The sequence below is a fragment of the Stegodyphus dumicola genome, chromosome X1 (assembly GCF_044657685.1).
Source record: "Stegodyphus dumicola isolate Sdum_Otavi_A_Nest chromosome X1, ASM4465768v1".
Taxonomy (NCBI): domain Eukaryota; kingdom Metazoa; phylum Arthropoda; class Arachnida; order Araneae; family Eresidae; genus Stegodyphus; species Stegodyphus dumicola.
The window spans coordinates 182,886,659-183,424,486 of record NC_140780.1 but is presented as its reverse complement, the minus strand read 5'-3'; the positions used below and the strand labels follow the sequence as shown (position 1 = coordinate 183,424,486).

The 537,828-nt window shown below is 33.3% G+C and overlaps 1 protein-coding gene, 1 long non-coding RNA gene and 1 pseudogene across 3 annotated transcripts; 1 reads left to right on the top strand and 2 right to left on the bottom strand.

Moving 5' to 3' along the window:
• Positions 1 to 67,540: 67,540 nt before the first annotated feature.
• On the bottom strand, positions 67,541 to 74,341 carry LOC118200091 (uncharacterized). Its single transcript, XR_004760025.2, has 3 exons — positions 74,185 to 74,341; positions 71,092 to 71,392; positions 67,541 to 67,714 (listed from the first exon to the last, which is right to left on the bottom strand). It is a non-coding gene; the product is annotated as an uncharacterized LOC118200091 (long non-coding RNA).
• Positions 74,342 to 146,160: 71,819 nt separating this feature from the next.
• On the bottom strand, positions 146,161 to 493,308 carry jbug (filamin-type immunoglobulin domains fbug). 2 transcript variants are annotated; one of them, XM_085807591.1, is made up of 51 exons: positions 492,625 to 493,308; positions 382,286 to 382,475; positions 375,804 to 375,869; positions 375,470 to 375,683; positions 370,890 to 371,007; positions 367,728 to 367,918; positions 367,466 to 367,618; positions 364,143 to 364,271; positions 343,348 to 343,477; positions 341,577 to 341,665; positions 341,168 to 341,390; positions 337,036 to 337,917; positions 335,774 to 335,995; positions 331,221 to 331,388; positions 329,344 to 329,493; positions 322,292 to 322,375; positions 312,230 to 312,370; positions 294,852 to 295,004; positions 294,563 to 294,706; positions 291,805 to 291,888; positions 286,452 to 286,589; positions 283,368 to 283,541; positions 275,264 to 275,413; positions 274,923 to 275,006; positions 274,674 to 274,811; positions 258,228 to 258,395; positions 248,180 to 248,326; positions 247,612 to 247,695; positions 235,591 to 235,728; positions 225,809 to 225,982; positions 225,560 to 225,706; positions 214,906 to 214,989; positions 212,548 to 212,685; positions 210,870 to 211,043; positions 199,705 to 199,863; positions 197,641 to 197,862; positions 196,372 to 196,545; positions 196,045 to 196,197; positions 189,358 to 189,441; positions 189,075 to 189,218; positions 185,053 to 185,232; positions 174,154 to 174,297; positions 169,419 to 169,544; positions 165,860 to 166,006; positions 165,636 to 165,740; positions 165,361 to 165,546; positions 163,230 to 163,334; positions 159,682 to 159,858; positions 157,077 to 157,230; positions 151,972 to 152,135; positions 146,161 to 147,451 (listed from the first exon to the last, which is right to left on the bottom strand). In XM_085807591.1, exons 1-51 carry the CDS (start codon positions 492,980 to 492,982, stop codon positions 147,144 to 147,146), a joined length of 8,559 nt encoding a protein of 2,852 aa, XP_085663717.1. In that variant the 5' UTR covers positions 492,983 to 493,308; the 3' UTR covers positions 146,161 to 147,143. The 2 variants fall into 2 exon arrangements, with proteins under 2 accessions (XP_085663717.1, XP_085663716.1); XM_085807590.1 differs by having other exon boundaries at positions 146,162 to 147,451; positions 294,852 to 295,019.
• A 28,123-nt stretch (positions 493,309 to 521,431) lies between these two features.
• On the top strand, positions 521,432 to 522,230 carry LOC146993362 (uncharacterized; annotated as a pseudogene).
• Positions 522,231 to 537,828: the final 15,598 nt, after the last annotated feature.

The following is a 537,828-nucleotide window of genomic DNA, read 5'->3' as shown; positions in this document are numbered from 1 at the left end:
ATATGATTGACAGTATAGAACATGCAATTATTCACTGCAGAAAGTACGATAGTGCCAGAAACATTATGCTCAAGAAGATATTGCAATATTGCAATATTGACCTCTTAGCTGATCTTTTAAATCATTGTAATAAGAAACCTTGGAGATATTATTTCCTAGGCAAATTTTTCATCAAATACATCCTAAAGAATTCTTAAGTACTATTAGTGTAAGGGTTTGGTTTTCGGACGGACGTTCCCCCCTGAATTGGAGGGAATGCGTCCTTGTGGTTTAACTTGTAAATAACATTATATTTGAGTTGGAGCGTAAGGCGTCAAAGGGAAGCCAAGCTTCAAGAAGAAGAACATTAATATCAGTCTAATATAAAGTGAGAATTGAAATAGGTTATTTCTGTAGCTAATCATTGCTTCTATGGTATGGTAATTTTTCTATTCCTATATTCATCTTAATCGCAGAAGAAGCAGAAGAATCTGAAATCCCAGAAGAGCATAATGCAAAATTTCATAGTCTCTATGGAACTTTATGTTATTTCTGCATTTCAAATTCAACTGAAATCGGCCAACAAGCATGATGGTAGGAAAGGCGATTGCTATAGTCATCTGCCCGGATTCGAATTCCGGGAAAGGTATGAATGATTGTAAAGGGCATATCTTTGCAACATGCGAGCACTTAAAGCGATGTCAAGCCGAAAATTCTCTCGAATGACTGGTGGAAAGAGAAAAGGAGTGGAAGATCCTCGTGAGTTTCTCGTTAAAAACTGGGACACAACTGCAAAAATTCTTACTGTCACCTATACGTTACCAAAGACCTAAACCAACAACAAGGAGTAAAGTTTGCTTGTTGTTTATGATAAAATTCGTGGGCTTGTTATGATGCTACTGTCAGCCAAGTGAAACAAGTCACAACGACAGGCAAAACTCACATATTCTACTGATAGATACATTAAATCAGAAGTAAAAAATGTAGCCTAAATATGAAATTTGTAAAAGGAAATGAACAACTAAATATTAAACATATTCTTTGGAAAAGAAGAGAATAAAATGTTACGTACATAACAACAAAATTAGAAAAATCAGCTTTTAACATTAAATGCAAAGAATCATGATATAAACTTATAAAATGACAAAGTGTAGGTCGTCAGAAAATAATCTAAAACTCCAATCAATTTCTAATTCTACTGAATGTTACACTACAGCAGAAATAAAAAATACGTCAAGATAAAATAAAATTAATAAAACGAAATGAAACCCAAATGCAAAATCTAGTTTGAGGGGTTCGAAAGGAATTTAGTACAATAATAAAATTAAGAAATAAAATGAAACTGTGACAAAAATCGCTTGTGAAAGGGCCTTTTCCATTAGATACCAACACGTGATATCTAAAGCAAAAAGGAACTTTCCCTCTGTTTACAATCCTAACGCTGCGTATTTGAAAAACAAAATGTAGAAAAAATTATTTTTTACCATTTCTTTTTTTTTAAAGAGGGCGAAGAGTTTATTTTATAACATGTGAAAGTTTCAAAAATTTACTATGTATACATTTTGTGAGATTGAAATTTGGAGACATCTACTTTATAACTTAGGTAACCATGGATGATCTGAGGTCTATGTTCATTAATCTAACTATCTACCAATATTTACACAGTAATATAGCACGCAGTATGTAGTGCTAACGCAAAATACATTCATATATGTCAGTTCTTATCATATATGTCAGAAATGTACACATGAATCTGAAAGTATAATTTTATACGTGAAGCAACATGTACGAATGAAAAGTATGTAACATTCAGTTGAATAAAGGAATAGCGTTGAACAAATATTAATTCTAAATGAATTCTTAGAACAAATATTAATTCTAAATGAATTAACTTCTGAGGAGCTAAAAATTCCATATGAACGGATATCAATTTATTGGAATACATCACTGCAGCTTAGGATGATTTACAAATCTGTATTCATAATAAATTTAACTTTTGTAACATTTTCCAACCTTATAGGCAGAGTTAGTCTTGAGCCCATGCATAACTATACGCTATAGTGTTTAGTGTTCTTTAGTAGTATAAACTAAATCCGAACTCCATGCAGGCGTAGAGCGAATTATCGCTGTTCCTGAAAAGAACTGTAAAGTACTCAAGCTCGGCAAACCTTTTTATTAAATCAGAGCTGAAACATTAATGCACGTCTTGTGCTTGACAAAGTCAGCCAGCCACTTAAGGGGATATAATTTAAAGTAACAAGTGACAGGCGAGGGCAATTTCTGACACCCGGGTACCTTCCTAAGGTACCACCTGGGTACTTTCCTTTAGGCTAATCGAGTACTGTCCGTTTCCCGCAATTATCTAAAGTACACACCAAAATCGAGACATTACAAGGCCGTACAAGAGCAAAGCATTAGTTATTAAGCTGCGTGTGTTGCGTAAAGTACATAAAATTTTCTAAGCACTAAAAACTTCCTAAGACATACGGCACTGCTTACGACTGCATAGTATTATCCCATAAACCCATTAATACATATATTACTGTTACCCTAAACGCTAAAAACGTGCAGAAAAATAACTTTAAAACTAAAAACTTTTCCGCATTGCACATTCGTTCTGTGGTTTTCTCCATGTGCAACGTGTATACGAGCCAGTTTCCTTTAGAAAGTGCTCCACGAAGGCATCCGTCTCCTTAGGCAGATAGCCCTAATGTGTTAATCTCAATAAATCAAACCAAACCTTACAGTCGGAAACTGGAAAATCCCCAAAATTTGTTCTGGTAGTGATATCAAATTTAAGTTTCTTTGAAAGCTTCGAAGAAAAAGATGCTATTACTTCAGAGAACTATTTGGTCTGGAGGTTAATGCAATCTGCAAACACGAAAATCTGGGGTTTATTACTCTCTAACACCTCCTTCTTTTAAGACTTTGGAAATTATTGGATTGGATTACTTAATAATGCATAGATTAGATCTTTATGCTTAAGGTAAACGATGCATTTGTGGAGAACTTTCTGAGGGAAACTGCCTCATATATGAATGCGGGAGAGTACAGAACCATCCATTCAACCAGATAGTTCACAAAATTTGAAACGAGATCGAACTATCCGTGCTGAGCTCTTTTATCTATCGCACCATCAATCGGCCTTTTGCAATTACATATTTCATTACGTTATTATGTGAGAAACTGACTAGAAACAAATTTCTATTACCCTATATAAGCAGATTTGCGTATAATATAAAAACGTCTGCTGTCCACGTTGGTGGTTGGTCCACGTGGTTGGTCCCACGTTCTTTGGCGCTGATTTTGTATGCTATTTTTGTACGGATAAATTAATTATTTTCTTTGAACTAATGATTAACGTGTGTATCAATTCTTGACTGTGGTGCTTTTTCTGTGGTTACCATTTTTGTGGAGATTCTACTTTTGTAATAACAATTACTTTCTATGTTTTCCCTCATTCGAAGTGCTATGTACGTCACTGAAGTTTATTTGGATTACAACATGGTTATAATAAAGAGTTTTTGAGCTAAAATTTCATCAGATTATCATTGAGGTGTGGAAATACTTCCGCAGTAAGATAGGACTTTTATTTTCTGAATATTATAGCATTTCTTGTTTTAAAATTTGTGAGCTATTTCGTACTTCTATCCTATCAAAATGTTTTTCTAATTTTCATAAATTGCATCTAAAATTTATCTGTTGCCATTTTATTAATCATCTTATTGTACATTTTTCATTATATAGCTTTAATATTAGCGTACGTGTTCTTCTTCAATGCACATACCCTACATATGTGATGCCATATGTAGTATTGTGTAGTATATGTGTATCCGTATTGTGTAAAATGGGTATTTAGTAATGTTTAACTACATAATGTGTTTCATCTTGCTCTAATGCATTGATGTTGTAACGTCTTCTGTTTCAATCACGTGAGTCTATTGGGAAAACTTTTAATTAATTAGTTAATCTTTTGATTTTTTTCAATCACATTTTTAAATATTGCTTAGACTGCTTTTTTTAGTTTCGATTTCCTTTTCATATTCCATTTCGCTTAAGACACTACTTATTGGAAACTCTACATTTACCCCCCGTATACTAATTTTTTTTTCTCTTCTCTCGAAATTTACCCTCTTTCCTAACATTTTGGCCTTTTTCAAATATTGAAGGTTCCTGTTTCATTTGCTGTATAATATTTTTTCTAGAAAAGCTTATTTTTTACGGAGAAGATAAAAAATAGGTTTGGTTTGTTTTATCTGATCATGGCGAAGCACTCGAAGGATATCTGCCTGAGAGGAGGGATGCCTTCGTGGAGGACGTTTTAAGAAAAACTCTTATACAGATTACACATGAAGAAAAGTACGAAAATGCGCATTTATCCTGCCCGTTCATAGAGATTCGAACTTCTGATTGAACTACTAGTGTTCAGCGACTTTACCACTCGGCCGCTGGTAAGCGTAGCTGAAATACAGTGATTTTAATTTTAGGGGAAGAGATTTTTATAAATTTGAAAATGATACTTCAAGTCATTATTTAATTTTGAGTTTTCAAAATACTTTTCCTTCATTAAAAGTGTAGGTGTGTTCTTTAACAATTATCTACGTAAATATTTTTAAAATGGCTTCTAGAAGGAATTATCTCTCTTTCTCATTTTCCAGAATCTCTCGATCTGTTCCAAATCATATGACAAACTACTCAGTCTCTTTAAAATATGATAACATTTTGTGTTTAAGTAATAAAATAAGATGAATAAATATTAGATAAATACAGACACATGGAAAATTAAATGGCATGGATCTTCAAAACGTTCTTACTATCATAAAAGACCTCAGACAGTTGACGATAGGTTAACGTTATATATTGATGAACAGAATGCAATCATTGCGTGGTTACGAGAACAAGATGTCCTCCCGGAGCAAAATTTCATAGTGATTTCCGATCTTAAAGATCTACTCTAACAGTAACAACAGAGTATTGAGAAGTTACTTAAATATTTTTCTAAACAATTTTCTGGTATTGCACCCGACTCCATTGCAAAACACAACAGCACACATCGGCCTTTTAGTAAACTTGTAGAGTCATTAGGTTTCTCGATGCTGAAACGCAGTGCCCTCACCGAGACTCGAAACCTGGACCTATCATAAACGCGTCGAGTATGCTTCCAGTTACACAAAGAAGGCATGCGCATAAAAGGGAGAAAATACTTCATAAAAACTCTTGTGAATATATACTACTATCCAAAGCCAGGTATTCAGAAAAGTCGCCAGAACAAATTAGAAATCGAAATCTATTAAGCTGGAGAATTAACCTTCAGAAAATGGCAATAAAAATAAATGAGATTCGCACCACAAAAATCGAAAGAACTTTTTAGTAGGCTAAATAAAAAAAGTGATCTAGAAGAAATTCAAAATCCGTAGTTAACCAAACTTTCAACAACACGCAACTATTTTTCATTGTACTTCTCACCCAAAGCGTCAGACGTATATTGTCTTTAATATTCCTTCTTCTACCGCAGCAGAAGAAATGCTGTTGAAATGTTTCGCTTAAGTAAATTCAAATAGAGGCCTTTTTCATTGAATAACTATCACTTTTCACTCCACTTCATTTTCACTATTTATAACTGAAGCATTATTGTGACCCTATGTGCAATTCATAATTACTCATAATTAGACTGCGTTTATTAATTTAATGTAATTTGCACTACTAGAAAGTATGATTATAAATGCATTATATTCTGCATTAGAATTTTAAAAAAGTGATGTAGCGCCTAGATCGTATATCCTATTTTAATAATTTTATTTGGCAGCAAAGTTTTCAGTTAGTAAAGGAAAAGCAAATGCGTATTTCAGTTTAATAAAGGAAAAGTAAAAGCCTTATATCTTAAACTCCTGAATTAATTATTTACTGCTAAAAATAGTCCCACAGGTCAAGAATCTTTAGTCACACCAGTGGCCGAGCGGTTAAAGAGCGTACGTCGGCACGACTTAGAACCCAGCCAGACGGGTTGACTGTATCTTTGGTTTTCGTAGATTTCCCCGTGTGTAACATGAGTACCAGCCAATCTCTCTATGAAAACCTCCACGAAGTCAGAGCTCCCCTTAAGCAGATAAGCCTCGCGTACTTTGACATACTATTATAAATATTAAGAAATTTTAAATAAAATTTCTTAAAACTGTTTTCCCTTCTATAACGCTACTTTAGTTTCAAAGATGCAGCGCCAGGATTGAAAACTGGAAAGCCCGGAGCAAAACCCATTTTATAGTCTCTCCCACCTTTCAGTGTAATAGCGGTCACTGATGTAAATTATATTTAATGTAAAGTACATCTTGAAATAACCTTACAATTCAACACTTTTTATATAAAGTTATTTAAACAAAAAAGTACATTTTTTCTATCTTTACGTTTTGTATTTATAGTTTCAGTTTAGTATGAATTGTGTTAAATACATTCTTACGCATTTTAAACAAAGATCTTTTTAATGAAAGAAACTGAAAAAAAAAGAGAATTCCGATTTATTTTAAGAATTCTGATTTATTTTAATACAAAGATTTTTTAAGTTATAGAGGTATAACTAAAGTAACGCAATTAAATTTTTTATCAATTTAATAACCTACTTTATTAATAAAGTATATGATTAAAAATCCATTTTCTTTCAAACGGGGGAGAATAACTTTTTTAATGATGGATCATTACGTCTTGTTTCTATTAAGATCATCTTAGAAGTAAATTTTACAATTGTTTACAAAACGCTCGTCATCTATCTCATTATAAATCATAATTTTAAAAGTAAAATATTACAGTGTTTTTAATGCTTTATTTCCCTGAAATTAAATAATTATTATATCAAATAATATAGCTTTAGAAACTCTAACATTCTAATATAAAAGTTTTAACTAAAAAGATAATTTAATATTTGGTTAAGATTTCTAAATGATATCACTGGGCAGCAAGAATAGGGAAGAACGGACCAGTGTTAATATTTAAGGAAAGCCATATAAAAAAATTAAATAAAAAATTTTATTTTGCTTGTAATTTTACATATTTTTAAAGCCCAGCATTGAAAAAGCATTAATAAATTTTACTTAGTTTATATATTATAGGAGAATTTGAAGGTTCCATTAAAAGCAGAAGTGCTCCATTTGTCCCTGCGGAAATTAGGCTCGGTACGGAAGACTGTACAAATTTCGTCTAATATTTTAACAAACAAATTAGTCGTACGTAAAGTTTTCCTGCCGACAACCATAATCTCTAAGTAAACTCTTTTAATACTCTTTTCTACTCTTTAAAAAGTTATTTTTAACACAATTTTTGTAAATAATTTTTATTTTTCAGTTTTATACGGAGAGACATATAAACATTTTCAAAAACCAGGATTAAACATCCTACAAAAAACGGGTAAAATTCAGTAGTTTCGTTAAAATTTAGAGATAATTATGAGATAAAATTTGAGAAAGTAATCGGGTAAACAGAAATGTATATTTTAAAATTGTAGCATTTTTCAGCCCTCCTTCGTGATTTCATTCGAAAATCGTATGTAAAAAAATCCTTTAAAGTACTGCTTTTACAAATGCTTTCTGATACTTAACAATAAATATAACACAGTTTTTATTTTTAACTCATACATCAAAATTCGTACAAATGCTAAAATTTCACAGGCACTTTAAAAAAAGGTATAAAATTGCTTGAATAAAATCATAAGGGTAAAATCTTTTAGAGGGCTATTTATTTTAAAGCTGCTATGTTATATCGAAGAATTGAAAAACTCTTTTTGGTAACTCTCATCCATCAGAATACTAAAGTTTAAAATGTAGTCTACTACGCAAGATGTATAATTAAATATTGCTATTTTATTAAGGCGTTCTTGAAGATCAAAACACTGATTAAATGCAAAGGCAAAGTCTGAAGGTTTAATCTTGATTAAATAAATATATTCTTTTCACGGGTAATCTCTTTATAATCTTTTGCAGATTTTCTGTAATGAGTGGTGCGTAATCACGAGACTTGTTTTATCGCTGTCGCCGTGTGACAGTTTGGAAGACGCCTGGATAAAACTAGTTCTATGAGAAAAACAAAGTCACGTTTATAAGCAAAGAAACACATCAGTAATATCTAGAGAGAGCACATTTACTTGTTATCTGTTTAGGGAAAATTATTACTTTCACAACGTCATAAGGTTTGGATTTTCATTCCCTCGTTATGATGAACAAAATAATATATGTTATGAATTAGAGATAGGTTATGTTTTAGAGATTTTAGCAGTGTATCTACTATATTTGAAAAGCTTGCTGCATTAAAGTCAAAATGTTTTATGTGTTTTCATAAATTTATTGACTTTAAAAGTAGCTTTTAAGCAAGAATAATTTATCCTAGAAAATTTTCTTATCTTCACCTTTTTCCCATAAAATTTATGTTTTTAACTCATTTTTAACTTTTTTAAAATTTAAGAAATAAAAAATATGTCTCAATGTCGAAAGTTTTATATTTTCAGTTTAAATATTTTTATTTAATATTGTAGTACTGCATTTTTTAAAATTAAACAACAGTCAAACTAGAGGACTTTTATTGAAATCGTTATTGACTGTATCTCATATTTTACAAACAATCACATCATTATTTTCTGAGTCAAATTTCATCATTGGAGAGAGTATAGAATTTGTTTGTAATTTTGATTTTAATAAATGTTTCTTTGGAGATTTGAAAAGAAGGAACGTATGATTTTAGAATAAAAGTTTCGATTTTCTGATCCTATCTTGAAATGTTTATTTTCAGAAAATGTCTGTTTGAACTTAGCTTTCCAATTAGTTATTATTAATAGCACACCATAATGATATAATCTCCGAAACTTAGGAAAGATGGTGTCCGCAGAGATCCTATGAGGGTCCTCGCCTATGGAATTTAACATTTAACTCCATCCTCAAAGCAAACTGTAAAGATAACAACAATATATTTGCGTACGCGAACGACGTTGCCACCCTTATCAAAGAAGAGGCAAGAAAAAAGGTCGAATCTTAGGGAACAACTGCATGCACAAAATTCGCATTTCTATGCTAAAATTTAAAACTTGAAATATCAATAGAAAAGTTGGCAGCTATAAAAATATCAAGACAGGTTACCAGTCCATTAAGATGCTCCTGTAATAAACTCCTCCTTAAAAATATTAGAATTGTGAAAAGACTAAAATATCTCTATCTTATTGGGTATCCAGGACTTACTTGGATACCCAAAATTCAAGCTATTTGACTTAAAACAGATATAATAGCTCGTAAAATACGTCAGTTTCAAGGAGCCAACTGGGGTCAAAATCCACATATTCAAAAAATCATAGATACTACAGCAACTAAAAAGATAGCGCTTTATGCGGCAGCAGTATGGGTACAACCAAGTGGGAAGAAGGAAAATCAAATGCCTTTTAATGCTCCAAACGTACGCTCGCTCTGAACCTGTGTAAAGTTATATGAACAACTGCCACCAACGCGACAATAGCTCTAGCAGGATTAATTCCGCTTCACATACGGAGCTGAACAGGAAGCTGTGAATTCAAGAATAATTCAACCAAGACGGAAAACTACTTTCAACAATATCTCGTTCAGTTCAATACAATATGAACGACCTATAAATATCTTACAGGCGCATCCTGGACTAAAAGGATCAGGCACGTACATCCTAATCAATCATACGCAAACTCATATTATTTTGCAAGAGTTCACCTATCCGCAGATGGCTCAAAAACTTCTCCAGGAATCTACAGCGCTTTTGTAGACGCAAACGAGAACCTTATACCTGGAAAGAAAATCTCAAAGAACAGGGTAATGTCTTTTAAGCTGAAGCACGAACTATGACAACAGCCGTCCAGTACGTAATTAAAATAACACCAGGAAATGCAATAATCTACACCGGTAGTATGCCTATCTGACACGCAATACTGAATTCAGAATCACACCTTCTTCTTAATAGTAAATATCCAGAATCTTTTACAACATAATAATCTAGTATATATATGGATTAAAGACTTATATGGATTAAAGACCATGTCCTATAAGTCTTATAGGTAACGAAGCAGCGGACAGACTGACTAAAAAATTCCCGCACCTTCCTCTCACCTATAATGAATTCTACATGAAAAGGCAGTAAGTACAACAATGGCAAATAGAATGGGATCTAGGAGAAATTGGCAGGCGCATATATATACAGTTTCATTCCTGAAGTCAGCGCATACGAACACATAGCCATGTCACAATTAACTAATTTTATTACGGGGAATGACCACTTTCCAACCTATTTTCATCACTTTTGCATCTCAAATACAAGTGCATATGTCTGCGGATTAGAAGGCTAATGTGACCATTATGCCTTTTACTATACACTTAAAGTTACAGCCCATTTACCTCAATCGACCTGGAATATGAACACTTTTAAGAAATTTATTATTAAAAACCGCGCATCAATTAAGAACATCTGCAATACAATCAACACTACTTCAGCTATGGGGGCAAGATTATTTGTCAAGCAGAATGAAGACGCCAATAAAGTTCAGAAGGGATAATTGCAGTAGAACAAAACAGAAGTGATTTTAATAAGCGGCGTGTAATGTATATCCATTGGGGGAGAAACACAAGTTTGCCATAGTAACGTCCGTTTTGAAAAGGCAGGCCCTGTTGCAAAGGCATAGCTTAGGTTATGCAAAATATAGCAAATTACGCAAAGGCTATCTGCCTAGGGTAAAGGATGTCTTCGTGAAGGACTTTCTAAGGAGAACTAGCTCGTACTCATGTTACACATGGGGAAAGTCACGAAAACTAACCATGCAGCTAACCCGTTCGCTTGAGATCGATCCCTATGTTGAACTCCCAGTATTCAGCGGTCATAAGCACTTGCCCACTGGTAGGGTAAAAAGGCACAAGTAAAGTTTTGCTAAGAGAAACTAATAGCTAGATGTATAAATCTGAGGCTTTTAAAACCGCATAAATTAAAACATTTTCTTTAGTAAGGGACAGAATTCGGCTGGATTCGGAGCTATTCGGAAAACATCAAGTGCTAGGGAAAGAACTGGCGGCATTTGGATAGAGAAACGTGAAGACAGTGATATTGCTATACGGGAACCAACCGGATACTGAAGTCTTACAGTTGATAAGTCGAAGTTGTTGCCGCATATGCAAAATTTCGTCTAATTAAACTAATTCAAGAATGCCGGTACGTTGGAAAAATTATTCTAAAAATATGAATCTGGAATTATGGCGATAAGTACATCGGTAGCTACAATAATAGATTTGACGGAAGAACTAAAGATGGATAGCGGCATATTATCGAAATGAAAAGTTATTAGGAAGTTAGAGGTACGTTTTATAAGAAACATTTGCTTTGATATTAATCTCAATTAATATTTTGACATTAGCTTCTTAAGTTTTTGAAATCTAGTGTATCCAGCGTGCTAAGCATGTAAAATCTATGATAGGAGGTAGAAGTTGCTTTGACGCAACATAAAATACACGCCTATTCACTCATCATAAACTTAAACAGCGAAAAGATTAAAGGTAAGTTAAAGTTAATTGTTAAGGTAAGTTCTTCTGCACTGTCGAATGTATATGTACATTATTTAGTTTTTCTACTAAACTGTTTTTCCTTCCAGGAACTGTAAGGAAGAGAGTTAAACTTTAGGCCTGTTAATTCAAGTTTTCATTCTAAATAAACTTTAGTTTATAACATTAGCCACAAGTATATGCGTTGTAAAGCATTACGTTTCTTACTACTGACTTATTATTTTGGTTGTACTATCAATTTTACTTTTGTCGGCCTCCACCGGGATGCGAATTACTTAATGTGTATGGGAACAGAACTCTTGAAGATAGGACAGAGCTTTTAGCAATGACCGCTGACCGTCTTAGTGTTATTTTAGCCAATTCCTAGAACTACTGGAAATAGCTTTATAAATCTTGTTTTCTCGCTTGAGTCGAGGGCCTAAGCCAAAGGTTACAGGCAAACATTTCTTGTAAATTTTAACATTTTAAATTACTTAAACTTTCATTTAACATGTTTTATGGAGCTATAATTAACCAGTTCAGGTAGTTAGGTTCAGTATCTCTTTATATTAATTTTCATCATTATAATTTTAAATTCATATTTGGTTAATATTACCGTATTTCCTCGCGTATTTCAACCCCTCGGGTATTTTCTTCCTAGCGTTTTAGCGCTAGGTTCTGAAAATTTTTTAAATTATCGTCATAAATTTCCTATTTCTTTGTTGTATATAGTTTTCGCTTCTGAGGACTAGTTTATTAGTAAATTGTATTCCTTTGATTATTTTTATTTTTATTCAATATATTCAGTTGAATTTACAGTTTAGTAGTAGCATTTCATCCATTTTATTTTCAACTGCATTTATTATTTGAAACGTATTTTATGCAGATTCTTCGTTGACCTACTCGGACATGGCAGGTGTCCCACACTTAAGAAACTTTCGAAACATGTTATTTCCTTATTGCTTCTCTTATTTACGTTCCAGTTCCCTGTAGCCTTATATACTGTTAATGAGTTCGATCTTTCGAAATCTGAGTCTTTTTTTCGCCCTCCTCCTCCTTCATTCCCCTGATAAACGTCTTGAGAACTCCGGTCAAGTCTCATTCATGTGATTTGCCCCTGAGGCGTGCTGTGTGCGATATTCGTGGTTTTAACATTATTCATTTGATTTGATTCTCTATTTAGAGTAGAGAATTCATAGTTACAAGACATTTTGTTTAACGTGTAGGTACTACGAGCACAGAGTACTAAGAATTTTTAGAAATTTGGGGAAAGAAAATAATCCTTGTTACGCAACAGATTTCAAATTAAAGTTTAAAATTCGTTGAAGTTAATGATGTGAAACCTACCAGTGGACAATTTGGTGTTGAACCTAATTTGATTCGATACCGGAGAAAAAACAATGATACACAGAGGAAGACAAATTCAGAGCAGAGAATGTTTCCAAGACCGAAAACTGGAAAATTTTCAGAAATTGCTAGTAAAGTACTGAAATACAAAGAAAAATAACAACGGCATAATTGTGCTTTGTGAAATTATAGAAGAGAAATGAAAATAAGGAAGCAATATTACAGCTCAATAATTTAAAATGAGCAAAGGATGCATCGCTCTCTTCACGAGAAGAAGTGGATTTGGTTTAAGGAGAAGTATAATGCTTGTACAATAGCTGCCACAGGATTATGAAAATAAGTGTTAAAGTTTCACAGTTCCTGATCCAGCAAAGAAAAGATTATGATTATTACCTTGGATATATAAAAATAATAAACAAATCTTCTGTATTTTTGACATGCCTAATATTACTGCAGTTAATTAAAAAGGGGCGTCTTTTGTGTCAATAAAACTACAGAAGTTGAAAAAGTGCCATCGCACAATAATGTTAGGAGTAACTGCTGAAGGCAAAAAAAATGCCGCAGTTCCTAAACAGAAGACGATACAAAACAAAACCTTTCTCGTGGTAGTTCATTACTTTATAGTTACTGGCATGATTAGGGTGCTGGAAAGTTGGATGTATTCCGACTTATTGAAACAGTAGTTCAAAATTATATGGAACCGTCGGCTAGGTGCTCTTTTTCATAAGAAATAAATATAGTCTTGGACAGTTTCTGCAGAATGGAAGATGTACAAAATTGCAAATGGAAAAAACAAATGAACTGAACAAACACTGTTTCTGTTATAATTATCAGAGGACTCACATCACTTTTGCAACTACTGAACGCATTAGTGAATACACCATTCAAAGATTATATCCAAAAGCTTTATAACAAGTGGATATGTGCAAGGTCACACAACTTTACTAAAACCAGAAAATTCCAGAGACCATCCAGTGAATTGATTTGTTTATGGATTTGGGGTGCATGGGCTCTAATTGATAAAGTAATAATAATGAAGAGCTTCAAGAAAATGGGACTATCTAATGCACCCGATAGCTCTGAAGATTGCTACACGTGGGAATATAGACTTAACGGGAATGAAAACGATGACGATGGTGACAACTTGTAAGGTATTTCTCCCACCTTCTTGGCATACCTTCGTGGTGTGGTGGTCCGCACGCTGGCCGCGTATTCCGAAGCTCCGTGATTCGATTCAAAGCGAAGAATCGAACCACGGACATTTTGCATATTTTTCACATTTCCTGCTCCCAAAATACCTAATGTCTCTACAAGTGGCGCCCGAATTAAAAGGGTGGTGGATGATAACTCTCCACACCCAGGATTTGGCGGTTGGGTCCTCTAGAAACCCCAGTCGCCCTTTAAAAGGGGGGAGTATATAAGGTATTTCTCCCACCTTCTTGGCATGCCTTCGTGGTGTGATGGTCTGCAAGCTGTGCGCGTATTCCAGAGTTCCGTTGTTCGATTTCCGGCGAAGGCGTTGCATATTTTTCATGTTTCCTGCTTCCAAAATACCTAATGTCTCTACAAACTTGCAAGCTGCAGCAGATGACGCAGAAAGCAGTTCCAGCAGCATTGAAGGATTCGAGGCCTAGGGAGGAGTAGTGAACAACAACAGGAGCATGTGAGATTCAAGTTACAGGGAAGTAAAAATAGAGATACCTTGTTAGATATTACAATATGTTAATATTAGTGTGTATCTTTACTGGCATGTAGGTTTCTTTTAATTATTGTGATTAGCGAGAAATAATATAGCAATTGTAACAAGTAGTTTATCAAATAACTACTTTTCATTTGTTATGTTCTTATCGTAACCGACTCCTTTGGAAATAAATAAGTCACATAATTTTCCCCTTTCGGTTTTAAAACGATAAAATTAGTAAACAAAAGGGGGAGGGAGACATGCGAGGAAACACGGTAATTTAAGATTAGGCGTACACAACAAATAAGAGGTGTTACTAACAAGATATTATGTTCAGAATTTTTGCTGATTTATGAGCCTTGTTTTTCTTTACATAAAACCATCACATGATACGTAATCTTACACTTTTCATGATAAATAAATTCATTCGAATTTCGACGTCTTCGTTCTCCCATATCATACAAATTATGCTTAGCTAGAGATTAATAGATGTTATCGCTTTCGAAATTTTTTTCTGTCCTCTTTTCTGAATGGTTAGTTTAAGATATGATGAATAAAGCTTGTAACCTTAATTATCTTTCCGTCGTAAATTTGAAATTTAATTTTTATCATATCTGTCGGATATTAGTCTAAAGTGCCATTCTGTTAAAGAATGAAAGTGAATGATAAAGTGCTAGATATGATTTCTGATTGACGTTTTGGTTCCAGAAAACTAAAGATTGACTAATCGTGTTAAATCGAATTGCGAATACGCGTACTGTGATACCAACTCGTGATTTTGAGACACTAAACATTATTCATTTGAAGGGAACATTGTGTCCATCACCAAAGGAATAAAATAGGCTCTTTTTACGCGTTTTCAGTCAAAGCGTATTGAAGCCGTTTTTTTAGTTCAGGTTTGCGTTAGATGTTTGTTTTCATTATTAAAAAGCCGAAAATTTAAATAGACATCTTAATATTAAACAAAAGTACATAAGTCATCAATTTTAATATTGTTTTAATTTTGAACGCTTCCAATAGTAGCAACAACAAACTCAAATACAAATTTAATGGGTATGGATATCGATTGCCCCCATATCACTTTTCGTCCAATTTTCCGTCCCCCTTTGACGCCTGTGGAAGAGTGTCTGCTCTCTCAAGTCTCGTAATATCCTCCCATCTAGGTTTCACATGCGATTGTGGGGAGGGGGGGGAGGAGACGAGTATATTTACCCGTTTCTCTTCCGTTTCATCCCTTGTCTCGGCGATCAAATTTTCGCTTGATCTATTGTTTGCTTGCTCTACCTGTTTTCTACCACCTTTGTTACAGTTTTCTTTTGGAAACCTAAAATTAATATTGTGTACAATTTCCCTAATAGAAATTGAAATCATTATAAATTACGCAGGTTATGATATACTGTAATAATTCCAATAATAAAAAATCAGTCGATTACATCTCCTTTATAGATAAATATAATTTATATCATTTAAATCAAAAATTTCGAAATAGTAATGTGATGCTACATAAAAAGTCCAGTTTATACAGAATAATGGGTATAACGAAATTTATATTCTCTTGTCGTGCATTTTAAATCGCTGTTCCAACGTACAAGACATTTAATTACTCTCGGAAAAGAAAAGGTACATTATTTTACATTAATGGCTGTTGTGTCGTGTTACTTCCAGTTTCAAAGAGAGAATAGTAAATTTTCATAAACTCAGAACTATACTGTATCAAATCGAATTATTATCACGAATTAAATAATTACCTTTTGCTTTAAAAAATTCAAAATGGCAACAAAAAATATGTCGGTAAACGCACCGTAACTAAAAAAAGTATATCTTCACAGTGTACATGGAATCAAACTTTTACTCTAATGTGATATCAGAAACTATACTGCATCTAATCTGTTATTCTCTGTAAGGATTTTAAGTTTTACTAACGTTTATTTTATTTTAAAACTTTGCTATCCTCTCTCATTTTCCATTTCCGGCCAGAGTAAACCCGAACAGATTTAGTTATGCAAATTGTGCTTGCAAACTGTTAAGTATTCAAAACATGGCTTTTAGTCAAAAGAGAGAGATTTAAAGAGAGGCTTCTCGCTGCCTTACCACGCTCGCACTTTTCAGTCAGATCCCTGTCTGCCTTTAAGGCCAGAACTTAGTTCTCTTTCAAACTTGAAGGCGTAATGTAGTTTTCCGCATTCTGCTCACTACATACGTAGAGTTTAAAAGGTCAAACTTCGCGTTACTAGTCTTTTTAAAGTATCTGAGTTTAGTTATTATTTAATTTAGTTAGTTTTACTTCTTATTTTTTAAGTTTCAGACCATAAGTGCTGGTCTTTGTATCCCGAAGCGCGGGATCGGCTTTACCCTGTGAGAAATAAAGGGTAATTTTAAACCCTTCGCATTTGTACTGTATCTTCTACACCCGCACGAATATAAAGTTTTGAGTAAACTCCCTTTTCCTACTCAGGACTCCAGTTAAGTTTCCAAAGGCTATTAGGAGCAGTAGTCCTGACATGTCTAGTACAGTAAATTGGGAATGGCAAATAAATAGTCAAGATACAAAATGCTCAAGCTACATTAGTCGCCTCTATTTATCTTTGATTTTCATTTACTTGAGTTATAATTAATAATAGCTTAAAACGCTTAGTTTCCAAAAACGTGCATATTTGTATGCAAAGTAGCTTCAAAAATGGAAATAATCGATCAGTCACAGACTAGCATACTCTGAGATGTCGGTTAAACGGGCTGATTCGATAAGGGTTTTTTTGATTTTTATATGCATAACGTAAGTATGCGCCAGTTTCTCTTATAAAATCCTGCACGCAGACATTCTTACCCTCCTCATCAATAGCTATATGGGTGAGACCATTAAACATTTACAGTTCGCTACGGATTTCAGTTTTCCGCGAACAGGCTTTTTAAGTGGGGTTTTTGTGTTTTTTCTAATGCGTAAATTCCTTCAGTCACTAAAATCAGTTCCTTCAGTTACTGATTTCCCTGAGAAATCAGTAACTGAAGTCCCCTCTTTGATCAAACTGATAGCGTCCGTGTGTCCTGCAATTATTAACCAGTCAACTAATACTTGCTGTAAGATAATTATCTTACAGCAAAACAAAACTTTGGCCTTTTAATTCACTTTGAGTAACGTCTAGAACAGTGGTCTTCAAAACTCTGATCGTTAGCTACGAGGAGGTCTCTGCAGATAATTCGTTCCTTGGAAGCTAATTTTAAAAATCATTGTAATGAATACTTGATTATATAATAAATTTAAGCCATGCCTCGTAAGTCATATCGTACATTAAATATTCGTAAAATTTTGTTCTAGAAACTGTAAGTCTTCAGTTGGATCTTGAATTATCCAAAAATAAATTGGTAAAAACTCTTCAGCTGTAACATGACAGTCTGCAGAATCATTCTGCACTTCTGTATGAATAGAAACTAAAATTTTTCCACCCAGCCAAATAATTCATCGTTATAATGCCAAGTAATTCATCGTTATACGTTCATGTTATTAATAGATCACTAATACAAATATTTAGTTTTACTCGAAATCTAGTTTTAAACATTCATACATTACGCATACGTAGACAATGTAATACTAAATGTTAATAATAAATAAAAATGTAAAAATGCTTTAAATAGGGATATAGATATCAAATCGCTTAAAATTTTAATGTGTCGCATATACTCATTGAACTTAACACTAATAATATAAATATAAAGATAATACAATATAAAATACTAGTATTAGAAACTGCATTATTATATAGAAATATGATATGCATAGAGTTTGCAAAAAATTTCAAACGTAGGTATCATACAACCATAAACAGATTTTTTTAATATCATTTTAAATCTTCTAATCCTTAAGTTTCGTTTGATCATGCTTTTTTCTGATGAATAATACAGCCCTACGCATAGTTGAGGAGGTAGAAAATAACATAAAGTCTCGTTAACAATTATGAGTCGATTTGATTAAAATATTTCAGTCACAATTACGGGTATGTTTTTAAGGTTTATCCAAAGTTTGTAACAGTTATTTTTAAGCTCCTTTCCTAGCTCTCCTAATTTCAGCTTACAATTTCCTTTCCAGAATACGCTTTAGAATCGCGTTGAATTCAAATGAGTAGCAGTAGTATTTAAGTCGAAAGTTCCACTGCCTTCGAGAGAGAGAATCAGAGTTTCTGACTAGCGGGCGTTTGCCTTTTGGCCACGTCTCTGTAAGCTGTTACTACGCTCGGCCATATTACGGCCTCTTGATAGCTTCGCTAGCTAATTCGATATTTAGGGGCCAACTAGTTAGATTTGTGTTAGCTTCGGCTACATCTCTTTAGTTAGTCATTAGTTAAGTTCTTATTTCTTACACTTTCGAGTTTAAGCCCAAGTGAAGGCTTTGCTGTACGCCTTGAGAATGGTGCCGACCATATATCTACATTTTGAGTAATGATAGGTAATTATCTTGAGTTTTACGTTTCTGTTTCTGGACTTAAGCGATTATTTGCTTGGCAGTTCACCAGATTCCTCCACATTTAGTTAATTGATAAAAGAGAGGAACACTACAATTTATTAAGACGGGTATCAGAGTCCGAAAGAAAAAAAAAAGAAAAGAATTGCCGACGGATAGATCTGAGTTGAGAAAGATGCTTTTTTACTCCGTTGCATTTTTAACCGATGGAAAGTTGTCTGCCGAAATGGAGTGGGCTGGAGCTGTCGGATGATTTTTTGATGGGGAAAACTTATGATGATTTGAATGAGGGAGTATCAGTGAGAGTTCAAATGGTTACCCGTTGATGGGGGCAGAAATTATTGGGCGAAAATGATTCGCGCATACCAACACTACTGGAACTTCCTGAACTAAACAAAACTATCACACACCTCTAAACATTTCACTAGAATTTCAGTCTTTAAGACTGAAAATACAGCCGCAAAAATAAAATGTACAACCTCATTACAGCAAATGTGAACTTTTAAAGTAATCCAAAATAAAATCACATTTTACCATTTATCAAACTTGGGTACATCTGTTGAAGCAACTAAAGTAAAGAGATACTTAATTTCAACAGGAAAGCACATGAACTCGGATTTGGTACTTTTTACCTGAAGGTAACGAAATATTTTTTCCGAGGCGTACAGAAGTTCTCTTTCAGATAAGTCCTGGTACCTATTTCAATTATTTAAAATTTGATTAAAATGCGTATTACATAAATCTTTGAATAACGACAATCAGGGAAAATTGAAGATTTTTTAAAAAGTCGAACACCCTTCCAAAAGACGTGTGAAAAGCATCTTCGAATTATAAAAATCTATAAAATTTCACTAAAAAAATACAAACATAGTCAAATTTTTAGGTCAAATATACACTATCTAATATATAAAGTAAAAGGAAATCAAATTATAAATCAACAAGCATGCGTATGTTACTCAACTTTATTGCTTAGTATTATGTTATACACCAAAACTGATGTACGTTTAATCTTGAATAAACATAAAAAAAAGTTGTTTAAGATATAATTTTCAGATACGAAAGCAAATTGTAATTATATTTAAAAATTAAATAATATTAAAAATATTTGCTTTTTTCAATCCTAAGTGTCCTGTTTTTGTTATTAAAAAATTCTTTTCATTTTATTTCATTTATTTAAAATTTTCTGTTTTAAATTTGTTATGTTTATTTTATTATTATTTTATGCATTTCATTTTATTAGTTGTAATCCATGCTCCTGGCTGTCATTCATAAGGACTCCATAGCTTTTTAGTTAAAAATTTAGTCTCTATGGCAAAACAAGCCAGTTTCGAAACAGCGCTAATCGAGGGTCAGAAGTGTTGGGAATAGCGGTTCACAGTTACAAGACCGTTGTAGTTAGCCAATTAATGTGGTTAACAATGTGCTTAAGACATTTTTGCATCTGAGGCTGATGTGTGTCCCAGAATTACAAATCTTTCTGAGCATTTTTATAGTTTTGTTCATTAAAAATAGCAAATGCACTAATGTAATGTTTTAATCATACAAAACGTCTGTAGTTTAAAGGCAAACCTTCTGTAGAAATTTGGCCAGCTGTAAGAACTCTAGAAAATATTCTTTTAAAGTTTTCCTTCAGAGCATTACAGTCTGTCCTTAAAACCAAAGAATTGAAACCAACTTCTGGGCCCTTTATTTGTGTTACATTATGAATATACCTTTTATTACATGCACACTGTTGTCAATGTAGTGTATTTATTTTTTATTTATTTATTTATTTATTTATTTTGGACAATGTACAAATGACTTTTTTTTTACTTGCTGTTTAACTGATTGCTGAAGTCTAAAAATTAAGTCTACATTTAACTAGAATTTTAATCCTAAACTATTTCTTTATTTGAAGGTATGAGAACTGTGGTTTGGATAATGTTTCAAATTATACAAACAAGTATTTGAAATTTACAGTTATTGAATTATTTAGGATAAGAATATATTTAATTGAATAAGCTAATTTCTGAAATATAAAATCCAAAAAAGACAACGAAGTAATAGAAAAATATCCTTGTCTCAACAATTCTGAGAATGGACGTTTCGTTAAATAATTTCTTTATTAACTTCCCTCTCCTTTAAAAATAATGTTTTTTGTCCAAGTAGTATTTTGTTACATCAAAAATTTTAATTTATCAGTTCACCACTACTACTACTATCTGCATGTCTTCTTTGATAGCTGGAAACAGTGTTTTATGAAAAATTCAATATTCATATGATTAGCACGTTCTTAAAATGCAAAAATGCTGTTTACTTACTAAATCATTCTTAGCACTTCACCAAATGTGATAAACGTGAACTGTAGCATAATTTGTGTGTAGCACTAGATTAAAAAGATATTTCTTCTGTTACAAGTTTTACTATTAAAGTTTTCCTGATATACTGTAAGGATCTTAAGTTTTACTAACGTTTATTTTATTTTAAATCTTTACTATCACTTCTTATTTTCTACTTCCGGCCAGAATTATAAGCGTGAAGGAGTTTATGCAAAGTTGTCTGGCGAACGCCAAGTATTTAAGTGTGGCCTTTTTGCCAAGCAGAAGAGAGGAAGCCGTGAGTTCGAAGCAGGCCGCTTTCCTTAGAAGTTACGCAGTTGCTACTTTGCCTTCCAGGCCAGAGGTTTTAATCCTCTTGATAAATTAAACGTATTGTAGTGTTCACAGTCTCTGTGCTACATACGCTTTCTGTTATTATAAGGCCAATCTTATTCTAAAGTTAAATTAGAGGTTAGTTTTATTTTGATATCTTTTAAGTTAGACCCTGAGTGGAGGGTCATTGTATTCCGAAGTACGGAAGTCATTGTATATAAAAAAAAAAATAAAGGGTTTTGTATACCCTTCGTCTGTATCCTGTCTACTTACTACAATTAGTGAACATAGCTTTAGTAAGCTCTCTGTTCTAGTCAGGTCATTGTATGTTTCCGAAGAAGGTTAGAAGAAACATTGAACCTGATAGTGGCGCCCGACGAAGAATAACCATGGCCGAGTTTCAAGAAGAACCTGTGCTGCCTGCAGAAACAGCTCAGAATCCAGAAATGCCAGCTGCCGCCCTGGAAGGATTTGGGTATATTGTCCAGACCATGCGCGCTTCGATGAAACCAGAAGCAACGTTTAATGGAAACTCACAGGTAACCAGTTTTTTGGAAAAATTGGATGACCACTTCATGCTCTACCCCGTGCACGAGTTTCAAAAAGTTACCTTAGCTACCAGCGCTTTGAGGGGCCAAGCGCTTAACTGGTTCAAATGTATCGGCAGAAGTCTCTTGGGTCAAGCAGGAAGTCCCACCTATACCTACGAAAATTTCAAGACTGCCCTACTAAAAGCCTTCCCTGTTGTAAGGGATCGTGCGAAATTAGAAACAGAACTTTTCAGTATATATCAACAAAGAATCGAAAACATCTCGAGCTTTATTTTAAGAAAAATTCACGTTTTCAAGCTCTTGTATGGAAACCGTCCGGATCCTGAAATAATTCAAGTGATTTTGCCGAGGTTACTACCCCAAGTGCAAGACTTTATTGAATTGAGAAATCCGACTACACTGGAAAAATTATTTGAGCTAGCAATCCAGTTTGAAAGTAGAAGAACGGCGGACGTCGAAAGAAGACGCCAATATCAACAGCGAAACCAATTTGGTACGCCAAGACTACAGCAAACTCAAGCACATGGCTACGGAGAAAAAGCGAATCAGTGGGCAAGGAAACCCGAGCATTCAAAAACAGCCGGCGAACGTCGACAGTTCAATAGCAACCCAGGAAAAAAGTCTCAAGGCCAGTGGAGAAAGAAGGAAAGCACCGAAAGGAAAAATAATTTAAACTAAAACGGATTTCTGCTGACGAGAGGGTGCGAAAATCCGAAGGCCACGAAAACCCCTCTTCCTACAAGTTAAATACAGTAATGGTGAAAAATTTAAATCTTCCGAAGATTGAAGTCTTGGTAAATAATATCCCGGCCACCGCACTCCTGGATACCGGCGCGCAGTGTTCCTGTGTGGCAGAAGTCTTTTTTAGAAAGTATTTTCGCAAATACCGCATATATAATGCGGATAATACAACAGTATTAGCGGCGCAAGGAGAACAATGTAAGTGCGTAGGTAAAGTACCTTTGTACATCCGTATCAAGGACGAACAAGTAAAGGTGATGTTTTTTATAGTAAAGAATTTGCAAGCACACTTAATACTAGGAATAGACTTTCTTTCAGACGCACAAGCTACACTGGATTTTAATGAAGCGTCTCTTAAGCTGACGATGAAACCAGTGTGTGTAGAAAAGGTTGAACCGCCAAGGGTAAATCTCGACCACCTGCCTAATGACGAGCAAGATAGAATCCGACAAGTGGTAAGTGAATTTGCTTCCTTATTTAGTGATATTCCAGGATTTACCCAGGTTACTAACCATAGTATTGACACCGGAGATGCATTGCCGGTTCGTCAAAAACCATACCGGTATGATAAGAATAAGGAAAAAATTATAGAATGGCATATTACCGATATGCTACGTAAAAAGATCGTAACGCCTATCTCAAGTAGTTATGCTAGTCCGGTGGTTTTATGTAAGAAAAATAATGATTATCCTTTGGAGCATCCAAAAAGGTGGAGATTCGCTATTGATTACCGTAAATTAAATTCCATAACGAAATATCCGGTATATCCGTTACCGATTATAGAAGAAATTTTAAGGAACATAAAATCAACCAAATTTATGACAACTTTAGATTTAACGAATGGTTATTTTCAAATAGGGATCAGGCCTGAGGACGTGCCTAAGACTGCTTTTATAACCAAGTCTGGCACTTATGCATTTTTGCGAATGCCGTTTGGCCTTTCAGGCGCCCCAGCAGCATTTCAGCGATGCATGGACATTGTGTTAAGACCTGTTCTCGGAAAGTCCACATTTATCTATTTAGACGATATCATTATTACTAGTGATAATCTAGACCAACATGTACAGGATTTAAGACAGGTGTTTTCTTTATTAAATGAGGCCGGTCTAAAAGTTAATGTCGAAAAATGCAAATTTGCAGCCCCTGAATTAAAATATTTAGGTTACAAAATATCGCAAAAAGGGATCGAGACAGATGAATCAAAAATAATCGCTGTACAAAAGTATCCGACTCCAAACACGGCAAAGAAGCTCTCTTCTTTTCTAGGACTTTGTTCATATTATAGGTCCTTTATAAAAGATTTTGCGGCTATCGCTGAGCCATTGTTAAAATTAAAAAGGAAAAAGGCAAGATTCTCGTGGACGGCCGAAGCCAATAGTGCTTTCGAAAAATTAAAACAAGCATTAACGCAAGCCCCTGTGTTGAAATTTCCTGAAAAGGATGAAAATTTAGAAATTTCAGCGGATGCTTCGGATTATGCGGTAGGAGCGGTACTTTCGCAAAATCAGCAGCCAGTAGCATTTTTTAGCCGAACTTTAAATCAAACACAAAGAAACTATTCCGCGACCGAGAGAGAGGCACTTGCAGTTCTGTTAGCAGTGCAAAAGTTCCGAGTCTATTTTGGAAAGGCGCCGATAACAGTATATTCTGATCATGCGGCGGTAACTAGATTGTACTCTGGAAAAAATTTATCCCCAAGGTTAATAAGATGGGCACTCAAGCTGCAAGAATATAATCTGGTAATCAAGCATACCCCCGGAAAGGAAAATATCGTAGCAGATGCCCTGTCACGAATTAAATTAGACGAACAGGGTAATACCGTAAAAGTTGCAATGCTGACAGCGTGTACAATAAATTCCCGAGAAACTGTAATAACCGAACTGGGTAAGGATCCTGAGTTTGGAAGTATTTATGAGTATTTGAAGGATCCTGAAAATTTTAGCCACCAAGATATTGTGGCGATAAGAAATAGGGCGGCCCATTACGAACTAATAGATGGTCTATTATTTTATACAAAAACTACGAATTCCAACAACGAATTTCGACCTGTTATCCCAGCTAGTCTTAGATTAAATATCCTGCAAGAGCTCCATGACAGCCCTTTAGCTTCTCATGCTGGTATTCGAAAAACTACTCAACGCGTACGCGAGGCAGTCTACTTTCCTGAACTGCAAAAGTTAACAAGGGCGTATGTCCAGTCCTGCCCAACATGTCAAGCCGTTAATTATATTAATTTCCGCCCGGCCGGGTTTCTAAATAGTATTAAATCCGAATTTCCAAATGAAATAATCGGCATCGATTTATTGGGCCCTTTCCCAAAAAGTCAGTTAAACAAAAGTCGCTATCTCCTTGTTATAGTTGATCATTTTAGTAAATGGACCGAAATTGTTCCCTTAAAACGAGCCTCCGCGAAATTAGTTACCGATTCTATTTTAAATAAATATATTTTAAAATACGGGGCGCCCCTAAAAGTTATATCGGATAATGGTCCTCAATTTGTAAGTAATATATTTGAAGACATGTGCCAAAAACTGGGCATACGTCATTTAAAAATGGTCCCGTATCGGCCGCAATCAAATATAGCGGAACGGGTCAACAGAAATATAGTGAAAATTATCCGTAGTTATGTTAAAAATTTTCATAAAAGCTGGGATAACTATGTCAATGAATTTGCTTTCGCCCTTAGGACCGCAAAACATGATACAACGGGAAAAACTCCTGCTGAGTTATTTCTAGGCAGAAAGATTATAACACCGTTAGATAAACTATTTTATGTGCAACAAAGAGCCCCAGAATTTAAAATGGGTGATATAGAAAAACTAATAAAAGAAGCAAAAAAGAATACAGAAGTAGCACAAAGAAAACAAAAATTGTATTATGACTTGAAACGACGGGGAGTAACTTATAAAGTAGGGGATGAAGTACTAAAAATTAAGCATTCACTTTCTTCAGCACCAGAAGATAAAACTGCCAAATTTTTCCCACGCTTTGAAGGACCATATGTTATAGAAAAAATAACTCACGCTGTTGTAGTATTAAAGGCAAGAAATGGTGAAACCTGTTCCGCAAACATTGACCAGATAAAACCATTCTATGACCGTAATAAAATGCAAATCTTTTCAGATCTTTTGCAGGATCCGGTACGGCAGACACCGCAGGTACAAGTTCCAGAGGTGGGAAAACGACAAGTACAAGGGCAAGCCAATGAGAGACAGAAGCAAGTGAAAAGAAAATTGCCCCGCAGAAAAATTGAAGGTACAAAGAAAAAGAAGTCGTTCCACCGTCCAAAAAACAGAGTTCACGAACACCCCCAGAATGAAGAAGGGAGAAGGACGACGTATGTGGAAAAGACCGGGAGAAAGGACGGCAACTACAACCCGGCTGTGAAACGGAAGATTGACTCATCCGACAGAACTCTCCGCAGCAAAAGTCGCCGAACTGCGGAAGGGCCATCAGCGGCGGAGGAAAAAGTACAAGAAAAATTTGAACGGCCAACAACGAGGTCCAAGCAGGATCACGACAGAAGTTTCCCGGTTCCACCAAGACCAGCTGCCTTCAAACGGCCAAGACCACAAGCAGAGGACAGAAGGAAGATGTTCAAGGGTGGCCGTAGTGGTGAAAAACGGAAGCTTCCAGAGGAAAGCACTGAAGGGCGAGCCCGTACAAGAAGGAGGATCAACCAAGCTACGGTTTGCAGCACCTTTAAAGACTGGGCCCAGAAAAGGATGTCTGAATATTACAAAGATAAGTAAAATTTTGTGTTACTTTACAAACTTAAGTTAATCTTTCATTCTTACTGCAAGTGGCAGATTTGAAGAAGTTTTACCTCATGCGAGGTCTACCTTTATCGCCAAAAGGGCGAGAAATGAGTTGTGACCGATTTTCTTATTATGTTTTTCAATTACTCGCGCGTAAAACTAAAGTTGATGTATAATAGCGTTGTATAAAGACTTAAATATTGTAAAAAGTTATTGTATAAATTTTATTTAAAACATTCTAACAAGAAAGAAGTTTTAGTCTGAAAGACTTTTTGAAATGTAGTATTATTTCAATGTAGAAAGAATTGGCACTTGCTTTGAAAAGAATAGAAGTTAACAATGTACTACTAATGTATGTTTTCAAATGTGTAAAATTAACGGCATCTTGATATGTTCTTGTATACATGTGAACTGTTATTTTGAATGTTTAGAAATAACGTGATATGGTAAAAGTGAAAGTAATGTTAAAAAATTTGTTATTCGTGTGACTGTAAAGATTAAATCATGGTGAATATGTGTTAAAGGTTGAATGATGTAGTTAGGCTCTCTGACGCTACACTTTAGAGTTAGCCACTTTCAGAATAGTACCTCAGGGTCTAGAGTTGAAATTAGTGTGTGTTAAGAGGTCTCGTATGTTGAATTTTAACACGTTAGTGTTTTGATTATAGGAGGAAGTGTTGAACACATAGACAGAAACACATTCGTGTTTGGTGTTTTTACAACACATGTCAGAGAGCACGGGGAGAGATAATTAAAATAGTCATGAATGAAATAAGAATGTTAAGAAAAGTATATTCTATATGTTATTTGCAATGTCATTCTGTAACATTTCATTAAACTAGTTTTCCTTCCAGATCTCTGGAAGAAACCAGAATTGAATAAAGCTCCTGTTTTGATGCAGTACAGATGAAAAAGAAAAAAGATTGTTGTATATTCCGGGAGCTGCTATTGTAACAAATTTCTTTCTTTTAAAATTTTCTAGTTTCTAGCTAAGTTATGTTTGTAAAAGTTTGGCCTCGCGTTAGTTTCTAGAGCTAAAAGTTTTCAACAAGGTCGTTTTAGACCTCAGTTTCAAACTAATTAACTCTGGCGGGAAGTATGTAAGGATCTTAAGTTTTACTAACGTTTATTTTATTTTAAATCTTTACTATCACTTCTTATTTTCTACTTCCGGCCAGAATTATAAGCGTGAAGGAGTTTATGCAAAGTTGTCTGGCGAACGCCAAGTATTTAAGTGTGGCCTTTTTGCCAAGCAGAAGAGAGGAAGCCGTGAGTTCGAAGCAGGCCGCTTACCTTAGAAGTTACGCAGTTGCTACTTTGCCTTCCAGGCCAGAGGTTTTAATCCTCTTGATAAATTAAACGTATTGTAGTGTTCACAGTCTCTGTGCTACATACGCTTTCTGTTATTATAAGGCCAATCTTATTCTAAAGTTAAATTAGAGGTTAGTTTTATTTTGATATCTTTTAAGTTAGACCCTGAGTGGAGGGTCATTGTATTCCGAAGTACGGAAGTCATTGTATATAAAAAAAAAAATAAAGGGTTTTGTATACCCTTCGTCTGTATCCTGTCTACTTACTACAATTAGTGAACATAGCTTTAGTAAGCTCTCTGTTCTAGTCAGGTCATTGTATGTTTCCGAAGAAGGTTAGAAGAAACATTGAACCTGATAATACAAATACATCTACGAGTTACAGATATAACAAATATTAGTTCTTTTTTTTAAACCTACAGCTTAAATTCAACTGAAACACACCAAAAACAATGCTGATATTTATTACTATTATTTGATAGTAAGAGGGATTATAATTAAAACTGGAGCCTCAGATGTGAAGACTTGCAAGCTTTATTGTGAAATTACATCAGAGTTCTTTCAGAAAAATCTGTTATTCGTGCAACATTTCTTTAACAGTTAGTAAGACTTATATTAATACTAACTGCAGCATTCATGTCTCACTTTCCCTTGATAGAGTTCAATCAGAAAAAACACACGAGAAAAATTAAGCATTTTGGAGGAAGAAATACCCAACGACAAAATGCGATTTCTTTAGAAAGTGAAATATTTATGGTCCCTGCCTTTTTGATTAAGAAGGTTTTATATTTATTAGAAGTCAGAATAAAAGAGCAATTCTATCACGAAGAATAGTGTAGAAAATTTTATTTTTCTTTTGTCTCCAGCACTACGTCTTGTGGCTAATATTTTCTCATTTTACATTTGTCTTATAAATTCATTCAATTTTTATGGTCATATTTAATGTAGTTGATTAATCATCAACTTTCCATTTATTTAACTTAACTTATTAACATATTGTTACGAATTTGGTATTTAAAAAGCTAATGTTAGTTCAATTAGAAATTAAATGGTTTTATTTCTCGCGCAGTGCAGCGCGTGACGAATATTAAAAGAAAGCTAAGCCGGAAAATTGAAAATACAAGAGCGCGTGCATTAAATAAATAAATATCTCTTTTTGATTTCGAGAAAGTACTGGAAAATTCTAGCGCGTGATTTTAAAATCTTATAAAAGGAGGAAAACATCTCAGTTTGTAGTAGTTGCTTAGTTTGTTGTTGTTTAGAAAACTACTGTTGTTGATTGTAGCGAATTCGCGGATTAGCGTTCTTTAGCTGTTTTGAATTACGTTCTATTGACATTTGAGTAGTTAAAAGAAAACTACTGTGAGATATTGTAATACTGCATGATAATTTGAGAAAATTTAAGCATTTTTGTTGTGATAATAATAAATTTTTGTTCATTTTTCATCGGACTTGTGCATTCATTTCATAACGAACCCGTACGCACGCAACAATTTTTGGTGTCAGAAGTGGGGTTTGAATGCCAATAACAAGAGCGATGGAAGAACAATTGAGACAGCTCATTAGTGCTTTTGCTGCATTCCAAGAAAAGATGGAAGCTGGCCAAGCATCATTTAAGGAAGAAATGAAATTGGGCCAGGAATCCGTTAAGGAAGAAATGAAATTGGGCCAGGAATCCGTTAAGGACGAAATGAAAGCCGTTCAAGCTGGTCAAGAAGAAATGAAAAGAGAAATTACTTGCATAATAGAAAATAAATTTGAAGCTATGGAAGGCAGAATTGACGCAGTTGAAAATAAAGTTGGACATATTGAAGAAAGAGTTTCTTCGGTGAAAGAAGAAATAGAAGAAAGAGTTTCTTCTGTAAAAGAACAAATTGATGAGAGAGTTTCTGCAGTTGCCAAAGAAATGGATACTTTAAAGAAATTCGTAGCGTCGGCAGGGAGCAGGAGTGATGATTTTAAATTCTTACCAATGCCTGCTCGTCCACCTCTGAAGCTATCCACATATGATGGGAAGACCTCCTGGCAGGTGTATAAGACACAATTTTCTATCGTGGCGGATGCGAATGGATGGGATTCCCAAGCTAAGGCCTGTCATCTCGCCGCTTCTCTAAGAGCCGACGCAGCGGATATCCTTCAGACTCTTCCCGAAAACAAAAGGTTAGATTTCGAAGCTCTGTCCGGCGCCTTGGAGTTGCGCTTTGGGGAGAAGTGTTTAAAAGACTACAGCAGGCTCCAATTAAAATCTCGTCAACAGAAGCCTACCGAAACACTTCAGGAGCTCGCCGCGGATGTTGAAAGGCTGTCCCATCTCGCCTTTTCGGAATGCCCGACAGAAACAAGGGAAATCCTGTCCTTGCAATACTTTATCGACGGCATCCGAGATACTGAAATACAGAAAGCTCTACGAATGGCGGATGTAAAAGATTTAAAAAGTGCTCTAGTGTACGCCATGAAATTTGAGGCAGCCCAGCAAGCCACTCGTCGAGACCGCCACCCAGTCAGAGCTGTTCAAGTCCAGGAGCCAGGGGATCAAGTCACCGCTCGACTTGACGATTTAACTAGACAACTGAACGCCTTGAGACGGAATATTGGTGAGAAGAAACCGACCGTTAAGTGCTGGAACTGCGGTGCTGAAGGACACATACGACGAAACTGCAAAACACCCCAGGGTACTGATGTTAAGACCGCTTCTAACAAGCAGCAGGGAAACTAATTAGTGGCCATCTCGCGGGGCGGAGGTTGCCAGATAATGAAAAGCCCCCGTTTAAAGCGCTTCAGATTTCTGCAGTGAGAGGCGGCAGTAATGGACTTTTCATAATAGGACATATTAATGGAGTTCCGTGCAATATGACTATAGATACAGGAGCCAACGTCACCATCATCCGAAAAGATTTGGCTCAACAACTAGGAAACAAACTTATCTGGACGCCGCCCTGCGTTACTCTCCAGACTGTGTCCGGTGAGAAGATCGACATCGACGGAAAAGTAAATGTTAACATCACGTTTGGAAGTGCCGCTTACCATCACACGGCATATGTAGCAGAAATCACTGATTCTTGCATACTCGGATTGGACTTTCTAAGGAAATACAATTTTTCCTTGGATTTTAAAAATAACGAATTGCATTCTACATCTGAGGACATAGCGTTATTTCTCGTTAATGATGAAGAAGTTAAATCTGTCCATAAAATCATAGCACAAGACTATATTACAATACCGGCAAGAACAGAAATTTTACTTCCTGGATCCATAGCCGAAATTTCCGCTACGGCATCATAGAATATCCCAATAACTGTAATATCCCAAAAGGAGTATTAGTAGCCTCAACACTCGTCGACCTATCCAGAACGGTTATCCCGGTGAGAGTCGCCAATGTAACTGAAAAGTCGAGAGTTATTAAGAAAGGTGAAGTGGTTGCAACATGTACTCCAGTAACCAGCGTTGAAAAAAAGAGTAACATCCCAGAATCCGTGTCCTCAGAGAGCATTACATCGGAGTTATTGCAGAATGCACAATTAAACGATAAAGAGAAAAATGCTGCCGATCGCGTCATTAAAGATCTTCAAGTTGTTTTCTCCCGCTCGTCTTCTGACGTGGGTCGAACTAGTTTGACACAACATAGAATAGATACTGGCGATCATCCCCCGATCAAGCAACATCCAAGACGTCTACCGTTTGCTAAACAGGAAGAGGTGCGAACACTGTTAAAAGATATGGAAGAAGGCGATGTCATCGAGCCTTCAGCGAGTCCATGGGCATCTCCCATCGTTCTCGTCAGAAAGAAAGACGGCTCAACAAGATTTTGCGTTGACTATCGCCGGTTGAATGAGGTTACGAAGAAAGACAGTTACCCTCTTCCTAGAATTGATGACATTCTAGACACTCTTTCTGGAAGCAAGTGGTTCTCAACACTTGATTTAAAGAGTGGGTATTGGCAGGTAGAAATCCATCCTGATGACCGAGAAAAGACGGCATTTACTACGGGACAAGGACTTTGGCAGTTCAAAGTGATGCCGTTTGGACTGTGTAATGCGCCGGCAACATTCGAACGTCTTATGGAGACTGTTTTGAAAGGCCTTTCTTACGAAGCCTGTCTGATATACCTGGACGATATCATCATCGTCGGAAAGAGTTTTGAAGAGCATCTAGAAAATCTTAGAAAGGTGCTTCAGAAACTGAAAGAGGCCAATCTGAAGCTGACTCCCGCTAAATGCAAATTGTTTCGAAAGGAAGTGACTTACCTGGGACATGTCATCTCTGCAGAAGGTGTGCGCACGGATCCTGAAAAGGTATCAGCGGTTAAATCCTGGACGCGTCCCGAAAATGTCCATCAGCTGAGAAGCTTCCTAGGGCTTTGCACCTACTATAGGAGATTCGTGAAGAACTTTTCTTCCATCGCAAGACCACTTCACAAGCTGACAGAGAGCAAGCAAAGATTCTTGTGGACAAAGGAATGCGAGGATGCATTTAACAACTTAAAGGAAGCTTTAACATCTGCTCCAATCCGGACGTATCCTCAGCTCGACAGACCATTTATTCTCGACACCGACGCGAGCAATGAAAGTGTCGGTGCTGTTTTGTCCCAAGAAATAGACGGCCAAGAACGTGTAGTAGCTTACTGGAGCAAGTGCCTGTCTAAACCGGAGAGGAATTACTGTGTCACAAGGAAAGAGTTGCTCGCCATAGTCAAAGCTGTAGAACATTTCCATCATTATCTATACGGGAGAAAATTCCTCCTCCGCACGGACCATGCCTCATTGGCGTGGCTTTTAAATTTCAAAAATCCTGAGGGTCAAATAGCCAGGTGGATACAGAGACTCCAAGAATATGACATCACTATCCGTCATCGTAAGGGATCATCACACGGAAACGCCGACGCCCTGTCTAGAAGACCTTGCCAAGAAAACTGCCGATATTGTTCCAGGGTGGAAGCGAAATACGAACTGCTGACTCCGGTCGCAAGACAAATTACAACATCAACATCGGCTGCTCGAGACCCGTGGAGTGATGATGAAGTCAGGAAAGACCAGCTGGAAGACCGCGACATTAAACCCATACTTGATTTAATAGAGTCATCAAACAGAAAACTTACATGGCAGGACATTTCTATCTGTAGTCCTACAACAAAACAATACTGGGCACTCTGGGATTCACTTCACATTCGAAACGGCGTCTTATACCGGAAATTCGAGTCGGATGATGGGAAGACGTTCCGATGGCAACTGATACTTCCGAGATCCCGGATTCCTGATGTCCTCAAAGAACTACATAACAGCCCTACAGGAGGTCACTTTGGAATTATGAAGACCTTACAGAGAGTTCGTGAGCGCTTTTACTGGAATAATGCAAAGAATGACGTGCAAAACTGGTGCCGATCTTGCGATGCCTGTGCAGGTCAGAAAGGACCGAGGAAACGCAGCCGAGGCAGACTGCAACGTTACAACGTAGGTGCGCCTTTTGAACGTATCGCCTTTGACATCCTGGGACCTATGCCACGAACTGCTGATGGCAACAAATACATACTCGTTGTCATTGATTACTTCACCAAGTGGCCTGAAGCTTATCCTATTCCTGATCAAGAGGCAGTCACAGTAGCTGAGGTAATGATACAGCACTGGATTTCCAGGTTCGGAGTGCCTCTTCAGTTACATTCCGATCAGGGAAGGAATTTTGCCTCGGCAGTAATCAAAGAACTATGCAAACTACTTGGCATTGACAAAACTCAAACGACGCCATTGCATCCCCAGTCGGACGGCATGGTAGAGAGGTTCAATCGAACCATCCTTAATAACCTCTCATTAGTGGTTTCCAGAAACCAACAGGACTGGGACAAGAAATTACCACTCTTTTTACTGGCTTACCGCAGTGCTGTCCACGAGACTACCGGCTATTCTCCATCACAGATGCTCTTCGGTCTTGACCTTCGTCTGCCTTGTGATCTATTGTTTGGCCGCCCTCCGGATGCTCCTTCATCGTCTGAGGAATATATTCAAGATCTCCAGGCCCGGTTTGAAGTGATGCACAATTTTGCACGAGAGCGAGTCAACTTGGCGACGGAGAAGATGAAGACCCGATACGACACAAGAGCTACTGAACATCAATTCCACGAAGGAGACAAGGTGTGGTTGTGGAATCCGACTCGACGGAAAGGACTTTGTCCGAAATTACAGTCACCTTGGGATGGGCCGTACACAGTCCTAAACAGGCTGAATGACGTCGTGGTTCGGATTCGTAAGTCTTCGAACTCTAAACCTAAAGTCGTTCATTACGACAGGTTAGCTCATTACTATGGCCATAGTACATAATGTAAATAATTGTAAATAGTATAAGACCATGGTCCATTTTTGTTTTTAAATGTGTATTTGATTTGTATTTGATAGCATTTGATTTGTTTTATGTATTGCATTTATTGTTCATGTTGTTTATTATTGTAATGTAATGCTTATTAATGCATTTATGCCACAGTTGTAAGTTTTGCTTCCTGTCCAGGGATTGTACTGCCCGGGACGTGCAGTCCTTGGGAAGGGGGCAGTGTTACGAATTTGGTATTTAAAAAGCTAATGTTAGTTCAATTAGAAATTAAATGGTTTTATTTCTCGCGCAGTGCAGCGCGTGACGAATATTAAAAGAAAGCTAAGCCGGAAAATTGAAAATACAAGAGCGCGTGCATTAAATAAATAAATATCTCTTTTTGATTTCGAGAAAGTACTGGAAAATTCTAGCGCGTGATTTTAAAATCTTATAAAAGGAGGAAAACATCTCAGTTTGTAGTAGTTGCTTAGTTTGTTGTTGTTTAGAAAACTACTGTTGTTGATTGTAGCGAATTCGCGGATTAGCGTTCTTTAGCTGTTTTGAATTACGTTCTATTGACATTTGAGTAGTTAAAAGAAAACTACTGTGAGATATTGTAATACTGCATGATAATTTGAGAAAATTTAAGCATTTTTGTTGTGATAATAATAAATTTTTGTTCATTTTTCATCGGACTTGTGCATTCATTTCATAACGAACCCGTACGCACGCAACAATATTATTTCTTTTATTGTGTTTAATTTAATTGTAATTTCTAATTAATTATAATATTACAATTACATTATTTATTTATCTTTTTTACTTTGTTTTCTGTCCTGCCTGTCTTTAATATGACTCCAACATTTATAACTTCAGAAATTTAGTTCTGTTAAAAACCGAAAATTGTGTAATGCATGCACTTATAACAGCCATAAATTAAAAATCCAAATCAAAATAACACAAAAAAGTATATTTTCTTAGTTTTACATTAGAAGTAAATTAAACATATAGTGGAAAATTTAGCATTTTAAATTACTTACTATGCTCTTAGCAGTACATTGCTATTTACATACAATCTCTCACTGATTCACATCTGCAGTCAAACATTTTTATTACAAATAAATCTTATATTACAACTAAAAACTACAAATCAGTTTTTATTTATTAACTTATTTATTATTAAAATATAATCGAGTTGACTAAAATCATCCCATTATAATGGAAAGAATACAGAATAAAACTCTTAATCGAGATTATCATCCGGTTCACAGAAATTTCAGCAAAAATCTCGCGTTGAAAAACTTTACATGAACATGACATTGATGCTCACCCACACATAAAATGTTAATTCAAAGTAAGTCATCCGTTAAATTAGGAAGTTCATAAAAGAAATTTAGGTCCGCTAAGTAGAGGCACAAATTATTGCTCGCTTACTTTTCTTCTTTTGTGTTTTTGATACGATATTCAAACATTTTTACAGAACTCCGCTTTCTAATATCCTTTCAGAAAATTACTTGGATTTAAACAATGCTCGGAATTCACTATAATATAAATGCGTGCAAACAAAGTTACGCTGCAACTTTTTTTTTCAGTATTAAATATATTATCAGCTCAAATTCCAAAACCTGTTAATCTGCAGTAATTAATGAATCACTTTATAAGTAAAGAGCAAGGAATCCCAAAATCAAACTTGAGAGTGAGGGTATTTGTAATTAAATATGGCATTTGTATTCACATTTGCAGCTTAAACATATCAACTAATCTGGAATTTTACTATTTTGGTCTTCAAAATACAGTAAAATTATGGTAGATAGCAAATATCCTATTGTATAATTTTAGATAACAAAACCAAATGAAGACAAAAAGGTAGAATCAATGCAATGAAAGTGTTTCAAAACTATTCGAGACATCATTAATTAAAACTTGGGAAAAAGAGTTATAAGGTATCTCACCCACTTTCCTAGCGTGCCTTCGTGGTGTAGTGGTTCTGCACGCTGGGTCGGTATTCCAGAGGTCCGTGGTTCGATTCCCGGCGAAAGCGTTTGCTCATTTTTCATCTTACCTGCTTCCAAGAAATACCTAATGTCTCTATAGTGGCGCCCGAACTAAAAGGGTGTTGGATGAGGATTCTCCACACCAAGAATTTGGCGATTGGGTCCCCAAAAATTCCCAGTCGCCTTTTTAAAAAGGGGAGTATATACGGTATTTCTTCCACTTTCCTAGCGTGCCTTCGTGGCGTAGTGGTTCTGCGCGCTGGGCCAGTATTCCAAAGGTCCGTGGTTTGTTCATCTTGCCTGATTCCAGAAAATGCCTAATGTCTCTACAGTGGCGCCCGAACTAAAAGGGTGTTGGATGATGATTCTTCTCACACAGGATTTGGCGATTGGGGCCCCTAAAAACCCTAGTCGCCCTTTAAAAGGGGAGTATATAATGTATTTCTCCCGCCTTCCTAGTGTGCCTTCGTGGTGTAGTGGTTCTGCACGCTGGGACGGTATTCCAGAGGTCCGTGGTTCAATGTCCGGCGAAAGCGGTTGCTATTTTTCATCTTCCCTGCTTACAAAAATATACCTAATGTTTCTCAAAATTTGCAAAGTCTCACAGCTACACTTTGTTAAGTTTCCGAATAGAGGTTTTAGGAGACAACTATTTTGTCAGAAAAAGAATTATCTAGAATCACTGCTGTCAAATTTAATATTTATGAAAATGTTAGAACTCTAAATTTTATGTTAAAAAAATTCGATGTTTACACTGCCCCGTAATGAATGTTTATATTACCCCAATGTTACATGCTTGCATGGACCCTGAATGAATTTTTCACTATGTATGTCGTTAAAAGGTTTCATTAGGTTAAAGGGTTATGTATGTTAAAAGGTTTCATTAGCTGCGTGTAACTTAAGTTATGCAATTTTAACAATCCTTTTACTCCAGTTTTGCATTTTATGGACATTTTTATAATGTATCACAGCATATTTTTAAGTGCGTTAACTATCCAATTAGGATTATTTAGGAATGGAAAAAAAAAATATGGAACTTCTTAAAACTGCAGTAAGAAAAACTAAAAGTTTACGATAACAATATAAATTAACTATAAAATACTTAGTAAAGCCAGTAATGCCTCAAATAAACTCATATTTATACCCTGGATAAAGACAGTAATAATTTTACGCGATAATTTTAAATACATTTTATAAAGAATTATTATAAAAATAAACCAATACTTCAAACTACTAAATTTTTTTTCTTCTCAAGAGTTCATCAAAAAACGTAATCATTTCATAAAAAACTCAAAATCATTATAAATTGTAAAATCTATGCCGTAGAATAAATCTTCAGTTACCTGCACATTTTTTTAATTTTTAAAAATAGCAACTAATTCAGCAATGCTACCAATATTTATAATCGTAAAAGAAAGCATTTCTTCTTTCTTCTGAAATTCTGAAAACAATTTATGAAAGAAAACAAATTCTGATAAAATTATGAAAACAATTTCCCAGTACATCTCTCCAAACAGCAATAAAGACAGACATAACTAATGAAACATAAAAAATAACAAAACTATCACTAATTTAATTAAAAATCATAAAAATGGATAACACTTATTGCTAGGAATTCGAAAATCTTTGCCCCACTCTTCTTCTCAATGAAATTTATACAAGCCTTATACCACTATTGAGAATTTTTTCTGATGCTAAAGAAATTTTAGATTTACAAAAATGCACAAATTTCCTAACACTTTTCTAAAGTTACATTAAATTTCACTAAACATTGTACTTGAAAATCAATGGTATACCCACAGACATAAAGCAGCAGTTTGCGAAATTTTAGTTCTGAAATTCAACAATCCTGAAATATTTTAATTCACTCAGAGATACATAAGAGGCAATATTGCATTTAAACAACTTGAGCTAATTTGAAGTAAAAGAAATTTATCCCAAGGGCTGAAAATCAGGCAAAACTAACACATGCAATAATAATGGCATGCAATAATAACTTGGCATTATCACTGAAAACTGCAATACTATCCCACCGCATAAGCATAAAGAGCTTTTTCCCTTCAAAACCACTATATTTACCTACTGAAATTCAGTTATCTCAATTAAACTTACTGCCACGAATGCTATTGATCAAGCCATTAGAATTAATAAAATGTGTAGGAATGTACAAAATTAAACTTGTTATAAAGGAATTTGGAAACTAGTTAATGTTCTAATTAATAATAATACAGCAATGAATTTTATCGCTATGCAGTTTCAAAAATTACACTTAAAATGTATTGACTTTTTTTTAGTCCAAAGGGATTTGAGTCCCGTAGGACTATTACTTTCGTTTTGGCATTTTGCGTCGGACTCCTATAAATGTCGGTTCACTTTTCAAACTGTTGCCACAAAATGTTAGAGTAATGCATTATATTTGAAGAAATTAAATAATGAAAAATCTGCATAAATGTATGTATATTTCTCACATTGTGATAAAACAACGGTAGAGCCATCCAATTTTGAAAATATAATTCAACTGCGAATATGGGCATCTGAAATCCCAAATTTGAAATTTGGAATTTGTTTTATATCGATTTCATATTTTGTAAAACTTTAACGAATTTTTTAGTAACAACCTCAACAATTTAAAAGCGAGCAATGGCAACACTCTATGGGGGGGAACCTTTTCATCTCCAGCGTGTGGAACTGTGTATCGGAAATTCGAAAGATATGCTCATTTTAAAATTATTTTGCGACATTGCTATTGAACTGAATTTTATGGTTTAGGTGCAAAAAAAGATGATATTTAATAAATAATGGTAACACAAAAAACGTTAAGAAAACGCCCCTTTGGACGTAATTTAAAATCTGAAACATTATTTTCAGATTTTTTACATTTATTCTCCAAAAAATATTTTACGAATGTTGAAAATAGCGAAAATGCTTTTACATCTCTGAAGGTGAACTAGACACGCCAGACTAATTTCTTGGCCTTCACTCTCACCGGACCACATTTTCTTGGAATTTTTGTTGAGATACCCATAGCTTAAATTGCGTCGGAGCCTACCGGAACCCGGCTCCGGTACTTCTTAGTTTTGGGGATAAATTCTAATTCTAGTCGGAGCGTACCGGAGCCCTAAATAAGACGGCTCCGACACTTTTGTTATATAACTGAACAACTTTTTCAGAAGAAATTCTATCTAGAAACTTTTATTCTATCAATAAAATTATATAAAAAATCGCTTTTTAAATTTTAATTTATCTCTTTACATTTTATGCAATTATTTTAGTCTTTAATTAGTTTAATAAATACTAATAAATTAATGCTGAATTAATTAAATAAAAAAAAGAAAATCTGAAAGGTGGTGGTGCAATTAATTATGGCAAAGCACACGAGGGCTATCTGCCTAAAGGGAGGGATGCCTTCCGTGGAGGACTTTCTAAGAGAAACTGGTTCGTATACACGTTACACATGGGGAAAACCACGAAAACACCCATGCAGCCATCCCGTTCGCGGAATTCGAACCTCGGACCGAACTACCAGTGTTCAGCGACTTTACCGCTCGGCCGCTGGTGGGCCCTGAAAGGTTTCAGATTTTGAATTACGTCCAAAGCGGCGTTTTTTTAACATTTGTGTGTTACCTTTATTTATTAAATATAATGTTCTTTGAAATTAAACCCTTAAATTCAGTTCAAAAGCAATATTGCAAAATAACTTTAAAATGCGCATATCTTTAGAATTTCGGATACACAGTCTTGCGCCCTGGAGATAAAAAAAAAATTTTTTGACACAACGTTGCCATTGCTCGCTTTTAAATCCTTGAGTTTGTAATCAAAAATTCGTTAAGGTTTTACAAAATATGAAATCGATAAATAAAACAAATTCCAAATTTCAAATTTGGGCTTTTAGATGCCCATATTCGCAGTAGGATTACGTCATTCAAAATATGATGGCTCCAAGTACCGGTTTTTCTATCACAATGCGAGAAACATACATACATTTATGCAGATTCTTCATTATTTAATTCCTTCAAATATAATACAGGGCGATAATATTTGGTGGCAGCAGTTTGAAAAGTGAAACGGACATTCAGAGTGATTTGAGACTAAATCGCAAAACGAAAACTTTAGTCCCTCAGTGACAAAGCTCTTTTGAACTAATAATTATAAATTAAATACTAATTAATAAATATTAATTACTGATATAAATTAAATAATTATTAATTAATTTGATACTAATTAAAAATTTAATTTTTAAATTTATAATAATTTTAATAGTCATTTTATTTATTTATTTACTCTTGTTGCTCTTTCCTGACGGTCTTCCACGGGGCTCCCGCACTTCTACTTTCAGAAATTAAGCCTTGGGTTACGTAGGTCATCTCGAGAGGAAACGCGGCGAGTGTTAGACTTCGGTGAAGATTGCTCCTGTTGAAGATTGTCCAGTTAAGCATGGCTCGCTAAGCGTGACCACGTGCTTTGCTTATCTGATTGCATCAGCATTTTTTAATGCTATTTTCGAGTCAGTATTAATTTGTGACGTGCTTTTAGCATTCTCGATTTTTAATTTACGATTATTTTAGATAAATATTGATTTTATATTATTTTACACACCAATATAAGCATCGATGTGTAATATTATTTTACACACCGATAAGCAGCCACGCCGTGCGACTGATTGCTTATTGGTAATCGCGATTATATTGCTTTAGTAATTATGTGGTAAATTTTTTTGAATTAATCAGTTAAATTAGCTAGTATAATTTAATTATTTTATTTTTTAATCTGATTTTGGTTTATTGGATCGTATAGTTACCTCCAAGCTCACACTTCAGTTGTATGTCAGGGGCCTTGTGTATTTTTTGCCTGCACATCCGTCTGTAGAGAAGGCCATCGAGTCAGGGCTCTATTCCGGGGTGCAGGACTCCATCAATGTGACTGGATTTGCATAGGCTCCATTCTGACCATGGATATTATATGGAGAGGCTTGTGGATATTTACACTGCTCAAATTAAGGAATTTGAGCAAATTATGGATGACAAAGTTACACTATCAGATATAGAAAGCACATTTTATTTATTTCTATTAAGTTCATTAGACATAGTAAATGCTTTAAAAGAACAAAGCAAAGATAATTCTTCTGATATCAAATCTGTTAAGAGAAACACGTGTGCCTTGCACTAGCAGCAGTTACGATGAGAATAAGAGAGCACGTAGCCCAATTAAAATTCATGACGATTCCGCAACAAGCGCAGACGAAAAGACTTTGGACAAAGATGCGAGTTCGGAGGACGAATTACTTAGACGCTGCAGAGGCGATCAAACCGTCAGGACTAAAACACATAAACCATGTGCCAAGAAAGTAAAACTAAACACCCACACCCAGATTATTTCTCTCAAAATTATTACAAATCAGACTAACATCAGCACAGAGAGTCAGGATACAAATAATGCTGCAGACGATTTCTGATAACTCAGATAATATAAACATATAGATAAATTCCGTCGATAATGATTAAAGTAATAACATAGAAAATACCACACAAGCTGATAATGAAAATACTCAAAGTACTAAGAATGTAAATAATACCCAATCAAATATTGAAACAAAGTGTTAACAATATTAATAACACGCAGCCAAATAATGATAACACCCAAAGAAAACTTTCCCCAATTATTCTCAAAGAAAACACAATGACGTGGAATAACATCAAGAAAATATTCCACCAGAACAAATTTGATTTTATTGAATATATGCTTCGTGATGGACTGTAACAGCCGCAAATGCGGATAGTTATAGAGGTATCGTCCGCATACTTAAAGAGCTCAATATTGAGTATCATTCGTACATATTGCCCCAAGATAAACATCTTAAAGTTGTTATCAATAGACTCTCTCTTATTACCGAAATTGAGGAAATTCGCTCAGATTTGGAAAATTAAAATTATACTATTTTAGAAATTAAAAAAATGTCAATAGGAAGAGGTGGTGAAGTTATTTTACTCACACTGTATTTAGTCACTTTTCCCAAACAAATATATATGAAAAATATTTATCTGATCTAGTAGTGAAAGTAGTAGAATGCAAAGGCAGACAAGGCCCTGTACGGTGTTTTCGCCGTCAGGGTTTCAATCACACACAAGCCGGCTGCAACTATGCACCCAAATGTGTCAGATGCGGCGGAGGCCACTCGATTGAAGAATGTCCTGACATAAAAAACGCTGATAAGCCATTATGTTGAGCGAACCGTGGGGGACCTCATACGTTATAAAGGTTGCGATAAATTCCCAAAACATAATACTGGCAAAACTTTCTTCAACTAACGTAGCAGGTCAAAAAACAATTCAATCAACTTAAGAACCACAAAATACCGATAATGGGCCAACACAAAATTAATAGAGCCCCTATTCACTTTATGACATGGAATGCACGCAGTGTGTTTAATGAAATACAGGAACTACACAACTTCTTACTCATTTATGATATAAATGTTGCACTTGTCACAGAGACGTTTGTGAGTCCCTGCTTTAGTTTAGAAATCGCAAACTACAACAGATATAGATGTGATAGGTTGAGTCACGGAGGTGGGGGGTCGCGATTTATGGCAAAAACTCCCTCCAATCTTGTTTAGCACAACCCGCTCGACGAAGAATAACTTGCTGAGCTCCTGCCGAATGACATAGTATTCTCGTCGGAGATCTCAATGCTAAGAATATCGAATGGGGATGAAGACGCACAAACAGGAACGGAAAAATTCCATTAGATTTTATCAATAAATACCCGATTTATATCTACGCCCCTGTGAAGTACATTTATGTTCCGGACAACCCCAGGAAGGGAGACATATTGAACTTGGTACTCACGACTACATGAATCCCCATGTATTTGGAAGTAAAGATGGAAATGACCTCCGATCATGTACCGGTTATTGCAATCTTTGGTACTAATAAATGCTGTGAAGACAAATTTAAGAAAATTACCGACTGGAGCTATTATTATAGTCATCTGTCAGAAAATCCTCCTGACTTCAAATATTTGAAGACCACTAATGATATTGATCACGTCGTCGATGTGCTGAACAACTGCATTCTAAGTGCCTATAACAAAGCCACACGTAAAATCCCTGCAGATAATAATATTGCCAGGTTACCGTGTCAGATCAGAGAGATGATCAAACAACGTAATAGGTTACGTAAAAGATGGCACATTTATTGGGATCCAAGAATTAAAAAGGAATTTAACAGACTCAATAATGATATCAAAGTTAGCATTAGAAACCATCGAGACCAAATCTGGAACGAAAAAATCGCTAGCTTCAACGAGCCTAGTAAGTCTTTCTGGTCATTTGCGGGTAATCTTCGCAGAAAACCGCAATGCAATAAGCCCATTTATAGTGACAGCAAAACTGCACTTACGAACAAAGAAAAAGCTGCTGTCATGGCAGCATTTGGAAAAACAATTAATGCCTAATCAGGTTCCTTGTGATCATTTATTCTCTTACGACATACGTTACTTTATACAGGATTGGATAAGCAGCCCTGGGGCCAATAATGGCACGGATTTCACATCCCCGAGAGAAGTTAAAAAAAAAATCATTAAAAGTATGAAAAGCAGAATGGCTCATAACTCAATTATATTATTCATTAGTGTCTAGTGTTTTTATCACTAGTGTGAACTTTATTTTATTTTTAACAGCATCGAAAAATTCACAGCAATTTAGTTGACTACTATTTTCCCAGCTTATTAAAGCTTTTACTGTCGATTCAGCCAGTTTACCTGTTTCTTCAAACCATTTTTTATAATACTTATAATTCACAATATTCTTTTGATTGCTGCCAGTGTATCTCGCATGCTTAAAAATGTATTCCATCATTTAAATGGCAAAGTACAATTAAATATGTTTTTCTTTGAAGTTATAACGTTGCGCGCCTCCAACTTGCACGCAACCAAGAGGTGACTGTGAAAACTTGTATAAAAGATAGAAGCTTGTGAAGGGTTTAAGTCCCTTTTTATTCAACGTAATGAATTACAATTGCGTTCTCTTGACGCTTACAAACGGTGCCAACTCGGCAGTCAAATAAAAATAATAACCTGAAAAGAAAGTAAAGACAAGATTCTAACTACGAGGCTCTCTAAAATAACTAACTCACCGCGTTTTACAATACCGCTGCTAATTCAGCAGACTTGAAGCTCACTGGAACAATTGCCACTATTTCCCGCCAAGCACATAGGCCGCAACGCGGGGTTCTTCAATTCTCGCTAACTACCTCCGCGCTCGCTAAGTAAGAATCTCTCTCCGAACTCGTTTCCTTCTATTTAAATCAGACTACTTCCGCTGATAATTTGAATCCTTGCGCGTTCTACTCAAATTTACATATTCTGGCATTGGCAGTTCCAGGGGAAAGTAAGGCTTGACAGGAAAGATAGTTTAAACTTAAAATAAATGTTAGTTAAAATAAATATAAACCCTACAAAGTGAATGAAATTTTGTATCTATTTTTTTTCACAATTTTTATTTTTGTAAATTTCATAATTAGCTGACCAAATCTTTTGAAATAATTAATTCATCAAAATCTCTATACATATTGTATAGTTTGTGATAGTTTCATTAATTTTTTCATTTGAAGCTTCAGTATCAGACCATTTTAATTTACTGTTGTCTATTCAAATAAAAGATTCCACCTCACCAAATCTGTTTTCCCATAGCTCAATATAAGAAAAACATCAATTAAAAAGGTTGTAAATTTTTGTAGGGTTGTATTGATATTAATAGTTCTATTATTTTCTAATATAAAACATTTTTTTCATGTGCGTCATTTTTACCATGCTCTGTAAGTTCATGTGCACCAAGCAGTATAAACATCACATGTAAATTTTAAAGCAGTTCTTAATGTAGAAGCTAATTCCTGTAATTTCGAAGGATGGCACTTGATAATATGTGCCCGTAGATTTCATTGGAATGAATAAGACTTCGAACATTCCAAATACAAAAAAAAAATTTCTTCCCTAATAATCATACTAAATATAAGACACAAGTAAACTGGTAAGTGAGGATTAACTTCGTAGCGTGATAATATTTAGCGGAACAACAAATCTTTAATCGCCAATCTTATGATATAGCTGCAATAGTGTATAGCATATGCCTATGCTATTGATGATCTGCAATAGTGTATAGTATATGCCAGCCTATTATGCTATCGCAGCATATCACTGCGCATGCGTGAAGCGTAAGGCCTGCAGAACGGAGAAGCTACTTGAAAAACATCGCGAATCTTAATAAGAGCGAGACTCTACGCTGATTGGTCGAAAGATCTTATTACGTATGCATGTTGCAAGGGGACTTCCCGAAAGCTTGTGAAGGAAATTTGAAATGAAGAACATTGCTCAGTTCTCTGTCGCGAATGCACGAATTACTTTGCAGTGTTTTTTTATCAAAGCAGTTTATCAAGTACCTTCAATTTGAAGCGGCCAACCAGCAGCCGAGCGCTAAACACTGGTAGTTCGGTCCGAGGTTCGAATCCCGCGAACGGGCTGGCTATATGGGCGTTTTCGGGATTTTTTCCCATGTGTAACGTGTATGCGAGCCAGTTTCCCTTAGAAAGTCTTCCACGAAGGCATCCCTCCCCTTAGGCAGATAGCCCTAGTGTGCTTTGCCATAATTAAATAAACCAAACCATCAATTTAAAGCATTTCATTAGGTATCCTGCGCTTCCAAGCTTAAGAAAGAAGTTATGCCGAAAAGAAAGTTTCGTATGGTATGTTTAACATATTACATTTCATAAGCAAAATATAATGTAGGTGTAGAAATCGGCTGTTTACAAATGTGTATTTTGCTAATATTTTTTATATTAGTGGTTAGTAACATTTCTTAAGTTTTTTTTTTTTTTTCCCTTGTTAAGCAAATTTTATAAGGGTAAATGTATGGATTTATAATTTATTGCAAAACGTACTAATTTTATTCATTAGTTAATTAATTGAAAATTTATTCTCTTGATTAATGTTATTTAGTGGTTTTAAAGTGAAAAGTTGTAATAGTTAAGATAAGTATAGACATTGTTACTTTGTTACATACTTAAAAATTTTAACTACAGTTTAATACTTTGAAGCATTTAATGTTACGTATACAAAGAAAAGAGTTAAAATTTTAAAATATAAAAATAATAAATTAAGAAATTCAATTATGCAATTTTTAATAGTTTATGTTTTTTTTATTTTGTAAATAACTTCAAACTTTCGAAAGAAAATTAAAATTAATTGCCAAAAATTACTTCTAACTAAGTAGTGGCTATTAGCCTAATAGCTTAAGATGTAATGGTAAAACAAAAACATACATTTAATTATTTATTTAAATTGAAATATTCTCATAAATTTCCCAAATGAATAATTATATTTATTTGTTAATTTTGCGAGGAGACGAAATCTCATTGATGAAATATTAGTAGAATATTTGAGATATTTAGAAAAGTTGGAGCGAGACAGTGCACTTAAATATATGCATGAAATAACCACGTGTTCTAAAATATGTCACACTGACTACGTGGTTTGGAATAAATTATTGGCAATTTAATACATTTAATTAATTTTCATAAACAGTTTATATGTTACTGTCAATACCGCTGAAATATAAATGGTGAAAACCTGTCATGTACTATATAAAAGTAAATGATATTTTTTCCTTACACAATTTCAATATCCTGCTTGTTTCGGAAATTTTATATTTGACTAGACGGGATGTTTCGTAAAATGAGGCCGTTTCGAAATTTTTTTGTTGTCTTGATTCGTAATTTTCTTTTAATAATTTCAGCGTGTAATAAGGAACGTCCAAAATCTTCGTAAATTGCTTTTGTGGTGCAAAGAGATATGTCGTTTTAAGATACTTTACTGCCATTAATCTAAACAAACGTCATATGCTATCTCGTTGGTAGTACAATTGCCACTGCCAAAAATTAATTCTACAGAAACAGAACTGTACTTTTTTTAAAATCTGTAATATGAACTTGGTCTAAAATGTATGGAGAGTTTCCAAATCTCCTTGTAAATTCGCATATTATTTCAACGATATTTATAGCCACGTTGAAGCATGTAGCATCATTTATTAAAGAAAAACTTATTCATGATACTGTTCTAATTATATTTTACTGGTTCGCTTGCAACAACCTTCTCCATAGAGTAGCAATTCTTTTTATTTTGTGAGCCTTATCTGCTTGCTAGACACGTGCTTAAAATAGGTCTAAGTGCAAAATGATTTTGCTTTGAAATATATGCAAGAAGAATCTACGTGGTCTGAAGTATGTCGATTAAGTGCACGTGGCCTAAAGTTAATCATTGTTGCCAGGGTTAGGTTTCGTTGCACAGCATAATTCTAGCTTCCCACAACTAGCTGTTCCTGCGAGGTAACAGCTAGTTGTTGAATAATAATAAAAATATCCTTTCTTATAAAAATTACATCTGCAGATGTAGTTCCTTTTAACGTAAGAAATGTTTCGTGTGAATTCTTGAAAAGCTACATAATATTAAAGAACGAGTTCTTTTCAAGATAGTAGTAACCTTTCATAGTAATTTTATATTATACTTGTTAATATTCCTTATCTCAAACAAGAGGACAAAATAAGACCAAATTCTAGTTCTGTCTTTCTCAGATTCAAACTGAGGATCAAAATGAAAAAAAAAAAAAAAAATAAAATTTTTAGTAAAAATAAATTTAGTCAGATATCTTTGTCCGCAGAGGTAGTTAGTTTATTAAAAATTTATTTGCACAATTACTTTTGCATTCGTTTGTCTTCGAGCGAGAAGTTTAACCCTTTGAAGGCCACCGGTATATAAAATATATTGTCAAAATAATTGTCAATTTTTTAACCTCCTAAAAAATGCTAATTTTTCGACACTAAAAGCTATAATCGTAAGTTTCTAGTGTTTCCTTTCGATTCTGAATGCGCCACCACGTTATGGATGTTTAATATTTTGCAGTTATGAAACTAATATACCTCGTTCTAAGATATAATGTTTGAAGATTAATAAATTCTATTGCAGGGGAAGAAAAAATTCAAAATCTGCAAATATATAACGTACACATGCTGAATCTTATATATTTACTTCATTTCAGTCAGAAGCGATAATTAACAGAAAATTATGTATAGGATTTTAAAACCGGTACATAATATATACCGGCGCCCACACTGAGGGTACCACGCCAAAAGATGGCAGCACCAGTCTTCTCCTTTTAAACTCTGTAACATGAAACAATTGCTATATATTATAACAGTTTAATATGTAATAATTTTTTATGATTAATTTATAAGTTGTTTAGGATTCAATATTATGTTCATGAAAGAATGGGAAGTTTACTGACCCTGCGCTAGGACTGAATACAAGTATATTAGTTTCTTTTTATTCTTGAGTTTCATTCGCCTCTGTTTAGTTAGAATTTTTGTTTCAGCACTTCACCCTTTCCAAGAGAAAGACTCATCGATTTCAAAATTGCCATCTGGGGTCAAAACTTTACTCAATTATAGGGATTAAATTTGGCATGTTAACCCCCAAAAGACACCCGTTGCTTCCAATGAGATATTAAAATTTCAAATTTCTAATGAAATCTTAAAAGTTTTTGTCTTCAGACTTACATAACTATATTCAAGCACTCATCTCTACAGACGCACATCAAAAGTACACAAAATTAATTAAAAAATAAAAATTAAAAATTGGCAGCTACCTGGAAAAAATGTCTAAAAGGGCACCGGTATAAAATATATACCGACTCTCAAAATTCAGGATTTCGCTTTAGATTTGTTTTAAGTCTCAATTTTATGTCACTTAGGATCCATAAGTTATAGTTCATGCATAATTTTACTACAATTTAAATTATTTCATATACCGCCCCTCAAAGGGTTAATCAGCGAAAATAAAGTATATTTTACTCTCAGGTATATGCTTTGCATGGTTCCTAATAATGTCTATGTTATAACTCTTTCAGGGGCGGCATATAGAACAATATAAATTACAGCAAAATTTTGCATGAATTGTAACGTATGGACCTTAGAAACATAAAATTGAGATTTTGAAAAAATATTGAATAGCTTGTAAATTAATCATAAACAATAGTACCATATTACATCATAAATAATTACAATATAAAAAAAATTCTGTCACCCCATAACGTGTACAAGGATAAGCCTGGTGCTGCCATCTATTGGCAAGGTACCCTCCGTATGGATGCTGGATATTTTATATACCGGTATTAAATCGTATAAATTAACTTAATTATCAGTTTTGATCGAAATGCAGTGAATATATAAGGTTCAGCTTATGTAAATCATATATTTGAAGATTTTGAATTTTTTCCTCTTCTCCAAAAGAATTTATGAATCTTCAAACATGATACCTTTCAACGAAGTATATTAATTTCATAACTGAAAAACATCGACTATTCATAGGGAAGTGCTCCGTTTAGAAACAAAAGGAAGTACTAGAAACTCAAGATTACAGCTTTTGGTGCTGAAAAATTAGCAATTTTTAGGGCGTTAAAAAATTGACAAACTTACCGATATATATTACACCGGTGCCCTTTAAAGACCTGATACCTGAGGTAATGAATAAGATCAATGCAGAAATTAACTGTGCTGCAGGGAACGAAAAGCTATAGCTTGAATGAACATCATCATATGTGTATAGTTAATGTACCATATCTCAGGTGATTGTTTAATTATGTCAGATACTTCTGATTGAAAAATCTTCGTATGAGAGGAAATTTGGGTCTAAGAACTAGTTGCTTCGTTTACATAGACATTTAATATTTTTTATATTTTATATTTTATATTTTTTGCTGCTTTAAAGTAATATCTTTTTTCTTCTTTAAGAAACTGAATATAAAATTCACTCTTATAAATGAAAGATATTTATGCAGTATATAAGATTTATATAGTATATAAGATATTTAACTGTGCGCAGTTTTTAATTAGTAAATTCACAACTAGCCTATAAAAATGTTAGTGGTTTTTTTTTTTTTTTTTTTTTTTTTTTTTTTTTTTTTTTTCTCTCTCTCTCTCTCTCTCTCTGAGAAACCTTTTAGCATGGGGAGGATTTTGTGCAGAGCATCAGGTTATACATCTCTTTAAAATAAAGTATTTTAACTTGGCGTGGGACAATTTATGTCAATAAACCAAGGTCTATTAATCTCGAAACCGCATTTTGCATCGAACGACTAAAAGCGTTGAATCTCTATTCAAATCGTCGCAACCAAATATTACCGCCCTGTATTACGCTATTTAGAGAATTTAAATAACGAAGATTCTGCAAGAATGTATGTATGTTTCTCGCATTGTGAAAAAACAAAAGTATCTAGAGCCATCCAATTTTGCATAACGAGTCCTCTTTTCAAATATCGGCATCTGGAAGCGCTAATTTTGAATTTGTTTTATTGTCTATTTCATATTTTGTAAACTTGGAAGAATTTTAATTATAAACCTCAACGCTTTCAAAAATAAAAAATAAATAAAAAGAAAGAAAAATAAAATATAGGTGGAAAAAAATAAATAAACTGAAATGGGTGGAGACCGTAAGTGCTACATTTTAAAGAAGTTTTATTTTTTACTGAGTTTTTAATAATCTTTCTGCAGGATTTAAAATTGATATTTAAAAAATATTTAAATAGTTTTAGTATATTTGATTACTTTTGTTTCTTTTATTATGTGTTGTGTTCAATGTTTTTTCGCATAATATATTTTTAAATGCAACAAGCGTTTGAGATACACATTTGTTCTAAAAAAAAGATTTTCTTTGTGTTAATTAAAAATTTAATAACATATAATTAGAAAAATTTATATATAATAAGCTTTTATTTATTATGGTTGTGATAAATAATGAACTAGAAGAAGAAAAGTGATTTAATGAGAGTTTAAATGAGTTTAGTGAGAATAATAGATTAAATAATTTGAATTCATCTACAATTTCATATTGCGAATAATAAAAATCTGGGGCTCACAAATTACAACACTTGACATTTGGCTTTAACATTTATCAATGCAATTCAATTAATAGATTTCGTTATTTAGGTATATTTTAATATTCGCGGTATAAAATTATAGAGAAATTCTCTAAAGAGAGTTATTTAATCTGTTATTCCCATTTTCTCTTCTTAGTATATTAATTGTCATATTCATTTTAAATAAAAGCTTATTTTATAAAAATCTTCTTTTGTTTGTATTTTAGTTTCTATTTTTTAGTCTCAATTGTACGTTACAAGCAATAAAATTTTCAGTCATTATGAAAATACAATATAGAAAAATTATGAAATAAATAAAATTAACTGCACGAAATTCAGACAAAGAAGAAATTCCATTTAATATTTAGTTTCGGAAATTGGACGCAATAACAATGTTAATGGAGCATTTTACTTAAAGCTAAAATGAAAAATTCAGTACCGCCAATTCCTTATTATTAAATGCACCAAGATGGTAAATTCGTTATTAAATACGTCATGATTAAAATCGCTCAATTAATATTTTGTTATCATTCTTGCCATGAAACGTTTGTTTTATAATCAGTGAAAATTTCAAATATTTATATCCGATACATTCTTTGATATTGAATTGTAATATCATAAACGTCAAATAATCTAGAAAATTTGATTGAAGGAATTTTCCAAAATTCCCTAAAACTCAGAAGTTACAATTTTATACAAGTTTCATACAGTTTTCATAAAATCAGTTAATGATGGTCTAACTCGCTTACTCAATATAACGGCAGTGTCAAATATGTGTTTCTTTTTATTCAGCTTTCAGCTAGCAGGTATAACAATGTAATGAAAAATAAGAAAAGAAAGGCTCAACGTTTGATTTTTCTGGATTTCTATGAAACGAAATTTTACGATGCTAGTAAACGTAAGATAAAATATCAGACAAAAATACATTGGGAAATAAAGTGTAATAGGGTAAAATTAATTGATTATTGTACTTCATGGTAACTTAAAGCACGAATTTAAAGCAATTCCAAAAGATAATCGATCAAAAGAGAATGACACCTATTTCCACATATGCTTAAGACTTTTCTAAATGGTAAATCAGTAATTCTTTGTTAAAACTGTATTAGATATTAAACTTTGGGACCACAAATATCATTTAAAGGTTACAAGGTATTTTTTCCGCCTTCTTAGTGTGACGGTCTGCACGCTGGGCGCATATTCCAGAGGTCAGTAGTTCGATTCCCGGCGAAGGCGCTGCTCATTTTTCATCCCTCCTGCTATAAAAATATCCTAATGACTCTACAGTGGTGCCCGAACTAAGAGGTGGTGGATGATGCCTATCCACACCTAGGATTTGGCGATTGGGTCCCCTAAAACCCCAGTCACCCTTTAAAAGGGGGTATATAAGTTATTTCTCCTGCCTTCTTAGCATGCCATGGTAGTGTGGTTTTCTGCACGCTGGGCGCGTATTCCAGAGGTCCGTGGTTCGATTCCCGGCGAAGGCGTTGCTTATTTTTCATGTCTCCTGCTTTCAAAAATGTCCTAATGTACAAGGTTTTACAAGGTTTATATTTCGCACACTGAAACTAAATTTCAGTTAAATTTCTGGTCGTAAAAATACGTAACCCATCACCAAGCAGTAACCTACGGGTGGCCGAAATCGGTATTCGTCACCAAGCGACTCAGATTACAGTGCTTCGATATGAACAAGTCTACTGCTTTTGAGGGAAGCAATAACCGTTTAGCCAACGCGAGACGCTACTAGTATCAAAAGCCTCGAAGACAAGCAGACATCGTGGACAGAGCAAAATTAAAAATACCAGTTGAACAGAAATTTCCCCTCAAAGCCTCTTGTACAAACGATCTAATGAAATAAAGAATTCGTTCCGTTTGCCGTCTAGCTTGCAAAGCTGCAAGCTGTATACCGGCTATCTTCATTTCGTTGCTTCATGTAGCGATGCGGGGACAGAAATGCCTAAGTGAGTCTTGGAGACAAGATATAATTCATGAAAATACAAATTTTTCTCATAAACTGGAATACTATATACACAATATTTATAACCATTTGCTTTGCACAAATGAGTGATGAGGATGAAGTCAAAATCATGCTATATACACATATTCAGCTGAGAATTTGGTCAGAGCAGATGCGAAAGTACATTTAAGCTTTAAGTAGAAAAATGTTGGTTATCGCTGGACATGGAAGCCGCAAAAAGGCGAAGATGGCGGTCCTCTTGACGAATCTTGTAGCTGAAAAGTTCAAAGTGGTTCATTATATTGCATTCTTATGCTTCCTGATAGAAGCGTTCATTGAGTTTTCTGAAAAACTTCGCCAACGGTTCGATCGTCGTGAAGACATTTGTTACGGACATAGAAATTTACATTTGCAGTAATGCGAAGATATCTGCTTTGCGCCACTTGAAGCTTCTAAGTTCCTTATCGCAGATCCATGCCGGAAAAGTGTAAGCCATGACTGGTGTAATAACTGAGAGGTAAATAAGTCTCTTCTTGTTCAGGTCCAGTGAAGAGTATTTCCCAATAACTGGATAGTTCAAATTTATGCCCGAAGGCCATTCGCGGTAATTAAGTCAAGTAGGATGCAATCACACCACACACCCGAAGGCGAAAATATAGAAAAGGCAAAGTCAAGGGTTAAATTCATCAATTCTAATGTGAATACACTAGCGAAGTAAAGCACTGCGGTTTTACATAATTTCTAAGTAAGTTATTCGTACGAATTGAAATAATTCTTTCATTTAAACTTGTATTCCAAATTAAGATTTAACTTGAAATTATTGTAGATAATTGCTAAGATAATTAGATTTTTGTAGCATAGTTTACGTGAGATGAGATCACTTGGGAGTCACGTGATATGAACCGGCAAATCAGGATGTTGAACCTAAAAAGCATAGTAAATTCTTAAATTAATGTCTTTTGACAAATTTATTGTCTTTATTTATTGGCTTTTTACAAAATTTTAAACTAGATTAAAATGTTTAATGTCTTCAAAATAAAAAATTTTCAAGAACTAACATTTGTTAACATTTTTTATGTGTATACTGTATGTTGCCGCCAGTAAAGTCTGCTTGGCGAGATTTGCGCCTGCGAAACGGATAAGTACCTAAAATGCATACTAATAATAAAAAATCCATCCCTGCACTGTAACAGGATTAAAATTTTAATTTTTTATAATCATTTGTTTAGGTGAACAGTTCGTGCGACTTCATAATGTTCGTAACTTACTTAATATGCTGCCTCTATTTCATACACAATCCATCATCTGCTATCCGTATATTTTCACTGAAGCATGCAAGCATGTCAATCATAAACAGCATTTCTTCTTTTCTATTTATGATAAAAGCTTACTTCAAGCGAAGGTAGGGAGGTAGGGAAATAAGTTTGGATTGTTTTCTGTAATTGAAATTTAAGTGCAAATATTGTGTCGTTTTTCTACAATTTCTGAAATTTTAATTTAATTTCAATCTCAGGATTGCCTACTTTCATGTACGAAATGCAACGGTGAATAACCTCTTTTATTTACAAGCAATCCAAATGTTCTGATAAGTTGCATAAATTCGTCTAATTGTGGCCAGGCATAATTTAACGTTGCTTACCTATGGAGTTATAAGTAGGCTTGGATTTTTTATTCCAAAGCTTTTGTTTTTGCTCCTCAAACTTCTATAGCCGCTGTTCACCTAGGGACGAAAGAGTTTGCATTGTTTTATGTGATTGAAATAAAAGTGCAAATATTATGTCATTTTTCTACAAGTTCTGAAATTTTAATTTAATTTCAATCTCAGGATTGTCTGCTTTCATGTGCTTAATAACCATGTTTTCATGTATTAAACAGTTAATAACCTCTTTTATTTACAAGCAATCAAGATGTTTTGATAATTTGCATAAATTCGTCTAATTGTGACCAGACATGATTTAACGCTGCTTACCTTTGGAGTTATAAATAGGCTTGCTTTTCTTATTCTAAAGCTTTTGTTTTTGCGCCTCAAACTTCTATACCCACTGTTTATCTAGGGACGAAACAGGTTCCATCAGATGCTTTACCCATAAAGAAAATGGTTATTAAATCAGTATTTTCGCTATTACTTAAAATACTACGGTAAAGTGAAAGGGAGATATTTAAAGACGAATTCTAGCCAGATCTGTGAGGGACAACTGAAAACAAAGTCTGAAAATACACACAGAATTAATGTTCAAGCATGGAAATGAAAGCCTCCCAGGGTAAAGAGCCGGTTAGATTTTGGCTAAAATTAGACAACAGGAAGTGATACTTTATTTGAAGCCAATAACGGTTTTAATGAAAAATTATATTAAAATTTAGTACAAAATTGCGCAGTTTTAGTATTTAAGACTTTTATGTCAATGGAAATAACATATTAGGATTTAGAGAACTTGATAAACCGGAAATGATACTTTACTTAAAGCTCTGAACAGATTTTCGTGAAAACATATATTACGATATAATACAGAACTTCTCAGATTTGGCATTTAAAACTCGTATATGTATATATGATGCATATTAGAACAGCATATTAGATGTTGTCTATATATGATAAACCAGAAGAGATACTTTACTTGGAAATCTTAGTACAATTTCATGAAAAAATATAGAATCACTATAATAAAAGTTTAATCTAAAATAAGCTAGTACATATTAAGGCTATTTCTATGATATCTAGACATCATATTTTATCAAGCCGTCGAAGAGAATGATTTTTATAATAGAGTTTCATTTGCAGAACTTCAAAACTTTGTTATACATACATTACCAAAAAACGCACTTACATTCTCCAGTACTGCTGAAGAACACGAGGCAAAAGACTAAATAACAAATTCGAAAAAACCTATAGCTATACATCTTACTGCTCTGAGAATGCACGGTAGTCACTATTCAGCTGTAATTCCAAAACTGGAGAACTAGAGAAACTAGAGAACTACTGATGCCTAAATATCACCGGGATATATACGTATATCGCCGCTATATTTAGTTTTGAAGATCAAAATCAATTTACATTTGTTGATACTATAGAAAAAACACAGAAGAAAATTAAATTATGGTATTCGTTTCAAAGTTTATTTTAAATATTTTCTAAACACTTAATTTTCTTCAATTAAAAAGCGATTAAATTACACGATATTTAACTGCCCAATAAAATAAATTTTTATTAAAAAGGAGTAACATTTGATTACGTTTATGTAAATTCAGATAGAATAGATTTTGCTCATAGCGAATTACACCTAATGACTCTGCAAGTCATTAGGACTTTTTGAAGCAAAAAATGAAAAATAAGCAACGCTTTCGCCGAGACTCTAACCTATGACATCTCGAATATGCGCCGAGTGTGCTGACCCTTACAAAACGAAGGCTAAGAAGGCGGGAGAAATACCTTATATACTTCCCCTTATAAAGAACGACTGGGGATTATGGGACCCAACAGCCGAATCCTGGTTGTAGAGAATCATCATCCACCACCTTTCTTAGTTCGGGGCGCCACTCTAAAAATATTAGGTTATTTCGAAGCGGGAGACAGGAAAAATGAGCAATGCCCTCCCCGAGACGCGAACCGCGGACCTCTAGAAAACGCGCCGACTGTGCTGACCATTGCACCACGAAGGTATGCTAAGAAGGCGTGAGAAATACTTTATAACCTAATAAAATATAACCCAAATTTTCATATTACAGACTTATCTATTTATTGAAACAATAGATTAGGTTTTGTTTACAGGTGATGAAGCAGAAGTGATACTTTACTTAGCTCAATGCTATTTGGCCACATTAGAATTTTTTATATATAAACTGAAATCGAAACTCCAAGCTGTCGTTGTTCTACTGTTTTTAAATACAGCTTCGTTTATTTGTCTTATTTGGCATTTTTTAAGTAAACCCGAATGAAATTTTATCAGTTCCTTGTTTGATTGTTTAGGTTTGATTGAATGAAAATCTTTATCGTGAAAGCAGAACTTCTCAATAAACGCTTTTATGCTCTAAAATAATAAGAATAGTAACAATAGTTTCCAGCACTTTATATTTTGGTATCCAGTTCTTTATTTCTCTAAAAATTAATTAAACTAGCGTAATTTCCAAACAATTAGAATATAATAATAACTAGGAGAACTATAATAGCCTTGAACCCTAAGGGCAAAGAACAGACGCATATTTTCAAGTCTATGATCCTTATTAGCTTCAAGGAACACATATGTGTTTCCAAACAAACAATGATGCCATATCAAGGAAATACTCACATCTTCTCACATTTTAACATACGACATAATTAAATAGCTAAGCTACCAGTCAATAAATAACTTATGAAATTTACAGTGTTATCTGATGTTATCGTGAAATTAAGATAGGAATGTTCAGTGCGTTGTGAAAAATGACTCTCACTTAAGACTTTGACATTTGTTATTAAAACTTCTCATTGCTTAAAAAGCATTATAGACAGAAAGCAAAATAATTAGTTTATTAGTTAGAAAAGTTTGCGTGCGTGTGTGTATGCATCTTTATGTTTGGAAAAATAACGAAAAAAGGTCAATTGATTTTTATTTAAAAAAAATACATCACTTAAACTAAGTTAGCAACTGAAGATAACGTATTAGCTAGGGTATCATGACAAACAATGTTGCTTCTCCATTATACACCCATTCGCATTTCGATAAAAACAGAAGCATTTCGAGATGCCTACGTCAAGCTGATATCCTTTCTACCTTATATTGTAGAGCTATTAGGATTTTTTTGGAAGCAGGAGACGAAAAACGAACAACACCTTCGCCGGGAATCGAACCGCGGACCTCTGGAATATGCGCCCAGCGTGCAGGCCACCACACCACGAAGGCATGATAGGAAGGCGGGAGAAATAACGTATATAAAAATTTCGAGCGTAAACCTTTTCTCGCTAACTGTAGAGTTTTTAACTACATACATATGTTGTCTGTCTAAAGTCTTAAATAAGAAGCATTCGTATGGCAGAGCGGCTAGTTAGTTGTTTTACATTAGTTTACGTGATGTATAATTGTTAGAGTGCACAGAATATTTATGATAGACTACAACCGAGAATGCAGAGTGAACATTATAGACATAACAAAGTAGCCAGTTTAAGACTTATTTTCTACTGATTCCCAACTAGGCAATCTGAAGCGATTGTATATTGCATATTTTGCAATAAATAAATGAAAAAATAAAATAAAACGCACAAGGGTTACTTGATTTGTTTCTTTATACTTTTATTTGTCTGCACACTAGAGAATGGAATCCATGCATATATAGTATCGCTTTCCCACCATCAACCTCTGTCCAAGGCATTTGAATCGACAGATTTCAAGTATCTCCAGTACCAAGGCACTACAGCCACAAGCACGCTTACGGTATACTAATTGAAATAACGAGGACTAGGGGAGGGTAATGTTTACAAATTATTAGTTTTCATTCTCTTTTTGTAGCAGATTTTGATTTTTCAAAATTTTATCTAGAAAATGGAATTTAAAAGTAAAGCTTCCCAAATTCTTTGTCCCTGAAAGTGTTCTTTAATAATGCATACTTTGTTTTGACCAAACGTAAATGTTTTATAAATTTATATATATATATAATGCAGTTAGAAACAGGTTTTTATAATTATTTCATTAAAATTCAGGTAATTTTTACTTCAATGAACCTTTATTTATTTTAAACAGAAATAATATTGCTAAACTATTACTTTCCCGTTAAGTATCTTTCCATTTATTTCCTGGAAGGCAATAGTTGTTGAATGATCGCAGATTGTTTGCAAAATGTGAAATAGGAAACGGAATGGCCATACTCGTCATGAACGAGATTTATTTATTCAGAAAACTTATTTCTTCAAGGTCAGAGCGGGCCAAAAAGATTCGAAGTTTCAGTAAAAGTAATCAATCACATTACTTCTTCTTAATAACTATGTGATTACCTTTTATTAATAATTATATGTGCATGAAAGAATAAATTCATAACATTTAAAATATCCATTCTATTTAAAGTATGTAGTAATATAAAGCATGTTTAATTTAAATATAAAATTCAAAATATAGTGAATCTAGTTATAACAACAGCTCATTGCAGCGACAATTCCTTTGTAACTGTCGATGCAAAACGTCCGCAGTTGATTGAGAGAAAGTTAAATCTGTGACAGAACTATTCTGATGTAACCGAATTATTTTATCGAACGCCATCTAGTGACAATGAGAACAAGTTACAGGCAATCGATATTCAGCAGCGATGAAGATAGTTCTACGGTATCATGTCTCCGTGTAACTCGAATGCTAATTCTAAATGTTAAATGGTCCATTTTGGTATATTTTCTATTTTGATGTATATTTTCTTCGTAACTTTTCCTGTTACTCTGTTAATAAATACTTTTAGAGCCTGCCGGGGTTTTTGTTTAAAGAAGAAAGATTACAAAATGGCGTCCAAGGAAATGTTTAGAATTTCTGTTTTCAAAATGGCACCCAACAAAATGTTTAAAATTTCTGTCCATTTTGTATACAGAAATTTTAAACATTTTGTTGCAAAATGGTTTCCATTTTGCCTACCTAATTACACAATGGCTTCCATTTAGTTATTTTGAAGCAGGAAGACGTGAAAAATAAGCAATGCCCTTGCCGGAACTCGAACCTAAAGCCTCTCGAATACGTGCCGAGTGGGCTAACCGTTACACCACGAAGGCATGCTGGAAGGAGGGAGAAAATACCTCCCCCTTTTAAAGGCGATTGGGGATTAGGGTACCCATTCGCCAAATCCTGGTGGTGAGGAACCCTCATCCACCATCTTTTAGTTCGGGTGCCATTGTAGAGTTATTAGGGTTTTTTGAAGCAGGAGACTTGAAAAATGTGTAATGCCTTTGCTGGGACTCGAATCTGGACCTCTTAAATACGCCTCGAGTGTGCTACCATTACACCACAAAGGCATGCAGGAAGGAGGGAGAAAATACCTTATACATGTTTCAAAACATACCTCTTAAAATGAAAGAAAACAATCAAGAATAAAATAGAATCAACATTTAGCTGAAGTGAAAGAATATCTAACAGCTGTGAGTATTGCTTAATGTTTTGTTAAGATTAAAATTAGAAGAATTCAGTTTCAATAAATGTTTATGATGAGACATTTGTTTATGCTTTGGTAAATAGTAAACTAATATTTGAACTAATGCGGCTAATAATTTTTCCGGACATAATTTGAATTTATGAGGTTATTTCATGATACTTATAAAGTTAAGATATGATAATTTTTAAAGTTTAATTTTCTGTTAACATTTTAAACCATAATTCTGAAAGTAACAGTGCTTACATTTATAAATGTCGTTTAGCAGTGGTATAAATATTTTATTTAAAGGTATAGTTATTATTATTAATTTGAAAATAGTCTAAGTGTAAACATATTTTAATATCAATAAAATCCAAAAAGAACAATAGGAAATTCGGCTTCACCTTTTCCCTTTTCCCTATCCCCTTGTTAAATTATTGCTTACTTTGCAAAAGAGCGAAAAAAAGATTTAAAAACTCTAGCTACAGAACTGAGTTTGGAAGTGTACGATACCTTCTGAGTGATAGATCTTACAGATCTTATCGTCAAATCTGACGCTCATGATGAAGCGTTTCATGTTTTCTTAGGTAAGACGCAATAATTTGATTCTCCTCTTTTTTTAAGTCACGTATTTCTTCGAAGCTTTCACAGGAAGACACTTAATTACTTTCCTTTAATATATCTTTTATTCGTTTCGAGAAAAGCGACATTTCGCCTGCAAAAAAAAAATTAGATATAATTGACATTTAGAGCGGTAAACTCTTCGTATATATTTCTCTTTTGTCGACAGGACAACTGCATTTTCTTTAAAAATGGAAAATGCAGTCTGTTTTTATAAGCATATAAAATGCTAAGGTTATTTGCCCGTTTTTTGACGATCCAGGTAATGCACCATACAGTTAAATCTTCTGAAAATTACTTATCTAATTTAGGCTTCATCAGCATGAGATACAAGCAGTTTTTCTCTGATTTTCAGAAACCCACTAAATTTGTTAACATACAAGACCATGAAAAGCCTCTTAATCTAAGAAAGACATATGCTGCCATCTCCCGGTGATAACAGAATTTTCTATTAAGTACTCAAGGGGTCTATTCTTAACGTTTTGTTTCTTCTAAAAAAGCCTAAAGCATGGCGATATAATTTATTAACTAATTGTAAAAAGTCAAAATGAAAAAAAAAGGAAGTGAAATGTTCAAAGTTGCTTTAACAAAGTAATTTTAAAGACTGAAAATGTGTTTTAAATTTTTTTCGAAATTTATCATAAAATTCACCTAACTTATATGTTTTTATTTAAACAACATGACAGTCTACGTCGATGAAATGAGATTTATGGTTTCTAATTTCTACTTTAATACCAAGTGGCAATATGGTTTTTTTGGATTATGGCAATGAATGAAAAGACTATGTGCTTAATTGTAGGAATGCCTTTATTAAACACTTTTTAATGGAACTGACTCATATTCACATTACCAATAAGATAAAGCCAAGATGATTCTCATGCAGCCAGCCTGTTTGCCAGGAATTGAACCCGAATCGAACTATCAGAACTTATCGGTAATCAGTGATTTTACCGTTTGGGTGCTGGTGAGTGCTAATGGGGAAAATATAACATGACAGGAATTGAATAAGCAAAATAAATCGGTATCAGTTCATTCTTTCTTGTTTCATCCTGTGTTAAAAATCTTGCTAATACATCCTCTGCTCGAAAAATCCCTTTTTGAGATAGCGAAAACTGCATATTGTCAGTTAAAGCAGCTTAGATGAAGGTGGCTTCACCGCGTTCCTCTGAGTTAGTTCTTGATTTCTAATATTTACTAACTAAATTCTTTTGTCAGGTTCTTTAGCTCAGAACAGTGAATGTCAGACGCGTGGGAAATGAATATATCGAAATCTTAATTTTCCTTTATTATTCAATACCCATTCTTCGTTTCACTTACATTCTAAGCAATGGATCTATGATTCAAAGAAAGAAGCAAAAAGTCTAACAAAACTATAATTAAGATTAATATATATGCTTCAGTAAAAGTGCAATGAATCCTCGTTACAACGATTATTGCGGTTTTAGAAAATTTTAGTCTTCTGTCGAGGTAGTCACCACAAGAGGGTTCACTATAATTATTTTCTCATGAATAATGGAGTTAACTTCATTTTACATTACTTATACAAATGGTTGGTGTTGACTTTGGGTTTATGGCAAAGCACTTGAGGATTATCTAAAGGAAAAGACGCCTTCGTGGAGGACGTTCTAAGGGAAACTGCCTCATACACACATTACACATGAGGAAAACCACGAAAACGTCCGTTCGCAGGATATGAACCTCGGACCGAATTATCAGTGTTCAGCGACTTTGCCGCTCGGCCACTAGTGTGGGCCCTCAAACACATTAATGATTATTCTAAGAGCATTCTGTTAGAAAACCAAAAAGGTCTAAGAGATATTTAAAATGCACTACGACAGGAATATTTCTTTCACTTTTAGCTGTTAAATAATTTTAGGTTTTCTTTACAGTTTTCACTTAAGATTACCAACAGGTGGCCAATACAAAAAGTTTTAAATACGAACTATAATTTTTGTGTTATCGTTTATAATGCTTTTTTTTTATTTCTGAAACTTGGATTTAAATAACCGAAAGAAAAAGTGTGTTTAGCTTTGATGACAATTATATGTTCTCTGCACTCTTTAAATACTTCAAGTATGCCAGTAATATTTGTTAAAAAGGTGACAGCAGCATGCATTTTTAATTTCATGTTAATCCTTAATGCATCTGATGTTAACACAACGTTTTTTGTGAATGTTAAAGTTTAATGGCATTATAAATTTCTGTGTGTCAAATAGGTCTTTGAAATATAGCCATTTTCTTTTCCTTCAGGATCATATTACTTTAAGTTAGAGCACTTACCTATCTAAAATGCAATCGTCAGTGAAAGAATTTTGCACTTCAGAAGTATTTCATCTGAAATAAACAAAATAATTCAGTATCTCTTGAACACATTGCACTCGTGCCTGAACATCGAAATTTTCACCAAGTCATATGTAGAGATTTCCGTAATGTAGTCTAATTTACATCTCTTGCTAGTGATGAGGAATCTTATATACCTGTTGAACTGAAATAAGTTGATAACTAAAAACTTTTGTTGTGGTAATAATCTTCCTAAAACCATCACCTCTGAAAGCGACCAGTATGTCTGTGAACATAAATGAATCATTCTGAGCATTGCCTCTCAAAACTGACTATTTTTACAGAAGGCCAAAATCTCCGGAATAGTTTGTGGTTGTATCAAACAGGGAACACTGCATTTGAGCTTCTTAGCTCTGTTAGTAAAGACAGGTATGATTTCTTTTTAGCAGTATAACACTTCACAATTTGTTGACTAATTTTGTGATATTTCCTTTTTTAAGATTTACTAACAATTAAAACTATGTTAAATCTTTTCTTCATGTCTCGTTTTGTGACTGTTGCCATTACTGTTATTTGCTTGTAGACAGGAAAGCTGCTGATCAGAATAAACGTTTACGCATAAAATTTGGCATTGTTTAATAAGTACTGAGCTTTACCTGAGTCTTGTTGTCAGACTCAGTTGATGTTGTAACTTTGAGTAGAATTACTCGAGTTGTAGTCAATAAACTTGTTGTAAAAGTTTCAGCTAGCTGCTGTAGTCAAGGAAACTTAAATTTTGTGTTGTACTAACTTAAATTAAGCTCACTAGCCGTGAAGAAATACATTTTAAGGAGTACATGAAGACATACGTTTTAAGAAATACGTGAAGAAATACATTAACTAGTAATAGTCTTTCAGAATTTTTTCAGAGCCAGGAGACGTAAGAAAATCCTCAAGTTTCTCTCCAGGATTCGAACTCCGGACTACTAGCTGGACGTCCTTCCAGTTACACCATGAAAGCAGGCGGTAAGGAGAAAGGAAATACTTTCAGACTTTTACATTTTGAGTAGCATCTTGCGTCGACAGTCAGATTAAGACAGTCGATAACTCTCCCATACGCAGAGGTAACGTCTAATGGTGAGCAGTTAGCAAGAGTGGTTAGTTAATTAAAGAACAACCTTGCAGAGTCATTAAGATTTTTCGAAGCAGAAGACTTGAAAAATGCGCAGAACTTCGCTGGGATTTGAACACCATACCTCCCGTTTCTAGCCGGATGTGCTATCCATTTACACCACGAAGTTATGCGGTACGGAAGAAGAAGTACTTTATATGCCCCCTATAAAATGGCGAGTGGGGATGAGGGGATCCAATCCCCCTCGTAATGATGAATCATCGCCCACCACCTTCTTAGTTCGGGGGGGGGGCACTTGTTGAACATTTTTAGAATTTTGTAGAGGCCAGAAAACCGAAGAAATGTGAGATATCTTCGCCGAGATTCGAACACCAAACCTCCCGATTGCTAGCTGGACATGCTATCCATTTACACCACGAAGTTATGCGGTAAAATGACTAATACTCTTAAAACGTTATAAGTTTGTAAAGTTTCATTGCACTGAATTACTCAACAAATTCAGCGCTTATTGTCATTTTCAAATTTTTCCTTTAATGTATATGATGTACTTTTGAATATTACTGTTCGATGACCGTGTTTGGTATCATTAAACTCATAGCTATGTTTTAAACAAAAATGCATGCAGACAACAAAATCAAATTTAGAATAAGGACATTAGACGACAATTTAGAATAATGATGCTGTCAGAATAATAACGTTTCGAGGACAGGATAAAACAGGAATAATTTCGTCTATAAGAGTTACTGAAGAAGGACACCGAGAGATGGCGTAGGATAAATTGGCAAAATCATATTTCCTTAGCCGCAGGTCAAAGTATGGTACCTATATTTAGACATAATTTAATAGCCTTTCCTGTAGAGCACCTTCAACATATATTGTAGTATATGTGAAAAAAGTGTTTTTTTTTGGGGGGGGTTAAAACGCCTTGAGAAATACATAATCGTCTTATATATGAAGCCTTTATGCATCTTGTATTTATCAATGCATTATTTTCATTATCTTTTCCGAAAGCATTTTTTTGAAGAACAAATGGAAAAACCTCTCTAAGACATCCAGATTCCAGATGCTTCTGATCCTTTGTTTGGGGTAATTGCCTTAGAAAAATTACCCTCACGAAGTAACTTCCCTTCACGATCTTCATTCTACTGACCCTTCATGAAAACACTCGCAATCAGGTAAATCGAAATTTTGCTTCACCACTTTTTTTACTTGAATAAATTTTCATTTCTAATTAAGTTGCATGAAACGAGGAGGACTTTAGTGTTTAATATTTCTAATAGACTAGTAGAAATCGGAAAAAAAATAGACTAAAAGAAAAAAAACTCTAAAAGAGCCCCATACCAGTATTTTTTTGCCTTAATGAGCATGTATACATCTCACATCTTTCAAAGATTTTAACACTTTTTTTTAGATCGCGATTGAGCAATTGGATTATGGTGCAGCAATATAATAAGAAACGAATATAGAAATTTTTTTATAAAAGTAACACGGTTTTTTTTAAATGGATACTTTTATAATTTTTATAATTCTGCCATGCAGTATCTTTTTTTACAGAGGCCTTTCGACCGTCGGACGACGATGGCCCTCCTGGAGAAGCCTGGCAGTTCTGGGTATGTAGTGATTATTATTGAATCTGACTCCATGTATCTAACGCTAAGAAATGTCTTTATTTTCATTGGTGAATAGCCGTTTCTCCAACACCGACATCCGTTTTATACTATCAGTTAATACAAATGAAAGCACTCAAAGCGGCACTGTACAGCGTAGAATATAAGGGGGGATAACAATTCGGATAATTTTCAGTAAAGGTGTATACAGAACATGCTCCCTTTAAGTTGATTCGGCGATGCCATTTGCATAAATATTCTGTAGCAGGTGGTAAGTTGAATTCTAATGATCACTATTCTAAATATTAATTTTAACTCATTCAAATTCATCCTGGACTGAAGAAACAAAGTTTTATTTTGCATGTTTCTGGCATAAAGAAACAAGGATTTTCTAAATTAAATTAATTCTTATCCACGTCATTCATAAGAAAAGAAGTCAACAGCCAATCCTTTCACCAGCGGGAGAAGTTACCTTTGATTGCTGATCTCATCCATCCGGCTACTAGTAAGCCAGAGGAGGACTGCTTTCGTAGAAGATTTTCTAAGAAAAATGCGAGTTAAAATTTTTATTTTACGTATGATACTTCCGAAAGCTCATGCAACCAACCGATTTAACTTTTAGTATTCTTAAGCTATTACAAATTTAAACACAAGCAAATAAACGTGATTGAATGCCTTATGTATTTAAAACAAATTTTCAGTAAGTTATCTTATTTTTCGTCATACTGAATCAAAATCGAGGCCGGCGTTTTTACCTTTCCTGCTGACTTTCGAGAACCAGTAAAGGATAGCAGACCAGATTTTGGAAACGCTATTCTTTTTTTTAATGTACTGTCAGTTTCTTTCCCAGATAACCGAGATGATTTATTGAGATCCATGGAATTAAGTTTTAATCTTCTTATATAATTAGATTATCGAAAGTTTCATTAAAATTTAATTTTCAGGAAACAGCATGAATATCGAGTTAGTTGATAAACTCCTTATAAAAACATTCGTGATACGTCATAGCTAAAAAATTAATTAGCTCTGTTCCTTTGATTGTTTATAAGACGTTAAAATGCCTTTACGTATGTACTATATTATCCATGTTTGGTTCTGATTTTAAATTTCAGAAACTTGTAAGAGATTATTGTTGCTCTAATGTTTGTATCTCTCATGTATACTTCACAACTAATTTTTAAGCAAAAAAAAAAAAAAAAAAAAAAAAAACAGCATCTTCTCTCACTTCCGTGGATAGGGCTCTGAGAGTATGATAGGTTTGACTGAAGAATTTTAAACGAAGATAAAAGACAGGAGAAACAACTAGGCAATGAAATAAAAAATCGTTAAGAAGATATGGTATTTTCTTGCCCTTGTTCAGTTCCTTTTGGATTTGTACTCACCAAAACGGTACTAAAAAAAGTGAATTTTGTGTTCGCACCACACTGAAATGCTAGATATAAAGCCCGAAACAAATATAAAGATTTTTCTCAATGTATAATATTGTTGATGACTGAAAATTCATCTGAATTTTAAATGTAGATAAGCTATACAATATACCGCATATTTTTGGGAAGATTCATATTAAGAGTAATTGAATAACGTAATACAGATTTTAGTATTCGCTTAGATACACAGATTAATTTTCATGATCCCAAATTAATGAAACGATTGCGGCATAGGTAATGAATATAAAAAATAAAAAACATGGTAACAAAAATATTTAATTGACATAACATAATTACAACAACTATTTACAGAGTACAAAAAATTGCATTTTTTTTTATCTGGATGAATTGTAATCACAAAGGATGGTTGACGTGCACTACGAATCCATTTCCTTTGCTTATCTTGCACATTGCCCACATCAGGGACCATCTGAAATATGCAATAAAACATCAGGTTTAGTGTGTGTTTATTGAATTCAAATTTAACGTGGAAAATATATTTACTTTAAATCGTGAAAAATAACAGTCACCCGAAGTTTCCTCGAATGCTTTTCATATTTAGTACATCATTTAATAAAAGTAGTTAATAGAAAAATTGTCAACTTCATTAAATTATATCTTAATGAAATTTATAATTGTGTAGCCACATGCGTAATATAATACTTATATACCTATTTATAGATGGTAATATTTAAGCAGCAACTTGTGCAGTGTAATGATAGAAAATGAGATGCATCACTATTCATAAGTAAAATTTAAAACACAACTTATTTTTGTAGCTTCTTTCGAATTCCTTTGACATCTTTTAAGCTGATATAAGTACCGTTACCCTACCTTTCGATGCATACTTCCTATCGCTATCGATGCATATATCGTAAAATGTTTTATAATTTTTCCATATGTATACATATGAAGCTATGTAATAATAACTTTAAATTCTCATTTATAAGTAACATGACAGTCACCTGTTTTTCACGAACAGTGTACCATGGTTTTTGATTTTCCTTCCTGTGTAAAATAAATGCCAAGTGGTTTTCCTTAAAAATTCCAACATGAAGTCATTTCTTCTTTTCCAAGACAAGTAGTCCTTGTTTGATTTGCCATAACTGATTTATTCACTTATCTTGGTAAATATAAAGAAAGTAGAAGAATCTGTATAAATCTAGATGGTTTGACGAATTGTAAATGCGAGATCCCAAGTCAGATCCTAAGCAGAAGAATATTGTTTATGAAGGGGGAAATTAAAACAACAAATAAAATTTGGAATCTTCTAATCGCTTGAATACACCAATCCCATTAAGAAGGAAGGATTGTTTGAATAATTTTTATTTCATGAATATAAATGCATTAGAGGGCAAAAGAACATTATTAAGACCCTCACATGTTGAAATAAATTCCGAAGTTTAATTACAATGTTAAAGTTCTTTCATTTATCATTTGTGATGCAAAATATGAACTCAACTGCGATTTATGATCGTAAGTATACGTTCCCAGATGCTCATCTTATTAAAGTAATGAAAAATGGAATGCAGACTTTTTTTTACGAATAAACTAGTAAATCATATAGCTTTGAATCTCGGTTTTACTTTTAAACATATATGAATATTAAGTTTTTAGGATCTGATTAATATTTAAGAATTTCTCTCAAATGTAAACTTGAAAGCGTCCTGACATTGCTGGAAAAACATTTATGCGAATAGCCTGTCTCGACAATTTTTAAATATTATAACTGAGCATCTTTAAGACCCTAACCATTAGGGATTATTTGTGTAGGCATGCCTTAGGCAAAAAAAGTCTCATATCTTACATCTGTCATTTTTAAAGTGGCATATGTTATTGTTAATTTCTTGTTATACTATCTTATATTTGCTGCCCGTTATAAATTTTTATCCAAATTAAAAGTACTGCCAAAATTCCAATTTTTGGAAACCTAGCTCATAATTTTTCAGCAACAGAATCACTGCTCACTTGTATTCTTTTTGATATTTATGTAATTATTTTTTAATTCTAACATATTAAGCTTCAAGAATAAAAACTTGTTCGCACCCAAACCTTTCATATTCGATTAGTTCATTATTTCATAGTTGTTCACACTCAAACCTTTCATATTCGATTAATTTTATCTAACTTACAGTATTCTTCTACTGACGCAAGTCGAGTGTACTTTTTGTTATGTAAGTACTATATTATTTTATTTGGTAACTCAGTAACGCTGATTAGCAGAGATTTGATCAAAGATTACAAAGGCTTACTTTCCTTTTTTTTTTTTTTTTTTTTTTTCTTACTGATAGAACACTCATATTTTTGCTAACATCACTGTTTTATTGCGGTTTCGAAGCTCTTTCCATACATTGCCAAATTTTACACTCTTCTTCCATTTTCCAGTTAAATGTAACCACAAACCTTGCTGCAATTCTTAATGACGAATACCAATTCTCATTAAACCCATTATCTACAAGTGTGAACTGGGAGGAAGACCTATGGAATTTTGAAAAACATTTTATAAGGTATAAAATACGAAAAATATAAATTAATATTAGCGGAGGTTTAAAAAGCATGTCTGCTATACACATAACTGAAATAGAGCTGCCGTTTCTTTTGTGAATAAAAGCCTGAGACCAAAAGAAACTTAAACGTTTAAAAAAATTGGCTAAGATGTGAAATACTAATATCAATAAAGTTTAGTATATCAACACAACTCCTAAACAAATATATATCCTTCGACTAAAAATTAATTTACGACTTATTAAAAAATCTGTCAAGGCAATGAATAAAAATATATGAGGTTTCCAAACCCCAGAACTTAAATACCCTACCTATATATAGAGATTATTAGGCATTTTATTTCAGAGAAGAAGAACTGAAAAGATATGCAACATCCTTACCAGGATTCAAATTCCGGACCTTCCGATTACTAGCTCGGCATCCTTTGTAGTTATACTACAAAGGCACGCGGTAGGGAAGGATTGAAACTTTACAAAATAATGATGAAACCGAAGAAGATATTTTTGTAAGACCATACTAAAAAAATATTTATGAATCAGAATGTCGATCATCAGTTAAACCGAGTTGAAACGCTACATGGAATACTCTTTACAAAAGTTTCCTAGGAACTTGTAAGGCAAAAAGAATGCTTAAAAAATATTGAATGGGTTAAGGAACCCTAAAATGATTCAAAAAGGTCTTTGAAGCGCTTCTTATGGCATTCCTACATAAATTTCTTCCTTAGAACAGTGAAAAATGAGATTAGCGAATATTTTTGGTGTAATTGGATGGGAGTTAAGGAATTGTAAACGCTGAATTATGGCATCAAGGGCATTCAGTTTCCATAAGCTTTCTGACTTTAATTAGGTCTTTAATATAAATATTTCAAATAAGGTGAAGCCAGAAAAAGTTGGATTGTTTAACTTTAAAATATTTTCTTCCATGATGCACATACAGATTTATGTATAGATTAGGATAAATTAGTTCATAAAAGAAAAGCACTTAATTGCTATTTAACAAAAGGAGTTATAGTTTCCTTGGAGCACTTTCAAAACCTGGACGTTATTTACGTTACGCATAGGAAAACTGCTAAACTTCCTTTTTGAATTTGTTTATAATCATGAAAACTTCAACTATTATGTTACGCACACACACACACACACAAAAAAAAAAAAAAAAAAACTTACATGTTAGAAAAATTCAGGTTTCGCATTAGATATCAACAACAGAAATACAGTCAACTTTATGTTTTGACTCTCTGACATAAAAGCCAAAAAGTTTGATAATCAGTATAATCATACTTTTCAAACAAACAGTACATACCTAAGTCCGTTAGCTCTGAATTTATTTATTTCCCTTGAAAGTTGATAAAAGCATCAGAATCTCCACCTTCGAACTGTCCAGCACCGAACTGACCCAAGTTGAAATCAGCGCCACTAAATTCACTTCCTCCAATGGAGCTTCCACCATCAACAAAACCATCGAAACTTCCACTGTCAAAACCGCTTAAATCTTGCCCGCCGAAATTCGCACCCGCATAGGAAGATGCATCAAAACCGTCAAATCCATCAAAATCTTGAGCAAGAGCTGATGCCAAAACGATCAACAAAATACTAGAAGAAATCTGGAAAAAAAGTGAGAGCTATTATGTTACATTTTAAGCAGTTAATTTCAGAAATATGATTTGATGCAGAAGAGTAAACAGTAAAAACAAAATATAATGATGCAAGAATAAATGACAGGACTATTTATTAGGGAGAAGTCCATAACACTGTACACAGATTTATCCTTATTTTACTTTGTAAGGTTTTTATTATCTTTCTAATTGATTAGACATTAACTCGTTCTTTTCTGCTGATTTTTTCCTCTTCATATTATTTACTAAAGTTAGAGCTATACAGATTATTAGCTAAACAACAGTAAAGAAGACTCAATTTTTATGAAAATGCAAATCTAGTAAATGTTGATCTAGTGCTTAGATTTAGCGTTGTGGTCGTCAACACATTCTAGATTGTATTCGTAACTGTAGTTCATTTAAATGGATAAAAAGTACTTTAGTGAGTAAAGGAATTTTTGAACTTCCTTTACCTCAGATAGGCAAGTTTTAATGACAGCCACACAGAGGATTTTTCCTTTCACACAGATTTAAACATTGTTTTATTAACTACTGTGTTACTTTCAGTTAATCTTCGTGAAATCAACCAGTTGGTGCAAGAGATTTAAATAGTCTCTAAAAAAGCAGTTTTTTAGTTTTTTTAGTGCAATAACTGAAATATCGAAGTATGTTAATAATTTTTAGCATATCAAGCTCTGTGCGTTTGCTTATACGAAATAAGTTTGGCCAATCAATGTCCAAAACTAGCATATCTCTTTAAGGAGCCGGCTAAGCAGCTAAGCTTGTGAGTGGTAGAATAACTCAGCCTATAAGGTATTCCTACCACCTTCTTAGCATACCTTGGTGGTGTAGCGGTCAGCACACTCGACGCATATCCTAGAGATCCGTGGTTCGAGTCCCGGCGAGGGCACTGCTCATTTTTCATGTATCCTGTTTCAAAATGACCTAATGTCTCTACAAGCTATATGCGTATATAATTTTTTTAAGTTTCTGGCCAGTCCCATTTTTATCATACGGCCGGATTGTGCCGGTAGGAGGATCGGGGCTGCGCCCTTATAATGATAATGACAAATGTTTAAGTGCACATGGTGTCCAAAATGTCGCCTAAAAATTTAAAAATCTCAAAAGGGGTCATATTATTCCTACTTTTCGTATATTTCCTTTCAGAGCTTATATTAACATAGAAAAATTACCCATGGTAAAATTCATGGCTAAACAAAATATAAAAATCTGCATTAAATTTAATCAAGCCATTATGAATAGCCAAAACGAATAAAGCGGATATAGAGAACAAGAACTGAATATCATGATTCATTGGACTATTCGGTGCACTGAACATTATGGCTCAGTAAATGGTCTCACTTCTAAAAATGCGTTATAGTCCATTCATAGATGAGTCATAACATGAGACAGACGCTGTTGAGTAAGAATTTAGAACATTGTTCAGTTTCGGTGTCATTTTAGGATATCCTTGCATCGCATGTAGATACAATTCAATAGTTTGAGATAATATCTGGGCAGAAATTAGAGGGCTGCAACCAATGTGTCTTTAAAAAGGAGGAATAAAAACGGAGGACCCCAGAATGACTTGTAGGTACCCTGTGTTAGCCTAGCTGCTTAATGTATAATATAAAGGTAAATTAATGATTTGATTTTAATTTAAGCAAGCAAGAGAGTGAATTTGATTATTCTATTACGTCAAAGCATACTAGAAATATTTTCCTAACAGGATAGATATCTTCATGGAGGAATTTATAAGAGAAACTAACTCGTATTCAAGAAATATATGGGGAAATCTTTCCGATACAGATGCAACAGATTCCTACACATAAAATAAAAATTTTAGGTTTTCCTTAATAAATTAAACATAACAAGAAACGCTATTTGAAGGAATTGAGAAACTAATACTTAATGTTAAGATGTAATAAGAAGATCTTACAATACTTACTTTATTCTTGTATATAATAGAATCTTACTAATTACGAAAATCTCTTAGGAATACATGTAAAATATTACTTACCTTTAATTATTATGGTAGCCTTTTAAAGAATATTATTTTTCCTGAAGCAATTCTGAAGGAATGTCTTTTAATAAGCATAAATATTTTCTAAAAATTTTACATTTTTTCTTTCAAATTCTGAAAAATGTTAATACATTATAAGTTCCTAGTAACCTTTTAAGAGCAAATCTCTTTAAATTTAATCATGCTCAAAATTTAATTCAATGAACTTTAATAAAGGCAAAAAAAGAGGAAAGATTGTATAGCTAAAACCTGGTAGAGAAATCTTTTCCAACCAGCCCCCAAAGATTCTCCCACTTAAAAAATTAAATGGATATCAAAACCTTTTCTGAAAACCCAAAAGACAAAACCTGCATGTATATATATGTTAATATGTATTGACTAATATAATATTGAGTATATTATCTCCTTGTATAAAGTTAGGTCTATGTTATATAATTTTGCAGTAATGCTAGATTAACTTTATCCGATTAAAAAAATGATTACAGACTCTTAATTACTTGTTGTGTAAAGTAATCACTTGCACCGTGAGAAAATAAGATGCGATATTCCCTCAAGTATTTCGAATAAAATTCTCCACGGAAAACTTAAACAGTGTGAACTTTAAAAAAAATAGTAAATTTGCTATATTTCCAGACAGAGCACTAAATTTTGAGTCCTCAAGCTGGACTCAGGTCTGATTTAAGATTTGCTGTGGACACATATTGGGATTGTTTGAAATTTTCGTTAAATTTAAAGAAAAAAATTAAATCATGTTTGTTCTAATGAAAGTAATACATACCATGAATTTCATGTTGCTGGTCAACACTGAGTAAACAAATCCAAGGAAATAATCTAAAACGTTGTCACTGTTCGAGATCACAAACTGTTATGTGGTTGAATGGAACCGAAGCCCTATTTATATAGATCAAGGGACGGCCATTTCTTTGTCGATAGCAATTCCGCGAAGATGCAAGAGCCGGCAGACGATCGTAAAGCATGCTTGTAACACGAGTTATGTAGATCATCGGTAATTTAGAGCCTCTGGGTTTAAAGGCAGCGTAATTTCTGTCAGGTCAACTTTCTTTGTTCATTTCCTCAATAAGATTAGTCTAAAGTTAGAAACCAACTATAAAAGAAGAAAAATTATTAAGAAGGCGAAAGGGAAAATACCCCGTAGCGACGACGTTGGCTAACTATACCTCTTAGGGAACGTGTCCTAAATTCTCTTGTTTTTGTCGGAAATGTCTCTCAAACGCAAAGAATGGGGTAAGAGCCATATTACTTTTTAGGAAAAATTTCACTATCTGTAGAGAGCATCGCAATTAATAATTTACTCTGTCAATGTTTGGGTAAGCCATCGTATTAGTCACAATAAAATTTGCATTAGATTTATAAATCTTTCTCACTCTAATGATGGTTTATTTCATACTCCTGAGGCAATAAATATTAGAGCACAGTGACATGTTTATTTTTCCGCTCTTATTTTACATTAAACAATTTAAATCCTCACCGTGACGTATCATTGATTCTCTGCAACTTGTTTTTAAAGGAAAAATACTCATTTCCATGAATGTGCTCTCACTGTCGTAAAGGCACTGATTAACTATAAAAGTCTCAAGATATTTCTTATAATCATTTAACTGCATTTAGAGTCAAGGACTGATTAACATTTTTTGGAATATTCCTTATTCTTACATTTAGTAACATAACTAAAATCCCTTCCTGCAATTTTTGTTGCTGTTCTATGATTATGCTGATAGCCTCCGAGTAATATAATGTTAAACAGTTAAAATAAACTTCAATCAAGTGCTACAACACTTTCATATTGCATCATTTTCTTGAGACTGCAGATGCTGGCAACTTAAATAGTTGTTCTGCTACTATGTACTGATTGAATTAATTCATTATGGGAAAGTATTCGACTCTGTGTGCGATAAGAAGATAGCTTTGTGAAGTGTTGCCTAAGGAAAGCTAACTCGTATTCATATGAAGCATAGAGAAATCTACAAAAGCCTCATGCATCAGTTCATTCAAAAGATGAAATGAACCCAATATTAGCATTCATAGGTCTTACACACTATGTCTTACACACTTAGGATGTTCTGTTACCAGAGGAGCGTAGAAAGTTTTGAAAGCAATACTGTATTTATTGTGAAGGAAGAAAGTACATTTCAGATTGATAATTTGTCATAAGATTGAATTTAATATGATTAACTTCAATAGCTACTCGTATATTACCAATATGTTTTCTGAAACCATTATAAAGAAGGGCTCAGAGTTATGGAAGCTAAAAAGCAATGACCTATACTTCGTTTTAAGAACTGAGGAAGAAAATCATCAAACCTCGAAGAAGGAAAAAATTTTGAATATGTAGTTAAAAAAAATTATAATTTGCAAAATATATTTACATTTTGTGAACTTTTGAATAATATGTATTTCATGCTCCCCGCGTGCTCCAAATAATTACGAATTAATTCAGCTTGGTTCGGAAAACAAAATGCATAAGGTGAAAAGCACATTCGGATAGATTACACTCCAAATAAGAGCAAAAGTGATAAAATCCAATATCATCACTTAGAAAGTATGAGAAACTGCTTGCGGATTTCATTAATCCGGAGGCAGGCACTTTCACAGAAAAATGCATGGATCTGAATCATAGTCGAAATATGGGAATAACAAAGATATACAGGTAACACATGCACACATATGTATATAATAAAGTAAGAAATAGATTATAAAAGTTTCATAACTTTAATATTTAAATATAACCTCCGAGACGGGAAGGTGGTTAGTGACTCCCACTGCCGTACCAAAAGGCTCGGGGTCGAATCCCGGAGAGGGCATAGATGGAAATTGTATGTCTCTTCACACGAGACAATGATGGGCCATCTGTTAAGTCCCACGAGAATAAATTGACTATCGCTTCTGACTTTTTTAGTGACCAACGCCTATAATAGATACTGCCCGCCATTGGGAAAAAATGTATTTAATATATATTATAAAAATATAAGGTAGATTTTTAAAAGACATAAGGAAAGTGAAATAAGATTCGCTATGTTAAAGTAAAAATGTTTCTCCGTTTTTTAGCAAGTGTTTGGAGAAAAAAAAATTAACGCCTTTTTTTATACATATATAAAGGAATCCAAGAAACGAAGAAAGAATCTAAACATTATAGTGGTCATTTATTGAGTTAAAAAGCAGCAACAATAAATTTGTAGTAATAAAGTAAAATATGAATTTATAAAAAGTTTTCATAAACCTCTACCATGTATAGTATGTTGAATGTAGTGCTAGCTATACATGAGGTTTATGAAAGCTTTTTATGAATTCACCATTTTGTATAATCATTTTATAAAATTTTCATGAAAATTTACTTTATTATTCCGAGTTTATTGTTGCTTCTTTTGCGCATAATAATAAAGCGGTAAAGTCGCTGAACACTGAAAGTTCGATCAGAGGTTGGAATCCCACGAACGGTCTGGCTGCATGGGCGTTTTCGTGGTTTTTTTCCATAGTATAACGTGGACACGAGCCAATTTCTCTTAAAAGGTCTTCTACTAAGGCATCCCTTCCTTTAGGTAGATAGCCCTCGAGCGCTTTGCCATAATCAAACAAGCCAAACCATTACAAATGTTAATTCCTTTCTTTATTTGTTCAGGTAAATAAGGGAGTCAATTTATTTCTGTATTTATAACGCGGAAAAAAAAAAAAAAAAAAAAAAAAAGAATCCTTTTAACTTCAGCGTAGCGGATCCTTCCCTTTCTTCCTGCTTTTTACGCACGTCACGTTTGTATTTTTTTGTACATCCACTTAAAAAGCAATGAATTCAGTTTTATTTAACATTAAAATCAATTGCTTAACTGTAATGCTCTCTGTTCAGAGCAACAGGTGGTAAACTGAAAACACAAATTACTTTTATTAGTTTTTTATTTTTTGGCTTAACAGCATGTCAGGTTTGAATTTTTTTCTCTCCACTATTTAGGTTTAATGAAGAGTAGGAATATCACTAATTAAATTTTTAAAACAATATTCTTTAACTATTATTTTAAGACTAATGACCACTTACATCACCTGAGAGATTTTTTTAAACACCTTACCAGTTAGTTTATTTTGTATTACATACAATCCTATGTCACTGAACTTTCAATTCTAAAATTTGATATCAGCAAGTTTCAGTTTTTCATACTGCGTAATCTTCCTTTTTCTTGCATATGTTTTTAAAGTCTAATTATACTTTTTTCACAATTTTACTTTTCTTCATTTGCAGGATGGCGCCAGAAAAGTTAAACTTATTGCGATTATTTTTACTAATTTTTCAGATCATTTAGCAATTTTTCCCTTTTAAGATTAAATGGTATTACTTTTGATCTAATTTATATGGTTGGGTACTGTTTTCTTAAGATTCACTCCTAATTAGGCATATGTACGGCTTATTGCCGTGCATTTTCTTTCAGCAGCTAGTTTTTGCATTCAAATGTGCGAAATTTATCTTATTTTTTCATCAGTAATTCTGAGGAAGAATTTTTTTTTTAAATTTTAATACATTTTCAGATTATTTACATCATTCGGTACTATATTATTTGTTATGGTAAAACAGAACTGTTTCAGTGGTATGCTTTTACTGAAACAGAACTGTTTTAGTGCTTTGCTTATACTGAAACAGAATTGTTTCAGTGCTTTGCTTTCACTGAAACAGAATAGTTTGAGTGCTTTTTATTTATCATGTATGTCTCTTTTAGTGTCAGTTTGCAAATATGTAGCTCTTTACGTGTATTCGTAACTTAACATTCATTTCAAATTTTTTGTGTACAATTTTCATCCATATTTGTATATCTTGCTTTACTTTTTACGTTTTTGACAAGTCACGTTCGAGTGCAATGCACAGTTTCCAAACTTAAACTGACATTTTTAATTAATGAGGTTCTTTTTTTATAAATTTACCAGATTTGCATTAGGTTCAAGCTATACACTTAAACACAAAACTTATAATGACTGACCGTATGTTGCCCTTCTCCCGATGAGATGATTCATGATATATTTCTTTTATTATCAACAGATTTTTTTAAGTTGCCAACAGGTAAGAGAGAGGGGAAGAAGACATGGGATGTCTCAGATAGGTACAGGTACTGAGTTCCGGTTGGTAGAGAGAAACGGGTTGTCTTGAACGGATGGAGCAGACACTGTAGTCTGGTGACAAAGTAGGTTTACTGATAAGAAAAATTTCATTCCTATGTCGTTTGGTAAAGCCGCGTTAACTCGACTGATATCTGCCTCTTCATTTATTCTTTAAACTCAACCTAATGTTAAAACATATAGAAAACGATAAGCGCTGTCATAAGAGACAAAACTGAAATTTGAAAGGAATATGTTAAGAATGTAACATTGACGTAAAAAATATAGAAAAGGGTATTTCTATATTACTTCTGAAAGCAAATGTATCTGAAGAAAGAAAAATAAAAGAAAGAGCCAAAGCTTGTGGGAAATTCGATTCGAAGAAATTACGTGCCCATGGAGCAAAGCTTTCTGAGACTGGCGTTTCCGCTCAAAGCTGTGCGTCAAATGTTTCAGTAAATTGGTCTATGGCAAGAAAATAACACTCCAATTGAATGTGAATGACACTTGTTTTTATTTTTTGACAGGATGGGTGCAGAATCTCAAGAAACTTCGCCATAGAATCTCAAGCCATGACATAAAAGGAGAATTCAATAATGTCCCTATCCAAAATAATGTAACTATTAGTTAAAAAAACGTTTTAAACGTTGGGAAAGCTGATCTGCACTTTCATCTCAAGACTTAAGGACCCTAGCATTCAAATTGACCTGTGTAACGAAGTTACCAAATATAGTTTTTAAAACAATCATTTTACTAGAACCAACAAAATTAAAGATCACCTCATTATATGATCACAAAAATCTAGATACTTCAAAATTGTTAAAACCTTGTCATTACGGCATGAAGCGATTAAAAAGTGTCAGTGAATGCGAATATTATTAAAGAATGGCTCAAAATATAGACAAAGTGATGAGAAAATAAGACCTTAATATTTTACTTTGCATAGATCAGTGTACCACCCATCCATAAACAACTGACTTTTTAAAATATAAAAATCTTTTTTCTCACTGAATTGTACGAGTGTGCTGCAATCATGAAACCTGAGCATAATCAAGAATTTAAAAGTGTTCTACAAGGAACTGATTAATTTAAGTCACCCTTGAAACATTACCATAAGAAATACCCGTAGGTATATCTGCTTGAGATTCTGAGTGTGATTTCTCCGACCTCGATTCAAATAAAGAAAGATACAATCAAAAATTATTTCGTCCTTGGAGGGCTTCCAAATCCACAATAAGACATAACTTTCAACAAAAAAAGTGAGGATGAAACTGTGATTACAGATGAAGGGGATTTGAATCCACAGGGAGAAGATTTAATTTTTGCGGGATATATGAACTCTGATACAAATATAATAACGTAAAAACCATATACATTTAAGGAATTAGTTTGTAGATACATTAGGTTAATTAGAAAAGCCAAAGAGATGAAAAATATGCAATGCCTTGGCCGGGAATCGAACCACGGACCACTGAAATACCGGTTCAGTGGGCTAAAGACTACACCAAGAAGGCACGAGAAATACCTTATAAGTTGAAAGCAGATATCCTGTTCAGCATTTAACAAGAGAAGAGGAAAAAGAAAGTGAAGAACTAAATAATGCTTTTTTTTTTCAAAAAATAATGTATTGCATCAACACTCTTACTAATTTCTTTGTCTTTTGTCATACTAGTCAGGAAACTTAACAAGAACGTTATTCGCTCATAGCGCTTTGTTTAAAGCTTAAAATTAATTTCAAATGACAGTTTAGGATTGTTTTCCTTTCAAACAAACTAAAATACTTCATTTATGTTATATTTTTAGGAATTTTTATGCTGAGTGTTATGCAGCTTGAAATCTTACTATTTCAAAAATAATAATATTGAACTTCTCTTTAAGTATGAATGGCATTTTAAACAGCTAAAAGAAATAATATAACATTAAATTTGTATAACAGTAGTAGTACAGTAGTAGCATCAAATTTCTGCAGCTAAAACATATATAAACCTCATCTTAAATTAAATTCCAGTTATGCGTCTTTCTCATTTATATGTCTTTTTTGAACGATTATTTGAAAGACGTATAATACGGTAGTATATAAGGGTAGACGATTAATGCGTTTGTTAGCGTATAACGTCACTAGGAACTAATGCGAAAGGCATTTTAAAAAATCCTTTCTTCTTCGAGTTTTTAAAATTAAACCCCTTTTCCTCAATCTTCATTTGGATTTTCTCATCAGTCATTGATTGCAATAGCTAGTTTACTTTCGACAAGGAGATTATCTGTGAACTTTACTTTTTATCTCGGGTGATGATTTCATGATTTAATGATTTAATTTGTTATTTTCCTGACTCCTCACGATAAATTCTCCACGTTTTCTATAAGAAATGTTAGAATTTAGATTGACCTTCTTGGTTTTCATTCCTGCCATCCTGTTACCTGTAAGTCTTCTATCATGAGAAATCTGCACAAACAGTAAGTTCCTCCAGGCAAAACAAAACAGTCTTTGTGTTATAACTTCAGCTTAACAACACAGCTTCTAAAACACATGGATATCTGAAAAGTTTCACCTTTCGCATATTCTTTAGAATTACTAACTCATCTCTGAACCATTATATAATATTGTCTTAACTTAATATAAAATCTATTAGTCCTTTTTTTAAAGCGGGAAAAATGAAAAAAGCAACTATGTTCTCGCCGGGATTCGAACTCTGGAGGTTCCAGTTCCTACCTGGACCTGCTACCACTACCTTCACGAAAGCACGCAGTAGATTGGATTGGATTGGATTATTCAATTACGGCAAAGCACACGAGGTCTATCTGCCTAAAGGGAGGGAGGCCTTCGTGGAGGACTTTCTAAGGGAAACTGGCTCGTATACACGTTACACATGGGGAAAACCACGAAAACGCCCATGCAGCCAGCCCGTTCGCGAGATTCGAACCTCGGACTGAACTACCAGTGTTCAGCGTCTTTACCGCTTGGCCGCTGGTGGGCCGAAAGCACGCAGTGAAGAGCATGAATTTCTTATAAATGTATATGTGTGTTTTGTATTCTTAGAAAAAACAACGGTGCTGTATTTATTATAGAATAACTTTCTTTCTCTAAAATATCTTCTGTCACTTCATATCATATTTTTGCTGATAATGAGGATGCTTTTTTCCATTATTTCATGATATAACGAATTCAGATCTATAGTACACTGCAAGACAAACAAAATGTCTGAACCCGCGTAGGAATATGTATAAAATAACTTGAAAAAATAACGAAATTGTATGATAAATCGTTGGATTTTGTTTGCTTTTGATCACAGGAACTGATGTGTTCGATACTACCAACTCCTGTTGTCGTGACAAATGTCTGTCTTCCTAAACCATTCCTAAGTTCTGTATTTTCTTGAAAAATTATTCTCTCGGTATGTATTTAATATTCCTTACTAAGCCTTACACACAACTTTAAAACTAAGTAATAGAATATGAATTACAATTTCTGCAATCTATTAATTAAAATATGACATATGTATAAGTTTTGTATCTTTAATGAGTCTATGAAGTCAGTGTATGTATTTCTTTGCTATTGTTTTAGCTCGTGTGCACTTTTTCTTTCGGGAATTAACCATACAGGGTGTTTCAGAACTATAGCTCAGAAATGTGCATGGAGGTCTGGAACACGAAAGCATACAATAATCATAAGAACATATGGTCGCATGTCAACGAGCTACACGCCCACAAAGACAGAGATAAGAAGGCACGAGACAGTTTACAAACAATGATGATTTATTAGATAAAGAAAAGTACACACAGCATTATTTTTTTAATGAAACTTTTAAAGGAGGCGTTCGAAGATGAACCCCGCAGATGTATACATGCTTCCCAATGGCAATGCACGTTTACAAGAATGTCGGGTTTATCAGCAATGACACTACTTGTAGCAACGATGCGTGCCAAAAGGTTCATTTCCACTTAGTTCCACAAGGGTTTCATATACTAACCTTTTCTCGTAACCTCATGAAAAGAAATCAGCAGAGAACAGTTTCTGGGGATCAAACAGCGCTTTCTATTGCTTCATCTTGGCCAGATTTCCTCCCGACGTTCAGCGTCCTCTAGCGATGCGTGGTTGCGCATGCGACCTATGTTCCTATATGATTATTACCTGTTATTATGTTCTGAACCTCAATACACATTTCTCAATAATAGCTCTGAAACACACCATATATTTAAATTTGTTTTGATAAGCTGGGCATTTGTCTTTCAGTCTTTGGATGTAATAAAAATGTTTCATTACAGTAAAATTTACAGTGATGGCATCATGAATAAAGGTAAATTTCGATGATATAGGCAGCTTGCTATAGAAACTATAAAGTACACTATCTTTGGTACGCTGTGCACAGGCTTTGATGATGGCTATCCTGAATAAAATTCTTTTTATTTCCATTTTCTTAAAATGTATTTCAGTCACATGTTTATTTTAAAGAGTTGTAATACAAATTTATTATTACGCTGAAAGATAAGAATTGTAATTTGGAACATTCAGATTTCAGCTGAAATATGTCATCATAGTTCTAGCAACACTAAACATATGAGAAGTAATTAAAAAGTGAAAACATATTTTATTGCAGTTAAAGGTATGTATTCACGTATGCATATGATAAGTTAGCTGAAGATGGACTGCAAAAATTCCGAATTTCGCAATGCGTATTTTGCTGAAATGCAAGCTAGCATCAAATCATCCAAATACTTCGTTTCACTATTTAAATTACACTCATGTCCATAAATTAAGGATGATTCGGAGTCGCGCGGAAATCAAACTCTAAAATAAATATATCACCTGCAAAATTACTATACACATCTTCAAGAATTATATGCAAATTTCAGGAAGTATCCAGATGACACCGATGGTACGTCACCATGACGAGAGTGTAAGAGAGTGATATATAAGGAATACAGGCAAAGAAGTAAAATTATTCGCAGGCGCTTTATAAGCATTTCAGTGCAATAACCGAATAGTTATGACACAAAGGACGTATTTGGATGATTTTTTACGATTTTCGTAGAATTATCGGCCGTCTGGAATGTGGGCGTGCCCAACTGGAAGTACCAGACGAACTTGGAATTGCCCAGAGTGTCATCTCCAGGCTTTGGCAACGATTCCAAGATGATGGTAAAGTGAGTAGACGTTACAGCACTGGTCGCCCCAGAGTTACAACGCCGAATGAGGACCGGTATTTGGCAGTTACTGCCAAAAGAAACAGGCGGAGCACAGCTTATCTTCCTTAAACTTATCTTCCTTAAATTTAGTTTTCTATTTGAAAATAAAGATGAAATATTCGAATATTTCGTCAGAGCAGAGGAACAACAATTATCCTATTGATCCTCATGTTGCTATAAAAAATATCAAAACATTATTTAAGGAGTTGTAGAGACATTAGGTATTTTTGGAAGCAGGCAAGATGAAAAAATTGCAACGCCTTCTCCAGGAATCGAACCGCGGACCTTTCCAATGATGCGCTGAGCGTGCGGACCACTACACCACGAAGGCTCGCTAAAAAGGGAGAGAAATTCTTTACAGAGTATAACTTGTTTTTGAATTTCTCATGTTACTCCGCCCAACAGCGACCGAAAGAACACTAAATAATGGCATTTCGAACCAAGTTCCAATTCCCGGCGAGCGGGCTGACTGCATGAGCATCTTCGGGGTTTTATCACGATGTAATGTGAATAGGAGCAAGTGTCTTCATCCTGCTCACTAGAAAGCTCACTAGCTAAAAAAGCTCCCTAGAAAGGCCTTCATCGTGTTCGCATAGTTCTAATATGCTTTGCTATAATGTAATAAACCGGAATCCACTAGACTACAGTGATAAGAAACATGCTGATGGTTCTTAAGCTTAAAATTCTTAAGCTACTTGAATTGTTAACTTCTTTGTCTTTTGCTAGAACAAGAAGATTTCCCAAAGCGAAAAACAGTGCAAATATCTCTCTCAAATGCTAATAAATTGAGAAGAGCCATCAAAAACTCACACATATACATTGGAAAATATACACAAGCTGAAGGATTTATATACGCATTCTATCTTTGAAATGATAACTTGAACTTCAGCTTCAAGAAGTGAATGACCTTCATGGAAAAGCTAATGATATAGTTGAACATTTCAATGACAAAAACGTTACATCTTTTACTTAATAAATAAAGATAATGAGAAGTTCATATTTACAAGAAGTGAATAATTACTAAAAACTAAATTACGAGGCAAATAAATCATTACAATACGCACATTTATGTAAATATTTTGCAGATAAATCGATAAGCTTCCCTCATTCTACCATATGTATATCGTATTATGTGTATCTATAGCTAATTTTTCTAATAACTAAAGAAAATTATTGTTTTAAGAAAATAAAATTTACAAGAATGTCCTGTGAAAACAATGAAAAAATATATTCATGTTATGTTTTTTTAAACCCGTCTTTAATTTATAATGCTCAAAATCATGGAAAAGGCTTGCAGAACAGCTTTATTTCAAATTTAAAATATTACTGCTACTCATCTTTGAAGGCACATTCGTCAGAACACACTTATTCTAGAGCTCTTATGTACACTGAAGCACTGGTAGAGTGAGTAAAAATTGGTATCTATCGTGTATTTTAGTCTGTTTTTTTAAAGATTGTTTTCCATCTCCCAATTTGAGTCGTAACCATGGAAACAACAGCAGCGGGAAAAAGGTCGACTTGCTGAATATTTTCCCTCCACTTCATTTCCGCTTCGTGTGTTTCGCTTCATAAGTGAAGGCTGACTTGACATGCAGTCTCAGATGATGGGGGGGGAATGCTGTGCGACGATGACGACACCAGTTACTATCACAGATGGCGGGGCTGGCAACAATCTGCCAGCCTTGAAGTACTTATTTTAAAGTAACAGCCTATAGCCTTTGCTAGACAGCTTCGGTTGCCTGAAAACGTTTATTTCCCTGAAAAATTTTGATACAAGAAAGTAGAGTTTGTTCAAAGGTGGTTGCAACATAAGCGGGATCTCTTTCTGATCATAGAAACCTATACATCTGTGCCTGAACGCCCTTTGCTCAAAATGTTGTATCGCGTCAAAACTGAAAAATATTTTACTTCCGTTTGGGCTGAAAGACAACTATGCAGTCCCGGATAATATAACCTCCTACATTTCTTCTGCAGAGTGTATGCTAATGACATCTAACAGCTAAACTTAATTATAGTAAGTTTCACCCATGTGATATAAATTTTTCCGAACAAATTGAGGAAAGATGTATTTATTGTCCTTGTGTACCGCATACACTTCTTTTTTAAATTATTTCTTTTTAAAAAAAGGTCATGACTAAATAATTTTCTGCTTAATTCTTTCGCACGTCATGATCTTATGTAACTACGTATTATTAACTGTTCATAATCACATATGAAGTGTTGACGACACGAACAAATACTAGTGTCCTTGTTATAAAATATAATTACGTACTACAGAATGCTAAGTGTTAGGAAGTATGTTCAAAACCACCGTAATATGAATAGAATTGCAAATGTGCATTGCCACCAAACTTCTATGCCAGGTCTTTTAGAATCACACATGATGCCTTATAATCAGACTGCATTTTTCGCTAAATGACTTTTTTGAGAAAAAAAGTGATTTTTTTTAAAATTCCTACGCGTATTAATAAAAGAACTAATAGTTCTACTTCACACAAGAGAATAAAATAAATTACAAGGAATAAAAATCTAAAGTCATTAAAAAAAGTGAATAATGAAAACAGGCATTTTATTACACATTACCACCATAAAGAAGTACTCGTTATTCGTATTCGTATTATTCGTAAAAGTTCAAGCCTACCAGTAGTTCGTAAATAATTTTAAATGCCTTCTCCATACTAGCTATTTTAGACTGAATCCTTAGAGCCCTCGCGAGGGAAATTTTATGTAAGATCAACGTCAAAGTATTTTAGTTTTTGCCTGGGCTTTTCCTCTTTCCGAGATTTGCTTCCATTACAGTAGTTGCTATGAAGTTCATTTTTCAGACACGAGAATAAAATAGATTAGCCCACAGTTTCTATTGTTTTCTGTAGTGAACTTAAATGGTTCAAATATGCCAAACAGTATCAAATTTCATACTTTCCAACTGATGATAAATTTCTTCATGGTATAACCGCATTCTGCTTAAGATTAATATCTGCTTTTCCACTATCTTAAAATGTGTGTTTATTGTTTGATTCTTCTCTTGCTTGCATTTACAATTATGATGAGGTAGTAGAACATTCTCAGTCGAGAGGTTAATATGAAGCTAGTTTAAACTTGCTTTAGACTTACTCGTTTGAACTGCAAATTCGCATCATTTGTCAAATACATTCATCAGTCATTTGATTTACAGGACAGAGTTCACAAAATTGATCTTCAGCAAACAAAAACTCGCGACTTTTTCTTTCAGAAGATTTAGTTCCTGTAAACAACGGTCCTGCAATGATGTTTCACCCCTGAAAATGATCATTCAACCGAGATACGGAAACTTTTTTCCCCTACTTAGTTTGAACCAGATTGGGACGGATTAACAAGGTCTGAACATCGGTTTCTTACGTCACGGCTTGCTGAACCGCCCGGGTGTGTAACATATCAGTGAAAACACGAAATTTATAACAAAAGAAATCGACAACAGCTTCCTTATTGACGCGCGTGTTTGTTCGTAATTACGGGCAAAGGAAAGTGATTAGAAAATAGAAAAAAAAATTGCACCCTCTGCAAACTTATAGTTAAAAGTATCGACATGGTGAAGGATGCTCTCGTTTTCAAGAATAAGAGCAATGATTGAAAAGAAATTGATCAAACGATGTCATTTATGGAACTAAATAATGTTGTTTTTAAATATCGAAAGAAACTGACGTATTCGATGAAAACAAAGGCTATTAAAAGTGTTCATATATTTCAGTATTTTCTGAAAAAATGAGAAAACGGGGTTCAGAAAAGATTCAGTTCGGAAAATTAATCAGTTTCATATGCACTTTTCCCCTAACTCTTTGCTGTTTCTTGAACAATATCTTAAAATATTATGTATTGCATTTTGAAATCTGAATGATACTCATATTAAACCTTTAGGCTCTATGAGACATTCTCAAAATGAGAATTTTCAGGATTAACAAGCTTACAGAATGCGATCGATAGCCATATACTTCTTTATTTGGTCTCTCAATCATTTGTAAGCAGCTCAAGTTTCGTTCTATTATTGAAGCTGAGTATTGCATTTTTGAGGTATCAACATGAGACTCATTTTAAGTCAACAATGCTTAGTAGTTTGGCAGTAATTATAACATTTTGTTTCGGTGATATTCTCCATAAGCAGTTCGAGTTAACTTAATTTTTTTTTATTCTTTGACATCTTTCAAATTTTTAATCAAGTTTGTCTGAAGGAAAAATAGTGCTGATGATGAGTGATTTGAATATGTACTGAGGTAAAATTTTTCAGTACATATTCAAACGAAGTACGAATGAAATTACCTCTGAACATTCGAAAAATTCGTGAAATATAAACTACAAATTTAAACGAAAGCAAAGAAAAAGTAAATAAATAAAAGACGATGGTAAACGAGAATCACGTTTGCATTGTGATACACATAAATGAAAAAACAAACATTCACACACTGTATTTTAAAAATGAGATTCGGATTACTGTTTTATTAAATGCTTGAAATTACAGAGATGACATGAAATTTATGTTTTAAATACAGCAAAATAAATCTCTGAAGTTCCTTTTACCTCTCATTCATGCTGTAATGAAGTCAAGGCCCATCTCACCTGCACTTTTGCAAGTTCTTCATCTTGTATATTGGGTATTATACACTTTCACACTGAATTTCAATCCCTAAAATGATTTGGAAGACTTTTGGTTTGCGGGCCCTGTTGCTGCTGTGACTTGCATGACTCCATTAATTCGTCTCCACATTCCTACTGACATTCTTATCTTGCCTAGAAAAATATATCAATGATTTTAAATCATGTGACCCTTTCCTGAATTCCATATGAAATAAAGAATGTCTTTCCTACTGATGAGATTTTGAACATTTCTATATTTTTATTGGGTACTGAGCATCTACACCAATTATCGCCAATCCGTCGATCGTGAGCTACTAGTAGCTCACGGGGACATTTCTCGGTAGATCGCGTTAACGCTCCGCTTGGCTAGCCTTGATTCCTCCTCTGAGCTGGCCCACCAGCGGCCGAGCGGTAAAGTCGCTGAACACTGGTAGTTCGGTCCGAGGTTCGAATCCCGCGAACGGGCTGGCTGCATGGGCGTTTTCGTGGTTTTCCCCATGTGTAACGTGTATACGGGCCAGTTTCCCTTAGAAAGTCCTCCACGAAGGCATCCCTCCTCTTAGGTAGATAGCCCTCGAGGCTTTGCCATAATCACACACACCTCCTCTGAGCTGACGCTGGCGACAGAGGCCGCTGACGACAACTGCTTGTATCTATCGCGCAATAGCCATTGTCAGCCTCATCTCATAGTTGATTGTATACGCGTGAGGCTGTGCGCATTATGTTTTTGGTGTGTGTATTAGACATTTGCTAACTTGGATAGTTTGATTTACGCATTGGTACTAAACTACGTCTATTCTAATGATGGCGTGTTCAAGCAAAAGGGAAAAACCCTATACCTTTCATTCGGAATGGAAACTGATTACTTCTTTACCCAGGTAAATGGCAAATTTGTGTGTTTACAGTGCAATGTAAGTGTATCATTTGGGAAGAAAGGGAACGTCGAACATGACTTCAAAACTGTTCACGCAGGAATTGAAAAGGTTTTTCCCACTGAATTCTGTTCTAAGGAAAGAAACTATAAGGCAGTAAAATCTAAACTTTATGCTCAACAATCAAGTAATTTAAAACCATGAAACAAGAATAAAGCAACAACTGAAGTGTCATTCCGAGTTTCAAATATTATTGCACAGAATAAGAAACTACATGAAGATGGTAAAATAATCAAAACTGCATTTTTAGAAGATTCAGGTACATTATTTGATAGTTTAACATTTAAAAATGCGATAATGTCTGCTATTAAATCTGTACAGCTTTCTGCAAGTACCGTAATGAGAAGGGTTGAGGTTATGAGTTCTGACGTTACCTCACAACTTAAAAAGGATCGCTGCAGCTATTTCTCCCTGCAATTTGACGAATCAACTAATATAGTTGATACAGCTCTGCTGGCTTTTTTTACAAAAATGGGTTTTGATCATTTCAAAATAAGGGACTAGCAGGTAGAGATTACAGGAAGCCCTACAGAACAGGACATATTTTTAGGTTATATATCTTATCAACTCTGAAATATTCCTATAAATAAGTTTCTTGGCATAGCAACTGATGGAGATCCTGTGGTGGTAGGCAGAGAGAATTGTGCAATACACCAGGAGTCACTGCTTAAAAAGTTTTTAAGTATGCACAATGTAATGAAAACAGTCATAACAATAGTGAACAAAGTTAGAGCACACGCAATTCAGAGACTTTTTTTCAAATCAAGAACTGATGAACTAGATTTCTAGTATGTTGATCTAGTGCTTCCTACGGAAGTTCGTTGGTTGAGTAGAGGCAGAGTTTTACAACGTTTTCAAGACTTGCTCCCTGCCGTAGTAGAACTTTTTAAAGAACAAGGCGTAGCCTTCCGTGAACTAGAAGATCCAGTTTGGCTGCAGGATTTTGCTTTTCTCGCAGACATCACCGAAAAGTTAAATATCCTTAACTTGAATGTGCAAGGTAAGGATAAAGACATCGGCAGAGCAATTTCAGATGTTACTTCATTCTCAAGAAAGCTGGAACTGTGCGAAAAAAGTATCATCCAAGGTGAGTACAAATCCTTTGCCTCCTTGAAACAAACTCTTGACAAGCAAGGGTCTTCAAAGCCTCCTTACAACAGCAAACAATACGCTGAAATTATTTCAGATTTGAGAAGTGAATTCAACAAACGCTTCCAAGATTTAAAAAGGATTTCAGTTGTTGCACATTTTATCAAATCGCCTTTTATACAGACTGATGATGAAGAGTTCTCTATTTGTGTAATGCAGCAGTTTGATTTTCAAGAAGACAAGGCTGCAGTGAGTTGGAACTGGTTGATATTCAAAATGTAAATGTAATCTGTAAAATCGCGTTCTACATGCTTTGAAAATATTTGACCTCTTGTTCCTTAAGAAAAATAAATAACTTTGGTCCAAATTTGCCTCAAAATGAATAAAACCTCTAAAATCTTTTATGTAAGGTTGTAAAACCTCATCTCTATTTATCTGAGCAAACATAAATCTTCTGATAAACATGTGCTAAGGAGCACATTGACTGTCTATTATTGTTTCCATGCCATCACATATCAACCACCGTTAAAGTTATCTTTTCTAATATTGGTAGGAAATCTTTGGGTTTTCGGCTTCCTTCAGATGGAAAAGCATTTAGAGTCAGATATTTAATAGATTCTTCAGTGGTCACTGAAAAGAATATAGGCCCAATAAATAAGACTGTAGCTCTCAGCTAATCAGGTGGACTGTTGTTGTAAAGACAATGTAACACAAACCGTTGATACTCTTGCAATGCAATTTTACTCATAATTTTTCAGTACACATTTTGCCGCGAAACAAGATATCTTGTAGTGGCTACTCATTTCAAATTCAGCTAGTTAGAAGTCGAATTCCTGTTGTAGTTAGCAATTATCGACCAAACTGGTCTTGAGAAACAGTCCCCTTCCCATCTACGACCTCTTCAGAAGGATTGGCCCTTGCGCAGAAATCGAAAAGTAGGAATGCATGCACACGAGAAACATTCATTGCTGGATCAGTAACAGTAATTTGTACAGTTTAGTAGCCCAGTGGCGCAGAAAACCACATCTTCTTCCTTATCTTTTGATAATATGCTATAGCTACTTGCATTATTAATTTAATTTACGAAATTTTAACTTGATTGCACAAATATAAATTTTAACAAAATGTTTGTATGTGCTCGCGTGTAAAGAATGATAAATACCTTAAAGAGTCAAGTGATTTTAAAATATCCCCCGAAATACAACACATTTTAAATGAAATGTGTTAGAGAAACTTTAGAAATAGTTTATGAACGTGAAATTTTATATACTTATTTCGATATCCTAAATAATGAAATTGTTACTTTTATTTTATATTCCAAATATCAAGATAGATATTTAGATTTTTACTTGGTTGTTTTTCATGTATTATATTATTTGGTAGAATGCATGTCTTCGTGCTGATGAGTTGGACCACACATTACCTTTGAACTTGTAGAGACATTAGGATTTTTGGAAGCAGGCAAGATGAAAAATTAGCAACCGCCTTCGCCGGGAATCGAACCACAGACCTCTGGAATACCGGCCCAGCGTGCAGAACCACTACACCAAGAAGGCACGCTAGGAAAGCGGGAGAAATACTTTATAAACTTTAATGTATAGTTTAATATTTACCCTTTTTGTCATCTACACTATATTGTAAGATGTTCTGAGCTCTGCATTATGTAAACAAAATTAATATTTTAGCTATTTTTTTCAAAACAGAAAAAACAATTAATCAAAATTTCTTTAATTACACAAGTGATCAAACTTTCTTTAAATTCTAATGAGCCAGCTCAGAAACATAATGCACGAGCAGAAAAATCCCATTTTTGTGAAATCTTAATTGGAAAATGAAATTATCTTGAAATCCTGTAAGCATATTATTTTCCTAAAATTGAAAACCATATACACAGATTTGCTAATGAGTTAACTCTTCTGCCGCGTGTAACTGTACGTTTGTATAAAACCATACGCAGAATCCTTTTACATACATAGTTCGGAGGATTTATTATGAGATATTTGCTGAGACGTAGCAGAGAGAGATTTTAACACGTAGTTGGCTCACTGCCGTACCACCGACGTAGATTAACCGGCAGTCAATATGCACTGCCGTAAAATAGCAAGCTGAAGTAACAGAGAAACAACATGGCCGAAAGGCAGAACACGTTCTATCTGAAGTAACTCAGACACCAGCTTAAATAGTAGCTTTCTACTCTACTTTGCATAATGCGCGAAACTATAATATCATTCTGGCAAGAAAGTGTAGGTTGGAAGCGAGATCAAATAGGAAAGTTTGCTTCAAAAATAAAATTAATTGTTGATTAAATTAAATAAAACTCCACAACACATAAAATTTGTCAAACAAATAAATAAAACAAAAAGCAAATTTAGATTTCATGGTCTATTTAAATGTACCTGATCCCATGAATATGTCCTGCAAGCATTCGTAATTTCCTTTCAAAATTTTTATAAGTTTAGGACTAGAAAAATACTGCCATGTTTAAAAATTATCAAGGGATTTTGCGCTTCTTCGCTGAAACATAGAAAACGTTTTTGAAATTATGAGTAAAGCCTAATTTTCAAAGGGGCAGAAAAGACACGTGCTTTCCTGGCTTCCACTTTCAAGGAAGCCTCCTAATCCCCCTATCGTATTTTAAAATATGTAATGATATTATGCATTTTTTTAGTTTCATATTTTAAAAATATAAAATTAGAAGCAAGAAGGAAATGTCAAACCTCGAATTTCGGTTTTTTACGCTTTTCTTTAGAAATCAAAGATTAGGCTTATGAAATTACTGAGAAATACAGAATAAAAAATACCATTATTTTCATTTAAAATTACACATTATTAAATAAGAATTACAATGACTGAGATTACATGATTTTTCAAACAATTCCAAAATTACTTAAGATTGTCAGGAAAAGTAAGTATCACAGAAAGATTCATCAAAACAAATGACTTTACTTAGTTGGAAGAAACTAAATGTTTAATTCTATATTTCTTTCATATCCTCGGTTACTGAATTGATAAACAATTTAATTGCATTGATTTAGTTACATCTGTATAGTTAAATTAAAGTTTGTTATAAAATTAATAAGAACTTTGAAGTCCTTACCATTTTTTAGTTTCTATAAAGGAAAACAAACAAAGTATTCTTATATTTTTACCTCAACAACAGTTTTGAGATGAATGCTACAGATTTTAGGCAGTTCATTGCCAAGGTAATTATGACAATTTCGGTCATCTTGTCGTTTTTCTTTTCAGGAAAACTGAAATCTGTATAATCGATGTGATAGTCTATGTATTTTGAATAATCTCTGAGTGTTTTGATGAGTTGCTTAAATGATACATGTGGTCACTTAATAAACTTGTTCAGCCTGTGATTCCACTCTTCCACAATTTTATTTATTCTGTGTTTGCCTTTGTAAGAATTCCATTATTTCCACAGAAATATTTCCGTAATCCTGCCACTGACTGACAAAGTAGTCAAAGAGTTCTCTTAACTTAGGTTCCTGTGAGCAATTTTCTTCTATTATTGCCCAGCCTTAATCGGCGAGATGTTGAGGAACATGCGCTGATGTCGCACCCATTCTTGCACTCAGTCAAATTTCATTATTCTCCCGGTGTAAACGGCAAAGTCTTGGACGCATCGCAGTTTGCAACATTTTAAACAAGTGCTTGCGTAAAATGGTAATTGCATCCTTTGATGGTTGTATTGTAAAATAAGCATCTTAAGTCAATTGCAAAAGCTTAAGACCACACATGGAAAAATCACATTTATTGAAATTTCGCAACAAAAACACATGTTATAAGTGAAAAAAATAGATTTACAAGGTTATTGAAGTATATTCAGTATTTTGTCGGACCTCCTTTATATTTTATCACTGCTGCAACCCTTTTAGGCATACTATGAACAAGAGACTGCCAGTAAGCTTGAGAAATCTCTGTACACCATACATGCTTTATTGCTTCAACAAGTTCTGTAGCTCTGGATGGTAGCTTCTCCGCGACTTTATTTTTCACAATACAGAACGTATTCTCTATGGGATTCAAATCTGGGCTGTTACCTAGCCAATCATCTCTTGGATTTGAGTAGCCCTCAGATAGTCCTTTACATTCCTTGCCCTGTGACACGGAGCCTCATCATGCATGAAAATTGAACATCTGTGAACATCCAAGGGCAACTTGTCACGTAACAAATTAAGGTACCGACTGCCGTTTATCGTGGTTTTAGTGGCAGGAAATATACAGCAGCAGTACCAGACGCAGACATTGCACCCTATATCATCTGGCTTGGAGGGTTTTTCTCTGTCGAAATCGTATATCTGTCATCATATCTTTTTCCAAATGGGCGGGGAATATATTTAGCACGTGCAGAAAATTGCTGCACACTTGAGTCATAACACTCTACTCTACTGTTTTTCGATCCAATTCTGATATTGTCTGGCGAAAGTCAGTCGTTCCTTTTTAATACTTTGAGTAAGTCGAGGTTTTCTCGCAGGTTTATAGGAAAATAAACCATAATTTTAGTCAAACGTCTTGAAATAGTACTCGAACTGACGTTGGTACCCTTTGAAGCCAGAGCAGCTCTAATTTTATCGCAGGAGGTTGTTGAACATCGAGTGATCATCCTTCTTATCACACGATCATCACGTGCACAAGTTTTTCTTGGGCGACCGCTTCTCTTAAGGGGACATATGACATAAAAATTTTGAAAACTTCAAATTTTCAATTTTGAGCTAAAAAATAAAGTACCTGAGCCTGAGACGCTTTAAATAAAGCCTGAGACGATCCCAAAAATATATAATTTATCTATGTTTAGAAATTTTAAGAATGAAATCTTTCATTAAAAAATGTAAACAAGCACTAGCAAGTCCACCAGTTCAGAAGGGACAGATGTTTGGTGTGGCAGCAATAAAGCCATATAAGCTGGTAAAAAGTATGCTCATACACACTCTTTGTTAGAACCTGTTTTATTAGCTGAGAAAAAGTCTTTAGAAGTTTCTGTGACAAAAAACTACTGTCAAATTGCATTCATGGAAGAAGTGAAAACCCACCGCTCAACCGGTATAGTTGTTAGCGACGCTGACTGACTGCTGTAGGCCCGTGTTCGAAGGGCCAGTGTTCGAATCTCGGAGAAAGCATTGATGTTTGTAAATGTCCGTGTAAGCACCCGAAATATGCGGCAAGCCGAAAGTCCTCTCGAGAGGTGGATGGTAGGAAAGAAGGACGGGACACCTTCGGACCCGTTCTCCCTGGGGTGCTCTCCATCAAAATTGGGGGCCAAACTGAAGTAAATCGCACTGTCACCTGATCAACGACAGGTGTTCCTTGCTCTGCTATACGTGAGACAAGTGAACAACAACAACTCAAAACCCGAATGAAAGTTTTAATAATTGCATCTGGACACGCATACCAAAAACTGTTTTCGTGGGTGTCGTCGCATTAAAATTAGGTTTATAAGATGCGGTAATATGTTTTAATGATGGTGTACAATAGCCGCAATAAATAATGAAATTATTGAGAATACAACCAAGGTTTTATACGGTAAAGTTTTTGAGAAAATAGATTGTGATAGAATTCGGGAGGCCCATTTCGCTTACCAAAAGCTTTCTAAAATGGGAAGAAAGAAACCCAAGTTAATAAAACAAAAACAACTAGATGCACAAATGCCAGTTAAAGATGATTATAGTGCAGGAAAATGTTAAAATGATTTTTTTTTTATAAATTATTAGCGTTCAAATTGTTTTCTCTGTTTCTCTCAAAACGTGTTTTTTTTTTAACTTTCCGTACACTTTTCTTGAAACCTATTCAGCCTAGAAGGTTTAAATTTTCCACTGTTGTTTATCTTAAGTATTTCTTTAAAAATAAGCAGGATATAAAATTTATGATCATTAGTTTTAGATATATTAAAAATTTCATGCCATTTTTTTCTATGATTTTCAAATCATTTTACTAATTTATTTTTAATATTTTTTCTTTTTTAATAAAAATGTAAAATACTGCTTAATATTCTTAAATGATACGTTTTTAACCATCATGCAAAATTTGAAGGAGTTTGATGCAGTATTTTTTAAGAAAAGTGTACCAAACTAGCACACTGTCACAAGAGATTCGTCAAAGGTAAGAGAAATTAAACAACTAGTTTTTAAAATCATTAAGTTTTAAATTTATATTTTATGTGTTTTATATAATCTACAAGCTGTCTATTTTAAATGAAAAAAAAAAAAAAGAATTTAAAGTATGCGTTTATTTTGAGAAAAGTTGTACCGTAATAACCTTTGTCCCGGAATAGCTGCATTTTGCCAGTCGAAATGTCCCCCTTAAGATAAGTATAATTTCCCGAATTTTGAATTTACTGATAGATTGATGCACGCCTGTCTTGCTGACATTTAACTTCAAACTTATTTCTTGTTCAGAAAAGACAACGTCATGCAGGGCCACCATTTTTGACAGTTTTTCAACAGCAAGTGAAGGTTTTTTACCCATTACAAGAATTATACAGCAGCACTGTGTACGCAAAATCCAATAACGAACTACTGATAAACGAGACCACGTTATATTTATAGCAGTAGAAAGCGTTTGATGCAAACAACACATGAGATAACGCAATCACGAGCGAAAATGGTGCAATCTGTTAAAATACAGGAAAATGGCTACTGGTCTGAAACTTTTGCACGTGACTGTATAGTGAAACAAGCTGAAGACACTTGGAACTCAGACCTCTTAGCAGTTCTATGATCTCTGCAGTGCCTTGAAATTGACCACCTCAGAAAGAAAATCCCCGTATAATTCCAAAAAAGGGATTCAAGAGCAATATTAGTCCAGGAATCACCAACAAGAACAGAAGGATTAAAACCGTGAAAGAATTAAAATACCTGGGCCTTATAAAACATGGAAAATCAACTGTTATTCTCCACATTAAGGAACTCAAGTAACGTACTAGCCACATTGCTCACTCCGACAGTTCCAAGGAGAGAGTTAGGAACTAAATTCGTACATTCAAAAGACTCCCTACTCAACTGTTATAGAAAGAATGGTTACATATGCTGCTCCAGTCTGGGCACAGCTCATGCACGGGAGTAAAATAAGACATTTCCTCAGCGTCCAGCTCCCATTTGCACTGAACATGACAAGGGCATTTCACGCAACAGCAACTGCATCGATTATTGTCACGGCAGGTCCAACACCATTGCACATTTGTGTTGAGCAAGAAGCAGTAATCCATTCAGTATTTCATCTTCGCACTTCCGAAGCTCCTTCGATGAGTGGCATTATCCAAGCAATTGTGAAATGCCAGCGACAACGCTACATGTTCACCCAGCGCTTAAAGAGCAAGGTGTAGACACGCATCTGCATCATCATAACAATCCCAGCAATAACACTCCGACTAGATACACGGATGGCTCACTTGTGGTAGACAAAGTTGATAGCGCACTAGTTGTTGCACTTGAAGAAGAAACTTTGCATCTATGGAAGCAGCGACTAAGCGATAATATGGAGAAGGATTGATGATAAGCATAACTACAACTCATGAAGTTAAACTAGGATTTATTTATTTACATTAGAATGAAAAGAAAAGTAAAAAGAATAATCGTCAAAACATTTTGGATACGTCTGCCCTCACTATCGTTCACGTCTCATCTCGTCTGACCACACCCTAATCTAGATGGCGCTGTTACAGTTACAGTTCCCACATAATTCGGCGATCCGACATAGTCATCTGCCCTCAGATGACAAGAGCAAACAGTGAAATTTAACATATAAAATAAAGTAAAAAGAAAAATACTAATACTGTTAAACTATAAATGAAAATACTAAATTAAAGAGATAAATGAAAATAATATTCTATCTGGATCTTCTAATAACAGCACCTAGAAAAATAGAAAAAAAATAATAGTTTGTAATCATAATCAAAGAAAATGTGGTTAGGATTTAAAGTCCAAAGGTGTAGATCAGTTCATATGAGTAACTGTCCATAAAACACTAAAGTTTAAGTAATATGTTCTTATGAAGTCCAAGGTTTCATAAATTCGGCGCAAGTACTTGTTCTCATAGGTCATCGAAGAAACCACATTTTCAACATCATAAGTGTTATTTGGTTGATTTTCGCGATTTTATAGGGTCCGAAAATCTTGGATTTCAGTTTAAGACCAGGTCCATATTGTGTACGCTTGATTGCCACTAGATCATGAAGCTGGAACTTACGGGATGGTTTACGTCGCAGACTGTAAGCTTTACGATTTTCAGCCTGGACCTTTCAAATCTGTTGTTTAGCTTCCTTGCGAAGATCACCTCGAGCGTTGACGAAATCCGACTGGATCTCTGCATTTAACAGCTCTGTAATTTTATCATGATTAGCAGATTTAATTTTAGTTCCAAACATGAGTTCGAATGGAGTTGTGTTGATACTCCGTTGGTATGTTGAATTGATCACTTTCTGAACTTCACCGACGTGCGTATACCATTTTGACGGATTTTGAATCGATAATTTGGAAAGAACAGAAATTATGACAGAATTCAATCTCTCAATTTGTCCATTGGCACGAGGAAGTCCTGTAGTAATTTATCGGGATTTCCGATTTGTTTATAAATGTCGTTAGACAGAACCGTTGCTTCGCTTCCGGTATCAATGATAGCGGTGAGTGATACATCATTAATTTTAATTACTTTAGGGAGTAGGTTCGGTGCATGAAATTTGATTGATGTGACAGCATTCGTTTTTTCAGATGTTGGACTGTTGTTTTTGCCAATTTGCTTCGGGGTTTTCTTAACACAGGTAAAGGACTTATGACCGAAATTTCCACAAGATAAACATTTGGGTCCGCGATGTTGGTCTGGACAAAATTTAGATAAATGGCCAAATCCATTACAATTATAACATTTAGATGACTGGTAATTACTGGAATTTGCTGAGAAAACTTTTCTGTCACGTAAAGCTAAAAATGTAGATTCCCGAGACTGAATTTCGCATTTAAAAGAAAAGAAGATCAGAAATTGTTACATCGCATTTTGAATATGTCTTTCGATTAAAATTTAAAACAAGATTTTCTGTCAATAAATTTAGAACAATTGAAATGAAAAGTGGACCATAGGATTTTTGCAGTGAATCTAAATTTCGTATAGCGATATCGAGCTCATCATATAACTTTCTCAAAGCTGGAACATTTGAAGAGTTTTTAACACTTTGCAAGTTTAAAAGTTTACTCATAAAAGAATCAATGGTGATAGCTTTTCGACGAAAACGATCTTTAAGTAACTTTACACAGTTGTCGTAATTTTTATCAATTAATTGAAAACCAGGTACTCCACTTAAAGCTTCTCCAGTCAAGTATGTTTTTAAATAGGCAAACTTTTCACTTTTCGAAAGTGAATCATTTCGATCGATAGTGGTTTCGAACGAATTCCAGAATTCCTTCCACAATTTCGGATCTCCTGAATACGGTTTGATTGCTAACTTAGAAAGTTTAACTGAGGAGGATAAATTTAAACTATCATTCGGAGTACTTAACAGTTTTTCAGATGTCGACGAGTTAGTAAAACTCTCTTTCTGTTTCAATAAACGTTTAAGTTTGTTAGTATACCTGAGACATTTTTCTTGGTAATCAGTACTAGTGTTTACTTCTTCCTCAATTAAGTTTACATCAATGAAATTTTCAATTTGACTATCTAAGGAATTAAGTTTATTCATTTTTTCTATTAAAACTTCTAGATATTCGTCTAAGATATCACATGTAACATTTTCATCTGCTAAAGCAACATCGATTCTTGAAACTAGTTTAGTAGTACTGCTTCTTTCAATACTACGCTTTCGTTTTAACTTTTCAAAATTTTCTTCTGAAGACATGTTTATTACTTTAACAAATTATACAGTCAAAATAAAATTGATAAATGTTAATTGCTCACCTGTAATCCTTTTGTAAATAGGTGAACTTTAGTAATACAAATGGCACAATGCAACTATGGGCACGGAATCGGAAATAAACCACTTCTGGCACCAAAATATGGGGAAGGATTGATGATAAGCATAACTATAACTCATGAAGTTAAACTAGGATTTATTTATTTACATTAGAATGAAAAGAAAAGTAAAAAGAATAATCGTCAAAACATTTTGGACACGTCTGTCTTCACTATCGTTCCCGTCTCATCTCGTCTGACCACGCCCTAATCTAGATGGCGCTCTTACATAATCTTAGTTACAGTTACAGTTCCCACAATAATAGCACTATGTTTCAGGCAGAAGCAGTACCAACGAAACCTACAGGACATAACCAGCCATACAGACGGTATGTCTCCACTTTTGTCGATACTCAACCATCACCACACATCCCCTACTCTTACACAAATCCAGAAACACTTACGAAGGCATAAACATCATAGCATCACGCTCTCCTGGGTGAAAGCGCATTATGGGGTGAATGGAAATGAATTTGCTGACCGATTAACCAAGAAAGCAGCATCAGAAAATATTCATTATCCCCAACAAGCACTTTGTCTATTCTCATACTTGAAGAAGCGACTGAAATACAAGGCACAAGTCAAATGGCAAACAGAGTTGGATGAATGTGAACAACGCCGCCGGACATACTGCCACATCAAATGAGTAGACGACAAACGCAGCATCACTTCCCCGTAGTCAACAAGATTTATTACAGGACATGGTCCTTTTCTCGTGTCTTTTAATAGACACGGCGTTACCTCCACCGATCTCTGTGTCTGTGGAGATACTGGTACCCCAGACCATTAACTTACCTCCTGCTCACTTACCAGAGAACCACTTGCCTCCCACACCTTAAAATCCCCAGTAATAATACACAGGCCTTCTGCAAATTCATGATAAAATAAAGTCAGCTGGTGACAAGGATCGCTCAGATTATCGACAAGCTTGCAAACCTCGGAGATGACCTATGCATCGCTATATAGTTTTTTAAAAATTTTATTTATCTTTTTCTGGTTAATAGGAACAGTGCCTAGAGGAAGAATTTATTATTCATTCAGTTTATTTCTACGTGTTTAACTCTCTGTTCTGCTAGTGTATTTGGATGTCGCGCAATATAAGTTTGTAAATTTCTGAGAAGTGTTGTTTTTGTAAAGTATGTTTTTATTGTGTTTTATTGTACGTGTATGTTCCCGTGTAAAGTAATCTGAGTAGCTGAAAAAATATAATAATTATTTAAATTATGTCCTGAGCCACAACCGCTACAATATCTTACAATCTTATTTCATGCATCTCTTAATGTTAGATATGCAGAGACGCCAGACAATACCAACTAACCTCTTGGTAGATTGTTGATGTCCCGTCAACTGTCAGCTTCTTACTCAAAATCATTTTATAAAGTGTTTCGGATTCCACACAGTGTCTTCCTTCAATACTGGAAAAATTTTGTAATTGAAGTTCTTACCAGAACACTAGAGTATCCACTTTATGTTCCTCCAGTGAATTACCCAAATTTGCGTGCAAGGAATACAACCTGGAAAACCTTTCGCAACTGCTTTTGAATGTACTATCCATGACACAATTTGTACCAAGTTTCAAAACATTCCTTCCTTTCCCAGTGCTAAAGATGAGAACTCTATCTATGTCCCATATCTATGTATCTATATCGTACAAAAGAAAGTTGATAAAATCGTTAGGAACAATTCAGTCATCAGCGGTACCCGGTTCCAGGGTGGAACCATGAGCTTTCCTCCACATCTATAAAGAGATGACTTGAAACTTTGAAGTAATGGTATATTGACTAAAAAGTCATAACCTTTGTCAAACAGTTCGTTGATTTCATCATTAAAATTTTTTGTAGCAAGCCATCTTCTTCTTTTTCTCATTAACATGTATTCGACAACTGAACTTTAACTTTTGTTTCTGCTTCTTCAGACTTACAGATATATTCTGTAACCTTAGAAACTACTTCACTTCGCGTGGTCATCCACTCTTTGCATCTTTTCTTTTAATACATCTTTACGTTGCCTCTTTAGAATTTGCATTAATACAAAACTTTTGATACCGATAAATATTCTACATTGCGCATGGTTTGTCTTTAGCTGTTTCAATAAGGGAGAAATTAATTTTACATAAAGATTCTAAAAGAAATTTGAAAAAAACTTATAATACACAAGAAACACTCAAAGAAATTGTCAGAACAGAAATGGGCTCTGCTTAAAACAATCTTATCAATAATCTTAGGCTGATTGATTGTTTCTGACAGGCTGTGCAGAGGCATCACTTGTTGTCCATGACTGCTTGTAAAACATTTCGTGTTCCCACAGAGGTGATGAGCGAATGTACTATCTGTTCGGAATTGTCATGTGCGCAAGTGTTACTTCGTATCCATCAGGGTTACCTAGCAGCAGTTTCAAAGCATAGTCTTTACCTTGTTTCCACGGAGTAGAGATTCTCTATCTTGAAACTTTCTGCCTTTTCTTCACTTGCAGAGAAACATCCCAATTGCGCTTTGCCGTATCCAAATAACCTAAGTTAATCTATTTTTGATACTTTGATCTATCTTGCCACTTCCAGCCATATAGTGCTGGTGTGTTTATCCATATCCAGATAACTTAAGCTAATCTTGCCATTTTCATAAGCATCTACTTCTAAACGATGACAGTTCTGAGCCTCAAAGATTCTTCCAAATAACACTTCGACACAATTTAAAACTCTTTCGGTTTGACAAACGCCAAAATGAAACCCCGAACTGCAGAAATTGAGAAGGGAAAACATTTCACTCAAGACGCTTACAACGCTTCTGGGCTGCACCATGATAGTTACTTTCGAAAACAAAATTGATCGAATTAGATAGGTAATGATTACTAAACTTGCCTTCTGCTTCTTTCAAGAACAAATAAATCAGATTAATTTGTTACTACATGAAATACCATTAGTTTAAAGAATATAAAAATAATTTTTAGCATCAGTGCATGTAGGTGCCTATTTACTTTCTCTACATAGAAATAATTGCACTAGAAAGTGCTAGGAAAATTAGTTTCTCAGATAATATATCGGTTTATTAAATTGTTGATCTTAATGTCTTTCGTAAAATAAGAATTAAGTAGTTAGAATAAAAACAATAAAAAGGATCTGCTTGTATTATGGAGACCCGACTTACAACCCCACTTTTGTAAACGGTTTCAGAATTCTCCAAACGAATTAACTATTAATATATTCTTTCCCTCATGTGAATAAACCTGCATGACATAATCCAGAACCGGCCAGCTTCTGTACATTCGAGAAATACTTTAAGTTCTTTTCTCGAGGTCGCAAGCCGCACAGTATGTCTGTTATGTTAAGCAAAGACTTTGGCATTTGTTTTAAGATTGTTGTTGTGTTCATGTCAAATAATTTTTGCTTGAAGTTAGTTCTAAGAATAAAATACGAAAATATTCAGAAATTAATAAATTCGGTCAATGATAATAAATTTTATTTTTATCAAGGAGGAAGAAGAGAACCTCTTGCCTTCGTATTGACTACGCCTCCAAACCAGAACAAATACTGATTACCCAGCATCCACTCCATCATCGACTTAGAGTAATATCTGCCCTTCTTGATGCCTATAAATGCTCCTTCAGTAAGTTAGACGCTAACACACAATATTTTAGGTTAAAGCTCATTTATTTTAGTTTCTCCCATTTAATACTTTATGCTATTTGTTGTTTTGCCTTTTAATTAAAATGACGAGTACCATATTTCCCACATATACATATTTTTTTAACCCACATACATATTTCCCACATGTATATATTTTTTATCACAGTACTAGTTATAGTACTGCTGATCATCATTCTCGTATATGCATTTTACTTTACTAACTTACTTTACGACACATACGTTTCATTAAGGTTTCAGATATTTTTTATTAAGAAACAGCTGCATGTCCAAGATCCATACAAATCCTGTTTACAACCATCTTCAGAAATACCTCTTGAAAAACCTCCTGTATAAAAATATATTACTAACTGGCACCTTCGAGCAAAGATAATTAAATTCTTTTACACGATGTTCAGCAACGATATATTTAATGGCCTGCAAGTCCGATTTTTAAAAATGTTAGCTAGTAAAAGCACCGATTTACAACTAATATCTTAATAATCGCTTATATTCCAGTTTACATTTTATAATCAAAATTGTGAATTTGCAATCGGCCATCTCCCAGGATAGCTGCTCGACACTTTGCGATTATTGGTTAAATTATAAAGTCATTCTGTAAATATATTTACCCTATTATTTATCATTTGTGAGTTATATATGCGAAGATTCTATGGTCCCTTAGAAACTCATTACTTCTGAATAAGGGATTTTACAAATTTTTCTCGATCACTATAAATGTGAGGGAAATCTTGTATGCATCGCTTACATACAGACGGAAAAACAATAATACGGAAATAACAGTAGCGGTCAATTTTAGTTAATATTATGTTCTGCCAAGATTTTGCATTGTAATAACTTTTAGCTTGTTTAGATGTTCATATCACAAGTAGTTATGAAGGTCATCAAAATAATAAATTATATATAAACTGTGTGTTTTGAGAAAAAAGTCAACAATTTTTCTTAAATCTGTGATTTTTAAATGAAAAAAATTAGTTGAGATACTTTGTAAATGGAGATGGTCATAGAGAAAGTATAAGTCACTAAATCTTCATCTTAAACGAGCTGAAGTAGCCCAATGTCAAAACTCGAATTTACTGAACAGTTTCCCGTTGAGAGTTTGTAACTTAAAAGATTCAGTCAAAAGAATTTCGTTAATCGAGAGCTTTTTTCCAGACTATTGAGCATGAGATGATTTCCGACATGAAATTATCTTGTCTTTCCTCATTCAATATTTTGTTTCTGAAACAAGAGAAAAAAATCTCTACTTCCTTTAGTTTTGTAATTTATTATTGTCTTTCGAAAGCGTTATTTTTTCTTCTTTCAAGCTTCAAAGATCTCTAACCATCAACCGGAAGTAAGAAAAATTACGTCAGAAATGAACACTTATATGCGATATATAGAATTCTCTATTGTCGCATAATATCGTGAAATTGCAAACCTGCACTTGTCAGAAACCTCATTCAAGAAAGAAAAAAAATAGAGAGAATTACAAAAAGAAAGTCAAAGCTCAAGAGTTGTCAAGTACACATTTGAGATCCATTAAGTAACTCCATTCATATTAAATAGCTTTCCTCAGGAAACATCTCCACTTGCAAGTATGCATTAGCAGTATTTCAAAATTGGTAGTCTTATACAGTACATTATTTTTTTACATATTTTTCCAAAATTTTTCTTTATTTCAGGAAGTTAAAGTAGCCAAGGTACATGTATTGTTTTTATGAAATTCAACAAAATGTTCAAACGCATGACTGTTTAGACTTTATTAATATATTACTGATCCTACACCAATAACAAAGCATGAATGGGACTCACCATAACCGCTTTCGTAATTTCTTAGAAGAATAATCCGAGCTCCACAATATTTCAAAATTTGGTATATTTAATCTGAACACCTTATGTATGAAAATTTTGATATTTATACAAATAATTAAAAGTTTATGCTTTTAAATAAATTAGTTCTGAGTTTCCTTCATCTTTAAATTCAAATTTAAGTTTTAAAACTGTTTACAATTAATTTTATCCTCACTCATTATTATATCAATCCTCATATCCCCCAAAACAGATTGCCAAAGTAAAGTGATGAACAATTTAAAAAGACAATTACTTTTCTAACTTACTTTTATTAAACTCCATTTAGCAGAAACCCAGCAATAAATAAAGCAATCAAATAAGGAAAAAAGTGGAAAAAAGTTTTTGCTGGAAAGTTAGTTCATTTATACAGAATCTGTTAAGACTTAAGCAAGCAATCAAAACCCTTTTACCTTAGCTAGACTTAGAAAAATTTATTTTGCAAACATCGAAAGCAAAGAAAAAGAACAAAGAAGCGAAAGCCGAAGCTGTAGATTTACATGAACTTCAATTGAGTGTCATTAATTTAAAGGTTTATTTCGGCATTTTTCTGTTTGCCAAAGTTAGGTCATTGTTTCTCACATCTGTAATGATATTACATGCGAGTAGGAAGAGTTAAGTCAGCTGTATATACTTTTTTGACAATAAAGACAACTGCGCCGAACCCTTGAGCCTTAATTTCTTGTTTTGATGGAAGGCGAGATTGAACTGATATCTTTGTTTGAATAAAAGGACTTTATACACTCTTTTTCTGACTTTTGTTTGTATCATAAGACCGTAGAAGATAATTCTTCTACGGTCTTTTTATGGCTCATTAGTTTGTGCTTCCTAAGCATACTAGACGCTATAACCGAAACTCAGATAGCTAGATAGTCCAACTTGCAGAACCACTACACCACGAAGGCACGCTAGGAAGACGGGAGAAATACCTTTTAAAAGGGCGACTGAGGTTTTTAGGGGACCCAATCGACAAATCCTGGGTGAGGAGAATCATCATCCACACCATTTTAGTTCGGGCGCCACTGTAGAGACATTAGAATTTTTTTGGAAGCAGGTAAGATGAAAAATGAGCAAACGCCTTCGCCGGGAATCGAACCACGGATCTCTGGAATATCGGACCATCGTGCAGAACCACTAAACCACGAAGGCACGCCAGTAAGGCGAGAGAAATACCTTATAAATTTAAGAATATTTTTTTTAATCTGTTTGTATATGCGCGACTTTACTTTTCTGCTAATTACATTTCAATTTTAAATCGAAATTGCATAATCACCGATTATGAATATTGATTATTATGTAATAATGAGGATAAACATTAAAATTGTATACTATTATCTTCATGGTTTTAAAGAAATGCTTTTTAGATTATAAACACATTAAGAACTATATTTTTATTATAAATGCTACATATTGAAACATTGGAAATTTATGGATTTATTATTATGAATGATGAACAATATTTGTATATACATTCATTAATATAAATCTTATTCATTACATTAATACTAATAAACATACATCAACAACTTCTGAACCTTCGCGTCTCTCTCTCTCTCTCTGTATGTGTATCTAAATACTATATGACTTATTAGATGTGTGTATATATATGTGTGTGTGTGTTTATGAATTGTAAGGTTTAGCCTAAGTTTTTAACAAGTTATTTTAAGTTAAAGCTACTTCCCTGTCAATCCTAATTTCAGCTTACAGTTTCGTATCAGAATGTGTTTTTAGAATCGCGTTTAATGCAAATGAGTAAGAGTAGATTTTAAGTCGAAATTTCATTGACTTCGAGAGAGATCCTCAGAGTTTCTGACTAGCGCGCATGCCTTTTGGCTACGTATCTCTAAGCTGTTACTACGCTCGGCCGTATTACAGGCCCTTGATAGCTTTGCTAGCTCATTCGATATTTAGGGGCCAGCTACTTAGAAGTTTGATAGCTTCGGCTATATCTCTTTAGTTAATTATTAGTTAAGTCTAATTTCTTAGTATTTTGAGTTCAAGCCCAAGTGCAGGCTTTGTTGTACGCCCTGAAAAAGGGGCCATCTGTTAACTCTTATTTTGAGCGATAAAGGGTAATTAACCCTTCTCGAGTTTACGTCAGTGTTCCTGAACTTAAGCGATTATTCGCTTAGCTGTTCACTAGGTTCCTCCACATTTAGTTGTTAGATAAAAGGGTGGAACCCCACAGAATACAAAAATGAACATTGCCAAAAAGTTTATTTGAAGATACGTCTAATTCATATAACGATCATGTAATTGGCAGCAAGTGTAGCCATCAGTTCTTTGCAAGGCTATTCATTAAAATTCACACATTTACACACAAACCTTTGTATTTGTAATTTACTTGATAATTTAAACAAAAAAAACTGAGCAAGTAGCCTTTACGAAATATTTAACATTTTGGGGATAAAATAAATATTTTTCACTCATCACAAAACATATATCAGTAAATGGCATTACACTGTGTACAGTTATTAAATAAATATATGGATACGAAAATATGGGTTACAATAATAAAATCAGAAATAATGACAAATCACTGAATGTACGATGTAAAAGTATTTACAAAAATATATACAATAGATCATTACCAGAATCGGAATAAAAAATATACAATTTACAATTAATGTAATAAACACATGTCATTTTGCCAAGGTATTGAGCCAACAGTATTAAAATAACTACAAAATGTATTTTGTATATATACCGGATTTGAAAGCAAACGTCTGTTTTGCCATTCTGAGCGATAACTGATTCCTGTTTGGCTTTCAAGTCTGTTTAACAAGAGAACATGGCAACCTGGTTTCTTGGAAATGCAGTTCCGAGAAATGTTTCTTTCGACGTCGTGTTCCGGCAACGAATAGCGTATGTGATAGCGGTTTTAGCTTCATTTATACAGCTTCTACTTCCAACAACACAATGAAATTGATTTCAGTCCGCCTTTTATTATCCACTCACACACTACACTGGTGTGCAAAAATTAAGGACGAAGTCGAAAAATTAGCATATCAGCTGAACGAAGAGGCAGAGCGGACAGAAAGACCAATCAGGAGATTAAGTAAGGTGATGTACGGTAGCACATGCGCAGATATGCAGGTAGACGTAATGGGGGAGTGTCTGAGTAGTATAAAGCATGTTGTTGGTGTAAGATCAGTATTTCTGGCAAAGAGATTGCACGCCGTATAGCAGTTAAAATCACACCGAGTTGCTGCCTCAGCGAGAAATGGCGAATAATCAATCTGTTAGACGACATCTGGATGCTTTTACCCGAGGTCGAATCATTGGAGGAAGGCCGCAGTGTGACAAGTGTGGCTGCAGAGTTCGGAATTGCTCACAACATGGTTTCAGACAATTTCAAACTACAGGAACAGCTATCCGGGGGTTTAGTAGTGGTCGTCCACGAGGAACCACACACGCAGATGACCGGTATATTGCCTTACAGGCCAGAAGAAATAGGCGGCAGACAGCGGGAGAAATCGCTAGACACACGACACAGGCGACTGGACGACCGATATCGCGTTTTACCGTGGCCAGAAGACTGCACCGTGGTGGTTGGTCTGTTTGCACGACGCCCTGTACGGTGTGTACCTCTAACGCCTGCCCATCGGAGAAGGCGTTCTCTGTGGCGCCGGGAACACCGGAATTGGAGAGACAATGAATGGGGACGAGTACTCTTTACAGATGAGAGCAGATTCAGTCTGAGTAGCGATTCTCATCGCATACTCATCTGGAGAGAGCGGGGAAGCCGCAATCATCCCTCGAACATCATTGAAAGGGACAGGTATGGAGGTGGCGGTGTTCTCGTTTGGGGAGGCATCATGCTTGGTAGTCGTACAGACCTTCACATCTTCGACGCAGGTTCAGCCAACGGGACCCGTTATTGTAACGAGATTCTTCTTCCATATGTGCGTCTTTTTAGAGGCGCTATGGGTCCGCAGTTCCTTTTCATGGACGACAATGCACCATGTCATCGCACAGTAGCTGCCGAACAGCTCTTAGAGAGTGAGGATATTGAACGTATGGATTGGCCGGCACGATTTCCGGATCTCAATCCCATCGAGCATGTATGGGATTTTCTAGGCAGACGCTCGGCAGCTCGTACCTTACCAGCCTTACCACCAGTAACGATTCCGGAGCTTCGATTGGCGCTGCAAGACGAATGGGCAGCAATGCCTCAACAACTCATTGACACCCTCATTCTCAGCATGGGCAGACGCTGTGAAACCTGCTTAGCAGTCAGGGTAGATCATATCCCCTATTAAAGACCGGATGCTTCTTGCTGGACACCCATCACAGGGATGTTTCGGCCTTCAGTCGCATTGCGCTCCATGCTACTTTTTCAATAAAGCTTCTTTTTGTCCCTCAGATTTCTCTTTTAGTAAGTGTTGCTTACATTACTCATGTCCTTACGTATTGGGGATCTTACGGTATTAAATGTGTTGATTTGGAAAGCTTTTGTGCAAAGTTATATTGAAGAAACCGTCTCGTCCTTAATTTTTGCACACCAGTGTATTTCTGTACTCGCATGATGCCTCTGACCTTCTTTTGTAAATACTGTTTTACATTCTAAAACCACGTATTCCATTGTCATTTTGAATTTTCATTGAATGGTTTATTGATACAATTATCTAAAGGCTGAACTAATGGAGTTAATCCGCCTGGAATAACTGCCATATATGTATTATGCTTTTCCAACATTTTTTTCGTATTATCCGTTAGATGAAATCTTAACATGTTCTGAACTAAAAGATTTTCTGGATTCTTTTAGGCAACAGCGCGCTTTTGCCGAATATTTCTTACCCTCAGTTTCACACTGCTTTCGTCCATCCATCCTGTCTCGTGAACATGAATGAAAACACCATTTGGGAAATAATATTTCAGAATCGTTTTTCTGTTAAAAATAACTATTGGTGTTAATTTTATACCGTCCGCTAAAAAGGAAAGAACTACGGTGAGGTGAAATGACCTGTTGTTATTACGAGAACCGTTTTTATTCCTTTCACATCAATTGTTTTATTTCATATCATATCAAACACTATTGGAGTTTCATCCATATATCCAATATGTGACAGTAAATAATTTTTATGCCTTCGTAGCGTTCTATAACATACTTCTGGAAACTTATCAATTGTTTTCCGAAATCTTTCGGAAGCCTTTGCAAAACTTTTATTTTTTCTCGTAGAACTCTCGTCTGGATAATTCTGTGCCATAAATCGACTACATCAACTCAAAGTTGCTTTAAAATTTTCATTTCCATTTGCATTCTTTTCTGCCCATTTTAAGGCAAATAAAAGTACGCTGTTTCTAGCTACATTTAATCCATTCTGGGACTTTCTAGGACCCAGTTCGCAGCATTTTCTTCTAGCATAGACCACTTCGTTACTCTTTCAATCAAAGCATATTTATTCTTTGGCATATTAATTATTAAGATTTCATTTTTCTTTCACTCACGTATGGAGCCTTCATCAACGTCAACCATCCTTGCTGCAGCACGATTTCCATTTTCTTTCGCAAATTGTATGACTTTGCATCTGAAATCAGCACTGTGCTTGTTTCGTTTGACGGGAGACAAATTTACTACTAAAAGGAACACTAGAACAACAATATTTCAATAAAAGCAAATACGATTTACTAAATCCTTCCATGTTCACTTCAGAATCACGGCTTAAAATGACTACAGAAAGAGAAAACATCCGATTCCTAATTCCATTAATTCATTCGAATCGGAAATGCATTCATATACCAATTATGTCCCCCTTTTCTGGAAAACCCAAGAATAATATTCTTGTACGCACCACACAGAATACAACCGCCATTACCCGAACAACAAGGCCTCCCTTCTACTGCGAGTGACGTCAGTAGAACGGGAACTAGTAGGTATAACAAACCGTCACGGCTGTTTCGGTGGTAACGTGCAAGTATGCTTGTAGTTTTAGCGGGAAATTTGTATATTGCATAAAATATTTAATGATATTTCATTTGCTAATAGTGATTTATACTTGTTGTGTTCCTAACTGCAGAGGAAATTATTCAAATACTGAAAAAGTCCAGTTGTTTTCTTTTCGCAAAGCGGATTCGTTGTGCAGAAAATGGCTACATGCTATTCACCAGCAGAATTTCACCCCATCAAAACATTTTAAGATATGTACAATCAATTTTTTAATTGAAAAAGTTAATTCGTGCATTTAGAAAATAGTATTTATTTCTCCATCAAAGATTAGGTCTTATTGTTGCTTGTTTGATACTGATTAAACTTCTATATTTGATATTGTTATTAAAAACTTATTTTGAATTCTATAAAATCTTAAATTAATTACGCTGATACATAAATCAACAAATAATACAACAATTAGTCATTAATTCTAAAGCATTTAAATCTGTAATTAAATCTAGTGAGATATTAATTAAAGTGTAACATTTAAGTTAATAATAGGAAAGCAAGAACTTCATAAACCTCTCTAGAATATCAGCTGAATTTCAGTATATGTACTTGAACGATGTGTATATACTGGAATATGTGTTGAAGTACTAGGTAGCTGAATTCTAGCTAACATTTTCCAGGTTCCTAATTTTATTTCTAAATGGAAATCTAAGATATTGCATGGAAATCTGCATTTTCTTTTACATTTAAATTATTTGTAAGATTTTTCTTATGAATCTACAGTGGTAGTCAATACTGAATTTTTCATCCTTTTTAGGTTTGTGAAAATCATTTTGTTGAATCAGATATTGATTATTACCGAATCCCTAAATTTCATCCCATATGAAAGTTACTGTCCTGTTTTTTCCGGTGGTGACGATACACTCCACCCTGTTCACAGAATTATTTATTCCCTCAAGTATTTCCCCAAATGCAAATTGTTCCCCTTATCGCTTGTCAGTTTAGTATACCATTATACCAAAGCCTGTGGAAAATTTTCGAATAAATGACTTTAAAAGATAACAGCATCGCACATGTAACTTTCAGATATTTTCGTAAAGGAAAGGTTGCGCGTTATACGGCGAATATACCTAAAAATTAAAAAATATAATTTGAAATTATAGGTGCGCGTTATGCACTGTTGTGCGTTACACGTCGGACTATAGCGTAGTTAAATTTTATCATGGGTGCATATGTCTGTCTTCCCCCCAAAATGGCCGGACAATTGTAGTACACAAAGGTGCACATTTATCTCTTTGCCTCTTGTGAAAAAGTATCTAGGTAGGGCTTTGCTGAAAATCCTAGGTTTCACTAATAGATTTAAAGTATCATATAATAAAAGAAACAGTAAAAGATTATTGGATATATCTTCATTCCGTCTGACTTCCTAACTGTAAATATCACAACCGAAATTGCAAGGTTTTATGTTAATTAACACATTGTCTTATCGTTTTATTTTTTATTGTCACTTCCACCAGGAGACATATTAGCTAATGTGTATATAAGAGCCTTCCTGAAGTTAGATAGTGAGCATTCACTACTTATCCAAGATAAATGGAAACTTTTTCAAGAAAGCGAAGACCAGCAGTACAGCTAACTTTGAGTGCATTCTGAGCTATGAAATCATCCCAGACGATTTGCTCATCCGACTTTATGCTGCACACTCAATTAGGCAAGCCAATAATTAAGTGTTACTCGTCAGTACTCAGTGCTGACGCTCCGTGTGCATCTTTCCACATCATCTTTTCTGACAAGGATTCCAATCTAGATTTCGACCAATCACAGTGAAGTGCCAGCAGGCTACGAGCATCTTACGGACTTTGGAGTAATTACTTTGGACTTGTTCTTGGTTGGACCAGTGTTGCAAATAGCTCGCGTCAGCTCCTGAGCCCAGGCGAAAATTGCGCCGTAACCCCCTTTTCTCCTTGTTATTTCTCCCCTCAGAGGAAACTCAATTAGGTATTTTCTAATACCAGGCTCCGCATGGAGCTCCTTGCATGACTGGGAAGTATTGCTCCGGCAATAGAAACTCAGTACAATACAGTATATCGCAGTATCGCAGTATAGAGAGCATTTGACAGCGATGCTGAGCTACATAGTAGCTCTCACCCAGCTCTTAGAATTGTTTAAATCGTCTTTAGCATTTTACTGGCCGTGTTGTTCGCACATTTAAAAAATCTTTAACCAAAGCTTAATAGGACATCCTTTTGTAAACTCAAGCGTTCATTACTTTTCAATTTCATTTACACTTTTTGTTAGCTTATATCTCACAAGCAACGGAGACTGATTTTGTAAACACAAGCTGTGCATTTGTTATGCTTTAAAGGTCCAATAAAAAGAAATTTCTTTAAATCTTCTTACGAGTTATAGATGGTTTACTAAGACGATGCAATAAGTTGTTTTACAGTCTATAAGGAACTAGAGTATTTTGTTGTAAATCTTAGGGCTTCCGTGCAAAGTAAAACATCTATTAACATGTCAACCTGACAACTATACTGAACTGACAGTTGAATTACATGCTTCTCAACACGAATTTAAAGTAAATTCAACGTATTTACAATCTAAGCAAAGCATATCTTCAACGTCGATTCCTACTGACATATTGCATACGAAGGATCAATTCAAACAATTCTTTACCGGCAAGCTTGCACAAACGAAAGAAATGTGGCAATACCTCTCACAGTCCGGATAATCGGTTCTTTCGATATCTGGGTAGTTTGAAACCGGATTAATTGTAGAACTAAACCCATATAACAAAATGATAATTGTTTCAAAAAAAAAAAAAAAAAAAAAAAGAAAGAAAGAAATTTCATTCTGTCCTTCAATGTCCAAAACACGACTAGTAAATTAAAAAATTTCAGAAATTAAGGCTCTTTGCAATTCATCTTTTATTCTCTAAAATTTGAAGTATTGAAATATGAACATTTTACTTCTTTGACCTCTTCTCTTCATACAAATCTTCACATAATTACTTATCTTAGTAGTCATCGTTTTCTATGACTTCACTTAATTCCTCAAAATAATATATGTTGAAATAGCTTCTTCATGTGTATTGTCAGACTCCCCATCAATACGAACATTGTGAATACCAAAAAACGGAAAACCCATCCATGACTTGGAAAATTTTCACTAGTTCTTTCACCTTCGTTTTCGTTATCATCAATAAACTTCATATTACCGACTTAAACTCTGGCTTGAGTTTCTATTTGATTAAGTGGAAAATTAAAGTGATCCATTTAGATTTTTTGATGGCAGAATCACTTTCACATTTTCTTTTTGCACTCATTATTATTATTATTGTTATTATTATTATTATCAGACATAGGAATTAAATATAACTATCACAAGCGGACTTTACTGCAAACTTGTCTGATGAAAGCTGATAAACAAAAGTTAATTCAGCATTAGAATTCACAAATATCCACTGTTTGCTTAAGCTACTTAGCTTTTATATTAAAGATAGCAGTTCTTATCACACCTGAACTGCTATCGGAGTGATGCATTTCACATGCACTTGGACAGTTGCAGGCGCTTTTGCTTCCAAACTTAGAAAAAAATCAACGCGGAGCTTTCAATGGCAGTGCTTTCCCACCAGTAAAGCAGAAGGGCTCCAATTCTTGAGCTCTGACAGATTTCAGAGCTCAAGAATGAGCACTCCGAGCTCAGATACGCACCAGTGGGGAAACCCCAGAAAAAATAGAAATATATATCCTATCGCAAAAATTTTAAGTCGCGAAAGCAGATACTTGATTGCATAAAAAGATAAAAAAAAAAGATCATTTGTGTACTAAAAAATAATCGTGTTACATTTTTTTTTAAATTATATTTATTTTATTAAGAGTCTCAGAAACGTGGTGAGATAAGTAAACTATACTGGAATGCCAGAGCTTTCATGAACTCCTTGTAAAGACTACATCTCTTATGTTCCTTTCCTTGTTGTTTAAAAATGTTTAACTCTTTACTTGTTTCGATGTTCATATTTATTCTGATTTTTACTTTAAATGTTTGTTCTTTTTTTATTATATATCATTGTTCTTGTGTGATACGTGAGCTGTTTTATATATTTGGATTGATCTTTCCAATAAAGCCATATGTTATAACATATTTATTTTAGTCAAATAAAATTTAGCCTATTTAAAAATTATCGAAGCGGACTAAAGTGAATCCCGCTTATGCGGAAGACTGCTGCATAAAACAAAGTAATTAATAACCAACCACACTAACCTGTCAAATATTCTTCAATAAACTTTAAAATTTTACTCTTATTCTTACTTTAAGCTCTTTAGCATTCCGTTGTAAATTGAAGAAACCAGAAATATAGTATAGTCAAATTAATAAGATAACTGGTTAATTAAAATAAAGTCTAATTGTTGACTATGATGACTAACAATGACTATATTGAATGCTGACTTGCAAAAGGTTAGGTTAGGTTAGGTTATTTAATTACGGCAAAACCTCGAGGGGTATCTGCCTAGGGGGAGGACTTTCTAAGGGAAACTAGACTTCCAAAAGGAAATTTTAATTTGTTAAAAAACAGCATCCTTCTCTTATATGTGAAATTTGCACTCTGCTGTGGAGATATTTTGAACAGCGAATTTATTCTAGATTTACTTATATTTGCTATTATGAATATTATGATGCTAACCCTGTAGAGTCATTAATTTATTTTGAAGCAGGAGTGCGCGAAAAATGTGCAATGCCCTTGCTGGAACTCGAACATGGACCTCTCGAATACGCGCCGAGTGTGCTACCGTTACACCACGAAGGCATGCGGAAAGAAGAGAGAAAATACTCTATAACATCGTAATAACATATTTAGAAGCCTTTACGAATGGCATGATAGTAACGCAGGCTGAACGGTTCTCACATCGTTGAAGTCAGCATCTAATAATGGGTAAAGCATGTAAACGCTTATGACTTATACTATCTTTGCTGCATGAAGGCACTTAAAATGTATCAAGGAGAAAAATCCTCTCCAGTATCTGGGCGAGGGGGGAAAAAAGGAGTCCGTGATTTTCGTATTCCGTTATCCGAAAGCATGTAGGCCAAAAGTGGGCTGGAGCTTAAGCTTATAGCCCTTATATGTTTTTTCTAAAGTAAATAATCAAAATACATAAAAATAGAAATGTGTGTGTTTTTTTTTAATGTTTCTCATTTCAGTCTAGTTTAGGAAAAGTAGTATGTGTGTGTGTGTGTGTTTTAATGTTTCTCATTTTATTCTAGTTTAGGAAATTTATTTTAGTTAGATTATTGACTGCAATGGCTGCAAATTGCTAACAAAAAGGTTTGGATTAAGATGTATATCCTTTTCTCCGTTTCGGAAATGAACCTTACTTAAATGCCTGCATGTTGAATTCGATAATCCGAACTTAGCTGACTATTGTTAAACTTGCATTTCTTTATAAGTAAACTATAAATAGAAACTATGAGCTGAGGAGCATAATTTATCATCATTGACCATTTAAGATTGATTAATTGTTACTCTTAGATTATCTGCTTTTTTGAGCAAATTTAGACTAGCAATTAAACGTCAGATTCACCACTTAAAATTTCCATTTATATTAGGTAGTTATTTAAAACTTTTAGATATACATCTTGGGAAGACATGATAAATTTTAATCATAGTTATAATATTCTCTTGTCATCTTAAGGATTAAAAAGTGTTGTACTTCATTTGGAAACTAATGAAGCCTTAGACTCCCATGCAAATTTTCTAGCTCAACTGTTCCTCTTTTCTCTAACAGAAGTAATAAATATTATTCCTTTTAATTTAATGTTTAAAAGATTGCACATTGATTAAAAAAAGTAATGGAGCTAAAATAATTGTTCAGACAGTGACAAAATCTTTCTAACACTTTCCTGGATAGTAGAAGGAAAAACCGAAAAACACTTTAAATATCGAATGACCCAGGCCTAGTGACATGTCGTTCACCTAGTGTGTAAAAAAAGAAAAAGGTGCTGATTGCATTAAAAAGAGGTTAGGAGCTACAAAGAAGATTTCTCCTTTATTGTATGAAGTCACGCCCAAACGATGGCTGTTTGCAAGAAAGTTGATCTGAGTCTAGTGATTTTTAATACTTAACACGAAATATTTTAAAAAAAAAAAAAAAAAAAAAAAAAAAAAAGGAAATAACTAACCGTCTTCCTCAAATATCTACTTTCTACATGACAAATCTTAAGAATAATCTTATAAGTGAAAATCTTTCGCAACACGATTTTGCTCTAAAATATAAATTTAAATATTTTTAAAGCTTATTGTCAAGAAGGAAAAAAAGGCAGCTTCACTTGTTTTTCTGAAGACTTTCTAATTAAATACGAAAGATTCCATTTATTTTATATACTTACTTAGATAGAGTTTTTTAATGAGAGATCAGAAAATAAAATTACCTGAAATTCCATCATACGTTAACTTTAAGTAATTAAGTGTAATAACTCTCCTTTTACATATTATAAAGACTGTCGTCTAAAAAAATTTTGGGGGGCTTACACTACGGTTATAATTATTATTATTATAATTTTTCATTTTTTATATTGTTTATGCATAATAACGTGTAAGCAGAAATAAACAATAAGTGATCAGTTTTTGACAGAATACTCAGTTACAGACCCAGATACCTAAGATTCGATTCCTAGTGTAAATCCTTACATAGGCACCGAACTAAAATAGGCTTTTCATCGTCTTTGTATATGATCACAATTTAGGAGCATCCTTCTCAATTTGAAAGAAAATGATGAAAAGAGCATTCGATGGCTCGATTCTCCAGCAAATAGAGAGGTCCTTGGTTCTATTCCAGGTCGGAACAAATAATTACAAACTGCGTTGTTAATTGTGCTTAGAAACGCTTATTAAAATGTGACCTTTTCTAAAAGTCATAAAAAATATACGTAAATAATTTATATATTTTCCCAAATATAGTAATATTTTTAGACAGATCAATACACAGAATCTAGGATCTGTCTACAAGTGCTTGATTTTCCTGCATTTATCCCGGAAAGCTTGCCTTATTCCCAAACTTCTGTATCCTATTGTATTTTAAAGACAATTAATTATATTGAGTCATCCGGAAAGTTCTTCGGATTTTTGATGATAAATACAAATGAAACATGAAAACATTTCATAGAATCACGTAGACATTTTGTTCTATGACTTTTTTCAATCTCTCTAACAGCTGGAAAATTCCTTTTTTCAAGAAGTTTTTACATTTATTCATAAAAAAAGTTATTGAGCTTCTATTTTGTAGTCTCCAAAGAAATTAACTCCTGGCCATTCAAAAAATTTTGAAGTGATTTGAAGAGATTAAAACTCAAAGGGACAAGATCCAGTGAATATGGGGGTTGACACAAATCATCCCAGCCTTATTCAATAAGTATTTAACATTCATTGAAATGTGGTGTCAAACATGGTCATGATGGAAGAGAAGACCTCGAAATTTGAGCAGTTCAGGGGGTTTTGCTTCAATTTCTGCTTTAAACTGCCATTTGGGAACAATACTTTTCCGAATTTATAGTCTGATTTGGTGACAACTATTCGTAGTATACAATTCCTTTGTAATCTGGCTTTGTAGCCCCCTCTCGGTGTCACTAAAGGAAGTCTTTTTTATATTAACCTATGACCTTTTCTTGTAACATTATTGAATAGTATACATTTCTCATCTCCATCCGTTCAAAGTCAGTAGTCATCCGTTTCAAAAAAGGAGCTTTATTTTGTTTCAGCAAATAGTCACATGCCGTCGTCCAGACGGTACAGTGGTTAGGGAAGCCTGAGTGCGATACCGAAAAGTCTGGGTTCGAATTCCGGAGAAGGCATGTCTGTAACTGTCCATCCCTTCATAGGAGGAAATGGTGGCCCACCTATTAGGTGCCTCCATAATAAAGAGACTACCACATCTGGCCTTAGTGTAGATTAACGGACTCTGTTACAAAACTGTAACTGTTCACTATCTGCCATTGGGAAAAAAAATCACACGCCGAAACTCCAGCGAACATATTCTGCTCTTCTAAAATATGGGATACGAATATATCGAAGCAGCTTACATATCAGATATTCTTCAAATGGTCATGTACTATATTTTTTGAAATATTCAGTCTGTCTGATAGTTCATGAACCGTATAGGATGGGTTTCCAGCAATAGCTTCTTTTAATGGGTCCTTGTTTACATAGGATGGCCGTCCAGAGCGGGTATATCTTCAAAGCTGAAATCTCAATGCTTGAACTCCTCAAAACCACTTTTGAACTATGCCATCAGAAACAGCTCTTTGTTCATACATAGCATACATTTTATAAACAGTCTGACTATTATTATTTTTTTTCTTTTTTAACATAAAAGAACATATGATGACGAAAGCGAACTTCTGGGCAGGGCGTTCTTAGCGGGAATGCAGACGTAAAAGTACGCCAGCGGCTAAAATCAGGGGCGGCCGGAGTCTAGCGATACCACGCCCAAATATTTTTAATTCATTGTAAGTACTTATCATATGTAAGCACTTTTTATACAATTTGTCATATGTAAGTTCTTAGTGAGTATAAAATAAATATTTCATTAATCTTTGAACAATTTTCTTTTTTTCTTTAATTTGGGGAGGCAATCCTAGGAAAGTACGCGGGCAGCCGATGGCCTAGGAACGGCCCTGCTTCTGGGCTCTCCATTGTTCGCACGCCACTGAAACAAAAATTATGCTACAATACATGCTAGAATTGCAAAACGTGAGCTCAAAAGACCGTATTTAAAAATTTACTCTGATTAAGGTCTGTCAACGACTTATCGCTAAGTCTTGGAAAGTATAACAGACACGTGCTGAGGGTGTAAAAGACCCCTCAATAAACTGACAGGGGCACTCTCAGTGCTTACAAATCAGCGAGCATTTAAGACGTAAACTCAAAAGCAGAAATTTAAATTAAAACTAAATTTTATTTAGCTGAGTCTTATTTAGCTAAAGGCTATGCAGAGATATTTAAACGCGCAAGTTAGGTCTTAACCTATATCGGCATGACAGCAGTATCGGCTAGAATAAAGCAACGCCATAAACAAGAATGGTTATCGCAGAACAACAGCTAGTAACGTGGTCTTCAGTAGGCAGAACACGTTCTGACTGAACCCTCATTTAAATACATGCGAGCTAATTTGCATATTGGCAAGAAAACGGAAACAGAGAAGTGACAGTACAGATTCTTGACATAAAAAAGCTAGTTAATTAAAATAAATACCTTACAACTCATTATGAAAAGAGTGGGGATATTTCCATTTTTCTAGAAAGCCTCTGGTGTCGACCAGGTAAGTCTTTCAGTCTTGTGTATAACTGATTTCACATGTATTTTTCATGTGTTACAGACGTGGTTAAAAAAGGAAGGAATCCCCTCAAAGCCCAAAGAATTCTGTGTTCTGAGACGGCGTGATGGTTTGCAAAATGAGTGAGTCGTAATGGTATAGTAAGTCGTAATGGTAGAATGAGGTATGAGTAATGGTAATGAGTGAGTCGTAATGGTAGAATTTTGTACTTACAGGACCTTTACATTTAATTAATTAAAATACAACGAATATTTCATTAACTGATAATTTAATTAGATGTAAGCTATATGAAAAATTAAATTTTTACAAGTTTTATTTAATTATTTGTAAATTTATTTTTAATTATTTTTTATGAAATGTTTTTAATTATATTTTATTACTTACCCATTCTGTCGCATTTATTATACAAAAGTTGTTTTAATATAATTACGCTTTTTTTTAGAAAACTGTTAACTAAATGTATATTGGATGATTGTCACCATTCAAAACGAGAAATTTGGAAAACTATGTAAAACTGAAAATGTTGTAGAAATCTGAAATGAAATTTGTGGAAAAATATATAAAATTGAAAAGTATGTACAGACGAAACAACGATGTATTCATATATATATATATGTGTGTGTGTGTGTGTAAGATAAATAATATGCGAGTCAAAATTATAATTTAAACTAACGATAAAACTTTTAAATCTCCCTCTCTGTTCTAAAATTCGTAATAACTTCTCTCGATTGCGTCATTTCTAGATCTTTCCTTTTTACATGCCTGCGCAGCGCATGGACCTTATAACAGATAGACTAACCCAATGGGCGGGTCGCACGTCATCGACATGTGGGCAAGAAAGAGTAGGGACCATCTGGTTTACTTTAACACTGAAAACCTATGGCGTTTGTATCACATAACTGTTTTTAACTATTAAATGTGATACGTTGTATAGTGATGAGATTATGAAAGTCACAGTTTTTTTCAAATGGGACTTAATATATCTCATTAAAGCACTTTTTACTGCATTTCGCGCACTTTTTTTTCACCCGTAACTCTTGTACAAACGTCGTTACTTTGGTAAAACTGTAAAAACTCTAAGCACAAAAAATTTATGAACTTAATTTTGCTTAAAAATAAGATAAATAAGATTGATAGTACGTGATGCTTTGAAATAAATAAGGTAAAATTAAACAAGATCTGATATATTTTTAAAAAAATTTAATGAACATTTTCAAGCAGTGACTTTCAAAACTATAATAACATTACCAAAACGATCATTTATTTGATTATATCATCATTAAATTATTAACATTAAAGTGAATATTTATTTTAGTACTTTATAAAATTCGGAGCATAGAATTTTTTGAGTGTAATGAAGGGGGGAAAAAGATAAAATAAAATCTAGAAGCACTCAGATTTTATATTACGCCCAAAAGGAAGATTTTTTTTAGCGTTTTGTGTGTTACCTATATTTATTAAATATCATGTTCTTCGCCCGTAAACCACATACATTTGAAAACAGCATATCTTTAGAATTTCCGCGCTGGAGATAAAAATGTGATTTTCCGTACAGTGTTACGATTGCTCACTTTGAACTCGTTGAGTTTGGTAATTAAAAATTCATTAAAGTTTTACAAAATATGAAATAGATTAAAACAAATTCGAAATTCGGCCTTCCAGATGCCCATGTTCGGGTGGAGGATTACATTATTCAAAATTTTATGGCTCTAGATACCGTCATTTTTGTCACAGTGTGAGAAACATGCATGTATTCATGCAGATTCTTCATAATTTAATTTCTTTAAATATAATACAGGGCGATAATATTTGGTAACAACAATTTGCAAGGAGAAGCGGCCATTTATAGTGAAACAGCGCAAAATGCCGCTTCGAGCTAATAAATTAAATTAAGAGTAAATAACAAAAACCTTATGCAGAACTAAAAATAAATTTAAAAAATAATCACTATTAAATACAAGCAAAATTAATTATTACGGTTAAATACAATTTTAATATTAGAATTAAATGAATAAAAATTAAGATGTCAAAAGTGCTTATCACTATGATGTATTGCGAAATATAATTGAAATAAAATTCCTTTATAGAAATTGTGCCATAATTCTCATATATAATTTTAAAAAAGCAGCACAATTTAGAATTTTAAACAAAACTTTCAAAAATTCGTTTTTAAGTATTTTTGTATTTTTTACTTATTTACACTAATAAAAAGCATAAAAATTGCAAGAGAAAATTGTTTGTTTGAAATTTTCTATTAGTTCAGATTTAAAATACTATTTTCTAAAAGAAGTAGTTACAAATTTCCTTACAGTATAGGAAAAGCTAAAAAAATATCCAGCCCTGAAAGCATCCAATAGCTTTATAATTATTTGGAACGCTAATTATGCTTGATAAATATGCTAAATTTTTAAAAATTAATCTCGGTTTCAAAAATAAAAATATGGAGAAATTCTAATTTGTGAAATGAGGCGCTACAACCAGCTTTTTCTTGACAATTATACAAGTTGCAATAGGCAACCACTGTTAAATTTATGCAATTCGTCCCTACTCCTCCGGATGTGATCAAGATGACAGCTAGGAACGCATCAGACGAGGGAGAAAACCCATTTGGGTTGGTCTATTTCTTATAAGGTCCATGGCGCAGCGCTGAAGACGTAACAATTGGAAACTGAAACTTTAAACGGAAACGTTTCTTTTCGTGTATTTCCATCTTGCATAACTACGCACTTCAGCTTCCCTCTCTGTCTTGCTAGGACGTAATTTCGCTGTCTTGCTTGCTATCGCTATATCAAAAATGTAAATGTTCTGTAAAAAGGCACGAGTGCCAAGTGATTGTGGCCACAAACGTCAACTGGAAAACAAAAGTGGAATTAAAATCGCCTCGACTCGCCAAGCTTTTCAAATATTACGAAGTCAACATATTAGCATACTTACGCAATCAGAATTCTTCCTCTTCAATAGCTATTACTCATCAGCAGTGTTCTGGCTTTTCCTTGCTATTATTACACAAATTCTAATAGCTATTACGCATCAGCAGTGTTCCGGCTTTTCCATGCTATTATTACATATATATACATACATATTTCTCGAACAGCACGTCTAGGTAGTTCCTGTCTTTATAAGACTATTAGAAATATTATTTTGCATTTTAGGAGAATTAAGTGGGCGCAGTTCAAGCCATATAATGGCAGGAAACTAAAACGTTTGTTCAGCACTCATTTTTAATCGTTCGAGTTTAACGTTTTAAATACTAATCCCTCGAAAAGTTCTATTTGAAATATTAAACAGAGAGTGATTAACAGTTTTCATTTGATTTTTCAGTTAATACATTTTTCTAACGTTAATTGCCAGTTAGAATTTTTTTCCCTCCAGGTTTAACTTTTCACTACCAGTTAACATAAGACAACCTTAATGCTTTAAGCAATTTTTCCTAAGATAGGATAATCATTTTAAAATTTTGTAGAAAATTTCTTATTGTGGCAATTGCTTTTAATTCAGTCCTTTGTAGCTCAAGTGCCTCTATGATCTAATCAAAAAACAACAAGATAATTTTATCATTACAAAAATTGACAAAGCTAGCAACAATTTTAGTGTTATTTGAAAAAAGTTTTACTTCGACCTTCTGCACAAAGAACTAAATAGTAATTGCACTTACCAAAAAATTACTACCAACACCAAAATTCTTATCAATAAATTTAACGCACTACATAAAAGACTCAAGATACATCCCCGGAACTATAATAACAGATTTGCTAATCTCTATGCGCTTCCAAAATTTCATAAGTCTCCTATTAAATTCAGGTTTATAGCCAATAGTACCAAAAGTTATCTTAAAGAAATAGATTATCTTTTTGCAAAAAAACTTCGTTTAATACGTGACTTGATTAATAACTACGATTTTAAGGATCTGCATTGCAACTGGATGATTTCAAGTAACGAGCTCGTGATTAAGACAATTAATTCACTTCAAATAGACCATATACAATGCTACGATTTCGAGAACCTTTATACTACCTTACCACTTGAAGAAATTTACACCAGCTTACTTGCTCTACCAGATATAATTCCACAGATTTCGACAATAATTGATAACGAGAAATGGCAACTTTATCTTTCGAGCGTGCTTTTCAATAATTTTATTCTCTTTTACAATAGCATCTTCAAACAAATTCAAGGGATCCCAATGGGGGGGGGGATTTTTCGAGCGCTGTGTGCGAATTATTCCTTTTCACAAAAGAATTGACCTTTGTCCGTTCACTAAACAAAGAAGAACATAAATTTTACCAACACATATATCGTTACATTGATGATATCATAGCCTTTAACAACCATAACAAAATAGAAGCTGCTAATATGTACCCAACTTGCTTAAAACTAAATAATACAAATACGGTGCAAAATAATGTAGTATACCTTGACCTAAATATTATTGATTACAATTTTATTAAAGTCTACGACAAGAGGAGAGAATTCACTTTTTCTACACTAAAGTTAACCAACTAGAATTCTAATATTTCCAAAAGAATCATCATTTACACAATTTTTTCACAGCTACTTAGAATAAAAAGAATATATAATACTACAGAACACTTACAAGAAGAAATACTTTACTTCGTCAGAATTTTAAAAAAATAACCAAATTCCTCATAAAATAATTAAAAATGCCTTAAAAAAAGCTGGCATTAGCCTTACCAATTTTTAGATTATTTGTTTTGGATAATGAAATTTTATGCTTAAAGCCCAATGGGACGGTATAAAGTGTATGGCTGATTCAGATAATCTAATGTAAAAATTGTATAAATGTACAGATTATTCTCCTAAATACATTTTCTTTCCTCCAAAGATTTTGGCACTATACTTTAATACTATTATTTAATAGTTTTAAATTACTTAGAAGGCCAAATTCTACTATTATTAACAAATCGGGCCTTTTCATTTTTCATAGTAGCTTGACCGCCCTCTAGCTTGAAGAATGACGACTTTTATTAACAAATTACTTTTTTCCAATTTACTCTTTCTTTTGTGGCCAAAAATAAGTAATTTTAGCTGAATTAGCCATTTTCACTTATTTGTAGCAGTTTTGTTCTTCTAACAACTTGACAGACGCCATTTTGAGTTCTTTCCGTGTCTTTTCACGTCTGTCACACCCTCTATAAAAAAGGGGGGACAGGGATTCCCGCCAAAACTACAATCTCAGCCCATTGGCCTATGCAGATTTTTTTGTTTAGCCCACCTACGTCACACGAGGAGAAGGAAGGTTGGTTGAACATGGAGGGGTTTTGCAACCTTTTCTAAAATTTTTTCGGATGCAAAGGACGGCACCTCCCAGGTCAGTTTTTTCGTTTCTTTTGTCTGTGTTTTTTTGGTCCTAATAAGACCCTACGACGTTTGCTTTCTTGCAAATTTAATTGCATATTAATTTGATTACAGCACCATTCTCTTTATAAAAGTTCTATCTTCTTTAAGCTATACAGGACTAGCCCGTACGTTGTAATTTTTTGACTAATAGCAGACCGCTATTTATTTTATTTTGATTTTAATTTTACATTGCTCGGAGTTGCAATTACTTTTTAACACCCTAATGTGTTTTTCAGTGGACGCGTCGGGAAAAAGGAACAGAGCAGTGAAGCTCCAAAAAAGATTTATTCGGGAATATTCCTGTTTTTTATAAAAAAAAAATTTCGCATTAAAAAAGAGCTTCAATGGTCTGTTTCGGCGAAACGCGTAATGGTAATTAGCCTAGTTCGACACTCAGTCATTTTTCCCTTGAAAAGCCTGTTGAGGGTACGAGTGGGTTAATTTATCATTTTCCGCTATGTAATTATTGTATTTTTGTATTTTTGCAATTTATGTTTTCATTATAATTTTTGCATTTTATGTATTGGCATTTTTTCACTCCATCTATTTTTTTATATGTATTAACTTTTCATATATATTTTTTATTCAGTCAATCTATTTTTTATGTGTGTTAACTTTTCACGTATCACAACGGTCAGATTAATTTTTTCGTGCATTAGCATGTCTTCCAACATTAATTTTGGCATTTTTTTTTCGCGTGTTTACAGGTTTTTTTCCAGTTTTTCCAGACAAAAAAAATTTCTTCTAAGTTCATATTTTAGTAATACAGCGTTGAAATATTTCGTGGAGCTACAGCTCCTGGTAACTTTTTAGAAAGATCGCTGCAATGTTTCTACCTACTACTATTATTTCACATCTTTTTGCAGCATTATGCGCAAAAAATTTTAAGACCAAATAGGTCTTACGTCTAATTACTTGTTAGCTTTACAATTTCTTTTTCAATTATATAATGTTGTACGATCTTAAATTCATTTAGTGCGAAAACAAGTTACTACTACTTGCGCAGTTGCTGCAAAGTAATTTAATAATAATTTATTTCCTAAACAATATTGATTAATTGATTATATTATCTCCTAAGTTTAATTAAAGTAGAATTATTTTAAAAGAGTGAATCCATACTAGTAAGTTATATTTTGAAAGATGTTTTGAAGTAACTTTAAAATGTTAATAATGTTTTAACTGGGACTTGAATTAAATCATCATGAAGAACAAAATTTCAATTGTAAAAGGAAAACTTAAATTAAATGCATGTAATCATTGTCATTGATCGGAAATTAGTTGACTTTTCAAGTAGAACAAACCAACTCCCGTTCAATGAACAATAATTAATAAATAAATACGTAAATACGAAGGTGTTTCGTCTTTACTCCAGTAATAAGGTTAAGCCAAACCGGCAATTCTAGTCAGGCCAAATATTACCGCGAATATAGAATACCATAATAGAAGGGATTATGAACCAATGCTGATACTCAAAGAACTTATTCCTATGAAGCATTTTAGCCAATTCAATTTTGAGTGAAAAGCAATTTCTGTAGGGAATTCCGAATAAACTCGAGAACCGTCCCCCGACAACCCCGTGTTTATGCATTTGAGTTCTATATTATTTGTAAAAATTAAACATTGGAAATTGTCATTATGAAATAGAATTCAAAGTATAAAGTTGAAATAATCATAGAAGATTACAAAATAAGATAAATAATGCAAACTTTGTAAAAACAAATCAAAAATAATATAAAAATAAAAAATATAATAAGAACAGTGAATGTACATGAAGATATAAAGGCTAGAAAAAGTATTAAGTAACTTACATTCTCTCTAGTGGGGAGTCGGCAAAGTGTTCTCTTCGCGGCTGACTCAGAAGTGTAGGGTGTTGGAAATTCTTAGCGGCAGCGGGGGCTTTGAATAATATCAGTCGGTAAGACTTGGGTGAAGTAATTCATGGTAGTGGGTGGGACTCGGAATTTTTGAGGGTTGTATTATGTGAAGTTCTTATTTGAGTGAAACCGTCTGTTAAGATTTTTTTTGAAAATACTAGTGAATGGAAATTAATTAATTTCCGGCTAATTGTCGTGTTGAAATGATTAAGAATTTAAGAAAGGATAAAAGGAATTTTTACTGTCTAAGAGCTGTTAGACACACTAAAGATTATGAAATAGGCCCATTTTTTTAGTAACAGCATAAGTCTGAAGACAATTAGCTTTTTACAATATATACAACTGAGTAATTACAATATATACAAATCCTTCAACTGATAGTCATCCAACTTATATCACCTTCTCAGGTTTAGGAACAAATTATCATATCCCTATCAGTTAAATGATTTAGAGTGAGTATTTAACGCCTGCTCTTTTAAGGCCATGGTTAATAAATTGAAAGGGTATTAGATTATTTTTGAGAATTTTAATAAGGAGCAAAATTTCGCGTTGTAAATCTATTGTATCTGTGCAGATAATTTTAATTCGTTGTATTTGATTAATTATTGTATTGTTAATTACTTTTTTGGATATGTTGGAATTCCAATTTACTAATTTGTTTGTATTGAAATTGAAGTTTCTTGTTTTGTCAAAAAGTAAAATTTTTTTGTAGTTAATGATTTGAAGATCTACATAGTCTATGCTATTTTGTGAATTATTAGTTTTATTAAGTGTAAATCTCGGAGTGTTCAATTTTACCAAAATTATTAATTGTAATAAGGTCATCAATATATCTGTAGGTGTAGTAATTTAACTCTTGTGGTTGTAGATTTTTTTGGAAGTTAAATTCTTTGATAAATAAAAAGATATTACAGATCGAGGTGCTGGAATGTAAGCCCATTGGCAAACCTCTGACTTGTTTAAAAAGTTGATTTTGAAACCTGATGTAGTTATGAAAAAGTGTGCATTTTAGGTAGGTTTGTTAAATAAATCGATGTCATATGAAGAAGCAAGTCGATAAATAAGAAACGTATCTTTTCACATTTTTTTATTGAAACTTAACAACACGTGCACAACATTACATCGGCATCCATAGCTCGCATACAGAGAAATAACTTTGTGTTGCCAATACGGTAAATATAAATGTACCAAACTAACACGCCTCCTTACATTTATATTTACTAATTACAAACAAACATAGATATAAGCAATCTTTTCATCTTTACCATTTACAATTAAGCATAGATATAAACAATAACATTCAACACTTAACACAAATTATTTTAAAAAAAGTTTCTTTCATTAACTTAAATGTTAAAATCAAAGTTAAACACAATTTAGTTTACATAAGGACATTACCAAAATCTATTTCATTTCAAGCAAATATATTTAAATAAACATCACTTAAATAAACAGTACACAAAATTTATTTCAATTTCAAACCTTCCCTAAATTTCATAAATTTAATCTTTCCTAAAGACTTAAAGATATCTGCAATATTTGATTCTGAATCAATCTTTACAATTTCAATTACTCCATTTTGAACATTTTCTTGAACATAGTGATATTGAACTTCTATGTGTTTTGAATTTTTAGTGAAGTTCCCATAATTAGCAATGGCCAAAGCTCCTGAATTATCTTCATAAATTTTAATGGGGTGAGTTATATCAGCAAAAACATCATTCACAACATTTTTCAAGAAATTAATTTCTGTCACAGCCTCAGATAGAGCAATATATTCGGCAAAAGTGGAAGATTTTGTCACACAATTTTGCTTTTTGGATTTCCAGTAAATTGGATTACCAAATAATTCAGTAACAAACCCAGTAGTTGACTTTCTGTCAACAATATCACCTGCCCAATCAGCATCAACATAATAATTCATAATATCAGTTTTAAGATTTTTACTATAGGTTAAATTTAGATGTTTTGTTAAGTACAACTACTTTAAAACTCTCAAAGCACATTTGAAATGTGTCTCATCATAACAATTTTGAAATCTACTTAAATAATTTACGCTGAAAGATATGTCTGGTCTAGTACCATGACTAATATACAAGAGTGCTCCTATTAGATTTCTATATTTGACATTTTGATTTAAATTAGATTGGCTTAGTTTAAGATTAGTCTCCATTGGTGTATCATAAAGCTTTGAATTTTTAATACCATACAGTTTAGCTAAAGATTCAATATAATTTTCCTGACTCAGTGTTAAGATATTGCTTTTCTCATCATATTCAATATCAATTCCAATGTAGCTTTTTACTTTATTTAAATCCTTCATTTTAAATTTTTTATGTAGTTGTTCCTTAATATCATTAATTACCCGAGTATCTCTACAACATATCAACAAATCATCAACAAATAAAAGAATATATGCAAATACATCATTTTCAGATTTTACATAAAGACAATAATCATATTTACTTCTACGAAATCCTAGACTCTCAATATACTCGTTAAAACACTCATACCAAACACGAGGGCTTTCTTTCAACCCATATAGTGCTTTCTTTAATTTATACACTCTATTCGAATTATCATTATAGCCTTGTGGTTGTTTAACATAAACCTCAGACACAACATAACCATTTAAAAAGGCAGTCTCAACATCCATTTGATGAATATTTAAATTATACTGACAGGAATATGAAAGTAACAATTTTAAGGTTTGCATCTTGATGACAGGGGAGTAAGTGTCCTCAATACTATCTTTTTGCTGGAAACCTCGAACCACTAATCTAGCTTTAAAAACATTACCTGGTTTTCTTTTGAATACCCACTTCACATCTAGAATTGCTTTATCCTCTGGTTTAGTCACTAGTGTCCAAGTGTTATTTTTAACAAGACTGTTCATTTCACTGTCCATTGCCTCTTTCCAATGTCCAGCCTCACTGCATGTTGTCGCCTCCTCAAAGTTACCTGGAACTGTAGCATCACAAAAATTTGCACTAACACAGTAGTACCCGAATTCTTCATGAAATCGAACTGGTGGTTTGATTTGCCTTCTTGGTCTCATTCCACTTTTTGTTTCATCTTCATTTATCATACTGTCCTTGGAGTTATCATTACTCGATTCACACGACACTTCTTGAGGATCATTCTTTTTATTTGTATCATCATTCTTATCTTCATCATCACAACCTACACACATTATGTCTTCTTCAATAATGTCAACATGTCTGGCAACTATTATTCTGTTATTCATCAAAACTCTATATCCAACTTCTGTATACCCAAGTAAAATTCCAAATTCAGCCTTTTTATCCCACTTCGACTTTCTCTTTTCTTCTGGTATTCTTACATACACTCTGCTTCCGTATAATTTCAATTCATTAGCAGATGGTTTCCTATTGAAAAATATTTCATATGGTGTCTTCTTTACAATAGTATTTGTTAATGTCCTGTTTTTCAAATAAGCAGCAGCTTTAATTACTTCAGGCCAGTAACGTCTGTCAACTTTTGCTTCGGCTAAAAGACATCTTGCCATATCCATTATAGTTCTGTTGTAACGCTCAGCAGTACCATTTAATTCGTGTACATATGGTGGGCATGACTTTATCTTGAAACCTTTTTCTCTTGCAAATTTGTATATCTTGCTATTCATATATTCACTACCATTATCACATCTTAGTTCTTTGATAGTCTTCCCTGTTAAATTTTGAATTTCATTTACATATTCAATTAAGCAATCAGAGACTTGATCCTTAGATTTCATACAATAAATTTTTGCCAACTTGCTATAATCATCAATAAAACTCACAAAGTATTTCTCACCATTACATCCAATTGTTCTGTGAGGTCCATTTACATCTGTATGTATAATATCCAGAATATCTTCTGCTTTTCTTCTATTATTCTTGAATGGTAAATTGTGCATTTTATTTTCAATACATATGCCACACTTCATATATTCGGTTTCTATTTCTTTAGGGATTCCTTCTAATAGCTGATCTTTGCACATAATATCCAGATATTTAAAATTTACATGTCCAAACGAACGGTGCAATTTTTCTTTCAACGTTAACTTATTGTTGGTCAAATGTGCAAATATTTTACTATTTTTAACATAACTCTTTACTTTATATAATCTTTCTTCTTTCTTTGCTACTGCTACTAATGAACCATTGACATCATATATTTTAGAAAACTTTTCTTTTGAAACTATTTTATGATTATCAGTAATCTTCGAATAACTTAATAAATTTGCTTTCATTTCTTTTACATAAAATACATTCTTCAATGTTACAATAGATTCAGAGTTATATACAGGAAAAGAAACTATTATATTGCCAACCTTTGTAGCTTTCAAAATCCTTCCGTCACCGACTTTCACTTGAATAGGATCCTTCAAAGTGACTTGCTCTTTGAAATATTCATCACTGTTTATAATGTGGTCTGTGCATCCGCTATCCAGTAACCAATCGATTTAATTTTTATTCGTCACAGTATTTGCACTGGAACTTGTCATGTTACTTTCAATAACAGTGGTGTGAAAACTATTGCCTTGATGACTGTTTATTCTCTGGTTAGAATATGTTCCACGTTCACGATGTCCACTAAAAGCACGACTACGTCCTCGATTGTTTGAAGAACTTCGACCGCGATAATTAGTGGAGCCATTACAACGATAGTTCCTTTGATGGACATGCCAACAATTCTTTTTAATGTGACCAGGTTTTCCACAGTTATAACAGACATTCCCTTGTGGGCCCGATTTACTTGTTTCAATTTTGAACGCATTTGATTTTTCTGCTGGTGCACAATCTTCATAATCATTTTTCTCTTCGAGTAATTTTGATTTGATTTTGCTCTTTAGGTAATCGACTGTTCTGTCCTTCTCTGGTAATACATCTATTAAGTCACCAATGTGACTGTAATTTGAAGGTAATGCTCTTAGCATATAGTTCAATTTTTCTTGTTCCGTCACGGTGGCGCCGGCATGTTTCAGATCGTTCACATATGTCATACCCTTCTTTTTCTTGGGCGTGTAGCTTCTGGATATGTATTTACTTCCTACCGTAGACGTATCGTATTGTGTGCGTTGCATAAAACAGCCATTTTAACGGCACAAAAACTTTATTAACACACAAATAAAAAATAATAAGTACAAACGATTAACACACAAGTATCACTTCGTATCTTGCATCTATGCTGACATACAACACGTTTCCTTCGTTACTTCACTACTACCTACTAACTAACCACTCTTCTCTAGTAAGTCCCATGAGAGAGAGGCGTTGCAGGCCGTTCGGCTAAACCGCGCATGCGTGGTCATCACGTCATGACACCTCCCCTCGAAAAGATTTGATTGCGTCTTTCAATGACCTGTCAAATCCACATATATAAACATTTCTTGAAACAAAATAAAATAACATCCATGAAATTTTCGAACTTAATTAACCAATTCTTACCATTTTAAATTAAAATTACTTCAACATAAATTCAGTAATCCTATTCATTTAAAAGGATGTAACATTCAATTAACTTTTAAAACTTAAATCCTTCACATAATCATAATCATATAAGCAGTTATCCTATAAACGAGACAATACAAATCAATCATTAACACTAAACATAATACTTTAGCAAACCCTAGCTAAATCTTTAAACACATTACCTAACGTTAGAAAAAAAAATTAGCATTTTAGCTAAAAAAAAAATCAAACTAAACAGTCAAAATGTCTTATAGTTCATAGTTCATAACGTCAATCATGCTTCCACTCACTGGGGAATATTATCATGTCATTTTAAGTCACGTCATCAATAAACTCAGCATGATCTTTTAGTCTACACATAATGTTACTGTTCCATTTTGTTGACACATAAGCTACTATGCGCACATTCACTTTCTGATTCAACGATTAGCTTTAGCTGTAAAAGCTTATCTATTTGTCGATCAACTTCATTTCTTAGAACTTCAGGTATTCGATACGGTTTCTGCTTTCTTGGCATACTTCCAGGTTTCAGTTTGATGCTGTTTTCTCCCACATTGGCGATTTTCGGAATACCAGTTCTTAGGTTCTTATGCCTTCTTAAAATTTCCATAAGTTCTTTCTTCTTATGCGGTTCAAGGTGTGTAAAATTACATTCCTCATTAGAATAGTGTTCTTTTGCTTTCCGTGGAACAATTCTTGGAACGTTTTCGACTTCGCAGAAATCAATATCTGTATCATATATCACACCGACATTATTCACAGCGGTATTGAACTCTCGTATCTTGTTTGCGTGAACGTGCTTCGATGAATTGTCAGGCATTTGTACTATGTAACTATAATCAGTATGCTTTTTGATGATCGTAGCAGGTCCCGTCCATCTGGCATAAACTTTGTTTTGGCTATCAGGGATTAAAACTATGACCCTGTCACCTTCCTTGAATTCTTTATGACGAGACTTTCGGTTACGGTAGAATGCATAAGCTTGTTGCTTTCCAACATCTGTAAGTCCTGCGTATTCAGCAGCTTTTTCCAATTTCGTCTTCAAATCATTCAGATAATCGGTAACTGAACTTAACTGTCCATGAGGAACAGGAGTTTCATTAGTTCATGACGTTTTCAAAATAGACAACGGGCCATTAGGACGTCTTCCATAAAGCATTTGGAACGGACTAACACCAGTCGTAGCATTAGGAACTTCACGGTAAGCCCAAAGTAAATACGGTAGATGTTTCTCCCAATCTTTCGAATGTTCTCTAACGGTATGATGTATCATTCCCTTTAAAACAGCATTAAATCTTTCTACCAGGCCATTTGAACTTGGATGATAAGGAGTCGAGAACCTTGGGGACGATCCGATCCTTTTCAAAAACTCTTGGGTCAACGAAGAAGTAAAATTAGTTCCTTGATCTGAAGCAACAATTTGAGAAATTCCTGTGCCTGAAAAGATTTGCAACAATGCATCGCATGTTGCTTTGGCATTCAAATTCTTCAATGGCACCGCTTCGAGCCACCTTGTACATTGATCAACAGCACACAGAACATATTTGTAACCTCTACAGCTTGGCTCTACAGGTCCTAGGATATCCACATTAATAACCTGGAATGGTTCTTTAGGACGTGTTACTTGCGTAATCGGAACTTCATCAAAGGGACACTTTTTCGCTTGAAGTTGACAAGAAGTACAAGCACTGCAGTATTCATTTACATCTTTCTTGATTTCAGGCCAATAGAACAAATATCTCAAACGTTCAGCTGTCTTCTTGGTTCGCAGGTGACTTCCCCACAAGCTAGAATGAGCTAAGTCCAAAATCTGTTTTCTTCTTTCTTTGGGAACGACCAACTGGTAAACTCTTTCTCCTAGAACTTTATCTTTATGATACAAAAAGTTGTCAATAACAATAAAGTTATTACTTCCGTTCTTAACATTTTGCCAGCATGTTTTTAAAGATGGGTCATTCATTTGTTGCACTCGAAACAGTTCTGAATCCGAAACACATTGATCGTGTCCCGTGCTACCTTTGGAATCATCCTTAACGACAAGAGTAAATCATTACATAACTTATCCACCATTGCACATGTTATAAAAATAGGTGACATAAATTTATCATTTTCAGAATATATTACTAAAGGTAGGTTAATGAGAGGAGCTTTTAAAGCTTGCCCGAAAGCTGACGTGAGGATAACACTTCCATGTGGCGTACGGTATTTTTCTGGTACAATGTCGGTCTTGACAACGGTTAATTGCGTGCCTGTATCTGCTACTGCATTAATTAACTTACCATCACATATAAGTTTAACGGTTGGCAAGTCATCTGTTAATTCTTTAACCTCTTGATTCGCAGTAAAATATTTAGAAGAAATCTTTGCAGTTACGGCGTTAGAATTATTCTTAATTTCTTCTTTAGCAACCCCTTCCTTATCTTCATGCAACAATATATTATGATACTTAGAATTACATTTTGAACATTTTAATTGAGAAGGGCAATTTTTTATTCTACAATTCCTTTCGAAACAAAGAAAGCACCGATTAGAAGCCCTTAAACTCTTTTTCCTTTCTTCCGGAGACATAACGCATTTTTCCGAAGCATGATTTTCGCTTTCGCAAAATAAGCAAGGGAAAGTTCGAACAACTGCAATTTTGCTTACATTAGGGAAATAGCTGGCGCAAAATTTATTGGCGTTGAATGAATTCCGAGTGTGGAAGTTGTTTCGCTTTTCATTTGGTTGTGAATGCCTTCCAAGAGAATTAGCGTGACTCTTAGAATAAAATAGATTTAATGAAGTTCGTTCGCGACTTTCAATTTCCCGTTTTAGAAATTTCATGAGGTTATCGACATTAAAAGTTTCCTCATCTGCGTTTTGACGAGCAAAATCAAGCGTTATATCCTGAGGTATGCATTTCATTAACAAAGGATATAGTAACTTTCCATACGATTCGGTCTTGACCCCTATCGAATTTAGTGACCTTACTTGTACGTTGCAGGTATCATATAATTCCCTCAAAGAATTAATGTCATTAGAACTTCGGACAGGCCGTAAATTTAAAAGTTTATGCATGTAAGAATTAATAAGGAGATCTTTTCGACCATACCTCTCTTTGAGAATTTTAAAAGCTTCGTCGTAGTTTTCTGGAGATAAAGAAAAGCCTTCTATTGTTTTTAAAGCTGCACCGCCTAACAGGCTAAGCAAGTAATTAAACTTATCTACTTTAGATAGTTTTTCGTTTTGATTTATTGCCGTGTCAAAAGAATTGTAAAATGTCTGCCACATTTCAGCATTCCCATAAAATTTATCAATCATAATCTTCGGCAATTTAACATTATAATCAGAACTTTTATCGACACCAGAAATAGATAAATTGTTACTATCATTAGAAGAACCATTAGAAACTAGCGAATTATTGCTATTTCTTTTTTCTTTCAATAATTTTGTTCCTCTAAAGCTCCATTTCGCAATTTTTTCTTCGTATTCCAAGGCACTTTCGATTTCGGTTTCAATGTCATTAACATCAGTCAAAGTTTTAATTTTTTCGTCTAACGCTTTCAAAGAAATAGCTTTTACTTTTAAACTTTCCAGTGATTCTTCAAGGTTACCGGCTGCAATTAATGATTCAATAGCATTTGTTACTTTAGTAATGGCTGAACGCATAACTTTCCGTTCTTTCTTAGATTTCGTTAGCTCTTCAGCCATTTTTGTAACCTTGAATTCCACTTTACCACAAAATAAATTTAACAAATTTCTTACCTTTCTGAAGACTCACTTACGCATTTATCCGTGAACTTTGCAGAATGACATATCCCACTTCTGACACCACTGTCATACCCTTCTTTTTCTTGGGCGTGTAGCTTCTGGATATGTATTTACTTCCTACCGTAGACGTATCGTATTGTGTGCGTTGCATAAAACAGCCATTTTAACGTCACAAAAACTTTATTAACACACAAATAAAAAATAATAAGTACAAACGATTAACACACAAGTATCACTTCGTATCTTGCATGTATGCTGACATACAACACGTTTTCTTCGTTACTTCGCTACTACCTACTAACTACTCTTCTCTAGTAAGTCCCATGAGAGAGAGGCGTTGCAGGCCGTTCGGCTAAACCGCGCATGCGTGGTCATCACGTCATGACAACATACTTCTCAAAATCATCGAAACATATATTTACATCAGGATAATTTTTCAGTTTCACACATTCTAAGTTATTTCTACAAACAATTTGTAGAGATGTTGAAGTTTTTAAATACATTGCATCAAATTTCGTAATTATATCAAATGCAGTCTCACACTCGTGAATGTATTCCAATTGCTTGTTTGTTATGGCGCCGTAAATGTAATTTGTAGCTTGTATATCCTTTTCTTCCCATTTTCCCACGTCATCATTTTCACTGACTTTTCGCTGAACCACATCTTTACACTTTTTAAATTGAAGAAATTTCATCATACGCACTTTCCAATTAAAATAGACCGAACCATCAAATAGCGGTATGCCGATATCGCTGCATCTTGTACATGCCATTTTTACACTAGTACCGGTAACTTTTAAAACAAATTATAACTACTAAATTCTTCATTCATATTCACAAACCACGAGAACTGCTACCATGTTAAATAAATCGATGTCATATGAAGAAGCAAGTCGAAAAATAAAAAACGTATCTTTTCACATTTTTTATTGAAACTTAGCAACACGTGCACAACATTACATCGGCATCCATAGCTCGCATACAGAGAAAGAACTTGGTGTTGCCAATACGGTAAATATAAATGTACCAAACTAACAAGGTTTTCCATTTGTTAAGAGTCATAATTGTGAGCATAACAGGGAAGAGTTTAGGCAGATCAAGTAGACTGGTATAGATTTCTTCTAGAGGAAGTGAGGTATATAAGTTTTCAAAGTCATAGCAGTTAATGTTTTGTATGTTAATTGTTTGAATGGCATTAATGACAGGAGTGTTATTATGGATGATCCAGCAATAGTTATGATTAGTGTTACAATCATTGAAAATAAATTTACAGATTTTTTTAAAGTTGAATTGAAAAATAATAGTCTACATTTTTCTTGTAATTATTAGTTCCATTAGCTATAAATCTGAATTTTAATGGTGTTTTATGGAATTTGGGAATTGCATAAAGGTTAGTAAATCTGTTGTAGTTTGTATTGAAAGTAATATTGAGTTTTTTATGAAGTTTTAATCCTGTTTATTATAGATGTTTCTGTAAGGTTGGCTAATTGATAAGTAGTTGTGTTGAGAAGTTCTTTATGAATAATTTCTGCATAGAATTGTTTTCATACAATGCTAAAGTTATTATTTGCTTTATCTATTTTTGTAATAGTGAAAAACTGTTTTAATTTGTTAATATCTGATGTAAGTTGCGACCAATTGAGTGTACTTTTAAACTTGAGGTGACTGATTTCGGTGGATATGCGTTGAAGAATTTTATCTTTCCATTTTAAGAAGGTATCTATGGGTAAATTCAGTTGATAGCTTGCTTTAACTATAAGTTTGTTGATGTTGTTTTCGAAAGTCTTGTAACAGTAATTTTTAGTTATGTTTCTGTCTGGTCTAAATTTTCTACCATAACTCATTAGTGTTTTTAGTTGATGGTTTTGTATGATATTCAGGTTGCCAGTAATTATGTGCTAGTGATGAGAATCTACGTAATTGCTGTAAACTGGTGTCTTACAATGTCTTTCTGCTGTTTTATGGTGGTTAGTGAGCAAGTTGCTTAAGGTCCTTTGATATTTAAATGCAACCATTGGTATTGTGTCAACAGCTGGGAAATAAACTTTACAATTGCTGATGATTCTTGAGAAATGAATATTGTCAAACTGCGGATGCAGAAAATTGACTTTAAAATAAATTTTGCGTTGAGTGAGACTATTAGAAAGTCTGAAAAGACTAAAATCTAGAATCATGTCTTTAATGATTTGTATGTCGTCGTAGCTTTCTTGAACGAATTTTTTTAGTTTGATAAGGAATTTATTAGTACAAGAGTGTAACCATTTGAGAAGTTTCTTGGGGAAGTTGTCTGAGTCAAAAAAACATTTCAATTGTTTTTTCAATGCAAGTGTATCCAAAGTGGATAAAAGTCTCGCATTATTTTTTTAATTTGCTTCCTCTTTTTCCTCTCTTCAAAAAAATCTTAGTTTTAAAAAAATCTTAACAGACAGTTTCACTCAAATAAGAACTCCACATAATACATCCCTCAAGAATTCCGAGTCCCACCCACTACCATAAATTACTTCATCCAAGTCTTACCGACTGATATTATTCAAAGCCCTCGCTGCCGCTAAGAATTTCGAACACCCTACACTTCTGAGTCAGCCGCGAAGAGAACACTTTGCCGACTCCCCACTAGAAAGAATGTAAGTTACTTAATACTTTTTCTGGCCTTTATATCTTCATGTGCATTCACTGTTCTTATTATATTTTTTATTTTTATATTATTTTTGATTTGTTTTTACAAAGTTTGCATTATTTATCTTATTTTGTAATCTTCTATGATTATTTCAACTTTATACTTTGAATTCTATTTCATAATGACAATTTCCAATGTTTAATTTTTACAAATAATATAGAACTCAAATGCATAAACACGGGGATGTCGGGGGACGGTTACTCGAGTTTTTTCAGAATTCCCTACAGAAATTGCTTTTCACTCAAAATTGAATTGGCTAAAATGCTTCATAGGAATAAGTTCTTTGAGTATCAGCATTGGTTCATAATCCCTTCTATTCGCGGTAATACTTGGCCTGACTAGAATTGCCAGTTTGGCTTAACCTTATTACTGGAGTAAAGACGAAACACCTTCGTATTTACGTATTTATTTAATAATTATTGTTCATTGAACGGGAGTTGGTTTTGTTCTACTTGAAAAGTCAACTAATTTCTGATCAATGACAATGATTACATGCATTTAGTTTAATTTTTCCTTTCACAATTGAAATTTTGTTCTTCATGATGATTTAATTCAAGTCCCAGTTAAAACATTATTATCATTTTACTTTAAAGTTACTTCAAAACATCTTTCAAATATAACTTTCTAGTATGGATTCACTGTTTTAAAATAATTCTACTTTAATTAAACTTAGGAGATAATATAATCAATTAATCAATATTGTTTAGGAAATAAATTATTATATATATATATATATATATATATATATAGTACGTATTGTATATATAAGATATATATTGTTTCATAAGAATAAATTGAGTTTAATTAAAAAAATTTAATTTAAATACATATTTAATTCAATATTCTTTGCACCATTGCTGCAAGGAATGAAATTTTAATTTAAACAAATTTAAATTCTTAACAAATACGTATAAAAGTAAAAAAGTAAAAAAGCAAATTTAAATTCTAAAAAAGGGAAAAAAGCCAAAATAATTTAAAGTAATTTTAAAAAATGCAAAACATGTAAAAGATTTAATTCTCGAACTAATCTACAATATCATTTAATTTGCACTTGATTTGCTTATGCTTGATTTTGCACTTGATTTGCTTATGCTTCTGAATTTAAATAATATTGTAGATTAGTTCGAGAATTAAATCTTTTACATGTTTTGCATTTTTTAAAATTATTTTAAATTATTTTGGCTTTTTTCCTTTTTTTAGAATTTAAATTTGCTTTTTTACTTTTTTACTTTTATACGTATGTGTTAAGAATTTAAATTTGTTTAAATTTATATAAGATATATATATATAAGGTATATATAAGGTATAGTTATATATATGTATATGTATATCATTGGTAATAAAAAGTTCAAAATGACATTATTTTTAATAGATTATTCTATATAAGGAAAAATGTGTAGCGCCAACTGTGCCTGTGCACCAGAAGTGAAAAATTTTTTTAAGCCTGTGATGTAAACCTAACTTTTAAGCTGTTATTATAGCTAGAAAAATGTAAAAATTGGTGAAACGAGTTAAACTAGAGAATGATAAAAAAAAAAAAAAAAAAAAAAAAAAAAAAAGGAAGTAATAGTAAGAAACTATTAATCATCCTTTAATATTTCAAGCAGAACTTTTCAAGGGGTTAGCATTTAAAACATTATACTGGGACGATTAATGAGTGCCGAGCAACATGTTTTGTTCTTGACAATATGCGACTCTAACCATTGTAAATTCATTTTTCTTGTTCGCAAAATTATATTTCTAATAAATCTACATTTCTATAATGTCAAGAACTACTCCTACATGTCATTCGATAAACATATATATATTCCTATATCAAGGCCAGGAACTTTCATAACAGTGATGCTAGTACTTGTCTATAAATTAAATGACAAACAAAAAAATGTGTATTAATTTTAATCTTCTATACCTTTAATTTTATTCAGTCTTGTCACTATTAGAATTAGTACTGAAGCTCAGATGGCTGAGAAAAATGGATGCTCATGAATTAAAAAATTATCCTGCAGAAACGAAAGTAAAAAATGCAAATTTTACTAAATGAAGTTTTTGTTTAATGTATGGTGATTAGCCATTAATTTTAGCAATCGCATTAGTCAGCTTCAGTGTTACCTTAATTATCAAAAAATTAAAGATCATGAAAAAAAGGATAAGTAGAAACTGACAAAAATTAAAAAGAGCAGGGGGAACTTTAGCATGCAGTAAATCTTCCATAAAAATTGTATATTTAAAGAATTTTGATATTGAAGTTTCCAGTATAAATGCATTTTTTTAAGTTTGTGATTTAAGATTCCCATGTAAATGTATGTTATAGGAAGGCTTTGTAATTGTTTTTTAAACACTTTTGAATAATGCATATTTTTGATTTCAGTAAATCACGGTGCATTATTAGAGTAATTTTTCTTTTTGTATATTCATCTACTGTGACATCTGACATAATTTTATTTATATCCTACACCAATTCAGAACTTCTCTTCTTAGTTCTATATTTTACACATTTCCTGTTAAATCTCTATTTTACATGGCATATTTTTTTTCTGAGCATATTTATTTATTTGGCTTCTATAACTTTTTCCATAACTTTAACCTCTAAAACTTGTTTTTTTCTAACTCTATAGTTTTTTTTGCCCTCTATAACTTCCTCAATAACTTTTTTAATTTAAACTTTTTCCACACCTCTTACCACTGTAATGTAGTTTAGCTTCAGTTTCTTTGCTTTCATCATCATCAGTTATAGTAGAATTGGATCACGCTCATTTAAACCAACGAAACGCCTCGTATGCAACATAACACTTCTCTAATTCTGATAAATTTAATATTTTATTTACATTTATTTATAATACGCATTTACGTTTATCCACATCGAATGCATTTTTTCCATTGTTTCCTTGGTTTCCATGATGACTTAACGTTGCCACTCCTTTTTAACTTTATCAGAAAATTGATAATGACACAATAAATCAATGCGACTGAAGCAACACTACAAGCATGAATAATTAATTTCTTTGGTAAACAATATACATATGAAAAATAACAGTTTTAGAATTTGTTTCAAGCATACAAAAACTTGATTCTGTCACATAATATTTACAATATTTGAATGTGAATTTGAATTTGAATTGAACAATATTTGAATTTAACAAGCGCCAAAGCTAAAGATGTCATTTTGCATAAGTATGTGGTGCTGAAAGCAGAATATTTAATGCCATTTTAAGAAATTATAGGAAATTCAGTTCTAGTTCCGATACAGAATTTAATCTGATTTTTGTGGACAAGTTTTGTGTCACTCGATAGTTCAACAAACTCCTCACAGGTTTTACATGGCAGATGATTAATCTCATTAATGGAAATCATAAAGGATTTTTGAATGCAAGATAAATTTTTGAACTCAAAATTTAATAGTATTTAAAAAACTGTTACTATGTTTTTTAAGTGATCAATAAAAAAATTTTCAATTAAAGTTTAAAACTTTTTTTGTTTCACTTGTAAAACTATCGACAGTCGAAAATAGTTCGAAATTTTACACCATTTTTCTTTTAAATGTTGATAACTTTAATAAAATCTTCAATTAATTATTCAAAGTAAATATGTTGCTGTTTTTTCTTTGAAAAGACAAAATGCAACTGTATAGTTCCTCAAAAATAACTGGCAAATAGCAAGTTTCGGTAGTCATAAGTCATTTTGAAATTGAGCAAAATGATCAGATTTTTGTTCAGTTAAAAATATAATATTTTTGATTTTTAATAACAATAATCTTCTTAAATTTCACTCTCTTAACATCCATCTTACTTGCTTATTTTTGCGTATAATAATAAAGTTTTGGATTTGGAGTTGATGTCTTTAGAGAGATTTAAACATAAATGGCTGTTAAGAGTACAGCATTTAATACAGTTAATAATTTTGATAGTATTCTGAAGCACAGCATTCAGTTCTGTTGCTAGCTGTTTTGCAACAAGGGACTTGCATTGAATCAGACAGCATGTGAAAGTCACCATTACCATCAGCTTTAACAAATGATTTAAAAAAAAATATTTTTGCCCATCATTACTTTTGCACTGTCATGCATACTCCAAAGGAATTTTTCGATCAAAACTTTGGTTTAAAAGAATTCTTCAACTTTAAGATATAGTATGTCTTTCCCTCCAATATGTTCTTCCAAAAGATAACAAAATAATAATTTTTTGTTGATATTTTCTTTATAAATGTATCTGACTAACAGCAGAGCTATTTTTTAAATATCAATTATTCCATGCAAATGAATTGATAATTTTGGGCTTTTTTTTTTAAATCCAGTAATTAGTTTATCAAATTGGTCACTGTTAATTTCAGAAATTTTTTTGGTGACAGTGTCATTTGACCACGGAATTTTACAAATTTTATCACCATATTTACTTCTAGAAAGTATTTCTATGAATTTTATAACAGCAGGTAAAACAAGATTTTCTCCAATGGTGTATGGCTTTTTATTTTAAGCAATCAGATACAAGACTGTATATGACAAGAGTCAATATTTTAGATAAAAGTCAAATTTCTAAAAATATTGTTTTTCTCCATGTAAAGATTTTAATCATCGTTTGAAATTACTTTTTGGTTTAATGACATACAATGGATGCTTGGATTCAATTTGCCTTTTTAGTTTGGATAGGTTCATACTCTCTATAACGAAAATATTATTGAAAATTAAACAAAGAGGTTTTCATTTCCTGTTACTGCAAGCAAATGCAAACTCAGAAATGCCTCATCATATTTTTATGTTCGCATATTAGATGTCTTCTTCTGATTTCAAGATTCTGCTTGAATGGAATTTGTAATATTGCCATCTGCATCATTACCTGCATTTAACCATTTGTCCATTGGGAAAAAAATATTTTTATCCTAAAATATAAACAAAATAACATCCCTCATAATAATTATTCAAACGAATACCATCTTAAGTCAAGCAAAACAGAAAAACACAATACTGTATTATTCTTGCGATTTATACATTTCTTACAATGAAACACAAACAACTGAAAGCATTATCACTGTATTCACAGCGATGTCAACCTTATTCATTGCATGCTTGTGTAGTGCAGGAAATTACACACTGGTGCTTGTGGTATATTTTGATTCTGAAATAACTTATGTTCTGTAATAGCAATGCAGCACAACAATTATGATACACTTAATATCAGTTTTCAATGTTAAATATAATTTACAGCTCAGTTTTGTCAGTATTACAATTTTATAATAGTGCTGTACATAAAATGCAATGTATAAATAATTGGATATAATGATTGGATTACGACTAATGTTTTATTTAAATTTGTATATCTGAGTAATATTTTTGCGACCCCAATATTTCATCTTGTGACCACCTTTGAAGTTGCAACCCACAGTTTAAGAAGCGCTGACATTAAGAAATCAGATAAAGTGAGCAAGGTAACTAAGTATCACAAATGGGAACTAGATTTTTAACATATCTTCTCCAATGACATGCAGACTCAAACCATATATATATAGCAGTTCTTGAGTGAAAGGAAACACACAGCAGTAGGAAAAGAAAAAACACAATGGATCCCATAATTGGTGTAAAATGATAATTAGCTAGAAAGTCATATCATGAGCTGAATGTGTCCTGATTGAAGACACATTACTTCCATCAGTTCATTTATTAAATGTATACTTTTAACATTTTGAATTTCAAAAGTATACATGAATGAATGAATGCTTTTAAGATTTGAAATACAACTTTTACCATTTTGAACAAAGTTCATTTCATTTAGAATAACCAAATTATGCATACACTATTTAAATAAAAGTTATACTTCTAAACCCCCTTTTCCACTAACAACTATTTCTCAAAATGACTTCGTAGTGCCATGTTTTAAAAACTGCCCCATTTCATAAAGGTACAAGAATTGAAAGAAATTTTACAGACTAGGGATGCAGAAAGGCAAGGGAATATGACTCTTTTTGTACTTTCATCCTAAATTTTACAAGGTACTAATGCAATATATAATAAAGCTCATCATTCAAATATATTTTAATTTCTAATAATAAGCCCAATACAAGAGAATAGTTATAAAAACAAATAACATTTATTATTTCATAAATGTTTTATACATCTTTATATATAAATATTTAAAAATATTTCATATATAATTTAGTTACACAAATTCACTCTTTATATATATAAAAAAATTTACAAAGTTTGATTTCTTCCATAACAAAATAATAAGAAAAAAATTATAAAAATATCAGCATGTTTAAAATATTAATTTTAATATACATTTTTAATTATCACTAAAACTATTTTGGGGAAATAAAGGAACACAATTATGAGTGATAAAAAGAAATTTTGAAATCCATTTTGTGAACAAAAAATTTAAGTGAACATATTTCACATAGAAAATGAACAGTTATAAAATAACTCTAAAGCTGTTCTTACATTAGAAGAAGCAGATTTAATTGATAAATTTAATAATTCTTCATATTCTATTTTTTAAAGATATGCCTTTTTCCATATAGGAACTAAAGGAGAAAATTAAACTCTAATGAAAATATATCAAGGGAAAAAAATCAATTTTAAAATGGCTACCTTGCAAGCAGTAGCTACTATACAATTACTTATATATTTTCTTTCATACATTACAATATATAATTGCTTCTGAAAAATAAAAAATATTAATGCCATTAAACATGTTTAAGTCAAAGATACATTTTAAAAACAAAACTTTCTCTTTTAAATGAATTTTATATTTTACAATAAAAGATCAGATAAAGTGTTAATATAACTATACTATGAAATAATAATTTTTACAGTAAAATGAGATTGCTAACTTCCATGTACATATCTTTAGAATTTGAGTTTTGAAACTATTAATCCAAACTCTTACATGCTTTTTTAACATTGATATGATTTATGAAATACCCTTGTATTGTATTAACACTAAATGACCTAAAATATCTCTTCTTATATAAGTATATTAAATTTAAAGCCATTAATAACAGAAATGTTATCAAGATGAAAATGAATTGTATACAGTGATCTTGGACGGATTGAAGGTAGGGATAAAAGTTCTGCAATTATGTATAAACTTTAAAGTTCGGCAGTAGATCCCCTCCAAGACATTTGACCAAAACCAGTACTATATGTTAAACTACCACCAAAATAATCAGCTGGAGGTAAAGGTGGTGGTCCTCCACTTTGCGCCTGATACTGTCCCTGTATATAATGATTAAGCTCTTCTTGAGTATCAAATATCATCACCATAAATGGAGAACCTGGTACATGTTCTCCGGACCACTTCACTTCTAGACGATAATCACCAGGCTCTGTAGGATCATACTTGCAAAGAATAGTTCTATCTTTCTGGCTTTCCCGTTGCATTTCAACCCGAAAGGCTCCTTCAAGAAACAAAGCAGTTAACATTTATTACTTTTAAATGCATTCTGGGTAAGAATATAATTACTTTTACAACCCCAATACAGACTTCATCTTACGCTTCAGTTACAAAAGTCAAAAATATTAATTAGTCATACAATGTTATTGATAATCATTATCCCAAATTATGAAGTTTAATTTTAAAACTACATAAAACAGCTTTACATTAAATCCTAGAAACTCATAAGTTAATACATACATTACAATGGTTTCCAAAAATTCAGAAATTTTTGATGAAAACAATATTTGCATTTCTGATTTTGCATGTGTTTATATGTATCCTATATTGTAATATCACTTATTATCACTAAAACTAATTATCATATGTTATTTTCTGAAGTAGTGTTCTTAAAAAATTGTATAATATTAATGCCATACTGTATTAATTATTAATTTTTCTCTAAATTCATAACATATAATACATAAAATTCAAACTTCATGTAACTCTAACTGCCATACAGTAAGTCCCCATATTTTAAATAATTCACAGTAGCTTTAATTTTAATAAAGTTAAAGAGGTTTAAAAGTCAATAAATATTTTTAAAAATAATACTTCAGTGAATTTCCATCATATAACCATGAAATTAATGCAGAAATGCATAAAATCTGAAAATTTAGGAACCTTATATGTAATATTTTTATAAATTAATTAGAAGCAGACAGTGCTTTCTCATTAAATGAACACAAAATAATAAATGATGAATACAGAAGCCATCATTACAGTCTGAAGATAAACTAATGCATTAATTTGAATAGTTATTCATGACTAAAACAATGGCTTAATGCTTTCCAAAAGTTACAACTTGTTTACTAAGGAGCATTAAAACAGTGATATTCCATCTTGCATGAATATCACAAAATGCACTGTTTACTGTTCTTTCAGGAAAGAATACTGCTGTGTAACAAGTTAGGGAAATTCTGACCTGTGACAGGAATAGTTCAAAATACCACCATATATTCAGAATTTTAAATACACCTAGAGAATAAGTAACAAACTTCTTAGTACAATTCTTTAAAAAAAAAACCACATAATTTTATGTGTTCATATGCTAATTAAATTACCTTATGCTGCAAACTCACTGAAATAGAAGGTTTTAAGTTTACTGACTTTGGGATCATATTGCACTTTCTGTATTTTTAAAATGTAAAAACTATTATAATATTTAGACCAGTGGCCTTCAAACTGTGTTCTGTAGAATCCTGGAGTTCCCTAAAAACTTTCTGATTCAAATTTCCGAAGAATTGATACCATGTGAACTGCAAAACTACACACTTAAAATAATTCTTTATTATTATTATTATTATTATTTATGTTGTTGTAATTACCTGAACTAATATGAAGTAATTTTGTAAATAAAATTATAATAAAATAATTATTTCTTCTTCCACACAAAGTGCACACAACACTGATATTTTTTCAATGTTTACTTTGAGAGTGTAGTAATAATTGGGTCTCACCACGTCACAATGGATTTTACCAACACACAAACAGATAAACAAAGGTTTATGGGTTTCTTTAAAAACTATTGATCCGAGTAAAATTTAAATTTATTATCAGGCCACATCTCTTTTATAAACAAAAATTTAATTTATTAATAGCACATAACAGATTTTCTTGTGAAGTTAATCGCAAACAAAATGTTTTGTAATCATTCATATAAGACCTACAAGCACATGGTTAGCAAACCATAAAGTTTACACAAGTACAATAAAGTTTAATTCTTTTTCAGCTGAGCTGATGTCTGGGATCACTTAGAACATTCATAACTGGATAGTGGAGATTCAAGTAACCAAAACGAGCAAACTTAAATAACTGAATAATATGGTAATATTAAGAATGTTGATGACTACTATCCAGATCTTTGTCTTCATGATTTATTTTTACTTATCCTTTGTTATAAAATTTTATTTAAATTATTGTGAATATTTTTTAACCATGATACTAATTCCACCTTTCTAGAATTAGTGAATATGGCCACTTACTTAGAGAAGCACTTTTAAAGAGATACTTAAAAGAAAGGCCAAAAGCTATCGATAAATGATATTGCAAAGAATGACAGCATATAAAATAAACTAAAATAGTGGCAAGGTCATGCTAAGAATAACAAATCAATTCAATCTCAAATTACACAAAAATGCCTACAACTGTATAAATAAGTGAAAATTATGTGGTGCTGATTGTTATTTCACTACACGATTTTGAGAACAAATTTTAAGATAAGAGAAAGCACAAAATTAATTTCATTAGATTTCCTACTCCATTTTCAGCTGACCTCAAATTTACCTGCAGACATGCATATAAAGTGGGTGGAATTCTTAGATGCCTTATGTGAAGAAAGTTGAAGTCAACTTTCATAAGCTGACAAACATTTCTGCATTTTAATTTTTATAACAAGCATAAACTCCTAAATGTAACTACAGACTGGAAGATCATATAAAAAGTTGAATTTTGTATCTACAAAAATGGTTTTTTTAAGTTTAAAAAATGTCAAAACATGGATATTTGTGTCATTTAAAACATTTTTATAATTGGAAGCATACGTCTAATGGCCAACAAATGTAAAAATAAAGGCCACATAATGACTTTTATGGACATATAATCAATGAAACCATGAATAAGGTGCACTGTCAAGAAAATAGGTCTAATGTAATAATATGTCTTTATACTCAACAATGATGCAAACCACACAGTTTTGAATACATAGCTGCAAGTGTTATCATAACATCCCAGAATGCACTTTATTTCCAACAGATCTTAATCTGATTAAATGCTTGTCAGACAACTTGGAACACAGACAAAAAAAATGATTTCCAAATAAGACTTTAAAAAAAATCTCAAGAGAAATGGGCACATATTAAAAGCTCCACAACTTTCTTTCCACACTTTGATTCCTAGCATAGCAGTAATACAGCAGAAAGGGTAGCCAATGAAATGCTAATTTACAGTTAAAATTTCAAAAATGCTAAAAAATGTCAGTCTACAAACTCTTTTGAGAGTTTAAAAAGAATTTTTGTTGAGTGTTTATCACCTGTATCTTAGTTTTATATCTTTATTTTCTTCATTTTCTCCCGGAAATTCAAATATTAAAGAATGTTCAGAAGATGATTTCTGATTTGTTCCAAGTTAAATTTGAATTTACTAGTTTTGGGTAAATAGCATTCTAGCTTATTCTGCCTGATATACGAACACTTTTCATATTAACTGCAAAAAAATTATGACCACATTCTTTTTTCAAATCACACTGAACAATAAAAAGATGTCAAAGTCTAAAACTGAAATGATTATAATCATTTAGAAAGCTTCATTTCATGATGAAATATGCAAATCAACTTATATTTAATATAAAATGTCAAATTAAATGACTAACAAAATGGCAATATACTGAGTATCTAATTTCAGCAGATTTAACTAATGAAAAAATGAAATAAAGGAAACATTATGATAATAAACAGTACTGTAAATGGTTACAAATAATTAGACCTTCCACTTTTTTGATAATATTTTTAATGAAGTCACAAAAGTTAGAAAGGTTTTAATTATTTCCTGCAGATGATGACAAACCTAACTTTTCTCAGCATTTATTGCTCTCTTGCACTCAGTTGCTAGTAACTGCTAAATTATAAATCAAAGATAAGTAACAAAAATAAAACATTTTCTCCAAGAAACTGTACTCTCAGACTTTTTTAACTGCACATTATTTTAATGGATACATATCAATGATACTTTCAAACCTTTGGAAAAAATAGAAGTAATTATTTAGCAGTGATTACAATAAAAATAAATATGCAAGTTTTACAGCTACCTTAAAGGGAAATTCTGTTTATAGTTCATGGGTTATTTTGTTGTAGGGGGGGGCACAGTAAATAAGAAAATTCAGAATAGATGATAAATAAATAATAATTAGGCTACATTAAAAAATATCTGCCAAGTTTAACTCTTTCAGACTTACGTATTATTTAAGCAGAATATATGCCCTTCGCTTCTGGCTATACATATGCATCAGAAAGAAAACCCTTGGTAGCATATGAGCTTGAAAATGCATTATGCATTTCAAAACTTTTGAACATATGAGATGAGAAGACCAGCAATCACTTATTCAAAATTAAATTCAGTGAATACTCAGTACTTTCAAAATAATGGGACTTGTACAATAAAATGCATATATTTTGATATATACACCTATTTACCTTTTTTATAATCATTATATATGAATGAGGTATTGTCTATAGTGGCTATTCTATTTTTGTTCTGGCCATACATTAAAAATATTGAGGTTTCCTTTGCAAAGGAATTTTTAGGGGAAAACACCACATAATTATGTTACATACAGAGGAAAAGCATGAAACCTGCCATGCATTCACCATATTCTGCTGTCATGTATCATGTCCATGAATAAAAATCAGGTTTCCATAGAATTACAGCCACTTGCCCTAGGACTAAGTTGTAATTGAGAAATCAGGTAAAACGTTTTACCAAACATACCTTTTGGGCCCCGAATTCGTACTGTAAGTTGCCCAGCACCTGCTCCTCTAGTGTCACAAATGAATCGACTTTGGTATGTAGCCAAGACACCAGGTTCAATCCCAGGGCCATAAACTCTTACTTTGGAAGCATCTGGGGCACCAGCAATACGTATTGTAAATGGACTACCTGAAAATATTCAATTTATTTTAATCTACTATATATATATAATATTTATAGAAATATATATATACATATAAATTAAGCAAATAGCTAAAGAGATTATGTCATGACTTAAAATCAATAAGAAGTAATAGTTCACTATTCTAAACAAATTGAAAGACACATGAAGAAAGAAATGCATGTACATTTTATTCATTAAAACTTAACCAGTGACCACCAAGAAATGAAAAAGAATATATTTACAATGTATTTACATGTCACTAACTTTAATAAGAACAGATATTGAAATTTTGTTGCTTATACCATACATATTGTGTTCTTAGTTTACTTCCCATTTCAAAATTCAAGAAGTATAGATTTTCTTAAATTAATTAGTTAAATTTAAAGTACTTAACATTTCAAACTTGAGAAAACATAGATTTCTTCTTAAATTAATTAGTTAAATTTAAAGTGTTTAACATATTTAATTAGCAAAGTAATACAACTTGCTTTTGTTTAGTTAATTTTCTCAATGTTGTTTTAAAAACTAATTTCTAGAGTTTCTAGTTATTTCTGCAAGCTTCAATTCTTGAAAAGACTCATTATTGAAAGACTGATTTAAGATAAGACTTCTGTGCAATATTAGCAATTAAAAACAGAAAAATTATTGACTTTTCATTTAAAATTTTTAAATATAACTAAAAATTCTAATTTTGCGATAGAACTGTATTTTATGAATCAATCAATTAGGAGATAACGATAAATGAATTTATTTACATTTCTAACCTAAAATCACAGGAAATCTCAATATTCATCTTCAAGCATACTCTAAAACATTGAGTGTTGTTGTCTGGCAAGTTTGTTCAGTTTAAGTAAGCGGACTTTTCTTGGCTCTTTTTAGTTCAAAGGTCTTTTTAGTCATTTTAGTCTCTGAAGGACTATTGTTTTCATTTTGCGTTGAATCACTATAAATGTTCATTTCACTTTTCAAACTGTTGCCACCAAACGTTAGAGTCCTGCATTACATTTGAAGAAATTAAATAATGAAAAATCTGCATAAATGTATGTATTTTTCTCACATTGTGATAAAACAATGGTACCTAAAACCATCAAATTTTGAATGACGTAATCCCCCTACAAATATGGATATGTGGAAGACCAAATTTGATATTTGGAATTTGTTTTATTATCGATTTCATATTTTGTAAAACTAACGAATTTTTGATTAACAAACTCAAGGATTTCAAAGTGAGCAATGGCAACACTCTATGGGGGGAACCTTTTTATTTCCAGCGTGTGGAACCGTGTATCGGAAATTCTAAAGATATGCTCATTTAAAAATTATTTTGCGACATTGCTATTGAACTGAATTTTATGGCTTAAGTGCAAAGAACATGATATTTAATAAAAAAAGGTAACACACAAAACGTTAAAAAAAACACGCCTTTGGATGTAATTTAAAATCTGAAATCTTTCAGATTTTTATTTTTTGTGTGTATGTGTGTGTGTGTGCCACAGAAATGATTTGCACTATTTTTTAGGCCTTTTCCCCTTACAAATAATGGAAGTACAAGGTTAGTTTGACATTTTCCCTCCACTATTCTTTGGTCATATTATTATTATTATTTTTCAGATGTCTTTACCACTGCCTTCCTTTTCAAAAGTGTATAATGGACTTGATGCATTCTTGTGATGAAAACACCGTCTTTAGAGGTCAAACCCCATATGAAACATGTTACCATTTGCTAAGAATCAGGCTGTGTTTTACTGGGTTTTTATGGAAAGTTCCAACTTCCCACAAAGGTGAAATTGTCCCAGCAGCTGTCATTGCTGGTAAAGATTTCCCTTCCCACCACTGAGATGAAGAGTGTGGATGCTTTTGCTCATAACATTTCTGCCACTTAATGAGCCCATCTTCTCTCAACTCACTGATTTTTACAAGCCACTACTATAACCCTGTGTTTCTTTTTAATTTCACGTTCTTTAAATTTATTATAACCTTGCGACAACACTGTATCGGAGTCTTCCACAAATCATTTTCCATATTTGTCAGTGGCACAGCTGCCAAACTTGAAATATAAAAAAAAAAAGAAACTTCTCACACCAGAAAACTGAAATTTTTAGGACTTTTCATATTGCACGGTAGTTCTCCATTTTTAAAAAACTTCAAATCAGCTTCACTTTATAATGCATGATTCAGGTTATTCAACTATTTAAAATATGATTCTGGTGCAAAATGTTACAATATTTAATTAGATACTCTAAATTTTACATTCCTTAGTTAATTTCATTTTGCAATTTTCTTACACTTTTAAACTGATGAAATCCTGAGGAGGGAAGTAAAGCTTTATTTTATCAAAGTACTTTTAAACATGATGAAGACGGTATTTCTTAAACATCATCATAAAAATAAACAACTAGTATCCCACAAACTGGCGCAGCAGAAATGGCAATATAATTTCATTTGTATTTCCTGCCTTCCTCCCTGTAAATCCAAAATTCTTGCTCTTTACAATGCACTACCATTGATAACAGAAGCATGACCTCAAAGTAAGAATAAGCCATCAGCTGAACATATTAAGACCTGGAATGCACCTACCAAAAGTCATGCCTACTGGCAAAGGGATTCTTACTGTGTTCAAAACTTCTGGAATTCAACTATTAGATGCTAGACTCACCTGTCTACAACTTTGGGATTTTATATGCATCTTCATAGCAAGAGATTCAGCACTGTGAAATCACATAAAGCCATGCTTTACAATAAAAGTCCAAAACCACTTGCTCTGTCAGAAGATCGCTCAATATCACCTGTATTCTCCATCAGATTGTTTTTTTGGAGAGTTTTAGTAAGTTAACTAAATAATACTATGGATGCGCTTCAACAAAGCAGATAGGGCAATTTCAAATCTGGTAATAAATTTTGCAAAACGAGAACTTGGAAAACTCCCTGAACTCAAGAAGTATAATACTAATAGATGACAAATACTTTGCAGCTGATTAATATAAATATTTTTCATGTGATGCAAAACTAAAAAATATTTGAGTTACAAAAACCTAATAATTTTAAAAAACAGATAAAACAAATTAATTTCTCTATTTTAACAGTTTTATTGCTTAGTTATGCTTACTTAGCTATGCTTAGTTTTAACAGTTTTTAATATTTAGTTATGCTGCACTACTGACATGGTGACAGAAGAGCTTGGTCAGAGTCTTGGATACGGGATCGAATCCTATAGCATGGACAATCCTAAAGTATGCGACACTTGACAAGCATGGTTGCTTGCTAGAGTATAGTGTCTTGTTGGCACAGGAGTATTTCAAAAGTGCTGAACCAAAACTCTGAGTTGATGGAAGGAAAAAAATGGGCAGGATACACACACAGAGGATTTTCTTGCAAAACTAAAATGGAGCTGAGCCAATTTGTAGCATTACCTTAGAGATGCTGAACATCTAAGCTAATGAATGGTATAATCCTTATACTCTTGGTCATAATAAAATGTGAACACTTGAGCTGATTTCGCTGGCAGACATGTATCACAGCAGCAACATATTTAATTATCATAAAGAATATTTTGCTCTGTAGAAGAATGTCTTTAAGATCAAACACAAGATTTAAAAAATGACACTGCATCTATGATGTCAAAGCAGTAACCTGATTTTCAATATGTCTATAGCAAACTGAGGCATTTGAAAATGATGGCTATAGATTTTATTTAATTAAATATTGGTCTTATACATGTACTTCTAACAAAATTTCTTAAAATGAGAAGCAAGAATTTTATAAAAACAGCAGGTACACTGATTCTACAAAATCACACCTTTTACAGTTCCTCCATCATGGTTACAAACACACACACAAAAAAAAAAATTATTGCATTTTTATTAGGTTAGAAAGCTCCACATCTTTACAGGCAAAATTCACAGATATATTCTTTAGGCTTTCATGGCATTGGCCATAATTTTAAGAACAAATGCTTTTTTACTTGAGAGTGATTAATTAACAGTATGTTCAGTCTCAAAAAGCTTCAGTGACAGTGATAATAGGCAAGGAATATGATGAATTTTAGCATTTTCTTTTTTTGAATATCCTCATGAATTTCCTATGTAAAATTATGGAAATTTTTAAATCATTAAAGCATACTAATTGTTTCATAAAATTCTCCACCTAGAAATCATTACTGAAAACACATGCCTGTGTCTAATATGTACAGCTTGCAGGCTCTTCTTTCATACAACTTATATTCACTTGATTAGTTAAAAGGTCACACATAATCAATGATTTAACCAAAAATCTATGCATAAATATGTGTAAAATTTTTAATAAACTATAAATATGTATTTTAATTAAAAATCATAGTCATTTTCCAGTTTGTCATCCACGATTAGTCAATGAATGAAACAGTAAAATAGGTGGCAATCAAAAGGCAACAATAAAAATAGGTTAAATGCATAGGTATTCTTTTTATCTTGATGGGACATAAATCAGCATAAACATTTCAGATTGTAAAAAGAATAAAATGCATTTAATGTGTTACTCCCAACTTACATATGCACATGAAACAAAGGATAAAAATCTGAATGAAACAAGCTAAAGGCACTTTATGGTTAATAAAATGCTTTATGCCTAAATCTTAAGTTTTCACTTTTGCATCACTTTAAAAAATCAACAGATTAAACACACACACACCTTTATAACAATGCTGAAAAAGAGAAAATAACATTGAAAATAATTTTTAAATATTACAGAAGATTACAAGGATAGAAAAACGATGATTTACGATACTGTCTTTTAAATTAACATTCAAGACAAACAATTGCCAGAAATTAAATCTAAAAAATAAATAAATAAATGTAACTATCGATTTAACTTAATTGATTTAAGCGATTTTATTTATTGCTTTTCATTTTAAATTTCACCAAAATTTTTCAGTAAAACATATATTCACTTGCAATTATGAAAATACTTGCCTGGCACATGTTCTCCTCCATATTTTACAGTGAGTACATGACGTCCACCTTCTTGTGGTTTTAAATATAAAGTAAACGTGCCATCTCTATGATCATATAATTCACAATAAGCTACTTTATGAGGGCCCATGCAGTGAGCTGTTAATTCACCTGCGTTTAAAAAAAGGACATATTTTAGAAATCACATAAAAAATTAGCTGTTGTGCATACATACAACATATGAATTTATATATCCAAAAACACAACTAATTATGCAATAATTCACATACTTCAACTTCCAGTATAATGAAAGAGTAACATAAATAAAACAGAAAGTACATGTTAAATGCTTTAAAAAGGCTAAATGGGAAATTAGGAGCACCAATGAAGCCATATTTTTATAAATAATAGTAAGGAAAACTTTCCCATGAGCAGTTTAATAGCAGCAAAAATATGTAATATCCTCTAACACGGTGGATCTAATGATTGGTACAACCCTCATACTCCTGGCCTTAATCTATACTTTGCAGGTTATGTTTCAGCAGCAGACAAATCTATGTGCTAACCTAAGGGCTTAAAGATACACAATGCCTGTCTTACTTTTAACTATATTTTTTTTAATTCTTAAACCCTTTTTGTTAAACCTGCTATATATACATACATGCAAACATACATAAAACAAAAAATATGCTTCATATAGATATATATTTCCAATTACAGATGTGTTTTAAATTACAAAAAAATATTCATGTTTTGGCAATGCAAAATTTCTTTAAAAAAATTTTATTTTCGACAAATAACAAAATCTAACTTTTAATATGGTCTCCTGGCTTCTATACTCATTTGGAAAAGTTTTATATTCGTTATGGAAAAAAAAATTAGAAGTTTGACTCCAGTACAACAAAAATTGTCCTGGATTTTTTATTTTCAAAATTTGTAATTTTTTATGTCATTTTCAACTTGCCTTGAGAGATCAGCCAATTAAGTTAGAATAATTCTAGGAAACAAGTTTAAATGAAGTGCAACAAAAAATGCTTTTAGTTTAATAGGCTATGCAAGGAAGTCATGTGGTGTCCACATCAGATTTTTTTTAAGGGAAAAATTCTGCAGAATTTCCCCCCCCCCCTGCAAAAAGAAGACTTTGGCAAGATTACCCTCAAAATCGATAGAATTACTCAAAATCTATGTCAAACTATGCTTACTTTCTTTGATTTATTTTAATGGTAGACTGAATTCAAAACCAAGCTGTTTGGCATCCTAACTTCTCACTTGGCGAGATTTTCCTCTCACTTCACAATTTTTACAATCTATTTTGACCTTATTTAGCAAATGTATTTTATTTGACAACTTTAATTTAAAAAAAAAATATGCTGTATTATTGATCATATTGACCAAATTGAAATTCACAATAAGCAAAGCAGTTTCCATTTTTTCTTACATAAACAGGCCAGACTTCGCAAATTAACAACATCGAAATGATAGCATTAACTGCAATCACATTAAGAGGTGTCTACTGTAGATATGAAAGTACAACTTATTAACAACTTGTCAGAATTTCAATACAGTTATAAATACCATAAAAAAGGATATAGCACAGAAAAACTGAGAATCTAGTAAAGTAACTGCATTTACAAATACCAAATATCACACTATAAGAAAACATGGAAGCTTTAATTAAAGCTTTATTTTGACACTTGTATTTTAAAATTTTTTCTTTCAGCAAACTAATATGTGATACATTTATCGTCTTCACTTTTTTGTTTCATTATGAAAGACACTACTTTTTAAGAGATAGAGATTTAATTATATAACAAGTAATATATCCACATACATGCATTTAAAAAATAAAAGAAGAGAGGGAAAAAAGCCCAGAATGCGATTTCTATTTCAGTAATACCTTAAATTTGGTTACTAAAAAATTTACTTCTTTTCCCAATCAAGACAAAAGCCTAAGCAGGAGTATGAAAGTAATTCTCCCAATAAAACTTTACATATCCAGTCCAACAAATATATACACATCTATTGCAATGGATATGCACAGAGTATATGACCTGGTAAATATATATGACTTTGATAAAAAATACACAACCTGTAAATGTAATATACTTAACAAAAATTATGCTTATGCTGCTTTCTAAAGTTTTTAATTAAAATTCATGCAGAAAAATTTTTAAATGCTCTAGAAGTGTGAAACATGACTAAACATGAAAATCAAATAAATTGCATATTATATCATTGGTTCCAAAAATGATGATCATGAAGATTTTCAAGTCTTTGCTATATAATTATGAATATTTATTCATCATTGTTAATTAATTTATAAGTATTAACTAATTATTTTCTCCTCTGTTTATGTTTGCCTCCCTCCCAAAGCAATGTATGAATTGCAGATGCAGTCTACCTGCATGTATAATTTGCAGCAACATGTGTGTGGGTTAGGAAGCTAAAAGCCCAGGAAATATTGCATTATAGTGTTGAATTCAAACTTCATCTTTAATTGCATAAATGCAAATTAGCATAAGTAGAAAAAATTTCAAATATTTACATGAAGCAAATTCTGGAACAAATATGAGAAAAAGGAATCATCTAACACTTTTATAGGAATTATAAATAATAATATACCTGGTCCAGCTTTCCTAGTATCAATGAAAGCTTTTATTTCTTTGCCTACAGTTCCACCACGGAGACCATCCCCGGAACAAGACACTTTCTCAGCATCACAACCAGCAGTAACAGTTACTTTCAGAGGGCATCCTTTCACTTGACGCTCAGACCACATAACATTCAATAAATATGCTCCTATATAGAAATTACACAAAATGTTCATGCTTACAAAATTACAATATATTTTTAAAAAATTTACAGAATGAGGAGGAAGAACAAATTTCTTATTTCTGTAATAAAATTATGAAATGTAGAACCTCATCTCGTTAAAAAACTTCTTTCTTTCCTTAAAAAAGACAATAAAAAATTAAGTGTGTAGTAATATAAAAATGACAACAGATTTAGCTGTAAAAGAATGTTTAACATAAGAATTTTTTTACTAGAACTTCTCATAAAACGCTGCTTCACATAAGTAAAATTAAGGGCAAATTTGAGAACTGCATATCATCTAAACAGGAGCATTATACACTCACTTCCAAGAGTTAAGCACGGAGAGGAAAATGCTAATTTCTGGAAGCCAATCACAATTGAAGAGGATGCAATTTGCTGCAGAGGTAGATGGAAGTATGTAAATATGTTAGGTAACAGCCAATTGCACTTTCATGTCAAGAAATATGCAAAAAAGACAGTCTCATAAGAAGCTAGCTTTATGAAGGGTTACAGAAGTTGATTGTAAGCGCTGATAGAAGGTGTTTAAGATTTTCGTACAATTTGTTTTCAAGACATACGTGTTTCTATGACTTCCAGAAGACGAATGGAAGATTCTGAGTGCTGGCGTGCTGTGGGGCGCATTGAAGCAGGACAGTCCATCACAGATGTTGCTATTTTCTTTGGCGTTCATCATTCTGTAATTTCCCGTTTATGGAAACAATTCACAACCACACAGACAGTTGTCCGAAGGACCATAGCCGGTCGCCCAAGGGTTACATTCCCCGCTGAAGATCGATATATTGCTATTGTAGCCAAGTGGAATCTCAGAGCGACTTCCACACGTGTGACATCTATGGTCCATTAGTAAGGCGATATCTGCAGCAACTGTACGCCAAAGATTACATATGAGTGGACTATACGCCCAGGAAATCAAGTTTGTGTTCCTCTATCCGTTCAATCAAGAGGGGCACGATTACAGTTGCGCCTGGAACATGTCAATTGGAATGTATCTGACTGGGGCGATGTCATGTTTACTGATGAGTCAAGCTTTGCTCTGGAGCCAGATGATAAGTGTATAAGGATACAGCATGAACAATGAACATGCAATCAGTCCCAAAACATCACCGAACGTCACGCATTCAGAGGCGGAAGCATTATGGTGTGGGCAGGGATTTCATTAGGATACTGCACCAACCTGCACACCTGTAAATGGGGTTCTTTGACGGCTGTCCAGTATCAAGATGAAGTCCTAGAAGCCATTGTGAGATTGTACGCAGCAGCAATTGGGCCTACTTTTGTTTTAATGAACGCTAACGCACGTCCCCATAGAGCTGACATCGTCGATGACTACCTGGAGAGTGAAGGGATTGTGCGTATGGCGTGGCCGGCATATTTGCCTGACCTTAATCCCATTGAAAAATCTTTGGGATGCTCTCGGCCGTGCTGTATCTTCACGTTTCCCACCTCCAGCCACTCTTATTGAGCTGGAAACTGCTCTGAATGGTGATTGCTTAAATCTGCAGTGGTTGACCACCTAATTAGAAGCATGGTCACAAGGTGTAAACTTTGTATACAGATGGGGGGAGGATCACACACCTTATTAATGTCCTTTTTTTAATTTTATCTGTTTATTTACACTTTATACATAATTTTGTTTAAGTCTCAAGTATGTCATTATCTGATAACTTACAAAAATTTAATATTGTTTTCATTTCTGTATATATTATTGATTTTGTTTTATGCATAAATATATATGCTACTTTCCTGCCAAATTTTGTGTCAATCAAAGCAGTATTTCTTGATTTTTTGGCATTTTACATCTTCGTGCTTAACTTTTGGAAGTGAGTATATTTAGTATCGCACTAAAACTAAACTTGGCAGCACAAACAGCCCTTAGAGAGATATGGCCAGCAGTGCCCTGATGTCTACTTTCTAGACCATGGGCTCCGGGATGCTTGTTCATCTTGCCTGGACAAGTGGACAAGTCCCCCGGTGTTTAGTCCCCAAACGAACTTGGTACTAATTTTATTGACCCCCCTCAAGGGATGAAAGGCTGAGTCAAGTATCACACTATACTTTCTATTTATTGTGTTGTATTTATCACACTTTCTATTCATACACAGATCTCACTCTTTTTAATGGCTCCTCACATTTTAACTTCTACATGTCATCTTACTTAAAGAAAATGTGTATTATAATGAGTTGTTGAGTACAACAAAAGTGATAATATATTCTTACCACTTTAGTCAAAGTTTTGTGTGGTTAGCAAAAGATGAAAAACTGCATTTGTTAAGCAGAGCATGAAAACGAAGTTCCATACAATTTCAGAAAATGTCCAGTGTCCTATGAAATTTGAAAGTATATTTATGGTACAGTTTCAAATTTTTTAAATTTCAATTTTCTGCGATTTTTAGAAAGGACACTGAAGATAATGAGCATAAAAGTGACAATGAATAAAATAATGACAGAACTTAATTATTTTCTAAAACTATGGGGACTTACGGCAAGTAGTCCAGAAAATTACTTTTGTTGGAAGTATATTTTTGGCAGGGCTCAGTTTATCCTAAGTCTTAATTTTGGTTCAACAAGCAGAGGATTCTCACACAAAAATGTTCCTTGCCACAGGCACCATATGTTCTCTAAATTTTTCACCAGAATAGGAACTCTGTTCTAGAAATCTTTTCTAGCTTTGCCTACAACATTTACCTGATCTTTCACCAAGAGAATTGTACATCCTTTCTCAGTTAATCAACCAAGTTGTAGGTTTTTAAGCTCAGAAGAGTTGAAAAATACAATGTCACTAGAATTACATAATACACATCAAAAGTTGCATTCTAGAAGAGGTACAAGAGATCTACTAGGGAGATATGTCCTTTGTGAAAAAATCAAAGTTGAACTTTAGCATTAAAGAGAACTGCTGCATTAAAGAAAACCTTGCTGCAGATTCTGAACTCTGAAAAGGCTATTCTAAATCCCATTTCTCTGAATATACTCACTACACAGACTTAAATGAAACTTATCAGCTAAAGAAGATGATTACCAATCACTTGTTTTACACTTGACTGCATGCAGAATATTTTTAATTCGGAACTCTACAACGTAACAGAGCATACAAAGTCATTACTTTAAACAAGCAACACTTCTAGTTTCTCATTTGAATGGCAGATTCATTCAGCATAATATTTTTAACGGATCATAAACCATTTCATGTTACTAAAAAAAGACACACAAAACACCTGCTCTTTATTTCTTAAGAAAGCAACTCTTAGATAAAATTCTCAGAGATTCAGAAATATTTTTAGCTTTCAGTAATATCACATTTTAAACACTTATTCAAAAACATATAAAATATTTACCTTGCACACTGGGTGTATAAAGAACTTTGTATACATTATTACCAACTGGAAGTATTTGGACTGGAATGTCTGCTTTTACACCACCAAGAGTAACTTCAGGTGAACCTTAATACAGAGAAATATGTTAGAACTTAAAAAACAATTTTGATGTTCATAAGTTATTAGCTGTATGTGCTTAGAAACTTTAAGATAAACTATACAAAGACAACTTCATGAAAAAAATCAATAATTTGTGCCATCTAAAATTTCTGTTATGTCACATATAGAAAGAAAATCATAGTCAAATAAATTCAAAATTTTTAATCTATTTTAAGACATTTTCTCTTTCCCTGAGACACTTCTTTTACTCATTCTCAGAATAATCAGCTATAAATTTTACATACTGTATAATTTACCAACAAAAGTTTTAGTTAATTTTCATTAACAGTTTTTTTTTTCTTTTTTGGTGTAAAAAGTTGGCTTTACACAAGTGATTATAACCATTGTGTGAAATTCATCTTAAAGTGAATAGGACTATGTTCTTTTGCCATCATCAGTCTACTCAAGTCAAAGGGTTTTCCCCCTTTGCAACAACAATGAAATAACGAAAATGTTTATACAAGTACTTTCAGCAATACATCACAGATTACATTAGAAAATTAAATCACTGTTGAACAGGCTAACCAGTGGGCAAGAAAATAGAATAAATTGAACACTGATAATTCGCCCTGGATGCAAATCCCAGTACATAGCCTAGTTTTCATGATTTTCTTCATGAGTCACATGGATATGAGTCACTTTACCCCAGAAAGTTCTCCACAAAGGCATCCCTTTCTTTACACACCTAGATCTTTTACCCTGTGCACTTTGTTAGAATCTTATAAGGGCATCCAATGCTGAACTAGAATAATTATAGCCTTGCATAGGAGTGAATCATCTATAAACACCCACAACCAACCTACAGCTAGAAAGCTTCACCAATACAAAGACTGTTTTCTAAAAATTTGCAGTTATAAAAAAATGAAAAAACATAATTCCTCAAATAAAAAAGGTGAAGGTGATTTCATTTTATGCAATTATACAGCTATGTGTTATTTTGACGCATACTGTATGCTCTGAAGTTGAAGCAATGCGAATGACTTAACTAAGCCAGTGGGCACATGTCAGTCATTTTTTGCGAACAATACATTTGGGTTTTAACCTTAAATATATTTATACTAGTCCCTTTTCTTACACATTGTTATATAGACTATGACATAAGAACTGATATTATCCTGAGGCTTTGTTAGCTTCCTGTAACTAACATGTTTTTTCATTATTACTATTACTATTTTTTTTACGTACAGGACAAGACAGAAGTGGATCGGATACCAGAATTTCACGAGTGCTTGTACAGGTATAATTCCACCACAGTAACTGTAATGCTCCATAAAAATTTTGATGCAGGGGGAATGGATCAGAAAAGGTTCCTACCCCTCTTTTCCTACCACCAGACCCTTCTAAAGGACTTTTGGCTCCACAGTATTTCAAGTGCTCACATGCTAAACAGACACTAAGCACTTAAAAACCACCATGTCTTCCTCAGGATTCAAACCCGGAGCTAACAGTACTTTATAGGACATAAAGACTTTACAATAGCAATTTTTAAATGTTGGCTATTCTAATATTTAGTTACAAATGTTTGCTATTACAGCATTTGTTAGTATGCATTAATACAAAAACAATTATGTTGTATAGATATGTTTAAATAATCTTGTGGTAAGTAAAATGCTTAATTTAAAGTAGATACAACCATAGCTTCTGGTGTTTAAACATTTCACTGGGTTGAAATAATTGCTGCTGAGTATTTACACAGCAATACTATGTCACAGCTGGATTAGAAAAAGCTCATAGCATATATATCTTAAATTAAGGCTTAGAAGCTACAATTTATGTAAGTTTTATACAAACATTTGCAATCAACTTTTCATACAACTTAGATACACCTATATTGAATAATAATGTAATAAATTTTAGTAGCACATTGCATAATTTGTTTACATTAAAGAATGATAATTTGTTTACATTAAAATTAAATCTATTTTCTGCAAAAACAAAAGGCACTATCATTTATTTTTTCAAATGCAACATCTTTTAAGAAACTAATATTCACCTGGTCCTGCTTCTGACCCATCAATTATAAATTCAGCTTCCTCGCCTACTTTCGCACCAGTTAATCCATGACCTCGTAAAACAACACGGGTATGATCTGGAGCAGGTCCAAGCTCTTCAGCATATCCAAGGAATGGAGATGCGGGAAGTGGTATGTCAGCAAAATATACATAAATCTGATGCTCTCCTATTATTACAGTATATAAATTTCACTCATTAAAATAATTGGGACAATTAGAATAAATGCCTTTAATTAATAATTCTACAATAATTTACCTCCTTCCTTAGGCGTAAATACAAGATGATACCTATGGCTACCAGTCTGATCAAATTTTGAAGGTATCATACCAGAAGGGCCTCTAACTTCAGCTCTTGGTTTTCCTAAAAAAATTCAAAGGCCAAAACAAAAAAACTCATGTGTGAATAGAATAATTTAATGAGAATAAAATGCAAACTAAAAATTTGCAGCATTAAAAAAATTAACATATAATAGCACTTACCTGGGCCAGCATCAGATATATCAAATGGAATGCGCTTTTCTTCACCAGCAACAAGAGGAATGTGATTGTGCTCATCAACTACATTTTCAAGCCCACCAATAACCCTCATTTTAGCACTATTTACCACACGTGGATGGTATGGACTTCCTAAAATTAGGTAATGAAGAAAATTGCATAAATTGGCTTTGTAATATTCTAATACAAACATACTTTTTTTCACTTTTGCTTTATTTGTAATGTACGAGAAACACATGATCAAAATAAAATCTATACACAAGATATGCTATATATTATGTATGACTGTTAAATTCACAAAATTCTTTTATACTTAGGAATTAAGAATATAATTTTAAAAAGTCAGATCAGAAAAAATACTCTGCTCAAAGTCATCAATAATACCTCCTCGATTCCATGAAGTCAAAATCAAGAAGCTGATTCAATAATCAAGCAAGGTTTAAGAAGAATTAAAAAGCTGATTCAATGGCTGAGCATTTGTTACACTGAAAAAAATTAAGTAAACATCTTTCCAAAAGATGTGTGACCAAAGATACTATTATTGTTTTGGGCATATGTTTCTTCTTAAAGAAAATGCAATACTATGAATAATTGCACCATATGCCACAAGCATAGCAAGTAAACAGTAAAGTATACATTGAAAAAAATTTTACAATCACACATGTCCAGTAACTAAATATACAGGGAAGTTAATAAGATATATATATGTAATGATATTTTTAAATCAATTGATTAAATTGAATTCTAATCATATTCCTTAATAATGTGTTGGCGATTCTCTACCTAAATTGCATCCTTGTTTCTAAATTTTGGCGAAATCCTTTCTTTATTATAAATTATATTAACCTGTTGGTGCCCACCAAATCGCCAAAGTCATAAATATGTCATATTACATAAAGTCCTTATGAACACTCCTGATGAGAAGATAGCGTCACCTCGTAATTTCAATTAACATCGCTGATTGGATGAGCACCATGACACACACATATCTATAAATAGAGCTTCTCCTCAAGGTACACGAGGGAACGCTTGCAAGATGGATGCTGAAATAAACATATCACTTTATGTTCCGAAATTTCTCTCATTCCTGTTGCCCCGGCTGCACAACACAAATGATGTATGAGATTATACATTTCAAATATATATACAAAGAAACTTATACTGGGTGATACAGTCATTAGCACCAACATAAAAGGATATATTTATAACAAAATATACTTGATGGGTGATTCTGAGTTGATGTAGTCATTGGCATTGATTCACTAAGTGCTAAAATTTTATCATGTCGGTCATAGAGACTGAACATCATATGACTGATCAAAGTTCCCAGTTCATTCTCAGTTTGAGCACATAGAAAGGCTTTCACATGACTAAAATAATGCATATTCACCCAATTTGTCTACAAGAATCTTTACAGATTCTTAAAAGACATGAAATTTTGAAATCTTGGTGCCCAAGGAATCAACTTTAATGATGCACTTAGGCAAAAAGAAATGTCACCCATTCACATTTAGAGGTAAGAGATTATGAGCATATTATGCATCCACTTTGTTGCAATATTTTATTCCAAACTCTACTAGTGACTGAGCAGTACAACCACTGAACACTGGCAGTTTAACCAAGATTTGTTTCCCAGCAAACAGGTAGGCTGTATTTTTGTGATTTTCCTCATGCATACATAAATATGAGCCATTTTCCTTCAGCAAATTCTCCGCAAAGCCCTACTACAGGTAAGCAGCCCTTATATTCTTTGCCCATACTGAAATAATCTAACCTTATACTGCCATTCTAGTCTCCACACAATAAGTTCATATTTCTATCTTTTAACCACTCTCTCCAAGTCAGTACTACGGTTGTCACATTTTGTTAAAATTTCTACTACAATAAAAGACAAACTGGCTATACATAAACCTAAGATTAAATCTCTACTAAACATAACCATTTTCAAACACATTCTAGAAAGCATCTGTATAGTCAGTTTCACCCAATTATCCTAAAAATGAAACAAGGAAAAAATTAAAGCAATTTCAAAATCCTTAAGAAAGTTTACACAGCATATTAACCCTCTCAGCAGCATGACCGGCTTTATCTGTTAATGAGATTTTTTGTCACTTGGCATAGATTAGCTTATAATTTAAGATAGTTTGCTTTGTTACTTCCTTAAATAATGTAAATGTCACCTTAGCGAAGTAAGTTTATGAAAACACAGGCTAAAATAATATACTAATTTATTAATTTAGCTAATAAATACAGTTTAAATACAGGTCTTCTTGATAGATCCAAAAATTTGTGCTGCTCAATGGGTTAATTTTCTTCTTCTATTATACTTTTAGATAAGATGACTGACTGCAAATTGCAAAACACTTGTCAACTTGTATATTTCCTGAAATTTCCTGTGACATACTTTCATGATATTCCATTAATACCCATACAGAAGTGTCTGTTTCACTTGATATATTTTTCAACAAAGACCAGATATGTATAAATTCAATACCTGCAGTGTCTTATCTCCAGTTCAGACTATATAAAAAAATGTCAAACTCTTTAGCAGCAGTGCTACAGGTGTTTTCTTTTTCGTGTATTTTTATGCCATGCGAATTTAGCAAAATTCCCAATCAACAAGATCATGACTTTCAAGAAAGACACTCATAACTGTATTCCCATATCTCTTCTAAATATCTTCAACCAAATAAAACAAAAAGGAATTTTTGAAAAACTGTCTGTATGTATGTATAATACCTTGTATCTCAAATGCTCATTAAACTGAAAGTACACAGAGTCCACAAAGTCCCTAAACAACTTTAACTGCTTATTGCTTGGGAATGGAAGACTGTATACACTTGGCACTGGTCAAATTATCACAAGCAAGGGCAAAGATTTTAAGACAACTGGCACAAGTTACATAACCTTGATATGCAACAATATCAGCTCTGGTTGATGGTCCTGAAGCTGTAGGAAAATGTAATTAATGTACTGAGGTAAACTCTGGTTGTTACTATTTGTTCAATGAAGAAAAATAGCCCTAAAATCTAGTCACACAGCATCTCTCAACAAACATTCACTTTCCACTGTCCTGTTTCAACTCCCTCATGTCATCAGGATTTCCAGATCCACAAACCCACACTTTGTACATTAAAACAAAATGAATTGCTCAGGGAAAAATTTGAGGTATATGTAATACCATTACAAAAATTTGAAGCACTATCTCTTACAAGACACTCACAATAATATGCTAAATTTGCTCAGGGACTCTGTGGACATCCTATGTACTCTGTGGGCATCCTATGTCCATCATAATTATGTTTATATGATAGTATCAAAACTTTTTGATCTAAAGAATAATAATAAATATCACTAATTGAAAATATGTTCACAAATAATGAAAGGCAAAATTTGAACACACAAATGTATCTATTTTAATTCATATCAAGTGGCCAAAATGAATATAAATTTTTGCCATATCTGAAAGCTTGAATTATATTAGGTGATTTTACATTGAGGCACACAGAAAAAACACTTGATGAATATTATGAAATATTTTTACCAGGAATTTCTTTGTTATTCCACAAAATTTTGACATCGAAAAGACCAGTTTCCTGAGGAACATAAGAAACTATATATACACCCTCTTCTTCTTCTTTAATGATAACATCGGCTTCAGTTTCTGGTCCTAAATTATAAAAGTTTTAAAGTGAAATTGAGTTTCTTATGAACCTTAATTCATTCAAAACATTAAAGCACTTTATGAATTAAATTTGAATACTAAAAAATTCAAAACTTTTAGGACAAACCCATGCAAGGTTAATTTCTTGCAGCTACTAAAGTTGTAATTTTGAAAATGTTGAATAAATGTCTTTAAATTAATTTTAATATTTGTTTCAACAAATCAGTTTGACTTTTTGCATAATTAGCAGGAAAAGATAAAAGATTTAAAAAAAATATATTTAGCACTGATACCTGAAGACAGTTGTCATACAAAGCTAAAAAATGGATTAACAGTAAAAATGAAGATGAGGATATTACTAGATAGACACTTTTACATTTGCTGAAAATGTCTTACTTTAGAGATAAATTACATAAAAATGCAAATTTAAGGACACTCACTTTCCTCATATTTTAAATAAAATTTGTTTTGCATTCTACAGCATTCAATGCATTAAAATAAATTGAGATTACATATATGTTATTACTAGTGGCAATTTCATTAACTATGATTAACATTTCTCAAAACACACTTAAAATAGGCATAATAATAATAAGGACAATTCACAACTGATACAGTTGGTGTCATTTTTATATTCATATTTATTTTGCCATTTTTATATATCATGTAAACTATGAAAAAAAAAAAAAAAAAAAGACAGTTCTATATCTCCCGTTATACTGTGCCAATTGATGAAACTCAACTTGCATTTTTCATGTCTCAAAAGAGCGACTTAGGATATGTATTAGATTTATATATAGCTTTATTCTAATATAGGTATTTTGACACAAAAAGCGAAACTTTTTCTGAAATAACATACCGATTTTTTTCCATATTTCAATTCTACGACTCAAATTACTCTAAACTACCAAGTTTTGTAAAAATCGCACGAGGAGTTTTTCAAAAATTAGCTCTCAGTGTTAATTGACTTTGATATATATTTATTAATCTCTCTTTTTTTTATTAAACTTATTTGATTCTTCCCTTTCACATTTCGAAATTCAGGTTCACTCCAAATAAAATTCACCCATTTTTTATGATTTATTTTTAAAATTTGTATTTTTAAATAATTTTTATAAATTTTTCAAAAACATTTTGAATTATAATATATAAAAGTTTTACCATTATCTTAATGTAGACGTATTTCTAACTATACCTGCAAAAAAATTACAATTTTTTATTCAAAAATTCCGAAGATATACGTAAATTTATATATTGGCGCATTTTGAAATTTGGCATATTTGTTGAAAGCGATAAAACATCAAACGTCGTTTAGACACTTTGCTAAAATTATTTGAAGGTAAGAACGAAGTGACTTGTTTTCCGCTCATGCACAATGTAAAACGATAGGAATGAGGTGCCTTTTTTCCCACTCTGGCATAATGGAACGGAAAGGAAAATTGTTTGTCACATATTAAGAAGTTCGCCAAGTGAATTATTCTTGGCGCAATCTGAAAAAATTGTGCCAGGATAAATTTTTGAATTTCTTCGTAAATTTCGCACCAAATTTTAAAAAATTTAATAACTAGGTATAATTTAAGTCATAAAATTGAAATATAGAAAAACGTTGGTATGTTATTTCAGAAAATGTCCAATTTTGTGTCAAAATACCTATGTTAGAACAATGTTACATATAAATCTAATATATATCCTTAGTTGCGCTTTCAAAGCATGTAAACTGCAAGTTGAATTTTGTAAATCGGCCCAGTTGAACGGGAGATAAAGAACTGTATATCTTTACTCCTTTAAATGCTGTCAAGGTCGTGTATTTTTTCAGACTACGAAAAGTTTGCACTTGTGCATTCCTGCAGCATTTGTGCATGCTTAAATTGTTAGTCTTGCTTTGGGATCTTTGACACCAGTTGGAGCCATTTCTGTAGAGGTTGCCAAGGTATTTCACGGTACCAGCTCATGACCCAAAAAGACCAGTTTCATCATGGTTGTAAATTTGTTCTGGACATCACTTTTCACTATTAATGATATTAATCAATTCATTTGCAAACAGTTCAGCAGCTTCAGTATCAGACATTTTCACCTGACATTTTTAATTGCCATTTACAATGGCAATTTTTAAATTTACTTATGTCAGATATGATTCAACCTGTCGGATATGTGCATTCATTTTTTAAGTTCATGAAAGCCACATGAGCTTTCATGAACTTGAGCCACTCAAGTAAGTGGCTTCATGAAAGCCACTTGAGCCATTAGGATTGGACCTGTCAATGGTATGCCCTCACTGTGACGCTGTCTGACTCATTCAGTTATCAGTTTTAGCATAACGAATAATTTTTCGATTTAATTTGTTAAATTTTCAGTGTTTTTATTGCCAGTCGGGTGTGAACCCACAAAAAAAAATCAAAAAGTTCCTTTTTCTGTTTTCTTATGCCATATACAGTTGATTTCCCATGCGATACTCCTTGAGATTTTGAGATGGATATACTGTTATTCCTTTTTTGCAGCTATTCCATTTTTTGTTTAACGGACATCGAAACATGTTTTCGCTTTGTAGATCTCATTGCAGCTCCAGAATTATTTCTACATAATCAAAAGTTCAACTTTAATTCTCATCAAAATGCTGTAATAATAACAGCCTGCAAAAAATAATAAGCTGGATCAATTCAGAAAGTTAAGGAACAGCACAATCTGTTACATTAACTGAAATTCTTTGGAATCAGTAAAGTATAATTTTAGCTTAGCTTAATAGCATTTGATAAACATTTACAGCCACATGCTTACACTAATACACTTGGTATTAATTACAATGCAATAGATGGTGACTGTGATAAATAAGATTTTTTTGCATACTTTTTGACGATGGGTTAATAAATTTAATTACAGAACAAAGAAATCATTTTGCACACTTTGACTTAAAAAAAGATCCAGTCCTCAGTAGGTCATCTCGAGATTCTCCTAGTCCTCATTTCAGTCAAATGAAGAAATGAACCTATTTTTATCATTAAATATGCTAATGGGTGTGATTAAAAAAAAACTGGATCTAAAAATGTACTTTACTAAAAATAAAATAACTGCTACTCCCATTTTTTAATAAAATGATGTAAAGAGATAGGTTTTCGAAGATACCATATCTTCACTTTACACCAAACAGTAGTGCTAAAAAATTGGGTAAACTGAAACCAGTTACTCAGCCTCTCATACAAAAATTTTAAAATGTGTATAAACTAAAAAAAAGTGTTCTTGTGAATCTTTGTTCACATGAAAAGGCAGGCTAGGATTTAGATAATATGTTCCATTGAAATGATCCTGATGTGGTATAAAAATATATAAACTAAGTGAATCTGATACAAGTTATGTTTGAAACATTTTAATATACACTGCAAATATACGAATCATGCAGTGAGCAGTGGCCTATATGGTGAAAACAGAAAAACCTCATAAGTGACCTTTTAAGAAAAATATAGAACATATAGCTGGAGAAGTTTTTCACATTACCATCACTTACATTAGATTCCGATGACGCAAAACCAAATGTGTATGGCACAATCATGAAATTGAGGAAAGATCTGCCAACATTTCCATCAAAAACGATCAGACAAAATGATGTAAAGATGATGTATAGTAAAAATACGTGTCTGATTGCATTTAAAGGTAAAAAGAAAAAGGTATTGCTTTTAACTACAATGCATAAGCACAAAATGAAAGATTCTGGTGAACAAAATTACAAAATGGGAGAATGCATTAAGGAACGAAACTGTATATTGCAGTACAATAAAAATATGGGAAAAGTGGATATTAGTGATGTAGTGGCTAATCATTATCCATCTTAAATCTTCCAAATGGTATAAATTTTTTTGGGATGGCTTCTCAAAATAATGATCTATAATGCTCAAGTTTTATATGATGTAAAAAATGGTATAAAAACACCATTACTTCAGTTTTGATTAAAAGTATGCACACAAATCATGGAGAAGGTCATGTCAAGAGAGAATGTGAATTTTGGGCATTAGAAACACTGATGCCATTTTACCTTTCAGAAAGGCATTGTCCACCTCTAATTCTTAATGAGAAGAAAGAGAAAATGAGAAAATGTATTGTTTGTTCTCAAACTATGCAGAGGAAGACAACTTCAAGAAAAAATCTTACTTTGAGTGCAAAGACTGAAATGTAGGATTCTGTGTGGACCCATGCTTCAGAATATATCACAAAAAAAAAAAAAAATTTCAATTTCATTCTAAATGTATACCTGTACATGTGGATGTGCCTGTGTAGGTTTGTTGCTTTATATTAAATATTTTAATTGTAAATTAACAAATGCTGAAATTTTTTTAATTCCTCTTTCATTGTCTCTCTATATATATCATTACAGCTTCAAAAGTTATGTGTATTTAATTCTATAATTCACCAGGCATAAGGATCAATACATTTTCTTTAATATTTGAAAAACTGGGTTAATTGGAATAAAAGTGGTTTTTGAGGAATTTTTTAGCAAAACTAAGCTTATTGAGCAAGCATCAACCATTTGCATCACGGAAGCTCAGTGCTATGTCTCGTAGTGACAGGCTAGGAGATTCAGCTGCCGTCTGAAAAGGGTTAAGCCTTACATGATATTTATACGCACCATCTACTGTAACTTGTGGATGACCCCACAGTCCTTTTGATATTATTTTAAAAGAAGCTGAACATCCAACTTGAGCAACAGTGAGACCAGATCCCTCCACTTTTGGAACTCCACTATCTTGTGCAATGAAAGTGACTGGGCTACCTAGAATATATTTCAAAACATTAAAACTTATTCCTTAAACTGTTATTTTGAAAAACGAATGAAGCATAATTAAGCAAAAGGAGTTCAATACTATGTGAAAACAAAGGAACAGAGGAACAACAAAAGATTTAAAGTAAAAAAAAAAAAAAAAAGAAGAAGAAGAAGAAGAAGAAGAAGTAGAATTATTCAAACTTAAAGCCAGTTTTGAGAAAATATACTTCATGAGCAAGAGAATAAATTTTAATACATAAGATTTGGGAGGGGAATCAAGAAATATTCAGTATTTATTTATACAGCATAATATTATAATTTTCAGTATATATTTATAATTAGGATTATAATCTTCAGCATGTATTTATAATGAATATATTGTTGGCTTTTCACATTGTTACATCATGAAGGACAATTTGAAATTATTTTTATTTTATGAATACTACTACATTCACATGGAAGGAGGAAATGGTTAAACTTTAAGGCAAACGTGGGCTATAGAATATTCAGAAATGATAACATTAGCACTTTCCTCAGGCAATAATAGCAGATGTTACATCGATTGGCAAAGTCAAACAAAATTTGAATTTTAGTTGCAGGTACTGCAGTTCATACATGCTATATCACAGTTCATCCATTGTATTAGTTGGTAAGCATTGTCATGCAAGTCTCTCTGTAACCATCACTAGACATTTCCAAGTGGTGAGAGACCTAGAAAATATTCTAAGACTGAAGTTGAACACCCTGAGTACTGAAGAAAAGTAGCACAACAAGAGCAACTTGCAGTCTCATATTGTCTACTATAGAAAATTAATGGAATGTAAGCCTGAAGATATAACTCATTTAAGGACACTAAAACCTCAAAAGTAACAGTGGCTGGTCACAGTACAGGATAAGGAGACTATACTGCAGGTCAACCTAAATTAAGAAAACTGGATGTAGTAGAAAGTGTATGCATTCGCTGTAGAATATAGTTCTACCAATTCAAGAAGTTATCTTGTAAAAAGTGCACTGAGCATTAATATAGTTGAGCAAAGAGAACGGAAAGAAAAAGAAACCTGTGAAATGATGGATTACGTTGCATCCAGCTTTTTATTTAAGAATTTCCTAACATCATGCCACTCATTCAATGACCAACAAGAAGACATCTTTTTTTGGCATTATTGGTGAAACTGCAAATTCCAGTGACCCTGACCTCGCCCTACTCTTGACGAGAAAAGCAATTAAAGCATACATTCTTCCACTGACCAGGAGGAAAAGAAATCAATTATTATAGCAGTTGCTTCATCTTCGACATATGTATATAATTTTCAACTTCATAAGGCAGGAAAACCACTCTGCAGTTCCACTAAGATTAACATTATGAATGTTTTTGTCAAATTACAGGAGCATTTTCCTAATAAATCCGATAACGAAATTGTTACTTTTGCTGCTGATTTGACTGGCATTTCTGGGACAAGCATAAATGACATGAGATCTGAACTGAAAGAAAGAGCCAGATTTTTTAATCTCAGGGAAAACGAACATCTGAAAGTCAGTATGCACACCCAAATTGAATGGTACGATGAGCTAACTAAGCAATAATATGAAGGAAAGTTCACAGTTTCTTTTTTAAGGAATGAAATTCCTGCTAAGCAAAAAAAGCAGTTAAAGTTATAAATGATGAAGCTAATTTGCCAAATATGTCCATTCACACTGTAAGATGAATGATGAATGATTTAGGATTTGTATATTGAAAATGAAAACGCCAGTCAGTTTTGACTGAATGTGACGCCATTCGATGTTGAAGGCACAGATACTTATGAGATATAAAAAAACCTATCATGCACAGAGTAGGACAATTTATTATACCGATGAAATCTGGGTAAATTTTGGGCATTCTAAAACCAAAATTTGGGAGAATACAACTAAAAACAGTTGCTAAGAGAGGATTTTTGAATGGCCTTTCAACAAGTTTCATTGCTCCCCCCGGGAAAAGGTTCATAATGCATACTTGTTCCTGTTGGTAATAAAGACAGATTTATTCCTGAAGCAAGTGATGTATGTGAAGCTGAAAAAAAGAAACCGGGCTATGGGCTGTTATGGGGAAATGAATGCAGAATATTATGAAAACTGGTTTGAGGAAAAAAAACTGCTGCCTAACTTGCAACAACTGTCCAAAGGAAGAGATGTCTTTGAGGGGAATTTTATAAGGGCAAAGGACTGTTTTTGTGTAACAACTGTGAGACTCCCATGCAGTTCAGTGGTTTCAGTCATTACAAATGAACTCACTGCATACTACCAGTGTTTCATAACTTGAGCAACTCAGTCATGAATACACTTGATATGCAGATGATTCCAAATAGCCAGATTTCCCATACAATATGCTAATTTATATCTCAAAGTAAGCATATTGTTTTTATCAAACTTATACAGTCCTACCCCCCACAAAATATAATTAACAGATTCTCAGAGAAATGAATCAGCATGCATTTTATAAATTGAGAGATATAAAAACAATGTTTTCCCCCTACATGGAGTAAAAGATGCACTTTTCAAGTGCCATCATGCATAACCATTTCATTAGACAAAGATAAGAATTTTAATTTATTTTTTAAATACAGCCATTCATTATTTAATACAGTGAAGGCTTTAAAGGCAATAAATGCACTTCTTAATTATTATTATTATTATTATTTATTTTTACTTATTTAGTTCTTATGGGCATTTGCACTTTGTTGCACAGACTGCAATTAGAAGATTTCAGTTTCCAATATTTTTATTTCTTGTTTTAAACAGTACTAAACAGGATAGGACAAGATGTACTGTGGGAGGATGAGTGTCTGGGCATGAATGGAAGAATATGCATCTTAGGAGACAATTAATACATGATATAATTTTTTAATGTCTCCTATAAAATACAGTCCAAGTCTTTTAAACAATTGCAAATTAAAATCTCATTAATGACTTCAGAAAATAAAAATAAAAATTTTTTCTCTGGTTCACTGTTTCAAAAGCAACAAACACAAATTCTTGCAAATTATGAGAAAAACTACCAAATTTGCTAAACATAATGTTTTACTTTTAACATAGTGAATGGTCCAGAGGAAAAAACTTAACCCAAACTGCAAAGAATACATTGTTAGCCCTTCCATTTCAAGTTTTAATAAACAATTCAGTTTTTAAATGCCATCAAATTTGCATATGTCACATTAAGAAATTAGTAAAAAATTTTACATAAGTTAAAATGGATAGTATATGCTACATTTTACTCTACAATTAATTATCAATTCAACAGTAGGTCCATCACATAGAAAGACCGTTAATTAAATATGCTGGGTTCGACAAGAAGTTGCCATTGGCGCACATGGATAACTTGAAGATGAGGGTGAAAAGCCATGAAGAAGCTGTTCTAGCCTTGCATATGTTATGAGGTATAGAAGTGAACAAGATTAGTACCCAATGGCACCAAATACCATAAATGCAGATGCTGGGCTGGTATGATGATCAATAATGCAAGCTTTCCCTTTTCACTGCCCTCAGTGCCTCGATTCACATATACAGCCATCATGATACTGCAAGCAAAAGCAGAATTCATCAGAGAAAAAATTCATATCATTGATGCATCAATGCGTATTGTTGAATGCACCACTGTAGATGCTGATTTCTGTCCACAGCATCAGGAGAAACCACTTTGATGACAATCTGTGGCATTGCATATGTCACTGTATTATTCATGAAGATACTTGATACTATGCAATACACGCAGTTTCCTGACCCAGGGTGTGCATACAACACTTTGTTTGCATTACTGTTATGTACATTCAGGGCACACATAACAGCAATGTAAATAAAACATTTGTCATCTCGCACACTGGTGAGTGAGGGTGTTAGAAATGCTATTTCTAAGCCTTTTCTGGCAATAGATATACAACTTTAAGAATTTAGCAATGAAAATAATTTTTATTTTTATTTAGAACATTGTAATTCAGTTTTTGCTGTTAGCTTTTATCTAGTCTGAGATGCCGCTAGCCATTTTATTAAGAACTTGCTTTTCTGATGTTGGATTTTATGTAGCCAATGTAGATGTTTCTGCCGTTAGATTTATGAAGCTGATGTAGATGTATCTGATGTTAGATTTATGTAGTTGTGAATAAATGTTTATATTTTAATTTCTGACTTCGAAGAATTGATTTTATAACAGAGGGTCATTGACATTCCACACATAATTCTGCATAACCCTGCTGGGCTTGCAAATTCTTATACCAGTCATTGAATCTTGGCCTACGCAAGTAGCAATCACATGGTGCAATAATCCAAAGTGTTAGCTACAGTTGTAAAGCTATTGAATTATAAGATATGCTCAAAATAACATTACCTTCAACCAGAGCTGGGGCAATAGTGAGACACTTGCCTCAGGTAAACCGCTAAGAAAAGTGCTAAATTAGTGACAAAATTTTTTTAATTAATTTCAAAAATAAATTATGTTCATTAACTTTTAGTTTTACAACATAGTGAGAAGCAACAAAAAGCATATTCCATTTTTTAGCACTTGCATACTCATATGCTTTTTTTCCTTAATTAACTTACCAAAACAAAATTCAAAACTTGCTTATTAATGATTATATATTTCAAGGGAAACCCAGAAGTTATTATCAAGCATTTTATATAATTTTCAACTGGTTATTATTATTATTTTATATTCTACAAAGTTAAAATTTTTGAAAGACATAAAATAATGGGTTGAAACTAATAACCTCTCTAAGTAAACAATTTAAAATTTTACATATATCTTTGGGGGATTTAATTTTCCAAGAAAATGATCAGATAAATCAACCCTTGGAATCAACAATTCTAAAGATACAAATGTTCTATGTTTTAGAGAGGGATTAACCAAATATTAAATCTTGATGAATGGATTAACTGCATGAATGATTTGGTGGCTTTTCTCCCATTTGTAACATAAATATACGCCAGTTTCTGCAAGAAAGTCCTCCATAGAAGTATCCCTCTCTGCAGACAAGTATTCCATCTATATTTTCCATACTGAATTACACAAACGAATGTAATAGAAGGAGTATCTGTTTCTTCACAAAATATAACAGAAAATTTTCTTCAGAAATTTGAAAATTCATCTTTAAAGTTAAATACACCAACAGAATATGAAGATAAGTGAAAACAAAAAATTCATAAATTAGATTTTCAAGAATCAATTGAAAAAAGAGCTAATTTTTTTAGAAAAATACTTTTCATTGTAGAAATGAAATAAATGAGAGATATTTTAATTTTCAAACGAAACAGAGATATCAAAACTTTAACCAAGTAACTTCCGATCCATTTTCTAACTGATGAAAAATTAATGCCATTAGATTTAAATATTTTGATTGGTTTGGTTTATTGAGATTACGGCAAGGCACACTACGACTATCTGCCTAAGGAGAGGGATGCCTTCGTGGAGGACTTTCTAACGGAAACTGGCTCGTGTACACGTTACACATGGGGAAAAACACAAAAACGCCCATGCAGCCAGCCCATTCACGGGATTCAAACCTCGGATGGAACTACCAGTGTTCAGTGACTTCACCACTCGGCCGCTGGTGGGCGTAAATATTTTGAAAATAAGAAGTTTAACATTTAAATATCCAAGTAATATAAATGGTTCATATATTTTATCAGAAATACCTAGTTTTAAAAATCAGGCTATTTCAACATTTTTGGTAGCTAAAACAGAATCATTCTTTTAAAGATAACTGAGAAATTCTATTAAGTTCAATCATATCTGAATTCAAAAATCACTGTATAGAACAAAAATTAAATAATGAATTAGGTTTTGAAAAAAAATTTGATTTAATTTCATTAAAAAGCAAGAAAAATTAAGTTATAAAAAGACCTCGATTATAAATGGAATGCTTTTTATATTACTTGCGTTACTATTTACATTATTTATATGCTATTTGCTATTTATGAAAATGGTACCTGTGTTTATTAAAGGCACATGGACATTACATGTATTAATATTCTGAATGCATAGAGTTCTGGGTAAAAATATTTTAAGAATTATAATATGACATTGTACAATTACCTCTGCTGAATATAGATATATACAGATAAGTTTATTTGACTGTATACTACGTGGACACTCTAACTCTTTGCCTCAGGTGAAAAATTTATGAACACGGCTCTCCCTCCACATAAAAAACAATAAATAAGCACAACTTCTAAACGGAAAATGCCTTCTAATATCCATTAAAGAATCATTACTTTTGTCGGTAATGTGGATATGCCTTTTAATCCTAATCATCTGCATATCTCGACATGTTCTACCTTTCATGAAAATTTCAGGTTTGTTGTATACATCCTTCATGCAGTGACAATTTTAATGGTTAGAAAAATAACACTTTTATAGAAAGAAGGTACAATAGAAGTCCAGAAATCCGCAATACTTGGGACTAGAGGTTATGCAGATTTTGTGGATTTCAGGACAGAAAAGATAAATCATAATATTCAGACTAGAGGTACGAAATAAATAAGGCATATTAGATGCATTTATTATATGTGTGAAATCATTATTATATATAGATATATATTTATTATATTATTCATTTATATTAATGATTACAGGGATATTTAAAAGCATTAAGGATATATATAATTAAGATATAAAAATAAGGGATATTAATAAAACATAAAATATTACTTTTCTCTCTCTCTCTTTTTTTTTTTTTTTTTTTTTTTTTTTTGTTTGTTTGTTTCAAACATTTTTTTTGGTAGAGATTTGTTTTAAAACTTTAGGTTGCTCCACAGTAAGGCTTTTTTTTTTTTTTTTTAAATAATAATTATAGAGTCACAATCTCTGCTCTGTGACACAGCTCTTTTAATTTTAGGTATTTTTCACCATGTTTCAAACTCTCATTAAAAGATATTTCCTCACTCCTATCAAATCCACTATCTGTGTCGGTGTCTAAATCATTTTCTTGCCGTGACAAGTTCAAAACAGAGATAATGATTTCATCATCGGTCACCTGATATGCCAGTGTTGGCTCATTCCTAACACGTCACACATTCAATGACATCTTCTTGCAAAGCCCCCAAATTTATTCTTTCTTTCAAATATAAAAGCAATTCTCTTGCTTTAAGCCTTGCTGCACTGACCCTAAAACCAGAAAATTCACTGTCATCACTTTCAGTTTCAATAAATAGAGTAGAAGACGGCCATACATTATTCCAGGCACTTACTAATGTGGTTTGGGAAAAAGAATTCCCTGATTTTACTAACAAATAAATGCAGTCTATGATGGTGATTTTTTTTTTTTTTTATATATATACGAGGGCCATCCAGGAAGTAGATTACGTTTCCGTCTGTGTCCGCTAGGGGCGGGGCTAGCGCGGCCATCTTGGGGTCAGAGCGTTGCGCAGCTCAGTCTGCATCTAGCCGTGCTAGTGAGAGGTTCGTGCTGTGCTCCGTTCAGATACTGTGACGGTTTGAAATGTCTGCGTTAATTGAAAATCCCGCGAGCTGCGCTCAGTAATAAGGTTTCTGACTGCAAAAAACTGTAAACCGATAGAAATCTATCGGCAGCTTCGTGAAGTGTATGGGGACAACATTATCACTGAAGGTGGAGTGCGTCAGTGGGTCATAAGATTTCAAAATGGCCGAACCAATGTTCACGACGAAGATCGAAGTGGGAGACCCAGCATAGTGACCGCCGAACTTCTCGAAAAAGTCGATGCTAAAGTCCGTGAAAATCGAAATTTCACAATAACGGAACTTTCTTTGAGTTTTCCACAAATTTCGCGAAGTTTGTTGCACGAAATCATCAGCAAAAAGCTTGGTTACCACAAGTTTTGTGCAAGATGGATTCCAAAAATCTTGACAGAGGACCACAAAAATCAGCGAATGGCTGCAGCGTTGAACTTTTTGGACGCTTACCATAAGGATGGTCACTCTTTACTCGATCGCATCGTTACTGGTGACGAAACATGGGTGAAACATGTGAACTGTGAAACAAAATTGCAATCAATGCAGTGGGGGCACACAAGTTCTCCCCAAAAACCCAAGAAATGCATGCAAACAATGTCGGCAAGGAAGATGATGGCGACTGTTTTTTGGGACGGAAAAGGTGTAATTTTGGTGGACTTCCTGGAAAGAGGCACTACAATAAACTCTCAAAGCTATTGCCAAACTCTCCAAAAACTCAGAAGAGCAATTCAAAACAAGCGCAGAGGAATGTTGAGCTCTAAGATCTTGTTGATTCACGACAACGCCCCGCCCCACACGGCAAATGTCACTTGAAAAGTTCTTGAATCTTTTAAGTGGGAGTTGTTTCCTCATCCGCCGTACAGTCCCGACCTGGCACCGAGCGACTTCCACCTATTCCCAGCAATGAAGAAGTGGCTGGCTATGCAGCGTTTTGATGACGACGCACAGCTGCAAGAAGAGGTAACGAAGTGGTTGAAGGCGCAGGCGGCCGAATTTTTCGACGAAGGAATTTCCAAGCTCATACATCGCTACGATAAATGCCTTAATTTGTATGGTGACTATGTAGAAAAGTAGTATTTGAGTGTGGCTTTCATCTGTATATAATAAAATTTGTTTCCTATACTTTGTTTATTTTTTTATTCCAAAACGTAATCTACTTTCTGGATAGCCCTCGTATAATCACAAAGTGAAATAGAATGGTTACCTGAAAGAATTATTTTCAGAAACTCCAATTTATTTTTTACCTCAATACAGATTGGAGGGCAAAAAGCTTTTACCCATGATATCAATAATTTAGTATTTCTGTTACGATTCAGTACTATTCGGTAATTATGATGTCATTATTCGGTAAGTATTTTTTCTTCAGTATTTCATTCTCCATGTTGTAGTTTCCAGAACCTATAAATTGAATGTTTATATTTTGAGAGGCAATGTGGATTTCAGGAGTTGGCAGATTTCAAGTCGGCAGATTTTCGGTATTTGACAGTATTTGCATATGCAGTTAATTAAATTTTATGAAAATTTCAAACTGCTTAGATTTGTTCCAAGACAAATGTGTCTACAATATTTCTATACGGATATGGCACATGCCTGCATTCTAAAATTAATTTGTTTCTGGATTGCTTTTTTAAAAACACTATACAAGGTCTGTCCATAAATTAAAAGGAAAGACTCAAAAAAGAATATCTATTTACAGTTTATGGTAAATCTATCGTTTCCCTTCTTTGATATACTCCCTACTCACTAACTGGCCTTTTCATATTTTCCGTTGCTTGGAACCATCTTGCAGTTCATTTTCTGATAATAACTTTTTTAATAGCTAGGACGTTCTCTTCTTAACAGCCTCCAGTGACTCAAAGTGGATACCTTTTCATGCTATCTTTGGGAAAAGGAAAAAGTCATAATGTGCTAACTGGGGGAATATGGTGGATGTTCAGTATTGCAATCGATTTTTGAACCCAAAAACTCCTTCACAGATAGCACTGTGTACATTGTCTTGATGCAGAATGAAACCATTTTTGCCACAGTTTTCAGCATTTGTTTCTCTTTCTTTCAGCTTAATCAAAACTTTTTTATAAAAATGCTGGTTCATTGTCTTGCTTTCTGGTACCCATTCTTCCAAAATGATATCTTTGATATCAAAAAATGCAATCAGCATTGCTTAAAATTTTGATTTACTCTGACATGTTTTTTTTTAAACTTTATTTATTTTTTTTTATTTTTTATTCTTGGCTTAGAGAGTTTTTTTCCCAATGCATGGACTGTCTTTTTGGCACCACCCTCTCTTGTCATTTCACTTTCATTTAATCTCACTATGAGCTTGAAAATGTTGCAGAAATTCTCAAAATTCTTCAACTACTGAGTAAAATAATTTGCAACAAAAAGTAGATGATAATTATTTTAATATTTCCTATATTTTGAATAAACAGAATAATTCAGTATGTGCTCATTTCCTATATTTTGAATAAGCAGGATAATTCGGTATGCAGCACAATTGCAGAAACCATTGTAAATTAGCATAAAATTACCGTGGAGACAGGTAGGACAGTAGCATTATAAGGAAATGTGCAGACAGACTGAATTAATCAAAATTTCTTTATAGTTTATTTTAACAAAAACTTATATTTATGAATACATGCCCATCGTGAATCAATCATCTCAAAAGCCTCCCATTTCAACACAATTAAAGAAAGCCTGAGAATTAATGTGATCATTTTATTTTACATACTTAAAAAATTCTAGATAAATTATTTTTCCTCCTGTTTAGACTGTAAATACAAAGCTGTGTGAAGTGATGCAGCAGTTTGGGAACATACCGCAAGAAATACATGGAATTGGTATACAAATAATTGGATTCTGTATCATAATAATGCTCCTCATATTGCAGTGGCCATGCAGCATTTATGATTCATTAATATAGCATTTCTTCCTCATCCTCCATAGCCAATCCATTTAACTCCCTGAAACTTCTTGTTCTTCTAGTAAACACAAATTAAATGGAAAAGGGAAAATTTGGGCACCACAAACAAGAAGGTCAAAGAAGATTGGCAGATAATAAGGAATGAGCTGCATGAGATGATTTTTGCATTTGTTCCAGCGAAGTTATTGATGACTGCATTTCAATGGGAAGTATTTCATAAATGAAGGATGAAGTATGGCTTAAGATAAACAGTTTTTCAGGGCATTTTGCATAATATCTTGTAAACATACAAGCAGTGTAAAAAAAAAAAAAAAAAAAAAAAAAAAAGCTTTCTAAAATGGAAGTTAAAACAAAAATAAGTATAAATAAATGGTATTTTACATACCTGGTACTTCGATTCCTCCATATGTTATTGCAATTTTATATTTTCCAGGAACTGTTGGAGTGAATTCAATGAGTTCCCCTTCACCATCTGAAGTGCCTTTCACTTCAATTGGCAAATGCCTTCCCAATGGACTTGTAACTGTGACATCTAATTCAGCATAACCAGCATCCCTACGGTTCACTTTTAAAATAAAATAATTTAAAATTTCATATGAAATAAACGGTTGCAAGCACCTAAAATTAAGCAAAGAGTGAATTGTTACATCAAAGGTCCCATACATGTTTGGCAGCATATTTCTTTATGTTGGCATACAGACTTTTTTGTGCTTGTGAGAAACACAATACTTAGAAAATGTTCAGAAAATATCTTGGATACTCATGCAGTGCAGTAAAGGAGATACTTGCATCCAAAAACAATTATCCTCACCTGAGCACAATTACACCAGGCCTTAAAAGCAGCACATATACAAAAAAGTAACATTGCTATCCATCTAAAGATGCTCCTTTCTGCTTCTCGTGGTTTACAATTTAAGAAATTTTAGCATCAGGGCCTGAAAGAACTTTATGTCATGCAGAGCTAACTAGAATGCATTTTCAGTGATTTTATAAAGTTTATATAATAATTTATAAAGTTAACATAATATAGTTGTGGAGTGCCTGTGAAAGTATCACAGTACGCTAGCGGTTCTCAAAAATAAGCAAGCAAATCAAGTTTTAAACTATTACATTAAATCCATCTTGCAAAGCATGCTGTGGTTCAGTAGTGCTATATATATCTTTCAGATGAAAAGGCCAGCAGTCAAATTCCAGAAGAGTAAAGTTATTTTATCATTTCTTTCTTTTGTGAGAAAAATTAAACTATCTATCAACAAAAATAAAAGTCTCTCAATTTAAATTCTTATAGCATAACAAAAGGAAATCCACACATATTAACTTTTTAAATTTCCTTCTTCCTTATGCCAGTCACATTATGTATAAAAAAAGTTTCACAAAAACATTAACAAAAACTACAAAATTCCATTTATAAAAATATTATTAATGCCGTAAATGGAGAAATGACAAAAAGTGTCATCAGAATCTTTCTGACAAAATGTTCACATTCTTTACTCATATCAGGATTAGCAAAGGATAGAAATAGATATGAATGGTAGAATAAACTATGCTTTTGAAAAATAATTTTTAAATTTCAGCAGAAATTTGAAATGTGATAGGTTCTTATTTATTCAGTTTCCTCAATGCTGAAATATGTTGTTTAAAAATGCTGCTTCTTTATTGCAAATAAATTCATATGAAAAGCACAAAACTGTAAACAAGTTTATTAGTCTGGATATTTTTGTTTTATATTTTTCAACTGTTCGTTTAAAAATACTCCGTGTTAGTTCTTTAATAATGAGTTTATTTTCAAAAGCTATGGATATGCAGTAAAATTCCGACTATTTAGCTTAAACTAATCAGAAAGCTCAAGTAATAACAAAAAAATTTAGAATTTCAGTTTTTTCAAACCTATTTTCCAAAAAATTAAACACATGAGAGACTTGTAAAGCCATCATAAAGCATGTACAGGACTCTTGAAACCCCTATACTAAACTTTAAACTGTGAATAGAATAGCACAGTTCTCATTCAAAGGTGTTGCTTACATCTCCCCCTTCTTGTCATCACATCTATCACACTATTCAAAGAATTCGTCCTTGAAAGGGATTCACTTACGAAAAGAATGGGGAGTTACATATATGAGACATATATATAGTTACATATGAGACATTCTGAAGTACCAGTTACACTGCAAGTACCAATTATCACAATTATGAGATGTGATTAACTACAATTACATTATGTATTTGAAATAAGCTGCTGGATGACAGCAGCTTTATATGAAGAAAACTTTGCTGCTTCTCCCCGTTTAATCATCACACATAACAGTAGGCATTTGTTATATAAAATCAGAAAATGCTATAAAAACTTCTAGATTTAAATGAGTTATATTTTAACAGAAGTTAAGTTTAAGATGTTTCAGTAACCCCTGCCACTATCTATCATTTGGTAATTTCAGAGGGACTGATGAAAAAATTTTAGTCAAAAAACTTAAGTTTAATATTCATTGATAAAATTATGAAATAAAATTTTACAGATTTACAAAGCTATTGCAGACACCTTCTATCTAACAAGGCCTGCAAATCATCCTGAAAGGATTAGAGGAAATAATGGAAAGGCCTAAAAAAATACCTTAGCAATCAATATTTCAGGGAAACAGAAGAGGGAAAGACAAAAGAATAAGCTCTGAATTCTAACACAGTCTCTGAATTCAGACACAATGCCCAATGCATAAATCCATCTTCTGTCCAAATTTTTCTTTAAATACATGATAACTTTCACTCTCTTTTTTTCTCCTTCCCCCCATGATACAAATGTACCTTTCAAGTATAAAATTAAATGGATAAGATTTACTTTTTTGGGAAAAGTGATCATTTGATAAATATATGCAGAATATGCTTGAAATGTGCAATATTTAAAAAAATATTGGCTCTTTTTCATTACAGGACTATATAGCAGTAAATTCTCAAAACATAATAAATATGCCAAGTTGTTTCAGTAATCAAAGAAACAACATTTAATTTAGAGGTGGCAACAATATTGACAAGTCTTCAAATGGGTTATTTTTTTGTTGTTTTTGCTTTTATTCCAGTGTTTTCATATGGTTTCACATAATTAAGAATCATATAATGTATGACTGGTACTATAGTATCAAGTTTACACATATATCTTACTACAGAAAACTGTTTGGCACATGCAGTGCCCTAACTGAAAAGATCCAAAACATGGTATGATTTCTCAGCAGCTTCTCCAACAGTTAAACTAATTTCTTGACCATACTCTCATCTTCTCAAAGAAACATTTATATAATATAGTTTGTAATAGATCACATATTATTTCTTCATAGCATCCTATTTAATCAGTGTCTATATAAACACAGAACTGTCATACCTTATCTAATATTTAGAGAGTCAACTCCTGATTAATCAGAGTAATACAGGAGATGAACTTCTGATTAGCTGGAGTAATATATACACAATTTAACTCAAAATTATGGATAATCAGAAAGCAGTTAAAAAACGAAAGAGAGAGGAATAATTTTTATTAAAATTAACAAAAATACTACTTATCAATTTACCTGTAGTTACCAAGCAGTTTAATCTCGAGAATAACTTCATTTGTTTATCTAAATTAAATGAATATCTGATGCTCTATTTCTCTGTATTTCTTCTTAACCTCATAGTGCATATGCTGTTTCTTTGTCTCTTGTATTACAATAGAAGTCAATGCAAAACAGATGATTTATGGCTGTAAAATTGATTTACTTTTGATGGATGATTTAATGATAATTATATATTTCGCATTTTATACAATTACATTATAGTATGCCATGGGTAAAAATTCCCAAATACTACCATGACATCATCTGCTATCAGTACTATTAATCTACACTTTTCTTTTCCTTCTATTTCCTGCACAGACTTTCAGTATACAGCTTTCCTGTACATAGCTTAAACCAATAATAATGGTAATTTTTTATCATTAAACAAAAAATATATTTTTTATGGACAGGACCCAACCAATCTGATATCTGATAATCAGGAATTGACGATATCCCCATGTATATACATTTAAAAACTGCTCTCGATAAATCAAAATATTGATTGCTAAGGTATTCTTTTTCAACCTCTTCATTATTTCTGCTAATCCTTTCATGAGGATTTGCAGGCCTTGTTAGAAAGAAGATGCATGTAATAAATTTAGCTTTAATCCAAAGTTCATTATGCAAGATACTCATTTTAAAAGTACATACATATATTACATAATTTATAAAATTTATTTATATAAAAGAAAGGTAGCGCAATGTGAAAAGCAAGATATCACTGCTTAAAAAAGGAAAACAAAATTTTTTTGTTTTGTTTTAGTTCTACTTTGCTTTACAAAATAAAAATAAACTAGTCTATTTATTTAACAAATATAAAAGAACTCACAAGTAAAGGATATATTTTCTCCCACAGCAAATGTAGTAGTTTTAATTTTCTGCAAAGCAACTTTAGTTGCATCAAATACCTGGCATGAAAACGGTGATCCTGATATTGGTTTTCCAGCATAAAGTACCTCAATCTTATGATTTCCTACAAAAAAAAAAAAAAAAAAAAAAAAAAAAAAGAGGCAGAAAGAAAAGAAAAAGGTGTAGATTATAAAATTAAAACAACTTAAAGTAAAATATTTAGAAATTAGAAAGAAAGTTTGGAAAACAGTGTAACAACAAACCTGCTTGCTGTGCTGACCATTCTGCAAGCAAGCTTCCATCTTTCTGCTGGTAGCATTTAACAGGCAGAGGAGAACCAAGAGGAGCTAAAAGTAATCAACACAGCATAAACATATAGGTTTCTCATATATTCAGAGATATAGCTACACATGTCAAATTACTTAGGCATCAAAGATGTCAATTTAAACTTAAATTGCTAAAGTAAATAATAAAAACAATAATAATAATTCAGAACAGTTTTGTTATATCTCACAAAATCTTTTATATTGGTACAATAATTTTCAAAATTACTAGTTTTCTGGTGCAACCCCCTCCCCCCCCCAAATAACAAATTAGTATGCAAACTAATATGGCATGAGAAACAAAGGCTTGTGTATAATTTCCCCATGATCTCAGGAGTCATGAAGTTGCTAAAGCTACAGAAAACTGGAAGTCCACTTCAAGTTCGCTTAAAAGCAACAGAATGAGCTGGATGCATGTGATTTTCCTTTTTTCCAATATGTAACATAAACTACAAAAATGTTTACAGTCGAGAGTTTCAAATAAAATGTATCTTACTGTATTTATAACAGAGCTGTTGTACGCACTGCAATAATTAACAAAATTAATTAGTGAAGCAAAGTTAAGACAAATCAACCATCCACTCCAATGTCATTCCCTTTTATTAACAGCACAATTAATAGCTATAATAGTTAGTATAGTTTATTAGATTATAATTTATCTCAGCATTTAATAGTATATTAAAGATGGTTATTATTTCATACGAACAATTTAATTTTTCACAATACTGTACAGAACACAATGCAGTATGGTTGAAATTATTATATGACATGCAGTCCTATACATGGTTGTATATTAATACAGTCCTATATTTTGAATTACATAAACTTTCAGTCAGGGCAAATATAGCTGGCAGCAGGATCAGTAAATGTTACTCAGTGAAGAAAATCAATATGTAAAGAAATATTTCATTGTGGTCTTTCTTCACAACACATATATGTGAAAATTACGACATTTTCTCATTAAAATATCCCTATTAGTCGTAAGTTCACTTACCATTACCTTTATTCAGATATTTAACTCTTTTAATAGCTGCTGATTATAAATACCCAAAAACTCAGCAACTCGCTCAAAGACGGTAATGAAACAAAAACATATCAAGTGCCACCAAACAGATAGTAATAACTAGGCACTAAGGCCTTTTCATGTTTGCAGGTCATGTCTTTTTCTCTTGATGTTAAGCAGAAATCAGCTTAATGACTTTAATCACTAAACATGAAAATTCTATTCAAATGTCATTATTCTCATTTTACATTAAATTTCATTTTGCGATATATTTATTTAATTATTTGCAAGCTTGTACACACATGTACCCACTTTTTAAGAACACAATCACACCAAACTGAAATTAATATACAGTTGCAATTAATATTAAGTGAGGTAAACATGCATGAAAAACCAGACACTTTAGTTGGCAATAACAGTAAATATAAATGAATAATACAGTCGAGTATGGTTTGTCTTTCAAAAGATCATGACTAAGAAAATGAACAAAAGTTTAAAAAATGGTTTATTAGATTTATGTTTTATTACTTTTTGTAGTATTATTATTTTAAATTTTAAATATAAAAAACAAGTTCAGAAACAAAATCACATGCACAAAAATTCAATCCTGGTTAATGTGATGGCCACACCTGATATACTGAAGCAATTTTTTTTAACATTGCCATAAAATTGCTTAATTCTTAAATCACCTCATTCAAAAATACTTAGCTCGTTTCTTGTTATCCCCGGTGAATGTTTTACTAGACCAAAGTCTGAATATGACATTGTTACCTAAGACAAAGAGTTCCTCTGAATTACAGTTTTAATCTTGATCTTTATTATTTTATTTATTTATTATTTGCATGCAATTGTTATTAGCTAAAAAAAGGAAAACGTCAAGGATTTTGGATCAACAATTTTTATTTTGGGATATTTCAAATGAATTTTAAATTCTCTTTCAATACAATCCCTCTTTCTAAACTTCTTTCCTTTCCAGTCCTTCCATCCAATCTTCAGTTAATTCTTCTTCAATGTAATCAACTCTTCCTTGATCACAATATCAAGATCAAATGTACCACAGATCAGAGGTTCTAAGTGCATTCAAAATTTTTAATGTCTTGGAAGTGAATTTCAAAATTTTCTTTTAAATTTTGAAAATGGCTTATATACTACATCGCCTGAGGAAATACAATCTTTTTTCAATAATGGGCTGCTGCATTAAATTATCAAAGTAATAGACTTCTTTAATATTCATTGTTGATATAAACACATCAATCTTAGGACAAAAATCAAAGACAATCATTCTAGCTGCAGTCAGATTAATGTCTCTTCTTTGCAGTCTCCTTAGCAGAATGCTGCAAACTGTTACCCTTGGATAACCAGCATGCATTTGTGTCAAGACGCAAATTGTTGCAATTTTCATCACTGTGGTCAAGCATTTGCACAAAAAGATGGCCATTCAAAGCCTTACCTTTAATAGTGTTATTACTTTGATGCAAAGTTTTAAAACAATGCACTTACTGCATTAAAAATTACATTTTTTTAAAAATATTAAAAATATAGTAATTTTAATGTATTTTTCTCTTACATTTATTTCATATATGATTTCTTCCTTCTGCATAATATAACTTTATATCAATAAAGAGTTATTTCTAATTTTATTACTACTTTTAGGGAGTAATTAATGAGATCTTGCTTATGCCAAACTCTTCCTGGCATTAGGGCTGGCCTTATCATTGCTGGCGCACATTTTAATTATACAAATTTTCACAAGAAAAAAATTAAAAATATAAGAATGAGTTTATAATACTGGTTGTTTTTTAATACATAAGAAACAGTAATTGTTTCTCTCGACCAGTATATCCATAGTGCATAAAACTAGCCTAGCCTAAACACTTTTCTTCTAACCTTTAGATCAGAAAATATTTTCATGCACTTTCTACATTTGTTTCCTTAGCAATATAGACAAATTGTCGTATTTTCTATAGACAAAATTTTCAATGAATTCAATCTGTCTTGAGACCCGAATGACTGACTGCTTTTATAAACTTTAGTTCGCTAAAGCTTCTCTTGCCAGCGCACAATAGTAAGCATTGTAAGCAGTATTCTTACTGTAGTCCACAGATTTGGCATGACATCTATAACTTATTTGTGTTTATGAATCTAGTGGCTTCTATTGAAAGCTTCACAATTTCAGAGAATAAGTCTTTGGCTACATCTAATTCAGTCAACAGATCAGAAACTGCTATTTTGTCAGTAGTTTAACATATTGTCCAAACTTCGACATGTTACTTTTTATCAGGCACATCTGAAAATCATTTAAAAATCCCTATTTGTTATTGAAGCTTTGTAACTGGCTCAAACTTCTCAGATGAAAATTAATAGCTTTGTTTAGTATTACACTGAACATGCGATTTTTTAAGGGTCACTAGCATTTGGAAACCTGTCAGTGCATTCCTATTCAGACAGCCTTCTTTTTCTTATCCTTTTACTTTTAAAAACATCGGCTCTACAGCTAATACTCTACAAACTCTTATGCTGATTCTAGTCTTTTTTCCAAACCATTTGATCATCAATTAAGTAATAGTGACACTTTTCATTCAAGAAATTGAAATAGATAGTTAGACAGAGGTGTTCTGCATAGATTTGCTGACAACATTTACCCTGTCTAAGACATCATACCAGACATTTATCATCACTAGAATATCATAAGCTTCTATTTCTGTTACAAGACTCTCTGCTTCATGTCACACTACAAGATCAGGTGCAGGCACTTCTGCATGGTCATAAAGGGCAGTTTGAATTCCATTATTTCATTTTTAATGGTTTTGACCCCTTCCATTCTGCACTCCCATCAAAGAAAGGTTTTGGAATGAGGCAGCTAACATGTTTTCCTATAGCATGCCACTGTCCAAGTGAAACAGAAAGGTAAAAAGAGGTGTGCTATATAACATCCAAACGTTAGGAGGATTCCAGGTAATTTGTTGCACTGTCAACCAACGACTCAGTTTAGGCATATAAAATGGCCATGGATTTTCTTTTAGGATCTATGCCTGAACACATTTATTTTTCCTTTCCATATCTGAGCCATTATCTTAGCCCTGGCCTCTGCAATTCTGTAAATCTAGGTTAATATCTCTCAGAAAATCAAATAAATTTTCATATAATCATTGGCCTACATTTTTTACAAGTTCATAGCTAACAAAATGTTCCTTTATTGCAATATTTTCTACATCTAAAATGTGTATTGTAAACCAAAGCTGCTCCACATAACTTATGTCTGACTTACAGTCTAATAAAAGATTAAAATATCTTATTGATCTATATTATTAATATTTTGTTAATCTTGTAGCTCAGTTAAGCATATTTTCCTGAACAGAACTGATTATTGCATGCTGAACATTTTCCCCACAATAGAGAATGCACATTTCTTTAGACACAGCCTGATGTAAATATTCACTCACTCTTAAATCAAATTATCCAAGTAGAACAAGAAGACCTAAAAAAATTCCCATTGTGTGATGTAGATAACATATCTAAAACCTCCTTTGAAAGCCAAATTGCATTTATCTGAAAACTGAGAGATATTCATTAAACTTTCTAAAACTTTACCCCAATGATTTTATTCTTTTTTCCACTTGTGACTGAAGCTCTTTTCCAATAATTTTATTAGTCTGTAATCGCAGTGACACTTCAAACCATTTCTATAGACATTCTAGGTGATGTACTGAATTTTTACGTGACTGTAAGCATTCTGGAGCAAGTTTCCAGTCATGAATTCCGGATTTTTGAAAAACTAACTACTGAGGAAACCAAAAATTCTGCAGCAAAAGCAATACAATTTTTAGCGCTCCTTGAACGAATAAGGCACTTTGTAAGAAAACTTTCCCCTTTTTCTATACATGACTATCACTGAGAAACTAGGCCTATTTTCATCTTTTGGAAAACTATGCTGTTTATTAATAGCATACGGCCCATTCATAATTATGTGATAACTTTCATGTATCAATATTTCATCTGGCCAGTATGCTAGATCACTGTGGTTCACATTTATTTTGGTTTGAGTTTTGAAATTTACTGTCAACATTCCTGGGATTCCCTTCTGTAAATGTGACATTACCTGAGACCAAGCTTTCAACTGTATTACAGTTGTGATCTTGATCTTTTATTTTATGCTTTCAGTTGTTATTTTCATCAGAAAATACAGAACTTTAAGTGGGTTTAACCTCGCAATAATTAAACGACATATATGGACATATACATATAGCTGAAGAAGTTCTTCCATTGTTCCCACTGCTTTACTCAAGATTAAAAACATTTGCCATTTGCTACCTTTGGGTGTTTTTCTGACTGTTTCTTCTTGCTGAAGCAGTTTTTTTTTTTTTTCGTTTTCATAGAGAGATAACATAAATGAATAGTAACATAATGAAATAGTAATCATTTTATGTAGGAGTAAGCGAACAATTTATTTGCATTTCCTACTTTATACACTGGGAAAATAAAAACACTAAAAATTTATCTTAAACATCATTGTGAAGGAAATAAAAGAAAGAAACAATGAATGAATGCAACTAAATTATTCAGAAAAAATGTAAATTCGGTTTAAAAACAAAACAAATTCTGGAAAAAATTATTTCCTTAGCAAAAGAAATTCCTAACAGCATATTATTCATTATAGATATTACCCCTACGGCTTTTCAAAAATAAAACTGATGACCTAAGAATTACACAGTATTGAAGAAAAGTTTCATTTAATGTTATTTATTATAAAATGCAATATGGTGAGTTTTAAATTACACTCCTTATAGTTGAAGAACAATTACATTTCTAAAATGACGGGCAAGAGAAGTTGCATTTCTACTATCCTCTTCCCCACTAACAAGTAGATAGGACAGCTATGGGTCAATAAAATTATATCAGATATGAGTCAGAGGAAACACTTTCTGCTCAAAAATCAAGTATAAGAGTAATAATATATTAGCTTTCTGTTTAGAAGGGGCATCTTTTATTTTCTAGTATAGTATAAAGTATTTATATTTTAATATTTAGGAAATTTGTTCAGTAGTTTTTCTTTTTAATGCCATCAGGTTCTCAAAAGAAGTTTTAAAAATATGTTTACTCTATGCCCAACTTCCCAGATGAGAGAAAACATAGTTCTATGTCACTTTGCATTTTTCGCAGTATACATTATCATACAATTTAATGAGAATCAAAAATTTTCTTTCATTTTAAGTGTTGTTCCGTTTCAAACTCAAATATCTTACCTTGGTTGAAGTTTCAACCATTTTGAAATGAGTAAAACGAAATTGCTGTGTAAGCATTTTTTTAATTGAAAAATCAAATCTTTCTCAGTATAATGACTTCTCATCAAGTTATTTGCATACGAATAGCAACAGCTTATATGAATAACATTTAGCAATAAAGAGTTTTATAAATTTATAACACTTTAGAAAATATTTTCATACATTTTGACTTAGTTACAGGATCTGCAAAGGCTCAAAAGAAATTTACATACATGTTTTAGAAGACACAGTCTCATGAGAAATAATTGTCAAAATATTGCATATGATTTATAAATATAAAAAAAAACAGAAGTGCAAACAAATGCCTAATCAAATGAAATTTGTCATTAAAAAGCAACATACAAATAACTATGATATCAAAGTCTTTTGCTTCTCCAAATCCTCCAGTTTCAATAAAAAATGAAGCAGTTTTTCCACAAGGTGAGGATTTCAATCCAGATCCATGAGCTATGATGGAATGACTTGGATCACGGATTTCTACAATTTGGGGGCACCCTACAAAATTAAAATAGTCATAGAGGCACCCACCATATGCTCTAAATCATACAAAAGCACATTTTAATAGTTGATTTACATTGAAAAATGAAAAAAATATGCACAGAATTTAGTAGCAGAAAAAAATTTCATCTCAACAAATATAAGAAAAAAGTAGTTCAAACTTTTTTGTACCTGGTGCCTGATGACCATTATAATATACATCTATTTTATGAGGGTGATCTGAAAGTGGCACATACGCAACTTCGTACATTCCCGGGTTGATTTCTCTCAAATTATACTTAACATCTCGGCCTGATGAAGTAATGGATATGTTTAAAGTACCTCTTCCAGCTCGAGACACATCAACTAGAAGTAAAGAAATGTATACATCAAGCCAATGCTGTGAATATACTGCTGTTTAGGGTGAATTTTTGAATTTTCTTTGTTTTTACATAATTATATATTAAACAAAAGAGAGAGTTTTCTTAATTAAAGTTCAATAAAAATATACACTTTTTTATTATACATGGATGATTACACTGTTTGAACAAATTTTTTTTTTCTTTTTCATCACAAGAAACAAAAACAAAAAGTAACATTCAAGAATCCGCATATGGGAGGAATCTGCAATGATATAAAAGCCAAAATACATAAAATAATCAAATATTATGAATGCTAAAACATTATACAGTACACAAACAAGAAAGGTTCACATTTCTTATAAGTAAAACAATTAGCTATATGAAAAGGCTAAAAGCAATAAAATAAAATTGTGAGAAATAATAAAACAGACTACTTTAAAATAACTTCTTTCTTAACGCAAAACATTTATAAAATTGATCACAGACTTAAAAATAATAATAATAATAATAATAATAATAATAATAATAATAATAATAATAAATTCCATATTTTCATAAATAATAAATGCAAATAGTCAACTCCTGTTTTACAATGACTCAGATTCATGCTGGTTTAGGAATTAGACCAAAAGAAAATTAAATTAAACAAAGAATCTGAAATTAAATTTCTTTGAACAAAAATACGACCTTGACTGTCAGAAGAATTACATTATGGTCCAAATGTTAAAATAACTGGTGTGGCTGCACTTATATATATTAAAACTCCTACTTACTTTCCTGGTGTAAAATTTCAATGATCACCATTTACAATGATCACCTTCTTTTTACAATTCAATTACAATGATCACCTTCTTTTTAAAAGTGAGAGAAAAAATGAGTACTGGAAATAGAAGTTTTCATGAACATCTGATGCAACAGAAGAAAAATTTGCAAAAGGGACTTTCCTTCAGCTGAAAGAAATGTTAGTGAAGGTATTTCACCCACTATGATTCAGTGCTAAATCGCATTAAGGAACAAAAATTATTGTTTAAACATGAAACTATCCAATAAATCTAGTTATTAAGAGATAAAAACTAGATATCCTATACGAATATTTTACCTTTAAAAATTTGTTCCCTTCCAATAATTCCATCTTCAACATCAATTACTTTTACTCTGCTTGGATCACATATTTCAACAAGGAATGGCTTGCTAGAAATTGTATTGCCTTGATGAAGGACTTCAACTTTGTAAGTTCCAATTTCATGTGGTTGATATTCTACTCTGTGACTGCCATGCTTCATATTAATAACTGATGCAGGAACAGCATTCCCATTAGGACCTAACAATGTAAAATATGAATAAATTTATCAAAATATAAAGAAAAATTTTTAAAATGGAATTAAAACACATAATTACTTACTGTACTACATAAAACATATAATTACTTACTTTACTACTCATACCAGTGTAAAGTACAAGAAAGATAAAATTCAGACATAAAAATGATTAATTGCTCACAAAACCATTGTAAGCTAACTAAACTGTACTAAAAGTACCAGATCTATTTATTTGGTATGGGTACGAGACTCTGATGTCTACTTATATGGCATATAGCAATTTTTTTAATGCAGCCGCATATGTATGCAAGCATATTAACATAAATTGTGTAGATATTGACGTTTAATAAATATACGTTTTTGACTGCTGCCAAATATGGAAATACATGTATTACAAGCATACTAGCATGAATTATATAACAAAATGTTACAAATTCTGCCGAAATTAAATTTTAATAAAAATCTGCAAAAGCTGGAAATTTCCTTAGTAATATTTGCAAAAGTTTTCAAAAAAACATAGTTGGAAAATGTATGAACAGTGATTACAAGTGGACAGACCTGTCAGTATGGAATACATAATCTCTCATGCATAGACACACACGATGAAGTAACACAGTTTCTATAATGTCATGATAAGTTTATCAATTAGTAATCAAGTGAGCCATTTTTATTTCATAACATAGTATATGTCTAGTTTGTTTTCCAAAGTTTTGAGAACTTTGAAAGAGAAAATTTAGTTTTGAGAATGAATGCATTTCTCTAATGTGCCATGCATGTTCAATGAAGCTACGTTCAGGGAAGTCCACAAATCAGTTAATACATATACTAACATATTTAGCCTTTAAAATCATTTGCAGAACATCTGTACAATGAAGTGCTATACTGCAATCCCTGAACAAAGTTCATTTACAACATCACAGAAGATGGCACTGAAAACTTGGGATTACAAATAATAACTTGTAATATTGTTTGTTAGCTACATGTGAACTTTTCTAATACACCTAGCTTGCTGCATCGATTTATCATGATTTCCCCACATAACAGGATCTCAATGCCAACATATCTATCCCACTTCAGCATATTCTCATAATGATATACAACTTTGCTTTCAAATTAAATTGAGTATCTGAAATCTGAGAACAGACTAAATTTACAGTATGAAAAGTAAACTGACCTAATTTTGATTTACCTAATTTCTTTTGACATAACAACCCTGAAAGTGTGGGTTATGATTTAAAATGCAAACCTCAGATGTTCAAGCATACAGTTCAATGAGCTGCTAAGTTTGTTCAGAAAGGTCCATGTAGAATTTTCAGAAGAAACATTTAGTTTCATTTGTTGAGAGAAAAACAATGAGTGATATCAAATATTTCAACAGTAATTAGACTTTTGTAGTTTAAATATCATGCTTAATAACAATCAAAACAAAGTCCAACATTAAGAATCAGCATAAATTTTTAAAAACATTTTGCAGTACTAGTTTCGATAATTTTTGAACTACCTTCTTTAGCTGCTAAATGCAAATAAACCAAATAAAGGGTGAAGAAGGGGAGTTTTTTCTTCATTATTTGGTTTATTTCCTTTATTTGGTTTATTTGCACTTAGCAGCTGAAGAAGGTAGTTCAAAAACTATTGAAACTAGATATGCAATTTTTTTTTTTTTAATTTACACTGATTCTTAATGTTGGACATTGTTTTTTAGTAATTAGAATGTTTTAAAGGTATAAAACAAAGCTAACAGAGATCATGTCAGTTGTTTTTACTAACTTGTATTACATACAAAAAAGAATATGACATGACACAGCACGATCAATCAATATACAGCACAAAAAACACATAAATACCTGTTACTTTTACTTCTATGTCTCCCTCTAAGCCATTTGTTTCAATATCAAAAATATTCATAGATCCAACTAGACCTTGCTTTAAACCTTCTCCATTTGCAATCACTGATCCTCCTTTACCAGATGAAGGATGATGAACTTCAATTTTGAAAGGACTACCTGAATTACCAAGATGAAAGTACTATAGAGCAAATTTGAGCAGGGATAAAATAAGTACAGTCAAATAATATTTTTAGTGAATAAGCCTACTTAGAAGTAACGAAAAGTGAACTAGATTACTAGAAAAAAATTCCAGGAGTTCTAAAAGCAGTGCAAAAAAATGTTTTGGAAACAATATTTTAAAAAGTTGGATTTTTTTTTTTTTTTTTTTTTTTTTTTTATAATCACGTCAATAGATTTCAAAAGATTCAAACGGAATATACTTGCATTAAGTTTGAAAACAGGGCAGATGTTAATTATTGATTTTTCAAGGATCTAAATAAGCTTCATAATATAGAATTATACAACATATGAAATTAATATATAAGATAATAAGAGAAAAGAAGCTATTCTAATAATAAAATAATACCAATAGCAAAGAAAAGTAGCAATGTACAATATCATAATAGCTATTAAGCATTATATTAGTAAGATCCCAACAAAATCTACATATATGGAAAAAACCCTGATTATAAAATGTAACAAAGTTAACATGTACACACGTTAATGATGTACAGATAGCAAAATATACTGATAAAAACCCTTCTAACCACTACTAGTAAATAGTACTAGTAAATAAAACCACTACTAGTAAACAGTAGCCAGCAGAGTCCTTTTAACATCAATAAAAATCAGGATTAGTAAATCTGTCACATTGTAGTTCCTTATTTGGCATATTTTTTGGCATAGTAAATCTAAAAATAAAACACTGTCTAGTCACATCATAGTAAATAACACATATCTCGTATTAAACTGCTTTAATTTTCAACTTAATTTAAAATAAAATGTGATACTGCATTATTTACCTATTACCAAGAGATATGTAAAAATTGTAGTATATAAACCTATGTTACAAGAAATACTTTTTTACTTATAAATAAGATTAAAATAACATCACAAAATTAAAATATTGGGTGATAGCAAAAGTCTACACCTAATTCGAAATCAAATTACATTCATTTCCATGAAATAGTATTTATTAATTAATAATGTGCTTTCTACTACTTTCTATAACTCTTTCCAAATGTTTTACAATTTTTTTGAATCCCTCCTTTGCAGAAACTGCATGGTTTTTCTTTAAATGAAGTTAAAAGGTTCAGTTTTTGCTTCTTCCACAGAATCAATTTTTTACCAATCAAATTATTTTACAGAGAAAAAACGCATGAAAATCCGAACAGGCAAGGCCAGGGGAATATGATGGGTGATGGAGGATTTCTTGATGCAGTGCTTGTTGAGTAAACACATTGTCTAACTTTACCATAGTGAATGCGTAATGCATTTAAAGTGCATCCAGGTGGCTTTATAGGGTAAAATGCACTCGAATTGTACCCATTTATTCTCTCAGCTATCTCTTCAGCTGTAATCCATGAATTATAATTCACCAAATCATGGATAAATTCATTATCAATGCCAGAAGTTTGCCCAGAGTGAAGTTTATCACTTATAACTAAAGTCACCCTTTTGAAACCTAATAAAACACTTTTTAACTATTTTAAGTAGAAGCATGATCCAAATAAATGTGAATATTTTTTGTTGAAGTTCCAACACTTGCTCCTTTTTTAAACTCATAACATGAAAAAAATTTAACTTTCATTTTCAATTTTGACTATTAACCATGCAAAGAAATTAATTTAAATAATTTTTTTTAATCTTGCATTAACTCGAAATGCATTTAGATAGCTGTCACTAAATAATATGATTATAAAAGAAACATCAGCATCTGTGAAACATTTGCCACAAATAAATGCCATCTATTTTCTGCCAAAATTTTCTCAGAAAACTTAAAAGTTTTCATATTTTTTTTATTATTTTCAGTTTAAATTAAATTATTTAATGATTTATTAAATATGCTAGAATTATTTGAAAGAAATGTCAGTCTATGTATAATACTTAATATACTTAAATTACAAAATGTAATCAGCAAAAGTATTTTGCAGATACTAAACTTTAGACTTCAGATATGAAATAAAAATAAGTGTGAGATTTTTTTCATTTATATTGTTGTTGTTTGTTATGGTTTCATCAATGCAAAGAGCAAAATTTAAAATTTATTTAAAGTACTTTTTATTTTGTCAATAAAACTTTCTTCCACAATGGCAAAAAATGAAAAAAGGAAGGAAAAAAGGGAAACAACAAAAATTCTAGCCTGTCAGTTATTTTCAGATCATCCATGCTGCACACATGCAATTTGACTTTCAGACCACTACACTATTAGCCTTCAAAGAAACTATCAACTTCACAGAAATCATAGAAGGCATCAGTAGCAAGTACACTTAAAGAAAACATTGTTGCAGTTATCTATTAACTATTTTAACGATGGGTAATATTTGAAACCAATATTGACATTATGAAATCAAAGAATAAATTATATGTCAAAAATACAGATTCAAAGAATAAATTACACATAAAAATTCAGATTCAAAGAATAAATTGCATATAAAAATTAAGAATACAGCTTACATGTATGTTCTCAAGTTAAGTACAAAATGGTCAAATCTCAATACTGGAATAGTGTTTATGTTTTTATTATATAATATGTCCATAAAAATCCTCATTGAATCAAACATGAAAAATCCTCATCTTTTGAATTTTTCAAAAAATGACTAAAACTTACAAAAGCCAGCTTTTATATGTACCCCAAGTTTTTGCAGCTATATTAGTTAAATTTCTACATATTATAAAAAATAAAACATAAAACGTTTGATAGTTATTCAACAAAAATTGACCAAAATATTAAATTTCAAAATTAAAGATTTTTCCCACCTTTTCTAGCTTGCTTGCGGGCTTGTTAAAAAATAAAATAGAATAATTCAAAGCTGATTTTTTCTCCTTTAATATCATTAAGCGATATTTTTTTTCTGATTTACTACAAATTAACATCCTTTTGTATATAATTTCATTACATATAAGGTATGCTGAAAGAATTTTCACACAATTAGTATTTTTTCAAAAGCCAAAAACACATTATTAATGTTATCAAACAGTTTTTGTCTAAACCAGAAATTGTTTTATTAATCTACGCAAATAATGTTATGAGTTTGTTATATGCCAATCATGGGCGTAGCCAGCTCAAATTACGGGGAGGTGCCCTTTATGACTCCTATGGCTATACTGTTCTACCTATTACAGCATCTTCAAGTATACACGAATTATTACGTGACAAATGTATTATGTTAAAGGCAGTTACCTTAATATAAATAATAATTATGTTACGAATTTTATTAATAATAAAATTATGCAACATAATTATGGATATATTGCATTTAATTATCGTATTTATAATTATTATATTCCAAACATTAAATACTTAACTCGATATTTTTGTTTTTTAACTAATTAAAAATTATTAAAATATTAAAAGAATTCTGAAATTCATCTGACTTTGGTTTCATCATACAACTGTAAAGATAAATAAATATATAAAATCCATGTCTGTTGTATGTAATACAGATATTAAATTAAATACATAAAAGTTGTAAATAAGTCATATATTTTGGACATGAAGTAAAATTGGAAATAAAAATTTTAAAAAAAAAAAAAAAAAAAAAAGGCAAACATTTTTTCTGGCCTTTCATTTTGTTTCGGCATTTAAAATATCCCGAATTCCATTTTCTGTGGCTGTAAACTGGTAAATATATCAATAACTTTGTCAACTGATATTTCTTTGGTATTATTAATGTTCATTAATGCCAAACAATATCTGCACTCTTCTGTCCTAGTAGCTCAATTATAATTTTCTTAACCTTTTTAAAGCACTTGCAGAATGATCATATTCGCAAGATATTATCAGCAGTGTAGCTGCTATGTGAAAAAGCACATCAATATTTGGTAAGATGTTTTTATTTGTAAATTATTAAATATTTGGTAAAAAGTTCTTTTAAAGCCAAAACTGGTGTGTTTGGGAGCTTTGCTTTCGGAATCACTAACATTTCGTCTCTTCGTTTAGAATTTCCGGAGAGGGTAAATCATCTTTATATATCACTTTCAACTCATTTACAAGATCAGCACAAACTGATGGTTGTATGCAAAACAGGGAAATTGCAGTCTTTTCTAAACTTGAAAACTGAAATTTTAAATGGAAAATGAGATGGCCAAGTAAAGAGATTGCTAAAATAGTTTTATAATAATTAAGCACAGAATCACAATGAGCATTATATCGATAGATTTACTTTCGAACGATGTGTGGCAGTTTAAGCTCTGTATCGAATCTTTTACACATTTGCGCATCATAATCAAATAGACTTTCAAAACTCTTTTTTATATTTTCACGCTCAAAAATATAAAACTCAATTTTTTCTTATACCATGTTATAGGCTTCCACAATATCAACAGGTTGTCCCTGAAGTTTAATTCTTTCTAAATGAGATGGATAATGATATGCTGTTATCAATGTTATGATGAAAGCAGATGAAATGATTGAATTCAGCAGAACCATAGTGTCTCGTTTACATTGCGCACTCCATTGATTATGGACATAAGCATCTGGTTTGGTTGAGCACACAATATGCCCCAGGGCTTCAATAATATCGAAAAAGCTTTGATAAAAATGCTGGTACGCCTTATACTACATTGCCCTCTTGTCCAGCAAAGGTTAATATTTTCGTCAAACTAAATAATATGGGGAGACTCGATTATATGGATTTAATGTAACCAAAAATGCAAATTTAGCCACCAAAACATAAGATACTATAAGGTAAAAATAGACTTATATTTAAACTTAGCCATTTAATAATATTACACAGAAGAGCAAATATATTCACAACACCATAAGAAGAGTACTGAAAACACTGTTTAAAACTTAACATTAGATAGATTTATTTTACAATTTTTATCTCAATATAAGTAATAATATTTTTAAAACAATAATTTGAATTCAAATAAAAATGGCAGTGATATATCTGCAAGATAAGACTCGACTGCTAAACTACAGAATGCGATTTTGTGCTTTTTATGTTCTAGTCAATATCCTGAGAGATTTACAATTTTTCTATTAGCAATTTTCATTTAAACGTATTATTGGAATTTATTATTTGAATACTAAATTTAATTATTTTATCTGTAATATTCAACTATTTTATCTGTGAAATTTGAATGCATTAAATACTGTCAGTCTTTTCCAAAATGACAATTTTCTGTTGCAGACAATTTTGTTCTGCTAAGTAAATACTCGCCGTTCTCAGAAATACCAATCACTTTTATAGATGATCTTCTAAGGAAGATAGTCTCCATAAGAGGATGCTTTGTATTTGATTTGTTTCTAAAACAGAAAATGGAACATGTATTTTCCCCATGATAAATAGTATTCAAATATGTGGATAGACGGCTGGAAAAAGTAATGATATCTTGAAAAAAAAAATGCCTTCTGTTACTTTTTATTAATTTGCTTGTCACTGGTATTATTATTTAAACATAAAATTATTTTTAAACTTTTATTTTAATTGAGTTTATTAGTTTATCGATCAGAATTTTATGAAAGCTTCAATAACACTTAAGATATGTTTGATCACATTTAAAATTTTTCATAATTTCATAAGCAATAAATCAAATTACATATCAACTTGGTCTTTTTAATTGACAGAAGCAATACAGGTTAACTTATTTACAGTTGATTCTTCAATGTAAAAGAGTTAGAAAGAGGCATTTGCACTTTTTCTCCATTCACTAAATCGATGACTCTCACATTTCTTAGAATTTTTAATACAGCTTAAGGGATTAAACATTCAGTTCTTGGATGCAGAAGCAAGGAATATGTCACAACATACGGATAAGTGTAAGACATTTTTCCTTTTACAGCTCTATAAAATTGGTGGAGTTGAGACGTTATTAGCAAATTTTAATCTAGTCATTCCTTTGTGAATATGGTTGCTCTTCAAAGAAAAACTTCAAATAAGAATTTGAATAACTGTCCCCTCATTAATAACATACAGTAAAGAAATAATTTTGTTATGAAGCATTATTTCCTTCTAACTGTGCAACTTAGCAGCATTAACTATCTGCATGATATCTCTGAATAGTATAGTTAAATAAAATTAAATTGCAAATTAAACTAATGTTTTGAGTACAATTCATAACCGCAGGTAATTAAAAATTGAAAAATTTTACCACTTACCAAATTTTTCAGTTTAGATAAATACATTTAAATACACAATAGCACATACTGCATGAATTTTGAATGCATTAAAAATTTATTTTATTTATTATAATTATATCTACTATTATAATAGCTATAATTATATAATGCTCAGAATTTTCAAATGAGGCAGAATGACTGCTTAATTTTTTACACAACAAATGTTTCCGGTAGAGTTCACTTCATGAGAAAATGTATAAGTGTTTGGAGAAAAAAAACTCTTTTTTTTTTTTTTTTTTACACTTTTTTCTAATTTATCCTTTCTTTTTTCAAGGCATCCCATATTAAGTGATTTGTATTAACTCAATACAAGTTAAAGCATTATTTCTGGTAACACAACACACAGCAAAATTTGTAGCAAAAGCATAGACTTTAGATCTTATCCGTTACTTTTCACTTTCTCATGAATAGATTGGCCAGATCCCTCATAGTTTATTCCCATTAGACCTCCTGTAGTGCAGTAAAATGGCTCGGTTCTATTCGTCGACATGCCTTTGTTCTTAAGCATAGAAAGAGAGCGAAGAGTATGTGCCTACATTTTGTGTTATTTTTAGATGTTTACTTTTTTTTGCTTACATAGGAGCAAAAGCTTTAAAACTGCAAAAAAGCAGTTTTAAGAATTTTGCAAAAACCAATGTTCTACACTATAGAATGTAAAAACGAATAACATTCATTTTAAAATTTTAGGCCATGCATCTAATTATACAATACAAATGACCCAGAAAAAAATTAAAAATAGTTTCGCATTCCCTTCTGAGGACAATTGTGATCCCTTTAATATTAATACTGAATTTTTTTATGTTATTTTTCTGTTTTGCATTATGATCAAAAAGTAAACTGCATTTGTTTTTGATAAACATGTTAGAACTATAATGTAGAACCAGGTTTCTTAAACTTTTTCTAGTTGCGACCGCCTTTTAATCACTGAGATTTTATGTTACCCCCAGGACCTTATAATACTTATAAAATTTTTTTGAGACCCCATAAGTATTGCACAAATTCGACACACGTGTGAGTCAAACTGTCAATTTTTTTCACCTGTACTGCAATACACTATTGCAGTTTTAGGTCATTAACTTTAATTTCTAATTTTAAGACATAGAACAATGTGGAAATTTTAAATAAGTAACAGACAAAATGGCAACGTAACATGCAAAGCAAGGAAAATGAATGTTTATATTATAGAAAGAATGGTGAAACGTTTTATTTTTTTTATTTGTCTGTATTGTCTTATCTTTACTTTTTCCCAGACACACTGTGTAAAAATATTTGGTAATTGTAAAATTATTATAATAAGTTAAAGAAATATCAAAACTGCTAAAAGTTTTGGCGACCCCCTGCTGCAAGTCCCGCGACTCCCTTGCGGTTCGCGACCCACAGTTTAAGAAACCCTGATGTAGAACATCAATTTTTGAAAAATAAAGCCCATGTCAATAAAATTATTTTCCTTGGAAAGGGATGTTGTCGTGGTTTCGGCTTGATGTCGACAATGTATATGATCTTACAATTACATCAAATTTTTATCATTATAATTAGTATTTCACATATGCTTGCTACTGTTTGTTTAAATCAGTATGGAAAAAGCATACAAAGGTTATCTGTCTATGGGAAGGAATGCCATCCCATATTTAGAGGACTTCTAAAGGAAACTGGGTTGTATTTACCCTTATACACAGGAAAAACTATAAAAGCTTGTTCAGCTCGTTCCCTGATATTCTAACCTATGTCTAACTAACACTGTTTAGAAGTCTTATACATTTTACCCACTAGTGGGGTATGCACTTTTTACATTCTATTTAAATTCTCCTGTTTTATACTTCCTTTTAATTATCTGATTATTTATCCCAAACACAGATGCACAATAAATAAATCTGAAAGCTTTCAGATTTTATATTATGACCAAAGGGGCATTTTTTGTAACATTTTGTGTGTTGCCATTATTTATTAACCATCATGTTCTCCGCACTTAAACTACGAAATTCAATTCAAAAGCAATACCACAAAATAAATTTAAAAGAGTATATCTTTTGAATTTCTGATACACAGTATCGTGCACTGGAGATAAAAACGTTCTTTCTTCGTACAGTGTTACCATTGCTCACTTTGAAATGGCTGAGTTCGTTAATCGAAAATTCATTAAAAACTTACAAAACATGAAATACATAATAAAACAAATTTCAAATTTGGGCTTCCAGATGTCCATACTCGAGTGAAAGACTATGTTATTCAAAATTTGAAGTCTCTAGTTACGGTTGTTTTTTCACAATGCGACAAACATACATACATTCATTCAGATTCATTATTTAATTTCTTTAAATATAATGCAGGGCTCTAATATTTGGTGGCAACAATTTGAAAAGCGAAATGCCGTTTATATTGAACCAGCGCGAAATGCCGAAACGAAATTAATAGCCCTTCTGAACAATTTGCCCCTTTGAGCTAATAATAAAATTAATTACTTGGCAGTGAATGAACTATCTGCATATTTAACAACTACCCTATTAAATCATTTTAAATAACAATAGTTTAAATTGCTAGATGAGTAATAAAATAAAATTCATTGCACTGAAATCATCGAAGTTGACATGCTCTCTACATTATTCAAAAAAAAAAAAGTTTAATATTTTTGTTATATATATTGACTTAACTGAACTTTGATATTAATGTTAAAAACAACCAATCAAACTTATTTTATTGTGTTTACTTTCCCTCTTTTGTGCAGTATTTAAATAATAAGTAGCAAATCTCAAAATTAAATACCCAAACTTGTTTTTTTTTCCTTTCTTCTTCTTCTTCATTTAGTCCAAAGGGACAATTTGCCCTGAAAGACTATTAATTTTATTTTGGCTTTTTGCGTTGAAACCGTTAAAGGCTTATCACTTTCCAAATTGTTGCTACCATATATTATTGCCCCATCTTATATTTAAAGAAATTAAATAATGAAGAATCGGCATAAATGTATGTATGTTTCTTGCACTGTAAAAAAACAATGGTACCTAGAGCCATCAAAATTTAATATGGGCATGTGGAAGCCCTAATTTGAATTTGAAATTTGTTTTATTATCGACTTTTAAGTTTGTAACACTTCAACAAATTTTTGATTAAAAAACTAAACGATTTCAAAGTGAGCTTAGGCAACAGAGTACGAAAAAACAATTTTTATCCCCTGCGCGCGAGACTCTGTATCGGAAATTCTAAAGATATGCTCATTTTAAAATTAATTTGTGATATTGCTGTTGAACTGAATTTTAAAGTTTGAGTAAGCAGAACATGATATTTAATAAATAAATGTAACACACACAACATTAAAAAAAATGTCCCTTTGGACGTAATTTAAAATCTGAAACCTTTTAGATTTTTTGCTTTCATTTTAATTAAAATACAGCAATTATAAAACTTAAATTCAAAGGTTGGTATTTCCAGACAGACATGCAAAAAAAAATTCTATCAAATATTGAAATTCAGAGCTCAAAACAAACTGAACGTCACGCAAGTATTACCAGCAAGCGAGGTGCATGGGAACATATCATTTGCACCCTTCTTAAATCGAAAATCTCAGGGGAAGAAGTACTAATTTTTTTTTAATTTAATGTAATATAACAACCTTTTTTTTTTTTTTTTTTTTCTAAATACTTATTTTCTTTTAAACATTATGCTTTTAGATGCTTGGTTGGTTCGAAACGAAAGGGCTTTTTCTTCTTTAGTGACATTAAGCTTGATAGCTAAAGGGAAAGTGGGACCGGATGTGGAGTGCTATTCAAAACTGTAAAAGAACAAAATATTTACGACTTGAAAGTGTCACCTAACCTTCGAAGTACTTTCCTGCCACTTATTTGGTGAGGAAGGATGACTTTTCCTGATCTTACTTCTAAATTGAAAATCGTAGACTTTCTGTTCATTCTTTATTAATCAAATTATTGTTTGGGAAGCTAGAAAGCAATATTTTAAAAGTTTAAGTTTTATCCATTGAAAATTAATTAGCACTTTTTTTAAGTATAGGTACTGGTGAAGTGGGAAGGTGCCCAGGTGTCCAGGGCACACCCCTAGCTAAGTGCCTGCCAATACTGAAACTTGCTACCGTCTTCTAGAATATGAATTTTATGAAATTATGTGAATAAGATCCTTTTTTGAAAAAAAAAAAAAAAAAAAAAAAAACCTTATGTTAACTGATACTTTTAACCACAGTCTACATAGCAATGTTCATCACATAATTTATTTTAAAAGCTTTCTCTCACTTTTACTTACATAAAGATGCAAATGTGTTCCTCTCAAATTTGTTTATAACCTCGAATTTCATCAGAATATTTAAAATCAAGTATCTCGGTCAACTTTTTGTGGTACAGAATTAAAAATTTCTGTGTTTTATATTTTAGAATGAGTATAAACTATTACTAAACATAACTATAGGAACCAGTGTGCCGTATAAAAAGTTAGATTTCATATTTTTTATATAAGTAGGACTTTTTTTAATTTAGAAATGCTGTAACATGAATATGTTCCTTATTTAAAGCCTTTTTGTAATTTGAAACATATGAATGCAACAATAACATGTAGTAATGAACATGCAATGAAATATATGAATTACAATGTTTGCAATGATGAAAACTGCAGATGTAAAGGCTGCATAAGGACTATTACTGACACTGTGGTATAATTGTTACTACAGGTTTCTTTTCTCTCCATTAATTCATAAATAAATCTAAACATTTACAATAATTGAAACATTAATAATAAGCTTTTAGTTTCCTATTGAAATTTATTATGTATATGTAAATATTTATGATGACAATCATATACTAAAGATTTAAAAAACACTGAAACAACAAGCAAAACAAACCTGGAACATCTTCTTCATTAAATGTAATATTAACATAATGAGAGATTTTATCCTGAGGTACGAAAGTAACATCATAAAGACCACGACTTCTCATTGATACTTCTGCTCTAACTGATGACTTCCGTGTAGTTACAACAAGTTCTAATGTTCCTTCCCCTGCTTGGGATGCATCCACTAAAAATACGAATTGTAAGTTTATTATTTTAGTTTATTATCTATTTCATTAGAGATGCCAACCTACCAAACACAAAGCTTGCAATAATTTTATTCTTCTTAGCAAAATCAGAATTATCTCAGTGACAAAAACTGTTCTTAAATAATAAAAATATACAAAATAACCTGTTAAAACACTGCAATGTTAAATATCAGCCTTTCCCCAGAGCAAAATTTGAAAAAAAAAATAATAAATGCAGTGGCAAACAGCATGCATCCACAAAAGCATTGCATTTAAATCTGCGTATGAGCTTTGAAAATTGAATGTGCAATTTACTTTTCTCACAAATATAACTAAGAGAGAAACTATAAAATTCTTAAGCCATTTCTCAAAACAAGTGAAACTTATTGCGCACTTATTGATAATATATGCCTCATGAACTGCAGTGCTCATAGGAAAACAGGAATATAATGTTTTTGGACATATTTATTCTCACATGTATAGTGACAGCACATCATAATGTCTCATGCAATGACCTTGTTTTTCTTTCAGAGGTAATCTAGAAAAAGGTCATGCAATTTCAGATGGCAGTCATTAAGTTTTTGACTACAAACAATTAGTTAAATCCAAACTATTAGGATTTCAATGATTCTAGATTTTTTAAATTTTCAGCTTTTAGATCATCAGTTTAAAATCTAGTAAGATGACTTGTACACATGGCAATATTGGGGCTTTGTTAATTGTTTAGATCAATAGAAGAGTGCTATCCCCCGATTAGGTCAGCATCACACACAGTATACCTGTAACAGGTGGCACAAATTTCCAATTTTAGAGGAGCACTGAGCAGTAAAAATATGGGATGATGAAATTTTCAGAGTTCAGAAGAGACACTGGCAACAGAATTCAGCGCAACATATATTTTAGAATTCAGGGAAACTAGGCAACAGAATTTATGACCCACAGAGATTGAACAGGGGGTACCAAAATGGAAGCACCAACCGTGCCCCTTCATCAACAACCACCAAAAGTATGATCCTAATCAATATCAACAGAGCATCAACCAATACATTGTTATTAGATATGGTGTGATTTCCTGGTCAGCAGGTGTTTGCAAATGACATACAGGAATCTCAGTCAGAACAGGAAAAAAATTCCATATTCAGCACATCCGCTCTTTTTTGTTGAGTATTATATTCTCCATTCCTGGATTCTATGTGGGGTGGGAATTTATTTTTAGCTGGTATTTCAGAAAGTCTGAATATTAGATCATTCTGGATATTGTACCTCTAGATTTTTGACTCTGCACCCTATTAAAATTTATATAAAAAAGTCAAGAGAATTTTAGGATTAATAGAAAAATATCTTGAAAACTGTGTTTGCAAGATAAAAATAACCAGTCCCCCTACCTAAATTGGGTGAGTTGGCACCTTTGAGGCAAGTTCATAAAAATACTGGATTAGAAATTGAAATACATTATAAATTTATTTAAATATTTTATAAATTTTATTACAGATTTTGAATTACCTTGAAAGGTGCAAGGCTTTCCTACAAAACCAGGGACTAGTTTAGATACTTTTACTTTAAAAACATCATACACATTGCAAGTAAATGGACTCCCTGGCAAAGGAACATCATCTAGTGTTACCAAAACTTGATGAGGACCTATTATACAATGAAAAGTTAATAAAATAAATAAATTAATAAGATAAATAATAAAATTATAACTTGAAACAATCAATGTCTGCTAACAAACAAATTCAGATATTCAAAGCCATTAAAAACTTTGAAGGATTCATTGAAACGGTGATATAAATATTTTCTCAATAAATTCTCCTTTCATGCTTGGACTTGAAAACATGAACTTCAAAGTATAATTTATCATTTTAAACTATTTTATTTAAGAATAAGCTTTTTCCCACTGTTATTTGGGAAATATTCTTTACAAATGTTCTTCTACGCTGCCGATTCCATAAATTATTTTAATGTTCTGTTGCATTTTATGTTAAGCTCTAATTATGTAAACAGGTTACACTGTATTTAAAAAAAAAAGTAAGATAATTGGTTTGTACAGAGTATCAGGCTTTCAGGAGGAAGAAATGCGAAACATCAACAGTGCTCACGTTCTCACTGGAATCGCAGATTTTCTGTTTGCTATCCGATATGCACTTGCATCCCAACACTACATAACTAGTACTTATACTAAAATAGTAGGCACTGGAAAATTCAATAATTCTTCCCATTCTGCTCCACATCACAATGTGTGAAATATGAAACCCAATCAAAAAAATCCAAGTGGTGACAAGTTACCAGCTACATTTATAACAGTCTCTACAGTTTGAGCACCATTGTACAGTATCAGGCATTTTGGTGCAGAAAACGGGAAAAATCAAGCATCACCCCCACAAACACTCCAGATGGTATGACTGTTTGCAGAAACTGGTGAAAATTCAAACAATGCAAGTTCTACTTCAGTATAAGCTTGCTTATGTAAATTCCCCTTACTTTGTTTGTATCTATTATATACACCAAGCAATCTTCTCAGTGATTAAATGATACAGTTCAACCATAATTTATTATAAGTGCTCAATTGGCAAGTGCATACCTATTAAAAAAATCACCATATGAGCAACAACAGCAAAAAATGCAAAAAAGTTCATTTTGATATACCAAGTTACAACTTTACATCAAAATTCATGTGAGAATTTACGAGAACTCAAATTAAATCAAATTTCATACTGAATACAGTTTAACTTAATTTACAGCTTACTTCCACAGAAACTTACAGTTTACTCCCACTTAAACTGATTTCAAAGAAAATATGTTTAAACAAATTCATTAACATTTCACATAAAGTTTAATAAAAATTTTTAAACAAAGGTATTTGTAGGTGAAAAATGTTTAATTTACAAATAAATTAAAATTTAATTTAAGATTAATGGCACTTATAGCAGATAGGTAATCAGATGGTGAGAAAGCAAGATAAGAATCTGTAGCTCACATCAACTTTAAGAGCACAAATGTGATTCAATAAAGTAAAGCATGAAGCAAACAATACAAGCAATTCACAATAGTGCAAAAAAGAAGTTCTAGTGTACCTATTTTTTATTATGTCCCTTAGTTTACATGAAAAGTGCATATGTATGCATAAAAATGCAGCTTCAAAGACTGTGACACATGTCTACAATTTGATTGCAGAAATGTGAGCATTTTTTCATTGTGAGCAGCTCTGAAATTATTAGAACTAATGTTTCTGCAAAAACTTTATTGCCCATAAAACAAAATTTTTGTAATTCAGTTTTATGCCTAAATACTGAATTTCTGCAGCACCAACATGAAAGTAATGAAACTATTCGGTTATAAACTTATGCATCATTTTTTATTTAGAATAAAAATAATTTATACAAATAAGAATTAACTTGCTAAAAGAAAATGAAATTTTCAAAAGAAATTGTATAACTGTATAATTTTCTAATTCCTAAAAATTAAACGCTTCTAAAAACTAAGAGATCGCACTCCTCAAATCCAGCAATCTTGGGTAAAACATCCTATACACCATGAGTGATGTCAGATCACACAGCAGTGGTTAAAAAAAAGTTAACCTGTATTATCAACAAAAACAAAGAAAATCACGGCTTACTATGTTAATAAAAAAGTATAAGTAAATGCCAGTTCTGACTTTTTAATACTTCATTAATTTTCTTGCTTGAATGATGTTAAAGCACAGTAAAAAATAACCTTACATACAGTAAACCGTATCTTAGTGCACATTAAAAGCTAAAATAAATTAAAAAACAAATTCATTTTCAATAACTTTTTGTTCCCTCATTTTGTCATTTAAACTCTTTGTGAAAACATAAAATATTACATAAAATGCACACTTACCAACTTCTTGAGGATTGAAAGTAACATCAAATGTGGTACTAGATGTTTTATTAACAGTCACAGGAACATTCTTAATTGTTGGACCTGAATATATAAACATAATGTATATATATAAAGTACTACTGGAAACAGAAAAACAAATATTTAATATTAAATTTATAATACTATGTTTGAAATGCTGCAAGCATGTAAGAGACACACATCCCATAAATAAATAATGTAGATAAAGGAATGAATTTTAAAATGTTAAATATTCATGCAACTCATATAACTATATCGATTCAAGGGTCAAATTATTATTTTTTCAGATGACTTTGCCTTTGTTTTTTGGCAAATGTCACTTTTTAATAAATGTGGACTTTTGCAGGGCTCAATAATGTGCAGCTTTCATAAAGAAGTGCATACAAATAGGCTGCTAGATCCTTTAAAATTTAAGTATTCATAACATAAATATTTATTTACCAAAAATGTATTAAAATTATTTTTTAAATTACACACACAAATTTAATTGTTAAACATTCACATTTATGAATATTTAAAATTTAAATATTCGTAATTACACAAAAAATAAATATAACATACATAAAATCATTGCCAATCAGCAAACACATTCAGTAATTTCAATCTCAAAACAATGGAGAAACCATTTTAGTGGGAAATTTACATCACGAGGAATGATTATTTTATCAAGGATGTACATCACTTAAAGCTAAATTTCAACGTTTCATGGGTTCTGTCTCATTCTGTCAGATATTAATGAAAGAACAGAAGTAAAATGAAAAAATAATAGACATTCACTGGTTTTACAGACATAAAGATTTCACCATGCTAACATGTGTTAGCAAAATGCTCTTTATCTTTGTAAGTTGGTCAGCAGCATGCAATAAAGACTACTAATTGAAATTTAATATGAATTGTTCACAAGTTGGTACAATGTGGCATAATAACTTTAAAATAATGGGTAAATGGGTACAAAAATTATATTAGGTTATATGAATATGGCAAAGCACATGATGTCTTCCTCATAAGGGGATGAACGGCTTTGTGGTGGACTCTCTAAGGGACAAACTGGCTCAAATTCATGATAACCATCAGGAAAATCATGAAAACCAACCATGCACCTAGCCTGAATTCAGCCCAGAACTCCCAGCATTCAGTGGTCTTGTACGCTCGCCCACTGTTGGGATTCAAAAAGATTTTAAAAAAGAGAAACAATGAAATGTAAACACCTGATTTTATTGTATTATCTTAAAAGGTAAATTTTCCGTATATAATACTAACTCATTGACAGATTTATTACATCTGTAAAGAATATAAAATTCTCATGTTATTCGTATGTATGTAAGAGTGCATGTGTAGGGTGTTTATATAAGGTATCTACAGGTGTTGTTTTCTTTTTTTTTTTCTCTCTCTTAAATACTGATCTTAACAGACACTTTCAATTACAAAAGCTTTAAAGATTAATAAGATTCAAAATTTTATGACTTGCAGCACTGGGAGCCCACTAGCTATGCAGCACAAAGGAAAATCAGTAAAATTTTTAGGATGGTTTAATAAATTAAATACATAAAGTACCATACTCTTGCATGCAAAATTCATGAACATAATAAAAAACAAATAAGATGACTTATAATCAGTTAGCAATACATATTTTCTTCTCATAATAAACAAATCCCAAATTTTCCCCTAAAGATGAGGAAGCAATTATAATATAAATGTTATATGTTTTGGTAATTAATGAAACCATATTTGTTAAATATCGCTAATTACTGAGACTGTAGTTTGCCCAAAGACATTATTAATCACTCACATCTCGGTTTTGCAAATAAGGGTACATAGTGTTACGTTTTGTTTATTTTTTCTGACACCACTTCTTACATTATTTTCTTCCTTCACGTTCGTGCGGAGTTCACGTGGATTTGGAGTGAATAACAACGACAGCATTTAATGGAATATCAAAACACACTTTATTTACCAATATTAATCAGGACAGCTCCAAAATAACTTTTACAGTCATTGAACTGTTATAAACACGCTGACACATTCACTGACACAGCTTTCACACTGTCAGGCAATAATGGTGAAGACAGCTTCACTGCACCAGAGTACAGATCCTGACTCTGCTTGGTCGTTCTTGGAACTCCGTGTACTCTGGAGACTCTCCACGCTACAACTCGCGATGCACTCAATGACACACAGGGCACAGCTCCCGACTCTTCGGTTCAGTCGTTCCCAGAGCTTAACACACTCTCTCAACAATGCACTAACTGTGATACACTAAAAGACTCTTCAATGCGCTCGACGTCCCACTCAGCACTTGCTGTCCGGCTGTCAATTCGATCAACTCCGCATGGACTAACTAGATGAGACACACTATCTCGCACTCTAGACAAGGCCCTCTCTCAATTACTGACTATCAGCTCTTTAGACGAGGCACGCACTAACTGACTGTGGACCAGCAGGGTTTATATAGCTTTTGGCTTGTGTTCGAGAACATTCTGGGCTAAACCGGTAAGAATTCGTTCCAGAAGGTTCTCCATGCATCCATGGCATATCACCAATTTTGTCTCCAAATGGGTGATTTCTCGCCAAATGTGCGAACCCTGCCTTCCCTTGCCATTGTATGGCAACCCTAAACCTGCTTGGCAGGGAAGCTATCTTACCATGCCTGCACATTTCATAACACTGCTCCCTCCCAAGGACTGCATCCCGGACAGTACAACCCTTGGTCAGAAGCCTAATTCGATACAACAAAATGTAATGAAACAAACATAAGGTATAAATAAATAGCATAACTAAAGAAACAGATATTTACACTATGTACAAGTTACATAAACAAATTAAACACATCACAATTTTAAATTATACAAATTAAAGTTAAGAATGAATTTCAGTCTCAGACTTTTCATTAAACTATACCTGGGTCAAACACTTTTCCACTGCAATTCTCAGATGTATTCCTTTTACGCATATCACAGTCTGAAGGTTTAGTCCTTTCCCACTTTTCATCCACAGAAAGATCTGAAACAGTTTGTTCACCACTCAGTAGTTCATTCGCAGCATGCTTACAGTTCACCTTGGTATTTTTAGCAGATGGTACATGCTTATTTACCTTTATTTCCTGAAAGCCAGTTCCAATGTTTGCACCAGGATCATAAATAGAATCTGATCCTTTACAAGCAGAAGTATCTAGGTTTAGAATCAAGTCCTTGTCTGCAAAACCTGCACTCTGAGGCACACACCCAGTTTGTGAAGTGGGTGAATTTTCCTGCAATACTGGAGTACACTGCTTAAACTGCACATCAGCTTCTCCTATCTCTGCATCACATGCACTTTCAGATGAATCAACACTTACTGCCTGCGACTTTGTAACTTCACTATCAGTTTTGCTGAACTTAACAGTTGCATTTTCACTTTCTTCCACTTCATGCATTTGAGAATCAAAAGCTTCTTTCCCGTCTTTTATTTCTTCATGCTTTCATTCTATTCCTTTAATCCTGTTAAATGTTTCATCCTTCATTTCTTGATCTTCCTCAGACAGTTCATTAGCTACTTCCTTCATTTCTTCAACCTTTGATTCTTCAGATGCCACTTCTCTTATTTCCACACCGTCTTTTATGGCTCCAGTTTGTTTTGTAAGCTCCACTTTTATCTGTGGGAGTTGCTCTTGCAGCTTTTCTTGGCTGTCTTTCATCTCAGTTGTCATCTCTTCATATCCAGCTTTTATCTCATCCAGTTGATGAACTTAACAGTTGCAGTTTCACTTTCTTCCACTTCATGCACTGAGAATCAAAAGCTTCTTTCCCGTCTTTTATTTCTTCATGCTTTCGTTCTATTCCTTTAATCCTGTTAAATGTTTCATCCTTCATTTCTTGATCTTCCTCAGACAGTTCATTAGCTACTTCCTTCATTTCTTCAACCTTTGATTCTTCAGATGCCACTTCTCTTATTTCCACATCGTCTTTTATGGCTCCAGTTTGTTTTGTAAGCTCCACTTTTATCTGTGGGAGTTGCTCTTGCAGCTTTTCTTGGCTGTCTTTCATCTCAGTTGTCATCTCTTCATATCCAGCTTTTATCTCAGCCAGTTGATGAACTTAACAGTTGCAGTTTCACTTTCTTCCACTTCATGCACTGAGAATCAAAAGCTTCTTTCCCGTCTTTTATTTCTTCATGCCTTCGTTCTATTCCTTTAATCCTGTTAAATGTTTCATCCTTCATTTCTTCATCTTCCTCAGACAGTTCATTAGCTACTTCCTTCATTTCTTCAACCTATGATTCTTCAGATGCCACTTCTCTTATTTCCACATCGTCTTTTATGGCTCCAGTTTGTTTTATAAGCTCCACTTTTATCTGTGGTAGTTACTCTTGCAGCTTTTCTCGGCTAACTTTCATCTCAGCTGTCATCTTTTCATATCCAGATTTTATCTCATCATATCCGGCTTTTATCTCAGCCAGTCCAGCTTTCAATTCAGCCTTCATCTCTTCATATCTGGCTTTTATCTCGACTCTCATCTCTTCCTGTCCAGCTTTCATCTCAGCCCTCATCTCGGCTAAAAAGTCCATCAAAGTCTTCATTTCTTCCATCATGGCTTTCCTCTGGCAAATTCCACTTCTGACACAAACTGTTGAGTTTTTCTTCTGACACCAGTTGTTACGTTATTTTCTTGCTTCACGTTCGTAAGGGGTTCGTGTAGATTTGGAGTGAATAATGATGACAACACTCGATGGAATATAAAAACACATTTTAGTTACCAATATTAATCAGGACAGCTCCTAAATCACTTTTACAATCGTCGAACTGTTATAAACACGCTGACACGTTCAGTGACACAGCTTTCACACTGTCAGACAATAATGGTGCAGACGGCTTCACTGCACCAGAGTACAGATCCCGACTCTGCTCGGTTGTTTTTGGAACTCCATGTACTCTGGAGACTCCCCACGCTACAACTCACAATGCACTCGACGACACACAGAACACAGCTGTTGACTCTTCGGTTCAGTCATTCCTGGAGCTTAACACACTCTCTCGATGATGCACTAACCTCGATACACTAAGAGACTCTTTGATGGACTCAACGACCCACTCGGCACTCGCTGCCTGGCTGTCAATTCGATCAACTCCGCATGGACTAACTAGATGAGAACCACTATCTCGCACTCTAGACAAGGCACTCTCTCAATGACTGACTATCAGCTTACTAGACAAGGCACTCACTAACTGACTGCAGACCAGGAGGGTTTATATAGCTTTCGGTTTGTGTTCGAGAACATTCTGGGCTAAACCAGTAAGAATTCATTCCAGAAGGTTCTCCATCCGTCCATGGCATATCGCAATTTTTGTCACCAAATGGGCGATTTCTTGCTAAATGTAGCAACCCTGCCTTATCTTGCCATTTTATGGCAACCCTAAGCCTACTTTGCGGGGAAGCTATCTTACCGCGCCTGGATATTTTGTAACAATAGCTTTTCCTATTTAACTCATTAGTGCATGTTGAGCATTTTTAACAAATGAATCTTTTTGCAGTAAACAGATTGAATTAAATGATATTTTTTGTATTTTCAAAAATATTTTTTTTTCCACAGCTGACACAGTTTCTCTAAAATTACCTTACTTCAATAAATTTTACCAGAAGTAAATGTCTAGAATCAAAACTTGTGAATTAAATCTTGCAGCAATCTTCTCTTAATGCACTGTAATGTGTGATTAGCAACAAATCCATCGTTTCAATTTAAGGAATGAATTAAAGAATTTTGTCACCATGAGAATTTTGATCAAATGACAACTTTTAATAAAAATTGTAAATCATTTTAAGTTTTACAAGCATGTTTTGTTATAATAGTTTCTTACCTCACTGAAATGCTTTGTCATATGAGTATTACCCTACTAAACGTATTTACAAGGGGACTGTCTGTAATATGAAAAAACAAATTTAGAAATAATTCTCAAAATTCTATAACCAGAACTACCTTCACTTAAATTGATGGAAGGCACAATAAGCTAGTAGAGAGTGGTATAAAATTGAATTTAATCAAAAATAAAATTAATTTTAGTATTTGTAACAATGGTTATGTTTTTTTATTTGCATGTTTTTCAAACACAAAAAGTATGTTTAAGAAATCTGCATTTAAAGATTAAACCTACATAGCTCTATTTTAGCAATATTTGTACATGACCACTAAATTTTAATAAATTATTATCTTGGTTAATTTAATGGAAATTTCTCTCTTGTTTGACTAAGTCAGCAATGAAAAACATTTTTTCATTTTCTTATGAGTAATGAATAATTAAAATAATGAATTTTCGTATTTTTTCTGTCATGTGATACTGCCTACCTAAGTGATTCATTTTTAAACCAAAACTATGCACACCCATTCAAAAATTATTTAGTTTTGCAATCTTTTCTAAACCATGTACGAATTAAAAATTCAGTCAAATTTATAGAATTGTGATGACTTTTTTACAGGAATAAACAAGTACAGAAAATAAACAAATAATCTTAACTCAAATGTGGAACCAAAAGCAACTCAAGGAAAATACCAGTATTTTAATACAGGAAAAGCATTCTATTTCCTTGCAAGTTAGCATTATATAAATACTTTTTATGAAACATTTCTGACAGCAAAGCACACCTTTAGTTTCAGAATAAAACTGAGAAAAATTATATGGAATCACATTTTCAAATTGCTTCTCATTCAATTTCTGTATAGTTCAGGTGTTTTCCCACAGAGTGATCAAGTGCTGAACCACTCAATTGAGTGATATGAAAAGATGTCACTAAATGGATATCTGATAGCACTTCATGTCTGTATAATGGTTTCAAAACCAAACTGTACATTAATGAAGTTTTTAGGCAGCAAATGATCAATAAAGGCATGAAAAATAAATAAGAAAGTAGAAATAGAAAATGGCCTGCTTCGGAATTAACAAGCTTAGCCTCCAGGGAATTAAAAACATCTGATATATAGACAGAATGTTAAAAAAATTGAATATGCACATCAGCTTCTTACTCCCTCAAATAATGTTTAATAAATTAAGATACAATACTTTTTAACGCTTTAAATACTACCAGTTGGAGGATTTTAGAATTTTTTAAAAAAATCGAGCTTTTTGCATGATAAGCAGAAAGTGAAAACTCCCACTTAGTAAAAAGAATCCATGATTTTTACAAAGAAGCTCTGCCAACCTTGAACTCTCAATATTTTTAATATATACATGAATCTTTTCATTTAAAAATAAACAGTGATAGAAAAACTACATTAAAACACTATAAATAAGCAATTAAAACACATAAAATATCACAATATTTTGTGATGTACTGTTATTTTGCAATTTCTACAGTTTCAAAACATTATTTTTTGAGTCTCAAGATGATTGATAGTCAGTCTGGAAGTATGAGGTAATAAAAGAATACATATATGTAAAATCTTAATTTGCATGCATTTATATACATGTAATGAACTTTGTTTATACTACTGTGAGTCACATCAGTACACAATAAAATAAATAATTATGCTCAATTAGAAGTACATAATATGTAAAAAAAATCAGCTCCAAATCAGAGTGAATTTATAATTAAAATTATGTAAATATAACCGCATTTATGGGTTTAGCACCATGTGCGATTATTTAGAATTTCAAAATGCTGTTAGAAAACTTGCTGTTGGTGATAAAAACCTCATAGTCAGAATTTTTTTTTTCAATTATGCAAAGGGATTTAGATGGTAATTTGATACTGCTCTTTTTGAATCCATACAATTATGCTTCTCATACTACTTTAATTTTAAAGATGACAGATTTTCTTGGTTAGAAACAGGAAAAAAAAAAAGCATTCCAAATTTCAATAAAAAAAAAATTTCATAGAGATTGTATGAGCAATTTACTGACTTACATCACACCACTTTTAGCATATATTCAGGACTTTAGAGGATAAGTTCAAAAAGCAATTACAAAGCACACAGATGCTCCCCAGTCTAATGATTAATAGTTTCATTTTGGATAAAACAGTACCTGGCATTAAATTTGCTTCTAGCCCTTTGAAATTAATTTTCACATAACAGAAAATACAACATACAAATTTTGAGAACATGATCATAATAAATACAATAAAAAAATTAGGTTTTATGATAACATAATCCTCTTACCATAGTGTATTTTTTCAGTATTTTCTGATTACCAACACTCTTGGCAATCAGTAAAACTGCCATGTGTTTGGTATTTTTGAGGAAATATGTGACAGTAGCTAACTCCTGCATGTCTATACCACATTTTTATGAGTATATATGGATCAACACTATATTTAAGTGTCATTTCACTGAATTGTAAAAATGTAAATATCTATGTTTAAATATTTGTTTTCTCTCATAAAATTTTTTATTTACTATAAAATGCTTCTTTTAATTATTATTTATGAACAGCACAATATCAAAGAGCCACAGAAATAGCCAAAGATATTTTGCCAGTTCATAAAATTGCAAATGACCTAGTATATCTTAAAGGGATCCAGATAATCAGAATGTATCCATTTATATACATACTGGAACCTCGAGATATTTAATTTGTCCTAGCATTAAGCTCGTATAGCAAATTTCTCGCATGTAGAAACAAACTTCCCCAATGAAAATAATGGAAGTCCAGTTAATTCATTCCATACCCCCAAAAATATGAACATAAAAATAAATTTTCCTAATAAATAACACTGGTAAATAATATAACCCCAGTTTACCTTTTCTGAAGAGTCACCTTGTGGCTAGGCAAAGGTTTCTCCTCTTGCATGACATAGGTCCTCTTAGGCATTTTCTTTCAAACAAGACCTGTTTTATCAGAATTAAACACTTGTTGGGGAAGAAACCCCTCAATAATAATAAATTGTAGGAACTCTGGCTGAAATTTATCAGCAACAGCTGTATCAGAGCTCACAGCCTCCCCTTGTCGTACAACACTGTGAATACCGTTTCTCTTTTTAAATTTTTCGAACCCTCCACGACTTGCCTTAAATGCCACCTCATCTTCAGTCAACGTACCTGGTGTTTTTTTGGAGAAGATCCCAGTACAGATTAGACTTAGCACAAATGATAGCTTCTGACACCAAATCGCCTTTTCAAATTTTATCTGCTTCTTGTTAATCCACACCAACGACAGCTTCTCAACATCTAGGAGTTTTGGAAGGTGCTTGGAAGTAATGGTAACTCCTTTGGGCACATCAAGTTTCTTAATTCCTTCCTTCTTCTTCAGAATAGTGCAGATCGTCGATGTTAAGCGGCTGTAACTTTACCAATTCCATCACTCTTGCACCATGCATATGTTTATTTATGGCTTCCTTCTTTTTCACTGCAGCACTAAGGTAACAATCTTCTTGGGAGGAATTGCAAAATAATTATTTTCATGTTAAATGAAAAAAAAAATGAACTCACAAGCTCACAAACATGTAGACTTTTCGATCATGTTGTAGCTCGAGGTTCTACAGTACAGAATTCTCCAGATAATTTTGACATACCTTGTAACTGGAAGTATACGTCCAGGATCAATACTTTACATAATTAAAGCCTTAACCACCTGAACATCCTGTATACATTAATGCATCAGATACTTTGCATTTTTTTACAGAATTATATTGAGGCAGAAATAAATGTTTGTTTGTGTTTCATTATATTTTAAAACATTGCCAAAAGTTTTTTTTTTTTTTTATCTCAAGCATTTGGCAAAATTCTAAAATATAATGCAATAATTATCTTATTTTCTATGCATTTGAAATTTGCACATTATAATGCTTCTTTTTAAATAAAGACCTGTTTGCCTGATTCAAAATTTTATTCATTTTTCCTCAATTTTTTGCTTTACACCTTTTTAGACTACTACATTTTCCCCAAAACAAAATGAATCTAAACGAAATTCTGCTATAAGGGGAAAAAAATTAAACTGAAAACTTTCCTTTATGCAATGGTGAGGGGAAAAAACACATTTAATTAAAAAAGAGTACATAAGTGTACAGTAGATTTGCAGAATGTTTGATGGCCTGTTAAAATCACACAGTATAAAACCATTTGTTGGTTTTAGCAGTCAAAATACTCTTTTACTTGAACCTTTTCACATCAGCCAAAAACCTCGAATTTTGAAATCAGAACAGGTAGCCATACAAATAACACATGCAATGATCTGATTGCTATCAATCATTATGATATAATAATAGAACTGGCCTCTTCTACAACATAGGCCTTATATCATTTACTGACATTTATATAATTCACTTCTTATATCACCACACCCAATGGGTCAACATATTCATTATCAGTGTCACACTAACTTTCAAATTTTCCTCTGCATTCACCTTTTCAAATTTTAGTAAGTAAAACTATGATATAGCTACATTATGTCTATTTATGTGGACTATGTACATATCATATTCTCACTTTTGATTTTATTTTAAGAATTCTTTAGTTTCACAAACCCAAACAAAAATCTGTGAATCTTCAAACTTTTCCCCGTGTAAATTTATGGTAACTTCTTCATCATCTTACATTATTTTGGCTGATGAACAGTTTTATAGAAACGCTCTTTCTTTACTTGTATACTGTAAAGTAGGGGAAACTTGCATTTGGATCAATATCAGTAAATAAAATACATTTAAAAATAATATGCAGAATACTAATTTACCAGTAACAACAACTTTACAGTTTCCATTTTCAAATCCTCTCGTATCTACAGTAAAATGTGCTCCTTGTGACAAAGAAGTCATTCTTAAAGATGATCCAGTAACCACAGACTGACTGCTATCTGTAACTTTTATGTAACAAGGACTACCTGCACAAAAATTAAAATAATCCTTTAGAAAATTAAAACCATAGAATACAACAAAAAAATTTTATTTATAACAAAATTAAGAGAGTGGACAAAGATTCATACCTGGTACAGGTTCTCCATTAAATTTAACACTCAAAGTATGAGTCTGTGCTTCAGTAGGCTTAAAATTTACTCTAAATCTGGCATTGCCTTCTGACTGAACATAGTTTGGAACATTTCTACCACCAACTGACACAATAATCTCCAGGTTTCCAGCTCCAGCTTGACTTGCATCAACTAAAAATTGACATAAACTCAAGCACTGAATTTTAAAGCAAATATAAAACTGTTCATTTGCATAAGTAATTCCATGTCTATCAGTTAAAAAGTAGAAATCAGCAATAATAATGAACATTCATATTTGTAGATGCTTATCATTATATATATTTTGCTAAGCCCTTTAAGTTGATTACGAAATTTAAACCACTGCAACAGAATACATCATATGAACATAAAATGTATTAGTACACCAGACACAATAAACAAGAAATATTTGCTTAAAAGAAATAAATTAAAAATTAAAAATAACAAATCAGAAATGCTCATTCAAACATATTTCAGCGGTGCACTCCAAAAATGTAATTTAGAGATATATAATGTGAAAGAAAAACTTTCTTATGTTTTATGGTTTAAGAAGTATTTGTATATTTAATTGTTCCTTGACAATTTTAAACATTCAACTGCAATTTTTATTTTTGGAAAGGAGGGCTTTCTTTAGCATTTATAACTATTCATATTTTTATTAGTAGTGTATTCACCTGATTTGAAACTGTGAAGTTTTAATATTCAGAGATTCCTCTTACACAGTTCTTTCCAAATATTTTCCATAAGATATCATCCTGGATCTTGCTCTCCAGTTCGAAATATCACAAAAAAATCAGATTAAGATTTCATGATTGCACTGGAAACACAACGTCCATGAAGACAACTCAAATCCAGTTTCGTAGCATTATAGTCCAAATTACAGCACAGTAATGAATGCATCATAAATAAATGTATCACTTAATATGACAGGTGTATCACTAAACAATTGGCTCAGCCCCTGGGTATGTTTAATTGCTCATCCACAGGGCATGTGTAATTGCTCAAGAATAAATTTAGCTCCCAGAATGTAGTTCTCAATTCAAGTGTTAAATTTTATCTTACTTAACGCACTTTTTTTCCCACTGGAGTTGCATTTCCTCTGCACAATACTATATTATTTAAGGACCCTAGCAATATGGTGAATCAAAGTCAAAATGTTGAAGGACAAACATGACTACAGTCATGGCTAAAATATTCCTTTTTCTTGTTAACATTTGCAGCCACGAATATCTTCATATAATCAGTGCCTGTTCTAGAACATTTTACTTTTTAATGTCACAACAAGAAGAGAAGTAGCAGATAGCAGTCTAGCTAGCCTGAAAAGCAGAAAGTAAGCGTGATGTGTACAAATTGACAGCTTAGAACAGAAAAAACAGTTATGGTTGCAATTAGTTTTCTCTTGCTTTATCTGGGTTGGATACTATGTATAAGTTTCAAATATTATTACTAGCTGATATATAAAGTGTGTGTGTGTGTATATATATAGATATATAATAAGTAAGAAATTGAGAACCCATCCTACAAAAAGACCCAAAAAGAGTGAAATTCAATACAAATAGGTTTTAAAAAATCCAAAAACTACAAAATGAAAATTAAAGGAACATGAGATTAAAACATAAAAATAATAAATACTTCAAAAACATACCAGTACCAGAAAAAACATAAAGAAAAGGAATTCAATTAGATCTGATGTAAACATTACTAAGAGGAGGATACATCACAGTTACAATCCCCTTCCAACTTGAAAATCTTTGTGCTTCTGTATTCAAAAACAAGCTGATGAACTATTCTAAAGTTTTTTTTTAAAATAAAACAAGTTCATCCAAAAATTTTGACGTCCTCCTCGAAGTAAAGAAAAATACACATTTTAATCGAATTTAAAATTGAAAGAAGTAACAAAATTAACCAAGAATATGAATTTAAAACTTACTCAGAGGAAGAAGTAGCAATCCAGTAATAAAAATAGTAAACACATCCATTTGAAAAAATGTTCACATTTGAAGAAAGTAAATAGTTAAGAAAACTTTTTTATGCAATGTAAGATTAAAATTAAATTGTACACATAGAATCTACTAGATAAGAAGCAAGAACACCAAAATCAAAGTACAAAATTCTAAACAATTAACAATAACTTTTAAAATGATGCTTAGGTTTGCCAGTTTGGCTTCAATGGGAAAACAAACTGCTGAAGGCAGGTTAGAAATCTTCTAAAAGGTGAATTTAATGCTTGTAAGGAAAATTTTAAAAATTTTTATATGAAAGGAAAGTGTAGACAAAAGTAAAAAAGAAGAAAAAGAAGAAAAGATACAAATGTTAGAAAAGTAAAGTATTCACATTACGGTCGTATCATGATGACTGGAATGTAGTAGGCTGCAAAAGTAGTAGCAGCTTAAGTCAAGAAAAAGATGCAATAGAAAAAAATAAAAAACTATAAAACTCTCTAAAACATCCTTCTTTTATCCTTCTCTATTTGCGCTTTCAGATAAAATATTCATACTTTTAAAAAAAATTTATAGGATGTAGACTACTGCTTTTTTTTTTAAAGTCTGTTAATGAAGTTAATTGTAAATTCATTTTGGTGATAATTACAATTTCTTCTAGCTATTGTTCTGTTCCAGAGCAAAATTCTTTTATTTTGTTAATTTGATTTATAACTGTATTTTCAATAACTTTTTTAGAGAGGAAAATTAAATTATCTTCTTTTTGTCAAAAATTCTGTTTCTTTACGATCATAAATGTTAAGATCAAGATAATCAGTTACTAAGTGATTTTTATTGTTTTTTTTTTTTTTTTTTTTTTTTTTTTTTTTAAGTTTAATAGTTTGGGTATATGCTGATATTTTCAATAATATTATTGTTGGCTGTGATAATGTCATCAATACATTTGAAAGGTGTATGAAATCATTGAAATCATTATCAAAGAGGCATTTTGGAAATTTAAATTTTTTAGAAAATAAAAATAGGTTACAAAGATGAGTTAAATATGAACTTCACATTGGAATCCCATTTGTTTGTAGGTAAGAAATTTTGAATGCTTTATGTAGTTATTGTAAAGCAAGAAATAGAGGAATTCTTTCCATAAATTTCTTAAAAACCTCTGATAATGATTTCAATAATTTTGAAAACAAGTTCAGATATACTGATGATATTCCATTCAACAACAAGAATATTATTGAAAATATCAACATATACCCAAACTATCTTAAACTTAATAAAACCAATAAAAATCACTTAGTAACTGATTATTTTGATCTTCACATTTATAATCTTAAAGAAACAGAATTTTTGACAAAAGAAGAGAATTTAACTTTTAAATTTAAACTACAATAAAACTTTTAAATTGGTACTTCCATAATCTCTAAGAAAGTTATTAAAAATACAGTTTAGTTATAAATCAAATTAACAAAATTATTAAACTTTGCTCTGAAACACAATAATTAGAAGAAATTGTAATTCTCACCAAAATTTTAAAAGAAAATAAAATTCCAATTACCTTCATTAACAGACTTTAAAAAAATCTCGAGTGGTCTACACCCCATTAAATTTTTTAAAAGTATGAGTTTTTAATCTGAAAGCTCAAATAGAGAAGGATAAAGAAAGGTATTTTAGAAGGTTTTATACTTTTTGCGTTTTATATTTTTCTATTGTATCTTCTTCACTCAGCTGTTACTAACTTTGGGGCCTACGATATTCCAGTCGTCATGATAAGCCAAGGACGTGAAGATTTTTACTTTTCTAACATTTGTATTTTTTCTTCCTTTTCTCACTTTCCCCTACACTTTTCTTTTATTTATATAAAAATATTTTTAAAAAATTTTTACAAGCACTAAATTCACCTTTTAAGAGATTTCTAACTTGCCTTTGCCAAGTTGTTTTGACAATTAAGTCAAACTGACAAACCTAAGCATCATTTTTTAATCGAAAGATTGTATTAATTATTTCGAATTTTGTACTTTGACTTTGTTCTTGCTTCTTTTCTAGTAGATTCTATTTCTGCAATTTTATTTTAATCTTACACTGTGTAAAAAAAAAAATTGCTTAACTATTTACATTCTTCAAATTTGAAAATTTGTTCAAATGGATGTGTTTACTACTTTTACTACCAGATTGCTACTTTGTCCTCTGAGTAAGTTTTAAATTCATGTTCTCAGTTTACTTTATTTTTTTCAATTTTAAATTCAACAGAAAGGTCTATTTTCAGGACTTCAAAATTTTCGAACGAACTGTTATATTTTTGAAAAACTTTAGAATAGTTCATTAGTTTATTTTGAAGACAGAAACGCAAAAGTCTTCAAGTAGGAAGGGAACTGTAATTGAGTCTGATGTATCCTCCTCTTGATAATGTTACATCAGATTAAATTGAATTCCTCTTCTTCATTTATTTTTTCCTGGTATTGGTATATTTTTTGAAATATTTATTATTTTTAGGTTTTAATCTAATATTTCCTTAATTCTCATTATCTATTTATTGGATTTTTTAAAAATTCATTTGTATTAAATTTCACTCTTTTCGGGTCTTTGTGTAAAACAGGTTCTAAATTTCTTACTTCTGTCTATACTGATAATTTTCCGCAGCATACTGCACAAGAATACTTTGAATAATTATATTTTAATAAAAACCTTTTTGTGATATATCTACATATATGAACTTGCTTATTTAGCATCATTTGCCAATAATAAAAACAAATTAGTGCTAATATTCTACAAAAATATAAATGAAGATTAATCTGGCTGTTAATCCACTATAATCGAAATGGTTATATAAAACTGATGCAAATTTAATTTTTGAAAAATGGGGCCAGGCTTCGAGAAATTTTGAAGATTATCTTGCAGTAAAAAGATACCTATCATACTGGAGACATACTTTAGTATATAAGGTAGAACACTTAAAAAAAAAATTGTTACAGTTTGGAAAAATTGTCTATTGCCTAACTAGGTAAAGTGAAAATTTCAGATATACTTGTATCTTCCATTCATGCATCACACTCCGATTAAATTTGAATAAAAATTGAAATTTTTATATTTTTCATCAATTGTTTTTGTTACTAAACTCACTACTATTGAAATGTTGTATGTCTTAATGTGAATTCTGGGGCACAGAAACATGAAAGCAGTTTTAAACCTGTAATTTTAAATTATTTACAGTTTAAAAAAAGCTAAAAAACATAACTTTTTGCAAAAATAGCAACATAAATTTTACTAAAAAATTCGTTAAAGTTTTACAAAATATAAAATCTATATAAAACAAATTCCAAATTTGGGATTTCAGATGCCCATCTTCGCAATAGGATTACGTCATTCAAAATTGGATGACTCTAGATACCATTGTTTTATCACGATACGAGAAATATACATACATTTATGCAGATTTTTCATTATTTAATTTCTTTAAATATAATGCAGGACTCTTAACATTTTGTGGCAACAGTTTGAAAAGTCAACTGACATTTATAGGAGTCTGAAGCAAAATGCCAAAACGAAAGTAATAGTCCTTTGGGACTCAAATCCCTTTGGATTAATAAGTGTTTTTTTTTTTTTTCGGGGGGGGGGGGGGTTCACTGTATTGCACATACAGACATTACACACTTAATTTTGAAAATTTGGTGGGATAGTTGCAATATCTCTCCTTCACCAGAGGATGAGGACATCAAAAATCAATTAAAGATTGACATATCATTGCAACTAGATTTCCTTGTCACACCCACGCTGCAGAACGGTGTCAAACTTGTCACTGAGAGCATATAAAAAAAGTGTGCGGCAGTGAGGCAAGAGATGGTTGATTATGACGACTCTCCTATCAACATGTATTATGCCAGCATTTAAAGAAAAAAAAAAACTAGCTTTAATCTTACGAATAAAAATAAATTAAATGATAAATGTATTTAATTTTTGTTTACTAAACACAAAAAATAAAATCAGAAATTACGAAATATTGCTATTTTTACAAAAAAAGTGAATTTTTTTAGCCTTTTGCATAAACAATAAAAAATTTTCAATTACTGGTTCTTAATTTTTTGCATTCCCCAGGTCCCAAAATTCACATTAAAAGCAAATGCATTTCAATAGTAGTAAGTTTCGTAATTATAAAAAATTGATGAAAAACAGCAAAATTCTGCTATTTTTTAAAGCTTTGAGTGCAATGCGCGAATGAGATATATTTTTATATAAAAACTTCTTCATTTTGTGCAGGTCAGCAATATGCACCTTTTTCAGGGTATAGCTATACAAAACTACAAAAAAAAAGTGTTTTTCTGACCCATTCTATTGCACATACAGACAGTACTCATTTCAAGTGATAATTACAGATTAAAGATAATAAAAAATTGCGGTAAAAAAAAATCAATGCAGTAATCTCTTGTACACCACTGCATTTTAGCAAGCTGCATCGAATCACAAGTTTCATATATGCAAATAACTGCAGTTGATTTATGAAACTTAAATTCAGCAAGATTTTCCAACTGGTCAAAGGGTACTTTTGTACATTAACAGGACATCAGCAATACTTCAGCATGTTTGCATAACCTGGCAATGGTAACTGATTGTGCATAATAACCAGCAACATTGAAACAAATCATATAAAAGTTTCTTAGTTATTATACAATAGAATCAGAACTATTATACAACAGAACAGAAATATTGAAGCAGTCATGTTTATGAACTACTACAGTAGCTTGTCAAGTACAGTATTTTAAATTATTTGTTATAGATAGAAAAATAATTATCTAGAAACTTATAAACCATTCTACAATACCTTTAATATGTATTCCAAGCTAACAGAAATTATTTGTAACTTATACTAATTGCATCAAAACGTATTTATGTCTTACATATAAACTTCACCTTTTGCTAAATTCTTTTTTACAAATATATTTTTTGAGCACACAGAAGGTGCTTGAAAACTTTCAGAACTTAAAAATCTTATCTATGAAATCCTAGGGTTAGCAGATGTTATAGCTGTCTTTCAAGGTTGTAAATTATGACTCCAACTTTGTAGTCTGTTATTTTCTACTCAAACGAGTGCTATTTTCCTGCTAGCATTTAAGCATGACAGGAAGTCAGAAGGATGAGGGCAAAGAAAATCATACAAATTTCAGAAAGAAAATGCACGATGTAATATCTCGTTCAGAACACAATCAGTCACATCAAAAAACAGGCAAAATTTCAAGGATGGAACAAATTGAAAAGCCTTTCTTCTTCATGGAATTTTATGATCATAACCCTTGGAGACTTAAATTTGAATCAAACTCTGGGATTCTTATTGCTTTATCAACATACATTTAGCTCTTAACCCGGGAGCGTGCGCCTTGGGTCCAAAAGACCAGGCTCGTGTTTTTTGAAGAAAAAACTGTTACTCTTCAGATAAGAGTGCTATGATCAAACCAAAATATTATGATAGAACTTAAAAAATATGCACATTATAAAAATTAAAATTTTACTTTATATAATATTTTTATGAAATAATTTTTTAAGGAATAGAAATACGTATTAAATTAATATAGAATTTATTAGGAATTCCTTATATTATTATTCAGGAATTATTATTCAACTTTATTAGGAATATAGTGCCTGAAAGAACATCTTCCTCAGAAAGCTTCGTTTTTCCTCAATTGTTATGAACTCACAGACAGTGCCATATTTCTGGCAGTTATTCACAAAAATCTCTCTTACAGGTGCAAGTTTATCAGATTCTTTCTTGACGATGCGAGTTCTTATGTCATCAAAATACAAACATCTTCATTAAAAAAAAAAAAAAAAAAAAAAAAAAAAAACGTTTGTAGGACATAGGTTTGTGGAAAATTTCCAACCCGGTTCCGTCTATTTTCCACAGATTCCGCACATTTACATGAGCTGACTTATGTCACAAAAATATAAAAAAACACCTATAAAAGTGCAAATTTCAATTAGAGTTGTGTGACAAGCATATCTCTTGAGAGCTGTCAGAAATAGTAGCAATATAAATATTTGTATAACTGATGACTTTCAGCAGCATTTGTTCACTTAGTAAAAGTTCCCACGATTCATTTGGAGTCCGCACATATATTGCCTTGCCGATGTTTCCAGGCAATTTAGTGATAATTTTATGAGCAGGAGTTCTAACATCAACTTTTGGCTTTTCTTTTGACCATTGTTCCTCCCCCCCCCCAATAAAGCAATAAAGTCATTCTCATTTTTGTTTTCAGAATGCATCTCGATTTCTGAATCAGTATCATGAGAACTAAAAAGTTCACTGTAACTTTCATCATCAGTTTCTTCAATGGAGTCTTCAAAAGTTGATACATCTTCTAATACTTTTTGTAAATGTAACTCTTCTTCCTTATAGGATAAATTATGTGACATGTTTGCAGCTTTCTGTACTACCATAAAGGAACTACATTACAGGAATATGAATAGAACAAACTGAAAGATCAAAACAAAACTTTGAATCAAATTTCCAGCGAAAAACTTCGGAAACATAAAGAGGATGGCCTTGGAAGAGACACCACAGAACCACAACCACTTGCAAAAAATAGAGGTCTTTTCAGAAAGGTTTCTTTAATCAGGCAGGTCCATTGGATCCCGCGCGTGCGTTCACGGGTTAAATTCAGTTTACAGCCCTTCAAACTGTGTAGAATCAACTGGATTTTTAAAAAAATCAATTTTAAGTTCAGGAAAACACTGGTTTCCAAATCTGTTACAAACTAACGAAGCATCTTCAATGAAACACTGAAATTATATTACATAAACCAGCATAAAAAATTACAAATGCTTTAGCTCTTTTAGAAGTATACAAAGTTAAAAAAAAAAGAAAGAAAGAAAAAAAAAAAAAAAGAAAAGAAAACTAGTAGCTAAACTGATGTATGCAGAAAAATGAAAATATATAACAATATTTTGATAATTTATAACAGTTACAAATATATAACAAATCTAACAATATTCTGCAATGCAGCACTGTTTTTAAAGATTTTAAAGAAATTTTAAAACTTTGCAAACTTTTATCAGGAATTTGCCTCAAGCAAACTTCACATTTAAATTTTTTTCCTGGGTTGTTCATATTTCACTAATAAACTGCTTTTCAAATACTTAGAATCAACTCAGCTTGGGATACCTTCCTTGTAAATACAGTGGCAAATGTGTTACACAAGGTTAACTTGAACCCTCTGAGCACGGGATCTGTAAACAGTGTACTCAGCTTTTATCCTGAACATATGTATGGAATATTGTGTTGGTAGATACTGGGATTTCAATTGTGATCAGTTTTTGCAGCAAGAAAAGGTATCAGATTTCACCCACAGACAGAGTGTTAATTATCAGAAATCTTTATAAAATTTAAATAAACTGGAGAAAGCTTTTGATTGCAGATAAAGTATACAAAAGTAAACATTCCCTTCTCGATCACTTTAAAAAAAGTTATTTCATGGTTTAATACCATTTATAATTTGAATTAAGACATACAAAAGAATATTAGATCTTTTAATAGCTGAGCTTCAGCCCCATATGCTACTCAGTGGCTTCTTAAATTAAAAAAAATTTTAGTACTATTTGGGGTTAATAATTAATAAACGAATTCCTTGATCAACAGATATTCAGCTCTAATATCCTAAGCTATATTATACGCAACTATTATATTCGGTAAATACCAAACAAACAACAGAAAAAATTGCCCAATTATTTTGTGCTATTAAGATAAAAATTATATAGTTAATACAACACTCGAACAGATTTCTCAATTACCTTGAAATGAAGTATGTTCATTAAAAGATATTTTATAGAACATCTACTTACTGCTGAAATAAACAGGCTTTCCAACAACTCCAGATCCAATATCTGTAACTTTCACACGTGATGCATCATATACTTTCACCAAATATGGACTGGAAGCAATAGGTTGCCCATCAACTCTTATATCTACAGCATGATCCCCTTCAAAATTAATAAAAAATTTTAACAAAATGGCCATACTTATACCCAATAAAAAGTATTTATGCTCAATATATATATATAGAGAGAGAGACATATATTAATACAGTCAAAAGTCGTTAATCCGGACACCAATAATCCAGAATGATCTATAATCTGGACCTCAAAGCTACAAACTTTTTGTGCATGCATCAATGCATAGTGCATTCACGCATGTGCATATGTATGTGTGCATAATAAGTTTACGCATGCACGTTTAATGTATAATGGACTGTATAAGCTAAGCTAAAATTATCTAATTATCTATTTCAGTTAATGTTGTAGATTGCGTTGTTCCTTAATCTTCGAATTGGATCTGGCTTATTACTTTTTTGCAGATTGTTAGAGAAATTTTATAAAAGTAAGCTTGAACTTTCGATTATGTCAAATAGAATTTCCAATGCTGGAGCTACCAAAGGATCTACAAAGCGAAAGTATGTTTCGATGTCAATCAAACAAAAAGTGGAATTTCTGCAAAAAAGGGATAAAGGCATATCCTTTGTTTTTCTAACCATTCCGAAATCTGTGTATCCATTTTACGCTGCTCTGCGGGAGGGGGGGGGCATCGCTGTGCGCAATGAACTGGAAGTTGATTTGACAGCACTATTTTTATCTTCAGGGCAGATGTTTTTATTTTATTCGGCTTATAATTCCTTACTAAATGTAGTATTTAATCTCGATGTGCTCCGCCTTTGATATGATTTAAATCAAATTCCTCGTCATCATAAATATCATGAGTACACATCAAATAGTTTTCTGGTTGCAATTTTGTAATTTCGACTGTAATGTATGCTTTACGCATGCGAGCGTTGAAAGAAATGTTTAATAAAGTAAACAAATAAATATTAAGCTTTTTTTGTCAATTTTGACACCCTTTAGATCATAATTGCTCTTTATTTCATAAATTACGGTTTAATATTTTTAATTTTATAATTTCTGCATGCCATCTTACCAGATTTAAACTGATGATCTATAATCCGGAAAAATCGATAATCCGTAATCGCCGAAGTCCCGACGAGTCCAGATTAAAGACTTTTGACTGTAGTTCTCATGAGGTGGTATCCTGAATAAATAAACCTAAGACATCAAAAATGTCAAGTTTCTGGATTAAAATCATTAACCTGAAAACAACTATTAAATTTATTTCTTCACGCCTATATATATATATATTAGTTTGCCTTTATTCTTTATCTTTCCCCTTTCAAAAACTCACCACAGGCAAACACTGAAGCAATTTATTTATTTATTGAAGAAAACAGGAGAAATGTAATCTGAATCAGTCCTCATACTTGCCAACCTATGACACTCAAAAATCAGGATATTTTTTTAAGAAATCAGGAGATTTTTCACAATGTTAAAAAGACTTTTTAAATGATAAAAATATAGATTTTAATAATGAATTAACTTTAAATAGTTACTAAGTCTTAAATGCAAGCAAAACAAAAATACCTTAGACATAAAAAACATTTTTATTACTTTCATCATTTAAAAAAAAAAAAAAAGGCACTTTAATCAGTTTTCATACAAATGTTATGGACAGTGGCAGATTTTGCTCTCGTTAAGAAAGAAACTTCATAATTTTGTTCATAGCAATTGCCACGTAGGCCTGCTTTCGCTAATAAAAGTTTTTCTAATGTGTCATCACTAACATTAGATCTAAATTTAGTCCTCGTTTTCGCAACAACACTGAAAATCCTCTCACACTCTGCATTACTATGGGGAACTGTCAAGATGGCCAACATAATTCTAGAGAATTCACTATATTTTAAAATTCCATCAGCACCTTTCAATTTTCCAATTAACCTCCACTGGGTGTCAATCCTAGCTGATTTTATAATTTCATCCAAGTTTTCTAATTGTAAACTGCAAAATTGCGACTGCAGTATATCAGTAGCAACATCAATATCATCATCTTTCATGACTAAACAAAGTAACACAGGAAATCTGTTCAAAAAGTACCTTATATAAAAAAAAGATGCATTTGCTAGAGCAGAAACATCAGCAACTTTAGCATGCAAAATCACTTCATCGTTGACTGGAAATTTATGTAGTGTGTAATCACATACTCGACAGAAGTAACTTCTAACATGAAGATAAAACTTATTTTTGTCTTCTGAAAGTTCTTCCACTACTTTTGTAGTTGCAGCTCCTATTACCAAATCTTCATCTTTCTTCTGATTTTCTGTTTCGCCATAAATCACATCATATATAGAATTACAAGACAAAACACAGACTGGTTTTACAAACTTTGATAAAATGTCTTTAAACAGATCATAAATCATTGATTGCAAAGCATGAATTAATGGAATTCTGCTTTGTAGAATTGTGTTCAGAACATCGAATGATGGCAAAATGAATTGTTAAAAAAAAGCAAAAAGCTTTGTTAAGGTCCGAAGAAAAAAACATAAATATTCGTTCTCCACAAGATAAACTTACAGTAATCGGAAAATGTTTCATGTGTTGAGCAATTTTTGTTTTTAATTATTTTGAGAGAAATTTGTATCAGCTTTACGCTTATATTTTGCAGTATTATTTTGAGAACTGCCTGCCCGTTGAATTGCTGAATGATGCAGAAATTACAAAAAATCAAAATTTTTCTCATTTCAGTATTATGCAGCTGTTGGAACTGTTTCAATTTTTTCCTTTCTTTTAGAACTCCTTTCAAGATAATAATAAATATCAACAATGTGTTCATCCACATTTAATGGTAAAGAAGCTGCCCCTTTTTCAGCTGCTAAATTTAAGAGGTGACAGGTGCACCTCATAATCTGCAAATCTGAATTTGCCTTTCTTAAGATGCCTGCAACACCAGTCTTCAAGCCTACCATTACTGGTGCATTATCGGCACCAAGCGCTAAGCAATTATCCAGAGGGACTGTATTTTATTTTAAAGTTTTAATAATTAGCTGTGCTATATTAAAGCCTGTCGAATGCCCTTCTAAAGTGGGGACAGAAAGTAAACTGCACTCAATTTCTGAAGACTCTGGATTAAAAAAAGAAACAACAATTGGATACAGTTTTGAATTGGTATTATTGCTTCCATCCGTAGAGAGGCAGAACAGAGCTGTTTTAATGCAATCAATAACTGAAGATTTATTTTTCAAACCCATTTCTTTAACAATTGCACCTGTTTCGGTCCTTGCACTTGAGTATTTCTTAGCGATTTCACTATCGGGAAACATTTTTCTAAATAAAGCTGCAGCGTGATCCGATGCATTCAGTGGCAGGTTGTGCTCCAGTAAAAAGGCAGAGAACAGACATTCTGCATTAATCACTTTTTGGTGTTTTGTTTCCGAAGAAAAATTTAATTTTTCGTTTTTTCAAAATAACTCATGTTGTCCTTGTGTTTTTGTGTACGCACATGTTTGAGAACATCTGCCCTTCCACCAAGCGAAATCGAAAAATCGCTACGACAGATGGTACACATCGCAAATTTATTAAATTTCCTCGAAGAAATAATGGAAGGAAACTCAACTGTGTATGATTTTTGAAACGTGCACGAGTATTTCACCTTTCTCGTAGACATATCAAAAGATGATAATTTCTAAAACTATTTCCTAAAGGCACGTGTACTCACACAACTCAGGACAAGATGAACGAAATAGCGAAAAAACATCCAAAGAACGGCCAACGGCCTTGAGCTTGCTTTGTGCTCATTGGCTAATATATGCCAGATGACACGCAGTGGAGCTCGATGCCTATTGGACAACTGGAGAACGACGTTTCTGGATACGTATGATGTCAATCACAAAGCAGAAATTCTCATCTGATTTGCAAGGTTTCATTTTAGATATAATCTAGAGAAAATTCAGTTGCTTTCAGACGTCCAAAATCACTTTTTTTTTGTTCATATAACGAAGTATTAAGCCAAGTTCCATAAAAATCGTGAGAAATATTTAGAATAAGAAAAAGTCGGGAGAAATATATTGTAAATCGGGTTGGCGGGAGAGCGGTCGAAAATCGGGAGTCTCCCGCCTAAATCGGGAGAGTTGGCAACTCTGAGTCCTGAATTAGTACATGTGATCCAGGTACATCATCATTTCACAAAAATTAATAACCAAACTCAAAAGGTATTAATATTAATATCTTTTGAGTTTATAATATCTTTTGATATTAATATTGATTTTTAAATTATACATATATATGTATACATTGTATGTATATGTGTATACAGTACAAAGTCTTTAATCCGGATGTCCATAATCCGGACCTCAAAAGCTACAAACTTTCTGCGCATGCGTAAACACATTATGCATTTATGCATGCGCATAATAAGTTTACGCATGTGCATATGCGTTTACCCATGTGCATAATACATTTACGCATGCACATATGCATTTACGCATGTGCATAATACGTTTATGCATGCGCGTTTAATGTATAATGGACGGTATAAGCTAGGCTAAAATTATCCAATTATCTATTTCAATTAATGTTGCAGATCGCATTGTTCCTTAATCTTCTAATTGAATCCGGCTTATTATTTTTTGCGCAGACTGTTAGAGCAATTTTATGAAAAGTAAGCTTGAACTTTCGATTATATCAAAAAGTGTTTCCATTTCTGGAGCTGCCAGAATTCTGGAATTCTGGATCTACAAAGCAAAACCATGTTTCAATGTACCGCTTCCGATAGTGAAGAAAGTGACAGAGAGGTTATTGAAAACGAAAATATTTCGATTGATAAGTTAGTCGGTATTCTCGACACAGCAATTACAGGACTTGCACAGTGGAACTGAACAAGAAATTATGTCTGTTTATAAAATTAAAGAGAAAGTGTTAGCACAAAAAGAAGCAACTTAAACAACTTATATTGAAAGAAATGTTTAATAAAGTAAACAAATAAATATTAGCTTTTTCTTGTAAATTTTGATACCCTTTAGATCATAATTGCTCTTTATTTCATAAATTACTGTTTCATATTTTTAATTTTATAATTTCTGCATGCCATCTTACCAGATTTAAGTTGATGATCTATAATCCGGATAAACCCCTAATCCGGAATCGCTGAAGTCCCGACGAGTCCAGTTCAAAGACTTTATACTCTATATATATTGCCAATTGCTCGGCCTTAAATAATTCGCAATATAGATATTACGTGTAGAAGATACATGATGAAGTTTTCATAGGTTATTTTTACTGAGCTAAATACATAGGTAAACATAATGAAGTATTGCAGGTATGGGTTTTCAGACATTAACAGCATTGTACACAATGTTAAGAAGTAAAGAGCAGATATGCTTTAAGCAGCACGAAGCAAAGCAAGAGTTGAATACAATAATGAAACTGAACAAAAGCTATCAATGTTATGGTTCTGCTTTATTTCTGATGGTTAATTTTAAGTTTTGGGTTGCAAATTTAATATGATTACTCACTAAAAATATTTTACTTTTACTCTGTAATTATCTAACGAGTAGTACATGCATCACAGGTGTACGTAAGTATCATACGTACTGACAAGCCAAAACATTATGACCATCCCCATATTTCTCAATAAACTCATCTGGATGACATGGAGAGCATGTAATTAAGTGGGAATGGTATTTGACTGCTGCTGGGGAAGGTATAGAATCATTCCTGTACTTACTTTTGTGAGTGATGGAAAAGGCTGCCATCTAAGCAAATTTGATAGACAGCACACAAGCCCCAAGATTTGGAATGAGTATCTCTGAAATAAACCACTGGAAAGAATCATTCCATTACTTACTTTTGTGAGTGATGGGAAGGGCTGCCGACTAAGCGAATTTGATAGAGGTCAGACTGAAATGGCTTGAAAATTTGGAACATGTATCTCCAAAACTGAACCACTGGCAGGTTGTTCATGATCTGCCATTGTTAATATTTGTTCAAAGTGGATAAATGACAGTGAAACCAGCAACAGATGCCAAGGTGTTGAACGTTCCCACACCATCGAAGAAAAGGACATCAGAGACTGCCCTGCTTTGTACAGCTAAATCTTTGCCAGACAGTGGCACAGCTGACAGCCCAACAGAATGCAGATGTAAGTCTGATGGAACACACAGTTCAGCAGACATCCCAATTGAGTGCTTCTGTTGACCAATCGTCTTTGTCAACTACACCTACAGTGGCCCTGAGAACATCAAGACTTGACTATGGATAAGTGGAAGATTCAGATGAACCACAATTTCTCACTGATCAGATCGATGGTCGTGTCACAGTATGTCACCTTCCATGCAAACAGTTGCTCTACCCCTGTACAGCAGGACACATGCAGGCTGGTGGTGGTGATGTTATGCTTTGGGGAACATTCTCATGGGCAGCTCTGAGACCTTTCGTAGCGGTGGAACACATCATGAAAGCTGCAGACTATCTGAACGTAACTGCAGATCAGTTGACCTATACACAGTGTCTGTCTTCCCAACTGGAAATGGAATCTTCCAGCAGGACAATGTGTCATGTCACCCTGTTAAAACTGAGCTGGAGTGGTCCGAGAAGCACAAGGATGAATTCCAATTAATGCACTGGACACTAACTCACCAAATCTTAACCCGATTGAGCATATTTGAGATGTTACGGAGGGGCAGCTCAGAGCTCAAACACCACCATGTCCAAATATCTCGAATATACGTAACTGTTGCTTAGATATTTGGTACAACCTGTCTCCAGTCATCTACAAAGAACTTCTGGCATCTATGCCAAGGCAAGTTACAGATATTTTGCAGGCCAAATGTCACACAGGTCATAATGTTTTGGCTCTTCAGTGTATGTGAGATTAATTTTAAAATGTCGCACTAGAGTGAGATTTATTATAAGCAAATTATTATTTTTAGAACAGAAAGAAGAAATAAATTTAAAATGAAACTTAAAGAGCTACTACAAGTGGAGGTTAGAATTTTATCTTAGGTATCTTCTCTTTCAGAAAGGAGAAAGAAAAGACCTTGGGGGGATGAGACCCCAAAGGCGACGAAGAGACAATAAAGAGAAATATTACTGTATAACTTTAAATACTTGATATAATTTGAATGATATAAAAGGTATGAAAGAGAACATTTTCATCAACAGCATTTTGAAGTTAGTCTATTCCCTGTCATTTTCTTCTTATACTCTTTCAGGAACTAATGAGGAACGCAATTTAACTTAAAACCAGAAAAATCATAAGCTATACATTTCAAAATATAAAATTACATAAAACATATAAATCTAATGATGTTAACAAATTGACAGAATTCAAATGTTTAAAAATTCATTTAATCTTCTCTTAAAGTGCTAAAAAGGACTATTCTAAATAAGTGGAACTCACTATCAGTGACATATATGAATAACACATAATATCTTGAAATACTTGAATAACATTTACATAATTTCCTCCACAACCCTTTTCAACAAAACTGACATATTCAGTATAAAGCCCAAGTAAAAAATCTTTGTTACATACTTCACATCTTCAAAAAATATATTAAAATAGCTATTTACATATATTACTGTAAAGGAACATTTCTATACTATAATAATATGAAGCTTTTTTAAACAATTAGCTTAAAAAATAACATAACACATAAAATATTTTAAAAAAATTACATGAAAAGGGAATATCCTCTACAAGCAAAACAATATAACAGCTTTCTGGTAGCTGTGGGATGCTAAATACAATAGCAATTAAAAGCAATTACATATAAAAAGGTAACTGACTTTTAGTACTGTATACATATATCAAAATTATTAAACATGACCATAATTCAAACTATTCTTTATCACAACATAAATCTAGGCAAATATAAAAAATGTATGAAGATTAAAATAGTCAATGACAGTCAGAGTACTAGTATATTCAAATCAGGTCATACACATTTAGTGTGAATATAAATTTTATAGTACCTTACAATAATAAAATTTGAAGGTGGTAGAAATTATGCATGCATATATTTGTGTTTAATGAGAGTCAAAGAGGATAAATAAATGACAAAAGGAATGTGACTGGTAAAATGCCCTCAGCCAGCTTATGACCACAGCTGACTCTCCAAAGCAAAAATTAGGAGTCTAGAGAGACAAATGGCATGTTCTATCCCTGCTCGTTTTCTAACTAAGGAGAACACGCTATGAGTAATACACATAAAGATGAAAGCTTGATCCAGACACAATACTATATTTAATCATTTAATATGTCTAATATTCTAAACCAGACTGTAAGAACTGGTTAGAGTTTTGTTCCCCTCATATCAAGGCTTTGGGGAATGTACAGTGAGTTTTAAAGAAAAAGGACAACATTGTATCTTCCATTCTAGTTAGTCAATCAATAAGTTTTAAATTTCATAACTTTAAAGTACCGTTATATATATATATATATATATATATATATATATTTAGGATATATATATATATATATATATATATATATATATATATATATTATATATATATATTATATATATATAATTATATATATATATAATATATATATATATATATATTTAGGATATATATATATATAATTATATATATATAATATATATATAATATATATATTATATTATATATATATAATATATATATAATATATATATTATATATATATTATATATATATATAATATATATATATATATATATATTTAGGATATATATATATATATATTATATATATATATATATTTAGGATATATATATATATATATAATATATAATATATATATATATATATAAAACAGTATTAAGTGAAATGTGGTGCTCAGGTTTCCAGGAATTATGTTATAGGAATTATGTTCAGAAAAAGTTCAAGTTTGTATAAAAATACGTATATATAGAGCAATGTATATATATATATATATATACATTGGAATTATGTTATAGAATGGAACTGTGCAAAAAATTGGCATGCCATTTCAGAAAAAGTTCAAGTTTGTATAAAAATACGTATATATAGAGCAATGTGTATATATATATATATATATCCGGGATCCTGAGCACCACATTTCACTTAATACTGTTTTATAAATTTCAAAGGGGAATATCAAGTCTTCATTATTTTCAATTTAAATATTAAGACCATTTTTATCACAAAAAATCATTAATCTTTTATAACAGGCAGCATATCTGAAAATTGTTTGCAACAATTATGTTAGTTACAGGTTCATAGTACCCAAGTAAGACTTTTCAACATAGCAGTAAAAGGTAAATTTTTTAATGATACATTAAGCATTTTTTTTTAAACTTTACATCAGAAAACTAACAAAAGTAATGATTTGACAAAATTGAAAAAGAAGTATAACATATTTTTCTCTGAAGTTTTCATATTTAAAAAGCTAAAAATTATTAAAACATTATTTTCGGAATCAGACCCTTTCACATTATTTTGGATTTTATTGAAATTCAATTTTATTTTATTTTAATCTATGCTTATCATTTTAGAAGTAATATTCAACTAATTAAAAGCAAAAGAATTAACATATTTACAAAAAACGAAGCAACATTTAATCTTACTCATTTAAAGTATCTGTAAACAAAATGCAGATGATATGTTAATTAATGGAAGCAAAATTTCTACCACCAATTTAACCAATTAAACCAATAAAAGTTTTCCTTGATGATTTTCTTTTAATAAATGTAACTTTTAATATACACATAGTTTTCCAAATTATCAAACTGACTTTTTTAATTAAAATATTTGAAATATTATGCAAGTAAAATTGCACCTGTTAAATTTCATTGAAAATAGAGTGATACTTTCTCATATCACATTTAATGCATTAATTAAAACTGATGAAAAGAACAAAATCAGGACAAAATGGAATGATGCTCAGATATGCTATCATTATTGCTTTTAAATCTTATGCCAATTTCAAATTCATCCATCACCAATCACTTTTCACATTTAAAGTTAAATATAAAAATTTCTGAATAAAATAAGCGTTAAGTCTTCTGGGTTAAAAAAAAAAAGTCATATCAAGTAATAAATACATTCAATAACAAAAGCAATTTTAATAACTGAATTTCTTTAAAATAACATAAAATGTATTTTGCTTTTTCTAACAGTTAAATTTATTTGCAAGGTTTCAAGATCTAAATCTAACAGAATGCACGGTTTCCCTTTAATGAGAACATTAGGTTTATCAGTTTCAAAAGTAAGTTCAGAGTACTGTTTTGAAATTTTATAAGAGCCTGAAAAAGAAGGTTAAAGTTTTCTACCTCTGGGACGCTGAAATTTCTCATACGTAACTAAATTACCCAGTTTAACTATGAAAGTTTTATCACATATTTATTTCTTTATGCAGTATCTATATTGTCATTTAAAAATATTAATATGTTTAACCTTTTGAGGCCGGTGCTTTGGTAGCAGTAAAAGCTACCAAAGGACGGGGAATCTTGAACCGAATGCTTCCCTCCCCCTTTAAGAAATCACCTCCTATTTGCAACAAAGATTCTTGTGTGTAGTTTAATGGATTCTCAGAGGGCTGCATCTATGTTGTAAAAGGAAGACCTTTGAAAGAAATAAGTGGTTAAAACCCCAGGGATGTCAAATTTGACATTTCACCCCACTTTTCAGCCTGGAAAATGGGGGAAAAAGACATGACCACTAAAGTGGACAACCCCGTCTTTTCAAAGAGAGGACTCTATAGCCACCATAATGGCCATCCCGTCTTCAAAAGGTTAAAGAAAGTAAAATAATTAAAAATTTAAGGGAAAAAATGATGTAAAACATTAAATAATACTTTTACTTGAATCTAATAGTAGAGGATCTAACTACCTGCATGCTTACAGAACACACATTTAAAATTATGTTATATAAACACACATTAATCAAATAATTAACAAAGTTCAATAACTGAATGGGGCAAAGCCAAAATCATCAACAAACTCTGCCACAAAAGCAGCCTTAAAATAAGAGAATGTTAGAAATTGCCATTAGATCACATTGCAACAGAGATCTCCCTTTCAGTGCATCATATATCTGGATATCATTTCTGAGCAGTAATGCTGCATAGAATAATAAAAGATGGAAAACCTGATGAAACATTCATCATAGCTCCAGCTGGTGAAGCAGACAGGTCATCTACAAAAACTTCTATTTTAGCATTTATGTCTAAACATGGTTTTAGCATGTCAAATGAAAACATTTCATTCTGCTTTAAACTTCATTTTAACCACATCTGTCATTTAATTCATCAACACAAATAAATGGCTTTTATGTGAATATAACACAAAACATTTAAAAAATTATTACATTTAAACATTTAAAAAAAATAAAAAAAGAATACCACATAGGAACCTCAAAAGTATGGTTATATTTGAAGCATTATAACTAAATTCATTATTTAAAAAAATGAATTTTAAATAATAATATTTAGGCTCAGCTTTACTTCATGGCAAAGTAAACCATTTTAACTTTGTTACTAGTTGAAACCTTTTATTACCAGCTTTGAAACTGTTCTAAAAAATATGAATGTTGTTATATTCTGGTACTTCATGAAATAAATTTCCTTAGAACTACTGCTCAAAAAACATGAAAAAGTGGAATAAATAGAAAATGTGCTCTTTATAGAAGATAACACAAGGATTTTAATTTTGAGCTTTATTTAAAAAGCTTTTTGCTCAGTGGATGAGCAAATTCGATAATATATTTGAAATGAGTTGCTTAGGTATCTCAAAAATACTAAAATGCCAAAAAAAAAAAAAAAAAAAAAAAAAAAAAGGGGGGGGAGGATAAAATGTTGAAATCTTAAACTGTCAACTAGCATGTGAGTGTAGATCTGATTCATGATTTTGAAAAAGGCAATGTCAAAAAAATCTTAAAATACATAATATATAAGTCAACAGCTTATTTTAGATTCATGCACATCGAGATTAGAAACTGCAGCATGAAAGAACAGGTATTAAAAGAATAAAAGTTACATACCAACTTCAACTGCAGTATATTCTACTTTATACCCACTATTGTAATTTCCATGAATAAAAGATTTCAATGGAAGTTGGTTTGGTCCTATAAAAGGAAAGGATGTTAATCTAATTAATACAGATAAATAATAAAATATTTACAAAAGATACACAGTAAAGAGTATATTAACAATTAAAATAATACAACAGATATATCAGAACGTTTTTTTACATTTCTTTAACATAACATATTGGTAAATAAACAGTTAAGTATTTTTTGCATATTTTTAAACGGATTGTTTATAAGTATTTTTATCTGTATTAAGATAAATATTAAAAAATAATCTGATTTATAGTCACAAACTATCTAACTATTAAACATTCCCTTGATCAAAACAACTCAAATTTCTACAGACATGGAAAAAAAAATTACATTAAAACTGACAGACATGCATATTTTATAAAATGACAAAAAATGAGCACAAATAAAATGCAAAAACAACATATGAAGACACATTCTCGAATTGCATCACAGATCTGTAGTTTTAGTAATCAAAGCATTAAAATTAATAAAAACCTGCAGAACATACCAAAAACTGTGCAGTGAATTTCTCCTACATCAACACCACCACAGTCTATGATAAATGATGCTGGTGTATTTACAGCAACCTTTTCAATACCATCTCCTTTTACTTTAATTTTTGTTGAATCAACTACGAGGCACTCAAATGGGCTTCCTTGGGTAAAAGAAAGGAAAAACACAATGTTAATATAGTAAAAGTAAAAGATATATTAACATTTTGAATCACTTCATAAGTTTTAAAATAAAACAAATTAACACTTTTAAGTCTTTCATATGCAATGAGGTTTTTCAAAGTGAGTGTTAAAATAAACCCAAAAAACTTAAATCCTAATCTGTTTACTACAATAATTTATGGGATCCCATCCTAATTTTCCTAACCTTGGCTATTTATATTCTTCCATTTAAGTAAAATGAGCAAATCAAATTTCTTTAAAAGTAATATTTAGAATTAATATATTTTTCATGAACATAAATTTAGCAAAGCAACAACCTTGTGTTTAAAGGAGATTTAGTCAAGAACTCAACCGATTTCAAGGGAAAACAATAACCCCTCTTCATCAGGAGCAAAGAAATCTGCAAAATTGGAAAGCAGCATGTGCAACAGTGACTTATACCCTTGGCAGTAAAAGCAAATGAGATGGTAGGACCATCTGTCGGCAAAAACAGCAACAAAATTGAAAAATTAAATTAGAAGAATTAGGAAGGACTGGCTTAGACTTAAAGCCATTAACTAAACAAGATAAATCTTTGTGAAAGTCTTCAATTGAAGCAACTTTATGGATAATTTTTGCAGATCCAAAGTCAAAATTATGATTTAATTCCCAATTATGATTAGCTATCAAAGACTTGTTAATTTAGTCTTTTCGAGCGTAAGATTTATGTTCATAGATATGAAATTTTAACATACTATTAGTCTCGCCAATATATCTCAAACCACACTGACATGATATGCTATAAATTTCCCAAGAATAAAAATCAGAACCGAACCATACATTTTATTGTTAGGCTAGAAAATTATAACCTTGTCATGTTTCCCATTCATCCATATTTCAGCTATAAAATTTTGTGGATTCTCCAAAACAGTTTTCATGATGACCTGTAAAATTTATTCCTGCAGTAATAAGAATTCACATTATCCCTATTATATGCATTTCATCTATTATATATATTTAACAACTACCATACATATTTTATCTTAATCGCATAGACAGAAATATTATTCCATTCAATATTTTATATCATAATGGCTACATTGAAGTATATATTTTTATACAGTTATTCTGCTGAAAATTCGAAATTACATATAACTTTTAAACTTTGACTATTAATTAGTATTGGATATTTTATTCATTACTACTCTATTTTTTCAAAATCCAATTAACTGAGAAAGAAACAGAATTAAAATTGTGAGAATTTTCAAAGAAACATTAGCAATAAAGGAATTTAGAGATTTCATAATTATAACAAGTTTAAAATTTTGCCTCCTGTTTTATTTCCCTAATAGTTAACTGCATTTTGTGCAAGCATTTTCAGTAACTTCCGTTTTTAGATTTAGATATTTTGTACAAATACTGTAATATAATTTAGTAAATCTGAAAGACAAACTGACACATTACTAACATTGTTCTAGTTTTTAAGTATTTCTTATTCAAGATTAAATAAAACAAAATAATTTACAATGAAGCTTGGCCCACATTTACATGCCTATGGTAGCTTTATCATGATCATAACTGTGATTATGTTTCTTTCCTTTATTTTACAAACTATTGTGAAGTATACAGATTACAAATAATTCTACTACTTATATTTTTAAGCAGCAATGAATTGATGTGCAAATAGTAGATGTTTTGTAATGAATTCTGTTGGCACTAAGAAGCACAGAAATATTTCTGTTCTCTAACAAAAAAATATAAACTCTGAAGCTTGTCAATCCTTTTGCACAAAGTAGTGGCACTGTTTGCTTTTGTTGATCATTAGTTTGATCTGGCCTCTATGACAGTATACCTTAATTTATGTTCCTTTTGTTAATGGTTCATTTACTGTTTAATTTGCTTCAGCTTTATGCATGTTTGTAAAAAATGATACACTTTTATTCAGCTGTATGCATTTAATAGAGGTTCTGTAACCAGTCACAGATATGTGGACGAGGTTTCAGGACCGTGTGTAATATAGTTAAGGGCAAATGTTTTGGATCAGTATTGTCCTTATTATTAGCAAAAATATTAGTACCGTAATTTCGCGCGTATAGTCCGCGGACTATCTGTGTTTAAAATGCGAATTTTTGAAGCTGCGGACTATCCACCAGTGCGGATAATACGCTGGCTGATCACGGTTAAAATCGTTGAAATTTAAAAAACACGCTGTCATGAACTGCCGATGATCAAATATAAAAAAAGCGCGTGATTCCAAGAAAACATTCGTATGTATCGTATCGATAGTAAACCATAGAGCATAGTGCAGAACGAATGAGTAGTAGCAAGTAGAGCTCCTAAAATCCAGGCTGGCGCATCAAGCGATGACGGATATGAGCACTCAGCGCAACCAGTCTTGTATCCCAGTATCCTTCGCACTGCTTTAGCGCAACTGCCGGGAGGGGGAAAAGTAGTTGATGCGCCAGCTTGATTTTTAGGAGCCTTAGAGCTTGTGTACCTGGAGTACGAAACAAAACCGTGATTCGTTTACTTATAGCGTGGTTTGGCAACACATAGTGATAGTGAGTGGGATCAAAGGTCACATTTCATTACCACTTATCACGAGGATACCACGTTGCACAGTATTTTGTTTTCGTATTTTGTCTTTCATCTTCAATGACGTTGATGAAACATCGCCGGAGTTTTACTGCCGAGTTTAAACTCAAGGTAGTTGAGAAAGCTGAAAATGATGGAAATAGAGAAGCGGGCCGTTATTTTGAAGTGGACGAGAAAGCGGTGAGAAATTGGCGCAAACAAAAGGATGTGTTAAAAAGCATGGGAATAAAGCGATCCAATCGGCACGGAAAAGTAAAATGGACAGCTTTAGAGGAAAATTTACTGAGATGGGTTCTCGACCAAAGAAATGCCGGACGCTCTATTTCAACAGTTAAAATCCGTCTCCGAGCGAAGTCCATGGCAGAAGAGATGCGGATAACGGATTTCAAGGGAGGGATAAATTGGGTTTACCGCTTCATGCGTCGCAAAAACTTGAGAGTTCGCAGCAGAACGACAATGTGTCAGGCTATTCCGGATGACGTAGATGAAAAAAAAAAGCTTCTTTCCTTCAGTTTACAAGGAAAGTTATTGCAGAAGGGAAGTATTCCCTAAAAAATATTATAAATATGGACGAAGTTCCATTAACATTTGATTGCCCACCGAATCGCACCGTTGATACTTGTAGAGTGAGAACGATATCAATAACAACTGGTCAAGAAAAGACCCAATACACAGTGATGATCGCCTGCTGTGCTGACCGCACAAAGTTGAAGCCGCTCTTAATCTTTAAGAGAAAAACAATTCCCAAGAAAAATTTTCCTCGAAGCGTCGTAATACGGTGCAATGAAAAGGATTGGTGCAATGAGGATATTATGCTCGATTGGTTTCAAGAAGTTTGGAAGAAGAGAGAAGGTGCCTTTTTCAATTCCAAAGGAGTACTTATTATGGATTCCATCATGAGGGCGCACATAAAAGACAGGGTAAAGGCGGAAGCTAAAAAAAAAAAAAAAAAAAAAAAAAAAAAAAAAAAAAAAAAAAAAAAACATCGGTGCTGAACTTAGCGTTATTCCAGGAGGTTTAACAAAAATCCTGCAACCTCTGGATATTAGCGTGAACAAAAGTTTCAAGTCCCACGTACGTGCTTGCTGGGAGATCTGGATGTCGGAAGGCTTACATACTTTCACAAAAGGAGGAAATATGAGACGCGCTTCTTACAGTGAAGTTGCCGAATGGGTCGATAAATCCTGGAAAAGTGTCAACCATCCGATCGGGATTTATAAAAGCCAGGATTGTTAGTGAAAGCGAGGAAATTACTGACAGTGAAGATAGTGATGCTAAAAATGAACTTTCGGACATTCTTCCCGAAAATATATTAGAACTGTTTAATTCTGATACCGATGAATCGGACTTTGAAAGTTTTCCTGAATGTAGTAGAATGTGATTAATTAATATATGATTAACTAGTAAGCACTGTTTTCATTTGTATTTAGCGTTTTATTTCTGAAGGTATATTAGTAAGCAAGTACTTTTTTCTATTTATACTTAGTTCTTTGTTTCTAAAATACATTAATATCGCCGTATTAAAAAAACGTAATTTTGTACGTATAGTCCGCGGACTATCTGACGATTTTTGAAATTTTTTTATATAAAATCGTGTCTGCGGACTATACGATGGTACGGACTATACGTGCGAAATTACGGTATTATTAGCAAAAAATCTGTTCACCCAGATGTTTTGATAAAAGATGGTACTGCCGATCCATATTAAGTGTTTCTGACATCAGAATACTTGGGAAAAGAAGATATCACTTGAAAGTATTGGCCAGATTACTCTCAAAACTTGAACCTGATTGAACATGTGTGGAATGCTTTAGGCAACCAAAAAGTACATTTTTAGAAGAGTGGTATGTAATTCTACAAAGTTTGCTCAACAGTTTGGTAAATTCTATGAAACTAATAATGAAGTTTGAATTTCTGACAGAGGTCACCATACAACATATTACAAAAAGATATATTGCAAAACAAAGGAGATCATTTTCTATCATTTTTAAATTTCCACCAATTGGAAGTTATTTGAATTTGAATACAGAAGTCAATATTTAAAGATTAATCAACTGGAAAACAAGATAATTTATGTTAATGCTTTTGTACAAATTGTTTTAAGCCATTTTTCAGTATGTAATAGCTAGGCTTTATTTCAGTCGATATCCTTTAATTTTCACATGCAGTGTAGTTTAAAAGCACTCCCTATGCCTTTTTGCCTTTTTAATGCATATAAATAAGTGAAATAGGTTGACAGGAGAGGCTCATATTGATCCTTGGTCATTAAACTGAAATTTTGTTATTCGTGCACACTTTAAAAAAAGTGGTCTACTTACAAGATTACCCAGTACAGCAACTCCTAAAATAACAAAATAATGACAGCTCCAAGGTAATGAACATGACACATTGCAAAGAAAGAAGCAAGATGCTACAAAATCAGAATTTAATTCTTTATAGTAATGGTAATAATGATAAATACAAATAAGTAAAATTTAAATTCAGATGAATGTGATGGTGAGAATAACAGAATGAATAAACAATGACTCTAACTACTAGCATGACACTGCACCACCAAACTGCTTTCACCATCAAATTGGTTTACATGCCTGCAAGACATATTCAGTAGTTTTGAAACTTTTAATTTAATTGCTAAATTCTAAATTATCTTTATGGGAAATGTGGGTATCCTGTCTTCAAGTAAGAAATACAAGTCAGACCAAGTGCTTCCTATGTATCATTTAAAAAGTTTTCTGGCGGCTTTAAATCTAAAAAAAAAATTACAGAACTGTACCTCATTGTAAATGCCCTCAAGACATAAGTATGATAGTCAAAAATATGATTCCATGATTTATATTTTAAAAAATCACATAAGATATGCCTTATTTTTACATCCTTAATTAATTTTTGTTTGAATGAATGAAATTAGTTAATGTTTGCTACTAATACTGCTTATCACCAATTATCAGCACTTCCATTGTTAAAGTTCAGGCCTTCTAAACCACTCAGAGCCATGAAATGGGTAACTAAAACACTATATTGTACTTACATAGTCAGTATATAGTCCATTTTTCAAGGTATTATATACAAATATCTGATTTATTCACATAATTTCTGAATTAATCCTCAATTTAATAGCTGGGCTTCTCCATGAGAATGATCTCTTACTAGAATTTTTCAAATTGACAAATTTTGAGCGTACATTTCAAGCTCATTGATTAAATCCTTGAAAATCCTAAACATTCATCCTTCCCTCTAATGCAGATGAAAAAGTTAAATATATATATAAAGCACAAAAAAATTCCCCCTTAAAACTGAATCTGCAAGAGGCATTGAGATGGGAGTGTAAGATAATTCATAAAAAGCAGCTGCAACAGTTAAATGTCACCTCAATGTAATGTCTTTGCCCCAGTGACTCCTTTTATTACCTATTTGTTAACTGTAATAGGTGTTAAAATTATATATTGCACTTGCATGGTAACAAATGATTACAGCTCATGAAATATACTTTGAATGTGGTATATGTTTCATAAAACTAAGTTACATGTTACTAATGGAAATAAATACATTATAAAGTCCGTAATCTGGATGCCCAATATCTGGAATGATCTAATATCTGCATAAAAAATTTAGGAATTGAAAATACAATTCTCTAGAAAAAGCGTAATGTTTTGTAATGTGTTAGTTAAATAGTAACATAATATATAATAAGTATAATTGTATATTATAATATATATGTAAAAAATACGATGGCTTTGGTCTACGCAAACAGGCAACCTCTAACTTTCCGCAATTTCAGAATCTTCCCCCTAGACCAGTACATTCGAGAACATCCGGGTATGTTACATAACTGCTGCTATAAATGAAAAGTCCGCACCATTTTTCGTCAGACTGCTTTTCTCCACCTGCCGCTGTAACACCTTTTTGCTGCTGCTCTGTCTTTCTTTGTTTGAGTAGTATGACGCAGTAAATTTAATCATATTCAGTATAAATTACTATCGCATATGTAATTTTGAATGATCTGCCATTTGCACTGAATAAATATATGGAGCTAAAAAGTTAAATTCTTCTGTGTCATCATTGGATATGTCTTACACCCAGCCAAAACAATGTCCGGAATTCCGACACCAAGTTTCATCATTGATGTGCCCGACTGCCACAATATTACATATTATATATATATATATAATATGTATAACTGTATAATATAGATATATAAAATAACTGTATAATATATATTATATATAATAATGATTGGAGAGTTAGGTTTGAAGACAACTTCCCCTTGATAAGTCTGTCTCCTGCCTACTTACTCAACAGTCATTCACTTATACATTTTAAAAAAAATTTTTAGTTTAATTTTAATTTGCTAAATTAGTGAATTTTTTTTTCATGGATTGGTTTTGCACTTGATTTGCTTATGCTTCTGAATTTAAATGATATTGTAGATTAGTTCAAGAATTAAATCTTTTATATGTTTGCACATTTAAAAAAAATTTTTTTTTTTTAATTATTGTGGCTTTCTTTCTTTTTTTTAGGCTTTAAATTTGCTTTTTTACTTTTATACATGTTTGTTAAAATTTAAATTTGTTTAAATTTATAACTGTATAATACATATATATATTATATAATAATAATAGGAAGAAATATTGTAGCGAGCTTGCTAAAATTATTCCTATTATTTCATATTTTTGCAGCATTTTGCACAAAAAATTTTTAAGACCAAGTAGGTCTTGCGTCTCATTACTTGTCAGCTTTTCAATTTCTATTTCGATTATTATATATAATAAGTATAACTGTATATTGTAATATTTTATTTACTAAATATTGATTATATTATCTCCTAATATTAATTTTAGTAGAAGTATCTAAATAGAGTGAACCCATAGGTAGGAAGTTTAATTCTGAAAATTGTTTTAAAGTAACTTGAATGTAAATTGTTAAAAATGTTTTACGGGGACTTGAATTAAATCATGAATAGCAAAATTTCAAACTTTGAAAAAGAAATTAAATTAAAAGCAAGTAATTATTGCTATTGATCGGAAATTAGTTGACTTTTCAAGGGGAACAAACCAACTCCTGTTCAATGAACAATAATTAATAAATACGAAGGTGTTTCATCTTTTACGCAAGCAATAATGGTGGTGCCAAACTGACAAATTAAGTTAGGTCAAATAGTTCTGTGAAGTGAAGGGATTTAGAACTAAAGTAGAGTTCCAAATAACTCATTCTGAATTAAGCATTTTTGCTAATACAAATTTTGAATAAAAAGCAATTTATGTAGTAAAATTGATAAAATACTTGAGTAATTGTCCCCCGACACCTTCGCTTTTATGCATGTTAAACTATTTGTATAAAAATTAAACATTGGTAATCTTATTGGAATTATGAAATAGAACTCAAAGTAATTGAAATAAACATTAGAACATTAAGAAACATAATGCTATCTTTGCAAAAACAAATAAAATAATAAAAATTGAAAAATTAAAATATAAAACATATTTGTATAATAATGTATAATAATTTTGTATAATTGTAAATTTTGTAATGTGTTTGTAAAAGCTATTTTTGTTCTCCTAACTGAGAAGCCTATATGTCACCTTCAAACATCTGCTGTTAGAGAATCACACCATGGCGAATTACAGTACACTGACTGATATTTGGCATGACTGCACTTTCATCTTTGACTGATTCTAGAGGTGAGAGGGGTTAATATTTTTTTATCTGGCCTAAACAATAAGCCCCCAAATATATTTGTTTACAGTGAGATATTGCTAATCCCCCCCATAACAGCAAGAACAAAAAAAGAATTAGATTTACAAGAAATTGAGTTAACATAGCAAACTGCCTTTTTCTTCAGCTAATTTGATACAAATTATTCTACTTTGAATTTTATTATTATTAAACTTTATTAACAAAATCAAAGTTTTAATTTTTGATTATGTCAAAAAGACTTTCTAATCTTGGAGAAGTAGCACGATCTGCAAAGTGAAAGCATATGTGGTGCTTGCCTTCTTAACGTAAAAACATGGCAATTTGGTTGATGCAATTTAGTTTTGTGATTTCAAAAGTAGCCCAAATGGCAACCTTATTTTGGCACAGATTTTGAACGCTATAAAAAGCAAAATTCTGCAATAAATGGAAATGTGATGAAATGTAGAGAAGTGATAATAAGTGAAGATAATATAACAGAAGTTTTCTCAGTGAGGACAATGCACCAATCAGCTGCCAACTAATGGATAGTGAAATCTGTAATATGGCTTTTAAATCCAGTGAAGTTACAAAGAGATTTCTGAGAATGAAGAAATTTCGATTGACAGTTTAGTGGAAATTTTTGACCCAGTAGTTACAGGATCTGAAGAATGCAACTTTTAATTTAACAAGAAATTACGTCTCTCTATAAAATGAAAGGAATATTATTAGTGGGAAAAAAAAAAAGAAAGAAAGAAAAGGAAAAAACAGCTTAAACAACTTACATTTAAAGTAATGTTTAATAAAACAAAGATTGATTTTTTTTTGTAAATTTTAATTCTTTTACTCATAAATGCTTTATTATTCTATAAACAACTATTTTTTATAATCTCTACATATCATCTTAATGACTTTAAACTGATGATCTAAAAATCGAAAATTTCTGAAATCCGAAATCACCAAAGTCCCGACAAGTCCGGATCTTGGTCTTTGCACTGTATATACACTCATTAATGAATGTGCTCTAATATTTTATTAAAGGTGAAAATTTAACACCTTCCAGCTACTAGTTCAAACAGAATATTATGGTCATTGAAGATACATTTTACAATTTTCTGATTTCTTTTAAAATTTATTATTACGGGTCTCAAAATTAATTAGAATTCCAAGATTTCAAATATGTAGCTGAACAAAAGAACTTTAATTTTATGCTTACTTCAAAGGATTGATAGCAGTACATGTTTTGGAAATACATACAACAGTATTATAAACAACAAATAGTAAAAATAACATTATCTATTCCTATATTCTTCTTTCCCTTTTACGTCTTCCTTCAGCTATGCTATACTTTACATGATTTCCCTCTCAATTTTCCAGCAATAAAATACTGAATAAATGTAGAGCAATTACAAGAGTAAATACAGTATTTCTAAGTTATTAAAATCTCTAAAATGTTGATCAAGCAATGAAAATATTTAATCATCATCTATGTTAACCAAAATAAGATTAAGAACTAATAATTTTAAGATCTAATTTGAGCATGTATATAAAGTACTGGATCATTATCAAATAAATTCACAAATTTCAAAATTTTATTGAAGTTGTAAGGCAATGAGGTTTTTTTTTTTTTTTTTTTACCTGGAACAGGTTCTCCATTGAACTTCAAATCTATAATATGACACTTTGCTTCCTGAGGAGTGAAGGATATTGCATACTGTGTTGGACTTTGTGCCTGAGGAACTGTTGCAACTTGACCTTTATTAACAGTAACTTCCAAGTTTCCTGGTCCAGCATTAGATGTTTCAACTAATCACAAATATTTTATTAAAAATTCTGTACTTTAAAATAAAATTATCAGTAAAACAAAGTTTAAGATATTGTTTCTATTGGAAAGTAGATTACAAACTATACACACAGCCTGCCATTAAAATTGCTACACTATGAAGAAAATGTGCAATAAACCTAAGAACATGCTAAGATATGCAAGTGGTTCCTATTTGTAGGAAGTGCAGACTACAGGCAAGATTAATTACCGTAATTTCGGGTACATAAGCCACGGCTTATCCATGTTTAAAAGTTGAAATTTTAGTTTGGTGGTGTATCTGAGGGAATTTTATTTTTCCTCTGTCCTTAAAACTGCTAGCTCGGATCATAAGTTACGCACATGCGAAACAATAAGAATTTGCTGCAATATTCTAACCTCAGATTGTGCTAAGTACAAAAGTTCAAACTCCCTTAACTAAGGTAGATAGCACTCTGTAAAGACATACATATATTTATACAGCTGCTTTTATGCTTTTGGCAGCAAAGAAAGCGATTAAAATTGGAAATTGTGCTGCGGCTGTAGAATTTTAAGTTGACGAGCGATGCATTCATCAGTTGAAGTCTGAACAAGAAGAATCAGAGAAAATGCCTAAGAATAAAAGATCTCGTCGAAATGGTGTCACAGCCTGGCCTGTTTTGGAAGATAATTTAGAGAAATGGACAACAGAGCAGAGAGAAAGTGGATTATCAGTATCAACAGTTAGAATTCGACATTAAGCAAAGGTGAATTGCTCAACAAATGGGCATTAAAAATTTTGTTGAAGGACCTAATTGGTGCTTCAGGTTCATGAAGTGAAAGAAATTATCTGTCAGGACCAAAACAGTTGGACAAAGGATTGGCTTGGAAAAAAGATAACTTTTTTTTAGTACACATCTAAGAAAATTATATAACAAAATTTCAAAAGATGGCAAATAATCAATATGGATGAAGTGCCCATTACTTTTGTATGTCTGAGCTGTTCATTCAATAGGTGGAAAAACTATTTCAGTGTTAACACAAGGGAATGAAAAGACTTCTTTTACTTGTGTTTTGAGTTGTGCCGTCAATGGACAGAAGTTAGCCCCTTTGATAATTTCCAAAAAGAAAACAATTCCGAAAGGAAACTTCCCTAATGGAGTTATTGTTTGTGCCAGCGAAGAAGTGATATTTGGCCGAGAGAAATTTTTCGAAAAAGGAAAGATACTTTTTTACAACCCTGGAGGACTCACTGCTCTGGATTCAATGTGATCCATCCCTATATATTTTTTTATTTATATAATAAGATCTGAAGCACAATAAGCATCGATGTCTCAGTAATACTAGGTGGGCTTACAAAAATTTTACAGCCGCTGGATCTCACTATCAATAGAATTTTCAAGCATGAAGTACGAAAGCAGTGGGAGGAATGGATAGAGAGTGGACTCCATTCCTTCACAAATTCCGGATGAATGAGCTTCGTGTGAGGATGCTGCCTTATGGGTCAATAAAAGCATGGCAATCAGTCCCAGTTGATATAACCGGCTTTCATTAAATCGGAAATCATCAATAAAGAAAAGGAAAGAGAAGATAGTGACATTGAAAGAAGTGATTTAGAATAAAATGATGAAATTGACCTTGATGGTCATTTTTGTTAAATTTATTTAATTCTGACATCAATGAGTCGGATTTTGAAGGTTTTGTATAAATAAATGTAGTTTAATTAAAAATTTCTGTTTATCTAATTTATGTGTTCCTTTTTACAATATGGTAATTTATAGTGATAAACAAAGCTTACCAAACTTGTAAAAATAACATCTATTAGAAATCATCGGAGTTCATTTTCGGCAAGTTTGAGGTAAGACGTTTATTTATATATTACGGATTATATTTATGTTGTAAATGTTATAAAATGTTATCAATGATGATTACATCAATATGGCAGGGAATTCCTGAATAAATGAATATTAAGTGCCATGTTTCGGAATGCTTTGCTACGGCGGTGTGGCTTATCTGATAAACTTTCATTTTTTAAATCAATTATCGTGTGTGCAGCGTATATGCCAGGGCGGCTTATCTACTTGAAATTATGGCACTCTTTCACTCAGCAAACAAAGGTAGGTTGAACTTTTAATGGAAATCATGTTTACTAATTTTTTTTCATCGTGGAGGTCATGTAAGAAGAAATAATAAATTCGCCCCAATAAGTCTCAAATTTTGATCATAAAAAAAAAGTTACTGAATTTTTGTTGTTGGAAGCTTGCATTCTACATATTCATACCAATCCAGGACCTGCATTGATGGAATACCATTTGGTTCACTTCCCATTCACTTACAGTCTCCCAGCTGAATACTTCAACTTGCCACTCTTACATTTACTCAGGTTTTAATGCATATGGCAATGCCATATCTTTGCAAAATTCACTATCCCATTTTTCGACAGTGCAAACTCTATACATCATCTATGCTAAGTTTCCTCATTACAAGGTAACCAACTAAACATTGGTCAGACTATTCTTCAGATCTCTCATCAACTGAAAATGTCTGATCAACAGTTGCTGATAGACTGGCATAACAGCTTCTACCAACCAGTATGACAGATTGAACTCTGGCACAGAACTAATCTTAAATGGACTGATATAATTTTTACTACCATCTGAAGTCTGTTCCAACTCTATCCTCAACCATGTAACTACTATTATTTTCACTAGAAGCAGACGTTTGGGATAATATTTCTGCATATTTAATAATGCAAAATTACCTAAAGTTTTAATCATGTCATTCCACCATGAAAATGTAGAAATGGAATAATGGAAGAGGGAGATCTAACTTTAATAGTTTTACATGTAAATGATTAAGCAAGGATCAACTATACTTCTGATCATTAAAGGTGTTAGAAAGAGGGAAATTAATTCACAGAACCATATTTATATGATATATATTTATATGATTCTGCGATAGATATATAATATTTATATGATATGTTGTTGTTTAGCCCATGTATTTCCTGAAAGAATGGTTGCCATAGCCTCTGTTATATATGTAATGTAACTGTATCTATTATTATCTTTAATCATAACTGTAATGTAGAATAGTGGATGAGCAATGTAGAATAAACGATGTTTGTGTACATCTTGTAATCATCACTGAGCACATACCCAACATATATAAAATACAATACATGGCGCAGCCCGTCGTAGATTAAAAAAAGAAAATCTTTTTTGAAGAACCATGCAGCGTGGGTAAAGATATTCTAAACAAAAACATGATGGGAAGTTGTTTACTGTGAAATCCAAACTTACATCGCTGGTAAGCGCGTTGTTTATTTTTACTTGAAGTGGCTAAAAACACATATATATAAACTATTTAAAGTCCTAAATTAAACATGGATGGATTAAAGCCATCAAGTACTCTAAGTTTTGAAGGTAATTTAAGCGAAAATTGGAAGAAATTGAAACAAAAATTCCAAATTTATATGTTAGCGTCTGGTGGTATTACTAAATCACCTGAAATTAAAGTAGCTATTTTATTGCACATTATTGGTGAAGAAGGACTAGAAAAATTTAATACTTTTAATTTAAGTGAAGCAAATAAGAAGGATGTTGACAAAGTAATTGAAGCTTTCAAAAATTTTTTCGTACTGAAAGCAAACAAAAGTGTTGATAGACATATATTTTTCTGTCGAACACAACATGTAGATGAATCGTTTGATGATTTCTTAACCGATTTAAAGAAATTAAGTAGCAACTGTGGATTTGAAGAATTAAAAGATAGTTTAATAAGGGATAGAATAGTAAGTGGAATTCTAAATAAAAATCTCAAATATAGATTATTAAGTTACATTGCTCAGTTAACATTGGAGAAATGTATTAAAATTTGTAAAACTTCTGAATTAGCAGAACTTCAGCTGAAACTTTAACTGAAGAAAATGAAGCGATTAAACGTAATAAATTTCGACCTTCAGAGGAAAAACGTCAACCTTGTAATAAAAATTATCATGTAAAACAAAAGCAACAAAGTACTAAATCTTCTCCAAACTATCAAGGAAATAAGTACAATAATCCAAAACCATGTAGAAGATGTGGAACTTTTCATAAGTTATACAACTGTCCTGCTTATAATAAGATTTGCTTGTACTGTAAAAAGAAAAATCACTTTTCTAAAATGTGCACTTATAAAAATGTTGATGTTGTACAGAATAATTTAGAGCAAGAGTTGCATAGTAATGGTAATGAATATATTTTAGGGTCAGTAGAAGATACAAATTCATTTTCTAAAAATAAAACAGAATGGTTTGAAAAACTAAAAGTAAACATATCTAAATATTTATTTGTTAAGTTGGATACTGAAGCTCAGTGTAATGTGTTACCATTGCCTAAATTTAAACAATTAAATTTAAGAGATAAATGTTTGACTAAATCAAAAGTCACTTTAAATAATTACAATGGTACTACAATTGATGTAGTTGGAAAATAAAAATTATTATGTGAAACATTGAAAGGGGACAAGGATGAAATAGAATTTCAATTCGTAGCATGTGATAAAACTGTACCAGCTATTTTAGGTTTACCTACATTGCAAAAATTAAACCTAATACAAAGGATTTGTACAGTAAATCCTGGTTCCAATGAAAAGTTACCAGAGTCTTTAAAAGGATATCAAGATTTGTTTAAAGGAACTGGGAATTTAACTGGATATACATATCATATTAAATTAGAACCAGGAGCTGTTGGTAAAATAGAACCCAGTAGGAAAATTCCACTTAGCTTATTAAATCCATTAAAAAAGGAATTAGCAAGAATGGAAAAAGATGGTACTATAAAGAAAGTTAACCAACCAACAGAATTTGTGAATTCATTAGTGTAGTAAGGAAAAAGGATGGTAATTTAAGAGTGTGTTTAGATCCTCAGCACCTTAATCAAAATATACTGAGAGAACATTATCACATACCAACCTTTGAAGAAATTTCATCTCAAATGACAAATGCAAAGGTCTTAAGTATTTTAGATGCAAACAAAGCATTTTGGCAAATTAAACTGTCAGATTCAAGTTGTGAATTTACTACATTTAACACTCCGTTTGGTAGATATTGTTTTTTGAGGTTGCCATATGGACTAAGTTCATGACCAGAAGTTTTCCACAGAAGTTTTTCTGAAATCTTTAGTGATTTAGAAGGAGTTCATATATATATAGATGACTTATTAGTTTGGGGTAAGATAAAAAAGAACATGATTTAAGATTAAAGAAGTTGTTGGACAGAGCCAGAGAAAAGAATGTTAAATTTAATTTAAATAAATGTAAATTTTGGCTGAATGAAGTGAAATATATGGGACATATATTTTCTAAAGATGGTTTAAAACCAGGTGAAGACAAAATTAAGGCTATTCTAGGTATAAAACCACCAAAACATGTGAAAGAATTAGAAACTTTCCTAGGAATGATTACATATGTTTCTAGATTTATACGTAATGTATCAGAATTGACATCATGTTTAAGAAAGTTGTTGAAAAAACAAGTTATCTGGAACTGGAATGCAACACATGAAAAAGCATTTAGAAGACTAAAAGATGTCTTAGTAAATAAACCAGTTTTACAGTATTATGATATAAACATGCCAGTAGTTTTATCTGTAGATGCATCTCAAGAAGGACTAGGAGCAGTCTTACTACAGAATAATTTACCAGTAGCATATGCATCTAAGGCATTAACAGATACACAGAAGAATTATGCTCAAATTGAAAAGGAAACTTTAGCTATTGTATTTGCGTGTGAGAAATTTCACCAGTATATATTTGGAAAATATATTACTGTGGAAAGTGACCATAAACCACTCGGAATCAATTTTCAAAAAGCCATTAAATAAATGCCCTGTAAGATTACAAAGAATGCGTATAAGATTACAGCCATATCAGTTTGAGATAAAATATAAACCAGGAAAAGAACTTTTTATGGCAGATGCATTATCAAGATCTTTCAGATATGAAGGATCTGATTTCTTTGAAGGAGACATAGAAGCTCATATTGGATTGGTTGTAGAATGTATACCAATGTCTAATGGTAAAATGGAAGTTTTTCAACTGGAAACAGAAAAAGATGAAGAACTACAAGTTTTAAGAAAATAAATTAAAACTGGATGGCCAGATGAAAAATGTATGGTTCCAGAATTGGCAAAACCATATTTTAACTTTAGAGAAGAACTATGAGAAGCAAATGGATTAATATTTAAAAATTCCTGTGTTGTTGTACCAAGAAGTTTACGAAAAGATATGTTAAGCAAAATTCATTATGGTTATTTAGGAGTAGTAAAATGCAAGATCAAAGCAAGAGAAATATTATATTGGCCAGGAATGTCGAAGAAATTGAAGATTTGGTGCTGAATTGTCAAACATGTTTAAGTTTACAAAAAGCTAATACTAAAGAACCAATGATATCTAAAGAAATACCTAATGGTCCAAGGGAAGTATTGGGAACAGATCTCTTTTACTTTCAAGGAAGGGATTATCTAATAGTTATAGATTATTTTAGCAAATGTGTTGAAATTGGACATTTGGAAGAATTGTCAAGTGTAGCAGTGATAAAGCAATTGAAATCAATTTTTGCAAGACATGGTATTCCGAAAATAGTATATTCGGATAATGGTCCACAATATAATTGCAGAAAATTTAAAGATTTTGCAAGAAGATGGAATTTTGAAACCAGAACTTCAAGTCCAAATTACCCACAATCTAATGGAATGGTTGAAAGACATATTCAAACTGTCAAGCGAATGTTAGAAAAAGCTGTAGTTGACAACAAGGATCCATAATTAGTATTACAGGAATATCGTAACTCTCCTATTTCAGATGAAATTAAGTCACCTTCAGAATTGATGTTTAGAAGAAAAGTAAATGGATTGATGCTTATAAAAGACAATTTTGTCCAAGCTAAATGATATGAAGACCATAAACAACATTTACTGAAGAGACAAACCTTACAAAAAAGTTATTATTATGATAGGAATGCAAGACCGTTAAAACCACTGAAAACAGGAGATCATTTTTACATAAAAGAGAAAGGGAGAAAACTAAATGAAAGAGCGAAAATTATAGAAGAAGCAGAAAGACCACGTTCATATAGGATTATAAGAACAGATGGAAGAATTGTAGAAAGGAACAGAAGAGACCTTCTTAAAGGAATTAATCAGGAAGAGTTTGCAATACAAAACAACTATGAGAATGAAGTTATAGACGAACCCGAGATACATGAAAATGGTAGGAGCACTACAAATTTAGATGCGCCTGTAAGTCCTTCAAAACCTAACAGAAATGTTGTGTCACCAAATAGCGAAAGAGGTATAGTATCATCAAATTTTTCAAATGGACATAACTACGTTACTCAATCTGGTAGGGCTGTTAAGAAACCTTATTATTTAAAAGACTATGTTTAATTTTACTACTATTATTATTTTTTATAAAAAAGGGAGATGTTATATATGTAACTGTATTATTATCTTTAATCATAACTGTAATATAGAATAGTGGATGAGCAATGTAGAATAAACAATGTTTGTGTACATCTTGTAATCATCACTGAGCACATACCCAACATATATAAAATACAATACAGCCTCAAGGATGCTGAACTTCTTCCACACTAGTTTTGAAAAAGAACACCCAGGGGGGCAGAATAAGAGTCTCACACCCCTCTCCCCTGCCACCAAACCACACGAGAGAACTGCTGGCTCGCCATATACTTAGAGTGCCCTCATGCCACAAATACACTTGACATTTACAAATATCCATGCCTTCTCCAATGCCCTTTGGTACTGCTGTATGCTCCCCTAACCACTATGCCGTCTGGGCAGCATTTATACGATTTATCATATTTATATGATACTATATATATAATTAAAAGGAAAAGTCAGAACTAAAATGAAAAATTATAATTTCTTTTTCATGAAGGCCCTAACTAATTCTTTCTCTATGAAAGACATAACTAAAAGGAGTACATGTAAAATTAAAAGAAACTTCAAATACATATACTAAACTGAAAATAATTTTTTAAAAAATATTAATCTTCTCTGTTTAATGCTTCAAACAGAACTTGTCAAGGGAAAAGCATTTTGAAGCCTTAAACCAAGTTGATTTATAAGTTCTGAATACACATTTTGTTTCTCTGAATTATTTGAGACTCAAAATCACTTTATTAGAATCAAAATCTTCACTTTAAAACAACATTTGTGGCTCTCAAATTTTTTGATCTTTTCCTGTATGTATTTGCAACCTCAGGACTCCAATAATAATATGCAACAATATTTTATTTTGGCAAAAAATCTGAAAAATTAAAATGCTTAAAAACTTAAAAAGGCCAAAACGAACTAGTACAATCATATAAATCAAGGCAAAAAGCTTAACAATAAAAGAAACAAATTTTTTCAAAAATGAAAAAAACTCATTTGGTCAGTATTTAAAGACTTGCCCAAAAATTACACATAAAAACACTCATAATAAAAAGTTGCTGAGACATAATGAAGCTTTAATTAAAAAATAACACACCTAAAAGTTCTCAAAACTAAAAGCTGCCAAGAACAAACGAAGTTTCATTTAAAAAAGCTTTAAAAATTCATAATAAAAATACCCATTATATAAAGCTGCCAAGAACAATCGAAGTTTAAATAAAAGGTCTTCTTAAATTAAAAGAATAACCAGGAAAAATGAAAACAGGTGCAAACGTAACTATCTGGCATCTTACAACTCGTACAATAATGGAAATTAAAAATGGATGCTGAATAAGGTTGTTCGAAATTAAACCAAACATTGCTATGAAGTTTACTAAAAAATAAATAACATCAGGGAAAAATTACTCTTGAAGGTCAGAGTTCAAGAAAAAAGACACAATAAGAGTTCCTGTGCTTGCTGGGAGTGTTTCAGTCAGTGGCAAAACAGTAATGAGGGGCTGTGGGGGTAATTTGAACTTATGAATAGAAGATAACAGGATGACAATAATGGCATCTTTTTCTGCTACTATGCTGTTAAGAGAATCATCCAAGATTTTGATGACTCTAAGACTTTAAAGTTTTAAATACTGGCTGAAAAATTTCAGGAAAAAGGAACAAGTGGTTAAAAAAGTCGAAATTCTTCACACATTTCAGCTATGATGCATCTGAGAAATTGAAATAGGCTGCTTTTCTTAGTAATTACAGGAAAGAATTCCCAGTAATTCCATGGAATACGTAATTAATAGTACTTTTAAAATTCTAGCTAGAAACCAAGAGATTTATAATTACATATTCACATTAGATTACTTGCAGTAGCCATCCATAAAGTTACCTTCTTTTCAGGTTTGGTTAAAATATATCATATCACTGTAAACAAGCAATCTAAAAGGTAAAGTTAATGCCAGCTTTTTTTTAAGGTGTTTGAAACTGCAAATTTAGGAATTTGATTTTCTAAGAGTATATTAATTATGTTTTTTACTTCTTCTTGCAAATAATCTGTTTTGTTGCAAACTTTTTTAATTCTGAGGATTTGGATATTAATTGTATTAAATATGACTTTCTTGGAGATGCTGGAATTCCAGTTGATAAGTTTAATGGTTCGAAAACTGAAATCTTGTCTTTTATCGAATATTTTAGTACCTTTGTAGTCTAAAACTTGTAAATCAAGATAATCAATTACCTTTTGCTGTGTGCTAGTTTTGTTAAATTAAGGCTTGTGGGATAAATATTTGCTTCTGTTTTGCTAAAATTATTAAAAGCAATAATGTGATCCACATATCTGAAAATGTAGGCAAAATAATTGTGCTGATCTTTAGCAAGTGATAATTGGAATTTATATTCTAGAGAGAAGAGAGAAACACAGAGGATGTGCAAGATACTATTGGAATGCCTCGTACTTACTTGAAAAACTTATTAAATTTGATGCAGTTGTTTAACAAAACAATTTTAAGTAGTTTTTCAATTCTTCTTTGGAGACTATTGTAAGAATTTGCAACAACATATGTAGAGATAGGAGACTATCAAAAACATCTTCAAGCGGTAAAGTGGTGTAAAGATTTTCAAAATTGTAGCAATTAATATTGTTAATTTCAAGAGTATATAGTGCTTCAATAATCGGCTCATAGTTATTAATAATCCAATGGAAATTATGGTCTTGAAAATTAATATTATTGATAATATGAGGAACTTGTTTCCGTGCTTTGGCAAAAGAAGGTCAATTTCTTTAAAAAAAAATTTTCTGCCATTGGCTCTGAATCTGAACTTGGCCAATTATATAGATATATATCAGCACAGCAGTTACAAACTTTCAGGAAACATGGCATACATCTAGATCAGGGGTGGTCAACCTGCGGCTCTCTGAAGGATTATTTGTGGCTCTCAATAAATGTACCCGAGTTCCCTTTTCATTTTTGCATTATTATATTTTTAAAAATTATTAACATTCCGTATGTGTTTCAAAATGTCTTTTAAATTACTGACAACAAATATGAAAGACTAAGTGCAACGTTGTAACCAATTTCATTTCCGTCCAAGTTAAGAATGATACGACTCATCGAAAACTGCACGAACAAACATAAACAATAGTGTAACAGTTCTGTTCATCGGATTTTCTTCCCTTTTGACTGCCTCGTATGCCTTGAATTATGAGAAACATATGGGAGTCAAGGCCTTATCCGGCCGATTGCTTCTCGACAAATGACGATCTACATAATCGACCGACTTCAGACCAATTTTGAATTTGTAAACTTTCATTGCCAAGGACAATTGACATTGTACTCTGGAGGAAATTTGTATCACTCTTGCTTCGGATATAATTTGTAATCTAGAATTTTAGTGTAAGTTAACTATAATTTGTTTCGTAGTATGTAACATGTGTTGTTATTGTTTTAATAACACAAAACTTGTATTTTCTAAATTTCTTTAGTTATTTCCAGTTCTTTTAAAAATATAATGACAGAGAATGAAAATAAGAGCAAGAAAATAGAAGTTTTAATAATAAGTGGGAGGAGCATCAACAACATGAAACCAATCATCCTCAGTTTTCTAATCAGTATCCACAAAATTCCAAATTAAGATCAGATAAACTTGCTTCTTTAAACTCAAATTTAAATACACAACAGTCAATTTTGATGACCTTTAGCAAGCAAGCTAATAATGTGGCTGAAGCCAGTTTTGTTATTGCCTAGAATATTGCTCATGCAAAACGCCTGTATGGAGAGAGAGAGTTTATTAAAAAAAACTTGGAAGATGTACTTAAAGTTTTAGATCCAAATAATGCAGCAATACACAAAGTTGTTTTGCAAATTCCCAACTCGAGTCATAGAACCGAATGACGCATAACTGCAATTAATACATCTCTTGAATATAATTTAAAAAATGATTTGAAGAACTGTATTGCATTCAACTTAGCCGTTGGCAAATCTATAGCTATCACAGATCTTCCACAATTGCAGTTTTCATACGTTTTGTTTCACCTAACTTCGTTGTTAATGAAGAATTATTAGATTTAGTAGCACTTCAAGAGTCAACCCGCGGTGTCAATATTAAAAATGCATTAGATTCCACAATGAAAACTTTTGATGTGCCTCTTAAGAAACTTGTAAGCACTGCAAATGATGGAGCTTCAGCAATGCTGGGTGAAAAAGTTGGTCTTATTGGGCTTTTAGAAGAGATGATTCTCAAATTCCACAATTCATACCAATTCACTACATAATTCACCGAGAACATCTTGTTACAAAATATTTAAAATATCCTGATGTTATGAAAACAGTGTTACACATTGTAAATTACATTCGCACCAATGCAAAAAATCATTGACAATTCGAAAATTTCCTTGAAGAATAAGAACAAAGTACAAAGTACTTCCAAATGACATTCATTTCTTTTCCATTGTTAGATGGTTATCTAGCTACAACATATTAAATCGATTTGTAGATTTGTTTGATCTGATAACTGCATTTCTAAAAGAAAAGGAAATAACCTATCCAGAATTAGATGACGATGAGTGGTTACAAGACTTGATGTTTTTGACTGATGTCATGGAACATTTGCAAACACTGAATTTACAATTGCAGGGGAAAGATAAAATAATATCTGACCTCTCACAGTTTATATTTAGTTTTCAAACTAAATTACAACTTTTTCAACTTTTTATTTTTTTATTTACATAAAAAATAAAACATTCTGTCACTTTCCTCGAATTAAAAAAATATGTTCCAATATTAAACAAGAAAAACTCAACAAGTATATAAAAAAGCTAGAAAGAATATTGACGGAATTCCAAAATAGCTTTCAAGACTTGAAATATTTTAAATCGTCTCTTGATTTTTTTTCTGAATCCATTTGAAATTAACATAATTCAAGGTGAGTTTACCATTTCCAATATAACTGTGACCCAAAAAGCATCTGGAGAATTAGTATTAATAGAGATGCAAGAAGATCAAACAATTAATATATAAGTCGATGCTGATTATTGGAATTTGTACCAGAATCAAAGTATCCTGAATTTTAAAAAAAGCTGCTTGTCGAATTATTTCAATATTCGGAACAACATACTTATGTGACACATTTTATTCCCCTTTAAAATTTGTGAAATCCAAGCACCAATCAGTATTAACTAATCAGCATCTTAAAGAATTACTGAGAAGTGCTGTCACCAATTCTTCACCAAATTTTAAAGAATTATCAAGAGAAGTAATATAAATGTGTAATATTTAAATTCAATACACATATTTTGTACTTTTATTTATGTTTCCAATAAATATAATTTCTGTAAAAAAAATTTTAATACCTTTTAAATACATATTTAATTGCGGCTTGCAAAAAATTTCAAATTTTGAAAAATGGCTCAAACTATCAAGGAGCTTGGCCACCCCTGATCTAGATGATAGAAAATCATACAGTAATGCATGGTCAGAAATGCTTTCCTAGCACAGTAGTGACAACACAAAACACAAGAAAGGAAGGACACGAACAGAATGAGAAAACATATTTACTATGCTTAGTACAGCAAAAACAAACAAACAAACAAACAAAACAAAAAAAAGAATAGACAACGAGAATCATTAAAGAAGGTGTTTGGAATTACAACCCCGGGTAGTGATGGAGGCCTCACATTTCTGGAGCATGGAAGATCTGATGTTCTGGAAAATACAAGGCATGTCCCAGACTTCCCCAGCTGCAGCTACGATACATACAATAAATTCCTCAGCACTATTAATGGGGGTTTTGTATACCAGTGTCTTGACATACCCCATCTAAAGGAAGCTATCAAGGAGAGTAAGGTTTGACAATTTTGCTAACCAATGCAATGGACTATTCTTGCCAATCCAATGTCGAGGATTTGTTTTGGTGTATGTAGTGCCATCTACCTCGTACACCAGCCAAAGCTGTACTAAGCATAATAAACATGTTTTCTAACCCTGTTCATGTCCTTCTTATCTTGTGTTTTATGTTTTCACTATCATGCCAGCGTTTCTGACCATACACTGCTACGTGATTTTCCATCATCTAAGTGTACTATATCTTCCCTAAAAGTTTGTAACCGTTATGATGAATCTCCCTGTGTGTGTATATATATGTAGTTCTGTGATACATATATGATATTTATGACATATTATATTTATATGATTCTGCAAATTGATCAGCTTCATAAGACAGCACCTTTAATGATCAGAAGTAAAGTCAATCCTTGCTTAATCATTTATATGTCAAATAAAGTTAGATTCCTCCTTCCATTATCAACAAGATACAGGACAAATACAGCTATTACACATCGGGAAATTTTGTTTCCCACCTCTCTTGATATGTTTCTGTTTAAGAACACCTTACATCTGCTATGTCATCTCCTTTATAACCTCCACAGACTGTTACAGGCTGAGGCTGTTTCTCCAAGTTTCCTCCACCAGACCCCATTCGATGCAATAGCCTTCCATCAGTTAACTCCAATTAACCTTAAATCTTGCTTGATATCATCTATCCGTCTAGTGGGTGGTCTTCCTTTTCGTCTTACTTCATATCTGCTACATGCTCTTTCATAAATATGTCACTTTCATCGTTCAGCACAAATCTGATCCCTATATTTCAATTAAGCAATTACTCAGTAATTATTCTGAATTTTCAAGTTAATTATTTTTTCTCTGTGTGCTCACAAAGAAACTCAAAATAAACCTGAACAGCCCCAGAAATAAGCAATCCACAGTAATATACTTATTTTTTCACTTAAACAGATTGTTTCAAAAATCATTTCAACTCGACCAGTAAATGAGAAAAAAAATTGCACAAAAACTAAACCGTAATTAATTAAAAAAATTTTCATAATTTTTTTCAAATCAATGTTGATAAGAAAACAAATAAAAGCCAGCTTAACACAAATATAAACACATGGTTGTAATCATAAAAAGAAACATATAACTATAAAACAAGTTTAAAATATCACAGCTAAACAACGCCTCTATAATATTTATTTCATTACAATACATTTTATATGGAAAACTTTTACTGCAATTCTCAGCATAAAGTAATCAAGGAAACTGCTTTGATACTTCAGGTTGTCTTACATTTCATTAAATAAAGTGACACATTTACACCATGCATACATTACTATATAATGCTTATGGAATAATAGCAGTAATTAAAAGCAAGACAGAAATGCCTCATTATTTTTAAACTGTATGTAACCAGGTATGTAAAAGAAACATAATAATTATACAACAATGCATGTAATACAATGCACAAATTTATTTCAACTTCTAGTTATTGAAGATTTTATAGGTCACTGCCCTTCAGTGGCCTACCTAGAATTTAATTTTGGAGTTTTCAATCACCATTATATTGTCAAAACTACCATTGTTAAATTTTTATTTATAATTTTGCCATTTAAAAATTGAACTTAATCTAATAATAATATATCTGCAAATATGTCAAATTATTTAAATACGCATCATTCATTCAATTACATTTGTACAGTCAGATACTGAAAATCTGCCAACCTGAAATCCACCAACTCCTGAAATCCGCGTTGCCACTCAAAATATAAACATTTAGTTTATAGGTTCCAGAAACTACAACATGGAGTACGAAATATCAAAGAAAAAATACATACTGGACAATAACGTCATAATTACTGAATAATAATGAATCATAACGAAAATAGCAAATTATTGACATCATGATAAGAGTTCCCCCCCCCTCCAATCTGCATCGAGGTAAAAAAGCAGATGATTAACTTTCTTTCAAGTTCACGCTTCACGTTGTTGTGCTTTCTGAGCTTTGTTATTTCACAAGATTGTTTAGTAAGGCCGTTTCTTTTAATCCAGATATTTTGTGGATATATTAAGTATATTTTAATTTTCAGCCCTTTTTAATACAATGACAGATAAGAAACGCACTCGTGATTTTACTGCGTGCAATGCTGGAAAACGTAAACACGTTGCATTGACGGTAATGAAAAATGTGGAAATTCTGCTAAAGATAGAGGCAGGCGCTACTGCTCGGTTTATAGCAGAAGCGTATGGAATTGCCACAGGGACTGTGTATGATATAAAGAACAATAAAGAAAAGCTGTTGAAATTTTACAGCAACAGTGATTTTAACACCAGAATCCGAAACCGGAAATCTTTACGTGAGGCAAAATCGGCAAACCTCGATGCTGTCTTGTACAAGTGGTTCCAGTAACTGTGGAGTGATGGGGTACATATTTCAGGTCTACTCCTGAGAGAAAAGGGGAAGCAGATTCATGCTGATTTAAAAATAGAGGTGTCTAATGTAAATGAACAATATAATATAATCAGTTTATATATGTAATAATTTAATAAATATAATTAATTATTGTATTAATGTATATAATAATTTAATTAAAGGTATCTAATACGCCTTATTTATTTTGCACTTTGAGTCTGAATATTATCTTTTCTGCCCTGAAATCCACAAAATCCTAAAATCCGCACAATCTCTGGTCCCAAGCGTTGCGGATTTCTGGACTTCTACTGTATTATGTTACTAATGAGGAAAGTTCAATAAAATACCAGTTAACAGTACAAAAATACTGGCGTTATTTTATCAGGTCAAAGATATTCCTAAAAGCTCTTTTTAAATTTACAAAAAACTTAGTTTTTTATATTAACATTAATATATTTTTTAACATTAAATATATTAACTTATTTGTTTAAAGGAATGCTTAAATCTTTTTTATTTACACACTTTCATATATATATATATATATATCCAACAAACATAATCCATTTAAATGGATTTAACATTTACTACTACAAAATTTTTCCATGTTATGACTAGAAAAGTAAGAATGAAAAGATATATATATAAATACCTATAAATGTCACTGGCTTTCCAACTGTTCCTCTAGGAATTTCTTTCACTTTAATTTGCTTGAGATCATAAACTTTTGTGATAAATGGGCTTTCTCCTACTGGACTACTGTTTACAAGTACATGAATACTGTATTCACCTGAAAATACAAGTTACAAAATACATTTTACACACAAGACAAAATTAAATCAAAAACAAGCAATACAGTGCACATATGCCACCAAAGAAACAAATCTAAAAAAAATCAAACCTGTTTTCAGAGGGGAGAACTCAACTTTCACTGCATTTTCAGGTAAATCTTTAATTTTGTACGGAATATTACTTCCATCAGGACCTACAAAATAGGTTGTAATCAAAACAATTTCTCATATCACTAATATACACTCTTTTTAAAAGCTAATCCAAATATTGTAATGTAAAGAATTCAAAATTATTTTGAAAAAAAGCTTTTTCTTAGTTTTATAGCATAATTCAACAATATTCTGAAGAGGGAAACATAATCACTCTGTTATGAACATATAAAAACTTTCACAAATATAGCTTTATAGCATTATTTAAAGATAAAACATACATTTATTCTTAAAACCTTACCTTGAATCTCAATGGAGAAATTAGGGTTATCTGATGTAACACCATGAACAATAAAGCAAGCAGTTTTGTTTATAGCAGCAGCCACAAGGTTTGATCCAGACACAGACACTTTGCTAGGAGATTCTACTAATTTCACCTTAAATGGACTACCTTAAATATATATATATAAAAAAAAAAAAAAATAAAAAAAAAAAAAAAAAAGAGAGAGAGAGAGAGACATTATAAAAAGGGGTAAAAAATATTTTAGTCATTACATTTTTCTAAAATTATGTAATGCAAAATTTTAACCATACATTATCTTATTTAATTTATAATATGTATTACAAACATCCATATTATTACTGGTATGTTTTAAAGAGAATTTTATTTCTTTTGTCCTAGTGGAAATTTTGTGGCAATTACATTAAGAACAATATCAAAGCAATAGTTCCTTTTAGCAATTTTGTGGTAAGGTAGTATATTCTCAGAGAAATTTTACGGCAATTTATCCCACAAAAAACACTTTTAAAATTGAATTTTACAATCTGATTGTAAAAATATTTGAAAGACAACAAAAAGAATATATAAGAAAGGCATTGCTAAAGTAAATGATTGTTATGCTTGTAGCTGCTTGAACAACTATTATGCTCATGGTTGACAGCTTGGCGAATTCTCAATATTTGGCAACTTGTACTAAAGTAGTTTCACTAAGATGCAGTACCCATAGACATTGCTTGAGGTTCAACGATGACCCCTAGGCATCATTGACTTTATGATTAATCATAAATGTGCATTTCCCTGGACTAAAACTCTTTTAAAATATTTTAAAAGTTCTGAGATGTAAACTGCCTATTTTTAAGCTGATGCAACATGAATAAGATTGATGAAACTAAACTCTGATTTGAAAGTTTCCTATAATAAATTAGTGATATGAACTGTTTATTAAAGCAAAAGATTAAAACAAATGTTTAGCTTAGCCTCCTTTAGTATGAAAATGCATCAGATTTATTAAGGTGGGGGATACAGTTTACTTAAGTATAAAAATGTACTAAGTGTACAATGTATCATACTCTGCAATGACCACACAGAGATAATTGTGTATTAATTTGCCCAGTTTTTGCTTATTCGGGCCATAAATTAAGGAAACTGGTTTCCAAAAATTAAGGAAAAATCATAAAAATAACAATAACTCATTCAAAATTAAGCCAATCTGCATATAATTTGAATATGTTGTCAAATAAGAATTGCTGAGTGAAACTGCAGCATGCAAATTAATGGTATTGGTGAAGTATGTAAGGCACTGCAATCGAAATATGTCACCTGCGAGGAGCATAAAATTGCATGTTTCAGAGCAAACCTGCAAAATTTTGATGTGATACTGAGATAAGAAATTTAGGATTGCCAATGTGTCACGATGACGCCTAGGCATCATTTGCCTGAGGAACTGCGACGGAGAGCTACTGGTAGACTAGAGACAGGATAAAGTAAGACAGAAGTAGCCAGATGATTAAATGTGAGTCCTGTGGTTCACAAACTTTAGCAACAATTTCTAACTACAGGTTCAGCATTCAGGAAGTTCAGCCCAGGATGGCCAACCACTATGACAAGTATTGATGATTATAATGGCAGGTACTGATATTTGTTGTTATGCACATGAAGGAATAAAACCTCAACTACTCAGATCATCCCTTGCTACAGCCACAGAAAGATTGGGTCAATGTCAACTCTGCATAGAAGGCTTCACAGAGGAAGTCTGTACACGAGACAACCAGCCATTTGCATGCCACTCACATCCCGTCGTGAAAGGAAACGTTTGAGGTGGGCATGTAAACATCCACTAGACAGCTGATCAATGGTGGGCTGTTCTCTTTACGGATCAGTCCAGGTTTAGCCTCCAAAGCCATAGTAGGTGTTATTTGATTTGGAAAGAACCTGGAAAGTGTTAACCATCAAATATCCATGAAAAAGATGCATATAGAGGAGGCAGTGTCTGTGCTTGGGGTGGTATCTCTTTGGCACAGATCTCCATGTCTTTTCACATGGAATCATGAATGCTCAGGCCTATAAAGATGATATCCTTAATGTTTATGTGAGCCCTTATTGAAGAATAAAGATACCAAAATTTAACTTACCTTTTGTGCACTCAGCAGAGCAGTAAACTTCTGAAACTTAATTAATGTTATGGGGAATATATTAGGTGATAAAAGATGCAGATTTAAACACTAATAACATATGTATTCTGCTGTAACTAAAATAATATAAGCAACAAATACATTAATGTTAATACAAGCACATACAGAAGCTTAATAGTAATAAAGAACAAGAGGATAATGGGATAAAAAAAATATTATTGTGTGGTTGACGTGCACACCTCTTGGCATTTCTATGGTTACCAGAAGTGAGTTAAAAAAGTGAGTGGAATTTTATTTCTACTCAAATGCCTGATTAATTTACAACAATCCCTCCTTTAATCATGCATTTGGGAAATGTTCGAAATCAGACTTAGCTCACTTCTTAATTTCAGAAATTTTGGTTTTGGCAATAACTTAGTAAAAATGTCTGCAATCATAGAATTTGTATTGGTGTGTATGTGTATTTAATTATGGCAAAGCACACTAGGGCTATCTGCCTAAGGGGAGGGATGCCTTCGTGGAGGACTTTCTAAGGGGAACTGGGTCGTATACACGTTACACATGGGGAAAACCACGAAAACACCCATGCAGCCAGCTCGTTCGCGGGATTCGAACCTCGGACCGAACTACCAGTGTTCAGCAACTTTACAGCTCGGCCGTTGGTGGGCAGAATTTGTATTGGAGTATGTTATCTCGATTATTTTATTTTCTTCCATTTCTCTTAAAAAGAAATATTTAACTTTAATATGCTTTAGCCTGGCATTCATTTCTCCCTGTTTTATAAGAGCTATTGTGGACTTATTGTCATCAAATATCTTAATGAGTAGTTTTTGAGGTAGTCCAAAATCTTTGCGGAGATCTAAAATCCATTTGACTTCTTGAGCAGCAGTAGCTGCTGAAATAAATTCGGATTCAGTAGATGATAAGGAAACACCATTTTGCCTCTTTGTGGACCATAATATTGGACCGATTCCTAAGAAAAATAAATTTCCACCGATTGGTCTGGTGGTTAAATCAGATCCATAGTCAGCATCCGTATAACAGGAAAGTGTTGGTGGGCTATCAGAGTCAATTTTCAGGCAAATGTCCTTTGTAGAATTCAGGTACTGAATCACTCTTAGAACTGCTTTCCATCCTTATCATTTGGAGATTCATTTTCCCTGCTTAACAGATTCACTGCAAGGGTAATGTCCAGTATGGTTACAGTGGCTATGAATAATAAGGCTCCAATGGCTTGCCTGTACTTGGTATTCTCCACTGGTGGAGATATGTCATCTGCCTTTGGATAAGAAGTATCCATTGGTATGTAAGATGGTTTGTGGATATCTGGGCAAAATATCTTCTTCGATTTTTCTATTTTTGATTTTTGACTCAATAGGAACTTGTTTTCATCTCTTTTGCTGTTCATTCCTAAGTAGCTTTTGATTTCTCCTAAGTCTTTTGCTTTGAAGAATTCATTGAGAGATTTGATTAGGCTTTTGATTTTTTCTTCACTTTTGCATGCTACAAAGATCTAATCGACATAGACAATAATATATTATCATGTCATTTCCCTCTTTCTTTAAAAACAAGCATGGGTCTGTCTCTGTGAAAAGTTACTGTTCTTTAATACTTTGACTTTTTTATTGCATGCTCTAGCAGCTTGCTTTAATCCATAAAGAGCTTTTTTTCAGTTTGCAAACCTTTACTTCTTGTCACGATTGAACTGCACCATCTGGCCGTTCCAAGTATATTTCTTCTTCTAAATTTCCATGTAGAAATGCTGTATCGACATCTACATACCTCACATGCATTTTACCATGTGCTGTGACAGCAAGAAAAGTTCTGATAGTTGTATGTCGAACTACTGGTGTAAAGGTATGACCATAGTTAGTTCCAAATTTTTTACTATAACCTCTACCGACTAGTCATGCCTTGTAACGAATAACTGTTCCATCTTCATTTTCTTTCAGATTGAAAATCCATCAACAATGGGTTTCTTTCCTGCAGGAAGTTCAACCAGTTCTCAAGTTTTATTTTGGGATAAGGAATTGATTAGTTCGTCAACTGAAAGTAACCACTTTTCCTTTTCTTCGGGATTCAACTTATCTAAGCCTTAAAAATTCTCCGGTATGGTTCTGATGGTGTTTAAGATACCTAGGTGTTCTGGTGGTATTCCATTTGTTTTCCTTTCTGATCGTCTTGGCTCTTCTTTGGATTGAATTTTGTGTTTTTCTTCAGTTTCTTCGTCATTTTCCACGTTTCAACCTTTGGATGGAGAGAAATTTCAATGTTTTCATTGGCTGATAATTCTTCGACAAATTTTACACTTCTACTAATGATTATATGGTTTTCACCTGTGTAGATTCTGTACCCCTTTGATCGTTGATCGTAACCGACAAAACTTCCTTCAATCACTTTCTGGTCTAATTTTTTACAGTTTTCCTTATGTACATATGCATAGGCTGTGCAAAGAAATCGTTTCACATGCGCTAGATTAGGTTTTCTTCCACTCCATAATGCATATCGAGTCTTATCACAAGCTCTAGTTGGAAGGCGGTTCTGGATGTAATTTGCTGTTTTGACAGCTTTACTCCCAAAATTGTCTGAAAGTCGGTCTTGGGACAGCAGGCCCTGGTCATCTCAGTAAGACTTCTATTTTTTCTTTCACTCACACTGTTCTGAGGAGGTGAAAAGGAAACAGTCAATTGATGTTTGATGCCATTATTTGATAGAAATTCCTCCATTTCCTTGCTGCTATATTCACTGTCGTTATCAGTTTGAAGAGTCTGTATGGTTCTTCTAAATTTATTTCTTGTTATTCTGACAAAGTCTATTAATTTACTAAGAACTTCATTCTTTTTAGCTAGTAAATAGATGACAGTGTATCTATAAGGTTACAAAATAGTTTTTCACCAATACTTGGAGAAGGCATAGGCCCGCAAGTATCACTATGTACGTACAAGTTCCAGAGGTTTTCTTGTGCAAACACTAGCAGCTTACGGCTAAGGAATTTGCTGCATTTTATTCTTTATGCATTCTGAACAGCTTTCATTATTATGAGTGCAATTATCTAATTTTATTCCTTCTGCACTTACCAATTGCCTGATTGAATCATAACTTCGATGACCTAACTTAGAATGCCATATTTGTATACAGTTTTTATTTTTACATTCAACTGCAAAATTAGCACTTTCTGGATTTTTTATTAAAAAATTATATATAAACTATCATCGTCAGAATATGCACGCATAATTATTTGGCTATTCTTTTTTATGTAACACTTTCCTTTTTTGAAAGTAACAGAATACCCCTTACTAGCAATTTGCTTAAAGAAAATCAAGTTGCTCTTTAAATCAGGAACATAATAAGCATCAGTCGATGAAATTTTCTGTAATCCACATTCATCTTCTAAATCAAGGTCAACAAATCCTCTGCCCTGCAAATATAAAATTTTTTCATTCGGTAAAATTATTTTTGCTTGAGAATTCTTATATATAAGTTTCTGTAAACAGACTTTTATCTCCTATTAGATGACTGCTCGAGCCGCAATCAATGTACAATTTTTTTTATTTATATTTTGTTCTGAGTAATGGACCAAGGAGTTATTGCAACAATGAAGAGAACATATTGAACCAAGCTGCTAATGACCAAAACTGAAGAAAGTTATGATCTGAAAGAGTTTTGGAAACACTACACAATCTTGGACAGCATCTACGATATTGCATCTGCATGGGACTCAGTGAAACCGTCAACCCTAATAAAATCATGGAAAAAACTCATGCCTAATGTTAAAGCCAACAACAACCTAACCCCTTTGAGTTGTGAAGAAGTGAATGAAGATGTAGACACGCCCACGGCGACTCTTGCCGATATGGTGAAAACAGTTCCGAGTGGTGAGAACATTGATGCTGAAAACATTAACGAGTGATTGGAGTGTGACGTCAACGAACCTGGCTTCGAACGCTTGACAGATGACGAAATTGTGAAGAAAGCAAGGGGAGAGACCGAGAATGAAGGACAGCAAAGTGAAGGCGAAGAAGAGCCCACTGTGCAGATGCGGAAGATTCATGAAGCGGCTTTGCAACAAGTCGATGGACTGCTGAGCTATTTGGAAGAACAAGACGACGCGGAGTTGGCCGAGAAACTTATGCTACGAAAAATGCAATCTCGGATCAAGAGAAAATGCTTCCAAAGCAAAAAGCAAACACAAATGACTGATTTCTTCAAAAAGGTGTAGTTTTACAGTTATGCTTTTGTAATTACATAATACATTACAGTATTAAAACCGTACATATGTATTAATTTTTCTATGTATCCTTGACGCCTCTCATAAGTACAAAGCACTTTTCTGTTTTCATTAACAAAATGCATTTTAGGTTAGTTTTGAGTGATATACTAAAATATTAAGCTTTAGTTAAACATTTCCTGCTGTTTATTTTATGTTTTATTGTACATAAAACGATTTTTCAAAGTTGGAATTACTGTTTTCTCTTTTGCAATACCCGTTTTTAGCTTTTTTCGGCTTATCTGCGTTTTTTGTTATCCGCGGCAGTCGCGCCACCCAATTCCATGGATAATCGGAAGTGTAATGTAGCTCATGCTTGTTTATCCCTCCTTAAAAATTCATCATCAGGATTAGATGGTGGGGGAAAATAAAAATCATCTAACCCATCATGCATTGAAAGCATTTGAATCTTGAATATCTAAGTAGCATAATTTTCAGAATTCAGTTTCGTTATCTGTGTGCAATCTTCAATTCAGTTTCATTATCTGTGTTTATCTGTGTGCAAACTGTGCCATTATTAATTCTTACTTAGCAATTTCATAAAGTTTATATATTATATGCACAGTTTAAATTTTAGTTTCAGGATTTACGACTATCAGGCTCAATAAAGAAAAAAGACAGCAAAATTTAGATTACTTTTTGTGCACTCAGCAGTGCAGTAAATCTCTGAAACTTAATTGATGTTATGAGGATATATTAGTTGAAGATGTAAATTTAAACACTAATAACATATTTATACTACTTCAACTAAAATAATATAAGCGACAAATACATTAATGTTAATACAAGCACATACAGAAGCTTAATAATAATAAAGAACAAGAGGATCATGGGATAAAAAAAATATCACATGTTTGACGTGCATGTGTCTCGGCATTTCTATGATTACCAGAAGTGAGTTGGAAAAAAACATTTTATTTTATTTCTGCTCAAATGCATGATTAATTTACAACACTTATGGCTAGGCAATGTGTGATAATTTCCTACTACAGGATGACATTGCTAGACCACACAGGGCCCACATTGTAGATGATTATCTTCAGCAGCAAACAATTAAGCACATGGAATGTCCAGCTTGATCACCAGATATGAATCCTATTGAGCATATTTAGGATGTTTTAGGAAAATGTATTGCTGCTCTCAATCCTCCTCTTTAAACCTTTGTAACATTTGCAACTCCTTTGCAAGAGCAATGTTTCTAACTTCTTACGAAACAGATAGACAGCATTACCGACAGTATTGCACATCGCTGTACATGTTGTACTACATCTAGGGGAGATCATACTCCATATTAAAGGTAATTTTCCTACAACAACTGACAAATTCAATTTGTTCATTTCATACATATGTTGATTTCTATAACATCATAATTGTCTTGTAATTTCTTTTCATGGTACTATACATTACTATACATTGTATCCTGTGGGTCAATTTCATATTAAAGGTAATTTTCCTACACCAACTGACAAATTCAATTTTTTCATTTCATACATATGCTAATTGCTATAACATCATAACTGTCTTGTAATTTCTTTTCATGGTACTTTATACATTACTATACATTGTATCATGTGGATGAATTTCATTAAATTTTACAAGTAACTTTTTAAGTAATCCTCTTTTTGAAATTTTTTCTTAATTAATGATAACCATTTTTCTTCTTCACCATTCTAATAAATCGCAATAAAACATTTAGGTTTTTTTAAATAATAAAAAAGTAGCAAACCTGGCACAGCTTCTTTATTGAATGAAATACTGATGAAGTGATCAATCATTTCTGATGGTATAAATGAAACTGCAAACTTTGCACTGCCTAAAGGATGAACTTGAGTTGGAATATTACGTCCTTGCCCACTGACAGTGATTTCTAAATTACCTTCACCAGCATGACTTGCATCCACTACACAGAATTAAGAAAAATACAGGTAAGTAGCACATACATAAAATATATTTGGAATTTTTAAATATGAAGAAAATTTTAACAGATTACAGAAATTAGAAAAAAATCCAATTATTTAATTCTGTGAACTCAACATAGTACTTCAGACAAATATAAAAAGAAACGATCATATGTATATGGAAAAGACATGCAGCAGGGATGTTATAGATTAATGTATAGTATGTGTATAAGATATAAAACTATGTAAATCAAAATTGTAACTTAAATTAGCAATAGCGCTTTAATCAAATAACCATTTAAATTTGGGTATTTCCCCTCTCTATGCTAAAATTGTAATTCTAAACCTTTATTGTGTTACTCTAAACAATGTTGTTTCTATATTAATCCATAATATAAGACTTTCACATAATGATGATGATGTAGTTAACTTGAATTGAAACCTTTCTCTCAAATTAAGCTTCCATATTGAATAATTGCATACTTCGCTTCCCCTCTTTAGTCTATTTAGAACTACAATTGTGATGCTCATTTCTTATTGCAAACGATATAAAAAAATGTAAATGTTGTGGAACAGGCATGATTAATGTGCAAAGTATTTTGTCGCTGCCAAATACTTGACTAAAACAAAATGAATATTTAAAATCTGCCATTACTGCAAGCTTCTACTTTTTTTATACATCTATCTTCTATCTATGATACCACAAATATGGACATGTTTATTCTACATTATTGATTATTCATTATTTTGTGTTTCAACATTCATCTGTGTCATTCCCAAATCATCATATATAGAAATGAATGAATACAAAGTAAAAAGCACTTTAAAACTTAATCCAATTTTGCACTGACAGCTGCAACAACTGTTCGCAATATAGCAAAATAATAATAAAATTAAGAAAAAAATTTCAAATTGATTCAAACCATTAGGTTCAAAGTCATGAAGCACAATGGTCAACTGCATAAGGTGAAAACCATAAATAAAAACTGTAAAAGAAAAGAAAAAATTATTTACTCAGACTTTTATTATCAGTAAATTGCATTTTACGGTTTTCATCTTTGGTTTACACTGTTTTTGCACCTTAACATGCAGTTTGTCGCTGTGCTTCATGATTTGCCTCCTGGTTAAATACTGAATGGATTTGAAAATTTTATTTTAATTTCATTTTTATTTTGCCTATACAGTGGTGGCCAAAATTGTGGACACTTTAGGAAATTTTTATGTTTTTGAACTTTGTATGCTTATAGAAAATGTTACGTTACGCAAAATGCAAACTTGTATATATCATTTTAAAGAGAATTTATTACTGAATTCAATACAAAACACAAAATGCAATTATTTGCAATATAAAAAATGTTATATGTACTTTGATATAAATAAAAAACACAGTTATGAAGTGGTTTTTAATGTCTAGCTTTCCTGGCCAATCACTGTTCTTGTTCTGAGAACCAATCAAATGTTAGTAACTGCCAGTAGAAGCTGACATCATGTTTACACTTGAAACAATTCATTATTTTGCTTTGTTCTGTAGAAGGAGGACCTGTTTCTTATACACCGCAATTACAAGTAGGAATTTTTGTAAAAATTTTTAATATTTAGTCAAAAAGCAATGACAATAAATAAAAGAGTAGATTGGACACCTAGAAAGAGATGTAATATTATTGTGTTACGAGAAAGTGGTCTTTCCTATGCTGAAATTGCAAGACAGGTGGGTGGTTCAGTGATTACATCTGGAGTCCAAAAGTTTTGTTTACGATATCATGAGACAAATTCAATAAAAAACAAAGAAGGAAAAGGCCGAAAAAGGTGCACCACATCTATTGATGACAGAAGAATAAAAAGACTATGTCTCCAAGATAGAAAAATGTCATCAGTGGCCATCAGAAGTGATCTGAATGATGCTGGTGTTTCTGTCAGTTCAAGAGCAATCAGGAGAAGATTAACAGATGTTGGACTGAGAGGTAGAATTCCTTGAAAGAAGCCTTATCTTAATTTTCAGCAACGAAAAAAAAGGCTACACTGGGCAAAGGAACACATTAATTGGACAGATGATCAGTGGTCACAAGTTATATGGAGTGATGAAACTAAGATATCGTTATTCCGTAGTGATGGGCGAAAATATGTAAGAGGTAGAATAGAACAGCTACATCCTGACTGCATTCAAGCAACTGTGAAGAACCCAGTTAGTGTTATGATTTGGTCATGCATGTCAGCAGATGGTATTGGTCGCCTTCATGTCATCGATGATACACTGAATGCCAGAAAATACATTGACACTATTCTAGAACTAAAACTTCTACTTTCCATCAGAGATCTCTTTCTCAACAATGCTTCGTTTATTTTTCAGCAGGATTCTGCTCCTTGCCACACGGCCAAAATATAGAAAGAGTGGTTTCGTACAAAGAGCATTAAATTGTTGTCATGGCCAGGAAACAGTCCTGACCTCAATCCTATCAAAAATTTGACCTTAATCCTATTGAAACTTTGTGGCCCCATTTGAAAACTCTTGTCCGAATGAGGCGCCCATCAAATAAAAGGAAACTAATTGAGGCTATAATTGTTTCCTGGCATCATGTAATAATGAAAGAAGAGCTTAAAACTCTTGTCAGCTCAATGAAACGTCGATGTGAAGCTGTAATCAAAAATAAAGTGTACTGTACTAAGTACTGATAACTCACTGCAAACATCATTATCTAATGTCTATCGATAACTATTATCGTTTAACTTTTTTTGTATTGCAAATAATTGAATTTTGTGTTTTGTATTGAATTCAGTAATAAATTATCTTTAAAATGATATATACAAGTTTGCATTTTCTGAAACATAACGTTTTCTATAAGCATACAAAGTTCAAAAACATAAAAATTTCCAAAAGTGTCCACAACACACACATATAAAGGAAAAAAACATACCAGTAAACTGATAATTTTTTCCCAATGTTCCATCACCAATTTTGCTAACTTTCACCTGTAATGCATCGTACACTTTAATAGTATATGGAGAGCTGATATCCTTCCTTCCACCATATTCAATGAACAATAAATGTGGACCTAGAAATATATAATAGATTCAAAATCATGCATATTTTGACATGTATGAATTATATGTTCAGTATTGCAAAGTAAACTTACTAGGATATACACCTAAAAATCTACAAAATATATAATTGCATTCCAGGTATTTTTGGATTTTCAAGAAAATTGTGAATAAATTTGTAACTCTCACACTGTGTCCAAAAAAGTCCTTATGCAGCTGTTATTTTATGACCACTGGTCATACACAAATACACCTAATCATAAAAATACTTCAAATGAGTAAAATATTCATGTTATTTCATTTCGAAGTTTAAAAGGTCAATTTTGTAAAATTAAATTAAAAGTTTTATATGCCCCTAATACCTCAAGTAGTATTTAGTACAACTTTCTACTCATTCTAAAACATAAAACATGAAAAGTTTGATTCCTGTGCAGCAAAAATTTATCGAGGTATTTAATTTTAAAATTTAAGATAATATTCAGAGGTCACACAAACTGAAGCAAAAATATTGGCATTCATGCATGATTAAAAATGAAATATTAGTACAGAAAAAGGTTTCTGATGTTAGTAAATTCAGAAATCAACATTGCTAAGCAGACTCTTGTGTAAAGCATAGATGAATATATATATTTATTTCAAAAGGAGGCCTTATTAACTGCATTTTACAGAACTCATAATGTAGAAAATAGTCACAGATTTCAGCACTGGTCCACTCAAAACATTACTAAATTGTCTACGACCATAGCAATAATTCCTGGTGGTTTGACAAAAAGCTTACAACCATTAAATTTGTCAGGTAATAAATCCTTCAAAGCTGAAGTCTGAAAACGGTGGGAGTGTTGGATGAGTGAAAGATTGCATATGTATACCAAAAGCAGTAAAATGCATAGAGCATCTTATGAAGAAGTTGCAAAGTGGGTAGGAAGTGCGTGGAAATAGGTGAAAACATCGTCAATAATAGCAGGGTTCAAAGAAGCTGAAATTATATCCTTAGATAAAGAGACTGTAAACCAAGAGGATGAATGTGACGATCTGAAAGACTTGGACTTAGATCAGGATTTACTAAATCGCTTTAATTCAGATAGTGAAGAACCATATTTTGATGGCTTCATATGATGTATAGTTTGCTGTAATTTCTTTTTTAAGTAAAATTTAAAATTTCCTTTTGTCATCCAAATTTAATATTTCGTTGTTGCAACATTTTTAATAATAGAGTCTGAGTATTACAAATACGGACTTCTTTGGTAGGTAAATATAAGTATATACATGAACGTAAATATATTTTCGACATTTCTTACCTTTAATTTATTTTTGAGTTATGGTTTCATTTCATGCATTTTTCTTAACTGATATGTTGTATCAGGACTTAGGTTGAGATTTTGCATCTATATGGCCCACGACGATCTCACGCGCAATTTAATCTATTGCAGCGTTTACGACGATGCGGTGTTTCTGTGTAATTTTAATTTTTTCCCGCCATTTTTCTCGAGTGCGCCGTTTACGCTGATGCGGCTTTTCTTTTGGAAATTACGGTAAGCTTTTCATGTGGCCCCACAGGAAAAAGGTTCAAACACAAGAGATTTGGTGATCTTGCTAGCCAAGCTATGGGACCACCTCAACCAATCCATTCCCCATTCCCTATGAACTTTGTATCTAAAGTGTACCCCCACATCTTAAGTGTGCAAGTGCACCATCATGCTGGAACTACATTCTCAACCTGATTGGTGGTGGTATCACACCTCTTGTAGGAATGTGTGATACGATTCGCCATCCAGATGGCGTGGCAGGAGGTATGGGCCAACCAAACAGTCATGGAGGATCCCTGGCCACACATTTATGGAGAATCACTGCTGGAACGAATCAGGATGTGTGGCATGCGGGTTCAAAGATGCCTGTCTGTGAGTTATGGGTATTAAAAACATCCTCACAGGTAAAAGTGCACTCATCTGTAAACAAAACGTGTGCACCAAAATCCTGCTGTTTAGCATTCGACGGAGGTACCAACATGCAAAATCGACACATGGCTGATAATCTGCTGGTGAAAATGCTTGTACCTTCTGTGTACGATAGGGGTGCATTTCTTCCTTTTGTAGCACACAGCAAATCGTCATTTGGGACATGTATGGAAAACCGCTCACATGCTACATCTAGGTTGATTTCTCACCCTAAGCAGAATGTCTTCTTCAAGTTGCAATGTCTTGACTCTCCTTTCATGCCCTGTGTTTTGCTTGGCTGTGGGGAAGGATCTCATTTCACACAGCTATTGATGCAAATGCTTAAATGTTTTCTGATTTGGAGTGCATCTCATCGGAAACTAGTCCCAGTAAAGTCTCTGTGCTTCACTCATATTCCCATCCACCACACCATACATGAAGTGCATATCGGTCATTTCGTGGTTCTCATAACCACCCACCCTCTTCGCAATCCACAGTAGAAAATGATGCTGAGTGCGATGACCGACCCTTTTATACCACTTACAATGGCACCTAGCGGCTCATCATTTGAGTCCTGACCATGCATTCTATGATGAATATTGCCCATATAGCTGCCTTCTATCACCCCTTAAAGTTTTGTTCACTTGTTCAGATTCAGCTTGCACTAGTATCATTGGTCTTGTAAAATACGGAGTATAAATGCACGGCCAACTATTGTAAAAATAAAGTCAGCATAAGGGCTTTTATGGCAGTGTATATATAATTTTAAATATCAAAGAATGTTATTTGAAGTACTTATTCCCTGTGGAATCAATTTTTTTTTTTTAGATCTGTATTCAGGGTACCTTGGCTCTGGAACAATGCATCACAAATTAGATACTCATTGTGCAGGCAGGAGGTGGACAATTAAGAGTTCAAATAATTTCTTTCTCCAATACTACTTTAGTAGTTTAGAAGGCCAATTTTCTCGGGATGAGCTGAAACCAACAACATTCAAGGCCAAAGTTTTCTTTCAAGTCCATAAAATGGAACGCATTCATTGAACTTGTTACTTTTGCTTTGTATGGAGTAGGACCAAAAAGAAGTGGCTCTATAGTTACTTTCATAAGCAAGAGTGGGTACATACTTTATCTAGGCATTTTCTGTTTTTTAAGGAAATGATATAAAAATGCTGAAACCTCACAGGTAATAAAAAATCAGTGCAATTTTAATCATGATAGAATTTTATTTGAAGTTTGAAGTACCTTTATGTGACAGATAATATTACTGTTTTTACACTCCGTTCATGCTAACTCATGTCTTAATTTTTGCTGCATTTTTTTACTTTTAGTATTAAAAAGTACTTCAAAGGTTTAACTTTTATAAATTTTTTAAAATCTTATTACAATCTTTCTTCTGGGGTGTCTTTGTAATCCATTTTCAAATGAATATGAATAGAATATGCCAGTTGTCAAAACAAATGCCAAAATGGTGAAAATTCCAGACAGAAACAGGCATTTGATAATCAAGATAACAATATCTTATATCTACAGTAAGCCAATCTTTACTTTGAATAATTCAGCTGCAACAAATTCCTAAGTAGCTGTATTTTGCCACTAAAATTTTGCTGTATGTCTCCCTCATGCAACCAACTAACAGTACAGGCTTGAAAAACAACTCTAGCAATAAATATCTGATGAACCAGCTTTAATACATATAGTGTAGATACTTTCCCTAGACATTATTATCTGAGACTTTTTTAAACTCTGCAAGAAATTATATCTTCGCAAGAATTAATTTCTTGAATGTTTTAGATACCATCTACAGTTAGATTGAGGTATTATGCAGCAAAAGTATAAAGAATGATTAATTTCTTTAGCCTCAAAAATTCAAAATATATTGGAGTAGAGACAACTTAAATCTTCTTTCAATGATTATGAAAGGATTTAGCAATGCAAGCATAAATGATATATCCAACACCATAAAATTACATGTAACAGAGAAATCTCCATGGTGATGATAGAGATGACTCTTAGAAAATATTTCGAGAAACAGTGAGAGATTGTTTATAATTAATGCATGTTGTTTGTTTAAAAAAATTGACGTTTTACAGTCTGCTAGAAGGAAAACATCATTTTAAATTTATAATAAATAAATACAGTCAAAAGTCGTTAATTCGGACACCCATAATCCGGACCTCAAAGCTAAAAACTTTCTGCGCATGCGCCGCGTTGGCACATGCGCACAGGCGTTTTATGCGTGCGCGTAAGACCTTGACTACTGCGCATATGCGTGTGCGCAAGTGCAGAATACGTTTTCGCCTGCGCGTTTAATGTATAACGGACGGTGTAAGCTAAAATTATCTAATTATCTATTTCAGTTAATGTTAATGATTGCGTTGTTCCTTAATCTTCGAATTGGATCCCACTTATTATTTTTTGCAGACTATAAGAGCAATTTTATAAAAGTAAACTTGAACTTTCGATTATGTCAAATAGAATTTCCGATGCTGGAACTTCCAAAGGATCTACAAAACGAAAGTATGTTTCGATGTCCAACAAACAAAAAGTGGAATTGCTGCAAAAAATGGATAAAGACATGAAGAATGTGACAGAGAGGTTAGTGAAAAGGAAAAAATTTTGATTGACAAGTTAGTCAGTATTCTCGGCACAGCAATTAACGGGACTTGAACAGCGGAACTTTGTAACTGAACAAGAAATTATGTCTTTTTATAGAATTAAAGAGAAAGTATTATCACATAAAATGAAGCAACTTAAACAACTTACATTGAGAGAAATGTTTAATAAAGTAAACAAATAAATATTAAGCTTTTTTTTGTAAATTTTGATACCCTTTAGATCATAATTGTTCTTTATTTCATAAATTACGGTTTCATATTTTTAATTTTAGAATTTCTGCATGCCATCTTACGAGATTTAAACTGATGATCTATAATCCGGAAAAATCGATAATCCGGAATCGCCTAAGTCTCGACGAGTCCGGATTAACGACTTTTGACTGTATTTATTTCATTATACACAAATAAGAGAAAATATAAAATAATTTCCTCAAAACTATATTCTAAAGCATAAACAATCTGTAATTTAATGCCAAGATAGTAATTTTATATCTATATCTATCATCAAAATTTCCATATTTTAAATAAATTCACCTACAAGATAAATCAAAAAAAGATGCAACAGAAAATGTACATTTGGATCCAGTTCTACACAAACAGCCAAGAAGGAATTCATAATAGAAGAAATCACAATGATAAACAGCTAATTAATACTTCCACATACACAAATATACATACCAACTTCTTTTGGTAAAAAGTCTCCAATAAAACCACTTTTGGGATCAGCAAACAATTTTGCAGGTATCTTCACACCAGATGGAGCTAAAATTTAATTTAATTATTAATTTAAAAAATGCCATTAAATGATACTTCAGCATTTTTAACATTAATAAAAGGTAGCTATATGGACTCTTATTCAGGGGGGAAAAATCTAAAAAGAATGTTAAGAAGAATCCTACAGTTCTTCTAATAAGTCTTAGGACAAATATGAATAATACCTTAAAATAATGCTTTTAAGAACTGGATTTTTAATGGCCAAAAGCATTTTATAGGAAGTAAAAAATGTTACCTTACTGAATTTTTTGGCATTTCGGAGAATGAATAATTGTGCGTACAAATTTATGTTTTAGATTTTCAGTAGTAGCATCAATCAAATCAGCAGAAATAAAATTTTGGAACCACGAATTTAAAACTGTTCTGAAAGTAGTGGAAAAAAGGGGCCAAATGTTACTACTGTTTTAAATCGATATTATAATAATAATTTCATCTAAATATTTCTACTGGAAGCCATGCAGTTATTGCCCAATTTAAAAACTGGAACAAGAGAATAATGCTTCAATTAAAAGAAAGAATATTTTAATTCATTACAAGCATATGAATTGATCACATAATCAAAATAATCAATACTTGAAATAGGGTAAAGAGAACTTCCTTTCAATTTGCTGGTTTATATACAATGATAAGCATCCCAATCTATATCTAAATTCAATAAGCAAAAAACCTAAACCAACTATAATTTAATTTTAAAAGAACCTAAACTGAAATTAAAACAATAAATACAGCAAACTATATCATTTATATATTTCCTCATCATTTGTTACACACAAAAAAATTCTGAACAAAATAGTTAGCAGTTCATAAATGATGCCTGTACAGAATTCTTAAGAGAAGCTTAAAAATATTTCTACACCTGCATACACTGCCTGTCAAAAGTTAAGCAACTAAGTGAAAATAAACAGAAAAGTGTATACAAAAATACACCAGTTTGGTGTTCCCAGATCATGTGGAAATGTAAAGAAAATTACCAATAAATATATAATAAAAGCAAACAAAAACAGGATTTTAGATGACCCCCAAAAAAGTTAATCTTTCAAAATGCCATAGAGTGATCTTTTCTGACATGCCCAACAGCACAGATTCATACCAAGAAAAGGATTACCTATGGTGGCTTGTATATCTGAGACCATTCACACAGCACGCATATGCTTGTAAATGTTCCAGGGATAAGGCATGGAGAAAAGCTAAAAATCTTCGAGGCGTGCTCAATAGGATTGATATGGAGATCTCAACAGCCATTCCACAAAGAGCAGGATTTCCATTCCTAAGTATTGGCCAACATAGTGAACCTAGTGGAATTGTCATTTATAAAAGTAGCATCAAGACCAATGGCCAAAACGAAGGAACTTATTGAGCAAATACATGATCTCTGTAGTGCACTTGCAATCACAGCATTGCAAAGAAATGTGAAAACTAGCACAGCTCTCAACAAAAATCTCTGCACAAATTTTAAAATCACCAACTCTTATGCATGCATTTCACAGACTTTACAGCCATCACAGTGTGTTCCCAGTATTTTCTAAACTAATAAGTTTCAGGAATCTATCTGAAGAACAACCATGAATCATTTATAAAAAAGACAATACTCCATTGCTGTGGAATCCAAATGAGATTATCTCAAGACCGGTTCAGGCAGACCCCTTTGCGCAAAGATGTCAGTTGGCAACTGACTTTTATGGAATAGTTTGCAAACAATTTGTGCAGATACAGCAGTTGTCAATCCTGCGTGGTCAGAAGCAAACTGATGAGAAGCGACTGACTTGCAATATCACACTTTCAAACACAAAAGCAATTACCCTGATTGTGACACTTGAGTATTCACCTACTGATCTTCAATACAAAATGCTTCATACTGATACCAGTTCCACAGGCAGTGGATCGTGAAATGATTGACATTTAAGGATTGCACTATTTTTGTCTGTCACTATCACTACTCAAGATGCATTATTACCTCCCATTACTAGATATCACTCAGATGGTCATCTCCTCATTTGTGAATTTTTTTTTATTTCGGTATTCTCTCTGAAGTCTATTACACAGACATATACACTCCGCATAATATAAACCACTTTAGTACATTCCATGCTAAAAAAAAATATTAGTAAGAAGTATTTCCTTTTTACAAGTCTTTTTCACATGCATACATCTATTATGCATGCAAATTTTATGACTAAGTATTCTTTTGTTGAATATGCAAATTTTCCTATGTGCTGCTTAATTTAATATTGCTCAAGTAATATTTTATATTAATGAGATGATTCCATAATAAACATTTCAAAATTGATTATGAAAATACTGTTCTGCTTATACATACACTGTATATCAAAATTAAAAGATAACTGAAAGAAAAAATATGCTCACTGATTAAAGTTTTCCTCCAGTCTCCATAGGTAAAATTATTTTTATTAATTATCTGCAATCAAACACAAAATTGGACTTCTGTGCCTAAGTTAGTGCATGACATATGCAAATTAGGTGACGGATGACCTACTGCACAATGGATGCATGTTGGAATTAAATAGGATGGATTTAAGCAACACAAGCTACTAACAAAAAAATTAAGGATAGTAGCTTTAATAACAAATACTGAGAAAAATATGTTAATTATATTCAAACAGGCAGGAATACTTGCAAATGAAAGAATATTAACAAAACATACATGAAACAAAAACTTTCAAATCAGCTTCTCTTCCTCCTTTGACACTGACAGAAAAATGAGCTATTCGGTTGACTGGTACTAAATCTTGAGTGGAAAGTTCAACGGAATATGATGACTCAGTTGCTTCTACTACTTTAGGGCATCCTTTGATAAAAAAAATATAAAAGAAGTTATTTCTTTGGCATAAAAAATAAAATTTATAAAATTCCAAAATGCAATGTTATAGAAACACCTTTATATTATTTTCAATAATAATTATTCTAAATAAATAAACTGCATAATTAATTACCAGGAACATTTTCTCCATTAAACTTCATATCAATGGTATGTGGTCCAGAAGATTCAGGTCGAAAACTCACAAGACAGCGGCCATTTCCCAAAACTTGAACTTGATTTGGTACTTTTCCATCATTAACTGAGATTTCCAACTGACCTTCACCAGCTAGAGATGCATCAACTTAAAAACAGATTTCTTCTTTTAAACATAATACAATTGCTTAAACAGATATTAAAAAAAAAACTTCAACATTTTTACTTTTTATATATAAAACAAGTAACTTCTCAGTTGCATATCTTTCATGAATGAAATAAACAGTTAACGTCAGGAAAATTTAAAATTTCTGTAATTTAACTGTCTGTAACACATTTTCTGACTGACAGACAGACTTAATGAAGAATTTACACTCAAAATTTGTCTTTCATAATGTCATATATATAACACATCAACAAAGTTTTGTACTAAGCAACAAATGAAACTGGTTTCACTTTAGCTTGAAATAGGTACAGCTAGATAAAATCATTTTAACTAGAACTTATTCATAATTTTAAAATAATTCTGATGTTTACATATTTTAATATATCATTTATGATAAGAAACACTGGCTCTGAGGTGAAGCACAAACTGACAGCGTCAACAGCGGAAGATCATACATGTGATTCAGATTCCATGCTTTCAAGTTATAATGATCCTGCTGAGTTTTTGTTGCAGATACTGTTAGTCACAAAAAGAGCTCGTATTCGTACTCTTCTTACAGGCCCACCAGTGGCCAAGCAGTAAAGTCGCTGAACACTGGTAGTCCAAGATTTCAATCCTGAAAACCAGCTGACTGCATGGGTGTTTTCATGGTTTCCTCCATGTGTAATGTGTATATGAATCACTTTCCCTCAAAGTCCTCCACGAAGGCATCCTTTTCCTTAGGCAGTTAGCCCTCGAGGCTTTGCCGTAATCACATAAACCAAACCCAATGATTACATGCTGAATTCAACAGTTGGAAAATGGGAATTAAAACCATCAAGGTCAGTTTATAAATGATACATTGTTTGAGGGTAGCACTTTGAGAAGAAATCATGATGATATGCATTAAAGATTAATGGATTAAATGGTAATTATTCTTGCAAAATGGAAGTTTTAGATCAACCAGTAATTTATTGCACTCTGTCGAAATTGAAAGAAGTGATTCATTTAACAGAACTTCATGAAAATGGTATACAGTTGCATGACATGGGAAGAAATTCTCCTCAAACAGAACTATTGATAGGGGCTGATTATGCAGAAAAATTTTTGCTAGATTGACATATCAGTTGAAATGTGGATTCATTTCTATGAAGATACATTTAGGATGGTTAATAATGGGAAAACCAGAAGAGAAGTATGTCAGTCGTTGCATCACATCTCTGTTGGTTCGAATTAATGATACTGCTAATTTGTGGAATCTTGAAGGTATTTACAAGCAGTAGGTATTTACAATCCTTGTGAGTGGAGAAATAAAGAATGTTAGAACAAGTCACCTTAGGTCATTTTAGAGAGACTCTTTATAACAATAATGACGGAAGATATGAAATTGATCTTCTTTGGGTAAAAAGTAAGTTGGATCTACTAAGTAACAGAGAAGGGGCAGAAGGTCATTTAAATTTCATTACTTCCAAGTTGAGAACAGATGATAAATTTGATGCCTATGATGGAGTATTCAAAGAATGGTTGACTGACAATATTACTGAAGAAGATGCAGAAGGTCCTGGCTAATATCTGTCTCACTGTGGAGTATCAAAGAAAATTCCACACATTTGATGCATCCTCGAAGCAAACAAAAATAAACCTGTCTTTGAATGACTGAAGGGGCTTAACTATTTAGAACAAATTCTATCAGAGTTCATGAAATTTTCTCAAGAAAGAGGTTAGGTTAGGTTATTTAATTACGGCAAAGCCTCGAGGGCTATCTGCCTAAGGGGAGGGATGTCTTCATGGAGGACTTTCTAAGGGAAACTGGCTCGTATAAACGTTACACATGGGGAAAACTATGAAAACACCCATGCAGCCAGCCCATTCGCGGGATTCAAACCTCAGACCGAACTACCAGTGTTCAGTGACTTTACCGCTCGGCCGCTGGTTGGCTTTCTCAAGAAGAAATTGAAATGATATCTGATTTAAAGAAGGCTTTTCTCCAAATTTTTGCACCCAAACAATATCATGAATACCTGGAATTGCTCTGGCGGGGTCAAGTTGGCAGATAAAGGTGTTTCAACACTACAAAGCTGTTTTTGGTTTAAACTGCAATCCATTTTTATTAAGTACAGTTTTATAATTTCATTTAGAAAATGCATTCCTAACTTCACCAAGTATCTTTCACTATTAAAGTTGTTGAAAAGCTTAATTCTTCCTTTTGTGTGGACAACTGAATCACCTCACTTAAAAACAAGGAAGAATTAAAATAATTTATAAAGCTTTCAACTAAGGTTTCAGAAGCCAAATTTGACCTACGAGGGTGGGAGCATATCGATATGGAAGAATTAAAAGGATTCTTTGACACTTGAAAAGTGTCAATTCAAAGATGTCTTCTATATTAGGCTTAACATGAAACAGATCAACAGTTACACTTAGATGTTACATATCCACCATAGATAAGAACTGAGACCCTGTTTCAAGATGGAGCATGCTGTCTCTCATGCACAGGATTTTTGATCTAATTAGATTTTCTTGTTCTGGCAAGCTAAACATCTAAATTGAGCTAGGATTCAGAGGTACCTGATTACATTTTTAAAAAAATTCCTTAAATGGGTAGAAAATGTACATCTGCTGCACTTTGTGGAAATTCCCAAACATGTTTTTTTTCCTAAGCACTCAGAAACGAGTCTACACACTTTTTCAGATGTTTGCAGTACTTATGCTGCTGTTGTTTCCTTAAGATGTCTATCCAATCAAAAGGTTTTTGTATAGTTATTGATGTCAAAATTGAGAATAGCACCTTTGTAAGAAATATCTATACCCAGGTTAGAACTTTTATCTTGCTTTGCATTCAGCTAGGCATATTTGTGAAGACAAGCCTCAGACTTGAAAACATTATTAAATATTTCTGGACAGATTCAATCACAGCTTTTTAGTGGATAATGACAGATGATGCCTGGAGAGTATTTGTATGAAGTATGGTCAATGAAATTCATAGGTTGACTCGAGTGCAAGAAGGGAAATACATTCCCAGACCACATAATCCAACTGATTTACCTTCAAGAGAATGTTCAGCAGCAAAGCTGCTTTTTTTTTAGATGGTTGAAGAGACCTACTTGGTTACGACTCGATCAAAAGGATAGGACAAAAACAGATGGCTTTTGATGAAAGGAGAGTCATAAAGAAAAGATTACATGTATTTACTTTCACAGTAAATGAATCTAGCGCAAGTGACAACTTCGCATCTTACTTTTCAAGTTTATAAAAATCATCAAAATGTTAGGCTGGATTTTGAGATTTCTCATGAACTTAAAAAAATGATCTGAAAAGGGGTCATTAGGTGTAAATGAGATAAATGAAGCAGAGAAGAGGATTAACAAAACTGTGCAAAATTATGTCTTATCAGAGCAGCATATTAAAGGTTTGAAATCATTAAATATGTTCAAGGATGAAGAATGGATTTATAGCATCAAGACCAAACTAATGGAGGCAGATGATATGCAAGACTTCAAGTTTCCTTTCCTTTTTCCTTTTGTATCAGGGAAACACATTTGAAAATGAAACATGACAAGTCACACATTTTATCATCTTGTTTATGAGAGAAGTTTTGGATTGTTAAAGGAAGAAAATCTATTTCCCAAGCAGTCCAGAGTTGTACAAGATGTAAAAGGCACAATTCCAAAACTCTAAAAACTCCTCCAGCTCCTTTTGCAAGATATGCTCAGAGGTAACATACATCTGACAAAATTAAAGATGCTTTGACATTTGAAGTCACAGGAATTGATCTTGCTGGACTTCTGATACTGAACCCAGAAAGAAAAGGATGGATTATATTACATAAGTAGTGGAAAATGAGAGTTCTGCATCAGTGGGTCAGAGGCATGCCTAGTGATGTCACAGGTGCAGTGTTATCCATGACATCACAACAGATGCCAATGATGTCACACGTGGAGACAAAACTGCTGATTGAGTTGTACATCATCTGCTGGTATATTTAATTCCTCATTTTAATTTAGCTTTTCAAAATTGGCAATGGATCAAGGGGATATTGGTTCTGGAAGAGAATGCTCATGGGGCTCTCTATGGATGAAAAAAAAAGAGAATTGTGTATTTTAGAATTTTTTAAAGTCTGTGGTTAAAACCATTCAGAGTGCATCGCTGAAAACAATGTATGACAGTAAGAATATAAACAGAACTCATCGCTAATGGCGATTCATCATCTCAGGACAATCAATTTTCTTCATTTTTTAAAAATTTATTATTCTGCTTAAATTTATATATTTTTATTCTTTCAAGTTTTCCATCAAATTTTAGTTTTAAATTATTTTTTGTATTTGCTGTAGTTTGTTTTAATACTTAACGTTCCTAATTTGCTATATTTTATTTAATTTTACATAGATTTTTCTCGTACCTTACATAATTTTTAACATATTTTGATTATACTAATGTTAAATATACTCTGAATATTAATTTATGTGTTATATTTTATGCATGTGTTATATTATTTAATTTTAGAAGAAATTTCACACTTATTTTTAGTGTTATAGTTTTCAACATCTTATGAATTTTAACTTATTTCTTATATTTTCCCATCCTATATACTTACTATTATGTTGGCCATCATATATTCTTGCTTTATAATAGCAATTACAATATACAATTACTATATTTAATTTTAAACATAATTTTTAACTTTCCTGTTATTTTTTTAGATTTCTAATTTTTCCCCCTTACACTCTTTAATTTTAACTTATCTGTTATAAATTCTGCTTATAAATATTTCCCCTCAATCTTAGCTATTATGCTATACTTACTATTATGTTGCCCATCATATATTCTTACTTTATAATAGCGATTACTATATACAATTATTATATTTAATTTTAAACATAATTTTTAACTTTCCTGTTTTTTTTTTTTTTTTTTAGATTTCTAGTTTTTCCCCCTTACACTCTTTAATTTTTACTTATTTGTTATAAATTCTGCTTATAAAGATTTACTCTCAATCTTAGCTAGTTTACTTAATATTATACAGAATTTCTGAATTCTCCAATATCTGCTTATATTTATTAAATTAAGCAATTTAAGTACATGACTATTAATTACTTTTCTTACAATAATAATTTCCCCCCTCCCCATAGCTTATATTTCATACTTTCAATTTAACTTACTTATTATACCGCTTTCATTTGTCACATTGTAGAGTTGCGCATCTCCAACCTGCACGCAACCAAGAGGTAACTGTTGAAACTGGAAAATAGACAGAGTCTTGCTAAGGGTTTAAGTCCCTTTTTATTCAACTTAAGAAATTACAATTGCGTGCTCTTGACGCTCACAAACTACGCCGACCCGGCGGTAAAATAAAAATAAGAACCTGAAAAGAAATAATAACAAGACTCTAACTACTAGGCTCTCTAAAAGTAACTAACCTCACCGCGTTTTACAATACCGCTGCTAATTCAGCAAACTTTGAATATCACGTTGAACGATTAACAATTCTCCAAGGCAAGCAAACAGGCCGAAACGCAGGGTTCTTCAACTTCTGGCTAACTACCTCCGCGCTCGTGAAGTAAGAACAGCACATCTCGAACTCGTTTCCATTCTATTTAACTCAGAATACTTCCGCTGATAATTTGAATCCCTGTGCGTTCTACTAAAATTTACATACTCTGGCATTGGTAGTTCCAGGGGAAAGTAAGGCTTGACAGGAAAGATAGTTTAAACTTAAATAAATGTTAGTTAAAATAAATATAAACCCTACAACATTATCGCCATTTATAATTCTAATATTTTATTCCATTACAGACATTAATACAATTTTTTTAACAATTTCAATTGTTTTTTAATTTCCTGGATATTCACACAATTCCACATAATTTTTATTTTACTTGGTATATTCTACGATCCTAGTTGATCATCTGTATGATTTGATTTGATTTCGTTTTAATCATATATTTCCTTTCACAACTTTAACGATACAGTTTAAAATATTTATATCCGAATTTGAATATTCATTTCTCATATATTTACAAGGTGTTTGGAATTTTCTAACATCATGCTTAGTTTTAAATCCCAATTACTTTTAAATATATATTTTCATTTGTAATTTTTACAACTATATTCACTGTTTCATCAGCTTATAAGAAATTATTTCTTACAACTGTTGATATTTAATATATATCACATTTTAATATTTCAGATTAATTTACATCACTTATGCCATTTTTTTTTTTTTTATATATTTTAGATGTACTGACTATGTCAATTTGTACCCTTTTCCTGCAATAATTGTGTGCATGTATACACTCACTGAGAATTTTTAAGGCAAATTAGCAATTGTTTATATCACATGTACAAAGAGATTTTTAAAACAAACTTTCTCAGTATCATACTCAAATTACCATTTTTCAAATGTGTATTACAAGTGTTCAAAGATTTTACTCAGTTTCATCTCTTTAAATTTTATTTTAACATCTTATTTCAAATTTCTAATGTACCTTTTTTGAATTGCCTTTTTCTTTTAATTCTAGTGTATAACCTTAACTTGTTATACAAATTTCATTCAGTATCAACAATATTCAGTAGCAAACTGCAATGTCTTTCGATTGCATTTTACGAGGGCCATCCAGGAAGTAGATTACGTTTCCGTCTGTGTCCGCTAGGGGCGGGGCTAGCGCGGCCATCTTGGGGTCAGAGCGTTGCGCAGCTCAGTCTGCATCTAGCCGTGCTAGTGAGAGGTTCGTGCTGTGCTCCGTTCAGATACTGTGACGGTTTGAAATGTCTGCGTTAATTGAAAATCCCGCGAGCTGCGAGGTGCGCTCAGTAATAAGGTTTCTGACAGCAAAAAACTGTAAACTGATAGAAATTTATCGGCAGCTTCGTGAAGTGTATGGGGACAACATTATCACTGAAGGTGGAGTGCGTCAGTGGGTCATAAGATTTCAAAATGGCCGAACCAATGTTCACGACGAAGATCGAAGTGGGAGACCCAGCATAGTGACCGCCGAACTTCTCGAAAAAGTCGATGCTAAAGTCCGTGAAAATCGAAATTTCACAATAACGGAACTTTCTTTGAGTTTTCCACAAATTTCGCGAAGTTTGTTGCACGAAATCATCAGCGAAAAGCTTGGTTACCACAAGTTTTGTGCAAGATGGATTCCAAAAATCTTGACAGAGGACCACAAAAATCAGCGAATGGCTGCAGCGTTGAACTTTTTGGACGCTTACCATAAGGATGGTGACTCTTTACTCGATCGCATCGTTACTGGTGACGAAACATGGGTGAAACATGTGAACTGTGAAACGAAATTGCAATCAATGCAGTGGGGGCACACAAGTTCTCCCCAAAAACCCAAGAAATGCATGCAAACAATGTCGGCAAGGAAGATGATGGCGACTGTTTTTTGGGACAGAAAAGGTGTAATTTTGGTGGACTTCCTGGAAAGAGGCACTACAATAAACTCTCAAAGGTATTGCCAAACTCTCCAAAAACTCAGAAGAGCAATTCAAAACAAGCGCAGAGGAATGTTGAGCTCTAAGATCTTGTTGATTCACGACAACGCCCGGCCCCACACGGCAAATGTCACTCGTAAAGTTCTTGAATCTTTTAAGTGGGAGTTGTTTCCTCATCCGCCGTACAGTCCCGACCTGGCACCGAGCGACTTCCACCTATTCCCAGCAATGAAGAAGTGGCTGGCTATGCAGCGTTTTGCTGCAAAAAGAGGTAACGAAGTGGTTGAAGGCGCAGGCGGCCGAATTTTTCGACGAAGGAATTTCCAAGCTCGTACATCGCTACGATAAATGCCTTAATTTGTATGGTGACTATGTAGAAAAGTAGTATTTGAGTGTGGCTTTCATCTGTATATAATAAAATTTGTTTCCTATACTTTGTTTATTTTTTTATACCAAAACGTAATCTACTTTCTGGATAGCCCTCGTATTTTATAACACTGCATTTTTCCTTAATTTAAAAAAAGCAAATATTTAATTATTAGTCATTTCAGAATAGAACTAGCATATTTTCACAAACATTAGTTTCTCTTCAGAAACCCCTAAACCCATAACTGATTTGGGACACAAAATAGAGCCTTATCATACGTTCTTCATCTGCAAACATCTCTTGACATTTCAGGTTTTTTTGTAAACATCTTTTGACATTTGGGGTTTTTACAACTCCTTTCACAAGTATTCAATTGCCATCAGAAAGTCCCATTTTTTACTCAATTTAAAGGCCATATACTGTCATAAACAATTTTTTAGTTAAATTTATAATGCAAATAAACACATTTTGTGCTAAAAATGCATAAACACATAGATTCAGAATATTCCTTTTTAATCTGATGTAACACATTATTTTCATTAATGTATGGATTTCATATTGTTTTATTTCATCATACACCTCAGAAAATTTTATTTTACAAATTCAGGTTTTAACAAAATACATAAAATAAAAACCACAATACACCTGCTGCTTTTTAAGAAAAGGAACTTTGATATACTTCTGGAAATGTAAATACCTCTATAATTTTCTTCCCAGAACATCAGTTTTCATAAGTTTACTAATTTCAATAATTCTTTTAATAGCTAATGTATTTTCTTATGAAGAAAAGATTATCAAAAACATGACACAGTATAACTATTACCAATATACATACCTTTACCGGCATACACACATTACCGAATGAACCGAAGGAAGAAAGAAAGAGATATTTTACCTTAATCTACAATATATTTAAAAGAAACTTTAAGCTTTTGCGCATTCCCGAATATAGACAAAAACTACATAGATTGTAGAGTCATTAGGTTTTTTGATGCTGGAGATGAGAAAAATCTACAATGCTCTGTCCCGAATTCAAACTCCAGACCTCCCGAATGCATATCGAGAATGCTCCCAGTTACACCTGAAGATTTATAAAAAGCAGAAAGAAAATACTTTATAAGATATTCTTATTTTTGTATATATAAAATGAAATAAATTTAAAACTTTTGTGAATGATATTAGTAGCAATGCTTAGAACTTTACAAAAGTTAGTATTCATGTGTTAATACACGTGCCATCAGTTATTGATGTTAATCAATATAATATCATCATTCAGTACTATATACAAGATACAAGGGTTGGAACTTTAAGAGTGGCAACTATTTATTTACAAGGAATACAAAAGTGATTCATGTCACCATGTTTTACAGTCCTTCAATATAGTCGCCAGCATTGTGTACTACCCATTTCCAACGAGGTGGAAGTCGCAGAATACCTGTAGCAGCACCTGTTTTGCTGATAGTTTGAATGGACCAGTCTACTGCCGCAAGAATCTCAGGAACAGTTTGGAAGTGAGTGCCATGAAATGGTTCCTTCATCTTAGGAATTAAGTCATAGTCACAAGGGCTTAGATCTGGGGAGTATGGTGGATGGTACAGCACTTCCCAGCCCCATCGCTTGAACAAATCAGTCACAGTTTGCGCTGCATGCAGCCGAGCATTGTCATACAAAATGAGAGGAGCGTTCTACAGAAAGTGTCGCCGTTTTTTCTCATAGCTTGTCGGAGATTGTGCTCCAAAAATGAGCAGTAATACTGCGCAGTGACAGTCTGCTGTGGGGGAACGGTATGCGTTAGGATTACACCATCACAGTCATACACAAGAATCACCATAACTTTCACATTGCTGGGGTTCTGACAAAATTTCGACGGTTGTGGTGACCCGTGATGACGCCATTCATTTGATTAGCGTTTCAGTTCTGGCTGGTACGATCGGGCCCAAGTCTCATCCAGCCTAATGATATGGCATAAAAGAGCATCTCCTTCACGTTCATAGTGCTCCAGGTGGGTTCGGGCAGCATTGTATCGTAGCCATTTCTGCATTTCTGTCAATTGATGTGAAACTCATCGTGAAGCAATTTTTCTCATGGACAGGCGTTCCTTCAGAATGTGCAGCACAGTCGTATGCGCTAATCGTGTTTGTCCGGCCAGCTGACGAATCGTTTGGCGACGATCACTGTCCATTAGTGTGGCACCAGCTTGCACGTCTGCATCGCTGACACTCGGACGACCTGGCCGCAGCATGTCTGCCACGTTTTGGTGTCCTTCATTAAATGCTTTCACCCATCTTGCTACGGTTCTGTAAGGCAATGCAGATTCCCCACAAGCCTCTTGAAGCCCTTGATGACACTGTCGTGCTGTACGACGTCTGGCACATTAAATTTTTATCCACCATTGTTGTTCTTGTTTTGTAAACATCCTGACAACACTTACTTTAGACCGTGAGCTAATACAAGGATCCGTTCTTCGCGTCGCTCCGCATGCGCGTGACGTAGGCAGGAAGAGTCTTTTTGCTGAGAGGTAAGGTAGGTATGTAGTTCACGTGTGGTATACGCAATATTCTTTGGTTTTGTTGCATAGAGTTTTTTCAGCTGTGTTGCCACTATTAACCCCTTCGCGCCGACTGTCACGTATACGTGCCAGCAACGAACACACTTATCTACCGGCCGACACACAGGCGTGCCAGAGCATTGTTGCGTTTTCTACCGAATGTCACATATTTGTGCCAGTACCTTGGAACGTTTTTCAAACTATAATTTCTGCCACAAGATGGCACTGTATGCCCATATGGTTTCAGATACATGTACCTTAGACCTTCTACTCGAAATGAGAGAAGCATGACTCACATACACGTGTTTTTGATTATATAAACAAACGGGGAACTAAATGTTTCCGAATGGCGTGATTTATGACGTCTCTTTAAATCGCACTTTATTCGCACGTGGTAGTTGATTATTGTAAGTAGAAGTTTTATATGCGCTAAAGCGTTGAGTATTTTGGTTTACAGTTCAGTTTTTAGAAAATAATTAGATCTTGTTAGATGTGAATTCTTTCTGTTTTTACCGTTTCAATGTCGAAGCGTCGAAAATGTTTACCAGAGCATGAAATAGCAGAAATGATGCAAAATATTTCAGATATTGATTCTGAAATTCTGATATTCTGATACTGATTCTGAAAGATTAACTGAAAGACATTTTCCAAAACTTTGTTCAGAAGAGATTGATAAGAAAATGAGACGACAGTGCTTCGTTTGTTCACATTCCTGAAAAATCCTCCAAAACGGCAAATGAGTTATTACAAGTTCAAGGAATGTAATGTAGGACTGTGTGTAGATCCCTGTTTTAAAATTTTTCATACAAAAAGAGAATTTTAAGTAATATATTTAGTTTTCAGATGTATAATGTTAAAAGTCCTAAAATGGTGAGTAATTAAAATAAAATGTGTAAAATATGTATTTAAACAAGAAATAAGGTAATTAAAGTATATATATAAAAATATTTATAAAGCATAAGCCGTTTAAATACTCTATAGAGCATTATTAAACAATGCGTTGATACTTCGTAAATTTCATGGATTTAGGCTTAGTAGCAAAAAAGCCCCCAGCCCTGGAGAGACGCTCGCGGAAGACACTGCAGGCCTCCGCGATAAGCGCATGTTTTCGCTACCCGGCTCGAAGGGGTTAAAGTTCCAACCCTCGTATATATACTTAAAGTTTAATAGTCTTATTGTAACTGAATAACTAACTGTTGGGAGAAAGAGGTCCATAGTTTACAATACAGTCAAAAGTCGTTAATTCGGACACCCATAATCCGGACCTCAAAGCTACAAACTTTCTGCGCATGCGCCGTGTTGGTGCATGCGCATAAGACCTTCACGGCTGTGAATATGCGTGTGCGCATGCGCATAATACGTTTATGCATGAGCTTTTAATCTATAACAGACGGTATAAGCTAAGCTAAAATTATCTAATTCAGTTAATGTTGCAAATTGCGTTGTTCCTTAATCCTTGAATTGGACCCGGCTCATTATTTTTTTGCAGACTGTTAGAGCAATTTTATAAAAGTAAGCTTGAACTTTTGATTATGTCAAATAGAATTTCCGATATATATTTACTAATATGTAAAGGATCTACAAAGCGAAAGTATGTTTCGAAGTCCATTAAACAAAGAGTGGAATTGCTGCAAAAAATGGATAAAGGCATAATCCTTCGTTTCTCTAACCATTCCGAAATCTGTTTATCAATTTCACGCTGCTCTGAGGCGGGGGGGGGGGGGGGGCGTCGCGGCGCGCAATGAACTGGAAGTTGATCTGTCAGCACTATCCTTATCTTCAGGGCAGATGTTTTCATTTTATTTGGCTTATAATTCCTTACTAAATGTGGTATTTCATCTCGATGCACTCCGTCTTTGATATGATTTAAATCAAATCCCTCCTCATTATAATTCGCTTCCGATAAAGAAGAACGTGACACAAAGGTTACTGAAAACGAAAAAATTTCGATTGATAAATTAGTCGGTATTCTCGACACAGCAATTATCGGACTTGAACAGCGGAACTTTGTAACTGAACAAGAAATTATGTCTGTTTATAGAATTAAAGAGAAAGTATTATGACATAAAACGAAGCTACTTAAACAACTTACATTGAAAGAAATGTTTAATAAAGTAAACAAATAAATATTAAGCTTTTTTTTTTTTTTTGGTAAATTTTGATACCCTTTAGATCATAATTGTTCTTTATTTCATAAATTTCGGTTTCGTATTTTTAATTTTATAATTTCTGCATGCCATCTTACCAGAGTTAAACTGATGATCTATAATCCGGAATCGCCGAAGTCCCGACGAGTCCGGATTAACGACTTTTGACTGTATTTAGCTATTATTTAATAACTTTTTCCACGACCCATATTGAACCACATTATCAAACCAATTTAACAAAGATATTTTTTTCTTTTTTTCCTCTCTCTATCTCTCTTTTGTTTTTTTAATGCTTTCTCAATCTCTCTTTCTATATCACATCTTTTAAATAATTGCAAACAGTTGCTACAAGAATGTAAATGAACTTATTCTACTTTTCCACTTTCAAACTCAACTCACTAGTTGTTAAATGAGAACTAAGTATTGTAAGATATGGACATCTTTCTCCCAGCAGTTAATTGTTCAGCTAAAATAAAAGTAAGACTATTAAACTTTCAGTATATATATATATATAGTATTGAATAATGATATTACATTGCTTAATGTAACTGATGATACATGTATTAATATAGTAAATACTAACTTTTATGAAGTTCTAAGCATTACCACAAATAACATTCATAAATGTTTTAAATTAATTTTATTTGATATATACAAACATAGCAATATCTAAGGTATTTTCTTCCTCCTTTCCGTATGCCTTCATGGTGTAACTGGGAGCACACTCGACAAGTTATTGAGAGGTCCAGAGTTCAAATCTTTGCAAGGGATATTGCAAATTTTTCATATCTCCTGCATCAAAAAAACCTAATGAGACTACAATCTATGAAGTATTCTATCTTTGGGAGTCAAAAAAAGGTTAAATATTTTTTAAATATAATGTAGATTAAGGTAAAATTTCTGTTTCTTTCATCCATTCAACTGATAATGCATGTATACTGATAAAGATATGTATATTGGTAATAATTATACTGTGTCACGGTTTTGACAATATTTCAGTCATATGAAAATACATTAGCTAATAAAAGAATTATTGAAAACAGAAAATTAAATGAAACCTGGCAGTATGGAAAGAAAACAATAGCAGCCATTACATTTCCAGAAATATATCGAAGTTCCTTTTCTTAAAAAACAGAAGGTGTATCGCAGTTTTCATTTGTGTATTTTGTTTAAAGATGAATTGGTGAAATAAATATTTTCTATAGTGTATCACCAAATAAATCAATAGAAAATCCATTCATTAAATAAAATCATGTCTTACACCAGATTCAAAAGTAATATTCTGAATCTATGTGTTTATCCATATTTAGCCCAAAATGTGCTTATTTCCATTATAAATTTAACTAAAATAAATGCTTATGACAGTATGTAGCCTTTTAATTGGGTAAAATGTGAAATTAAATATACTAGCAGATGATGAACAACTCAACCAGCAACCTCAAACAACTCACTTCCATTAGAGATGTAATTTAATACGTCCTTTGTTGTGATGTCATGGATGATCCTGCATAGTGCACCTGTGATTTCATTGGCCACACCCACTGCGTGATGTCACTGCCACATCCCTGAACCGTTGATACAGAACTGCCATTTTACCACTACTTATATACTTGTGCAGTGCATCATGCTGTACATCTAAAGTTAATCACACTTTTATCAGCCAAACCTTTTCTTGTCAGTATTAGAAGATTTATTGCTCGACACAGTCGTTCAGAAATCATTTATAGTGACAATAGCTTGAATTTTATTAGTGACGGCAAATTTAGTTGACTTCATTGCTTGGTCTGTTATAAAACAAGAAGCGATGCTTAAAGGAAAACAGTGAAGTTATATCCTACCTCAGATGCTGAAGGGAAATTTGGTAATGCTTCATTGGAATTATAAAAAATCTCTTAAGATTAGTCTTAGTAACAGCTTCATTGAATTGTGAAGATGAGTGTCCTGCATGAATGTGAAGTTACTTTTAATTCGAGGCCTTTATTTACGAAAATCTCCAGGTAAATAATAGGACAGATAATTTGATCACTTCAGAAAATATATCTATTAGAGATAGAACATAGTTCACTTCTTCTGATACAGTCAAAAGTCGTTAATTCGGACACCCATAATACAGAATGATCTATAATCTGGACCTCAAAGCTACAAACTTTCTACGCATGCATCGCGTTGAAGCATGCGCATAGGCATTTATGCATGCATGTAAGACCTTTATGGCTGTGCATATGTGTGTGCGCATAATACGTTTATGCATGCGCATAAAACGTTTACGCTTGCGCGTTTAATATATAATGTACAGTATAAGCTAAAATTATCTAATTATATATTTCAGTTGCAGATTGCATTGTTCCTTAATCTTCGAATTGGATCCGGCTTATTATTTTTGCAGACTGTTAGAGCAATTTTATAAAAATAAGCTTGAACTTTTGATTATGTCAAATATAATTTCTGATGCTGGAGCTCCCAAACGATCTACAAAGCGAAAGTATGTTTCGATGTCCATCAAACAAAAAGTGAAATTGCTGCAAAAAAATGGATAAAGGCATATCCTTTTTTTCTCTAACAATTCCGAAATCTGTTTATCAATTTCCCGCTGCTCTGCGGTGTGGGGGGGACGCCATGGCGCACAATGTACTGGGAGTTAATTTGTCAACACTATCCTTATCATCAGGGCAGATGTTTCTATTTTATTTGGCTTATAATTCATTACTAGATGTAGTATTTCATCTCGATGTACTCTTTCTTTGATATGATTTAAATCAAATTCCTCGTCATTATAAGTCGCTTCCCATAGTGAAGAAATTGACACAGAGGTTATTGAAAACGAAAAAATTTCAATTGACAAATTAGTCGGTATTCTCGACACAGCAATTATAGGACTTGAACAGTGGAACTTTGTGACTGAACAAGAAATTATGTCTGTCTATAGAATTAAAGAGAAAGTATTATCACATAAAGCGAAGCAACTTAAACAACTTACATTGAAAGAAATGTTTAACAAATGTTTAATAAAATTGTAAATATTAAGCTTTTTTTTTTTTTTTTTTTTTTTGTAAATTTTGATTCCTTTTAGATCATAATTGTTCTTTATTTCATAAATTATGGTTTCATATTTTTAATTTTATAATTTCTGCATGCAATCTTACCAGATTTAAACTGATGATCTATAATCCGGAATCACCGAAGTCCCAACGAGTTCGGATTAACGACTTTTCTGATTCAGATCCAGACCTTTGTGAGTGTCAGTGCTTCGAAACCAGACAATTCCTTGGTTCGAAATATTCTGACAGCTACAAGAGATGTGATAATCACTAGAATTGGTAGATTACCTGAGAGATTTTGACAGAACTGAATGTGAACTCTAGTTTATTTCAGCCTTAATAGTTAATAAATATTGTGCTTGTGTAATTTGGTATATTTTTTTTTTGGTAAGTCAAGAACAGTTGTATTTTTTATTAATTTATATTGGTGTTGAATAAGAGTTTGATTGTAATGCCCTTCAATCAAAATGTTGGAGTGATATTGCATCTATGGTTGCTTTTTTCATGTGAATGATAGTCCAGCTCATAAGTTTCTTTCTATTTATGGCAGCCTCTTTTTTGTTCTATACCCACAAATTTACGTGCAACAAGACAATGTCTATTCTTTCTTCTGCTAGCTTAATGACTTCTTTATAATCTGAAATCCACAAAATTCAAATTCCCACAACATTCTACTTTAAGCAGTCCTTTGATCTATTGTATAACAATGAAAAATAATAAAAGAATTATTCAAAATTTTGGAACATAGAAAATACTGCTAAGAAAACTATATGATTACAGTATTTACACTGTACGTATGCTTGCTATATTGTTATTTTAATAGTAATATATAGCATACAAATTTACCACTCTGAAATCTAACAAGTTCAGAGTTCTAATATTATGCACAAATGAATCTAATAAATTGCATTTTATTTTCTGCTAATTACTGTACTCCAATCTGGTTCCTAAAGATTGAAATACAACCTTCCTGCAGTAGCTTATAATCCTACATATTTCAAATGCGATGAAAAAATATTCCAGAAACCAAATTTGATTATGAAGTGCTTTTAATTGAAGTCAGCGAGAAGAAAATGCAAAACATTCCTCTGCATAAGTAATATGGTATAGTGGTTAGCGTCACTGACTGCCGTGTCGAAGGGCCCGGGTTGGAATCCCAGAGAAGGCATGGATGTTTGTAAATGTCTAGTGTCAGTGTGGCATGGCGACACTCGAAATATGCAGCAAGCCAAAAGTCCTTTCGTATGGTTTGGTAGAAGGGGAGAGTAGTGGGAGACCCTCGGACCCATCCCCCCAGGGTGCTCTCCATCAAAATTGGGGATGGAACTTAGCTAAATCGCACTGTCACCTGAATGGTGCTCAAGGCTGTTGCCAATGGCAGGCATAATCTAGCGCTCCTTGCGACGAGAAATTTCATGGGCCTGGGCTGACTACGTCAGGCAAATGAGCATAAGCAACAATAATACAAGAGTAATACACTGCAATTACAAAGTGAATAAATAAACTTTATGCACTGGCGTGAGCAGCTATGAGTTGCAAAAAATTAAAACAATAAATTACAGAAATGTTTTAATTGTACATACAAGTCATTTTTAAAATAAACTTTATAAATACTCTCAGAAATTTAATACTCAGAAAGAAATTTTCATAGACAACAACCGAAAATTTCCTACCTTGAAATTGACAACTATGTCCCACTAGACATGTTTGAGGTATATCCAAGACATGGATATCAGATGAAGAGTAAGCTTTTGCTGTAAAAGGACTTCCAGGTAAATGATGGCCATCAACAATGACATGTATCGAGTAACTTCCTGAAATATCGCATTAAATAATAGTTAGAATTAAGATAAAATGGTCATGATAATTAAACATGCATGAAATTTTTAATGTAATGTCAGAAAAAAATACAAAATTAGAAACTGATTAATGACATCTAACAAATAGGTATTTCCCAAATTCCAAGAATACCCACTTAACTGAATTTTTCCTTTGCAGTTGAGTTGCCCTGGACTTCTGTTAGTAACAACGGTAATGGGTTGGCACTTTCTCAGTGTTGGTTAAGAAATACTTGTGTGAAGAGATTTCTCAAGAATCCTTTTTAGTATATATGCATTAATATAGGATCAAATTCTAATTTTTATTAACATAATTGCATACTTTTAGCTATTTTCTTAGAGTGAACTGAAAGTTGCAGAAAAATGAATCAAAGGCTACATATGGCCTGTCAGTCATGTGTTTGACGTGCCTGCTCTAGGGCAACTGCTATTTTATATCACTGTTAATGAAATCATCATCTTCACTTGTTTCTTCTTCTGTGGGCATAATAATCAATTATTGTGACTTATTCTTTTTCTGAATCTTATTGATCAGTTAACTGAAGTTCCCTGATTGAAACAAAACTTTCCTGCAATAGCTGCATCTTGATTTGAGCAATGAAATTATCCCCAGAATGAAGAATGAGGAGCATCCAGATGCAAAACAATAGTTTTCTTAAGATTACAGAAAATTAATATAGTGCCCATAACAACATCAGTATTCACTAAATTCAGCTTCTAAAAGTTAGTTCTTGAATTACTAATCAAAGAAAAATGGATTATTTTCAGGGACAAGATAGTTTCAGTTGCACACACCAGGGTAAAGATCTTTGTGAGAAAGAATAATTTTATCCCATGAGGCAGATATCACTCAGATAAGATGAGATATTTTGCACATAATGCAGTGTATAAGTGCATAACTGGTATGCAAATTAGGCTCATTATGGTTCAAATCACCAAGACAGGAGATGTGACTAATATTGCCATCATCATAGAATGTAATTTTTTTTAGCTATCTTTTATTCTTGATCAAAGACTATGTAAAGAACATAGAATACTCTTTTAGTAGAATAAAGCCTATGTAAATAGGTGATTTATTAGTGTAAACACATAACACACTTGACAAAGCTGTTTTCATAGAGGGATTTCTAAAAGAAAATGGTTCATGTACACACTGCACATACAATTATCACATGCATATTAACTGCTGAAAATCCACCATGAATATTAAGCTTTTTAACCATGAATATTAAGCTTTCTTCATTTTTGAATTTTTAGATTTAGTTGAAGATTCTTGCTGTCCTAAAATAGCGCATATATTTGCTATATTTATTTATAAATTTTCTTCCATTAAAAATATCTCTTGCTAAACATCACACTATTAGTTTAACTCCCTTAATCGATGCAAAAAAACTTATGTCTGCTATCTAAAGAAGAGGCAAACTGAACACAAACTGGAGTTCATAAAACGACAGCTCCACCCCCAATCTTTCCAAAGGGAAAAAATAAAAAACAAATTTGAAGCATTGAAAACTGTTCAATGATTATATCATGTGAACTACATGTCAGCTGGGTTTTGTTTACTTTATATCATCTGCTCATACATCTAAACAAATCACCAGTATCAGAAAGTACTGACACAAGATCAACAATGTATATATTCAAATAGGCCAGAGGCATAGCTAGGATTCCAGCGCCCGGAGATACCTGAAGAATTTGCACCCTTTTCTGTGTTCCAAGAATGGAAAACATTTTATTAAAAAATTTCGTATCATCAATTTGGCACCGCCTCGGAACAAATGCCCCCCCCGGCCCCACCCTAGCTATGGCACTGAAATAGGCTTTCTGTAGCGGACATGGAATGCCATCTAGTGATTTAAATAAATTCTAAAATAATATGTATGTTTGAAAGTTCATATATGACACATCCATCTGGGAGATCAATGCAAACGGCGATGCACCAGTTTATCGCCCAGCTGCTAGTGACATTTGAGGCATATGCATATAGACACACCCATCTGCAGAGGGTTTTCAGTTCAGCAACATGCTGTCGTGAAGGGGATAAACAGTGATACAGAAACTGTGCTTTATAACATTAGGACATTCATAAGTTGCCAAAATAAGAGGTAACGATATTTTTAAATAAAAGCAGGGATTAAAAATGCTTTACTTTAATGTTAAAAAATATAATTTTAATACATTATAATTATTTTAAATCATATAATTATGCTAGTTTAACTGTTAAAAAAAGATCATGCAATTTGTGAACCTCTGAATCAAAAATCTGTATGTACACTAACTGATCTTAAAACAGCTACAATATTGATATGTGACCAAATTAAACAATGAACATTAAATGAATTCATATTCCAAAGAGAGATAAGCTGTTTCTGATGCAATAATGAGAATGCAAACAGTAACTCGAATGTCTGCCAACAGCGTGCAAATTGAATACATATTTGGTTAAAAATTGCCAAACTCACAAAATTTCTGGAATCTTTAAAAAGCTGAGACCTCATAAAAAATTAATTTCATGCATGTAATCATAAAACTAAAATACTTTTTGCAAAAACCAATGAAAACCTCAGTAGGCAGAATATACATCATTCCCGGTGCTTCTGGAGCCAAGGTAATTAAAACTCTTTAGATTTAAATTGTTCAACGCCAGTAAATATTTTCAGGTTATCCTTCTCTTTTTTTCAAATGTCCTCATGCCTTTTGTTGACATATCTGAGGAATCTCCGTATTCACCAATTACAATGGGGGGGGAAGCCTGACCTTTAAGAAGTTCACACTTTGACCTTCTAAAAGGCCATGCTTTAATCACAACATGCCAAAGCATATAAGGTATTTCTCCCGACTTCTTAACATGCCTTCGGAGTGTAGTGGTCAACACACTCAGCATGTATTAAGGAGGCCCGTGGTTTGAGTCCCTGCAAAGGTGTTGCTCATTTTTTTATCTCTTCTGCTTCAAAATTACCTAATGTCTCTACGGTGGTGGCTGAACTAAAAGGTTGGTGGATGATGATTCTCCACTCCCAGGATTTGCCGATTGGACCCCCTAATCCCCAGTCGCCCTTTAAAAGGGAACGTATATAAGGTATTTCTCCCCCCTTCGTAGTATAGATGTCAGCATGCTTGGTGCATATTTGAGAGGCCCGTGGTTCGAGTTCCAGTGAAGGCGTTGCGCATTTTTCATCTCTCCTGCTTCAAAATTACCTATTGTCTCTACAAGCATGGTTACACCAGGTTGAAGCTCTAGGATTTTATATTTTAGTATAGAAACTTTTCTTCTTGATACTCCATTATGAGTCACATGGCTTGAATTTCACATTCATCTAAAAGTTAATTGACACTCAATTACAGTGATAGAGAAAATTTTTCAGATAAGCAAAATAAAGGATCTTTAAAAATTTGGGTCCTAAACTAAAAGTAAAAGGTCATTTTCTAAAATATTAACGCATAGCTGCTAGACTTAAAATACAAAAAACAGAAGGTTCTTGGATGAAAACTGGATGTGTCCAGGAGGTTTCCAGACAGTATGGTGATGGCATTCCAAAAGAATTCCAAACTGACTGAAACTCACTTTAAAATGATTGATTTAGGTTACTGAACTAGTTATAACATTTTGATGTAAAATATATATCTATTTAATCAGATATTATAACATTCTGATGTAAAATATATATCTACTTAATCAGATATTATAACATTCTGATGTAAAATATATATCTATTTAATCAGATATTATAACATTCTGATGTAAAATATATATCTATTTAATCAGATATTATAACATTCTGATGTAAAATATATATCTATTTAATCAGATATTATAACTTTTTTTTTTTTTTTTTTTTTTTTTGAGGAGGGGGGGGATTTTTGTTTTAGAATTTTCTTACACTTTTATACTGAAAACATCCTAAACAGGAAAGGAAAACTGCTTTTATACATGATGAAAATAAAATTAATATTTAACATACATACTATTGTGAGAATAAACATAGTATTGTACCATTTATAAAGCACAACAAAATTCAATACAAATATTAACTGATTAAGCGTTGATTAAATTCTGATAAAACAGGTCAGGTCAAATAAAATTATGTTAAACAAATTATGCTGAAAATCAGTGGGCAAATAGACTTTACACAATTTAACCGCCATGAATTCAATAAATTTCCTTTATTGCTGGGAGGCATTTTCTTTAGTAAAGCTAAAAACTAAAAATTAGGAGATTCACTAATGCGAGATGTGATGAAAACCAGGAGAGTTGGTATCCATATTAGGAGCTTTCAGGGATCATAGGAACACTGAAATACTGATGAAGTGAGTGGCATTGAAAGCAAATGATGAGATATATTTAATTGGAAGCATTATATGTGTATGCTTTTTCCTTGAAACAAGTAGCCACTGGTAATCAAAGACATTATTTCATTTGGAAAATGTTAAGTAACTGCAAGTTTGCTAAATGACCTAAGTTTGGGATACAAGAATGGGCCTTCACAACTGTGAAATCCTTTTAATAAAAATGGAACTAATCAAAGTTGTTGCTGCCTTTTCTTTAGCACTTAAGCATTAGCTGCAAAGTTGCACATCAGGTATGATCATACTTTTATCAAATGAAAATAATATTTTCCTTACTAAAATAGTTTGCTTAGACATTGAAATACATTACTACTTTTAAAGCTCTTCTTATCTGATCTCTACAGTAATGACAGTATAAATAAAGGGATCTTTCATGTAGAGTATTTCTGCTAGTGCTGATGCAACTACAGCATGTTTTCTAAATACATATTTTATTTTATTTTCTCTTCACAAGCATGTATTTGAGACATCAATTGTCCTTGAATATGGTGCTCTTTTTTTACCATTACACAAAAATTTGATCCCTCTTCTATTTCTGCACTATTTCAATATAATGTTTATAAATATGCTCAAATATGAGTACTTTTTAATGCTATTCCAGCTTCTTGTAACCTTAGATTTTCTACTAACTTTAAAAGAGCCATGTGAAAGGGTGTCCTTCGAAACCATCATGGAAAAAACGACAGAAAGTGAAAACGATGCGGTACAAAACATCGTGGGAGAAAAGAAGAAAAAGAGAAAACATCGCAGTTCTAAAACATTGTGGGACAAAATACCGTCAAAAATAAAGCAATTCAAGAACTTAGCAGTTTAAAAACATCATCAGCGAAAATATCATGGTAAAAAATAAAGCATCCGCAAAATCATCGCAGACACGTGTTTTTCAGGTTTTGAAAGTTGTAAATGCATATTTGCATAATGATTTGGGAGTGCAAGAAGGAAAGAGGGATATTTTTACTGCTATATTTCATATTTTCGAATTAACAGCTAAACCTTTGCTGAAGAAGTAAGATGGAAACTTAAGCATTTAAAAACTGAAAATGAGTAGAACATTGATGCAACTTATAGCACTTAATAGAATTTTAAACTTACATAGTTAACTGCTGAAGGTCATTAATAAATTAATCTTTTTTAGTGGCAATTTTCATGAAACATACAGTATAAAAACAATTAGAAAAAGAAAGATAAACAACTGTATGAAGTTAACTTTATAAAAATTGCTTAGTTATCAAGTTATTTCTTTTACATTTATTAACCTCTTAACTGCCGCGGAAAATGTATAAGATTCATTTCCCAGTGCCACCATTTTTCACACAGGCACGCGTAGTTATGCGATGTATTAGGGGGAGGAAATAAGTGCAAGTTTTACTTTCTAAAAACTGTTTACTTTCACAAAATAAAGAATAAAAGAAAAAATGAATGCACAAAATTTAATGCTTTGAATAAAAGTATAATAAAAAGATGTAAGTATAATAAAAATGATGTTTTTATAATAAAAAAGATCCCTAAAATGGAGTTTCAATCAATTCATTTCTAGACTAGTAAAGTGTAATATCAGGTTTCAGTGTTATACCTTGTGAAATCACTATGCCTAAAAAAACATATATTTCTTCTGAACTGGTTGAATGCCACTATTTTGGTCTTGATTTTTCGTTTGCAAGGTGTTGGTTCATATACTCGTCTACAAAATGGTTAGTTTCACTAACAATAGGAAGCATGAACAGTTCATCAAAAAATAATTCAAAAAAGATAAATGAGTTTGAAATATCTGTTATATCTTTTATTCCTGGAACCTACTAGAAAAATTAAACGAAAATGGAGGACACAGAATAAAAAAAAAATACGTTTTACTCAAACAACACCGTGCAGTCATTACTTTCACCACTTTAGACACCCCCCTCTTTCCAATTTCTTCCCACACTTCTCTGAAATAGTATCCTCCTTCACATACTTTGTGAAGGTCATTGTAGTGTTGCATTCCAAAGCTTTGCGAATAATTTTATGGGTAGCAGCAAATGATAGTCTTTTTGGAAGGGCGTATATATACGCCCATGGTAGTTAACATATCGGCTGAGCAAGGTGTATATATACGCCCGCGGCAGTGAAGGGGTTAATCTGATATTCTTTTAGTAAAAATTATACATTGTTCGGCCATTTATTCTTAATGTGTCATTAACATTTTCATGTACAGCGTTCAATCAATTATTTGAATGTTGATTTGTTAGTTATGACAAAAGTCAGCTACACAATATTTTAGAACAGGATTTAGATTTACTGGATTATGCCAAAACACACTAGGGCTGTTGCTTAAATCTTTGTACTTTGTATCTGCCTCTGTACAATATGTTATCAACAGCTGCACATATCCATATTGTACATTAGGAAAATCACGAAAATCTCATGCAACTAGCTCATTCATGGGTTGAATGAAATACCAGTGTTCAACGACTTTACAGTTCGGGCACTGGTGGGCAGTTCAGCAGAGGAATATTAATGTAAACTATTTCATTTCTACATCGGTCATTGGAAGATTTAAAATTATACCCAGAAAATTTAAATGCAAACTTTAATTACATAAGATGACCACATCTGCATAAGATTAGAAAGATATGGAATCTTAAGTGGTCACTATAGAAGGGATTTGCCAATTATTCCTTTTTACCGTTCATTAAAGAATCAATCATATATTTCAAAAAAAAAAAAAGTTTTCAAAGCTGTAGATGTTAGATGTACCATCATTCATTCTTTAAGGGGCTGTGTGATGTACAGGTAACAGACACTGTGAATGAGAGAGAGAGATAAAGAAAGACAGTCATGCAGGTGTTTGTGAGGGAATTGGTAGCAAGAGGTTATCTCTGAAACAGAAGTAAAAAAAACGGATTTATACACCACAGTACTTTCAATCATCACACCAATTTCATTTATTGTACAACACTTATTGTTTTAAACTTCTTCATATTTACATGTACATTTTATTATTTACATAAACTAAAGTTTTATTATTTAAATACATTAAATCAAAATGCAAATTTGTATAATTTTTGTGTATAAAGACTGGATATTTAATTTTTTAAATTGTTTTAAAAGACAAACACATTTTCGAAAAATCTGTAAATTTCTCTTAACAGTCTAAAGTAGTACATAGAAAATAAATTTCACAGAACACAATTCTGAAAATACATTGCTTGAAATTCAAAATAAAAAAATATTTTGGAAATCATGTTTCTCAGATTCAAAATATTTTTCATTCTCAGAGACAAAATTTGAATCGATGTTTTTATCATACGTGTGACAGGGGAGTTTCACCTTCTTGATTGAATACAGTGTCTTTATCATCATCAGAATTATGACTTCCTTTATTTATACGCATTTGAGAAATATTAAAAAACTACAATACTGATGCTTAAAAATGTGTAGAATCTCCAGTGTGTAAGTGGTTATTCAATGCAATAAAGAATAATGCAATTTTATTACATCTTGTTTAGTACCACTTAAATACACAACATTCTGGACAAAAACTGCATTAAAAATGCCAGGTGCCTGAAATTATGCCGTCCTCCAAATTTTTATCTGATTTTAATTTATTAATATATTATTATGTCACAGTTGGAAAATTTGGATATTTAAACAAAGTTGTAAACCAGACTTTTTAAAATGACAATATTTCTCCTCTGGGTAGAGTTTGATTTATGCAGCTGACATCAGGCATTAAAGAAGCAGCAACAGGCCTTTTAGTTTTCAGGTTAGTACTGGCAATAGTTTTACAATATTATATGATGAGATATAATTAACATAAACGCATTACATGAACATAGAATTCCTTCCTCAAATACAATTAGGCTGAATTCTCAATTATTTGTGTGTGAAACGTCTACTTTGCAAATCATTTGTTCATTGTCCCTCAAACAGCTCTCATTATTAACAAAGGCCAAAAGTTTATGATCTTTAGATGAAACTCATATATTTGATGCAATAAATTGTAACCTGAAATATGGTTAAAAGATTATAATTCATGGCTAAAAAAAAAAACTGAATCCTGAGAAAACAGTATCAGGCATCTTTGAAATTACTTCTGGTGCTGATGGTTCAAAAATATAAATAAAAAACACAGAAGTGGGGACAGAGAAAAGAGGAAAAATAAGTGTAGAGGTTTATTTCAGACCCCAAGACAGCTTATGAACTTTATATCATAAATATAACACAGATTTTTGTTGTTTGACTTCTAAATTAAAGCATCTACCTATCTACATGTAAAATAATTTTTCACCCTAAACCAACTACTGGTCACTTCCATAGAATGTTGCTATGAAACTATTCATGATGTGTAATTCAACTTTTTTCACATAAAAGAATAAAAAAAATTAAAAGTGTACTAAAAGAATGAAATATACTTAAATGGGAAGGCTAAAGTTCAGTGAACCCTCTCTAAGGCGACCATTTACTGTTCAAAACAATTTACCCTTCTATGAAGCTGGTCTTCTTAGAAAGATGAGATTTAATACCAAAGTTTCATATCTATATTGGTCACTTATAGAGGTGTTCATCTTAAGAAGATGGTTCACTGTACGATATAAAAGTTCAGTCAATAACTAAAAAGATTTTTGAATAAAATATATCCGCAAAATTAAATAATACTTTTAAAGTGCTTATAAGAAATGTCTAAATATAAAGTTAATTATAAAGAATGCTCTTTAAGGTGATCACTCAAGATTCCATATCTTCTTAATCTTGCGTGGATATGGTCATCTTGCATAATGATTAAAAGGTACGTTTATTTTTGTTCTCAGAAACAGTGGTTGTCTTAGAGATGTACAATGATTTAGAGAGGGGTTCACTGAAATTCTATATTATTTTTTTAAAAAATTAGCCACCAGTGCTCGAATGGTAAAGTCGCTGAACACTGGTATTTAAGCCCACAAACAAGCTGGTTGCACGAAATTTTCGTGATTTTCCTAATACATAACATAGATATGTGCCAGTTGCTGAGAAAGTATTCTACAAAGCAAAGAGCCCTAGTGTGCTTTGGCATAATCCGACAAATCCAAATCCTCTACTGAAATATTATATAGCTGACTTAACGTCATCAAATTAACAGTATGTTTCCAAAAATTGTATGGAATAAGGAGGCTATATGCTTAATCCTTAAACTACACATGTTCAAAACCATAATAGTATATAAAAATGCATATGTTATATGGCGACAGTATATATTGCGTGGAATTAATTTAAGTAAGTTTATTAAATACAACTTTATGATAATGCATATACTTTTCAGAAAAGCAATTTAATTATTTGCAGAACGTACCATTTTGCTTTAGTTTAAAAACATATACGATTGAACTCATATTTAAAGACAAAGAGCATACATTAAAAATAATAAGTATGAAATGAAAATTTTATGTTAATGAAATAATACTACTCAATTTAAGATGAAACTTTGTGCCTGGTTCAACAACATTTCATCAAATATTAAAATATAAAATAAAATACTGAATAAATATAATGAGCTAATACTGAATTATATGTTACTTTAGAAAGCAAATTTCTTACCAACTTCAAAAACAAAAAATTCTACTTGGTATATTCCACTGCCTATTTCTATTATTTTTGATGGAATTGCAATCACTGCTGGACCTTCATTTCAAAAATAAAATACATAATTACTAATATATACACATGTCACTAAACCAATACAACAGTAATTCACTTTAATAGTGATACAAATAGCAATAGTAATATATATATATAGAGAGAGAGAGAGAGAGAGACCAAAAATTAAACAAAAATTTCCTAAAATGTTTGTTTTCCTTTGAACTTAATTTGAATTTCTTTAAAATGCAATGAAAAAAAAATTTAAACAAAATGCTTCCTGATTTGCAGTGAGATTCCATCTTAGTGATCACAGTCAATGTAAAATTGTACTTACCAATGTGAAAGTCATAATAATAAAAATATCAAATCGGATGAAGTAAGCTTATAATATACACACACACATCTCGCATATAGATATATATACATTGCACTATAGCAAAATATATATATATATACATATACAGTGAAAATCATTTAACAAGAAACTGAGGGGACTGAAATGTTTTTTCGTGTTAAAGGATACTGAAAAAGAAAAAAAAAAAACCATACAAAATTAAGTTTATTAAGAGAACATTTTATTTATATAGCTATGTATGTATGCATGTATTTGATAAAAATCAATGAAACAAAGATATCCACAAGAACTTGATGAAAATTAATACAAAATTTTCAAGTTTTTGGAAAAACAAAACATTTATTGAGTTTTTGAAACAATGATATTTTTCTTTGCATTGTCTTTTTTAGCATCAAATTGTTAACAAATTGTTCAGTGTCCTCTGCTTTGTTATTCATTTCAGCCTTGGAATGTGTATCTAAATAACTTCGCATACTTTCGTGACGTTCTTAATTTTGGATGACCTGGGAACAGGAGCTGCATTATTCATTTCATTTTCGTCGTCAGAATCTGCATCAATGATATTTTTTTACCTTTGAACAAACTCCAAAATGTCTTTGTCTGTGATAATTGGGGCTGTAAACACATTATCACCACCTACTGCAACGAATTCTTCCAATAATACAGTAGGACAGTCGAATAATACAGAAACTTTCTCAATCATTTCATTAAGTGTCGACTCAGTTTCAATATCCTCCATTTCTTTTGGTGCCAAAGAATCTGATACTTTTGAGAATCGTGCATGACGAAAACAATTTTCATTCACCCTTGGAGTCGCTGAATTCCATGCAGAGTGCAACATATGAACCAAACTCACAGACTTTACTCAGACTGGGATGTACTCGTCATCGAATTTCAAAGCCAACTGATGAGAGACGAGATGTTTGTAGGGGTGGAAGGTGAAAGTGGCTGAGACATACAAAACTGGCTAGTGTCGAAGGCTATTCCAAGGGTATTTCAAAGCCAAGTTAGCCTCCTTTCTACAAAACATGTGAAACCACCTTTCTTTCATTTCACAGCCCTCTTACATCTCGCCTGCGAGGCCAGTGTTTTCCGTATTTTGTTCATTTTCAGAAAGGATAACTTTTCGTGTTAAGCGATTTTTGTTTTGTTTTAAGAGAAACAAAATGCATAAAAATATATAGTAGTTTGTCAGGACCGCTGTATTATTTCGTGTTAACCGATATTTCGTCTTAAGCATTTTTATGTTAAATGTATTCAAGTTAATCATGTTTCACTGTGTATATATATATATATAGTAATTAAATTATATAAAGTACTAAAATTATAACTTTCCAAAGTATTACAAAAATGCAAAGGAAACAGTTGAGAACCAGTAAGAACAGTGTTGCAACTTAAGCCAAAGTGAGGCCAAAGCATTAGAACATGCAGACTGAAATATTTTTGCTCTTATGAACGGGATGGACAAAAATAATTTTGTCCATCTCCCTCATGATGGCAAAAATATTTCAATCTGACTGTTCTAATGATTTTGCTATTTGCCTTCTTCATGTTTGCTTAAGTTATAAAATTGTTCTTATTGACTCTCAACATTTTCTTTTGCTTTTTTGTAATACTTTGGAAGGTTATAATTTTAGCATTTAATATAATTTAATTACAATATACTTTGGAAAAAAGTAATTATACTTTTGGTTTAGACAGTGTTATATTTTTCAGATTTTTTTTCATTCCTTTTCTCATATATATATATACGTATATATATACTTTAAAATATTTAATTATGTTTATATGTGATATGCAAACCAAAGAGGAATTGTAAAAATTCCAAATTTTAGGGGAAATTGAATTTTCATGAAACATATACATCCCCCCCCCTTGGTAAACCAAAAAAAAAACTTACACTCTAATATTTATATGAAATTAAAAGTTCAAAAATATTTCAATTTTAAATGCTGATTTTTTACTTCTGTATTTTTTTACATATGGAGGAAGAAATTTTGAAATTTCTGTGAATATTATATACACTGGTTATCATAAATTAAGGAAAAATCACAAAAATCATGATTACTGAAAAGAGTTTATGAAACTTACCCACAATATACAACACATAGTAAAGTATCAAATAACATACAAATAAATTACCAAACAATTATGGTACTATAGAAATTAGCACATGTATAAAATGAACAAATTGAAGGTGTCAATTTGCTATAGGATAAGTACCTTCAATAGGGAATATGGTTGCCTCTAGAAGCAATACAGTACATACAGTGATGTGTGATGCTTTCAATTATGTGGTCTATCAGTTCCATAGGAAGCGAGAGCCATTGCTCTTGCAAAGCTGTTGCAAGTGCGGCAAGGGTTTGAGGGGGCAGACTGAGAGCAGCTAGACATCTTTCTAAGTCATCCCAAACATGCTCGATAGGATTCAAGTCCGGGGATCGAGCTGGCCACTCCATGCGCATAATTGTTTCCTGTTGAAAATAATCATCTACGATGCAAGCCCTGTGCGGTCTTGAGTTGTCATCCTGTAACGGGAAAGTATCACCTATTGCCCCACACATGGGCGCACATAAGCATCAAGGATGTCATATAAACCGGAGCATTCACGGTTTCCGTCGGAAAGACATGGAGGTCTGTGCGTCCACCCAAAGAGATGCCACCCCAAACACAGACACTGCCTCTTCTGTATGCCTCTCTTTAACGGATGTTTGATGGATGATAACGGGTTCCAGGTTCTCTCCATATCAACTAACGCCTACTATCGCTTTCTACACCGTCGGAAAGACATGGAGGTCTGTGTGTCCACCCAAAGAGATGCCACCCCAAACACAGATACTGCCTCTTTTGTATGCCTCTCTTTAACGGATGTTTGACGGATGATAACGGGTTCCAGGTTCTCTCCATATCAACTAACGCCTACTATCACTTTCTACACTAAACCTGGACTCATCCGTAAAGAGAACAGCCCTTCACCGATCAAGCTTCCAGTGGACATGTTGTCGTGTCTACTGAAAACGGTCCCTATTATGGCGTGACGTGAGCGGCACGCAATTGGCTGGTCGTCTCGCATACAGACCAACTTCGTGAAGCCTTCTATGCACAGTTGACGTTGACACCAACCCTCCGGTGAAATCGCTTCTAAAGTCTATGAACCACAGAAGGACTCACATTTAGCCACCTGGCCACTTTCTGTTTGACTTTTCCTGCCTCTAGTCTCCCAATGGCTCTCCATCGCAGTTCTGGAGGCAAATGATGCCTGGAAGTCATTGTTACGAATTGGCTCTCTCAGATTTCTGATGTCACTATCTCAGTAAAATATGTGGGCTTGCTCTCAAACATGGACTTTTATTCTCCTCGAAGATGACGTATTCTGAGTGCAGCACCACTAATTTGCATATTGCAATTTTACTCAGCTACTCTTACTTGGCAACATCTTCAAATTTTACACGGTTTGGCTTATTTTTAGGTAGTTATCGCTATTTTTGTGATTTTTCTTTAATTTATGATAACTAGTGTATATCATATAAAATACAGTACAGTCAAAAGTCGTTAATTCGGACACCCATAATCCGGAATATCTATAATCCGGGCCTCAAAGCTACAAACTTTCTGCTCATGCGTCGCGTTGACGCATGCGCGTAAGACCTTTACGACTGCGAATATGCGTGTGCGCATGCGCATAATACGTTTATGCTTGCACGTTTAATGTATAACGGATGGTATAAGCTAAGCTAAAAGTATCTAATTCAGTTAATGTTGCAGATTGCGTTGTTCCTTAATCCTTGAATTGGACCTGGCTTATTATTTTTTTGCAGACTGTTAGAGCAATTTTATAAAAGTAAGCTTGAACTTTTGATTATGTCAAACAGAATTCCCGATATATATTTACTAACATGTAAAGGATCTACAAAGCGAAAGTATGTTTCGAAGTCCATTAAACAAAGAGTGGAATTGCTGCAAAAAATGGATAAAGGCATAATCCTTCGTTTCTCTAACCATTCCGAAATCTGTTTATCAATTTCACGCTGCTCTGTGGCGGGGGGGGGGGGGGGGGTTGCGGCGCGCAATTAACTGGAAGTTGATCTGTCAGCACTATCCTTATCTTCAGGGCAGATGTTTTCATTTTATTTGGCTTATAATTCTTTACTAAATGTAGTATTTCATCTCGATGTACTCCGTCTTTGATATGATTTAAATCAAATTCCTCGTCAGTATAATTCGCTTCTGATAAAGAAGAACGTGACACAGAGGTTATTGAAAACGAAAAAATTTCGATTGACAAATTAGTCGGTATTCTCGACACAGCAATTATCGGTCTTGAACAGCGGAACTTTGTAACTGAAGAAGAAATTATGTCTGCTTATAGAATTAAAGAGAAAGTATTATGACATAAAACGAAGCTACTTAAACAACTTACATTGAAAGAAATGTTTAATAAAGTAAACAAATAAATATTAAGCTTTTTTTTTTTTTTTTTTTTTTTTTTTTTGTTTTTTTGTAAATTTTGATACCTCTTAGATCATGATTGTTCTTTATTTCATAAATTACGGTTTCATATTTTTAATTTTATAATTTCTGCATGCCATCTTACCAGATTTAAACTGATGATCTATAATCCGGAAAAATCGATAATCCGTAATCGCCGAAGTCCCGACGAGTCCGGATTAATGACTTTTGACTGTATAAGAAATATAATATTTAATAAGGATTATAAATTGCTTTTTTAAATTGTTTTTAACTGCTTCAGTACAGTAAGGAATATATACTACAGTATAAAGAAAAAAGTCCTATAAAATAAATATAAGGGGGAAAACACCCTAAATTTTTATATACCTTAAAAATGAATAATTTTAATGCATAAATTTTGTATGCAAAAAGTGCGCTATAAAAAAGTAAAACATAGGAACATATGAAAGTGCAACCAAAAACACATGAAGAAAAAACCACAGAAAATCTAGAATTGCTGAACTGTGATATATTCATCTTCAAATTATGATGTAAAAAGAATTCATTGCATTGAAAAAGGATGTTCAAGCACAAGTCTTATTGAAAACACAAAGGTATGCTTAGTTTTGGAATTTAAAAGACATCCAAGAAAAATATCCCACACCAACACTTTTCCTTCTTACCTAGAGAAAGTATATTTTAGCCAATGATTTACTTAACAAGACACCATTTGAATATTTCTGAATGAGAGATTTAAGAGTTAAGTAAAGTAGTTTTTTGCCAAATACTTAGTAGCTAAATACATATCCAGTGCAGCCATCACATTAAAATCAATCTTCTGTGCAATTAGAAGATTTTGTTTCTGAAAAAAGTTTTATATCTGCAAAATTAAAAATAATACAAAAACAGTAAACTATAAATCTAAAAAAATTTTTTTTTTTTTGTTCTTCAAACTTTTGCTCATATTCTCAATCTAATTCCTATCTTTAAGTCAGTTATATGCAATTATTTGTATTACATTGTATGTTGTACATAAAAGAGAGAAATTAAGGGGTCAATGAAGAAAACCATTCTTCTAAAAGGAATTGATGCAACAGCAAATGGTTGAGAATCCCTGGTGCAGAGAATAAATGAAAAATCATAGGATTTGACAACTGGAAACTTCCTTCTACTCTACTAATATACAGTCTTAATTTTCATATAATAAAAACTACGAGGGCCATCCAGGAAGTAGATTACGTTTCCGTCTGTGTCCGCTAGGGGCGGGGCTAGCGCGGCCATCTTGGGGTCAGAGCGTTGCGCAGCTCAGTCTGCATCTAGCCGTGCTAGTGAGAGGTTCGTGCTGTGCTCCGTTCAGATACTGTGACGGTTTGAAATGTCTGCGTTAATTGAAAATCCCGCGAGCTGCGAGGTGCGCTCAGTAATAAGGTTTCTGACTGCAAAAAACTGTAAACCGATAGAAATCTATCGGCAGCTTCGTGAAGTGTATGGGGACAACATTATCACTGAAGGTGGAGTGCGTCAGTGGGTCATAAGATTTCAAAATGGCCGAACCAATGTTCACGACGAAGATCGAAGTGGGAGACCCAGCATAGTGACCGCCGAACTTCTCGAAAAAGTCGATGCTAAAGTCCGTGAAAATCGAAATTTCACAATAACGGAACTTTCTTTGAGTTTTCCACAAATTTCGCGAAGTTTGTTGCACGAAATCATCAGCGAAAAGCTTGTTTACCACAAGTTTTTTGCAAGATGGATTCCAAAAATCTTGACAGAGGACCACAAAAATCAGCGAATGGCTGCAGCGTTGAACTTTTTGGACGCTTACCATAAGGATGGTGACTCTTTACTCGATCGCATCGTTACTGGTGACGAAACATGGGTGAAACATGTGAACTGTGAAACGAAATTGCAATCAATGCGTTTTGATGACGACGCACAGCTGCAAGAAGAGGTAACGAAGTGGTTGAAGGCGCAGGCGGCCGAATTTTTTGACGAAGGAATTTCCAAGCTCGTACATCGCTACGATAAATGCCTTAATTTGTATGGTGACTATGTAGAAAAGTAGTATTTGAGTGTGGCTTTCATCTGTATATAATAAAATTTGTTTCCTATACTTTGTTTATTTTTTTATTCCAAAACGTAATCTACTTTCTGGATAGCCCTCGTATAACATTTGATTCAGTTACTGATAAATGCTATAACTTACCATAAATATTAACTTTGATATCATCTTTGCTATACCCTACAGCAGTTATCTCAAATGATGTAGGATGTCTTATTCTGAAAGATTTGAAGCATTCTCCTCTCACAGACAGATTCTTTCCCATTTCACTCACTTCACATTTCCAGGGAGAACCTTTATCAAATACACAGAAACCAATTTTATCAGCAGTATTACACTAGATCAGCCTGCATGCTGAACTCATATTGAAAGATGAAAAAAATTACAGTGGTTATGATGGTTCTAAATATATTAAAATATAGAATTCCAAATTTTTTGAAGGCAAAGTATTTTTACGGCAAAGAGCATGATGCTTTAAAATAATACTAATTTATCATTGACAGTTATGTAAGAAGGCTGCAGAAGTAAAAATATCAAAATAATTATACAGAAGCTAAACTCATGCCGACATTTTTTTGTCGAAACTAAAAGGTAAAATTAATCAAAGTATAATCGAATTCAAAAACAAATACATTTCTTACAGCAAAATATTTTTTCAAAACAAATATAGTTAATAAATTTTAAAAGTATTTTAGCAGATTCAATTGTCTCTTTGTATTAAGCTATAAACAGTTATGATGGTATAATGGTTAGGAAAGCCTGACTGTGATACCAAAGAGCCCAGGTTCGAATCCCGAAGAAGGCATGGATGTAAAATTGTCTGTCCCTTCATAGGAGGTAACAGTGGCCGCCTATTAGGTGCCTCCACAATAAAATGGTTACCACTTCTGGCCTTAGTAGCGGTCAATGCCATTATAGGCAAGTGTCCACCATTTGTAAAAAAATAAATAAATAAAATAAACAGTTATGAGATAAATAGAAATTACTTAAACTAAAGGGAAAAATTTGCAATTCCACTATAATCAAAACATAATAGCAACTATACCTATAAAGTCATATTTTTTGCTCTACATTAAGTTTTCTAATAAACAGTAATGCTGCAAATCAAACTCTATGATCAAAACACAATAACACGCCGAACAAATACTAATTCAGATGTCAAACAACAAAAATCAGCATTGAATCACTGCAGTATTATTTAACACTACGTCTGTGAAAATTTGAAAATATAACACTGATTTTTTTTTGTTTGACTTCTGAATTAGTAGACTCTATGATATTTTTAAATAAACAAAAATGTCTTCAGAGACAAAGCTGATGAGAAGATTGATTTCAAATTAACAAAATCATGAGAAAGCCACTCAATGAGTTTTGAGTACTTCATCCAGTCATTCACTTCTATGAATAAAGAATGATAATGAAAACACAAAGTGGGGAAGGGGGATAATCACAGCAGTATTATTAAACACTATGTGTAAAGCAACATTGAAAAATAAGCATCTAAAAATATTTATAGATTTTTATTTTGAATATTGAAAATGATCTTGTTTGCATCTTATTTTTCATTTTTGAGTGTGCTCCTTTTAATCAAAGATGTTTGAATTAATTGTATTATTTGTGAGGTGTCCTTTTTTAACTTACGTTTTTGTAAGCCTCGTGTAATACTTTGCGGTGCATGAGGAATAAAAAAATATATTAAATATATTTTTTTAAATATATTTTCTCACGCACTTATATTTTTTTATATTTTATTTTATTAATTTTTTTACTTAAAAAACATACATACATTTTAAGAAATATATTAGCATGAAACTAAGAATTTTAATAATATTCCAATTATTCTGTATGTGAAGTTGAGTTGCATTGAAAAAGCAAATTTTTGTTGCCTGGAAAATACAATAATTACAATCAAGACAATGTGCCTGGAAAATACAATGATAACTACAAGCAAGATAATGTCATTAATAAAAAAGCACATTGAATAAATCATCTAAAGCATTCTGTTTTTACTTTTAGCTTACCAGGCACATGATGGCCATTGAACTTCATTTCAATTGTGTGGGTTGTTGCAGTATGAGGAATGAAAGAAGCCAGAAAGCAGTAATTTCCCAAACTTTGAACATTGCTTGTCACATGACCACCATTTACCAAAATTTCTAGATTGCCTGATCCAGCCTCAGCCCCATTAACTAAAAGAAAGAAGTAAAACACTAAATTGCAAAAAACTTCACTTCAAAAGTGTCCATAAATATTTTGTCAATAACACATGAACAACCTCATATTCTATAACTAATCTACATATATAAACTTCACTTCAAAAGTGCTCATAAATATTTTGCCAATAACACATGAATAACCTCATATTCTATAACTAATCTATATATATGTATATATTATATATATAGTAGTATAAATTTAAAAACATAATTATTCCAAGTATTTCCATGCAATATGCTGCTGAAAATTGATCAGTATAGATAAAAATTAGGTTTTAGTTTCACATTTCTTTAATTCTTATTTTGCATATTTATAGGGTATTTTGAAATTTATTGGTATTGAATTTCACTTCTTCCGGGTCTTTGTATAAAATTGGTTCTAAATTTCTTTACTCTCTCTCTCGATATATATAATTTTCCTTTTAATATTAGATATACTTATAAATGAAAATATTTTACTTTTGCTCAATATGCAAATATCAACAAATTTTTAAATCATTTTATAGCAAATGTTCAGATATACTATTAATTTTTATGCTTTACTAGCTTAATGATGCACATAATACACAGGATGTGCTTATGTTAAGTGTGCATTATCTTAACATCAGATACATGTAAGTATATTACATAATAACTGCTATGCAGCCAGCCTTCATCTGGCTTTTAAATGTACTGGGAAAATGCCTAATAGGAACATCAAACATTAAATTTAAAAACTGCACAGAATTTTACTCATCAGAACAACTTTATTTAAAAAAAAAAAAAAAAAAACCACAAATTTCAATAAAAATGTATTACATATAAAAAATTTACAATGAAATAAGCAATAGGCCTTAATACAAATATTAATTATCCTAATAAATAAATTAACCAACTTCCCGTTGCCTTCTCTTAACAAATGTCCAGTATCCAAAAGAAACATTAAATTTAAAAACTGCACAGAATTATTGCCCTCATTTTTTTGAGTGGCAACAGTGCTGATATCAGCAACAATGGCAACAGTGATATATCAGCAACATCGGCTGTGTACCATTTATTGATTTGATGCAATTACATCAAAAAACATAAAACCAAAAAAAAAATCGAATTTTGAAAAAAAAAACTTGCTTTGAGGTGCACTCACTCTTATGTACCAAATTTCGTAGCCCTGGGTCTTAATTTACGCACAGCATGAACGAAAGACACACACACAGAGAGACAGGCTTTTCCTTTTATACATACAGATAGATAAATACACATGGGTTTTCCAAGAATAATTTATTAAATCAACGTATTTGTATCTTTGAATATACTGTTTATGAGTTATTAATGATAAATTTTCTATCCTGTTTTATTATTTAATGAAAATATTTGAATTTTTGGATATACTGTTTATGGAATTTTCATTATAAATTTCTAACCATTTTTCTGTAATTTTTAATAATGAATTTTCTAGAACTTAAAACAACTTTTAATTCAGTGTGATACCAGATCAATTTAACCTAACTACCACACACATACAGATATTTCTTATATTTAAGTGTCGCATAGATATTAATATAAAATCTCTTATAAACGGTGCACATCTAATGACATACACAAGTGTAATCTAATAACTGTAATAATATATATATATATATATAATTTTGATATCTATTTAATACTTAATTTCAACTGGATTTTGAAAACTGCACCAAAAATTAAGCAATCCAGGAAGATTTATGGAAATAGTTTTAACTTAATACAGGTGCATATCCTTATTCCATTGAATACAATAAAACATAAGAAATAAAGCCTCTTTAAATAGATTGAAAAATATATAAAATACAGTACACGAATGGTATGACTTTTATAACTGAAATAAATTTCTTAAGGGAGAGATTTCTCTCCCATAAAAATAAAGGAATATTTAAAATGATATTATGATTTTATGTTACCATTAAATTTGTTAATTTAAATACTGCATTAACTATCATCCCTACAATTCATTACATTTTATTTAAAGCAAGATACCTTAACCAGAAAAACTCATATGCAAAATACAGAAACATTTTAATCAGAAAGACTAGCAAAGCTCATTTCTCTCACCCCCAAAACACGCATACTTTACTATTCCATATGTATTCTTTGGGGAAAAACAAGGACATTGAAGCAAGGTGTTTTACTAATTGCTATTTACATAACGAAAGGTCATGAGCTAATTGAAAAATAATTGCACACTGTTGCTTTTTTGTAATATGCATATTTATTTTAGCAGTTGGTCTAGCCTGCATTAAACTTCAATAAAAAATTAGAATGCAGAACATATTTCTGACACAGAAATATTAGCTTAGACGTAATCAAAATGGAGCTTTTTAGAACAAAATGCAGTATTTATATAGCCATATTCAAACAGGGGAAAGGATATTCAATTTCTTAAAAAAAAATTATATTTCATTCCTTTAATTCCAGGCTTCTTCAAAGTTTCTCTTAGTTTCTGCTGCTATTTCATTACCTCCAGAATTATTTAAAAGTTCATCTCTCAAAAGGCAGCGTTAATTTTGAAAAGTTAGCTTCAAATTATCAACTGTAGAAATGCTTAAATTTGAAGTTTCGTACTTACTGAAATTCAGTTTTATACACCCCCTAAATCACCATTTTCTTTGAGGGAGAGGTAAAGTTAGTACAGTACAAAGTCTGATACTGGGACTCATCAGGAATTGAGGGGTTCCAAATTTTGAATTTTTCAGGATTTTATATTATGACTTTTAATCTAGTAACATAATATATTGTAAAACTAAAATATGAAACAATGAAGCATTTATGATTTTAAGAGAATCAAAATTAACAAACACTTGTTGTTTGTTTTATTAAACATTTCTTTCAATGTCAGCTGTTTAAGTTACATCACACAATTTCTTGTTGCGTTATAATTCCACTGTTAAAGTTCCGTAATTGCTCAGTTCAGAATTTCCCCTTAATGCTAAATTGAAATGTTTCCATTCTCAGCAACTTATCACTTTCTTTATTATTGATATTGATGTGTTTTGCATTTAGAACCATACTACAGATTTCGTATACTGTTTTGTTTTAGAATAGCTTAATGCTTAGCTAGCATCTTCTACACAATACTGGTGATGTATCAAGAGACTGGTGACTAGACATGTTGTTCTGCTAAATTTTGTCTTGGTTGTATTGCATGCTGCAAGTTAAGCCTGAATTATATTAATTTAGTTATTTATTGTGTCTATTTTGCGCATATACTTAAAGTTTATCCTTAAGCAAACATTGCTTAAGTTATTTTGCACATTTAAGCAAACATTGCTTAAGGAGTCCCGAATAAGTAATTTCCACTTAAGGTTTACATAAATAGCAAAGCGGAATTCTGAATCAGAATATTCTGAATTCAAACAGCAATAAACGTAATCTTTTAGCCTACGAATATCACTTACAAAATATATTTTGTTGCATATGGAAAGAAATTTCTGTTAAATTTCTCCTGGTCGGCACACTCAACTCTTCGCAGTATAGTTAGCTAAAGTTAAATCATTACCAAGTATAATGTCAATTTTTTACTATGCTGATTAGTATTTATTTATTAATATTTTCTAAAAATTCTTTTAGTCTATTATGCTTGAGTCATTTCTCAAGCTGCCATGAATTGATAGCCATGTGGTGATAAAAGAAAAAAAAAAAAAAAAAAGTGACTGCCAGGTTGGTGTCAGGGATTAAGTTCTTCAGCAGGTGTAAAATCAGTGATGAACTTTCATAACTGCTTCCCTCTGAGATATATGCGAAGCAAAAAGACAGCTACAAAATCAACAAGTTGTTGGTAGTATAGGTTAAACTTAATTAATGATTATGTCTCTTCAACATGGCGGTGTTTTATTTAGTATTAAATTGAAATTAAGAATCAAGCCCTTTCACATGCTTTATTATGAAAAAGTGTCTATTGTCTACATGTGAAACATATGAAGCACAGATTTTAATAAACTCCAATGTAATTTTACTAGCATCTGAAAAAATTCATGCTTCTGAATGCTCAAGCAAAAACTCATGTGAATAACAATTTTCTTAATTTTAAAGGAAAAGTTACAATATGTATGACAAAGTAATAAAAGCTGACGAATATAAAATAGTAGATATCTGAAGCTCAGGCAATTTTACTACAAGCACTGGAACACTACAACATTTCTGAACATTTATTTTTTTGCAGCAGAATTTAAAATGCAGATATATAATAATGACCACATATTAGGATCAAAATGAGGTTTTTGTATTATAACCTTAATCGACAACATCTTTATAGCATTTGTGATAAATGCACACAATTTATGTCAGCACTAAAAAAGTAATGAGTGGATCTTGGAAGATATTAAAACAAATTAATGCTTACTTACTTTCAAATTCAACAGGTTTACCAACTGTTCCATTTGGGATTTTTCCAACTTTTATTTGTGAAGCATCATAAGCAAAACAGTGAAATGGACTACCAATAAGTTGTTTCCCTGCTATGTTAACTTCAATGGAATGTTCTCCAACTTCTGGTGTTATGTATTCAACTTGATACTTTCCATGACTAACAAATTCCAGTCTAAAAGGTATTTCTCTGCCTGATGGTGCTGCAACAGTTTAAAATGTACAAATTAGCTTAAAATTTACCAGTATATCTATATTGTAAGCATATAGACATAAATATTATTAGAAATCAATCAAAATCTTTATATCTCTTCCTCCTTGTAAATAATATTAATAACATGATAAGGCTATATTTAAGACCAAAGCCATTCACAAAAATACATTTAAGCTGTTGCAGATATTTTTATTTCAAAAAAAGAAAATTGCTTCCTAAGAATAGTATATTTTCTACAACTAACATAATCGACTTAAAACTATTTTACTAAAATATTATAACAATGAACACTGTTTACTTCCTGTGAATATATATATAAAAAAAAATTTATAAATAGGAACATAAAATTTAGAAAATGTAAAAAAACATTTTCTAATCATAATAACACCTCAAAAATATAAGCAAAATTTACTAGGAAGTGGATTTTGCTACATTTAAAATGTCACGTCATTATCTGCTTTGCATGCTTGTTTAATGATATGAAGTATCTATAATATACTTCTAAACTACCTTAAAATTCTTACACCTCTTCATTTTGGAAGAAATAATTCACATGAAATTATTTTAGCTTACTATTACATAAAAAATGCCCATGAAATGACATTATTCAGCAAATACTGACCCAAGTTAATAGTTTATTTTTTTAAGAACTAGAAACTTATTAGGAATGCCTTCCAATGATACAATGATCCAACTTGCTAGAACTAAAAATGTGTATATAGACATATCTCTATTTCTGAATTTATTGAAAAGCAAGTTAACATAGCAAAATATTGAGAATTATTTGCCATGGGAGAGATGTCTTTAAGGATGACATTCTAAGGGAAATGGCTCACATTTAAGATTTACAGGAGGAAAACTATGAAACCATGCAATTAGACCGTTTCACTGCTATGAATCAAATGCACAATTACAAGTGTTCAATGGTTTTATTCTCTCACAAACTGATGAATAGAACATATAATGTTGTGGTAATTTGTAAACCTGAACCAAATTTGATGCTAAAAAATATTCATAACTGATACTAACCTGTAACTGTAACTTGAATATCATCTTGTTTCAACCATGGAGCATGCAGTACAAATGTAGCAGGTTGCTTTACAGGAACAAGTTTCAGACCTTCCCCTTCAGCTTTCACTTGTGTAATATCTATCACTTCTTTTTTATATTTTGTAGAAGATGGAATACATGAATACTCATTTAAAGCATGTTTTATATTAGGATTTAATAACACTCCATCATTTTCCCGAGCATCTTTTACCTTTTTTAGAAAAACTTTTGGCTTAACACCTTGGCCTTCAACATTTTCTGAAAATATTTTCTGAAGTCCAGTATGCTGACTTGTGTACTGAGTTAAAATATGCTGCTCAGTTAAAAACTGTGAATTTTCATTCATAATTTTTGATGACTGCTTCTGAGACTCAATAGATTTTTCAGCTTCTTTAGAAGTCAAACTATTTATGCCATTGTCATATGAAACAGGCTTTTTGGGAGTAGGGGGTGCAGGAGCTTTAGACCGTTTAGAGTCATCTTTATGAGCCATTAGTTTGCTATTCACTAATTCAGCTCTTTGTAAGAAGCTTAAGTTTTCTTGATTTAAATTTGCATTATTCATAGCTTTAATATGTGTAAATTTTTCTGTATTTACTGACTGATAAACATTTTCTTTACTTGAATAAATGCTGCCATTGCTCTGTTTATTTATAGCTTCAGAGACTTTTGAGTGAGTATGATTTTCAAATACTTTTGTAGGAGTTATAGCAGGGCCATCCAAAGATATATGATTACGCTGAATTTCTTTGATGGGGATATGCCTTTCTTTTTTCATTTTATTTTCTTCAATACGACTTTCAATATCAGTCCCTTTTAAATCCTTGTCACTTTCTGCAACCTTGAAAGTAAATGGAGATCCTAAAATAAAATTGAACCAGTAATGTTTACTAATAGTAAAATGCTATGAAATCCATATTACTTACTACCAATATTAAACAATATTATTATCAAATCTTGCAAACATTATTAGAAGTCATAATGAAAGTGAATTTTAAAAAGTACAGGTTCTGCTTAGGGAGCATAAACTAGAAGTGGCTGTATTTATATTATTTATATCCATACTTTTTCTCAGAATCATAAATGATTAAGAAAGAAACATGCAATATGATTAGGCAACAATTTTCTATGAAAGGCAGTATCCGGGGGGGGGGGAGGGTGTCACACCTCAAATGTAATATTTGAAAACATTACAACAACTATAATTTCTCAGACAATAATTAGACAATGTAACAGTTTTTAATAAGGATATTTAAAAAACGCTGGAAGGAAATAGGAAAATTGACCAGAAATAGGAAAATTTAACTGCAGAAAGTCTGCAGTTGTCATGGAGGTAGTTGAAACCAGAGTTTTTACAGTGCATTTTACATGCTTTACATTATTAATATTTGATGTTATAAGAGATAGCCGGAAGTCTTCAATATGAAATATTTTAGCTGTTAAATATGATCTATGCAGTGCACTAGGGAAAAGGGACATCCAGACTTGAGGTGTCTTAAGACAGCCTTAAGACGGTTAATTGCTTCAAGTGGGCCTCAGGGGACAATTTTTGTCTCACAAGTCTCAAAATTAATGTCACAAAACCACTGATGGATGGCAAGTTTCCACCTAAATAGAAACTTGAGCATATGTACACTGTGCCAAAAAAAAAAAAAAGAAAAGAAAATAACAGACAGTTCTATATCTCCCATTCTACTGAGCCGATTGACAAAATTCAAATTGCATTTCTCATATCTCGAAAGCGCGACTTGGGATATATATTAGATTTATATATAGGCACAATTTTTTCAGCTTGCGCCAAGAATAATTCACCTGGCGAACTTCTTCATGTATGACACCTCGTTCCTACCATTTTACATTGTGCGTTAGCGGGAACTAAGTCACTTCATTCTTGCTTTCAAATATTTTTAGCAAAGTGTCTAAACCACATTTGATGTTTTATTGCTTTCAACAAATATATCAAATTTCAAAACGTGCAAATATATAAATTCACGTATATCTTTGGAAATTTTGAATAAAAAGCTGTAATTTTTTGCAGGTAAGCTTAGAAATATGTCTTCTTTGAGATGATGGTAAGAATTTTATAGATTATAATTCAAAATTTTTTTGAAAACTTTAAAAAATTATTTTAAAATACAAATTTAAAAAATAAATCATAAAAGATGGGTGAATTTTATTTGGAATGAACCTGAATTTCGAAATGTGAAAGGAAGAATCAAATAAGTTTAATAAAAAAGAGAAAATTAATAATTATATACCAAACTCAATTAATACTGAGGAGCTAAAATTTTGAGAGCTATATTTTTGAAAAACTACTCGTGCAATTTTTACAAAACTTGGTAGTCTGGCGTAATTTGAATCGTAGAATTGAAATATGGAAAAAAAATCGATATGTTATTTCAGAAAAAATCCAATTTTGTGTCAATATTAGAACAATGTTATATATAAATCTAATACATATCCTAAGTCGCACTTCAAGATATGAAAAACACAAGTTGAATTTCGTTAATCGGCCCAGTAGAACGGGAGTATAGAAATGTCCCCCCTTTTTTTTATGCAGGGTACATGTCAGAAATCACTGTCCCCCAGCCTTGACTGTGTGGAGCCAAACCCCTAAGGACAACCTTTGATAGCTGACCATGTAACATCCCCACAACCAAGGGGCAGACAAGACACTACAAGTGCAGTCCCTGTTGAGCCTGAACCTACCACTGAATAACCGATGGTTCTAGTCACTGCGAAGACAGTTTAGTTACACCTGAAGTTGACGCTGTCTAGATATTGATCTAGACAGTATGCTGGGATTGCCAATCTTAATCAATCTATGGGGATAAAAATATGATCCATGCAAGGAAATGCAACATTTCCATTGAGGAAATAGAAACTGTTTTCAGTTTATCAATAAAAATTAGGGGCAATATTACTTATAATAATCTCTCAATATAATTTCATATTCATGTTTCAGTGGCAAACAAGTTAGCCATGTGAAACCACTGAAAAAAAAAAATGGCAGACCGTATAAATCACAGGACAGCATGCAAAATAAGTTTACATCATATTAAATACTACCTGATACTTCATTTTCATTTTCTTTTACTATCAGGGTACAAAAGAAAATCATATTCATCAAAATCAGCATGTTTCCCTACTCTATGATCTAAGAAAAATTATATTCCCATATACAGCAAAATAATGCCTAGGCAAACAACTTAGATTATCATTTGCTGCCTATGCCATGTCCATATACTTTGATATCCCCACTGTGTTTCCCAAATATGTCCTCTATTGAGAATGAATGGTCAGTTGAAATACCAACTGTAGTGGTATCTGACATTTGAAACATTTCATCCAACAAATGTGGGTCTGCCATAGTATAGCATTGTCTGGATCCACTGCATGGTAAACCAAACTGGAGCATATGTTACAGCATACATTATTAGACTATGTGCCACAAATCCTTTTATAACTGTCCTGTCACTCTGTTCACTATCTCTATGGTTACATGAATAAAATTTTAGTTCAGTCCAATTCTTCTTCTTTCTGTCTTAATTTCTTCATTTGTGACTGAAAAATTAACACACAAAGAAGGAAGGTATTTGAAAAGAAACAAAATTCTCAATATGTATAGAATACAAATTAGTTATCAATGAAGTGATTTTCAGCAACATTAAAATTTAAGAACCGTTTTAGCATATTAATGAGGAAACTGCACATAAAAACCCAGTCTGTTAGATCAGAAATAAGGCAATCGATGAAAAATTATAACTTAAAAGTAGTTCTACAGGAATATCAAAAATAAAGTAATACACATCACTAAAGGTAAAAAATAACACTCAATCACTGATTAACAATAAAATAATAATAAAATTGATAAGAAACTTAAGTTAGGACCTTTCACAAAAGCATATAAAATTCAACAAAATGAATAGACTTATAAAATTCATCATAAAATCTGCATGCAGTTTTGCATGCTAAATGCTTTCATGCTTGTGACAAAAGAAAAAAAGGATATGCACCACATATAGTTCCAAATAATACTAAGTAATGTAATTACACAGCATCCAAATAATTATGTAATTTTTCATGTCCTTAAAAGTAAATTTTATAGTACCTTTAATGTTTATGGAATTAAATGTAACATTAAGCTGATAACGCCCAGAATGAGATGGGTTAAATGACACTTTATAGATTCCATTTCCTTGCTGGTCAATTACTAAAGGAACAGGAAATGAGTTGTGGAATAATTCAATCTTCATCTCTCCCCAGCCTGCAGAACTGGCATCTATAATAAATGTTTTATCTTTGCCTTTAAGTGTAGGCCCTAAACCTTGCACCTAGAAGAAAATCACTTTTTGAACAAAATCGTGTTTAATATAAATGTAATCTAATTTACACAGAAAAGAGTCACTACCATTTAATTCATAAAAAATGGAAAACATTTTAAGTTACATTGTTACATGATGAATTTTGCCTTGTTTAATAAAGGACATGTGGCAAATAAAGAATATAAGGAGCATTACCTTCACTTTTAAGGGGTCATATACATAGCACATAAATGGGCTGCCTTGTATGTGTTCACCTGCATAGGTAACTATAATTTTCCATTCACCTGCAAATAACAGAACATCAAATAAACCAAACAAGCAATGGGAAACAAAATTTTTAGGCTAATAATAAATATAAAATCCATAGACTGAAAGTTGAATAATGAGGAAGAAAAAGCAAGGGTACAAGATTGTTTAGGGAATGTGTAGATAAGTTGTTGTACTATATGTATGAATGAAAAGAGCTTAAAATTAATGACACCATACATTTTCACAATATTGGTAAATGTTTTATAAAATGTCAAAAATCCTTCTAAAAAAAGGGGAATATAAGAGAGCTCTTCCAGAAGGAATACCAGAAGCTTAGCTGAATTTTATCATTTTAATTAAATACTATAATACACTATTTCCTTCATTTAAAAGCTTTGAAAAGGTGATTTACTTCTGTTACCACCAATTATTTATAATTTTACATGACTATTTTTTGATTATCTGTATTTTCTGTGTATCTGTCTACTAATCAGTATGAACACTAATTAGCTTAGTGCACTTCAAAACTATCAACTGCATGATAACAAGAATCTTCATTTTCTACATAGATCTGCATATACTCTGATTCTACCTGCCTACACTGCTTACTCAGCTGCTTTCACAGATGATTAGATCATTAGCAAAGATTGGCTACCAAGATTATGGCCTTGAGTTTGAATTCTGAATAAAGCAGAAATGTTTGTGGTTTCTCTTCCCCAATTTTTGAAGATACAATATTAGTCACATTCAGGCAGTTCTCAAAAATGAAATGACCAATGGATTTAGCCATCCTACTTGCAAATACCTAAAGTAAAGTGTCTGCCACTACCAAACACAATTTCTATTCATTCGAACTTTTCTGAAGCAGCAGCTATTTTGTGGCTATTACTTTTAAAATTTTTCAATGAATCAGCTAAAAAGCTATTCCACAAAAATTATTTTTTCAAACACTTTTCTGGGTATGTTTCAGTTTTCCAGATGTCATTATTTATTTGAGAAAAGCAAAATTATTTTTATCCCTTATATGACATCTTAAAACTAACCAATTTGGGGGGACGCATTTTCCTACCTTAAGTACCTTTCAAGCCAGAAAAAGCCTATATAAAATGTCATCTCACAATTTTAATGTACTTTCAAGTACAAAAAAAAATGGTAAAAAACTCATATAAACGAAGTTGCAAGGCACATAAAGAGTTTTTATTTTAAATAATTTTGCGGACAGGAACAGACATATTTTTCCCTCATAAGATAACCTTAATAACAATTCTGTTTTATCAAAATCTAGACAACTTAATCATAACAAGATCACAAAAGCTAGCTGCTTAAAAGGGAATAAATTCATTTGTGCAGGACTTTCTAGAGAAACTGATTTGCATTTATGTGAAAACACAGCAATACCTGTGTACTTCAATTATTACTAATTAAAATCCTTGAATTCATATGAATGACATTAACACATGAAATTTCTAATTTTGAATTACGAAATTCTGCTTATAATTTGATGCATCTGAGGTAAAGCCCAGGCAGCATTCTCTAAACAGCCACTTGTATTCTATCTATAAACCATATGCTAAGTATGCCTTGCTATAGCAATTCAGCGTTATAATGCAAAATTATATTTAGTTGAAAATAATAACCATTACTGTTTTACGCACCATCAAACACAACTGCATAAGAGATCAGAAAAATTAGCTGATAATTTACAAATAAAACTTGCCAATTTCATCTGGAGTGAATGTGGCGGTATATACACCATCATTTTCTACAACTGTGCACTTCCTCAGTTTCCCTGAAGGAGACAAAGCTTCAACAAATACATTTCCGCCTCCAACACCATTGGAATTAATCTGTGAATAAACATGTCATGTATAATCCTTAGACTTGGAACAAAATACATATCTACATTATTCTACAATAATATCTCCCTTTCTAATACCCAAAGAATAAACATTTATGTTCCTATACATAAATTTAACTTAAGAAATCATAAGTTTACTGTTTTAACAAAATAAACTAATCTATTTTGATATAAATTAACAAAATATGAACTAAATACATTACTTGCATTAATCTTACACAGGAGTGCTAAAAGATGCAGTTCTGTTGAGTTAGAAGCAAGATTTATTCAAACCCTTAAAGAATACTTTATTTTTGAGAGAGACTGACTAATGCAAGTCATTTCAAAAGTTCTAATAACATAAAAGTAACATAAAAACCTTAGAGAATCTTTTAAAAATTTTTGCACCATGCGTTACACCACACATGCATGTGTCACATGTCACATTAGCAAGTGTTGTCATTTCACAAAATACAAAGTCTTTAACTCACTATGCTCACACATAACCATTTTTCAGAATATTGTAACTTCAGCAAAACATAAAATCTTTAACAGTCTGCTACTGCTTGACATAGTGGTTTAGAAGAAAAAAAATAAACATACTTCTCGATTTAAATCTTTATTTTGTGTTTTTAATAACATTTATTCATATAATTTAAAATATATTTAGTTTGTGATGCAATCAAATGATAGATAAGAATATTTGCCATATTACTGCAATCAATAAAAAATGTTTGTAACACAATGAGTTATGTAACCTAATGCAGAACTGTTTGGCTTTGCATATTTTATTTGACTTCAGTTATTAACTTCTTATACATTTGTTGGTGGATTCTTTAACTGCTATATAAACCAGGAATTATGTTCTTATCTACTTTGTACATATGCACATGTATAACTTTAAGTAAAGACATAACTATATGTGCACATTTATTTTCAAGTATGTCTGTGCACATATATGATTACTTTCAAGTGTTTACTTGTACGTCTTCATGTATTAGATATTTGTCAGATGTTGTGGTCAGATATTTGTTTTTTCTCCATTGTTATTTGAAGTAACATGAAAAGCATTTCGTCACAGTGCTACATGTATTTTAGCAACTCTATTTTCGTTCAGAACTTTTATTCATCATTTCTGAAATTCAGTTTACAGTTTTCATTTTTAGGCGTAACGGAGTGCCAAATAGGGAAAAATGGGCATTTCACACATCTTCTTTCTCTAAGTTCTAAAGCACCCAGAGCTTATTAGGATATTTGTACTGTGTATGGAAATGTAATTTTATCAAAAGAACTGCAAAGAAATGATATTTAGCCTACAAGAATTCAGCCTTGCAGTCTCATCCATGATGGTACTCATTAATAAAAGTTTAATTTTAAAGTCTCAATATTTCACAACATTAAAGTGTTAGTTAATTGTAAAAGACTGAGTTCAGATACCTGACATCAGTACAGAATGTTATGATTTTAGAGAATGTGGTAGTTCTTGCTATGATAAATGTTTTTTAATAAAGTTTTTTCATGCATTAATTTTTGGTATTTTTTTGTAATGGATGTTGCTTAGATAATATAGTACTGAGATCCAGACTTGTCGGGTCTTCTGCGATTCCAGATTTGGAATTTTTCCGGATATTAGATCATCAGTTTAAACCTAGTAAGATAAATTATAAAATTAAAAATATGAAATCGTGATTTATGAAATAATGAAGCATTTATGACCTAAAGGGTTCAAAGGGGATCTAAAGGTTCTTGTACAGTTACGAAGTTCCATTGTTCACGTCCTGTAACTGCTGTGTCAAGAATTCTGACTAACTTGTCAATCAAAATTTTTTCATTTTCAGTAACCTTTCTGTCACTTTCTTCACTATTGGTAGCGGTATTTTCCGGATGTAGAACAATACTACAGATTTCGCTGTCTAATTGATTGATGATTGGGGCATTGTTATAACAAAACTTCTGTAATATCATCTTCATTTATTACCACTTCTCCACATTTCTTTACAAAATCCATCAATTCAAAAATTTCACCTTTGCAATATCCGAGAACCTTCAAATTCGCAGCTATCATCTTCATCATCCTCACCTTCAAATATGGTAGCTGGCCATAATTTATGCCAAGCATTTTTTAAAGTACATGGAGACACATCCTTCCACAATCTTGCGATGCTCCACACAGCAGATTTTATGCTAAAATATTGAAACAATTTTTGGATAGTCTTGCCATTATTCAAGAAATTAAACATGGATTTTTAAATGCTACTTTATACTTGCATTTTTACTTGCAAGAAAAGAGAAAATGTTAAGGGAAGTAATATGAGTAATTTAAATATGTTTCTTAATGATTATGATCTCCTTTGTGTTGGCAGTCGGCTTGTCCATTCTGATTTTTCATTCGACCAGAAACATCCTATTTTACTTTCTCAAGATCATAAACTAACTAATATTATAATGAACCATTTTCATATAAAAAATTTGCACATTAAGGCTAAAACTCTACTTAATATTTTAAGCCAAGAGTATTGGCCACTAAATGGAAGAAATAATGATAGGAGAATTGTACATCAATGCATCAAATGCTTCAAGGTAAAACCTAAAATAGAAGAGCAGTTAATGACATCATAGCCTAAGGAAAGAGTCACAGTAAATCCCCTTTTTCTAACACTGGTATAGACCTTAGAGGTCCATTTTACATAAAAAGTAAAAATCAACATAAAGGAACTTTAAACAAAATTTATGTAGCAGTATTTGTTTGTTTTGCCACTCGTGCAATACACTTAGAAATTTTCACTGATCTAACAGCTGAGGCTTTAATTGCTACTTTAAAATGATTTTTTGCTTGTCGTGGCTTTTCTTCTACAATATTTTTAGACAATGCTACTAATTTCGTAGGCGCTAATTCAGACCTGAAAAAAATTGTATCACCTCGCTTGCAGCCCTCCTGAAAATTTAGCTGATTAATTAGTTTCGCAGGCAATTTCTTGGAAATTTTTACCTCCTAGATCTCCTAATTTTGGCGGACTCTGGGATGCAAGAGTTAAGTCATTTAAATATTATCTAAAAAGGGTAGTAAGAAATTCCAAATTAACTCTTGAAGAATTTTTAACAGTTGTCAATCAAGTTTAAGGTATCCTTAACAGTCGACCACTCGTTTTATTATCATCACATCCAAATGATTTCGAGATTTCAACACCCAGCCATTTCTTAATTGGTCGACCTATTAATGCCATTTCTGAACCTCAACTAATTAATGTCTGAACTAATAGACTTTCTAGATGGCAACAAGATCAAAAACCTAGTCAAATTACTTAGCAAAAATGGTCAAGAGATTATTTAAATAATCTAAAACAATGCGGAAAATGGCAGTTTGAAAAAAGTAATATCCAAAAGGATAGCCTTGTATTGTTAAAGGAAGATAACCTACCAATTTGTTCTTAGTTAATTGGTCGAATTTATGGATAATACCTGAAAAAGATGGAAAAATAAGTGTTGTTCTAGTAAAAACATCTCGCCGGATATTTAAACCTAGCATTTCTAATAAATGTTTATTGCCTGGAAATAATACCTAATCCTTGTATACTCTTACAGAATTTTAGTGTTTTTATGAATAATGTATATTGTATTTAAGCGTATTTTGCTATTAGTATGTTAGTTTGAATTTTGAAATGCCTTATTACATAATTTCTTAAAAAATTTCATTGTAATGTGCTAAACTAATTTTGTTGAAATCTTAAGAATTTCAAAGTCGAGCAGTGTTAATGCCACTCTGTAGAATAGCCATTAAAAGTGGTTATATTTGGATTGCTCAATATGGCAACGCTATGGTTGCTTCGATAATGTAGTTTATAAAAACTTTAGTCGTTTGTTTCTTTCACTGCTTCATCGGAAGCAAAATTTGAAAGGTTAAATAAAAATATTAAAAATGTTAAATGGTATTTGTATTTTAAAATTATATTACAGTCCACTTAAAAATAATGAAACACAGTGTATGAACATGAACAGAGATTTCTGAGCCTGATCAACACTGGTAATGAAAAATGGAGTACAGTTTACAATTGTATGAAACAGCAGAAAAAATAGCTGCATTTTTATAAGCAAGCAAGACATCAAACAAAAATAAGAGTTGCCCCCAACCAGAAAACAAGGTGCCTTTTTTTGACAATGGACAAATAAATTGCAATCAACAGTATAAAATATTTGAAAACAACAACATGGTCAATGCAGAACATTTACATCAGCAAATGCCACAGTTTAATGAGGCAAATCCAATTGAAGTAAATAAACTGCAGACAGCATGCTTCTTCAACATGAAACCACCAGCCTTCATGCAAATAATTTCATCAAAACTGCTCTTCAAGAGCATAACTGAGAAGCTGTACTGCACTTTCCATATTGCCCAGATCAAGAACGATTCAGATTGTTACACTTTCAGGTTTTGTTTGATTCATTTGATTACCCTTATGCACTTTGCCAAAGGGGAGGGATGGCTCCATGTAGGACTTTCCACGGGAACCCGGCTTGTATCCACATTACACATGGAAAAAACCTCAAAAACAGCCATGCAACCAGCCCATTCACTGGGATGTGAACTCGAGTCAAACTATTAATAATTGGCTACTTTACTGCTTGGTCACAGTGGGCTGTTGCATTTTCAGCCACTAGTCAACAATCTAAAAGTATTTCATTCAATTACATGAAGTTGAAAATGTGGCTCAAAGACTATTTTAAACCATAAACCAAAGTTCAATTGAGTATAAGAAAACACAATTCTGACCGACATAGAGTTTTAGAAGAAGCACTTTCAGCGATTCAACCACAATCATCTTTTGCTGCAACTAAATGAATGACAATACCACAAAAAAAAAAAAAAAAAAAAAAAAAAAAGAGTAAATTTATTAAATGTCAAGAATATATTAGAAACTGATCATGATGCCCTCTATAATGAAGAGAAAGAAGTGCAGAAAATGAAAGAAATCAAGCAGTCCCATCTAAGAATAGAAAATGCAATCAGAAATGATCTGCTTACAGATGGGTGAAAAAATATTAGAATTTTAGTCACTGACCAGTGTAGAGAAATTATTATCGATATGGAAACACTCAAGGAACTCTAATTCAAACAACCAATGAGGAGTTTTCAGATGATATTTGCAGAAGTAAAACTGAATTTGTAGTTTATAGCCTAACAAACGCCAGGCAATAGAAAATTTTTTGCTTACTTTTCATGAACATATTCATTTTCTCTAATGTTAAATTTTTAATTTGTTTAATTTGTCTAATGTAACTCAAATTGCATTAGCAAAAAAAAAAAAAAAAAAAAAAAAAAAAAAAAAAAAATGCAATAAATTTCCTGAGAATTTGTATTGGGAATGGGGTCTTTAACCTATTCAGTCACAGTAGTACTAATTGGAATCACAATATTTATGAGTTTTTCCTCCAAACTTAAATATATTTCTCCACTGAATTTTTTTGGCCTAGTAGTAGATGCCAGTACATTTAATAATCAGCCAACTGATGTAACCCAATGCATACCTGTTGAGAATAAATTAGCCCAGATCAAAGTAGAAGAGGTCTATTTGGTCTATTTAATTATGGCAAAGCACACCAGGGCTATCCGCCTAAGGTTATGGATGCCTTCATGGAGGACTTTCTAAGGGAAACTGGCTTGTATACATGTTTCACAAGGAGGAAACTATGAAAACACCCATGCAGCCAGACCGTTCGCGGGATTCGAACCTCGGACCGAACTACCAATGTTCAGCGACTTTACCGCTCAGCCACTGGTGGGCCCCAAAGTAGAAGAGGAACAATAAAACATGATAGATGCTCAATATGAAAAATCATTCAGAAGATGATGAACTGGAAAAATACAATAGTATATAATGGTAAAAATCCTGAGCCAGCTGGTGAGACACAAGGTAAGGAAAAAAAATGAATAATTCAAAAAACAAATGACTGAAACTGTTTCTTGGGTGTTAAAAGTTCATAAGAACTTTGATTCTACATTTCAAGGACAATTTTCAACTCCACTGCTTGAGTTATTTACACGGCTGAGTGATGACAATATATTTGATATTTTGTCAATGAAGCCACTCCAGACACTGAAGTACAGTATTAATCTCGATTATGTGGGTACGGATTATCCAGTTTGAGGATTATCTGTGAATGGTGCACACTCAATGCCATGCACGACAGTGTGCAAAAAAAGAAACATGCAAGACTGAATATGCTCAAAAAACTGCTGAATTGCATCTTAAGGTTTAGCTTGAGTGATTACCTCATGCCAGTCATTCTGCACATGCAAAGTCAAACACATCCTTTAAGCTGAGAACTGAGATTTGTTTCCTCTTAACATATTTTTAGTCCAAAGAGGCTTTGTCCCTGGAGGACTATTGTTTCTGTTTTGTGATTTTGCATTGAAAACTTTAAAAGGCTGAATCACTTTTCAAATCTTTGCCACCAAATACTATTGCCCTGTTTCGTATATTTGAAGAAATTAATGAAGAATCTATATAAATGTATGTATGTTTCTTGAATTGTGACAAAACAACAGTACCTACAGCCATCCAATTTTGAATGCCGTAATCCTACTGTGAATATGGGCATCTGAAACCCCAAATTTGGGATTTGTTTTATTATCGATTTCATATTTTGTAAAACTTTTAACAAATTTTTGATTAACAAACTCAACGATTTAAAAGTCAGCAATGGCAACACTCTACAGGGGCACCCTTTTTATCTCCAATGTGCGGAACTGTGTATTGGAAAATCTAAAGATATGCTCATTTTAAAATTATTTTGCGACAGTGCTGTTAAACTGTTTTTTTTTTTTTTTGGGTGTGTGTGTGTGTGTGTGTGTATTTTCTTCTTATTCTTTTACAAACTGATATAAAATTTTTGAACTAAAATTTAATTAAGAATATGCTACAAGCACTATGCACAAGCAAATTGGTTTAACATAAAAACAAAAATATATATTAATTGAAAGATTTGAACACGAGAAATCAACAGTATCAGACTTCATCAAACAAATGATGAATCTAATATAGTGATAAAATAGCACTTTATTAGTTCTGCACGCGCAAAGAATAGTTCTGCTCGTGCAAAGTAAAAGACATCCTTTAGGTTGAGAACTGAGATTTGTTTCCTCCCAACATATTTTTGTGCATATTTTCTTATTCTTTTAGAAACTGATTTAAAATTTTAGAACTAAAAATGAATAAATAATATGCTACACATACTAAGCACAAGCAAGTGGCTTTAACATTAAAACAAAAACATATATTAAATGAAAGATTTTAATATGGCAAATCGACAGTATTGGACTTCATGAAGCAAATGGTGAATCATATAGTGATAAAACAGCACTTTGGAAAATATGCAATAAAATTCGACAAATATTTAAGCATTCTCAAATACAGAGTAAAATTGCTGATTTTTTATTAAGGGAAAAAACACATACAATATGCATAAAAATTGATAGTTTGGATTATATGTGTTTCTCAATTATCCATGACTTGTTTCCCTAGCATCACGTACATAAGCAAGAGTACACTGTATTTTTAAACAAATGTGTTATTTAGTATTAGCTACTATGTCAGCAAGTATAAATTTAAATATTTCATTTTATAAATAGTACATTATTTCTTAAAAATAAATATTATTCAAATTATTTTGCATCATTTCCCAATGATTCATAAATGCTTTCTATCCAATTTTGACTCATTTACCACTTAATTCTCAATGATACCATTTGGAAGCATTTAGAATCTTAATCTTACTCTTTTATTCTGAATGCAAAGCTGATATATTTTAGAAATATCACATTTTCAGAATGAAAATTGTATATTTGTAAGAAAAGATTAAAGACAGAACTGCATATTTAATTAACAGGAGATATAATAATACAAAAGTTCTATTTCTGTAAATTGTGCACAATTTTGTAACTGACAGTGAGGGGAAAATGACAAAATTATTATTACAGATGGAGAAGTTATTTCCTCACCCCTTTCTTATAAAAGGAAAATGCTTGGTTTGACTGTGATAATTCACAATCTTACCAGTATTAAATTACAATGTTAGTAAGATTGCTGGAAGAAAATGGAGGAGAATACATTATTCACATGTGTTAAAAGTTTTGAAGAACGCTGAAAACTAAGATGATTACAAAAAAATTTATCTGAAAAACCAAACCATGTGGTATTTTCTAATTAATTCACATTCAAGGCCTGTGTTAGGGTTAACAGTATTATCGCCACCCAATAAGAAATCACACTTTCCCTAATACTTTCAGCAGCATCAGGCACATAAAAGCAATGTTTGCTGAAATTACTGCTATGTGACTATTTTGTGAGAGGTTTGATTTAATTAATTATGGTAAAGCACACTAAGGTTATCCTGCCTTAGGGAAGGGATGCCTTTGTAGAGGACTTTCTAAGGGAAACTGGCTTGTAAACACATTACACATGTGGAAAATCGTGAAAATGCCCATCCAGCCAGACTGTTCACCAGAATTTAAAGCTTGAACCAAACTGCCAGTGTTCAGGAACATGCACGAACTCAGTTAATAAACAATAATTTAATATGTTCATTATAGTGTAGATTTCTTGTGGCAAAAGTGTTGTTGTTTACATATTACTTTGAGCGTGATAATGCATGGGATGTTATTCTTTTTTATATGTTTAGAATGCTAAATAAAATAGTTCGTTGTTAATTAAAAAGGTTTTCTCTGCTAAATATATTACCATTCGTCTGAAGTTATTAAATAAGTAAAGAAATTGATCTAATTTCAAACAACTGGCGTCCGGTGACAGGGCGGAATGGCTGTTTGAAGAAAACGAAACAACGGTTGAAAACGAAACATCGATTTCGTATTGGAATTTATCAAGTGAGTTTATGATTTATTTGAAAATATCCTTTATTATTTGAATATATTGGACATATTGAATTTAAAATCATGGAAATTTTATTAAAAAAGCGTAAGCCACTAAGGCAATCGTTTACGATTACTGCCAATGCTTTAGATGCTAAAATTCTAAAGCCTGATGTGGAAGTTAATCAACTCCAAGTATTGAGCTTACAGTTAGAAGGAAAATTCAACAGATTAGATGAAGTTCAGTCACAAATTTCCGAACTTTCATTGGAAGGTCAAAACGAAAGTGAATATTTAGCTGATTTTGACACGAATGAAATATATCGTGATAAATATATCAGTTTAAAAACAAAGGTAGAAAACAAAATGGTGAATTTCACTCCTGTAATTACACCTGGAATTTTAGAAAATTCCACGAAAAGGAACTTTAAATTACCAAAGTTGGAGCTTCAAAAATTCAATGGGGAGACCCGAAATTGGTTAGGATTTTGGGAACAGTTTAAGAAGATCGACGAAGATGTAAATATAGATGACGATGACAAATTTCAATACCTATTGCAGGCAACGGTCATTGGATCTCCAGCGAGAGAGCTCATAGATAGTTATCCTCCCTTTGGCGCGAATTATAAAGAAGCTATCAAGCAGCTAAAATCTCGATTTGCACGAGACGAATTACTCACAGAAATCTATGTTCGCGAATTATTAAATTTGGTTTCGGCTCAAGCTAGCAAAAAAGGAAATATGACTCTATCAACTTATATGATAAGTTAGAGACGCAACTCAGAGCTTTGGAGACATTGGGGGTAAAAAGTGAGATTTATGCAGCTATGCTGTATCCCCTTGTAGAGTCTTCACTACCTGAAGAAATTCTGAGGGCATGGGAGTGATCTCGCCAGCGTAGTGCACACACTGAAAATTTGGAAAATTTATTGCATTTTCTCCAAATTGAAGTTGAAAGTGAAGAGCGTCTTCAGTTGGCCCATACAAGTTTTTCTGCTCCAGACAAATTGGACTCGGTTCCAGCCACAGCAGCTTGTATTTATGCAAGAGATTCAAAGAAGAAACAGCTTAATTTTTGTGTTTGGTGTGACAAGGAAACGCATAATTCTTATGAGTGCTTTAAGCTGCACAACCTTTCATTGGAAGATAAGAAAAATTTACTAAGAAAGAAAAAAGCTTGTTTTAACTGCCTAAAAATTGGGCATGCTGCCGAAAAGTGTAAAAGTTCTGTGAAATGCCTAGTTTGCAACAAACGTCATGTAACTGTGATGTGCAGGGAACTAAAAGGTTCTAGAAGTTCAAAAAAGGAAGCACCTAAAGCAGCTAACGAAACAAGTGAGACTTTATTGTCTAACCAAAAATTGCAAACAACTCTTCTCCAAACTATTATGGTGAAGATTGTCCATAACGGAAAAAAGGAGCTTGTGAGAACTCTTTTTGACAGTGGGTCACAAAGATCTTACTTACGGAAAGACATAATAAAGAGACTAGATTTAGTCCCATTAGATCAAGAGACTTTGAGCCACAATTTGTTTGGTGGAGTTGAAACAATCTCAGGTCCATGGTATTTTTGATATCGAAATACAAGGAACGGAAAATAAATTCAAATACGAATTATCGGTTTTAGATAAAGACAAAATTTGTGGATACATTCCTAGAGTGAAACTCAAACACATATGCTCCTCACTTCGAGAACATAAAATCAAAATCAGTGATTCTGGAAGAGATATACCAGATATTGGATTGTTAATAGGAGCCGACTATTCCGAACAGTTGATGACAAATAATATCATTCCAATTGACAAAAACCTTATTGCCATTGAAACAAAATTGGGTTGGACCCTACAAGGCCCAGTGCAAAGTCATAATACCTTGCTTGGTACCGTCAGACTTTGTTATTTGGATCTCACAGAACTATGGAATTTAGAGACAATTGGCATAAAAGATCCGGCGGAAGTGAAGATTAAGGAGAATTTAGACAATGAAACAATCAAATTTTTCCTAGAGAACATTAAAGTAATCGAGGGCAATAGGTATGAAGTCTGTTTGCCTTGGAAGGATAGTCATCGGATTCTTGAAGATAATAAAGATAAAGCGGAAAAAAGACTTTTCGCCAATACACGAAGACTGCAGAAGATGGGATTTTTCAAAGAATATGATGGTATTATTAAAGGCTGGCACGAGGAAGGTATAATTGAAATAGCTCCGAATAATAGTGATACTGGTCACTATTTATCTCATCAAGCAGTAATCAAGGATTCCAGTCTGACTACGAAAGTGCGACCTGTATTTGATGCATCATTGAAGGACGAAAATGGGAATTCCTTGAATGCTTGCCACGAAAAGAGGCCGAATTTAATAGAAATGCTTCCAAAACTTTTGATACAATTCCGGCAACATGCAATTGGTGTTACTGCCGATATAAGGAAAGCTTTCTTACAAATCAGTTTGTGTGTCAGAGACAGACTTTTTGAAATTCCTGTGGTGGAAAGATTCAAACAAAACCGAGATTATTACCTACAGACACTGTCGTGTCGTGTTCGGCATTTCTTCAAGTCCATTCCTGTTGGGAGCAACGATTTCTTACCATTTGGATAATGCTCCACAAGATTTAAGAGGAACGGCACTTAGATTGAAGAAATCCTTTTATGTCGACAATTGTATAGCTAGTTTCGAAACTGAAGAAGTAGTCAAGTTCAAAGAAGAGTCCCAAACTCTAATGTCTTCAGGAGGTTTTGACCTTAGAGGGTGGACTGCTGCACCATTCAAAGATAGAAGCACGACTTCCTATCAGAAGGTCATTCTGATTCTGGGACTCTCATGGGACACCGAGAATGATGAAATCTATTGCAATTTAACCCCTTTAGCATTTTCGGAGAGTGCCCACACGAAACGATCTCTTTTGTCAGTCTCACACAGGATATTCGATCCCATCGGATTTACAAGTGCAACCACGTTAATTCCTAAACTCATTCTGCAAAAAACATGGAAGATGAAACTTACCTGGGATGAAAATCTTCCACAAGGTATAGAAAGAGAATTTCAGACTTGGCTCAAAAGACTACACTTCTTGAATTATTGTAAAATTTCAAGAAGACTTGCGATTGGACCCTTCGATGACTGCTCTATCTCTCTACATTGTTTTAGCGATGCTAGTAAGGTATCTTATGCAGCATGTATTTTCTTACGTGCATATTTTGAGGGCAAAACTTCAGTAGAATTGGTATTATGTAAATCAAGAGTAGCACCTGCCAAAGAAGTAACTATTCCCAGATTAGAGTTGCTTGGAGCACTTATAGCTTCTCGGCTGTACCGTCAAGTCATTGACGCTCTTAAATTGACAAAGTGCCAAGTGTACTTTTAGAGCGACTCGTCTGTAGTTCTGACATGGATAAAAAAAAGACTCCCACTGGAGTATTTTTGTGGCCAATCGTGTAGCTGAAATAAGGAGATGCACAAATCCGGACGACTGGCATTATGTACCAAACTCAAGCAATCCAGCTGATCTTCCCTCTAGAGGGTGCGATGCCAAAATGTTGCTACAGAGCAGATGGTGGAAGTGGCCGGATTGGCTTAAAAAAGAGCTGGATAAATGGCCTCTCTCTGAAGAGTCAGAACTAGAAACTGATGAAAGTACAGTTAATTCAGAAAAAAGGGAAAATGTGGTTTCTAGCGTTTCCTGTAGAACCCCAAACTTCACAGAAACATTCACTCAATTTTCTGGATATTATAAAAATGTGAGAGTATTAGCTTGGATCTTTAGATTTCTTAACAACAGTCGTCATAGAAAAAATGAAAAATTTAATAAGGAATTAACCTCAGAAGAAGTGAGTTTTGCAGAGAAAAGGTTGTTATATTTAATCCAAGCCGAAAACTTTCGGAATACTGATGGAAAGAATTTGAAAGGGATGATTACATTTAAGGATGACTTTGGACTTCTTCGAGTAAGAACCAAACTAATTTTAAGTGACGAAGACGAAAACTTTAAGTGTCCTATTCTATGGAAGGAAACCATGCACTAGTTCATCGCCTAATAGAACAGAAACATCGGTGACTGCAGCATGCAGGTACAGAGACCTTGATCTGCAACTCGCGAGAAGATTATTGGATTGTCGGTGTGAGATGTCTTGTGAGTGAGTGAGTTTTTTGGCGCAAAAACCAATGATGATTATGATGCGCCAAACAAATGGTCGGATGACCTAATTTAGAAATGAAATACTTATGAATAAAAATTATTAAAACAGCTAAATGTACCAAATCCAGAGGATCGAGTCATATAAATAACCTGGTAAAAGCACACATTAAAATACAAAATAAAATCTGCTGAACAAATTACATTAAATAATAAAAGCCAGTCTCTTTTAAATAATAAAATAAATTACAATTGACCTCTCTTCCGATTAAACGGTCGAGAGGTAAGTCGCAGCTATTAAAATATTTCTGACGAAGACTGTTAAAACAGGGACACTCAATTAAAATATGACGAACAGATAGACAAACATTACAATTTGAACAAACAGGCTCATTCTCAGCTTTTAAAAGGTAGTTATGTGTCACTCTGGTGTGACCAATTCTGAGGCGAGTCAAAAGAACTTCCTCCTTACGATTTCTAGTTAATTCCCAATGCTCAATTCTAGCCTTTACATGTCTTAACTTGTTTTGAAGCTGAACATCCCAAAGTTTCTGCCATTTTTTCCGGATCTTCTCTTTGACTACACAACAGATGTCTCCAAAAGGGATGAGGCGACTGGAGAGTTCAACAGCACATTTTGCTGTGATATCTGCCAGCTCATTCCCTTTTATTCCCACATGGCCGGGAACCCAGCAGTACAGGATATCGTATCCACGACTCGTTAAGTTTATATGTGACTTTAGAATATCCACTATGACTGGATTTTGAGTATGGGAAAAAGCTTCTAATGATTTAAGCGCACTACAGGAGTCTGTATAAACTATAAACGTTTTGTGGCAGAGCCTTCAGATGTATAAAAGACTATAATATATCGCAGTTAGTTCGGATGTTAAGACAGAGAAAGCACGGTTCAAGCGTCTGCCCTCCATGTGATCTTCAATTACAAATGCCATTCCGACATGATCTTTTGACTTTGAACCATCTGTGTAGACTGGAATATAACTGCTATATTTGCGCCTGTGCTCAGCAAAGAGTTGTCTGTAAATGATCTCGTTAGTGCTTGCCTTTGCATGATGCTTAAAAACATTAAGAAGCTGAATCCGTACATTTTCCCAAGGTGGGATTTCAAAATTCTGTACTGCTTGGGGGTGCATATCAGACAGGGAAAGTTCCTCAATGACAGGGCGAACTCTTAAAAGAAAGGTAGGAACACAGGATGGACGTGTTTCAAATAATGTGTTACACACATTATCAAGTAAGCACAGCTTAGTGGGATGTTCAGGTTGGGATAGAATATTAAAATATTGCAAAAGGGACAATTGATCACGCCTCAGATAAAGTGATGGTTCGTTTGAGTCAACATATAGGCTCTGGACAAGAGAAGTCCTGAAAGCTCCTGAACAAATCCGCAGAGCTTGATGGTGAACAGGATCTAGTTTTATCAAAACTGATGACCGAGCGAATCCATAAACAACTGAGCCATAGTCCAGTCTAGAGCGAACAAGCGCTCTGTAAATGCGAAGCATAGAGCAACGCTCTGCACCCCAGGAGGTGTTCGCCAACACTTTTAAAATATTTAGTGTTTTTAGACACTTCTTTCTCAGGTTTAAAACATGAGAAAGGAAAGTCAATTTCTGGTCAAACTTCACTCCTAAAAATTTTACTTCAGGCGCAACTGGAATCACAGACCCATTGAGGTATAATTCAGGCTCAGGATGGAGACCTCGCTTTCTACAAAAGTGCACGCACAAAGTTTTTTGTTTGGAAAAAGTAAATCCCTGTTTGTCTGACCATTCCTGGATTTTATTCAGAGCCATCTGCATTTGCCTCTCTATGTATCTCATGTCTGCCCCTCGACAGCTAATTTGTAAATCATCTACATATAGTGATCCCAAGATGGTGGGAGGAAATTCTTTTAATACAGAATTTATTTTTAAAATGAACAGGGTTACACTTAGCACACAGCCTTGAGGCACACCCTCTTCCTGTTCAAAAACATCTGACAAAACAGAGCCAATCCTTACTTGAAAAGTCCTATTATTCAAGAAATTCTGAATGAAAATTGGTAGGTTGCCGTGCAAGCCACTCTCGTGAAGATCCCGAAGTATACCATATCTCCATGCCTTATCGTAAGCTTTCTCAATGTCAAAGAATATTGAGACAAGGTGACTTCTTCTGACAAAGGCTTTTTGAATAGATGTCTCTAAAAGAAGCATATTATCTACAGTCGTTCTTCCCTTTTGAAAACTGCTTTGATAAGGCGATATAATATTATTCTTTTCCAAGAAGTAGACTAGGTGGCTGTTTACCATCTTTTCAAACAGTTTGCAAACACAACTGGTAAGGGCAATTGGCCGATAGTTTGAGGGATTCCTCGGGTCTTTCCCTGGCTTCACAATAGGAATGACAACAGCTCTCCTCCATGCACTGGGAAAGGAACACTCCTTCCACACCCTATTGTAAAGAGTGAGAAGGGCATTCAGTGACTTATAGGACAGATGCTTCAGCATTTCATAATGCACGCCATCCAGACCCGGACAAGACCTACGAGTCTCTAACAAAGCTCTCTTTAGCTCTAGCACAGTAAAGTCTCTATTATAAGGCTCAAGGTTGGAAGTGTTAAAAGCGATGGGATTTCTCTCAGAGCGCTGCTTGATAGAAAGAAATGCAGGTGAGTAATTTCTGCTGGAAGAAACGGCAGCAAATGTCTCACCAATAGTATTCGCAATTTCTTCTATGGAGCTAATCACTCGGCCATCTTTTTCCAGAAAGGAAAGTGAGTGGTTTTTATATATCCCACATGCTTTTTTAACTCTTTCCCAAACCCATTTACTAGGCGTAGAGGATGTTATTGATGACACATATGAAATCCAGGAATCCCTCTGGCTCTGCCTTCTTACTTTTCGCGCATTCGCTTTGGCTCTTTTAAATGCTATGAGGTTTCGCAGTGTAGGATATCTACGAAAAATTCCCCATGCTTTTTTCTGTTTTTCCAGTGCCTCATGACAGTCGTGATTCCACCATGGTTTCGTATATTTTCGTATTTTTCCTGATGTTATATGAATGGAAAGCATAGCTGCCGCAATAATAGTATTAGTAACAGCTTCAACAGCATCATCGATATGCACATCTTCTACCATGTTCTCTGTGAGCTCTGCGGTGGAAGAGAAGAGTTGCCAGTCTGCCCTATCGAGTATGAATCGAGGGGATCTTGACATGGGGTTTGCTCCTCTTTGTGCTAGAGATATAAAAATGGGATAGTGATCGCTGTTGTACAGGTCATTTCGGACACTCTTGTGAAGAGAATTTGTTCAAAGTGTGTTATTTGTAAAAGATTCAAAGGCAAATCTGTTCAACCACCAGTTGCACCCTTACCAAAGGACCGCATTAAATATGCTGGAGCTTTTGAGGTCACTGGCATCGATTTGGCTGGCCCATTGTATGTATTGTCTGGCGAAAAAGCATGGATTGTGATTTTTACTTGTGCGATCTATCATGCTGTGCACTTTGAATTGATGAAATCTTTATCAGCAGATTCATTTATAATGGCACTCCGAAGATTCATTGCAAGAAGGGGTAGAATAAGCATCTTATATACTGACAATGGTACCAACTTTGTAGGTACGAATAATGCACTAAACGAACTTGATTGGGATAAAATAATGGAGTTCTCAACAATTGAGAAGATTAAATGGAAATTTAATCCTCCAACCACTGCCTGGTGGGGAGGATTTTGGGAGAGGTTGGTACAGATGGTAAAAGATCTTTCAAGATGCGTTTTGGGCTCTAAAACGGTCAGTTACATTGAGCTGGAAACTATACTATGCAACCGTGAAGCAACAATGAATTCACGACCCTTAACTTACTTAGAAGACGGGACTGCTGAGTTAAAGCCATTGACACCTGCATATTTTATACAAGGAATCCCTCATCATGATGTAAAGGATCTGGATACTATCGATAGCAAAAGTTTAAATCATCACTTGCGGTATTTACAAAATCTTCAGATTGATTTACGCTCGAGATTCAGAAATGAGTACCAAGCTATGCTAGTCCATAGAAGAGAATGAAAAGGAGACACTTTAGAGGTGGGTGATGTGGTGCTGATTGGAACTCCGGAAAAGCGCATCAACTGGCCACTGGAACTTGTTGTCCAAGTATTTCCAGGTGCAGACGGTCATGTAAGAGTGGCAAAAACAAAAACGGCTAACGGAGAAAAAATAAGACCAGTCCAAAACCTGTATCCTTTAGAAGTGACTCGTCCCTCAGACCTACCTCAGCCTCAAAAGGCAAGTCTCGTTAAATCCTCAAGTCCTCAAGTCTCGTTAAATCCAGATCAAGATGCGGATCGTAGAAGTTTCCCCCAACTACCAACAGCCCTGGATGGTCAAATTGATACCTCAAGGATAGTTGAGCCTCTGACTGAGTCCCCTACAATAGGCAGACCCATAACCACTAGGGTCGGAAGACAAGTAAAAGTTCCTCATCGACTGAATCTCTGAACTGAGTAGGGAATATGTTGCAATTTCCTAAAATTGCAAGGTGGGAAGATGTTCAGGAACGTGCACAAACTCAGTTAATAAACAATAATTTAATATGTTCATTATAGTGTAGATTTCTTGTGGCAACAGTGATGTTGTTTACATATTACTTTGAGCGTGATAACGCATGGGATGTTATTCTTTTTGATATGTTTAGAATGCTAAATAAAATAGTTCGTTGTTAATTAAAAAGGTTTTCTCTGCTAAATATATTACCATTCGTCCGAAGTTATTAAATAAGTAAAGAAATTGATCCAATTTCAAACAGCCAGTGTTGAGCAACTAATCTAGATGCACCTGAATGTGAAGTGGACACTCAGTAATGACTGGTGTCCCCTTCTTATTCAGGTTCTTGGCTGTTGGTGGGTCTTATTACGTGAGAAAGATGAGAAAAGTGAGATATTTATTACAATTGTTGACAACCAACATAACAAACAGACAATAAAGTATAAACTTTTCTAACAAAAATAAGAGTATTTTTATAAGATTTAGTACACTCATGGTGTTTGTGTCTCTGTTCAGAATTTTTGACATCAATTTTTAACTTACTTCTTTATAAGCTATTCAGCTCAAATTTTGTATACATACAGTTTGTCAAAGACAATGCAATGTGATGAAGGGATTTTTTTCAAAATTCGATTTAAATTCTTGTAATTTAATGTTTTATGATTTAATTCTGTTTTTAATTTTTGCACATATCTTCATTTAACAAACTGCAAATCTCAGAAATTTACTGTTTCACCATGAAATAGAGTTGGAAAAAATCTTTTAAATAAAACTTGTAATAAATTTTTAATCCCATTTCTAATTTTTGGGCGATTTTTTTTAATTATTTGATGGTTATGATTTTAAAGTTTCAATTTCTAAAGCATCGGCTATAAAATTTTGAACATTTTACAGGATATAAAACAAACCGTTTGCCCTCTTTTAAAACAAAAATGATAAAAAATATTAATTAGACAATTTTCTGTATTTTCTTTTAATATATGTAGCAGATTACTTTAAGCAGAGTGGGAAGTTGCTTTTCTCTTTGTGTCATGTGATTCTCTGAAATTACATTATTCTATGACACACTATTTTTCTGATATTGATTTTATTTATTTATTTGCATCATTCATATCCATCCACCCTATTTCCTAAACAAATTGATCTGAATTGGCCCACATGTTTGTACTCATCATTAGGGAATAGAACTTAAAGATTTGATTAGCATTTGAAAATTATTTGCAATGAAATTTACACTGTCATTTTTTATTTTTTTTCTATTTCATTTTAATAACCGATTTTTTAAATTTTATTATGGATGCAATATTGTATTCCTTTATGGGACTTAAAATTCTAACATCCAAAAAACATATCTGCTACAAAGATTACACATTTTCAAAGACTATAAAACAAACCCTTCACTTTCTTTTAAAAATCGAATGATAAAAATACTAATTATGCAAATTGCTAGAACTTTTTTTTAAATTAACCACATTTCTGTAAGTTTTTATTTAACTCACTTAAGTTTGGTCACTATGGTTAAAACGTTGCCATCCATTTTTAACCTTGTCACTGATTAGGTATCAAGCTCAAAATTTGCACACACACTCATTGTAGATGACAATACAATGAGGTGAAGCCATGTTTTCAAAATCTGCTTTAGATGTTTCAAACTTTAGTGTTTAAATGATTTTTTGCACACACCTTCATTAATGAACAAATTAAAATTATTGTAACTTTATTATTTGCACCACTGGATAGAGTGGGAGATCAGGTTCATATGGGATTTTTAACATAATATCTGATTTTTTGGCAAAACCACTGCAAAATGATTTTATGTACGAGAATTGTTGGAAGTAAAAGAATGATTACTCATTGTTAAAAAATTATTTTTCAATTAAATAATTTGATTGATAACATGTTCTTGAGACTAAAAAGACAAATTTAAAAAAAAAAGTTTTGGAGAGTGGAGGGGGGAAGGAGACTATTTTTCAAAATGGCTTCTTCCTAGCGACCCATTCCAAACAGAATTATTACGAATAAACACATTCCATGATAAGCATAAATGTTTTGGCAAAAGAATAAAGTATAATGCTGAACTTAAATTTTCTCTGGTTCTCTGCTTGAAATGATGTTACTTGCAATGTCCTGTAACCTGCACTATAAATTGTTTCTTATAAAAAAACATTCAAAAAATTTATGTTTTTATTATTTTACATAAACACATCTCTCTGAATTATAGGCTTTCACAGAGTATGTTCAAGAAGTAGCGGCATTTCTGGATTATAAAGGAGCTTTTTTTTATATAAATATTTTTAATTCTTAATGTCAGAAACATCTTTAGCAAAGTAAGTCAAGAACTTTTAGACCACTACATTATGTTATGATGTAAGTAATAAACTTTTATTTAAAACTCATAAAATGATTAATGAAATAAAAGAAGAAAAATAATTCATCATACAGTTTAAATGGAAAAAACATTAAATAATTATCTTTACAGAAATCATCTACAATTTTATATCACAAATAATAATAGCATAGGTGCCTGAATTATGAAATCTATCAATTTAATTGCATTGTTTAAAGCAATTAAATTGACAGATCTTTATTATTTATCATTTATCTTTATAAATTTATCATGCGTTTATTGTTCTTGGTGTCAAATTGTAGATAAATTCTGCAAAGAGAATTATTTAATCAACTGTTCCCATTGAACTAAGATAAATTATTTTTCTCCTTTTAATTCATTAATAATGAATTTTAAATAAAAGCTTATTCTTTAAAAACCTTTCTTTAAATATTTTTTATTTCCACATACATTTATATTTTACTCTAATGCTATTTTAATACATTTACTATCGGAAAATGCATACAGTTACCAACTAGTAAAGCATGTCTTTAATGGAAGATTTGCTACATCAAGATATCTTACTGAGAAGACAACCCACAGATAACAAAATGTTAAGCTTGTTATAATCAATATTAGAAATTATGGCTATACAAAACTGTGCTCAATCATTTTATCCTTTGCACCAATGGATTGTCACAAAGTACTATTTAACTTTCAATCTACATTTTATTATCATGGATAGCAAAATAACATTTAAAACTGTGAGAAATAATAAAATAAATTTTATTTTAAAAAGTATCTTACCAGAACTTCTACAACTGAGCCCAAGGCACATGGATCAATACCAGAATAAAGTATTTTAGATATATCTGGATGCACCTGAATGTGAAGTGGACACCCAGTAATGACTTCATCTTCATAATAAACAATTAGCTATTAAAGACAATAATGCACATAAACTATAATGAGAATTAAAAAACTATTACATAAAATGGCAGATATACAAAGTATAACTTTTTTAACCCATTAACGCCCAAATTAACAATTCTTGAAATTGATAGACATTGTTAGAAATGCATATATTAAAAGTATTTCAAAAGCATTTTGAAAAATTTTAACTGCAACCATATTTTTTAAGCCATCCTCATTTGAGGACACTGGGCGTTTGTATATAAAAATGTAAAATTTTTAAAAATCAAAAATTTTTACATAAAATGATTTAGTTTTAATATATAAACAAACTAATAGACAAAATAATGTTAAAAATCAAAATTTATTTTAAGACGTGTAAGAAAACTTTTTTTTTTTACATTTTTAAGATAGATTTTTTTTATGGAAAAGAGGAAAGCATTGAATGCACAATGTTACATTGCATTTCATGCAATATGTTCTTGGCTTTGAGGCACAATTGTCATATTGGCAACGCCTTTGTTTATCTCTTTTACCAATAACATGCTGTATTTTGTTGAATTTTATGTCAGGAAGCACGTTCGATCTGCATGTTATCCTCCTTTGTACTGGTCTTCCTAGGATTGCTTTTGAGTCGGCTCCTTTTTTCAAATAGGTTACTGCAATGTATCTCCTAAAATCTTTGATTGACATTGAACGATGGATCCTTTTATAAACGAGATAGGCATTTACAACAGCCATATCTATCATCCTAGTAATAAAACAAAAATACCATTTCTTTCCTCGTATGGCTATAGAATGTTTCTCAAGAAGCCAATCATGAAGGTCGACATCCCCCATAAATGAGGTATAGGAACTTATAGCATGAGGCTGATTTACTTTCACCTTTTCTTTTTTCTCTACACTCCATCTTTGTACTGAAGATAGCGGCATTATTGTGTCAAAATTAGTGGCCAATGAAACACACTTGTTGTCTTTCCATTTGACAACAAGAATTTCATTTGTTGTGTCAAATTTACTATCGTAAAACCCTCTCTCTTTCTTACTCATTTTCTTGTCATCCATTATTGGGCATTTTTCAGTACGATTTTCTCGAATTGTTCCACTAGCTCTAAACTTCAGTTCTTTCAGTTTTTTTAGTAACGCATGACTGGTAAAAAAATTATCAAAATAAACACGATGGCTCTTCAGATCTTCTACAATAGATAGATTTAGCACCACTTTTGTACCTAAAGGCAGTTTGTCAGATTCGGAAGTATTTGTTTAGTTTCCACAATACAGTGCAAAGTTATAACAGTATCCATCATTGCCACACAGAGCCCAGAGTTTATACCCAAATCTAATAAGTTTAGATTTTATAAACTGTTTCAGTGTATGATGACCATAATACCGGACGATCATTTCATCAACAGACAAATTTTCATGGAAAATGCCCCATTTTTGAAAATTCTTGGAAAGCATTTCTAACAAGGGACGTATTTTAAATTATTTATCATTCTTGTTATATTGATGTAATTTATTATCTTGGAAATGCAATAATCTTTTGAGCTCTAAGTAGAAATTTCTAGTCATAGCATTCTTCACTATTGTTACTCCTAAATCATCTGCTTCTGCCCAGTAGTCCCATTCACTGGGTAAAGTATGATAGCCCGAAAGTATCAGAAATCCTATAAATGTTTTTATTTCATCTTTAGTCACATTATAATTCAATTTATTTTTCATTTCGTGAGCATATCGATTAGTTTCCTCTACGATCATATCATAAACACTTTCGGTAAAAAATTCTTCAAACAGCTCAACTGGACTCATATTATTAGTTTGCGCTGTCAATATATCAGAATTTCTCTTGGACAAATTTTCCAAATTCCCAAATGTGTAAGCCGGGCTTTCATTCGTCCATACAATTGACTCTCTTTTACGTTTACGGGAATTGTTTTCCTTTTTCTTATACAAAATAATAGGGTTATCATTATCATCTGGCATTGTAATTTCTAATGTACCTGCAAAATCTGATACAACTGGAGTACCCAAATTATCATTATCGAATTGCTCTTCATCTGTTAGATCATCCACATCCGGAGGCATCGATATACCGTATTTATGCGACTCTAATGCGTTATCGAATCTAATGCGCATCCCCATTTTAAAACTTAAATAATAAAAAAATTGTTTGTTGGCGAATGTAATGCGCATCAATAGTATGAGGAATTTATTGAATCTTTAGTTGCAAACAGTGCCAATTTCTGTTGCCGCCACAAGCTAACATTGCTCTCAGCTACGTTGAACTCTCTCCCTGCCTTTCTATCGCCATTTTTTTCAGCATAAAGAATTACTTTACGTTTGAAAGTAGCGTCATATGACATTCTTCTCTGTTTGCCCTCCATTTCGTGACTACGTACTCTGCAGTTTGTATCCTCTATGCAATAATGTGTCAACGATAAATGTAACGGTAAATGTAGTCGAGAAATACAGTAATCCATTGTTACAATTTAAATTTGGTTGACGTCATCGGCGAACTTTGCACTCGAATCTAATGCGCACCCCAATTTTGAATACTTCATTTGGCCAAAAACGATGCGCATTAGATTCGCGTAAATACGGTAATATCTGCTTCTATTTCTTCAGAAAAAAGATAAGCAGTCGCCTCTTCTAAGCTTTTAAATATTTTATTTCTACTCATTTTTCAAGATTTATTTTTAGTTTTTCTGCAACAAAAGTAACAAACACTTAAAAAATAAATCTGAATACTGCATAAAAACAATACCCAAACGCCCAGTGTCCTCAAACGAGGACGGATATGTTTTCCTGTTTATTACGGATATATTTACAACAATAAATATTAACAAACATGCTAATGACACAATATGGGCTATCTAGATTATATTTATAACAAATTGAAAGAATTTACCTCATAAATCCAGTGCCATACAGTGGAACATAAAATAAACAACGCGATTACCAAAAAACGGGTAAATTATACTTTATCTTTCCCGCGCAATTTTACTTAGTTCCAAAATTATTGCACATCTCCCATTGTATGGTGGTGTCATCTATCGGACCAAATTGTACATATAAAAAAATTTTTTAATTTAATGCAGGGAATAACAATTTTTTACAGCGTCCTCAAATGAGGACACTGGGTGCTAATGGGTTAAAAAAGAATGTGAGTAAAGTCATATGTCAATCCTATTGCTAATAATGAAGCATAAAAATAATACCTCATGCATTCCTACACTGCTGGGTATAAATGACCCATTTCCTCCATTCGAGAAACTGAGTTGACACTCAATTTTCTTGTTTTGGTATCTCACATCAGCCCTAATTTTTTTCTCATCAATATTACTGTCCAGAAAATTTATTTTAAATTCAGCCTAAAAATATGCACATACAAAATTACATACATAATCAGTTGGTAAACTAAGTAGAAAATACAAAGCAATTGCAACATCATTTTGACATGAAATGTGAAAAATTACTTACTGGCTTATCGACATGTACATTATTTAAATTGACTCCAGTAATGCTGATTTTATCTTGTGGCCTTTTTTGAGGCTTTACCCACTGGAAACGAGCAATATATGCCATTACTCCAAGATGTTCTATCTCAGGATCAGAAAGTTCCTTTGGTTTCAATAAAGGTCGAACACCCAAGCTTTCACCTCCAAGTATTCCTTTGAGTAGCAAATATAATTAAATATGACAGAAACAAGCTATAAGAGATTGCATGGACATACATATAAAAATAAAACAGAATAAAAAGGAATTATTTTTGTAGGTAACTTATAGGTCATTATCAAGGTAACGGAAAGCCCAAGTATTAACACAAAATATTTTATTAATATATTATTTATTTAATACACGATCACATGTTATGCACAAGTTCTACTAGAAACAGAATAATTATATAAGTTCGAACAGTGAAAACAGTTTCGAAAGCTTTGTGCTTGGAAAACGGAAAAGATTGGAAAGTAACTAGTGCGAGTTCTGAAACCAACCATAGTGTAAAGATACCGGGTAAGCATAACAGTGATACCATTTGTCAGGGGAATTTGACTGAACCTTATCATCAGCACCCTGAGTTTGTAAATCTCATGATGGAGGATATCGAGGGAGAAGTTGATATTCCTTATCTTTTGGCTGATTCAACGCAGATTGATTCTAGGAAAATAACAGTTGTCATAAAAAGTTTTTGTAGCATTTTGGAATTATACTTTTGTAGATTTAAAATTGTTTACAGTGTATATTTCATTTTCAAGATGGTTAGAATTAAATGTTTTATGGAGTATTAGCATTGGTATTAGCAAATTATGAAATGTATTAGCATTTCGTAAAATTTGAGGCACCGTGTATGAGGCAGACATTAAAAGTAGTTTAAATTATTTTTGGTTGTATTCTTGTTTTTATGCTTATCTGTCTCAAGGTGATGTTATCTAGAAATAAGTGCAGGGTAATGTAACTGGCTTCTCTATTATCATTTAAATGATTACCACTTGTGTTTTGAAAGCAGTGAAAAGTATTTAGAATTTTCCCTTTCATAGTCTAGGAAAAATTCTTCTATGAGGGGAGGAGTTGTGACAAGATGGCATAAAGGTTCATTGTCTAGGATGAATGATTTCAGAGTGCAATAGTTTTCTTATCGGTGGTGAAATCATGTGCCTTTGTTTATGATTCCGGTTGCAGCCTGGAAGGTCACTCCAGTAGACAAAGAGATAAGTCTTTTCACCAGGGTTAGGAGATGGACACTTTGTTATGTATGAGTGAAAGAATTCCCCCCCAGGAGTTCAGCGCAAGTAAACATGATATATAAGGTGGTTTCCTGAGAAGAGGAAAAAACTTTCTTGTTTGGAGCTATCGGCATGTTGAAAAGAAAATGCTGCCAGATACTCCAGTTAGGTTTATTTCACTATGACAAAGCACTTGAATGCTATCTGCCTAAGGGGAGGGAAGCCTTTGAGGAGGATTTTCCAAGTGAAACTGGCTCATGTACATGTTGGCCAGCTAGAATGATCATTCCTCGTGTATAATGCGATAGAGCATTTTTCCTGTAACAAAATTCTGAAATTACGGGACTAAATGTATCCAAGTCTCATACTGTCAAGAATCGCAACTATTAATGTTTTTATCTTATTAAAATTCATGTTATTGTTAGAACTTGAGTTTGAAGTTTATTTCAACCCTGCATCTCAACCCAGGGTTTGCGTAGCGTTTTCGGCCACTACACCACAACATTCAAAATCTATTATTCAGTGCTGTTGTAAACTGTTCAAATATAGATGTAATTGAACTAGTGTTCAAATAAAGATGTACAGTTTGACTAATGTAACATTTGTTTGCACTTAAATAATATGATGTTATTCAAAACTACTCTACACAGCATCTAAAGGTGCATTATTAACTGAGAAAACATACATTTAAAAGTCAATCACATAAACACATATATAGCACATATAATCATATAAACATTCACATTTAAAATGCACAAGTTTTTCGCTTTGGGAACAGTTTTAAATATGTACAGATATGTACATAAGAAAATACAGAAAGTAATTTTTGTATATAGATTAATGGCATTCAGCATAACACAGAACAGACAATTTCAAAATGTGGCTTTGAATCACAGTGGAAACAATTTTTTTTTTAATGTTTGTAAAATGCTCATGGTTGCATATAAAATTAAAAAGAACAGAATAAATTTTTACAATTGCATTTTGAAAAAAAATTAATCCAAATTTCAGTAAAAATTAAAGCATACATACACAGCAGTAATAAATCTATGCATATGCATGCAGCTTATACAAGGACAAACTTGGAGTGTGCAAGAAAACTAAAGGAATGCAGAGAAGGGAGCAGCAGCATTGATGATTTGGATCCTCACAGTATAGTATACGAAAAGAAAATGCTGCCAGATAAGCCAGTTAGGTTTATTTGACTATGACAAAGCACTTGAATGCTATCTGCCTAAGCGGAGGGAAGCCTTTGAGGAGGATTTTCCAAGTGAAACTGGCTCATGTACATGTTACACATGGGGAACTCATATGCATGTTACACATGGGGAAAACGACAAAAATGCACATGCAACCAGCCCATTTGCTGGGAATCAAACCAGGAATGAACTACCAGTGTTCAATGATTTTACTGCTTGGCTACTGGTGGGTCTGCCTGCTATATGTGCTAAGTGACCATTAACAAACAAACAAAAAACTTTAAAATTTTTACAGCAGTACATTGAAATTTTCTACAGTTAAAAAAGCCCCATTAGGATAGTCATTTAAAACTTTAAACCTATGAAATGTTCAAGGTAAGGGCTTAAGTAGATATAGCTGGTCTTAGGTTCATCTTATTGTTAGCCTTATTACTGTCTTAATTATGCTGCTGTTCACATTTTAAGGGGCAAAAATCATTATAGTTAATATTCACTGCTAATAGTTCTTATTTTGCAGACCCACTGGGGCAGACTGAAAATTTTCAGTCTTAAAGCAATGCAGAAAAATTGTGTTTACACAAAACAAAATACCGAGGTCAATAAATCTCAGAACAAGTTTACAATTTTTATTAAAATTAATATAAAACATTTCGAGAGCAAAGTGCTCTTTCATCTGAAGGAAAATAATGAGTTAAACAAAGTATTGATTTAATACTTACCATGTTGGATATTTTGTTCCCAAAATGATCTTTCCCTTTTTAGTTCTGTGTAATCAGGAACATTAGCTCCATATGCTTTTACTAGAGCACAAAGAGCAAGACCATCATTCCAATCAGTCTGTAAAGAAATGAATTCCTTTAGAAAATTATTTAAAAACCATACTTATATGCACACACCTAATAATTCCTCTCTCTCTCTCAAAATAATGCACACAAATTTTACTCTGTAAGGCAACCAGAACATATGAACAATCACACTTTGCAATAAAGCACTGAATGGGTTACAATATGAGTTCACCATGACTTTTAACAAATAACGAGCACACATTAAATAATGCAAAGTATGGTATGAAACAAACAATAGTCATAATATACTAATATTGCAGCCAATATATCACCTCTTCACACAGTATGCCTGCTCCCAAATTATGTCTCTCAAACTTTAATGCATGTTGATTCATGCTGCACATAGCTTCACCTTCTAGTCCAAGGGAAGAAAAGTAATAAATTATCATTTATTAATATCCTATAACCATGATCACAAAAGATCAATTGCAGTGATATGCCCAAAAACACATTCTTTCAAGACACATTACTGTGCATATCATAGTAGGAATTTGTGCATGTCTTATCAGGTTCATTATTAAAAATACTCTTAAAAATCTTCACACACTACAGTTCTGTTTTGCTTATTACAGGGTGAGTTTCAGTTAGAAACTTGAAGTAATAAGATAATAAATACCTAAAACCTTTTATATGTTTTGAAACAGTGCCAATGGATTATATTCAAAGGATATCTAATACTATATCACTAAGCATGGAAGCTTTGAGCAAAAAACTCCTCAAACTCAAAAGAAAAAGGCCATTTGCTTCAGGGAAGCAACGCCTTAAAAGAGGATTTTTTAAAAAAAAAAAAAATTATGTCTTGTTCACATTACACATGGGCAACAAATGGGGTCCAAGCAATTTCTAGAATTTCTAGTGTTGTATTCTTTAAATATAACAATCTTAGATAAGAGCATTATTTGCTTCTTCCATGAGATGGAAAAGAAATCAAAGCTCTTAAGAACAGCATATTGGACCTTAGGCAAAATTTAATCTTATCCCATTCTAGTCAGTTCAACAGAAAATAAAAAACAGAACAGCATATTCTGCAAAACAGCAGCTACAGTAAATTGTCCAGCGTAAATACAAAAGACACACAGAAAATAAAGACCTTTTGGAAATTTAGTCTTTGTAAAGACCAAAGCATAAGAAGTATTTACACTCTGTGGAAGTGGGCATCTCTGTTCCCCAAACGCACAAAACAGCTGCAAAGGTTGAATATTGCCTTGCTCTTTGAAGTTCAGTTTCGTGCAATTGTTTCAACAGGCTACTATGAGCACTGATGATACATTCCACCATTATTTTCTTGTATTCACAGTTGAGGGCTTTGATCAATAATTATGCAATTTTTTTTAAAAATAAGAAATAATGAATGTTTGCCAACAATAATGAAATACTTTGCCAAAATTGAAATGAGGCATCCAATTTAGTTGTGAGTATTGTAAAGATGTTACTGTCAGTTTCAGTGGCTAACTTGTTTGGAGCAATGGAGTATTAAATTCTTGCAGTTATACTGCAAAATTTAAACTGTATGTGTTAAAATATCCCAGAATAAATGGTGTCAAATCTACATCATTTAGTTCAGGAAGCCCAAATAATAAGATGGTTTGGAATTGAACCCAAGCACTTATTTACTTATTTGTAATACCAAATTTAAGAAAAAATTTTTGTAGACCCCCAAACTAGAAAGCATCTAGAGATTGATCACAGAGTGTTAAATTATGTAGCATTATAAAATACAAAATGTTGATAAATATTACTATAATATATAGTACTGAATATAATAGGTGGTAATAACTATTAGTAAATCAATACATATATTTCTTTTAACCCCTTAACTGCCGCGGGCGTATATATACGCCTTGCTCAGCCGATGCGTTAACTGCCCCAGGCGTATATATACGTCCTTCCAAACTGCTATCATTTGCTTTGCGCTGCTACACCTAAAATTATTCGCAAAGTTAACGCATCGGCTGCGCATCTGCGTGCATCTGGGGCAGTTAACGCATCGGCTGAGCAAGGCGTATATATACGCCCGCGGCAGTTAAGGGGTTAATCACAAAATTTCTTTCTTTTCTTCCCTTCAAAAATTTACAAATGGTGTGCAAAAAATACAAATAACTGCCAAAAAGTATGCTGCATTTCACACCTGTGGTACAGCAGCACCAACTACTACAGAAGTCTGTCACCTAGTTGCACAAATGGAATGTTTCACTCTGTCAACAGTTGTCACAGATGTTGCATGAGATCATTGTACTCTCCAAGAGATGCTGAAATGCAAGATCTGATAGCATTGTGATCCAAAGAAGCATGATTGATTAAGGGTGTTTAGTTGAAGCCTCCTTTATGGGCACATCAAAATGTTTTGGGTGTGCAAGCAGCATGTTATCAGCTATTGTGACAGCATACACAAAATGTGGTCAGAAAGCATCTCTGAAGCCCCCAGTGGACAAAAGGCAAAACTGAATAATAAGGATAGACAGGTATTTAAGCTCAAAATAGCCTGAAATCGCAAGAAGTTGCTGCCTCGGATAACATCCTAAATGAACATTCATCTCTAGGACTCTTTTCACCTAAAACAGTCAAAAGAAAACTCCAAGCTGCAAACATTTATGGCACAGTAGCAACTCATAAACCATTGGTGATATAATGTGATGCTTTCTAGTGATATCAGTAGCACACAGCTCACCAGTGCTGGTCCTTACAGCACTGGCAATGAGCAATCTAGTCTGATGAATCATCATTCACCCCATTTCACACAAGTAGGCAGGTTTATGTCTGGAAAATATGCAGAGAAAAATTTATACCTGCCTGCCTCTTGCTGACTGTTAAACATAGATTTTGCTCCCTGTTAGCATAGGGTATGATATCTTGGTGCAGTCTTGGCATATTTGTTATTCTGTATACTTGAAGAATACTGCATATTCTTAAAGCAAATTACTATCAGAGCGACCTGAAGATCATGTCCATCCTTTCCATCCTTTCTTCTCTGGAAAACGATTGCTTTTTCAAAATAATAATGCTCCAATCTACACTGTTTGAATAATTAAACATGGTTTGAACAGCAAGATGAAACAGGACATCTCATCTGGTCATGTTAATTCTCCAATCAGAACATCAAGGAACATTTCTTGGAGTATATGAAGTACAAACATCATGCTCAAATTCTGCCTCCAGTCACACTTTCACAATTAGAAGATTGTTCTGCAAAAGGAATGGAATGTAAATATATGCCTCATAGAAAAATATAAGTATCGTTTGAGCACATTTCTGAGTTTGACCGAGGCAGAATTGTTGCATACAGAGACTGCAGATTATCTTCCAAGAAAACCGGCCATCACGTCAGATGTAGCCAAGGAAGTCATGCAAATATAGAATCAGTGGATGGAGGAGGGAACAACTGACACACAAGAAGCAATTGCATTTGCCTTGTTGCACCACACCATAGGAAGACAAGCAAAATGCAAGCATGGCAGTGATGCAGCACATTGCCACATCTGCAACCATATTATAAAAAATACAGACTGTAACAGAACAAACATCTGCATGAACTACTCAGTGTTGTTTAGAGGATAATGGACTGTCTGCTAAGCATCCATTGCTTTGCTTACCTTTAAGAAGTTTGCAGCGGTGCAATGAACAGCAAAGATGGACATCCAAATGACATAACACTGAATTTTCAGATGAATCACACTTCTGCCAAGATGGTTGGATTAGAGTTTGGAGAACCATGGAAAGAGGCTGTTCAGCTGTCGTGTTATGCACTGCACTGGTCCTGCATTCGGTGTTATGATGTGTGGTGGTACTGGATTCCACTTCTGCATGCCCTTAATATGCATTATCAGTGCACTTAGCAACCAACATTGAATCTCTAAGATTTTGCAGCCTGTTCTCCTTCCTTACATTCAGGGTTTGCCTGTGACCACATTTTAACAGGACACTGTGCGACCACACGTGGCACACAATGTTGAAGCTTTCTTTGTAGCCCACGTACTGCACTGTTACCCTGGCTTGCCCATTTTCCAGGTCTATCGCCCATTAAACATGTTTGGTCAATGATTAGAGAATGCCTAGCCCAGCACGCCATACCCACAGGTACACCAGATGAACTTTGCCTGTGTGTGGAAGCAGCATGGACTCTATTCCTGAATAACATACCCAAAGCCTCTTTCATTCAGTGCCATGGTATGTAGCAGCCAATACTGTCAAATCTGCAGGCAATACTGATTTTATTGTCTTCCTCATCTCAAAAAAAGGCTGTATTTCAAATCAGTTAACATTGCTACTATGTGCAATCTTTGGAATAAATCTGCCTTTGATATCTTGTCCTTTCTGTTGCATTTTGGATTGGCAGCAGGGTAAATATTTAAAAAATACTGAAAAGAAGAATTCCACACCTGATTATCTGAATGCTACAGAAGACTAAAACATGAAGCTTAACTACTTAACATGATAAAGAAATACTTGTAACTTACAGTAAAATTCTGAATATTAAACTGTGGCAATTGCTTTTGCACCCATCTCAAAGTAGCTTGATAGCCAGGACTATCATCTCTCATGAAATATGATAAGTATGTCATGCCAGACAATTCATCCAAGTTGTGACTGGCTAAGTCTTCAGGTGTGAGTATCATAGGAATGGAAAACTCATCTCGAGCTAAATACATAGCAGTTCGACAATTTTCTACACTACAGTAAAAAAAAAGAATAGGGGGAAGAAGTGAGCAAGCCATATAAAATAATGTATACACAAAATACACAAAAAAATGAACACAAAATTTCAATTTTAACGTAATATAAAAAAAGTACCTGCTTTTTATGCTTAAGGACTTCCAGTGAGGAATTAACCCAGGTTTGCAATAGTCCAATAATGCACTGAAAATTGAAAAACAATGTAAAATGCATTTAAAAATATTTTTCTAAAACACTGAACTTCATTTCAGCACTATTATATAAATAGGATGTCTAATACCCATAACATGGATGTAATAACATTTTCAATAACTTTTAGACTGCTACTTCCATCTACTACTACAACTCTGAATCTACACTGACCTCCAAAGGTTGAGCAGAAGCACAATTTTCAAATAACAAGTGCATCTATAGTGCACCAAAATTACTCTCTTTTAATAAGAGATAGAATATAATAATATATAATATGACATCAGAATATAATATCCCTAGGTGAACAGCAAATCAATTAATTACATTCAACTGTGTGAAAGACACAAAATAAAAACAATATGTTTGCACCTTTGACTTTCAATGCTCAGGGAAAATTCTTAAACGTTTGCAGTTAATATAAGTCTTTTCAACTGTATTTGTGCTTAGGGAGTCTTTAAATTAACTCGGAATTTTTTTCATATTTGATTAAGATAAAACATTTTTGTGGGAATATATTAGATTTCATTTTACAGGTTTAGTAGGTTAATCTAAAATTAAAAAAAAAAAAAAAAGTTCCTCCTAGATCGCCTTGGGAGTAGTATACTCTTATATCAGATGTCCCAAAAATCAGACAGCTGGGTGTGGAGATGTCTGGGACACTGCGAACAAGATTCTCTGGTTTACTGAACTACCACCTCTCCATACCATTTCCCAAATGTAAAACCTATCATGGTGACCATATGTCGATATAAGAGAACAGCAGTGAAGTGTATTGTGTTGACATACGAGAGCAGAAGTTTAGGTTTGCTGTACTGTTGTTCTAAGAGAGTGCCTGTTTCCTAGTTAAGGAATAATGATGGGAAGCCAGACAGTTTCTATGGAAGTAGCTGATTTTTTTAAGTGATCACTTTAAGGCATTTTAAATGAGGCAGCAGTTTTACAGAGACTATTAAACGAACATGCTCAAGCGTCTCAGCATCTTATTGTTATAGCATCATTTGATGATCATTACATAGAATTTATTACTAATCAATCAACAAGCAATAACATCAACTTTTCTACTGAATATCACATCTACAGAACTGAAGATAACTACCAGTACTGTGAAACTAAAACTACATGCACAAGATTTCGGCAAAAGACAGAGTTACAAAAAGTTTCTTGCTTTGAAACCCTTGGGTAAAAAAGGACAATCAAATTGGTGTCATCAGAAAATCATGTGAACCTTAAAGCAATGGGCAATAGTTCTCTTCACAGATGAACTGAGATATACCCTGAACTGAGAATATGACAGTTAATGAGTGAGGCTGTGGACAAAGTAAGGAACTTGCAACCAGACCAGTCAAATTAACGAGTACCACACATTTAGTCATGGCAGTGTGGTAATATGAATTGATTTCACATTGAAATTGGTGTTGCCCTGTGCAGACTGAGCCTTGAACAAAGAAGGTGCTTGCTTGAAAGAAACACGATTTCAGAAAAGTACATGAATCGGAGACAAAGACATTTTAGCATGCCAGCAGATGACAACTGTGACACCCTTTAATGTAATATTCTTATGAGGAAGATAGTTTTCTTTACCTATTAAAAGAATTTCTTGAGCTGGCTTTAATTCAGAACAAGACTTTGCTGTATAACATGAATTATTTGAATAGTAAAATAGGGAATGTGAACAGTAAATTCAACAATCAGTTAGCTGGCAATATTTGTATGTCGAAATATGATTTGTGATATTCACATTCTCAGGAATGAGATTTGTTTCATCAGCTTTCAGTAATGCAAATGATGCTATATGCCTTTTCCTCCCAATTTGTTATACCAAACATGTGGCAAGCTCTGCTAGCACCAAAAATGGTTTAAAATACAGGGAATATAAAATTTTGCTAATGATAAATGTACAATGGATTCAACACAGCAAAGTTTACACCAAATTCATAAAATATATTGATAATCGATTATAAAACTATTAAACTACATAATACTATATTTACCAAGCATGCGAGGTTTTGAGATTCCTTAACCTTAGAGATTTAACCTTACTACAAGGAATGCTGAAGCAAATGTTTCATAAAAAATATGACTCTAATTCTACTTTGAAATGTGGTTTAAATTTTGCAAAATATTTTACTTCAAAAGATTAATGGAAAAATATCAATGTCATACACAAAGAAAATAATTATTTCATCTGTTCATTACAATTTAAACAACATTTTCCACTGTGTTCACTACACATAGCATTTGAGCACATTGCAGTATATTGCAGTTATTTGCTATTTAGAATAAGCGCAAAATGAACAAATTGACCTATTATTTGACTTCAGTTCTATTTGACAATGTCTTGGATCATTCACATTAAGATTTCCAGATATATGATCTTGCATAGAGTGGTGCTCAAAGTTGGAGTCACAAGACGCTTCTATAACCAAGGTTTGATCAATTCAGTGCTTAGATCTCTCATAAGGAATGAATTCTTTTCTAGTCTGAGAAGCATTGTGGCAATTAATAATACAGTAATTTATTAAAGCTGTATTTAAAATTCCATAAAAATACAAAGAGGCCATCATCTTGTTTTCCAGCTGCAAGACATTAAGCTGCACTTCTGTTCAAAAGTGCTCATGTCACCTTTTGTAGAGCTACATATAAAAGACTACAATATCTGCTTTGTTAATTTTTGCATTTATGACGTTACTAGAATGTGTCATTGAAAGAAGTAAAACTATTTAGCTTGGTCTCGTAAAACAGAAGAGTTAATTTCTTTTCAAAGCAGAACAAAGACGTGACTACTTATCTATCTTTTACATTTAAGAATTCATCTGGAATTTCTCATTTGTTCTTTTGTAAAGTTCCAATCATAGTTAAGTTTAAAAGGTGGTTTCAAAATCTTGGTGGCTAACGAAGCAGAAGTAAATCGATTACCCAAGGTTATATTAGGATTTCATCCATGTATAGATTTGGTTAACTCTTTTACAAAATACTCAGTTAATGGGAGACCTATAGCATTTTGTAGACTTCACAGCATAAAGAATAGTGTCAATCATATATTTACTACCAACACTGCATAACATCACAATTTTTATACCATATTCAGAGGGTTTATTCAGTTTGTACATGTGGAAAGGACAGCAGACTCAGAAAGTAAGTAGCTATTCATCAATACTAGTTACAAATGATATGGTATATGATTGATAAGATGATGATGGTGGTGGTAGCATGATGGGTATATATGATTGGTGGTGATTATTCACAAAATAATTCTAAAGTTCTCTAATCAGAGAAAATTTATCTCTTTCTAATTCCTTTTCTCTTCGACTTATCACTGAAACATAAGCATTCTAAGAAGGAGATCAAATCTGTTGTAACGCATTGTAGTTTTTATATCTGAATCCACAAAATGTTGTATTGAAAATCTCTTTTAACAGCAAATAGTTAACTTTTTGTGTTGTACTTAGAATACCTATCAGAGTTTTTATTTCAAGAACATTAGTTTCTGAAATATTAGATGAATTCTGTTTAGAATACTTTGTACACTTTTCACATACATTTGAATTGATAGATTTCAAATATGTCACTAGTATTTATCAATGAAAAACATTCCAATGGAGCATCTGCATTTTTTGCATTGTTCTCTGGACCCAGTACTACAGGCACTACATTTCTAGCAGCAGCACATCTAGTGTAACATGTCTTTGAAATAGTTGATTATCTTTGCCCATATTTACCTATAAATCCCAATTTCCTTGGATTTATGATGAAAGAACTCTCATATAAAAATTTTTCACTCATCTTCCCTGTATGTTCAGTACTGCTAGAAGTAACTGTTTTGTTGTTTCGAAATTCTTTTACATTTTCCTCTGGAATTATCTCATAGAGTTTGTATTAGTTGGAGGTGTCAAAATCTTAGGAAAAATTCTTTTGCTTCGTCTAGCATTACTAACTCTAAACCTTCTTCACTATCTGTAGTTCCTAGATCTTCTTTTTCAGTGTAATCCTAATTTGTAGCACTGTAGCTGTAATCCGAATTGCTTTAATTCTCGGCAGACACATGGGCTTCATCCTCTTCATCAGAAAGAAGTAAAATTTTAGGTTTATCATACGATACATTTACCCCACTAGCCAGTGTTGCAGGCCAATGCCAAAACTTATGGCTAATATATAAGGTTACTTGACAAACAATAAAAAAAGATAATTGAAGGGAATTTCAAAATAATAACTTAATGTAGAATTTACTCATTTGTAAACTTTACAAATTTGTCTCATTCTAACTGAACAATACAAGCAAATGAATAAATAATGCAGAAAGCAGGTGTTTTAAGGTCAAGTAATTTTACATGAAAGAGTGAACCATTTATTCAAAGGATGCAAAGGAATTTAAGAAACCTGCCGACTGATACTGTAAGATTTACGAATGATTAGCTTTCTATAGTTAAAGATTTCTGTTTAGGATAGATAATGGTAACTTTACAATGTTAAATGAAAGCTATTACTAAATTTCATTCCATAACAGTAAAAACCATATTCAAATATTATTAAAAAAATTTTAAATGCTGCTTTCTTTACTTAGGAGATAGTATACATGATGAAATTATTCATACTACATCAAAGGTGCTGTAAAAAAGCATCAGAAAGAGAAACAGTTATATGGTTGAACTCTTTTTACAGTTATAGAGTCGAATAAATAGAACAGTTATAGAGTTGGACTAATATTTTTAAATTCTCAAATACTTTAATCCCTGATACACCTGTGCTTATATGGAGCCATATAAACAAGCAATAATTTTGTTTACATTGTTGTTACTAAATTTGCTATCTTTGTAAAGATATAAACACTGCAAAAATTTATAAATTCTTTTTAAGAAAAAGAAAAAAGATTACTGTCAGAAAACAATACTACTCATCAGGGATCAGTCAAACATATTATAAATCACTTAATCACTGGCATATGCTTCACAACCTAAATTTAGCTTACTGAATAAATATATATTAGTTAAATTTAGGCATGCCAGTGATATTAAGGATATGAGGCAAACAGAATGAACTTCAGGACCTCCCAAAAAATTCATTAACTTAAGGTAATTCAAGAGCTCTTCTCCCCATTTGTTTTGTCTGTCCTTCATGATAATGGGCAGCTAAAACTTCAACGGAAATGTTTAATTTTTGACGTATAGTATAGGCACTGTAGTTGTTTTTCAGCATCATGAGGTGATTTTGGACTGCATTAAAAAAGCACATTAATTCTTCTACCATAGCTGGACCCATAGAATTCATGAAGTAAAGAAGATTAAAGATTCAGACAATTTATTTCAAAAATTAATTCATTTAAGTATCTTTGTTGTATTAAAATTTGGCACCTACTGGGCATTTTGACATCTTAAATATTAGTAGGCTTTTTTTAAGCAGCTTACGAACTTGTGGTAAGTAGCTTGAGGTTAGAAGAACTGTTTTTTTTTTAGTACTGGCTTGCATGCAATGATTACTTCTGGGACACTACACATTGCTCTTTGTCTTTAATACAGGAGAGTACAAGCTATAGGCTTTACTGAATAAATTCAAAGCAACGTATTTTGTCACTTCCGAACAAAGACTGACAGTTGGTTGGTTATTTGAATAAGGCAAAGCACATGATGCTAGATGCCTTTGTAGAAGATATTACATGAAAAACTGTACCATACATACGTTACACTTGGAGAAAAACAATCATATAGTGAGTCCATTCGCCTGGAATCAAACTCAGGTCGAACGCCCAGTACTCAGCAGACCCAAACAAAGACTGGAATTTGCACATAGGGAAATCTTTATTTTAGGAACAAGACTACTAGGGAACAAGACTACTAGGCACCAAGCAGTAAAACAGGTGAACACTGATAGTTCAGCCTGGGTTTGATTCCAGGAAAACAGGCTGGCTGCATGTACTTTCATGGTTTTCCTTTGTACAAGGTGGAAGTGAGAAAATTCATAGTCCTCTATGAAGACATCATTCCCCTTTAGGCAGACATCCCTGTCGTGCTTTGCCATAATCAAATAAACCAAAGTGTATTAGAAACGTCATTAGCGAGATTACTTTACACTTTGCTGATTTGTATTTTGGCACAGCATTAATATTTCACATATCTCTAGGAAATATGTGAATGTGTGTATGTATACAGGGTGTTTCATGCACTTGACTTTTGGGAAGTGGTGTAATTATTTCATCCTTAACACAATAATAAGGACAATGTGCTGCTGAAGACAATGTGCAGACAATGTAGCTAATAGTGCTACATTGTCTGCATACAATAATAGACATAGACAATGTGCTGCTGAAGTGCATATGCACAGGAATTAAAATGAAATTTAATTTCAGGCAAATAAAAAGGTATACAGAACAGATTACTTCTCTAAAAGATTCGATTGGGTGTATTTTAGAATACCTCAAAGCTATGCCACTGTTCCAGTCTGAAGTAAAATTAGAAATATGAAGATCAGGAAGAACTGCTTGAAGCCATGACATCATCAATTTCTTTGGTGGAAAATTTGTCCGGCCTATTTGGTATCTCAGGATTAAAGACCATATGAGACCAAGGATCAGCTTCAAGTTTCCTTCAACTATATCAGTATTACCTACATTAAAATAAAAAAGAAAAGATTATTAAAAAAGTTATATTTTTATCATCTCAATTTCAAAATATATCAGTAGTACAGGATGGAGCGTGACGATGTTATGAAGGAATTAGGAAAAATGTTACAATTCATTAAAAATAGGAAAGGTTTTATTGCAATTTACCAACACATACATACACAAAATTTTGAAAATAATACAAAAAAAGTATTTTCCATTATAATAAATGTAATCTCGCAGCCATGCCTGAAAGTTTCCAATAACGAGTTGTAATGTAGAGACATCACCAATTTTATGAGTAACTCAAAGCTTAAGCTCTAGGATGAGTGAGAGCAAAAGCTCTTATCATTTCCAACAATTCTAGAAAATACGTCTTCCCATTACCTCATAACACATGAAAACTGTCACAGCCTCATTCCCTACCTTATAAACAGCAGTTTCTCAAACTATGGTATGCTACATTATTTTTGGTGGTACAATTTTTATACAAAAAATTCAAATGAACGTTCAGTCTAAATGTAAAACAGCACCTCATTTGAGACATACACTTTCTTACTCTTACTTATGTGGTACCAAATTTAAAAAGTTTGAGAACCCCTGCTATATAACATTAATTAAAAGAAGCAGTAAATATACATGCAGAAATAAATATGAGACCCAAATACTTGGTGTAAAAAATTGAGCAAAGCAATAATTTCTTCTGGTAATTCTAATGCATATATGTAAGGAAAGCATTTAATGATTCCACAAAGCATATCAGATAAGCAAAGATCCATATATATGGTTGTCTTTCCCTCCTCTCATGAAGGAGAAGAGGGTTACACAAAATCAAATACAAGCATATATTCCATAAATTCAGCTTTGGAAACACTGGAAACAAATGACTGTACTATGACACATAAAATGCGATCATAGTTTTGAGGCCAATGGTTGTATCTTTTTCACAATGCAAATGCTGGTTGGTTGGCAGTAGCCTCAAGTGTTTACTAACATTTTTTCAACAGTTCAAGCAAAAAGATGCATATACACTTTCAGTCAACATGAACTTAATTAACAAGGAACAAAACAATGTATGCCATTCTATTATTTAGACATGCAACACAGTAAAAACATTAGCTGCTAATTTTAACTAGATATTAAATAATCAGTAAAAGCAGCTATACATTTATACTTGGCGATGCAACACTGTTTTCAACTTCTATATTTCAAAAGATTTCCGAATTTTTTTAAAGTTTGTCCATCAAACAAAAACTTCATATTTAAGAATTTTTTCTGAATTGCTTATAGCGATTTAATTTTAAACTGATATCGTCCTTTTTGAATGCACAGAATCAACTCTTTTTCAAAATAATATGGAATTCAAGGAAGCTCTTTCCTTGTTAATATTACAATACTTCTATGAAACCTTTTGCCACTACAGACAAAGAACATCTATACATGTTCTTTGACTACAGATGATAGCTGATTAGTGTAAGGTGGCCCCCCATACTGTTCAGCATAGTGCGAAACTCGGATAATACGGAGTTTGTGATTGATGTGTTTTGCAAAATTACGACATTAAAAATGTATTTGTCTGAAAATCATCTGATGATATATGAAAAGGTAAATGACACTTGTTTACAGTCCCCCCACCCATGGCACTCTGAGTCAAAAACTATAATGCAGCTTTCAGACAGAGAACCTCATATGCTTTACCCGTAAACCAATAACTTTAATCTACATGAATATTTCGATATACGAACATTTCAAGGCTAAGAACTACACTTGATGTTCAGATACAGGAAAACTAACAGAAAGAAAAGATGTTTGTTTCTCAAGTGTAACATATTTTTAAATTTTTATTATTATTTATTTTATTTTTAATAGTGTAAAGATTTAATTTAAAATTTATTTTTAACCTTATAATGTTGATGGATTTTCACAAATTTATCTACTTTCCCAACACACAGTTCTCGAATATTAAATTATTCGAAGTTGATAACATTGTTAGCACCGAGTTCCAGGTTTAAGGTAAAAAAATAATAGCTTAAAACTTAAGTCCCTAGATACATAACAAGGATGTTCCTCATGCTTTTACCTATTTGCAGTGGCGGCTCGTAGCTAAAATTTGAGGGGGTGCTGTTCCAAAATAATTTAACCCTTGTTTTAAAATTGTCTAAAAGGAAACAAACATGTATAAAAAGAACATTTATTTTGAAACTTCATGAAATCTTACAAGGAAAAAAATTAAACATTTCTTAATGACTTTAACCAAAATTGTTACAGTTCAATCTTTGTCTAATCATTTAAAAATGAAATCCATTCTTCTTGTTTTAATTTGAAAGAAAAGATCAATAATTTTCTCCTTGATCTCTGGATGACAACTGAGGAAATTTTTCTTTATTGAAAGCAATGCAAGCGCTTTTAGTCTTTCCGAATTCCTAGTGCTTCTTAGAAAAGTTTTCATTCTTTTCAATGTTGAAAAGCAGCGTTCTGCCTCTGATGTAGTCATGGGAACTCTCAAGAGAATTTTTATCAGTCTCGTAATTTCTTAAAGAACATCATCTAGATTATTTTCGAAGATAAAGTTCAATCTCTCAATTAATTTGCAGTATTCATGGATATCAGACCTACAATAGAATACTTTTAGTTCAGTTTCAAGCTTTTCTTTGTCAATTATTGGATATGCTTCAGTGGTCAGTACTATTTCTTCCGTAGAATGTTCATTCCTAAAACTAGGTGGCCCACCAGCGGCCGAGCGGTAAAGTCGCTGAACACTGGTAGTTCGGTCCGAGGTTCGAATCCCGCGAACGGGCTGGCTGCATGGGTGTTTTTGTGGTTTTCCCCATGTGTAACGTGTATACGAGCCGGTTTTCCTTAGAAAGTCATCCACAAAGGCATCTCTCCTCTTAGGCAGATAGCCCTAGTGTGCTTTGCCATAATTAAATATACCAAACACACACCTAAAACTAACGAAGCATTTCATGTTTAACTTTAGCAGCTGCTAAGTGTTTAGTGGAAGAATATCTGTGCATTATATATCAATACATAGTATAAAGTCACATCCTTCCTTAGCTTCTGCCATCAGTGTCTTTGAAAAATTCTCGCAGTACTACGAGTTTCTTTATTCTAAAATAGTAATTTTGAAATTTGTTATATATTCGTTAACTTTAAACACACTAATTTCTCTGGATTGCATTTAGTTGTATGGTATTTCAACATGAGGCATCTGATAAAAAAAGCTCTAACCAAAACTTGAAATTATCATCATTTAGATATTTTAAAATTCCTGTTGCTTTTGAATAGGAACAGTTGTTTCGTTTCTTGTTGCTGTTCCGCATTCGATATTGATTGAATTTCAGTAAAGCAATTTTTTAAAGGTTGCAAATTTTCATTAACTCTGTTTATGGTCCGTATGATGAAGTTCCACCTTGTGGAGGAATACCACACGCGCGGAGTAAAAAGAAATCACGTTTCCAACAACATGCCAGAATTTCGGCACTGCAAGAGCGACAGTGATCTTCTTTCTGCCCACTCGCGTGCTGCTTTCTGTGTGCGCATGCGCAGAACAGCTAAACACCACGTCACTGCAACTGTGAAGCGCGCAGTTACAAACAAAGACTCGTACTTTTTTCACAAAGTGGGGGATGGCTACTGACATTAAGCTTAATGATTATGTATTGTAAAAGTATAAAGAAAGAATTAAAGACTAAAGGGCACACTATATTTAAATATTAAAAATAATAATAAGTAGAAATAGGGGGTGCTGCAGTTCCACAATGCTTATTACGAGCCGCCACTGCCTAGTTGAATTGTGGCAAAGAGAAAATTCTTTCCATACAATACTACCCCACTTAAAGGGCGAACGGGAAGGAGAGGAAGTCAGTTGCCATATACAGTGGTGATGAATTTTCATCCACCACATTTAGTCAGGCATCTTTGTAGAGCAACTGCGATTTTTCACAGGTGGGAAGTATGAGAAATCAGTGATGTCCTCACAGGGATCCAAACTGTGGACATCCCGATTGCTAGCCAAATATGTTTCAAATTATAGCATAAAAGCTCGTGCCAAGGAAGAAAAAAATTCCTTATAACCTTTAACAGTAGCATAATTATACTGACTTGGGCTTTTCATACATTTGATCACAAAATTATTTTTTCAAGCAGCTCTTGCTTTTTTTAATATAAAACAAGAAATTTTCATGAATTTAATTAAAAAATTGCATAACATATACTGAAAATCCGATATGACTAATTACAACAATAAAGAAAAATTTATAATTTTATTACAAAACCATGAAGACCGTCCCGTCTGCTTCCCCAGCATTGATCCTTTCGACCTCTTACGCAATACAAATTTTGTAATTTATGGAAAAAGAAAATTCCTTCCTTCCTAAATAAAATTATTCCATTACCCAAGAAATGATAAGGTTTGCATTACAGTTGGACTCTAGCCACTTGATAATAGTTAAGTAAAAAGAATTTTAATTTACATAATTACACAGCATATTTATGGCATATTTGTTTCGTATTATTTCGTATTTGTTACACAGCATATTTATGGCATTTTTGTAAACTTGCGTTTATTTATTTATTGCAATTTGTTTTATTTATATGAAATTGTTGTGTTTATACATATACTTTGTCACATGCAATCAGAAGAAATTCGAGCCACAAATCACGAAATTCGGCAAGAATGTACTCTGTAAAAGATATGCAAATGGTTTAAATTTCGACGCCAATGAGACAAGGGTAAGCGTATTGGCTCCTGACTCTAAATTTATCTTTATGATTAGAACTCCGTTTCTTCAAATAACGTTAATCCACATTTTAAATCAAAAATAATCTTTATTAAAGCTTTTAGCAACCGTAAACAGTTCTTAGACCAACACTGAATAATCTTTTATTTTTGCCATTCCAAGAACAACAAAAAACAAATAAAACGATATTAATCAGTATTTAAAATTTCTGTATAAGCCACAACAGTACTCCCTTCCCAGTAACTAAGTTACGGTAGAGCATATTATCACCTTTAAAACACACTATTTACAAAAAAAAAAAAAAAAAAAAAAATTGATACCAATGAGATATATACTGGTAGAGAGCCTATCTGCAACCTCCAACCGGTTCCAGCATTAGTGTCACGTGACTGCTGGTCGAATTCCGAAAGTCCGGAAATACTTTACATTCATTTCTATGGGACGAAGCAGCAGGCGACTGTAAGCCAACCGGCTGTCCCCCCAATAATGGTAAACCCCGGCAATGATACGCATGAGGAATTTCTGCAAAAATTATCAAAAAGTACTAAGGCTAAATTCTTAGGTAAAATTAATGGAGAACTATTGAAAATCTTACCCCCCCACACACACCTGAAGACCACCGCGTGTTAAGCGCATTATTCCAAAGTAAAAAGATTGACATTACGTTATCAATGCAAAATATGAACGACCCATTAAGGACTTGGAATGACAACAAATAAGCAGAACATAGTTAACGCCCTGCCTAAGAAAGGTTTTTCGATTGCCAAAATTACGCAGCTCACGAGACGCAAGACCAGAGCCCCAATGCCGCTTTTCATGGTTGAGGTGGTCAAAAATGAAAATGCTGAAAATATTTATTATGTGAAAGATTCGTTATTTTCTGTTGAAATTGAAAAATATGTCTCTAAAAACCAGGTGCCCCAGTGTTACAATTGTCAAAGCTGGCACCATTCATCGGAAAACTGCTTTTTCACGCCTCGCTGCGTGAAGTGTTCTGAACAACATAAAGCGGTTGATTGTCCAACGAAGGGAAGAATTGCTGAGCCAAGGTGCAGCAACTGCAATGGAAATCACACAGCTTCGTACAGGGGTTGTAAATTCCCTAAAAATAAACCACCCATGAATAGAAAAGATTACACTGTAAAAAAACAGAATTTCACATGCTCAAATGGCTAAACGTCAGCAAGAGCACCCAAATTTTACACCTTTCGAAGGTCCCACCACGTCGTCTTCTGCTGCACTAAATGTACAGGAAAGTGAAAATGTACCAGAAATTAATGCTAAGAATAATAGTCAATCCAATGGTCAGGCCAGTAGTAATGGCAATTATAACAAGAATGCTAATAGAAAAATTGTTATGCAAAATTATACTGACAAAAGTCAGGTTTTTGAATTCGCTACCTTTATTAAACATATATCTAATTTAAATAATATTTTTGGAATCCAGAATATTTCAATTATGAATAATGTATTTAAAAAATATATGCCTAAGCTTAATGCTCTTACTGATAGTATAGGACAAAATGTTTCTATTTTTTTGAAATTATAAGTGAAATTGCTAATCATGTATCTGAGTAATAATAATCAGTCTTTAACAATTGTTACATGGAACGCAAATGGATTGCTCCCTAAAGCCTTCGAGCTCAAGGAGTTTATGCACGAATTCTGCCCCGATATTCTACTCATACAAGAACACATGCTTGTATCTATGTTAACTACAGATGGGATCGACCGATGGTCGGGAGATATGCTCCCCAAGGAAATGCACGAGGAGGACTGCTCATTTCAATTAAGCGCTCCATTTCTCATCATATCACACCACTGCCACAGCTTTTAGCCATAGAAGCCTCTATTACACTCACTCCAAACACATCACGACCATTCACTATTATCTCGGCCGATGCTATTCGCACCACCGGTGCGATTAGCCGCTTAAACTATTCGCACTAACATTAACCCCGCATGCGCATTGAGTTGCCAGATCCGTCATTTGAACCCAATCGAAGGGAACAGATTCCACGTTTGTGAACTGTTGTAGTAAAGGCGGGTTTCTACCTTGGCGTAGTTTATCATTTTTTAAGCGTTGGCGACTTTCAAAAGTTTAGAAAGGAAAATGGGTTCCTTTTCTTATAAAAAGAAGGAACACATTTCCTTTTATTAAAGCATATATAAAAAAGGGCAGATTTTAATGTTCGCAATGTTTATCCTTTTCCTGAACGGTTGCAATAGTTTAAATTACTGATTTTTTGGGCGGGGGGGGGCAAAATCTTGTTTACATTTTTTGTACTTAGAATACATTTAGCTTTAAAGATGTGTTTTGCGCAATCAAGACTTTAATTCATTCCTCTTTGAAAAATTTCGTCTGAGAAAAAATAATAAAAATTAGACAGAGGATTTCTGTATAGAAAATTTAGACATGAAATAAGTTAAAAGCGATTATATGAACTACTAAATGCATTATTCTGTATGCCTGCTTATTTCTTTTATGGAAATATTTGGCATTTTCAGGACACAAAAAGTACTTCACAGAAATTTGAAATATTAGTACAAACACATTAATAAATTATATTGAAATAAATAATGGGATGTAATTTAAAAGACAGAAATAATTTAATGCAAGAGATTTAGATTTAAAGATTTGCACACATAAATGATTTATCAGATTTTATAAGGTAATTCATAAATAACTTTGATTTAACTTTGATTCATAAATAACTTTGATTTCATAAATAACTTTGATTTTGAAATATGGCATTTGAACCTATACATATGTGTGGATACTGAAAAAGTGATGAATATATAAAAATATTATAATTTTCAGTAAGTTTTTTCATTGAATAATAAATTGTGACAGTCCTATGCTATTAGACTAGGGTCTAAGTTTGCATAAAAATTCCTCTGTTAAATAAAAGAATTTAAGTAATTTCTGTAGCCTTTTTGTCAATACATTAAAGATTTTTTAACTAATTACTCGTCCTCGCTTGCAATTAGAACCATCATTAAATCCGTATTGTATCTAATGATTTCCTGAACATTATCATGTATATAGATTGACTTCGTCCTTGTTGTAACTGATAATTATTACTTGCAAATTATTCTCTTGCTGTTGAATTATTAACAGCCCTTTCTATTGCTGAGTTAGGGTTAACAGCCTTCGCTCTCGCTACCACCTACGTTACGGAAATCGGCTTAAAATGCTGGTACCTGGGCTAATTGTGCGCATGCGCAAACGTAGGTAGTGTGAATAGCCTTTTAGCTATTCGCACCGTCGGTGCGATTAGCCACTGCGCTATTATCTCCATCTATTTCCCTATACACGCACCAGCAAATTCTGTAAAGACAGATTTGCAAACTTTATTAAATACTTACAATCGAGTCATTATAGGTGGAGATTTTAACGCACACCACCGCAAGTGGAACTGCTGGGATATTAATCAACACGGACGCATTATACACAAATTTTCCCAGGCGGCCAACGTTAACCTAGCAGTCCCAGTTAAACCAACACACTGTGGTATTGGTAGACCATCTGTAATTGATTTCTTCATTCTAAAAAATATTAATAATCCTCTTTACATTGAAAGTATGTCAGAGCTTTCGTCTGATCATAACCCTGTTATGATGGAAATCAAAACCAATACCTACGGTACAATACACAGAGGAGCCCTTATTACGAACTGGGCAGGTTATGCCAAAGCTCTAAGCAACACTCGGTACACGCCCAATACAATACAGACGAGAGATGAGTTAGACGCCTTCACAGAAAATTTCATCGAAGAATTGCACAGTGCATTAATGAAAAATTGTAAAAAAACGAGAGAAGAAAAATGATTTAAAAATAGTGCCATTAGAGAACTTGTAAGAAAAAGAAATCATGCCAGAAACAATGGCAAAGGTCCAGGTGCCCGGCCGATAAAGCTCTCATAAGCAGATTTAACCAAGATGTCAGGACTCTTATCAAAAAAACACGCACAACTCGCCTGGGCCAGATATTTATAATCGCTTTCAGCAGATGATAGCTCTGTCTGGAATGCGGTTGCTAAGTTTAAAAGACGCAACACGAATATTCCGCCCATTAATGGCTCCTCTGGGATTGCTTACACTGATTTTGAGAAGGCGGAATCTCTTGCAGATAATTATGCTTCTCAATTTCGCACATACAACATCCATCACGCACAAACAGAACACGTTGTGTCTTCCCTCATTACCCAATTCAATTCAAGAACAAACACTAACAACACACCCTTAATCATGCCATCGGAAGTTAGTAGTTATATTGAGAAGAGGAAAAATAGAAAAAGCCCTGGTATAGACAAGATCAGCAATAAGATGATCAAAGAAATGGGTTCGAAGATGCTATGTAAATTCACGAAATTAATAAATGCCATGCTCAAAATTCAATTTCCCAACCAGTCATTGCTCCGATCTTAAAGCCAGGAAAAGATCCTTCCAATGCCACCTCATATAAACTCATCAGCCTGCTTTCCACACTCAGCAAGATCGCTGAAGCTGTAATACTAAAACGGATCCAAGACTTCATCGGTGATAATAATATTTTGATTCCTCAACAATATGGATTTAGGCAGAGGCATTCAAAAACACATCAACTGTATCGTGTTACAGAATTAATTGCTGACGGGCTTAAAAAGAAACGTATAACTGGTGCCCTCTTTCTTGATATATCGAAAGCATTCGATTGTGTATGGCTACAGGGTCTCACATACAAGTTAATAACTCTGGGTTTCCCAGACTACATCATAAGTATCATTAATTCTTATCTGTACGATAGATACTTTGTCGTTCGTTATAAACAAGCTCACTCCACACGCAGAGAAACCCTTGCAGGTTTGCCTCAAGGGAGTTTACTCTCACCTACCCTATTTTCAATTCATACGAACGACATTCCACACAACCCCCTCACTACACTAGCATTATACGCAGACGACACTGCAATCCTGCCCAAAACGCGTCTATGGCCGCAGTTGTACAAGCATTACAAGAACACACCCATGCATTAGAGTTCTGGATGGTTAAAAAGAAAATCAAAACTAACATCGAAAAATCAGAAGCGGTGTACTTCACCAATAAAGTCAACATAGATCTGAATATAACTCTGAAAATGTATGACCAAAATATCCCCTGGACCAAGTAAGTCAAATACCTTGGTGTTATTTTAGACCAAAAACTCACTTAGGCCCCACACGTTACATATATTTTGAATAAATTTCGGGGTACTTTACTCAACCCCTTCATTTCCCGAAATTCTGGTTTATCTATAGACAATAAAGTTTTGGTGTATAAATGGGCGTTTTCGTGGTTTCCCCCATGTGTAACGTGTATACGAGCCAGTTTTCCTTAGAAAGTCCTCCACGAAGGCATCCCTCCCTTTAGGCAGATAGTCCTTGTGTGCTTTGCCATAATTGAGTAATCCAATCCTTTTTTACGTTATTTTATTGTTTGGTTTAAAATGTATTTTATTGAGATTATTTTTTGTTTGCGTATATTGTAGAATTGGGTGCTCCTTTGACTTTTTAAGCGAAAATATATCGATGTGTACATGGACAAAGTAAAGGGAGTGCGCAATGCAAGTTTGTGCAATTCTGGGAATTTTTTTTAAGTGAAAATAGGTCGACGTGTACATGGATAAAGTTAAAAGAGTGCGCAATGCCATTTTTGTGCAATTGGGGGATTTTTTTAAGTGAAAATAAGTCGACGTGTACATGGATAAAGTTAAAAGAGTGCGCAATGCCATTTTTGTGCAATTCGGGGATTTTTTTAAGTGAAAATAAGTCGATGTGTACATGGATACTATGTTTGTGCAATTGTTTGTCTCCTTATTTTGGCTTTGTTTAGCGGCACGCTTCGCAAGCCAAAAAATTGCACAAATTCGGTATCCATGTACCGCCAAAAATCGCCAAGGGGTACCCTAAACTATACTTTTACCGTTTTTTGAATTGTTTGAAATTCATTTTAATTATTTTAGTTTATTTTGTTGATTAGTGCGTAGTGTCTAGATTGTGCAATTCGTAAATTTTTTTAAAGTTGAAACAGAACGCTGTGTACATGGTATTCTTTGAAAATTATTATTGTTATGTTAATTTATTAACGCGAGGTGTGCGTAGTTCGTAGATTCGTTTGTTTTCTAGATTGTGCAATTCAAAGATGTTTTTTTAAGTTTAAACAGGATGCTGTGTACATGGTATTCTTTGAAATTTATTGTTGTTATGTTCATTTATTAAAGCGAGGTGTGCGTAGTTCGTAGATTCCTTCGCTGCCTATGATTTTGCAATTCGTAGATTTTTTTTAAGTTAAAACATATCGCTGTGTACATGGATTCTTGTCAAATATTTTTGATTAGAAACTACGTTTTTGCTATCTAAATTTTTTGTTTTTGTTTCGGATTTTTAGCTTAAATTGTGTGTTCAAAACGTGGTTTTGCATGTTCGAAAATCGCGTTTTTGGAGACATTTTAAGTTCGAAATGTTGAGAAAAAATTTAGATAGTAATATGGCAGCGTGGAGTTTCTCGCCAAAAATGTTTGGCGACTTGAGGGCGCATATTAGAGTAGTTTCTTTTCTATAAAATCAATTAAAATAAAAAATAATCTGGACTATAATTCTGTCTTATCTACGATGCTGTTGGAAATTTATCGTAATTGAAAAAATATGATGTGAAAATTTACAATATTTTAAATAGTAATTATTTAAAAAAAAGAGAGAGAGAACTTTTAACTATAATATCGGTTTGTTTTGTTTAATCCTAATGATAAATAATGAGTTGAAGTTTGTTATCGTTTGATACATATTCAATATAAAATACTTATTATAGTTAATAAGATGTATTGATCCCCCATGACATACACATGAGTGTGGAAGTCAGTAATTAAGATTGCATTACTTTGTTCAAGCAATATGATCTCAAGAAAAGGGACGTGATGCTCATTTTAGAAGTTTAACCTACATGCAGTGTAATATAATTCAGTTTGTTAGATTTTTATGAAGAAAGAATTGTTGATGGCAAAATCAAAGTAACTTTGATCAACATTGCCTTGAGCAGAAATTTTTTCCCATCTACCATCATCAGCAAACTAATCTGAAAGTGACTCAAATTTTCTTTTAAATTAGCACTTGACCCTCTTTTCTCCAGAAGGCACCCTTTGCTGTAAGCTGATGCATTACAAATTCTGTTTTAGAATCTACTATGTGCTATTGTAAAAGAATTTTAAGAGAACTTTAAGGTGATCCAAAAGAACACTTCTGATTCCCATTCCAATACAGAATTACAAAATAAGAAATATCATGTAATAAAAAGTTGAAGGGGGAAAATGCCCCCCCATATACAGACAATTGCATTATTGTTTTGACTCTAGTTATAGGTATATTTACATTTCTTTCCAATGAAAAATCACTACACTTTTAAAATTTCATGATATTTTTCAGCATTTACTTAAAGAATTCTTAAATGCTATTGAAAAATTACCATTCTTAAGTACGTACCAAAAAAGTACGCAGTGTTAATACAAAAATTACACTTTTTAAGGGACAATAATATTTTATTAATTTAAAAAAAGGGGGGAATCAGATTTATTCAGCATTTTATTAACACCTTCGAAACTCTTTTATATAGCTCACACTATATATAAAGGTTTATAATTTTAAACATGTTTGGCTCACATTTTATAATTCACTTTTTGCTATTTAAAATCTATAAATGAGCTGAAAATCTGTATACTAGTGTATCTTAGCTAATAATGCATGAATCAATCCTAATTTTTTTTAATTTAAGCTAATGCATAAGAATGATCTGGTAAAGCAGGAATAAAGTGGCAGTGAATTCAAACTTACCAAACATTATAAGTATAAGGAATAAAATGGTAATGTCAACAGATTGCCTATACTTAAAAGTGCCACCTATTTATAACTTGATCACATCAATATTTGATAGCAGAAGTTTTGCTTTCATAGTAATATTTGTTTAATTTAAGATTTTTTAAAAACCTTTTCCTTTAAAACTACTTTTTAGCAAAATAACTATAGAATTTTCTTTAATTTATAATGAGGATTAAGTGTGTATTAAGATTTTTAGTAGGCGTTAAATTAAAATTTTAAAAAATCCTTGAAAACAGGCCTTAACTTTTTGTTGCATACAAGATTTGGGTTTTTTTTAGGTTATTTAATTACGGCAAAGCCTCGAGGGCTATCTGCCTAAGGGAAGGGATGCCTTCGTATAGGACTTTCTAAGGGGAACTGGCTCGTATACACGTTAGACATGGGGAAAACCACGAAAACACCCATGCAGCCAGCCCGTTCGCGGGATTCGAACCTCGGACCGAACTATCAGTGTTCAGCGACTTTACCACTCGGCCGCTTGTGGGCCTTTGTTGCATACAAACAGTATATATATATAGTTTGTCAAAAAAAAAAAAAACCATCAAAACTATATCTGAGTGAACTTTTGCAGATTTGAATGAGACTTTCATCATTATATCTTTACTCGTTTTCACTTCCTATTCATAAAAGCATTTTTCTTTTTTCTGTGAAACAGTCAGTTTTATTTAAGCCCTGTACTTGTTAAAATAATAGCATATATTTTTAATTTCTAGTTTGTATTTTATTTACACTGTTTTATAAATTCATTTTTTAAAAGTAAATATCACATTGTTTATATATCTATAAAGATTTCCATGGTTTTGCAAGCTAATTTTTTTTTTTTTTTAAATTTATACCATCTCCAAAAAAAATGTTTGATAAGTCAAATTTCCCATATCAGAGCCATATATAGGGTATTGTATTTCATAAAGTTATTCATGTAGTATATAATAATACCTAGTTTCTATATTTCGGCTAAATTGTGTGTTTTTGTTTTAAAAAGCTCATTACTTATTCACAAATCAAAAATAGAAAATTTGGAATATACTTGACTACCATTTTGAGTAGGTGATTTTTGGTACTTGTTCCTGATATACCTTAGAAAAATTATTTAAATAAATAAAAAAGCATTAATCCACTTAAAATAAAAATATACTACTTTGTATGAACACTAAACGTTTAAAATATGAGCAGGACATGCTTTTCAAACGAAAAGCTTTATTTCTTAATCAGATGCAAGTTGCATCCTTTGCAGCTGGTGAAGGCCGAATGCTTTTTGTTCAAAATGTACGTCCTACTCGCGTTTAAAAGACTAGTGTTCATACAAAGTAGTATATTTTTGTTTTACTTAATTTTTGAGTGTTTGTTTGTAATTAGTCCACTTAATTTATAGTAAATATTATATTTAAATGCACATTTTCATAATGTGTTTATTTAATTGGGATACAGGAATAAAATAGAATATGTACTCTCATGTTTGAATTTATAATTTAAAAAAAAAAAATTATTTTGGAAATATACATTTTACAGCTGATCTGCAAAATATGAAATTTTCCTAAATTTAATGTACAGAAGCATACGGTTAAGGCAGTAGCTTCCAAGTTTGCATAAAATTATTTTCTGGACATTGCTGAGTTTATAAGCACTTTAATATGCAAGTAACTGAATAAAATGGGCCTTTACAATCAGTGAAAGATCTTTTTAAAAATAAAAAATTCTTTACTATCGTACATTTCCAGAACGCAAGTACTCTTGGTAACACCGAAAGGTCAAAGGTAAATGAAATTCTTCCAGAAACTATTTCTGACTTTAAATTAAGTAAAATTATGTTTACTTAAATATCAGAAAGTAAAATATTTTTCTTTAATAAGATTTCAGTATAATTTATCTTTTTGTATCATAAACTATATTATAAGTTTGGGCAGTAATAGTTTATAGTTCCAGCTGAAAGTCAACAGTCTGTAAGTATATATTTCATCAATTGCATAAATACATATATTACAATGTGATTTTCTTTTTCTCTTTAGAATGCAATACATTAAAAATAAACGAGATTTTTTTACCTTCTCAAATATTATAACAGTAGTGCAATTAATTTTTAAATGTTATTCAAAATTAAAGTTTCTATCTCAATTTTTTAGCATTTATTTTAGATTTTATTCCTAAAATTATTTAACCTAAACATCTTAAACAACGGTGCAAATAATTTAAAGCGATTATTAAAAATATAGATAAAATATTCAGGATAAAAGGGGTTAAGTTATATCTAAAAATAATAGTAAAAAATCGAATAACCTAATTCGAGGTCGCTATCTGGCGACTGCCAGCAGAAGGAAATAAAAAAAACTACCTGCCATATCAAAAGTGCGCCAAACCGGCTATGAACAGCCTAAGCTATCACTCCCCAAGAGCGCCAAGACCATAAGTCACGTGGTATACGTTGGAGACTGTCTAGCAGACGAATTCCCTGTGGGTGAGCCGTCTACCTGTTATATGAAGTCGTTGATTGATACATGTAAATGCCTAATTCCGAAATTGCATAGGAGGTTTTATTGTTCGTCCTATACGCGACTGTTTTGCAGGAAGCTTTTTAATTTTAGAAGGTAAGTTTGTTGGAGGTTTGACAAGTTGTCTTATTGACGTTGTTGATTGCTTCGTAGTAACGTCTGGTATTTGCATTTTTATTGTAAAATATTTTTCTTTTCTGTCAGCTACTTGAAAAGGACCATCGTAAGAAGGTTATAATTGCTGTTCAACTCTATCTTTGCGAATAAACACATGTGACGTTGTTTTGAAGTTTTTAGGGACGAATAACCACCGATGATTTGGGGTAATTCAACATGCTAGATATGCCTCTTAAGAATTGGCCATTTCTGTGATGCTCAACGATTATATACCTTTCTCGAAATCAGATAACTCTGCACTTCGTGGCATCTTGTATGTGACTAATGCCAGTGTTGGTTCCTATACGATGTTTAACGGTGGAGGGCGTGACGTATATCAGAATCATAGATATCGGCATTTGCGTTCGGTGTCCAACTACTTATTGGTATATAGTATACATATTAACCTAGTTTTCTTCTCCCCACCCCAGAAAGAAAAAAGGTAAATCAAAGAATTCTTATAGATTTTCCTACAAAACACAATTCTTTTCAGAGATAAGATGAAATTAACGGAATTAAATTATTTATTTATTTATTTAATAATGAGATGCATAAATAAAGCACGAAATTTAAAAAAAAATCACTGAATTCATAATTAAATTTAAAAAATGTCCTTCCATCAAGGCTTTACTAAACGATATTGGTCACTAGTAAGAGCGTCAGTCAGCGGTCCAGGATCTTTAAAATTTAGTTTCTGTTTTTAATTTTACATCTTTAAGATCTCGCCTTGAAAAAATGCAGAAACTTTCTTATGTTTTAAATAATATAGGAAGATCTAAAAACCTAATGAAAGTGAAGGACAGAACATGTACCCCGTTAGACCCTACGTAAATGTGGTTCCAATCACGTACAGGTCATGTAATATTCAGATGCGTGCTTTTCTTGGCTAACATCCACCCCTGCAGTACGGATGTAAATATGGAGGATATTTACGGTCAGACAACGTTTGACTGACTCTTTTTTTTTTTTTTTTTTCTATACCCATACTCATTAAGGAAACAAAGGATTTTTATCATTCCTTGAAACTGCGCACTTAGCACTAAGGGTTCGAATGCGGCAAGTTTCTAAGAACGTCTTTATATCAGGCCTGAAAGAAACTCATATAGAAAGGGACATTGAAAACATAAAAAGGATTAAATAAAATAAATCTAATAGCATCATGTTGCCTCGATACTAACTGGAAATTAACTAAACATTAACGGAAAGATAATTATTGATGGCGATGGTGCAGGAGAAATTGGGGTGAATACTGGAGAATCAGAATTTGATTTGGTTAGGAAGAACGGATGTTACACACACACCTTTAAATCAGAAGTTCCCAACCGATTTTTGCTGGTGGGCCCCCTGAATAATTTGAAGTATGGACTTCATATACGCATATGTAATATACCTAAATGAAATATTTATTTGTAGGAAATTAAAAGTTAATAATTCAACTGTTAAACAATTCCTAAAGGAAATATTTCTTCTCTGAGGTCATTGAAGAAAATTAAATAATTCCAATATAACATAAAAAGTGTAAATCATAAAGTTTAAAAATTTTAACTGATAAAAAGATTTTTACTTGCACAAATATAAAACGAATTTTCAAACATACACAAATTTATTCTTAAAACTATTGATAGGATCCCATTAAGTAGGCAGACCTGTGACTGATGTTTTTGTTGTTTTGAATTTTTGAAGTTTTTGAGAGTGATACGCAGTACTGTAAAACGTGATTCCCTACCAAAGGAGCAAGTACACTTGCTGTAAGTTGAAAATATAAAATTTAATGGTTACTTCCCTTGAGTTTTATAAAACAGATGAACATCACGTCAAAATAAGGCACGTCAGTAAAACCATATGATGAATAATATATGAATGTACTTGACTGATATAACATAAGTTGAGTCTACTTGACATTTCATTTCGTTGGGCAGGTACTTCGCGGCATAGTTAATTATCCGGGATACTGTGCTACATTCCTGTAACAATCTAGTCTTTCACAGCAATATTCCATGCCTTGAAACCTCCACTCCACGATGGAATGATTCACGGTTGTTGGCCACGTCAATAAGGCATATCGGAAGGATACGCAGTCTTCACCCACATCGGGACGACACGCAGTTTTCATCCAATTTCTTGGACTCTATCGCGAGATTATATACTTTATCTGTTTCGGCTTAGCGCAGCAGCAAAGGTGGAATTCAAATTTTCGAACAGTTTTGATATTAGCGTATTAATATCCAGCTCAAATTTTGCGAGTCAGACGAAGATCACTCCTTTTTACTATATAAGTCAATTTATGATTTTTTATTCACAAATGTGCTGCATAACTAAAGCCACGTTCAAAATAAGATGACGGAAAAACAATGGCATAGAGTTTAGCTTTCTTCCAGAAAAGTGGATACTTACATGGAATGCCACCATTCTTCAATTTTACTTTTTGTAAGAGGTTCAGATGCACCACTGCTCATTCCAGTATCCGCCACTACTTGTAGGTGCATATAAAATCATAGTTTACTAGAATAATAACGTCCAGTAACACAAACAAATTTTACCATAACTATACAGATTACTCAACACAGAACGAAATAACTACCTCTGACTGACTGGCTTTTTCTAGATTAGTTGTTGCTTAAATAATGATTTCTTTTTCAAGAACTGTCTATGGACAGAAAGTTTTTCTCTTGTTAACTAAAGAAGGTCCAGAAACAAATTTCTGAAACAAATTTCGTCACGAACCCCTTAATTCATACTAAAGACCATTGGAATATATATTTTTCTTGTGAACCCCCACAAAGCTTCTACGTACCCTTGGATGTCCATGCGGACTCTGGTTAGGAAATACTGCTCTAAACCAAGTGTTGTTGCTGTATGTCTATGTATTTCATGGAAGAATGGTTAGCAGAGCCTCAAGGAGATCGGCTTTCACTTCAACCCCAATTTTGAGAGAAAGTTCCCCGGCTGGGGTTCGAGTGTATCCTACTCCTCTCCCCTACTACAAAACCAAACGAAAAGACTTTCGTCTCGCCATATATTTAGAGTGCCCCCATGCCGGAAAGACTAATTCATATCCATACAGATTATGAGAATCACAAACCGCAAGCTCCCTGCCACCCAGCTAAAAATAACCTTGCTGACTCTATCTACTTTAATAGAACATCGGACGCGGGATTTGCAAATGATGTTTTCACTGATGTCTCTAAAAATCCAGGGAGCACGGGAAGCGGATTCTGTATACTTTCTGAAGGAGCATTAACGTATGGGTGGAAAAGAAAGCTCGCTTCTGAAAACTCCATCTTCCAGGCGGAGCTTATAGCTATCATAGGCATAGAAGAGAACGACAAAGCAGATCTTGTTGCAGTGGACTCATCCACTTTACAAGAAGTCCCCACCCTCAGGCCAGTCTCGGACCTAAAGAGCCGGATATTCCATCAGCTCTCCTAAGACTATGGCAAGAACGCTGGGATCAAGCCTCCACAGGGAGACAAGTATACAATCCCATTCCCAAGGTCAAGACAACAATCCAAACCAATAGTAATTGCATTACGTATTTCGTCACTGGTCACGGGCCCTTCCTTTCATACCTCTGCTGCTTTGGCTTGAGAAAGGATGGCAACTGTGAATGTGGGGAGGGGTCATACATATAATTTTGTATTCTCCTGCCCACACACAGAGCTTAACAGCCTCAAGCGGCCAGAAACCAGATTCTGGCCAAATTGGTTCCAGAATCTAGAAAGTAACAGAGTTGCCCAGCGGAAACTGAAAACGATAATTGACTACTGTATTAGCAATTACTTTTCTAACGCTCGAAGATAGTAGCCATTAAGTATAAACTTGTAGCTAACACACATTAAGTTCTAACAATGCCACTGCTAAGCATAGTTCTCTCAGTATTAGACATCGCATCTTTAGTATGGTATTAACTCTTCTTGAACTGGCACATTTATTAACCTGAAGACAGATTACTTGCTCCGCAAAGCATAGCAGTCTGCACATTAGAACTATATACGCTCCTTGCGTTTTTGTTTTTTTAAAGTTTAGCTTCAGCATTATTTCAATTAGTTCAATATGTTAGCAACATAGTATGTAATATATCAGTTCAATGGGTAATTTTGTATTTTATGCAGAGCCAGGTTTTCATACACAAATTTTGTACTATATCTGAATGCTGTACTGTATCTGTATATGCTAATTATGTTTTTTTATGGTACCTAACCTACACTTAGGATAGTATGCTTCATGTGAATTTTAATTATCGCAATAAAGTATATGTATAGATGTATATATGAATATATGCGTGCTATTATGTATACTTCTTATTTGCTTCGGAATATATATGTACACATGTGTGTATCTATGTTGGTATTTATATGTTTATATATATATTTTGATTGTACAAGTGCCTTGTATGCACATGTATATTTCTTGTTTGTATTTAACCTCTTCGTCCTCCGTAACGCGTCTAGCGCGTTCAAGTGAAACTTCCGCAGGCCAGCCGTAACGCGCCTCAAACGTTCTCCTACATTATACCTCCTAGAGGGTAGCACTAATCAGGCATTCTATTTTTAATTGAATTTGCCAATGGTTTTATGAATATTCACGCCATTTTACATAAGATACAAGACAGTGAGAGATGGTTTCAACGTCTACTCAGCAGAAAGAAAAAAAAAAAAAGAAAAAAGAAAAAAAGAGGTTGTGAATTGGAAAGACAAGAAGGATATACGTTTGATGAGTACAGTCCATAACTCGATGATTGATGTTGGAACACGGAAAAGAACTGTAAAAAAACTAATAATTGTAAAAGATTACAACAAAATGGGATGAGTGGACCGCCTGGATCAGATGTTATCAAATTATCCTGCTGTTAGAAATAAGCAGAGATATTATTATTTTTCTATTATGCTTTATTTCCTTATAATTTTACTTAATATTCATTGACATTCATCCATTACGAGAGTTATGTATGGGAAGTTATGATGTACAGAGAAAACAACATTACACGCTACGAAAAACAGACGGCCGCTGGGGGGAAATTTTAGCGGACAGGAGAGGACGGCGAAAGGGTTAATAAATGTCGTCTGCTCAGCTGGGGCTGCCCTGGGCTGCGGCCTGGCAGCTAGTGCTTAATTCCCGTTGGGTTGGTAACCAATTCAAAATGGATATATCAAGCATACCTGGGTCAGAAGACAACTCAGCGGTTTACATCCATTGACCACTATACCATTTGGGAGGCGCTCTAAACCAAATAAAAGAGGATTGTTAAATCGGTTAGAAAAATTCAGACGATTTATGCTGAGTGTAAATGACGGTACAAATAATGAAATTTCATTGTTAACAGAAAAATAAAAGCAGCGCTAACGAACTACTTACGCTAAGGCTTACGAGGGCCAATATTTACATGTGCCAATGCTTACTTACGACAATGTTTATATACGTCGATGAAATTAGCTCTCGAATTACTCTTTCAATTATTAATTGTCGTTAATATGATTGCAATCTTTAAGTGCGGAGCGTCGTAAGTCGGATAATCCGCAATCTGGATATTTCCCGTGCTGCTGAGTACAGGTTACTATATTCATTCACACCTCAGTCATATTTTGAGTTTTAGGCGCAAATGTCAGAATCCTTTGCTGATATACGTAGAAAAACGAAAGAATATTCTAAAAGGCTTGTTAATTCTGCATTATTTGATTTAGTAACACAATATAGAATGGTGTACAGAACATTTTACATTAATCCAAGAGGATAATTTTTAAAAAAATCATAATACGAGGGCTATCCAGAAAGTAGATTACGTTTTGGAATAAAAAAATAAACAAAGTATAGGAAACAAATTTTATTATATACAGATGAAAGCCACACTCAAATACTACTTTTCTACATAGTCACCATACAAATTAAGGCATTTATCGTAGCGATGTACGAGCTTGGAAATTCCTTCGTCGAAAAATTCGGCCCTGCGCCTTCAACCACTTCGTTACCTCTTCTTGCAGCTGTGCGTCGTCATCAAAACGCTGCATAGCCAGCCACTTCTTCATTGCTGGGAATAGGTGGAAGTCGCTCGGTGCCAGGTCGGGACTGTACGGCGGATGAGGAAACAACTCCCACTTAAAAGATTCAAGAACTTTACGAGTGACATTTGCCGTGTGGGGCCGGGCGTTGTCGTGAATCAACAAGATCTTAGAGCTCAACATTCCTCTGCGCTTGTTTTGAATTGCTCTTCTGAGTTTTTGGAGAGTTTGGCAATACCTTTGAGAGTTTATTGTAGTGCCTCTTTCCAGGAAGTCCACCAAAATTACACCTTTTCTGTCCCAAAAAACAGTCGCCATCATCTTCCTTGCCGACATTGTTTGCATGCATTTCTTGGGTTTTTGGGGAGAACTTGTGTGCCCCCACTGCATTGATTGCAATTTCGTTTCACAGTTCACATGTTTCACCCATGTTTCGTCACCAGTAACGATGCGATCGAGTAAAGAGTCACCATCCTTATGGTAAGCGTCCAAAAAGTTCAACGCTGCAGCCATTCGCTGATTTTTGTGGTCCTCTGTCAAGATTTTTGGAATCCATCTTGCACAAAACTTGTGGTAACCAAGCTTTTCGCTGATGATTTCGTGCAACAAACTTCGCGAAATTTGTGGAAAACTCAAAGAAAGTTCCGTTATTGTGAAATTTCGATTTTCACGGACTTTAGCATCGACTTTTTCGAGAAGTTCGGCGGTCACTATGCTGGGTCTCCCACTTCGATCTTCGTCGTGAACATTGGTTCGGCCATTTTGAAATCTTATGACCCACTGACGCACTCCACCTTCAGTGATAATGTTGTCCCCATACACTTCACGAAGCTGCTGATAAATTTCTATCGGTTTACAGTTTTTTGCAGTCAGAAACCTTATTACTGAGCGCACCTCGCAGCTCGCGGGATTTTCAATTAACGCAGACATTTCAAACCGTCACAGTATCTGAACGGAGCACAGCACGAACCTCTCACTAGCACGGCTAGATGCAGACTGAGCTGCGCAACGCTCTGACCCCAAGATGGCCGCGCTAGCCCCGCCCCTAGCGGACACAGACGGAAACGTAATCTACTTCCTGGATGGCCCTCGTAACTACACGAACTGGCAAAATATAAGTGAACGTGAAAAACGTGTTTCGAATGGGAAACAGTACCCGCTGCGAGTGCGAAAATGAGATGGAAAGAAACTTGTACTTCGGCTGCGAACACGTAATGGGGTTGTCCCATCTAAAGAAGCGTGAGGCTAGGAGAAATTTCTCTGAGAAATGAGCTTCTCCTTTCTTACCATTGGAGGGTTCCTAGCCGAAATCAACGTGCCGGCTAGCTACGCGAGAAATTTTATTATTGAGAGGAATTCTTTTTTTTTAATCCAATGACAGGAACTTCCTTATTCAACACAAGCCATAACTAAGGCCAGAACTGGTGGCCATTTTATTGTGGAAGCACATAATAGGCGGTCACCGTTGACTCCTATGAAGAGACGGATAGTTACAACCATGCTTCTCCGGGACTCGAACCCGGGCTCTTCGGTTTTGCAGTAAGCTTCTCTAATACCACTATACAGTGTGAGCGGCTGAGAGATGAAAATGCTTCACTTAAACCGGTGTTTCTCGTACCTTTTCCCCCCAGAACACTGGTTATCGCGTAAGTCAATCAGACGTGGTAACCGCCGGCGGGCTACGCAGACGACTCCGTGTAAGTAACTGGCTAAGTAGCTATTTTGTTTAGTACGCTTGTTGAGGTTGCGTATTATTGCATTTTTGAACGCAAAATATATTACAAATTTATGAAAAGCTCTATTACAGTATCTGATAACATGGAAAACATAAAACAAGTATTGTAAGTAAAGTTATCGTCCTTTTTATGTGAGGTTTTTGCTAACGGTCTAGTCGAGAGTAATCTGTTGCGTTGTTCCGTTGGAAACAATCTGCAGACGGAATTAGCCACGCCTTCTTAATTTTTCACTCGTATTTTACATCCTCTGATTCGTTATATCTAGAACGTTATCACAGGAAAAACAAGATCATTGGTTCGTCAGCCTTCCTGAAATCAAGAAGCTTTGTTGACAGATACACTGCAGAACACTAAAATCTCTTGACACTGGTCGTGAAGTTATGTCTCTTGTACTGTCAACCGGAACGAATTACTACGTCTGCGATGTCAGACCATGTCGTCTCACACATTGTAACAGCTTGAAACAGTGACTTGTGGGCGACTGCACACACGATTTTCTCATCTCTCTGTGGTGCGCCGCACAGATATCCCGAAAATGAAAATTCGGAGGAACATTTCGCTTCACGCGCTGCTGAAGGAACGTAGTAAATGTGATACCGGTTTAAGAACCTCCAGAAATTTGTGGTCATATGCTAGGAATCGAAATATCTAACATCGCCTGCTGAAAGAACACTGAACATGCAGTTCTTTAAAAGATATTCAGAAACAAAGAATTTTTTAAATGCAAAAAGTGTCCAGGAAATCCAGGTTTCCAAATGGAAAAGTTTTTTGAATAATTTTAGTAGCAAAAACTAGAAAATGCTGCGTCCAACAAAGAAGCATAATGGCTGATTTATAAGCGGCCCAATGGCTGTTTTGCAAACATAAGTTTCTTGCTTCTTTATTCGGAATTTTAAGGTTTGCTTTATATAACCAATATACACTCGTTGAAAAAATTAAGAGAATTTGAACATTATGTTGGATTTTTTGAAAAACTAATGGAGATTTCAATGAAATTTGGTGTGGACAGACATTTATAACAGAGAAAGAAACGCTCCCTCCAAAATTCATTTTATCTATGCATGATTATCAGCAAAGCCCATAGTGCAGTGATATGCAAAATCCACGTTGTGATACCGAACTGAAAATGACTAAGATGGGTAGAGTCCCCTATCACAGTAAGACAGGTTGCGCAACGTGACAACACAATTGGCACAGGAGGCAGTTGAGAGGTCTCTGTGGGAACCGATCCCACTCCTGCAGCAAGGCAGTTTTCAACTCCGGGATGGTTCTCGGAGGGAGATGGCGAGATGAAATTACCCTCAAGAGTGTCCGTGACGTACTCGATAGGGTTAAGGTCAGGTAATTTGGCCGCCGGCCAATCCATGCGACGAATATTCTCATTTTTATTGCAATCGCGGACCAGCTCAGCCCTATGTGGACCAGCGTTGTTATCCATTAACAAGAACCTATGGCCAGCTGCGCCCCTAAAAAGGCGAACATAGGGCTCCAGGATCTCCTCTCTACACCTGATGGCAGTCAGGAAACCTTTGTCAAACACAAGCAGGAATGTGAAGCCATCCAACATAATGTATACCTAAACCATTAAACATCCACCACCGTAATTATCCTTCTCCCAGATGAGGAAGGGATGGTATTGTGTTCAAGGCTCTCTCCAGACATAAATACGCCAGGGATCAGTGTCCAGCTGAATCCGACTCATCTGTAAAAAACATGGTGTTCCACTGCAGTCTGGTCCAAGGCGCATGTTGTCTGCGCCATGCTAAAAGCGCTCTCTTCTGTGATGCAGTGAGCGGGAAGCAAACAATGGGTCTTCTCGGGCCGTGAGACTCGGATTCCAGTGGCAGCACCCAACTCAAGTGAGAGCTGTGAAGCTGTAGCAGCCATGTGTTGCAGCTTTGAAAGCGCCAATTAACGATCCTGATTCGTCGATCTTTTTCCAGGTCTTCTCGATATGGATCCAATGTCCTGAAACTATTTTCACAAATTATAGACGATACTGGGCGTTACACCGAATTCTGCAGCCACCTTTGTATGAGAGCTTGTGACTCAGATACACAGCAGCACCTGAGCTTGTGAGTGACCTGTCTCGAATCTAACGACAATTCTCCATCTCATTCCGTCATCCATGCGTTCGTGGCTACCTATTTTACCTGAAACCTTATAAAATTACCGAACTCTTTCGAGAAACACGGCAAATGTAAAACAGCACACAAATCGCCGAAAACCACTCGTGCGCTTATATCCCCTGCACAATCACAGCTCAAACACGCACGTGTATGCTTACGTATTTGTCATTGAATATTTGTACAATTCGGAGGGTGTGGGACATATGCCTGTTTACCTCTGTTAGACGCCAGGCGTCCCCGTCCTCCGTCACCTGTCACCTGTACAATTCTTCGGAGGCATAATTAGTACCTTTGGTTCATTATTTTTCGTAAAAATAGATATAATACACAAATCCTCTTGCTTTTGCCCACGAGTATATTCAACCACAGTGGTGGCGAAGAATGCTAAAGGTACACTAGGTAGGAGTTCATAACTGGAATAAGGTCCTTAAAGACGGTATTACGAATTTTATAAGTATATAAGAAGGGAAAATATACTAAAACAAAGCATGTAACTAACCGAAAAAAATAATGGCACAGCTACTGAATTTTTATCAGCGTTTAGAACAGAACAATGTTTTTTCTTGCTACGAGATAACACTTTGTACGCATTTGCTCAGTAACGTGGAATGAGAAGCCTTTATCAGCTGGAACTGTTTTTCACCCTTCAGGTTCCTGACCAACAACTAACTGGGGAAAAGAATAAAATAAAGTTAACTTTTGCTAAGCAGAATGATTGAAGTTTGTCTTAAGGGTGATAAAAATTGAGCAAATTGTACGATAGGAAGTAAAGCTGAAATAAAATTCATTGCATGCAAGTCTAGCTTCAGCAATTTCGACGCTTATGCAAACTGGCGCCATGTAAATTAAGTAAATTAATTCTTCAAAGCGTACATTAATAATTAAAAATATACATTTACTTAGTCGAGGGCCTATGAGAACGAACAATTTAGTAGGCGTTCTCTGAAAATCGACAACTTGTACGGCTACTTATATTGCCTAAATTTGAACAAGACCTGACTACGTGTGACTAGAACATCCAGGATCGAGAGAGAATTAGACATCTGAACAACAGTATCTGCTAAATAAACAACCGAGAGAAAATTTTCATCTTTTTCATGGCGATTAATTAAAGCAAACGTAGAGTCAACACAGCTGATTCAAAATTAAAATTTTGATGTTTCAAATAATTTAGATTTACAATAATGTACTAAAACTCCACTTAGTCTCCACTCTCCTTCAATCTGGTGGTTATAATTATTCTGGAAGACGAAATATCCCGTGTTAAGAGAAAAATGAATTAGAGAAATTAATTCATCGACTTCGATATGTCAGAAATGAAATTCAAGGAGTCGTATCTTCCATTTGAACATTATAGAAATAAGAGGATTACATAGAACAAAACCATGATTAAATTATTAACAGAAATATTTTTAAATGTATTGACAAATTCAAACGAAAACTATCAAAACTATCCCATAAAAATTCGCTCGTATTTGTCATTAAATTGGAAAACACTTCTGAACAATCCTTCAAAATCAGATGTAGCACTAAAACATGGTTCACTTAATTTTACCGTTACATTGAAATATGGTGAAACCATCGAATTAGTTCAATGATTCACCATTTTAAAGCAATATATTGCAGCCAATCAAAGCATTCAGCGCGTGCCTGATCTTCCCGTGATTCTATGTTTTGAGAGTTCAATGTGGGCTGTTTGCATGCGTTAGCGGATGGTCGATGTGGTGTTCGATAATTACAAGGTATGTACATTTTTGGTTTGTTTCCGCTTTGATTTATGTATGTGCATTAAAATTTGTGTATTAATGAAATGAAAGATACAAAATGATGTTAAAACGCATTTGTAGTAACTTTTGAATGATTTTGTTGAGGTGAATACTGCTAAAGCCTATTTTCACCATTTGGTTATTACTGCTGTATTTAACGTAGCTGAACAGAACTCTTAAAAAAAAAAAAAAAAAAAAAAAAAAAAAAAAAGATTTCAGAACATTCCTAGTAAAAACATTATTCATAACACAATGAGTACTTCTGCATATATTGCATAATGTGTAGTTCTGTAAAATGCATTATATTCATTCTGTAGAAAACAGAATACTACAGTACGAACATAGAATGCACATTCTATGTCCGTACTGTTTTATGCTATTCAATGTTCGTATGTATAAATAACTAGCTGGGGATGTAAACAGTTGATGGAATAGAAATTACACCCACTTCTTGTGACTTTGAGTAAGTAATGTCTTGATACATTTATAGAATAATTTTTGAAATATCAGAAAATTTTATGTGTATTTCATGTATATAGTCATCGATTTTAGAGTTAATAGTGAGAAAAGTAGGAAAATTTGCAAGCATCAAAAAGTTTTATTCCAAATAATAGTTTGCATGTGTATTGTAGAGTAATAAGACTATTTTTGTCAATTTAACTTTTAAAAAGTGTTCTACAAGAATGCAATTGATAAACAGAAGCCCAAGTAAAATTTCATTTAGCATCAATATTGAAATATAATTGTTGTTCCAGTGTTTGTGACCATGAGAAATAAAAAACATAATTCATCTAAAACGTTTAATAAAAAACATTTTTGACCTGAAAATTTAAATATTGTTGGGTAAAACTAAATTTGTGGTTTAATTTTTCTCTGCATGAAAATCTTGGTACAGTGTCAATCGTGATTGAAAGCGATAGAAATTTCAGATTATGATCAGCGTACTAATACTAAATATGCTTGATATCCAAGTTTTTCTTTCTCTGCAAAAATGCGTTGATGATGTTAAAGAACATGTTGATTATGGAAACTTTCCCTGAGGATCTCAGCACAATTAAAAGTAACTGATTAACTTAAAAAAGGCATTTGAAATATTTTGTTGAAATAGCAAGTTTTCTTATTGCTTTGTGAAAACTTTTGTTTATTAAATAATTATTTGGGCAATATCTCATTGTTTGATTAAAGTCAGTTTGAAATATTATTTAAACTTTCCTTTTTATAAGAAGAACTTTTTGATAAAGGTGCATTGAATTTGTTTTTATTATTATTGTTTAGCCGTGTTGTTAAATATTCTGTTTGAATGCATGCTTATTTGGCCAAACTTGGTATTTAAAAATTTTGTTTTTCTTTATATCATATACTACGTAATATACATTGAACTTGAACAGTTGTGTTTATTATTCACACTGTTATGATTGCTGCACCAAGCTGCTACAAAAATTTATGCATTTTGTTCTAGCTGCTGATCTCCTAATCTCTGTTTTTGCAGATACAATGTTAATTTGATGAATTTCTCAAGATCAAGAAAGATTTCGCCAAACTGGTAGTATTTTTAATAGCCGAAATGACAAAAATAATGATCTCTTAAGCCCTATGATAATCTTGCAAAATTATGTTTCTTTGTAGTTTCAGTTGAAACGTAAATGAATTTATAATATGGTTTCTGATTTTAACAAATAACGTTTTGCACGTACAAACTTTGCATGTAAATTTAACCCTTTGCACTCCAGAGGTGATTCTTAGTCACACTTGATTTGATGCGATAACTCGAGATGTGATTATCGATCACCATTATCGGTTTAATGCGATAATTCAGGCGGTAATGATATTTGTGATTGGTTTGGGCAATATCGTGTCATAAGTGTATTCAACAATACATGAGTAGAAAATAACTGCCAATCTTTAATCTCTGTTTTTTTAGATTTATTGTTATATGCGTCTTCGACGTTATTTCAAACTCGACATTTGTGATAGGAATATTATTTTCAAAGTTATAGAGCTCAGTAAGCACGGAATATGACGAAGAAATCACTTTAAATGAAAATGAATTGTATTTTTCGCTGATGAAGAATAAAATTAAGTATATGCGTAGACTACTTGACGATAGCGAGTAGAAAAGCAGTGATGAAGATAGCAATGAAGTAAAAGGTTAAGAAGGCGAAAATTCGATGTAATAGAATATTGAAAATGAAAGGGACAGTGATTCAGCAGAAAAGAAGAAAATTCAGAATGGATAACGTGCACAGAAACCGAAGAAATACCACAATGAATACCGTTTGCATCCCGCGAAATAACCACAAGATCGCAAGTATCCTCAGACATAAAAGAACCATTATACTTCATTCCAATTGTGTGTGAAAAAACTTTAAATTAGCTGTAAGATATTCACGAAATATGTGGAAAACCTTCTCGAGTTGCTGACTGGCCCAAGCGAAAAAGGTCTCGAGTGCAAATGGTAAAGAATTTAATTAATATAATGTTTACAGGAATAACAATTAAGACACATTTGTCTTATACATCAATACAACAAAGACGCAAAGTGCCTACACATCAATACAACAAAGACGTTTAATAAATTTAAACAAAATGTACATGCTTATAGTTATTTCAATATAAATATTAATACTCTTTCAAGATGGCAGTAATAAAGTAAATTTTCAGTTTAAATTCTCAGAATATGTTTCTGATTTGTATTAGTAACTATGTATGTAATTGCTTCATTTTTCTTTTTATTACTTCAAACTGCTGAAATAATCAAAATATTCAGTTTTTAAGCAGTTATATTTTCAAAATATGTTATTAGAAGAAGTCGCATTTCTGAATACTTCTTATTTCACTTTCTTAGCTAAAAGTGCTTTTTGCAATCATATCATTATATCAAGAGTTCCCAATGGGAACAAAAATGGCCCCCTGGCGAACATGGAAATTTTATAGGGAGTTAATAAAGATTTGGGCGAATTTGCAGTGTCAATTAATCATCATAGTCAAGATTTCACCGATTCCAGAAATGCACATGTTAGCTCAATTTCAGATTTTTAAAGTCATACAAGAGTAATATCCCAAAATACACTCATGTCCATAAATTAAGGATAATTCGGAGTCACGCGGAAATCGAACTCTAAAATAAATATATCACCTGTAAAATCACTACACACATCTTCAAGAATCATATGCAAATTTCAGGAAGTAACCAGATGACACCGATGGTACGTCACAATGACGAGAGTGTAAGAGAGTGATATATAAGGAATACAGGCAAAGAAGTAAAATTGTTTGCAGGCGCTTTATACGCATTTTCAGTGCAATAACCGAATAGTTATGACACATTTGAATGATTTTTTACGTGGTAGAATTATCGGCTGTCTGAAATGTGGGCGTACCCAACTGGAAGTATCAGACGAACTTGGAATTGCCCAGAGTGTCATCTCCAGACTTTGGCAACGATTCCAAGATGATGGTAATGTGAGTAGACGTTACAACACAGGTCGCCCCAGAGTTACAACGCCGAATGAGGACCGGTATTTGGCAATTACTGCCAAAAGAAACAGGCGGAGTACAGCCTCAGACCTGTCTCGTCAGCTCTCTTCAGCCACTGGTACGACAATTTCAAGTCAGACTGCAACTCACTGTCGCCTGCGGTTAGCCTGGAGTAGAGAGCATGCATTGTGGACACCGCAACAGTGGGCTTGTGTGATGTTTTCCGACTAGTCCAGGTTTAGCTTATAGTCTGATTCTCGCCGGATTTTCATATGGTGTGTGTGTGTGTGATTATGGCAAATCCTCGAGGGCTATCTGCCTAAGGGGAGGGGTGCCTTCGTGGAGGACTTTCTAAGGGAAACTGGCTCGTATACACGCTACACATGGGGAAAACCACGAAAACGCCCATGCAGCCAGCCCGTTCGCGGGATTCGAACCTCAGACCGAACTACCAGTGTTCAGCGACTTTACCGCTCGGCCGCTGGTGGGCGATTTTCATATGGAGAGCTCTAGGTACCACCAAGAAAACATCATTGAACGACACCGTTACGGTGGTGCAGGAGTGCTCGTTTGGGGTGGAATTATTATGGGTTTCAGAACTGACCTGCCTGTTCAAATTGGAACCATGACAAGCCAAATCTATCAGGACGTCATTCTGGAACAACATGTACGTTTGATTCGGGGCGCCAAGGGCGCACAATTTGTGTTTATGGATGACAACGCCCGTCCTCACCGTGCAAACATCGTAAGCGAATGCCTTCAATCGGAGGATATCACCGTATGGACTGGCCAGCATTCTCACCGGACTTGAATCCAGTAGAGCACGCGTGGGATATGCTTGGCCGACGAGTTGCAGCCCGTCAACCCTCTCCTACATGTCTACCGGAGCTTCGGAGAGCATTGCTTTTTGAGTGGTGTAATATCCTCCAAGATCAGATCGATAATTTGATACTCAGCATACCTAGGCGCTGTACGGACTGTATTGCATCGTCTGGGAGACATACAATGTATTAACAATCATACCAACCATGTAATATTGGTTTTTTGTAAATAGTTTTTTTTTTTTTTTTTTTTTTTTTTTTTTTTTTTGTAATTTGCTCCAGGGAGAAAGAATCGTTAATTTTTTTAATAATATCAAAAATATAGCATCTTTTTTTGCTCTTTACCTTTTGTTTACTAAATAAGCTCTATAAATAAGTCAAATTTGTTTTGCTTCTAACTATTCCTTTGCCTGATTTTGCATTATCCTTAATTTATGGACATGAGTATAAAAGTTGTTACCACCAACATTTCCTTTTTCCTCTTTTAACCTAGTAGTAGGCTTGAATCAAGTCAATAATTCATTATAGGAAGCAAGAAACAGGTTGAATGCTTCTGGTGGAAGTGATTTAAGAATCAAGCAGTTTTATGCCAAATGAAAAAAAAAAAAAAGTGTATGCACACATCGCATTAATTATTCACACTTTCGTGTAATTAAAACTGAAATTTTGCGCAGTTAAAATCTGCGATTTTGTTTCTGGAAACTTGTTTATATTTGTAATATTAAAAATAATGAAACACAAATCCAATAAACCATTTTAAAAAAAAAATTGTTCAAAATTGTAGTTGGTTATATTATTTACTTGCAATTATTCGTATTTTGATTATGCTACATGATACATATTATAGAGAAAAATGTAAGGGGTTCGATGAAGAAAAACCTTCTATATTTCTTTTAAAAGGGGTTAATGTAAGAAAAGCTCGAGAACCCCTGCTTTACATAAGCAAAATTTTCAAATACACTGGTTATCATAAATTAAGGAAAAATCACGATTACTGAAAAAGTTACATGTAGAATTTAATGAAACTTACCCACAATATACAACACATAGTAAGGTATCAAATAACATAAAAAGAAATTACCAGACAAATATGGTAGTATAGAAATTAACACATGTATAAAATGAACAAATCGAAGGTGTCAGTTTGCTATAGGAAAAGTACTTTCAATATGGAATATGATCGCCTCTAGAAGCAATACAACCCCTACAGTGATGTGTGATGCTTTCAATTATGCGGTCTATCAGTTCCATAGGACGCGAGAGCCATTGCTCTTGCAAAGCAGTTGCAAGCGCGACAAGGGTCTGAGGGAGCGGATTGAGAGCAGCTAGACGTCTCCCAAAAGCATCCCAAACATGCTCGATAGGATTCAAGTCCGGGGATCGAGCTGGCCACTCCATGCGCACAACTGTTTCCTGTTGAAGATAATCATCTTCGATGCGAGCCCTTTGTGGTCTTGCGTAGTCGTCTGTAACAGGAAAGCATCACTTATTGCCCCGGCATATGGGTGCCCATAAACACCAAGGATGTAATCTTTCTAAATCTGAGCATTCACGGTTTCCCTTGGAAAGACATGGGGGTCTGTGCGTCCACCCAAAGAGATGCCACCCCAAACACAGACACTGTCTCTTCCGTATGCATCTCCTTCACAGATGATAACGGGTTGTAGGTTCTCTCCATATTAAATAACGCCTACTATCGCTTTCTATACTAATCCTGGACTTAACCGTAAAGAGAACTGCCCTCCATTGATCAGGAGTCCAGTGGACATGTTGTCGTGCCACTGAAAACGGTCCCTCCTATGGCGTGACGTGAGCGACACACAAATGGCTGGTCGCCTCGCATACAGACCACCTTCGTGAAGCCTCCTACGCACAGTTGACGTTGACACCAACCTTCCGGTGGCTGCAGCAAGGGTGTATCTAAGAAGAGTCAGAGTAGCGGTTCTATTCCTACGTGCACATAATGTCAAATATCGGTCATCGGCGCTCGTCGTAGCAGCTGGCCGTTCTTGGCTGAACCTCCTAGATGCCGAATCTGTGGTTTGAAATTGCCTCCAAAGTCTATGAACCACAGAGGACTCACATTTAGCCATCTGGCCACTTTCTGTTTGAATTTGTCCTGCCTCTAGTCTTCCAATGGCTCTCCATCGCAGTTCTGGAGGCAAATGATGCCTGGAGGTCATTGTTACGAATTGGCTATCTCAGATTTCTGATGTCACTGTCACAGTGAAATATGTGGGCTTGCTCTCAAACATGGACTTTTATGCTCCTCGCAGATGACGTACACCGAAAGCAGCGCCACTAATTTGCATATCGCAGTTTTACTCAGCTACTCTTACTTGGCAACATATTCAAATTTTACACGGTTTGGCTTACTTTTGAGGGAGTTATCGCTATTTTGTGATTTTTCCTTAATTTATGAATTCCTTAATTCCTTAATTTATGAATAATTTATGAATATAATTGAATTTAAAATATTCCTTAATTTAAAGTGTACCCAGCTTCTCTATTTTTACCTTCACTAAATTGTATTATTCTTATTTTTAAATGTAATGTCATATGACATATAATTTTTAAAAACTTTTTTTGGTATTTTCTGATTATTCACTTACCCCCCTCCCCCAATCAAAAAGTCACAAACTGATTGCTGACTTTGGAGAGAGATGTTTGTTTGGATATCCTTACGTCTAGTTCAGAAATGCATCTCGTGCTGCCTATTTTTTATTTCTTTTTTTTCCATAGTATGGCATATAAGACATGCACTCTTCTTGGTTTTTTCCACTCTTCTTTTCATGAATACAGCAATCTGCTTTCACTAAAGAAAGCATCAGAATTCCAGAAACTTAAAATTTTGAACAACCGTAGCATCAAAATCCTAAAATGACACACACGAAAAAAAAAAAAAAAAAAAAGGCGCATGATGCGTTTAAGCAAGCCTTCATTGCGCTGTATGTGTACAGAAAGCTAAGTCTGAGATTTCGCCGATGAAAACTGCAGTATGCGGTTCACCGCTACACTAAAACACAGAAATTCCAATAGTAGGGATCATAATCTGTCGTCGTACTGGTGAAATGTTTGGCAAACCATTTGAGGTTACCATGTCGCACACCTAAATCATAAATGTATTTTGGCAACATTGTAGGTTTAATAATAAATACTTTGGTTGTATAACATGTAATCCAGCTAATTTTCTTAACATTTTTTAATGTTTAATATTTTGTATTACTTATAATTGTGTATTTTTAATAACCATACCTTTAGATATGTGAGCATATTACTATAATAAGGTGTGTAAGTTATATATTTGATTTTTTTAAATACCGGTGGAATCTACGCTCTATCAGCACCAACATGTTTTCATATAACAAGAACATAAACACGTTGCAAAATAAATTTTTTTTGGCGGCATGATGCGTTGCCTCATCAGTACATTTTTGTGCTTCTTTGGTGGGTTCCGGTATAGTCAGAAATACCCCCCCTTTTTTTTTAAATAAAATCTTGAATATATCGAAATATTAATGTTCGGCCAGGCATATATTTGGTATTCAGTCCCAGTATTTGATGAAATTTATTTTAATGCATTATGTTTTTGTTTCTTCTATAGTTAGTTATTCATTAGAAAGTAAAACTAACATATTACTACCAGTAATGGCATGGTTGAGACTGTTTAACACTGGCATTTCGACCCAGGTTTGAATCCATGCAAACAGACTGCCTGCATGTTTGGTTTTCCCCATGTGTAACATGAATGCAACCCAATGTCTCCACCAAAGCACACATACCCTAGTCAGATAACAATCGAGTGGCTTGCTGCATCCAAATAACCAATCAAACTAAATATTTAAGTTTTTATTAATTAAATTTAATATATTATAATGTTGTTGTTATTTTTATCATATATTGCAATGATATTACATGCTTGTTGTAACTTATAATAGTAACATCAGTCATGATACGAGGGTGAGAATTATGAAAGAAAAATAAATATAAAATTAATAGTTTAGATAATACATGACATTATGTAGCTGTATATTAATGCTTCTTGTTTTAGGTTCCCAATGATGTTGAAATAGAACAACAAACAGTATCTAAAAAGATGTTGTCTTGAGAATATTCCCAAGAGTTTCAATCCCCGGTTGCCATTGTACACCTCAGGACTACCTCGATATCCATGCAAGACCAGAATGTGTTGTGACTTATCTCACTTGTCTGACAGTAACATCAGAATATAGTGATTTCCGGTTATGTTTTTACCACCAATCCTCAAATTCCATATCACAGATTATGTTCTTAGTGCATTAATATAAATATTAACAAGACATAGTGCACAATAAAAATTAAGCTTTATTTAGGAACATCGCGCATACTCCCCGACAGCCTGCCTGTTTCGCTCTGCTCGCTACTCGTAAGAAATTTCTCCTCTAGGGTTGCCACACTTATCGGAGGGCGCAAGGCGCGCTCCTTATCGCCATCACCACAGAGTTTCCCCCCAGTTCCTTTAATGGCTATTCAAAGGAACGACATAGGTTATGAAATTATCTCAGAGTATCCGAACTGTCGGGTATTTTTACATGATTACAAAATTAGAATATAAAATTAGAAAAGATCAAAATGCAATTCAATATATAACAAGGTATTGACACATATAATAAAAATGAAATAACAAAAAATATGTTAAGATATGAATTTAAAAAAAATGTTTTAAATTGTTATGTAAAAAGCAAGTTTCTTAGGGAAGTGAACATGTCTTCCCGATCTGGTGACAGTTTGTGTCTTAGAGAGTTCGTTTGCAGATTTATTCTGCTGAACTGTCTTTAAGTCTTTATTTGTTTTTAGTTCAGGCAAATTAGAGTCCGAAAGCAAATAGGCTGGTTTCACACGGTCTATAGACACAGTAGATTTCAGACCGTTAATATCAATTGTGAAAGTTTTGTCCGTTCTAGAAAGAACTTTATGCGGACCTGTATATGGTTGGCACAGAGGTGGCTTTACTCGATCGACACGTAAGTATACATGCGTACACGACTTTAAGGTAGCACTTACGTAACATTTTTCTTGGCAATGTGCAGATGTTGCTATTGGATTCAATTGTTGCATTCTATGCCTAAGATTCGTGATAAATTGTGTGTCATACGGAGATATCTTAGATGACGTTATCATATCACTAGGCAGCTTGAGAGTTGTGCCGTACACCAGTTCAGCACAAGATGACTGTAGATCTTCCTTTACGGCTGTCCGAATACCAAGCATAACAACTGGTAGTGTTTCAGTCCAGTTATTGGTCTCGTGAGCCTTGAGAGAAGATTTTAAATGTCGATGAAATCATTCAACAATGCCGTTTGACATTGGATGATAGGCTGTTGTTGTGATTCTGTTCGTACCCAAAATGCGCGTGAATTCTGCAAAAAGTGCGGATCTCATTTGAGAACCTTGGTCTGTTGTTATGATCGATGGGCAGCCAAAACGAGATATCCAACAGTTGAAGATGGCTCTGCAAATGGTTTCCGTTTTCATATCCGGGATGGGAATGGCTTCAAGCCATCTGGAGAATCTATTAGAGTCAAAAGGTACACGTTGCCTTCTGATGGAGGTAACGGTCCGACGATATCCATATGGATTTCTGAAAAACGTGCATCAGGAAGAGAGAATGTGCCCAGTGGTGCTTTAGTATGCCTAGTAATTTTCGATTTTTGGCAAGATTCACAGGATTTCACCCAATTTTTGATATGACGTTTCATATCGGGCCATACATAACGAGAACAAATAAGCTTCGTAGTAGCTGCAATTCCTGGATGTGACAGATTATGCAGATGATTAAAGATGAGTCTGCGAAAGGAATTCGGAACAAATGGACGAGGAATGTCTGTTGATATGTCACAAAGAATATTACCATCAGAATATTGGCACGGTTTAAATTCCAGTTTCAAAGATGATGTGTTGTTTTTGAGAAGGTCTTGTACCTCCGGATCATGCCGTTGAGCTTCCGAAAATTTTTTAAAATCCAAAAATGGAGATTTTGTTATGGAATCAATTTCGATTCTTGAAAGAGCGTCAGCAACGACGTTTTTTGAACCTTGCACATGCCTAATATCAGTAGAGTACTGAGAAATAAAATCTAAATGTCGCAATTGTCGAGGTGAACATTTATGAGGGTTCTGTTTAAAAGCGTATATTAATAGTTTTTGATCCGTATAAATTATAAAATTTCTGCTCTCTAACATGTGTCGGAATTTCTTAATTGCAGAATAAATAGAAAATAATTCCCTATCGTACGCGGACCATTTCTGTTGACTTTTATTGAGTTTCATAGAGAACAATGCTATAGGTTCCCATGTTTGTTGAGACAACTGCATAAGTGTGCCGCCGATTGCGACGTCTGAGGCATCTACCCAGATGCTTAGCTGGGCTCCGGGAATAGGGTGTCTCAAAAGGGTAGCCTGAGCAATGGCATTTTTGGCAGCAATAAAGGCTTGTTCAGCATTCTCGTTCCAATTTAATTGTGGGGATGAATCCTGAACACGAGAACGAGATTTCTTTTTATTAATATAGCCTTCTAACAATTTTATTAAAGGAGAAAGAATATGTGCTGCTTTAGGTATGAAACATCTATAAAAGTTAAACATGCCTAAAAATCGGCGAAGCTGAGTGAGAGTGGTAGGTTGAGGAAAATCTAAAATACATTTGACTTTGTCAGGAAGAGGTTCAATTCCGTTTTCACTAAGGTGAAAACCTAAGAAATCAATAGATGTTTGACCAAAGGTGCATTTTGAAACATTTATGCAAAGTCCATATTCCTGAAGTTTGGAAAATAAAGCTTTCAAATGCCTGCAATATTCCTCAGAATCTTTAGAGGCTATGAGCAAGTCATCGACGAAAGCGTAAACACCTTCTAAATCCCGCGTGACTTCATCTATAAAACGTTGAAAAGTCGCAGATGCATTGCATAAGCCGAATTGCATACGGATACTTTCGAATAAACCGAATGGTGTGCATATGGCGGTTTTGTGGATGTCGGCTGGGTTAATTGGTATTTGATGGTATGCCTTAATCAGGTCGACATGACTAAAAATTTTAGTACCGTGCAATGCAGCAGTAAAATCGGCTAAGCATGGAATAGGGTATTTGTCTTTTATTGTTTGAGCGTTCAATGCTCGATAATCTCCTACAGGTCTCCATTCCAGACTTCCCTTTTTTGGAACCATGTGAAGTGGGGATGCATAATTGCTGCTCGAAGGTCTCAAATGCCCCAATTGCATCATAGTTTGAAATTCTTGTTTTGCTATTTTTAAGCGATCTGGAGCTAACCGACGAGGTTTTGCAACCACAGGTGGACCTTTAGTTATGATATAATGAACGGTGTTATGTTTAACAGGTTGGTTAGGATCTGGTAATCTAGTAACTGAAGAAAATTCTTTTAAAATTTTGTGATATGGTGTATCACTAAATACAGTTTTTACTGAATAAATGCTTGCATTTTTCACGCAACCGACGGTTTTAAAATGCGTTTTTAAATCTTTGAGACATTTGTTTCTGAGATCAGGCACCAATTCAAAGAAATGGAGAAAATCTGCTCCAAGAATGGGTGTACTAACATTTGCTATAAGAAAAGTCCATGTAAACTGTCGTCTTAATTTGAAATCCAAAGAAAGTGTTTTTTGACCATAAACATGAATAGTAGAAGAATTAGCAGCGAAAAGTGTTTGTTGGGACGAATTCCGTTTTTGAGAATTATTTGCTGGAAGTAAGGACACGTCATAGCCGGTATCGACCAAGAATGAAAGGTTTGTTCTACGGTCACGAACGAACAGGCGACGTGAAACTTGAGGCAAAGAATAAGTCGCCTCTATTCTTTGCTGGTTTCGTTTCCCTGCCATGAACAAAATTTTGTACATTTGTCATCTCTACACTTTTTCCCAAAACGTCTATGATACCAGCAAACAGAATAATCTCTCCTTTTGGAATTGCTTCTTTCCTTATTGCGATCTCCGCGATTTGGCGAGCGACCACGAGAAAGAGAAATGCGATCAATACGTTTGTTTAATTTTTCTATTTGTTTAAATAATTTATCCTCAAGAGACTGATCGACTGTGCGAGAAACGGCACAAGTCCCTGGGGTTGGATTTACTTCTAAAATTCTGTCGGCAATTTCTGCAGCTTTATCTACAGTTAAATTGGAAACCGCTGCCAAAATAGACTGAACAGTCGAAGGCAAACGTTGAAGGAATAATTCTAACATTAAGTTATCAGGAACATTTAAAGATTCTGCTCGACGCTTCATATTTCTAAGCAAATCGGAAGGTTTTCGAGAGCCTAATTCTTCTCCAGATAATAATTGGCGAATTTCTTGCTGAGAAGATTCTCCTGAACGATTTATTAACTCAGTTTTAAGCTTTGCATATGGATCAATAGGGTCTGGTTTCATAAGTAAATCCCGTACTAGTGATGCGATATCTGGAGGAAGATGAGAAACTACATAATTATATTTAGTAATGGATTCTGTGATAGGTTTGGGGGTGGCAAGAGCAAAAGTACTTTCACACATAATAAACCATAAAGATGGGTCTGATCGGTTATAAACCGGAATTTGGACGGCATGAACATCAGACATTGTGCAAGGTTTTTAAGCCAAAATAAAAGCAAAAATTTAACTAAAGAAAATGAAATTAAATGATAAGTAGTAAACAGAATTATAAAATGATCTATACTTAGTACTCATCTGTGATCCGGAGGACGAAAACCGATGTAATCCATTACTTCTGGTTTGGAGATCTTGAGTGATGGCTTGTAGTCAAAACCGAAAGTGCTTGAGAACTGTTCATACGATTTAACACAGTCCGGGTTACCATTATGGTGATTTCCGGTTATGTTTTTACCACCAATCCTCAAATTCCATATCACAGATTATGTTCTTACTGCATTAATATAAATATTAACAAGACATAGTGCACAATAAAAATTAAGCTTTATTTCGGAACTTCGCGCACACTGCCCGACAGCCTGCCTGTTTCGCTCTGCTCGCTACTCGTAAGAAACTTCTCCTCTAGGGTTGCCACACTTATCGGAGGGCGCAAGGCGCGCTCCTTATCGCCATCACCACAAGAACAAGCCCACGAAATTCATCCTGTCACCAAGTGGTGCATTATGAGGTGCACCGTCACTGTGCCTACAAACACTATGAATGGCATTGATATCCTGTGCCCACAAATTACCACCCGTTCCATTTAGCATACAACCAACAGTGTGAGAAATCGTTCATCTAATGTTGAGTAACATGCATTTTTTGTGTCTCTCTTCTAATGATTATGAACTGGAAGAACTGCTTATGTATGTAAGACTAAATTGTGAAGTAAAAAATTCTTAATTTGTGTTTCATGATGTTAAATATTTTACAGAAATTTCAGAAAACTTTTCACAAATGTATTAAAATGACTACTTCTAGATTTACTGGTTGAAACACTCCAGAATGTGAACCTGCAAAATGCCTTTTGTTAATATTATAAGTAATTGTAAATATCACAGATGCTTTAAAAGTAAATTTATCTTATTTATTTAATTAAAGTTTTCTAGTTAGAAAAATGCTATTGATGTATATCCTGTTTTTATATAAGCATAATAATGTATGCTAATTATTCAGAAGTACTAATTATTAAATTCTGAAAAATAAGGATTAAAATATGTATAAAATATACATAATCATTTGACAAGTTATATGAGTAGTTTCATGTTAAATTTCTTAAAAAGAATATAAATGATATAATTTATTAAAATATGTTTACAGTGCAACATTCAGCATAAAATATTTCTTAAGTAATTAATTTTCTTTTGTAGCAGTTGCACAGAATTTGTCTATGTTAATTTAAATATATTCTTTATTAAGGCTTTGCAATCTTAATTTCAAGCTTATGTTTTTTCTCTTACTTATTTTATGTGAAATGTTTACCTTTCTACATAAGATGTCACCATATTTAATCTGCAGAAAAATGGAATTTGCTTTTGAATTTATTGAACAAGTTAAATAGCTTTGTAAGATTTTCGTTTCTGCATTAAGTACATAAATATTATAATTTATCATGCTGCTTCATACATTTTAACATATCGTAAATGAAAAATTACCATAAATGAAAATTTAAAAAATCCTTATGGTTTAGATGCTTGTGATGAAAAAATTTTAAGTAAAACATGTTTTTGGGTGGGGAGGAGACATGGGAAATTTTATAGATCATGGCAAACACTTCTACAGAGTCTCCTAATTTTAAAGGTACATGTCATGGAATGTGAAAATAAGAATTATACATGGAATAATTTTTCTTTATATACTATAATAGTAATCAGCTGAATATCTGTTAATTATACATTAGACACAATACATAATTTCAATTTTATTATGAGAAAGCAATTTCTATTGTGAGTTTAAATACTGGAGAGCTTGAATCTCAAAGCTATGTTATAGCAAATCAGTATGAGATAAAAGCTGTGATTTAGTTGTACTGTTTAAAGATTGTTGTCAAGATAAACTGTAATAAATCAGTAGAATTCTGTTAAATAATACGATAATATTAAACAAGAAAGTTTACAGATTTTCTTATGAAGATGTAAAAAAAAAAAAAAAACACGAAATTTGTATGAAAATGATTTAAGAAAGTTTCATGAGTATGTTAAATCTGCTTTTCTATTGTATGGAAGATATATTTAGTGGAGTTAAACAACAAAGGTAATAATAGTAATAATAATAATCAATTCAATTTAATTTACAAGTGAAGACATATCCAAACATGAATTTTTATTAAAATTCAGCTCGTGCAATGAGCAGTTATAGTTTAGCTTATTTTTATTGGTGTGTAAGGCGTTTAATTTTGTAAAAATATATTTTTATATATATATGCTAATATATTGCAAGTATGTATTTTAATGATAGATATTTTATACTTTCATTCTCTCAAAACTGAATCATAATCTTATGCAAATAAACCAGATTGCTATGCTAGCCAAATTGTGAATAATTATTGCTATAGGTATGCTGATTTGCATACACAATTTTCTAATTGCTTACCTTAAAAAAAATACCAGGAGAAGGAAGCCACAGCAGTAATTGAATAAAAAAATACCAGAAAATGGCTAATATAAAATTTCATGCCTGAGCTCTCAAATATTTACAGTATAATTTACAGTTAATGGCAAACATAATTAGAATTAATGGTTTAAGGTATTCTCAATCCATATTGTAATATACACTGGTGTGCAAAAATTAAGGACGAGACGGTTTTTTCAATATAACTTTGTACAAAAGCTTTCCAAATCAACACATTTAATACCGTAAGATCTCCAATATGTAAGGACATGAGTAATGTAAGCAACACTTACTAAAAGAGAAATCAGAGGGATAAAAAGAAGCTTTATTGAAAAAGTAGCATGGAGCGCAATACGACTGAAGGCCGAAACATCCCTGTGATGGGTGTCCAGCGAGAAACATCCGGTCTTTAATAGGGGATATGATCTCCCCTGACTGCTAGGCAGGTTTCACAGCGTCTGCCCATGCTGAGAATGAGGGTGTCAATGAGTTGTTGAGGCATTGCTGCCCATTCGTCTTGCAGCGCCAATCGAAGCTCCGGAATCGTTACTGGTGGTAAGGTACGAGCTGCCAAGCGTCTGCCTAGAAAATCCCATACATGCTCGATGGGATTGAGATCCGGAAATCGTGCCGGCCAATCCATACGTTCAATATCCTCACTCTATAAGAGCTGTTCGGCAGCTACTGTGCGATGACATGGTGCATTGAAACATTGACATGGTGCATGAAAAGGAACTGCGGACCCATAGCGCCTCTAAAAAGACGCACATATGGAAGAAGAATCTCGTTACAATAACGGGTCCCGTTGACTGAACCTGCGTCGAAGATGTGAAGGTCTGTACGACTACCAAGCATGATGCCTCCCCAAACGAGAACATCGCCACCTCCATACCTGTCCCTTTCAATGATGTTCGAGGGATAATTGCGGCTTCCCCGCTCTCTCCAGATGAGTATGCGATGAGAATCGCTATTCAGACTGAATCTGCTCTCATCTGTAAAGAGTACTCGTCCCCATTCATTGTCTCTCCAATTCCGGTGTTCCCGGCACGACAGAGAACGCCTTCTCCGATGGGCAGGCGTTAGAGGTACACACCGTACAGGGCGTAACGGTAAAACGCGATATAGGACGTCCAGTCGCCTGTGTCGTGTATCTAGCGATTTCTCCCGCTGTCTGCCGCCTGTTTCTTCTGGCCTGTAAGGCAATATACCTGTCATCTGCGGGTGTGGTTCCTCGTGGACGACCACTACTAAACCCCCGGACAGCTGTTCCTGTAGTTTGAAATTGTCTCCAAAGTCGTGAAACGATGCTGTGAGCAATTCCGAACTCTGCAGCCACACTTGTCACACTGCGGCCTTCCTCCAACTTCCCAATGATTCGACCTCGGGTAAAAGCATCCAGATGTCATCTAACAGATTAATTATTCGCCATTTCTCGCTGAGGCAGCAACTCGGTGTGATTTTAACTGCTATACGGCGTGCAATCTCTTTGCCAGAAATACTGATCTTACACCGACAACATGCTTTATACTACTCAGACACTTCCCCATTACGTCTACCTGCATATCTGCGCATGTGCTACCGTACATCACCTTAATCTCCTGATTGGTCTTTCTGTCCGCTCTGCCTCTTCGTTCAGCTGATATGCTAATTTTTCGACTTCGTCCTTAATTTTTGCACACCAGTGTAGTCCATTTACGTATTCCTAATTTATGGGTCAACATTCCTCATTCTTGGTTCAACAAATTACCAAATAATGCTTCAGCCAAAGCACAAAATAATGGTTCAACCAAAGCACCAAATAATAGTTTCAATGTTTCACCATCTTTTGGTTGCAATTTTTTCAGTACTATATTTTTTTTGAAACCTTAAACCAAATTTTTAACAGTGTAGTTTCATTCGATTCACTGTAGAACATTTGGTCAAAATTCATACATACCAGGTTTCTGCTGATAAAAATTATTCAAAAAATACCTTTAGGAGGCGAGTAGGAATTTTTGAAGGCTCTTCACATTCATACAGTTCTAGTTAACAATGCAAATTTTAAATCTAATATTAGCCTTTTAAAGGCTGAGCTTGCTTTCGCAGTTGCTCCTCTTTCACTTTTCCATTAACAGACGGCGCTAAGGATTTGTTTCCTACATTTAACCAGAACTTTCCAGATGGATCTTCTTTCGTTTGCATCTAAGCATATATTTCAGTTCGTTTAATTTTCGCATTCGAAGCTGAAGAAGATACCGTTGACTTTCAAAATAACAATACTGCGCATTTACTTACATTACGTTGATTCCAGTTGCTGACTTTTGTACATCTTTCAAAATCACTGAGCCTATTTCTGTAATATTTTGAATTACTTTATTCAGTATAGTAAGCAATGTAGCGTACACACTTTATCATTACTTTATTTAATGTCGTCAATGTCTTTGCTTAATTTATAAGTTAAATTAGATCGTACTGAGGAACCGCGAATATTGCATTTAAAGGTTTGGTTTATTTGATTATGGTAAAGCACTCGCTATCTGGCCTAAGAGGAGGAATGCCTTCTTGGAGGACTTCCTAAGAGAAACTGGCTCGTATAAACGTCACAGTAAGGATCGGCAGTTATGAATACAAGAAAAGTTGGGTTGTCCGGAATGGCAACATCAGAAAAAAAAAAAAAGAACGTTTGGTGATTCAAAATAATACAGAGCAGGTGTTTCCAGGAATGAAGGCAGAAGTGAGCGGTGCTCACGGCAATAGTAATTCACCGTAATTGTAATTAATAGTTTTATCGTTAAATTCTTTTGTTATATCAATAAAATATGTTGTTTGTTTTCGTAAGAAAGTTCGGCTTTATGACTACAATCATTCGGAGTATCTACGTTCATCTCGGCGGGTTATTATAAGGGAGAATAAAGTGAAAGCTTATCCGTTAGATGTCCTCAAAATAAAGAAGAAAACTTTTTACTGTCACATATGGGAAAACTCACGAAAACGCCCATGCAGCCAGCCTGCTCGCGGAATTCGCACCTTTGACCGAACTACCAGAGTTCAGCAACTTTACCGCTCAGCCGCTGTTGGGACCTGCATTTAATTGCGGCGCACGCTGGAACGCATTATCCGAATAAACGGGAGCACTTTGTGAAAAAGCGGATAAGAGACGCTAGTTCAATGGATCAGTTTATGTCTTGAGCCTTGGCTCATTCAACGAATTCGCAATTTTAGTGGGTCTGTGATCCAATGTTAGGCATTCTCACAGCGAATATGCGAAAGTTATTGCCCTCTCGATGATCATCTATTCTTCAAATTGAATCTGCAGTATTTGTTCTTGTTTTAAGAAAGATCTAACAGGTAGTAATAATATCAGATCATTTACAAGAAAACGCGTCAGAGTTTCTCTTAGCTGGAGCCCTACAGTTGTCTTTAGAAGAGAAAAAGAAAAAAAAAAAAAAAAAAAAAAAGAGGGGGGGGGGAAACACTAAAACACGCATTTTTTTTAATTGCACAGTCTTTGTAACAAACTATCGCAATATAAATATGGCTATTCATTTAAAACGGATTAAATGACTTTTAATTTGCAAGCCTACAACTTATTACATAAGCATATATATTTATCAAAAAGGCAAATAATAAATTTAACCATATGAAATTGAAGGATTAAATGCAACGGGGAAAATGATAGAAAGGAAAAAAAAAAGTATCTAACGCACTCATGAACAAAACTAAAAAGCAAAATGAAATTCACATATCATTGCAATAAACCCCATAATAAGAACATGAATCACGCACATATTATGATTAATAATTTCCAGTTTATTATTAAGCAATCAGCTGTTGCCACCTTTTTTTTAACCAAACTAATCCGGAAATATTTTCTGCTTTCTACATCAAAATAATAGTTAAAATTTATTTTCATAAATAAAATGAATCAAAATACAGACCAACAATCGGAAAGAATTAATTTTTCCATTATTTTTATTACGCAAACTGATGGACGGAACACCTCCGAAAATCCAAAACAAGTTTTCGTTCTACGTCAACATGTACAGAAAAATGTCAAGATGAATCATAACTTTGGAAAACAGACTGCGTAACATGCCAACATTAGAAAATGCAAATCATGGACAAGTATGTACCGCATGGATAAATTTCTAACAGAAAAAGACATTCGTCATAGTTGACAAAGCACTTTTACATCACAGTTATTAATTAACAGTCTTGCATCTGATTCCTTATTACGATATTTATTTCAGTACATCATTGAACTCATACCATGAACTACGCTTTTAGTATTTAATACTAACTGTATAAAAAAAATAAGAGAAACTAGTTGTGATGAATGCTAGAAAAATAAGTAAAATTCTTTTAAAAGAAACTGCGATCCAAACTCATAACTATAGAAACACACACACACCACTAAATTATGCTTAAAATACGTATTATAACCGTTCATAATTTAGAACAGATTCCAAAATTCTAGGTTATACATGTGACTTGAAGAGAATTAAATCGTACTGTGCTTTTTTGGTCAATTCTAATGCACTTAATTATAGGAGTTATTCGTTTTCTCTCGCGTCAGTTGTTTCACAAGCAATCAAAGCAAGAAACGGTAATCGGAATTTCAGCAAAAGTAAAGAATGGACGTTTTAACACATTCATAGCGAAAGCAAAAATTGTTGGGTATATTTTGATTAATAACTGAACTCACATGCAACTTCTGAGGCTACAGAAAGCAATGCAAAATAGTATTTTTATTGATTTTAAAGAATATCGAAATTTTACTTTTGCTTTAATTCTGAAATAATATCGTGTCTAATATTTTACGGTATTGCCTCATAAAAATTACTATATCATTAATCAATACCTCCAGCCACAGCAAAAATGCTATACTGATAAAGGTATAAAATGCAGATTCATTCTTTTCCGCAAAAACATATTTGGGAAAAAAAAATCAATTACTTTCCTAAGGTCAATATACAGTTAATAAATTGTCTGCATGCCATTAAGTCTATACGTATTATTTTAATACACATGAAGCCCTTTCTTTCTGGAAGAAAACAAACAGCATTTTTGTAACAGTAAATCAAATGAGATTTAACTGAAATTATTCATTAAACATTATGAAACAAAGTAAATAATTTATGAAACATTATGAAAAAGAGATGTCTTCGAGTTAATTTTGTCAAGCTCTGTTTTTAAAAACTATCTCCGTTATTTGAATCAATATACCTGAACAACTACCCATAGCATACCGTTGTTTAGAAGATAAACAGTTTTGGCGGTTATGATTTATTCAGCTGGGAACGTTAATTTCATCAGTAGTTTTTGTTTCAGTTTTACTGCAGCCTTCAGTAAAACATTTCTTCTCGTAATGGAGAACTATATTTATGTATGGCTTCATAATTCTGTTTGCACAGCTGTTATTGCTTATACTACGATTCATAATTCCCGTTAGCATTATGGAAAATGTTCAAATATAACAGGTTATTTTTATCAACAGGTTTTGCAGTTTTGAACAACACAAGCAGGGCTTCCTTTATGTCGCACGCACCTCGCATATTTTGAGTACACAATAATAAAATTAGTATTGTACTAATATAGTTCAAATTCTTGATAGATCAACAAAAAAGTTGTGCTAAATCAAGTTAATTTTCCATTGATCATTTTAAGCCTAGTATCGCTTCGCCTATGGTAGACATGCCTATGCAATCACACACTCAAGACAATATTTATTTCACTTTAGCATTATAAAATTATTGATATATCTGAAACACATGTACAATATTACTACATACTATGGACTTAAGCTGCAGTTTCTGAATAAAGAGTCCAATGGTAATAAACTTTTCGATAAAGCTGCAAAACTATTACACTTCAGATAACTAATGACAAGCAGCAAAACATGGCTCGATTATTATTCCTCGATGATTCCAGGACACATAGACTTGGTTTCGTTTATTTGACTATGGCAAACCACGCGAGGGATATCTGCTTAAGGGTAATGCTTGCCTTCATGGAGAACCTTCTACAGAAACTGACTCGTATCGACGTTATACATAAGAAAAAAAGAAAGCTAAAACACCCATGCAGACAACCTGTTCGCCTGAAAACGAAACCCAGGTCCAACTACCAATATTCAAGGACTTTACACTGGGCCGTTGGTGTGCCACCCAGAGTAAACAGAATTAATATTCCGAAAAATTTATTTTAAAATTACAGGAAATTTGGGAACAGAAAGCACTTGAAAGTAAATGCTGGAAATTTATAACTCCGAATTTTAAATATCATACTAAATTTACAAACTCTTGCACTGAAATGAGTATAAAAAGTCTTCAATTCTTCCATTCACTGACTTTAGACTGCAGCGCCGGACAGAGTCTTTTACATATTTCCTTTGCCAAGAAGCAGATTTCCAGAATGTTTTCATAGCTTTATTTCTAATACACACAGGAAATCTCAAAAATTCCACAAGCTCCCAAAAGTCGCAAATTATGGCAAAAGCTAGTCAGATATTACCAACGAATGTATGGCAAATTTTAAAAGGCAACGACTGCATTTCTACTGAAGTTGGCAACAGCTACTACACACAAGGAATTTCACAAATTTAAATACAACAAAATATGCTAATTATTTAAAAAATTCCCAATAAAAAAATAAAAACCTGCATTTAAGAAAATACGAATATTTATATATAAATTTTAATAATAAAAATATTAACACATATTTACAAAAATACACAGGTTTAACATCCAAACTGATTTTTTAATATAAAAATGTATATAGTTTGCAAGATGATAATTTTTATTTCAGCAAGCAGTAATAAATACGCCCGTCTTTCAAGAAAGAAATCGGCCAAGTTCATTTTTAAGCTTAGAGACCCACCAGCGGCCGAGCGGTAAAGTCGCTGAACACTGGTAGTTCGGTCCGAAGTTCGAATCCCGTGAACGGGCTGGCTGCAAGGGCGTTTTCGTGGTTTCCCCCATGTGTAACGTGTATACGAGCCAGTTTCCCTTAGAGAAAGTCCTCCACAAAGGTATCCCTCCCCTTAGGCAGATAGCCCTCGTGTGCTTTGCCATAATTATATACACACGCCTACATTTTTAAGCTTAGAAAGCTCTCATATAGCACTAATTACGCGAAATGATGTAAAATCCGAATAACTCGAGCAGAAAAGATAAATAAATGTCATAATGCTGTCGATATTAAAAAAAAAAAAAAATAACAGATAATAATGAAAAATTCTACCCTCAGTCATAAAAAGACGTCCCTCCCCCGGGAAAATATTTCATACAGAAAGTTTCTTTTCAAGTCAGACAGTATGAATGTCGTATTCGTAAAGAGAATTAAAAATAAATTTTGCGTGGTAGCAATATCTCGTTTTTTATTTGGTATTAAAAAAGAATAAATAATTGTAAAAACACGATGTATAAAGATTTGTTAAAAATACGAATTGCCACAGCATAAATGATAGCTTAATTAGACTACAATCTAATTACGATTTATGCATAATAATATAAGACAAAGCACGAAACAGCTACCTGCCTAAGGAGAAGGATGCCGTCATAGAGGATTTCTCAAAGTATTCACGTTACACATACGGAAAACGGAAAACCAACGATGCAGCTAGGCCGTTACCTTAGGAGCGAACAAGGATTAAACTCCCAGTATTCAGCGGTCTTAACCATTCGGCCATTGGTGGTGCATATGAAGTATAAACACTTTGAAACTTCACAACATATTCAGAATGCTTAATTACAATCAAACATCTTGTCTTTTAAAGCTCTCTGTTTAAAAAAGTGTATATGGTTACGCTAAATACTTTAAACTGCTACAACTCCAAGGTAACCGCAGTAGACTGTCAGACGAATTTTTGTCCTGTCAAACTTCTTATCTAGACTATCACTATTAAAGTAAAAGATTAAATAAAAGTATCGGCCCTCCAACGATCGAGCGGTAAAGCTATTAAACAACGGTAGGTCGATCGGAGCTCAAATCCCGATGAACGGCTGCCTGCATTGGAGTTCGCATAGTTTTTCGCATATGTAACATGGATGCGAGCCAGTTTCTCTTAAAACATCCTCCACAAAGGCATTCCTGACCTCTGCCGATACCCTTGTGTGCGTCGCCATAAAATAAAATAATTATAACAAAGCATTTGAGGGCTATCTGCGTAGGGGAAGGGATGCCTTCGTGAAGGACTTTCTACGGGAACTGGCTCGTATACACGTTACATATGGGCAATAACAAGAAAACAGAACTAGTAAATAAACATACGTGCAAACTGAACGCAACACATAGCACAAAATTAACAAGCTTATCCTACACCTGGGCTCACCCCTAAATGGTAGTAAAGAAATCGCAGTTAGAAGAAATATTTGCCAACAAGCTAAATTGCAATAGCAAAAGATTCAAAACGAAGTAACTACCAAGCATAAACGAAGTGGTAACATATTTAGTTATTGGCGGCTGTACGTAGCATTATAAACAGAAAAATCTACCCATATAAAATATACAGATACGCAAGTGTAAAATACATACATCATATATATTTATGACTGTTACATAGTCTATGCTTAATAGAATTACATTCATCAGACTTTTAAAGCTTTGGTGAAGGGAGGCGTTTCAGCTTGAAGATGCAGTTGGAGTACGATAGCTTCCTAATATAACTCTGCACGAAGATGTCATTGAAGGAATGTCTTCATGCAGCGCTTTCTGAGGGAAAACGGCTCGTGCTTATATTACACATGGGAAAACGCTTAGCCAACCCTTTTGCTGGAATTCGAACAGTGTTCATTTGATTATGACAAAGCACTCAGTCGAACTATGTTCGAATTACCAGGAATCAGCGGCCTTAAACACTTGACCAGTGGTGGGCAAGCCTTGAAAAAGAAGATCGTACACCGACAACCCATGATGTACTGCTACATTATTGGTAACACTAGTAAAAGCAAATGAATAAACGCTGCATTATCTCAATTTTTCTCATTTTGTTTTTATAGAATGGTACTAACAGCTCTGTTTGTCGATGAAAATTTGAAATAAAATTTATTCTTAAGTCACAGAAATCCATTTCTATGATAGAAATTTTGGTACTTTTCCGTTTCGCCGGCACCAAGCAGACTTTATTGGCGACAACACACAGTATACACATAAAAAATGTTAACAAATATTAGTTCTTAAGAATTTTTTATTTTGAAGGCATAAACATTTTAATATCGTTTGAAATTTTTAAAAAAGACAATAAATAAAAACGATAAATTTGTAAAAAGACAATAAATAAAGACGATAAATTTGTAAAAAGACATTAATTAAAGAATTCACTATGCTTTCATTGTACAACATCTTGATTTGCCGTTTCATATCACGTGACCCCAAGTGATCTCTTCTCACGTAGACTACGCTACAAAAATCTAATTCTCTACTTTAATTTTAAGTTAAATCTTAATTTGAAATACAAGTTTAAATGCAAAAATTATTTCAAGTCCTACGAATAGCTTACTCAGAAATTATGAAAAACCGCAGTGTTTTACTTCGCTAGTGCAGTGCCATTAGAATTGATGAATTTAACCCTTGACTTTGCTTTTTCTATATTTTCGGATGAGCGGTGTAATTGCATCCTAATTGACTGAATTACTGCGAATGGCCTTAGAGCATAAAAGTGAATTATCTGGTAAAAATTCTATGTAATTGTATGCCAGTATTGAAATAAACAATAAATCTGGTAAGAAATGGCTGCGACTTGTTTTGAAAACGAGGCGTAAAAGGTTACCAGCGAGGATATTCCGTTTGGCATCGGTTGTACTATTTTTGGCGACTTTATCACTTGCACCGGCAAAATGGAAAAGTAAAGAAATTTTTTTATGCAAACCACACTCTCAATTTGGCAATTTTGTGTAATTTTTTGGTTTGGTTTAGTACATTTAATTATGGTAAAGCAAGCAATGGCTATCTGCCTAAGGGAAGGAACGCCTTCGTGGTGGACTTTATAAGCGAAACGGGTTCGTATCCACGTTACTCAGGGGAAATCACGAAAACGCCCATGTCGCTAGCCCGCTCACCTGGAATCGAACCCAGTTCAAACTATTAGTGTTCAGCTACTTTATGCACTGTACTTTAGTAAAATGTAAAGCAAATTTTTGTACGATGCATCCTGAAATACGGTCTCCCTTGAAACAGTTTCATGTTTCAGGATTCGTGTCTATTCTGTCCACAAATTTGCTCCCAAGTAATAAAATTTTTCCTCGCTGATACTGCTGACACGAGTTTTCCCTTGCCTTAAAATTGGTCAGCAGATTTAAAGAAATTTAAACAGCCGTCGTTTTCAAATACAACTTTTTATACGATATTAGAACTTTCAGTCTGCAATTTTTTGAGTAAGAGACTAACAAAATAAACAAGGAATTTTACAACACAGCACAGATAGATGTAAATATTATCGCCAGAACTACCAACACAGATAAAATTGCGTATGTCTGCTGCTACTAGCTACAAAAAGGCGGTTGCAACTAAAGTTGCAAAAAAGTTATTAAAAATATTCTATTCAAATAAGTTCATTTTCGTAAAGCTACCGAACTGGTTTCATCCTCCACCATTGTGTCTGGAATGTGATGCTTCCCAGTACTTTACTCAACAGGTGTTTGTCTTCGAAATGGAAAGAAAGATATTTTAAAAAGGTGTGAACGGTTGTTCGCTAATATTATGAGTGGTCACATTATATTATGATACTGAGACTTTATTATGCACATGACCTGGAAAGTTTTCGTCACAGTCCTAAGATTTTTAATTTATTTTCTATGCAATCTGGCAAAGTGAAAGATTCCAAAATGTTGCCATTTGAGTTAACATAAGATCATATAACATATAAAATCTTAAATTTATTCCTCACTACGGAGTCGTTTGTTGTCTTCTCCCTTACATGATTTTTATCATTATGGGACTTCAAAACTAGGAAGAAATGTGATGTTTTGCAGCGGAGTGTTATTTCCATGTTCAGTAATACAGTTTTCTCCCCCTCCCTCGCAAACGGAAGCAACGTTTAAGGGGTAAACTCATTTTCATCGTATAAAAGCAAATATACAAAACGGCTGTGGATTTTTACAATCAATATTCCACATCGCATAAAACAATGAAACACCCCAGAATTTTATATGATATATTCCTCTTATATTGACGACTGTCAACTGGACTGACTTTTATGGGATTGCTTTTTAAAACGATTAAAATGAATGGCATGGCTCATGAAATTTAACAGCAAAATAATTTATGGCAATTTTTAATAGTGACGCACGAGTTAATGGTTTTGCTAATGAAATACTAACTACCTAAGCTTACGTTATGGTAAGCATATTTACTATACTATACTTAGCTCCCGCATAAAACTTTACAATGCTTTAAATATCCCTTGAAATAATAAAAATTTATAAAATGAAAGTCCGATTTTTATTTTTTTAAGTCCAGTTAGGCAAACATATTGCGTAATGTTCTGAACGCGAATACTACACGAAGAAAACAGTACCCTAATCAACAAATCTAAGTTATTATACGCATGAGTTCTCTCGAACAAAAGGTAGTGCGACTTGACATCCGACTAAACGAGTGATACTTCGGGATTTTAAATGAGCAGGCTGATATGTTCACACGCCAGGTACGGAAGTTTTTATGCTAAATAACATAAGAAAACAAAACTTTAATAGTCGTAATTTAAAATAAAACTCTGTGTGACATCATTACGTCAAAATTACAAAAAAAAAAAAAAAAAAAAAAAAAAAAAAAAAAGAAGCTTCAGTAAAAGACGGTTACTTAAAACTTATTAACTTTCTCACCACTGGATTAAGTTTATTTAAACTATATTAAGTCTTTGCGTACTTTTACAGTAAGCCATATAAAAGCAAATAAAGTCAAACTTCTCGTTAGCAGATACTCACGAGACTGGTGTTTGTTATTGGCGAGTGGAATTTCGACGTCTGGAAATGATTCTGTCTAAAGTATACAGCTTTTAAAACTACTCAAATTTGAAAGGGATACGACAAGCAACGCTAAAAATATATACACACAATTAAATAAGAGTGAACTTAAAAAAGACTAAATAAAATAAAAATAATGAAAGCAGATAAAAAAACTTGCCTTTAAAGAAGGAAATATACCAATACAGATACATATTCTTACACAAGCTAACAAAAGTAATTTGTCAAAACAATTTTTTTCCCCGAGGAACAGAAGGCTATCGAATTAACAGTTTTTCTCCCCAGGTTATCGAGAATTTGAGAAATTTCTTGTGGCACCGGTAGCCATAGCACTGTCTGATATGGAGGTTTCAAAATCGATGAAATCTTAATATTTGTAGGATTCATGCAGCAAAACACAATAAATTCATTGGCAGAAAAACATTTAATGGCAACTCCCCCCCCCAAAAAAAATGAAAGTAATGGTAATATAACTAAACCCATCGTCTTAACCCCGTCGTCGTTAGCTCATCGGAAGTTCATAACTGTAAGATCTAGTTCTTTACTACGTAGATTAAAAAAAAAAAAAAAAAAAAAAAAAGCAGGGAATTTCATAGCGATCCTCTGTCACAAAAATGCCGACTATGCAAGTAACTAATTGCTAAGGATAAATACTTTCACACAATCTTGATGAAGTCTGCATTTTTCGTGATACAAGCTGAACTGTTATACGGATGCCATGTGTATCCTTGTGTCTTGACGAACAACGGCCAAATTAGAAAAAAGATGTCGGAACCCTTTTGCAAACTGACCTCGTCGGTCAGGCTAGCCCTATTTGCTCTTGTCTCTCCCATGTGTTTCTGCTTTTAGTCTTATCGAGACGAATTTTTTTTATCTCATTAGGGGAGCTAACAATCACAATTCCCTCGGTTCTAGGCATATTCTTTTTGTTCCTCGATGTATTAGGGTCATTAGTGCAGCGGTCGTTAACCTTTAGAACTTCACGGACCGCTACATATATAATTTTATATTTGACGGACCACTAATATGAATTTTTTTGAAAAAAAGGTAAAAACATTTATAAAATAATAATCAGCAAACTACACATATTTCGTTCACACTGAAAAATTACATGAAAAGTACAAAAATCGTACCTTCTTGTATAGAAAGTTTCACATTTTCGTATCATTGAAAAGGAACTTCACGAAAAGCAAGAACAAATCCGCAAACGCAAAGCAATATCAATAATTTGATAGTATTATCCCTCCAATTTTTAATTATTGTAAACATAATAATCATCGCTAACTCAGCAATGGCGCCATCGGTCAACAGTTAGACAAAACAAAAACGGAAATTTCCAGTGATGGAATTATAAACAAGAATGCAGATGGTTCTCATAAAAATCCATCAAGTTGCCAATTGACACGGAGAAAAACCGTGTTATTAACGACTACAATAGCATATGTTTTTAATTCAAAAGGAAAGAGAATTCCAGTTCGCGCTAATATTAATAACAGCAGCATATCCATGGATGCCAACTCTCACTTTCAAATGTCGCTAGATACACCTGCAAAAGTAACTAAAAAGTCGCTAAATTCAGAAGGAATTTCGCTAATAGTAGTAGCTAAAATTAAAAACGTTGAATCCGTATTCCATAATAGATTTTGTTAGTCGTCATTTTTTAAACTGAATCTTCATAAAAATATAAATAATGTCCCAATTTTTCTGCGGACCAGCAAAAAGTTATCACGGACTACCGGTTGGCGACCGCTGATTTAGTGTACATTACTCGCATTCTCAAGTTTTGGGATTTCTCCCAAGTTGTTGCTTTTGACATGAAATCTATTTCCGAACTTGGAACTCTATTCTAAATCTATTTCCGTCTAACAAAATTTTCTTCGATTACAATGTACACTTCAATACAAATTCTGCTACCGAAAGTTCCAACTAAAGAACAGATCTTCTCGTTAATTATCGTCATTAACATTTATCAAAATAATTTTGATAAATCGCGCCTTCTGCAAACATTTTTACCCACAGTTTGACCAGACAGAAAATCAACCCTGCTTCTTAACTTTAAGAACTTAAAATTTTTGTAAAGCAAAAATGAACTTCAGTGCAATGTAAACGAAATATCCTCAAGAGATTTAGGCTACAGAATTCTAAGAGAAAATGAATGTACAGCAAAAACTAGCTAATGAAACCGTGATTTTATGTAACTAACTCCATGACTGGCCTATTTAAAATAATCCCCCTCCCCAACTTCTAATAGCAATAATCGAATGCTAATATACACCATCAACCTATATTATTAGCTTCCTCGCTCCATAACCAATGCTTCTGCAAATATAATGAACATTCCCTCTACAGCACAACATTATTTGAATGCCACAAAACTCCAATTTGCAATTTTAAGAGGACGTTCAAATTCTTCTATATTTAAAATATGCAAAATTGGACATAATATTTAATGCATTTTATAAATATAAAAAATTTTTAAAAAGACAAATGGCTAATCTTTGGAATATGGTAACAGGTAGTTTGGCGACATTTTGGTAAGGCGATAAAGGTTACTAGCTAGGACTTTAGCAGTGTACATGGATATAGTCAAGAGTGTGCGCAATGCCATTTTCGTGCAATTCTGGGATTTTTTTTAAGTGAAAATAGGTCGACGTGTACATGGATGATACCGTGTATGTGCAATTCGTAAAAACGCGGCAAGCAGTGGGCGATTCTGCACTTTCTCCCAATTTCGCACCTAATCTTCGTCATGATTAAGCACTTTTGTTCCATAAAAGTTTTAGCATAAGCTTTAAAAAAAAAAAAATGCCTTTACTTCGTGAAAACAAAATGGCGTCCAAACAAAAACTAGCAGGTTGCGGTAGCAGTGTTGGTCGCCAAATTTTCGCCAAAAAATCGCCAAGTTACCATAATCCAAAGATTAACCAGACAAATATTTAAATTTTGTATATTAATTTTTTTATCTCTTTCTTCAAAAAACAGATACTGGAGCTGTTATCTTGAACTATCATTGGCGACTGATATTTTTTAGACATGATTTGATTTGTAAAACTAACGCTAACCTCGCAACTAATCCCTGTTATTATGTACCATCTATATTAAGCTCATATGTTATGAATAAAAGGGCCTTTTAATCACCATAGGCGTGGTCGTATAATTGATTATTAAATTAATAAATAGTTTAATTACATTTTTAATCTTATCTTTGTAATTCAATTAGAATTTGCAATATTCAGCAAGAATATTTTAGGTTCTCTTTACCCCCCCCCACACACACATGAAAAAATATTTTGGTTTAAAACGTATAAGCTTGTATCTCACACGACACATAATAAATTGAAACAATGAAAATAAATACATATAAAAGGGTGAGGTGCACTTTTTATTTAAATGAAAAAGAATTGTAAATTATTAAATTATTTCACTTGATTTGCATCAGTGATATTTACAAGACTGAAAAAAGAAAAGCCTTCCATTAGAGCCTCTACTCCAAACTCCAGTTTTATAAATATGGCCCTGCAAATAATACAGAATTCCTACAACAAAATAAAACTACAGGATTTAATCTTTAGCAATGAATATGTGATTAAACTACATTTTTCACACACTGATATTTCGTTTGTTTTGTAAAATATTTTTATTGAGAATTTCTTCAATATTATTCTATCATTATTTATGAAACTCTTATGGAATTCGTACGTATTTTCGAAAACTATAAACTTCCTACTTCCAGTCTGAAATATAGTTCTAGAATAGAGCACACAATCTCTTTTATGCAATTTGCTAGCATGAAAATTTATCTCGTTAATGAATAAGAAATAATTATAACATATTTTGTATAAAATACCATGGCCCAGCAAGCATATTCTAATATGAAAAATTATACCTTTTTCATGCTGATGATAGTTGTAGGGAGGATGTAACGAAATAGTTCCAATACCGAAAGAGAGAAATTTCGATTGCAGTGATATGGGTCTTAAACATAAAATTTTCACTAATGAGGTCTTTTACGGCATATCATGTAGATACCTTATCACCACCTTTCTCGTCTCGAAATTAATTCAGCATATTTTATCTTAAACTGATAATCAATTACATGAATAACTGGATTTATATTTGAAAAATACTAACAAAAGTATCATTTCTAATTTTGGATTCATAAGTAACTTATCATGCCCGTTAAAAAGTTAAATAAAGGACACAAAACTAAACACAGATCTAGATCTCAAAATTATGAAAAAAGGCATTCGTCACAGATTATAATTGCAGCTTATCTTGACCCATTTTTCAAAGACAGAAAGTTGGATTTATAACTGGTTATTACAATAGCTCTAAAACAGACTGAGGTCAGGAATTTAGTTGTTCTTTTTAAGGCGATTAATTTTGGAAATTTAAAATGAAAACGTAGATGCAACATAATGAAGTTAAATCATAATTCTAAAATAAAGTGCTTTTGCTTTCAACAAGAATTCAACAATCACATGTAAAATCCATTTAATGGAAAATTTAACGCGTATTTAAATCTTAGTATTTATGTATTAAAAATGAGTAGCAGATAATTTTAAATGTTAGCAGCAACGCTTGTTTAATCTACATGCTAAATGTGACTGCGAAAGAATATTTAGTTCTGGCATTATATTAGCCACGAAGAACACATACGCTGCTTCTCAAAACAAGCATTATCAAGAACCAGTTAGTTAAAATAACATACAAACTGTGAGAACTAAGTATCAGCATAAAAGATTTCTTTTTACTTCCTCATACTTCTATTCCGCTATCATTGTTTAATGAAATATTAAACGATGTACGAAAACATGTGAAGAATTAAGAGTGATTATCTTCAACCAATTTGCATTTAATTAGTAAGAGCCAAAGCAGGCAGTTTATTGCGCAAAGCATGCCAGGATGTCTGCTAATACCTTTCTTGGATTCTTTTATAAACGGACTCTTATTCTAAACGGCGCACGAGGATAACAAGCCCATAATCCATTCGTCCCTAAGAACACTTAAATTCTAAGAAATACTTATAGAATGAGAAGTATTTTATTCATCAAATAAAAATGAAAAACTTCTTTGAATTATGCGTTGCATAAGTTCTCATAAATTCCGAAATTATCTATACAACACTAAACAATAAACATTCCACTACTAAACATTATTGGCAGTTTTTCAATTTACTACGAATCCTCCGTTCAATATCAAAGTCATTTATTGTCGGTTAAGCCATTTGACGTGAACTGTCACTTCCTCTTTCGATTCAAACAATAAATCTAAAACTCCCTCAGATGAAACTAAGGTACGTGCGAGTGTCCTTCAAAAAGATTTAGAGAAAACATTGTAGCAATAATTTTCAATACGCCTTTGTTTAAAAATCAACGCACTCGAAATAGTACAATTGAATACTGTCACTGGTTTCTTATTTAAGCAAAAGGGGATTGGCGATTGTTTGAATCAGGGATTGAATTCTATATTTAAAAAACAAATAGCATACGTTACTTACAATATACAATGGTTTCACGTTCCCTTTCTTTTATCTTTTGCTACAAAAGAGGCATAGAAATAGCCATTTATAATCCCTCTTCAAGATGGGCTTTCCACTGGCATTTCAAAGAAAGTTTCATAGAAGAATTAAATTTCAGATGGCTAAATCATTAATTAATTAAAAAAAGTTTAAGAATTTATTCAATTAACCACCGTTTATTTTATTTTCAACCTAGTAAAAAACTAAATTCTGTTCATTTTTAAATCTAACTAGAAATTTGCAAAACATAATATTAAGAAATCTTTAAATGCAATATTTTAAAAAACCTTGAATTAACCATCGAGACGCCAGATCCGGGAGTAACGTGTTCACATTTTATCCTAACTATACGCGGGGAACGTTTTCATCAAGTCGACAGAAACCGGGATTTCCACTGCGCGCAGGAAGAAAAGGTATGAATTTTTTACGCTTTTAGGAATTTTCACTCGCGTTCAGAGGGTTAAAATAAAAACATTCACCAAATATGTCTTTTAGAACCTAGGATATTCACAACATACAAAGTGCGCACGAATGAAAGTGAAATTGTAATAAACGTCTGCAATGACTTATTAGTTTTGAACGCCTGCATACTTGAGATGCGCATTGTTGAACTGAAGATTGATCCATAGGTGATGTTATACAGTGGGTAAAAAAGGTATTGGCAATTACCTATAATTGATCATATTAGCTAACAAAGGAAATGCTTGACAAATTTTAGGTGGATATAATAAACACAGAAGGTAATAAACACTCAAATCTAATGAAACTTTCGTTTTAATATGCCTTTTACACAAAATATACAATAAAAACGTAAATTTGCATGTGAAAAAAAGTATTGGCAAGATCATACAGAAAAGTTGTGTGAACAAAAATTTAATACTTTGTATTCATGCCTTTTCCATTTATAACAGCTTGTAATCTATTTCTCAAAAAGAAAACCAAAGTATTGGTTGTTCTATTGGGAATTTTGTGCCATTATTGCAGGAGTATACGCTTAAGTTCATCTTTATATGAAATTGTAGGTTTCCTGACTTTTAGGTTCAATTTGTGCCATAAATTTTCAATTGGATTTGTGTCAGATACTTTGATACAGAGGTGTTATACAGGGTTTCTGCTACTAATTGTAGTACTTCCCTGTAACCTGGAAGGAGTCCCACGATGGGCTTTGTGTTGAAAATAGCCTGGTATTTATGTCAGGAGATTTGAGATGGTGTCTTTAACTGTCGAGGAACGTCATAGAGTAACTACTCAAGGGTGAGGTTAGCTGTATACTTAGGGTCATTGTCCTGTTGAAACACGAATGATGTTCCAAAGCCAAGTTTTGGGGCACTGAAATTCAAGTTATAACGCAATATGTCAGTGTACATACGTGCTATCAGCTATCATAATACCATCAAGGAAGCAAAGGTTACCAATTCCGTTTGTGGCTGCCATACAACCCCAAACTACGACGCTTCCTCCACCATGTTTCACAGTCGGTGTTAAATGTTCTTTTTCCAGTTCGGTGTTTGGCTTTCTCCACACATACTGTCGTCCATCACTCTCGAAAATGTTAAACTTCGATTCGTCGGAGACCATAACTGTGTTCCAAAACTCGTCTGATAAATTAACATGAGATTTTGCAAAATCTAATCTCTTTCACACGTTTATTTCTGAAATGAAAACTTTTTTTCCTAGCTGCCCTTTCATAATAACTCCTTCCAGTATAACATTCCGTATAGTCTGCGAACTGAAAGTTTTATGCGAAGTATTAGCGACACCTTTGGCTAACCGGAGTGCACTTATTTTAGGGGTTTTCCTAACCTCTTTGATAATGCCTGTTTTCAGGTGCAGAAAGTATTCGAGGCTGTCCACTTGTAACGTTATTTTCCGTCGATCTTGTCTCGTTGAACAATTTCACAGCACTTCTAACAGTAAATCAACTTATGCTCAGCTGTATTCCTATACCACGATAACTTAAACCCTAATTTCTGAGCTGAATAATCATGTTTTTAGCATTAAAATCAAACTCCTTAGACTTCGAAGCCATTTTATCACAGTATTAGGAAAATAACATTTTTAAAGTTTTGAAGTAGCACTGCAGACTTTATACTAACATGGTTTCTTATCAGTCTAAACATGTGAACTCAGCATACTAAAATTTGCATAACAATTAGAACTTTGCCAATACCTTTTTGACGTGCAAATTTACGTTTTTGTTGAATATTTTATGTAAAAGGCATATTAAAATGAAAGTTTCATTAGAGTTGCGTGTTTATAACCTCCTCTGTTCGTTATGTCCAGCTAAAATTGTCAAGCATTTCCTTTGCTAGCTAATGTGATCAATTATAGGCAATTACCAATAACTTTTTTATTCACTGTAGCTGCATAAATATGCTGATGTTGTCGATTAAACAAATATACAAGAGTGCCCAAGATGAATGTACCTGTACGCAAAGGTCACCTTGGCAATGAATGTACAACAAATCATTAACTATCTATGGTTGTACACAAATCATAACCTTGTACGTTAAAACAAGTGTCTATGGAGATGAATACCGACAGCGAAGAAAATGTTTGGTTGCGTGCGGAACCATTCTTCAACTGTTTCTCGGATCTCGCCATTGTCTGTGAACCCAGAGTCCCTTCAATGCTTCTTTAGTAGGCCAAAAGCACATGGAAATTGCAGGCCACGTCTACGATTCTTGACGGCTAATTTCACTTTGCGTAAGGTATCGCAGTATCTATTTGTACTAACTGTAGCTTCCTTTCCAACCAATCAACAGCATGGGGCATTGTCATTAAAAAAAAGTGAGCATAACTTTGGCAACTCGAATTGAAGAGTGAGCTTTTTTTTTTCAGCCGATGACTACAGGGATTTCGACGTTCCATACACATTGCTTCGTTGTCGGATCGAAGAAATGGCACCACTTTTCACAATACTAAGAAAGAAAGTTGTTTCCTTGTGTGGTAATGAAGCAAATACTGGAAGTAAACAGCCATTCTCAAACATTTTGGGGCCTCGAGAAGAAACTCGGGAACGCATTTTGCATAAACTTGCTGTATTTGCAAATTTTCCTGCAGAATAGTGTTAACGTTTCTGTTGCTGAGATAGTCTGTCAGCGATCTTCTGGGTGGACGACGATTCTCTTTGATAAGGGAGTCCACTACAGCAACTGATTCTTCACTGATGACTAAATGTATCTGATTTGGTCGTGACAGCTGTACTCATGCGTCCATGATTACAATCACTGCGCCATCGGAAAACTGTACGATGTGACATACATGCCACCCCATATTCTTTATTCGACTGTAAATGTAGGTTCCACTAACACTTTTAGCCGCTAATAATCGGATTAATGCGTGGAATCTGTTTAGAGGAATATATGGCCTGACGTTACTTATGTCGCTTTTGTTTCACTTAGTGACACACCGCCGCTAACCGCTTTAAACCAAATTTCTCCTGGCATACACAGCTGCCTGCAGAGAAATCTGGAAGTTTTTATCAAGCAGAATAACGTCGTTACAACCGCAGACTCACTTTCATTTAAACGTCTCTTATAAATAGGTTATTTGAACAGGGCAAAGCACACCTGCCTAAGAGGAGATATGCCTTCGTGGAGAACTTTCTAAGAAAAACTGGCTCGTATTCATCTTACACGTGGGGAAAATAACGAAAACCAATTATGCAGCCAGTCCGTGCGCCTGGGCTCGAACCCGAGTCGAACTTCCAGTATTCAGCGGTCTCGACCACCACTGGTGGGGCTAAGCGCTTCTTATATTTTCTAAAAATATGTTGTTGTTTCAAGTAGCCAGACACTTGCATCTTAACGCATTCATCGAAAATGGCCAAGACCATTCGACTATCTAACAGTCGCATCACCGAGAACGTTGAACAGGGTTTGTTCATTACATGAATTGACCAAATTGCACCAAAGGAGGGAAAGTTCCGTCTGTGAAAGCAAAGGTTTCTCAGGTTTTAGACTAATTCTCAAGAGGCAAAGCAATAAAAAATATTGTGCTGGACAATTTCAACAAGGGACAGAAAAGTAAAAATCATACTTTCCATATCAAAGCGTTTGCCTAAGCAGCGAGTCATAGTTTCAAATCACGTTATGCATATCAATGCTGAGGATCGTGATTGCCTTGGAAACAAATTGATGAACGCATCTCAACTGCCGTAATTCATAATCTGCATGTTATCACTCAGTGTGCCTCTTTCGAGGGGATGAGCTTTAATTTAATCACAGTAAACAACGAAAACTGAATCAAAGGCTGAGGTGGTATGGCAAGTTTAAACGTAAATTTGTAGAAAGATTCGACTTTAAACCTCCGGTCTCTCGTAAGTAGCACATATAAAAAGGGAGTTTTAAAAATAAGTTGGTTCAAATAATAAATTGGCCTCAAATCACAAGGTAAAACAAATTTGATACAAAAAAAAAATAAAAAGTAGAATTCTTAGAAACAACCCCGTTTTAAATTCCAAACTGTGTTGGGGAAATTCCAACTTCAATATTTCTCTGTTTCTTCTTCCTTTTTTGAAATCAGCTTATCTCATCATATCTTTTAACAATAAAACAGGGATCACTGGCACGGATACAACAGATAACTGATTCATATCTCCTGTAGCAAAAATATGTTTACAATTAAATATTTTTTACGGCCCGTTTGCTCAAAAATAAAGCCATCAACTCTTGTAAGCTGATCGACATATTTAAAATAAACATTTTCTGTTTTTGACTAGAATTTTGCCATTTAGTGTTTTGCTACAGAAAATTTAAGCACTTTTGATAATAAAATACTCTGTTTCATGTCAGTCTCGCATTGAAAGTTTTAATAAATTTATCTTTTGTATTGTTTTCTTCTTACATTAAAGAGTGACTTAATATGAAATCCCAAAACTTGTGTAGGAAATAATTCTGTAGATAGATGGAGTCGGTTTCTTATTAAATAATATAAGCCTAAATTTTCTAAATAGAATCCCTTTACGGATAGAAACGTGCCCTGCTTAAACTTTTTTAAATTTATTTTGCACATTAGTCTCTTCTAAGCCTTCAGGCAGATTAGAAGCCAGGAACAAAATGTCTTGCATTGGAGACTGCTAAGGAAAAATAACTACCGCTGTCATAAAATTTCGGTAAAGTTTTGATTAAAATTGCAAGCCAAAGTCACAGATTCGAGCAAAAGTGTTATAAAGTTATGATAAAACACTATGGTTTATTTGAGAATCAGTATGCTGCTATTAAATACTTTTTAATAAATCTAACAACGCTATGCTTGTCGGGCAGTTACAACCTCTTTCTGAAAAATGATTAAAGTGACAGTAATTCAGGACATCTTCCAAAATTCTGTCCATGCTTTCAGTATTTATAACGTGTTTTTCACTAACAATAAGAATACAGAATACGTGAGCGTGAAGATAAACATGAGTAATAATACTTATGAATTCAGGTTATATCTGCTTCCCTCTTCTGCATTATTTAAAACACACACACCGAAAATATTTTAAACACTGAAAACCACTTTAACACGTTGAGCGCCACGCGTATGTTTCAGGCAATCCCGTTCAGGCCACGCGCTTCGCTTAAAAGCGCTGGTATTGTAGGGCCAGTGATTCGTATCGCGGTAGAAGATGGCAAGAAGTTGTGAAAAAGAAGACATTCCGTCGAACAAAAATGCAAGAATACCTAGAAAACGACAACATAAACTCCGAAGAAAACCGGGAAAAGCCTCTGAAGTACGAAAATATTATAAATTATGTCATGATAAAAATGCAACAGAAGCTGGTAGAGTAATGGCCAGAAAAAAGACTAAAAGAGTGTTGTCACATTTTGTAATAGCTGTAATGGAGAACCGTTTTTATATTCAATGTAATCCAATCAATCAAAATCAAATCATGAATCAAAATTAAGTAAATTTTAAATAAATTTTGTGTAATTTCATAAAACAGTGTAAATATTATAGTTATATATCATGTTACACGCTGTCAGCCAGCGGCGGTTAACGCGGCCTAAACGAAAAGGTCTAGTGTCAGCCACAAATGGCGGACGCAACCTAAACGGAAAGTTTAGTGTCAGCCACAGATGGCTGACGTGGCGCTCAACGTGTTAACAGATGCGATCTTTACGGGTTTAAAAATATAAGAATACAATACAAATATATTTATGACATAATTAGCAAAGGAAAAAACGGAGTAGTGTTAATGAGTACGCAGATCCATATTGAAGAGGAAGAATTCTGATTGCGTAGTATGCTAATAATGCTGACTTGGTAATATCTAAGAAACGTGGAAGTCGAGGCAGTTTTAATTCCATTTTTACTTGCAACTGACATTTTTGGCCACAGTTTGCTTGGCACTCTAGCTGTGCCTATCCAACAACATTTACATTTTTTATATTATTGCAATAGGAAGCAGCACAGCGAAATTACGTCCAAGCAGAGCAGAGAGAGAGAGAAGCTGAAGTGTGTAGTTGTCCGATATGTAAAGCACACAAAGGGAAAGGTTTTGGTTTGAGTTTAAAGTTTCAGTTCCCAATTATCACATCATCAGCGCTGCGCAGGACATGCAGGAAAAAAAAAAAAAAAAAAAAAAATGATCTAGAAATGACGCAATTGAGAGAAGTTGTTACGATTTCCAGAACAGAGAGAGAAAATTAAAGAGTTTACCGTTAGTTTAAATTATAATTTTGATTTACATATTTTTTATCTTGCATTTATATCTCTAAACGAACAATGTGGAAAACAGTTTGATTTACAAGGGACGGAAAAAAACAATATAAGTGGCAGTTATAAATAGGAAAAATAAGTATTTGGTCAATACTAACAAATATAACGCACAAATGCGGGGCCTAGCATATTTTCGTCTTCTTAGTATCAAACAGAAAACTGTCATAAAAGATATCACTCTTTATGTATCATTTCTTTATATAAAATAATTAAAGAAAGGAGAACAAACTAAAAAAGACCTTTGTGGTCAAGAACTTTGCGCATTGAGCAAAGAAAAACTGATGGGAATCTTCACAGCCCTTTTACAAATCTTAACTGATAGTTATCACTCCAGTTATATAATAACTAGCAATTATTACTGAGAAATATTTATCGATAATAAAGATGTAGTTTTAAAGATTCGAACTTGCAACCGTCTCTGCGGTCCAGAAAATGCCAGGTGGAAATCTAACTCGTTCTAAGTCGGAAGCTGACGGAAATTCTTTTTCAATTCTATGAGTCTTAACTAACGCAGAAATGTATCAGTTTCTCGTTACAGAAAAGTGAAAGGTTCTGTGAATCAAAAAATAAATACTCTAAAAATCACGATGACTCTTTAAAAGCAAATCATTCTTAGCGAACGCTAATGCAGAAATAACATCACGCGATGTTTTTTAAAAAAAAAAGATCAAGTCTCATTAAGTTCTCAGCAAAACCTACATCTCATTTGACCAGAAGTCCGTATATTTGTTTTCAATATTTTTTAAGCGACATACCGCATAGTAAATATCCCTAAAAACTTATCGGTTCCCTAAAGTTGACTCATCGCGTAGCGTCACTGGTATTTTCTATAGACAAGAACGTTTAGGTTTATTTGATTACGGCAAAACAATCGAGCGCTATCTGCCTAAGGGAAAGGATGCTTTCGTTGTGGGCTTTCTAAGGGAAACTAGTTCGTATACACGATACACATGAAAAAAAATACGACACCCATGGAGCCAGCCCGTTCACGGGATTCGTACCTCGAACAGAACTACCTGTGTCCAGCTACGCCATCGCTCGGCCGCTGGTGGGAAGACTTGAACGAAAAAACATACAGAAGGTCTAACAGGATACTTCTGAAAATATCAATATTAAATCAAATCATTTCGTATTTTGGTTACAAATAACGTACTTTTTTTTATAATAAAAAAATGCTGACTAACATCCTTTATAAAAGTGTTAAAATGTCCATTTAAGAAAAGTACAAAAGAAAAAATTTCAAAGGTTACCTTCTTTTTTAGCTTTTCAGGATGAGTACCCCTCAAAGATTTAAATGTTTTCCCCCCACTCCCCCCTTTTTTTAAAATTTCACTTCAGTAAAACAGAGCACGCTTTTCTGAATTAAAAATTCTAGAGTCTGGCAGAAATAACGACCTTTTTAATAACTAGGTAAACTGCGCCAAATCTTTTTACTATAGGATCAAAATAGTAAATCATAAGCATATATAATAATGAAGTATGGCACAGAATATTTAAAGAACTATTCAAGATGTTGTTCACCTCGTGCGGCCACACTACCTTAGAAAAGGGTGTTACTTCTGCTGGAATTTATATTTTAGATGCAGATATACCTTTCATAGGAGGAAATATGACATTCTGTAAAATAAACAAACAAACAAAAAAAAATCTACATCCAGTTTTCTGAAATGGATTTCTCCCACTTTTCCAACTCCTCTAAAAAGGTTTCTTTGTACTTAATGTGGAATGGTTGTAATTGGATATTAGCTTCATCATATTCCAGCAGAACTTTTGCAGCATTAACAAAATAACGAGAATTCTGAAAAAATTCTACGTTTCCAAAGGCATTAAAATAAAGCAATGCATTAGATTCTTTAACCTTCATCAAGTTGTTTATCAAAAAATAAATAAATAACTAGCATAAACATTACTGAAATTATCCTAACTCTAACGCTGACATCATAGACCTTCACCTGCAGGGCCTATCAATCTAGCACGGCAGATTGAACTCATCAGCGATAAAGAAAACTAACAACGTGTTTAAAGTAAAAACTCACGTAGAAAGCAGAACGGTTATATATGCAAGTTGTCAACAAAATAAAGCGTAAATCAGATAAAAACACAAGTAGTACGTGCTTTTCGAACCAGATTCGAGACTGGAAAAAAAGATTGGAAGCAAATCTTACAGCTTTTAAACTAAGGTAAGAACAGCATCTTCAGATGAACTGAAATGAATAGCCATTAGCCAGGAAGCATACGTGCCAGATACTAGATAGAAACCCTCTGTTTGTTTCATGTAAAATAAACGTTTCTCGAAGAAAAGAATTTTTTTTCCTCCTCTTACAATATAATTTAGTGATAACAGAACCTAATGCATCTTGAATGGTCTGGGTTATTTAATAACGACAAAGAACACTACTGATATCTGCTTGCTGGAAACTAACTGTACCTGATATCGCTCATATTAATACTATTGACATAAAGATAGTTTCAATGTGCTAGAGAAAATCTGCATGGGTTTAAGGGAAAGATATACATAACGAAAAAATTCAGAATAAATCAAGATTGTAAAAGATGATTTGCAGCTGAAATTATTGGGTTTACCTAATTGCAACAATTGAAAACGTTTATAACAGCCATCAAAAAATATTCCACCGAAGTCAAAAAGTTACTAATCAAAATAAAAATTCAATTCTTGTTCACAAATAATATGTTACAGTTTTACCATCAAGAGTTACATATATTGATACAAGTAATATATCATTTGAAATTTCGGATGCAGTTTATGCTGCTAGCTTTAGAAACCATTTGTTTGGGAGAAGATGGAGATTAATTTTTCCTAAGCGGAACGAATTTTTTTTCAGCATGAGTCAGTCGTAAAAATTCTAATTTTTTAGTGTCATAGAAAGTCATATCTTAGTGTTTCCAAAAAATGTTGGTCAATATGTATACAGCAAGAAACACAATTTCCACCAAGACATTAGAGGAAAAGAAAGGCTCTTTCCAAAAATCTAGATGCAATATGTGAGGAGGAAAAACCGCCGTTTTCCACCAAGACAATAAAGGAAATGGGGGAAAATATCAGAATCATTCGAATTTTAGCATGACTGCCATTTGATTTTGCACTACAAAGATCTAGCGGAATCACATTAACACAAAGAGCAATAAACGCAACTTTTATAACTGACAGGAAATTAAATTAAAAAGGTCAAATGAAATTGTAATTCAAAAAGCAAAGTAAAGTTTTCGACTAAGAATTTTTCCTACTCAAACTGTATTTTAATCTCTCCTGTATATATGTATGGTATTTTCTGCTTACGTAAAGTATTTTTCATTGAATTATAAGCAGTATTTTCTAACGACGATTTTCATCATTCAGGTTAGCAAGTTAAGCTACACCAGTCAAGACATGATTAGAACAAACTGAATTAGAGTGTGCGAGATTGAAGAGGGGGGAAGCAAATTTATGGCCTTTTTTCAGTTTCCGCAGCCCAAAAAACTATCAGTACCGAATAAATCTTAAGAAATGTTTTTCCAAACTTAAATTTTGCATGCACTTATATAAAGGTATACGTTTACTGGTATTTTGAATGTACTTATAAATTTTGTCATTTTGAGGTGGAATTAAAAATTGGTTGGGCAGAGTCGATGCTTTGTATAAATAGCTTAGAACGTTTTAATGGTCGTCGTACTGTACTTTTGTCTTACTTTTCACAATGAATGATAATTACTTTTCATTTTCTTTTACATATATATGTTTGTGATGATTTTTAAATATATGGATAATTTTAAAATTATTATACATATTTCGAATACCCGAAGCTGTTTTTACCACGCAAATTTATGAAAGAAAATATTTTATAAAAGAACACTTCAAAAATGTTTATGATACTTTTCGAAAATTAAAAAAGCTTTGAAAAAGGAACAAGATTTATTTTTATACTACGCTTTCAATGTTTTCGAACGGAAAAATCAAGAGCCCGGTGAGTGACTAAGAAAACTGCAGTATCAGTTACTACCATGTGTTAGAACTTTAAAAATTTTAACACCGCTGTGCATACACTATGAAACGGCTTTTCTTTTATACCAACACATTAGTTCGATACCTAACAGATCTCATAAGTGAATGTATTCTCTTTGAAATGCTGTGTGACGTGAAGAGAAGGATATGAGTTGATGGTCTAAAGTTGAGTAGCTACGATTACCTACTTGTACGGCAATGAATACGAAGGTGAGGCTTTCTTGTGCCGTATCATTAAGTTGGATAAGCTGTGGGTCAGATCATATGACAAAAAAAAAAAAAAAAAAAAAAAAAAATCCCCAACAGACATCATTTCGGGTCCCAGCGATATAAGAAGTTCATCAGAATACCTACAACGTGAAGCTTATGTTGATTCTCATATACAACTTCTAAAACTTAATCTGCAACCAATGAGAGAGAATCTATGACATTTTCTGTAGGGTTCTCCTATCGGTAGCCCATCAGCGGCTGAGCGGCGAAGTCATTGAATACGGGTAATTCGATCTGGAGTCGATTCTTGGCGAACGGGCTGTTTGCTATGGGCGTTTTCATGGTTTTCCCTATATGTAACGTGGATACGAGCCAGTTTTCGTCAGGAAGACCTCCACGAAGTCATACCTCTTTTTAGACATATGTAGCCTTGTGTGTTTTGCTATAATCTAATAAACCAAACCAAACATTTCTTCCATTGTTCTGTAACTCAAGACTTGAGTACATGTAGTGTTATTTACTCGACAAAGTAGGAAATTGATCTATCAACAACCAAAAGTAAGTCCCTGTGACTATGAGCCAATTATTAAGATGAAGGAACCACTTCATGACTTTCACTTCAAAGGCTGGTCAGACAACAGATCGTTCCATTCAAATCATTAACAGAACAGGCACTGCTACGGATATACTTCGACTTTCAACACTACATGCAATCAGTTGTACACTACGCTGGTAATTACATCGAAGGACAGCAAAAGTATCACAGAACCCATCTTCTTTTGCATCAGTAGAAAATACGCAGTTGCAACTATTAGAATCCCAACTTTCGTACAAGTATCCAAAAAGAATTTAATATTTAGAGGTTAAAAGAAAAATACAACAGATTTATATTCATGCGCGTTAAAGAATACTACATAACAAACACACTTAAAAAATTAAAAAGAATAATATGAAAAATTTAGACCCGCCCTTCATATAAAAGGGGACAATCCGTATTCATTTGATTTCTCTGTATAATTTTAGCATCTGATAAAAATGTCAAAATTTTCTTGAAAAAACTGCATCATATTTTCTTGATTTTATCAGAGTACTGCTTTTGCTGAATGCGCCAAAAATACCACTGCACCGAAATAAAATTAAACACGTAATTTAAATACATCGTACCTACATGCGCATGCATTCATAAATCCACAACCTGGAAGCGCTGTTGAAAGGACATTCCATTAATGATGAAAATCCAGCTACTGCTACGCGACGCATTTTAATAGACGAATTACTTCATACAAGGAAGAAGGAATCGTGAGATCCAGACAACGTTAACCTTCGTTCCCGGATGCAGTCACGCGTAAAGTGAGTGTAAAATGTTGAAGCACATGTTCTTTTATATCCTGAGGAATCGAATATCATGATAGTATAAGTCGGCATTAATTATCTTTTATTGTGATGATAGAATTAATTGTCTATAACTTTCGAATTACAGGTACATGGCCATCCTCATGGACAGAAAGCTATAAAGAGCACAAAAAACCAAGAACAACTAGCTACCGCTTTACTTTCCGATTAGTCAAAACAATAGTACAATTATCTTCAGAACTATTCTGCCTTTTTTAACTCCAGCCAGAACTGCGCTATACTTATAGAACGGCACAGACTGCTTAGTTTATGTTATTAGAATGCAGTAAGGTATATAAGGACTATCTGTCTAAAGGATGTGAATGCCTTCGTGGAGGACTTTTTAAAGGAAACTAGCTCGTGTTTAAGTTGCACATGGGGATAACTACGAAAACCAACCACGCAGCTGGCCCAGTCACTTGCGTCTGAATCTGGGACAAATTTGCCAGTATTCAGCGGTCTTAATCGCTCAGACACTGGTGGGGGAAAATAGTATAGAAGTGAAAGAAGGAATTTCAACAACATTTGGCTATTTTGTCGAATTTATTCGTTACATTACCTATCCTTTTTATAAATGATAAATCTATAGATATATAAGTAACTTAGCACACAATGGAATTTAGTTTCCAATGCAATTATTGGATTATGGCACAGCAGGCGAGGGCTCTCTGCCTGAGGAAAGGAATGTCTTCGCAGAAGACCTTTTAAGGAAAACTGGCTCTTATTTGCGTTACATATTGGGAAAACCATCAAAATTACCAGGCAGCCAGTCGGTTCGCCGGGTCTAAACATGGGATGAAATACCATTGTTTAGCTAATTTATCGCCTTAGTGCTGAGCAAATAACCTTAGATAAAGCGCGTGGGTGACAGGTGATCCCCAGTGATATTTGTCCCAAGTTTGCAACATTATGTATTGATTTTCGGAATCACGCCTGTCAGTAGCACAAAAATGATTTTGCTTATTCTAAATACATTTTAATAGGTGGGTGATACCTGTCATTCATGCGCCTACTTATGCAACACAAATGTACTCGTCTATCGCCAGGATGACTCTCAACGATTTAATTACAAACACAACAGCGCTGGCTTTTCACAAAGAGTGTGAGAAAAGAGAGGTGGGATGATTTATTGTTTTAAAAGCTTTAAAAAAAATTCAATCCGTCTCCTCTACTTAAAATAAATTATACTGCCTATAATATAATATAATATTCTATCAAATTTATGTTAATAGCTGGGTTGTGCTACCATAAACACACATTTCTGGGTCCTTTAAGAAGCTGCAAGTCAAATTCTTAGTGTTCCAACGTTCTAAAGAAAGGCAGGGCGTGCGTTAAATACGTATATTAACACATTTAAAAATTACAGTATGGTTGTTGGTTGTTTAGTTGGAATACTGAGCAAAAGAAGGCAGGTTATCTATATCGAACGTCAGTAACATGTGTATTAAATTTCTTTAAAATCAATAACAAATTCCGTATGAGCAAAATAAAAACACAATGAAAATGATTGCCAAAAAAGCACATTGCAAAATGCAGAATAAAGCGAAAAAAGGTGTGTGAATCAGTGCGTATGTAATACCGTAACTTCAGCAAATCCTAACTAAAAGTTTCGGAGGAAAGTGCTAGTATCATTTAAAAGTTACAAGAATGAAGATTAGAGTATAACTAAAAGAAGGAAAGATAAGACTTTAAAATCAGTTACAGTGTGTAAAGCAATGCAATTCAAGGTTGCTATTTAACACGTAGAGCGCGGCGCCGAATTTGCTGTCCTTTCCGTTCAGCCGGCAGCGAGCTAAGCCGTATTTTTGTTTAGAATCTTTCAATACATTTCATTAAAAATAAATTTGATCACATATCATTGAGACTATATTAATTTTTTAACTTTAATACTGTCGATCCCGCGGACCGACGCCAACCAAACGAAAATTCCAGTCCGGTTCGCAGGGACCGACGCCGGCCACACGGAAAGTTCACTGCCGATCCCGAGGGACCGGCGCCGCGCTCAACGTGTTAAATTGTGACAATGTTTTTGTGTTTCATTTGCTTTGCTTGCGTAAAGTGCGAACTAACGTATTTACGACACCAATTCAGAATAATTTTTAATCGAAAATTTACATCTTTTGACGAATAATCTATGATTTTTTTCGCCGACACTTACAACGGGAAAGTGTTAAAGACGTTACTTTATTGCTGCTGGCGAAATTATGTTTATTTGTAAATTACCAGGCTGTATGGCGATATCAACTGCTTGAATCTTTAAAAAAAAAAAAAAAAAAATCGAACTTTTTCTTCCTTTTCAGAAGTAACACATCAAAAGAAAATATTTAGAGAACTAAGAAATGCATCAATTTACATTTTCTTTTCTCTTTTTGTTACACGTTCTCAAATAAAACAATGATGGCAAAAGCCATTTATCCTTTCAGATGGAGCACTTAACACGTTGAGCGCGGCGGGGGACCGGCACTGGAATTTTCGTTTGTCTGGAGTCGGTCCGCGGGACCGACAGTATTAAAGTTAAAAAATAAATAATGAAATGTGATCAAAATTAGTTTTAATGAAATGTATTGAAAGATTCTAAACAAAAATACGGCTTAGCTCGCTGCCGGCTGAACGGAAAGGACAGCAAATTCGGCGCCGCGCTCAGCGTGTTAAAAGACACTATAAATTTGTTTCTTTAATCGACTATGGCGTAACGGATGAGATGCCTTCGAGGAGAAATTTCTAACACAGCAGACTAGAAAATGCTATTTTTATTTCAGATGAGAAAATTTTACGTACAAAACCGTTAAATGAAAATCTGGATTCCGCTAACGTAAAAATGAATTGTGTTAAAATTTTTGTTTTACTTCATGTTTAAAAAAACATACATCAAAACGACCTACTAATGTTATCCAGAGATTTAGAATCGTACTCCATTGTATTTTAGATTGAAAAAAATATTTCAAAGTATCAGTTTGGTTTGGTGGATTTGAGAGAAAATATTAATGCCAACTCACATCACAGTTTATATTACTCGTCCATTTTAGAACAGTATTCGTTAAACCTTCTTAATACAGAAGATTTAGATCACTAAAAATTCGCAATTCTACTTTAATAGTCTAAAGTTAACACTATACTGCACGCTGGAAAACTATGAATCGCTTTAATTTAAAACGAATCGAAGTTTACCTTTTATTTTCTTTCCAAATAATGATTTTCATAACACAGCATATAACCCCCCTTTTGAATTTCATCAACTCCCAAGGAACTCTATTGGCAACCCTATGATTTAGACGAACTTCAGAGAAAAAGACCCATATAATAAACGTCAGCAAAAAAAATATGCCAAGAGCCATCAAAACATTATATATATATATATATATATATATATATAGAAACCATAGCTGTTAGAAAAAGTTCATAGTGTATAAAGCTGTAAGAAAAGAAAAGCTGTGCTCTAAATTAGTAAAAATTTAACTAAAAAAAAAAAAAAAACGTGTTAAATGGAAGAAAAGGTACATATATGAAATTTCTTGAGTATAAGTAAAATACACACTATTCAAGTAGGGATATTTTCATTCCTCCGATTTATAGCAACGTTATTTAAACACTCAAAATGGATGAAAACTTTGTACGATATTTAAAAACTAGCAAACAAAGCTTCGCGTGCGAAGTTCGTTTTATAAACTAGTTACGCATATTTAAATATAAAATCTTATCGCAGTTACTAGAAGGTGAAACATAATGCACATAAGGATTATACGTGGCTTTTTTCTGTTATGCAGTTTCTTAGAAAAGTAGAATTTGATCGCCACCTTTCAAGTTTTTGAGTAGGGAGACTGTTGTCGAGGTTACTTTAAAATCTGAAAAGAAGGAAAGCATTTCTCATAGGATTAGTTTTGCGAGGATCTGCCCAGACGGTATAATGGTAATTAGGGAAGCCTACTGCGGTACCGAAGTGCCCGAGTTCGAATTCCGGAGAAGGCACGGTTGTAACTGTCAGTCCCCTTCATAGAAGGCACCAGTGGTCGCCTATTAGGTGCCTCCACAATAAAATGGCCCCCTTCTGGCCTTCATAGTGGCAAATGCCCGGCATTAGATTTTAAACAAAAAAGTTTTGGGAGGAAAAAGTTTTATTCATTTAGTTCAGTTGCTCTCAACCTCTTCTGCTCTATGCACCGCTTTCACTATTGCTAGAAAATCATCACCCCTCCTTTCCCAAACTCGAAAAACATATATACATGTATTGTTTAGAATGTTTTTAACAAGTTTTTATAAATTTAATAACAAAAATGTATAGAAAATGTTGATAAATACCAAAACTTGAATGAAAGTAGTTTTTAAAATGCATAAACTAAACAAAATACTTGTAACTTATCTCGCTTTTCTCACAGTAACATCAGAACAAGGCCACGAACTTCATCCGTGGCAAGGAGTGCAAGACTGCGTCTATCGTTGGCAACAGCCTTGAGCACCATACAGGTGACAGTACGACTTTACACAGTTCCGCCACCAGTTTTGATGAATAGCACCCCAGATTAACGAGACCGAGGGTCTCCCAATTCTCTTCCCCTTTCACCAACCTTTCAGCTCGCCGCATATTTAGAGTGCTCCCATGCCGCACAGACACTATACATTTAAAAACAATCATGCCTTTTCCGGGATTCGAACGAGCGCCCTTCGGTACGGCAGTTAGCATCGCTAACCACTAGACTGGTTGGGCGACACTTAATACTTAACAGCCAAATAAAAGGCTGACAGAATTCCGCCCTGAAAGTATGAAATTCCCACCTGGTTTAATTGGTTAGTTTTCTTCTCTTAGTCGTACAGTGAGTGGGAAAATGTAAGCTAAATGTTGACTTTCATACATCGATAAAAATGCACTCAGGTAGTCGAACTAGCGTAAATATTCCAGCGCGGAGAGAATAACTACTCAGAAACACAACTAAGCTAAAAAGGCACGGGAAGCCTTAATAAATGCACCTTTAAAATACCCGATAACTACCCGAACTAAGTTCTTGCAAGAAGTCTATTTCTTTTGAAAAATCCCAGTGCCTTGAATCAAAGCGAAACAAAAATCGAATTTTTTCAATTAGCTTACTAGCATGAACATGCAGCGATCTGTTTATATAAGACAACCCTGCATTTTTAAAAGTATTTTACAATAAAATGGGTTTATTATATGTAAGATATATATGTGTTAGGAATATCATTTTCATGTACTGAACGTTTTTCACAAAAAAGACAAATCGCATTACGTACTTTAGTGGAAAAATAGTAAGTAAATTTGCGTCTTCTACAATAACAGTTAAGGAATATAAGATAATTTATCTTAATATATATTTCTGATAATATATTGCGCATATATTAAGATGATATGGTTTTCAGAAGAGCATTTTAAGAAGTCCAAACATCATCTTACATACGTTATTAATTTGGTGTCCAGTAGATTATTTAAAAACTATGTATCTAATGAGGATTTTTAGTTCCTCCGAAGAAACTTAACGCTGAATGTACTAAAATTTCAAGAATCAGTACCTACAAAATAACAGTAAGTGACGATAATATTGTTCAGAACCCAGCGACGAATTAGCATTTTATTTGCAGGGAAATCGATAGCATTTCAGGAACCTATGAGAAACTCAAAATTTTTCAGTACTCAGTGATGTACTTAGAAATAATTTATTCGAATGTAAATGACTAGCATTTTAGAAAATAATAAATTCCGGCACAGAAGATTAAAACAAGGTTTGAGCTTACAAATCTAAATTACTTCCTCTAATTCTCTTTCGGAGTTTAAATAATAATAATAAACACTATTGTGGTGTAGGAGAAGTATGTCATTCATTGTAAATGCTTAAGATCTGATTTTTAAATATGCAACGTGTATGATTTTTTAACAGAAAAGAACATACACACAGCACACCCTAAATTCCAATAGACGGCTGAAGAAGCGTAACCAGCGGCCGTGACCTTCCATCTCTACATTCCACGAAAACCGGACTAGGACCCGCAGGCTTTCAAGTCAATAGCCAGTGTAATTTCCCCCACATGCCAATCCAAGGCAAGAGAGCGAGCAGAATTCAGCGGAAGTCAAATGGAAAGCAAGGTTTTGCGGAAGTAGGACTATCTTAAGGGCAGGAAACTAATAATGGTAATAATAAGCGGTAGTTAAATAACTAAAACATAATAAAAGGTCTCATCATTAAGAGCATTTCCCAGCACGAAAAACTGAGTTCAAGCTGTCTGCTTTGCTACTCAACACAGAAATTAACAACATCCTCCGCGCTGTAAATTTTCTGTACACATTCAATGATAAAAATAGTGTTCATTCGCATTGCTCCTCCTGTATTTCTAAGTGAAGGGGCGGGGTGATGAACAATTAACAACCATAAAATTAACTTAGGAAAACCCCTTTAAAATTTCTATTTACAGTCACATTTCTGTAGCACATGATCATATAATAAATGAAAATAACAAAACTTTTTTTGGGGGGAGCAGCTCTACGATTTTCTCCCTTTCGCTAAAAAATTCATAAGAACGTCGACAGATGCAGGGCTAAAACATCAGATATTTGTTTTGTGCTCTGAAGTTTTATCAGAAATTTTCATAAATTATTATAGTTTGAAATATTTCTCGTTAAACAACTGCTAACACATAAATTCGTGGATAGTAATATCAAAGTTCTCATACATCTTCTCCATTCTCCGCACATTAAAAAAAATTCCTTAGTTTAAGTTTGAAAATCACAATCTTTCATTGTGTTATACATTTTGAAGTATTCTCTAATTTTAAGGCCTGGTTTCCAAAAGCAATAAAATTCTCTTTTCAGGAGCTGACGTTCCCTTCCTCTAATTTGTCAATGCCAGTCGATCTGGTAGTTACCATATACTATGTAACATGCCAACGGGCTCTGGTTTAACTCAAGGATAAAGCCGTGCATATTTGTAGCTGTACTATCTGTCGAATGGGTGCATCAATCTTAAAGTCATCTCGAAAGCTTGCTGAGAGAAGATCCTGGGATTTCATTTTCAGGGTTACTCTTGACCCAAAAAATGTGATAGTGCTTGGGAAGATGAACTTCGTATGCTTTGTCATAACTGAATTATCCATTTCAATCACTTTTCTAATTTTTGTCGATTAAAATACATAAAGCAATTTGTGCTCTTTAAATAGTGTATAATATCAAACTTGACATGAAATCTTAGTTTGCTGTCTAAAGGAAATGGTCTCCCTGTGTTTGCAAAAGCGTCGTCCTGAAAAGAGCTTCCAATGGATATGGTCTCTGAACACGTTAGTTTGACCAGGGTTCGAATTCTAGGAAACGGGCTGGTTGTATTTTCACCATGCGCAAAGGTATTTTCCCTCAGCTAGTTTCCCTCAGAATCTGAAAGCATCCTTCTCCAAAGACTGATAGACCTCGCGTACTTTATCATTAACTTACGTAAAAATCCTTAAGTACAAATAAATATAAAAATTCGACATGAAAATTTTATTTCCTTGTTCAGTCGACTTTACTTAAAAGCGGTTTAGTATATAAATCTCTAGCCCTTCTTCCCTACAAAAACAAATTTTCCGTGTAAAACATTGTGAGCTTTATATTGGTCATTCTTTCTTCGAAACTACACTACCAATACCCTTTTAATACCCTTTTTCCCAATTTAATACTTTTTTTCCCAATACCCTTTTTTCCCAATTTAAAAATTGCTTTTAGCTCAATGAGCTCTCAGTGTGCCCTTTTAATCTTTTGTGTTCCTCATTTAGGACAATGCTTCTAAACTTTTCAATGGCTGAAATGAAATATCTATTTTAGACTTTAAACTTACAAGGCTCAATAAAAAGTAGCCCTCTAGCAAGTAGATTTATTCAATACATAAGTTTTCGGATAAAAAGCAGTAACAATATCGCCGTCTTGTGACAAATGCCACCAGCTAACATTAATGCTCTTCTTGAACTGACAGCAGTCGAGTGAAAGGGGGCAGTGTGCGGTGACAATTGTACCTCATTCAGTTGTATTGTGAAGTGACTTGAAGTGCACAGTAAAGAGCAAACGACAAAAGAAAATGTTTACAAAGTAGGATCAACGATCTTGAACAAAAATCGAATAAGACGAGGTCTTAGTGAGCAAGCGTCTGCGAGAAAGATGTGATTATGCGGTGTTGCCAAGCGGTTAAAATTTTCCTGAAAGACATGGATGCCATTCAGGATCGATGTCTTTTCGGACGACCCCAGGTTGAAAATCACATAATGCAGCTCTTTGCTGGATGTTAACTGCAAGTTGGACAGAGCAGAATTTAACGGCAGAGATACCACAAACCGTATACCACTAAACCTTGCTCAACCTTCTACACAACATAGGATATACATAGGATATCGCAAAATCGCAGTTCATTGGATACTCCACACATTTCCAAAGGTGCATAATTATACGCTGTTACTTTAAAATAGGAATTTTAAGGCCATTTTCTAGCACCCGATTTGCCTCATAATCATGAAGACGACGGAAATGGTCTAGTTTATTTCCTCCACTCCATTTCCATTTAGGGTGTTTCTTCTCATGAAAAGCGCCTGAATGAAGACTGACTTGAATTACAACTTCAAATCAAGTGGGGAAAATAAATGTTACGCAGTAATGACGACACGCATTAAGATCGCAAATGAGAAGAGTGGCAACAGACTTGAAGTTCCTATTTTAAAAAAACACACTATAACATAGTTATGCACTTAACAAAACTTTTTGAACCGATTCCAGAAGGAAGATGACGATTTCAGACGAATCATCAGAATGGACAAAACGTGGGCTCGTTCCTAGGAACCACGCATGAGACGACAATCCAAAGAATGGAAGCATCCTGGTTCGCTCCATCCACAGAATATGGTCGCTGCGCTGCATGCCGTAAAAAGATGTTCATTGTGGCGTATATTCATGAAGTCATACTGCCCTACGCTCTAACACGTAGACAGGCTGTTGACACTGCTTACTACTGCGACTTCTTGTGACAACACCTGTGTCCACACACAGGAAAAAGGAACGAAATTTGTTGGTGACCAACCTCATCATGTTCCAGGACAAAGCGCCGTGTCATAATGCATGCGTTGTTACGGATTTTATGCGACAATGAAAGTGAGTAGTACTGGAACACTTGCTGTACTCACCCGATATAAATCCATGCGAGTATAATTCCTTCACTAAAATAAAATAACCACTGCGAAGGATTCATTATAATAGTGAGAGAGGAATCCGTGCTATAGTCGCTGTGTAGTCCGTACTACGGTCACTGTGAGACAACAGAAGAGGACATGCTGATTGCGTACAACGCGTATAAGTAATTCTGCAGAAGGTGATAGATATAGCAGGCGATTATGTTGAGGATATTGTAAATGTTTGCATTTATAGTGATTTTTTAGATTATGGTGTTTTTTTTTTCCAACGTTTTACTTCTACTTTTCATCTAACGCTTGTAGGATCGAGAAATACCTCGCTCCTGTGGCCAAGAGCAGTCATTCGACTATATAAGATTAGAGTAGAGGTCAAAAAGCTGTCCACAGCACTGTACCTGTCAATGGATTAGCAGATATGTACATATCATTAAATTTAACCAGTTGCATTTCTAGATTCGATATAACACAAGAACACATAAAACACGTCTTACTCTGCACAAAAATTGCTTCACTCTACATGTCTTATACGGCGTTCACTCATAACTTCGTAAAGACTTGTTGTCCAAACACAACCAATCAATTTTAATTACACACAGGGAAACCATGTACATACGCATACAATCAGTTTGTTCCTTCGCTGAGAACGGTCAACGACGACTAGATGGGATTATTTAGTCTTTTTTTAAAGGACAGTGATTCATATTTATGCTACAAATAAAGAAAGCCAAGAAAACTCCAACAACTAGCACCTTCAGAGCCGAACATGAAATCCAGAACGAACTACCAATGTTTCGCGACTTCTACTCGATCGGTGGTGGGTTGGCCCTAAATGATATTAATATTCAGTCTTCTTATCCACTAGGCCAAAGTTTCTTAAATTATGGGTCGCGACCCCAAAATGCGGTCGCAAATCGAAATTTTGGGGTTGCGAAAATACAATTCGATAGTTGAATTTAAAGAAAATTCATAAGACTTTTAAAGAATTACATTAATTAACATTAATGAGATTAGACAGGTTATATTAATTGATGTTAATGAGATTAATTACCTGTTATATAAAGTGCAAAAGGAATTTGTAAAGCTATCTAGCGATTCAATTTAAAACTTGAGTTTTCATAAAAATCCTTCATGAATTTTGGATCGGAGTTAGAACTAAATTTTTCACTATTTCTGAAATGACATTAAATATTCTTCTCTGATTCAGCACCACATATTTTTATACAACTACTTTTTCAACTTTAACGCTAATTAAAACTAAATTTCGTTCAACGCTGAAACATGTTGAAGATGCTTTAAGTTCAGCAGTGTCAAATATCACACCAGCATTTAATTTGTTATGCAGTAAAACACAAGCACATCTGTCATTAGAATTTTCTTTAATTTTTGTTTGCTTAAAATAAACTACTTCTAAATAAACCTAAAACTACTCCTTTTTATACGTATATTGTTTACCAAAGAAGTAAACTATTTACGAGAGGATATTTATTTTTATATCTTTATTTTATATTTAATATCAGGGGTCGCGAAAAAAATCTGTCATAAAAAGGGGTCGCGATTCAAAAAACCCTGCACTAGGCTATTAGTAAGTATTAAAACTTTATGAGAAGAAAATGAAATCCATCAACATTAGAGAAAATTATAACGAAGAATACTATTCTATAAACATTCATCTTACATATTCCACTTTTTATGCGTAAATTATGCGAGTTTATGTTTTATGTATGATTAATTTAAAATGTACATTATTTACAAAATGCTTTCCAAATGTCCTGAAATAATATACACAACTTTTAAAGATGGTTAGTTTTTGGTCGTGTTTCGACCATTTTGACATTTAGTCTAAAGGAAATCCCAGACCACTGAATTCTTGATTACCCAAATTATACATGATCTGAAGCTTGTACAGTAAGCTTAAGGCATCTCCGAAAAACTCGCGAGTTATGTTTTTATTACTCTTACGTATTTAATTAATAAATACGATAGATGGTGTTCTTTACATTTATGAATAATTCAAATTCTGACTCTACATCAGTTTTCTCCTTTCAATACGCATTATTAATTCAATACTTTTTGCCACACTTAAAAACATCTAAAAAATTATTATAATTGAAGTTCATCGGATTTTTACATACGCATTTTGATATACGTATCGGATTTTTACATACGCATTTTGATATACGTATCAAATACTTTAAATAGTTTAATTTCTAATGACTACATACCTACCCTACCTAAAATTTCTCAATTTCATGACCACAGCTCGCAGTTTTTCTCTCTAAAACTGTTACTAAACTGTAAATAGAGTTTGGAATCCCAACAAATAATACATTATTGTACGCCTTTCGAAAAACAAGTGCACCAGTCATCCTGAGTTCAATAAACCGGATCGTTTGTTCTTCTTTCCAGGTCATTTTAAATTTAGATTGCAGTTAATTTTATTTATGTAATTTTGTTTCAATGAATTATATACAAAAACATAAAACAGCATAGCATATGCACTTTTCAAAAGTAAATAAATTAATCTACATAAAAGTGTATGATACGTATACTGGCGTACAACAGAAAATAATTTACTGCCAGCCAAAAAATTCTCCATACATATTCATCTAACATTAATTCGGTAATACACCATATGCGATTCGGCAAATATTTAAATTTTCAAAAATACGTGATGACGTATCGTTTCTCAAATATGAAACTCATAAACATTAAAAGAAAAACTAGACGTAAGCTTATTGTCCTTTGTTTACTCCATAAACTGCTGCTTAGGCCTAATAAATGTTTCTTTAAAAAAAAAAAAAAATGGTATAAACAAGCAAACTTCCTCCATACAAAGAATTTTTACCTTGTAACAGGTAGTATAACTACAATCAGTTACTTTCCTTAAGCTGTACACTTTAAAAAAAGGGGGGGACAGTTCTATTCCTCTCGTTCTACTGGGCCCATTGACGAAATTCAAACTGCGTTTTTTGATGTCTCGAAAGCGCAACTTAGGATATATATTACATTTATATATAGCATTGTTCTAATATAGGTATTTTGACACAAAATCGGCCTTTTTCTGAAATGGCATGCCAACTGTTTTCCATATTTTGATCCTACGACTCAAATTATGCCTAAATATTAAATTTTGTAAAATTTGGTTCCTAAAATTTTACGGAGAAATTCACAAATTTATCTTGGCGAACTTTTTAATTAATGGCAACCTATTTTTCCTTTCCCTTTTTACATTGTGCATGAGAGGGAAAAAGTCACTTCGTTCCTACTTTCAAATAATTTTAACAAACTGCGTAAAGCACAATTGATGTTATCGCTTTCAACAAATATGCAAAATTTTAAAACGCGACAGCATGTAAATTCATGAAGAAACTAATTTTTAGCAGATGTGCCTAGAAACTAGTCTAACTTAAGGTAATGTTAAAAATTTTATAGGAATACAAATTTTTTTTTTCGAAAAACTTATCAAAAATATTTTAAAATACAAACTTTAAAAATAAATCGTAAAAACATATGCGAACTATATTTGAATTAAGGCTAAATTTCGAATTCTGGAAGAAGTAATCAAGTAAGTTTAATAAAAAAAAGATATATTAATAAATATATATATCAAGTTCAATTAACATTGCGGAGCTAAAATTTTGACAGCTAATTTTTTAAAAACTACTCGTACGACTTTTACAAAACTTGGCAATTTGGCATAATTTGAGTTGTAAAATCGAAATATGGAAAAAATTGGGCATGTTATTTCAGAAAAATTCAGATTTTGTGTCAAAATGCCCATATTAAAATAATGCTATATATAAATCTAATACATATCCTAAGTTGCGCTTTCGAGACATGAAAAACCGCAATTTGAATTTCGTCAATGGGCCCAATAGAACGGGAGATACAGAACTGTCCAATTTCTTATTTTGCGCAGTGTAATTTGCATTGATTTTTAGGCGAGATTTCTTATGAAAGTTAGATAACTAAAGTTCTACTCCACACTAAAGTTCATGAAGTTTTGTTACAATATTGTTGTGTGCATACGGGTTCGTAATAGGCTGAATGCACACAGGCCCGATGATAGCATGATAAAATTTATTTTATCAACAGAAACACTTCACAGTTCTGGAACTTGCCACAAAAATACTCGTACAGCTCTTAGTATCACAAAGTCCCGTCAGTAGTTATACTAAGAACATCAAACACATCGCAATACAAAGCGCATCTAAAGGGCGATGCTCACACGGATATCTCAATACTCCGAATTCAGCTCTGAACCAACAGCTACTATTACTGATGCTCTTCCCGGCCATATATAGTTTTCTTCCGACCGCCTAGAGATTGCTAGTACATTCCATTTCTTGAAATTAATGGACGGCATATTAGGGCCCGGATGTAGTTGCAGCTACATATAGTATCAATAACAGGTATTCAATTTTAATACCTATTACAATTATACAGGGATCGAAAAAAAATGCCGACAAATGGTCGCCAAAGTTGGAGATTTCTAGCCAAATATGGCGACAAAAATTAGTCGCCAAAGCCCTCGCAAATTTAGCGAGATAGCAATTTACTCAATTTTAAATAGACTTCCCCTGTATTCCTGTAAATTCCGGCAAAGTTTACATGTTATGCTATAAAAAAATACTATTTCATATATAATTTTACTAAAATTAGTTATATATACACAAAATTTGTTACAAAATTTATAGCTAGTCCACCATTTTCGCTTTCATCTGGCTGTTATTTTCGTCTTATTTTTTTTCGAGTTTACGTCGACTACTCCTCCTCCTGGATTCAAGTATCAGACGATAACTTTAACTTTTGAACAAGTGTGTAATTAGTTATTGCATAACATTCAATGAAATAAATTAGAAACAAAGTCTTGATTGTTGAAACTCGTTGAAAATTTTGTTTGAAGTAAAAATTAAAGGAATTTTGTAGATACTGCCAGTTAAAGCAAAGACCACGAAAATGTATACATCGAGCGTAGTCATGCAACTGAATAAATATGACGAGTTAGAAGCCAGCGAATAATGAAGCAATAGGATTGTCATTTTAATACAGAAGGTTAATCATTCAAACAGGCTCCGAAAATCGCATAAAGAATAAGAGGAAAATTATGACTCTTTTCTAAACAATATAAATAATATACTGGGAGTAAGATGATTCAAAAGAGCAAAAACATTTCTTCCCCCACTTCGAAGCTATTGTGAAGAGTACCTATTACTAACCTAAGGTATGCCGAGCATTTTTTCATGGAACGCGTCTGCTAAGTTAATGTGAAACAGAAATAAAAGCTCTTAGAGGAATGCTAGGAATGGCAGCAATAAGATTAGAAAGTTTTTTGTGAAAATTATATTGATTAAAATGGAATAGTGGCATAAATTTAGATGCCAATCCAGTACAAGTTGTTTAAAATAAATTATGTTGGTTAAAGAGATATTACATAATAATGCGATTAAATTATACAATTAAGAATGGTGTATTTAAAGTTCAGTTACTTATTTGTGTTTGGCTAAATAAAATTAGTGATTAGTTATGCGACAGAAGATATTGTACCTACTGAATTACAAATTCGGACATTTGACATAAAGATGTAGTAACACTATTAAACGTTAAGTAATGCTAATTATACGGAGGATATAACGAAACGACTTTTTTATGCACCTAGCTCATGAACACCAAACATTAAAGAATCAGACAGCCAACTTTCTCCTGATACAATGAAAACTAAAGTGAACGCCTGCACGAAACTCAATGTCTAAGAAAATGTATTAAATTATACCTAATGATGGATGGAATTTTTCTAATGCAGAAAAGAATGTTCTACCTTTCCGCACGGTGAACCTAACACATCTCCATAAGGCGGAACGTTTAGGCACAAATCCAAATGTGTGGGAATTCTTTTTGGAAAGATTAATCTTCTGATAAGATAAATAACTGTAACTACAAGGTAATCTAAAAGTCAGTAAACTTTCATAAAAAATGTAGTACATCAAAAAGTTTAAAACGTATGTTAAAGAAATTAATTAGCAAGGAATTGTATAAAATTATTTTTTTTCCTTCCTTTCTTCTTAAAACAAATCTAATTGTGTAATTTTTAATTGCAATTTTGTTTACCAGATGGTACGGTATTGCAACTTGAAATCCTGAATACACGACTCTCCTGAATTATCAGTATCAAAAGTCAGCATTATGTTAACCTGTTATTAAAAAATATTCCCAAATTAGAAGAAATGTATGCACTACACTCAGTGCGGTTAACGCAGGACAGAACATCATTCTATGTTGGTTTTTTCTCATTCTCAACTTTTGGCTGAAATGTAGTATTAAGTTGTGATGATTAGTAAAAACGGTCGGATATTTCCAGATCCAAAATCGGGTTAATTTTAAATTACAAGGCTATCTGAAATCACGAGTCATCCAACGTACCGGCAGGATGAAAAAATATTCTTTTGTGACGGTATGTATTTATGATGCCTACATAAATGATATTTCTGCTGTCCATTCATCTCAGTTCGTCTTAAGTAGCGCTCAATAATCATGGTAGCCCTCCTCAGCGTTATTAGGATTTTGTATACTTTCGTGGATGCCGAATATAAGTGTAAAAAATAATATCTACATAAATAGCATTAGTTAAAAAATGCCCATAATTTTACCTATTTACATGCAAAATGGGTTGATATTTTATTTTTAAATTAAAGGTAACAATATGCACTGATATATAAATTATTTAAAAGTTTATTGATTTGCGATGCATTTTTTATAAGGATAAAAATTGGATCAGAAACATATACGTATTGCATTCCACAACTATTGTCTTAGATGATGCAAAAGCAGAAAGCTTAATATCATATAATCCTAGAATTCAGAACATTAAGAAAGGACGATGTGTGTATTTTTGCTCCATTTTAAACATTTCTTATTTTAATATAAAAAAGCCTCAGAATTAAATTTAATTTGTAGGATTAATGATTAAAACAAACAAGAAATAAAATCAGAAATTTTCTACCTTTATTTTAAATTATTCACAAAACAAATTTATCACTACTAAAAAATAAATAAATAAATAAATAAATAAATCTGATGTGAACACCACATGACTTTCTTGCACGGAATATTAAATTATACGCATTTTTTCTTGCATTTCATTTAAATTTATTGGACTGAATTAAATCTACTTCGCCGATAGCGCATAAACCACAATAGAATAAATGCACCCTTTAAAATTCACTCTTATATATATATATATATATATATATATATATATATATCTTCATGTACATTCACTGATCTTATTTATATTATTTTCTATTTTATTTTTATATTATTTTTATGTTCTCTTTGATTTGTTTTTGCAAAGTTTGCATTATTTATCTTTTTTATAATCTTCTATGTTTATTTCAACTTTACTTTGATTTCGATTTCATAATGACAATTTCCAATGTTTAATTTCTACAAATAATATAGTACTCAAATACATAAAGATGATAGTGTCGGGGACGATTACTCGACTTTTACAAGATTTCTCTACAGTAATTGATTTTTACTCCAAATTGAATTGACTAAAATGCTTCATGAGAATCAGTTCTTTGAGTAACAACTATTCGCGGAAATATTTGGCCTGACTAGAATTGCCGGTTTGGCTTTAATTTATAACTCGAGTAAAGACGAAACACTTTCATATTTACGTATTTCTATCAATTATTGATCATTGAACGGGAGTTGGTTTGTTCCCCTTGAAAAGTCAACTAATTTCCGATCAATGACAATAATTACATGTTTTAATTTTTACTTTTACAATTGTAATATTATTCTTCGTGATGATTTAACTCCAGTCCCCGTTAAAACATTATTAACATTTTGCTTTCAAATTACTTCAAAACATCTTTCAAAATATAACTTACCAGTATGGATGCACACTTTTAAAATAATTCTACTTTAATTAAACTTAGGAGATAATATAATCAATTAATCAATACGGTTTAGGAAATAAATTATTATATATATATATATATATATATATATTTTTTTTTTTTTTTTTTTTTTTTTTTTTTTTTTTTTACCATAGCGACACTCTATCGCTAGGTTCACTTAACAGCGTTATATTTCGTTCATTTTATAACTCAGAATGCACAAAATTTATATCATTTGAAGAATTATCTAATAGTTGCCACATATTCTATTCAAATACTATAATAAATCTAGAACGATGTATAAAAGAAATTAAGCAAACAGAACAAAAGAAGAAAGTTTTTCGCAGACGATTCAGTATTTCTCATTCAATTAATTCAGCGACAAGACAAAGCGACAAGGCAAAAATATATAAAAACTCAAAATATCTATATTAAAAATTACGAAGTAAATCTTAAACACTTATCTCTTCGAAAAAAATTCCAGAAAGGATTAAGCATGATTTAATTCACAATAAAAATGAAGGCGTTATCTTTGTTGTTGCGAAACGTAGTCTCTTTAGATTGACAACAAATCTACTATTCTGCTGTTTCAGATGTAAACAAACATATCCGCCATGTTATTTAAAAATTAGGCTTAACCGCCCTTGAACAGCTTTTAATTGTTGATAATTCTACAAATATTGCTTCCGGATTTTCTAAAGGCATGAAAACCTTAACCGGAAGATAGGAACAACATAATTCAATCATTTTTAAAGCAAAAAAATGCACAATTTACAAACATATAAGAGTAAAGAAACTGAGATCACTAAGCTGGGTAGCACAGTGGATACATATATAAATATAGTTATATATGTTTGGTGCGGCCGATTGCAACCAAAATACGAGGTGCACATCTACATGTTATAGCAGTCCTGTGCACAAAATTTCAACGTTCTGAGGCTACTCGTTTTTGAGTTATGCGAGATACATACATTCGTACGTACAGACGTCAAGAAAAATTCTCTTCAGAATTCCTTTAAAAGCAGTTTTATAATTTTTTTGGAGGAAAAAGAGTCTTTTAGTCTGTCCTTACGTATAAATGTCAAGCAAAAACATCGTTAAATTGCATTCGAAAGCGGTCAAAATGGATATTTTCGTTGAAATATGCTGCTAAAACTTTTCGCGATTAAAAAAAAAGCAAACGTCACTATGAAATGTTTCTTTGAAGCTGTTTTTAACGTGGAAAATAAAAGCGTATTAATATGAAATGCTACATTCTTTCAATCGCAATATTTATTTACAAAATTAAATATGGTTCCCTCTCAAATTTTCCTTTTTACTTCGTACAAAGAAGTAAAAAAAAGCAAACGTCACTATGAAATGTTTCTTTGAAGCTGTTTTTAACGTGGAAAATAAAAGCGTATTAATATGAAATGCTACATTCTTTCAATCGCAATATTTATTTACAAAATTAAATATGGTTCCCTCTCAAATTATAAAAATCACTGCTATCTCTACGAAGCATTTACGTACAGTTAAAAATAGCAATAATAATATGATAGGTAAGCAAAGGGATAATGACCTCATGCTATAAAACTCCGAACAATAATTCTTCCCCTCCTACCCCTAGAAAATTTACACTCAATAAATTCTTCAATTTCAATCTTTGAGCAGTTAGTAAGATTGCCAGAGACGCTCCACTGACGCTGTTTTTAACGTGGAAAATAAAAGCGTATTAATATGAAATGCTACATTCTTTCAATCGCAATATTTATTTACAAAATTAAATATGGAAAATTTACACTCAATAAATTCTTCAATTTCAATCTTTGAGCAGTTAGTAAGATTGCCAGAGACGCTCCACTGACGCTGTTTTTAACGTGGAAAATAAAAGCGTATTAATATGAACGCATAAGCAAAGGGATAATGACCTCATGCTATAAAACTCCGAACAATAATTCTTCCCCTCCTACCCCTAGAAAATTTACACTCAATAAATTCTTCAATTTCAATCTTTGAGCAGTTAGTAAGATTGCCAGAGACGCTCCACTGACGCTGTTTTTAACGTGGAAAATAAAAGCGTATTAATATGAAATGCTACATTCTTTCAATCGCAATATTTATTTACAAAATTAAATATGGAAAATTTACACTCAATAAATTCTTCAATTTCAATCTTTGAGCAGTTAGTAAGATTGCCAGAGACGCTCCACTGACGCTGTTTTTAACGTGGAAAATAAAAGCGTATTAATATGAAATGCTACATTCTTTCAATCGCAATATTTATTTACAAAATTAAATATGGTTCCCTCTCAAATTATAAAAATCACTGCTATCTCTACGAAGCATTTACGTACAGTTAAAAATAGCAATAATAATATGATAGGTAAGCAAAGGGATAATGACCTCATGCTATAAAACTCCGAACAATAATTCTTCCCCTCCTACCCCTAGAAAATTTACACTCAATAAATTCTTCAATTTCAATCTTTGAGCAGTTAGTAAGATTGCCAGAGACGCTCCACTGAGAAAGCATAACAATGATCGAGTTGCTAAAGCCATCGAAGATACGCAAGCACCTTCGCCTACATTACTGTTCTTTCCAGGTTTCATTGGGGTTTTCATGTTTTTGAAGTTACGAAAACGAGCTGGTTTCTCTCACACATTGGCTTATGAACGAGAGTTTCCCCTCTCGTCCAAAAGCCATTACCTGTTTTCCGTTTACCTACCTAACAATCCAGTAACCTAAACTAGACGATTATTCTCACAAAAGACTTGCCCCCCCCTCAAATTTATATAGTCCTTTTGTGTTTGTTTTTTTAAAGAGTTAGTCGCAGAATTTAGGTTAACTGTATTTTTCCCCCCACATTTGGTCTGAATCCCTATCATTAATTCATGAAACTTTAAAACTTTGCATAATTGCAAAAAACGCTGGAATGCCGAGGTGGGAACGCTGTTTACGGGTTTCTGAGGTTCTAAAACGCAGTTAAACTCGTAATTAAATATTTAAGAACGTAGTATTAAATGCATAAAATATATGCAAAATGCTATAAAAAATTAAATTTCGAACACATACACTAAAAAAAATGAAATCACTTAAACTTTACATTTACACGCATCCATTTTGAAGCAGACATTTGCACATTCATACAGTGAACAGTAACAATCATGTTAAAATTATTTCTAACATTAAAATAACATAATAAGAACAATACCTTTTAAATTCTTGTTTTATCAAATTAAAATTTGTTTACAACCAGATTTTTATTAAACCACTTCGTATCAAAGCGGCCGAACGGTAATATCGCTGAACATTGGGTATTTCAGGCCTAGGTTCGATTCCAGGGAAACGGGCTGGCTGCATGGACATTTCCGTGGTCTTACCCATATGTAACGTGTATACAAGCCAGTTTCCCTCAAAAAGTCCTCCACGATGGCATCCCTCCGTTTAGGCAGATAACCCAAGTCTACTTTGCCATAACAAAACCAAACCAAACGGTACCAAAAAGTAATTTTCGTCGTTTTGCTCATATGTAAACGAAATACAAGCCAGTTTCTCAGAAAAAGCTTTCCCCTAACACATTCTTTTTAAGTCAAACAGCCCGCAAAAATCTACTTTGCGGTAAAATATAAACTCTTTACAAAAATTGGCTCACTCTTATTTAAACAATCAGGAATAGAACCTTCGATAGACATGTTAAAATAAAATAAATGTGCAATTCAGAAATGAACTTCAAACTACAGAGCTGCTTTTCGACAGAAGAAAGGCTTCTTTGCCATGTTTCCGCTTAAATTACTGGTAGTTCGGTCCGAGGTTCGAATCCCGCGAACGGGCTGGCTGCATGGGTGTTTTCGTGGTTTTCCCCATGTGTAACGTGTATATACGAGCCAGTTTCCCTTATACGAGCCAGTTCCGCCCTCCACGAAGGCATCCCTTCCCTTAGGCAGATAGCCCTCGAGGCTCGTAATTAAATAACCTAACCGCTTAAATTACGCCACCGGAAAAAATAATCATAACAATCTTATAGACTACCTCTGAAAAAATAACACATTTAAGACAGTAACACTCGTGTAATGCATTTTGATTCTTGTAGAAAAGAATTCTTATAGAAAAGAAAAAGAGAGATTAACTTCAGTGAATGTTAAAATAAAATAAATAACCATCATTTAAGAGCCTTAAACGGTGCTTATCTATTTCCTTTTTCGGCCAAAGAGTCAATTTTAATTTCAAGATTTAGTTATTTTAGGTTAGTTATTTTAGGCATATCAAAGTTACTATTGTAAATTTTATATTTTTTGGCATCGAAGATGATAGAAATCCGAGACATGTCACTTTTTAATGATAGTTTGATTTCTGTTTTTCTACTTTACAACGATGGGAAAATCTACATATTCGGTGGGGGGAACACTTTAGTCCATTTGATGGCCAGCAGTACATGCTAGATATGATGTACGCACTGAATCTGAGCAAGACCGCTGACAAGCACATACATACGCGATTTTCTTACTCAGCGTTTGGAAATACATAACAAAAGAAAAACAAACGTTCCACTCAGTACTTCGTGTCTTCCTGTATAGCACTATCCATAATAAACAAACAAGTGCTCTATCAAATAGTCTGTCATTAAATGGACCAATGCATTTGTACCAGCTACCTGAGCACCATTAGAAGAGAATGAAATTGATGAACTTGTTTATTTTAGCATCTCCGTCATCAAATAGTTTTCAGTTCAATGCTCTAAAGTTACGTGCCCTTTCAGCTGTGCTTATACAATACATGATAACAACACCAATATTTTTCATTTTTAGTAAAATATTTAGTGTATCATTTAGCAAAATATTTAAATGTATTACAAATTAGGTTTTTGTGAAATGATTTTTCCCAACAGTAAGACAACGTGTGTCTTCACGTCACACATGAAGTAAACCAGCCTAGACTATGTTGTTCAGTATGTCAATGAACATAGCTCATAAAAGAACTGCGTGACGTAGACTCTTCATATTCGCCCAAACTCTGCATAGTATTCAGGGCGCTAAAACTGAATACATTTATGAGGACGACAGGCGCTCCATCCTGAAAGAAGAAAAAAAAAAAGAGAAAAAGGGAAGCTAAAAGTTATGATCAACATACCAATTCTATAACATAATATTACCGAAGTTTCGATAGCGCACTAGTTGACGTACGCGTGAAATAGTCGATGACTTTGGTTTGAATCCTACAGCCGGCAGCGCTGTTTTTTCATCGGTATTTTATTTTCAAAGGGAATTTATTAATAAAAAATACTTCTAAAGTAATAACGAAAAAATGATGAGATACAAAAATTTTCTTAAAAAGAATTTTTTCTTATTTACTTTGTTCCAATGTACTACACGTTTCCACAAACTCATATGCAAAAGATATAATGATACAGAAGACTTTCGATTTTAAAAACACCTACGGCCTGGGAGGGAGGGGAAAGGAATAATTGGAAATTACTAAAGCATATGAACAACCTTTCCGGACGAACGCAGTTTGTAAAAATACTGAAATAATTATGACTTATCACAATTTAGCATCCTACTGGAAGAGTTTCCTAAGAAAATAGTAGAGTTTTAACATAACTCATAAGGGGAGCACTATCAAAGAAATGATTTTGGTGATTGCATTTTCCTGTGAAAAGATTTCACGATCATGAACCATCAAAACATTATTACAGTTTTGTATTTATTTCTAACTAGGTGTACCCGCCCGGCGTTGCCCGTGCATTTAGAAAATGCAGATAAGTGAATAGCGCAGGAATAGTAGTGTAGGACATGTAGACTGTCTCTCTCTCTTCCCCCCCCCACAAGCTACAAAAAAGAAATGAATTGTAATTAATCGATTTAATGTATCGTCAAAACAGCAAACTAACGCTAGAATAAAGAAATCAATTGTTACAATCGAACGTTATTTGAAAACAAATAATAATATCAGTGAGTCAAAAAAACCGTGATTAATTAATTATAAATAATTTTTTTTAAATTTTTCTAATTCAAAAATCGAAAATCGGGCTTCGAGGTCTGGTGGCCAGCCCCTTTGTGCTTCCGTATAAAAAATTCCAGGTCCCTGCGTGCGATAGATTTGGCTGGAGAGCTCGGTCAGACAGACAGACAGACACATTACACTTGCTTTTATTATTATATAGATGAAAACATTCAACTGTAAAAACAGTGTAATCAAATATTCACAATTTTTTCCTCCTTTTCCTTTTTTCCTTGAAAAATATTTTTTTATAAATATTCTTCCAAGGTGAAAAGAATAAATAATACAAATACAAAAAGATAAAATAGATGACGGCACCAGATTCGAACGGATGATTCTTCGATTACAGTATTTTAACATTAAACACTACAACATCGGGATTTACGACGGACGGTGGAAGTTAACATATATATTATTCAGAACTTAAGCTTCAGTTTCTTGGCTTATTTTTCTAAAAGCTGCAGAATGTTAAGCAGAGTTTGCGCGAAATCGTTAATAGGCCTAGAATTTCAAAGGTAGGTGCAACTTCGGCATATTTTCGCTTCATACAATTTTAACAGAAAGTAATTCCATTATAAGAATTCTTCTCCACTCAAAGAAGTACTAGGAAGTATTATTGCGTCACGAAATCTAGGGCTTACTAATCACATTAATATACACCTCACTAAGATGAAAAGAAATAATATTTTACACATTTTTTTCGGGAGGAAGAAGAAGGATTTAGGCGTTCCTCCACAGCGAAAAGGTTGAGAAAGTTTGGTTTGAAATCCCACCCTCAAAATTTGTTTTAAGTGCATTTTCATCGAAAATTTTCAGTCTACATTATTTTAAAGAAATCTTTTCAGCATGCTTCTGTCTATACATAAGTTCATCTAACACTGAGATTGTTAATGCTCTCTTTACAGTTACTGGCATTTATAGGTAAGCTATCTTTGCCTGAAGAATGAGACCTAGGGCAGGTTTCATAAACAATTCAAAACCCATTTCAGTTGTCATCCTCATTCAATAAGCAAAAACCAACCGCAATCTAACCTACCAAAACAGAGTTAATTAAATTCCTTTCCATCACGTTAAAACAAAATTAATTAGATCACATTCTTAGGCACATTTTGTATCAAAAGCCTACAGATTAGCCGCCCACTTTTAACTCCAAAAAAGTTTTTAACCAACTTCTATAAATATGACTATATATACCTTGCTCGGCCTTTATTTTCGCAACTACAAGTCATAGACATATGCTTTTAATAACGAAAATGTCTTAAATGATGTCTTCATGTTCTGGTATTTTTTAAATTTAAAATATCAATTTTGTTAAAAATTAGGAAATCTAACTTTCTATACGTTCCTCTATTCCTACACACATATTTAGAAAAATTCTATACTCGTTATAAAAAGAAAAAGCACAAAAAATGTCACCCCTACACGACAAAAATTCGCCCAGATTTTTCATACGCCAGAATCATTCAATGGCCATATGAGCGAAATGTCTGTATTTGTATGTAACTATAAATAAAACAGCAGTTTAGAAAAATGCTTCTGATACTGGGAGATTAAGTGACGAGCATTTTTCTGCAGATTAATGCAAAAAGTATTGATCAATATATATATATAATTGAAAAAGAAAGCTAATGAGTACTGTGTTGTAAGGCCTATTTGGTCTTAAAAATTTTTTTTGCGCAATATGCTGCAAAAATTATGAAATAAAAGGAAGAAAAATTGTGGTGAGCTCGCCAAAAAGTTACCAGGAGCTGTGGCTCCAAAAAAATATTTCAACGAAGTATTTTTTAAAATAATGACATTGAAGGCTGAAAAAATTAGCCTATACGCAAAATAAAATGCAGTATATAAAAAAAACTGTTAAAATCAATCGTTGGAAAAATGTAAATGGCAAAAAATACAGTAAAAACCTATCGATGTGATAAGTGAAAAGTTAACACATAGAAAAACTGAACGACGGAACAAGTTAATACAAAATTAAAACATATGAAAAACAAATTACAAAAATGATAAAAATTATAGAGCGGAAAATGGTAAATTAGCCCAACTCGACCTCCAACCAGGCTTTTCAAGGAAAATTTGGTTGGTTGTCGAACCAAGCCAACTCCATTACGCGTTTCGCCGAAACAAACCATTGAAGCTCTTGTGTGACGAAAACTTTTTTTAAAAACATACGAATTGTACCGAAAAAAATCTTTTGGAACTTCAATTCTCTGTTCCAATTTCCCGACGCGTCCGCTCAAAATGACACATTAAGGTGTAAAAGAATGTAAATGCAACTCCAAACAAATTTAAAATTAAAATAAAAATAAAAATAAAATAAATAGCTGTCTGCTATTAGTCAAACTATACAATAACGTACGGGCTGGACCTGCTAGCTTAAAGAATTAAACCTTTATGAATTTAATAAGACCGAAATTAAATTCAAAAGAAAACAAACGCCGTGGGTCTTGCTAAGACCAAGAAAGAAATATGAAAAACTCTAAAAAAGTAACTGAAAAAACAGACCTGTGGCTGTGCTGTCCTCTTGATCAAATCATCTTGTCAAAATATGAATATTTGCGTCATTTAAAACATTTTTGTAATTGTTTGTAAGTATATGTCTATGACTAATGGCTGCGAAAATAAAGGCCAGATAAGAACTTTTTTTAACACAGTGTGTAAGTACGTATAAACTTATTAAAATTGAAAAAATTTCCAACTCAGCCAAAGGCTAATTACTTAACACACACTAAATTCATATCTTTTGTTTCAATTAGTATTTTATTAATTTAATTAAACTTTATATTAATTCTTCGTTTAGTTAAAATTTAAATTGCATATATATATACCCTATATATATGTACACCCTATATATATGTACATATATATAGGGTGTTCCAACAAAAGCGCCGGATTTAATATGCCGAAAGTATACTTTGTTCTGAGATAATGAAAAATATTTTTACATACTTACAACAGGTAAATGTTGCGATTTAATAATATCCAGGTTGATTTGACCTGTGGCACTGGCATTTTACAGCCGTCAGTTCATTTTGCAGCTCTGTTGCAGTTTAGTCACCACGGAGAGCTACACAAAGGAGCAGCGAGTTTTGATAATGAAAATTCGTTGCAAGGTTGACAAGTGTTATGCAAAGACTATTAGAAAGCTTCCTGAAATCTTTGAAAGTGCATCCGATGACACAACAGTCTGACGACCGATAAAGAAATTTGAAGATACAGGTTTAACAATCTCCAAGCTCTCGATCTAGCCGGTCTGTTGAAAGCATCACTATTTAGCGCGATAGTGTTATTCCGAGTCCCGAAAAATCCGAATTTAAAAAAGAAATAGTAAAAAAAAAAAAAAAAGAACTTTAACAGGAAACTAAAACTGTCATTGGCCATCTCGAAAGGCACATACGTGAAAAAAATGATTACGAATATCATCAAGAAAATGGTGATGCTGCAGAGCAAGTCGTAGAGGATATATGCCACATATTATTTTTCATTTTTAAATCGGAACATTACCTGTTATAAGCAGGTTAAAATACTTCCCATTCTCTGAAAATAAAGTATTTTATTGGACATATTAAATCGGGCGCTTTTGTTCGAACACTATACAGTAGGGATTCTCAATCTTTTTGCTCCATGCACCCCTTTCATCACTGTCAAATGGTCATCGCCCCGCCCCCCCCATTCCCTAACTCGATTGGATTGGATTGGATTATTCAATTATGGCAAAGCACACGAGGGCTATCTGCCTGAAGGGAGGGATGTCTTCGTGGAGGACTTTCTAAGGGAAACTGGCTCGTATACACGTTACACATGGGGAAAACCACGAAACCGCCCACGCAGCCAGCCCGTTCGCGGGATTCGAACCTCAGACCGAACTACCAGTGTTCAACGTCTTTACCGCTCGGCCGCTGGTGGGCCCATTCCCTAACTCGAAAAATACACGTTCATTTATTTAAATTAAAATTATTTTTAATGTATTTCATAAATTACACAAGGAAAAAAATATACAAAAAGTTGTTAAGTACCAAAATTTGAATAAAAGTATTCATAAAAATGCCCCCAGACGTGAAACCGGACTCTGACTGCCGTACCGAAAAACCCCGGTTCGGATCTCGGAGAAATCATGGATGTAAATTGTCTATCCCTTCATAGGAAGCAACAGTGGCCACCTATAAGGTGCCTACATAATAAAATGGCCACCGCTTCTGATCTTAGTGGTGGCCGAAGTCTAAAACGGCTAGTGCCCGCCATACATATATATATATTTTAATTCATAAAATAAAACTAAAAATGTTTAACAGGTAAATAAAAAAGTGACCACATTTCCCCTCCCTGAAAGTATAAAATTCCAACCCCCGGTTCAGAGCCTCTGCTATATAAGAATAAGCATACACAGCTTCCAAAAATGGCAAGCTTTCTAATTTGAAGAAAACACAAATAACCTGCCTTCTTTAATAATAGGTATTTTTTCCCAAGTGTGACGTGTATACGAGCCAGTTTTCCTTAGAAAGTCCTCCACGAAGACATCCCTCCCCTAAAGCATATAGCCTAGTATGCTCTGCCATAAGCAAATACACCAACCCAATCTTCGTATTAGATAGCTTGCTAATTTTGGCAGATATCTATTGAATCTTATTCTACCATAAACTGATTAATGTCACTGCATTTTGAGCGATATTAACAATATTTAAATATTCAATTTTTTTAACTTTCCCTTTACAAATATATAATAAGAAATAAATTTAAAATACGTTTTAAACTTTATCCCATTTTCAATTCGGAACAAACAATATGCAAAAAACATTTTTTTAAAAAAAAAAACAGGAACACTGTGGCAAAGCGTACGATAGGTGCAAAAAATGCCAAGACCAAAAATGAAAAGGAAAACGGAAAAGGCGAAAAAGAAAAGATTTTACAATTCTTTTCTTAAATGAATATGGAAAGAATTTTAAAAGTATTACTTATTTTAATTTATTTCGCATTATTACCACAGCTTATTGCTGCCTTCAGCGCGCAACTGGATTAGGTTTTGAAATGGTTTTCACTTTTTATTTATACATTATATATACGGGTATATATATACATATCCATATACCATCTATAACTATCACTATTAGTGTATCTTGTAATTAAGAACTGAAAAAGCAAAGCACACAAACAAGTTCACAGAACCAGAATTTGTTAAGGGTATGCCAAATGGAAAAACTGCCATAAAATGAGACAGAAATTTAGTCTGATAAAAAGTAATGAACAGATCGCATTCGGTACGTATGCCACCATATTTATTCATGTAATTTTCACCCTATTTCCTCTGATTTTATCGCTTAAAAGTCGAGCGGAGAAAATCACGTATTAATATCAGTATATTGCATATTTCAAAAAAATCAGAAATAATTACTAACTTTAACATTATTATTTTTATTTTTCACACAGTACACTACTGTCAGTCTGCATCTTATATGATGCTAAACCTGTACACCCAATCGATTCAAAACCGTACGCTAAAAAAAACTAGAACGGAATACAGGAAGACTAAAAACGCAGGAGTAAATATGATATTTTTATAATCATGCAAAGTGCTCTGCTGAATTTGCTCGTTGATTGTTCTGTAAATCAAACAAGAGTTACTAGTGCGCAAACTCGATAACAAGTGTGCACGCAGAAGAGAATGACTCAACAAATTTCCATATTCCTCAGTTCTTTTTATTACGGACAATTTTCACTCTCTCTTTTGACGTTTATAGCTTAGTCCTTCAATTTTTCAGAATCCCGGAATGTTGTAGTACACTATTAGTCCATTTATACGCGCTGTATAATAAATATTACTGTTCCACGAGGCATAAGGTCTTTCAGTTTATCATCCACGCAACATAGAAGATGGCCAGTTCTCCTAAATGCTGTCATTCGATGGGACAGAGGATCTTTAATTTATCTTTCAAATGAAAATATATATATTGATTATAAGCATTGAATAGCATTTAATTTGAAGGAGCATTTAAATGCAATATACAGTGAGCCCTCTTTAAGACGACCAGCTGTGGTTCAAGATGTGGTCTACTGTGTTTTAAATGTCAAATTAGTTTTTTTTTTTTTTTTTTTTTTTTTTTGTTTGTTTGTTTATTTATGGCAAAGCAGGACTATCTGCCTAAGGATGCCTTCGTGTAGGTTGCTCTAAAGAAAGCTGGCTCGCATTCACGTTACCACATGGGGAAAACCAACCATGCTTCCAGTCTGTTAGCCTGGGTTCCAACGCGGATAAAACGACCGGTGTTCAGCGGCTTTAACTTCTCAGCCACTAATGAGGTTCTGTGTTTTAGAAAGGCGATGTTTAAAGGCGTTGTTTATGTTCTCAGAAATTGTCGTTTTAGGGCGGTGGACACCCCGACAGAGGTCACTGTCTTATAATTTATTTTATTTTTTTAATATCATCTGTAATCGATATAATTTATCACATATTTAACTAGATATCTTTATAAATACTTGCACCCCATTATACCCTGTCACATAATTATCATTCAAGTTTCCCCTAGTAATGAATTTTAGATGTGGGGTAACTCCTCCCATCTGTTATAACTGTACTTATCATTAAATGGTATTAAATCGACATAGCCGTGCCAAAAGATTTTAGCACCTGAAGCAGATCTCAAAATTTACACCTCCTAAATATATTTTTATCAGTTTCAAGTTAATTTTAATATTTTACATTTAATTATAACATTTTAATTTTGTATATCCTGTAATTGTTTACGTGACACAAATACCTCATTCATTTTCGGTATGAATCTTAAACTCTATATATAATAAACGGAAGGAAATTGTAAAAGTCCTTAAGTGGTAAAGGGAAAAAAAACTAACTTCCCATTCCCACCAGAAAAAAAAAAAAAAAAAAAAACTTTCAAGCCGACAATTTAAATTTCTGTGGCCTCCAATGGCTTTAGGATGCTGTGTCGGTTACAAGAGATGCATAAAATTACTTTTTAAATTTTTAATTTTATACTTCCCATACTTATGAAGTGGTCAAGTTTATTTCTATGCAAAATTGAAATAAATGTTTTAACTAAAAATATCAAAGGTAAAGAAGCAGCGAGTGTTTTTCAAATACCTCTTAAATTACTTTAAATCGGATAATTCCCAATGTGCAAGAAAGATATTTAAAATAAATGCATGTTTAAGATAAAGTACTCAGACCAATGTATAACTAATAGACAGGATTTAACATAAAAAAACAGAGTAATACTGTCGCATAACTTTCGCAAAGATATGTGCTGTGCTGAGATTATATTGTAGAAAGAAAAATTATTGAACAATAATCTGTGTTTCACACCGAAAAACTTCTGGCCAAAAGAAAAGAGCTGGTGTTCGGAAACGGCAAACACAGATTTGTTTTAATTAAGTTTTACGTTCAGACAGTGGCGTAGCGAGGGGGGGGCAAGGGGGTGCATGATGCCCCAGGCGCCCCTCGCATAGGGGCCCCAAATGGTCTCCAAACAAAATTTTCACCATATTAATTTTTTTTCGGGGAAGGGGAGGCCGCCAAAAATGTTTTTTGCCCCGGGCGCCAGTTATCCTCGCTACTCCACTGCATTCGGATCAACAACAGTGCAGCTTCCGTTTGTAATGTCTCATGTTTAAAGGGGCTCATAAGCGGACAAGAGTTAAAATCGTTGAATACTGACAGTTCCATTCCGGTTCAAATCACAGCGAATGGGCTGACTGCATGAGCGTTTTTCCCAATACGTAACGACTTTGAGATAGTTTCCCTAAGAAAATCCTCCACAAAGACACTCCTTGTATTGGGCAGATAGCCCTCGCGTGCTTCGTATAATCAAACAAGTGAATTATAACAAGTAATAATGGCATTCCCCTTTGTTTATCGTGCAATTAAATAAAATTAAAACTACATTCATTATCAGCTGTTACAGAGGCTGTTCGCACATTTTTTAGGGTACTGTTTGTTTTGCTAAACTCGCCAAGAAATTGGTTCATATGAAGTCGCCAATGTTTACTTCTAAGGCCGTTACAATGTTAACTTTTTTAAGAAAAAAGGTGAAAGAATGTCTTTTCAAAACTGGCAACGAGAATGCAAATTCCAAAAATGTAACGAGAACTCGTGCTTTTATTATTATTGTATTTACCATGGATTTGAACAATTTGGACTTGCCTAATGATGAAATATCTTCCATACAGTTTCCTCAGGAACAAGGAATTATTCATTCTGAAAAAAATGCACGAAAAACCATAAAATGAATATTTTTTTTCTTTCTGCTTTCTTTGGCAGGATGCTTATTTTACATTAAAAATGTCTAATTTTACGAAAATCTGTTATTTTTTCAACTTAACCGTTATTTTATTTATCGTAATTTAAATAGTATTTTGGTGATTACTTTTATGCGAATTCGGCAGACCGTCAACTTTTCGCGATAATCTCAATACGGTCCCGATAACAAAACAGTACCTTTTCAGACGATTTTGCTTTTCTGTAAAAAAAAAAAAAAAAAAAAAAAAAAAAAATTCCAAGCAAAAAATTTTTTTTTTAATTGCAACTATATTTTTGAAAGTATAAATTATGGTCTGCTACTTGGAAGTTTCGTTTTCATGCAAAATGTCGCTTTTAAAGGAGCAATGGATGGAAGGCTATGTTTGTTTTCTTTTCGAGGAAATTTATTCGTATCCAACTATTAAAAATCGGTGTGAAAGCCGTGGTTTTTCGACATCTAAAGTTACGACAGAAAATATTGGCAAAAAGAAAGGGAGGAAGTGTCAAAATTTAACTTCAAATGGAAAAATTGTTCCAAATACGTATCCAAGGAAAAAAAAAAAAAAGGAATGTTTCAAATGTTGCAAAAGTAAGATCTTTAATGTTAAAAGAAAATCCCTCAAGTCAAAGGACAGTTGCAAAATCATTAAAATGCTCAGTATCAACTGTAAACAAAGTGATTAATGCTGATTTGAATCTTAAAAAGGCGGGAAAAAAATGCTGTGCATAGTCTTTCTCCACGACATACCGACGAACGCAGAACGTGCTGCAGAATTCATTATGAGAAGCATTTATCCGAACAGAAATGGAAAAATGTTGTTACAATAGACGAATCTTGGGTGTACTTAAATGACTGAAATAAAAAGCAATCCATTTATTATCATCAAAGATGACTTAAAATATGGTTCAAGGAATCTAAAGAAAGTTTTTATGATTGTTGACATTTATGATTATATTATTGATGTTTATGATTGTTGCTGGTTTTTCATCTAACAGCAAATTAAAAACAGAGTGGAGAAAAATGTTAAGATCCAACTCCACATATTACCAAAAACACATTTTATACTCAATTTTCAAATATGAAAGAACTTCTCTTTACACACTATGATTAATCAGTAGAACTGCATCAAGACAAAGCAAGCAGCGACATGTGAAAATCTTCTGTTAATTTCATGGAAAAAATAAACAAGATCCTCTTCTAAAAATCCTGATGTATCATCCATGGATTTTTGCGCTTTCGTACTTTTAAAAAGCCGATTGTCCAAACGTCGAACTTGGACTTTGAAAATCTGCTCAGGAGGAATGGGATAAAATACCTCTTCCGACATTACAAAAGGTTCTATTGTTTTTGAAAATACCATGCAGAAAGATAGTGAAGAATAACCTAAGAGTTATCAAATAGAATATTTTAAACATAAAAATTTTAGGTAAAATATTTCTGGAATAGCAATGAAAATCGTCTAAAAAATGTGCGAACACCCTCTCTACATTCTCGATGCTTATTAATATTTTTCATATACCATTTCGGTAAAATCCTAGTATACGGTGCAGCCTTGGCACGACTTTGAAAATTATCGCCAACACCAAAAATGATTCAAAGAACGTCTATATGTATACTATACACACATAGTATATGTATATACACACATAGTATATATACTATATAGATAGTATATACTATGTTTAACTGTACATTTTCTTTGAATACTCATTGTAAATGTCCCGCTTTTACTCTCGTTAACTACTCATCGTAAATGTCCCGCTTTTACTGCTCATTATAAAGTCGACAAATCCTGTGTGCATCGGATACTAGGATTAAACCTTTATTTCCTCATAAAACTTTTCCGTTTCGTCGGCGCAAATCTCGCCAAGCAGACTTTATTGGCGACAACACACAGTATACACATAAAAAAATTTTAGCATATGTTAGTTTTCAGAATTTTTTATTTTAAAGTTATAAACATTTTAATGTCGTTTCAAATTTTGTAAAAAAGTCAATAAGTAAAGGCAATAAATTTGTAAAAAGACAATAATTTAAGAATTTACTATGCTTTCATGATACAACATCCTGATTCGCCGGTTCATATTACCTGGCCCCAAGTGATCTTATCTCACGTAAACTACGCTACAAAAATTTAATTCTCTCAGTAATTATCTACATTAACTTCAAGTTAAATCTTAATTTAGAATGCAAGTTTAAATGCAAGAATTATTTCAATTCGTACGAATAGCTTACTCAGAAATTATGTAAAACCGTAGTACTTTACTTCACTAGTGCATTCTCATTACAATTGATGAACTTAACCCTTGACTTTCTTGATGAACATGAACTTTTCTATATTTTCGCCATCGGGCGAGCGGTGTGATTGCATCCTAATTGATTTAATTACTGCCCGCGAATGGCCTTAGGGCATAAAATTGGACTATCTAGTAAAAATTCCATGCAATTGTATGCCAGTATTGAAAGAAACAATCAATCTGATAAGAAATGGCTGCGGCTTGTTTTGAAAATGAGGAGTAAAAGGTTACCAGCGAGGATATTCCGTTTGGCATCGGTTGTACCATTATTGGCGACTTTATTGTCTGCGCCGGCAAAACGGAAAAGTACCACACAGAAGTTGTAGTAAACAAATTGAAAAATGCACTTGAGTCCCTGTTGGTGTTTACAACCTAGATTTAAAAAAAATAATAATAATAAATAAAATAAAGTATGATTTTTTTAGCCCTTAACTAAGAGATTCAATATGACATGTGACATACTTTTTCCACACGACGTATGCTCTCTTAGTAAAACGTTGTATTCGCCTGTTATGAACTTCACGCTAAAACTGATTCTAAAAATAATTCCCACTAGTGGCAGAGAGGGCAAAACCACTAAACATTAATATTTCGATGTAGAGGCCCCCCAAGCGGTAAAGTCGCTGAACAGGGGTAGTTCGTTCAAGGTTTCGAATCCCGGGGAACGGGCTGGCCGCATGGGAGTTTTCGTGGTTTTCTCCATGTGTAACGTGTATACGGGCCAGTTTTCCTTAGAAAGTCCTCCATAAAGGCATCTCTGCCCTTAGGCAAATAGCCTTCGTTTGCTTTGCCGTAATCAAATAAACCAAACCAGTTCGACCTAGTTTCGAATCCGGGTGAAAGAACAGTTTGGGCATTTTCGTGTTTTTCACGGTGATTAACGGGAACGGAAGTAAGTTTCCCTTTAGAACTTCTCTTACGAAAATAGCCCTCGCGTCCTTTGCCATAATCAATTAAATAAACAAATATTTCAAAAAATCTGAGGGCTTTCAGATTTTACATTAAGCCTAGAGGGGCGTTTAGTATTGTTTTGTGTGTTACCTTTACTTATTAATATCATGTTCTTTGTACTTAAGCCATAGAATTCAGTTCAACAGCAATATCGCAAAATAATTTTAAATTTAGCATATCTTTGGGAATTTCCGATACACAGTCTCGCGCGCTGGAAATAAAAAGGTTTTTTTTTTTTTCTTTTTTCTTTTTTTTTTTTTTTTTTTTTTTTCCGTAGTGTTGCCATTGCTCGCTTTAAAATCGTTGAGTTTGTTAATCAAAAATTAGTGTTACAAAATATGAAATCGATAATAAGAACAAATTCCAAATTTGGGCTTCCATATGCCCACATTCGGTAGAAGATTATGTTATTCAAAATTTGATGGCTCTAGGTACCGTTGTTTTATCACAATGCGAGAAACATACATACATTTATTCAGATTCTTCGTTATTTAATTTCTTTAAATATAACACAGGGTGATAATATTTGGTGGCAACAATTTGAAAAGCTAACCGACATTTATAGTGAATAAACGCAAAATGCCAAAACTAAATTAATAGTCCTTCTGAGCAAATTGTCCCTTTTGGACTAAAAAAATATATTTTCTGTTATAGCTGTTCCCAAATTGGTCTTCCTTCGGTTGGTATTTAACTTCAGACGCAAAATCTCACAGGTTATTTTCAAGCACAGGTTTTACTTGAAGCTATACCCGATATAAAACTATATTGAACTTCATATTTAGAAACGGATTTCTTTTCCGTTCAAAATCTGCTTTGATATTTATAATTCATATAACAAACGAAATCTTTTTACTTGAAAAAAAAGTCTGTTTTAAGTAAAATAGTTTAACTAACACACTAAAAATTTCTTTGCTTATGTTTATTTTTCCTCAAAGCATCGGTATGTAATTTTATTTAAAGCAACAAATAAATTGGGAAATTCAATTTCTGAAAAGCTTTTGTATCGGCGTTCCCCCTCCTTCAAGCGATGGTTCGACCGAAAACCCGCCATGCCCGAAGGTCGTTGTTTGTTAAACACAAAAGAAAAGGTTTGCCTGTAACTTAGTGGCCGAACTCAAGTTGGTGACGCCTTCAAATTTCCTACGTGATCGGAGGTAGCTTTACGTAAACACGGAAAGAGACATGGCATTTTTGGAAGTGTTTTCTCTCCGAAGAGTTTGCTATTAACTGAACCGCGACATTCTCACACATCTGTTTTATTTTATTCTTTTTTTTATTATTATTATTTGATTTTTATTTATATTTTTTTTGCAAAGGCTTATCTGTAGCATCCTAATATGCATCGGAAATTTTGTTCAAAGGCTATTAATTTCATTTAAATGATGTATGCTTGAGGAAATATATTTAAATTAAAAAATAATTTTAATTTATTTCATATGCATTTTTTCTTTTATACCTCTTATTTTTTCAATAGAATGAGATCTAATAATAATTAAAATTCTTAAAATCAAGATTCTGAGAGAATTTGGATTCACCCCTAATTCAGAAATGGTGTATTTCGTAAGAACCTTCATATCAAACCCACACTATACATACCCACACTTCTATGGCTAACTTATATAGGAAGCATGAGATTTTACACATATGAGAGCATTTCCTTAAGCAGCATGAAAATAACTATTTAATTTTTTATATGTTTATGAGGGGGGGGGGGGGAATTCATAAAATTTAATAGGTAGGTGGAAAGTTAAGTAAAACCATTAGTACGATCTGCATTTTTGACATTTCATTGTACTTGGTTATGAACTGTAAAATCTGAATTAATAATAATTTAAAATATTTTTAATTACTAATTACTGAAGTAAAATGGAATGTTTAACAATGTGTTTTACTTCAAATAGAGAATATTTTATAATTCATTTCTGGATTGAATACATGAAAGATGAATCAGAGTGCGTAACAGACAGAAAATATATTGAAGAATTTATTTATCTTAAAAAAAAATCTATATATCAAATATTTAATTATTTAAAAGATATGGCAACAAATTTTGGTAGAAAAAAAGTATTAAAAATAAATTCTTATAACTTAATATGTAAATTTATGTATTTGAACAAAAAAGTATATCAGATTGAAATTAAAGTTTACACAGAAATTAAACTTAGATCGACAATAGTTTAGGCATTAGTTTTTAAAAACTATGCACTTTGAGAAAGAGAGGAACGAAATGCATTTTTTCTATAAAACTAATGTTAACTTAAGGCTACATTTGCCTACTTCACACCATTTGATATTTTTATTTTCAACAGACATTTAAATACACCTAAACAATAAACTCTGAAAAACATTACATAATAAATCTAATAAATATTTGTTGCTATTTTGTCAAAAAAAATATATTTATGATTTTCTTAACTTATTTTTTCTGTCAACTCCAGAGCAATTTTATACATAATATTCAAATATATATGTATATTTCAATCCAATTTCTATATAAAGAGGTAACTTTAAATATGCTAAAAATTTGCCGCACAAAAGATATATAATATAAAAATGTCAAAAAAATTGTTTTAAAACATATTCCATATACTGAAATACTTTTATATTGAACATAACATAAAAGCATTCACATAAGGGTACTTAAACCTTGTACAAATTATGCAATCTTAGTTGGTAGAATAGAATTTCCAAGTAAGCACATAAAATATTAATTGTAATGCATTTTTACATATTTCAATGAGAACACAGAGATTTATTACTTATTTAATAATATTCAAAATGTTATGCTTCTAAATTTTCAAACCATACCTATTTTTTTATTTCTATTTTTTCATTTTACCTATATTTTTAGTATGTATAAATGACTTAACTTCTGCCCAGGCTAGTTTCTCAGATAACATCCGATTTGATAAATTAATGCTCTACTTATTAACTCCAGAATCATTATAGTATGCATATTCAAAACCCATTATACTGCATTACAAAGAATGATAAAAAAAATGCATCATGAGAATATAACAGAATGTCAGATGTATGACTAGAAAAAGTGTCATGCTTGTGATACATTTTAAGATATGTTTAAGAGCAGTTCAGTTTATACGTCCTAAATGCTTAGAGCATGACCTGACATGTGCTATCCAGCAATAAATTAATAAAGTTCACAGAAGATTCTAGGCAAGGTAGGTTAAGGTTTGGTTTATTTGATTATGGCAAAGCACTCGAACACTATATGCCTGCTATTTTAAGGATATAATTTACTGAATCAATAAATGTACATAAAATCATAACTACCTCGATATTACCTTGCAATACACTTTGCAGCTCAGTTATTTATACAGACATTTATAGTTAAAATAACAGAAGCATTACAAGCAAAAACATTAAAATTTAGTATTTTCCATTATCATTCTAATTGAAGAAACATGAATTTAAGATAAATTATATTTGTTCTTAAAGATTAACCTATAATAAAACTTCAAGATTAATTTTACATAGAATAACCAAACTTTCATGAAGTTAAAACACTTTTCATGAATAATGCTGTTTTCATAAATAAAAATGTTATATGAATTTAAAATAATAAAAATTGTACTAACCAATATTAACCAGTTTTATATTGTCAGATGCCATTGCTTGAAGTGCAATTTGCACATTTTCAAGGCACTGGTGTTGATTCAATGGCTTTCTTATTTTTTTCAATTTTCTCTTTTGTAGAACTTCAATCAAAGCTATAAGTTTAAGTCCATCACTAAAATCTGTTTGAAGATTGGTAATAGACATATTTAAGGGTTTAATCTGTTCATTAACCCAATTTTTAAAAGTTTTCTCTTGTATCTCCACCCAAATATATTCATCTCCTTTAATATGCATTGCTCGTGCAGCATGTCCCTCGGGAGACCTAGCTTTCAGACCGACTTGACTTAATCCCAATTCACTAAAATCTTGAGACTCCATTTTTGATTTTTCCTTTTTCTTTTTTTTTTTTTTAAGTCCTTTAAGAGCCCTTTCAAATTATGCGCACTTTATAAATGAACGTGATCCTAAGGGTGTTTCCATACAACATACACCCACAAACTGACATTATTCCTTGTTCATAAATCACTCAATAAACTGTGAAAAATTTTTGTTTTAAATTCACTTGACATAATTTTCATTCAAAACGGGCAAAACAGAATAAAAAAAAGCCACGAAATGACACATTTAAATTTCTATAATTACGCGAACGTAAACATAACGCTACCACTCGAATGGCAGCTTAGCGGCTTTTGACATACAACCACTCAAGACACGTTTACAACAAACTTCAGCCATAGCAACCAGCTCTTGCTTCACTTCATTTCGCGCATAACCAAAACTTCTCAGCAAATCACAAAACGTAAACAAATGAGGGAAATTTAAACGTCTTAAATGCCTAAATACAGTACCGTAACTGTACATTTTGATCTGACTATTACAATACTTTACGTTCAGCATCGGAGCTAGAATTTCCGGCGCCAGCTTGCAAACTTATAACCTACAATTAAACTACAACCTATTTTTATCCCTGTGTGTCGGTAGAAGTTTTGGCGTCTGAACATAAGGCTTCTATATACCAGGCTGAATCATCCTCCATTCCATAGCCCAAGTAGGAATATTAATAGCAGCAGAATAGTTAGCGGTGCAACAATTTCTTGTTGTGCTTTTTAAAATGAGGCGATGTGGAGCTATTAATTGCTCAAATCATTCACGGAAAGATCATATATTGGTAAAATTTCCAAAAAATAAAGAAAAATTTGGGTAAATAATTGCCGAAGAGATAACTGGAAACCTGGTTCAGGTGCCTAGTAAGAATAATATTACTTACTCCTTCATTTAAAGTTTATATCTTCTCAAATATTTCTAATGAGCAAGTTAAGTGAAATTCTTGTGTACAATAACCTAAGTATCTGCTAATTTCTGTAATTACAGCTATAATTAAATTGGTCTAGGGTTAATGCACCCGTCGCCAAACATCGCTGTGGCGACTCTGTAAACATGTGTTGTACTCGCCAACCGCGCGCCGTTATCACTAACTGTAACCGAAGGTGATTTCGGCGACACACAGTCACGTGATTGTCTGTCGACTGTAGTAATTACAAAAATTGGCTCTTATGGCATGTTAGGAATTCATCCTTAAAAGCACCGGCAAATTCCAATACGCATAGTTTGTTGTTGCACACAGCCGCAACCACGTGCAACAAATGGTGACTTCAGGACGGTGAGGTTTAAGCCAAATGAATCGTCGAAATTTATAGTACAGCAGAAATTTTGTGCTTAAACAAGACCTTGTAATAATGTGAGAAATGCAGCTGAACCAATATTTTTTACTTATGTGTATTGGATTACTTATTGTGTGTATTGGATCGTGCATCAGTTTCATCATATTACAGCCACGTGGATTACCTTCATCTTCCATTAGTGATAGTGTTCCAACATCAAGCGAGTGGATAATTTCTGTACATCAAGGTGATATTTTCTACCTTTTATTCCGCACATGGATTCGTATGTATTCGTCAAGCGTGTGAGTTTTTTTCGTATATTCATTTGAACCCAGGTCCTAACATTAATTATTTTATGTTTCTTCACGTGTACTGCAACAATATTCTTGAACTATATCGTTTTTTTATCTGTATTTATTCATATTTATTATGGCTACTAGTGATCCTCTAGCCACTGATGACAAACAAATGGCTCGCGTTGCTGTGAAACCTGCCCCATTTTTCCGTAGTGACCCCAACCTTTGGTTTTTTTTCAATTAGATGCACAATTCAAGCTCGGAGGTATAACACGCGACGACACGAAATTTTATACTGCAATTTCCGCCCTCGACACTGAGGTTCTTCAGTCAGTACGCGAGATTGTTCTGAAGCCCCCCTCGGATAATAAATACGAGGAATTGAAAAATAAATTAATTTCAGTTTATGAGGAGTCTGAAAACACCAAACTAAAGCAGTTATTACAAGATTTGCAACTTGGTGATATGCGCCCATCCCAGTTATTGTCAAAAATGCAGGAGCTGGCGGATGACAATTTTAAGTCCAATGTTTTACAATCATTGTGGCTCAATCGTCTCCCGAACAATATCCAAGCTATTCTTGCCTCCAGTAACGAGAACCTACCCCAACTGGCCCAAATGGCAGACAAAATTCATGATGTTCTCCAACCACAAGCACTCAGTCAAGTTCAACATCCCAGTGTTGATATTTCATCTCTTCAACAACAAATCCAGGAATTATCATTGCAGGTCGCAGCCTTACAGACACAATCTCAGTATCGTCCGCGCGGTAGATCAAAGTCCCGGAACCGAAATAATAGGGAATACCAACGCGATCATTCTGGTACTCAATCAGACATTTGTTTCTATCACAGCCGATTCGGTGATACAGCGCGCAAGTGTACACCTCCATGCAAATTTCAGAAGACCTCTTTAAACTGAAGGGCCCGTCACTCGAAGCCATGAGTGACAGCGGCCCGTGCATTAGTCGATTGTTCGTAACAGATAAACCATCAGGCAGACGTTTTCTTGTTGATACAGGTGCTGACATTTCGGTTGTACCTCCCTCTTTTGCCGAATCCAAACGGCCGCCTGGAAAATTTAACTTATTTGCACCTAACGGGTCAAAATTGAAACATATGGAGAAATATTAATGTCTTTGGATCTTGGATTGCGTCGCAAATTTCAATGGCCATTTGTCATCGCTGCGATTTCGCACCCAATAATTGGTGCAGACTTTCTGCAAAAATTTTCTCTGTTGGTCGACATTAAAAATCGACGCTTACTCGACTCCATCACACAATTGTCCGCGGTAGGTAGCATTGGAAATGCCACTAATTTTGGAATTAAATTAATTTCCGGTAATTCTCCTTTCCACAAACTGCTTGAGCAATACCCTAACGTCATCCGCTCAGTAACTGGCAAACCGACTGCTGACCACGGTATTGTACACGTCATAGAGACTACTGGACCACCAATCTTTGCCAAAGCACGGCGGTTGCCTCCAGAGAAATTAAAGGCTGCAAAAGAAGAATTTCAATACATGCTTGAGCAAGGAATCTGTCGGTCATCTAAAAGTTCATGGGCCAGTCCACTCCACATGGTCCCTAAGAAAAACGGCGACTGGCGTCCTTGTGGGGATTATCGACGTCTTAATTCAGTTACTTTGCCTGATAGATATCCAGTTCCTCATATTCAGGACTGCATGCAAGTCTTGGAAGGTAAAAATATTTTTCCACGTTAGATTTGACTCGTGCTTACCATCAGATCCCTGTCAATCCACCTGATATACCAAAAACTGCTGTAATAACAACTTTTGGATTATTCGAATTTCCTGTCATGACTTTCGGGTTATGTAACGCTGTGCAAACGTTTCAGCGCTTTATTAATGAAGTCCTTCGAGATTTAGATTTTTGTGTCCCATATTTCGATGACATTCTGGTAGCCTCGACAACTGAAAACCAGCACCTTAAACACCTTTGCATAGTCCTTAGCCGATTTCAGTCTTATGGTGTAGTCATTAATCCATCAAAATGTGTTTTCGGGAAATCTAAAGTGTCATTTCTTGGTCACGAAGTTTCTTCGGAGGGCGTTCGCCCACTTAGTGACAGAGTCACTGTAATTCAAAATTTCCCAGAGCCAAAAACTGTTCAGGAGCTGCGTCGTTTTCTGGCCATGTTAAATTTTTATCGTCGCTTTCTTCCTCATGCCGCTGAAAAGCAGGCAGCTTTGTACACATATTTGGTTGGGAGTAAAAAGAAAGATACGCGGCCAATTATTTGGTCTGATAATGCCCGTACAGCCTTTGTACAATGTAAGAATGACTTAGCGTCGGCAACAGTTCTTAGCTATCCTTCTAAGCACCCTTTAGCATTAATGGTTGACGCGTCTAATACGGCCATGGGTGCAGTTTTGCAGCAACTGGTAGACGGAGCATGGAAGGCTCTGGCTTTCTTCTCGAAAAAATGTTCTGCAGCGCAATCGAAATGCAGCACGTACGACCGCGAACTTCTTAGTGCGTATGAGGCTGTTAAACATTTTCGTCATATGGTAGAAGGTCGTGTGTTTTCTATCTATACCGACCACAAGCCGCTAATTTTCGCTTTTCGACAAAAGCCTGACAAGGCTTCTTCCAGGCAAATGCGTCATCTTGATTACATAGCGCAGTTTACAACCGATTTTAGGCATGTAGAAGGCCCTCAAAATACAGTTGCTGATGCACGTTAATTCAACAGCGTTTTTTATGGCCTGGTATGCAGAAGGACATCGCTGCATGGGCGATGTCATGTACAGACTGTCAAAAATCAAAAATTCAAGGCGCACTCGAACTCCATGTCAACGCTTTGAGTTACCATCTGCTCGCTTTAGCCACGTACATATCGATTTGGTTGGACCCTTACCCCCATCACTAGGTTATACATATCTTCTTACGTGTGTCGACAGATACACACGTTGGCCAGAGGCTATCCCTATTGTAGATATATCAGCCGACACTGTGGCAAAAACCTTTTTTCTGTATGGATTTCACGGTTTGGGGTACCCGAGTACGTTACCACGGACCAAGGACGGCAGTTCGAATCTCAATTATTTACTGCATTAACAAAATTCTTGGGAACTAAAAAGATCCGTACATCACCGTACCACCCAAATTCCAATGGACTTGTCGAGAGGTTCCATCGCTCTCTTAAACAGGCCATTAGAGGCCATACTGCTATTCACTGGGTTGATGTCCTTCCTACTGTATTGTTAGGACTCAGAACGGCTATCAAAGAGGACCTGGGTTCTTCAAGTGCTGAAATAGTTTATGGTACCAATTTACGTTTACCGGGAGATTTTATAAATCCCGCAAAAAACTCACCCAATGGCCAGCCCCATGCATTCCTCAAACAATTACGTGAAACCATGGCTGCATTATACCCTAAGCCCACAAGTATACATTCTTCAAGACATGTGTTTGTTCCTAAAGAACTCGCTACATCCTCACATGTGTTCTTACGGTGTGATGCATCAAAAAAGTCCTTAGAACCTACCTATACAGGCCCACACCTAGTTCTAAGTCGCACATCCAAGAACTATCGGATACTAATCGGCGACAAAGAGACAGTGGTGAGCCTTGATCGTCTCAAACCAGCCTTTATCTAAGCACCACAAACTGTCGAGACTGGTACATCAGTCCCACCTCCTTCGAAGGCACCTTCATCTATTGGGTCTACACCAACATCTGCTACTACGTCAGTTCCTGTGCCTGGATCCCAGAAAACAAGTGCTCTTCAGTATACATGTTCCGGACGTAGAGTCCGATTTAATCCTCGGTACCTTCAATTCGTTGCCATTGGAGGGGGAGTACTGTGGCGACTCTGTAAACATGTGTTGTACTCGCCAACCGCGCGCCGTTATCACTAACTGTAACCGAAGGTCATTTCGGCGACGCACAGTCGCGTGCGGTTGGTCATTCGCTTTCCTTCAACGTGATTGTCTGTCGACTGTAGTAATTAAGTTTTAATATTGTGATGTGAATAAATGTTTTTGTTATCAAAAATCGGCTCTTAGGCATGTTAGGAATTCATCCTTAAAAGCACCGGCAAATTTCAATAAGCATAGTTTGTTGTTGCACACAGCCGCAACCACGTGCAACAATCGCCAATACGGATGTTTTGAATGTAGAAAAAGAAATTTCGCTTCTAATTTAATAAGTAGATTTTGTTCCCTGTGGAAATTATAGTAACATAATATGAAACTTATTAGCATATTGAAATTTGTTAAATAATAAATAATAATTTGAGAATAATAATTTAGGAACGCAAGTTTAAATCTGAATGTTTGCTAAAGATATATGTAGCATAATGATTTTGAATATCGTTGATATTTTTCTAATTTTTTTGCTTATTTTATAACCACTATTGTTGAAAAGTTAGATGATGCTTCTAAAGTTTATACATGGTTCCCACTACAGTTTCTTGGTTAAAATAATTTCCAGAATTTTGACATTGAGTTCTTGTTATATATGTAACTGTAACTGTATCTATTATTATCTTTAACTATAACTGTAATATAGTATAGTGGATGAGTAATGTAGAATAAACGATGTTGGTGTACATCTCGTAATCATCACTGAGCACGTACCCAACACATATAAAATACAACACATGGCGCAGCCCGTCGTTGATTAAAAAAGAAAATCTTTTTTGAAGAACCATGCAGCCTCGGTAAAGATGTTCTAAACAAAAAAATCATGGGAAGTTGTTTACTGTGAAATCGAAACTTATATCGCTGGTAATTGAGTTGTTTATTTTTATTGGAAGTGGCTAAAAATACGTATATATAAACTATTTAAAGTCCTAAATTAAATATGGATGGATTAAAGCCACCAAGTAATCTACGTTTCGAAGGAAATTTAAGCGAAAATTGGAAGAAATAGAAACAAAAATTCCAAATTTATATGTTAGCGTCTGGTGGTATTACTAAATCACCTGAAATTAAAGTAGATATTTTATTGCATATAATTGGTGAAGAAGCACTTGAAAAATTTAATACTTTTAATTTAAGTGAAGGAGATAAGAAGGATGTTGACAAAGTAATTGAAGCTTTCGAAAATTTTTGCATAAGGAAAGCAAACGAAAGTGTTGATAGACATATATTTTTCTGTCGAACACAACATGTAGGTGAATCGTTTGATGATTTTTTAACCGATTTAAAGAAATTAAGTAGCAAATGTGGATTTGCAGAATTAAAAGATAGTTTAATAAGAGATAGAATAGTAAGTGGAATTCTAAATAAAAATCTCAAAGATAGATTATTAAGGGAAGATCAGTTAACATTGGAGAAATGTATTAAAATGTGTAAAGCTTCTGAATTAGCAGAACTTCAGCTGAAAACTTTAACTGAAGAAAATAAAATAGAAGCTATCAAACGTAATAAATTTCGACCTTCAGAGGAAAAAAGTCAGCCTTGTAAGAAAAACTTTCATGTAAAACAAAAGCAACAAAGTACTAAATCTTCAAACTATCAAGGAAATAAATACAATAATCCAAAACCATGTAGAAAATGAGGAACTTTTCATAAGTTATACAACTGTCCTGCTTGTAATAAGATTTGCTTGTACTGTAAAAAGAAAAATCACTTTTCTAAAATGTGCACTTTTAAAAATGTTAATGTTGTACAGAATAATTTAGAGCATGAGTTACATAATAATGGTAATGAATATATTTTAGGGTCAGTAGAAGATATAAATCCATTTTCTAAAAATAAAACAGAATGGTTTGAAAAACTAAAAGTAAACATATCTAAATATTTATTTGTTAAGTTGGATACTGGAGTTCAGTGTAATGTGCTACCATTGCCTAAATTTAAACAATTAAATTTAAGAGAGAAATGTTTGACTAAATCAAAAGTCACTTTAAATATATACAATGGTGCTACAATTGATGTAGTTGGAAAATGTAAATTATTATGTGAAACATCGAAAGGGGACAACGATGAAATAGAATTTCAAGTTGTAGCATGTGATAAAACTGTTCCAGCTATTTTAGGTTTACCTACATTGCAAAAATTAAACCTAATACAAAGGATTTGTACAGTAAATCCTGATTCTAATGAAAAGTTACCAGAACTTTTAAAAGGATATCAAGATTTGTTTAAAGGAACTGGGAATTTAACTGGATATACATATCATATTAAATTAAAACCAGGAGCTGTTGGTAAAATAGAACCCTGTAGGAAAATTCCACTTAGCTTATTAAATCCATTAAAAAAGGAATTAGCAAGAATGGAAAAAGATGGTATTATAAAGAAAGTTAACCAACCAACAGAATTCGTGAATTCATTAGTGGTAGTAAGGAAAAAGGATGGAAATTTAAGAGTGTGTTTAGATCCTCAGCACCTTAACCAAAATATACTGAGAGAACATTATCACATACCAACCTTTGAAGAAATTTCATCTCAAATGACAAATGCAAAGGTCTTAAGTATTTTAGATGCAAACAAAGTATTTTGGCAAATTAAACTGTCAGATTCAAGTTGTGAATTTACTACATTTAACACTACGTTTGGTAGATATTGTTTTTTAAGGTTGCCATATGGACTGAGTTCATCACCAGAAGTTTTTCTGAAATTTTTAGTGATTTAGAAGGAGTTCAAATACATATAGATGACTTATTAGTTTGGGGTAAAGATAAAAAAGAACATGATTCAAGATTAAAGAAGTTGTTGGACAGAGCCAGAGAAAAGAATGTTAAATTTAATTTAAATAAATGTAAATTTGGGCTGAATGAAGTGAAATATATGGGACATATATTTTCTAAAGATGGTTTAAAACCAGATGAAGACAAAATTAAGGCTATTCTAGATATAAAACCACCAAAAAATGTGAAAGAATTAGAAACTTTCCTAGGAATGATTACATATGTTTCTAGATTTATACCTAATGTATCAGAATTGACATCATGTTTAAGAGATTTGTTGAAAAAACAAGTTATCTGGAACTGGAATGCAACACATGAAAAAGCATTTAGAAGACTAAAAGATGTCTTGGTAAATAAACCAGTTTTACAGTATTATGATATAAACATGCCAGTAGTTTTATCTGTAGATGCATCTCAAGAGGGACTAGGAGCAGTCTTACTACAGAATAATTTACCAGTAGCATATGCATCTAAGGCATTAACAGATACACAGAAGAATTATGCTCAAATTAAAAAGGAAACTTTAGCTATTGTATTTGCGTGTGAGAAATTTCACCAGTATATATTTGGAAAAATATTACTGTGGAAAGTGATCATAAACCACTGGAATCAATTTTTAAAAAGCCATTAAATAAATGCCATGTAAGACTACAAAGAATGCGTATAAGATTACAGCCATATCAGTTTGAGATAAAATATAAACCAGGAAAAGAACTTTTTATAGCGGATGCATTATCAAGATTATTCACTGATAAAGGATCTGATTTCTTTGAAGGAGAAATAGAAGCTCATGTTGGATTAGTTGTAGAATGTATACCAGTGTCTAATGGTAAAATGGAAGTTTTTCAACTGGAAACAGAAAAAGGTGAAGAACTACAAGTTTTAAGAAAATTAATTAAAACTGGATGGCCAGATGAAAAATGTATGGTTTCAGAACTGGCAAAACCATATTTTAACTTCAGAGAAGAACTATCAGAAGCAAATGGATTAATATTTAAAAATTCCTGTGTTGTTGTACCAAGAAGTTTACGAAAAGATATGTTAAGCAGAATTCATTATGGTCATTTAGGAGTAGTAAAATGCAAGATTAAAGCAAGAGAAATATTATATTGGCCAGGAATGTCCAAAGAAATTGAAGATTTGGTACTGAATCGTCAAACATGTTTAAGTTTACAAAAAGCTAATACTAAAGAACCAATGATATCTAAAGAAATACCTAATGGTCCATAGGAAGTATTGGAAACAGACCTCTTTTACTTTCAAGGAAGGGATTATCTAATAGTTATAGATTATTTTAGGAAATATGTTGAAATTGGACATTTGGAAGATTTGTCAAGTGTAGCAGTGATAAAGCAATTGAAATCAATTTTTGCAAGACATGGTATTCCGAAAATAGTATATTCGGATAATGGTCCACAATATAATTGCAGGAAATATGAAGATTTTACAAGAAGATGGAATTTTGAAACCAGAACTTCAAGTCCAAAATACCCACAGTCTAATGGAATGGTTGAAAGACATATTCAAACTGTCAAGCGAATGTTAGAAAAAGCTGTAGTTGACAACAAGGATCCATATTTAGTTTTACTGGAATATCGTAACTCTCCTATTTCAGATGAAATTAAGTCACCTTCAGAATTGATGTTTGGAAGAAAAGTAAATGGATTGATGCCTATAAAAGAGAATTTTGTCCAAGCTAAACGATATGAAGACCATAAACAACATTTACTGCAGAGACAAACCTTAGAAAAAAGTTATTATGATAGGAATGCAAGACCATTAAAACCACTGAAAACAGGAGATCATGTTTACATAAAAGAGAAAGGGAAAAAACTAAATGAAAGAGGGAAAATTAAACAAGAAGCAGAAAGACCACGTTCATATAGGATTATAAGAACAGATGGAAGAATTGTAGAAAGGAACAGAAGAGACCTTCTTAAAGGAACTAATCAGGAAGAGTTTGCAATACAAAACAACTATGAGAATGAAGTTATAGATGAACCCGAGATACATGAAAATAGTAGGAGCACTACAAATTTAGATGTGCCTGTAAGTCCTTCAAAAATCTAACAGAAGTGTTGTGTCACCAAATAGTGAAAGAGGTATAGTATCATCAAATTTTTCAAATGGACATAACTACGTCACTCGATCTGGTAGGACTGTTAAGAAATCTTATTATTTAAAAGAATATGTTTAATTTTACTACTATTATTATTTTTTATAAAAAAGGGAGATGTTATATATGTAACTGTATCTATTATTATCTTTAACCATAACTGTAATATAGTATAGTGGATGAGTAATGTAGAATAAACGATGTTTGTGTACATCTCGTAATCATTACTGAGCACGTACACAACACATATAAAATACAACACAGTTCTCAAGTCAACAGAATAAACTGAATAACGTAGGACAAAATATATATAATTTTCTTTCAATAATTGCAAGGATTGTGTAAATACTATATATTTGTAATCAAAGTATTATTCAATTTGGCAACAGAGTAAAAATTTACAAATGAATGCAGAACATTCAGATAAGCACATTAAATTTGTTAAAACTCTGCATGTGCATTTTTCGTAAAATAATTGTGGTGTTTTTAATGCATGCATAACAATCAAATAAATCTGCCTATAATGATGAATTTCAAAGGCCAAGTCAAAATCATTTCATGAATTTAATACTTCAAAAGAATTTCATTTTATCAAATTAAATCCTCATTACACTGATAAACAGTTATTACTGATCTATGTTACAAAACAAATCTTTATACACGATAAAATAATAATTTCTGAAGCGTTATTTTGTGTTTTCATGCCTAAATAATAAATTTCTACATATTCAGAAGGCTCCTGAACCCAGAATGCTGTACTTATTTCAAGCATTTAAAAGAAAGTGTTCTTCAGAGTCCTATACAAATTATTTCCATAAACGAGAGTGAATGTAAGCTTGTTTTATCTCATACTTAATTGACAATATGTTCTAAAGTTATTTTTTGAGTATGAATTTACATTGTTTTATTGAAGTTTTTGTTAAAATATCATTAAGATAAACTTATTTGCGCTACATATTAACTATTTCCCCATTCTACACTATCGAGCCTTTTTATTCATATCGTATTTATTTTACTCTGTTAACTAAACTGAAACATCTAAAGCATAAGTTATTTTGAATATACATGAACATATGAAATATATGTTTACAAAACATATGTTTCATAAAACTATAGTTTTATATACTACTGGAGAACTAATAAATTTGCTATTATGGTTAATGGTCTGCAGTCTTTTGGGCGCTGTTCTGTAATAAAATCGTATTTCCCAAGATTTTGTACAGTGTTATGATCATTTTGCTGTACCAACTTTTGAAGCACATGCGGGATATTTATAGAATTTCGGAATGCGTAAGTTTGATGTTAAGGTTGTTATGGATAACCGTGTTTAGGACGAAACATGGTGGTTTTGAAATAATTCTTAGAGCTTTGTTTTGAAACTTTTGCAGGATGAACCGGTATTTTACGAGCAGTTGCAGCCCATCAAAGAGGCTAGATTAATATTCTAACCTCCTTGTTTTCAACTATAGTTTATAAGTAAAATACAATTATTTATTAACCAGAAAAACTTTGGAATTTGTTAAAAAATTATAAAAATGGCTTTAAAACATAATCTATAAAAAGGGTACACCGTAATTGGACTTTAAAACTCTTTTTTTTTCTAACTGTTTATTTAACTACATTATTTCATGTAGTACTTAAAACTGTAAAGAAACTGCATATCTGTAACTGTAACTGTATCGCTATATGAGTTAGCAGTGTGGTTTCGCCATGAAATCGCATACATTCCTTAAGCTAGTTTAAACATAAATGTTGATATGTCGTGAACACAACAGCTGATTTATTTTACTATGTGAATTACTCCTCTTTTAGTATTTCGAACATTTGTTATAACCTAGTATACTATGGTAGTGTACCAGATATATCACAATGGTGACCCGGACATAATATGAACACGTAACCATCTGATCCAGAGTAAGATGACGAGGAGCAGGAGAGCCATCTTAATCAAGTTTTTAGATCGCCTCAGACATCATGGATTGAAACTAAACCCAGTTAAAAATGTGTTTTAGAAAATCACTCTATGGCTTTACTAGAATACCTTATAACACCTTCTGAGATAAAAGTCGCTTCCCAAGAAAACTCAAGCAATAGTGAATTTCCAAAACCTGGAATTACAGAGTTACAACGTTTTTTGGCAATGGTTAATTTCTACCGGCGTTTCATCCCAAATGCTACCTAAACTTAAATTGCCTCGAATAAAATGCTAAAAAGACTTCAGAAAATATAACAAATTGCCGGTTCTTCGGGACGATACTTTTATGCATGCATCTGAAGCATGTACACATCTGAAGAATGTTTTGTGTTCGAGAACTGTCTCTTACCATTTTCCTCATTCATAGCTATCCCTCACGTTGGTGCTTCTAATATTCCTAGCGGTGCTATTTTAAAATGTATTAAATTTTTAAGACTTGCCACTGCTAGCATTCTTTTCGCGTAAACTGAACGTTACCAAGCAACATTACAGCACCTATGACAGATAGCTATTGCCAACCTATTCGGCTTTGTAAAACACTTTCAACATAGTTTGCAGAGCAGACATTTTACAATATATACAGATCACAAACTTTTAAGCTTTGTTTTTTCAAAAAGATTTGATTCAGTCCCCTCCCAGCAACTCAGACACCTCGACCACACATCACAGTTCAACACAGATATCAGACATGTTGCTAGATCCTATAATATTGTGGCTAACATTTTATCTTGGATAAATAAGATCCATATAGCTTCAGCCGACTTTTGCATTATGGCTGAAGAGCAGGCTAAAGATACTCGAGTATCTGCCTTACTTGCGAAGCCTGATACATCAGTTTAATTCCAACTTCTGCAGATATGCTCTAACTTTACTGTGATGGTAACATTCACTATACGTCCCTGACCATTTTGGTGATTTACTTGAGAGTTCAAACTACTGTTATCTCTTCCTGACATTCTCCTACGGCTCATGACTGGTACCTTGGCAGGCAGCCTGGAGGAATTACTGCTTTTATCGGTAATTATGCTCAGCAGATTACTTTGACGAGGCTCTTAAGTGGACACCCGAAATGCCTTAAATTTGACAGAGGAAATTAGATCTACCCCATCTGTAGAAAATGTAATACTAATCATTTCGCTCCTGAACATCTTCTCACCTGTTTGGGACTTGTAAAAGAGGACCTATTGAAAAGACCTACTTTCGTTTTGTATTTATTGACGGTTCTTGGACGCATGGATTTGGTCTAGCCTAATGGTTAACAAAATAGGATTTGTAATAACAACTGACTATACGTTCCAGGCGAGGGTTATTTTACTCTACCTTTAAAGACCTCCATTGTTTATCCCATGTTGCTGATTGTTTCAGCGTGTTTGTGGTAGTTTTTCGACGATTGTAAATGTGTTTTTGGAGCTGTCCTGAGTAAAACTGGCTAATAAATTGTGTTTTCATTCTTCATCAAGTGTTGTCGTGAATCACTTCAAATCCACGAACCCGTAGAAACGCAACAATACCTTTCCTTTACTCCTAAGCTTGATTTGTTCGCCCTGCGAACAGACTTGGTGGGTGTAAAACCAGATACCTCTCTTCTTTGTCTGTCTGTCCGCTGGTGCTCGCATATCGATGCAAATACTCTTGGAAATAGTTTTTGTTAAATATAAAAGTTGTTATGTTATGAGGATGACGGCTGATTTATTTTACTAAGTGAATTACTCCTCTTCCAGTATAACGAACATACGTTATGACCTAGTACATTACAATGATGTATGCGATATGTAGCACAAGAATTTGAAACTATAAAAAAGTGCTTTAATGTTGAGGTCTTTTTGTTTGCAAAATGTTTTATGACATAGCAAAAAACAATGTTATCTGTAACACCACATTTCTTGTATTAAAAATAGCTGATCCACTCAATCCTACTAGTGCATGGATCTTAAACAAGTTTTTATTAATTTAAGTTTAGAGAAACTACGTCTTTCATTTCCGCCACTTACTATTACAGATAGTATATGCTTGTTGTTGTTGACTAATGCTCACTTGTCTGGCGTATAATCAGCCCAACCCCACGAAATTCCTTGTGGCAAGAAATGCAAGATTACGCCTGTCGTTGACAACAGCCTTCAGTAACTTACAGTGCAATATAGCTCAGTTCGGCCACCAATTTTGGGTCGCCGCTTTTTCGGATGGCACAGACTATCCTTTCACTGTCGATGGGGAACAGCTGATATACTCTGTAATTGATTACGAAGTAATCGATTCTCGATGCTTCGTTTGCGTTTTATGCGGAATTGGGTTAAGTTTGTATATAGAAAATCGTGCAGAAAAGAAAAAGGCCTACTTTCATATTTAATTTTTTTTTCTTGTTACATACGAGACTGAACGCATTGCGAATAAATCTCTATGATACAGTCAATCGTTTCAATTAATGGAATTAATTCATAGTAAGACCTATACAAAAGTCTAAATAAACAGAAACTGGCTCATATTGCTGACGTAATGATCAAAAGAAATTTATATGATCATTACGTCAGCATTAGACTAGATTATGTCAGCAGATTATTTTCCCCCGTGTGTAATTTTAGCATGAGCCAGTTTCCTTTGGAAAGTTCTCCATGATAGTATCCCTACCGTTAGTTTAGTTCTCCTGTTAATAAAAAACAGCAACTGTGCATGTAAGGTGTCTAAATATAATGAAAATTATTATATATCCGTATTGTTGTCTAAGGAAAATTAATGCATGATTATAAAATAGATATTAGAATCTAGCGATTGTATATGTACGATTTAAAATAATAATTACGTATGGTAGAGCACATGAGGAAAAGAAACATTGAATTTTATATATTTGAATACTTCGTAATCGATAAACAACGCCCACTTGCTTATCGATGAAACAAGTCTGTCTATCGATGGTGAAGGACAGTTTGTGCCATCCAAGAAAGTGACGAACCCAATTTTGATGGAAAGCACCCCAGGGGGGAAGAGTCCGAGGTCGTCCCATCCCTCTTCACCTGCCAAAACCTCTCGAGAGGACTTTCTGCTGGCCTCATATTTAGAATGCCCCCATGACGCACGGACACTATACATTTACAAAGAACCATCCCTTCTTCGGGATTAAAACCCGGGGCTTTGGACACGGCAGTCAGCGATGCTAACCACTATACCAGTTGGGCGGCTCTAGTATTGCTTATTGGAGCAAAGCACTATGCTCAATATTACCCATTCATTCGGATACAGGTGTTAATTTTGATGCTGGTTAATAAATTTTAATGTTTAAACACTTGTCAAAATGCCTTCTTGAAAGTTCATGACGCGAAATATTTCTGTTAATATATGATTTGGAATCAATTGTTAATTTTGGCTGCAGATCGACGCAATCTCTGTTCTTTCTTTTTGGAGGGATATTTTAAAAATCATATAAGAAATTCCATGTTCCAATACTTATTCAACTGTTGAAATTTTTCGCAGTTAGCGCACTATACGCTATCAAAAAATTGCAATGCTAACAACTTTTTTTTTTTTTTTTAAATTTTCTGTAGGTTCTCAATTCTGCGTTTTGCGTATGTTATGCTTTTTTATGCTTTAAATACTAGTTCTAGATTTAAGTCTTTCGCTATATCTATTGTTGCTACAACAGCCAAAATTTGTTTTCCCAGAATTTTCCACATAATAATAATAATAAAAAATTCAGACCATTTGACCATTTACTGTTTACCATTTGACTGTTTTTATTTATAAAATTCATTTAGAAAAGAATATGAGAATATTCTGTCAGATATTTGAAGACGCAATAAAAACAAACTCTTTAACTGTTGCTCGGCCACCAACGGCACAGAGGTAAAGTCGTTGAACAATAAGTTCGTCCAGGTTTCAAATCCCAGCGAACGAACTGCCTGCATTGGCGTTTTTGTAATTTTCCCCATGGGTAGCGTGTATATGAGCCAGTTTCCATTAGAAAATCCTCCACGAAGGCATCCCTCTTCTTAGGCATATAGCTTTCGAGTGCTTTGCCCTAATTAAATAAACCAAACCTTTTCACTGTTTTCCTAATGAAATTCTCTAGTTCAGTGTTCCCCACAGACGACACTTTTTAAATTTTGAAGTTTTAAGAGACTAAACTACACTACAGTTATCAGGTTCTTCTTGTTCCTCCTTACTTGCTTTGGAAACATTAACTGTCCCGACTCGGAACAGGGAGCTTACTAAAGCTATGTTCAATAAATTTGGGAAGTAGACAATACACACAGGAAGGGTATACGAAACCCTTTATTTTTCTCTCTTTACAATGATTTCCGGAACTTCGGAATACAGAGACCAACCACTTGTGGTCTGAACGTAAGAATATAAAAAATATTAACTAAAAATCTAACTAAACTAACTTTGGATTAATAAACAAGTGCCTAACTCCAAGATTGGCCGTATATTAACAAAAAGCCGTATGTAGTACAGAGAACTGCTAACACTACGATACGTTTAAAATTATCACGAGGATTAAACCTCTGGCCTTGAAGGCAACCAGCAACCGAGTAAAACTACTATGGCAAGCGGCCTGCTTCTAATAACTCCTTCCTCCCTTTTGCTTGGCAAAAAGCCACAACTTAAGTACTTGGCGTTCGCAAGACAAATTTGCATAAATAAGTTAAAGCTTTTAATTATGGCCGGAAGTAAAAAATAAGAAGTGATAGTAAAGATTTAACATAAAATAAACGTTAGTAAAACTTAAGATCCTTACATACTTCCCGCCAGAGTTAATTAGTTTGAAACTGAGGTCTAAAACGACCTTGTTGAAAACTTTTAGCTCTAGAATCTAACGCGAGGCCAATCTTTTACAAACATTCCTCACTAGAAACTAGAAATTAAAAAAGTCGTTTTTACATTATCAACTCCATAGACACGATTTTTCATCTGTACTGCATCTATACACAGGAGTTCTTAGTTGAAAATCTGGTTCCTTCCAGAGATCTGGAAGGAAAACTAGTTTAATGAAATGTTACACAATTAAATGGCAAGTAACATGAATACTTATATTTCTGTTTTAACATTCTTATTTCATTCATGACGTTATTTAATAATCTCCCCGTGCTCTCTGACATGTGTTGTAAAGGAAAACACCAAACACGAACGTGTCCGTGTACAAGTGTTCAACATTACCACCTGCAATCAAAACACTAACATGTTAAAATTCAACATAACAAGACCTCAGAAAACACCTTATATTCATCTCTAAACCCTGAGGTACTATTCTGAAAAGTGGCTAACTCTGAAGTGTAGCGTCAGAGAGCCTAACAACATTCATTCAACCTTTAACACATATTCACAATAATTTGCTCTTTTTACAGTCACACGAATAAGTTAAAATTTTTGGCATTACTTTCACTTTTAACATATCACAATATTTCTTAACTTTTAAAATAACAGTTCACATTGTATATAAGGACATATTAACATGCCGTTAATTTTACGCATTTTAAAACATACATTAGTAGTACATTGTTAACTTCTATTCTTTTCTAAGCAAGTGCCAATTCTTCTACATTGAAATACTACATTTCCAAAGTCTTTCAGACTAAAACTTCTTTCTTGCCAGAATGTTTTAAATAAAATTTTATACAATAATTATTTACAAGTTTCTTAAGGTACCTTTCTCAAAGATTATCAATGCTTTTACAATATTCAAGTATTTACACATTCCTATTATACATTAAATTTAGTTTTACTCGCGAGTAATTGAAAAACAATATCAAAATAGGTAACAACTCATTTCTCGCCTTTCTGGCGATAAAGGTAGGCCTCACATGAGGTAAAACTTCTTGAACTCTGCCACTTCCAGTAAGAATGAAAAATTAACTTAATGTTTCAAAGTAACATAAAATTTTACTTATCTATGTGATATTCGGACATCCTTTTTTCTGCCCAGTCCTGGAAGGTAGCGAAGACTACGGTTTGGTTTATCTTCCTTCTTGTGCGGGTTCGCCCTTCAGTTCCTTCCTCCATGAGTTTTCTTTTCTTTCCAGTGCGGTCACCCTTGAAGACCTTCTTTTTAGCCTCAGCCTGTGGTCTCGGCCGTTTGATGGCAGCTGGTCTTGGCATATAACCGGGACAACTCTCACTCGTTCCTGCTTGGATCTCGTTGCTGGCTGTTCAAATTTTCCTTGTTTCTTTGCCTGCGCAGCTAGTGTTCCTTCATCAATTCGTCGACATTTGCTGCGTAGACTCCTATCCGATGGGTAGATCTTCCGTTTTGGAGCCGGGTTATAGTTGCCGTCATTTTTCCTGGCTCTCTTTGCATTCGTCGTACTTCTCCCTTCTTCATTCTGGGGGTGGTCGTGCTCTCTCTTTTCTGGTCGGTGGAACGGCTTCTTTTTCTTGTTACCTTCAATTTTCCAACGGGGAAACTTTCTTTTCAATTGCTCCTGCCTCCTAATGGCTTTCCCTTGTGATTGTCGTTGTTCCACCTCTGGAGCTTGTGACTGCAGTGCCTGCCGTGCCGGATCCTGCAAAAGATCTTTAAATATTGGCATTTTATTACGATTATAGAATGGTTTTACCTGGTCAATGTTTGCGGAGCATGTTTCACCATTCCTGGCTTTTAACACCAGTACAGCCTGAGTTATTTTTTCTATGACATATGGTCCTTCAAATCGTGGAAAAAATTTGGCAGTTTTATCTTCTGGTGCTGACGAAAGTGAATGCTTAATTTTTAACACTTAATTTCCTACTTTATAAGTTACTCCGAGTCGTTTCATATCATAATAAAGTTTCTGTTTTCTCTGTGCTACTTCAGTGTTCTTTTTTGCATCTTTAATTAATTTTTCTATATCGCTCATTTTAAATTCTGGGGCTCTTTGTTGAACATAAAATAATTTATCTAACGGCGTTATAATCTTTCAGCCTAAAAATAACTCAGCAGGTGTTTTGCCCGTCGTATCATGTTTTGCGGTCCTAAGGGCGAAAGCTAATTCATTGACATAGTTATCCCAGCTTTTATGAAAATTTTTAACATAACTACGGATAATTTTTACTATATTTCTATTGACCCGTTCCGCTATATTTGATTGCGGCCGATACGGGACCATTTTTAAATGACGTATGCCCAGTTTTTGGCGCATGTCTTCAAATATATTACTAACAAATTGAGGACCATTATCCGATATAACTTTTAGGGGCGCCCCGTATTTTAAAATATATTTATTTAAAATAGAATCAGTAACTAATTTCGCGGAGGCTCGTTTTAAGGGAACAATTTCGGTCCACTTACTAAAATGATCAACCATAACAAGGAGATACCGACTTTTATTTAACTGACTTTTTGGGAAAGGGCCCAATAAATCGATGCCAATTATTTCATTTGGAAATTTGGATTTAATGCTATTTAGAAACCCGGCCGGGCGGAAATTTAATTAACTGCTTGACTTGTTGGGCAGGACTGGACATACGCCCTTGTTAACTTTTGCAGTTCAGGAAAATAAACTGCTTCGCGTACGCGTTGGATGGTTTTTCGAATACCAGCATGAGAAGCTAATGGGCAGTCGTGTAACTCCTGCAGTATATTTAATCTAAGACTAGCTGGGATAACAGGTCGACATTCGTTGTTGGAATTCGTAGTTTTTGTATAAAATAATAGACCATTTATTAGTTCGTAATTGGCCGCCCTATTTCTTATCGCCACAATATCTTGGTGGCTAAAATTTTCAGGATCCTTTAAATACTCATAAATGTTTTTAAATTCAGGATCCTTACCCAGTTCGGTTATTACAGTTTCTCGGGAATGTATCGTACATGCTGTGAGCATTGCCACCTTTACAGTATTACATTCTTCATCTATTTTTATTCTGGTTAGGGCATCTGCTACGATATTTTCCTTTCCGGGGGTGTGCTTGATTACCAGATTATACTCTTGTAACTTGAGTGCCCATCTTATTAACCTTGGGGATAAGTTTTTCCCTGAGTACAATCTAGTTACCGCCGCATGATCAGAGTATACTGTTATCGGCGCCTTTCCAAAATAGACTCGGAACTTTTGCACCGCTAACAGAACTGCAAGTGCCTCTCTCGCAGTCGCGGAATAATTTCTTTGTATTTGATTTAAAGTTCGACTAAAAAATGCCACGGGCTGCTGATTTTGCGAAAGTACCGCTCCCACCGCATAATCCGAAGCATCCGCTGAAATTTCTAAATTCTCATCGTTCTCAGGAAATTTCAAAACAGGGGCTTGCGTTAATGCTTGCTTTAATTTTTCGAAAGCACTATTGGCTTCGGCCGTCCACGAGAATCTTGCCTTTTTCCTTTTTAATTTTAACAATGGTTCAGCAATAGCTGCAAAATCTTTTATAAAGGACCTATAATATGAACAAAGTCCTAGAAAAGAAGAGAGCTTCTTCGCCGTATTTGGCGGCGGATACTTTTGCACAGCGATTATTTTTGATTCGTCTGTCTCGATTCCTTTCTGAGATATTTTGTAACCTAAGTATTTTAATTCAGGGGCTGCAAATTTGCACTTTTCGACATTAACTTTTAGACCGGCCTCATTTAATAATGAAAACACGTGTCTTAAATCCTGTACATGTTGGTCCAGATTATCACTAGTAATAATGATATCGTCTAAATAGATAAATGTGGACTTTCCAAGAACAGGCCTTAGCACAATGTCCATACATCGCTGAAATGTTGCCGGTGCCCCTGAAAGGCCAAACGGCATACGCAGGAATGCATAAGTGCCAGACTTGGTTATAAAAGCAGTCTTAGGCACATCTTCCGGTTTAACCCCTATTTGAAAATAACCAGTCGTTAAGTCTAAAGTAGTCATATATTTGGTAGAAGTTATGTTCCTTAGAATCTCTTCGATAATAGGTAACGGATATACCGGATATTTAGTCATGGAGTTTAATTTACGATAGTCAATTGCAAAACGCCACCTTTTCGGATGTGTTACCGGATAGTCATTATTTTTCTTACATAACACAACCGGACTAACATAACTACTTGAGATGGGCATTATGATCTTTTTACGTAACATATCTCGAATGTGCCACTCTATAATTTTTTCTTTATTCTTATCATATCGGTATGGTTTGTGGCGAACTGGCAGTGAATCTCCGGTGTCGATACTATGGTTAGTAACTTGAGTAAATCCGGGAATATCACTAAATAACGAAGCAAATCCACTTACCACTTGTCGAATTTTATGTTGCTCTTCCTTAGGCAGGTGGTCGAGGTTTAACGTCGGTGGTTCTGTTTTTTCTTCTCGAACTGGTTTCATCGTCAGCTTAAGGGACGCTTCGTTAAAATCCAGCGTTGCTTCTGCCTCTGAAAGAAAATCTATCCCTAAAATGACATGTGCTTGCAAATTCTTTACGATAAAAAACATAATCTTTACTTGCTCGTCCTTGATACGAATGTATAACGATAATTTACCTATGCACTTGCATCTTTCTCCCTGCGCAGCTAACACTGTCGTATTATCCGAATTATATATGCGGTATTTACGGAAATACTTCCTAAAAAAATCTTCTGCCACACAGGAACACTGCGCGCCTGTATCCAGGAGTGCGGTGGCTGGGATGTTATTCACCAACACTTCAATCTTTGGAAGAGTCAAATTTTTCACCATCACTGTATTTAACTTGAAGGAAGAGGGGTTTTCTTGGCCTTCGGATTTCCGCACCCTCCCGTCAGCAGAAATCCGTTTTAGTTTAAATCTTGTTTCTTCCTTTCCATGCCTTCCTTCTTTTTCCGCTGGCCTTCAGACTTTTTTTCTGGCTTACTATTGAACTGTCGACGTTCGCCGGTTGTTTTTGGATACTCGGGTTTCCTTGCCCACTGATTCGCTTTGCTTCCGTAGCCGTGTTCTTGACTTTGCTGTGGTCTTGGCGCACCAAATTGGCTTCGTTGCTCATACTGGCGTCTTCTTTCAATGTCCGCCGTTCTTCTACTTTCAAACTGGATTGCTAGCTCAAATAACTTTTCCAGTGTAGTCGGATTTCTTAATTCAATAAAGTCTTGTACTTGGGGAAGTAACCTCGGCAAAATCACTTGAATTATCTCAGGATCCGGACAGTTTCCATACAAGAGTTTAAAGACGTGAATTTTTCTTAAAATAAAGCTTGAGAGATTTTCAATTCGTTTCTGGTATATGCTGAAGAGTTCCGTTTCTAATCTTGCACGATCTCTTACGACAGGGAAGGCTTTTACTGAGGCAATCTTAAAATTTTCGTAAGTATAGGTGGGACTTCCCGCTTGACCCAAGAGGCTTCTGCCTATACATTTGAACCAATTAAGCACTTGGCCCCTCAAAGCGCTGGTAGCTAAGGTGACTTTCTAGAACTCATGTACTGGATACAGCATGAAGTGGTCATCCAATTTTTCCAAAAAACTAGTTACCGGTGAGTTTCCATTAAATGTTGCTTCTGGTTACATCGATGCGCGCATGGTCTGGACGATGTAACCAAATCCTTCCAGGGCGGCAGCTGGCATTTCTGGATTCTGAGCCGCTTCTGCAGGCAGCACAGGTTCTTCTTGAAACTCGGCCATGGTTATTCTTCTTCGTTGGGCGCCACTATCAGGTTCTTCTTGTTCCTCCTTACTTGCTTTGGAAACATTAACTGTCCCGACTCGGAACAGGGAGGTTACTAAAGCTATGTTCAATAAATTTGGGAAGTAGACAATACACACAGGAAGGGTATACGAAACCCTTTATTTTTCTCTCTTTACAATGATTTCCGGAACTTCGGAATACAGAGACCAACCACTTGTGGTCTGAACGTAAGAATATAAAAAATATTAACTAAAAATCTAACTAAACTAACTTTGGATTAATAAACAAGTGCCTAACTCCAAGATTGGCCGTATATTAACAAAAAGCCGTATGTAGTACAGAGAACTGCTAACACTACGATACGTTTAAAATTATCACGAGGATTAAAACTCTGGCCTTGAAGGCAACCAGCAACCGAGTAAAACTACTATGGCAAGCGGCCTGCTTCTTATAACTCCTTCCTCCCTCTTGCTTGGCAAAAAGCCACAACTTAAGTACTTGGCGTTCGCAAGACAAATTTGCATAAATAAGTTAAAGCTTTTAATTCTGGCCGGAAGTAGAAAATAAGAAGTGATAGTAAAGATTTAACATAAAATAAACGTTAGTAAAACTTAAGATCCTTACACAGTAAATTTGGAGTTTTAGTAATAATAAATAATAAATAAAATGTTAATGACGACATGTTACATGAGAATACAGACATGCATTAAATTCTAGTTTTTAGGTACAATTAATGGTACCACTGGTAATAAGGTGAGGGTGATAAACAATATAAACATTCATTCCAATTTTTATATCATACCTATAAAAAATACTTTTTGATTTTAAATTTTACAAAATTTGGTATATAAAACTAATTAAATGAATCAAATAATGTAAAAGATAAAAGGAAAAATTTTAGTTTTTAATAACTTCGATGTGTTTGGGTCTTCCAACTGCAAATTTTTTTAATGTAAGGCACAATGTTAGAAACACGAAATTTTTATATCAGATGCAGATTTAATTCGATTTCTTTATTTGTATTTTGTTTTAGCGTAATGTGTAAAACTCGACTTGTGCAAATATATTGCCGCAAAAGGAAGTAAAAAAATATGAATAACTCGTTTTCTTTGGATATTCTTCTGACAAATTCATCTAAAATTCGTTTACCAATATTCTTTAAATTTTTATTTATTCTGCTATCAGTTGTCAAATCAATTGATTTTTAAAATATAGTACCTTTAACGATAGAATTACGCTCATTAATTAATATTAATAAAAACTTTATATTTACTTACCAGTTTCAAAAATAAGATAAAATTAAGAAGTGCGAAGAAAATTAAGACTTTTAAAATACTAAAGTAGCACACTGAAGCACTTCTTTGTTTCTGAGCACAGAACAGTAACAGAAATGCATTCTGGATGTATTTTATCGGTAGCATAAGTCATCTGATATCGTGGTACATTACTAAAATTGCGCGAGATTTAAACCACTTTGCTTTATTTTTTTTTAAAATTTATTAATTTTTTTTGCATTTGTTTTACGAGTTATTTTTAGTTGTGTTAATACATAAAATATTAATACATAAAAGCAGACAATGTTTTGTTGATCTCGAACTTTAATTTCATAGTTTTTCGCGGAACACCAGTATTCCGCGAAATACAGTTCGGGAAACACTGGTCTAGTCGAAGGTTATCGGGTGACTTTTTTCAATATCATTTGCCAGAATAACTACTGAGACATAACTAATGTGCAAAAATGTCGTAATGCTGATATTTTAGTGCTTTTAAGTTATGCATTTCGGCTTTCCAAGAAGTACCTCTCATCCTTAAGTTTTAGCATCAAACTGTTTGAAAACCAGGTTAGAGAATAAATTTATGATTCTAAAATTAAAAGAGTGTGAAAATAGTTTAAAAACAGAATGCAATGTACTTTCAGGGATTCCTATCCACAGGTGTTAGCAGTTTTTACGTCTTAAGACTACGCCAATAATGACGACTAGATCACAGTGTGAATGCTCCTTTAAGGGGAAAATTTAGGACAGGCGATAAGTCTCCGAGCTATCTTTACAAAGCCGGAATTAAACATTTAAGTCAAACGCGGTGATGAAATTTCCAACATAAAAGTATTATTGCCATTTTGGTGGTGTTTACATTTTGCGGCTTCTCAACAGATGTGTTTTCATCTATTAAATCAGATGTGTTGTGCAATTACGTGAAAGATCGTAAGTACGTCTTCGCAATATTATCTCATGTTATATATAAAAAATAATATGAAAGCCTGTATTTTTGGATACGAGCTGTAATGACATATATAAGTCTAACTACTGAACATTTCCTGAAATTAATTCCACTTTAGTCCATCTTTGGCCCTTCATCGTAAAACAATAGCCTTTATATAGTATCCCTATTAAAGTTTCTCACAGTGATCTATAGGTTAATTGAATTGCGAACAATACCACAAATGCAAGCAAAGCAAAGGTAATCAGTAAAGCACATAACTTGTATATGTAACACAACACTAGACAGATACTAATGCACTGATTTAATTAATGTCTTAGAATCAGCTGTGTAACTAACATTAAATTATCAGGTCATTCTTTAATTATCATCCTTAAATTAATTTCGCGGATATTGAAATTACGAATTTATATTTAAACTTAAATGCATTTCTTTATTTATTCTGTATTTTAATAAGAACGGCGTAGAGACTGAAGTAAAACTGAAAACTTAAGTTCTGAAAAGGAATATGCAACACAGTTAAATTATTCATATTTTATGCAAAGGAATACGCAGTAAAGTTAAATTATTCGTATATTATTAATTCGAGTTTCTGATGGATGGCTTTACGTCTCCCTTTTCAATGATATTTTAATTGTCATATATTAAACACAGATCTGAGCCTTATATAATTTTAGGCAAACTTTAAAAACTCTATTCAAACATTTGAATTTTTCTCCAAACATAGAAGTGCTCATGTTAATAAAAATTTATTTTATAAAATTTTAATTAATTGCTTAATTTAATGCACTAAATGTAATACATCAGCAGTAGGACTACTTTTGCAAATATTTTGCTTTTGTTCTAACATATTTTGCAAAAATGTGGTATCAGAGATTTGTCCCCAAGTTACATTATTTCGCATATTAACACCCTCAAAATACTTTATTGAATAGTTAGATTAGATCTTTAACAAGCCGCCCAACCAGTATAGTGGTTATCGTCGCTGACTGCTATGCTGAAGGACCCGAGCTCGAATCCCGAAGAAGGCATGGCTACTAGCCGACGACGAACTGTACGCAATGCAAGACTGAAGAAAGCATCTTGAACATTGTTGCTAATAGACAAGGGTCAAGTGCAAGAGCTGTTGCACAAAACGTAGGTGTGAGCCAACATACCATTTGGAGAGTGTTAAACGAAAATCGCTTAACCCTTTAACTGTCAAGTTATTTTGATGATTTGGGTACACAAATTGTCAAATTTTTTTATTGGAAAACCAAATGTAGCCGAAATAAACATCTCCCGATATATATTCGGGTATGACAATACGATGCACTCAAAAAAAAATTACCCCGAGAAATACTCGGGCGTGACATTTTCGAACACCAGTGCTGTGCCCGAGATAATCTCGGGCATGACAGTTAAAAGGTTAAAGCCCTTTCATTTTCAGCGAGTACAGTCTTTGAATCCTCAAGACTACCTTCTGCACCAGAACTTCTGCCAGTGACTTGCAGCAATCTGCATTGAAGCCGGACTTCACAGCTCATGGGCTATTTACGAATGAGGCGATGTTTACCCCTGAGGGTGTATTTAATCCGCACAGTTTTCACTTGTGAGCAACTGAGAATCCAAGCTCAACGCGACCGCATGCGTCTCAACAATAAATCAGTGTGAATGTGTGGGTGGGTATCGTGTACGACTTCTTAATTGGCCCATACCTACTGCCAAAGCGACTCAATGGTCAGCATTGTCTTATTTTCTGGTACAAATGTTCCCGGAACTGTTCCAAGATGTTCTGATCGCCATTCGCAACCGAATGTGGTTCCAGCTTGATGGGACGCCAACCCACTTCAGCGCTTATGTTCGCAAATACCTGAATACTGTTGGTATGCATATAGTGATGGACTGTTGCCAATAGAGCGATAAAGTGTATGAACTGGAAACCCTGCAAAAAAGTTAACTGTGTAACTCTCTTATTCTTTACACTTACTTTTCTTACTCCTTCAGGAAAGGACAGTGCTATGACAATCTCTATAATATAACTCCCTTTTTCAATATGTATTTGGAATACTAACGAATTTTTATCTATTTTCGTGTATTAATAAAGAATGTGTTTTGTGATCTTACAATTTCCGTCTACACCTATTTTGGATTACAAGTTAATTAGGTATGATCTCGCTTGATGCTGCACTGGATACAAGGTAAGAAGAATCATTTTGCTCTCTATTTTTATTAATTTGTTGTGAAATTTCGAGGCTATAAAATGTTTTACAACAAAAGATTATAAAACTGATGAAAAGATCATAGCTTAATTAAGTAATAATAAAGAAAAGAAATCTGTAAAAGCTAAACTGTAGTTTCATATTAAAACCGAAAATAAATTTTTTCGACGATACAAAAATGTTGAATTCAAGTCAAATACAAATTGCAAAACTGAGTTCCAGGAATTACTTGTGGAGAACTCTTTATTATTATTATTTGTCCGCTGCCCCGAGAGAGGGCGCTACCAGCTTTCTCCCTCTTCCTCTCTGGAGGAAAATTCGAACTGGTTACTCGGTTCCTAGCTGCCGTCGGTGAAGCACGCACTCACCTCTCCTTCCCTCCGTGATGTTATCGTAGCTGTAATATGACTTTCTTGATTTTTACTCATGCGGACTTGCGAACTGTAAAAATACTCATCTTGTAACTACATGCAATGTGATTGTGTATAAGTGAAGATATGTTAAAATATATATCATCCTAGAATTAAATATAAATCTTAATATTACCGAGTCAGATTTTGTTAACATTCAACGTGCAATCAAAAATGGCATCCATCACAACAGCCATAAATGGTGACTCGTCAAGTTAGTGAACACCTGCCTCCTGTAACCTGCTTGCATCCTCAAGTTCAGTGATTATAATGTGTTATGAAGTGAAAATTATTTCTGTTCATGCAAACTACTAGTGTAATCTATCATTATTTTCGTGTCATCAGCAATATAGTGTAAAAACAGTTGTGCCTGCTTAACAACGTGCTTGTGAATTATCATGTGTCTCATGCAAATCGTCAAAGTGCTTTGAAGTGATCTCCATATAAATCGTACAACGTGGTTACATATCATAAAATAAGTTTTTTCGGAATATTTTTTCTATAAGTGAATTGTGTTGTGCTGAATCTGCTGCTGACTGAGCAAATATTTCTCGTATAATTCGGAGGTAAGCCCCGCAAATTCTTAGTATTACTTATGCTTATATTCGGATAGCTTACCTGCAAAAGTGTTTCTCTCACGTTAATGTTTACATTAACTTTATTTATTTTGCACTAGTGTCGTATGTGAACTTATTAGTGACTGATTATTGTGTATTTATTTGTGTCATATTGACAATATATATTTGTTTTTGTGAATCATGGCTCCACCACAACCCATCGCAGACGATCTTAATATTTCACGTGTTTCCGTCAAACCTCCCCCATTTTGGGAGGTCAACCCTACTTTGTGGTTTGCACAACTAGAGGCCCAGTTTGATATCGCCGGAATCACTGTTGACTTCACGAAATTCAATCATGTGATATCTGCAATCGAATCTGATATTCTCAATAGCGTTTGTGATATCGTTTTACACCCACCTGTGACTGTCAAATATGATACACTAAAAACACGCTTAATTGAATTGCATTCTGAAAGTGAGGAGTCAAAGATACGTACACTTCTTCAAGGACTAGAACTTGGCGATCAACGCCCATCACAATTACTTTGCCGTATGCGAAACCTCGCTGGAGAGACCGTTGGAGAACCTTTATTGAAATCCCTATGGATATCTCGTCTCCCGTAAAATACACAAAGTATTCTTGCTGCCTTAAGTGATGATCTTCCAAAACTAGCAGTTGTAGCTGATAAAATTACAGATCTCACAACTGTCCCGCACATAAATAGTGCTGCTACGGCATCTACCTCTCCCATTGAACAGCAAGTTGCAGAGCTGACAAAGCAGATAAATGAACTTTCGCTAGCCATTAAAAACAGCCGTGAGCGTTCCTGTGAACGAAGAAGACTATTCCAAACGCAACAGTAGGCGTAATAGCTCTAGTGGACGCTATCAACAGTATAAAGAACCGTGCAACAACATCTGTTTCTACCGTACTAATTTTGGTTCCAAGGCACGAAAATTTGTTTCTCCGTGCAATTTCCGGCAGTCGGAAAACTAGATCGGCGATCGCTTGCCGGCCAAAGTTGCGACCGCCACATCAATCGAATTCTTTTGGCCGATTCATCCTCAAAGCTGACTTTTTTAATTGACACCGGAGCCGATTTATCTGTCATTCCCAAGAGTTACAGTCAGCATGCCAAAATACCAGCTGCATTGGAACTCTTTGCCGCTAACGGCACTAAAATTGCAACGTATGGCACCAAACTTTTGACTATCAATTTAAACTTACGTCGCTCATTTACTTGGCCTTTTATCCTGGCAGACGTCAATCAACCCATCATAGGTGTTGACTTTCTCACAAAGTTCAACTTACTCATAGACGTTAAAAACAACCGTTTAATTGATGGACAAACAAAACTATATTCTTGCGGTAGACTTCCTAATGTGAACCCGCTCAGTACTAGCATTCATATTTTGATGGGTAACTCAAAATTTGACAAAATTCTTGCTGATTACCCTAGCTTGACGAATCCTTCGCAAACTTTTGAGAGGCCACCAATGTCAACGATTTTCCATCACATTGAAACTAAAGGACCTCCTATTTTCTCCAAACCTAGAAGATTATATCCAGAATTACTTCAAGCTGCACGTCAAGAGTTTGATTTTCTCCTATCAAAAGGCATCATTCAGCTTTCAAAAAGTCCTTGGGCAAGCCCCCTGCACATGGTTCGTAAGGCTAATGGCGACTGGCGACCGTGCGGGGATTATCGTCCCTTAAATGCCGTTACAATTCCGAATCGCTATTCCATACCCCATATTCAGGATTGCACTCAAATGTTTTAAGGAAAGAACATATTCTCAACACTTGATTTAGCACGTGCCTATCATCAAATTCCTGTTAACCCTGCAAACATTCCAAAAACTGCCGTCACAACCGCTTTTGGTCTTTTTGAATTTTTGGCTATGCCGTTTGGTTTACGAAATTCAGGCCAAACTTTCCAACGTTTTATACATGAAGTTTTATTTGGATTGGATTTTTGCATCCCTTATTTTGACGACATGCTTATTGCATCGACTAGCGAAGAAGAGCACATCCGTCATCTTCGTCAAGTGTTTGATCGTTTGAATAAACATGATTGGACATTAAACCCTAACAAATGTGTACTCGGAAAACCATCTGTTTCATTTTTAGGTTGCCTCATTACTGCCTCAGGTGTAAAACCCCTGCCTGAGAAAACAAAAGCAATTGCCGACTTCCTAAAACCTACCACTATTGTCGAGCTCAGACGTTTTTTAGCCATGATGAACTTTTATCGCTGCTTCTTACCAAAGGCAGACGAGACCCAAGCTTCACTGAATGAACTCTTAAAAGACTCACGTAAAAATGATAAACGCCCTGTTCCTTGGAACGACGAACTTAATCAGGCATTTGAAAAATGTAAACACGACCTTAGTGCTGCAACTCTCTCCTATCACTCTCCTAACCAAAAGCTGAGTGTTATGGTCGACGCTTCTGACATTTCCATCGGGGTTGTCTTAAACGTTCGACATTCTAATGACTACCAGCCGCTAGGATTTTTCTCACGTAAGCTGTCCCCTACAGAATAAAAATACAGCACGTATGACAGAGAATTATTAGCTATTTACGCAACTATTAAGTATTTCAGGCATAATCTTGAAGGTCAACACTTCACTATATTTACTGATCACCGACCTCTAAATTATGCATTCACATCAAAATCAAATTCTGCTTCCCCGAGACAAATTCGGCATTTAAATTATATAGCTCAATTCAGCACTGATATTCAGCATATATCAGGTTCCAACAATGTCGTCGCGGATATTCTCTCACGTATTCAGGGCATCGATGCCAATGCACCACTGGATTTCACGCTTATTGCTCACTCGCAAGCCACTGATGAGGAGTTAAAACGTCTGAGTGAAGACCCAAACTGCTCGCTGAAATTCCAGTCATTACAACTTACTCGGGACCTCCAACTATTGTGCGATACCTCCAACAACAGACTGTGACCTTATGTACCACTTGAGCTCAGGAAAAAAGTTTTGACTGTTTTCACAACCTACCGCACCCAGGTATCCGGGCTTCCAAAAAGCCATACAAGAAAGATTCGTTTGGCCATCCATGCTAAAGGACATTGCCAACTGGACTCGTTCCTGCATCATGTGCCAGCGTTCAAAAGTTACCCGGCACACACATAGACCTTTGAAAAAAATTGCGATGCCATCCGAACGATTCGACCATGTCCATATAGACATCGTCGGTCGTCTGCCACCATCTGACGGTTATTGATATCTACTCACCTGCATTGACAGATTTACTCGTTGGCCTGAAGATTTTCCCATTCAGGACATCTCTGCTGACTCTGTGGCTCGACAATTCATCACCGGTTGGATTGCACGATTTGGTGTACCATCAGTTGTAACTACTGATCAAGGTCGACAATTCCAGTCACACCTTTTCGCTTCTCTGACATCTATGCTTGGAATACGCCGAATTCGCACTTCACCATACCATCCTTCCACCAACGGCTTAGTGGAACGCTTACATCGCGACCTGAAAGCAGCCCTGAAGTGCCGTAATGACACCCGTTGGACTACTTCACTTCCTCTTGTGCTTCTTGGTTTGCGTTCTTCTTTCAAGCAAGACCTCGCAGGTACATCCGCTGAACTTGTCTACGGCACATCCCTTCAATTACCATCTGAGTTCTTTCAGCCATCCTCTGCTCCAGTCGATCCAGCATCCTTTGTCCAGACTTTCCGTGAGGCGATGAAGAAGCTGTCTCCGACTCCTACTTCGTGCCACAACAAATCTGCCCCTTTCGTGCACCACGCACTGAGCACTTGCACTTACGTGTTTGTGCGAAACGACGCGGTCAAACCACCACTCACTCCTCCATACGATGAACCCTTCAAGGTCTGTGCACGTAACAATAAGCATTTCACCGTTCTCGTGCGCGACAAGGAAACCGTTCTGAGCATAGATCGTCTAAAGCCTGCTTTCTTCGAAGCTTCAAACACTCAGGTTCCTGTGACCAGCGATCCTCCTGACTCCCCGGATCCAACTGCTACTCCGGATACTCCTCCTTCGACCGACCTTACGCTTCCTCCCAGTGCTCCACCAGTCGTCACACGATCGGGAAGACGTGTGCGCTTCAACACCAGATATTTGTGAGCTGATTTTTTTCATCGTACCTTTGGTACTCGGGGGGGGGAATACTGTGGAGAACTCTATTATTATTTTTCCGCTGCCCCGAGAGAGGGCGCTACCAGCTTTCTCCCTCTTCCTCTCTGGAGGAAAATTCGAACTGGTTACTCGGTTCCTGACTGCCGTCGGTGAAGCACGCACTCACCTCTCTTTCCCTCCGTGATGTTATCGTAGCTGTAATATGACTTTCTTAATTTTTACTCATGCGGACTTGCGAACTATAAAAATACTCATCTTGTAACTACATGCAATGTGATTGTGTATAAGTGAAGATATGTTAAAATACATATCCTCCTAGAATTAAATATAAATGTTAATATTACCGAGTCAGATTTTGTTAACATTCAACGTGCAATCAAAAATGGCATCGATCACAACAGCCATATACTCAACATGGAAATTCAAAATGCAAATGCTACTAATAAAGGAGGATCTTTACGATGTAATCGAAGGTGTTCCTCCAAACCCCATTACAGAACAATGGAGTAAACGGGATCGGCAATGTCGTGCGATGATAAATTTATTTATTGAAGACAGCCAAATAATTCACATTAAACATGAATCTACTGCTAAAGCCACCTGGGAAAAACTCGGGCAGGTACATGAAACGTCTAATCTTTCAAGTAAACTATTTCTTTTGCGAAAGCTTTACAGTTTGAAGCTTGAAGAAGACGGAAATATGCAAACACATATAAATACATTACTGGAGTTAGTCGATAAACTCAAATCAATGGGTGAGAACATAAAAGACGAACAAGTTTCCGCACTTTTGCTTTGTTCAATGCCTAGTTCTTACGATACGCTCATTACGGCTCTTGAAGCCAGAGCAGAATCGGAACTGAATCCAGAATTCTTAAAAGGGAAATTAATTGACGAATTTAACAAGAGAGTTGAAAATAATTCATCAGATTCAAAGGCATTTAAAGCCTCATTTCAAAACAAGACAAAGAGAGAAAAGTTTTGCTCATATTGTCATAAAAATAACCATTTTAAATCAGAGTGTTATCATCTAAAATCGAAACAAAAAAGTGAACCGCGCCAAAACTCAAAATATACGCGGATTCTAAAACATACCAAGCAAAGAATGTCGGTAACCTCGCGAGGAATCAACAACAAACAAAAATTAAAACACCCGAAATCGAATCCAGATGTGACAGCGTCGCTCTGTCTATTAACTACACCGTACATCAATCATCCGAGAGTTTTATTTTCGACAGCAGAGCAAGTAATCACCTGGTAAATAATAAGAAATATTTCACGGAATGTAAACCCATAAATCCGTGAGATATTATAACTGCGAATGGGCAATGTATTAACCCCTTCGCGCCGACTGTCACGTATACGTGCCAGCAACGAACACACTTATCTACCGGCCGACACGCAGGCGTGCCAGAGGATTGTGTCGTTCTCTACCGACTGTCACGTATTTGTGCCAGTACTTTGGAACGTTTTTCAAACTATAATTTCTGCCACAAGATAGCACTGTATGTCCATATGGTTTCAGATACATGTACATTAGACCTTCTACTTGAAATGAGAGAAGCATGACTCACATACACGTGTTTTTGATTATATAAACAAACGGGGTAGTAAATGTTTCCGAATGGCGTGATTTATGACGTCTCTTTAAATCGCACTTTATTCGCACGTGGTAGTTGTTTACTGTAAGTAGAGAAGTTTTATTTGCTCTAAAGCGTTGGGTATTTCGGTTTGCAGTTCAGTTTTTAGAAAATAATTAGATCTTGTTAGACGTGAATTCTTTGTTTTTACCGTTGCAATGTCGAAGCGTCGAAAATGTTTAACAGAGCATGAAATAGCAGAAATGATGCAAAATATTTCAGATAGTGATTCTGAAATTCTGATATTCTAATATTGATTCTGAAAGATTAACTCAAAGACATTTTCCAAAACTTTGTTCAGAAGAGACTGATAAGAAAATGAGACGACGATGCTTCGTTTGTTCACATTCCCGGAAAAATCCTCCAAAACGGAAAATGAGTTATTACGAGTGCGAGGAATGTAACGTAGGACTGTGTGTAGATCCCTGTTTTCAAATTTTTTATACGAAAAGAGAATTTTAAGTAATATATTTAGTTTTCAGAGGTATAATGTTAAAATTCATAAAATGGTGAGTAATTAAAATAAAATGTGTAAAATATGCATTTAAACAAGAAATAAGGTAATTAAAGTATATATATATAAATATCTATAAAGCATAAGCCGTTTAAATACATTATTAAACAATGCGTTGATACTTCGGAAATTTCATCGATTTAGGCTTAGTAGCAAAAAAGTCCCCGGCCCTGGAGAGACGCTCGCGTAAGACACTGCCGGCCTCAGCGATAAGCGCGCGCTTTCGCTACCCGGCTCGAAGGGGTTAAATCAACGGCGATAGGAACTGTCCGTTTTAAAACATTAAATGCTAAACAAAAAATAACATGAAGTTCTCTTATCGGAAGTTTTATACGCTCCTGAATTAGAAACGAATTTAATCTCATTAAGAAAATAACAGAAAAAGGACTTTCAGTTCTGTTTGAAGGAAATAAATGTATGATCGCTAAAGGAGATCAGATTATTCTAGAATGTCATGCAACTAATAATCTTTACCAAATTAAACCAATAGACAGGAATAATGAACCATCAGTTCATGTAGCATTTCAGTGCAAAAATGAGAACTGTGTTCAACTTTGGCATAGACGGCCACAGAAACGATGACGCAATCAAGCAAATTGTAAACAAAGAACTCGCTGAAGGAATTAAACTAGATAATTGTAAACATGATACCAAATGCATTCAGTGCATAAAATGTAAACTAACTGATTTTCCGTATCCCGAAGAATCGAAATTCAGAGCATCTAAACCGCTAGAACTCATTCACACTGATATTTTAGGACCAGTACAAACACCGTCTGTCAGTGGATACCTATACTTCGTAACTTTTATTGATGATTACAGCAGGTTCACAATGATTTACCTAATGAAAAAGAAAAATGAAGTAATTTCTAAACTAAAACAATTTATTGCTCTTACAAACAATAAATTCGGGAGAAAGGTAAAAACGCTAAGAAGTGATAACGGTGGTGAGTACACAAGTAAGGAACTTGAAGAATATCTTATAAAACATGGTATAAATCACCAGCTTACTGTACCGTATTGTCCAGCACAAAATGGGGTCAGTGAACGCAAAAATAGGTCTTTGATGGAGATGACCAGATGTCTTTAACTGACTCGGGTCAACCTCACAGATACTGGGCAGAAGCAGTGCTGACTGCAAATTATTTACAGATTCGTATGCCCACAAAACCAAATGCAAAAACTCCATACGAATTATGGAATAACAAGAAACCCTACCTCTCTCACCTGAGGACTTTCGGGTGCAAGGCTTTTGCTTACATCCATAAATCTAAAAGAGGTAAACTGGATGATACTGCTATAGAAGGAATACTCGTCGGCTACGACAGCAGAAGTAAAGGCTACAGAATTTTAATTCCTAGAGACAAAATTACAATAAGTCGATCTATACGATTTATTGAAGACACTGGAACTGAGGAGCCTGTAAGCATCTATTTAAACCAGGATGAAGAAAATCCTAAGGAAGAAAGCTCAGAACGGGAAGAAATAAAAAGAGAAGAACCCGAAGAGGGAGAAATATCAGAACGCGAAAAAGAACCTTTGGAAGTCAGAAGATCGAACAGACTCACAAAAAGTAAACCTCCTGATCGCTACGGATTCCATGCCAAATATCCAATCTCCTCCGAACCCAAAACCTGGAAGGAAATTCGAAGTTTGAAAGAAAATGAAAAAAGAAAATGGCTAACAGCTGTTCGAGAAGAAATTAATTCACTAGAAGAAAACAATACTTGGGAATTAGTTGATTTACCTAAAGGAAGAAAACCAATAGGATGCAAATGGTCTTTCAAGACAAAGCTCAATGCAGAAGGAAAAATTGAAAGATACAAAGCCAGATTAGTCGCAAAAGGATTTAGCCAGAAGTTTGGATCTGACTATGATGAAACCTTTGCTCCTGTAGTAAAATACACAACGCTACGAGCCTTCCTATGTGCAGCTTCGTATAAAAACATGTCTGTAAGACATATCGATGTCAAAACAGCTTTCCTTCATGGAGAACTAGAAGAAGAAATTTACATGACTCAACCCGAAGGATACTCAAAAGCTGGAAATGAAAATAAAGTTTTCAAGCCGAAGAAATCTATATATGGTTTAAAACAAGCCGCTAGAGCTTGGAATCTGAAAATTGGAAAAATACTTCTAAACATGTCATTTAAACAAAGTAAAGCAGACCAATGCTTGTTTTTTCAAAAACATAAATGGAAAATTCATTCATTCTACATATATAATATTATAAGTAGATGATATGCTTGTAGGAAGTGAAAGAGAAGAAGATGTAATGGAAACAGTCACACAATTGAACGCTAAATTCGAAATCAAAAACCTAGGAGAAGTCACCTACTACCTCGGCATAAACATTGAAAGATTTAAAGATGGAACTTTTGCCATAAACCAAAAGAATAAAATCGAAGAAATAGTTCAAAAGTTTGGACTTCAGAACGAAAAACCAACATATACGCCAATGGAAACAAATTACTGCAAACTAGAAGCTGAAGATGATCTTCTAGATGATAATACAGAATATAAGCAAGCAGTAGGGGCATTATTATATATTGCAACAATCAGCAGACCAGATATAGCATGTGCAGTCAATCTACTGAGTAGAAGAAACGAAAAACCTCGGAACACAGATTGGAATGCTGTCAAGAAAGTCATTCGATACTTGCACACAATTAAAGACTTTAAGTTGGTCTTTAACAGAATTCAAGAACCTATACTAACTGCATATTCGGATGCAGATTGGGCAAATGACAGAACAACAAGAAAATCCATTAGCGGATACATATTCAAACTAAGAAATAACTGCATTTCATGGAGCAGCAAAAGTCCAAACTGCATTGCACTATCTTCAACTGAAGCAGAATATATTGCAGCAGCTAATGCAGCACAAGAAGCACAATGGCTGTTAAATTTGCTTAAAGATCTAGGACTAAAACAAAATCTGCCGATTACTCTCTATAAAGATAACAAAACATGCATCAAACTATCACAAACGGAGAAAAATAGCTCCAGAACAAAGCATATAGACGTGAAATACCACTACTTGCGTGAACTTCAACAAAACGGGATCCTGAGCCTAGACTACTGCAGAAGCTCCGACATGATTGCGGATCTACTCACCAAACCACTAGGCAAACCTGTGTTCGAGAAACTTCGAGAATCGCTGCAAATGGCGATCCTGCCCATCAAGTAGGGGTGTTGGTATGCATATAGTAATGGACTGTCGCCAATAGCGCGATAAACTGTATGAACTGGAAACCCTGCAAAAGATTTAACTGTGTAACTCTCTTATTCTTTACACTTACTTTTCTTACTCCTTCAGGGAAGGACAGTGATATGACAATCTCTATAATATAACTCCCTTTTTCAATATGTATTTGGAATACTAACGAATTTTTATCTATTTTCGTGTATTAATAAAGAATGTGTTTTGTGATCTTTCAATTTCCGTCTACACCTATTTTGGATTACAAGTTAATTAGGTATGATCTCGCTTGATGCTGCACTGGATACAAGGTAAGAAGAATCATTTTGCTCTCTACTTTTATTAATTTGTTGTGAAATTTCGAGGTTATAAAATGTTTTACAACAAATACCACTTTTGGGGCGCGATGGATGGCCGATGCTATTCGCACCACCGGTGCGATTAGCCGCTTAAGCTATTCGCACCAACATTAATCACGCATGCGCATTGAGTTGTCAAAGGCGGGTTTCTACCTTGGCGTGGTTTATCATTTTTTAAGCGTTGGCGACTTTCCAAAGTTTAGAAAGGAAAATGGGTTCCTTTTCTTATAAAAAGAAGGAACACATTTCCTTTTATTAAAGTATATATACAAAAGGGCAGATTTTTATGTTCGCAATGTTTATCTTTTTATCTTTTTCCTGAACGGTTTGTATAATTTAAATGACTGATTCGAAGGGGGGGCCAAATCGTGTTGACATTTTTTGTACTTCTTAGAATACATTTAGCTTTAAAGATGTGTTTTGCTCAATCAAGCTTTTAATTCATTCCTCTTTGAAAATTTCGTCCGATAAAAGATACTAAAAATTAGACAGCGGATTTCTGTGTAGAAAATTTAGACATGAAATAAATTAAAAGCGATTATATGAACTATTAAATGAATTATTCTGTATGCCTGCATTTTTTTTATGGAAATACTTGGCATTTTCAGGACACAAACAGTGCGTCAAAGAACTTTGAAATATTAGTACAAACACATTAATCAATTAAATTGAAATAAATAATGGGATGTAATTTAAAAGACAGAAATAATTTAATGTAAGAGATTTAGATTTAAAAATTCGCACACACAAATCAGATTTATTTATCAGATTTTGTAAGGTTTTATTTCATAAATAACTTTAATTTTGAAATATGGCATTTGAACCTATAAACCTGTGTGGATACTGAAAACGTGATGAATACATAAGAACATTATCATTTTCAGTAAGTTTTCTTATTGAATAATAAATTCTGACAGTCCTATGCTGTAAGAATAGGGTCTAAGTTTGCATAAAAATTCCTCTGTTAAATAAAAGAACTTAAGTAATTTCTGTAGCCTTTTTGTCAATACACTAAAGATTTTTTAACTAATTACTCGTCCTCGCTTGCAATTAGAACCATCATTAAATTCCTATTTTATCTAATCATTTCCTGAACATTATCATGTATATAGATTGACCTCTTCTTTGTAACTGATAATTATTACTTGCAAATTATTCTCTTGCTTGTGAACTATTAACAACCCTTTCTATTGCTGAGTTAGGGTTAACAACCTTCGCTCTCACTACCGCCTGCCTTACGGAAATCGGCGTAAAATGCTGGTATCTGGGCTGCTTGTGCGCATGCGCGAACGTAGGTGGTGTGAATAGCCTGTTTGCTATTCGCACCGTAGGTGCGATTAGCCACTGCGCGCGATGGATTGACTATAGTGGAACAGTCCCTTGGCCACCTCGATATTCCGATTTATCGAGCCTCGATTACTTTTTCTAGGGACATCTGAAGAGTCTTGTTTATGCACCTCCAATTCACTCAGCTGAGGATCTTGTAGCTCGAACATCAGTACCTGCTGCATGTGTGCGTGTAATACCTGTCAACTTTGCCAGTATACGCCAGTCGCTCCACCGACGCTGTCAAGCACCTATCACGATTCTTGGACGGAATTTTGAACAGTTCTTGTAAACATCTTGTTTCAGTTGAAGTGAGACACCCTGTATTTATGACTAAATAAATGGATTGCGACCTGGGTTTCCTATGTGAATATTATTCGTATCTTTGTTCTGTATCTCCCTTCCAAGTTTGTACCATGAATTTTGGCATCACCCTGTACAGAAATAATTTTATTTGTCGCTCCCCGGCTAAAACGTTTAATTAAATTTATTTATTATTATTACTTCCTTGCCAAATGCACCAATACGTTAGTTTAATTTCCTCATTCTGTTGTTAACTTTTATGCTTCAATCCTTTCTTGTACTTTATCTTTCTTTCACTTTACCACTTCTCGCACTTGCGAGTTAACCATTTCTTGCGCTTTCGTATTTTTCGGTTAGAAGGGTTTAAAAATTTATTTCTTTAATTATGATTTTAAAACGGATTCTAAACTTCTGTGAGCCTTGTTTTGTTTGAATTATGACAACTACATGATAGTCGTCACAAGGCAGTGTATGCGTGAAAGAACTAATTTAGCAATTTAAGAGCTGAAGTATTAAGCACTATGGCTTGTGAGCTAGGCTGCTCTTGAATCATGCATTCAAAGTCACCAGACAAAAAAGAGGGGGTTTATCCGGGCATTTAAGTTGAATAATGGATCGGTGTCCACTCACTGACGTCACTTGGCTCATTGGGAGTGGGAGATATGATGACACAACATTTATTTCCCCAAATGGGCGCCAAGGAAATGACAGTAAGTGACAACGCTCTTTATTATTAGTTTAAATGAAAGCTAAGTTAAAAGTCTTTCACAGAGCCGTTTAGTGAATGTCTTAGCTATATCCAATAATTATTACTCAGATTAGCAGAAAAGGAATAAGTTATCGTAGGGTTCCTAACAGCAAAGAAATCCGAATGCTAGATAGCTGCTTGCAAACGAGCAAGTAGTTAAAGACTGAAAAATGAGATTATTTACTCAATACGTTTGAAAGTTGAGGTTTAGCAAAAATATTTGCGAAATGAACATTTAGGGATACTCCCACTGCAAAATTTTATAAGAAAAGACAATGCAATTTATAAATTTACTTAATATTCAAAACAGGAAATCACCAGGACGAGAGGCAGGATGAGCAAAATGCCAAATAAGAATGGAAATCCCAGTATTTATTGAAAATAATAGAAAAGAAGAATCGGTAACATATTTAGATTACGATGAACTTTAAAAGGGATAAAACAACTCAAAGAATGAAAATAATAGCTTACCAAAGGGTAACAAAATTATTTGGAGAAAAAAGAGAATCTGAATTGCTTAAAACGATTTTCTGAAAAAATTAAAAAAAAAAAAAAAAAAAAATTCTGCTTATGAAATAAAGTTTAGAGAATGGAAAGCCTTTAAAGTGATCATAAAGCAAACGGCACGCTAAAGAAAAAATATGCCAAAAGCAGTCTTTCAAAATTTTTACACCAAATCATATAAAGATATTGGGAGCTAAGTGAATTGCACGGAATTCGAAAGATATTGCAGCTGCATTTGATTTTACTAACAATAGAGACTTTAAAAGACTTTAAAAACTTGGTTCAGCTTCAGACTTTCGAAAGAGCGGATAGAGAGAACAAAATGTTCGCTTGAATAGGAGGCGCAAAATGTATACTCAATGTTAAGACTAATTTGGTAGCTTGTTATTAATATTATGTTTTAATATATTTAGTGCTCGTTCAGCATGGTCTCCTCACGCCATGAATGACTTATTTTAAATTCTTATTAAACCTACAAGGCGAACAGTCACCCTGGGAAGAAAAAATAAGCTTAATTTTGATATTTCGATTGAAATAAAAAAGGTCTGTCTTTGAAGAAATAGAAAATTACTGATTTTTTTAAAATAGAATCCCTGCCTGATTGGTGAGCTCTATTTTGTGTCATATGATATAATTTGTTTGGAATATGTTTAAATATCGTATTAGGAAGGAAGTTTGAATTTAACGTATTAACGCAAAGTAAAATAAGTAAAATGACCCTTGAAACTAATATTGCACATAAGAAAACGTTCAGCATTAAGAGCGTCAGTTACTAAACCTCCTAAGTCTGAAGCTTAAACTGCAAAAACAGAAGTAACTTCCGCTGATAATGAATAGGAAAGTTATTGATAACAATTAAATGACAAATTTGAAAATCCTAAATTGATAGATACTGAGATTAAAAAAGTTCTTCAAATCCCAAAGACTTGAATCCGCCGAAGAATACCGAGAAAAAAATCGTAACTTAGAAATTTAGACCAAACGATGCGTGAAACAAAGGAATAATTCTTCCTACTCTTCGAATACATCACTTAATTTGGATGCAAAACATTAGCAAATGTTTAATGCGAAATTTCCTAAAATGGCAATTACAAAATTTTATAGAAAGATAAGTGGTTGGCTTATACACTGCTCGACATTGAAAATGCAAGACCAAGAAGGAGTGGTCAGAAAATGATGAAATTTGGAAAAAAGACAGAGATAGCAACAGCAATAAGTGATCTTTATTTCAAAATGATAGAATACAGAGCGAAAACGGCGTCGACTCAGTAGGATGTAGGACCACCGCGGACAGTGATGCATGAAGAAACACGTCTAGGCATAGAGTCAATAAGAGTGCGGATTGTGTCCTGAAGGATGGCTCTCCATTCCCTTTCAACCACTTGCCACAGTTCGTCTTCTGAACGAGGCAGGGGCAGAGTCTACAAACGGCGTCCAATCACATCCCTCAAATGTTTGATTGGTGACAGGTCAGGAGAGTACGGTGGCCAGGGAAGCATCCGTATACCTTGCAGAGCATGTTGGCAGATGCGAGCACTGTGTGGTCGGGCGTTATCCTGCTGAAAAATTGCATTAGGCAGCCGTTGAAGGTAGGGGATTGCCACCGGACGCAGTACATTATCCAAGCATCGTTGGGCAGTCATAGTGCCCTGAATACGAACTAGAGGTGACCTGGAATCGTAGGCAATAGCGCCCCAAACCATTATGCTACGTTGTCACGCGGTGGGGCGTTCCCCAGTTATTGCCGGATTAGATCTGTCTCCACGTCGACGCCACACACGTATGCGGCGACTGCCACTGGATAAACAGAAGCGTAACTCATCTGAGAACACGACGTTTTATTCAAAACATCAGTACACAATAACAAATCACTTAACGATGTTACAAATTCAATTATTTAAAACCCATTTAGCCGGAACAACTGTGAAAACAATAGGAGATTTTCTTTTCTTTCTTTTTTATTTGAAGCAAAAATTACGAGAAAGCTGTTTTTTGCTTAAACAACCATTCGAAAGAAAAGCAGTTTTGATGAATAGCCACATGAATCATTTACTAGAAATACTCACACTTAAACATTTCGGTCGCATGGCAAATTTTTGGGAGCTTGTTTGATAAGGTTTTTAAATTAATATCAGAAGTTCAGAATCGTCAACAACCGTTAGCGCATATAGTTATCTCCTGTAACCAAGTGAATTTAATGAAGAATTAAGAGACTAGTATTCTATTAATGATCCCGATCGTCTTTACCCACAAACAATTAATTGGTAAAGAGAAAGCTAAGTTACATTTTCATAGTAACTCGCCAATGCTTCCAAATACATTTAATTCCACACGTAAATGGAGCCCGATTAGAAAAGCGAAAAGAACCCCGTCCTGAGACAGCTTCTGGAGTTACTAGCAAGCAATTTGTCCTTGACAAGTAAATTACGTATTTTCTGTGGAAAGGCATCATATTTGAGTAAAGATCGTTTATAAGAAAAGAGTTTGCCAATTGAAAACAAGAAATCACTGATAATTAAAAACGGTATTTATTTTCGATGCCTAAAAGCTGGTCATGTTTCTCCTCACTGTTTACCGTAATGTGTTACTGGTAGAAAAAACAGTTCAGCGATAAACTGTCCTTTCGAATAATAATTGTTTAGGTGAAAATTATATTCATACCATGTTAGTGTATATTAAAAAAAAAACAATTTAAAATATCTTGTAATTGTAGACACGGATAAAGAAACAAGTTAGGTATCCAAATTTGTTGCAAGAATTATGAATTTATTAAAGGGATTAGACGAAATATCTAGGAACCATGGTTTATTCAGCGGGATTGTAGATAAAAAAAAACACCAGAGGTACCACGTTCAGCTTGCTAGTGTTTATGAAAGCTTTAATAATGAATTAGAAGTTTTAGAGGAAAATAAAATTAGTGCTTCTACTCTTTAATTAAGATATTCTCATTGTTTGAATCAGTTAAAAGGTCTTGGTATTGTAATAAATCATGTGGCTGTGAGTGATAAATCCTCTTCGTATAAAAGTAATTCGAATGAAATTCATTTGTTCATTACAGCTGACTGAGCAGGAGAATTAGTAACAGGAAATAGAAAACGTCTTTCAGGAGGTTTAGTTGTTATTCATTCACTCTTGGGCTGGACAATAATGGGCAAATCTGAGACAAGTAACACTTATGTAAACAGTTCAGTTCTAGTATTGTCACTTCCTGTAAATAATGCGAAGGCTGAAGATCTTTGGAATTTGGGTATGCCGGATGTTAAAGATAGTCACGACAAACGCACTAAAATAGAAATCCATGAAGTTGCTATTTAAGGGAAACTCTTAGTGATGACAGCACTGGCAGATTACTTGTCTATTTACTTTTAATAAAAGGATATTCTCCTTTAACTGATAATAAAGAGTTAGCCCAAAAAAGGCTTAACAGCACAGCGAAATCTCTTAAATCAAAGAGTAGATTAAATGAATATTATCACTGGTGAAAAGAAGGATTAATTGAGCAAATTGATCAAAATAAATTGAAGAAACGTTTAGATGCACATTATTTGCCAAACAGAGCGGTGTTTACAAAGAGCTGGTATCGCTAAATATCGTCCTGTGTTTGAGATCGTTCGGCTAAAATTTAAAACATTCATCATTGATCATGAATGCATTGAAAACAGTCCCAATATAATTGAAGTAATTCCAACAATTTTAAATCATGCTGACATCAAGCAGACGTTTTTATATAAAATTTTTAAAAGGAGATGACAGAGGTGTTTTAAGGTTCATATGGTGGAAGCGCGGAGGCCCCCAACAATTAATCATTTACAGACATTGTAGAGTGGTTTCAAGCAGTTCTTTCCTACTTGAACC

Coding starts and splice junctions, on each gene's coding strand:
- jbug (XM_085807590.1), bottom strand. CDS start 492,982: ATGGAGTCTCAAGATTTTAGTGAATTGGGATTAAGTCAAGTCGGTCTG. Junction 199,864..210,869: donor TAATGAAGAAGATGTTCCAG/GTTTGTTTTGCT, acceptor TTGGTAATTCAG/GTAGTCCTTTCAAAATTGAA. Junction 189,442..196,044: donor CTTTGATATCATAGTTATTT/GTATGTTGCTTT, acceptor GATTACTTTTAG/CTCCTCTTGGTTCTCCTCTG.